Source organism: Schistocerca serialis, chromosome 10 (assembly GCF_023864345.2).
Source record: "Schistocerca serialis cubense isolate TAMUIC-IGC-003099 chromosome 10, iqSchSeri2.2, whole genome shotgun sequence".
NCBI lineage: Eukaryota > Metazoa > Arthropoda > Insecta > Orthoptera > Acrididae > Schistocerca > Schistocerca serialis.
In genome coordinates, this window is record NC_064647.1 from 98,821,831 (window position 1) to 99,398,546 (window position 576,716).

The following is a 576,716-nucleotide window of genomic DNA, read 5'->3' on the forward strand; positions in this document are numbered from 1 at the left end:
TTTTCCTTTAGGTGCTCTGCCACAACAGCTGCTGAGCCAAGGGGCCTATAGAGACATCCAATTACCATGTTTGAGCCTGCTTTAACCGTGACATTCATACAAATTATTTCACATTTCGGATCTCCGTCAATTTCCTTAGATAGTATGATACTTTTTATAGCTATAAACACGCCTCCCCCTTCACTGTCCAGCCTGTCTCTGCGGTATACATTCCAATATGAGTTTAGAATTTCATTACTGTTTACATCTGGTTTCAGCCAACTTTCTGTCCCTAGTACTATGTGGGCATTGTGACCGGTTATTAACGAGAGCAGTTCTGGGACCTTTCTATAGACACTCCTGCAGTTTACTATTACCACATTAATAATGTTATTCCCTGTTGCGTTTTGCCTAAGACTACCTTGCCGCGTCTCAGGAGACGTCTTGTCGGGCCTAGGGAGGGAATTCTCTAACCTAAAAAACCCACATGTGCACTCCACACGTAGTCCGCTACCCTTGTAGCCGCTTCCTGCGTGTAGTGCACGCCTGACCTATTCAGGGGGACTCTACATTTCTCCACCCGATAGCGGAGGTCGAGAAATTTGCCTCCCAGATCTCCGCAGAATCGTCTGAGCCTCTGTTTTAACCCTCCCACTCGGCTTCAAACCAGAGGACCGCGATCGGTTCTAGGAACGATACTACAAATAGTTAGCTCAGATTCCATCCCGCGAGCGAGACTTTCCGCCTTCACCAACTCCGCCAACTGCCTGTATGAACTGAGGATGACCTCTGAACCCAGACGCAGGAGTCATTGGTGCCGACATGAGCAACAATTTGCAGTTGGGTGCACCCAGGCAGGGCCGCCTCCACATCTCGGATGAGACCCCCCGGCAAGCAGACAGAGTGAACACTGGCCATCTTCCCCGACCTTTTCGCTATTTCCCTAAGGGGCTCCATCACCCGCCTAACATTGGAGCCCCCAATCGCTAATAAACACCTCCCCCCGTGTGCATGCTCGGACCTTGCTGAAGGAGTGGCCACATGTCCACTCACAGGCAGAGCGGGCGATGCCACACGGCCAGCCTCCACATTGACCCTCCGCCTCGTGCTCCGCAAACGAAACTGAACCCGCCACTCTCATTGGGGAGAGGGTGGCCCAACCACGCCCGGTACAGGCGAAGATTTCTCGACAGCAGGGACCGTGGGTGAAGAGTGTAACACCCGGGGTGTACCATGCGGTGCACCAGACTTCCCACTGCTGCTACACTCCGAGGCAGCAGCCTGAAGACGGCTGACTGCGGCCATCAACATGTTCAGCTGTTTGCGAACAGTGGCCAGCTCCTCCTGCGTCCGTACACAGCAGTCACACATCCTATCCATCCTAAGAAATCAGTTTACTGTAGAGAGTTAATCAACTTTTAACTAGACTGCTAATTCACTAAAGGCAGCTGACTAAACTGTGGTTGCTAGCCACTTCTTGTAGAAAACAATGAAAATAGCACCACCTGTCTCTGGACTGTATTGAAAACAAACACTAGCACTACTGCACTACTGGCACTATGGCTGACTACAGGGACTCTCTCTGAGTGTATTCAAAACAAACACGAAATATATGGAACACTATGACTAGCACTCGAAAATTAAAGCTTCCTAAAAGGAAAAACAAACAGAATTTGAAGTGACAAGTAAGAAAAATACAGTTAAAACTTAAATTAATAAAAAGGTGGGAATTTAAGGAGATGGGACCTGAATAAACTGACTAAACCAGAGGTAGTACATAGTTTCAGGGAGAGCATAAGGGAACAACTGACAGGAATGGGGGAAAGAAGTGCAGTAGAAGAAGAATGTGTAGCTCTCAGGGATGAAGTAGTCAAGGAAGCAGAGGATCAAGTAGGTAAAAAGACGAGGGCTAGTAGAAATCCTTGGATAACAGAAGAAATATTGAATTTAATTGTTGAAAGGAGAAAATGAAGCCGGCAAAAAGGAATACAAACGTCCCAAAAATGAGAACGACAGGAAATGCAAAATGGCTAAGCAGGTATGGCTAGAGCCGGAGTGGTCGTGCGGTTCTAGGCGCTACAGTCTGGAACCGCGAGACCGCTACGGTCGCAGGATCGAATCATGCCTTGGGCATGGATGTGTGTGATGTCCTTAGGTTAGTTAGGTTTAAGTACTTCTAAGTTCTAGGGGACTGACGACCACAGCAGTTAAGTCCCATAGTGCTCAGAGACATTTGAACCATTTTTGGATGGCTAGAGGACAAATGTAAGGATGTAGAGGCTTATCTCACTAGGGGTAAGATAGATATTGCTTACAGGAAAATTAAAGAGACCTTTGGAGAAAGGGGAACCACCTGTATCACTGTCAAGAGCTCAGATGGAAACCCAGTTCTAAGGAAAGAAGGGAAAGCAGAAAGGTGGAAGCAGTATATAGAGGGTCTATACAAGGGAGATGTACTTGAGGACAATATTATGGAAATGGAAGAGGATGTAGATGAAGATGAAATGGGAGATACGATACTGCGTGAAGAGTTTGACAGAGCACTCAAAGACCTGAGTCGGAACAAGGCCCCGGGAGTAGACAACATTCCATTAGAACTACTGACGGCCTTGGGAGGGCCAGTCCAAACAAAACTCTACCGTTTGGTGCGCAAGATGTATGAGACAGGCGAAATACCCTCAGATTTCGAGAAGAATATAATAATTCCAATCCCAAAGAAACCAGGTTTGACAGATGTGAAAATTACCGAACTATTAGTTTAACAAGTCACACCTGCAAAATACTAAGGCGAATTCTTTACAGACGAATGGAAAAACTGGTAGGAGCCGATCTCGGGGAAGATCAGTTTGGATTCCGTAGAAATGTTGGAACACGTGAGGCAATACTGAACTTAGATTAAAGAAAGGAAAACCTACGTTTCTAACATTTGTAGACTTGGAGAAAGCTTTTGACAATGTTGACTGGAATAGTCTCTTTCAAATTCTGAAGGTGGCAGGGGTAAAATACAGGGAGCGAAAGACTATTTACAATTTGTACAGAAAGCAGAAGGCAGTTATAAGAGTCCAGGGGCAGGAAAGGGAAGCAGTCGTTGGAGTGAGACACGGATGTAGAAATAAAAACTTCGAGGTTCGCCGATGACATTGTAATTCTTTCAGAGACAGCAAAGGACTTGGAAGAGCTGTTGAACGGAATGGACAGTGACTTGAAAGGAGGATATAAGATGAACATAAACAAAAGCAAAACGAAGATAATGGAATGTAGTCGAATTAAGTGGGGTGATGCTGAGGGAATTAGATTAGGAAATGAGACACTTAAAGTAGTAAAGGAGTTTTGCTATTTGTTGAGCAAAATAACTGATGATGGCCGAAGTAGAGAGGATATAAAATGTAGACTGGCAATGGCAAGGAAAGCGTTTCTGAAGAAGAGAAATTTGTTAACATCGAGTACAGATTTAAGTGTCAGGAAGTCGCTTCTGAAAGTATTTGTATGGAGTGTAGCCATGTATGGAAGTGAAACATGGAGGATAAATAGTTTGGTCAAGAAGAGAATATAAGCTTTTGAAATGTGGTGCTACAGAAGAATGCTGAAGATCACATATCTAATGAGAAGGTATTGAATTGAATTGGGAAGAAGAGGAGTTTGTGGCACAACTTGACAACAAGAAGGGACCGATTAGTAGGACATGTTCTGAGGAATCAAGGGATCACAAATTTAGCATTGGAGGGCAGCGTGGAGGGTAAAAATCGTAGAGGGAGACCTAGAGACGAATACTAAGCAGATTCAGAAGGATGTAGGTTGCAGTAAGTACTGGGAGATGAAGAAGCTTGCACAGGATAGAGTAGCATGGAGAGCTGCATCAGACCAGTCTCAGGACTGAAGACCACAACAAGAACAATAACAACTTAAATTAACGCAGCTCGCTGCACAGCAGACGTGACGCAGGCGGCAGTTACAACGTCTAAACATTTGACATATTCCGTCATGCATAGCCATGTCACAGGGTCAATTTGTGTGTTTTGATGTTAAGAATAAATAAAGCTGTTGTTATTTACCTTCCCCATGAACCATGGACCTTGCCGTTCGTGGGGAGGTTTACTTGCCTCAACGATACAGATAGCCGTACCGTCGGTGCAACCACAACGGAGGGGTATCTGTTGAGAGGCCAGACAAACGTGTGGTTCCTGAAGAGGGGCAGCAGCTTTATCAGTAGTTGCAGGGGCAACAGTCCGGATGATTGACTGATCTGGCCTTGTAACAATAACCAAAACGGCCTTGCTGTTGTGGTACCGCGAACGGCTGAAAGCAAGGGGAAAGGACATCCATAACTTTTCCCGAGGGCATGCAGCTTTACTGTATGATTAAATGATGATGGCGTCCTCTTGGGTGAAATATTCCATATGTAAAATAGTCCCCCATTCGGATCTCAGGGCGGGGACTACTCAAGAGGATGTCATTATCAGGAGAAAGAAAACTGGCGTTCTACGGGTCGGATTGTGGAATGTCAGATCCCTTAATTGGGCAGGTAGGTTAGAAAATTTAAAAAGGGAAATGGATAGGTTAAAGTTAGATATAGTGCGAATTAGTGAAGTTCGGTGGCAGGATTAACAAGACTTTTGGTCAGGTGACTACAGGGTTATAAATACAAAATCAAATAGGGGTAATGCAGGAGTACGTTTAATAATGAATAAAAAATAGGAGTGCTGGTAAGCTACTACAAACAGCATAGTGAACGCATTATTGTGGCCAAAATAGACACGAAGCCCAAACCTACTACAGTAGTACAAGTTTATATGCCAACTAGCTCTGCAGGTGATGAAGAAATTGATGAAATGTGTGATGAGATAAAAGAAATTATTCAACTAGTGAAGGGAGACGAAAGTTTAATAGTCATGGGTGACTGGAATTCGACAGTAGGAAAAGGAAAAGAAGGTGACGTAGTAAGTGAATATGGATTGGGGATAAGAAATGAAAGCGGAAGCCGCCTGGTAGAAATTTGCACAGAGCATAACTTAACCATAGCTAACACTTGGTTCAAGAACCATGAAAGAAGGTTGTATGCATGGAAGAAGCCTGGAGATACTAGAAGTATCAGATAGATTATATAATGGTAAGACAGAGATTTAGGAACCAGGTTTTAAATTGTAAGACATTTCCAGGGGCAGATGTGGACTCTGACCACTATCTATTGGTTATGAACTGTAGATTAAAACTGAAGACACTGCAAAAAGGTGGGAATTTAAGGAGATGGGACCTGGATAAACTGAAAGAACCGGAGGTTGTACAGAGTTTCAGGGAGAGCATAAGGGAACAAGTGACAGGAATGGGGGAGAGAAATACCGTAGAAGAAGAATGGGTAGCTTTGAGGAATGAAATAGTCAAGGCAGCAGAGGATCAAGTAGGTAAAAAGACGAGAGCTAGTAGAAATCCATGGGTAACAGAAGAGATACTGAATTTAGTTGATGAAAGGAGAGAATACAAAAATACAGTAAATGAAGCAGGCAAAAAGGAATACAAACGTCTCAAAAAAGAGATCGACAGGAAGTGCAAAATGGCTAATCAGGGGTAAGATAGATACTGCCTACAGGAAAATTAAAGAGACCTTTGGAGAAAAGAGAACCACTTGCATGAATATCAAGAGCTCAGATGGAAACCCAGTTCTAAGCAAAGAAGGGAAAGCAGAAAGGTGGAAGGAGTATATGGAGGGTCTATACAAGATGTAATTGAGGACAATATTATGGAAATGGAAGAGGATGTAGATGAAGATGAAATGGGAGATTCGATACTGCGTGAAGAGTTTGAGAGAGCACTGAAAGACCTGTGTCGAAACAAGGCGCCGGGAATAGACAACATTCCATTGGAACTACTGACGGCCTTGGGAGAGCCAGTCCTGACAAAACTCTACCATCTGGTGAGCAAGATTTATTAAAGTCTTGATTACAATTGAAAGAATTCTAGAACGAAAACAGGTAGAATTAAGTGCTGCAGTCGGCAACACCTATATATGACGACAAGCGTCTGGCGCAGTTGTTAGACTGGTTAATTAAAGCTTAAAAAGATTTAAGTGAATTTGGTGCTATAGTCGGCTCACAAGGGATGTGACAAAGCGTCTTCCAGGTAGCGATGAATTGGGGATTTTCCCGTACGACCATTTCACTACTGTGCCGTGAAAATAAGGAATCCGGTAAAACAACAGATCTGCGACATCGCTGAGGCCGAAAAAAGATGCTCCAAAAACGGGACCAACGATGACTGAAGAGACAATCAACGTGACATAAGTGGAACCCTACCACAAACTGCTGCAGATTTCAAAGCTGGGGCATCATAAAGTTCAGCGTGCGAACCAGTCGACGAAACATCATCGATATGAGCTTTCAGAGCCGAAGTCCCACTCGTGTACCGTTGATCACAACACAAAGCTTTACTCCTCGCCTGGGCCAGTCGATACCAACACTGGGCTTTTGATGGCTCGAAACATGTTGCCTGGTCGGACGAGTGGATGGATGTATGGGTATGGAGACAATCTCATGAATGAATGGATCCTGCATGTCAGCAGGGGACTGTTAAAGCTGGTAAAGGCTCTGTAATGGTGTAGGGGGTGTGCAGTTTGAGTGATTTGGGACCGTTTATACGTCTAGATACGATTCTGACACGTGACACGTACGTACGCATCCTGTCTGATCACCTGCATAAATTTATAACCATTGTGCGTTCCGACGGACTTAGACAATTCCAGTAGGACAATGCGACACCCGTTGAGAATTGCTACAGGAAATTCATTGCGGCTTCCTCACCTGACCGCTGCTTAATCTTATGGAAGATACTGCGTGCGCTCATTGTCGGGTGAGTAGGTGCGTTGTTTCCGAAACAAATTGTGCAAGAGAATGAGACTAGGTACCACGACGACACCTCATATGAATATGAAAGAACAAAGCCATGTGGTGGTATATATGAGAGAAGTAAAATGTTCTGCTATCTTAGATATGTGTACAGAAATGTGAGAAGTTAATGTTGTTGTTGTTGTTGTGGTCTTCAGTCCTGAGACTGGTTTGATGCAGCTCTCCATGCTACTCTATGCAAGCTGCTTCATCTCCCAGTGCGTACTGCAACCAACATCCATCTGAATCTGCTTAGTGTATTCATCTCCTGGTAACCCTCTACGATTTTTATTCCCAACGCTGCCCTCCAACGCTAAATTGGTGATCCCTTGATGCCTCAGAACATGTCCTACCAACAGAACCCTTCTTCTAGTCAAGTTGTGCCACGAAATCCTCTTCTCCCCAATTCTATTCAATACCTCCTCATTAGTTATGTGATCTATCCATCTCTCCATGCCACTCTATGCAAGCTGCTTCATCTCCCAGTGGGTACTGCAACCAACATCCATCTGAATCTGCTTAGTGTATTCATCTCCTGGTAACCCTCTACGATTTTTATCCCCGACGCTGCCCTCCAACGCTAAATTGGTGATCCCTTGATGCCTCAGAACATGTCCTACAAACACAACACTTCTTCTAGTCAAGTTGTGCCACGAAATCCTCTTCTCCCCAATTCTATTCAATAGCTCCTCATTAGTTATGTGATCTACCCATCTGATCTTCAACATTTTTCTGTAGTACCACATTTTGAAAGCTTCTATTCTCTTCTTGTCCAAACTAGTTATCGTCCATCTTTCACTTCCATACATTGCTACACTCCATACAAATACTTTCAGAAACGACTTCCTGACGCTTAAATATATACTCGATGTTAACAAATTTCTCTTCTTCAGAAACGCTTTCCTTGCCATTGCCAGCCTACATTTTATATCCTCTCATCAGTTATTTTGCTCACCAAATAGCAAAACTCATGTACTACTTTAAGTGTCTCATTTTATAATCTAATTCCCTCGGCATCACCCGACTTAACTCGACTACATTCCATTATCCTCGTTTTGCTTTTGTTGATGTTCATCTTATACCCTCCTTTCAAGACACTGTCCATTCCGTTCAACTGCTCCTCCAAGTGCTTTGCTGTCTCTTACAGAATTACAATGTCATCGACGAACTTCAAAGTTTTTATTTCTTCTCCATGGACTTTAATACCTACCCCGAATGTTTCTTCTGTTTCCTTTACTGCTTGCTCATTATACAGATTGAATAACATCGGGGAGAATATACAACCCTGTCTCACTCCCTTCCCAACCACTGCTTCCCTTTCATGTTCCACGACTCTTATGACTGCCATCTGGTTTCCGTACAAATTGTAAATAGCCTTTCGCTCCCTGTATTTTACCCCTGCCACTTTCAGAATTTGAAAGAGGGCATTCCACTTAACATTGTCAAAAGCTTTCTCTAAGTCTGCAAGTGCTAGAAACGTTGGTTTGCCTTTTCTGAATCTAGCTTCTAAGATAAGCCGTAGGGTCAGTATTGCCAAACGTGTTCCAGTATTTCTACGGAACCGAAACTGATCTTCCCCGAGGTAGGCTTCTACCAGTTGATGCATTTGTCTGTAAAGAATTCGTGTTAGTATTTTTCAGCTGTGACTTATTAAACTGATAGTTCGATTATTTTCACATCTGTCAACACCTGCTTTCTTTGGAATTGGAATTATTATATTCTTCTTGAAGTCTGAGGGTATTTCGACTGTCTCATACATCTTGCTCACCAGATGGTAGAGTTTTGTCAGGACTGGCTCTCCCAAGGCCGTCAGTAGTTCTAATGGAATGTTGTCTACTCCCGGGGCCTTGTTTCGACTCAGGTCTTTGAGTGCTCTGTCAAACTCTTCATGCAGTATCGTATCTCCCATTTCATCTTCATCTACATCCTCTTCCATTTCCATAATATTGTCCTCAAGTACATCCCTCTTGTACAGACCCTCTATATACTTCTTCCACCTTTCAGCTTTCCCTTCTTTGCTTAGAACTGGGTTTCCATCTTAGCTGACGACATTCATACGAGTGGTTCTCTTTTCTCCAAAGGTCTCTTTAATTTTCCTTTAGGCAGTATCTATCTTACCCCTAATGAGATAAGCCTCTACATCCTTACATTTGTTCTCTAGCCATCCCTGCTCAGCCATTTTGCACTTCCTGTCGATATCATTTTTGAGACGTTTGATAAATGGTAATCCCTAATGGATGACATGAATACTCAGTACAAGTTGACAAAACTCATAATGAATGCTACAAAGGTTTCCCATGGTTTCCACGAGAGAAGGAGACATATACTGCAAGCCAGAACATTATATCTACCTTCCTAACAGCCGGTATCTCCAACTTTGGCACGGATAACAGCGTGGATGCCCACGTGAATATTCCACAGAACATAATAGAGTGGCCAACAACTTATCGCCGTGCCGCAGTGGAGGTGTCAAGGAGCTGTTCCCCTGGAAGACGACAGATTCGCACCCTCCCATCCGCGTGGTGAAGAAGGTATCGGACTTCATCAGACAATGCTACGCTCTGCCACTGTGCCAACGTCCAGAGCCGATGGTCAAGAGTCCATTTCAGTCTTAGTTCGCGTTGTCATCGTCCTAGCATTGGCACATGCATGGGTCGTCGGCTGCTGAGGCCAATTGTTTGGAGTGATTGGTGCGCTGTGTGTTCAGACACACTCTTATTGTGCCCAATATTGAAGTCTGAAGTTAGTTCTGCCACAGTACGCCGACTGATCTGCTTTACCAGTCTGCCCAGCCAACAACGTCCGATATCTGTTATGAAGGTGGCCGCCGAACCCCACGACGTCTGGACGCGGTGTCACCTTGGTTTCGCCACGTGTTGGACACTCACCACAACACTCCGCGAACCCCCGACAGATCCTTTTGATTCCGAAATACTTGTGGCGAGCCTCTGGGCCACCACAGTCTGCCCTCGGTCGAACTCAAATACACTACTGGCCATTAAAACTGCTACACCACGAAATATAACCGACAGGAAGAAGATGCTGTGATATGTAAATGATTAGCTTTCCAGAGCGTTACACAAGGTTGGCGCCGGTGGCGACACGTACAACGTGCTGACATGAGGAAAGTTTCCAACCGATTTCTCATACACAAACAGCAGTTGACCTGCCTTGCCTGGTGAAACGTCGTTGTGATGCCTCGTGTAAGGAGAAGAAATGCTTACCACCACCTTTCCGACTTTGATAAAGGTCACATTAGGCCTATCGCGATTGCAGTTAATAGTATCGCGATATTGCTGCTCGCGTTGGTCGAGATCCAGTGACTGTTAGCAGAATATGGGATCGGTGGGTTCAGGAGGGTAATACGGAACGCCGTGCTGGATCCTAACGGCCTCGTATCACTAGCAGTCGAGATGACAGGCATCTTATTCGCGTGGATGTAACTGATCGTGCAGCCACGTCTAGATCCCTGAGTCAACAGATGGCGATGTTTGCAAGACAACAACCATCTGCACGAGCAGTTCGACGACGTTTGCACCAGCATGGACTATCAGCTCGGAGAACCTGACTGCGGTTATCCTTGACGCTGCATCACAGACAGAAGCGCCTGCGATGGTGTACTCGACGACGAACCTGGGTGCACGAATGGCGAAACGTCATTTTTTCGGATGAACCCAGGTTCTGTTTCCAGCATCATGATGGTCGGACCCGTGTTTGGCGACATCGTCGTGAACGCACATTGGACGCGTGTATTCGTCATCGCCATACTGGCGAATCACCCGGCGTGATGGTATGGGGTGCCATTAGTTACACGTCTCGGTCAACTCTTGATCGCATTGATGGCACTTTGAACAGTGCACGTTTTATTTCAGATATGTTAAGACCCGTGGCTCTACCCTCCATTCGATCCGTGCGAAACCCTACATTTCAGCACGATAATGCACGACCGCATGTCGCAGGTCTTTTACGGGCCTTTCTGGATACAGGAAATGTTCGACTGCTGCCCTGGCCAGCACATTCTCCAGATCTCTCACCAATTGAAAACGTCTGGCGAATGTTGACCGAGCAACTGGCTCGGCACAATACGCCAGTCACTACTCTTGATGAACTGTGGTATGGTGTTGAAGCTGCATGGGCAGCTGTACCTGTACACGCCATCCAAGCTCTGTTTGACTCAATGCCCAGGCATATGAAGGCCGTTATAACGGCCAGAGGTGGTTGTTCTGGGTACTGATTTTTCAGGATCTGTGCACCCAAATTGGGTGAAAATGTAGTCACATGTCAGTTATAGTATAAGATATTTGTGCAATGAATACCCGTTTATCATCTGCATTTCTTCTTGGTGTAGCAAAATTAATGGCCAGTAGAGCGGATCGCGCACCTTTCCCATTCTACACACGGAGAGCACATTCACTGATACTACACGCACCGTGCCCGTGTCTGAGTAGCAGTTATTCCTCGCCGTGTGATGCTGCTGCCCCTGGACGGGTTTACAACAGTAGTAGGTCGGTGGTCATAACGTTCTGGCTGATTAGTGTACGTTCATGGATGAAATAGAGCTGCAGCGAACGATGTGTGCTCTTGGATTCGGACAGGTCGCAAAGGATTAAAGAAGTTCCATTGTAAAAATCGACAAATACGCTCAACGAGAGGCTATTCCGAATAAAAATCACTTGAAAATATACTTGAAACACAAGACCGTGTGTGGATTTCGAATAAATTGCAGCGCTACAACCTAATCGACTCAGGAACCTCGCCCTTTTGCATTATATAGCATACTGAAGAACGGAAACACCACTGTCATTTGCCCGAACGTCTAAAGCCCACCAGAGCAGTACCGAGGAGCCAGTGTAAAAATTTCCCCATGGTGGAGTGAGCTCCAATTGATCCGAAATGGTCAAAGTTTCTGAACTGACGGAAATATGACACACGGAGCAGCGTTAAGATATTTGCCGCTGACCTATCGACTAGCTATGTACTCGGTGCTTTGCAAACAAGTGACTCTCGCTGGGCGCGCTTTTGCGGAGCAAGTGGAATTACGAAGGACCGAGCGCAAGGCACCGATGTGCTTCACTTGCAAAACTTGAGTTACGCGTTACGACTCGTCTCAGAAAAGGAGACCGCTGTAAGAAATTGTAAGGTATTAATCTTAAAGCAGTTTGCGACATTGGCGTTCCTTAAAGAGCTCCGGAGCTGGCTACTGACATATGTCCTGACATCGCAGTCTGATGTGAGGCCGACTCTATTACTGCTGTCATGCGGGGCCCGAGGGACAAACAGCGAGACAATTTGTCTCGGTGTCGGGACCACGCAGCCGGTGTGGTCTTGATTGCCAGCAATCTTTAGAGAGACGTAAATGCGTCAGGGAAAGCGGACTACGAAACTGCACAGTCGAACGTAGCGGACTAACAAAATAATAAGAGTCATCGTGGTACTGGGAATTAACGTACTACACATTCGATGCATTGTTTACTATGTATTTATTTAAGAAATTTGTTTCAGAAAATTCTCTGCTTCTTATTTATTTTTGGTATTTTTAGTTATGATTTCCAGTGGTTTTATTTAGGTTTTAGCTTCAGTCTTTTAAAAGCTAAAGAATATAAGTCTTCGGTTTTAAATACCACAGGAGAGGTAAATAGGCCTATATGTCCCGCAGCGTCGATCTCGCTGATACTCCTCGTGTGAACTGCTTCACCAGAAATCTCTAAAATGTTTATTCGCTACGAAGATCGTTCGGCACAACTCGGTGCTATGTTGTATGATGCGTATGGATTGTGTAATATTATTGGGATTTCCGTCGTATGAAAGCTGTGAGTACCCTTGGAAAGGCATTCACCTATCTGTGTATTCACCAACTGCGACATGGTCGCGTATACAAACAGTGATCCAATACTGTCAAATGTTTTTTATTTCAGTTTTTGATCACAACATGAATTCCTTAGACCATGACCGGTTTCAGTCCTTATTGACAATCCTCAGATCTTTTTTACACCATGTCCTAAAGTGTTTTGAAGATGCCATTATGGCCTTATAACTTTAGGACATGGTGTAAAAAAGATATGAGGATGGTCATTACGGACTGAAACTGGTCATCGTCTAAAGAATTCATATTGTGGTCGAATACTGAAATAAAAAAACGTTATCTGTGTATTAAATGATCAACTTATGAGATGAGACCTATTCTTTGAAAGACATTTGTTCTATATAATTTACGTAACTGTAAAGATGCGCACCTAGCGCGGACGCTAATACATCGATTGCGCAGTCAAAGAACCATTTTAACAGAAGCTGAACTGAACGTTCCGCTTCGATCTAAATAAAAGATGACAGTAAAAACCTTTGTAGATCTTCAGATTTTATCGTATTTCTACTTGTAATGTGAAAGCGTAAAGAAGGTCGTCTTTAAGCCAATAAAAGTGAGCTGTTTTGCCAGCATGCAGACAACTGTAATTAATTAATAAAATTCAAGTAATTTATGTTCGATACTGTAAACCGGCAAGTTATTGGTATGAAGGTGTTGAACGGTGCAAGGAATGTCTCGAAGGAAGGAGGAAAGTAATGACTATAACTTGTGACAAAAACGTGAACCAAGGAGACAGCACAGGTCAGGCTGAAATCTGATCGCACCGTACAGTTAGAAAATTACTTATGTAAGTTATGGTGTCTATAAATAAGCCCTAATTGCTTGTGAGAATGGTTTGAATATATTTAGTGTTTACCAGATTTCTTATTCTATTCTTTTCCTTTATTTTTTTTACCTCCATGTCATATTATTTTTATAAATGTCAAACAGCCTTTACTACAGCAGAGAATACAGCGGCATCCTGGTCGTAGACAGAAGGCCGCTCCTTGTCTTCAATACAACTCATGGCCGTCCCATTTATTAATGATTTCATTTGCAAATGCAATTTTTTTTATTGTTCATTGTTAAAGGTCCCTTAGGTAATTATAAAATTCATACTGATTACGTAAAGAAATCCAGGTTGTTCTTTTCCGAATAATAGAAACCTTAGAGTAATCAAAACTAGCCTCCTTCTGACAGCGATCAGGAGCCGACCAGAAGGCGGACGTCTTCTACCGATTTCGTGTTTCCTGTGGCAAAGCTGTGCCAAACAGGGAACACGACATTTTAATATGAAACACAACATATATATAATTATGATTAAAATAAAAAAATTAAATATATTTAACATTTTTTTTCATTTATCATACTAGAATTGATGTGTCCAACTTTTTTATTAACTGAAAGTTTATTGCTTATGAGATATTCTCTCGAAGAATATTGACCGCGAAAAGATGCAGGCTCCCACTGTCATTCCACACTGCACATCCTATCGATCTACGTCATGTAATATCTGAAGAATCTTTGTCAAATCTTTTATTAATTGATGAATACACACCTTGAATGCGTATTACTTTGTTGAATTTGTTTATTGTGCCCTCGACTAACTAAACATTCACAATGAAGCTTAATAGCGTCGCATAACAATATCAAATCCTCTCCAACGTAAAACACGTCCCATCTCTGTAATCGCTTTACACTGAGTTCTCAAATATACAGGGTGATTCAAAAAGAATACCACAACTTTAAAAATGTGTATTTAATGAAAGAAACATAATATAACCTTCTGTTATACATCATTACAAAGAGTATTTAAAAAGGTTTTTTTTTCACTCAAAAACAAGTTCAGAGATGTTCAATATGGCCCCCTCCTGACACTCGAGCAATATCAACCCGATACTCCAACTCGTTCCACACTCTCTGTAGCATATCGGGCGTAACAGTTTGGATAGCTGCTGTTATTTCTCGTTTCAAATCATAAATGGTGGCTGGGAGAGGTGGCCGAAACACCATATCCTTAACATACCCCCATAAGAAAAAATCGCAGGGGGTAAGATCAGGGCTTCTTGGAGGCCAGTGATGAAGTGCTCTGTCACGGGCTGCCTGGCAGTCGATCCATCGCCTGTGTGGTGGCGCTCCATTCTGCTGAAATATGAATTGTTGTGCTTCTTGTTCGAGCTGAGGGAACAGCCAATTCTCTAACATCTCCAGATACTGCAGTCCAGTTACAGTAGCACCTTCGAAGAAAAAGGGACCAAAAACTTTATTGGCTGAAATGGCACAGAAAACGTTCACCTTAGGCGAGTCACGTTCATACTGAGTTGTTTCCCGCGGATTCTCAGTGCCCCATATACAGACATTGTGTCGGTTGACTTTCCCGTTAGTGTGGAAAGTTGCTTCATCACTAAACACAAGCTTTGAAACGAAAGATTCATCTGTTTCCATTTGAGCAAGGATAAAATCACAGAAATCGATTCTTTTAATCTTATCAGCTGCAGACAGTGCTTGAATCAATTTCAGACGATAAGGTTTCATAACTAACCTTTTTCGTAGGACTCTCCATACAGTTGATTGTGGAATTTGCAGCTCTCTGCTAGCTCTGCGAGTCGATTTTCCTGGGCTGCGAACAAATGTTTGCTGGATGCGTGCTACATTTTCATCACTCGTTCTCGGCCGTCCAGAACTTTTCCCTTTGCACAAACACCCATTCTCTGTAAACTGTTTATACCAACGTTTAATACACCACCTATCAGGAGGTTTAACACCATACTTCGTTCGAAATGCACGCTGAACAACTGTCGTCGATTCACTTCTGCCGTACTCAATAACACAAAAAGCTTTCTGTTGAGCGGTCGCCATCTTAGCATCAACTGACGCTGACACCTAGTCAACAGCGCCTCAAGCGAACAAATGTGCAACTAAATGAAACTTTATAGCTCCCTTAATTCGCCGACAGATAGTGCTTAGCTTTGCCTTTTGTCGTTGCAGAGTTTTAAATTCCTAAAGTTGTGGTATTCTTTTTGAATCACCCTGTACATCTGTGGATACTTATTTCAGAGAGATGCGTCCATAGCACGGAACGTCCAATTCTCGCAGGCAGTTTATACAACTCTCGGCATTAATAATTTGCCGCACCACCAGTTACAATACATTACTATTCATAATCAATGCTAATTATGGTATGTGGAACCATTCGAAACATTGCGGTACTCAGTTTTAAGGTTGGTTACGTGTGGTGCTGAAGCCTCTTCATCTTTCCATAGCTGCTACATCTGACATCCATTTGAAAATGGTACAAATAGCTCTGAGCACTATGGGACTTCTGAGGTCATCAGTCTCCTAGAACTTATAACTACTTAAACCTAACTAACCTAAGGACATCACACACACCCATGCCCGAGGCAGGATTCGAACCTGCGACCGCAGCGGTCGCGCGGATCCAGACTGTAGCGCCTAGAACCGCTCGGCCACCCCGGCCGGCCATGCATTTGAACCTGATAAATGTATTCAGTCTTTGGATTACCTCAATAATTCCAAAGCCCTCCCCTCTCTCTTCACACACTCTTTCCTCCACCAAGAAAGCGATGATTCCTTCAAGCCTCAGCATGACATTTGAAAAACTTCCGCAAACTGAAAAAATGTTTTAGTCTAATAGTACCACAAACTTCTTTTCTCCCAAATTTGATTTTGTCCCTCCTCACTAGCAGTCCGTCCAAACCATATGACCTTCAACAGTCCTCTGTAGTATGACATTTTATAAACTTCTAATTCCTTTTACCTGAGATAAGAAAAGACTTCCTAACATTTTTAAACCATTTAATTAGAAAAGTGACAAGAGAGACGTACACAATTATCGTCCGCAACAGTATGGGGATTGTGTGTCCGCCTTGACGCAAAACACATTCTTATTTATTTACTTATTTATTCCCCAAACTAAATATCGCCGGCATCAGTGGGTTCTTCAAATCTGAAACATACAGAAAATAGCATAGTTATATAAACACTGGAAGACATTATTACATTTGTACTGTTTGCTTTTTGAATATAGTTTTTTGCCGATACATTCGTACTACCTTATTTATTGTATGTTGCAGGATGTTCTTAAGAACTGTTGTTGCTGTTTGCGTGTATTTTTTGTGCTTTTTCTGTCGCCATTTTTCTCGGCATACGTCATGTTATCGTTCAGTTTCCTTACTGAAATCTTTCTCCAAAATATTCATGAACGTAACGTACTCAAGATTTACTTAGCATATCATAGTTTGGATTCCAGAAGAGTTGCTCGGCTGGGAATGCTATTTATACATTCACTCGTTAAATAGTACAAGCCATAAATGAAAATATAACTCCAGTTGATACTTTTTGTGATATTTTCAAGGCATTTGATTGTGTAGATCCTGCCATGCTCTTAGGAAAACGAATATTTTTGGGAACTGATGGCTTTAAGCACAGCTGACTTCAATCATAATTAAGAAACGGACTGCGAAAGGCTGTGCTGAACAAATTAGACGATGTCGCAAAGGTAGAAAATTATAGTGACTGGAAAAAAAGTCATAAAGAGAGTCCTAGAGGGTCCAATTTTGAGCCACCACTAGTACTTACATACGTGAATGAGCTTGCACTTACATGCAGTAAGCAAAATTGGTACTTTTTGGAAACGATACTAGTGTCATAATAAATCCCATTAGAGAGAAAGCAACAGGATAGAAGGTAAATGATATTTTCAAAATAATTATGGAGTGAATTCTCCCTAAATTTGGAGAAAAGAACTCACTATATTCAGTTCTTCACACCAAACAGTCATGCCTATAATTAACGTAGCACACGAGCAAGTAAGGTACAATGTTCCAAAATTTTTTGGTTGTATGGTTTGATGAAAACTTGAACTGGAAGAAGCATATTACTGAACTCACGAAACTGAGTTCAGCCACTTTTGTTCTACGTATCATTGCTAAGCCCGCTCGGTTGGCCGTGCGGTCTAACGCACGGCTTTCCTGGAGGGAAGGAGCGCCGGTCCCCGGCACGAATCCGCCCCGCAAATCTGTGTCGAGGTCCGGTGAGCTGGCCAGTCTGTGGATGGTTTTAGGCGGTTTTCCATCTGCCTCGGCGAATGCGGGCTGGTTCCCGTTATTCCGCCTCAGCTATAATGTGTCGGAGATTGCTGCACAAACAACTCCACGTACGCGTACATCACCATTACTCTACCACGCAAACATAGGGGTTACACTCGTCTGGTGTGAGACGTTCCCTGGGGGGTCCTCCGGGGGCCGAACCGCACAATAACCTTGGGTTCGGTGTGGGGCGGCGGAGGGGGGAAGTGCACCGCGGTGGTCGTCGTGGGGTTGCGGACCACTGCGGCTGCGGTGGGGACGGAGCCTCTCCATCGTTTCTAGGTCCCCGGTTAACGTAACATAACATCATTGCTAATCTTGGAGACAAACGTGTTAACCTACTGACGTATTTTCTGCATTTCCACTCAGCAATGTTGTACGGTATAAAGAAAGTATTGCTTGCGCAAAGGGAACCGCAAGAGTATTAGGAGTAAGAGGCGCTCACCCGCGAACGCCATCTAGGTACCTCTTCTAGAAGTTAGGCATTTTAACTGCGCTCTCGTAATATACAGGGTGTTACAAAAAGGTACGGCCAAACTTTCAGGAAACATTCCTCACGCACAAATAAAGAAAAGATGTTATGTGGACATGTGTCCGGAAACGCTTAATTTCCATCTTAGAGCTCATTTTAGTTTCGTCGTCCACCTACGCTCAATGGAGCACGTTGTCATGATTTCATACGGGATACCCTACCTGTGGTGATAGAACATGTGCCTTTACAAGTACGACACAACATGTAGTTCATGCACGATGGAGCTCCTGCACATTTCAGTCGAAGTGTTCGTACGCTTCTCGACAGCAGATTCGGTAACCGATGGATTGGTAGAGGCGGACCAATTCCATGGCCTCCACTCTCTCCTGACCTCAACTCTCTTGACTTGCATTTATGGGGGCATTTGAAAGCTCTTGTCTACGCAACCCTGGTACCAAATGTAGAGACTCTTCGTGCTCGTATTGTGGACGGCTGTGATACAATACGTCATTCTCCAGGGCTGCATCAGCGCATCAGGGATTCCATGCGACGGAGGGTGGATGCATGTATCCTTGCTAACGGAGGACATTTTGAACATTTCCTGTAACAAAGTGTTTGAAGTCACGCTGGTACGTTCTGTTGCTGTGTGTTTCTATTCCATGATTAATGTGACTTGAGGAGAAGTAATAAAATGGGCTCTAACATGGAAAGTAAGCGTTTCCGGACACATGTCCACATAACATATTTTCTTTCTTTGTGTGTGCGGAATGTTTCCTGAAAGTTTGGCCGTGCCTTTTTGTAACACCCTGTATATATTCGCTCCTGAAATTCGTCATAAATAATCCATCACAATTTGGGCAGAACAGTGATATCCATACCTACAAAACTGGGGGAAAATGAACTTTATTGCCCACTGTTAAATCTATCAGCGCCTCTGAATGATGTTCAATATGAAGAAACAAAAGTGTTTCATCATTTTCCCAATAACATCAAATGGCTGACAGGGAGCGAAGCAGTTTTTAAATCTAATTCCTTCCATTCAGTTAACGAATTTATACTTAAAAACTGGTACCCAGAAAACAACAGTAAGTGCAGCTGCGTTAGTAGGATTAAATATGATTATCTATTCATTAATTTTAACACTAATCGTGTACGCGTATCCTGCAAAGCTGACATGTTCGAGATCATTTCGCTAAAAGAATCATTCAAATGATCTAAGGAACATGTAACTAATTAACTAAAATTAACTAACTTTAAATTTATATTAGAGGTTAACATATTCCTCTTTTCCGGAGAAAAATTCAGCCATCATTATTTTACTGCGCAAGTAGCATAATTCATCTACCACTTTTATCGTCGCATTTTCTAATCTAACTCCCTCAACAACACCCAAGTTAATTCAACTATATTCCATTACTCTTGTTTTACTTTTGTTGATATTTACCTTACATCCTGTTTCCTTTCCGTACAAATGACCTTCAAGTTCCCTTGCAAGTTCTGACAGTTTTACAATATCATCGGCAAACGATGAAGCTTTAATTTCCTGTCCGCGCTTTTCTTTCTACTGTTTTTAATTCCATCACTCTTCTCACTCGTTTCACAATGCCCACCACGAATTCCTCTCCTGCGCCAACCTCTTAATTTCACAGTAGCACTTGCATTCTACGTCCTCAGTTATTTGCTGTATGTATTCCAGCCTCTGCCTTCCTCTACAGTTTTTACTCGCTACAGTTCCCTCTACAAGAAATTTTTTCGTCAAATTAAGGCGTATTTTTGACATCAGTAGAGTTCTTTTCGCCTGGAATGCCCTCTTTGCCTCTGCTACTATGCTTTTCTGTCGCCCTTGCTTCATCCCTCATGGAGTATTTTGCTTCCAAGATAACAGAGCTCCTCAACTACATCTACTTCCTGGCCACCTTTTTGATGTTCCATTGTTCATGTTACGTTTCTCACTTTCCTCATTTCTGCTACTTCTCATTACTTTTGTCTTTTTTCGATTTACTCTCAATCCATATTGTATACTCATTAGGCTCTTCATTCCATTAAACAAATCCTGTAATTCTTCTTCACGTTCGCTGAAGATAGCAATGCCATGAGGGAATGTTATTTGATATCCTTTCACGCACAATTTTATTCCTATTCATAGACTCCCTTTTACTCCGTCATTGCTTCTTCGACCTATGGATTCAGTAACATTAGAGATAAGCTACTACCCCCTCTCAGTCCCTTCTCAGTTATGGCTTCTATTTCATGTCCTTTGACTCTTATAACTGCTGTCTGGTTTCTGTACTTGCACACTCCTCAAACGACTTAGAGGGACATGACATTGGGCGTCTATCATACTCCAATAGTCGAGGAGTTGGTATGCTACTGAATTACACCTTTATCTCTCACAAATTCAGTAAACAACAAAACACTATTTCATCCTCGATCGGTTATATAAAAATAAATTGGAAACAATCATTATGCAGCCACCCTGCGTACTTTTCATTCGACTTCGAGAACTTCAGTTACCTGTATCCCCTCTACGAGCGTTTATCACTGCCTGACACCTACGTGGCTTGCTCTTTATAAGTTTGCGGAGGTCACCCTATCGTATCCGTTCACATTCTTCAGTGAGAGCCCATGAGAGTTCTTAAAGTCTGCGGTGAAATAGTGTGACCGAAAACACGTCCATCAATCATGTCCCAGGTAGCACGATGGGACCAGCCATTCCATTGCTTCAGCACTTACGCTTCGCTGACACCCGCATATGGGCCATGGCATTACAAGGAATTCATATACAGCAGCCACCGTATGATCTAACGGGATCTGTTCGATGTACTGCCTGACCCTAAGGCGACCATACACAACGGCAAGAACCATAAGACTGTCAACGCTGAAGCCTCCCCACAGCATCGCAGAACTTTGGAAATCTTTCGATTTCCTGAACAACATTTGGCAGGTACTACTCACCATGAGTCTCCGCACACGAACGCAGCCACCATCTCTCGCATGGAAGAATACCTGGATTCGTCTTGAAGTTCCGCCAGTGAAAAAGTTTCCAGTTGACATAGGGACAGCACAACTGAAGGCGAACTGGAACATGTTGTCGTATCTTGCGGGCTACTCGAACAGGACGTTTGGATCGTAAGGTCCTTTCTGGTGACCTGTTCATTACAGTCTTCATTACAGTGGCCCTTCTGAGACGTCTAGGTGTGCTCCAGCTGCATCCATAAGACGCCGCAACGCAGAGATTGCCAGATATCGCTCTTGACGTGGGGTTGTAATGGGTCGGCGACCTTTTCCAACTCACCTCGTGTACTGACCTGTCTCCCTATAGCGTGTCCACATTTTATACACGGCGTTTAGAGAAACACTGGTATTCGCAGCGACGGAAAGTCCATCCGTCTTGGGTCCTACACACTGCCCCTGCAACTCGAACTGTATTAAGGTGTTGCACTGCATGTGCTCGTTTGAATACTACTTTGGTAAACGGTGAGTGCCGCCTTTGTACCTCACCAGAAAACACTATGACACCAGTATTCACCTCCTTCTGAGGGGCCACGTGTCACTGTAATGCGCAACACAGCCAATAGATAGCTAAGGATTTTAATTGTTGCCTACATCGAAAGCGAAGATCTCAATCCATGCAGTAACACTACTGATAGAACCTGTATCAAAATAGATTTAACATACTGGACGTTGATACTCGCTTCCTCCTTATCATATTGGACAGAGTATATTCGTTCCCTATATTTTATTCCTACAATCAAAATTTCAACGTGTATACTCTATTCAACAATGTCAAAGGCTCTGCCGAAATCTAAAAGTGCCATAGGTGTAGGTTTGCCGTTCTGCACTCTGTCTAATAAGCTAAGTGATTGGGTCAGTATTGCCTCACATGTTGCTATAAGTCTCCGGAAACCAAACTGAGTTTCGATGAGAGCGCCTACCAGTTTCCCCAGTACTCTGTAAATACGAGTAATTCGTGTCAGTATTTTTCTCATTTGACGTATGAAGAAACCACAGATGTTCGAAAGTGATTTGCTGGATTACTTGGTTTCGCACCTGCTCATTAAGATTTACTGGAAAATACGACTTATCAACAAAAGGTAACCTTTATTTATTTCATTTCATCTCAGAAAATGTTTTACTTTTTCATTGCACTTGCTTAAATGCTATTTGCACATTCGAGTTTGAATGGTAAATGAAAAATTTTTCGGACGAAGTAACTTGTGAGCACGCGAGTTACAACTTGCCATCTGAAAAGCAAGGCGAAACACTTGAGCCAAATGTTGCGAGGATATGTTACTTTGAGACCTGGGACTCAGGGAAAGGCAGGATTCGGTGTGGACAGGGCAGCACTCAGTTACCGTTGGTTGTTCAGTTTCTTTTTTTTTTTAAAAAAAATCACGTGGACTTTATTTGGAAACAATTGCAAATAAGGTTGACAATAAGGAACAATTACCAAATTTGGCTGTTAAGACACAGTATCTAATAAAAAAATTCTTAAGCAAGTTGCACTCAAAAAACAATTTGACGGCTGAAGGCCTGGATAGCAAATTCTTAAGAAGCAGTTAAACTTTTCCAAGAGATACTAAAAAAGGACAAAAAGTGGCTCTGAGCACTATGGGACTTAACATGTGAGGTCATCAGTCCCCTAGAACTTAGAACTGCTTTAACCTAAGGACATCACACACATCCATGCCCGAGGCAGGATTCGAACCTGCGACCGTAACAGTCCCGCGGTTCCAGACTGAAGCGCCTAGAACCGCTCGGCCACACCGGCCGGCTAAGAAGGACAATCATCAAAATGTCTCTATTAAGAGACAATATCTAATTAAAAATTCTTAAGACCAATTGTATTCACGGCTGATAGCCTTATTGACAAGAAATTCAAGTTATTTGTCGGAAAATGCCCCAATAGTAATAATTCGAAATTAAAATATATTTAAAAAGAAAACAATCGTCACAATCTGACCAAATCAAGAGAGAAGTGGGCCTCAGGCAGTGCTCCAAGGATCGGCCTCGGAAAGTTACTCAACTTCGTAGACGATGAGACAGGCAGCCAAGAGTTGTATTCACTTAACCGGATGGCAACTCAAACTAGTGACAGTTGAAACGCCGGCCAACACTCTTGCAAAATCTACCTAACGTCTGATAACCAACACAACGATGGAGTAACCCAGGGAAGGCGGAACCGGCGGACAGCACTGCGTCCTCAGAATCCGGTGTTTAGAACATCCAGAAGCAGAACGAACCACTACGACCAAAGTAGTCCAAAAGAAACCAAATATCCGAACCACAATCAAGGAGGCTGTCGAACTACACGCCTTACCGGACAGCAGCGGCAAGGCGAGAAAAGGTACGCTGCCGCGAAAATACGCAAAACTCCAGGGCAGGTAACTGGGGCGTTAGCGGCCACGAGGCAGACAAATACCGCTGGTTGAACTTCATCAATAAAAGCAAGAGATTCAATGATTAATAATAAGAAGTGGAGGATGGCTAACTAATTTCGCCACCTCCAAACACTCCACTCATTGCTCTCCGTCTCAGCGACCCTGCGAGCAGCAACGCATGAACGAACGGCGTGATCTCAAAATAGGGGAGGTTTCACTATTGGGTTAATGTTTACTCAAGTCAAACATCCTGGGCCCGATGGACAACGAGGTTGTGGCCCTCGCAACTACAGCCCCTCGATCCGGCAGTGCCTGCGTGCCGCCAGCCGTCCCGGCATGTCCTCGCACTGCTGCTCCGTGCTAGCCGAACTCTACGACACACTCCGACACAGAAAAAATTTGACGTCCTTCTGAATGGGGGGCTCCATATGGATCCCAAGGTGTGCAGCGACTGTAAACCATAAAATTGGAAGGTATGTGCTAAGGTCTGATCAGGGTAGCTCCAGAATATACACTCCTGGAAATCGAAAAAAGAACACATTGACACAGGTGTATCAGACCCACCATACTTGCTCCGGACACAGCGAGAGGGCTGTACAAGCAATGATCACACGCACGGCACAGCGGACACACCAGGAACCGCGGTGTTGGCCGTCGAATGGCGCTAGCTGCGAAGCATTTGTGCACCGCCGCCGTCAGTGTCAGCCAGTTTGCCGTGGCATACGGAGCTCCATCGCAGTCTTTAACACTGGTAGCATGCCGCGACAGCGTGGACATGAACCGTATGTGCAGTTGACGGACTTTGAGCGAGGGCGTATAGTGGGCATGCGGGAGGCCGGGTGGACGTACCGCCGAATTGCTCAACACGTGGGGCGTGAGGTCTCCACAGTACATCGATGTTGTCGCCAGTGGTCGGCGGAAGGTGCACGTGCCCGTCGACCTGGGACCGGACCGCAGCGACGCACGGATGCACGCCAAGACCGTAGGATCCTACGCAGTGCCGTAGGGGACCGCACCGCCACTTCCTAGCAAATTTGGGACACTGTTGCTCCTGGGGTATCGGCGAGGACCATTCGCAACCGTCTCCATGAAGCTGGGCTACGGTCCCGCACTCCGTTAGGCCGTCTTCCGCTCACGCCCCAACATCGTGCAGCCCGCCTCCAGTGGTGTCGCGACAGGCGTGAATGGAGGGACGAATGGAGACGTGTCGTCTTCAGCGATGAGAGTCGCTTCTGCCTTGGTGTCAATGATGGTCGTATGCGTGTTTGGCGCCGTGCAGGTGAGCGCCACAATCAGGGCTGCATACGACCGAGGCACACAGGGCCAACACCCGGCATCATGGTGTGGGGAGCGATCTCCTACACTGGCCGTACACCACTGGTGATCGTCGAGGGGACACTGAATAGTGCACGGTTTATCCAAACCGTCATCGAACCCATCGTTCTGCCATTCCTAGACCGGCAAGGGAACTTGCTGTTCCAACAGGACAATGCACGTCCGCATGTATCCCGTGCCACCCAACGTGCTCTAGAAGGTGTAAGTCAACTACCCTGGCCAGCAAGATCTCCGGATCTGTCCCCCATTGAGCATGTTTGGGACTGGATGAAGCGTCGTCTCACGCGGTCTGCACGTCCAGCACGAACGCTGGTCCAACTGAGGCGCCAGGTGGAAATGGCATGGCAAGCCGTTCCACAGGACTACATCCAGCATCTCTACGATCGTCTCCATGGGAGAATAGCAGCCTGCATTGCTGCGAAAGATGGATATAAACTGTACTAGTGCCGACATTGTGCATGCTCTGTTGCCTGTGTCTATGTGCCTGTGGTTCTGTCAGTGTGATCATGTGATGTATCTGACCCCAGGAATGTGTCAATAAAGTTTCCCCTTCCTGGGACAATGAATTCACGGTGTTCTTATTTCATTTTCCAGGATTGTAGTTGGTAGTTGCCAACCGCAAGGTGGAACGAGTATAATATCTTTGAGTACGCGGTTCTTTAATGGTTAAGAGAGCTGGGCACGCGCAGTAAAAAACCGAGGAGTCGCAGGTAGGTGCCCAGAGAAAGCAGACGTGTGGTGACAGCTGTAAGGTAGGTCGCGCTCGCTGCCCCAGACTAAACCTTAGCACGTAAATGAGATAAGATATATCATGATTTCAATTTGTTTTTGTTAGATAACATTCATAGTTAGGATTTGTATGTCCAAGGTTTGACACAGTAAGCGTTTGGTAAAACTTTTTGTAAGAGTGTTTCACACTATGGTAGGTTTTGTGTATGACTTAAAATTATAACAATATATATATTGAGATCAACAATGTGTTTAAATCTAACAGCCTGAATCATAATCCAAATCCTTTGCTTAAACTGAATATGAAAATGAGTAGTAGAGTACAGTTACCCACCAATGAAAGAACCAAGTAAACATCAGGGCCAAAAGTTAATTTTCCAGTACCATCTTAATGTCATTGCACAAACGGCATATTCTCTTAAATTTTATTGCTGAGTCAAATACATGTTGCATTTCTGGCAAAATGGAGGAGTGCAAGAAAAAAGTTCACAGACGCAGTCAGATGCAGGTTTGCTGAATAATTAATTTAGAACAATCTTATCAATGATACTTCCACAGAATAAAAGGATACAATTTTGGTTCGATACTTTCAAAATTACCAAATGAGCAGCAATCAGTCCCAAGATCATGTTTTCTTCATTTACTTTTGCAAATAGATTTCAACTGATTAACAGCCATCATCGGTGCTTTCAACGCGTATGTTCCCTGAGTAATAACATTGTCTTAAACAGACGTCAGACATAAAGAAAATATGATCTTGCCACTGGTTGCTGCTCACTTGGTAATTTGACGGCCTTGCAAAGATAGTACCACGCTACTAGATATCGATAACCGCTGCTGCTGCCACTCGTGGGCAGACAACGCTAGGAACCGTAGTGGCGCCAGTAAACACAAGAAGAAAACGAGACGCCACTGTCCCTATTACACGATGCCAACCTAACAACGGCACCAATCCGAGCCCCAACTAGGCTCATTCTTCTTTCTCATTAGTTCCTCCGATTTATAGGAACCTGTACAATGCTATCTGTGGTAATGATAATAATTATTGTGAATACCGAGCCACTAACACTTTCGGAAGCCGTGCGCGTCCTGAGGGGTGGACAAGTTTTTAAAGGGAGACGTCACCGGGTGAGGGCGGTGACCTGAGCATTAGCCGCCAAGAAGAATCCGATCCAGGACGTCTGTGGCCACGAGGTTACGTGAAGCGTTTAGAAATGCGACATGGTCTTGAGTGGCTTGGGATCACTTTATAAAGAAATCGATTTGGGAATAAAGATTGTCAATCAGACCAACCAAAATATCATGAGAAGTTCAGCAACTGCTTAGATAATTAAGATAATTTTCGTTTATTGTTCTTCTCATTTGTGTAGTTTGTAATTAGATTCAATGATTTGATCAAACTGGATCGTCTTCAGACCTAATTAGTTGCATCAGCAATCCATCTTGTCTACTCAAAAAACATATCATTGAGTCTGCTCGAAGCATCTAATCTACACTAAAACGCCAAAGAAACTGGTATAGGCATGCGTATTCAATTACAGAGATATGCAAAAGGCAGGATAAGGCGCTGCGGTCGGCGACGCCTAAGAGTCTGGCGCAGTTGTTACATCGGTTACTGCTGCTACAGTGGCGGGTTATCAACATTTAACTGAGTTTGAACGTGGTGGTATAGTCGGCGCTCGAGCGATGGTTCAAATACACTCCTGGAAATGGAAAAAAGAACACATTGACACCGGTGTGTCAGACCCACCATACTTGCTCCGGACACTGCGAGAGGGCTGTACAAGCAATGATCACACGCACGGCACAGCGGACACACCAGGAACCGCGGTGTTGGCTGTCGAATGGCGCTAGCTGCGCAGCACTTGTGCACCGCCGCCGTCAGTGTCAGCCAGTTTGCCGTGGCATACGGAGCTCCATCGCAGTCTTTAACACTGGTAGCATGCCGCGACAGCGTGGACGTGAACCGCATGTGCAGTTGACGGACTTTGAGCGAGGGCGTATAGTGGGCATGCGGGAGGCCCGGGTGGACGTACCGCCGAATTGCTCAACACGTGGGGCGTGAGGTCTCCACAGTACATCGATGTTGTCGCCAGTGGTCGGCGGAAGGTGCACGTGCCCGTCGACCTGGGACCGGACCGCAGCGACGCACGGATGCACGCCAAGACCGTAGGATCCTACGCAGTGCCGTAGGGGACCGCACCGCCACTTCCCAGCAAATTAGGGACACTGTTGCTCCTGGGGTATCGGCGACGACCATTCGCAACCGTCTCCATGAAGGTGGGCTACGGTCCCGCACACCGTTAGGCCGTCTTCCGCTCACGCCCCAACATCGTGCAGCCCGCCTCCAGTGGTGTCGCGACAGGCGTGAATGGAGGGACGAATGGAGACGTGTCGTCTTCAGCGATGAGAGTCGCTTCTGCCTTGGTGCCAATGATGGTCGTATGCGTGTTTGGCGCCGTGCAGGTGAGCGCCACAATCAGGACTGCATACGACCGAGGCACACAGGGCCAACACCCGGCATCATGGTGTGGGGAGCGATCTCCTACACTGGCCGTACACCACTGGTGATCGTCGAGGGGACACTGAATAGTGCACGGTACATCCAAACCGTCATCGAACCCATCGTTCTACCATTCCTAGACCGGCAAGGGAACTTGCTGTTCCAACAGGACAATGCACGTCCGCATGTATCCCGTGCCACCCAACGTGCTCTAGAAGGTGTAAGTCAACTACCCTGGCCAGCAAGATCTCCGGATCTGTCCCCCATTGAGCATGTTTGGGACTGGATGATGCGTCGTCTCACGCGGTCTGCACGTCCAGCACGAACGCTGGTCCAACTGAGGCGCCAGGTGGAAATGGCATGGCAAGCCGTTCCACAGGACTACATCCAGCATCTCTACGATCGTCTCCATGGGAGAATAGCAGCCTGCATTGCTGCGAAAGGTGGATATACACTGTACTACTGCCGACATTGTGCATGCTCTGTTGCCTGTGTCTATGTGCCTGTGGTTCTGTCAGTGTGATCATGTGATGTATCTGACCCCAGGAATGTGTCAATAAAGTTTCCCCTTCCTGGGACAATGAATTCACGGTGTTCTTATTTCAATTTCCAGGAGTGTAGTTCAAATGGCTCTTAGCACTATCGGACTTATCATCTGTGGTCATCAGTCCCGTAGAACTACTTAAACCTAACTAACCTAAGGACATCACAAACACCCATGCCCGCGGCAGGATTCGAACTTGCGACCGTAGCAGTCGCGCGGTTCCGGACTGCGCGCCTAGAACCGCTAGACCACCGCGGCCAGCTCGAGCGATGGGACACAGCGTTTCCTAGAAAGCGATGAAGTGGTGATCGTCCCTTACGACCATTTCAAGAGTGTACCGTGAATATCAGAAATCCGGTAAAACATCAAATGTCCGACATCGCTGTGGCCGGAAAAAGGTCCTGCAAGAACGAGACCAACAACGATTGAGGAGAATCGTTCAACGTGACAGAAGAACAACCCTTCCGCAAATTGCCGCAGATTTCAATGCTGAACCATCAACAAGTGTCAGCGTGCGAAGCATTCAACGAATCTTCATCCATATCGGCTTTCGGAACTGAAGGCCCACTCGTGTATCCTTGATGACTGCGCGACAGAAAGCTTTACGCCTCACCTAGTTCAAATGGCTCTGAGCACCATGGGTCTAATATCTGAGGTCATCAGTCACCTGGACTTAGAACTACTTAAACCTAACGTAAGGACATCATACACATCCATGCCCGAGGCAGGATTCGAACCTGCGACCGTAGCAGCAGCGCGTTTCCGGACTGAAGCGTCTAGAACCGCTCGGCCACAGCGGCCGGCCACTCCGCAAGCCACCGCACGGTTCGTGGTGGAGGGTACCCTGTACCACTACTTGTCATTTCCTTTCCCGTTCCACTCGCAAATAGAGCGAGGGAAAGACGACTGTCTATATGCCTGCGTATGAATCCTAATTTCTCGAATCTTATCTTAGTCGTCTTTACTTGCAATGTATGTTGGAGGCAGTAGAATCGTTCTGTAGTCATCTTCAAATGTCGGTTCTCTACATTTTCTCAATGGTGTCCCATCGAAAGAACGTCTCCTTCCCTCCGGGGCAGTATCGAATGCACGTTTATACTCTCATAAGTCTGTCCTGCAGTCTAAATTACGTTTTAGAAGTCCGGTTACTAGTTCTGTTACAATGCAGATAATTTATTACACTGGATTTCATATTTTCACGCTCTGGTATCACCAAGCTTCTCCTCTCTCTTTGCCTCTGTGCCTTAACGTATCCAGCAAGTAGGTTAGTCTTGTACAGTAGGGGTTCTTAATTCCTTTCCATCTCAAAAATTCTACTTGACGATGTCATTAATGTGCTGCTATTGCCGTCATTGTAATGTGTCCCACCTCCCGAACAATTAACATTAAGAATTTCATTTTAGTCATTCATTTCTTATTTTGCAGGATGCATTACAACATCTCTCATTCTGAATAATATGTAAGTTCCATTGCAACTGGTGCTGAAATTTTCTTCGAAACCATCACCACAGTTGCGGAATCGCCGCCAAGGTGTTCCACAATGCTGTACAAGAAATTAATATTCATCTAAGGACCTTCTGAAGGCTTTTGCCCATGATTTCTCATTAACTGATATTAATTACAACCAATCGCATGAAGAGTGGCGTATCTATGCTAAATCTTCACTGCGCCATTTTATTGAAACGGAATATTGTCATAACACGTAACTCATAGTACGGAAACGATTAAATACAGAAACCATTATGGCGTCTCGAGTTTCTTGGAAGACACGTCTTTTTGACATCACATCCCTGCACGCTTTTAGTGACTATGGCTTCTCCTCAGTCGCATACATGTTCTAGGGCCCCAGATACGATTTCTATGATGGCAAATTAATTTTACGAGGTGCATTTTATTTTTACGATAGGCATTTAGTGACTAATGATACACATTTTTTTGTGTGTGTAGGTAGGTTGGTTTTATTCATGGTTCCAATACAACAAACTATTCCTCACTCTTTTGGCTGTACAAAGCCTGTTTTCCAATTCAATCTCCGGTCAATGCCACAGCCTTACGCCAACTTCCGGGTGGGACCTGTACGTCCGTTTGGTACCACTCTATAGGTCGATGTTGGAGCCTATGCACTGCTTTACCAGTGAGTGACCTCTCCATCTCGTACTGCTACTCGTGGAGAGCATCATTCATTGGATCATACAGATGAAAAGCGGAAGGTGGGAGATCCGGGATGTAGGGTGAGTGAGGAAGAACAGTCGGATGAAGTTTCGTGAGCTCCTGTCATGTTCGCACACTTGTGAGATGCGTTTCATTTTGAAGGGGAAGCAGAAGTTGGTTTGCATTTTTGTGGTGACAAACGCGCTGAAGTCGTTTCTTAAATACCCTGAGGATACCACAATAAGGTCCGAGTTGTTCGTTGCACTATGAGGGAGGACATAAAATAGAATACCCCTATACACTCCCATAAGACCATGACTCATATGCCGGGGGTGTGCCTTTGAAGTGTTTCTGCAGAGGTGAGATGGTGTGGCAACACTCATTAGATCACCGTTTTGTTTCCAATTCGAAGTGAAGAGTCCACGTTTCATAGCCTGTGACGGTGTTCGACAAAAACTGTCACGATCAGCGTCGTAACACAAAAGCAGTTTCGTGCAGATGGTCCCCCTGGGGTCTTTACGGTCTTGTGTTAGGCGGCGAGAAATTCGGCGGCCACACGTCTCTACCCCAACTGCTGGACGAGTACGTCAGCACCAGAAACAGAGACGCCCGGTTGAACAGCAAGTTGAAACTACCTGGCAGATTAAAACTGTGTGCCGGACCGAGACTCGAATTCGGGACGTTTGCCTTTCGCGGGCAAGTCCTCTACCAGCTCTGCAAGGTTCGCAGGAGAGCTCCTGTAAAGTTTGGGAGGTAGGAGACGAGGTACTGGCAGAAGTAAAGCTGTGAGGACGGGGCGTGAGTCGTGCTTGGGTAGCTCAGTTGGTAGAGCAATTGCCCGCGAAAGGCAACAGTCCCGAATTCGAGTCTCGTCCGGCACACAGTTTTCATCTGCCAGGAAGTTTCATATCAGTGCACACTCCGCTGCAAAGTGAAAATCTCATTCTGGAAACATCCCCCAGGCTGTGGGTAAGCCATGTCTCCGCAATATCCTTTCTTTCAGGGGTGTTAGTTCTGCAAGGTTCGCAGGAGAGCTTTTGTAAAGTTTGGAAGGTAGGAGACGAGGTACTGACAGAAGTAAAGCTGTGAGGACAGGGCGTGAGTCGTGCTTGGGTAGCTCAGTTGGTAGAGCAATTGCCCGGAAAAGGCAAAGGTCCCGAGTTCAAGTCTCGGTCCGGCACACCGTTTTAATCTGCCAGGAAGTTTCACATCAGCGTACACTCTGCTGCAGAGTGAAAATCTCATTCTGAATAGCAAGTTGTTTGTCATCCGAGAATCACCTGAAATGAGAGTGTCCGCACGTTCCAACATTGTAAGCGTCACAGCTAGTTGCGGCCGGCCGAAATGCAGGGCATCAGACAGGCTTCAGCGACCTCTTTATGATTGTGGTAGACACCTCATCCGGCTCAGGGTGCTTTTGTCGACTGGCAGGTCTACGTAGGCATTTTGTAAGCGACTATGTACATCTGCGAAGCTCGCAAGTAAACAGTGTTTAGATGCGTCCTCTAACATTATTTACCCGAATTTACTTGACAATGTGATGCCAACAATGATAAGGACTATCCTTAACACTATATATTTGCCGTAGTAAGAAATCCAGATTAGTTTTCTATGCCGGCACGGTAGCTCAGCGGGTTCGTTCACAGGGTTATCTGCCCTCCGTAATGTTGTTGTTGTTGTGATCTTCGGTTCACAGACTGGTTTGATGCAGCTCTCCATGTACTCTATCCTGTGCAAGCTTCTTCATCTCCCAGTACCTACTGCAACCTACTTCCTCCTGAATCTGCTTAGTGCATTGATCTTTTGGTCTCCCTCTACGACTTTTACCCTCCACGCTGCCCTCCAGTGCTAAATTGGTGGTCCCTTGATGCCTCAGAACATGTTCTACCAACCGATATCTTCTTATAGCCAAGTTGTGCCCGTATATCTCTTCTCCCTACTTCTATGCAATACCTCTTCATTAGTTATGTGATTTACCCATCTAATCTTCAGCGTTCTTCTGTAGCACCACATTTCGAATGCTTCTATTCTCTACTTATCCAAACTATTTATCGTCCACGTTTCACTTCCATACATTGCTTCACTCCATAGAAATACTTTCAGAAACGACTTTTTTTTTCCTGACACTTAAATCTATACTCGATGTTAACAAATTTCTCTTCTTTAGAAACGCTTTCCTTTCCATTGCCAGTCAACATTTTATATCCTTTCTACTTCGGTCATCAGCAGTTATTTTGCTCCCCAAATCTACTCTCCCCATCCACTACTTTAAGTGTCTCATTTCCTAATCTAATTCCCTCAGCATCATCTGATTTAATTCGACTACATCCCATCATCCTCGTTTTGCTTTTGTTGATATTCAAGACACTGTCCATTCTGTTAAACTGCTCTTCCAGGTCCTTTGCTTTCTCTGATAGAATTTCAATGTCATCGGCGAACCTCAAAGTTTTTAGTTCTTCTCCATGGATTTCAATTCCTACTCCGAATTTTTCTTTTGTTTCCTTTAATGCTTGCTCAATATACAGATTGAATAACATCGAGGATATGCTACAACCTCGTCTCACTTCCTTCCCAACCACTGCTTCCCTTTCATGCCCCTCGACTCTTATAACTGCCATCTGGTTTCTGTACAAATTGTAAATAACCTTTCGCTCACTGTATTTGACCCCTGCCACCTTCTGAATTTGAAAGAGAGTATTCCAGTCAACACTGTCAAAATCTTTCTCTGGGTCTCCAAATGCTAGAAACGTAGGCTTGCCCAACCTTAAACTATCTTCTAAGATAAGTTGTAGGATCAATATTGCCTCACGTGTTCCAGCATTTCTACGGAATCCAAACTGATCTTCCCCGAGTTCTGCTTCTACCTGTTTTTCCATTCGTCTGTAAGGAATTCGCGTTAGTATTTTGCAGCCGTGACTTATTAGAATGATTGTTCGACAATTTTCACATTTGTCAACACCTGCTTTCTTTGGGATTGGAATTATTATATTCTTCTTGAAGTCTGAGGGTATTTCGCCTGTCTCATACATCTTGCTCACCAGATGGTAGAGTTTTGTCAGCACTGGCTCTCCCAAGGCTATCAGTAGTTGTAATGGAATGTTGTCTACTCCCGGAGTCCTGTAATAAAAAACACTGAATGAACGGATGAACGAAGATTCTGTACGGGTGTCATCAGACGTTCACCCCGAACAAATCAACGAACAATATAGAACAAAATGAGATACAAAACCTCTATGGTTTTCAGCCAAAATCAACTCATTGACAGCCCTGTGCTTAAAACGCCCTTCCGATACGTAAGTCATTTCGAATACTATGTATAGCACCGTCCCCTATCTGATCTTCATGTAACTATAGGGGCTGAAGTGGGAATATTTCACGTTATTCCACAAGAAATTCATTACATGTCTTCGGAATTCCGAATACGGACAACCATCAGTTGCAGGAAGGAATGACAATAATGAAATTTGTGCCGCACTCGTACCAGAATGCGGTTATCACTAGCGGTCAGTTACCATTCGGCCATCCGCACACATATCAGAGACAGGCTCAAGCTTCCATATGCCGTCAACCTGTACTCTACAGCCATTATATATATTTCTGTACAGGTGAGGCATTTTACTTGAAAGTCGCTTGCCCGGTGTCGGCGGATAAATACGGTGTTACAGTGCCTGCGTTATTCTGAATTACTACGCAAAGTCCCTTTGGACATGCATCCATGCAAACATAAGGGCACTGCAATGTCGCACAACAAATTCCCCGTTTTTTCAACGAAAACTGACCGAGAAAAAATGCTTTGCGTAACTTTTTGAACATCCCTCGTATTTTCCTAATAGAAGCGGTTCACCTGAGACAGACAATAACAAATCAGTTTAGAGATTACGATCCAATTTCTAATTTACTTATTTCTTTAAAAAAAAGAGTCTCCAAAACTAGGAGGACTATTCAGAAAGTAGCGACCGTTTCCGTCTAACGCCGCTAAGCCCATCGATCGCGTATATTTTGGTACGTGCGTGCTCGGCAGTTACGTCGGCATCCATGCGTGACAGCGGGAACGTCTCAGCGCGTCTGATTTTTTCGATATTCGAATTTGAAATGTGTGCTGAAATCGAAAATGCCACCAATTGTGAGGTGCGGTTTATGGTACGGTTTTTCTTGGCAAAAAAAAATAAAACCTATAGAAATTTATCGTAAACTGTGTGAAGTGTACGGAAACAACGTAATGAGTGAATGTTCCGTCCCGGAAATGGTGCACTTGGTTAAAAAATGGCCGAACCAACGTTCATGATGAAGAGAAGAGAGGACGCTGGAGCTTTGTGCCTGACGATCTTGTGGCTAAAGTTGATAAAACGATTAGTGAAAACCGTCGCTTCACGCTAACGGATGTTTCGGTTTTTCCACAAGATTCACGGACTTTGTTGTTTGATTCTGCCCGATACTGTCTAGCCTTAGAGGAGCAGTTCAAAACAAACGCCGAGGAAAGCTGACATCCAAAATTTTGTTTTTGCACGACAATGCCCGACCTCAACGGCAAACCGCCCAAAATAACTCTTTAATTCATTCAAACGGGAAATTTTCCCTCATCCGCCCTACAGCTCCGATCGTGCATCAAGCGACTTCCACTTTTTTCCAAAGATGAAGAGCTGGTTTGCAACGCAGCGCTTTGATGACGACGCCGAACTCCAGGCGGAAGCGACTCGCTGGCTGAAGTCTCAGGCGGCAGAATTTAACGACGAAGGTCTTTCAAAGCTTGTCCACCGTTATGATAAGTATCTCAGTCTGGTGACTATGTGGAAAAGCAATATGTAAGTTGCCCTTTCAGATGTATATAGTAAAATGTATTTCTTGCACTTAGTTTTTTTAATGCCAAAACGTTGTCTACTTTCTGAATAGCCCTCGTATAATGCCCATTACTTGGAGAGGATTTACTGACGTCTACATTTTAAGTAATTTTGTATTAATTAAGACCTTATTACCGTAAAATCTCCCGAAGTTGATGAATTTTTGCCTTCTGTACGTCGTTCCTCGAAATACACTACTGAACATTAAAATTTCTACACCAAGAAGAAGTGCTGATGATAAACGAGTACTCAATGGACAGATATACTAAAACGAAACATGTAATAACATCTTCACGCAATTTGGGTGCATAGATCCTGAGAAATCAGTACCCAGGACAATGACCTCTGGCCGTAATAATGGCCTTGATACGCCTGGGCATTGAGTCAAACAGAACTTGAATGGCGTGTACAGGTACAGCTGCCCATGCAGCTTCAACACGATACCACAGTTCATCAAGAGTAGTGACTGGCGTATTGAGACGAGCCAGTTGCTCGGCCACCATTGACCAGACGCTTTCAGTTGGTGAGAGATCTGGAGAATGTGCTGGCCAGGGCAGCAGTCGAACATTTTCTGTATCCAGAAAGGCCTGTACAGGACCTGCAACATGCGGTCGTGCATTATCCTGCCGAAATGTAGGGTTTCGCAGGGATCGGACGAAGGGGAGAGCCACGGGTCGTAACACATCTGAAATGTAACGTCCACTTTTCAAAGTGCCGTCAGTGCGAACAAGAGGTAACCAATGGCACCCCATACCAGCACGCCGGGTGATACGCCAGTATGGCGATGACGAATACATGCTTCCAATGTGGTTTCACCGCGATGTCGCCAAACACGGATTATACCATCATGATGCTGTAAACAGAACCTGGATTCATCCGAAAAAATGACGTTTTGCCATTCGTGAACCCAAGTTCGTCGTTGAGTACACCATCGCAGGCGCTCCTGTCTGTGATGCAGCGTCAAGGGTAACCGCAGCCATGGTCTCCGAGCTGATAGTCCATGCTGCTGAAAACGTCGCCGAATTGTTCGTGCAGATGGTTGTTGTCTTGCAAACGTCCCCATATGTCAACTCAGGGATCGAGACGTGGCTGCACGATCCGTTACAGCCATGTGGATAAGATGCCTGTCATCTCGACTGCTACTGATACGAGGCCGTTGGGATCCAGCACGGCGCTCCGTATTACCCTCCTGAACCCACCGATTCCATATTCTGCTAACAGTCATTGGATCTCGACCAACGCGAGCAGCAATGCCGCGATACGGTAAACCGCAAAAGCGATCGGCTACAACCTGTAAGGGGTCCGTAGGCCCTTACTATAAGTTTTGCGACAGCACAGGTCGACAGAACAAACAATCGATAGTGTATGTCGGGTTGCGAGAGCGAGAGCGAGTGTTGAGTTGTAGTGTGGTACGCGCTGCGGGCCGAGCCGGGTGGAGGTCTGTTGCTGGAATGCAAGACCGTACCGACAAAGGGAGTGGCCATCGCCGTGGTTTAACCCCTTTGTGTTAGGAATATTCGGGAAAGTGAAAAAGTATAATTACTAGTGTGATTCAGTGATATTTTTGTGCCGATATTTGTAATTACGCGTCTACCGCGCCGGCATCATTTGGATTGCAGTGTTGGATTGCAGTGTTGGATTGTAGTGTTGGATTACAATGATTGAAATTGCGTGTGACGATAATGAATAACTAAAGGGCCTGTGCTGAGATTAGCCGTTATTAATTCTGTACGACGAAGGCAGTGGCTATCTCCTTACCTTGTGTTTTTGTGATGAATATAGGTCATTGATTAATGAAGCTGTGTTGTCGTTCTTCTTGGCACCAGACATTTCTTTATTACAGCATTCGAGAAGGACAAAATGGAATGTAACATCTCCGTAGCAGTCCAATCCGATTGCCAGCCCCATTAGGCACACGGTCACATTAATTATTATCTATTTGGGCTGCTATCAGATCCCGATCGAGCGGGATAAGTCAGTAGATTAAACCGGAGTGTTACAAACCCGATCTTTATCAAATTCGGAAACGTGATGGTACGCATTTCTCCTCCTTACACGAGGCATAACGAAAACGTTTTACCAGGCAAAGCCGGTCAACTGCTGTTTGTGTATGAGAAATCGGTTGGAAACTTTCCTCATGTCAGCGCGTTGTAGGTGTCAGCACCGGCGGCAACCTTGTGTGAATGCTCTGAAAAGCTAATCATTTGCATATCACAGCATCTTCTTCCTATCGGTTAAATTTCGCGTCTGTAGCACGTCATCTTCGCGGTGTAGCAATTTTAATGGCCACTAGTGTATTTTACGTATCTAGATCCGAAGCCAGTAAAATAACTACGATGATAAGTTATTTGCCTTACGCCGAGACAAAAGGGTAGTTCAAACAGCGAGGCATTTTGTGGGATGGCAATTCAAGAGACTGTAAAACTGTACGTCATACACGAAGGGGCAGCAGCAGTTCTGTAAGTAAGCCGCACATGATTGGTATCCGTATCAAGTACATAAATAGCAATCTGGATAGGTTTGTCAGGTGCACAACGCACGGTGCTTGGCCTGTATCCGTAAATACCTTCACGGCCACAAGGATACCGCAAAGAAAACACCGGGCACTGTGCCGTAAATCTCATCCAACTACGGTAAATGCTGTGTTCTTCATTACGGCGGCAGAGCGGAGCTGGTTAAGGTGCGGCGTGTGGGGATACTGACGCAAGCACGACCTTCACCCCGTTCCTCTGGCTTGACGGCACCATTCCAGGCCCTTGTACTTCGCGCTGATATTTTTATTTCCGCATGCCTATCACTACCATCTTTTACGACCTATTCTTTCTGTGACTCCGTCAGATGCGATACACAGCTTCATCAAGAGAGGGCGGCGCACACCAAGGAGTATCAGCGTGGCCTTTCGCACATCGTATCGGCAGTCACAGTGGGAAATGAGTAGCGTTACAACGTTTCGGAACATTCAGATTCCGTAGTAGCATTATAAGAAGACTTTGTCAGAGGGCTGGAAGACATAAGTCGAAACAAGGCCGCCGGCCGTTGTGGCCGAGCTGTTCTAGGCGCTTCAGTGTGGAACCGCGCGATCGCTACGGTCGCAGGTTCGAATCCTGCCTCGGGCATGGATGTGTGTGATGTCCTTAGGTTAGTTAGGTTTAAGTAGTTCTAAGTTCTAGGGTACTGATGACCTCAGATGTTAAGTCCCATAGTGCTCAGAGCCATTTGAACCATTTCTTCTAAACAAGGCCCCGGGAACAGACAACATTCCCTTAGAGCTACAGATGGCCTTGGGAGAACCAACCACAACAAAACTCTTCCATTTGGTGTGTATGACACACGCGAAATACCCTCTCACTTCAACCAGATTATAATAATTCCAATTCAAAAGACAGCAGGTGTTGATAGGGGTGAATTTTACCGAGCTATGATTTTATTAGGTCACGGATGCAAAATACTTACACGAATTCTTCAGAGCAACATGGAAAAACTGATAGAAGCCGACCTCGGGGAAGATCAATTTGGATTTAGGAGAAATGAAGGACCCCGCGAGGCAATACTGGCCGTAGGACTTGTCATAGAGGATAGGTTAAGGAAAGGCGAACCTACGTTTATAGCATTTGTAGACTTTTGACAAAATTGGCTGGAATACTCTCTTTCAAGTTCTAAAGGTGGCAAGGGTAGAATACAGGAAACGAAAGGGTGTTTACAATTTGTACAGAAATCAGCTGGCAGTTGTAAGAATCGAGGTGCAGGAAAGGACTGAGATAGGGTTATAGCTTATCCCAGATATTATTCGATTTGCACATTGAGTGACCGTTGCAGGAAACGAAAGAAATATTTGAAGTAGGAATTAAAGTCCAGGGAGAAGAAATAAAAGCATTATAATTCTGCCACAGATAGCATAGGACTTGGAACAGCAACAGAACGAAATGGACAATGTCTGGAAAGGAGGATAAAAGATGAAGATCAACGGAAGCAAAATGAGGATAATTCAATTTAGTCGAATTAAATGAGGTGTTGATGAGGGAATTACATTAGGAAGTGAGACACTTGCAGTAGTAAATCAGTTTTACTATTTGGGAAGCAAAATAACTGATGATGGTCGAAGTAGAGAGGACATAAAATGTAGACTGCCAATAGCAAGAAAAGCACTAATGAAGAAAAGAAATTTGTCAACGTCGAGTATAGACTCAGGGCTGAGGAAGCCTTCCTTGAAAGTATTTTTCTGGATTGTAGTCATGTATGGAAGTGAATCGTGGACTATAAACAGCTTAGGTAAAAATAAAATAGAAGCTTTCGATATGTGGTTCTACAGAAGAATGCTGAATGTTAGGTGGGTCAATGACGTAACAGATGCTGGAGTGCTGAATTGGGGAGACAAGAAATTTGTGGCACAACTTGAGCAAAAGATGGGATCGGTTGATAGGGCACATTATGAGACATCAAGGTGTACAGTATTAATTCTCTGCGGCTTGACACAGTAAAGTCGTTTAAATATCTGGGCGCCACGTTGCAAAGTGACATGAGGTGGAACGACCGTGTTAGAACTGTCGTAGGGAGAATTTTAGGAAAGGGTGGTTCACCTATAAAGGAGACCGCATATAGGGAGACCGCATATAGGACGCGGTGCGATCTATTGTTGAGTACTGCTCGAGTGTTTGGGATCCGTACCACATTCGATTGACGGAAGACAGCGAAGCAGTTCAGAGACAGACTGCTAGATTTGTTTCCAGTAGGTTTGAAAAACACGGAAGTATTACAGAGATGCTATGGAAATTCAAATGGGAATCCCCGGAGGGAAGGCGGTATTCTTTTCGAGAAACACTATTAAGAAAATTTAGAGAACCGGCATTTGAAGCTGACTGCCGAACGACTCTACTGCCGCCAACTTACATTACACGTAAGAACCACGGAGATAAAATACGAAAAAATTAGGGCTCAAACGGAGGCATATAGATAGTCGTTTTTTCCTCGCTCTACTTGCGACTGGAATAGGAAGGGAAATGGGAATTGGTGGTACAGGCTACCCTCCGCCACGCACCATACGGTGGCTTGCAGAGTATCTATGCAGATGTAGATGAAGATCACCTGTCTAGCACTGAAGTGAAGTGTGTAAATATCGTAGGGGGAGAGATGAATACAGTAAGCAGACACAGCAAGATGTAGATTGCAGTAGCTACTTCGAGATGAAAAGTAGCAGGAAGAGCTGCATCAAAACAGTCTTTGCCCTGAAGACAACAACAACAACATATTGAAGAAACAACATACGAGGTTTGATCAAAAAATACGATGATTTATTAGAAACGAAGTAACATACAAAAATTTTGATTCAATCTTCTTCTAAATACTGCCCTTGTCTAGGAATGCACTTAACGTAACGTTGAGTCCATGGCTGGAAACGTTTATGGAAGGCTTCATTTGGAAGGGCGTTCGGCTGCTCTGTCGTGGACCTCCCGGTGTGAGGAATGGTATCGAAACGTCTCCCTTTAAGAACGGTTTTAGTTTTTAGGAAGAGCTAGACATCGCATGGCGCTAAATCTGGTGAGTAAGGCTGCTTTTGATGGACGACAACAATTTTTCCGGCCAAAAACTCGCGAATCAAACGGGAGATTTGGCACGGCGCATTTTACTGATGCAGAAGGAAGACTTTTTCCCATTTTTCTCTTCTCTTTCGTCGTACACTGTGTCGCAAACGTTGCAGTACGCCCTTGTAAAATTCGGCGTTTACACTTCTTCCCCTTGGAACGAACTTTGATCGTACTATGCCCTCAATTTCGAAAAAAAAAAAAACCTCAATGAGTATGACTTTTTAGAAGGAGGAGATCCCTGGTTTTCTGTTGGAGACTCTGAATTTTCGTCTCAGACTCATACCCACAAACTCAAGTTTCATCTCCAGTACAGTTTTGGGCATGAAGACCGGATCTGACAGAAAAGAATCCTTCAACTCTGCAAACCGACACACGATTAGCCCTCTATTCATCACTCAAAAGCCTGGGAACGAATTTTGCACTAAATGTTTCATTTGCCAACTGTCGGTTAAAATGCTTTGCAGAGTCCTGTACAAGATGATAATGTCTTCGGTAAGCTCTCTAATAGTTATTCACCCATTCGAAAGAAGGATTTTTGTCAGTTTTTGCACGTATTCTTCTGTTTTTGAGGTCAGTGTTCGACTATACCGTTGCTCGTCTTCTGCCGACTCCTTTCCGCTTTTAAATCGTTCATATCAAAGTACAAAAACTTAAAATTAAAACAATAACAGCCCTCGGTCGCAAAAATGAAGTTTTTTGACTTATGCTTCCGCACTACTATGAGTGCCTCCATCAGAGGTAAAACATTCAAACTGGCCTACAACATAAGCACAAAATTTTAGGAAAAAATATTTTTTGATTGTAAGTACTGACTAGCACTACAAAAAAGAAAGACTACTTACATGTCACATACAAAATAATATGAAGCGATAAAGCTTTAGGCACAAAATTTTAAAATAGAAAATATAGAATGCAAGCCACTATGGGCTGCTCACACGTCGAGCTACTGTAGCATCAGAATGAGGCGCCCTAGTTTCCAATTGCAGGCAGGTGAACATTAGTAGCCGCTTAACACAAGCAGGCTACTTACCATTCAAAATATAGACAGACGAATATTATGGCGAACACTATTTCATACTTGAAGTGAGAGGCTAATTTTATATGACAGCACATACATGGTAACGATTTGCCTACATAAGAGCTTAGAAGTTCAGTTTAAAGGCTAAAAACGCCGTTACACAATTAAAAATGGGGTTGAATAACTCAGCGAGTAGAAAAACGGTATAACATGAAATGTAGTTAATGTAAACCATTTAATGAACAAAACGTTATGAATCGATTTAGATAGGAGAATATTCCTGTAACTGCACGAGGGAACACGAAATCGAATATCAAGTAACGGCTTTATACCGTTGAAGAAGCTTTTATTACGTAATTCCAGCTGCTCATTAAGAATGAGGCCATCATTTCCAGAAAGATATTTAAAAATTTCTGATTCTTTGAGAACATTTAATCTACGCCCTTTCTTCTCCGTGTGCAAAATGTTGATATCGTGAACAGCTTTAGCGCGTGACTTGTAATCAGAAGGTGGTCGGCAAAGACTAATTTTGGGTGCTAGTATCACTTTTTGTTAAAAGGTGTTCTTTGTATCTGACTGTAAAGGCACGTCCAGTTTGTCCTATGTAATAAGAAGAGCAAGTGTCGCAAAAAATCTTGTAGGCACCAGACTTTTTCAAAAGGGAACGGGTCGACTTTAAATTACGAATTCATTTTTTTTTTAAACTATTATTAGTTGAAAAGGCGACATTACAGTTGCATTTATTACGAAGACGGCGTTGAATCTGGTAGGAGATGGGCCCCAAGAAAGGAATAGAAAAAAATTTCTTCTTTAGTCTGGTCTCAATGATAGAGGTTCCGAGTGTAGTAACTCTTTTAAGTTTTCTTTTTAAGGATTTTTTCACTATGGCAGGTTCGTACTCGTTATTTTGATTAAATTAATTTCTTCCTCGAATTTTTCTTTCGAGAGTGGAATAGAAGTAGCTCTGTGAATAGCAGAGCGAAAGAAAGCGTTTTTATGAGATTGTGGTTTCAAAAAAGACGCAGGTATGATCTGATGGGTATATGCTTCACTACGAAAAAAGTTAAATGAGATTTTATTTTTTTCTCTGTAAGCGTCAAGTGAAGAAAGTTCAATTGAAGGGCCTCATTTTCGAGTTCTCTGCTGAAGGATATTTTCTCGTGAAAGAGACTGAAAATATGGTCAGTGGCATCAACAGGTCCTTTGTAGATGACTGGAATAGCATCGAAATATCCGAAATAGGAGAGAATGCTGTAGCTCAGAAACAGTTCAAGAACTTTTCTTCTAGAGAGTTAATGAAAATGTCAACAAGGATACCAGTTAACGGAATTCCCATAGTGAGACCGTCGGTTTGCTGATACAGTTGTTCATTAAATTCAGAATTGTTGTATTTGACCACTACTGTAATTAGATTCATAAAGTCAGTGAGCTGTTCATCTGAAAGTTCTTTTTTGAAATCACGGAATTTTTTTACTCCGACCCTAAGCGTTTCTTGTACGGAAACGTTTGTACAAAGAATTTTGATGTCTAATGCAAACAACTTGGAATCAGGACTGCATTCTAAATCTTTTATTTTATGGACTATGGCGTGACTATTGGGGATGGAACAATTGTTCTCGAAAACGACTGATTTTTTCAGAGTTTCATGCAGGAATTTGGCTGAATCATGGTACGCGTTATTCATAGTATTAGAAATCGGGCGTATCGAATTGTTAGGTTTGCGAATTTTTGAGTTGAGAACCAAGTTTTGGGGGCTGAGGTTCATGTTGATAAGCATTTTCTTATGGAAAGGTTTGACTAATAATTTTGCGCCATTGATAGCTGACCTGACTTCTTTTTGTAATTCCGGAGTTGGATCCTCATGCACTTCTGAAGTACTATTTTCGTTAAAAATCTAAAGTTATGAAATGTATTTAGAATCTCTTGTAAATAGTCATTATAATAACAGCATTATCGCCATACACCAATTTCTACAATTCATGAGTTTCTTTGGCACTTTTTGGCAAATTGAAACAGAACTTAATGTTCACACGTTGTTCGAAATCCATAATGAGTGGCAAAACGGTAAAGATAACCTCTCCAGCGTCTCTGAACGCTGACTAACAAGTAAGGACGTATTCTAACTTGACGCCGCCTGTCTCAACGGATCAAGATAGCGGAAAAACTGCTGTAGCGTCAGCGGCTGCTGCTAAAAAAATTCATTCACCGTATTTTTTGAGCGCACCTCGTATATGAGGGAAACAATTTGTCTAATGGTTTAGATCCCCTGTTGCCCCAGTTAAAAGTGACCATGAAGAAAAGGAAACTACATATTTTCACAGCACAGTATTTGCTTTTCACAGTCACTTTTAACAGACGATCTGTAGATTGTTGTTTAAAAACGTATATCGTCTATCTACGTCCAAATGTTTGAGTATTGTATAAAAATATGAAATAAATTGGTCAAGAACCTTTCCAGATTTTTGGAAACAAATTTTCAGTTGTATGATTTATTACAGAATATAGATTATGATGCATTAATTTAACATAACAAAGTAGTTTTTTCTTCTTCTTTTGTTTCACCCGACTTTAGGGAGAGTTAAATCAATCAGTTTCTTATGCTTTGTGTCTTTCCATCAGCGCCTTCCGGTTAGCACAATATTGTGTCATTCTTTCTGATTTTGTTTTTCTTTTCTCTTCGGGAATTTGGATGATTTGTTTGGATTTCATTTTGACTTGGAACCTCTCCTTGTCTTTCGACCTTTTTAATTAATTTTTTTTAAATTGTAGTTTCTTTCCATGAACCACGGACCTTGTCATTGGTGGGCAAGCTTGCGTGCCTGAGCGATACAGATATCTGTACTATAGGTGCAACCACAACGGATGTGTATCAGCTGAGAGGCCAGACAAACGTATGGTTCCTGAAGACGGGCAGCAGCCTATTCAGTAGTTACAGGGGCAATGGTGTGGATGATTGACTGAGCTGGTCTTGTAACATTAACCAAAATGGCCTTGCTCTGCTCGTACTGCGAACGGCTGAAAGCAAGGGGAAACTGCAGCCGTAATTTTTCCCGACAGCGTGCAGCTTTACTTTATGGTGAAATGATGATGGTGTCCTCTTGGGTAAAATATTCTGGATGTAAAATAGTCCCATATTCGGATACCTGCATGAGGCCTGGAGACACTGTAAGATTTCAGTTAGATTATGTGATGGTGAGACAGAGATTTATGAATCAGGTTTTAAATTGTAAGACATTTCCAGGGGAAACTAGATTAAAACTGAAGGAAGTGCAAAAAGGTGGGAATTTAAGTAGATGGGACCTGCATAAATTGAAACAACAAGAGGTTGTGGAGTTTTAGGGGGAGAATTAGGGAACGGTTGACAAGAATGGGGGAAAGAAATATAGCAGAAGAAGAATGGGTAGCTTTGAGAGATGAAATAGTGAAGGCAGGAGAGGATCAACTTGGTAAAAAGACGAGGGCTAGTAGAAATCCTTGTGGTAACAAAAGTGATATTGAATTTAATTGATGAAAGGGGAAAATATAAGAAAGCAGTAAATGAATCAGACAAAAAGGAATACAAACATCTCAAAAACGAGATCGACAGGATGTGCAAAATGGCTAAGCACGGATAGATACAGGACAAATGTAAGGATGTAGAGGCTTATCTCACTACGCGTAAGATAGGTACTGCCTACAGGAAAATTAAAGAGACCTTTGGAGAAAAGAGAGCCACTTGCATGAATATCAAGAGCTCAGATGGGAAACCAGTTCTAAGCAAAGAAGGGAAAGCAGAAAAGTGGAAGGAGTATATAGATGGTCTATACAAGAGCGATGTACTTGAGAGCAATATTATGAAAATGAAAGAGGAAGTAGATGAAGAGTTCGACAAAGCACTGAAAGTTGAGGCAAAGCCTCGGGAGAAGACACTATTCTATTACAACCACTTACCACCTTGAGAGAGCCAGCTCTGACAGAACTCTACCATACGATGAGCAAGATGTATGAGACAGGCGAAATACACTCGTACTTCAAGAAAAATATACTAATTCCAATCCCAAAGGAAGCAAGTGTTGACAGGTGTGAAAATTACCGAAATATCAGTTTAATAAGTCACGGCTGCAAAATACTAACACGAATCTCTACAGATGAATGGAAAAACTGGTAGAAGTCGGTCTCGGGGTAGTTCAGTCTGGAACTGCAGAAATGTTGGAACAGGTGAGGCAGTACTGACCCAACGACTTATCTTAGAAGATAGATTAGGGAAAGGCAAACCTACGTTTTTAGCATTTGTAGACGTAAAGAAAGCTTTTGACTATGTTGACTGGAATACTCTATTTAAAATTCTGAAGGTGGCAGGGGTAAAATACAGAGAGCTACAGGCTATTAGAATGTGTACAGAAACCAGATAGCAGTTATAAGAGTCGAGGGGAACGAAAGACAAGCAGTGGTTGAGAAGGGAGTGAGGTTTGTAGCCTATCACCGATGTCATTCAATCTGTATATTGAGCGAGCAGTAAAGGAAACTTGGGAAAAAATTGTGATTCTGTCAGAGACAGCAAAGGACCTGGAAGAGCAGCTGAACGGAATGGACAGTGTCTTGAAAGGAGGATATAAGACGAACATCAACAAAATCAAAACGAAGATAATGGAATGTAGTCGATTTAAATCAGGTGATGCTGAGGGAATCAGATTAGGGAATGAGACACTTAAAGTACTAAATGAGTTTTGCTTTTTGGGGAGCAAAATAACTGATGATGGTCGAAGTAGAGAGGGTATAAAATGAATACTGGCAGTGGCAAGGAAAGCATTTCTGAAGAAGAGAAGTTTGTTAGTATCGAGTATAGATTTAAGTGTCAGTAAGTTTTTTCTGAAAGTATTTGTATGGAGTGTAGCCATGTATGGAAGTGAAACGTGGACGATAACTAGTTTAGACAAGAAATGAGTAGAAGTTTTCGAAATGTGGTGCTACAGAAGAATGTTGAAGATTAGATGGGTAGATCACGTAACTGACGAGGCGGTACTGAATAGAATTGGGGAGAAGAGGAATTTGTGGCACAACTTGACTAGAAGAAGGAATCGATTCCTAGGACGCGTTCTGAGGCATCAAGGGATCACCAATTTAGCATTGGAGAGAAGCGCGGAGAGTAAAAATCGTAGAGGGAGATCAAGGGATGAATACAGTAAACAGATTCAGAAGGATGTAGGTTACAGTAGTTACTCGGAGATGAAAAAGCTTTCACAGGATAGAGTAGCATGGAAAACTGCATCAAACCAGTCTCTGGACTGAAGACTACAACGACAACAACAGTTTCATCTATTGACAATTTGTAGTGTAAGTGGTCAAGATTTTTGTTAATCTATTTGGGTTCACTCTGAGAATGTATCCATAAAAATCAATTATTCTTTTCTATGTAATTTGATGATTTTAGCAAAACATTAGTGACTTGAACTGTACTTGGTTATTACGACAGTGGAGAATATCCGACGGCCAGGGAGACTAATTTTTCGACCGAGCGAGATGGCGCAGTGGTTAGCACACTGGACTCGCATTCGGGAGGACGACGGTTCAATCCCGTCTCCGGCCATCCTGATTTAGGTTTTCCGTGATTTCCCTAAATCGTTTCAGGCAAATGCCGGGATGGTTCCTTTGAAAGGGCACGGCCGATTTCCTTCCCAATCCTTCCCTAACCCGAGCTTGCGCTCCGTCTCTAATGACCTCGTTGTCGACGGGACGTTAACCACTAACCACCACCACCTAACCACTAATTTTTCGATTCAGAGACCTCCGTTAGTCTTCTTGTCATTCATTTGGTTTTCGATTCGATTTGATTTGTAATGGAATGCCAGGACATTGCAGAAGGAACAGTGAATTTTTTGTAAATAACACAATTATTCCAGAAGGAGATATTCACTGTGGAGCGGAGTGTGGGCTGATATGAAACTCCCTGGCAGATTAAAACTGTGTGCTGGACCGAGACTCGAACTCGAGACCGTTGCCTTTCGTGAGCTCTACCATCTGAGCTACCCAAGCACGATTCACGCCCCCTCCTCACAGCTTCAGTTCTGCCAGTATGTCGTGTCCTACCTTCCAAACTTCACAGAAGCTCTTCTGCGAACCTTCCAGAAGTAGCACTCCTGGAAGAAAGGATATTGCGGAGACATGGCTTAGCCACAGCCTGGGGATTTTCAGTCTTACACTATCTCCTGTACTTACATGTGATCGCTCTAAGCATGTTGACACAAGTGCCTACCAATTTAAATTGTATATTACGGGACTGAGGATGGTCACTTAGTGACCGAAAATCGATTTTGCGGTTAATAAAACAAAAAAATACGACCAAGGCTGTCTCTCCTTCCAAAAACATTCCCAACTGTCTTTCACACCCGCTCTTCTCATCAGATGCAAGAAAGAACAGACATTACCAAGGCAAAGAACTTAATTATTTACAACTTTGTTATTGATTTTATTTAAATCAATTTACATGTTTACGTTAACTTAGTTGAGCCGTGGTAAAATTGCTGTTTTGAAGAGCGCGCCGCAGCGCGTAGTGTGAAGTAGTCGCCCTCCGTTTCTGGCGGTGGCGCCGCTGTGGCAATCGCAGCTTTGGTGTCTCCCTCTTGTGGGAAAGGGGAAAGGTTGCCTGTTCACGTGCATTTAAGGGCGCTATGAGCTCTGCAGTCGGTCAGTTCGTCAGCCGGGTCAGTGTGGGGCAGTCAGTGTCTGTCTGTCGTCCGGAGTGCTAGTATGTGTTAGGCCGCCAGTCTGCTCGAGTTTGTTTAGGCATTGGTCATTGGCGGTTGGATCGATCGTTTGGTCGGTCTCGCACTGAGACACAATATGACTTGTCCGTCTTGAGCGTCGGCGCATGCGAGGTCGCCACGTGAGTCCAGTGGGCCACGCCGTGTAGCGAGGGGTAGTGACTTCGCGGCCGACACGAGAACAACAGGAGTCAACCCACGACATCGGGCTGGCCGATGCGAGCTGCGACGCCGTGAGACGGGAGATCGGCGCGCCTTCATGCGTCCGTTGAAGCGGCTGGCAGCGGACGGTTCGGGAGAGCGTTTTGTGGGTGCTGCGCCAGGTCTTCGCCAGACATCGCAGTTTATTAGAAGTTTAGTGATTCGTGATATGTTGTTTCATTTACTTGTTAAATTCTATTTGGTTTCTTGGTCAGCCTCTCGTCCCCAGCTTGCTCGTCTGTCTCTCGTCCGCATTTGTTAGGCAGTTAGTGTCTGTCTGTCTGTCTGTCGGTCTGCCGTACGTTAATAGCTGCCTCTGTCATGTTTGTCCGATTCAGTGTTAACGAATTTATTGCTTGAAATGTAATGGCCGAATTCCTGAAATATGTTTCTATCTTGCCTATCATCTTGACAGGCGCTATATGTGTAATGTAGAGCATGTTTGGCCAACCTTGTATATTTTATGTAAGACTGCATTTCATGGGCTTTTATTTGAATGGTCATTTTAGTATATAAAGTTGCCACCCTTCCACCGTGAGACTTTTTTTTTTAAAATCAAGTTGCATCTTTGGTGGCAAGTTACTCTTTTAATGTTAGTGTTTTGTACCATTTCCATCCCTCCTACGGGGTGCATAGTTTATGTGTTTGTGTGAGTTGTTAAAATTTTTAGTTTAAAGTAATAATCTCGTGTGTTGCAGATTTGCACCAGTGTAGTCTTTCAGAGGTTGTTGTGAGCGGTCGTGACTACGGCCGTGTCAAAAGGGAATGGCAAGGTTCTCAGCCCAAAAGCTCATACAGTCAAACATTTGTTCTTTCTGCCTCTGAATAAATTGTAACTTGATATGTAGAGGGTGCTTTCTGATTATAATTTTAAATCTGTTTCAAAAAAAAAAAAAAATGAAAAAAGAGACTTTTAGGAATAAAATTTCCATTTGTTGAAAGAAATTTGATTTGTTTTCATCAGTTACCCACTAACAACTACTTCCACGCTCACATAGTGTAATTAAATGGTTAATGTTCTTGATGAATCGCTAGTAAATGAAGTAAATTCTTATGAAAAGGTTTTGAAAGTAAATTCACGGTTCATTAGTGAAAATAAGGTAAGATATTTTCGTGTTGTAGTTGAAACTATCATAAACAAATAAAAATATCAACTAAAGTGCATGGAATTATGAAGTGTAGTAAGCATAGTTTCATCTGAGCTTTTTCACTTTCAAATGTGCATATCGATACCCATCGATGTCGGCAGATTTGAAATGCGTGTCAGGCTCGATGAAATCACAAGTGACAGTGGTACAAAATTACTTTCCGTCACACACAACGATGTAGCTTGCGGAATACAGAATGATGTAGGTGCTGTGAATTAGGTTCTTCTCCCGATCATACGTAGGACTGAGTAAGACGCTAGAGAGGATTCAAGGAATGGATTCTCCTTCTCATCCGGTTCCACACGTAGGACAGGTCAGGACAACCGCAACAGGTGTTCCACACATCCTCCAAGTCTTGCACGCACCCATAGGTGCTGTAATTTAGGAGTACCTCGTTCTACCTGAGTATCGAGAAACGCCCAGCTGTTCCGGTGTCACGTGACCAGCAAATTCCATCGCGCCGCCGGTGTTTTATCCGGACCGCCTGCAGGTTTCCATATACAGAAGCGGAGCAGACAAATAAACGACCCAGGCAGACAAACTGCCCGGCACCACAAGGTCGCCACTCCACCAACATTCTGCCGCTCTCTTCATTGTAGACGGCCGATAACGAGGCCATTCATCAGCCACGAGGTGGAAACGAGCGGCTCCAAGCAAAGACGTGTAGCGAATATTCCGCGAGTGTGCACTTCATTAGTATTTCTAGCATAAATGCAGTAGGGCGTGGTCGAAGTGCCGACGATACACTAACATTCATTTCATTAGAGTTTAATTACCTGTCGAGAGACTGAGCAGTGTGGTGGCCGAGCCAGTATTCGAATAAAAATTAAAACACCTGCTGTCGTCTCTTTTGCAATTAATTTATCTATGCGGCCAGCCTATATGTTCCTTTACACCATCTTCAAGCCCTCGTGTAAAACACAACAATGACAACATACTCAAGTTAGACGGCCGGAACGGCCGAGCGGTTCTAGGCGCTACAGTCTGGAACCGCGCGACCGCTACGGTCGCAGGTTCGAATCCTGCCGCGGGCATGGATGTGTGTGATGTCCTTAGTTAGGTTTAAGTAGTTCTAAGTTCTAGGGGACTGATGACCACAGCAAAATAAATGGTTCAAATGGCTCTGAGCACTATGAGACTTAACATCTATGGTCATCAGTCCCCTAGATCTTAGAACTACTTAAACCTAACTAAGGACATCACACACATCCATGCCCGAGGCAGGATTCGAACCTGCGACCGTAGCGTTCACGCGGTTCCATACTGAAGCGCCTAGAACCGCACGGCCACACCGGCCGGCGTGATCACAGCAGTTAAGTCCCATAGTGCTCAGAGCCATTTGAACCAATACTCAAGTTAACATACAAACTTGTAAATATTCGGTATAAAAGTTGAGAGATCAACAATGTTGAAGGGAATAAGTTAGAAAAATTTATGAATATTTACTCCGGATATGGAATGTGCTATTGATGTGCAGTTTTGAGAGAATACATTGGTGGTAAGGATCTCGTACTGTTAACCAAAACTAGATTGGAATAATACTTAGAAAGTATAGTTCTTGTGGAAACATACACTTTTTTAAATGAAACAATGACTGTTGACATTAACAAACTAAAAGGAAGGTAAATTAGCATGTCAGTGGTGTTTGTTGCAGGATTCAAGGGCGACTCGTTTGCGAGGTGTTCTATTTTGGAAAGTTTCCACACCGACACTCGTTTGTGCGATTCAATCTACGTATTTCGAAGGTACGACGTTATTATATTTCCTTATACTATTCCTTGAGCGACTGCGACTTGTTAGTTCAAAAATGGTTCAAATGGCTCTGAGCACTATGGGACTTAACTGCTGAGGTCATCAGTCCCCTAGAACTTAGAACTACTTAAACCTAACTAATTTAAGGACATCACACAGATCCATGCCCGAGGCAGGATTCGAACCTGCGACCGTAGCGGTCGCGCGTACCAGACTGTAGCCACATCGGCCGGCACTTGTTAGTTACTGTGTGCAGTCCAAGTAATAGGTCATGAGTGGACGTTAAGGTTTACCACTGCAGAAAAAGCTGACATATTCTGGTGTATGGAGAGTTTAGGGAGAGTGCAGTTCGTTCTTGTATGGTGTATGCGGGAAGATATCCCAACAGACGTATACCATCTCGGGAATTGTTCATCAACCTCTTCAACCAGTTATTTGAAAGAGGTGGTGTAGCATGTAGAGAATGTAACAGAAGGAAACCTTTATTTTACAGATCGATTTCGATCACTGTGAGACCATCTTCAGAGCAAATTATTCGAACCTTGTAGGCCCATATCATAATAACACAACATTTACTATGAGGTGCAACATGTACAGAAGAGCCTGTGTTTTAAGCGTAGCAATTGGATCGGCAACTGCTAAGGTTAGAATGTTTCAGATGGCTCTGAGTACTATGGGACTCAACGTCTGAGGTCATCAGTCCCCTAGAACTTAGAACTACTTAAACCTAAGTAACCTAAGGACATCACACACATGCCCGAGGCAGGATTCGAACCTGCGACCGTAGCAGAAGAGCGGTTCCGGACTGAAGCGCCTAGAACAGCTCGGCCACCGCGGTCGGCTAAGGTTAGAAGATAGGCTCTTCTGTGAACTTAAAAATTATTGTATGCTGTAAAAGTAAAGATATCTGTTGGAAGTAATCATCACAGTACATGTTACACCTCATAGAAAATGTTGTATTATTGTGATACGGGCCCACAAGGTTCAGATAATCTGTTGAGCTACAGATTCATGCGTAGATGGTTAAAAGATGGAAGTTGCAGACAATATACTGTGTGTAGTAAAGTTAACAGATCGGCTGTCGCGTAACCCTCTCCAGGCACATAGACCAGATGAGATCCTTCTTACACACCTTCGCGTAGGACACTGCCCCACGGGGAACGGCTTTTTGATCTGGCAAGAGGACCCTCCAATTCGTGGCGCCTTAGGAGTCCACAACACGGTAAACCACATCTTAATAGTCTGTGCTTTACATTCAGAAAAGAGAGAAACAGCTCACTTACCTACAGATGCACCCGGTATTTAACTAACACTCACACGTATATGTTTCGAAGATAGGAACTGTTCTCGAAAGAACCGATACCACTGATGACCGCGCAGCTTCTCTGAAAGAAATGATAATTAGTTGAAACCGTCAGCTGCCGACAGGTGTTGTTGATATACCTCGATTGGGACAGCTGAAATTGTATGCCTCGACCGGGTCTCGAACCCAGCATCTCCTACTTCCATTGCAGACGTTCTATCCATCTGAGCCACCGAGGACACAGATAAATAGCGCGACTGCAGGGACTTTTGCACGCTTCCCTGCAGCCGCGCTATTTATCTGTGTCCTCGGTTGCTCGGATGGATAGAACATCTGCCATGGAAGTAAGAGATCCCGGGTTTGAGTCCCGGTCGAGGCACACATTTTCAGCTGTCCCAATCGAGGTATATGAACAACACCTGTCGGCAGCTGAGGGTTTCAATTAATTATCATTTAAGCATATGTTTCGTTTATTACAGTTTTGTGAAATGCCTAACTTATTCCCGACACTTTTACGGGTAATTTTTACTGTATTATAAGAACGGCTGACACATCCATGTTTTGGTATGTCGAAACGAATCACGTATTACTGGGTATCTACTTCAGCTTTCCTGTTGTATGACTTGTATTTCAAAACGGCAGTTTTAGACCACGTAATACTTTTAACGATATCTTACAGGATGTGAACTAGTGAGATTGTGCGACTGATCAAATGCGATATTGAGAGAGAGCGTGTGCAGTTTTATATCAGATTGCTTCATACTTGTTTTACCACATTTTCGAAGTTTTCACCATAATCGTTTCTCCCAATTTTCGAAAGAGCGATGATAACCTCGCCGTTTAGAGCCCCCTAAACCAGCCAAGCACACACGCACACACTCTCACTCACTCACACACACACACACACACACACACACACACACACACACACAAACGCCAAGAGAATGTACGTTACAGGGAATATCAGAACTGCCTGTGAAAATCAAAAGATCATCAAGATGAATTAGGGGCGTCCGAACTCAAAATCAGCTACAAACAGCGGCGTGAGACCAACAGTAGTCCACAGTCAGGTAGAGCCCCGAGCAACGAGTACGCACATCAGCACAGATCGCAGTGCCTGAGGAAGACGACGTGGTCGGTCGTCGAAATATTGTGCATACAATGGAAACAATAACTCGCCCTATATCCTAAGACCCAATGGATCAACGCAAGTATGCATACATCCTTGGAGACCATGACCATTCTCACATACACTCCTGGAAATGGAAAAAAGAACACATTGACACCGGTGTGTCAGACCCACCATACTTGCTCCGGACACTGCGAGAGGGCTGTACAAGCAATGATCACACGCACGGCACAGCGGACACACCAGGAACCGCGGTGTTGGCCGTCGAATGGCGCTAGCTGCGCAGCATTTGTGCACCGCCGCTGTCAGTGTCAGCCAGTTTGCCGTGGCATACGGAGCTCCATCGCAGTCTTTAACACTGGTAGCATGCCGCGACAACGTGGACGTGAACCGTATGTGCAGTTGACGGACTTTGAGCGAGGGCGTATAGTGGGCATGCGGGAGGCCGGGTGGACGTACCGCCGAATTGCTCAACACGTGGGGCGTGAGGTCTCCACAGTACATCGATGTTGTCGCCAGTGGTCGGCGGAAGGTGCACGTGCCCGTCGACCTGGGACCGGACCGCAGCGACGCACGGATGCACGCCAAGACCGTAGGATCCTACGCAGTGCCGTAGGGGACCGCACCGCCACTTCCCAGCAAATTAGGGACACTGTTGCTCCTGGGGTATCGGCGAGGACCATTCGCAACCGTCTCCATAAAGCTGGGCTACGGTCCCGCACACCGTTAGGCCGTCTTCCGCTCACGCCCCAACATCGTGTAGCCCGCCTCCAGTGGTGTCGCGACAGGCGTGAATGGAGGGATGAATGGAGACGTGTCGTCTTCAGCGATGAGAGTCGCTTCTGCCTTGGTGCCAATGATGGTCGTATGCGTGTTTGGCGCCGTGCAGGTGAGCGCCACAATCAGGACTGCATACGACCGAGGCACACAGGGCCAACACCCGGCATCATGGTGTGGGGAGCGATCTCCTACACTGGCCGTACACCACTGGTGATCGTCGAGGGGACACTGAATAGTGCACGGTACATCCAAACCGTCATCGAACCCATCGTTCTACCATTCCTAGACCGGCAAGGGAACTTGCTGTTCCAACAGGACAATGCACGTCCGCATGTATCCCGTGCCACCCAACGTGCTCTAGAAGGTGTAAGTCAACTACCCTGGCCAGCAAGATCTCCGGATCTGTCCCACATTGAGCATGTTTGGGACTGGATGAAGTGTCGTCTCACGCGGTCTGCACGTCCAGCACGAACGCTGGTCCAACTGAGGCGCCAGGTGGAAATGGCATGGCAAGCCGTTCCACAGGACTACATCCAGCATCTCTACGATCGTCTCCATGGGAGAATAGCAGCCTGCATTGCTGCGAAAGGTGGATATACACTGTACTAGTGCCGACATTGTGCATGCTCTGTTGCCTGTGTCTATGTGCCTGTGGTTCTGTCAGTGTGATCATGTGATGTATCTGACCCCAGGAATGTGTCAATAAAGTTTCCCCTTCCTGGGACAATGAATTCACGGTGTTCTTATTTCAATTTCCAGGAGTGTAGTTTCTCCTCAGAAAGACAGCATCTACCAGCAGGACAATGCACCGCGTCATACGACTCGCAGTGTACGAGTGTAGTTGCAACAGCAGAATCAGGATGAATTTAGTGTACTGCCCAGGCCACCAAACTCCTCGGATTGAAACCCAACTGGGAATCTGCTGGACCACCTTGATAAGTCTGATCGTCTTATGGATTCTCAACTATGAAACCTACCAGCAGAACAGTGCAATGTGTCATACACCTCGCAGTGTACGAGTGTAGTTGCAACAGCACCAGGATAAGTTTAGCGTACTGCCCTGGCCACCTAACTCTTCGGATTAAAACCCAACCGGGTATCTCCTGGACCACCTCGATAGGTGTGTTCGTCTCACGGGTCCTCAGCTATGAAACCTAGCCCATGTGGCCGTGGCACTGCAGTCAGTATATCTCCACATCTGTGCTGGTACCTTTCAGAGTCTCGCAACATTCCGCGCGGTAGAAGGTGTTTATTCAGGCATCTGACAGGTGGCCACAGTAATGTGACTGGACAGTATAGTTATACATGTCACATAGCGTCATGACGGATATAGGGATTAGGGAACACAAGTTCATTGTAGCGAGGCTCAAAATCATATCAACCAAAACCACTAAAAATAAACAGAAAACAGAGCTCGAACGGAAAGATTTACGTGTTCCTTTTTCCAGCGCGCCATTCGAGAGTGGACTGGTAGAGAAGTAGTACGAAAATGGTTCGATGAACCTTCTGCCAGGCACTTAAGTGTGAATTGCAGAGTAACCATGTAGATGTAGATGTAGATGTAGACATATTACCGTCTTACGCGCTACAATCGTGCGTCTTCCAGTGGCAGAGTGTTGAAACCAGCGTCAACCAAATGGAAAAGCCGACCGAGTGAAATGTATGACGTGTAATACATCAGTCAATATTGGAAAGAGAATAAAAATTGTGGAGGCATCACTTTTCAGCGCGCGCTCCTATTATCTACTGAACTTACTTGGGTTACTCAACATTTTGCACCACTGCCCATTAAAATTGCTACACCACGAAGATGACGTGCTAGAGACATGAAATGTAACCGACAGGAAGAAGATGCTGTGATATGCAAATGATTAGCTTTTCAGAGCATTCCCACAAGGTTGGCGCCGGTGGCGACACGTACAACATGCTGACATGAGGAAAGTTTCCTACTGATTTCTCATACACAAACAGCAGTTGACCGGCGTCGCCTGGTGAAACGTTGTTGTGATGCCTCGCGTGAGGAGGAGAAATGCGTACCATCACGTTTCCGACTTTGATAAAGGTCGGATTGAGGCCCATCGCGATTGTGGTTTATCGTATGGCGACATTGCTGCTCGAGTTGGTCGATATCCAATGAGTGTTAGCAGAATATGGAATCGGTGGGTCCAGGAGCGTAATACGAAACGCCACGCTATATCGCTATGGCCTCGTATCACTAGCAGTCGAGATTACAAGCATCTTATCCGCATATCTGTAACGGATCGTATAGCCACGTCTCGATCCCTGAGTCAACAGATGGGGTCGTTTGAAAGACAACAACCACCTGCACGAACAGTTCGACGACGTTTGCAGCACCATGGACTTTCAGCTCGGAGACCACGGCTGCGGTTACCATTGACGCTGCATCACAGACAGGAGCGCCTGCGATCGTGTACTCAACGACGAACCTGGGTGCACGAATGGCAAAACCTCATTTTTTTGGATGAATACATGTTCTGTTTACAGCATCATGATGGTCGCATCCGTGTTTGGCGACATTGCTGTGAACGCACATTGGAAGCGTGTATTCGTCATTGCCGTACTGGCGTATCGCCCGGCGTGATGGTATGCGGTGCCATTGGTTACACGTCTCGGTCACCAGATGTGTTACAACCCGTGGTTCTATCCTTTATTCGATCCCTGCGAAACCCTACATTTCAGCAGGATAATGCACGACCGCATGTTGCAGGTCCTGTACGGGCCTTTCTGGATACAGAAAATGTTCCACTGCTGCCCTGGCCAGCACATTCTCCAGATCTCTCAGCAATTGAAAACGTCTGGTCAATGGTAGCCGAGCAGCTGGCTCGTCACAATACGCCAGTTACTACACTTGATAAACTATGGTATCGTGTTGAAGCTGCAAGGGCAGCTGTACCTGTACACGCCATCCAAGCTCTGTTTGACTCAATGCCCAGGCGTATCAAGGCCATTATTACGGCCAGAGATGATTGTTCTGGGTACTGATTTCTCAGGATCTATGCACCCAAATTGCGTGAAAATGTAATCACATGTCAGTTCTAGTATAATATATCTGTCCAATGAATACCCGTTTATTATCTGCATTTCTTCTTTTAATGGCCAGTAGTGTAAATAGGACATCATTCACACTTGCACAGTAATGAGAAGGAAAGTATTTATCAGAACTCTTTTAATATTCATTCGTTGTGTAATAGCCTAATTCGTAACTAGGGTTCGTTGTGCTAGGGTGTCCCTGGTAGGGCCCCCACGTTTGTTCGGCTGCAGCTGCTGCGTTCGTTCTAGGTCTGGTCACGCTTCGTGGCTGCGTCGGTAGGAGCCCGTCGATTTATTAGTGCTATTAAGCAGTTTGTCGGCCGCCCTGGTTGCTGACATTCAGCACACCGCACTGATCATTTTAGCGCGTAAGTAATACACATTAATTGCTTTCCGTAATGCTGGCCGTGTTACATAGCGCGTGACGCTATCAAGCTCCGAAAGGCAATGGCTAGGGAACACATTTCTTTATTATTTCCGTTTCAAACCAGTTACAGTGCGTGAAAAGAACTTTCGTGAACGCGCCGGAATAGATTCCAGAATACAACCAAATTCAGTAAAGAAGTTTAAAGCAACATTTCCAATAAAACATCACAGCGCAAGGGAAAGGATTACGTTTTCGAAACCCTATAACTGTTTCCCATTGCGAATGATAAGTTTGAAATTTGGCTCAAAGGTGCTTGCAACCTACCTCTGTATTGGTGAAAAAGCGAGTCGACACAAGCGAAAAGAATGCCAAGCCTTAGAAGTTTGTGTGTCGTGTAAGGTGGGTTAACGATGAAACTTCCTGGAGGATTGAAACTGTGTGCCGGACCGAGACTCTAACTCAGGACCTTTGCCTTTCGCGGGCAAGTGCTCTACCATCTGCGCTACCCAAGCATGACTCACGGCTCCTCTTCACAGCTTTACATCTGCCAGTACCTCGTCTCCTGCCTTCCAAACCTCACAAAAGTTCTCTTCCGAACCTTTCTTCCAGGAGTTTGGAAGGTAGGACACGAGGTACTGCCAGATGTAAAGCTCTGAGGACGGGGCGTGAGTCATGGTTGGGTAGTTCAGATGGTAGAGCCCTTGCCTGCGAAAGGCAAAGGCCCCGAGTTCGAGTCTCGGTCCGGCACACGGTTTTAATCTCCCAGGAAGTTTCATACCAGCTCACACTCCGCCTCAGATTGAAAATCTTATTCTGGACTAACGATGTCGCACTGGCAACAAAATTCCGCCCAATTCCACCGCGGACGCGTTACACGATAAAAAGGTCGTCACACCCCCACTTATCCACGTTGCATCCCTTCTTTTGACTTCCCTGGGATGGAAGTAAGGACCGCGCTGTTTTCTTATGGGCGGCCGAGGACTACATTTCAGACACATTGTCGATCATATTCGGCACAAGAAGGCCTCAGAGGGTGGTGTTAAGGGCGTCCATGAAACTACCACTTCCCCTTGAGGCTGTGATTCCCACACATTTCGTCGTCGAAAACAACAGTTGGCAGTGCCATGAGCAAGGGAATACGTTAGTGGCGATCTTTAACACTGCTGACATCTCTCTGACACTTCAACACTTCTTTAAGGGAACCGTGGGTTAGCAACCCCCTTGAACATGATCGTACCCCTCTGGAGTGCAGTGCGACCCCAATTCTTGTTCTGGTGTAAAGGTTGGAGCCACAAGGGACCGTTCAAAACATCTCGATGAAGCCAGAATGAGATTTTCACTCTGCAGCGGAGTGGGCGCTGATATGAAACTTTCCTGGCAGATTAAAACTGTGTGCCGGACCGAGACTCGAACTCAGGACCTTTGCCTTTCGCGGGCAAGTGCTCTACTAACTGAGCTACCCAACCACGACTCACGCCCCGTCCTCACAGCTTTACTTCCGCCAGTACCTCGTCTCTCCCCTTCAAAACTTTACAGAAGCTCTCCTGCGAACCTTGCAGGACTACCACTCCTGAAAGAAAGGAAACTGCGGAGACATGGGATAGCCACAGCCTGGGGGATGTTTCCAGAATGAGAGCACTTGCCCGCGAAAGGCAAAGGTCCCGAGTTCGAGTCTCGGTCCGGCACACAGTTTTAATCTGCCAGGAAAGTTTCATCTCGATGAAATTTGAGTGCGATCCGAAGCGTCAAAGGGTACTTATGCATTTTCAGCATTCCTGTTCCCAAAACTTCTTTGCTGTGATCATAAGGGAGGTGTAACAATCATAAATGTCTGAATAAACAGGCAAAGTGTCCCTTAAGACGACCCCTTGAAAGTACCCACCCATCTTTTTTGAGAATTTTAGAAACACACTTGTACTGGCAAGGGGACCCTCCATACTGTATATCACGGCTTTTGATGCGCTTCAAATATGTTGTAGAGGCATTTACCCTGAGTAACTGGCCGTCCCGTTCCTAGCGACGGGCCTTGGTTTGAGAAAATCGATTTTGAAGTTCATTTCGCGCTTTCTATATCCGTAACATTACATATATTCCGAGCAAATAAGCGGTGAGGTTTGACGACTAACACGCTGGAGGTACCGTGTTCGAATCCTGCAAGTGTTTTTCTCCTTTTCTTTTCAATATCGACCAAATTTTTCAATTTTATTTCAAAGTATATCAACAAACAGTGTAAGGTGTGCGATATATTCAGTTATTAATTTTTCCCAATTTTTTTGAGAAAAAACGGCGGAAGCAATGTTGTAGACCTAATATTATCTCTCTCTCGGTTGTTTTTTTTTTTTTTTTTTTATTTTACTTGGTGGGAAGTGCTGTAGGAAAGTTGGTTTTGTATTACGCACGCGTCGCGTTTTGACTGTAATTGTTTATAAGAAGTATAAGCGTTCGGAAAATATGAAATATGGAATAACTGTGTTAATATTGAATACGAACACCTGTGACTTTTATTATTTATATTAATACCCAGAATTAGCAGCACCCACAATCTTTCTGCACCAATCAGTGATATTACAACGTTCAAGACTGCTGTGCTGACAAAATGAAGAAAATGAAATGCACTTAAAAAACCAAATTAAGTCAAGCTAATTTCTTTCAAATTTCGTATTGAAAACGATATAGAAATTTCCTGTTCTCTACTTGTTTAAACCGCGCGACCGCTAAGGTCGCCGGTTCGAAACCTGCCTCGGGAATGGATGTGTGTGATGTCCTTAGGTTAGTTAGGTTGAAGTAGTTCTAAATTCTAGGGGACTGGTGACCTCAGCTGTTAAGTCCCTAGTGCTCAGAGCCATTTGAACTGGTTTAAGAAGTTTGTAAGTAGGCTGTTTATGTTTTCTCTATGTAAGTAGGCTGTTTATGTTTTCTTTATGTAAGTAGGCTGTTTAGGTTTTTTTTGGTAACGCCACCTCTCTATGAAAATCACTGGCTGTGCTGTGTGCAGTCTGTGGCTGCTTTGCATTGTTGTAATACTGCCATTGTAGTGTTGGGCAGCGGCAGCTGGATGTGAACAGCGCGTAGCGTTGCGCAGTTGGAGGTGAGCTGCCAGCAGTGGTGGATGTGGGGAGAGAGATGGCGGAGTTTTGAAATTTGTCATGAACCGCTATATTTATATATGATGATATCAAGGTAAATACATTGTTTGTTCTCTATTAATATCTTTCATTTGCTAACTATCCCTATCAGTAGTTAGTGCCTTTAGTAGTTTGAATCTTTTATTTAGCTGGCAGTAGTGGCGCTTGCTGTATTGCAGTAGTGGGAGAAACGAAGATTATTGTGAGGTAAGTGATTTAGTGATTTGTGAAAGGTATAGTTTTATGTTAGTCAGTGTCATTCTTTTGTAGGGAATTTTGAAAGTCAGATTGCGTTGCGCTAACAAAATATTGTATGTCAGGTTAAGCACAGTCGTGTATAATTGTTCAAAAGGGGACGTTTCATATGTCGACCCTTAGCCTAGGATACCTCACTGGAATCTTCTGATTTTTTCTTGTAGTTTGTGTATTTAGTGTAGCTTTTGTTTATTGCTAGCGCGTAATTGTAGAGAGAATCTCCTTTGTAGTTGCAGTCTTTCATTGTTGTACAGTAAAACAGTTGTGGCATGCATGTAGATTTGCACCAAGTATTTCGCAGCTGCGCTGGCAATTAAGTAGACATTATTTCCATTGCTATGTTATTTTATTTTGCTCTTCAAATTGTGTTTTTCTGTGTTGTCGTGTGAAATACTGTAACAATAATGGCGTGTGAAAAACGTAATACTAGGCTCCAAAGTAAACTGAGAAATGACAGTGAAAATGAAAGCAGTGTGTTAGCGCCACCGAGTAATGAATTAACTGATGTTAAAAGTAGTAATTTGATAATTGTGCATAGGGAAATGGAGCGGGCGGCAAACAATGGCGTGGACAGTGAAACAATTAGTGAAGAGGGAAGCATTATCGATCGATCGGTCGGCAACAGCTCGCCTCAGGAATCCGAAATGATAGGACACAATTTTGCAAACACTGTAGATTCAGGTTTTGCGTCCTCACCGTTTTCTCAAATGAGTCAAGACACGTTTTCCGCTTGTCAAAATGTGAATGTTGCCGGTGCAAATTCACTGCCGAAAAGCACTGAGGAACATGTTTCAGACACCAGTGCATTGTTATTACAATTAATGCAACAAATGGGACAAAAGCTTGAAAAGTTAGACACAATGGAACAAAATCAGAGACAAACACAGCAAAAGTTAGACACAATGGAACAAAATCTTCGAAAGTTAGACACAGTGGAACAAAATCTTAAAAAGTTAGACACAATGGAACAACATCAGAGACAAACACAGCAACAGTTAGACACAATGGAACAAAATCTTCAAAAGTTAGACACCACACTTGAACAAACACGTGAAGATTTAACTACTGAGTTACATAACATTGAATCTAAATGTCAAAAAGTCTGTAATGACGTAAAAACACAAATTTGTGAGCATTTTCAACCTATTTTTTCGCGGCATGAAAATGCATTACAGAATCACGAAGCAGCCATAAAAGAACTGCAAATTATTGTTCATGAAAATCATGAGACCTTGCAAGCTAAATTTGACTCAGTTGCATCTACCGATTCGGTTACGCAACTTGCAAAAACTCAGGATAACTTAAAGGACACAGTAGATTCGATTTCAACACAAATGGACACTCTGAAACTTGGTTCAGAAAAACACACTGAGGAAATGTGTTCATTATCAGAGAAAGTAGTTGAACTTTCGGATCAGCTAAATAATTTATCTACGAAGGTAGATGATAATCTGAATGACGCAAAACCGGTAGTCTTTAATGACACAGAACAGAGCGAACAAATTAGGAAACTGAAACAAAATCTGAATCAAATTGATACGCAACACCAAAGAGAAATCCGGGAAGTACAAGATCAGCTGACACAGGTAATACAAGAATTACGTATTTCAGAAGACACTCGCGCTCCAACACGGGAAGAGGGACTTAGAAATACGGAAAAGCCGCAAGATAATAACACAGGGCATTTCGGAAGTTATGAAAGAAATTGGCAATGTGCACCGAATTTTGAGATGGAACGGCCGACACGACCTAACAATGACCGATATGCGACTCGCCGACATGATGATTTTGACTATAAGCTGTTCATTACTACACGTAAATTCAAAACATTTAAGAATTCTGGCAACGACATTCATCCACAAGCATGGCTCCATCAATTCTCGCATTGTTTTCCTCCCAACTGGTCGTTAGAACACAGATTAGAATTTATGTGTGGCTACTTGGAGAATGAACCAGCTGTAAGAATGCGATCGGTCATTCACGATTGTCACAGTGAAGGAGATTTTTATCATGCCTTCCTCTCAGCGTATTGGTCTCAAGCTACACAAGACCGTGTAAAACATAACATCATAATGATGAAACACTTCGAACAATCTGAATTTTCCAGTCTTGTGAAATATTTTGAAGACATGTTGCACAAGAATCAGTACCTGACAAACCCATACAGCCCCTCAGAACTCATCCGCATTTGCTTAATCAAACTGCCTGAACATTTACGACATATTATTTTGGCAGGACGTTGCAAAGACGACATTGAAGCATTTCAGGGACTCTTACAAGAATTAGAAATTGACACTGACAATCGCGGAACGCGAAACCAGGAACATAACAATTACAGGTCACATCCGTCGCAAATCCGCGATGAAAGAAGTAATAACTGGACACGACAAGGCTATTCTGACAACACAAATCGTGACCAAAATAGACACCACCCGTATGACAACCGTTGGCAGAGTAGTAATAACTACAGGGAAAGATCACCTCTCCGTGGTAATGACTATCACAGAGACAATCAGAGAAACAGACAATATGGGAACCAAAATAAATATTATCAGGGGAGACAGAATAACTTTAGACGCAACGGTCCAGCGCGCAGTTTCGATTCAGGGAGAAATTCTCCACCACGTGACCGACAAGAAAGAAACTATGACATCTACCGACATGACGACAGACGATATGATCGTAACGATAGACCTGAACTGCATCAGAACTGGCGGGATTCAAACAGAGCAGGGCCCTCTCGTCACGGTGAATTTGTAGAAGTTAGGTCTCCAAACCCCAATAACGACGCGCGCCAACAAAGAGACAATAGGCAATGACTCACACCGCTGGCAGCCACAAAACATACTTATGAAACTGACGACGCAGCTGCCGTAGCTAGTAATTACGTAAAAATGGAAGACATTAGGGACATCTTACTCCAGGAACACGACATAAAACATAACAACATTGCATATCCTGTGATTCACATTACAGTAAATGACATAAAATTTACGGCAGTACTTGACTCTGGCAGTCCCATTTCAGTAATCAGTGAAACAGCCTTTAGCAAATGCAACAAATCGAACGATTGCCCCACACTTCCGTTACGTAAGATTAAATTACAAGGTGCAATCTTTGGAAAAAGTGTAGATGTACGCCAACAAACCAACTTAGAATTCTTTTGTCAAAGCTACAGCTTCTCTACGAACTTCCTTATTGTTCCATTATTGTCGACGGAAATTATACTGGGAGTAGACTTTTTGAATGAATACAAAGCAATCTTAAGCTTTCACGATGCTGAAATAAGTTTAGAGAAAGAAGGTAAGTCAATAGCTTTGAAATTTGAAGACTGGCTCTCAAACCATGATGAGGAAATTAATCGGCTTTACCTTCTGTTAGATAACAGTTCGGAATTTTCTACGGAACTAGACACTAACAATCACTCTGCAAGTACTGACAGGGATGACATCGACGGCATATTTGAAATTAATGAGTTAATTCAGAATAAAATTCAAACAATTGAGAATTGTAATGACACTGATAGGCAGGACCTCTTTGAGATTTTACAAGCACATTCCACAGTTTTTACTCACAAAACAGGAACAATCAAGGGATTTCAATACCAATTTCTTGTTCGTGATCATACTAAATTTTGTGTTAGACCATACGTAATTCCAGCACATTATAGGGACCGTGTTAGAACAGAAATACAATCTATGCTTGACGAGGGCATTATTGAGCCTGCAGTAAGCTCATACAACAATCCGTTACATGTTGTTGAGAAGAAAAAATGGATCGATCAGGCTTGTCTTAGATTCGAGACAAATCAATACTATCATTATTCCTGAAACAGACAGGCCGCAAACGTTGGAAGAACTTCTTCAAAATTTTAATGGTGTAAAAGTGTTGTCTTCCATTGATCTCAGATCCAGCTTTTATCAGATCGAACTTCATCCAGAATGTAGAAAATACACAGCTTTCCTTTGTTTCGGCGTTTGTTATCAGTTTCGGAAACTTCCCTTTGGTTTGAACATTTCTTCAGCAGCATTTATTTGCGGGCTAAATTCCATATTACCTGAATTCTTAAAACGTCACATCACCTTATATGTAGACGATATTCTGATAGCAGAAGCTTCATGGGAACAACATAATTGCATCCTCAACAGTTTGTTACGTAATTTTGCAGAATCTGGAATTACAGTTAACTTGGAAAAGTCTGAATTCGGTAGGTCAAAGGTGAGGTTTTTGGGACATATTATTTCTTCTGAAGGCATTCAGCCGGATCCTGAAAAGTTAGAAGCAATCAGAGCCATTCCAGTTCCATCTACAAAAAGACAAGTCCGCAGTTTTCTAGGTCTCGTAAATTTTTACCGTCGTTTTCTGAATATGGAAATTCTTGTTACACCAAAACTTTGTTCTCTCACTGGAAAAAATACTATTTGGAACTGGGACGAACAAGCACAGTTGGAATTCAATTCTTTGAAAGAAGCGTTACTTCACGCGCCAATCTTAGCTCATCCAGATCTGTCACAAGATTTCTGCCTTAGCACGGATTCTTCTAAAGTCGGTCTTGGTGCCCATTTATTTCAAGAAGCCATAGAAAATGACACTACCATTCAGAAAACCATTGCTTTTGCTAGCCGAGTGCTAACCAAATCTGAAAAAAAATTATTCCGTTACTGAATTAGAAGCTTTAGCTATCGTTTGGGCATTTAACAAATTCCGTTTCTTTCTTTCTGGTAAGCACGTAAAAGTATACAGTGATCATCGTGCATTACAATTTCTTATGTCTTCAAAATTAAATCATGACAGGTTAAAACGTTGGGCATTGTTTCTGCAAGAATTCCGCTTCACAATAGTCTACATTCCCGGCAAGGAGAACATTGTTGCGGACGCACTGTCACGCGCACAGGCTGGGTTTGAGAAAAGTAACAAAGAAGGCAACCTCGAGAAAAATTTCAGTATTCTTTACATTCAGAAAGTCGCCTTTGAAAACTTCATCACCACATCTTTAAAAGACATTGCTCATGAACAAGATAAAGATCCGATTTGGAGAGACATCAAAAGTAAATGGCATGAAAAGACACACACTCAGATTCGGCATTATTACCTGGTTAGAAACAAGATACTCTTCAAACGCTGCACTGTTGATGACAAGCTATGGGTACTTTGCATTCCTGACGATTTTGTTAATAAGCTCATTTGGTACATTCATTTCAGCTACGCACATTTTGGTCCACGAAAATGTTATCATATTCTTCGAACGACTTGTTATTTTAACAATATGGAAAAGAGAATTCGAAGAGTCTTGTCCATTTGTAAACTTTGCCAAAAGGCGAAACCATCTACTATCTCACATCGTGCTCCGTTGTTTCCTATCATTCCTTCTAAATTAAAAGAATTTGCTGCTGTTGATCTCTTGGGACCGCTTGTCAGAACATCTAATGGATTTTCGTACGTTCTAGTCGCTGTTGAACTTACTTCAAAATTTGTTTCTTTCACACCGTTACGTAAAGCCACTGGACGGTCTGTATCCAACGCCTTTGTTAAAAATTTCTTACGTGAAGTTGGACACGTTAGCAAAGTCATTTCAGATAACGGACCGCAATTCAGATCTGCTGTTTGGTCACGCATGCTTCGCAACCATAAAATCAAACCTGTTTTTATTTCATTGTACTCACCACATTGTAACCCGTCTGAACGGATTATGAAAGAAATCAATAAACTCTGCAGGCTTTATTGTCACAGAAAGCATCAGCATTGGGAAAGATATTTACACTTATTTCAAAACGTGCTGAATGAAATGCCTCATGATTCCACTGCTTTACCACCTACTCTTGTACTGAAGAATGAAGAACCACCGAACTCTTGTACCTTTCCCGAATACACGTAAACTTCGACACAAAGACATAATTGATTTGGCTCTTAAAAATATAAAATCTGCAGCAGACAAACGGAGAAAACTAAACGGTAAAGCAAATGCAAAGAAATTATGTATTGGTCAGAAAGTTCTCATTAAAGCTCATTCATTGTCACATAAGAAGAAACACTTGAGTCACAAATTCTTTCTAGTTTACAATGGACCTTACAGAATCCGACGTATACCACATGATAATTGCGTTGAAGTTGAAACTCTGCGTACTAGGAAGAGTAAAGGTTTACACCACATTTCTCATGTAAAACCATTTATTGACGGATAATCTGCCTTTTAACTTTGTCTTTGCCATAAAACGTTTCACTTCACGTTACTAGTATGCTTTAGAAACTGGTACCATGCAACAATGTTTGAAGTTAAATATCCAGCCAAGAACCAAGAGAAATTATTTAAACAGAAATTACGAATGCATTGTTATTGCGAACAGACGACACAGTGTAATTGTGTGTGTACATTCTTGCTTGTTAGTTGCACGATTAGAACATTTACCAGTACTGCTAATGAGATTTTAATGCAACTTTTGGTTTACTTGAAAATACATTCTGGGTTTAAAGTACTTTCTGTGAGATACCAGACGACACAGTGGTTAGTTTATGTGACAACTACACGGTTTTATCACGACGCTACTAATGAGTGACAATTTACAATGTTGCTTTTGCGGTGTATCTGTTTTATATCTGCACAGTTTTCTGAATTATTCTGCAAAGTAAAACATGTTTTAGTAGTAACTTGTGTGGTATAGCAACAATGAGACAGCGTTTTTCGTGGCATAACAATACGTTACTGCACAGTACTTTCTTCATCACGGCAATAAGCGTAATAACTAAGACATTTATACGCAAAGCATTTCACTTTTGTGTATCATGAGGTAAGTACATTGGCTTCTGCAGAACTTAGCTTTCGGAGGAAAATAACTACGACACTTCCACAGAGATTATCTTACAACAAGATGCACATTTAGCGCTACAGGACACGCATTTCAGTGATGAATTTTATACTTAAAACATTTATTTTTAAAGATTTTTGAATTACAAAGAAAGTTTTGTGTGATATATTTCATTCCATTGGTGTAATCTGTAACACCTGAGGGTATAATTACATTAATCCTCAGGGGGTTACACGGCTACTTTGTGTACCATGTGTGTGGCAACCACAAGGAACCCTAGCTAATATGGTATTTGCTTATACAACTTTACACATCGGTACCATATTTCTCTAACACACAAATTACCCAGCTATCTGATCATTTAACTGAGAGATAAACTTTTTTATTACATCAGTGACATATGTTTACGCAATTACAGAGTTGGATTACTTCACACTTACGAAATAGTATTTTGTCTGTACTGTGTGAACTCTTCATAGTTTTTCGGACCCATTGTGATACTATGAGAGCTTTGAATGATGTATTTGGTATGAGATCATGATTTTTAAAGTACGTTTGAGGCAGATGACACTTTTGACATGAGCAGAGAATTTTTTTAGGCTTAGAAATTATTGGAGGAAGTTACGACGATTTTGAGATTTGACTGAGGTGTTATGATGTTATTATTACGACGACGATGTGTATTATGTTGTTGAGGAATGTTTATTATGCTACGTATTTCTCATGATGAAATATTGAAGAAGTGTCGACGAATATGTATATGTATAATGAGGTAAGGAATAATGAGTAGTGTTTAGGGACTCTGATTTATGAAAAGGATGTTGGAAACCAAGAAACGTACTTTAAGAGTTATGAAATGTGTGTGTATATTCGTGAATGTATTACAATGCAGACGAAAATTTTTTTTGGACACTGTTATATCAATAGCATTTTGTTTCTACAGATTTGTAACGCAAATTCTTGACCTGTGAAATATTTTTATATGCGACTGTCTCTGTAGCGGAAACTGCTGTCGTAAATATTTCCGTAAGAAAGTTAACGGACCACCTACACATAATGCGTCGTGGGCACCCAGCTGTGTCAGACGCCTGGAGAAAAAGCCATTAGCGCGTGCCTTTCAGAGCACAGGAAAACACCTGGAGAACAAGCCATTAGGGTGTGCCTTTCATCGCTAATGCGACACCCTCGTTACTTGAAAACATATGATTACTCGCACTTTGTGCTAATTGCTGAAATGCTTATGAATTGATGGGAAATATTCGTATATCTGCACACCTGATTATGACAAGTGTCTTTCTATGAGAGTTGAGAGCTACTGACTTACGAAATGCCACATGACTATTGAATGATGTTTTTATGCTTTGGTTTGCGTAATTGCTTATTTCACTTGATATCTGGTTTCCAGCTGTGTTGCAGCATTGCTTTTATAAAATAAAATGCATTTGCTAATGTGAACACTTTCTGTCAACAGATCTATTAAATAATTATTTTATGATCCACATTCATTAAAAAAAAAGGAGCACTTGGAAAGGAAAGAACAATAAGAAGGAACTAGTAACTGCATTCATAATTTTCTTTTCAAGTAATTGGTAACTTTTTGGTAGAATAACTTCTTGTGGTGCACCACTTTAATTACTTAGACATTAAGATGTGATTATACATTTCCCTTATCTGCATTGTTATCTTTAGTGTACTATTTTTTCTGCTTGAGTTATGTCATGTTTCGATATAAGCTGCTGTTTGCCAGGCATAGTGTTATTGAATTTGACTTTTGCTCATTTATGCTGCTAGCTTTGCCAATTTGCATTTTTTGCATTGCTGTTTGTGTTGATTTGTTATGTGATGCTGCATTGCCTCGTTCCTTAGTTTAGCATCTGAGCTCAGTAGATTTAAGTTAGCTTAAGAGGGGGTAGCCTCTAAGAGAATGAGTTGCGATGAATTGGAAGAAATGCATTGAGAAAACAGGTTTAGGTAGGATTTTCTTGGAAATAAATGATGAGGTAAGATAATGGAAAATAAAAATGAGGTAAGAAATGTGTGAACATATAAATACAGAAAGCATGCTTAGATAGAATTTTTTTGGTGGAAACAAAGGATGAAATAAGAGGAAAGATATATGAAGTTTTGGGTTGGACTGCAGTACCAAAGGTTACACTGAAAACGAACCCTGTCCTTTCCTATTGGTGTTATCCCACTATGTGTTTGTGTACCCTTGTATATTTGTTTTCTTCCTGTCTCTGTGTACTGTTTCATAGAATTTTTTTCTCTTCTAATACTAAGCTATATCCTCAAATATAAGTTGCATTAATAATATGTTATTTTCTTTGTAAAGTTGTTTACAATTCTGTTCTGTTTCAATGTTCATGTGTGAAATTAATGTTTCGAAAACTATTCTCATTATTTTATGTATGTACTTATGTCACTATTTTTGTAACACTGATGTATATGTTTATTTCTATTCTTTTGTAAAGCCTGTACTACAAATGTTATCTGTATTGTTATGTTCTTTAATGATGTATTTTGTACCTTTGTTATTGTATTTTTATGTTATCAAATTATAATTGTTACCAGTTCTTCCAATTAAGTTACATTTCACTGCACACGTTTCTGTTGGTCATAGTATATGGATAATATGTGAGAAGTTGGGACTGTGAGTGTTTGCACGTGTGTTAATAACTCAGCAAGGGACTGGATAACAGCATTGCTGGTTCTAAGGACAATTTCAAAAACTTTGTGAGTGCACAAGTCGTGGTTTATGGACTTGCTATATTATCCGCAAGACTCTTCAATGGTGATTGTGCACCTGCACAGTCACAACAGATGGCTGCTGGCCATCTCTACAAGGACTACAGTGGATCTGCATCTTTGATGGCCCACCAATACCGTAATCTCTACAAGGACTACAGTGGGTCTGCACCTCTGGTGGCCCACCAATACCACAATCTCTACCAGGACTCCAGTGGGTCTGCTCTGTGATGACCTACCTACCAATATTCTTCAAAACTTCGAATGACTCTGCTGTGGGTTTGCTCCATTGTGGCCCATTACCTGTCAGCATGTCAAGAGTCAGCACTGTCTTTCCATTGGAAGGACAACACTACTTCTTCAAGACTGCATGGAAATCCATTACTTCTGTGTGCATTGTCTTTTACTGCTCAGACTTTGAGAAAAGAAACGGCAGTTTCACTGTGATGAACAATGTGGACTGTCTTTATGGACTGTGAGAAATTTTTAGCTTTTGACCAACAATGTATCAATAAGTGTGCGCATTTTATATCTTTGTTACTGTACTTGTGAAAAATTTTTGTCAAATCTGTATTGGCCAGTGCCCAACACCATTTGTAAAAATTTTTGTGGGGAGCATGGGGGCTATGTAAGTAGGCTGTTTATGTTTGCTCTATGTAAGTAGGTTGTTTATGTTTTCTTTATGTAAGTAGGCTGTTTAGGTTTTTTTTGGTAACGCCACCTCTCTATGAAAATCACTGGCTGTGCTGTGTGCAGTCTGTGGCTGCTTTGCATTGTTGTAATACTGCCATTGTAGTGTTGGGCAGCGGCAGCTGGATGTGAACAGCGCGTAGCGTTGCGCAGTTGGAGGTGAGCTGCCAGCAGTGGTGGATGTGGGGAGAGAGATGGCGGAGTTTTGAAATTTGTCATGAACCGCTATATTTATATATGATGATATCAAGGTAAATACATTGTCTGTTCTCTATTAATATCTTTCATTTGCTAACTATCCCTATCAGTAGTTAGTGCCTTTAGTAGTTTGAATCTTTTATTTAGCTGGCAGTAGTGGCGCTTGCTGTATTGCAGTAGTGGGAGAAACGAAGATTATTGTGAGGTAAGTGATTTAGTGATTTGTGAAAGGTATAGTTTTATGTTAGTCAGTGTCATTCTTTTGTAGGGAATTTTGAAAGTCAGATTGCGTTGCGCTAACAAAATATTGTATGTCAGGTTAAGCACAGTCGTGTATAATTGTTCAAAAGGGGACGTTTCAAGTTCTAGAAAGTTGTCGGATCCAGTTTGCTGTAAAAGCGAGGTTTGCAAAGAAATTTGATTATTTGATAATCAGTATTTATTATAAGAGTACGATGCCCGTACCGCCATAAGTCAGAAGCTAGTCTTATTAGGATCAAGGGAGTTACATGGTGTGGTAGCCCTAGCCCCTATCCACGAAAACGGTTCCCGTTTTAACCTGAAGGGCATACTTTTCAAAACATAAGGGCTTGGATGTTTCGCCCTCCAGAAATTTCTAGAATATACCTCAACATTCGAGACTGTTCTAGAACATTCTACAACATTCGAGAATATTCGAGAACATTCCACAACATTCAAGAATGTTCCTGAATGTACCACAATGTTCCGGAATGTTCTGGAATGCTAGGGAACAGTCTGGAACATTTGGAACATCCCAGATCACTCTCGAATGTGTTGGAATGTTCTGGAATATAGTGGACCATTCGAAGATTTTCGGTATGTTCTGGAATTCGCCACTGATGGAGGTGTACAAAGCAGGACTCGCCGTGGGTTCGAACGTCAGTTTCTTATAAATGACGAAAGGAGGAACCTAGAAAATAGTGCAGTGAGTGAGTAAAAACAAACAAACACTGAAGTGTGAGTAGTCAAAGTGATACAGTGGCTGAATATAGCTCGAAAGTAGTGAAAAGTGTGTGAAATGTTCTTAGTCTATTTGTTAATAAGAAGTGGATTTGATTTATATTTTAGACAATAGGCAAACGTAAAAGAGGAGAAGATCTTGCCAGTTCTGAAGCAAAACGGCGAAAAAAAGGCGAGAAAACGAAATAGATGAAGAGCGCTAAGCACTTCCAACGAACGACAATGAGTGCCGAGAGAAGCAGAGAAGCAGAAGCAGAAGAATGACGAAATGAACAGCTTGAAGAATCAAGAATTGTGTTTTACAATCTTATAATAAAAGACTACGATTCAAGCCAGCCGTGAAAATATCACCCTACAAGAATCACGGACGAGGACAAGTAAACAGTACAGCCTAACAAATGAAGCATTCCATTACGGCCCGACGAAAGAATATAAAAAACACAAACACGTCGTAAACGAAAAAAATGGATAACATCTGCCAATTGCGTAACCCGAAAAAATTCATTAGAGAAACACCAGGACTCTATTGCAGGAATGGAAGAATTCGACTACCACCAATGGAAGCACCCCCGCAGTGATTTTTACATTACATGACCGGGGAAACTCTAGAATAAAAACACTTTCTTCAAAATGTAACAGCGTAAAACGCCTGTTTCCAAATTGCTTCCTATGATGTCACTCAGAGAAACAATGACAGGGATGAAATTGATTATGTTTTCAATAAAAAATTTTTACCTTTTATACTTTAAAGTTTATCTTTTTAATTCAAGAACCACACAATTTCAAGCCACCTCCCTGAGCGAAGCCAGATAGCCAGCTAGTATTTAACATACTGAGAGGTGATGGCATAGAGCGAGGATCATACGAACAGGTAAGGAATCTAATCTGCGGTCTTTTTAATTGTAGCTAGTATACATTCGTTATCACAAGAGCTCTTGCTTCGATCTAACGGGCAGACGGCCTCTAACAAACATGTGTCCTAGAATAGCTGGATGCTCCCACGAGATAATCAGATAATAGCGCCCGGTTCGCTTATTAACACGGTGAGCGGCTACCTGGCACTTGGGAAGTTAGCACGTTTAATTAGCAGTTTCCTCCGGTGCTAAACACTTGCTGGTCCTAAAAAACATAAAAAGCAAAATACTCAGGTCGTTGGCGGAAACGTGTCGGTGTCACGACGGGAAGCGTCGATAGATCTTGGTGACCGGTGAAACAAACTTCCTGGCAGTTATTGTACCCAAAATTGAGCGCGTTACTCGATTGCACTCATAAGAAGTCCATATTTCAGTACCGTAGGTCTGTCTTCACATGGGAGATTTACATGGGCAGCGTTACAGTAGGGTAAAACCTTAGAGGTACAAGTGTATCAAGAGAAGTGAGGACGGAGATTTATCGTGAGTGGGGGGAAAAAAATTCTTGATGCAGTTCCTTAAGGATCATGATTAGGTCCACTATTGTTTCTATTACATGTATACGATCTTCCATTTAATACATACAAAGCAGAGCTAGTTGCATTTCATCGATGATCAGAGTAATATAAAATTACTAGTACAAAAGGAGAAACTGTAAAGAAAGTATCTAAAGGAATTTCTAAGTGACTTGGTAAAAGCTGACTCAATCTTAATTAGAAAATTGCAGCATATTCGGCTGGGGGCATAAACGCACATGTTGTTATTGTTGTTGTGGTCTTCAGTCCTGAGACTGGTTTGATGCAGCTCTCCATGCTACTCTATCCTGTGCAAGCTTCTTCATCTCCCAGTACCTACTGCAACCTACACCCTTCTGAATCTGCTTAGTGTATTCACCTCTTGGTCTCCCTCTACGATTTTTACCCTCCACGCTGCCCTCCAATACTAAATTGGTGATCCCTTGATGCCTCAGAACATGTCCTACCAACCGATCTCTTCTTCTGGTCAAGTTGTGCCACAAACTTCTCTTCTCCCCAATCCTATTCAATACTTCCTCATTGATCTACCCATCTAATCTTCATCATTCTTCTGTAGCACCACATTTCGAAAGCTTCTATTCTCTTCTTGTCCAAACTATTTATCGTCCATGTTTCACTTCCATACATGGCTACACTCCATACAAATACTATCGGAAATGACTTCCTGACACTTAAATCTATACTCGATGTTAACAAATTTCTCTTCTTCAGAAACGCTTTCCTTGCCATTTCCAGTCTACATTTTATATCCTCTATACTTCGACCATCATCAGTTACTTTGCTCCCCAAATAGCAAAACTCCTTTACTACTTTAAGTGTCTCATTTTCTACTCTAATTCCCTCAGCATCACCCCACTTAATTCGACTACATTCCATTATCCTCGTTTTGCTTTTGTTGATGTTCATCTTATATCCTCCTTTCAAGACACTGTCCATTCCGTTCAACTGCTCTTCCAAGTCCTTTGCTGCCTCTGAGAGAATTACAATGTCATCGGCGAAACTCAAAGTTTTTATTTCTTCCCCATGGATTTTATTGCCTACTCCGAATTTTTCTTTTGTTTCCTTCACTGCTCTCTCAATATACAGATTGAATAACGTTTGGGAGAGGCTACAACGCTGTCTCACTCCCTTCCCAACCACTGCTTTCCTTTTATGTCCCTCGACCCTTATAACTGCCATCTGGTTTCTGTACAAATTGTAAATAGCCCTTCGCTCCCTGTATTTTACCCCTGCCACCTTCAGAATTTGAAAGAGAGTATTTCATTGTCAAAAGCTTTCTCTAAGTCTACAAATGCTAGAAACGTAGGTCTGCCTTTTCTTAATCTAGCTTCTAAGTTTAGACGTAGGGGCAGTATTGCCTCACGTGTTCCAATATTTCTACGGAATCCGAACTGATCTTCCCCGAGGTCGGCTCCTACCAGTTTTTGTCTGTGGTAGAGCACGAGGAAGTGATACTCCTCCTTATGAACACCAGTTTAATTTCTTTTTGAGACAGTGTTTTTGGTTGGTGTGAGTCATATTGGCATCTAGACCAAGGCTACATTTCTAGCCCGCGTGTCGCAAGTCGCTTCAGGCGCGCTTGTTGAGGACTCGGTCGCTCCGTGTTCCAGCAGCGCGGCAGCGCCCGATGGGTATCGCATTCCTCATCCTGGACGGCGCAAGGTGATCCTGGACATTAGGCTGCGCTCGCCCGCCTGCTGCAAGGTAGTTGGACCGCTGTCGCCGGCCTGCTTCCCCACCCACCACAAGACATCCCAGACGGCCCTCAGACGGCAAGGCCGGACCGGGTCTGACGTCACCGGAAGCGAAAAGACCCCAACCCGCCTCTCTGCTGCTTCCATGTCAGGTGCTCGGGTGTACGGATATTCAGTACGAGGTTGCTCACCAGCTGTTAGCCCCTACGCATTAATGTGTTGCCGCTGATGAAAGGTCTGTCTCACACTGACCAGAAAAGTACTTGGGCTCGAACAAACAGATCTGTATGAACGTTTGGTTACAGGAGCATTATGTACCTCTGAATGTGCTGGTGGGTGTCGTTTTTCTGCAAAACTCTGCAGTCATGCTCTAGATATCACTGTAGATGTAATTGTAGACGCCATACGCAATGCAGCAATCTTAACTATAAATGTAAATGCGGAATGTCAATAAAATGCTCCGAGCAATACGAATGACTGCAATAGGCACAGTGAAGAAATGCAAGTTGATCGCATGGCGTATTTGCACCTTCTATAATATCAGTGTTGAACGCCACGTCAATGACACTTTTGAAGTTGTTCACTGGTTCACCAATATCGTAGCCAGCGTTCTGCCACGCGTAACGAAGCATTGGTCTGTATACTCCCGCAGATAACTGATTGTAAATGACAGAATGCGTATTCGTGATAAATAATCTGTCGTGCAATTTCGGCTGCACATTACTGGAACGTAGTTTAATGTAGTCTGTTATTCTCTTGGCATATATTTTATATTGCCTCAAGAAATACACATCCGGAGGTTGTGCATATTCTGTAGCTTTAGGCGGAATGATTTTTAAATCTACATGTTTTCCGCCAGATGCTTCCAGTAGTACTCGTTCATCCTAATGTCCAGACCAGGAGTCACAAAAGTACTAATGACTTTCTCGACAAATGTGGATTCAAAACTGACAGAAAAAACGTCTTCAGATGTTGTTTCGTCATCTTCCCACTCACACTTGCAGCGACGACGACATTTGGAGGGCACCGCGTTTCTATTTCCCTTGACACGCGGGGTCCAAACTTTCCACTGGATTCTTGGAAGCAAATATAGAGTTTGTCTGCCAACCGTCAGTCCATTGATATAGCAACATCGATCGTGTAACTATGTGTTGCACAGTTAACTGATTGCAACATCGCGACAGAGTTTCTCTCCCTTTTCATGGCTAGTGTTCTGTCACAAGAAAGTTCATACTTGAACTGACTCTGATCACAGTTTCATACACAACTAATATCGATATTTTCTCTCGTGATATTCTCATTGACGTCAGCAACAAACGTTTGAGCTCTTTCAATGAGCTCTTCTTCGTCATCCTTATCTTTTCGTGCTTGGAGCATAGTGATATGGCGTGATGTTATCCTAAACTCCTTTTTCAAATTAGTAATAAATCCTAGTAAAGCTGTAAAGTTTGTACACCCGAGATTTCTGGCTACGTCCGATGCCCAATGTTGTAAATGCCAATAATGAACGGCGGAACTGCATTCTCGAGCTTCATCGAATTTCGCCATTACACGCTCCTTGATGGTCTTGAACGGCAGTGTACGATTCCCTTTGAAAACTGTATTTCCTTCTCTTTTCTTTGCCACGTAATCCAGTATGTTTTTAATATTGCTTTTAGACTTCAGTTTAGGGTATCTTTCCAGAAGCTTGTCGTATGTATCGAAACCTCTTGCGTAATAATCATCGTACATGTTCTCCAGTGTGTTGTCATCAAACGCCGTGATGATACTTGCAACTTTAACCTTACTCTTGGGAGACGGTTGGTATTCACTGTCACTCCTTCCATCACCTCTTCCCGCGCCGTTTGCAATGAGTTGTTCGTCATTATGATCCCTATCATCATCATTATGTGTTAGTGTTACAACAGTATCTGTTTCTAACTTATGCTCATATTTCTGCACTATAACAGATACCAGAAAACATGCCAATGATTCGTCTTCTACACCAATACCATCTTCACGAAGAAGGGTTCTTCGTAACTTCATCTCAACCAATCGCAATACATTAGCAGGATTGATTACCCATCGCCGAGCCATCTGACGCTTCAATACACAAATAATGTCACAAAACGCAACTTCAGAGGCACACTGCGCCGTCCCTACTGGTCCCGACTGGCGTACCGGCAGGTCAGTGTGCAATGCGGCATGGCATACGCAGAGGCTTCTAACGGACGACTGCAGATGCGGGAGTATCACTACTGCAATAAGAGCCCTTTACATTATTTCTCACACGATTTTGGTGTATTTGTGTTTTGTTCGAGCCCAAGTACTTTCCTGGTGAGACTCGAATGTACGTTCTCAGTTTGTCGCTAGCGACCACTGCATCTGAGCAAGCGTCTAAGCCTCACTCAGACATTCACTGTCACCGATGTTTCTGAACTTTGATATACAGACTGAACCAAGTGGCGGTATAGGCTAAAATAAGGAAATGAATATGCAGTCTAAAATGCGTACATTAAGAGCTGTGAGCATTTGCACATAATCGCTAGTGAGAGGCATATCTCTTGTACTGAACAAGCGCTCGTAGTTCTTATGGTATACATTTTAGAGCCTATGTTTTCTAGTCAATTTTGTTTTGTTTTGGTCGATACTTTCTTTATTGAGTCATCAGTCTTTTGACTGGTTGCCCCCCCCCCCCCCCCCCCCCCCACTTTCTAACAGCCGTCTACCGCAAGTCTCTAGAGGAACTGAAGGTTCCAAATGATTGGAAAAGAGCAGAGGTAGTCCCAGTCTTCAAGAAGGGTCGTCGAGCAGATGCGCAAAACTATAGACCGATATCTCTGACGTCGATCTGTTGCAGAATTTTAGAACATGTTTTTTGGTCGCGTATTTTGTCGTTTCTGGAAACCGAGAATCTACTCTGTAGGAATCAACATGGATTCCGGAAACAGCAATCGTGTGAGACCCAACTCGCTTTATTTGTTAATGAGACACAGAAAATAATAGATGCGGGCTCCCAGGTAGATGCCATTTTCCTTGGCTTCCGGAAGGCGTTCCATACAGTTCCACACTGTCGCCTGATTAACAAAGTAAGAGCCTACAGAATATCAGACCAGCTGTGTGGCTGGATTGAAGAGTTTTTAGCAAACAGAACATAGCATATTGTTCTCAATGGAGAGACGTCTACAGACGTTAAAGTAACCTCTGGCGTGCCACAGGGTAGTGTTACGGGACCATTGCTTTCCACAATATATATAAATGACCTAGTAGATAGTGTCGGAAGTTCCATGCAGCTTTTCGCGGATGATGCTGTAGTACACAGAGAAGTTGCAGCATTAGAAAATTGTAGTGAAATGCAGGAAGATCTGCAGCGGATAGGCACTTGGTTCAAAAATGGCTCTGAGCACTATGGGACTTAACTACTGTGGTCATCAGTCCCCTAGAACTTAGAACTACTTAAACCTAACTAACCTAAGGACATCACACACATCCATGCCCGAGGCAGGATTCGAACCTGCGACCGTAGCAGTCGCGCGGTTCCGGACTGCGCGCCTAGAACCGCTAGACCACCGCGGCCGGCTAGGCACTTGGTGCAGGGAGTGAGAACTGACCCTTAACATAGACAACTGTAATTTATTGCGAATACATAGAAAGAAGCATCCTTTATTGTATGATTATATGATAGCGGAACAAACACTGGTAGCAGTTACTTCTGTAAAATATCTGGGAGTATGCGTGCGAAACGATTTAAATTGGAATGATCATATAAAATTAATTGTTGGTAAGGCCGGTACCAGGTTGAGATTCATTGGGAGAGTCCTTAGAAAATCTAGTCCATCAGCAAAGGAGGTGGCTTACAAAACACTCGTTCGACCTATACTTGAGTATTGCTCATCAGTGTGGGATCCGTACCAGGTCGGTTGACAGAGGAGATAGAGAAGATCCAAAGAAGAGCGGTGCGTTTCGTCACAGTGTTATTTGGTAAGCGTGATAGCGTTACGGAGATGTTTAGCGAACTCAAGTGGCAGACTCTACAAGAGAGGCACTCTGCATCGCGGTGTAGCTTGCTGTCCAGGTTTCGAGAGGGTGCGTTTCTGGATGACGTATCGAATATATTGCTTCCCCCTACTTATACCTCCGGAGGAGATCACGAATGTAAAATTAGAGAGATTCGAGCCCGCACGGAAGCTTTCTGGCAGTCGTTCTTCCCGCGAACCATACGCGAGTGGAACAGGAAAGGGAGGTAATGACAGTGGCACGTAAAGTGCCCTCCGCCACACACCATTGAGTGGCTTGCGAAGTATAAATGTAGTGGTAGATGTAGATGTAGCCAGACAAGAATTCCACTCCTACGTTAAAACTCATCGTCAGGGAGTAGCACTTACATCCTATGTTGCCAATTATTTGCTGGATGCACTCTGAACTCTGTCTTCTTGTACAATTTTTGCTCTCTACAGCTCCATCTAGTACCAAGGAAGTTAGTTCCTGACGTCTTAACAGATGTCATATCGTGCGCTTCCTTCTTTCTGTCAGTTTTAGTTTCTATATGTTCTTTTCTTCGCGGATTCTGCGGGGAACCTCCCGATTCTTTATCTTATGAGTTCACCTAATTTTCAACATTTTTTTCTGTAGGAGGATATTTCAGACGCATCGGCTCTCTTCTGTCTGGTTTTCCCACTGTCAGTCATTCAGTACCATGCACTGCTGTCTTCCAAACGTACATCCTTAGAAATTTCTTTCTGAGTTTGCCGAAACATATTTGTACTTCCTCATTTCATCGATCGACTGAAGTATTCTGTTATCCATGGTTTCTTACCTTCACTGTACCTATATTTTTCTTTCCAACTTCTATGATGGACCTTTTTAGAGATATCTATTCCTCTTCAGCTGTACTGGTTACTGAACTGTTCCTTATTGCTGTATCTACAGCTTTACAGAACTTGAACCGTATGAAGTCAATCCTTAGTACTTCTGTTTCCCAATGCCTTGCATATTGCTTCTACCTGACTAATGTCTTAAACTTCAGCCTACTCTTCATCGCTACTATATTGTGATCTGAGTCTATATCTACTACTGAGAAGGCATTACAATCCTGTATCTGATTTCGGAATCTCTGTCTCATCATGACGGAATGTAACTGAAATCTTGTATCACTCGGCCTTTTCCAAGTATACCTTCACCTCTTGTGATTCCTGAACAGATTGTTCGCTATCACCTGCTGCAATTTATTACAGAACTCAGTTAATCTTTTTCCTCTCTCATTCCCTGCCCCAAGCCCATAGTCTGTTGTAGCCTTTTCTTCTACTCATTCCCCTACAACTGCATTCCAGTCCCCCATGACAATTTGGGTACTGTATTAACCTTTCAGTACGTTTATCTACTTTCTCCATCATTTCATCTTCACCTTGCGACGTCGGTATCTATACGAAACTTACGTTGTTAGTTTGCTGTCGATTCTGTTAGGAGCAACGCTATCACTGAACAGTTCACAGTGATACACTCTCTGTCCTCCCTTTCTATTAATAATGAATCCTACTCCTGTTATACCATTTTCTGCTGCTGTTGATATTACGCTATGCTCGTCTGACCAGAAATCCTTGGCTTCTTTCCACTTCACTTCACTGACCGCTACTATATCTGGATTGACTCTTTGCATTTCCGTTTTCATATTTTTTAGTTTCCCTTCTACGTTCAAGCTTCTGACATTCCACACCACGACTCGTAGAACATTATCCTTTCATTGATGATTCAGTCTTTGTGGTGTGCGTACTGTAAGACCTTCAGTACACACACCATCAGATTATTTGACTTGTCGCTCTAACGAAGTAGGCGAGTGTCAGCAATATGTCTCGTGGTCTTATTGTGGCGTGTTTATCTTCTGCCGTTAGGTCAGACGATATAAATGCCACTTGCACGCTTAGAGTAGCAGATTGACGGTGACCAGCTTTAAACAGAACTTGATTAATTGTCACACACATTTATTAAAATAATAACAAGCATAAAAATTACTTAACTTGGTTCTGGATGCTATTTACAATTGACAATCTGAAGTTCCTTTGGTATTGGTATGTTAATCTTATTCTCACATATATCTCTGATACTTGACAAAAGTGTCTATACATTTATCTTCATGGTTATGTACAGAAATATGGTAATCTTATTAGGCGCAGACTGAAACTTGACTATAGACTGGAACAGACAAAGGTAGAACTCATACAGACTGGTACAGACTAATGCAGGCTGGTACAGACTGGTGCAGACAAATGCAAACTGACTAATCGGAGGTCTGTACACTCATTATAAGACCTTGCGCCTTGATGTATAACTGTGCGAGTGTGATCCGTGAGGAGAAAATGTTCTACGTTAGCAGCAATCTCATTGGCTGTGTTACATATTAATACGCGGATCGGCAGAAGCAGAATTTGGTCCGTCTCTATGGCAGCGCCATCTCGTAGTGTGGAGACAGACGAGCACTGCACCTGCGCTGTTGTGCCTAGCGGGGCGCGCTCTAGTGGGAAAGTTGTATACGCGCTGACTACGTGGAACTATGTACACAACATTCTCTCACGGTCACCTCCCCTGTGGCAGTCGCCTCCCAGAGATCCGAATGGAGCACTATCCCGCAATCTATTACCAATGGAGAGATCATCATGACACTGTTTCAGTTACGGGTCACAGTTCCATGTGGATACAGTTACGTGTCTGTAATGCAATGGTTTTCATTGCCTTCCGCAGCCTCAAGCCGTTGGTCATTGCGGATTTATCCGACTTTGGTGGCAGTGTGTGCCCTCAACCTCTCGTCCGCTCCTCCGCCCTCTTTGACAAGGCCGATGGCAGAGTCAGGGTGACGTCTCATGCCGGAAGTCTTCGACTGCCAAAGCTAATTATAAATCAAAATTTAAGCTTCAGCTGGATTTGAACCCAGGACCCGGGAAGGTCTGATTACTAATAAAAGACGCTATCCCCGTTTTTTAATCTCCTTCTTTTGTTATTGGTCGTTGTATTTGTTTGAGGCGAACGTCCAGCGACGCTTGTTCAAGTTCATCGTTGATCCATGCACTCAGGGTTTTATTGCAGAGGGCAGCTAACCCCCTGACCAAACACGCTGAGCTACCGTGATGGCAAACTCCTAGACCACAAGTGCGCTTCTGGGTAAACACCTGGTTGAAATCTGAGCCGTGCTACACCTTGTGTTTAGATTGCATTGGTTTTCCTTTTCTTCCCCTGACGTGTTTGTTTGATATGTTGTCTGTCATTAAGTGGCTGCTTGGTTGTCTTTTCTCTGTGCTATCGATATCTGCGTTTGCTTCCGGGAAACTGCTATGGAGGAAGTGAGGTCTTTGACGGGTTGTATCTTTGTGTGGTGGCGCGGAAGTAGGGGCGTTGTGCGCCGAGAGAGTGTGGTGGACACGGGAGGGCAGTGTGGCTCGCCAGCACGGAGCAGGCGTGGTCGGTTGTACCGAGTCGCCACGTGATGTATGTCGGTCGTGTGTAACGAGCGGGTCGAGTTGACGGAAGAGCTCCCCGCTGGTTGGCTGTATACAGAATCGCCCCACGAGTAGTAGTTGTTCATTTCACCTTGGTGGGAAAACATCAAGCTTCTTTCAGTCCTCCGTTTCAACACTGGAGTTTAGAAGGAAGCACCTAACATCAAAGAGGGGTCACTACCCGTCAACGTGGCAGAGAAGACGTGAACTCCGGTGACAGAGCGTGTTGTCGCGTGACCGTGGCGTGTTGGGTACAGTGGCGACGCGTGCGCGGTCGGATGTATGGATCCTTGCTATCTGAGGTCGTGTACTAGCTGTTCGACCATAATTGCAAGTTAAGTTAGTGGAAGGTTTAATCATTAAGTAATAATTTTGTGTAACCAGCGTCTCTTCTGCCTTGTGGCCTCCGGCGACCGGGTTTCCTGTCCCCGGCACCGGTGTAATTGAAGACAGTGATCTTTCCTCCTCCTCTCGTTACTGCCCGATGGGAGGTGTAGTTCTGGCAGTTTAAGTGTTTCGCTATTCTGTCTTGTGTTATGAGTAAATTCATGCTTCTTGTTGGTTGATCATGTGGTCGCTCATTCAGGACTGGGATGTAATGTTTCCTTGCACGAGGTTAGCTCTAATTCCGTCAGCAAGTTAAGCCATCTTATAACAAGTTTTCGCTGGCTAAAAGTCGGTGCAGTGACCAGCCTGAGAGTGGCAATTGTGTTTACGGGCGTATTTAAATTGGTCAGTATTCTGCCTAGCCTGAGCATCCCTGAGTGGGTGATTTGTGGCCGCCTTACACGGGTCCGTCATATCTGTTATGTTCTAATGATTCCAGGACACCTTTGTTTAAAAACCTTTTTAAATTCCTCGATTCCTTTATTGCCACTAATCGAGTGTTAGCTGAGACCTTTGGTTTTTTTAATGGCGGTGGTAGCTTCAGTACCTCACCGTACCTTATTAACCAAGTTCTGTATTTACTTTAGTAGCCTGTTTACTAATGTTCTAGAAATTTTTTTAAAAACTGTTGTATTGCTATAAATTGATTGCCGTTAGCGGCGTGTTTTGAAAGGCTGTTATTGCCATACTGCTAGCTTGTGCTTTTTTAAAAAAGAAATTTTTAAATTGTGGTTGTTGTTGTTGTTGTGGTCTTCAGTCCTGAGACTGGTTTGATGCAGCTCTCCATGCTACTCTATCCTGTGCAAGCTTTTTCATCTCCCAGTACCTACTGCAACCTACATCCTTCTGAATCTGCTTAGTGTATTCATCTCGTGGTCTCCCTCTACGATTTTTACCCTTCACGCTGCCCTCCAATACTAAATTGGTTATCCCTTGATGCCTCAGAACATGCCCTACCAACCGATCCCTTCTTCTGGTCAAGTTGTGCCACAAACTTCTCTTCTCCCCAACCCTATTCAATACTTCCTCATTAGTTACATGATCTACCCATCTAATCTTCAGCATTCTTCTGTAGCACCACATTTCGAAAGCTTCTATTCTCTTCTTGTCTAAACTATTTATCGTCCATGTTTCACTTCCATACATGGCTACACTCCATACGAATACTTTCAGAAATGACTTCCTGACACTTAAATCAATACTGGATGTTAACAAATTTCTCTTCTTCAGAAACGCTTTCCTTGCCATTGCCAGTCTACATTTTATATCCTCTCCACTTCGACCATCATCAGTTATTTTGCTCCCCAAATAGCAAAACTCCTTTACTACTTTAAGTGCCTCATTTCCTAATCTAATTCCCTCAGCATCACCCGACTTAATTAGACTACATTCCATTATCCTTGTTTTGCTTTTGTTGATGTTCATCTTATATCCTCCTTTCAAGACACTGTCCATTCCATTCAACTGCTCTTCCAAGTCCTTTGCTGTCTCTGACAGAATTACAATGTCATCGGCGAACCTCAAAGTTTTTATTTCTTCTCCATGAATTTTAATACCTACTCCGAATTTTTCTTTTGTTTCCTTTACTGCTTGCTCAATATACAGATTGAACAACATCGGGGAGAGGGTACAACCCTGTCTTACTCCCTTCCCAACCACTGCTTCCCTTTCATGTCCCTCGACTCTTATAACTGCCATCTGGTTTCTGTACAAATTGTAAATAGCCTTTCGCTCCCTGTATTTTACCCCTGCCACCTTTAGAATTTGAAAGAGAGTATTCCAGTCAACATTGTCAAAAGCTTTCTCTAAGTCTACAAATTCTAGAAACGTAGGTTTGCCTTTCCTTAATCTTTCTTCTAAGATAAGTCGTAATGTCAGTATTGCCTCACGTGTTCCAGTGTTTCTACGGAATCCAAACTGATCTTCCCCGAGGTTGGCTTCTACTAGTTTTTCCATTCGTCTGTAAAGAATTCGTGTTAGTATTTTGCAGCTGTGACTTATTAAGCTGATAGTTCGGTAATTTTCACATCTGTCAACACCTGCTTTCTTTGGGATTGGAATTATTATATTCTTCTTGAAGTCTGAGGGTATTTCGCCTGTTTCATACATCTTGCTCACCAGATGGTAGAGTTTTGTCAGGACTGGCTCTCCCACAGCCGTCAGTAGTTCCAATGGAATATTGTCTACTCCGGGGGCCTTGTTTCGACTCAGGTCTTTCAGTGCTCTGTCAAACTCTTCACGCAGTATCGTATCTCCCATTTCATCTTCATCTACATCCTCTTCCATTTCCATAATATTGTCCTCAAGTACATCGCCCTTGTATAGACCCTCTATATACTCCTTCCACCTTTCTGCTTTCCCTTCTTTGCTTAGCACTGGGTTTCCATCTGAGCTCTTGATATTCATACAAGTCGTTCTCTTATCTCCAAAGGTCTCTTTAATTTTCCTGTAGGCGGTATCTATCTTACCCCTAGTGAGATAGGCCTCTACATCCTTACATTTGTCCTCTAGCCATCCCTGCTTAGCCATTTTGCACTTCCTGTCGATCTCATTTTTGAGACGTTTGTATTCCTTTTTGCCTGTTTCACTTACTGCATTTTTATATTTTCTCCTTTCATCAATTAAATTCAATATTTCTTCTGTTACCCAAGGATTTCTACTAGCCCTCGTCTTTTTACCTACTTGATCCTCTGCTGCCTTCACTACTTCATCCCTCAAAGCTACCCATTCTTCTTCTACTGTATTTATTTCCCCCATTCCTGTCAATTGCTCCCTTATGCTCTCCCTGAATCTCTGTACAACCTCTGGTTCTTTTAGTTTATCCAGGTCCCATCTCCTTAAATTCCCACCTTTTTGCAGTTTCTTCAGTTTTAATCTACAGGTCATAACCAATAGATTGTGGTCAGAGTCCACATCTGCCCCTGGAAATGTCTTACAATTTAAAACCTGGTTCCTAAATCTCTGTCTTACCATTATATAATCTATCTGATACCTTTTAGTATCTCCAGGGTTCTTCCATGTATACAACCTTCTTTCATGATTCTTAAACCAAGTGTTAGTTATGATTATGTTGTGCTCTGTGCAAAATTCTACCAGGCGGCTTCCTCTTTCATTTCTGTCCCCCAATCCATATTCACCTACTATGTTTCCTTCTCTCCCTTTTCCTACACTTGAATTCCAGTCACCCATGACTATTAAATTTTCGTCTCCCTTCACAATCTGAATAATTTCTTTTATTTCATCATACGTTTCTTCAATTTCTTCGTCATCTGCAGAGCTAGTTGGAATATAAACTTGTACTACTGTAGTAGGTGTGGGCTTCGTATCTATCTTGGCCACAATAATGCGTTCACTATGCTGTTTGTAGTAGCTTACCCGCATTCCTATTTTCCTATTCATTATTAAACCTACTCCTGCATTCCCCCTATTTGATTTTGTGTTTATAACCCTGTAGTCACCTGACCAGAAGTCTTGTTCCTCCTGCCACCGAACTTCACTAATTCCCACTATATCTAACTTTAACCTATCCATTTCCCTTTTTAAATTTTCTAACCTACCTGCCCGATTAAGGGATCTGACATTCCACGCTCCGATCCGTAGAACACCAGTGGTATTGCTATAAATTACTTGATTGCCGTTCACGGAGTGTTTTGAGAGGCTGTTATTGTCGTACTGTTAGCTTCTGTGCTTTTTTTTTTTTAAAAAAATTTAAGCTGTTGTATTGCTATAAATGACTTGACTGTCGTTTTTAAAAGAAGTTTTTAAACTGTTGCATTGCTGTAAATTACATGATTGCCGTTAGCGGCGTGTTTAAAAGTGTGTTTATTGCCGTACTGCTAGTTTTTATAAGATATGAATAAAACATTTGTGTGTGGAAATCTCAACTCGACAGTAAACTACTAGAAATTTGGCCCCAACTTGTTGTGTGGCTTGTAGTAACCGTTACCACTGTGTGTGTGTCAATATCATTAGCCGCAGTCTGGATGGATTCCAGACAGTAGGTGTACCGAACAGCAAAATATGCAGTACTTGAAGAAGTCGCCTGGGTTTATGCCCGGAACACTGAGCAGAAAAGCGGAAACAAGTCGGCTGTACACACCGTTAATGAGTGACGCTGAGAGGTCATTTCCTTGAGGACAGTCGCCCTGGTCCCTTATGTCGTCCTTGCTGCGTCAGGAGCCGCACGTGGAAGCGTTCTCTCGGTATTCTCGCGCAACAGGCAGCAGGCTACGTGCCAACTACCGACCTCGACATCCTGGAAAACAGGAAGCCCAAATTTATCCACTTGCGACATATCGAGACTCCTTGTGTTCTACCCTTGATAACTTCCGAATGTTGCCGACTGTATTCCAGTCGACACTGGAAAAGGTAGAATAACTTCCGTCCATTTAGTTGGGCATATTCGTCAATAGCCACCGATATTTCGACAGCTGAACAGTCTGTCATTTTCGGAGCACAAATGAAACGCAAAATCCCCAGGATTGGCGAAGTCTTACAGAAGCTCGAAATTTAGTGCGAACTTCAATGCGAGTTTATATTAGAACGGATAAGCCCTCGGTCACAAATATTAAGTCAAAATTGACCAGGCTTCGACGCTACTATGAGCGTCGTCTCCAGAAGTAAGCTGTTCTAAAACATATTAGGTATATAATACATTAATAAAATTAAAGTTTGTACTGACTGGAGAAAGATGCAGTACTTAAAAGTCACATTTTAAAAAATCTAAGCCGGAAAGGCGACGTCATGAATAGTTGTTAATAAGATGGCGAGCCGCTAAGGGCTGCTCGTACTTGAGTGAAGAAGGGATGCAACAAGACTGAGGTGCCCACATTAGAAAGTGTGGGCAAGTAAACACGGTGTTGCTACGAGCGCCATCTAGTAGTCGCAAAACAACTAGGCTACTGTAGATTCAAAATTAGACACATGAAATTGTGATGCAGCTGATTCAGGCATAACGTAAGCATTAATAATAATAGGATGATGCTTTAAACAGAGATACATTAAGTAGCGTAAAAAAGCGTCAGTTACGACATACAAGAAAATAGCAAAAATGAAACAGGAAAACAACATTTCGGTAAACTGCATGAGGAAATCTGAATCAAAGATCAAGCAATGGCTTTATACAGTCGAAAAAGGTTTTTATTTCGCAGCTGCAGCTGTTCGTTGAGAATGAGGCCATCATGATGAGAGAGATGTTTGAAAATCTCCAATTTCTCTACAACATCTAACCTACGCCCCTTCTTTTCGGTATGCAGAATACTGCTATCGCCTATGGCTTTTTAGAGGAATTGGAGATTTTCAAACATCTCTCTCATCATGATGGTCTCATTCTCAACGAACAGCTGCAGCTGCGAAATAAAAAACCTTTTTCGACTGTATAAAGCCATTGCTTGATATTTGATTCAGATTTCCTTATGCAGTTTACCGAAAAGATGTTTTCCTGTTACATCTTTGCCGTTTTCTTATATGTCATAACTGACGCTTTTTTACGTTACAAAATGTATCTCTGATTAAAGCAGATAAATATGTAACTTCATCCTATTATTATTAGTGCTTACAATATGCCTGAATAAGCTGCATCACAATTTCATGTGTAATTTTGAAGGTACAGTAGCCTAGTTGTTTCTCCGGCAACTAGATGGCGCTCGTAGCAACACCATGTTTACTTGCCTACACTTTCTGACGTGGGCACCTCAGTCTTGTTACAACCCTTGTTCACTCAAGTACGAGCAGCCCTTAGCGGCTCGCCATCTTATTTACAACTATTCATGATGTCGCCTTTCCGGCTTAGATGTTGACTTGTAAGTACTGCATCTCTTTCCAGTCAGTGCAAACTTTAATTTTATTAATGTATTATACAGGGTGTCCCAGCTATCTTGTCCACCCAAAATATCTCTGGAACAATAACAGCTATTGGGAAACGACTTTCACCGGTATCAATGTAGGGCTGGGGCCCATGAATGTACATATTTGGAAACATTCTAAAACGAAAGCATATGTGTTTTTTAACACAAACTTATGTTTTTTTAAATGGACCTCCTATATTTTTTCTTCAGCAATCCATAGCATGACAAAGCACATAAACAATGGCGTTGACTGCATCGCAATATTCCCATTACATCCCGAGATATTGAGACGCGAAGTTGACGCTTGAAACACCCGACATGCGCAGCTAGCGCACGTCCTGAGGCTCAGGCGTGAACCCCATGCTGCCCGTAATCGCGATGTGATTGACACGTGTAATCACACCTCCATACTTATCAAGAGGTCCGAAACGAATAATATGGTCTGCTGCCATCAACTCTCATAAGCACATAATGGTTTCCCTCTTGCACGTTTTACGTGTCTACGTACACAATATGAACCAGTACCGATCGGTGTACACCCGTCAGGTTGTCTTATTTATCCTACACACCCAAAATAAGGTTTATCTAATGCGTTATATGACCCACTGTGCCTGTCGCGCAGGGCCTGGCTCTACCTAGTCAAGTGTCCAACGTAGTTCCCACTACTGCCACAGTTACCACTTCGCCTTGTTTATGATTTGCGACCCATGCAAACTCCTGTACTCCACCACCCTCCGAGCATCCCATTTGTTGTTGCTTTGGCGTGCAGTACACCGCTTGCCAGTGTAGTCGTGCATCAGAGTAATCTAGTGACGGCACGGAGGTAGTGCACATTGTGAATAAACGTTTTGTTGTGGAACTTATACTGTACAGTATAATGTACACACATGAAGATATGGTAGAAATGCTGCTGATCTGTGGAGAATGTACGTTGACGGGAAATACGTTATGAGATTGCTTGTTTGTTGATAGTACTGTTAGCGAACATTATGATTATTAAGTTAATATGTCTGTTTTCTAACCTACTCAACATACCTGTACTGTACCCTGTTGTAGGTGGACGAAATGCTGTTCAGGCAGAACGGCTGTACAGAAGACGATTCCCTGACAAGCCATCGCCTTCCCGCCGGATGTTTGGTCGTCTCACATCTCGTCTACGTGAAACGGGAAGCTTAAATCCAAGACCTCGACATCGTCCTAGAACACACACAGATGAACGTGCTGAAGTTGCTGTGCTCGCTACCATAGCTGTGAATCCTCAAATCAGCACACGTCAAATTGATCGTGAAGTTGGTGTGTCGAAATCAAATGCACAGCGTATTCTTAAACGTCATAAATTTCATCCTTACCATATTCATTTACACCAGGATCTTCATGGAAATGACTTCCGCAATAGGGTAACATTTTGTCGGTGGGCTCAGCAAAAACTTCTGACTAATCCAAATTTTTTTGCAGATGTTCTCTTTACCGACGAGGCATCATTCTCCAACAAAGGAATTGTCAATATGAGGAATATGCATTATTGGTCCGCAGACAATCCAAAATGGCTCCGTCAGGTAGAGCATCAACGTCCGTCGAAAGTTAATGTTTGGTGTGGGATTATTGGAGATACCATTATCGGACCTTTCTTCATAAATGGCATCCCAAATGGCAGACAATACTCCAGATTTATACGACACAATCTTCCTGTTCTCTTGGACACCGTACCTCTGAACCGGAGAATGGTCATGTGGTATGAGCATGATGGATGCCCCGCACATAACGCCTTACGAGCACGACGACTTCTGAACCGTAAGTTCCCTGGTAGGTGGATTGGACGAGGTGGCCCAGTTAGGTGGCCTGCCCGATCTCCGGACCTTACACCGCTGGATTATTTTCTTTGGGGAGCAGTGAAGGATGCTGTTTGCCAACATGAACCAACAACACCAGAGGACATGAAGCAACGCATTATGGATGCTTGTACAGCCATCAAAGAGGAAACAGTAGCACGAAGTAGGGCATCCTTCATCCGCAGAGTGACCCTATGTATGCAAGCCAATGGGCATCACTTTGAGCATGAGATGTGAACGCTATGTTTAGTATGTAGTGCTGGTATCACAGTGGAAGTTTCTACAAAGGGCCATTTTACCCAGTGATGTTAAGAAACATTTGTTTGCAACAATTTGTCATTTAACGCATTAGATGAACATAACATTTATAATTATGTGATAATAAAACTAATTGGTTAAACATGTTTACATTCATCTTCTATGTCCTAGCTGAACTTCCCAAATCAAAACATTTTTACCTAAACAACGGTAAAACTTTTAGTCCACTTGCTCGTTTCACTAAAACCATAACATGAATTTTACTATTACGAGTGAATGATTAACTGTCACTTGCGCTAGATCTACAGTAAAGTAAAGTTTTAACGTTGAACGGCATTACCTTTTTAGTAACGGATTAATGATAAGCGAAGTTAACTTTGTGACTAACGTTGCGGTACACAGACATGTTACAGAACCGTATCACCCCTAGCCTATGGGATAAATACCTGCTGGAATGTACGGCGTTAATGCAGGATGGCAGCAGACCGTATTATTCGTTTCGGACCTCTTGATAAGTATGGAAGTGTGATTACGTATGGCAATCACATCGCTATTACGGGCAGCATGGGGTTCACGCCTGAGCCTCAGGACGTGCGCTAGCAGCGCATGTCGGGTGTTTCAAGCGTCAACTTCGCGTCTCAATATCTCGGGATGTAATGGGAATATTGCGATGCAGTCAACGCCATTGTTTATGTGCTTTGTCATGCTATGGATTGCTGAAGAAAAAATATAGGAGGTCCATTTAAAAAAACATAAGTTTGTGTTAAAAAACACATATGCTTTCGTTTTAGAATGTTTCCAAATATGTACATTCATGGGCCTCAGCCCTACATTGATACCGGTGAAAGTCGTTTTCCAATAGCTGTTATTGTTCCAGAGATATTTTGGGTGTACAAGATAGCTGGGACACCCTGTATACCTAATATGTTTTAGAGCAGTTAGTTTAATTCTGAAGACGACGCTCATAGTAGCGGCGAAACGTGGTCAATTTTGACTTAATATTTGTGACGGAGGGCTTATTTGTTCTAATATAATTCTGACACGGTCACTGAACCTTAGCAGCTATGTTCAAAGTTTTCAATGCGAGTTGGTTTTCAATCTTTATACAACGAAACTCTCGTTTGAAATCTGGTCGTACGTTAAGTACACCAGCGCCAAGGTGCAATCGATACCTTCACTCGGGGATAGCGATGGTATTGTTACCGACCACAGTGGCACTAAAGCAGAGTCACTAACACGATCTTCCAAAATTCCTTCACAAAAGAAGCCGAAGTAAATATTCCAGAATTCGAATCAAGAACAGCTGCAACATGAGTAACTCAGGTTAGATAACGTGGGTGTAGGGCAGCAGCCTAAATGACTTCATTATGGCAAAACCTCCGATCCAGACTGCATAGCAGCCAGGTTCCTTTCACAGTATGCTGATACGATACCTCCATACTTAGCAATTATATACAACCGCTCACTCTTAGGAAGACCAGCACCCAAACACTGAAAAGTTGCAGAAGTAACACCAAGAAAGGAAACAGGAGTAATTTGGTGAATCATTGACCTGTGTCACTAATGTCGATTTGCAGTAGGGTTTCCGTACATATGATATGTTAAAACATTATGCATTACATCAAAGGAAACCATTTTTGACAAATAGCCAACACGAATTTCACTAACTAATGTGTGATATTGACAGGGGAAGTCAAATTGATTCCCTATTTTTAGATCTCAAGATGGCTTTTGAGACCGTTCCTCGCAGACGACTTCTAATCAGATTGCATGCTTACTAAGTATCGTCTCAGTTGTGCGAATGGATTCCTGATTTCCTATCAGAAACGTCACAGTTCGTAGTAACTGGAGGAAAATCATCGAGCGTAACATATGTAATATCCGACGTTCTCCAAGGAAGCATCATAGGCTCTCTACTGTAACATGAATGGCGTAAGAGTGAATGTGAGCAGCTTTCTTAGATCGTTGGCAGATGATCGTCATTTACGGACTTGTAAAGTCATCAAATGATCAAAACGAACTCCAAATTATTTAGATAAGATATTTGTAATTAACGAAAAATTGCAATTGACCCTAAATGATGAAAAGTGTGAGGTAATCACATGACTGCGAAAAGGAATCTGCTAAATTTCAGTTACACGGTATTCACAGAAGTCTAAGGCTGTAAATTCATTTAAGTATTTAGGGTTTACAATTACGAATAACTGAAATTGCGACGGTCACATAGATAACGTTGGGGACAGTAAATCAAAAGCTGTCATTTATTGGCAGAACACTTAGAAAATACAACAGGTCTGCTAAAAAGACTACTTATACTACGCTTGTCAGCTCTCTTCTCTGGTTTTGGTGTGCGGTGTGGGATTCTCATCATGTAGGATTGACGAAGAACATCTAAAAAGCTCTCGACCATATCCTAGCATACGAGTGGGAAACAAAGTTGTCATGTTTTTGAATGTTCCTCCCGTTTTCCTGCACCTACGCCACATTCTGACTGCTTACCGTTTCATATTTTTTCCTGGTGGAGAAACGTGAAACTCATTAATATGAACATGCTTACGATATTTCAGCCTCCTGCGATGTATACAGCCCGCACTGCAGCCTTCGGAACACAGTCAGTTTAATTATAACCAACTGTAACTAACACATGTCTGGAAGACTTTTCCATGGTTTGGCACGTCGAGCAAGTCAACAGAGTACCAAGAATACAGCAGCACTGAAAACACGTTTTCCATCTCCACTCTTAGGTCCTCGCAAATCTATGCTACTGTCATGTAGTTCAACACGGAACAAGCAGCGAAAAACTCCTGACTACTCGAACTACCTGTGAATGTTCGCGTGAGACTGTTGTTCCATTCAGTGGGTTGATCGCGTTACTCGTTCCTGTTCTCAGTTAGGCTCGTTGCCACCAACTTAGACGGCGCTACTTTCATCATGCTTTTTTTACTTCATCTGTTTCTTAGTCACCGATATCGTCGTCACATATCACATACCTACCATAATGTTACAACCGCAATAGCAGATCAGATACATCTATCATGTTGCTTGTACCTTTCAATAACACTAAATTTCCTTCTCCACTGTGGAACAAAAAAATGGTTCAACTGGCTCCGAGCACTATGCGACTTAACTTCTGAGGTCATCAGTCCCGTAGAACTTGGAACTAATTAAACCTAACTAACCTAAGGACATCACACACATCCATGCCCGAGGCAGGATTCGAACCTGCGACCGTAGCGGTCGCTTGGCTCCAGACTGTAGCGCCTAGAACCGCACCTCCATGCTAACATACAGTTACATTTGACCCGTGCTTACAAAGCTTCGAAATGATTTCCACCTACTCTTCCCATGGCAGTTTTATGAGTGCTGCTTAATCATTTGCTCTTTATGCAGACGATAAGACTTACAATCGAAGTGTAACACATGTAGGATGCTACATTATCTTCTCTGCGCCTTTACTACAGGAATGATGGCTCTACCTGTTTTTTGATACCATTTCACCATAAGATTTATACACACTTACCAGTAGTAACAAACTAATATAGGCTGCGAGTATAAATGATATAATTCTTCTCAGTTGCCACCATAAATTTTCTTAACCCTCAATGTTAGTCATTGCCAACGGCCTTCGTGCAGTGGTAACACCAGTTCCCGTCAGATCACCGAAGTTAAGCTCTGTCGGGCAGGGCTAGCACTTGGAAGGGTTACCATCCGGTCTGCCGAGCTATGTTGGCAAGTGGGGTGCACTCAGTCCTTGTGAGGCAAACTGAGGAGCTACTTGACTGAGAAGTAGCGGCTCCGGTCTCGGAAACTGACATACGGCTGGGAGAGCGGTGTGCTGACCACATGCCCCTCCATATCCGCATCCAGTGACGCCTGTAGTCTGAGGATGACACGGCGGCCGGTCGGTACAGTTGAGCTTTACAAGGCCTGTTCGGACGGCGTTAAGTTTTAATATTAGCCATTTCTGCCACAATTCTCTGAATATTATTCTTGATAAGAGCTTGAAAATAGGACTCATATCACTTTGGATATAGGATATCTTGTTAGACGAGGAGTCAGTTTTATGATGTTTGCACCGGCTGTTCTTCCAGTTCGGGGGGAACGTTTTAGTTACACAAGAGAGAGCAGGATTTCGAGCCCAATCCAAGCGGAAACGTCCTGTTTAAAAGGTCACTTCCTAGTAAAATCTCAACTGCTTCCTTAATAACACTATCACAACAGCTGTAAGTTCAGGCCAATCCATCCTCCATAGGATGGTGGGTGTCGAGGCAGTGTTATCCGTACTGGTAAGTAGTAGACAAAGGTGGTTTGCTGTAATGAATAAAGAATACATTGAAGTTTTTATTTTTATTTTTTATTGAAAAATATTAATGTCTTCACTGTGTAACACGCATTTTTCCGACTTAGCTCTGATAGTAGGTAGATCGAAGGTTCTCGGTGTAACTCCGTTTGTAGTTACCTGGAACATGAAACCAACATATCACCCTGATCCTTACAGATGTAACTTAGTTCATCGTAAGCATGTTCAAAAAAAAAAAAAAAACAAAAAAAAAAAACAAAAAAAAAATGTTGACGAAATTATAGATATTTAAAAAAATGGCAGAAAAAATTCTAAATATCAACATAAAAAAATCGGCTACGAAACCTGAAGAGAATTGAGTTTGCTTCAAGGGAGACCAAAAACAATTAGAATCGGATGAAAATTGTGGGTGACGACAATCATGCTGAAAGCCATGGTTTTGTTAAAAAGCGACAAAGCTTGAAACTTACGGGATATCGTCGAAGCCTGGTCCATAGTAACCGTCACACCGGGAAGTCAATGGCCGCTTTGTGCTACTTTGACCTGCAATGCCCTCATTCTCGCTCTTAAAGCCATTTTCGTCGCTGAACGCACTGCCACTGGCGTCTCATCTTGACAGAGATCGGCACATTTTATCTTCGATTTTGATTTTGCGGCCATTTGCCACGTGAATTAATGCAGTATGGCCTACACCGAATAGACATACGGCCAAATTTGAAGCAAAATTGACAATTTCACTTCGGCTGGGTGATATTTTTGTAAGCGTATCTCCAAATGAGACTATTGAAACTTTCCTTCATATTTTAAGTCGCCAAAAGAACGCTGCAGTAAATCAGGTTTACTCAAATCGGTATAAATGGAGAGCATGCGGGCGGAACCGGTTCTATAACGCCGAGACGTCGTGCACGCTCGGCCTAAAAAGATTATAAAATTGTTACTTTTTGAAAAAAAGTTCTTCGATGTATGTGATTGGCTCGAAGACATCTTAAGTAATAGAACCCAGGACGTTGACCTCGATGGTGAGTGTTCATCTGAGGTGAGGGTAACATCTGGAGTGTCCCAGGGAAGTGTGGTAGGTCCGCTGTTGTTTTCTATCGACATAAATGATCTTTTGGATAGGTTGGATAGCAATGTGCGGCTGTTTGCTGATGATGCTGTGGTGTACGGGAAGGTGTCGTCGTTGAGTGACTGTAGGAGGATACAAGATGACTTGGACAGGATATGTGATTGGTGTAAAGAATGGCAGCTAATTCTAAATATAGATAAATGTAAATTAATGCAGATGAATAGGAAAAAGAATCCCGAAATGTTTGAATACTCCATTAGTAGTGTAGCGCTTGACACAGTCACGTCGATTAAATATTTGGGCGTAACATTGCAGAGCGATATGAAGTGGGACAAGCATGTAATGGCAGTTGTGGGGAAGGCGGATAGTCGTCTTCGATTCATTGGTAGGATTTTGGGAAGATGTGGTTCATCTGTAAAGGAGACCGCTTATAAAACACTAATACGACCAATTCTTGAGTACTGCTCGAGCGTTTGGGACCCCTATCAGGTCGGATTGAGGGAGGACATAGAAGCAATTCAGAGGTGGGCTGCTAGATTTGTTACTGGTAGGTTTGATCATCACGCGAGTGTTACGGAGATGCTTCAGGTTCTCGGGTCGGAGTCACAAGAGGAAAGGAGGCGTTCTTTTCGTGAATCACTATTGAGGAAATTTAGACAACCAGCATTTGAGGCTGACTGCAGTACAATTTTCTGCCGCCAACTTACATTTCGCGGAAAGACTACAAAGATAAGATATGAGAGATTCGGACTCGTACAGAGGCATATAGGCATTCATTTTTCCCTAGTTCTGTTTGGGAGTGGAACAGGGAGAGAAGATGCTAATTGTGGTACGAGGTACCGTCCGCCACGCTCCGTATGGTGGATTTCGGAGTATGTACGTAGATGTAGATGTACATTCGATTTCCGTAATAAAAAAGTTCTAGTTTTTTTCGACCGTCACCCTGTCCTTCCCTTTAAGCTTCATACACCAGTTGTTCACGGCGCTATGACTGCTCACTAATATGACGTGTCACATCTGTAAGAAGTACGGTAAAAAGTCGCCTTACGCAGACAAACGTCATCCTTTACAGAACTTAATCCTAGAAGGTGGTCGATAAACACTCCTCGCTCCCCGCTTCCACCGAGCAAGGTGGCGCACTGGTTGGCACACATGCGTGAGGACGATGGCTCAAACCCGCCTCCGGCCATCCTGATTTACGATTTCCGTGATTTCCCTAAATCGCTTCAGGCAAATGCCGGGATGATGTCTGTGAAAGGACACGGCCGACTTCGTTCCCCATTGTTCCCTAATCCGATGGTCCCCTCCCCCGAACCAATTAACCAAACAACCATGATTTCCATCGAATACGACCGTTAAAAATACTATCTGCGTAAGGCAAGAAAGACGTGTACTCTTGTGCCACTTCGTCATTCCCGTCGCTCGCCCTACGTAAAAATAGCATTACAGCAACAGAGAGGTGTGTTTTGTGTTCTTTAAGAGTGAATTCTAATATTGCTATCCTGCCTGTGGACAAGCGTTGTGTTGGAAAATGCATCGTTTGCGAAAAGCCTCATCGTTGTTTCAACGTTGCCCAGTGCATGCTGTATACCGGGTGATCAAAAAGTCAGTATAAATTTGAAAACTTAATAAGCCACGGAATAATGTAGACAGTGAGGTAAAAATTGACACACATGCTTGGAATGACATGGGGTTTTATTACGATGGCGCTCCACCCCATATTGCTAGACCCGTGAAAGATCTCTTGCGCGCGTCGTTTGGTGATGATCGTGTGCTCAGCCGCCACCTTCGTCATGCTTGGCCTCCCAGGTCCCCAGACCTCAGTCCGTGCGATTATTGGCTTTGGGGTTACCTGAAGTCGCAAGTGTATCGTGATCGATCGACATCTCTAGGGATGCTGAAAGACAACATCCGACGCCAATGCCGCACCATAACTCCGAACATGCTTTACAGTGCTGTTCACAACATTATTCCTCGACTACAGCTATTGTTGAGGAATGATGGTTGACATATTGAGAATTTCCTGTAAAGGACCTCATCTTTGCTTTGTCTCACTTTGTTATGCTAATTATTGCTATTCTGATCAGATGAAGCACCATCTGTCGGACATTTTTTGAACTTTTGTATTTTTTGGTTCTAATAAAAGCGCATGTCATTCCAAGCATGTGTGTCAATTTGTACCTCTCTATCTACATTATTCCGTGATTTATTCGGTTTTCAAATTTACAATGACTTTTTGATCACCCAGTATATGCTGCAGTCAATAACCTCCTTATCACAAGTCGTTGGGGTACTCCTGAAGTTACATTTACATCTTTCGATTTTCTTCCGTTTGGAACGATGTGTTGAGCTCTACCTTCCAGGAAGCCCTAAATCGAGTCACAAACCTAAAATCCTGAACCTAGTCACCATTCTGATCCAACATTCGGTCTGCCGTCGTTACAGAATGAGTCGAATGCACGAATGGCCTAGTCCGTCGATTAACCCATAATGGATGGAAGTGCTGTTCAGGTTTGAAGAGTTCTGTGGTGTTATTCATACAATGTGTTGGTTCCGTGCATTCCGTTTACATGGGAGGGGTAGAGTCTGTTTGCTTACAGGTGGAACAAGAGTTGTCTGAGTGAACCAGCGAATTGTATTTCAGTGCTATGTCAACACAAAGTGAACCGTATCATCTTCATCTTTGCCTAGGTGTGGTGTGTCGTCTTCCGGAGCTTTGGCTTTGCTCTACCGCGGTTGGTCTGTTTGCTTTTAAATTTCGGAGGGCGCTGCGTTCTGTGGAGAGACATGCTGGCGACGAGAGTATCGAGTGCTGCTGCCGGAGTGAGACGGGGAGTTTAGTTTCTGGGTTGTGTGGCAGCGCAATGTTGCGGGAAAGGTGGTATAACTTCCTGTGAACGCACGTGATTGCTACGAGAGTGTGTACTCGGGACGGCTTCAGTTGTTCTGGACGGGCTGTGTGATAAGGAAGCTCGGCGTGGCAACTGTTGACGCGGCGTGTCAGCGTTGCTATGGCGTAACTGGGGCGATTGACATAACTCGAGTTGGTGCTGGTTGCAACCTGTCGCCGAATGCTTGTCTGCCTTCTGCACTAGCGGTGAGAATTTCTTGACTTGATGGGTCTCACTCAATTTCTACCCGTGTCATGGGTGTATTTTGCTCTAAGGTCGTGTGCCTTGGTGTTTAGCGATTTTAGTAGGCTCAGGCGTGCCCGAAATCCCGATTCAATGATCTGCTGTTATATTGTCAAGTGTAACTATCACTAGAAAAGAGTGTTAACTCTCTGTGCCTTAATAACTGAACCTAAAACATTATCTGTGGTTGAAATTTTATTCTGACCCAAGTGCAATAACGATCTCGTATTTTACAATTTGTTTAGTGGTATTATTATTTAGTACTGGCCGTCACATTTACTAATTCCAAGATTTACGAAGGCCAGTGGGCGTCATTGACAGTTACTGCCTAGATAGGCGTTATATTTTGAACCATGTGTTTCAGTGTTTAGTAATTTTTATTTTATGTGTTATAGAGAGTTGCTGCCATGCCCTTTGTGGACGATTCGCCACGTTGGTGAAGTTTCTAGTTGTTCTGTTGGTCTGTGCCATATTGCTAAAGCAGGCAGTCCCAGCACAGCTGATTGTAAATTTTTCCTGTTGGTGAGGAGCACGGGCTGGTTTTAAGCGCTAACTCACTAACTTCAACCATTCTCAAATATTTATTACTACTGATATTCAGGCCCTTCAGGCCGAGTGGCGACGTCACTACCCCTTTCTGGTTATTAATTTTATCTTGGTAGCTTGTTTCATTAAAAAAAAACCTTTGGTATGTGAATTTGTCTTTTGGTCTTTACTGCTCCATTGGATGAAGTAAATTAACTGTTGGTTATGCATTCTTGTAGCATTATCAAAACAGCATTTGTGGTTATGTTTGATTGGCCGAATGGTTAAAGTCATTCCTTTCAGTAAATTATTGTATTGGTCAATAATTAATCAAAAGTGTTGGGTCTTTCAGACCGTGATTATCTCTTACATTGAATCTTAAGAATGTCATTCTGACACTACAGTTGTGAATGTTCAGCGGCCCTTCAGGGCTGGAGTTTAAAAAAAAAATTATTGTGTTTTGTGAACAAGTGTTTTTTAATGTTTAATAAAATTAGATTGTGTTTGAAACTATAACCTCATTTGGGTCATTTGGATCACAAGGTCGTTGTAGTTAAGCTCAATACCGTTTCTCCCAAATCCACCAGAAACAAACGCAAAATAATTTTATTTTAAAAAGCGGATAAAGTGTCACTAGAAGCCTTCCTAAGAGACAATCTCCATTCCTTCCGAACTGACTATGCAAATATAGGCGAGATGCGGCTCAAATTCAAAGATATAGTAGCAACAGCAATTGAGAGACTCATACCTCATAAATTGGTAAGAGATGGAACTGATCCCACATGGTACACAAAACAGGTCCTAACGCTGTTACAGAGGCAACGGAAAAAGCATGCGAAGTTCAGAAACACGCGAAATCCAGAAGATTGGCTAAAATTTACAGATGCGCGAAATTTGATACGGACTTCAATGCGAGATGCGTTTAATAGGTTCCACAACGAAACCTCGAAATTTGGTAGAAAATCCGAAGAAATTCTGGTCGTATGTAAAGAACACAAGCGGCAAGACGCAGTCAATACCTTCGCTGCGCAGTGCTGATGGTACTGTTACCGACGACTATGCCGCTAAAGCGGAGTTATTGAACGCAGATTCTGAGCACTATGGGACTTAACTGCTGAGGTCATCAGTCCCCAAGAACTTAGAACTACGTAAACCTAACTAACCTAATGACATCACACACATCCATGCCCGAGGCAGGATTCGAACCTGCGACCGCAGCGGTCGTGCGGTTCCAGACTGTAGCGTCTAGAACTGCTCGGCCACCCCGGCCGGCCAATATTTTCCACAAAATGTTTTCTTTACCTTATCAATAAATGCGTTTCTAAGCCAAAAATCGACGTTTTCCAGTAATTTACCTTATTATAAATATATTATCGTTACTCTAACTTCCCTTTCTGAAGCCTGATTGTTCTGTTTGTTAAATCAGCTCTAGTCTGTAATCTTTGAGAAGTTTCCCGTAAATATTATATCCTGCATTTAGTAGGCGTACTTCTTCTTAATTTCTTGCATCTTTCATGTTGCCGTCTTGAAATATAGAAATAAGTTTACGTGTGTTCCATTCTTCAGGTACGGAATACTCCTTCCGAAACATGTTTAAAAATGAAGAAAGCAAAATTCTAAAATGATTCGTCCGTATTTGGTTAATTCAGCATTAATTCCATCTACTTCATACAAAAGCTTGAATAATTATTGGGAATAGGTGGACTTAAGAATTGGAGTTGAAGAAGGATCTGCGGCGAGAATATGGGCTGCCACCGACCCCTTTAGGTATCTAGAAGCAGTCTTGCAGACTTAGCGTGGAAAACGCTAGGTTATGGAAGTGACAGTAGAGGGCAAAAAGATGTTTAGCCTCTGTTTTGCAGAACGAGATTATACTAGCAGAAGATGATGATCTGAGTTATGTGACAAAGAAGATTAAAGAAGGCTGGCCTCAAACTGAATATATAGAAGTAATTGGCTGCTGAAGCTCGAAAAGAATTTGGACTCAGGTGGAGAAGTAATTGTAGGTGCAGAAATGACCTTGGGGTATTATTTAATTAGTAGGATATGAGTAATAAAGAAGTATAATTAACAAAGAATGAGCTGTAGTAAGGTCAAAGACTTCCGCTTTGTAGAACAAAAGAGCAACAAAGAGAATGTATAAGATTTTAAAGCAGTGAAGACGTCGTGGTCTCCTGATCTTCATTGCTTACATATTCCGCCCTCACAATCATATTCCACACATCAAGACGCTTCATTCGAACCCGAACTCTATAAGATAAAGTCAATGTTATATGAATTCATGTAAACGATATGCAAATAACATGTAAGTGCACCGTGGTTGAAATACTCAAGGCTGGCGTACACACGTACATTCCAGACACTACGGTCACAGGAGCTTTTAGTTTGAGAGAGGCAGAGCACACACTGGTAGGTCGGTCCCTTCAGAGGACGAGTCAACCTCGGCTGCCCGTGGAGCAGACAGCGTGTGCCCGAGTGAAAGAGGGAATGACCCCATGTTCGGCTTGAAAAGCAAATTCCGCTATATTGTGTGGGAGCGGCCAGCCAAGCATTATTTACACATAGCACGCAGTTTCAGAGATTTTCACAGGGAGACAGCAAAAGCCAAACGCCGATACTACATATTTCCAGATTGCTTGCCTTAAACGAAACGTCACTCTCCCGTTTTAGAAGAGCAATGGTGATTGGCAGACGATATTTCTGACGACTTGAGCTGAAGGAATAAAGAAAGAGACTGAAAGATATACCCCTTCACATCTGGCACGGAGAGGCGCCGTTCCGTTGTCGCTCTTGGAGTGAGGAACAAGTCTCTCCTCAGTACTTCACTGGGAGAGCACCTCTGTCGAGAGCGAATCGAAGTGCGACTCTATATTGAGTCCTTGCGATTAAGCGTTGTTCACTGTGTTGGCTGACACACTTATTGTGCGGTGTGAACGGACAGAGTTATAGTTAAACGCCTGCGAGGGAATTTTTGAGTGGCATCACGGTGGACTGGTTATCTGACCTGTGTACCACCTCAATAGTTAGACTAGGGGCGAATAGGAATCCTTGACTTCATCAAGGCGTAAGGAGAGTCTGATTGGCGAAGGTCAATCCAGATAGAACGAGAGTTATCTTATTTGTCAGCAGCGAGCAGCGCAGACAGCAGTCATCGCAGCTTAGGGTATTGTGCGCTACAGCTATTGCGAGCCCCATATTTCCTCCACAACAGTACACTTCACTGCATTTCACACACGACAGCCTCCACTGTACCTAGCAACATTCTAAAGGATAATTATTAGAGTAGGTGCGGCTCTCAGCCATTCTGCCACGTCAATAACAATCTTAAACTTTGTATAGAAATTTCATTAGCGAATTCTATCCTTGAGAGGTAATTTCACATTCCGAAAAGAACCAGGATATAAATTGTTCAATTCATAACTAAAAGCGCCATTGTGATTTCTCAGAATTTTGGAAAATAAATAGTAATTTTCGTTAGTTTCATGTTTTTCTTACACTAACTAGCACTACTCCAGTACCCAAGTATCCCACTAGTTACATAAGAAATTTTATGAATTTTTGTGTCATTTCCTTACAGCGGACAACTCCAGAAGATATTTCTTGCTGAAAGTTTTCCAGGCATTTCTCTTTAGAACGTTAGGAGCGTCTGTCTGACTTCTGTAGTAGTGTGGGGGTGGAAATTGCATCTTGCAGGAGCCACAGGGTAAAGGGTACATCTCAGATTAATCCGTTGCACAGAATAACAGAATAGCAGATCAACCCCACGCTCACAGCAGAGTGTAGTTTTGGACAGGGTAAGAGCCTGGGACTTTTTTTCTTTTTTTTTAATAGAAGAACGCGCACTGAGGGTTACGTACAAACTTCATTACATAGTGTACTCTATACCACTACTTGTCATTTCCTTTCCTGTTCCACTCGCAAATAGAGCGAGGGAAAAACGGCTGTCTATATGTCTGCGTATGAGGCCTAATTTCTCGTATCTCATCTTCGTGTTCATTACGAGCAGTTTACGATGGCGTCAGAAGAATCGTTCTGCAGTGAGCTACAAATGCCGGTTCTGTAAATGTTCTTAGTAGTGTCTCTCGGAAAGGATATCGCCTCCGCTCCCGGGATTCCCATCTAACTTCCCGAAGCATCTCCGTAACACTTACTTGTTGCTCGAACCAGCTGGTAACAGATCTAGTAGCCCGCCTCTAAATTGCTTCGATGTCTTCCTTCATTCAGATCTGGCACGGATATGAAACACTCGAGCGGTACTCAAGAATAGGTTGCACGACCGTCCTATATGCGGTCTCCTTTACATATGAACGAGATTTTCCTAAAATTCTGCCAATAAACACAAATGTCGACCATTCGTCTTCCCAACTACAGTTCTCATACGATCTTTCCATTTTATTTCGTTTTGCAGCGCTACACACAGATATTTAAGCAACTGCACTGTGTGAAGCAGGACACTGGTAATGCTGTATCCGAACATTACTGGTTGAATCTTCCTGCTATCCGCAGTAACATTTGTCCACGTTTAGGGGTAGCTGCGATTCATCACACCACATGGAAATTTTGTCTAAGATGGAGACAGCACGACCGTGGGGTCCGGGCTTTGTCCGAAATTTTGTGTGGTGAAAGAGGACCCCTACCATCTCACGTGGTTAAAATATTAGGACGCAGTACTCGGAAAATCCCGAGAAAAATCGATAAAGTTTCTTAGATGCCTTATGAGTATAAAATGTTAGTCCACTGCCTAGCCGCCGTCTGGCCTACATGGTTAGGGGTCGGACTCTTAATCCAGAGGGCACGGGTTCGATTCCTACTCTCGCACTTTTTTTTCTGTTGCTTGCAAAATTGCAGCGCATTGTTACAAGAGATACGTCAAATTAATTTCCAGGAAGACTATATAAGAATTCATTCTATAATTCACCATCAGTTATCGTCACTAATATTCCGAGACATGATTCAATATGCCTGGTTTGCCTCAAAATTATCAGAAACTCCAAACATTTTCGTAAATGTTAATGGGGCATATTTTTGTACAGATTTATTGCAAACGCCCTGTGATTGTAAAAAATCTGCTTTTATGTGTTGCGCAAGATGTCGCAAAAATTATTGCTTTGCTTGTTTTTACGATAATAACCACTGTGGTTCTTGTTTATAATTATTATGTGTATAAAAATTGAATGTTCCCCAATCGAATTTGTTATTCTGATTAAAAACCCAACGATTCTCCTTATATACTTTACAACGAAAAATGGAAAACCCACTGCCATGAATTGTGTTCTTGGACAAAAAGAAAATAATTTTTATTCAATAATGTAACTAATTTGTTAAAGATAATGTAGGTTTGGGAAACTTTCTGAATAATTGGTGGAATAACAAAAGAAAATGAAACAGAAGAAAAAAAGTGCCAGAGGAGGAATAGAACTCAAGACCTCTGGCGTAAGAGTCCGAGCCTCAAACATCTAGGCCAGACGGCGGCTCGGCAGTAGACTAACATTTTATACTCATCAGGCACCTAAGAAACTTTGGATCGATTTTTCTCGGGATTTTCCGGGTAGTGCGTCCTAATATTTTAACCACGTGGGGTGTTAGGGGTCCTCTTTCACCACACAAAATTTCGGACAAATCCCCGACCCCACGCTCGTGCCGTCTCCTTGTAAGTCGTATCTTCCTACAGACACTCAATTTCGACTTCCTTCTGTGCACCAGGGCATCATCAGCAAACAACCACAACTGCTGCCCACCCTCTCCGCCAAATCATTTATGAATATAGAGAACACAGTTCCCTGGGGCACTCCTGGTATAGCTTATTTACTAGCATTCGTCGTCATATTAATAGTAAAAACCGGACTGTAGCACTCATCTACAAGAACAGCGGCGTCGTGTTTATCATTCCACTCTTGGAGGTTCAAATATAACCTACTTCACACACAGAATAGGTGCATGACTCTGCCACAAACTGACAAAGGAGATAGGACGCTCCGTCACCAAGCTGCCGGCGGATAGAGAACCTGTACAGGGAGAGAGTGGCAAACTGAACGATACGGCGGCCATTTTTCTGCCAAACTGTGGGCGGGACTTTTGAATGGCCAGTAGTGGAGTAGTGGAATACGCGCTCACCGAATCAAAAGCACAAGACAATATGGCGAAATCATTCGTTACATGCCTTTCTATACAGCTATAATATACTCATAATAGCCTACTACGTACAACACAGGAAAATTTGATACAGTGACTGTAAAAATTATTCGTTACTTGCATTCATCTCCTTTAAAGTTCGTTTACTAGACATATTGTGTGGTGTGCGTACTGTAAGACCTTCAGTACACACACCATCAGATTATTTGACTTGTCGCTATAACGAAGTAGACGAGTGTCAGCAATATGTCTCGTCGTCTTATCGTGGCGTGTTTATCTTCAGCCGTTAGGTCAGACGATAGAAATGCCACCTGCACACTTAGAGTAGCAGATTGACTGTGACCAACTTTAAACAGAACTTGATTAATTTTCACACACATTTATTAAAATAATAAAGAATATAGACATTACGTAACTTGATTCTGGATGCTGTTTACAATTGACAATCTGAAGTTCCTTTGGTCTTGATACGTTAATCTTATTCTCACATATCTCTGATACTTGACAAAGTGTCTATACATTTCTATTCATGGCTATGTACAGGAATATGATAATCTTACTAGGCGCAGACTGAAACTTGACTACAGACTAATGCAGACTGACTAATCGCGCGTTCAGGTATCACTGCGCGAGTGTGACCCGCGAGGAGAAAAGGTTATACGTTAGCAGCAATCCCATTGCCTGCGTTACATACTAATACGCGGATCAGCGGAAGCAGAATTAGGTCCGTCTCTATAAGACAGCGCCATCTCGTAGAGCAGAGACGGACGAGCACTGCGCCTGCGCTGTTGTGCTTAGCGGGGCGTGCTCTAGTGGGAAAGTTGTGTACGCGCTGACTACGCGGAACTATGTAAACAACATATTGCAATGAAATTAACGCCAATAAAAAATAGTGTATAGCAATTGTTTTGTATCTGAAGTGCATAACGCTAAAGATTTAACGTACCTGTATTACGTCAGATGAATGAAAGTCGTAAGCAGTTGTTTACTCGTGACATGCAAAAAGTGAGAGACGTATTAGTACTTCTTGTCACGTCTTCAAACTTCTTGCATGTCACAAGTAAACAACTGCTTACGACTTTCTTTGAATACCTCTCGTAGATAACAAACAAAAAGATTATAAAAATCAGGTAATCTTAAATGTAGGCTACTGTAACAACGACCAAATATAACAAGAAAACTACCGTATCCTTTCTATCCCACAGTAAGTAGGCCTATTAAAAACTGTCTTCAAGAGTACCTACAATTATTTACTACGAATAATGTTCCAGCAACCATGACAGCTGCAGGAAACGTGCTTACAACTTACCTGCAGCACAACCTGGCATCGTTTACGAACGTCTGCAGAACGAATTACAGACGTCAAAAACTATACTGTACAATTAATAACGTGTTTACTTCAAACATGTAGACCTACCGTCTTCATCACAAAACGCTTCTTGTTTCAACTCGTATTTAATACCGCAAACTCTAATTACGTACTAAAAACGATATACAACTAAATCGAACATGCATGCACAACGCATAACAAGTCTCTCAATAATTCAGATACCTTTTAATCGTTTCCAAAAGTCCTCTGAACTACAATTCAACTCAAAAGCACGGTGAACATAGGAAGCGCGACAGACGTTTGGCAGAAAAATGGCGCCAAAGGTAATCGACCAATCACGGGCAACTTTACGTATGGCCACTCTCTCCGTATAGAGGCTCTCTATCGGCCGCACCGCTGTGAACGCAGCCTAAGGGTAACGACGTAATCTGACAAGGGAAGATGCAATGGAGGAGGCAATGGAAGTAAGGAATAACAGCACCGAGGAAAGACAAGACAGAACAAGATGGCGACGGGAGGTGGAGAAGCGTCGCTAGAAGAAGGAGAAGAATAACAGCTGTACCTTCCTTTCAGTCCTGCTAGCACACAAATACACTACTGACCATTACAATTGCTACACCATGAAGAAATACAGATGATAAACGGGTATTCATTGGACAAATATATTATACTATAACTGACATGTGATTACATTTTCACGCAATTTGGGTGCATAGATCCTGAGAAACCAGTACCCAGAACAACCACCTTTGGCCGTAATAACGGCCTTGATACGCCTGGGCATTGAGTCAAACAGAACTTTGATGGCGTGTACAGGTACAGCTGCCCATGCAGCTTCAACACGATACCACAGTTCACCAAGAGTAGCGACTTGCGTATTGTGATGAGTGAGTTGCTCGGCCACCATTGACCACACGTTTTCAATTGGTGAGAGATCTGGAGAATGTGCTGGCCAGGGCAGCAGTCGAACATTTTCTGTATCCAGAAAAGCCCGTACAGGACCTGCAACATGCGGTCGTGCATTACCCTACTGAAATGTAGGGTTTAGCAGGGATCGAATGTAGGGTAGAGCCACGGGTCGTAACACATCTGAAATGTAACTTCCACTGTTCAAAGTGCCATCAATGCGAACAGGAGGTGACAGAGACATGTAACCAATGGCAACCCATACCATAACGCCGGGTGATACGCTAGTATGGCGATGACGAATACACGCTTCCAATGTGCGTTCACCGCGATGGCGCCAAACACGGATGCGACCATCATGATGCTGTAAACAGAACCTGGATTCATCCCAAAAAATGACGTTTTGCTTTTCGTGCACCCAGGTTCGTTGTTGAGTACACCATCAAATGGTTCAAATAGCTCTGAGCACTATCGGACTTAACATCTGTGGTCATTAGTCCCCTAGAACTTAGAACTACTTAAAACTAACTAACCTAAGCACATCACACACATCCATGTCCGAGGCAGGATTCGAACCTTCGACCGTAGCGGTCGCGCGGTTCCAGACTGAAGTGACTAGAACCACTCGGTCACACATCTTCTTCCTGTTACATTTCGCGTCTGTAGCACGTCATCTTCGTGGTGTAGCAATGTTAATGGCCAGTAGTGTAGGTGCAGCCTGGGAGAGAAAGGAAGGCGTGTGCCGGTTAGCGCGCTCTCGGCTACCCGGCATGCGTCACGTGGACGGCGCGTCCGTGACTCGTGGAGGCCGGGCTGGCCACCAACCAATGGCGTTGCAGGGACCTTGCAGTCACGCCCGGCGCGGCCTTCCCGGCGCGTGCTTGAGAGGCGAGCTGCAGCTAGGGGGCTCCTCACCTGCCCGGTGGGAATCCCTGGGGATCCACTCGTCACAGAAACCAACGGGGAGAGTGTCGTGGAGACAATTACACTGATGAGCCGAGACATTACGAACACTGCGAGGATGTATGCTGGCTGCTGCCGCTAAGGGCACGTGACGCGATAACCACTTGCATGAATATCAAGAGCTCAGATGGAAACCCAGTTCTAAGTAGAGAAGGGAAAGCAGAAAGGTGGAAGGAGCATATAGAGGGTCTATACAGGGGCGATGTTCTTGAGGACATGCAAGAGGAGGTAGATGAAGATGAAATTGGATACGATACTGCGTGAAGATTTTGACAGAGCACTGAATGGCGTGAGTCGAAACAAGGCCCCGGGAGCAGACAACATTCCATTAGAATTACTGACAGCCTTTGGAGAGCCAGTCCTGGCAAAACTCTACCAACTGGTGAGCAAGATGTATGAGACAGGCGAAATTTCGTCAGACTTCAAGACGAATATAATAATTCCAAAGAAAGCAGGTGTGGACAGATGTGAAAATTACCGAGCTATCAGTTTAATAAGTCACAGCAGCAACATACTAACGCGAATTCTTTGCAGACGAATGGAAAAACTGGTAGAAGCCGACCTCGGGGAAGATCAGTTCGGATTCCGTAGAAATGTTGGAACACGTGAGGCAATACTGACCCTGCGACTTATCTTAGAAGGTAGATTAAGGAATGGCAAACCTACGTTCCTAGCATTTGTAGACTTAGAGAAAGCTTTTGACAATGTTGACTGGAATACTCTCTTTCAAATTCTGAAGGTGGCAAGGGTAAAATACAGGGAGCGAAAGGCTATTTACAATTTGTACAGAAAGCAGATGTCAGTTATAAGAGTCAAGGGCATGAAAGGGGAGCAGTGGTTGGGACAGGGGTGAGACAGGGTTGTACCCTCTCCCCGATGTTATTCAATCTGTATATTGAGCAAGTAGTAAAGGAAATGAAAGAAAAGTTCGGAGTAGGTATTAAAATCCATGGAGAAGAAATAAAAACTTTGAGGTTCGCTGATGACATTGTAATTCTGTCAGAGACAGCAAAGGACTTGGAAGAGCAGTTGAACGGAATGGACAGTATCTTCAAAGGAGGGTATGCTGCGGGAATTAGATTAGCAAACGAGACACTTAAAGTAGTAAAGGAGTTTTGCTATTTGGGGAGCAAAATAACTGATGATGCTCGAAGTAGAGAGGATATAAAATGTAGACTGGCAGTGGCAAGGAAAGCGTTCCTGAAGAAGTGAAATTTGTTAACATCGAGTGTAGACTTAAGTGTCAGGAAGTCGTTTCTGAAAGTATTTGTATGGAGTGTAGCCATGTATGGAAGTGAAACAAGGACGATAAATAGTTTGGACATGAAGAGAATAGAAGCTTTCGAAATGTGGTGCCACAGGAGAATGCTGAAGATTAAATGGGTCGATCACATAACTAATGAGGAGGTATTGAATAGAATTGGGGAGAAGAGGGGTTTGTTGCACAACTTGACTAGATGAAGGGATCGGTTGGTAGGACATGTTCTGAGGCATCAAGGGATCACCAATTTAGTACTGGAGGGCAGGGTGGAGGGTAAAAATCGTAGAGGGAGACCAAGAGATGAATACACTAAGCAGATTCAGAAGGATGTAGGCTGCGGTAGGTACTGGGAGATGAAGAGGCTTGCATAGGATACAGTAGCATGGAGAGCTGCAGCAAACCAGTCTCTGGACTGAAGACCACAACAACAACAACAACATGAGCGGAGAAGAGACGAATGGGGAACAGGGGACGCAAATGCGGAAATCCGCCGACTCGAGAGACTTTGACAAAAGCCAGATTGTTGTGGCCCAGTGGCAGGGATCGAGCGTCCCTGAAACGGCCAAGCTGGTCTGCCGTTCTAGGGATCGGGGCTTTCCGCGCTCTAAAGCAGGACAGGCGGCGATTTGTGGTCTAGCAGCAGGCCCAGCACACTAGAGATGGGTAGTTCGCGAACGAACGGATGCAAGGGTACGGTTCACCAAGATGAACGAAAGGACCGAGGAACGAATTCCAAGGAACGATCGGTTCATAGTTCTCTTCGGTTGCGGCGGTCTACTTATAGTTCCCGGGAACGAGGAACGACCGGTTCATTATTCAGTTCGGTCGCGGCGGTCTACTTATAGTTCCCGGGAACGAGGAACGATCGGTTCATTATTCAGTTCGGTCGCGGCGGTCTACTTATAGTTCCCGGGAACGAGGAACGATCGGTTCACAATTCACTAGTTCACTTCGGTCGCGACGGTCACTTCGGCAGTTCTCGTTCCAGCCTCGGTTACGTGCTCGTCTCAGTCTCGGTCTCCATCGGCCGCACTCGTCGTTCTTCGCATGACCACCTGTCTCAGTTCTACTGCCGACTGCTCCTAGTTAGTTCAGTATCCAGTTGTTCGTTTCGTTCACTGCGCTCGCCTACTTTACATGTGTTCCGAACGGTTCTTGCACTCGGTTCTGGGTATTCAGCGTCCATGACCGGTAATCAAAAAGTATTTTATAGTTACGTAAATTACATAAAAATTACGTTGTATGTAATAGGTACGACTTTTCAGGTAACAAAAGGGCATATCAGCTCACATCATTATATCGATGAACGGCAGAAGATATACAAGGCAAGTTTTTTGTTATTCATGTATTTTTTGCTTTCATCGACTTGATTTAGAAGCTAACTTTCAATAATTTACTTAAAGTTTAGTGTAAGAAAATTCATACAAAACGATTTTCGTGTATCTTTCATATACAAAACATTACATTTAGGATGGCTCTAATTATTTTTAAGTTTGGTTGTTTCCAATTTGCATTACCTGCTAGTTTGGTTTCTTTGAAAAGAAAAAAAAATGGGGAGGTGGGTCATTTTGGCTCAGTAGGAAAAGCGGTGCCTCTCCATTTGAAAAGACAGAGTGTCATAATATCGTATTTACTCATTATCTCAAAAACATTTGTTCAGAAGGAGCTTTCAAACCAAAAACTTTATTACTGCGAAATTAATTATTATTATTATTATTATTATTATTATTATTGCTGCATTAACTTTAATAATGCAACATAAAAACCTAATTTTTACTAAGCGTGTGACGCAAGTATGAGAAAACCACATTTTATTTTATGCTTCCATAAAGTCTCTACTTCGCCTACGAGCTCAGAGGCAACGTGAAGTATGTATAAGGTGTAAACGATTATTGTTTACAATGTAGCATAGATATGTAGTGGAAGTCAAAACGAAAAATTTTATACACGACACTGGTGGTCTATTAAGTTGGGAAACAGCCACCAACACGTTTACAAGACTACATGAGCTATAGCCCACGAGTAAAAATGAACGGTTCCCAAAAAAGAACGATCGCGTCGCGTGAGATTTTCATGTTCTCTTCTCCAGCTCTCTACACATCGTCATCGATTGTTTTGCAATTGTTGCTTGTATTAGCTTGTTATTTCTTCACTGCCTAATTATTGCATGTTTGTCTGTTTGTTGCATCTGCTCGTAATGGACAACACGTCGTTCGTAATTGGCGAGCAGTCTGTACTCGGGGCCGGTTTTCCGTGCGCCACCCTATATTATTTCCCTGCGATCAACCACACAAGGCCACAGTAAGCTAAACGAGAGGTTCTGCAGAATCACAGAAGTTACTTCTAAAAGTGTGTAAGAATAGTGTAATGAATAAAAGCTCTATACTCCAGGGGAGGAGGCAAGTGCCCCCTCTTGGTGCCCTCCATCCCTCAGTCACCTACACTACTAGTTTTCAGTTTTTCATAAAAACCATATACCAAGCACAAACGAACGGTGAACGAGTAAATATGAACGGTTCCCAAAAATGAACGATCAGTAGTGAACTACACTCCTGGAAATTGAAATAAGAACACCGTGAATTCATTGTCCCAGGAAGGGGAAACTTTATTGACACATTCCTGGGGTCAGATACATCACATGATCACACTGACAGAACCACAGGCACATAGACACAGGCAACAGAGCATGCACAATGTCGGCACTAGTACAGTGTATATCCACCTTTCGCAGCAATGCAGGCTGCTATTCTCCCATGGAGACGATCGTAGAGATGCTGGATGTAGTCCTGTGGAACGGCTTGCCATGCCATTTCCACCTGGCGCCTCAGTTGGACCAGCGTTCGTGCTGGACGTGCAGACCGCGTGAGACGACGCTTCATCCAGTCCCAAACATGCTCAATGGGGGACAGATCCGGAGATCTTGCTGGCCAGGGTAGTTGACTTACACCTTCTAGAGCACGTTGGGTGGCACGGGATACATGCGGACGTGCATTGTCCTGTTGGAACAGCAAGTTCCCTTGCCGGTCTAGGAATGGTAGAACGATGGGTTCGATGACGGTTTGGATGTACCGTGCACTATTCAGTGTCCCTTCGACGATCACCAGTGGTGTACGGCCAGTGTAGGAGATCGCTCCCCACACCATGATGCCGGGTGTTGGCCCTGTGTGCCTCGGTCGTATGCAGTCCTGATTGTGGCGCTCACCTGCACGGCGCCAAACACGCATACGACCATCATTGGCACCAAGGCAGAAGCGACTCTCATCGCTGAAGACGACACGTCTCCATTCGTCCCTCCATTCACGCCTGTCGCGACACCACTGGAGGCGGGCTGCACGATGTTGGGGCGTGAGCGGAAGACGGCCTAACGGTGTGCGGGACCGTAGCCCAGCTTCATGGAGACGGTTGCGAATGGTCCTCGCCGATACCCCAGGAGCAACAGTGTCCCTAATTTGCTGGGAAGTGGCGGTGCAGTCCCCTACAGCACTGCGTAGGATCCTACGGTCTTGGCGTGCATCCGTGCGTCGCTGCGGTCCGGTCCCAGGTCGACGGGCACGTGCACCTTCCGCCGACCACTGGCGACAACGTCGATGTACTGTGGAGACCTCACGCCCCACGTGTTGAGCAATTCGGCGGTACGTCCACCCGGCCTCCCGCATGCCCACTATACGCCCTCGCTCAAAGTCCGTCAACTGCACATACGGTTCACGTCCACGCTGTCGCGGCATGCTACCAGTGTGAAAGACTGCGATGGAGCTCCGTATGCCACGGCAAACTGGCTGACACTGACGGCGGCGGTGCACAAATGCTGCGCAGCTAGCGCCATTCGACGGCCAACACCGCGGTTCCTGGTGTGTCCGCTGTGCCGTGCGTGTGATCATTGCTTGTACAGCCCTCTCGCAGTGTCCGGAGCAAGTATGGTGGGTCTGACACACCGGTGTTAATGTGTTCTTTTTTCCATTTCCAGGAGTGTAGTTCCCGAGGATGAACGAGTTTGCCTATCTCTACAGCACACACTGTTGACCATGCATGGTGCTGTGTAGGAGAGCATTGCTACCTGTTCCCAACAACACCGTCAATTACGGTTACGGTGGGCACAGAATCATAGAGAGTGGACCGCGGATGAGTGGAATCGCGTCGCCTGGTCGGATGAATCCCACTTAATGTTAAACCGGGTCTAGATACGCCGTCATCGAGGCAAACGCCTGCTCGAAACACGCAGCGCGCCACGGGCGCAGACCGGTGGGAATTGCACTTATTAGGGACCGCCTGTAACAGATTACGCTTCGTGTATTCCTTGACAGCGATAGCATCTGCTGGCACGAGAAATACCTGTCTCGCAAGGCCAGAATTTTGCTGGAGTGGTTTGAGGAGCATGATAGTGAACTCACGTTGACGACGTAGCCATCAATTTCGTCTTATCTGAATCCTATAAATCCAACTCAGCGTGCACAAACCGACCGCCCGAAAATTACGGGAAGTGTGTGACCTGCGCGTGGGCATCTGGTGCCACAAACCTCTGGAACCCGATCAAGTACTTGCCGAATCCGTGGTACGCAGAATCATTGCTGAATTGGTTTCCAGAAGTGGACCAACAACTTTTTGAGTACATGATCAAAATACACTACTGTCTATTAAAATTGCTACACCACGAAGATGACGTGCTACAGACGCGAAATTTAACAGACAGAAAGAAGATGCTGTGATATGCAAATGATTAGCTTTTCAGAGCATTCACACAAGGTTGGCGCCGGTGGCGACACCTGCAACGTGCTGACATGAGGAAAGTTTCCAACCGATTTCTAATACACAAACAGCAGTTGACCGGCGTTGCCAGGTGAAACGTTGTTGTGATGCCTCGTATAAGGAGGAGAAATGCGTACCATCACGTTTCCGACTTTGATAAAGGTCGGATTGTAGCCTATCGCGATTGCGGTTTATAGTATCGCAACATTGCTGCTCGCGTTGGTCGAGATCCAGTGACTGTTAGCAGAATATGGAATCGGTGGGTTCAGGAGGGTAATACGGAACGCCGTGCTGGATCCCAACGGCCTCGTATCACTAGCAGTCGAGATGACAGGCATCTTATCCGCATGGCTGTAACGGATCGTGCAGCCACGTCTCAATCCCTGTGTTAACACATGGGGACGTTTGCAAGACAACAACCATCTCCACGAACAGTTCGCCGACGTTTGCAGCAGCATGGACTGTCAGCTCGGAGACCATGGCTGCAGTTACCCTTGACGATGCATCACAGACAGGAGCGCCTGCGATGGTGTACTCAACGACGAACCTGGGTGCACGAATGGCAAAACGTCATTTTTTCAGATGGATCCAGGTTCTGTTTACAGTATCACGATGGTCGCATCCGTGTTTGGTGACATCGCGGTCAACGCACATTGGAAGCGTGTATTCGTCATCGCCATACTGGCGTACCACGCGGCGTGATGGTATGGGTTGCCATTGGTTACACGTCTCGCTCACCTCTTGTTCGCATTGATGGCACTTTGAACAGTGGACGTTACATTTCAGATGTGTTACAACCCGTGGGTCTACCCTTCATTCGATCCCTGCGAAACCCTACATTTCAGCAGGATAATGCACGACCGCATGTTGCATGTCCCGTGCGGATACAGAAAATGTTCGACTGCTGCCCTGGCCAGCACATTCTCCAGATCTCTCACCAATTGAAAACGTCAGGTCAATGGTGGCCAAGCAACTTTCTCGTCACAATACGCCAGTCACTTCTCTTGATGAACTGTTGCATCGTGTTGAAGCTGCATGGGCAGGTGTACCTGTACACGCCATCCAAGCTCTGTTTGACTCAATGCCCAGGCGTATCAAGGCCGTTATTACGGCGAGAGGTGGCTGTTATGGGTACTGATTTCTCAGGATCTATGCGCCCAAACCGCGTGATAATGAAATCACATGTAAGTTCTAGTATATTTGTCCAATGAATACCCGTTTATCATCTGCGTTTCTGCTTGGTGTAGCAATTTTAATGGCCAGTAGTGTATTTTGGCTCATCAGTGTATTGGTTCCTCTCTGCTAGTAGCCATGTTTTTTTTATGTCTTATGTCTTATGTTACTATATAAAGAGAAGTCGTCGTTTAACGTTGTTACTAAAACTTTCGAAATGTTCTTAACCGATGTATTGCACATTTTTACACGATACTGTATCCAACATTCAGAAGGACATAGGTTGTATAATTTAATATTTATAATTTTTAAATATGTACGATAAGTAAGTAATATAAATCCTGATTGATTTAGCTCAAATTTTTACACAATACTCTGATGAACACTTCGAAGAATTTTGTTACGTCGATGTACACGTTTTCTATGAGGATCAACTGCGAGAAAGAAATTGTTGTGCTGTGCTGAGAAAACGTGCGGTTTCGTTTTTTTCCTGCAGTCGGTCTTAACGCAATACGGGAAAGTTGTATTTATGGCTGACCAATTTTCGATTATAATGTTACTACGGATTAGAATGTTATTACGGAACTTTGTTGTAGCCCTACCCAATCGCAGACTACAACTGCATCAAATACTTTCATTGAAGTATATCATACTCACAGCTGGACAGGTCTCAGATTTACTCCATTTATTTTAAGCGTCTTCATTTCCCAGTGAAGCTTTCGTTTGTGCCCAACGTGTTTTGGCTCGAGAACGCGTGTAATTTTATTCGAAATAGTAAGTAATATGAACGTTTAATTAACACCCTCATGCACTTTTCTTTTGGGTCACCAGACTTCTGACTGGTTTGATGCGACGCACCACTGATTCTGCCCCTGTGTTAACCTCTTCATCTCAGAGTAGCACTTGCAACCTACGTCCTCAATTATTTGCCGGATGTATTCCAGTCTCTGACTTCCTCTACAGTTTTTGCCCTCTTCAGTTCTCTCTAGTACCATGGAAGTCATTCCCTGATGTCTTAACAGATGTCCAATCATCCTGCCGCTTCTCCATGTCAAGCCGGCCGAAGTGGCCGCGCGGTTCTGGCGCTGCAGTCTGGAACCGCGAGACCGCTACGGTCGCAGGTTCGAATCCTGCCTCGGGCATGGATGTGTGTGATGTCCTTAGGTTAGTTAGGTTTAACTAGTTCTAAGTTCTAGGGGACTAATGACCTCAGCAGTTGAGTCTCATAGTGCTCAGAGCCATTTGAACCATTTTGAACCTTCTCCATGTCGGTGTTTTCCACATATTACTTTCCTCTCCGATTTTGCGCAGAACCTCCTCATTCCTTGTCCTATCATACCACCTAATTTTCAACATTCGTTTATGGCACGATATCTCAAATGTTTCGATTCTCTTTTGTTCCAGTTTTCCCACACTGCAAGTTTTCCTACCGTACAATGCTGCACTCCAAACATACATTCGCGGAAATTTCTTCCTCAAATTAAGACTTATGATTGATTCTAGTAGACTTCTTTTAGGCAGGAAATCCCTTTTTGCCAGTATTAGACTGCTTTTGATGTCCTCCTTGCTTGTTCGTCACCGGTTTTTTGCTGTCTGGGTAGCAAAATTCCTTAACTTCATCTACTTCCTGGCCATCAATCATGAATCAAGTTTCTCGCTGTTCTCATTTCTGCTACTTCTCATTACTTTCGTGTTTCACCTCAGTACACATTCTGTACTCATGAGACCGTTCATTTCATTCAGCAGATCAAGTAATTCTTCTTCACTTTCACTCAGTTTAGCAATGTCATCAGCTCACACTCATACACATTCGTAACTGTTTTAACAATATACACGTTTTGACATTCTGCACTTATACAGGGTGCTCCGAAAATATTCGTTGAAATTAATACAGCAGGTAGAGAGTACCAAAACAAATATATTTAGTAATGGTACATATGGGTCCTGATGACAGTTCCTGATGCTAGGGACGATTTACACAAAAGATTGTTTAGCATTTTAATTAGGACAGTGGCATCCACAGGAATAGCAGGAATGAGCGACCATTGGCCTGTATGCACGAAGTACGCTTTTAGCTCACTGATAGTCTTCCCCTTTCGAAGATTCAGGCAGTGACGGCAATTCTAGCGACGAGATTTTCTTCTGTTTCCACAACAGTTTCATAGATCAGCCGTTCTGTATGCCCCCAGATGAACAAATCTAGAGGACACGTGAGGCCGGGCGACCAAAGGGCGATCCATCGATCTCAGATGATTCCTCACAGCAAGTCTGAAAGGGTTTGGCGCCCCATCACCCTTTGTCTAAAATTTGACGATGCTGCTCTGGCTCCAGTTGAAACGTCCCCTTAGAAAAATTTGTGAATTACTGTGCTGATAAATCTTTTACATTATTTGATTTTCAAACAGCTGAGCAAAACTGAACGTACTCAGGTATTTCTCTCTTTACTTATTCTGATCAACACTAAACTGACAAACAATATTTTTAGTGCAGCGCAATCTGACTTTCAAAAATCTCTACAAAAGAATGGCCCTGACTAGCAATAACCTATACCTTTAATGAATCACTTACCTCACAAAAATCTTCGTTACTCGAATTACTGCAATACAGCGATCGCCAATACTGCCAGCTAAATAAAAGATTCTAACTACCGAAGTCACTAACTACTGATAGGCATAGTTAGCAAATGAAAGATTTTGATAGAGAACAAACAATGTATTTACCTTAATAGTGTTCAAAAGTCATAATATATATGTATATATCAGTTCATGACATCCTGTTTTACAAATTTACTGTTTCTGATGGACACACGTCCAGATCATCCGCTCTCAAAACTCCGCCATCTCTCTCCCCACATCCACCACTGCTGGCAGCTCACCTCCAACTGCGCAACGCTACGCGCTGTTCACATCCAACTGCCCAACACTACAATGGCGAATATTCCAACAATGCCAACCAGCCAGAGACTGCACACAGCACAGCCAGTGATTTTCATACAGAGCGCTACGTGGCGTTACCAACATAAAAACCAACTTACATCTAAACAGCCTACTTACACAGTATATTAGGACATGCTTTTATAAAACAGGTATGCCTATTCATACTTAAAGCGCACAAATGCACATGTATGTCAATATTACCTTTCAGTATGGTCTATTTTATCATTTTAAGGTGCAGAAAATCTGCTAGTGAAGTTATGATTTTTCCCATATTTTGCTGCAGATCTGAAGATGGTCATTATAGACCGAAACCGTCAGTGTGATGATAAAATTTCGTGACCATAGACGTAAAGTAAAGAACATTTAGGCAGAATGGAAGAATGTACGGTCCAATCAACAGATCACCTAGAATTTTTACCAAAGAGAATCGCCAGACAGCGGTTCGTTTTGAACAATTATTTTATTTAGGGAACCAGTTTCGCCATCTCACTAATGACATCGTCAGGCCCCATATACAGTTCATATGCAGACAGTCAGACGTAGCGATACATAGTGGAGCCATCAATATGTAGATACCGTGAACTCGATACTCGAGTGTTTCCTTCAAAGACTCGACAACAGCTCACCGAAAATGCCGGCCGCATACTAACACCGAATCGCCATTGATGAGGGTGAGGTCGTGTACCTCGTGGGGTTTGCATGTGCGCAAATGTGCGAACTGTCGACACTCAAATAGGCTTCAGAACAAAGCCTCGGCAGGAAGTAAAAGGTGCCGTGTCCCCTGCTGTAAAAACCATTGTGAGACCTGCACGTGCTGGGAAAATCTTCAGGAGCTAGAGCTGCCGCGCACTGAAGACGGAAAGCACGAAGCTGGTGGTCATGTAACACATTCAGCACTAGGCTGTGTATGGCACGCGCAGTACGGCGTGTCCTGTAGACAGTGTCTTCAACATGTCACGGAATCTCGTCTTCTGTTCCGCGAGTTCTTACTATACGATTCGGACTTGTATCACCCGTACTTGCAGGGAAATTGCTTCTTCACGTACCAGGCGATACAGATGTCCGAATGTCTGGTGCTGAGGGGCCCCTTCGGTTGAGGAAGCGCTGCCGATACCCACCCACGGCAACCCTGCCATTTCCATTCACACACCTATACACCAGATGTGTGTCAACCGTTTCAGAATACGTAAACCGCTCTATGTTCACTGAAGTTGTCACAGGGCGTCGATGCTTGCAGAGGAATCGGTGTGTTTCCAAGCAGAACTCAGTGCCAACCATCCGCTCACAGAGTAGAATGTAATGTCAGTACAGATTCTCAACCAGCGACACGGAGAAAACGTCCTACGCCACCACCACTGCACTACGCCGCAGACTGCAGTTACCTTCCCAACAATGCCAACACATTCCCTGTGCCTTGTCTCACCTGTCACCTACCATCCCTCACATACCCATTGACCAGCAACAAAGGAGCAGTCCACTCATGACTCAATACCACCTTGGACTGGAGCAACTGAATCACGTTCTCCGCCAGGACTTTGATCACCTCTCACCCTGTCCTGAAGTAAAAAACATCCTCCCACAGTAGTAGTCCACTGCCCACGCAACCTATGCAATATCCTGCTCCAAGCCTTTTCTTCATGGTTCATGCCCCAGAAGTAATCCTAGATGGAAGATGTGTGTCATACATCCTCCAACTACCAGCTGCTCCAATCCTGTCACTGCCCACCCTCCAACCCCATCAAAAGCACGGCCCTCTGTGAAAACATCCATATGATGCACTAATATACTTGCTACCACCCTGCTGCATTGTATGGGGGCGTGACAACCGACAGGCTGCATATCTGCATGAATGACCACTACTAAAAAAATGTTGCTTAACATTACAAATTGACTTCAGAGACCATATGTTACCATTCCAAATATACACACATCAAAATGTTTTGCAGCACCTCGGTTCCGAGAGTTCAGGAAACTGTACAGAAAATAGGAATAGAGATCAACATAAACATCATTTCCGGCATTTTTATCGTTTCACTACTCATGAAAACCACACATTGAATGTTGTATCACCATAAAGCGAGACTTTAAGATTTGGTGGTACAGATTGCTGTACACACCGGTCGGAACCTTTAATATCCAGTAGCACGTCCTCCTGCGTTGAGGCAAGCCTCTATTCGTCGTGGCATACTATCTACAAGTTCATCAAGGCACTATTGCTTCAGATTGTCCCACTCCTCAACGGCGATTCGGCGTAGATCCTTCAGAGTGGTTAGTGTGTCACGTCGTCCATTTCAATCCATCACAGGCATGTTGTATAGGGTTCATGTCTGTAGAAAATGCTGACCAATGTAATCGAGCGATGCCATTTTCCTGAAGGAAGTCATTAACAAGATGTGCAGGATGGGGGCGCGAATTGTCGTCCATGAAGGCCATGAAGGCATTTGGAGAGAGCAGAATGCGCTCCGCGGAACTCACGGACTTCGAACGTCGTCAGCTGATCGGGTGTCACTTGTGTCATACGTTGTACGCGAGATTTCCACACTCCTAAACATCCCCAGGTTCACTGTTTGCGATGTGATAGTGAAGTGGAAACGTGAAGGGACATGTACAGCACAAAAGCGTACAGGCCGACCTCGTCTGTCGACTGACAGAGACCGCTGACGGTTAAAGAGGGTCGTAAGGTGTAAGAGGCAGACATCTATCCAGACCATCACACATGAAATTCCAAACTGCATCAGGATCCACTGCAAGTACTATGACAGTTAGACGGGAGGTGAGAAAACTTGGATTTTGTGATCGAGCGGCTGCTCATAAGCCACACATCACGCCGGTAAATGCCAAACGACGCCTCACTTGGTGTAAGGAGCGTAAACATTGGAAAAACGTTGTGTGGAGTGATGAATCACGCTACACAATGTGGCCATCCGATGGCAAATGCCCGGTGAACGTCATTTACCAGCGTGTGTAGTGCCAACAGCAACATTCGGAGGTGGTGGTGTTATGGTGTGGTCGTGTTATTCATGGAGGGGGCTTGCACCCCCAGTTGTTTTGCGTGGCACTATCACAGCACAGGCCTCATGGGTGTTTTAAGCACCTTCTTGCTTCCCACTGTTGAAGAGCAATTCGGGGATGGCGATTGCATTTTTCAACGCGATCGAGCACCTGTTCATAATGCACGGCATGTGGCGGAGTGGTTACACGACAATATCATCTCTATAATGGACTGGCCTGCACAGAGTCCTGACCTGAATCCTATACCAGACCTTTGGGATGTTTTGGAACGCCGACTGCGTGCCAGGACTCACCGACCGACATTGATACCTCTCCTCAGTGAAGAACTCCGTGAAGAATGGGCTGCCATTCCCTAAGAAACCTTCCAGCACTTGATTGAACGTATGCCTGCAACAGTGGAAGCTGTCATCAAGGATAAGGGTGGGCCAACATCATACTTAATTCCAGCATTACCGATGGAGGGCGCCACGAACTTGTAGGTCATTTTCAGCCAGCTGTCCAGATACTTTTGATCACATTGTATATGTATGGGAATTATGTACGTCCAAATCTCCTTCTCCTCCCTATCTCCTCTTCCCCCTCTACCTGTCCATCTTCTCCTCCTTCCTCCCCACATCTCCTCCTGCCCCTCTCTCCCCCCCTCTCATTGTCTATCTTTTCCTTCCTCCTCTCTCTATCTCCTCCTGCCCCTCTCTCCACCCTCTCGATCTTTTCCTTCCTCCTCTCTCTATCTCCTCCTGCCCCTCTCTCCCCCCTCTCATTGTCCATCTTTTCCTTCCTCCTCTCTCTATCTCCTCTTGCCCTTCTCTCCTCCTCTCTTTGTCCATCTCCTCCTTTCCGCTTTCTGTCTCAATTTTCTTCCAGCGCTCTGTCCACCTCTTTCCTCTATCTAACATTCAGATTCTGAAGTAGTACTGTAATCAGAAGCGGACAAGGTTTCACTGTTGTATATGTATGTAAAGGGTGAAGAAAAATTCACGCTCTCGCACTTCGCAGCGTGATTCCTCGCAATACAAAAATGTTCGTAACATTTCGTCCTGAGCATATTTCAGGCAGTAAATGGATCTTAAAGACTGGCAATCCGGCGACACTGGAATCACATGTAGCTAGCAAATGCCAGTGACGCTGTGCAATTGGTGCAGTGTAATAGCGTTTTGGGTTAGAATGCAGGAGGTCAAGGGTTCGATTCTGAGTCGAGGTGTACTTATTTTTATTTGCTAAATGTAGTCTGCGTGATGTCTGAATCGTCACAGCTATTACAGTGGGTATACATAACATTCGCACTTACATATTACGAACACAGAAGTGAAAGTACAACCGTTTTCACTGGTCAGCTTTTAAAGAAGTCTTTGGACATCGTGGACGAGAATTCTTTCACACCACCTGTTTTCTGTGTACCCTCACCCAATGGTCCCATCAGTTAGTACCGTCTGTTATTCTTGTCATATTCAGATCCATTACATTTCGTTATGGCCTTATGTCACCATAAGGGCTAGGAACGTGTTTTGTTGATTATTTCCAAACGCGTACTATGTAAACGTCGCGGACGTGTGGCTTAAAAAAACGGAGCATACTACAATATTATATGGCAGAATGAAGTTGCACCATTTTACATAGTCGAACATTCTTTCTCGGTCGATGACTGCTACGAGCGTGTCTTAATTTTTCTTCAGCCCTGTTTCCATTATCGAGTGCAAATTGAGAACTGCTTTTACCTTTCCTAAAGCTAAACTCGTCTTCTCCATTCTCCTCTATGTTATTCACGATAGTAACTATGGATTGATAAGCTGTTACGCTGACGGTGCGATATGTTTCGCAGTTATGTGCCGTTGCTATCTTCGGAATTGGGAGGATGATATTTTTCCGAAAGTCTGATCTTATGTCGCCAGTCTCACCGATGCTACACACCAACCTGAATAGTCGTTTGGCTGCCACATCCCCCAGTGATATTGGGAATTCCGGTGGAATGTTTCCTGTCCTTAAGCCTTATTTGATCTCAAGTCTTCCAGCGCCCTTTTAAATTCTGGCTCTCGAGAATTAGTCAGTAAATATTAAGCCAGATGACAAATTTGGGATCTTTCGTGCCGAGCAAATTGATGCTGCATTCACAGTTTTCGTATCAATTTTATTTCGAGTGAAAGCTTAAAGTAATATGAGAGAGGAAAATAGAATTGTAAATAATTCGCGTCGTATAAATGAACCGATACGAACAGATTTCGACTACTGTCATTTTGAGAGGTATTAATTATTCGTGGCGCTACGTGCTGAGAAGGCTAACCGACGACATTCAGGACGGACACTAGAACGTAAAATGAAACGCAGTGAACGAATGAAGAGATACTGAGAGCAAAAGAAGGTAAGAAAGTGGTAAATAAGTTCAAATACACAACAAAAGAAAAATGAACAACACCACAAAGTATTGTTAACTTTTTAGAAGTCACTTTGGTATAACGAAATTGTCCGTTCTGTACTCTTGGCCTACGAAGAGGAAAAGAGTATACACAAGTAAAATAGTAGAAAGATATGGCGAAACTTTCAAGAAACATTTCTAGGCACGTGGAGGAAGAAAATTGTTACAAGGCCATGGGCCTGGAAACGCTTTATTTTCATATTAGATCACAGTTATTGCTTCTCTTCGCTATTACTTTCGTAAATTAACTTTTCAAAATCCCTTCTTTAGCAGGGACACATGCGTCAACCTGTCATCGCATTGAATCGCCGAGTTGATGTATCGCTCGATGGTTGTGTATTGTTCCACTATTTGGGCATGAAGACTCTGTCCGTCTTGTTCCGGTGTTCCGTACACAATAGCTTTCAAATGCCCCCACAACTTGAAGTTTAGTGGTTGTAGGTCCGAAGAGCGTCGAGACCGAGGAATTGCGCCACCTCTGCCTATCCATCTCTGACAGAATCTGTTATTTAGAAGCCTACGAACTGTAATGAGGAGCAGTACCACCATGCATGAAGTACACATTTTGTCGCGCTCATAAAGAAACATGTTGAAGCACAGCGGATAAGGTTCTCCGTTGAGCCTGAGAACCTAACGAACCGTTACCAACAATTCCAAACCCAAACGTGACAGAAAATCTTTGTTGATGACGTCATGGCATAATTTTGTGAGGATTCCCGACAGCCCGCATGCCCTGATTGTGAAAATTTTCAATTTTATCACGTTTAAACGAAGCGTCATCCGAGAAGATCGGATCTGTACTACAATGAGGCTTGGCACGTTCTTGAATGAACCTTTCGCATAAGCGTACCCTTGCAGGAGAATGAGGTTAGTCTCGTGTTAACGACAGCAATGAAGTGAGTCTCAGGTCAACGTTACCTCCGTTCCACTGGAACAACGAATACTGGCGGGGAACCTACTTACTGTACATTCCAAACGACCGTAACCAAGAAGATAATGTGAACATGTCGTATAAAGGATATGTTTCGTGTAATTAAGGTACGTTCTGTTTCAGTGTGTTTGCCATGATTAATGCGATTATGAAAAGTTGTTGTTGTTGTAGTCTTCAGTCCTGAGACTGGTTTGATGCAGCTCTCCATGCTACTCTATCCTGTGCAAGCTTCTTCATCTCCCAGTACCTACTGCAACCTACATCCTTCTGAATCTGCTTAGTGTATTGATCTCTTGGTCTCCCTCTACGATTTTTACCCTCCACGCTGACCTCCAATGCTAAATTTGTGATCCCTTGATGCCTCAAAACATGTCCTACCAACCGATCCCTTCTTCTGGTCAAGTTGTGCCACAAACTTCTCTTCTCCTCAACCCTATTCAATACCTCCTCATTAGTTACGTGATCTACCCACCTTATCTTCAGCATTCTTCTGTAGCACCACATTTCGAAAGCTTCTATTCTCTTCTTGTCCAAACTGGTTATCGTCCATGTTTCACTTCCATACATGGCTACACTCCATACAAATACTTTCAGAAATGACTTCCTGACACTTAAATCAATACTGGATGTTAACAAATTTCTCTACTTCAGAAACGATTTCCTTGACATTGCCAGTCTACATTTTATATCCTCTCTACTTCGACCATCATCAGTTATTTTACTCCCTAAATAGCAAAACTCCTTTACTACTTTAAGTGTCTCATTTCCTAATCTAATCCCCTCAGCATCACCCGATTTAATTTGACTACATTCCATTATCCTCGTTTTGCTTTTGTTGATGTTCATCTTATATCATCCTTTCAAGACACTGTCCATTCCGTTCAACTGCTCTTCCAAGTCCTTTGCTGTCTCTGACAGAATTACAATGTCATCGGCGAACCTCAAAGTTTTTACTTCTTCTCCATGAATTTTAATACCTACTCCGAATTTTTATTTTGTTTCCTTTACTGCTTGCTCAGTATACAGATTGAATAACATCGGGGAGAGGCTACAACCCTGTCTCACTCCTTTCCCAACCACTGCTTCCCTTTCATGCCCCTCGACTCTTATAACTGCCATCTGGTTTCTGTACAAATTGTAAATAGCCTTTCGCTCCCTGTATTTTACCCCTGCCACCTTCAGAATTTGAAAGAGAGTATTCCAGTTAACGTTGTCAAAAGCTTTCTCTAAGTCTACAAATGCTAGAACCGTAGGTTTGCCTTTTCTTAATCTTTCTTCTAAGATAAGTCGTAAGGTTAGTATTGCCTCACGTGTTCCAACATTTCTACGGAATCCAAACTGATCTTCCCCGAGGTCGGCTTCTACCAGTTTTTCCATTCGTCTGTAAAGAATTCACGTTAGTATTTTCCAGCTGTGACTTATTAAACTTATAGTTCGGTAATTTTCACATCTGTCAACACCTGCTTTCTTTGGGATTGGAATTATTATATTCTTCTTGAAGTCTGTGGGTATTTCGCCTGTCTCATACATCTTGCTCACCAGATGGTAGAGTTTTGTCATGACTGGCTCTACCAAGGCCATCAGTAGTTCTAATGGAATGTTGTCTACTCCCGGGGCCTTGTTTCGACTCAGGTCTTTCAGTGCTCTGTCAAACTCTTCACGCAGTATCTTATCTCCCATTTCATCTTCATCTACATCCTCTTCCATTTCCATAATATTGTCCTCAAGTACATCGCCCTTGCATAAACCCTCTATAGTTGCAGTCATTCCACCACGAATGAGGTACACGGCTCGTGTAGTCTGTAGTTCAACCATGCCTAGACGGTCAGTACCGCGATTCGATGGCGTCCGCATTGTTACTTTTTGCCAGGAAGGGCTGTCAACAAGGGAAGTGTAAAAAAATTGTGGGAAGATCTTATGGGACCAAACTGCTTAGGTCATCGCTCCCCAGCTCACACACTACTTAATCTAACTTTAACTTACGCTATGGTCAACACACATACCCATGCCCGATGGCTGACTGGAATCTCCGATGGGGTTGGGGGGGGGGGGGGGGGGAAGAAGAAGGAAATAAAGCGTTCCCGGACCCGTGACCATTAGCCGCATTTCATTCTTCTCCTAGCTGTTCCTGGCCACGCGTTACTGTGGCTCAGTCTGGTTAAATGAAAAAAGAAAGAAAATACACTATGTTATCAAAAGATCTGGACACCCACAAAAGCATACGTTTTTCATATTAGGTGCATTCTGCTCCCACCTACTGCCAGGAATTCCATATCAGTGCCCTCAGTAGTCATTAGACATCGTGAGACAGGAGAATACTTAGGTAGTGGTCATCCACTGCAGTAGTAGTCCTTGGGCGGCCTGAGCGAGGTATGTCATCGACAGTTCCTGACTCTCCGCATCTCTTCCATGTCTGAAAAACATCGCTTTGGTCCGAGACGCCTGGACACTTCTCTTGACCGCTCGGGGTAGCCACGCGGTCTAGGGCGTCTTGTCAGTTCCACGAGGCTCCCCCCTCCCCCACCCCCACCCTTCGGAGATTCCAGTCAGCCATCGGGCATGGATATGTGCGTTGACCATAGCGTAAGTTAAAGTTAGATTAAGTAGTGTGTGAGCTGGGGAGCGATGACCTAAGCAGTTTGGTCCCATAAGATCTTCCCACAATTTTTTTACACTTCCCTTGTTGACAGCCCTTCCTGGCACAAAGTAACAATGCGGACGCCATCGAATCGCGGTATTGTCCGTCTAGGTATGGTTGAACTACAGACAACACGAGCCGTGTGCCTCATTCGTGGTGGAATGACTGCAACTGATCGGCTGTCGCGTCCCCTCTGTCTAATAGGCGCTGCTCATGCATGGTTTTACATCTTTGACATCTCCGAACAATCAAAGGCTGTGTCTGTCATACAATATCCACTGTGAGTGTCTATCTTCAGGAGTTCTGGGAACCAGGGTGATGCAAACCTGTTTTTGATGTATGTATTACTTCCTCCCACGTACATCTCACGAAATCATCACGACGAGAAAATTCAGAAAATTAGAGCTAACACAGAGGATTACCGACAGTTATTCTTCCCACGTGCTATTCACCTGTTAGCGGTTAGGACCCCACACACTGTCAGATGGCTTCCGGGATAGACGTAGAAAAATTGGTGTGGTCCTAGGCACACTACCCTCTAAGTAGAACACTCTCCCGCACTCTTAACCTCCTTTTCTGTAAATATTTTGAGATGATGCAAGGTAACTTTCGAGCCTGCAGCCGAACCGTTTTGCCTTGTTTATTCACTTGTGCCAAACTTCGGTCTCTGACGACCTAGACGTCGACCTTCGCGCGTATTCACACCTGACGAAACTGCGACGTCTGCCATTCTCGTCCTGAAGGCTGGGAACTGCAGGAATGCAACCGGGCGTCAGCTGAGAAATATCGGTCTCCTGCAGTCCAGCAGGGTGAAAGGACTGTCGGGGCCGTTCCAGAACCGCCTGGCCGTGTGTTATGAGCCGTCCTTCTGGAGCGCGCCTTGGCTTCGCGCCTGGAAACCGGTTCTCCAGCCACTCACCAATATCTCGTGGCGTCCTTCCGACATGCCGCCACAGTCACTTGTTCTTGACGTCACTCAGCCTAACGAGGGAGAATGTGTGCTAATGACGGCTAGCGCTGGTCCACATAGCAAATACTAGGGCGTACGTCGCCTGCCCGATAGCCTCTATACGTAAATCAAGAGAGCTGGTATTTTCTTTTTTTTTAAAAAAAAAAAAAAAAAAAGAAGTGTGCAGGCGCGAGTAGGATTGTGTATACAGACAGTTCATCCATCCTGGTAACCTAGGATTTTGACAATTTTTGCCTATTACTGACACTGATACTGGCAAGATATCGGTCCCAAAGGTGCCAAGAATTTAGAGAATTTTTTAATTTCAAGTCTGAAGTCAGGTAACAAATACCAAAAAATATTCTTTTCCGTGTGATATTATTACAAATTAGCAATTTCCTAATTTTTCCTTTAGTTATTGTGTAAAACCTTTCTTCTTACCGAATCTCATGATTCCACGTCCGGGGGAAGTGCCCTGTTTTAATAAATGAGTCTATGAGCATTAAAATATGTGAGATAAATAGCTGTAGCTCTTAATTACATACCGCCAACAGGGAAATTGAGGCAATAGTTAAATTACTGAAGACTAAGGACTCTCGCGGTTATGATGGAGTATGCAACGGAATATTAAACTACTGTGCTGCACATCTTGGCTTGTACTTAGCTATAGCTGTAATTGTTCCATTAGGAAAGGTCAGTCTCCTGAACGATTGGAGTATTCAGTTGTAGAGCTACTTTATAAAAAGACAGAAAGGGATAGTGTAGAGAATTTTAGACCTATTTCTATGTTATCAGTATTTGCTGAAGTTATTGAAAAGGATGTGCATGTAAGGATAATCCATTATTTTGTTTCAAATAATCAACTATGAAATGCACAGTTTGGTTTTAAAAGTGGTTTAACAACTAAATGAGCTATATTATCTTTTCTCTGTGAGGTACTGAACGGATTAAACAAAAGATTTTGAATGCTGGGAATATTTTAGATTTAACTGAAGCATTTAATTGTGTTGATCACAAAATATTGCTTCATAAGCTGGACCATTATCCAATATGGGAAGTAGATCACAATTGGTTCACCGCTTACTTCAATGTTGTTGTTGTGGTCTTCAGTCCTGAGACTGGTTTGATGCAGTTCTACATACTACTCTATGCTGTATCCCAGTACCTACTGCAACCTACATCCTTCTGAATCCGCTGCTCAGGATACTCATCTCTCGGTCTCCCTCTAAGATTTTTACCCTCCACGCTGCCCTCCAATGCTGAATTGGTGATCCATCGATGCCTCAGAACATGTCCTAACAATCGAACTCTTCTTCTAGTCAAGTTGGGCCACAAACTCCTCTTCTCCCCAATTCTATTCAATACCTCCTCATTAGTTATGTGATCTATCCATCTAATCTTCAGCATTCTTCTGTAGCATCACACTCCGAATGCTTCTATTCTCTTCTTGTCCAAACTATTTATCGTCCATGTTTCACTTCCATACATGGCTACACTCCATACAAATACTTTCAGAAACGACTTCCTGACACTTAAATCTATACTCGATGTTAACAAAATTCTCTTCTTTAGAAATGCTTTACTTGTCATTGCCAGTCTACATTCTATATCCTCTCTACTACGACCATCATCAGTTATTTTGCTCCCCAAATAGCAAAACTCCTTCACTTCTTTAAGTGTCTCATTTCCTAATCTAATCCCCTCAGCATCACCCGACTTAATTCGACTACATTCCATTATCTTCGTTTTTCTTTTGTTGACGTTCATCTTAAATCCTCCTTTCAAGACACTGTTCACTCCGTTCAACTGCTCTTCCAAGTCCTTTGCTGTCTCTGACAGAATTACAATGTCATTGGCGAACCTCAGAGTTTTTATTTCTTCTCCATGGATTTTAATACCTACTCCGAACTTTTCTTTTGTTTCCTTCACTGCTTGTTCAATATACAGATTGAATAACATCGGGGAGAGGCTACAACCCTGTCTCACTCCCTTCCCAACCACTGTTTCCCTTTCATGTCCTTCGACTCTTATAACTGCCGTCTGGTTTTTGTACAAATTGTAAACAACCTTTCACTCTCTGTATTTTACCCCTGACACCTTCAGAATTTGAAAGAGAGTATGCCAGTCGACATTGTCAAAAGCTGTCTCTGAGTCTACAAATGCTAGAAATGTAGGTTTTCCTTTCCTTAATCTATCTTCTAAAATAAGTCGTAGGGTCCGTATTGCCTCTTACTTCAACAACAGACAGGAAAAGATCATTCTACAGAATATAGAGAATGACAATGGTGTGGGGTCCGAGTGTGTCACGATTAAATGGGTAGTGCTCCAGGGATAAGTGCTGGGGCCACTACTGTTGTATAAATGATATCCCATCTAGTATTACAGTTAGTTGTAAAATATTTCTGTTTGCTGATGACACTAGCTTGGTAGTAAAGGATGTTGTGTGCAACGTTGGTACTGTTTCAAATAGTGTAGTTCAAGACAAGTTCACGCCTTGTGGTAAATAAACTAACGCTAAATCATAGTAAGACTCAGTTTTTGCAGTTCGTAACGCACTATTCAACAAAACCTGACGTTTGAATTTCACGGAATGGGCGTATGATTAGTGAAACTGCACAGTTCAGATTTCTAGGTGATGACGATATTTGGTTTGGTTTGTGGGGTGCTCAACTGCGCGGTTATCAGCGCACATACAAATTCCCAAACCTTTCCTCAGCCCAATCTCGCCACTTCCATGAATGAATTATGAAATGATGAGGACAACACAAACACCCAGTCTTCTCGAGGCAGGTGAAAATCCCTGACCCCACCAGGAATCGAACCCGGGACCACGTGCTCGGGAAGCGAGAATGTAGGCGGCACGGTAGCTCAGCGTGTTCGGTCAGAGGGCTGCATCGTGCTCTCTGTAATAAAAAAAACTGAGTCAAGGAATCAACGATCAACTAGAACGGATGCCTTGTGACGTCCGCTCCCCCCTCTCCCTTAAAAAAAAATCTTGTTAAAAGACTTAATGCTGCCATTTTTACTATTAAAACCGTATCTGAAGTAAAGTATCGTTCCACACGAAAAATGGTGTAGTTTGCTTATTTTAATTCATTATGACGTATGGTATTTGTATTGGGGAAACTTTTCCGCGTAAGTTCGCGAAACTCTTGTCGACCCCTGTTCACTAGACCGGGCATTCTGACATCGGCCTCTCAGTATACATATATTCTTTACCACCGTTTCCTGTTAACAATATCAGGTTATTCCCAAGAATTAGCAGCTGTCACTCAGTTAATACTAGGCAGAAATCCAATCTGCATTCGCAACGCACCTCCTTGACTCTCGTGCAGAAATGTGTGCAATATAGTCCCGCATCCATTTTCAATAACCTACCTCTAGAATTCAAAAATAGCAGTAATCCACGCTCTTTCAAATCTAGACTGAGTTTCTTAAAATATTAAGCTGAAACCTGGTTTACATAAAATTATCACTTGTCGTTTATTTTTTTGGATTCATGAACAATTTATTTTATCACCTCTCTGTTGTAATTTCGTGCAATGCCACCTTCCATGACCTTGGAGATTTGCTCCTCAATTTGGTTCTACGAAACCAGACGTGTAAAATAAACTAAAAAACATTGACTTGGACGCTTAACATTCTTACTCCACTAAGGGACAATAGACCTCAGTACGCGGCGTAAATTTCAAACTCATGCGGCTGCCGTTCCTGAGAAATATGGAGGTTAGCAGACAGTCCGATAACAAATGGAAATTAGAAATTAAAATAAAATTTCGGATGTTTCCATTTGCTGTAGTGTGAAACCTTGCTTCTTGCGAAATCCCATTAGTCTACATCAAAGAGAAGTAGCTTCTAAGTTTTAATGTCTATGTTTACGAGGATCAGAATATGTGACATACATGGCCATGGCTTTTGGTTGGATTGACTTAGAAGCTAACGTTTGTCATATCGCCAAGGCACCAGGGATCTTAGCATATGGCATAAGTTTCAAATTGGTAGGTCTACCCATTCAGGAGGCAAAGGGGGGCTTAACGGACGGAACTGACAAACACACAGCCAGACAGCAAATGACAAAAACGTTTTTCATTTTCTGTCATAACGAAGTCAAAATTTTCGAACTTTTACCTGTACTTCCCTAGTTTAATGACAATAGACAAAAGGGAAGTATCCTATAGGTCTGTTTGTATCAAAATATGTGACATAAATATCTCTCGGTTTCACTGTCTTAGCAGTTTCACATTTTTACATCGCAAAGGGGCCGTAGACATTAATACACAACTGGCCATTAAAGTTGCCACGAAGATGAATTGCTACAGATACGAAATTTAACCTAGAGGAAGAAGATACTGTGATAGGCAAATGATTAGCTTTTCATAGTATTCACACAAGGTTGGCGCCGGTGGCGATATCTACAACGTGCTGACATGAGAACAGTTTCCAACCGATTTCTCATACACAAACAGCAGTTGACCGGCGTTGTCTGGTGAAACGTTGTTGTGATGCCTCGTGTAAAGAGGAGAAATGCGTACCATCACGATTCCTACTTTGATAAAGGTCGGATTGTGGCCTGTCGCTATTGCGGTTTATCATATCGCGACATTGCTGCTCGCGTTGGCCGACATCCAATGACTGTTAACGGAATATGGAATCGATGGGTTCAGGGCGGTAATACGGAACGCCGTGCTGGATCCCAACGGTCTCGTATCACTAGCAGTGGAGATGACAGGCATATTATCCGCATGGCTGTAACGGATCGCCGGCCGAAGTGGCCGTGCGGTTAAAGGCGCTGCAGTCTGGAACCGCGAGACCGCTACGGTCGCAGGTTCGAATCCTGCCTCGGGCATGGATGTTTGTGATGTCCTTAGGTTAGTTAGGTTTAACTAGTTCTAAGTTCTAGGGGACTAATGACCTCAGCAGTTGAGTCCCATAGTGCTCAGAGCCATTTTTTTGTAACGGATCGTGCAGCCACGTCTCGATCCCTGAGTCAACAGATGGGGACGTTTGCAAGACAAGAACTATCTGCACGGACAGTGCGACGACGTTTGCAGCAGCATGGACTGTGAGCTCGGAGACCATGGCTGCGGTTACCCTCGACGCTGCATCACAGACAGGACAGACAAGAGCCCCTGCGATGGTGTACTGAACGACGAACCTGGGTGCACGAATGGCCAAACGTCACTTTTTCGGATGAATCCTGGTTCTGCTTACAGCATCATCATGGTCGCATCCGTGTTTGGCGACATCGCGGTGAACGCACATTGGAAGCGTGTATTCGTCATCGCCATACTGGCGTATCACCCGACTTGATGGTATGGGGTGCCATTGGTTACACGTCTCGGTCACCTCTTGTTCCCATTGACGGCACTTTTAACAGTGGACGTTACGTTTCAGAGGTGTTACGACCCGTGGCTCTACCTTTCATTCGATCCCTGCGAAACCCTACATTTCAGCAGGATAATGCACGACCGCATGTTGCAGGTCCTGTAAAGGCCTTTCTGGATACAGAAAATGTTCCATTGCTGCCCTGACCAGCACATTCTCCAGATATCTCACCAACTGAAAACGTCTGGTCAGTGGTGGCCGAACAACTGGCTCGTCACAATACGCCAGTCACTACTCTTGATGAACTGTGGTATCATGGCAGCTTTACCTGTACACGCCATCCAAGCTCTGTTTGAATCAATGCCCAGGCGTATCAAGGCCGTTATTACGGCAAGAGGTGGTTGTTCTGGGTTCTGGTTTCTCAGGATCTATGCACCCAAATTGCGTGAAAATGTAATCACATGTCAGTTCTAGTATAATATATTTTTCCAATGAATAGCCGGTTAACATCTGCATTTCTTCTTGGTGTAGCAATTTTAATGGCCAGTAATGTATATGACATGAATTTCAACTTGATATGTATAACCTTGCCTGAGAAAAGGAGTTTCGGACAGACAGTCACGTGGACAGCAAAGTGATCCTTGAAGAGTTCCATTTTTACGGTTCAAGAATGAAGCCTTAAAATTCAAAGTCTGCTGACACGATGATGTAAAATTAATGGTAGTACAAAAAACTGGATTCAATCATCTGCGAGTGTCATTTGAAAATTAATTATTCCTATTTTATTCTTCTTAACTAAAGTTTGTTAAGTGAAAAATCTGAATTTGGTACTACTCCATATAGATTTACCTCAATTCCGCTGCGTTAGTAACTTTCTGCGCTAACAGATGCCGGTACTGCAGTCTCTGCAGATGCGGGCTGACATGGATATTCATATTAGACAGCGTTCTGTGACACATATCTTGAATGGAGAAGGTCAAACTTCGTTCGCATTCGTGAAAGACGTAAAAATGTCTGCGGTGATACAACAATGGATATCAGCAGTGTTAGACGATGATTTCTTAACGAAGCTGAAGGGCAAACACAATTGGTTGACGAGACGTGCGGCGGCAGACCGGTGATTGCGGTGACTCTGCACAACATTCAGAGAGTCGATGACATCAGTCGTGGTGAAAATGGTTCAAATGGCTCTGAGCACTATGGGACTTAACAGCTGAGGCCATCAGACCCCTAGACTTAGAACTACTTAAATCTAACTAACCTAAGGACATGACACACATCCATGCCCGAGGCAGGATTGGAACCTCCGACCGTAGCAGTCGCGCTGTTCATGACTGAAGCGCCTAGAACCTCTCGGCCACAAAGGCCGCCAGGTGACTACAAATGATTTGTATCGCATTACCTCGCTCAATAAAGGCACTGTGTTGACAATTATTCAAGAGCTCAATCGCTTGGCAACTTCGGTACCAAGAATTTTAACTGGTCAGAACAAAGAGACAAGAAAAACGGTTGCCTCCCGGCTCTTGTAGTGCTATAGTTTGAAGGGACAGTAGTTCAACATCTACATCTACATGATTAATCTGCAATTCACATTTAAGTGCTTGGCAGAGGGTTCATCGAACCACAATCATACTATCTACTATTCCACTCCCGAACAGCGCGCGGGAGAAACGAACACGTAAACCTTTCCGTTCGAGCTCTGATTTCTCTTATTTTATTTTGATGATCATTTCTACCTATGTAGGTTGGGCTCAACAAAATATTTTCGCATTCGGAAGTTTGAAATTTCGTAAATAGATCTCGCCGCGACGAAAAACGTCTTTGCTTTAATGACTTCCATCCCAAATCGCGTATCATATCTGCCACACTCTCTCCGCTATTACGTGATAATACAAAACAAGCTGCCCTTTTTTGCACCCCCTCGATGTCCTCCGTCAATCCCACCTGGTAAGGATCCCACACCGCGCAGCAATATTCTAACAGAGGACGAACAAGTGTAGTGTAAGCTGTCGCTTTAGTGGACTTGTTGCATCTTCTAAGTGTCCTGCCAATTAAATGCAACCTTTGGCTCGCCTTCCCTACAATATTATCCATGTGGTCTTTCCAGCTGAAGCTGTTCGTAATTTTAACACCCAGGTGCTTAGTTGAATTGACAGCCTTGAGAATTGTACTGTTTATCGAGTAATCGAATTCCAACGGATTTCTTTTGGAGTTCATGTGGATCACCTCACACTTTTCGTTATTTAGCGTCAACTGCCACCTGCCACACAATACAGAAATCTTTTCTAAATCGCTTTGCAACTGATACTGGGCTTCGGATGGCCTTACTAGATGGTAAATTACAGCATCATCTGCGAACAACCTAAGAGAACTGCTCAGATTGTCACACAGATCATTTATATAGATCAGGAACTGCAGAGGTCCCAGGACGCTTCCCTGGGGAACTCCTGATATCACTTCAGTTTTACTCGACGATTTGCCGTCTATTACTACGAACTGCGACCTTCCTGACAGGAAATCACGAATCCAGTCGCACAACTGAGACGATACCCCATAGGCCCGTAGCTTGATTAGAAGTCGCGTGTGAGGAACGGTGTCAAAAGCGTTCCAGAAATCTAGAATTACGGAATCAACTTGAGATCCCCTGTCGATAGCGGCCATTACTTCGTGCGAATAAAAAGCTAGCTGCGTTGCACAAGAACGATGATTTCTGAAACCATGCTGATTACGTAACAATAGATAGTTCCCTTCGAGGTGATTCATAATGTTTGAATACAGTATATGCTCCAAAACCCTACTGCAAACCGACGTCAATGATGTAGGTCTGTAGTTCGATGGATTACTCCTACTACCCTTCTCAAACACTGGTGCGACCTGCGCAATTTTCCAGTCTGTAGGTACAGATCTATCGGTGGGCGATCGGTTGTATATGATTGCTAAGTAGGGAGAAATTCTTTGACCAGAGACTAAACATGGATTCTTTTTTTAAAAAAAAAAACGGATCCAAAAGGGCAGTCAGTGGAATGGCATTACATAAATTAAGCAAGGAAGAAAAAGTTCAAAACTTTGCGATTGGTAGGGAAAGTCATGGTTGCAGTATTCTGGGCAACATGGGGTGTGATTGTGGTGGACGTTTTGGAGCTTCAGTACAATACGTCAGAACTATCGAAGCGCTTAAGGCACAACTTCAGTGAGTTCGCCCAACGAAAGCTATAGCACATGTTGTTCATCTGCATGACTATAGAACACCACACACCAGTGAAAACTGGGTTGGAAATCTTGCCTCATCGCCTATACAGCACTGACCTGGCACCATCAGACTACCATATACTCGGATCACTAAAAGAAACTCATCGCGAGATTCACTTTGAAAATGAAGAGGCCATGGAAACGTCCTTGAGTCAATGATTTCGGAAGCAGGACCGTGTGTCAAATGATGGACCAAAACTGTGGAAATGGACGGAGATTGTATTGAAAAATCATACAATAATCATCGGTGTTGTATTTTTCAAAAGTTGCATTAGTAATTCTTGACAAAAAATTGTTGACAAAAAAAAAAAAAAAGAAATAGAAAAGGAAAAGAGGCATTAATTTTTGAGTGGTCCTATACGTATTATAAATTAGTCCTTCACCGTGTTCTTCTTTCTAAGTGCGAAGGCTAATCTCAGGAACTAGTGTAGGGTTTTTTTCGGCTTCGGCAGCGATGTCACGTCGTATACTGGGCGGTGCGATCCCCATGATTAAGTACATCTTGTGCACTGGGTTTGGCCTCAAGCATCCGGTAGCAATCCGTGCCATTTCATTCACCGCGACATCAACTTTTCTCGCGTGTGTTGATGCAGACCATACTGGATCGGCGTATTCCGCGGCTGAAACACTGAGCGCAAGGGCTGAAGTTCTCAGGATTTTTGGGTTTGCACCCCAGGATCGGCTGGTTAGTTTCCTGATGATGTTGTTTCTAGTTGAGACTTTCCCCTTATGGCATTACAATGATATTTATAGGTCAGTGTGCGATCCAACGTGACACCAGGATATTTGGGCGTTTTACAATGCTCGAGACGTTCACCTCTCCATATTACTTTTAATTCACGACTTGCCTCCCTGTTCTTTAAATGGGATGCACAAAACTGCGTCTTGGAAGGGTTCGGCCTTAGGTGGTTTGCCTCATAATACTGGAAGAGAGCTTCCAAGGTAATGGTTAATTTCTTCTTTACGTCCAAAAAATTGTTACCTTGGGCTGCAACTGCACTGTCATCGGCATATACTGCAGTTGCAGCCCAAGTAAACCTTCGGAGTTGTGCAGATGTACTTGAGGAGGCATGAGACGCCACGGGAAGAATCTGGACTAACACCACACTCCAGTACTGGGCAGAAGAGCTCCGGTTTGGTGCAATGAACCACATGCTTGTGAAAATACACGATCTGAAAAGAAGACGACGTGCCGGAATGTGTAATGTGGCACTGTGTATGCAGTGTCTTGCTGCTTCTCGTACGAAATTTGTTTTTATTTTGTACTTTGTACTCATGCTTTCACTTCCAGTTCAGACCTTTTCATATAAATGTATGATTTGCTCTCAAAAGGGAACCTCCCCATCGCACCCTCCTCAGATTTAGTTATAACTTGGCAAGGATGTGTGTGATGTCCTTAGGTTAGTTAGGCTTAAGTATTTCTAAGTCTAGAGGACTGATGACCTCAGATGTTAAGTCCCATAGTGCTCAGAGACATTTGAACCATTTTGAACATGATAGAAGGGTGCAGTCTTTCATACGTACACGCAGAGGTACCTATCTGATGGAGCACAAAACGTTATTTATGTGAATAGGCCAGCTGTGGCCACTCGGTGGAGGCCCAGATGCGGTATGGGAGTGCAGTTGTCAGCCTTCGTCACCATGAAAAGCAGTCAGCACGAAAGCGTGGGCTAGGCGTCTGCTGTGGACGGTTCTGTTTTTGAGTCAGCAGTCATCCGACTGGTTTGATGCTGCCCGCCATGAATTTCTCTCCTCTGTCAACCTATTCATCTCAGAGTAGCGCAACCTACGTCCTCAATTACCTGCTGGATGTATTGTAGTCTCTGTCTTCCTCTACAGTATTTGCCCTCTACAGATGCCTCTAGTACAATTGAAGTCAGTCCCTGATATCTTAACAGATGTCGTACCATCCTGTCCCTTCACCTTGTCAGTGTTTTCCACATATCCCTTTCCTTTCGATTCTGCGCAGAACCTCCTCATTCCTTACCTTATCAGTCCACCTAATTTTCAACATTCGCCTGTAGCACCAAATCTCAAATCTACATCTACATCTACATGGTTACTCTGCAATTCACACTTAGGCAGAGGGTTCATCGAACCATTTTCATACTACTTCTTTACCATTCCACTCACAAATGGCGCGTGAGAAAAAGGAACACCTAAATCTTTCCGTTCGAGCTCTGATTTCTCTTATTTTATTATGATGATCATTTCTCCCTACGTATGTGGGTATCAACAAAATATTTTCGCATTCGGAAGAGAAAGTTGGTAATTGAAATTTCGTAAATAGATCTCGCCGCGAAGAAAACCTCCTTTGTTTCAATGACTGCCACCCCAACTCGTGTATCATATCATTGACACTCTCACCCCTATTGCGCGATAACACGAAACGAGCTGCCCTTCTTTGCACTTTTTCGATGTCTCCGTCAACCCCACCTGGTAAGGATCCCATACCGCGCAGCAATATTCCAGCAGAAGACGGACAAGTGTAATGTAGGCTGTCTCTTTAGTGGGTTTGTCGCATCTTCTAAGTGTTCTGCCACCAAAGCGCAGCCTTTGTTTCGCCTTCCTCACAATATTATCTATGTGGTCTCTCCAATTTAAGTTGCTCGTAATTGTAATTCCTAGGTATTTAGTCCAATTGACAGCCCTTAGATTTGTGTGATTTTTCGTATACCCAAAATTTATCAGATTTCTTTTAATACCCATGTGGATGACCTCGCGTTTTTCTTTGTTTAGTGCTAATTGCCACCTTTCTGTCTAGATCATTTGGAATTGAGCGTCTGATGATTTTACTAGACGGTAAATTACAGAGTCATCTGCAAACAATCTAAGGGGCCGCTCAGATTATCACCTAGATCATTTATGTAAATCAGGAACAGCAGAGGGCCTATGACACTGCCTAGAGGAACGCCAGATATCACTTCTGTTCTGCTCGATGATTTACCGTCTATCACTACGAACTGTGACCTCTCTGAGAGAAAATCACGAATCCAGTCAAACAACTGAGACGATACTCCATATGCACGCAATTTGATTAACAGTTGCTTGAGGAGTAACGGTATCAAAAGCCTTCTGGAAATCTAGGAATATGGAATCGATCTAAGATCCCTTGTCGACAGCACTCATTACTTCATGGGAATAAAGAGCTAGCTGTGTTGCACAAGGACTATATTTTCTGAATCCAGGTTGGTTATGTATCAATAAGTCATTTTCTTCAAGGTGATTCATAATATTCGAGAACAGTATATGCTCCAAATTGAGGTCAGTGATATGGATCTGTAATTCAATGGTTTACTCCTATTCCCTTTCTTGAATATTGGTGTGACCTGTGCTACTTTGCAGTCTTTAGGAACAGACCTTTCGTCAAGTGAGCGGTTGTATATGACAGCTAAGAAAGGCGCTATTGTGTCTGCATACTCTGAAAGGAGCCTGATTGCCATACCATCTGGACCGGAAGACTTGCCTTTCTTAAGTGATTTGAGTTGTTTCGCAACACCTAAGATAACTACACTCCTGGAAATTGAAATAAGAACACCGTGAATTCATTGTCCCAGGAAGGGGAAACTTTATTGACACATTCCTGGGGTCAGATACATCACATGATCACACTGACAGAACCACAGGCACATAGACACAGGCAACAGAGCATGCACAATGTCGGCACTAGTACAGTGTATATCCACCTTTCGCAGCAATGCAGGCTGCTATTCTCCCATGGAAACGATCGTAGAGATGCTGGATGTAGTCCTGTGGAACGGCTTGCCATGCCATTTCCACCTGGCGCCTCAGTTGGACCAGCGTTCGTGCTGGACGTGCAGACCGCGTGAGACGATGCTTCATCCAGTCCCAAACATGCTCAATGGGGGACAGATCCGGAGATCTTGCTGGCCAGGGTAGTTGACTTACACCTTCTAGAGCACGTTGGGTGGCACGGGATACATGCGGACGTGCATTGTCCTGTTGGAACAGCAAGTTCCCTTGCCGGTCTAGGAATGGTAGAACGATGGGTTCGATGACGGTTTGGATGTACCGTGCACTATTCAGTGTCCCCTCGACGATCACCAGTGGTGTACGGCCAGTGTAGGAGATCGCTCCCCACACCATGATGCCGGGTGTTGGCCCTGTGTGCCTCGGTCGTATGCAGTCCTGATTGTGGCGCTCACCTGCACGGCGCCAAACACGCATACGACCATCATTGGCACCAAGGCAGAAGCGACTCTCATCGCTGAAGACGACACGTCTCCATTCGTCCCTCCATTCACGCCTGTCGCGACACCACTGGAGGCGGGCTGCACGATGTTGGGGCGTGAGCGGAAGACGGCCTAACGGTGTGCGGGACCATAGCCCAGCTTCATGGAGACGGTTGCGAATGGTCCTCGCCGATACCCTAGGAGCAACAGTGTCCCTAATTTGCTGGGAAGTGGCGGTGCGGTCCCCTACGGCACTGCGTAGGATCCTACGGTCTTGGCGTGCATCCGTGCTTCGCTGCGGTCCGGTCCCAGGTCGACGGGCACGTGCACCTTCCGCCGACCACTGGCGACAACATCGATGTACTGTGGAGACCTCACGCCCCACGTGTTGAGCAATTCGGCGGTACGTCCACCCGGCCTCCCGCATGCCCACTATACACCCTCGCTCAAAGTCCGTCAACTGCACATACGGTTCACGTCCACGCTGTCGCGGCATGCTACCAGTGTTAAAGACTGCGATGGAGCTCCGTATGCCACGGCAAACTGGCTGACACTGACGGCGGCGGTGCACAAATGCTGCGCAGCTAGCGCCATTCGACGGCCAACACCGCGGTTCCTGGTGTGTCCGCTGTGCCGTGCGTGTGATCATTGCTTGTACAGCCCTCTCGCAGTGTCCGGAGCAAGTATGGTGGGTCTGACACACCGGTGTCAATGTGTTCTTTTTTCCATTTCCAGGAGTGTACTTTTATATCACTCATGCTAACAGCTGTTCTGGTTTCGAATTCTGAAATACTTACTTCGTCTTCTCTCGTGAAGGAATTACAGAAAACTGTATTTAGTAACTCCGCTTTAGTGGCACCATCATCGGTAACATTTCCATCGCTATTGCGCAGTGATGGTATTGACTGTTTTTTTTTTTGCCACGGGTGTACTTTACATACCACCAGAATCTCTTTGGGTTTTCTACCATTTTTTGAGACAATATTTCTTTGTGGAAACTATTAAAAGCATCTCGCATTGACGTTCGCACTAAATTTCTAGCTTCCCTGAAACTTGGCCAGACTTCGGGGGTTTTGCGTTGTTCTGAATGTGGCATGCTTTTTTCGTTGCTTCTGCAACAGTGTTCTGACGTGTTTTGTGAACCACGGTGGTTCAGTTCCGTCTCTTATTAACTTATGCGGCATGAATCTATGAATTGCTGTCGATACTGTATCTTTGAATTTGGGCCATATCTGCTCTACACTTACATAACAAGCTTGGAAGGAATGGAGACTCTCTCTTAGGAAGGCATCAAGCGAATTGTTAGTGTTTGGTTAGTGTTTTTTAACGTCCCGTCGACAACGAGGTCATTAGAGACGGAGCGCAAGCTCGGGGTTAGGGAAGGATGGGGAAGGAAATCGGCCGTGCCCTTTCAAAGGAACCATCCCGGCATTTGCCTGAAACGACTTAGGGAAATCACGGAAAACCTAAATCAGGATGGCTGGAGACGGGATTGAACCGTCGTCCTCCCGAATGCGAGTCCAGTGTGCTAACCACTGCGCCACCTCACTCGGTCAGCGAATTGTTATCTGCTGTTTTAAATATATTTTGCGTTTATTTTTAGTGGTTTTGATCGATATGGTTTTGAGCCTCGCTACAATGACCTTGTCTTCACTAAATCCTGTATCCGTGATGACAATCTCTATTAGATCAGGATTAATTGTGGCTAAGAGGTCATGTGTGTTTTCGCAACTATTTACAATTCGTGTGGGCTCATGAACTAATAGTTCACAGTAATTCTCAGAGAAAGCATTTAGTACAATTTCTCTTCTGATCCGGTTTTCCCACAGTCCATGTTTCACTTCCACACAACGCTGTGCTCCAAATGTATATCGTCAGAAATTTCTACCTGAAATTAAGGTCTGCATTTGATACTTGTAGACTCACTTCTCTTCGCCAGGAATGCCCTTGTTGCCATTGCTAGTCTGCTTTTGATGTCACCTTTGCTCCGTCCGCCATGGGTTATTTTGCTGCCTAGATAGCTGAATTCCTTAACCTCAACCACTTCGTGACCATCAATCCTGATGTTAAGGTTCTCGCTGTTCTCATTTCTGCTACTTCTCATTACTTCGTCTTTCTACGATTTACTCTCAATCCGTATTCTGTACTCATCAGACTTCATTCCATTCAGCAGATGACATAATTCTTCTTCACTTTCACTCACGATAGCAATGCCATCAGCGAAACTTATCATTGATATCCGTTTACCTTGAATTTTAATTCCACTCTTCAAACTTTCTTTTATTTCCATCATTCCTTCTTCGATGTACAGATTGAACAGTAGGGGCGAAAGACTCCGTCCGTGTCTTACACCCTTTCTAATTCGAGCATCCGTTGTTGGTAGTCCACTCTTATTATTCCCTCTTGGCTCTTGTACATATTGTATATTACACGTACAGGGCACATATGCAGCAATTTTCGCTCAACGATCTTTGATAGCTCCTTGGTTCAACTGGCCAGTCAGTTGCTCAACAGTTGAACGACTATTCGTCCGTCCGCGTCGCCGCAGCCGTCATTCTCCACTGACATCTGTAACCTGTCAGGCACTAGAACTGCCTCGGCGCCGGTTTCTGATAGCTCCATTTTGCTATGCACGGTATTCTTTAACCAAGGCTGCATGCGAACAGTTTTCAGACTTGCCCGTTTCGTAAATGCTTCCACCCTTGGCCCAAAATCCAGTGATCATGCCTTCTTGGACGCAGATGAATCGTTGCATTACGACAACGACTGACTTGTTCCTGCGTCCTCCCCCCTACCCCCCCTCCCCCCACCCCTCCCCCGCCTAACTCAACACGCTTGCGAACCACGGATAAAGGTTATCAGACGGATGCCATATTCCTTGACTTCCGGAAAGCGTTTGACTCGGTGCCCCACTGCAGATTCCTAACTAAGGTACGAGCATAAGGGATTGGTTTCCAAGTATATGAGTGACTCGAAGACTTCTTAAGTAATAGGACCCAGTACGTTGTCCTCGATGGTGAGTGTTCACCGGAGGTGAGGGTATCATCTGGAGTGCCCCAGGGAAGTGTGGTAGGTCCGCTGTTGTTTTCTATCTGCATAAATGATCTTTTTGGATAGGGTGGATAGCAATGTGCGGCTGTTTGCTGATGATGCTGTGGTGTACGGGAAGGTGTCGTCATTGAGTGACCGTAGGAGGATACAAGATGACTTGGACAGGATTTGAGACTGGTGTAAGGAATGGCAGCTAACTCTAAATATAGATAAATGTAAATTAATTCAGATGAATAGGAAAAAGAATCCTGTAATGTTTGAATACTCCATTAGTAGTGTAGCGCTTGACACAGTCACGTCGATTAAATATTTGGGCGTAACATTGCAGAGAAATATGAAGTGGGACAAGCATGTAATGGCGGTTGTGGGGAAGGCGGATAGTCGTCTTCGGTGCATTTATAGAATTTTGGGAAGATGTGGTTCATCTGTAAAGGAGACAGCTTATAAAACACTACTACGACCTATTCTTGAGTACTGCTCGAGAGTTTGGGATCCCTATCAGGTCGGATTGAGGGAGGACATAGAAGCAATTCAGAGGCGGGTTGCTAGATTTGTTATTGGTAGGTTTGATCATTACGCGAGTGTTATGGAAATGCTTCAGGAACTCGGGTGGGAGTCTCTTGAGGAAAGGAGGCGTTGTTTTCGTGAATCGCTACTGAGGAAATTTATAGAACCAGCATTTGAGGTTGACTGCAGTACAGTTTTACTGCCGCCAACTTACACTTCGCGGAAAGACCACAGATAAGATAAGAGAGATTTGCGCTCGTACAGAGGCATATAGGCAGTCATTTTTCCCTCATTCTGTTTGGCAGTGGAACAGGGAGAGAAGATGCTAGTTGTGGTACAAGGTACCCTCCGCCACGCACCGTAAGGTGGATTGCGGAGTATGTATGTAGACGTACATGTAGATATATCGTCCACTGCTAATGTTTCCACTTGCCGCCGTTGTCATCGATGACATCAAACACAGGGTGTGGCCACATTCAAGTGATGGTACGGCATATCATACTTACATTAGCTTTTTCAGTTCAATTGTTTCATTTGCAATATGCGAGGCGTACTCGGAAGGTAAGGTCTGATGGAACCATGCACAGATGTGTTGGGTAGTGTCTTTATTGGGCTGTCGATCGCTTCACGTCGCCATTTTCAGTTCAGAGCGCCTAGTGATCATGTAGAAATGCCTAAAACAACAGTGTCTCCAGCCAAGTATGTGGATCTGACGAGAGATTTTCCCTGAAGCTATGTGGTCTACATAATATAAATGTCATGCGCTTCTTTCTTCAAGACAATTCTCAGCCGCACACTGCAGTGTTCTCGATGGGCAGAGTTATCGCCCACAATAGACCCTTAATTCGCTCCCTCCATTGTTTATCTCTGCTCACATGAACAGCTGGCTACGGGGACAAAATTTTGGCACAAACGACGAAAGGCAGACCAGCGTAGAGGATTGGCGGAAAGCACATACGTCTGTTTTCTGTGACGAGACTACTTTAAAGTTTGTACAACGCCTCGACAAATGTCTAAGTCGGAGCGGCGACTATTTAGAGAGGTAGCTGGTAGATGTGGCTAATGGTTGTCAATAAAAAAATTTTGATTGTCACTGTGGTTTTATTTCGTGACAGATCGGACATTAATTTCAGAACAGCCCTCGTAACAAACAACGTGCCAGTAATAAACAAAAAATTAGCAAAGAAACAATCCGGCACTAATGGGTTAACACAAATGCGTTCTAACCTCATTTACCGCTATTTGGAAAATATCACAGGTAGTCCCAGTCTTCAAGAAGGGTCGTCGAGCAAATGCGCAAAACTATAACCTTTATCTCTGACATCGATCTGTTGTAGAATTTTAGAACATGTTTTTTGCTCGCGTATCATGTCGTTTCTGGAAACCCAGAATCTGCTCTGTAGGAATCAACATGGATTCCGCAAACAGCGATCGTGTGAGACCCAACTCGCTTTATTTGTTCATGAGATCCAGAAAATATTAGATACAGGCTCCCAGATAGATACTTTTTTCGTTGACTTCCGGAAGGCGTTCGATACAGTTCCGCACTGTCGCCTGATAAAGTAAGAGCTGTGTGGCTGGATTGAAGAGTTTTTAGCAAACAGAACACAGCATGTTGTTCTCAATGGAGAGACGTCTACAGACGTTAAAGTAACCTCTGGCGTGCCACAGGGGAGTGTTATGGGACCATTGCTTTCCACAGTATATATAAATGGCCTAGTAGAGAGTCTCGGAACTTCGATGTGGCTTTTCGCGGACGATGCTGTAGTGTACAGAGTAGTTGAAGCATTAGAAAATTGTATCGAAATGCAGGAAGATCTGCAGCGGATAGGCACTTGGTGCAGGGAGTGGCAACTGACTTAACATACGCAAATGTAATGTGTTGCGAATTCATAGAAAGAAGGATCCTTTATTGTATGATTATATGATAGCGGAACAAACACTGGTAGCAGCTACTTCTGTAAAATATCTGGGAGTATGCGTGCGGAACGATTTGAAGTGGAATGGTCATATAAAATTAATTGTTGGTAAGGCGGGTACCAGGTTGAAATTCATTGGGATAGTCCTTAGAAAATGTAGTGCATCAACAGAGGAGGTAGCTTACAAAACACTCGTTCGACCTGTACTTGAGTATAGCTCTTCAGTGTGGGATTCGTACCACCTCGGGTTGACGGAAGAGATATAGAAGATCCATAGAAGAGCGGCGCGTTTCGTCACAGGGTTATTTGATAAGAGTGATAGCGTTACGGAGATGTTTAGCAAACTCAACTGGCATCGCGGTGTAGCTTGCTGTCCAGGTCTCGAGAGGGTGCATTTCTGGATGAGGTATCGTATATATTGCTTCCCCCTACTTATACCTCCTGAGGAGATCACGAATGTAAAATTAGAGAGATTCGAGCGCGCACGGAGGCTTTCCGGCAGTCGTTCATCGCGCGAACCATACGCGACTGGAACAGGAAAGGGAGGTAATGACAGTGGCACGTAAAGTGCCCTCCGCCACACACCGTTGGATGGCTTGCGGAGTGTAGATGTAGATGTAGATGTATTTTAATCGTGTCACTGTTAAGTAATGCTCACAGAAGTTTCTCTGGAAGTAATCAGAGCGCCATTTAACGTATGTCAGAGACCATCAACTGCGGCTGACTCTGTTCAGACAGCGGTAGAACAGCATACCGGCCTAGCTTGTGTACTGTAATAAACTGGAGATGTCGGCCCTGACAGTGAAGTACGTACAGCCTCATTCGGTGATGACGCGCCAAATCGTCTGCGATTCGAGCGACGCTGGGGTGTTATTAATAGGGTTCGCAGAGACTTTCACAGCAAACAAACACCGACGGCAGGATTTATGGCGCCGGCGGGCGGCTGTATCCGCCAAACTGCTATCGGCCCAGTTTTCGTGGCGACCCTGCGCGTTTTCCAACACCGGAGGGCGTGACCGACCTCGCTCCGAATCGCAACAAACACTGAGCCGCTCCATAGAGCGGCCGGCCCGTTAAGATTAATGCACGAGTCTTTCGTACCGCTCGCCAGTACGGTTCGGTACTTTTCACGGATTTCGCTAGTTGCTCTTAATGTCAAGTACGCTGGCATTAGAATTGCAACGCCAGGGAAGATAGCAAGTAACGAAATTACAGTTGTTATGATATGAGCGCGGCGTTGATCTATTATGTTATTCTGCGCATCGGATTAATCTGAGATGTACCCTTTACCCTGTGGCTCCTGCAAGATGCAATTTCCACACCCATACTACAAAGGAAGTCAGACGCTCCTAACGTTCTAGAGAAATGCCTGAAAAACTTTCAGGAATAAATATCTTCTGGAGTTGTCCGCTGTAAGGAAATGACACAAAAATTCATAAAATTTCTTATGTAACTAGTGGGATACTTGGGTACTGGAGTAGTGCTGGTTAGTGTAAGAAAAATATGAAACTAACGAAAATTATTATTTATTTTGCAAAAATTCTGAGAAATCACAATGGCACTTTTAGTTATGAATTGAACAATTTATATCCTGGTTCTTTTCGGAACGTGAAGTTACCTCTCAAGGATAGAATTCGCTAATGAAATTTCTATACAAAGTTTAAGATTGTTATTGACTTGGCAGAATGGCTGAGAGCCGCACCTACTCTAATAATTATCCTTTAGAATGTTGCTAGGTACGGTCAAGGCTGTCACATGTGAAATGCAGTAAAGTGTACTGTTGTGGAGGAAATATGGGGCTCACAATAGCTGTAGCGCACAATACCGTAAGCTGCAATGACTGCTGTCTGCGCTGCTCGCTGCTGACAAATAAGATAACTCTCGTTCTATCTGGATTGACCTTCACCAATCAAATTCTCCCTACACCTTGATGAAGTCAATGATTCCTCTTCGCCCCTAGTCTAACTATTGGCGTGGTACACCAGTCAGATAACCAGTCCACCGTGATGCCACTCAAAAATTCTCCCTACACCTTGATGAAGTCAATGATTCCTCTTCGCCCCTAGTCTAACTATTGGCGTGGTACACCAGTCAGATAACCAGTCCACCGTGATGCCACTCAAAAATTCCCTCGCAGGCGTTTAACTATAACTCTGTCCGTTCAGACCGCACAATAAGTGTGTCGGCCAACACAGTGAACAACACTTAATCGCAAGGACTCAATATAGAGCCGCACTTCGATTCTTTCTCGACAGAGGTGCTCTCCCAGTGAAGTACTGAGGAGAGACTTGTTCCTCGCTCCAAGAGCGACAACGGAACGGCCTTTCTCCACGCCAGACATGAAGGGGTATATCTTTCGGTCTCTTCCGATACTCCTGCAGCTCAAGGCGTCAGGAATATCGTCTGCCAATCAGCTGTCTGCTCCACGGGCGGCCGAGGTTGACTCGTCCTCTGAAGGGACTGGCCTCCCGGTGTGTGGTCTGCCTCTCTCAAACTAAAAGCTCCTGTGACCGTAGTGTCTGGAATGTATGTGTATACACCACCCTCGAGTATTTCAACCCCATTGCGCACTTGTTATTTGCATATCGTTTGCATAAATTCATACAACATTGACTTTATCTTATCGAGTTTGGGTTCGAACGAAGCGTCTTGATGTGCGGAATATGATTGTGAGGGCGGAATATGTAAGCAATGAAGGTCAGGAGACCATGACGTCTTACAATGAGTGGTCGGTATACTAGGACGAATACATGATTACATCTGCCACTGGTTTGACGGCTATGGACGGCGCGAAATACAGAACATTGCCAAAACATCACATAACCATCCCCGCCCTGTATTAGACAATCGGTCCATTTTAGTTTAAACACATCACCGGACCGCCACACAGTGGACCAAGTCACTTCAAAACCTGGACAGAATAGGAGAAAAATGTCCGTGTTCCGTTTTTTAGCCCCACGAATTGTTGTATGGATTGTTATTGTGCATATTTGCCCAGTGCCGAGTTATCATTCCAATCTCAAGTCTATATGATACGTGCCCTGAGAGCTCACGGTTAACAGTCAATCGAACAACGACACATTTTTTTTCAGATATTGCTTGTGTGGCCTTTTTAATATCCAACAACGATACTACCTCGTGTTAAAAAATATATCGGCTCAACCACTTTTTTACAGTGTAAAACACTAAGATTGACGCGTTTCGGAAGTGAAGCTTCCATCATAAGAATAATAAAAATTAAAAGAACCTGTTAAAACTCGCTAAAATGGAACATGCACCAGGCACAATAAAATTAAAACATAGTGGCTACTTCCCTTGTTGCAGCCGTGTCTTCCAAGGTGCATCTCCACTAAGTCGTCAAAATATAAAAAACTCTAAAATGGTGTCGCCTATAGTGTTCAACTTCTAACCGCATGGCTCTCTCCTCTGTCGTCATAAACCGCCCATGCGTCTTCGTTGATACCACACACCATGTAGCCAAACACGACACTGAAACGCGAGTGAGCTCACGCGCAAGTAAACGAGGAAGTCACAGAGGTGTCCATACAAACAGATAACGTATACATGTTCCAAGGACCTCATGAAATGATGGTATCCTGCCAATTGCTAAAAGTGCAGTTACAAAAAGAAACCAGTGAAATGTTTGAAAAAGTTATTTGTATCATCAGTTAGCTGTTCATTCGGTGTGTTCTGATTATCCACGCTATGTATCGTAATTTTAAGTTGTTCTAGTAGATCCAGCTTTTTGCCTTTGTCCTGTCTATGTAAAATAACGAGATCCTGATCTATTCCCAGCATGGGGTGTCCCGTTTTCCAAATATGCGTGGCTACAGCTGACTTTTCGAAATTATTAAGCCGGAAAGCATCGCTATGTTCTTTGTAACGTACTTTAAAGGACCTACCAGTTTGGCCTACATAGCTTGGCTTGCACGTGTTACACTGAATTTTATAGACCCTAGCTCTCTCATATTTATCGCTTTACTGCTGTAAATTATTTCTTAGTTTAAACCGCAGCTTATTATTGGTCTGAAAAGCGGTATCAACATTAAAAGGTTTGAAAATGTTAGCCACTTTTTGCGCAATATCAGCGAAGTGTGCCGGGCGGAGTGGCCGAGCGGTTCTAGGTGCTACAGTCTGGAACCGCGCGACCGCTACGGTCGCCTGTTCGAATCCTGCCTCGCGCATGGATGTGTGTGATGCCCTTAGGTTAGTTAGGTTTAAGTAGCTCTAAGTTCTAGGGGACTGATGACCTCAGATGTTAAGTCCCATAGCGCTCAGAGTCATTTTTTCAGCGAACTGTGGTATTGTGACTCTCGTAATATTATTGGCGGTATTCTTCCTTGCATTCGCGCGCTGTTTCTGTCGTATTAATTTATTGAAAACGTTTTGGTGATACCCGTTAGCTCTGGCTAGTTGTTTCACGATGTTCAGCTCAGTCATTCTGACTTCTTCATTCATAGGGATTCTAAGAGCTCTATCTATGAAAGATCTAAAAGCAGAAAGTTTCTGGCTATTAGGATGACGGGAATTATTTTGTATCAACACATCAGTTGTGGTTGGTTTCCTAAATATTTTAAAAACATGCCTACCATTTTGTTTCCTAATACTTAGGTCGAGAAATTGCAGTTCACCATGTTTCTCTTCTTTTTTAACACTGACATTCGCAACCACGACCTCTCATCCAGTATGGATAAAATCAAAAACACTACCTAGTTGTCAGGATAAAACTAGATTGGCAAACACTCCAGAAGGCATGTTTATGAGTTTTTAATCGGTCTAACGACGTATTAAAACTGAACTACTACCTTTATTATCCGAAATAATTAGCCGCGCGGGGTAATCGCGCGGTCTCGGGCGCCTTGTCACGGTCCGTGTGTCACTAGAATTTTAGAACATGTTTTTTGCTCGCGTATCATGTCGTTTCTGGAAACCCAGAATCTACTCTGTAGGAATCAACATGAATTCCGGAAACAGCGATCGTGTCAGACCCAATTCGATTTATTTGTTCATGAGACCCAGAAAATATTAGATACAGGCTCCCAGGTAGATGCCATTTTCCTTGACTTCCTTGGAGGCGTTCGATACAGTTCCGCACTGTCGCCTGATATCCGTTAGCTCTGGCTAGTTGTTGCACGATGTTCAGCTCAGTCATTCTGTCTCCTTCATTCATAGTCGGAGGTTCGAGTCCTTCCCGGGCATGGGTATGTGTGTTGTCCTTAGGGTAAGTTAGTTCAAGTCAAATTAATTAGTGCGTAAGCTTTGGGACCGATGACCTCAGCAGTTTGGTGGCGTAAGACCTTACCACAAATTACCAAATTTTTCCAAAACAAATGGCCACAAAATTTCGTGTGTGTGGCTCTACTTTTGTAAATATCTCTCCTACCACATGAGTTCAATAGTTGACGCTTTAAAATGTATTTTCGAGCACATATTTGCATGTTTTCGGTGGACAGTCATTTTTCTACCGTGCGACCGTGCCGTGTGGTAAAATGGGTCCCTTATTGTTCCAATTATATCATAAACTATTATCTGCAAACAAAAAAATTCATGAAGGTTTTCTATAGAATTCTTCGGGATGTAGTCGGAACTGTGATCATATTTTTTGTTTTCGCAAACAGGCCAATAATTTTTTTACAATATTAAAATCTTTCCGAGTAATATTTTTTCGCGAAATGCTGCAGAACTGTACAAATTTCGTACAGTAGAACTACACCTATCTGTCAAGAAGTGTTGTGGCGTAACAAGCTAGTTACGCCACACTGAGAAGGGAGCCGAAAGGCACGCGTACACACACGCCGACTGGCGTCAAGTCTGGAACAGGATACGTTATGACTGCTATCAAGAAAATACGTAGCTTTGGAATATACTTAACTTTATTCTTTGTTGGTTTACAACGTTCTTCTTGAGACATTTATACGATAACTCTCAAACTAGGTAAGGCTAATGGCGCCTTGCTAGGTCGTAGCCATGGACTTAGCAGAAGGCTATTCTAACTGTCTCTCGGCAAATGAGAGGAAGGCTTCGTCCGTATTGTCGCTAGCAATGTCGTCCGTACAACTGGGCGAGTGCCGGCCGAAGTGGCCGTGCGGTTAAAGGCGCTGCAGTCTGGAACCGCAAGACCGCTACGGTCGCAGGTTCGAATCCTGCCTCGGGCATGGATGTTTGTGATGTCCTTAGGTTAGTTATGTTTAACTAGTTCTAAGTTCTAGGGGACTAATGACCTCAGCAGTTGAGTCCCATAGTGCTCAGAGCCATTTGAACCATTTTAACACTTCGTCGTCAGTATGTCCGTGTTTCTCTCTGTCTGTGCGACTGTTCAAAAGCCTTTTTCTCAAGAACGGGACACGTACCATGTTGCAGTTTATGTCAAATATTATGGTTTACGGCCCTTGGCGGTGCGAAAACGTGAAGCTTCTAAGTAAATGCAATTAAAAGATACGGCCATTTATGTCACATACTTGATACTCGAAAATCCACTCATTAAAACCTACAGTGTGCTTTCCGTTGATATAGAATCCCGAAATTTGCCAGAAACCAAGATTTAACAGAACAGTCTACGCAAAAAAGTAGAAAACTGTTGATCCGTGATTATATGAAACGAAAAAAAAAATTCTCTTGGCACTGGTAATCCTACTTCAGACTTGAAAATTAAACACTGTCGAAAGTCTTCGAATCCCTGGGACAGATTTATTGCCAGTAGCAATGTCGATAACAGAAAAAAATTGCAGAGGTCTTCGATTCCACGGGACTGGAAGAAGGCCTAGATTGAAGCAATCTATAAAAAGGGTAGAAAATCGGATGCACATAATTACCGGCCAATTTCACTGACATCGATTTGTTGTAGAATCATGGAACATTTTTTGTGTTCAAACATAATGACCTTTCTAGACTCTGAGAAGTTCATCTGCAGAAACCAGCACGGTTTTAGGAAATAGCGGTCATGCGAGACACAGCTGGCCCTCTTTGTGCATGATATACATCAGGTTCTAGATATCGGCTCTCAGGTTGATACCATATTTCCCTACTTTCGAAAGGCTTTCGACTCAGTTCCGCACTGTCGCTTGCTAAAAAAAGTGCGCGCTTACGGTCTATCCGATGAGATATGCGGTTGGATACAAAGTGTTCTAACAGACACGTAGCAGTATGCCGTCCCGAATGGGGTGACTTCAACAGAAACAGAACCAAGCGTAACTTCAGGTGTGCCCCAGGGCATCGTAATAGGCCCTCTGCTTTTTACGATTTACATAAACGACCAGGTTGATGGTATTGACAGCGGCCTGAGACTGTTTGCCGATGATGCTGTAGTCTACAAGAAAGTAGTATTACACGAAAGTTGTGAACAAATCATTGAGGATTTGCAGAAAATAAATGCGTGGTGTAATGACTGGCAGTTATCTCTCAATATTAGTAAGTGTAACCTACTGTGTACAACAAGGCGAAAATCCCCATTAATGTAGGAGTACAAAATAAATGCCTAGTCTTTGCAAGCGGTAACGTCCATCAATTATCTGGGTGTGACTCTTCGAAATGATCTCAAATGGAATGATCAGATTACACAAGTAACGGGTAAGGCGAACTCTAGATTGCGGTTTATTGGTATAATCCTGTAGCGATGCAGTCCTTCATCAAAGGAAATAGCTTACAATGCGTCTGTATGGGAGCCTTACCAGTTTGGTCTGATTCAAGAGATGGAGCAGGTCCAAAGAAGAGTGGCAAGATTCGTGACTGGTACATTTAGGCATGGCGAGAGCGTTACAAATTTCATAGAAATCGCGCAATGATCACCATTCAAAGATAAGGGAAATAAGAGCTCGCACTGAGGCGTTCAGACAGTCGTTTTTCCCTCGCGCGATCCGCGAGTGGAACAGAGGGAGGGGGGGGGGGGGGGGGAATATGACTTTGCTTTGGAGCGAATTGTGCCCCCCGCCACACACCGCTTGGTGACTAGCGGAGTATATATGTAGATGTAGGTTCCCGGAATGCATAAACTGTCTACCTGCATAATTTTTGCAAAGGTCCCACAGTGTGCCGGTCTCACTAGCATGTGGACAGTTTTTTGAAGTGAGTTGGCCCCCAGTGCAATGGTCCACTCAGTGCCCCGTAACATTCGAAAAGAGATAGAATCGCGACTCGCAAGACCACACTACACGCCTCCCGTAACCTAATGTTGAACTGGTGTGATGTCTGGCCTACTGAAGTCCTGGACTTCTAAGTGGCTCTGTGAGCCACCGCCTTTCACAAGCTTCGCGGGTCTTAGTTTCCACTCACACGCATATACACTGAAGAGCCAAAGAAACTGGTTCGCCTGCCTAATATCGAAGAGCACGCTGAAGTGCCGCATCATGACTTGGCATGGACTTGACCAATGTCTGAAGTAGTGCTGGAGGGAATTAACACTATCAATATTGCTGGGCTGTCCATAAATCCGTAAGAGAGTGAGAGGGTGGAGATCTCCTCTGAACAGCACGTTGCAAGGCATACCAAATATGCTCAAGAACGTTTATGTCTGGAGAGTTTGGTGGCCAGCGAAAGTGTTTATTACTCAGAAGAATGTTGCTGGGCCACTCCGTAGCAATTCTAGACGTGTGGGGTGTCGCATAGTCCTGCTGGAATTGCCCGAGTCCATTGGATTGCACAATGGACATGAACGGGTACAGGTGATCAAACAGTATGCTTACGTACGTATGTAGGCGTATCACGGGTCCCATGTCAATCCAACTGCACACACACCACACCACAACAGAGTATCCACCAGCTTGAACAGTCCCCTGCTGACATGCCAGGTCACCGGATTCGAGAGGTGGTCTCCCTACCCGTATATGTCCATCGACTCGATACAATTTAAAACGATGCTCGTCCGACCAGGCAACATGTTTCCAGTCATCAACAGTCCAATGTCGGCGTTGACAGGTCCAGGCAAGGCGTAAAGCTTCGTGTCGTGCAGCCATCAAGGGTACACGAGTGGCCTTTCGGCTCCGAAAGCCCATATCGATGATGTTTCGTTGAATGGTTCGCACGCTGACACTTGTTGACATCCCATAACTGAAATCTGCAACAATTTGCGTAAGGGTTGCACTTCTGTCACGTTGAACGATTCTCTTCAGTCGTCGTTGGTCCCCTTCTTGCAAGATCTTTTCCTGGCCGCAGCGATGTCGGAGATTTGATGTTTTACCGGATTTCTGATATTCACGGTAGAATCGTGAAATGGTCGTGCGGCATAACAGCCACTTTATCGCCACCTCGCAGATGCTGTGTCCCCTCGCTCGTGCTCTGACCAAGTTCAAACTCAACAAAATATTGATAATGTGCCATTGTAGCAGCAGTAACAGATCTAAGAACCGCGCTAGACACTTGTTGTCTTATACATCCGATGGCGAACGCGGTAGCGTGTTCTGCCTGTTTACATATTTCTGTATTTGATTACGCATGCCTGTACCAGTTTCTTTCGGCGTAAGAACAGCGATCGCAGTAAGTTCCTAATTGACAGGGATCGCAGACTATTCCCACGCCTTGTAAATGATAATAAGTTTCAATACCAACGGGAATTGTTGCTCTCAGTTTCCCTGCGAACACTGTGAAGGTAACTGCAACCTTGTTGAATTGCCTGCGCTTAACGTGGCACATCGTGACTTTGTTTTCGAACATCGTCACAAGGGTTGAAACATGGGTTTATCACTTCGAAACTGAAGCAAAGCAACAGTCCCTGCAGTGGCGCCTCACCGCCTCTCCTCCGAAGGAAAGTTCAAAGCCGAACATTCAACCTGTAAAGTGATGGCGGCGGTTTTTGTGGGAGACTGAAGGGGCTATTCTGTTTGATGGCTGCCATCATGGTGCTACGATCAACTCTGACGTTTATTGAGCTACTCTCAGCAAATTGAACAAACGACCTCACCGTATTCGTCGCCACAAATTGCGAACGAACTTCTCCTTCTCCATGACAAGGCAAGGCCTCACCCAAACCTGCGAAACCGAAAGGAGCTCACAAATCCAGACGGGATTGTTCTTCCTCATCCACCCTACAGCCCGGATCTCGCACTTTCCTCCTTCCATCCGTCTGTCCCAGTAAGGATGCACTGTGTTGGAAGCAGTAAGTGGCTGGTGGGGAGGTTATTGATCCAACGACACATTGGCTTCGACTTCGACCAGTTAGAGTGGTACCCTGCGGGCATACAGGCCTTCGTAGTAACGCCGTGTAAGGCCTTCTTATCGGCTGGGGAATATGTTGAAAAACAGGGTTCTAAAGTCAAAACAGTGGGGAATAATATGATACATTGCAATCCTTAATAAAAGTGACCCACTTTCAGAAACAAAATATGTTGCGTTACTTACTGGATGCGCCTCATACATTCACGGACAGCAGCAAATTCTGTTAGGTTTTGTGGTGTGCGTACTGTAAGACCTTCAGTACACACACCATCGGATTATTTGACTTGTCGCTCTAACGATATAGGTGAGTGTCAGTCATATGTCTCGTGGTCTTATCGTGGCGTATTTATCATCTGCCGTTAGGTCAGACGATAGGAATGCCACTTGCACGCTTAGAGTAGCATATTGATGGTGACCAACTTTGAACAGAACTTGATTAATTTTCACACAGATTTATTAAAATAATAACAAGCATAAAAATTACTTAACTTGGTTCTGGATGTTATTTACAATTGACAATCTGAAGTTCCTCTGGTATTTGTACGTTAATCTTATTCTCACATATATCTCTGATACTTGACAAAAGTGTCTATACATTTATCTTCATGGGTATGTACAGGAGTATGGTAATCTTATTAGACGCAGACTGAAACTTAACTATAGACTGGTACAGACAAATGTAGAACTCATACAGACTGGTACAGACTAATGCAGACCGGTACAGACTGATGTAGACAAATGAAGACTGACTAATCGGAGGTCTGTACACTCATTATAGTACCTCGCACATTCATGTATCACTGAGCGAGTGTGATCCGTGAGGAGAAAAGGTTCTACGTTAGCAGCAATCTCATTGGCTGCGTTACATATTAATACGTGGATCAGCGGAAGCAGAGTTTGGTCCGTCTCTATGGCAGCGCCATCTCGTAGTGCGGAGACGGACGAGCGCTGTGCCTGCGCTGCTGTGCTTAGCGGGGCGCGCTCTAGTGGGAAAGTTGTGTACTGGCTGACTACGTGGAACTATGTACACAACAGGTTTGAAATTCACTGTCAATTACTAGGTGCGAGACTCATCTCCGGTTGCTGTCGTCTACGAACTCATTATGACCGCTGTTGTTCTGCCGGGGGTGTTTGTAAATGAAGATCAGTGACTTAACGTTTTGTAATTTTTATTATATTAAACTTACAGTTATACATGATATATCAAATAAAAGAGCGACTCAGTTTTACAAAGAACCTTATAAATGTTCAATGTGAGCACCATTTGTCACGTGGCTCACATCAAGTCTATAGCCGAGTTCTTCCCAAATGTTGATAAGTGTGTCATGGGTGGTTGTAGCAACAGTTGCTTCAATCCGGTTTCTTAATTCAGGAGGTCTGCTGGTAGCGAAGGCATGTACACACGATCCTTGATGAAGCCCCAAAGGGAAAAATCGCGTGGCGTAAGGTCGGGTGAACGTGGAGGCCATGCAAAGCAAGCTCTATCACTGGGCCCCTTGCGGCCTGTCCAGCGCTTGGGTACAGTGAAGTTCAACCAATCGCGTACTTCGCTATGCCAGTGAGGTGCCAAACACAGCTGTCTGAGTTCTCTTTCATTTAACATATCATTTATAACTATAAGTTTAATCTAATAAATATTATAAAGCGTTAAAACCCCGATATTCATTTACACTACTGGCCATTAAAATTGCTACACCAAGAAGAAATGCAGATGATAAACGGGTATTCATGGGATAAATATATTATACTAGAACTGACATGTGATTACATTTTCACGTAATTTGGGTGCATAGATCCTGAGAAATCGGTTCCCAGAACAACCAACTCTGGCCCTAATAACGGCCTTGATACGCCTGGGTATTGGGTCAAACAGAGCTTGGATGGCGTGTACAGGTACAGCTACCCATGCAGCTTCAACACGAAACCACAGTTCACCAAGAGTAGTGACTGGTGTATTGTGACGAGCCAGTTGCACGGCCACTATTGACCAGACGTTATCAGTTGGTGAGAGATCTGGAGAATGTGCTGGCCAGGGCAGCAGTCGAACATTTTCTGTATCCAGAAAGGCCCGCACAGGACCTGCAACATGCGGTCGTGCATTATCCTGCTGAAATGCAGGGTTTCGCAGGGATCGAATGATTGCGGTAGAACATCTGAAATGTAAAGTCCGCTGTTCAAATTGTCGTCAGTGCTAACAAGAGGTGACCGAGACGTGTAACCAATGGTACCCCATACCATCACGCCAGGTGATGCACCAGTATGGCGATGACGAATACATGCTTGCAATGTGCGTTCACCGCGATGTCGCCAAACACGAATGCAACCATCATGATGCTGTAAACAGAACCTGGATTCATCCGAAAAAATGGCGTTTTGCTATTCGTGCACCCAGGTTAGTCTTTGAGTACACCATCACAGGCGCTCCTGTCAGTGACGCAGCGTCAAGGTTAACCACAACCATGGTCTCCGAGCTGGTAGTCCATGCTGCTGCAAACGTCTTCGAACTGTTCGTGCAGATGGTTGTTGTCTTGCAAACGTCCCCATCTGATGACTCAGGGATCGAGACGTGGCTCCACGATCAGTTACAGCAGTGCGATGCCTGTCATCTCGACTGCCAGTGATACGAGGCCGTTGGGATCCAGCACGGCGTTCCGTATTACCCTCCTGAACCCACCGATTCCATATTCTGCTAACAGTCATTGGATCACGACCAACGCGATCAGCAATGTCGCGATACGATAAACTGCAATCGCGATAGGCTACAATCCGACCTTTATCAAAGTCAGAAACGTGATGGTACGCATTTGTCCTCCTTACACGAGGCATCACAACAACGTTTTACCAGACAACGCCGGTCAACTGCTGTTTGTGTATGAGAAATCGGTTGGAAACTTTCCTCATATCAGCACGTTGTAGGTGTCGCCAACGGCGCCAACCTTGTGTGAATGCTTTGAAAAGCTAATCATTTGAATATCACACCATCTTCTTCCTGTCTGTTAAATTCCGCGTCTGTAGCACGTCTTCTTCGTGGTGTAGCAATTTTAATGGCCAGTAATGCATAAACACCCTGTATTTCTGTGTACAGCATTCCTTGTAGACACTGTGCAGTGCGCGTTGATATATTAACAAATCGGGTAGCTTCATTCACGGTGTAGTCAAACATGTTCAAATGTGTGTGGCATCTTATGGGACTTAACTGCTAAGGTCGTCAGTCCCTAAGCTAACACACTACTTAACCTAAATTATCCTAAGGACAAACACACACACACACACACACGCACACACACCCATGCCCGAGGGAGGACTGGAACCTACGCCGGTGTAGTCACTGACAGGTCCAAACAAGGTACCTCTGTCTGCCGTTCTCTCTCTGCTACCCATCGACGCGTCTTACTGTGCTAACTCCAGACTTCCGACCGTCTTATAAACGCCAATCTGGTACAGAAATCCGGAGTTATAATATCCAGACTTTTTTAGTTAATTTATGACTAGTTTCGGATTACCTGAATCAATTCCCAAGTCATCCTGTGAGACAGAAAGTAAAAACTAAATTAATCCAATTACCTGTAACAAAAATGGAGTGCATGTTATAGGATACAGACCATACCGTACCATGGATACACACAACAGACAGAAAGATACACTCCGTTGTAGCATGCAAATCATGTTAAGATTGAACATACACGTCAGAGTTCTCTTCAAAAAATTCCTGAACTTTGCCCACAAAATTTTTCTGCGCTAAATCTTTTACTTATTGTGCTAGGTCTTCTTCGAAATACTCTCCTTCACAATTGATACACAGCTTCCAACCCCGTTTCCACTTCTGCAAGCAGTTTTGGTACGCCCCTTGCTGCATCGCGCGAAGCGCCCTCTGCAATTTTACTTTTATCTCGTCCATCGTTGCAAATCTTTTCAAAAGGGGTTTCAAACTTTGGAAATAAAAAATGTTCGCAGGGGTCAGGTCTGGAGAGTAAGGAGGACGGGGTCAGCACAGTGATCTCGTTTTTTGTGCAACAGTCACCCACCATGTCCATTATAATTATCCGGGCTGTTATCCCGTGGTCGGTTGATGAATTCTGTGTCAATTCCCAACGTTTCGTCCCCGTCTGCGGGAGATATCTTCAAGGGGGTCCGTAGCTCGATGGAAGGTCCAGCACACCCACTGGCTCGCTACTGACTGCCGCTAAATTCCGTGTCCGCGCGCTCCCACGCCGCGGCGTGACGTCACGTGTTTTGAAAACGTCAGTGCAATTGGCCGCTGTCCGTTGCCGTCGATCGCCGTTGCCATCACCCAGTAGTGGACGGGTGGTACACATCTTCTTTAACACCGGCATCCATATACCGTTTAATTTCACGCCCTCCTCCTTACGATTGAAATAATTTGGGTGTTTAGTGATTTCGAAAGCCTCCCTGTAGAGCCTTTCGTAATATCCGCTTGTGACCGCGGTCTCCTCGAAACGAATATTGTGGTTCCCTGGCTGGAAAGCATGCTCCACAACAGCTGATCGTTCCGTTTCTCCTCTTCTACAATTGCCTTTGTGCTCTTCCAAACGTTTTGAAACCGTTCTTTTAGTGGTACCCACATAAACATCTCCACAAATGCATGGGATCCTATACACTCCAGCTTTTTCCAATGGTTTGCGAGCGTCCTCGGCAGACTTAAGGTATTCCTGTATCTTCCTGGTGGGCTTGTAAATTACGGCGATATTCCACTTCGTATCCCCCCCCCTTGAAGATGTCTCCCGCAGACAGGGACGAAACGTTGGGAATTGTCACACAATTCATCAACCGACCACGGCATAACAGCCCGGATATTTATAATGGACATGACATTTCCGGCCGTGAAAGTCTACATTTTAGCATCAGTCACCCACCAACAGGGATGAATGAGCGAGGGCGTTATCGTGATGCAAGAGCCGTCAACTATCTCGCCACATTTCACGGAGCTTCCTTCTCACATCTTCTCACAGGCATCGCAACACGTCCCGATAGTGCCATTGAGTAACAGCTTCTCCCTGTGGCACGAATTCATGGTGAACAAAGCCTTCAAAGTTAAATAAATTCATCAGCAAGGATTTGATATTTGACCTCATCTGACGAACTTTTTTGGGTCTTGGAGAACCTTTCACGACCAGTTGTGAAGATCGAATCTTGGCCTCAACACAATAATCGTACACACATGTCTTATCAGTAGCTACGATTCTCTTAGGGCAGGGCTTCCCAACGTGGCGTCCGCCGGCTCTTTCTAGGGGGTCCGCGGACACCTTACACCAAATCGAGTAAAATAATGAGTAAAATTATTGAATAAAAATGTGAAAATCAGATTCATCATTATTTTTTTCCTGTGAAAAATATGTGTATAGCATTCGGAAGTTGGCAATAACATTCGATCTTTGGCAATAATATTTGACAGTCGGCAACACAAACCAAAACATTGGTGCGGCTCCCGCTGTTGGAGGTTCGAGTCCTCCCTCGGGCATGTGTGTGTGTGTGTGTGTCTGTGTGTGTGTGTGTGTGTGTGTATGTGTGTGTTGTCCTTAGCGTAAGTTAAACGTAGGTTAATAGTGTGTGAGACTAGGGACTGATGACCTCAGCAGTTAAGTCCCATAGAATTTACATACATTTGAACATTTTTCTTCGGATTTCACGAAAACACACTCACACACACACACGACTGTAACGAAACATGCATGCTCCTTACACGACAGTTGCCAAACAGTGGAAGTGAACAGACCACTGGCGACAGCTTGTCAACAGCGAACATTTTGGCCGGGACGTTTATTGCTCTTGGAGGAAGGCAGCTCCAACGTGTGAAATGTCAGTTACCAAGTAATATTAATCAGGCTATAGTGTGTTGAACAAAGGGAGTAAATCCACTAGTAAGTGTCTGGATACAGTGGGAACTCAAATTGGATCGTTAATTTCAAGTTGTTTTCATATATCTCTAAACCAAAGACTATTGATACTTCGGGGGGGGGGGGGGGGGGGTTCATTGGGAGCATGGCACCTGCATTAAGAAGCTTTCAGTTCCCATGGGTTTTGCTCTGAAATTTAAAGTTACTGTGCGGACTAGGGGTCCGCACATGGATTTTCGACTGAAGAAGGGGTCCGCCAGCTGAAAAGGTTGGGAGGCCCTGTCTTAGGATATACCTCGTCCCCATTTGCGCGATTCAAAAGCTCTTCACATATTGCAAGGCGGAGGTCTTTCTGGTTTTGACTCATGACCCATGAGACGAACTTGGCGACAATACGATGGTTTCCAAGATGCCGGATTTCATGACATGATCCAACAGAAGTGTTACATTGTACTGCACTCTTTCTTCGACGATACACAGCATTTCGTTGACCTTCCTGACATGAGTTTAGACATCAAAGGTAGTCCTAAACGAGTGTTATTTCTAACCTCCGTCCAGCCATTTTTAAACAGTGTGAACCGTTCGTGACATCGTATACTGTTTAAGTACTCATCGCCGTAGGATTCCTGCTTATTTCGGTGTGTCTCTATTAAGCTTTTCTTGAGTTTCACGCAAAATTTAATGCAGACGCGTTGCTCCTCTAATTCTGGCATCTCGAGATTTGCAAACTGAGCGACACAACTCAACACAGCACTGAACAATAACTAACAGACGTACAACAATGAAACTTACGGCAGTTGCACATGAAACATAGGTTGTGTAAGGATGCCAACTGCATTACGGTCCAACACACAATTGGCGCGAAATTGCGAAAGTTTCGGAATTTTTTCAACAGACTTCGTATATCAAAGTCAAGTTTTTCTATAAACGTTGGCAGCACAAACGTACACTGAAGTGCCAAAGAAACTGTTAGAGGCATGTATATTCAAAAACAGTTATATGTAAACAGGCAAAATATGGCGCTGTGGTCGGCAATGGCTATATAAGACAACAAGTGTCTGGCGCAGTTAGATGGGTTTCTGTTGCAACGATGGCAAGTTATCAAGATTTAAGTGAGTTTGAACGTGGTGTTCTAGTCGGAGCACGAGCTATGGGACACAGCATCTCCGAGTTGGCGATGACGTGGTGATTTTCCCGTTGCGAGAGAACCGTAAATATCAGGAATCCGGTAAGATGGCAAATCTCCGACAATGCTACGGCTGGAAAATGATCCTGAAAACACGGGACCAACGACGACTGAGGAGAATCGTTCAACGTGACAGAAACGCAATCCTTCTGCAAACTGCTGGGTTATCAACAAGTGTCTGTGAAACATCACCGATATGGGCTTTCGGAGCCGAAGGCCCACTCGTGTACGCTTGATGACTGCACGACACAAAGCTTTACGCCTCACCTGTGCTCGGTCGACACCGACATTGTACTGTTGATCTTTCGAAACATGTTGCCTGGTCGGACGAGTCTCGTTTCAAATTGCATCGAACGGATGGACGTGTACGGGTATGGAGACAAACTCACGAATCAATGGACTCTGTATGTCAGCAGAGGACTGATCAAGCTCGTGGAGGCTCTGTAATGGTGTGGGGCGTGTGCAGTTGTAGTGAAATGGGACCCCTGATGCGTCTAGATACGGTGATACGTCCGTAAGCATTCTGTCTGATCCCCAACATCTATTCATGTCCATTGTGCATTCCGACGTACGTGGGCAATTCCAGCAGGGCAATGTGACACCCTACACGTCTAGAATTGCTGCAGAGTTACTCCAGGAACAATCTTCTGAATTTTAATACATCCGCTGGCCACCAAACTCCCTAGACATGAACATTATTGAGCATGTCTGGGATGCCTTGCAACCTGCTTTAGTCTTACGGTTTTATGGACAGACCTGCAAGATTCATGGTGGCAATTCCCTCCAGCACTATTTTAGACATTAGTCGAGTCCAAGCCACGTCCTGTTGAGGCACTTCTACATGTTCGTGGGGACCCTAAACGATATTAACCATGTGTGCCAGTTTGTTTGGCTCTTCAGTGTATAACTGGTGGTTTATCTCTTTCCCTAGCCTAGGTTGAGGCCTCCTATCTGGGTAAATAGCAATAAAGAAATTCCTAGCATCCTACATCCACCTCCTCTCCCCACCCCTTGGTTTTTTCCTCAAGAGTAGATTCATTTGTCCCTGAGATGTCCATTGCTCTTTGGCTTCAATGCGTCATATATTTTACTCATCTGACACAACTAACTTATTGTTGGACTAAATAGATACGTCATGTTGTCATGTGACGTTATGGGCCCTTGCGTTTGTACAGTGGAAGAGACAATTTGCCGTTTCAATTTCTGTTTTACCCATGAGGGGTCATTAAAAAGGATTTTGGCTCGGCTCTGAGCACTATGAGGTCATCAGTCCCCTAGAAACTAGAACTACTTAAACCTAACTAACCTAAGGACATCACACACATCCATGCCCGAGGCAGGATTCGAACCTGCGACCGTAGCGGTCGCGCGGTTCTAGACTGTAGCGCCTAGAACCGCTCGGCCACTCCGGCCGGCAAAAAGGATTTTGTAGGTGTGTATAATATTAGGTTTGTTCGCAGTTAAGTGTTTTCTGAGTATGAAGTAATTGGAAAGGTGCTTTATTTCGATGTAATACTGTGTTTCTTTCCACATTATTTACGGTTAACAATGAAAGATATTATGTGTCCCTAAAGCACACGCCTTTTATTTGTATACGCCATTTGTAGCACTGCTGTTTTTTACCGTTCACTGCTTTTAAAGTCCTGCTGTTTTCTGCGAAATTTTGAAGAGGTTTTAAGTCTCCTGCTGTTTCTAGGAAACAAATTTAAAAAGCTGAAATGTGATAGGTGACTTGTACTTTTATCGTACTAATTTTTTGTCCTTGATGAGTGGAAACTGCAATAAAGAAATTCCCTGCATCCTGATAGGGCGCCCCCGGCCTGAGGTTTTCTTGCGACAGCGGAGGACGTGGACTACCAGTTGTATTTTTTCCCTGCCAATGTTCACAGAAAAACGTTACTCTGATATACGTCTACGAGCAGTCTTAACACCGTTTGCACGCTATAACAAATGGCTCTAAGCACTATGGGACTTAGCATCTGAGTTCATCAGTCCCCTAGACTTAGAACTGCTTAAACCTAACTTAAGGACATCACACGTACCCATGGCCGAGGTAGGATTCAAACCTGCGACCGTAGCAGCATTCTCTCTCGTATATCCTGATACAACATGCTCTGTATCCTGTAATATGCACTCAGTTTTTATAAGAATTTGTTGGACTAATTATAATTTCAACTTTGCCTCTCATAGGATGATTTGAAAACGAGTTGAGCTAACCTGAAACTAGTCATCATTTAAATAAATAAAACACTGTATCTTCCAACATTGGTTGTTTTCTACGTGAAACTGGTTAACAAAACTTTCTGCCCCGCTACTAACCCAGCATGCTGGAAACCTGTAAATACACACAACTTTACTGCTGTGGCTTACGGTAGAAGTGTGGGTCACGTGACCACCTGGTAATCGTTCCACGCCAACGGCAGTTCCACGCCAAATGCAGCGCTACAAAGCGGCCAGCGTCCTTCTCTCACGCGGTGGCTAATTTTACGTAGTCCGGACAGTAAAATCTGCAAGTTCTCAGATCTTTCTTTAATGATATACACAACGCAGTGGGCGTTGCAATACTGGACGTAGACAGCGCAGGGTTCGCGAGCCAAACCAGGGGATCAGCTCCTAGACCTACAGATCGAGAAGGAGAGATAAAACGAAACAAAGGGCCAGTCTCGAAGTGTGGAGCCTACTTTACGACACTGGTTGCCAGGTAACAGTAAACAGTGGGCAGGGAAAGGACAGCGAGAAGGTGACATATTGCAGTTGCGGTGATACTCGCTGCAGAGCGCGCTATTGTTCTGCACGGTTGCACGCAGACGGCGAAAGGGAGACGGGAGAGATGCAAGACAGATAGTCGGTCTCCAAGGACTGAGAAACTTTCGACACCGCCCTAGCACTGGCCATATAGCTCCGTCACTCCGCCGAGTGGAAGTTGCACTAAAAACCATGAACAACTGCTTCAGCTCCTTGTACAGGGTTTGTACGGGGGTCATTCAACGGTGATGGGTTCAGCTACAAATGACAGATTAACTGCTATACGACGGCCCTGGCGTGAGTTGCACACTAAACCAACTGTACTGCTGTGTGCGTGACCGCACAACTTCAGAAGTTATCAACTTTGGCAGTGTTACTTGAGTTAGCCCAACATCCACGGCAAGGTCGTACCACATCGGACGGGAAAAATCGGTTTTTAGCTGCCATGAGGTCAAAAACAGCCTTAAAAGCGAAAATGAAATCGGTTTTCAGTTCCTCTGATTCCAAAACGGCGTAAAAACCTGCAGTGACATTGTTCTTGATTTGCATGAGACTGTTGCAAGACATGCTCAGTATGCTGTCCACCGTTTTCTGCCACAAGTTGAAATCGAGAAACAGCATGTCCCACAAGAGAACGAAGCGACCAGGGATCACGTTCAGAATGCGGTGCGCAGTCCATGCCCTGAAGTCAGCTGCGTTTGAAACCACAGCTCTGAACACAGCATGCATCGCATAACTTCTGGGAATTCAGCCAGGTAACACTTACAGCGACCGCCGATATTTCGGCGGTAGAACAACCAGTCATTTTCAAGGCAAACTGCAACGGACAGGCGCCGTACATGCAAATTTAAAACCTCGGTTCTCGGACTGAAGCAGGAAAGATAACACATACATGGATACACTCCATACAAATACTTCCAGAAACGACTTCCTGACACTTAAATCTATACTCGATGTTAACAAATTTCTCTTCTTCAGAAACGCTTTCCTTGCGATTGCCAATCTACATTTTATATCCTCTCTACTTCGACCATCATCAGTTATTTTGCTCCCCAAATAGCAAAACTCCTTTACTACTTTAGGTGTCTCATTTCCTAATCTAATTCCCTCAGCATCACCCGACTTAATTAGACTACATTCCATTATCCTCGTTTTTCTTTTCCTTTCAACACGCTATCCATTCCGTTCAACTGCTCTTGCAAGTCCTTTGCTGTCTCTGACAGAATTAAAATGTCATCGGCGAACCTCAAAGTTTTTATTTCTTCTCCATGGATTTTAATACTTACTCCGAATTTTTCTTTTGTTTCCTTTACTGCTTGCTCAATATACAGATTGAATAACATCGGGGAGAGGCTACAACCCTGTCTCACTCCCTTCCCAACCAGGGCTTCTCTTTCATGCCCCTTAACTCTTATAACTGCCATCTGCTTTCTGTACAAATTGTAAAAAGCCTTTCGCTCCCTGTATTTTACCCCTGCCACTTTTAGAATTTTAAAAGAGAGTATTCCATTGCCAAAGCCCGCGTCTCGTGGTCGTGCGGTAGCGTTCTCGCTTCCCATGCCCGGGTTCCTGGGTTCGATTCCCGGCGGGGTCAGGGATTTTCTCTGCCTCGTGATGGCTGGGTACTGTGTGCTGTCCTTAGGTCAGTTAGGTTTAAGTAGTTCTAAGTTCTAGGGGACTGATGACCATAGATGTTAAGTCCCATAGTGCTCCGAGCCATTTGAACCATTTGAACCATTGCCAAAAGCTTTCTCTAAGTCTACAAATGCTAGAAACGTAGGTTTGACTTTCCTTAATCTAAGGTCCTAGGAGATGCAAATAGGCTTCGTGTATCTACGGAATGTGCATGGCCATTCATTGACCACTTCTGTGAGCAAGAAATTCCAGAGGAAACGCTCCTCTTACTGGCAGGTCAGCATGAAGCAACTCCTGAACATGGGTAATTTTGTATGGATAGCAAAGCGCGATGTTTACAGTTATTATTATTATTATTATTTACAACTTATCGCCTTCATAGGACCACTATAGTCAACTTTATACAAAGAATTTTTCAGTTTCCTGTCAGCCCAGTACTTCTTCGTCAGAAATCACCCTTCCCACTGTTGGTTTGTTGATTCTCGTTTGCAGTCTGATTTGCTTGTCTGTGAGTTTCCTGATGTTGTCAGTTTTGTTTCTTAGGTCTTCCAATGTAATCTATAGCTCATCCACATCTTCCTCGATTTCTGTAATTCACTTAGTGTTGCAATTACCATTTCAAAATTTTTCTATTATTCTCCTGATGATAATGTTGTCTGGTGTTCTGATTAGATGTCCGAAAAATGAAGAGCGTTTCTTCCTGATTGTGCTCATTACAGGTTGTATTTCCTAGTAGAGTGTTTCATTTGTAGCTACTCTCTAGTGTCCATCTTTCTGGTACGATTTGTTTACGGACATTCTGATGATTTTTCTCTTTATTCTGAGTATTTTGTCTACTTGTGCAGTGTTATTTGTTTTGAAGATGGTTTCACTTGTGTATGTTGTTTCTGGTTGAGAGGCTGTTTTGTATTGTTTTAATTTTGTTGCTACTGACAGGCTCTTTTCGTTGTAGGTGTTCTTGGTGATATATTGTGCTCTAGTCAATTTGTTTATTCTGTTATGCCATATTGCCTTTTCATTGAGGTTATATGTTATGATTTCTCCCAGATATTTAAATTTATCTACAATTTCGATTTCTTGATTTCCTATGGCAAATTATGTTTACGAGTGGTGGGTTAGTTAACATGATGACTGGTTTTTCAAAGGATATTGCAAGACCAATTTTCTGTACTATTTCCTGTAGTGAGGTAACTTGTTGTTTGGTTTCTTGAATACTGTTGGACGAGAGAGCAAGGTTATCAGCATATCCTAGACAGTTGAAACTTATGTTGTCTTTGGGTCTTCCAATTTGGATGTTTTTTGGGTTAGTCTTGTACCATTCTCTTATTATGTATTCTAAAGAACAGTTAAACAGCAGGGGCGCCAAGCAATCTCCTTGTCTTAAACGAGTTTTTATGATGAATGGCTCAGATAGTTGAACCGTAAATTTACTTTCAAAATCTTTTCTTACAGAATTTACTTTATTTACTAGCGATTCATCACGTACATTAACACATTTAATCACACTAGGTGAGCGTGGAAATAGTTGCCAGGAAGTAACTGATGGATAATGATATTAACAGGATCTTCCGTCGGCTCTTGGTAGAACAACATTATAATAAATGAAAAGCACAAGTTTGCTTTTGTTCTACAATATTACTTTTATTGTTAACCGGTTTTAGGCTTACAAGGCCATCTTCAGACACAATGTCTGAACCGGTTTTAGGCTTACAAGGCCATCTTCAGACACAATGTCTGAACCGGTTTTAGACTTACAAGGCCATCTTCAGACACAATGTCTGAACCGGTTTTAGGCTTACAAGGCCATCTTCAGACACAATGTCTGAACCGGTTTTAGGCTTACAAGGCCATCTTCAGACACAATGTCTGAACCGGTTTTAGGCTTACAAGGCCATCTTCAGACACAATGTCTGAACCGGTTTTAGGCTTACAAGGCCTTCTTCAGACACAATGTCTGAACCGGTTTTAGGCTTACAAGGCCATCTTCAGACACAATGTCTGAAGATGGCCTTGTAAGCCGAAAACCGGTTAACAATAAAAGTAATATTGTAGAACAAAAGCAAACTGATGGAAAATGAAATTACTTTTAACAAATGTGAATTTTACTCCTAAAAGCCTTTTCAAAAACAGATTTAAAATTATAAGCAGAAAAGCACCCTCGAAATATCAAGTTACAATTTTATTTAGAGGCAGAAAGAACAATATTAACTGTAGGAGCCTTCGGGCTGAGAAGTTCGCCTGCTCCCTGTCAACACGGCCGTAGTCATGACTGCTCACAACAACCTCTGAAAGACTACACTGGCGCAAATCTGCAACACACCAGATTACTTTAAACTAAAAAGTTTTTAACAACTCACACAAACACGTAAACTATGCACCCCGTAAGAGGGATGGAAATGGTACAACACTCAAATTATTTGCCACCGAAAGTGCATTTTTTTAAAAGGACTCTTACGGTGGAAAGGTGGCAACCGTATAACCTAGAATGACTATTTAAATAAAACCCATAAAATGCAGACTTACATAAAATGTACAACATACTCTACATTACACATATACCACCTCGCAAGATGATGGGCAAGATAAAAACATATTTCAATAATTCGGCCTTTAAGCAATAAATTCGTTAGCACCGAATCCGACAAACATGACAGAGGCAGCTATTAACGTACGGCAGACCGACAGACAGACAAACAGAGAATAACTGCCTAACAAATACGGACTAGAGACAGCATATGACGAATCACTTAACCTTTAATAAACTGCGATGTCTGGCGAAGACCTGGCGCAGCACGCCCAAAACGCTCTTCCGAACCGGCCGCTGCTAGCCGCTTCAACGGACGCAGGAAGGCGCGCCGATCTCCCGTCTCACGGCGTCGCAGCTCGCCCCGGCCAGACCGATGTCATGGGTTGACACCTGTCGCTTTCGTGTTGGCCGCGAAGCCACTACGCCTCGCTATACGGCGCGGCAACTGGACTCACGTGGGGACCTCACATGCGCCGACGCTCCAGGCGAACGAGTCATCTTGTGTCCCAGTGCGCGACCGACCAACCGGTCGATCCAACTGCCAATGACCATTGCCTGAAGAAACTCGAGCAGACTGGCGGCCTAATACATACTAGCACTCCGGACGACAGACAGACACTAACCGCCTGACCAATGCGGCCGAGAGACAGACCCAAACTAACTTGGCTGACCAACTGACCAGACTCGCCCAGACTGAGGGAGTGCCCTGGCAGACCAACTGCCTCCGATTTACCGACTCCGACTTTTTTTTTTCCTTTATTGTAATTTTAATACCTGTACATCAGGTAGGCTGGTAGCAGCATCCTACGCTGCCCTTCAGCCTGAGAGTGGACGATGATAAAACATAAAAAAGACACATAATAGACATATTGATGGGCAAAAAAGAGTAGACACAGAATACAAAAACACGGAGCCGTTTACACTCGACGAAAAATACACTGAAATACGTTGGCACGGCGCACAGCACTGACAACTTCGACGGCACGGTGAACGTAGGAGCGTGACGGCGAACATTAAACACAAATATGATGGAACACACACACACACACACGAGAAAACGATGGCGATGATCTCCAGCGCGCAAATGTCCACGTAGTGTGTGCGAGTCTGGGGACCTGCCAAGAGGGGAAAAAGGGGGGGAGGGGGAGGGAGAGGGGAGAGAAGAGATGCCAATGGCAGAGGAGATGGTAGGAGGAGGGGTAGGGGGAAGCCCAGGGGAGGAGTGGGTGAAAGGGAGGAGGGAGGGGAAGGGCAAGAGAAGGGAGAGAGGGTGCCCAAAGGAACAAACACAGGAAGAGGGAGGGAGGATCAAAGTTGGTAGGAGGGATAGATGGAGGGGAGGAGGGCATCATCAGCGAGGGGGAGCTGGCGGAAGTCACCTTGGGAAAGGGTGTGGAGAGTGGATGGAGAGCAGGTGGGACATGGAAGTACAGGCGCAGCAGCAGATGGGGGCGGGAGAGGATGGAAGAGACCAGCAGGTGAAGAGGATCGAGTTGACAGGAGGTGTAGAGGATCCGTATTCATTCGAGGAAAAGGAGGAGGTGGTGGAACGGAATAAGGTTGTACAGGATCCACGTGGGGGAGGGGAGACGGATGCGATAGGCGAGGCAAAGAGCATGGCGTTCTAGGATCTGAAGGGATTTGTAAAAGGTAGGGGGAGCAGAGATCCAGGCAGGGTGGGCGTAGCAAAGGATAGGGCGAATGAGGGATTTATAGGTATGGAGGATGGTCGAGGGGTCCAGACCCCGAGTACGGCTGGAAAGGAGCTTGAGCAAAGCTTGAGCAAAGTCAGGAGTGTGCCTTGGCTTGGATCGTCCGGAGGTGGGTGGTCCAGGAGGCAACGGTTGAGGGTGACACCAAGGTACTTAAGGGTGGGGGTGAGAGCGATAGGACGGCCATAGATGATGATGTAGAAATCAAGGAGGCGGAAGAAGGGGGTGGTTTTGCCTACAATGATTGCCTGGGTTTTGGAAGGATTGACCTTGAGCAACTACTGGTTCCACCAAGCGATGAACTGGTCAAGATGGGATTGGAGAAGGTGTTGGGAGCGCTGCAGGGTGAGGGCAAGGGCAAGGAAGGCGGTGTCATTGGCGTACTGGAGAAGGTGGTTGGTGGGTGAAGGTGGCGGCATATCCGCCGTATACAAGAGGTACAGAAGAGGGGAGAGGACGGAACCCTGGGGCACACCGGCGGAGGGAAAAAGGTGTAGGAATCCGTGTTGTGAATGGTGACGTAGGAAGGACGTTGGGAAAGAAAGGAACCGATCAGACGGACGTAGTTAAGAGGAAGGGCGAAGGCTTGGAGCTTGAAGAGGAGACCGGAATGCCACCCACGATCATAGGCTCGTTCAAAGACAAGGGAGAGGAAGATAGCGGAACAATGGGAATGAAGCTGTTCAGAGAGGAGATGAGTGAGGTGAAGGAGAAGGTCATCGGAAGAGAAGGCCGAAAGCCACACTGGGTAATGTGTAGGTGGCAGTTCTGGCGGAGATGATGGTGGATGCGTCAGGTGAGGATGGATTTCAGGATCTCGCTGAAGACCGAGGTAAGGCTGATGGGATGGTAGGAGGAGACAGCGGATGGCGGTTTACTGGGTTTAAGGAACATCAGAATACAGGAGGTTTTCCACAGGTCGGGGTAGTAGCCGGTGGACAGGACAACATTGTAGAGCCAGGCCAGGGTGGAGAGGAAAGAGGCAGGAGCTTCACAAACGTGACGATAGGTGACACGATCGTGACCAGGAGCAATGTTGCGTTTCGTGTGGAGTGTAGCGATGAGATCCTGTGTAGTGATAGGGGCATTGAGTTCTGTGTGTGCAATGTTGTCCAAGTACTGGAAACCAGGAGCGAGGGGAGGGACAGAGGTGTCAGTTCGATCGCGGACATCTGGGAAGAGGGAGTAATCGAACTGTGGATCGCCAGGGATGGTAAAGACATCGGAGAGGTAGGAGGCAAAGTGATTGGCCTTACTAATGCTGTCACATAAGTCTTGGTTGTCATGTAGGAGAGGATAGTAGGGGGGGGGGGGAGGTTAGATCCAGTAAGGTGGCGGAAGGCTGACCAGTACTTGGACGAGTTGATAGGAAGGGTAGCGTTCAAATGGGTGCATGCCTGTCGCCAGTCCTGGCGTTTCTTAGCCGCGAGCAAGTTACAGATGTGTCTCTGGAGTTGCCAGTGGCGTCAAAGTGTGTCCGGGTCACACATGTGGAGGAATGCACGGTAGAGACAGCAGGATTCATGGAGGAGGAGGACGGCCTGTGGGGGTAAGGTAGGACAGTGGGAGTGGATGGCAACAGAAGGGATGTGGGCCTCCACGGCCTCAGACAGGTTCTGCTGGAGAAAGGAGGCGGCATGGGTAATATCATCAGGGTGGCGGTAGGTGAAGGGGTGGCCATCGAACTGGGTGGATAGGGTATCCTGGTAGGCATTCCAGTCAGCACGGGAATAATCATGTACGTACTTTGGGGGAGGGTCATGATCGGGGTCGGGGCAGGGGCGACGACCGTCTGAAATGGTGAGTAGGACAGGGAGATTGTCACTACCAATGGGGTCCAGGACATCCACCATTAAGTGGCCAAGGAGGTTAGGGGAGGAGAGGACGACATCAGGAGTGGAGTTGGATTCAGGGCAGGTGTGCTGGGGAATGGGGATGAGGTCGCCTTGAAGAGAGGAGAGGAACCTTTGCCAACGCTGTAACTGGGTGGCGGAATGACTATGGATGTTGAGGTCGGTGGCGATCATGTAGGAGGAGAAGGTACGGTCAATGCGGGAGAGGACATAGATGGTGGCACAGGTGATGGTAAGGCCAGGGAAGAAGACACTAAGGATCAGGTGTTCTGTTGGGTTGGGAAGGAGAGGTTGGAGCCGAACTGGGATCTGGCAGTGGTGACCAATGGCAACTCTGCCATGCACTATCGGGAAGGGATTGTCGGAGCAGTGAAGGAGGTAGGGCGAGGTGTGAATGGTGTGGTGGGGCTGAAGAAAGGTTTCATTGAGGAGGAAGGCATCCATGCGGTGGGTGACGAGGGTGTGCATGAAGAGGTTCTTGTTGGCAGGAAGGAAATGGATGTTGTTGAACAGCATACGGTTCTGTCGCACCGGGACAGGGATTTAGACGAGGGTGTCGAGACGGGAGAAGGTGAAATGGGCCTGGTTGTGGGAGTAGGTGGCATACATTTTAAGGTGGAAGATGGAACGGGTGGCAAGGGATATCTGCTGGAGGGTGTGAGAGCACTGTAAACAGTAGACATTCTGTAGAACGATGGTGAGGAACCTGATGATATCCTCAGTGGTGGGGGGGGGACGAAGGGAATTGCCAGGAGGGGTGGGGGTGTCCAGAGGGCGGACAGGGATGGTGAGTTCAGGAGTGGTCAGAGGGCGTCGGGCTTTACATTTTTGGGAGTAGGTGGGATGGGGGAGATTGCAGGTATTACAGGAGGGAGGGGACTGAAGTTTAGTGCACTGCCGGAGGAAATACGCTTGCTTACAGTGCAGACAGTTGGGGGCCTCGCAGCACATTGATGTTGTGTGTGCGTTGTAGCACAGACACCTCTGGCAGCAGAGGGATTGAGGAGGGGAACGGGAGGGGTCGACTTTGTATCTTTGGTTGAAGAGTAGGGCACCCTCCTTCAGGAGGCGGTCAATGGAGGGGGCATCTTCCGAAAAAACCCGCATAAGGCAGATGTGGCCGGCAGAGTTAAAAATGCATCGGACTGCCTGGACCTCCAATGAGGGATGCACCTTGAGCTCCGCCAACCTCCCCCTCCGTGGTCGTTGGACTAAGCCGAGTGATCATGGTGGTGAGGATTGGCGGGCGATGTGGGGGTTGGGGTTGGCGGGTAGGAGACGGGGAAGGAGCAGCGGTGAAGGAGGAATTGGGGCCAAACTGGGTGATTTGGATGCAGGAAAGGATGTCAGTATGAAGGGTGGGGCTTGCGGAGGAGATGAGAACAGAGTCTCTTTGGGGAGTGAGGAGGGAGACGGGGGCTCCATGGAAGTGTTGATGGAGTAGGAGGGAGAAGTTCCAGGCCTCGAGGAGGGAATTGGGATGAGAGAGGGGGTATTTGTAGGAAGAGGGGGGAGGAGGAGGAGGGGTTGGAGGGAGCAGGGCCAGGTGGGGAGACATCCATGGCATCCTGGGGGGAAGGAGGATGGGGTGGGGCCTTTTTGGGAGCTGATGGGGTGGTGGTGCCACTAGCGCGTTTGATGGCAGTGGAAGGGTGAGTGGTGACATGCGGGATGGGAGCAACAGGGAGGTGGCGGGAAGTAGCAGGCCCCGGTGTGGACGCAGGAGCCAGCGCCGGAGATGGCGGTGGTGAAGGCGACGGCGACAGCGATGACAGTAATGGCGAAGGTGAGGGGAGAGCTGGGCACAGGCAGTGGCCCATCGGGCCACCACCCTAGCAGGAGCTGTAGTGACAGGCTGGGGGAGGGGGGGGGGAAGGATCAGAGGTGGAGATGCGGGAGGAAGAAGCTGGGGAGGGGTCAACGAGGAGCGAGGGCGAAGGGAGAGTGAGAAGAGGAGGGATGGAAAGAGGGGGAGGCGACTAGGCACACCATGTAATGGTGGTGGTGGTGGTGGTGGTGGAGGGAGAGGTATAAACTATTGCGGTGGTGGTGGTAGTGGTAGTGGTGGTGGGGGCTGACATGATGACAAGTAGGAACTAAGACAGTACAGGACGAAAACGAGAGAGGAAAACTGGGGACGAACGAAGACAGACGAAGACGGACGAAGATGCTCGACAACTGGGTACAAAGTCCCACGCTGCTGGCAGGAACGCCACAGCTGCTGCGGCCGCGGACGCTGCTGTTGCTGCTACTGGCGGGCTGGCTAGCTGGTTGGCTGGCTGGCACCTGCAAACCTAACGCTTCGATTAGTGACAGAAATCACGAATCAAAGGATGGTACTCATTACGAGGTACCGCCGGAGATGCCGACTCCGATCTCATAGCACCCCTTAAATGCACGTGAACAGGCAACTTTTCCCCTTTCCCACCAGAGGGAGACACCAAAGCTGCGATTGCCACAGCAGCACCACCGCCAGAAATGGAAGGCGACTGCTTCACACTACACGCTGCAGCGCGCTCTTCAAAACAGCAAATTTTACCACGGCTCATTGACTTTTGATTCAGCGTCGGTTAAGGTGAGTTCTGTCAACGTTTACAATTATTGTATGCACTGTGCTCACCGGCATGTCCAAAGATTGGTCAGTTCCCCGTGCACTGCATCTCTTCACGCCGCCACTCGACCCCTCCTGCACTGCTGTGGCTGCATCTCCTACTGACGTCGATTCAGTTGCTCTTCTCCCTCTGCCACGTTGCACATCGAACGAACCTGTCTTTTTCAAATTTCGTAATCATTTTCTTCAGACCCTTGGCAAGACATCCGAACAATGCCTTTCTTCGTCCCTTAAGTGTCCGCAATTTTTGAAGAGCTACTGACACACAGTGACCGTTCTTGTAAAAGGACTTCACCAACGCTGTGCACCGAGCGGGATTTTCCAAGCGGTCTGGGGCGCTACAGTCATGGACTGTGCGGCTGGTCCCGGCGGAGGTTCGAGTCCTCCCTCAGGCATGGCTGTGTGTGTGTTTGTCCTTAGCATAATTTAGGTTAAGTAGTGTGTAAGCTTAGGGACTGATGACCTTAGCAGTTAAGTCCCATCAGATTCGAACACATTGGAATAACACTGTGCGCCCCTCCATGGGCACAGTCACGCTGAGCGTCTGAGAAGCAAACTGAGGTACAGCCGTGTACCCCGCTTATTTTTCATATTCTCTCGTTTACAGGGACATTTAGTGGTCAAATTTTAGTTAAGCCGTATGGTTTCCACAACGTTTTACAGCGTTCTAAAAGTGTACTTTCAACTATAGTTCAAATTTTTTATCTTGGTGGCTCGCGCATGCCCGCCCAGATGCGGGAGATTGCTGCGTTGCCAGCTGCACGCGCCAAGAGAAGCAGCGCCATAGTATAGTATAGTTCGCAAACCTACGTTTAGGGGCGAGCGCTCAGTTTATGAAGTAACGCCACCACGGCCGCATTAACCCTTTCGCTGCTTCAGAGACGTGCTCCCCGCATTCCGCGCTGTGCGCGACTTTGTCATCAGTGCACTGCTCGCCTGTGCAGACACATGGTGTTCCGACTGCTTTAACACACTTATCATTCGATTTCACAAAAACTATTTGGCCCAAATATTTGATTTTTACACATCTTCTTGACTGATACCCTCCCCCATAGATCACTTAATTTTGTTTCGGTGTTCAACGCAGTTATTGTGCAGCATTAAATGTAATAAACCATTGCACGAAATTTTGAAAAGTTTGCAGAGGTAAAAGTCTACGCCGTATACTTTCCGTATTTTAGTTGCTACTAGAAATTTAAAAAAATTACATTCACACAAATATAATTCATGAAGTAAGACACTTCAATATTGTTTCTAAATAAATAATTATTAAGCACCGAACAAGATTTGAACTCGTAACCTTTTGCTTAACAACGAAACACTTTAGCCCTTTCTTTTTTTTTCTTTTCTTACATTTTGTTCTTTGTTGATCGTTGTGTTGGGTCGTTGCGGACGTCACATGACATCCGTTAAAGTTCGTTTGTGGATCCTTGCACTCGGTTTTTTATTACAGAGGCCAACCAGCTCTCTGACCGAACACACTGAGCTACAGTGCTGTGTTGGATACGCTATGGCACCTCGCCCTTTAACAGAAGTCCTGGAGTACTTTAAAAATTCACCCAAAATACCGACAGACACTGTTAGTATGAGTATGAATTACTAACGTTTCGTCGAAGTACAACAGGAAATAAACAATTACCGTTGTTCTTTATTGCGAAAAAGTGGTTGGTGAGAATATCCTTGCTATCGCCTGAATTAGGAGGCTTATTACTTGTTTGGTTTAATTAATTAATAAAATATGAAGCAGCTGGTATAAAGAATGCTTTTTCCAAACTTTCTTTTATAGAAAGTCTGCTATCAAGACATTGCTTTTGTTCAATTACTTTATTTATGACTGAACGTTTCTAAAACTGAAGACACTCGTCCGTGCTCTGCACCACAGTCGAGCTCTGGCAACGTCGTTCTCTGTTCATTGGCTGACTGTGTTTTGCGACGTCAGATGCGCGGAGCGAACCTAAACTCGGCCGCCGTCGTAAATGACGCGCAATTCAATATCACCCTGTATCTCCGATGGTCTGTCATTGTACGAAGCTTCACTGCAATCAGACCATGTCTTCTGGGTGATTACAGCTTTTTCTCACACAATGTATATGGTTACTACGTGGGTTGTTATCTTTCCAGTCCTTTCGAGGCAGACAGGAATCTGAAGTACGGCAATGCAACTGCAAAGTATTTACTTTGATTGCGGCTGGCGGTGTCCTACAAGCAAAAAAACAGTGGCTGCCAAAGAGTGGTGTGCTCGTGCTAATGGAAACGCACAGTAGATGCCGCAGATTGCAGTGAAGTAATTGTGGGTCAGCACGCGTTGGCAGCCGTTCATTACGCATCGTAAATTTCCCCTCAACTGTCGCTAAACAGCGGGCGGTTTGGCGGCCACGGTGGGCCACCTGTGTGTGTGGTCGCCTGTGGTAGGCGCTACTGCTCCGAGGCCGGTGCACACACAGCCGGCAGCTTCCACGTAACGGTGTGGAGCCCGCTACAAGCAAAGCTGGGACAGGCTCGGGATGTTAACTGGTCAGCCAAGCACGTGCAGACTCGTTCATCTATTAACAACTGGTAACCACAGACAAGCAGTGAAACTTCCTGGCAGATTAAAACTGTGTGCCCGACCGAGACTCGAACTCGGAACCTTCGCCTTTCGCGGGCAAGTGCTCTACCATCTGAGCTACCGAAGGACGACTCACGTCCGGTACTCACAGCCTTACTTCTGCCAGTACCTCGTCTCCTACCTTCCAAACTTTACAGAAGCTCTCCTGCGAAACTTGCAGAACTAGCACTCCTGAAAGAAAGGATATTGCGGAGACATGGCTTAGCCACAGCCTGGGGGATGTTTCCAGTATGAAATTTTCACTCTGCAGCGGAGTGTGCGCTGATATGAAACTTCCTACAGATTAAAACTGTGTGACCGACCGAGCCCACCAGGCTGTGGCTAAGCCATGTCTCCGCAATATCCTTTCTTTCAGGAGTGCTAGTTCTTCAAGTTTCGCTGGAGAGCTTCTGTAAAGTTTGGAAGGTAGGAGACGAGATACTGGCAGAACTAAGGCTTTGAGTACCGGACGTGAGTCGTGCTTCGGTAGCTCAGATGGTAGAGCACTTGCCCGCGAAAGGCAAAGGTCCCTAGTTCGAGTCTCGGTCGGGCACACAGTTTTAATCTGCCAGGAAGTTTCATATTAGCGCACATTCCGCTGCAGAGTGAAAATTTCATTCTAGAGACAAGCAGTCTTGTACCTGAGCGTATACGCTCTTTGCGTTGTCAAGTGTGTACGCCTGGTTGGTTAGGAAAGAATTGAAGTTTGTGATGTCCTAAGATGGGTGTAATCCCGAAACGCGTTACATGTTCTAATAAGTCAATTGAACATCTCATGACTTATTGCGATTGTACAGCATTGGTTGCCAATTATTAACATAAAAATGATCACAGGCTGCAGACGGGATTTTATGTCCTGTAAATCGTTCATCTACTGCGGAACTACACTAGCGTCCAAAATTATAACACCCGCTATTTCCTCGTCGTGTACTCTACTGCATTGGCTCCTTACTTAGCTTGCATTTATCGCGAATCTCTTGCCCAACGTAAAGTCCCGAGTGACTGAAAAAAAGCGCAGGTGACGCCTGTATATAAGAAGGGTGGAAGGACGGATCTCCAAAAATGCAGACCAGTATCCTTAACATCGTTTTGTTGCACGATTCTTGAACATATTCTCAGTTCGAATATAATGAATTTCCTTGAGTCAGAGAAGTTGCTGTCCATGCATCAGCACGGCTTTAGAAAGCATCGCTCCTGCGAAACGCAACTCGCCCTTTTTTCACATGATATCTTGCGAACCATGGATGAAGGGTATCAGACGGATGCCATATTCCTTGACTTCCGGAAAGCGTTTGACTCCATGCCCCACTGCAGACTCCTAACTAAGATACGAGCATATGGGATTGGTTCCCAGATATGTGAGTGGCTCGAAGACTTCTTAAGTAATAGAACCCAGTACATTGTCCTCGATGGTGAGTGTTCATCGGAGGTGAGGGTATCATCTGGAGTGCCCCAGGGAAGTGTGGTAGGTCCGCCGTTGTTTCCTATCTACATAAATGATCTTTTGGGTAGGGTGGATAGCAAACTTCCTGGCAGATTAAAACTGTGTGCCAGGAAATTTCATATCAGCGCACACTCCGCTGCAGAGTGAAAATCTCATTCACTGTGGATAGCATTGTGCGGCTGTTTGCTGATGATGCTGTGGTGTACGGGAAGGTGTCGTCGTTGAGTGACTGTAGGAGGATACAAGATGACTTGGACAGGATTTGTGATTGGTGTAAAGAGTGACAGCTAACTCTAAATATAGATAAATGTAAATTAATGCAGATGAAAAGGAAGAAGAATCCTGTAACGTTTGAATACTCCATTAGTAGTGTAGCGCTTGACACAGTCACGTCGATTAAGTATTTGGGCGTAACATTGCAGAGCGATATGAAGTGGGACAAGCATGTAATGGCAGTTGTGGGGAAGGCGGATAGTCGTCTTCGGTTTTTGGGAAGATATGAGTCATCTGTAAAGGAGACCGCTTATAAAAAACACTAATACGACCTATTCTTGAGTATTGCTCGAGCGTTTAGGATCCTTATCAGGTCGGATTGAGGGAGGACAAGGAAGCAATTCAGAGGCAGGCTGCTAGATTTGTTACTGGTAGGTTTGATCATCACGCGAGTGTTATGGAAATGCTTCAGGAACTCGGGTGGGAGTCTCTGGAGGAAAGGAGGGGTTCTTTTGGTGAATCGCTACTGAGGAAATTTAGAGAACCAGCAATTGAGGCTGACTGCAGTACAATTTTACTGCAGCCAACTTAAAATTCGCGGAAAGACCACAAAGATAAGAGAGATTAGGGCTCGTACAGAGGTATATAGGTAGTCATTTTTCCCTCGTTCTCGTTGGGAATGGAACGGGGAGAGAAGATGCTAGTTGTGGTACGAGGTACCCTCCGCCACGCACCGTATGGTGGATTGCGGAGTATGTATGTAGATGTAGATGTAGATGTAAATGTAGATGTAGATGTAGATGTAAATGTAGATGTAATCATACAAACTGTCAAGCAGATGTCCGTTTGGTCGTGTCCTGCATGGAACGTGGCAATCTTGTCAACAAACAAACCCGGTAACAAAGACTACGCTACACCTATCAAACGACATAGTGTTTGTCAGGTTATCTCACATCCACAATCGCTGTGTGCACAGTCACAAATGGTGCAGTATGGCACAGAGAGGACGCCTACCAGACTCTCTGCGGTGGAGGGCCATGGGAAGAATAATGGAAGCAGGACAGTCTCAAACTGATGTGTCCCGATGTCTTAATGTGAATCGTTCTGTTGTTTTTCGGGTGTGGTGACAGTTTACAGAGACCTAAACTATTCCGAAGACCATGGGGAGGCGGGGGGGGGGGGGGGGGGGAGGGTGACTGCGTGTAACATCAGAAAGAGAGAGCCATTATTTTGCTGTAAGGGCACGATAGTACAGCCTTAGTACTCCACTGCAACTGGCATCTGGCCTCGCCACATCCTCTGGAAGTGTTGTACCGCGGCAGAGTGGCCTTTATTGTTGGAGATCTGCTGTCTGTTTATCTCTGGCGCGTCTTCACACGCATGCCTTCGCAAAGTCTAAAGTGGAATCATCACATGTCGTCTGGATGGTCGAACAGTGAGCCAACGTTCTTTTCACAGATGGGACCTGATTTGGTCTGGAGACAGATTTTGACGGATTCGCAACTGGAGGGCACGTGGAACACAATTTCGGGAATCAAACTTTTGAAAAAAGACCGTTATCAAGGAGAATCCCTGGTGGGCAGGGATTATGTTAACCACTCAAATACCTCTGCATGAACCTGTACAGGTGAATTAGCAAGGTTTAACTTCTGTCAGGTACCGTGAGGAGATCTTGGGATCCCATGCGTGGTTTTTGCGAGGTGCTGTGGCCCAGAATTCTTATTGGTGGATAATAAAGTACTGGTGATTGATGTTTGTTTGGAAACGGAAGATATTGAATGCATACCGTGGCTAGCTCACTCTCCCGATTTGAAAGCCACAGAAAATGTCGGGGTATATATGGAGACGGGTTGCATCATATCAGCATCCACCGACCACTCTCTGATACTTTCGAGCAGCTCTGCAGGAAGAATGGGTGTTACTGCCTCAGCATGAGATTGATGACATCATTCGCATCATGTTCTATCGTTGTCAGACTTGTACAGCTCCCAGAGGTGGTCACAACCCATACTGAGCACATTAGCTAGTTGTCACATTGTGCAAATCCGTTAAGTTGGAAAAAAAAACAAAGAACATGAAACTTCCTGGCAGATTAAAACTGTGTGCCGGACCGAGAGTCGAACTCGGGAACTCTGCCTCTCGCGGGCAAAGTTTGGAAGGTAGGAGACGAGGTACTGGCAGAAGTAAAGCTGTGAGGAGGGGCGTGAGTCGTGCTTGGGTAGCTCAGTTGGTAGATCACTTGCCCGCGAAAGGCAAAGGTCTCGAGTTCGAGTCTCGGTCCGGCACACATTTTTAATCTGCCAGTAAGTTTCATATCAGCGCACACTCCGCTGCAGAGTGAAAATCTCATTCTCAAAACATCCCCCACGCTGTGGCTAAGCCATGTCTCTGCAATATCCTTTCTTTCAGGAGTGCTAGTTCTGCAGGGTTCGCAGAAGAGCGTCTGTAAAGTTTGGAAGTTAGGAGACGAGGTACTGGCAGAAGTTAAGCTGTGAGGACGGGGCGTGAGTCGTGCTTGGGTAGCTCAGTTGGTAGAGCACTTGCCCGCGAAAGGCAAAGGTCCCGAGTTCGAGTCTCGGTCCGGCACACAGTTTTAATCTTCGAGGAAGTTTCATATCAGCGCACACTCTGCTGCAGAGTGAAAATCTCAGTCTCGAAACATCCCCCACCCTGTGGCTAAGCCATGTCTCCGCAATATCCTTTCTTTCAGGAGTGCTAGTTCTGCAGGGTTCGCAGAAGAGCGTCTGTAAAATTTGGTAGGTAGGAGACGAGGTACTGGCAGAAGTTAAGCTGTGAGGACGGGGCGTGAGTCGTGCTTGGGTAGCTCAGTTTACAGTGTTTGTACTTTACCATCACCTTTTTATACTGTTTTGTGTCAACCTTGCAAAATTTCCGTTTGTTGCTTTAATTTTGGACATCTGGGTAGTTCACTGGTAATTGCCCGCGAAAGGCAAAGGTCCCGAGTTCGAGTCTCGGTCGGGCACACAGTTTTAATCTTCGAGGAAGTTTCATATCAGCGCACACTCTGCTGCAGAGTGAAAATCTCATTCTGGAAACAAAGAACATTTTTGTCTACCGTTGTTTATGTTGCAGTTGATTGCGTTCCGTGTTCTTTACAGTGTTTGTACTTTACTATCACCTTTTTATACTGTTTTGTGTCAACCTTGCAAAATTTCCGTTTGTTGCTTTAATTTTGGACATCTGGATAGTTCACTGGTAATTGTTTCTTTTTTGGATGCACTCGTTTGTAACTGTACAGTTTTCCTTTTCTTTATGTAGTTGTCTCATAGTGTATTTGTATTATAAATAGTCGAAATGGAAAACTGTAAGCACTGCACTCAATAGCAAGATTCTATCCAAGCTCTGTGGTTTCCGTAAGATGGGTTGGGGGGGGGGGGGGGGGAGAATGTCAGTTTTCTAGTGACTGGCGGATAAATTTTTGTGTGTCATGACAAATGGCTCTGAATACACTTGCTGCTAGATCCTACTCGTTACATGTTCCATCTTGATTTGAACTGATATAGAACTGATATGTCTGCATGTGAGATGAGGATTGATCTGTGGGAAATGACAGTGACACCTTCCCACACTCTTCCTCTTTTCCTTGTGCTTGGTGCGCCCACACACTATAATAACTAGCATTGGATAAAAAAATTTATGATAAACTTTTAAAGAAATGAAAATTCATAAAATTATTCTAATGAAAACATTCTAATGAAAAATAAGTTTACAGTGTAACCCAGAAATATTTTGAAGAACTCTCAGAAATTTCAGAGAGTGTCATAAGGAACAAATCTAGGGTCGCGAAATGTCAGCCGGCTGCAGTGGCCGAGCGGTTCTAGGCGCTTCAGTCCAGAACCGCGCGACTGCTACGGACGCAGGTACGAATCCTGCCTCGGGCATGGATGTGTGTGATGTCCTTAGGTTAGTTAGGTTTAAGTAGTTGTAAGTTCTAGGGGACTGATGACCTCAGATGTGAAGTCCCATTGTGCTCAGAGCCATTTGAACCATTTGAACCGAAATGTCACTGAATGACAGCAGCGAGTGTCAAGTATATAGGCACCAGCGCCTGGCACTAGGCCACCCCTTCGTCAGCAAACGTGACTCTGTGTACTGACGAAATCTACACGGAACGTGTACCAATGTTGTTTATTGTTAATTGGTCCCGACTGATACAAACGATCGCCACTGGAGAAGATGAAGGTAGCTGTTGCATACAACGGCATTGTCTCCAATGTTCTGTTGCCTTGGCAGAGGATAAGCGTGGCTTTTAATCAGTGGTTTATTTTTCCCTTGCAGCTCTCTAAAATATACAATGATTCTCGGTGTGGAAATGAAGTCCCATGCTTCTTGGCAGAGCGTAGGGGAATGATGCGGGAAACCCGCATCGACGTGCTAGGCAAGGTCCTAATGGAAGTGGTTTGCTGTTGCCTTCCTCCGACCGTAATGGGGATGAATCATGATGATGAAGACGACACAACAACACCCAGTCATGTCAGGGCAAATGAAAAATCCGTGGCCCCGCCGGGAATCGGACCCAGGACCCTGTGCGCGGGAAGAGAGAACGCTATCGCGAGACCACGAGCGGCGGACGATTTTCGGTACACAGGACAAAAATAAATTGCAGATGGAAAGCCATGTCCGAAACCAACGTCCACCGAGGCAACAGAGCATCACATTCATGGGATTCAGCGGATCAGGGAATCGAGCGTGAACGTCATGTACGCCATAGATCCGTCTGACTGACTGCCTTACGAGCTAATCTGCTGTGGTGTTTATGGAGCAAAGTAGTGACAATGTTTACCGGACGTCATTCGTCATTCATTGCGAAGGTATCAGAGGTTTTCCTTCTGCCGAGCTTACTTAACAAGGTTTTTTATAGTACAGAACTGGTTTGAAAAAGCTCTTACTATCGTTTGTTGTACCTGACTCAGCCTTTCTTTCGTCACATACCGAATATGGCGTGATACGGTTCGCCTGCTCTGACCCACTACTCTCTGCTGAAGTATGTGCCTGGCTCGCCAGAAAAGCCGATGTTGCATTACCCCATGACCCAGTCTTGGTGGCGAAATGTTTTCATTGCGCACCCCCCCATGCGACATTGCCATAAGGAAGCGTGATAGTTCCGCTCTGAAACATTGAAAATTTTACCAGTTTTACTACCCTATACAATGTTGGCATGCAACAGTAATAAAGAAGTTGTCAAGTATAGAAGTACAATACCTGACAATAGAAGTGAAGCAACCTGAAAAGGAGGGGGGAACGAATTGCAACTTCACTGGTTGAAAGGATTTCCCAGCCGGGGTGACTGAGCGATTCTAGGCGCTACAGTCTCGAACCGCGCGACCGCTACGGTCGCAGGTTCGAATCCTGCCTCGGGCATGGATGTGTGTGATGTCCTTAAGTTAGTTAGGTTTAAGTAGTTCTAAAGTTCTAGAGGACTGATGACCGCAGAAGTTAAGTCCCATAGCGCTCAGAGCCATTTGAACCATTTGAAAGGATTTGTGATGGTACTTCAGATATTACAATATCGAACCAAATTTAGTAGAAAGAACTTGGCAGTATGAGCACATTAGCAGTATACCCCCTCTGGACTGGATTCATGCACTGATTCTGTTGGGATGGGTGTTATAAGGCTGTTGTACCCTCTCCTGTAACGTGTATCCACAGGACATGTGGCCTGTAATTGAAGAAGTGTCATGATGATCTCTCCATTGGCAAAAGATTCCGGAATAGTCCCCCATTCGGATCTCCCGGAGGGCACTGCCAAGGGGGAGGTTACCATGAGACAAAAATTGAATAATCACCGAAGGATAACGTTCTACGAGTCGGGGTGTGGAATGTCAGAAGCTTGAACTTGGTAGGGAAACTAGAAAATCTGAAAAGGGAAATGCAAAGGTCAATCTAGATATAGTAGGGGTCAGTGAAGTGAAGTGGAAGGAAGACAAGGATTTCTGGTCAGATTATCGGGTAATATCAACAGCAGCAGAAAATGGTATAACAGGTGTAGGATTCGTTATGAATAGGAAGGTAGGGCAGAGGGGGTGTTACTGTGAACAGTTCAGTGACCGGGTTGTTCTAATCAGAATCGACAGCAGACCAACACATGCCGACGTCGCAAGCTGAAGATGAACAGATAGCCAAAGTGTATGAGGATATAGAAAGGATAATGCAGTATGTAAAGGGGGACGAAAATCTAATAGTCATGGGCGACTGGAATGCAGTTGTAGGGGAAGGAGTAGAAGAAAAGGTTACAGGAGAATATGGGCTTGGGACAAGGAATGAAAGAGGGACTAATTGAGTTCTGTAACAAGTTTCAGCTAGTAATAGCGAATACCCTGTTCAAGAATCACAAGAGGAGGAGGTATACTTGGAAAAGGCCGGGAGATACGGGAAGATTTCAATTAGATTACATCATGGTCAGACAGAGATTCCGAAATCAGATACTGGATTGTAAGACGTACCCAGGAGCAGATATAGACTCAGATCACAACATATTAGTGATGAAGAGTAGGCTGAAGTTCAAGACATTAGTCAGGAAGAATAAATACGCAAAGAAGTGGGATACGGAAGTACTAAGGAATGAGGAGATACGTTTGAAGTTCTCTAACGCTATAGATACAGCAATAAGGAATAGCGCAGTGGGCAGTACAGTTGAAGAGGAATGAACATCTCTAAAAAGGGCCATCACAGAAGGTGGGAAGGAAAACATAGGTACAAAGAAGGTAGCTGCGAAGAAACCATGGGTAACAGAAGAAATACTTCAGTTGACTGATGAAAGGAGGAAGTACAAACATGTTCCTGGAAAATCAGGAATACAGAAATACAAGTCACTGAGGAATGAAATAAATAGGAAGTTCAGGGAAGCTAAGACGAAATGGCTGCAGGAAAAATGTGAAGACATCGAAAAAGATATGATTGTCGGAAGGACAGACTCAGCATACAGGAAAGTCAAAACAACCTTTGGTGACATAAAAAGCAACGGTGGTAACATTAAGAGTGCAACGGGAATCCCACTGTTAAATGCAGAGGAGAGAGCAGATAGGTGGAAAGAATACATTGAAAGCCTCTATGAGGGTGAAGATTTGTCTGATGTGATAGAAGAAGAAACAGGAGTCGATTTAGAAGGGATAGGGGGCCCAGTACTAGAATCGGAATTTAAAAGAGCTTTGCAGGACTTACGGTCAAATAAGGCAGAAGGAATAGATAACATTCCATCAGAATTTCTAAAATCATTGGGGGAAGTGGCAAAAAAACGACTATTCACGTTGGTGTGTAGAATATATGAGTCTGGCGATATACCATCTGACTTTCGGAAAAGCATCATCCACACAATTCCGAAGACGGCAAGAGCTGACAAGTGCGAGAATTGTCGCACAATCAGCTTAACAGCTCATGCATCGAAGCTGCTTACAAGAATAATATACAGAAGAACGGAAAAGAAAATTGAGAATGCGCTAGGTGACGATCAGTTTGACTTTAGGAAAAGTAAAGGGACGAGAGAGGCAATTCTGACGGCTAATAATGGAAGCAAGGCTAAAGAATAATCAAGACACTTTCATAGGATTTGTCGATCTGGAAAAAGCGTTCGACAATATAAAATGGTGCAAGCTGTTCGAGATTGTGAAAAAAGTAGGGGTGAGCTATAGGGAGAGACGGGTCATATACAATATGTACAACAACCAAGAGGGAATAAGAAGGGTGGACGATCAAGAACGAAGTGCTCGTATTAAGAAGGGTGTAAGACAAGGCTGTAGCCTTTCACCCCTACTCTTCAATCTGTACATCGAGGAAGCAATGATGGAAATAAAAGAAAGGTTCAGGAGTGAAATTAAAATACAAGGTGAAAGGATATCAATGATACGATTCACTGATGACATTGCTATCCTGAGTGAAAGTGAAGAAGAATTAAATGATCTGCTCAACGGAATGAACAGACTAATGAGTACACAGTATGGTTTGAGAGTAAAACGGAGAAAGACGAAGGTAATGAGAAGTAGTAGAAATGAGAACAGCGAGAAACTTGACATCAGGATTGATGGTCACGAAGTCAATGAAGTTAAAGAATTCTGCTACCTAGGCAGTAAAATAACCAATTACGGACGGAGCAAGAAGGACATCAAAAGCAGACTCGCTATAGCAAAAAAGGCATTTCTGGCCAAGAGAAGTCTACTAATATCAAATACCGGCCTTAATTTGAGGAAGAGATTTCTGAGGATGTACGTCTGGAGTACAGCATTGTATGGTAGTGAAACATGGACTGTGTGAAAACCGGAACAGAAGGGAATCGAAGCATTCGAGATGTGGTGCTATAGACGAATGTTGAAAATTAGATCCACTGATAAGGTAAGGAATGAAGAGGTTCTATGCAGAATCGGAGAGGAAAGGAATATGTGGAAAACAGTGAAAAGGAGAAGGGACAGGATGATATGACGTCTGCTAAGACATGAGGGAATGACTTCCATGGTACTAGAGGGAGCTGTAGAGGGCAAAAACTGTAGAGGAAGACAGAGATTGGAATACGTCAAGCAAATAATTGAGGACATAGGTTGCAAGTGCTACTCTGAGATGAAGAGGTTAGCACGGGAAAGGAATTCGTGGCGGGCCCCATCAAACCAGTCAGTAGACTGATGACCAAAAAAAAAAAAAAAAACTCTCTCCTGGCAGTGAGACTGAGTTAACATCCCATACATATTCTTTTGGGCACAGACCTGGGGATTTTGCTGGCAACAAGAGTACCACAACATCATGTAGACAGGTCATATAGACATGTCACGTCTTTCTAAAGATACTTGTCCTTTTAAAAAATGGCACCATGGTAGAATCACATGAGAGGTAACACGTGAGGCACTAACGTCTCTGTGACATGCCGCTCTGTTGTTAGTGTTCCCTCAATCACTATCAGGTACTGACAACATTGTCTCACACGAGTGCGCATTTTTTCCGTGTCCTTGACAGTGGTAATATGTGATTTTTTTCCTTTATTGTGATTTCATTCCAGTGACCGATATGGGCAGCGGAGGGCTGTCAGCGGCACAATCCGCCGCTCTTCAGCCGAGTTGCATGACAGCTAACACAAGAAGAAAATTATAGGTACAAAGGGGGACATAAAAAAAATGGCTGACATCGAAATAAGTGTCCAAGGAATAGAAAAGCAACTAGAATCACTGAACAGAGGAAAGTCCACTTGACCTGACGGGATACCAGTTCGATTCTACACAGAGTGCGCGAAAGAACTTGTCCCCCTTCTAACAGCCGTGTACCACAAGTCTCTGGAGGAACGGAAGGTTCTAAATGATTGGAAAAGAGCACAGGTAGTTCCAGTCTTCAAGAAGGGTAGTCGAGCAGATGCGCAACACTATAGACCTATATCTCTGACGTCGATCGGTTGTAGAATTTTAGAACATGTTTTTTGCTCATGTATCATGTCGTTTCTGGAAACTCAGAATCTACTCTGTAGGAATCAACATGGATTCCGGAAACCGCGATAGTGTGAGACCCAACTCGCTTTATTTGTTCACGAGACCCAAAAAATATTAGATACAGGCTCCCAGGTAGATGCTATTTTTCTTGACTTCCGGAAGGCATTCGATACAGTTCCGCACTGTCGCCTACGGAATATGAGACCAGCTGTGTGGCTGGATTGAAGAGTTTTTAACAAACAGAACACAGCATGTTGTTCTCAATGGAGAGATGTCTACAGACGTTAAAGTAACCTCTGGCGTGCCACAGGGGAGTGTTATGGGACCACTGCTTTTCACAATATATATAAATGACCTAGTAGATAGTGTCGGAAGTTCCATGCGGCTTTTCGTGGATGATGCTGTAGTATACAGAGAAGTTGCAGCATTCGAAAATTGTAGCTAAATGCAGGAAGATCTGCAGCGGATAGGCACTTGGTTCAGGGAGTGGCAACTGACCCGTAACATAGACAAATGTAATGTATTGCGAATACATAGAAAGAATGATCCTTTATTGTATGATTATATGATAGCAGAACAAACACTGGTAGCAGTTACTTCTGTAAAATATCTGGGAATATGCGTGCGGAACGATTTTAAGTGGAATCATATAAAATTAATTGTTGTTAAGGCGGGTACCAGGTTGAGATTCGTTGGCAGAGTCCTTAGAAAATGTAGTCCATCTACAAAGGAGGTGGCTTACAAAACACTCGTTCGACCTATACTTGAGTATTGCTCATCAGTGTGGGATCTGTACCAGATAACAGAGGAGATAGAGAAGATCCAAAGAAGAGCGACGCGTTTAGTCACAGGGTTATTTGGTAAGCGTGATAGCGATATGGAGATGTTTAGCAAACTCAAGTGGCAGACTCTGCAAGAGGGGCGCTCTGCATCGCGGTGTAGCTTGCCGTCCAGATTCCGAGAGGGTGCGTTTCTGGATGAGGTATCGAATATATTGGTTCCCCCTACTTATACTTCACGAGGAGATGACGAATGTAGAATTAGAGTGATTCGAGCGTGTACGGAGGCTTTCCAGCAGTCGTTCTTCCCACGAGCCATACGCGACTGGAACAGAAAAGGGAGGTAATGACAGTGGCACACAGTTAGGTGGCTTATGGAGTATAAATGTAGATGTAGATGAAGATGTAGAAAAACAGAGTAAAGGGAGGTAATTGAGGTAAAAATACAATGACATGGAGATGTTCATGGGGGGACAATTAAAAATGTCAACATAAAGTTAAAATACACTGTTGGTGATTTGTAGTGCACAAAAAGAGCACTGAAGTCACACGTACAGGTGAAAAGTTGGCCACAGTATTGAAAACACTCCAGAACAAGACACATTTAAACCACTTGAAGAGATGAAACACACATGAGGAAGAATAAAAAGGCCAGTAGGGACTTGTCGAGAGAGAGGCCTGAGAGGATGGAAAAGGAGGGGAGAGCAAGGTGCAGCAGGGGAGGGGGCAGGATGAAAAGAGTAGGAGCATCAGGGGGTGCACCAAGAGGCAGGACAGGTGGGTTGGGAGATGAAGAGGGAAGACAAGGCAGGAGGGAGTGCAGAGGCATCGAAGGGGGCACAGGAGAGGGAGGGAGCATAGGAGTGGGAAAGCCACCCAGGAGAAGGGAGGGGGAGTAGAGGGAGCCTTGAGGAGGAGGCAAGAGGAAAGTGGGGTTAGAGTTGTTGGGAAGGGTGGACGTCAGGGCGAAGCTCATCATCTGGGAGGGGTAGATGCTGGAAGTTGCGTTGGAAAAGGGGGTAGGGGGTGTGGAGATGGAGAGAGGGTGGTACACAATCGTAAAGGGGCGGCAATGGGCTGGGGTTGGGGAGGAAGGGAGACACCAGGGTTTGAGGGGGATCCGGGTGGCAGTCAATAAAATTGATGATGTTCACACCCCTTTTATACTCTGTCAGGACTGGTATCAGCACTGAACACAAACAACAGTAATGGCCTCTGGTGGCCATCAGAGAGAATTTCAATTCCTTAGCATTTCACCCGCAGATGGTAGGTATGCTGGCTGATCCCGGTGGAAGTTCGAGCCCTCCCTCAGGCATGGGTGGGTGTGTTTGTACTTAGAATAATTTAGGTTAAGTAGTGTGTAAGCTTAGGCACTGATGACCTTAAGTCCCATAAGAATTCACACACATTTGAACATTTTTGGTGGGTAAGCGTATATTATGGAAATGGAAGATGATGTAGATGAAGATGAAATGGGATATACGATACTGCGTGAAGAGTTTGACAGAGCACTGAAACCCCTGAGTCGAAACAAGGCCCTGGGAGTGGACAACATTCCATTAGAGCTACTGACGGCCTTTGGAGAGCCAGTCCTGACAAAACTCTACCAGCTGGTGACAAAATGTATGAGACAGGCGAAATACCCTCAGATTTCAAGAAGAATATAATAATTCCAATCCCAAAGAAAGCAGGTGTTGACAGATGTGAAAATTACCGAACCATCAGTTTAATAAGTCACAGCTGCGATACACTAACGTGAATTCTTTACACACGAATGGAAAAACTGGCAGAAGCCGACCTCGAGGAAGATCAGTTTGGATTCTATAGAAATGTTGGAACACGAGAGGCAATACTGACCTACGACTTATCTTAGAAAATAGATTAAGGAAAGGCAAACCTACGTTACAAGCATTTGTAGACTTAGAGAAATCTTTTGACAATGTTGACTGGAATAACCTCTTTCAAATTCTAAAGGTGGCAGGGGTAAAATACAGAGAGCGAAAGGCTACTTACAATTTGTACAGAAACCAGATGGCAGTAATACGAGTCGAAGGGCACGAAAGGGAAGCAGCGATTGCGAAGGGAGTAAGACAGAGTTGCAGCGTCTCCCCGATGTTATTCAATCTGTATATTGAGCAAGCAGTAAAGGAAACAAAAGAAAAGTTCGGAGTAGGTATTAAAATCCATGGAGAAGAAATAAAAACTTTGAGGTTCGCCGATGACATTGTAATTCTGTCAGAGACAGCAAACGACTTGGAAGAGCAGTTGAACGGAATGGACAGTCTCTTGAAAGGAGGATGTAAGATGACATTGTAATTATGTCAGAGACAGCAAAGGACTTGGAAGAGCAATTGAACGGAATTGACAGTGTCTTGAAAGGAGGATATAAGATGAACATCAATAAAAGCAAAACGAGGATAATGGAATGTAGTCGAATTAAGTTGGGTGATGCTGAGGGAATTAGATTAGGAAATGAGACACTTAAAGTAGTAAAGGAGTTTTGCTATTTGGGGAGCAAATTAACTGATGATGGTCGAAGTAGAGAGGATATAAAATGTAGACTGGCAATGGCAAGGAAAGCGTTTCTGAAGAAGAGAAATTTGTTAACAGAGAGTATAGATGTAAGTTTCAGGAAGTCGTTTCTGAAAGTATTTGTATAGAGTGTAGTCACGTATGGTAGTGAAATATGGACGATCAACAGTTTAGACAAGATGGGAATAGAAGCTTTTGAAATGTGGTACTACAGAAGAATGCTGAAGATTAGGTGGGTAGATTACATAACTAAAGAGGAGGTATTGAATAGAATTGGGGAGAAGAGGAGTTTGTGGCACAACTTGACAAGAAGAAGGGACTGGTTGGTAGGACATGTTCTTAGGCATCAAGGGATGACAAATTTAGCATTGGAGGGCAGCGTAGAAGGTAAAAGTCGTAGAGGGAGACCAAGAGATGAATACACTAATCAGATCCAGAAGGATGTAGGTTGCAGTAAGTACTGGGAGATCAAGGAGCTTGCACAGGATAGAGTAGCATGGAGAGCTGCATCAAACCAGTCTCAAGACCGCAACAACCGGGGTATAAAGTTATCTTGACACCCTACCTGGTTTTTCACGCTTTGCACTCTTTTGTCAGGCAATGTATTGAGACAAATACCAGAAATATGTCAGTCTCAAGTGGGATCAGATATTTTCGTAATTCAAAGTAAAATAGTTGGTGACTTGAGCGAACTGACGCATATCTCGTCCATGAGGGACGTCATTACGTGATCTGTTGATCAATACTAATATCACAGTTCATGCGTCAGTCGCTTGCTTCTTTTGCTACGACGCGTTCCGATGGCTCACGCCATCATCTTCAGTTCGGGTGTTTATTTACACTGCTTGTCTTGGTGGATAGTACAGACTTCTTTTCACAGCTGCAGTTCAAGGGCAAGTGCCCGTGGTCTGCAACCCAAAGTATGCACTCATCAGGAATAACGGCCATGTGAATAAACGTTGATTCACCTGAAGATGATGGTGTAAATCACTGAAACGCGTAGTGGCAAAACAAAAAATTGACTGACGCAGAAACTGTTCTCTTTGTATGGAACGAAACTGAGCTTAGAGTGGACACCAGACCGTCCGATCGTCCTTTAATTGCTTCATAGGGTTCCCGGCTGCATCTTGTACGGGGAGCTGTTTTGACAAATTCATTTAATTTCATTTTAAAATTTTGTTTAACGAATTGTAGAATGTTATCGTAGGTAAATATTGTTAGTGAAACTTATAGACACTATGCTTTTTAAAAGCGCGGGCTAACACGTCGAGAAGAGAGCTCCAATGCCTAACGACGTTCTTTTAATTGAATCGACACATGCTGAAAGGGCCTTACTCGTTCCAACCAAAGTTTCGAGAAAACCGACAAAAACAAATTACATTTAAACCATTTTATCTTTTCTCCTGAAAATATGTGTGAATATTATGGTTTGTTTCACATAGAGAAAAATTAAAAATTAAACTTTCAACTTCAAATTACTGATGTACTTCTATTTCGTATTGCAGTTACAATTTTTCCCTAATAAATGCTTCAACAATGGATTTGAGGTTAACAATAATAACAAATTTTTACCACAATTTTTTTTACCTTTTCCGGAATTTGTTATGAGCCTGGCTAGTGCGTATATCGTATGGAACTTGTCATGCCGTCTAAATTCTCTTTTGATTATGCTAAAATCCCTGTCACAAAGGAGAAAGTAAATCCATTGAAAGGGCATTACTATTCAATTTCCTCAAACCTGTTACAGTTGGAAAAAGTAAATGACATTCTCGATACATGATTTTTTTGTTCTGTTCCACACAGTTCACGGAACATACACTCATGCATGCTCATAAATTAAGGATAATTGCAAAATGTGGTGCCACACAACGTGGCACTACACAAAACTGGAGCTAATAGCATAGGCACATAGGGAACAGACACCCCACGTCCACGGTATTAGTGATAGTTGAGGAAACCATCCAGAAACACATGTGCTACAAAACGCCACTGATTCCTGCGCATGTACCCCTACATCAATATGGGATATCATCACCATTCACACGTACACAGGCCGCACAACGGGTTGGCGTATTCTGGATCAGATGGTCGAGCAGCTGCTGGGGTATAGCCTCCAATTCTTGTACCAGTGCCTGTCAGAGCTCCTGAAGTGTCGTAGGGGTTTGCAGAGGTGCAGCCGTACATCGACCGAGAGCATCCCAGACGTGGTCGATGGGGTTTCGGTCTGGAGAACAGGCAGGCCACTCCATTCGCCTGATACCTTCTGTTTCAAGGTAATCCTCCACGACGGCAGCTAGGTGGGGCCATGCGTTATTATCCATCAGGAGGAAGGTGGGACCCACTGCACCCCTGAAAAGGTGGACATACCGGTGCAAAGTAACATCCCGATACACCTGACCTGGGGAGACAGGCAGGGGTGTACGTGCACCAATCATAATCCCACCACGACCTCCATGCCGGTCCCTTTCAAGGACATTAAGGGGTTGGTATCGGGTTACTGGTTCACGCCAGATGAAAACCCGGCGAGAATCACTGTTCAGACTCTACCTGGACTCGTCCGTAAACATAACGTGGGACCACTGTTCCAATGGCCATGTGCTGTGTTCTTCACACCAGGTTTTACGGGCTCTCCTGTGACCAGGGATCGGTGTAATGCACCTTGCAGGTCTCCGGGCGAATAAACCATGTCTGTTCAGTCGTCAGTAGACTGTGCGTCTGGAGACAACTGTTCCAGTGGCTGCAGTAAGGTCCCGAGCAAGGCTACCTGCAGTACTCCTTGGCCGTCTGCGGGCACTGATGGTGAGATACCGGTCTTCTTGTGGTGTTGTACACTGTGGACGAACTGTAGCGCCTGGACACGTTTCCTTTCTGCTGGAATCGTTGCCTTAATTTTGAGATCACAGTTTGTGGCACACGGAGGGCCTGTGCTACGGCCTGCTGTGTTTGACCAGCCTCCAGTCGCCCTACTATTATACCCCTCATAACGTCATCAACATGGGTTCTTTGAGCCATTTTCAACAAACAGTCGCCATTGGCACGTTCGGAAACGTCTGCACACTTACTCGCTGTACCGTCATCTGACATGCACCAACACGCACCTCTGCGTAGTGTCACTTCCCACGCCAGGGTTCCCGGGTTCGATTCCCTGTGGTGTCAGGGATTTTCTCTGCCTCGTGATGACTGGGTGTTGTGTGATGTCCTTAGGTTAGTTAGGTTTAAGTAGTTCTAAGTTCTAGGGGACTGATGACCATAGATGTTAAGTTCCATAGTGCTCAGAGCCAATTGAACCATTTTTCTGCGTAGTGGACTGCTGCCAGCGTCACCGTGTGACGACCGCAGGTCAAATGCACCGCATGGTCACACACCGAGGTGATTTAAGCCCGCAAACCGCCCACCAGAGCGCTGTTTCACCATGTATCAGCATTATCCTTAATTTATGAGCATGAGTGTGAGTGTAATTCAGTGACTGATTGAGGAACGCTCTGCAGAAAGTTACAGAGGATATGGCAATTCTTCGCTACGCCCTTGCTTCCTATTGTCTTCATGATTTACGGCGTGAATCACATAAAACATGCACCGCAAATATCGTGGGAACAGTAAAGGCTGTTGTTTTCACAGAACAGATTGGTAGTTAGGGGCTCGTATTATTAGCCAATCTGGACACTGTAACAATACTTAAAAAGTGTATTTTTGTGTAGACATACACTTTTTAAATGAAACAATGGCTATTGAGACTAACAAAATAAAATTAGGGTAAATTAGAATGATAGTGGTGTTCGTTGCTGGATTCTAATGCGAGTCCTTTCCGACGTATCGTATTTTGAAAAATTCCCACACCGACACATGTGCAGTACCTGTGGTAGCACACAGTAGTAAGAACATAACTGCATACACTAGTTATGTGGATTTTTTTCAGTAAAGAGACGACTGGCCATGACAGGTTGTGCCCAAAATAACCACCGGTAGCGGCAATACACGTTTCCAGTCTGGTATGGAACGACTGGTACACACGTGCTACCATTTCAGCCGAGATGACCGAGCAGCCTGAACTAATACGTCGTTGTATATCATCGGGTGTAGTTGGTATGCTCTCGTAGACAGCGTCTTTCAGCTTCTCCGACCGAAAAAGTCTACAGGTGGCGAAGGTATATGTCTTCTGCGTCCAATCCAACGATTTGGAAACAGTTCGTGAAGACTTGCTGTAGTACTTCGTCCACTATGGGCTGAACAGCCACTATGTTGATACCACAGGTTCCTCCTCGTCTACAGAGGAACGTCTTCACATCCGTGGAAGATGGTCCGATACGAGGCTGTGGCACTTGTGCGCGTTCCGTGTTCCGTCTATGAAACACGGGCCTCTGAGCTAATGGTTCACCATGCCACACCACACGTTGACACTCTGTGGACGCTGACGTTCCATCTGACGAAGCCAACGGGCATTGTCGACGGACCAATAATGCATGTTATGGCATTTTACCTGGTCGTGATTGGAAGATACATGATACATCTGGAGTATGCTGTCTTAACGCCCACGTACAGAAGTTCACACAATTCTGATAATCGTGTCCATGCATCTCTTGATACAGATGTAATAGGGATGAAACCTATGCCGATGGAAAATGAGTAGGGCACTTTGCTGACTCATGCTACGTCCTCGTCCGATTGCTCGGAAGCTAGAGCGTGGATCTACTGCTGCAGCAGGAAGAACAATAATTTCCCCCTCTTCTGTGGTCACATCTTTCTTTCTGTTACGTTGTCCAGGTGTACCCACCACTTTCACTTAAGTGGTTGAAGATACTGATAAACTATTGCCGAGATGGCTGGCGTCTATTGGGATATCTTGCGCACACACCGTAAAAGAACGAATTGCGCTCTTCCTACACTCCCCATACACTACGAGGTGGTCGGCTTTTTCTGCACTGGTAAACCCCATCGCCCTCTAAGGACCTACTGCTTGGACTGACACGCACTAACAAATTACAATGCGCTAAAGGAACATACAGGCACAACGTAAGCCATCATAACGACATCTTTTCTAAAAATTACGCACGGTGAATGGCATAAACAAGTTTCGGTATGGAAACTATTCAAAATACGATATAAATGATTCGCACTAGATTCCTGCAGGAAACACATCTTACATTACAATTTATCCTACGTTTGGCATGTTACTGTCATTAGGCATTGTTCCATTAAAAAAAGTATATCTTTGCCCAAAAATACACTTTCTAGGTATTGTTAAATACACTTTCTAGGTATTGTTACAATCTGTTGACTGGCTAATAATACGTGCCCCTGAGTACGAGTCCTATCTGTGAAAACCGCACAACAGTAGCCCTTTCCATTTCTGCAGTATTTGTTGTGCAAGTTTTACGTGATTCACTCTGTATACATATATGTGCCTTATTTTTTTAATGTCATGAATGCGAAAAACAATCAGCTGACAGCTGTCTCAGATAAATTGTATCCTCGATAGCAGTTTGTGGAATTTGGATATTCTGCATGGAGCCAAAACTAATACGTGTCGTAGGGCTCGTCTCTGCTTTTAGCTTCTTCTGTAACAGCAGTATAAAGTTTTGGACATCGCTAAGATGAGGGCTTCTCATTTTCAATTCCCGCTCTTAATGTGTGCAGCAGCAGTCTATTTGAGCGTGTCCGAATTGCAAACTGAAATTTTTCTTTAAGTATGTTGCATGAAGTGACCTTTATCTGGGAATGTTTCTCCTTACACACCTTAATACATTGCTAGAATTTTAAATCTGGCATCCAAATATTTTATAGCCTCGCCAGCATAACGATATCGCTCTAGTGGAAAACTTTCAATGTGTTGCCGGATTTCTTCCCTTGCTTCGGCTGGAAGGGCTCAATTGATAAGCTAGAAGAGCTTCATTCGCTGACTGAAATCCTGATAGTACACAACACGATTTCTCTAGTATCTCTCCTACCATAACCCAGTATCTGACTTGTTGAATTCTGGTATTAAAACCCGCGGCTACCCTTGAGCAACATGTCAATGTGCTTGATTCCATTTGGAATGTATCGTGACTTAGGTCCTTTTAGCCTGTGGTGATTCAGTTGTAATACGTGAGTAACAAAGTTATAAACTAGCAGTCACGGTCGCTGCACAGTGTACACAAAGAACTAGAAGCATAGTTCTGAATTTCAACAATAATTTGGGGACGCAATGACCATTTGGAACTATAACTCGGTACTGAACGGTGGAGCTGTAACGAGTGACTCCGAAAAAGAACTAAACCGACCGAATGCGACGGAGGATGGAACGATACCAACGTGAAAGGAATGGTGAACGACCCTACCTTAGTAATAATTCCTCAGTCCTTCTGTTCGGTCGACCCCATTCTTTCGCGAACGACCCACATCTAGTGGTCAATAACGGCTTAAATAATGGCGAGGTAATGAATCGAAGCGGGGAGGAAAAAGTTTCACAACGTGACTACATTAAAAGAACGTATCTGCTGACAGAACGTATCTACTGACAACAACGAAAAGGTACTTGAGTGACAGAGGCAACAATGTCGGATAAAAGTTGTAGAGGGCGACCAGGCCTTCACTACAGTACGCAGCTTCCAGTGGAACTAGTTTACAGTAGTTAGAGATGAAGAGGTTTACACAGAATAAACTGGCGTGGAGAGTGTAATATACAGGATGGTACAAAAAGGTACGGCCAAACTTTCAGAAAACATTCCTCACACACAAAGAAAGAAAATATGTTATGTGGACATGTGTCCGGAAACGCTTACTTTCCATGTTAGATCTCATTTTATTATTTCTCCTCAAATCACATTAATCATGGAATGGAAACAAACAGCAACAGAACGTACCAGCGTGACTTCAAACACTTTGTTACAGGAAATGTTCAAAATGTCCTCCGTTAGTGAGGATACATGCATCCACCCTCTGTCGCATGGAATCCCTGATGCGCTGATGCAGCCCTGGAGAATGGCGTATTGTATCACAGCCGTCCACAATACGAGCACGAAGAGTCTCTACATTTGGTACCGGGGTTGCGTAGACAAGAGCTTTCAAATGCCCCTATAAATGAAAGTCAAGAGGGTTGAGGTCAGGAGAGCGTGGAGGCCATGGAAATGGTCCGCCTCTACCAATCCAGCGGTCACCGAATCTGTTGTTGAGAAGCGTGCGAACACTTCGACTGAAATGTGCAGGAGCTCCATCGTGCATGAACCACATGTTGTGCCGTACTTGTAAAGGCTCATGGTCTAGCAGCACAGGTAGAGTATCCCGTATGAAATCATGATAACGTGCTCCATTGAGCGAAGGTGGACGACGAAACTAAAATGAGCTCTAACATGGAAAATAAGCGTTTTCGGACACATGTCGACATAACATCTTTTCTTTATTTGTGTCTGAGGAATGTTTCCTGAAAGTTTGGCCGTACCTTTTTGTAACACCCTGTATATTACCCAGACGCTAAATTCGCTAAACCTGATATCCTCAGGTAAAGAGACAGAGTGATCTGTATTTACAAATTTTAATGGTCTTGATCGCAATCCAATCTAGTAATAATGATCTTAATCGTTTTTGATTGACCAAGAACCGTCTTCAGATAACATTTTCACTGTAATTGGCACCTGAAACATATGAGAGTGTTACCTCCGAGTAAGTAGTGCGTCATGGTGGACATCAGTGGCGCCTTTGACAACCTATGGTGGCCTTCGCTCTTCTCCTGCCTGCGGGAGAAAGAGTGTCCTGGGCTGCTATACGGCTGTCTGAGTAGCTATTGTGAGGATCCGGAGGTCTGGCTATCGTCCCCTAGCGGAGAAGTCGTAAAAACTATCACAAAGGGATGCCCCCAGGGTTCCGTGTTGGGTACCCTTTTCTGGGACATCCACGTGGAGCCACTTCTTCACAGCTTGCAACAGAGCGAAGAGGTGCTAGAGGTGACAGCCTATGCTGATGACCTCCTCCTATTAGTCGGCGGCCGAAGTCGCGAGGATATAGAACCAAAGAAAGAGAAGGCTATGGCAAAACTCCAACTGTGGTACTGTAATACTAAGATGACCATTTCACCCACTAAATCAACTTACCTTTTACTAAAAGGACAGCTGGTTAGAAATCCAACCGTGAGAATCGAGGGCACACCGGTTCTTCAGAGACAGGAGACACGTTACTTGGGAATCATCATCGATGAAAGGTGGAACTTTAGAAGGCACACTGAAACTGTAACCCAGAAAGCTTTACGAGTATTAAATAACCTTGTAAGTAGGGTGTTTAGGTTTTTATGTTGTTAACAACATGTAGCGCTCTATATGAAAATCACTGACTGTGCTGTGTGCAGTATGTGGCTGGTTTGCATTGTTGGAATTTGCTATTGTAGTGTTGGGCAGTTGGCTGTTAACAGCGCGTAGCGTTGCGCAGTTGGAGGTGAGCCGCCAGCAGTGGTGGATGTGGGGAGAGAGGCGGCGGAGTTTTGATAACGGATGATCTGGACGTGTGTCCATCAGAGACAGTAATTTTGTAAGACTGGATGTCATGAACTGATATATATATATATATATATATATATATATATATATATATATATATATACACTCCTGGAAACTGAAATAAGAACACCGTGAATTCATTGTCCCAGGAAGGGGAAACTTTATTTACACATTCCTGGGGTCAGATACATCACATGATCACGCTGACAGAACCACAGGCACATAGACACAGGCAACGGAGCATGCACAATGTCGGCACTAGTACAGTGTATATCCACCTTTCGCAGCAATGCAGGCTGCTATTCTCTCATGGAGACGATCGTAGAGATGCTGGATGTAGTCCTGTGGAACGGCTTGCCATGCCATTTCCACCTGGCGCCTCAGTTGGACCAGCGTTCGTGCTGGACGTGCAGACCGCGTGAGACGACGCTTCATCCAGTCCCAAACATGCTCAATGGGGGACAGATCCGAAGATCTTGCTGGCCAGGGTAGTTGACTTACACCTTCTAGAGCACGTTGGGTGGCACGGGATACATGCAGACGTGCATTGTCCTGTTGGAACAGCAAGTTCCCTTGCCGGTCTAGGAATGGTAGAACGATGGGTTCGATGACGGTTTGGATGTACCGTGCACTATTCAATGTCCCCTCGACAATCACCAGTGGTGTACGGCCAGTGTAGGAGATCGCTCCCCACACCATGATGCCGGGTGTTGGCCCTGTGTGCCTCGGTCGTATGCAGTCCTGATTGTGGCGCTCACCTGCACGGCGCCAAACACGCATACGACCATCATTGGCACCAAGGCAGAAGCGACTCCCATCGCTGAAGACGACACGTCTCCATTCGTCCCTCCATTCACGCCTGTCGCGACACCACTGGAGGCGGGCTGCACGATGTTGGGGCGTGAGCGGAAGACGGCCTAACGGTGTGTGGGACCGTAGCCCAGCTTTATGGAGACGGTTGCGAATGGTCCTCGCCGATACCCCAGGAGCAACAGTGTCCCTAATTTGCTGGGAAGTGGCGGTGCGGTCCCCTACGGCACTGCGTAGGATCCTACGGTCTTGGCGTGCATCCGTGCGTCGCTGCGGTCCGGTCCCAGGTCGACGGGCACGTGCACCTTCCGCCGACCACTGGCGACAACATCGATGTACTGTGGAGACCTCACGCCCCACGTGTTGAGCAATTCGGCGGTACGTCCACCCGGCCGCCCGCATGCCCACTATACGCCCTCGCTCAAAGTCCGTCAACTGCACATACGGTTCACGTCCACGCTGTCGCGGCATGCTACCAGTGTTAAAGACTGCGACGGAGCTCCGTATGCCACGGCAAACTGGTTGACACTGACGGCGGCGGTGCACAAATGCTGCGCAGCTAGCGCCATTCGACGGCCAACACCGCGGTTCCTGGTGTGTCCGCTGTGCCGTGCGTGTGATCATTGCTTGTACAGCCCTCTCGCAGTGTCCGGAGCAAGTATGGTGGGTCTGACACACCGGTGTCAATGTGTTCTTTTTTCCATTTGCAGGAGTGTACATTTTATCACTTTTTAATTAATTAGTTACAATGTCGTTATACCTATCTGATAAAATATTTAGTGTTATGGCGTCAAGTCAAGCGCCGGGACCCCAGTCCGAAACGGGAGAGCGGAGAGGGCTGTGAAGCCGACCGACCCCTCTCCAGGATCACAACGCGACGGCAGCGCCCTCTATGCGAAGAGGACATAAGCGCCCCCGACAGGCCGCGGCCCAGTTCGCTGACCTCTACAGCAGCATCAAGGTTAGGCACTTCAAGACCAGCGACTTAGGAATTGTGTACACTGAAGAGATTTCTTATTTGCATGTCGCCCTTTGCTTGCGACACTTGTGTGTTGTTGTCAAAGTTAAGTTCAAATGGTTGAAATGGCTCTGAGCGCTATGGGACTTAACTTCTGACGTCATCAGTCCCCTAGAACTTAGAACTACTTAAACCTAACTAACCTTAGGACATCACACACAATGATGCCCGAGGCAGGATTCGAACCTGCAACCGTAGCTGTGTCGCGGTTCCCGACTGTAGCGCCTAGAACCGCTCGTCGACCACAGACGGCCAAAGTTAAGTATTGTCATTGTTCATTTCGTAATAAAACTCATTAATAAGATTTGTTTGCAGAATGAGATTTTTCACTCTGAAGCGGAGTGTGCGCTGATATGAAACTTCCTGGCAGGTTAAAACTGTGTGCCCGACCGAGGCTCGTAGGTAGGAAACGAGGTACTGGCAGAAGTAAAGCTGTGGGTACCGGGCGTGAGTCGTGCTTCGGTAGCTCAGACGGTAGAGCACTTGCCCGCGAAAGGCAAAGTTCCCGAGTACGAGTCTCGGTCGGGCACACAGTTTTAATCTGCCAGGAAGTTTCAAGATTTGTTTGAATGTTCTCTGGCGATCTGAGAAGGCAGCTAACCTAGACCCCCCATCTTTGACAAGTAGGTAGGATTCAGTATTTAGCTTTCTTTCCAACAGTAATTAATGATGTCATAAGGTTCTAAAAGGTACCAGCAGTAATGTGGCCAGCTGCGTCAGGTTTCTCGGCCGAGGGTCCATGATGCTTACAGCGAGATCGAGGTGGCCCCACTGATTCATAATCGAAATTACGTTTACGTCTGTCGGTTTTGTCCTGTTTAGAACAACGTGTTAGGAAGTCCTGACTCCAGTCAGAAACCTGATCCAGTAACGTAAACTCGAGGAAAGTGGATCAAAATTTGAAGTTTTGTTAAAAAACGATGACTTTAATGGCTCATGAGAATCTCCAGAGAAATTAGCTGCTAAATTAGATTTATAATCATTCAGACTCTAACAACCCTACCACAACAAAGGTGAAAATTTAATTATGATTTGCAGTGTTGCTCACGCTGCTAAATATTGCATTTTCTGGCAACAACAAAGTTATATTATGTGGCAGGTGTCATTAGAGCACAGTTAATTAAGTCATTTCATGAAATAATGGATAAACTAGGCACTCATCTTTTTGTTTTTCCCACGCTGGTCTCGTTGTGAACTCATGGCTCAATCGTCGAAAATCTAGGTGGTGGTGATTCCAAGCTCGGATGCAAAGAGGCCTAGGTGCTATTCTGCGATATTCAAAAGTTTTATAGATGCGTTTCATAAACCATTCTTGAAGATTAAACTCTTGCAAGTTACGACAATGCTGAGGTAAATAAGTAATCAGCACTCCGAATTTAAGTTACGCTTCTTGTTTATTACTTTTGTTGCAATATCACGTAACTCGTTCCAAAACATCACTCCACAATATAAAACATACTTGAAAATATCTTCCTCGCTGCTAAAGTTCACATTTCATAAACTGACTACAATTTGCGTCTTTTCCACTGACGACCAAGACTTCACTTTTCAATAACCGCTTACGTGCCCAAAACTCAAGAGGTACTAGTACGTCAAAGATCATAGTGACAAATGGTTCAAATGGCTCTGAGCACTATGGGACTTAACATCTTAGGTCATCAGTCCCCTAGAACTTAGAACTACTTAAACCTAACTAGCCTAAGGACATCACACACATCCATGCCCGAGGCAGGATTCGAACCTGCGACCGTAGCAGTCCCACGGTTCCGGACTGCAGCGCCTAGAACCGCACGGCCACCGCGGCCGGCTCATAGTGACAAAAGAAAGAATACACATAAGAATAATATCATTGCAGTATATACATATCGATGTATCGAAGTACCTCTACATTAATGAAATCAAATCTGAATGTTGTCATAGAAATATGTTAACTACTTTACAGAAACACAGCAGAATATTGCTGCTATCGAGAGGTTGAGGTGAGGTGCCGTAATGGTTACGTAATTCAAGTACCATTACACCTGTTAAGAACAACGTGTTAGGAAGTTCTGACTTCAGTCAGAAACCTAGTCCAGTAACGTAAACTCGAGAAAAGTGGATCAAAATTTGAAGTTTTATTAAGAAACGATGACTTTAATGGCTCATGAGAATCTCCAGAGAAATTAGCTGCTAAATTACATTTATAAGCCGGCCGAAGTGGCCGCGCGGTTCTGGCGCTGCAGTCTGGAACCGCGAGACCGCTACGGTCGCAGGTTCGAATCCTGCCTCGGGCATGGATGTGTGTGATGTCCTTAGGTTAGTTAGGTTTAACTAGTTCTAAGTTCTAGGGGAATAATGACCTCAGTAGTTGAGTCCCATAGTGCTCAGAGCCATTTGAACCATTACATTTATAATCACTCAGACGCAGCTAACACACATTTACAGGAGACGGTTAGCAACATACAAATTTCAAAAGTCTGATCCGCATTACTGGACTACTTGGGGCTAAGTGGATCACTTATATGTCTTCATACTTAAACCGCTTTATCCCATTCCAGATGGGAAACGGGTCGCTACAATATTTTGTTAGAAGAAATAACGGCAAATATTTAAATAAAAATGTTTTTAACATTAAAATTACATCTGATGGAACTACAGTTTCCTTGATAACTTTATCTTCGATAGTGATAGAGCTGAATAATTTGTGCCATGGCCGAGAATTAAACCCGGGTCTCCTCTTACTGGGCAGATCTGCTGACCATTACACTTGAAAATACAGTTAAATGACCAATACTTTTAAGAACATAAATGTAAAACCAACAACCTGATGAAGTTATGATGTATTATATGGCAATTCTGTCTAATCTTTGTCACATTAATATCTGCAGCATCTTATCGGCCCATGGCCAAGTCCCTCACCTTAAACTTACAGATAATGTTTGACAAGGAAGTGTCGGAATGTCAGCAACATCAGGACACACAAAATGTACCTGCTTCTTGACTTTTTTTCCTTAAAAAACTGATCAAAGCAGTGTCCTTAATCCCCCCCCACACACACACACAAGTTTTCCTACATGGCATCTCTCTCTTTTGTCAGTATTGAAAGAAACTATGAGATGTTATATCGTAATGAATTCAGGACCTTTTCTCAAAATCGTTTCATTGTTCTTTACTTTTATCGATGCTTTATGCAAATAAACTTTATTATAATATCTTTTTTCCTCTGCTCCAAGCTCCTTTATACGGGGTGAGGCATTTAAAACTGTTTGTTGGAATATTTGGTCATATACCGGTACCGAATAAAAAAAAAAGTGGTAATAACCATACAATGAAGACTTTCACGACCGGATGGTACTGTTGTTGATAATTCTTCCGGGTTATATGGCCGTAGTCCACAGAATTATTCTATTCCTAACGTTTCGTCCAATACTCCGTTGGACATCTTCAGAGGTATGGCTGGTCCTGCTGAATCCTGCCGACTGACGAGTTGGGAGTCGGAGAGCGGCCTAAATACTGAGGAAAGTGGGCGTGGTCTAGCTTGCACTAGTTTTCTCTCTGCTACTATGTGCAAGCTACTCCGCCCACTTTCCTCGGTATTTAGGCCGCCCTCCGACACCCGACTCGTCAGTCGGCAGGACTCAGCAGGACCAGACATACCTCTGAAGATGTCCAACGGACTACTGGACGAAAGGTTAGGAACAGAAGAATTCCGTGGACCACGGCCATATAACCCGGAAGAATTATCAACAACAGTGGTAACAACCGTTGTTCACCTCGAAAAGGGACATCTATTAACATAATTAATTACTTTTGAATGCATTATGGCAGTAGCAGTGATAAATGAGTTACAAATATTTACTATTAAAAACAGTCTTCATCACGATTTATTTATTAAGGTGACCTGTTTCGACCACTACTGTGCTCATCTTCAGACCATTGAGTAGGAACCTCTCTCTGCTGGAGAATCACTCAGAAAGAGGTTCCTACTCAATGGTCTGAAGATGACCACAGTAGTGGTCGAAACCGGTCACCTTAATAAATAAATCGTGATCAGTACTGTTTCTAATAGTAAATATTAACATAACACTGGACCCCCTGGACCACCTCCGGGGGTGGGTGGGGAGATGGCTTCGAAATCTTAAATATGAACTCCTAATTTTTATTTCATATTTGGATTCTTCGTGAAAAAATATGTAACTTTTGTATGAAACATTGCTTTCGTTTCATGTTGGCGCTGTAATCGGCAGACATGGAAAGGACGTGACAATTTTTGCAAAACGGGACTATCTCAAAGAAATACTCATCCGATTAAGACAATGGAAGTACTTTTTTGTTATTTTTGACAACTCCCACAGTCCAGTGCGGCACAAACAGTGATCATACGTTGAGTCTGCGGTCAAACTGTGCATGTTACTTTAATGATTCAGACTTTTCGCACCTCGCCGCTATTGTTCGACGATGTTAACTATTGCAGAGAGGGTTGATATCATTGCCGCGTACTTTGAGGCTCACAGAAACGTTGACAAAGTTCGCCAAAGATATGGTACCATGTTCCACGGTGGAAATACTCCATCTGCAACGACAGTATTGTCCACCTGTTTACTGAAACAGAAAGTTTTAAACATAGAGAAAGAGTCCGACCACTGCCTGTGACAAACGAAAATATCACAGTGAATGTTCTAGCTGCGGTTGCTGCAAATCCTCACACTACTTCTCGGCAAATGGCGCGAGGTTCAGGAATTTTGCAAAGAAGTGTTCTAGGCATACTGCATGCACACAAATGAAATCCATTTCATTTATTGCTGCATAAAGAACTGCATGGTGACGATTTTCACAGTCGTCTGAATTTCTGCAACTGGATACAGGAAGAATTGGCAGTCAATGACAATTTCATTTCACGGATACTTTACTCCGATGAATCACATTTTACGTATCGTAGTCAAGTGAATCGACATAATATGCATTATTCGTCAGTGGAAAATCCCCATTGGGTAAGGAAAGTTGAACATCAACGCCCATGGAGTGTCAACGTTCGGTGCGGTATTTGAGGTACACAGGTAATTTGCCCATATTTCATAGAAGGTACTCTGGCTCGTCAAATGTACAGCGACGCTGCGGGTACTGTTTTACCCATATTAATGGACGATGTTGCACTTCAAATGAGACTGGAAATGTGGTTTCAACACGATGGATGCCCAACGCGTTATTCACGACTAGCTCCAGAAGCTCTGAGTAGAAACTATCGAGGTCGATGGACTGAACAAGGATGTCCTCAAACTTCTGCCGATTTTTTGCTGTGGGGTGGCTGAAAGAGAGAGCTCACACGGCAGTACCAACAACCCCGAAGATATGTGGCAGCGAATTCGGAATTAATTTGCAAACTAGCGCAGAGACGTTAATACATAGACTGTCATTCAGACACAGAGTTGCAACGTGCATTAGAAACAACGGATATCATTTCATACATTTCTATCGAAGCACTTGTAAGAGGCAAGGGAACTCATAGTAATCAAGCACCCCGAGATAGTGGGAGGCAAGAGTACTCATCAAAATCAAGCAGCCCGATGAGAACACGTTACTACTACGTCCACGTCGTTGTTTCTAGGTAACGCTAAATGTAGTCTAAGAATGCAATGTGGGAGGTGTCACATGATAGCTGTTTCCCGAATATCAAACAACGTGCTTCGATTTTCCTAAACGGATGAAAAAAATGGTTCAAATGGCTCTGAGCACTATCGGACTTAACTACTGGGGTCATCAGTCCCCTAGGACTTAGAACTACTTAAACCTTGGTAACCTAAGGACATCCCGCACATCCATGCCCGAGGCAGGATTCGAACCTGCGACCGTAGCAGTCGCGCGGTTCCGGACTGAAGCGCCTAGAATCGCTTGGCCACAACGGCCGGCTAATTGGATGATAATTTTTGTGAGATATTAGCGTTTTGCAAGAAATGTCATGAGTGCCTATTACAGCGCCATCTATCTTGAAACGAAAGGAATGTTTCATACAAAAGTTACATTTTTTTTTTCACGGAGAATCCAAATCGAAATAAATAATAGGGGTTCCTATTTAAGATTTCAAAGTCACCCACTCCCTCCCAGCCCTGGGAGTGGTGCAGGGGGTCGCACGTTGTGTAAATGGATGTCACTCTTCGAGGAGAACAACGTTTATTACCACTTTTTTTTAATGCGATGTATACTTTGCCCAATATTCCGACAAACAGTTTTAAATGCGTCATCCTTTATATCTTCGGGGCATGATACATATGACCCATGAAATTACAAAAAATCATGTTTGTCACAATAACGAAAACAGAAAACTATGCTAAGCAATGAGTTTTAAAAACATTGCAGATACTGTATTGTTCTGCCTCAGTTTAGCTGAAAAATACATGTAGCTTCTCACCAGCAGGTGCTGCAGCTGTTTGTTTTCGTGGAAATCACGAAATCCTTCCAAACACCGTTGATAGTAATTGCTTCTGGTTTGCCACAATTTGCGTTCGTCGTGCTGCTTACGACGCAGATAACAAACATACAGGCCATACCTTTCTAAATACGTCGCCATTTTTGTGTTTCTGTCCCACATCAATCAGATGGAAGTGATTCAGTGCACCAATGTGTCTAGGATCCGTATTTCCCTTGTGATCCACTTTGCCTCGTTCTTACTCTGTATTTCACACGTGCTCTAAACGACAGAGGGGAACTGAAAGGAACTGATAGACGAACGCGTCAAGGTGCATTTCGCGTAGATGTTGAGGCGTAGCGCTGTATAACGATCCTGCCTTGGAGGCGGTTAAGTGGGAGATGTGTCCCAGCCGATAGAGGACAGTATTGGATAGAGGACTGATTTAGTTTCGATTGTGCACAGTAGAGTGCACTAAAGTAATAGAATATTTCTTATAAACTGTCCTAGTATTTTCATAAAGTGTTATTATGTCTTTTTGTGTATGTAAAATGGTATAAATGTGTTTCAGCAGTATGAGTGATGCGTGAGTGTGGTTTAAGGTTAATATGGAGATAATTGTTAGACGAGTTATATAGTGTGATTTAATGTAGGAACATTTCGAAGAAGTATCGATGTGGACAAAGGGGATTTTTGTACAAAAGTAAGTTTATGGTAAAGGGGAAGTTAATTCAGGTATAAATAACGTTACAGAATATTAGATAATTACATCGGTAAAAAGTGCAGTCATTAGGTTTACTATTTTGCGATTGGTTATGGATGAAAAGCGCGGACTGACGCGGGAGAATGTTGTTTTGCTATTGGGTGTTGAGTAAACTGACCAATGGTAAAGCAATATTCTTCGCGCGACTTTCTCTGCTGATAGAGAAGACTTAGAGTATTCTAGGGAGAAGTCGAAGCCTGGCCATGAAAGAGATCGGACGTGTGTAGTGGTAGTTCCGATGAAAATGATAAGTTGCCGGATCTAGCAATGTTTCATACATCAAAAGTGTTGGAAAGTGACGGCATAATTATTCCGATGTGTGTGTAGAAATTTCGGAATTTTTAAGTGAATTTTGTGACAAGAAACGACATATATTCCTCGTGGCGTATCGAGCAGGTCTGTGGCTAAAAACTATGACTGCATTTGGTACCGACAGACTTAATATTTGGCGAGCGTTCTCAATCAAAAACAATTACTATTTTTCTTGCTATTACGTTTTCAGGAAATGCAACACCATAAACTTGCTAACGTGAGTGAAATGGATTGTGAGTGACTAGCATGGGCTTGGCAGTGATACTTGTTCACCTAAGTTTCAGAATATATTAATTGAGGACAACATTTCCAACCTTTCATTTTGTGTTTCTATCGAAACGTAGATTAGTGATTTTAACTGCAGCCTGGTTCACATCGAAGTACAGTAGGTTTCACTCGGCTTTCCTACTGATGATCTGCTGAGACAATGTTCACAGGTAGGTGCAGGTTTATCGTAAAGGGACGAAAAGAACCGCGCCGCCGCAATGTGCATGTAAATATACAACATATTTCGTAGTCTTCAGGACACATAGCTCTCAAATAACGCTGCGATAGCGTGGTTAGGGAGCGACAGTAAAGTGATTCTTGCCGGCCGGGGTGGCCGAGCAATTCTAGGCGATACAGTCTGGAACCGCGCGACCGCTACGGTCGCAGGTTCGAAACCTGCCTCGGTCATGGATGTGTGTGATGTCCTTGAGTTAGTTCGGTTTAAGTAGTTCTATGTTCTAGGGGACTGATGACCTTAGAAGTTAAGTCCCATAATGCTCAGAGTCATTTGAACCATTTTTTAAAGTGATTCTTGTGTACACCTCCGTCGCAGTCGCGAGGAGTAGTGCGGCGAAATCTGTTGGAGACGTTTGCTGATGTGGCTCTGATTGCAGACCACCTACTGCGCTCGAGCCTTGATTACCGTAACGAGTACCCACTGGGGCCTCTATATAATTTCGTCGAGGAAGGCTGCTGGAAAAACGCTTTGTGTGTGACGGAGACCTTTACGATTGGCTCCTTGTGGACATTATGCCGGACAAGGCTGGACGATTAAATATCTCTGTATATGTTAATGGTGATCAGAATGTCAGCCCGCGCTATGTGAATGTCTGAGAGGGCGATTCCTTGATACCCTATGTGGAGCCGTCAGTCTATCAGAAACGGCCCTAGACATGATACTTGTGTTCTGTATCTACACCACGAAAAAGTAATGACCACCGGAACGATTGAGCGGAACGACTGTCTCGGCATATAGGAAAGTCAGAATAACCTTAGGTATTATCGCGAAATATTAGAGAGAGTGTCACAGAAATGATACAGGATTTGGGCTGGAAATCATTAAAAGAAACACGTTTTTCGTTGCGACGGAATCTTCTCGCGAAATTCCAATCACCAACTTTCTCCTCGGAATGCGAAAATATTTTGTTGACACCAACCTACATAGGGAGGAACGATCACCACGATAAAATAAGGGAAATCAGAGGTCGTACAGAACAATGTAGGTGTTCGTTCTTCACCCGCACTATACTAGATTGGAATAATAGAGAATTGTGAAGGTGGTTCGATGAACCCTCTGCCAGACACTTAAATCTGATTTTCAGAGTATCCGTGTAGACGTAGATGTAGATGTAGATATTAAAAGCAAGGGTAACATCAGGACTCCAGTTGGAACCGCTTTATTAACCGCAGAGGCGAGAACTAATTTGTGGAAACAGTACAGTAAAGGCCTTGAGACAGAAGAAGAAACTGAAGTCGATAGGGAAGGCAAAATTTACAGACGCTCTGCAAGATCTGAGATCAAATAAGGCACAAGGGACAGAAAAATTCAATCGTAATTCCTATAATCATTGTGGGTAGCGGCAACCAAACGACAATTCAAGTTGGTGAGTAGAATAAATGAGACTGGCCAGGTGTCATCAAACTTTCGGAAAAAAATTCATCATCCACACGATTCCGAAGACTACAAGAGCTGACTAGTGCGAGAACTAACGCACAGTCAGCGTAACAGCTCATGTATCCAAATTGCTGATAAGAATAATATACATAAGAATGGAAAAGAAAATGGAGAATCTGTTACATGGTGATCACTTTATAAAAGGTAAAGGCACGATAGAGGCGGTTGTGATGTGACTTTGATAATGAAAGCAAGACTGTAGAAACACCAATACGCGGACATGTTTCAACCTAGAAAAAGCGTTAGATAATGTAAAATGGGGCAAAATTTTCGAAATTATGACAAAATAGAAGTCAGCTAGAGAAAGAGAGATAATATGCAGTATATACAAGAGACAAGAAGGAACTATAACATTGGATGACCAAGAACGAAGGGCTTGAATTGAAAAAAAAGTATAAGACAGCGAGATATTCTTTCGCATCTACTATTCATTCTGTATATCGATGAAGCAGTGATGGAAATAAAAGGTTCAAGGGTTAGAATATAATCCAAGATGCATGGATATCAATGATAAGATTGACGTTGCTATCCTCAGTGAAAGTGAAGAACCGTTGAATGGAATGAACAGTCTAATGTGTACACGCCATGGACTGGGAGTAAGCCGTAAAAGAAAAAAGCAATGAGAAGCGGTAAAAGAGATGAGTTTCACGTTAGCGAAGATGAACAAGAGCTCATAGCTGCTAAGGTATTCTTTTTAGAGGCCACGTGTACTGGATGTTTTTGTCTTGTTTTTGTCCAACTGTCGAGTTTAATCACAGCCTAGCATAACAGTCGCGACTCTACATCTCGTTTTTGTTACCGACAGCGATAGCAAAAGGCCAACAAGACACAATTTTCAGTAGAATATTTTGTGAATGCGAATACAAATGGTTATATTGATTCGTGGCGTAGTTTTAACAATAAGTAGTATGTGTACTCTCATAAAAATCGGCAATAACTAAAAAATGACACTACACTTTTCCTGCTTTAGTTTTCTAAGAACGATTCTGTTTAACGTGCGGATATTTACTGTATAATGGTGTTTTCCTTTATTTACGAAAAATTGCCAGTAAACGCCAGAAACCTGGCCTTTCGCAGAAGCACGTCGTATATTTACCCAACAAAGAACAGTTTTGTTCATTACACTTTCATCCAAATTAGTGAATGTGGAACGCAGGAAACCTAATGGAATGTAATACCCGCATTATTTAACGTGCCAAATAAGTCACCACACCTGTACCTTAAAGGAAAACCACACAGACATGATAATAAATCGTCAAAAGCTATAAAACTGTTTCCCAACACAGAGTAAGCCAAGACCACAATTGTTGCTAAATCTGAGCAACAAACGGCAAGACTCAGCTTATTCGCTTTTGAGGCGAAAGTAAAGACGTTTAGTGAAGGAATGGGCGATTCATTAGACTCCATAAAAGTTTTTTTTAAATGTCAAGGGAAGTTCGTATGATAATAAAAACAGACAACAGAAATACATTCTTCTCATGGATGAAATACGTATTAATATTTTCTTCACTTCGGTGGAGTAAGCTGCAAATATATACACATTGAAAAGTATGTATTCATCAATAAGTTGTAGCTTAAGACACTGAATCAGTGTGATTCGTCTGCTTTTACATGTATTTCACAATAATTCATCTCTCTTTGCAATTTACTAACGCACAGAACTCAAAAATATAACAACGCTTTCATTAAGTAAGTAGAAAATTATTAAAAAGAAATATCCGTTCGATGTATGTGAGTTTCTGCTTCCTCACCGCTTGGAGCGCGAGTGTCGACCCAGCTGTCAAACGGTGGCAACTTTCACTTCAGAGAGTGTAGTGAGTGTATGTGTGTCAGACTTTGGTTTGTTCAAAAGCATTCAATTGAATATGTGTGGTCTCGTGCGAGCTGCAATCGTTGTATTCCTTTGCAAGCACGTACCAGTGCGTTTGATTTGCTCTGTCCCAGAACGCCCCCACTTGCCTGTATGTCTGCTTACCAGTGTGTACCTGCTATTGCGTCATGTCTTATCGTGTGTCATGTTATGTCTGTCGTACACTATGTCATGTAGCAGTCACAGCAGCACAAAGTGTACAGTAATAAGTTTATCATTGTTCTCAACAGAAGTAGTTTGTTGGCAGTATCCACATGCGTAGAACTCTCAACAGGTTACGGGCCCTGTCCTGGAATGCTGTTGTTCAAAGATGGAGACGGATTGTTAGATTAACGTGCCGAAGCTGAAGCGACGTGAAAATTACAAGATTGGGCTTTTGCAATAGAGAACGTGCTTATTATATAAGGATTGTGGAAATGTGTCTCAGATGTAGTTGTATCCGAAGATGCCATGCCCTGCACAAAAAATAATTCTTACTATTGACTTGTGTTTGTATGTGCGTGTAAAAGAAGTAGACTTATGGCGCAAACTGAAATCTTTGTTTCCGGAAGAAACTAATTGAGAACATTAATATCGGTATGTCTAGAAAAACTATGACTAAACTACAAGCTATGTAAATCAAGTAGTAGAAAACAGTCAGAAACTGCGTGGAACTAGCTGTGCGATTAGTGGCTAATGTATAGGCTCATCATTGTTGGCAGGATTACCATAAAAGTGATTATGGCCACTAAACATTCAGGAATTCCTATTACAACAGATGTAATTAAAAGCACATTTCCAATATGGAAGATGAGGTCGCCAATGTCATTGCTTTTAGAGTAAAAAGTTGGCAAAGTAAACAGAAGTACTGTATTTTTACCGAAGAAGGACTTCTGTGTCGTCGTTCAGAAATGATATTGAACCTGTATTGTGAAATCGTATGGGACACGAATATCGGAGCACGAAAGAAGTTATTCCAGGTAACTGCAAAAGACCAGGACATTTTAAACGAAGTTCCCTGGTAGCGAGGTTAATGGCATCGAACAAAACAGAACATCAAGTATCTTCAGTAGACTGTTTATAACTGTTTCTTCAACTCTTTTGCGAACACATTTTTGTTGCAACTCAGCGAAACTAACTTTCTAGTTATTGTATTATAATTGTAATCAATTGACTATATTTACTGATTTTTGTAATTTAGGACCAAAAATTATGGTGGTATTAATATCTTCCACAGTTCTTTTATGAGCTTTTAAACTATGATGGTAAGTGTATTTGCCACCTCTCTTTTGGGAGCTGTTGTCTGTTGCCATTACACGTAAAAAAATAACATTCTTTGTTTACATTTTAGTTACCACAACGTGAAAACAATCCCAGAAACTTCGCTTATCACAAAATAGAGAAATGAGTTGGTGCACGTCACAAGAATATATACAGCAGGTAAGAAGCAATGTGCGCCAGCTTCACAAATTACACCAGTGATATCACGACAAACCGAAACTAACTGTTGTAGTAACTTTTATACAGCTGTTACAGCATACTACCTCAAGTAGTCCAGCACATCCTAACTTATCAGTAAAGATGCTTCACAAGGTCCACCAAAGAAATATTCATTATGTGATAGGTATACTTTCCCTGTCTCTAAAAAGCGTGTAAGCATACTTCCCAACAGCATTTAAAACAACTTTATTTGGTGGCCCAAATACTCCTACGGTCCTAAACGCCATAGTTTCCAACAGCTGCTGCAGAGTGTGAGTGTAAATTCCTAAGGGACCAAACTGCTGAGATCATCGGTCCCTAGACTTACACATTACTTAAAGTAAGTTAAACTAAGTTATGCTAAGAACTCACCCGTGCCCGACGGAGGACTCGAATCTCCGACGGGAGGGGCCGCGCAGACCGTGACATGGCGCCTCAAACAGCGCGGCCACTCCGCGCGGCCTGGAGCAGAGGACCGCCTATATATTCCAGGAGCATACGGAAGTGGTACGACGTATTCTCACGAACGCAGTAAAGATACACTGTTATTGTTAAGTGCAGTTCCAATCGCCCGTAAAAGGGTTCACCGAGGTGACTGGTATCCTACAAAGCTATTTTCTTTGATCAGGTTGACTGAACAAGGAAACTCAGTTGGATTTAATATAAATCACTTCAATATTTTTAATATGAATCAAGAATTAGATGCAGCTGCAGATTTTATTTATGGTGTTTATGAGCTGAACATTGAGAGGGAAAGTACACTACTGGCCGTTAAAATTGCTACACCACTTAGATGACGCGCTACAGACGCGAAATTTAAGCGACAGGAAGAAGATGCTGTGTTATGCAAATGATTAGCTCTATAGAGCATTCACACAAGGTTGGCGCCGGTGGCGACACCTACAACGTGCTGCCATGAGGAAACTTTCCAACCGATTTCTCATACACAAACAGCAGTTGACCGGCGTTGCCTGGTGAAATGTTGTTGAGATGCCTCGTCTAAGGAGGAGAAATGCGTACCATCACGTTTCTGACTTTGATAAAGGTCGGATTGTAGCCTATGGCGACTGCGGTTTATCGTATCACGACATTGCTGCTCACTTTGGTCAATATCCAATGATTGTTAGCAGAATATGGAATCGGTGGCTTCAGGAGGGTAATACGGAACGCAGTGCTCGATCCCAACGGCCTCATATCACTAGCAGTCGAGATGACAGCCATCTTATCCGCGTGGCTGTAACGGATCATGCAGCCACGTCTCGATCCCTGAGCCAACAGATGGGGCCGTTTGCAAGACAACAACAATCTGCTCGAGCAGTTGGACGACGCTTGCAGCAGAATAGACTATCAGCTCGGAGACCATGGCTGCGGTTACCCTTGACGCTGCATCACAGACAGGAGCGCCTGCTATGGTGTACTCAACGACGAACCTCGGTGCACGAATGGCAAAACATCGTTTTTTCGGATGAATCCAGGTTCTGTTTACAGCATCATGATGGTCGCATCGGTGTTTGGCGACATCGCGGTGAACGCACATTGGAAGCGTGTATTCGTCATCGCCATACTGGCGTATCACCCGGCTTGATGGTATGGGGTGCCATTGGTTACACGTCTCGGTCACCTCTTGTTCGCATTGACGGCACTTTGAACAATGGACGTTACATTTCAGATGTGTTACGACGCGTGGCTCTACCCTTCATTCGATCCCTGAGAAACCCCACATTTCAGCAGGATAATTGCTGTGTACATAGTTCCGCGTAGTCAGCGCGTACACAGTTTTCTCACTAGAGCGCGCCCCGCTAAGCACAACAGCGCAGGCGCAGCGTTCGCCCGTCTCCGCACTACGAGATGGCGCTATCTTAGATACGGACCAAATTCTGCTTCCGCCAATCCGCGTATTAATATGTCACATGAGATTGCTGCTAACGTAGAACCTTTTCTCCCCGCGGATCACACTCGCGCAGTGATACCTGAACGCGCGAGGTATTATAACGAGTGTACAGACAACCGATTAGTCAGTCAGCATAAGTCTGAATTAGTTTGCATTTGTCTGTACCAGTCTACATCCGTCTGTATTCAAGGTTCAGTCTGCGCCTAATAAGATTACTATACTCCTGTACATAGCCACGAAGATGAATGAATAGACACTTTCTCAAGTATCAGAGATATATGTGAGAATAAGATTAACGTACTAATACCAAGGGAACTTCAGATTGTGAAATGTAAATAGCATCCAGAATCAAGTTCAGATAATTTTTATGCTTGTTATTATTTTAATAAATGTGTGTGAAAATTAATCAAGTTCTGTTTAAAGTTGGTCACCATTAATCTGCTACTCTAAGCGTGCAAGTGGCATTTCTATCGTCTGACCTAACGGCAGATGATAAACACGCCACGATAAGTCCACGAGACATATTACTGACACTCGCCTACTTCGTTAGAGCGACAAGTCAAATAATCTGATGGTGTGTGTACCGAAGGTCTTACAGTACGCACACCACAATAATGCACGACCGCATTCTGGATACATAAAATGTTCGACTGCTGCCCTGGCCAGCACATTCTCCAGATCTCTCACCAATTGAAAACGTTTGGTCAATGGTGGCCGAGCAAGTGCCTCGTCACAATACGCCAGTCACTACTCTTGATGAACTGTGGTATCGTGTTGAAGCTGCATGGGGAGCTGTACCTGTACACGCCATCCAAGCTCTGTTTGCCTCAATGCCCAGGCGTATCAAGGCCGTTATTATGGCCAGAGGTGGTTGTTCTGGGTACTGATGTCTCAGGATCTATGCACCCAAATTGAGTGAAAATGTAATCACATGTCAGTTCTAGTATAATATATTTTTCCAATGAATACTCGTTTGTCATCTGCATTTCTTCTTGGTGTAGCAGCTTTAATGGGCAGTAGTGTTATTTTTTTAGGTACTGCATCTTGCTGGCATAGAAGATTATCGCATGTAAATGCAAATGTTGTTAAAAATATTAAAGGTGATGTAGTTGAATGAATTCTGTGTGAAGACGTTAGCATTAATATTAGTAAGCAGATTTGTGTGGTAGGCAACGAAGGTAAGCAAACGAGACATCCTTTTCCACATGAAGGCATTTGAGCTACTAAAACACTTGAAGCTATCTCTGCGGATTAATGGAAGTTATGTCATTCGGTGGTGCAAAGCATTTTCTCATTTTGGAAGTTCACTGTAGCCGAATAGGGTTTGTGTATTTTCTAAAGATAAAGGAAAAACTTGGGAAAAGTTTGAGAAAAAATATCTGAAAGTTAACAAGAAGAGAAAATCAAAATAGTGAGACCAGATAACATCAAAGATTTCTGCTGTGTGAGTTTTGATAGCTTGTTGAAAAAGAAAGGGATTAGTCATCACCATAAAAAAATGGGGAAGTAGAGAGACTGAGAAGAACGGTGGTAGAAAAGACAAGATCTGCAATATTTGATAGTAAGCTTGACAAAATGTTTTGAGGTGAAGCAGTTAACAGTGCAGTATATTCGCATAGTAGTTCAGTAAGTTCTAGTTGAGAAAATGAAACACATTTTGAACTGTGGACCGGCAAGAAGTCAAATGTCATCTCAGAATGCAAGGTCCATGCTGACTTCAAGATGTGTGCAAAACCAACACATGTGGGCTATCAGCGTTCGTTGCGTGTTCTGCACCATTGGTCCCTATACAGGGTGTTCCAGAAGTGAATAATTCACACATGAAAAGTACAGGCCAAAAGTAGCTAAAAAGGTCCAATAAACATGGGTCCGCAAATGAGTCGTTGTCGAGGTATCGCGTTAATTCGAGCTGGGAACTAAGTGTAAACGCCCCTATATACCGCGGTATTTATTTTGGAATCTGATGGTTTGGGATAGATCATCTGTTTACGCAAGCGCAGCTACTTTCCTTTCATCCTCGGTGCGCTGTACCACACCGGCCTCACGATCAGTTTCGGGTTTGAAGGAACCGTGGGCAGAGGTAACACTAAGGAAGAGCACGCTGACATGCAATGGCCTTGAGGCTGCACGATTGTATGAAGAAACTTGTCCTCTCCGCAGGCAGCCGTGTTACGCTTTGGTTCAAAATGGTTCAAATGGCTCTGAGCACTATGGGACTCAACTGCTGAGGTCATTAGTCCCCCAGAACTTAGAACTAGTTAAACCTAACTAACCTAAGGACATCACACACATCCATGCCCGAGGCAGGATTCGAACCTGCGACCGTAGCGGTCTTGCGGTTCCAGACTGCAGCGCCTTTAACCGCACGGCCACTTCGGTCGGCGTTACGCTTTGTACACGAACTTCCCAGTACTACAACAAGGAGGATTGCTACCCCAAGAACGTGCGCTGAGTCACAGCAGTGTACGGCGGATTTTATATCGGCAAGTACGCATCATCTCCAGCGAGTACAAGCCCTCAATAATGCAACTTCCCTCCTACGGAGAATTTCTGCTAATCGTTGCGACAACAGAGTATCCTGAATTCCCTGTTTGTAAGCAGTATTCTGTTCACGGATGAGGCTCGATTTACCTGCGACAGAATTTTAACTACCATAACTATCACATCTGGGTCGATACCAATCCTAATGCAACACACGTATGGTGGAACGTAGTTACTCGGAGAACGTCTGGGCAGGACTGCATGGAGATAACATGATTGAACCACACATCTAGGCTCGCAGTCCGGAACCGCGCGACTGCTACGGTCGCAGGTTCGAATCCTGCCTCGGGCATGGATGTGTGTGATGTCCTTAGGTTAGTTAGGTTTAAGTAGTTCTAAGTTCTAGGGGACTGATGACCACAGATGTTAAGTCCCATAGTGCTCAGAGCCATTTGAACCATTTTTTGAACCACACATGTACATGATGATGTCCCACTGCACGAACGCCTGAATATGTGGTTCATGCATGACGGTGCTCCATCACATTTTAATTTACGATTGCTCCGGCTTCTATCTCGGACGTATGGCCAATAGGTAGGGGGGTGCCTGCGCCACGGCATCCAAGGTCTCCGGATTTAAATCCCATGGATTTCAGTCTGTGGGGTCATGTCAGAAGCCTCGTCTGTGCTACCGAGGTCAAGTCTCTTGAGGAACCGAAGCAGCCTTCCAGCATTTACAGAATTCCCCAGGACTGCCTGAGAGGGTTCGCAACTCATTTCGGAGACGAGCTCAGTGTTTCATTCAGACACATGGACAAGATTTTGACCACATACGTTAACGTTTAGAGATGCCATGTGTTCCTATACAGTGATGGACCGCAACAGAAAATGTGTTGTACCTCGTCCGCAGCTCGTGGTCGTGCGGTAGCGTTCTCCCTTCCCGCGCCCGGGTTCCCGCCGGGTTCAGGGATTTTCTCTGCCTCGTGATGACTGGGTGTTGTGTGATCTCCTTAGGTTAGTTAGGTTTAAGTAGTTCTCAGTTCTAGGGGACTGATGGCCATAGATGTTAAGTCCCATGGTGCTCAGAGCAATTTGAACCTTTTTTTTTTTTTACCTCGACAACGTTTGTTTTGCTGACCCATGTCTACTGGACATTTTTTAGCTACTTTCGGTCTGTACTTTCCAATGTGTGAATTATTGACCGTCACTTCTGTATCCTGACGTAAATCTAAGCACACTCAAGTACTTCGAGTTCCTAAATTACGCTGCTGCTTCAGTTATTGGAAGGCATGCGACAGGTCATAAGGCAATCGGTTTGGTACCAACATGACAGATGTTGCACTGATTCTACGAGTGTATTGACAGGAGCTGTTAAGAGAACATACGGAGAGCACTGGAATGTTCGTTGAGGGAACGCAAAGTGGTCTGCACATTCATCAACACTTTTATACTTTTCATACTTTCGGTGTCATAATTCGGCGACTACAAACAATAAAAATTACTTGCCACAGTTAACAAATTCCTCACATTGTCTGCTGTAGCTTCCTGGAAACCGCAGATTAATATACTTATTCATTTTGGATTGCTGAACAATCATATCTGCTGACATTCTTAAACCAGAATTACATTCACTGCTTCTCGTGGAATCTTTCTGGCATACCTTAAGCGAGATTCAATCAATAATCCTGACCTGGCGCAAATAAAAGTAGTTCAATAGTAAGACAGGCGTTAAAAGCTATTGTTACATCTTTGCGGAGCATTAACTTGTGTGCACACTATGCGGTCTGGTTTATTGCTGTTTTCGTCACTGCTCACTCACCCTCCAGCCGTTTCCATCTCACATCAGGTTGAAACACTACGTGGTCACTCGTTATTTCACCGGAAAAATTTCCAAAACAATTAATAAAATGCTCATCACAATTTATAGTTCAAGGTAGTGTTATAGGCCCTTTGCTGTATAAGCGATTTGGTAGACAATCTGAGCAGCTATCTTCGGTTGTTCGCAGATGATGCTGTCGTTTATCGGCTAATAAAGTCATCAGAAGATCAAAACAAACTGCAAAACGATTTAGAAGAAATATCGGAATGGTGAGAAAAGTGGCAATTGACCTTAAACAACGAAACGTGTGTGGTCATCCACATGAGTGCTAAAAGTAACGCGTTAAAATTCGGTTACACGATAAATCACTCTAATCTAAAAGCCGTAAATTCAACTAAATACCTAGGTAGTACAATTATGAACAATCTCAAGTATCCGCCTTCCATCTTAGAAACGAACAAGCCAAACGGAAACTCCGAGTCATGTGGCAAGGGGAAGAGCTGGAGCATACAAACAGCCCAAAACACCTGGGAGTAACACTGGACAGAGCGCTCACTTTTAAGCAGCACTGTCACAACACTAAAAAAAGGTCTGTGCCAGGAACAACATACTGCAGAAGCTAACAGGTTCATCGTGGGGAGCTCAACCACACGTTTTGCGCACCACGGGCTCGCGCTGAGTATCTCAGCAGCGGAATACGCGGCGCCAGTTTGGAGGAACACTGCTCACACTAAGCAAGTTGACGTCGCCGTAAACGAAACTGTACGTATTGCCACAGGATGCCTCAAACCAACACCCAAAGGCAAAATTTATCCCATCATTGGCATAGCACCACCCACTATCAGTAGACAAGTAGCCGCCGAGATCGAAAGATCAAAACAAAAGAGTGATCCTCGACACCTGATGCATTGTTATTGTTGTTGTGGTCTTCAGTCCTGAGACTGGTTTGATGCAGCTCTCCATGCTACTCTATCCTGTGCAAGCTCCTTCATCTTCCAGTACGTACTACAACCTACATCCGTCTGAATCTGCTTACTGTATTCATCTCTTGGTCTCCCTGTACTATTTTTACTCTCCACGCTGACCTTCAATGCTAAATTTGTGATCCCTTGATGCCTCAGAACATGTCCTACCAATCGATCCCTTCTTCCAGTCAATTTGTGCCACAAACTTCTCTTCTCCCCAATCCTATTCAATACCTCCTCATTAGTTACATGATCTACCCACCTAATCTTCAACATTCTTCTGTAGCACCACATTTCGAAAGCTTCTATTCTCTTCTTGTCCAAACTATTTATTATCCATGTTTCACTTCCATACATGGCTACACTACATACAAATACATTCAGAAACGACTTCCTGTCACTTAAATCTATACTCGATGTTAACAAATTTCTCTTCTTCAGAAACGCTTTCCTTGCCATTGCCAGTCTACATTTTATATCCTCTCTGCTTCGACCATCATCAGTTATTTTGCTCCCCAAATAGCAAAACTCCTTAACTACTTTGAGTGTCTCATTTCCTAATCTAATTCCTTCACCATCACCCGACTTAAGTCGACTGCATTCCATTATCCTCGTTTTGCTTTTGTTGATGTTCATCTTATATCCTCCTTTCAAGACACTGTCCATTCTGTTCAACTGCTCTTCCAAGTCCTTTGCTGTCTTTGACAGAATTACAATGTCATCGGCGAACCTCAAAGTTTTTATTTCTTCTCCCTGGATTTTAATACCTACTCCGAATTTTTCTTTTGTTTCCTTTACTGCTTGCTCAATATACAGATTGAATAACATCGGGTAGAGGCTACAACCCTATCTCACTCCCTTCCCAATCACTGCTTCCCTTTAATGGCCCTCGACTCTTATAACTGCCATCTGGTTTCTGTACAAATTGTAAGTAGGCTTTCGCTCCCAGTATTTGACCCCTGCCACCTTTAGAATTTGAAAGAGAGTATTCCAGTCAACATTGTCAAAAGCTTTCTCTAAGTCTACAAATTCTAGAAATGTAGGTTTGCCTTTCCTTAGTCTTTCTTCTAAGATAAGTCGTAAGGTCAGTATTGCCTCAAGTGTTCCAACATTTCTACGGAATCCAAACTGATCTTCCCCGAGGTCGGCTTCTACCGGTTTTTCCATTCGTCTTTAAATAATTCGCGTTAGTATTTTGCAGCTGTGACTTATTAAACTGATAGTTCGGTAACATTCACATCTGTCAACACTTGCTTTCTTTGGGATTGGAATTATTATATTCTTCTTGATGCATATGCACCGAAAACAACGTGTCCGGCAGAAATACCGCAGGAATTTCATTGAAACTACTGAAGAGCTCGTCACCGAGCCCGCCGCAAGTTCCATTATGGAGTGTGGCACCATTTCTTCTCCTGCATCTCCGACATCTACCAGTAGAGTGGTACCACGCGGGTGTGCCGGCCTTGCCAATAAGGTGGCCTAGGGCCGTTGCACTGAGTGGAGATTAGGTTGAAAAATATGGTTTTGTAGCCAAAAGAGTGGGAAATAATATGATCTGTTGGACCCTGAATAGAGAAAACGCTACAGTGATAGCGATAGGTGTGAATGCGGAGCAATACAGGACTTGGACCACCTATTGATTTGCCCAGATATGTCGATAACATGCACTAAAGGCGATATTTTGAAAGTTAATGACAAAACAACCCACATTGCTAATTACTGGGAAGGGAAGATATAATTGGTGCATCCGGATACGGAAGAAGAAGAATTAAAAATTGTGGGGAAGGCTAACGAAAGACTGTTTTATTGGCAGGACACTTAGAGAATGTAACAGACCTAGTAAGGAGACTGCCTACACTACAGTTGTCCGTCCTCTTTTAGAATACTGTTGCGCGGTGTGGGATACTTACCAGATAGGACTGACTGAGTACGTAGAAAAAGTTCAAAGAAAAGCAACGCGTTTTGTATAATCGCGATATATGGGAGAGAGTGTCACAGAAATGATACAGGATTTGGGATGGACATCATTAAAACAAAGGCGATTTCGTTGCGACGGAATTTTCTCACGAAATTCCAATCACCAACTTTCTCCTCCGAATGCGAAAATATTTTGTTGACACCGACTTGCATAGTGAGGAACGATCACCAAGATAAAATAAGGGAAATCAGAGCTCGTACGGAAAGATATAGGTGTTCATTCTTCCCGCGCGCTATACGAGACTGGAATAATAGAGAATTGTGAAGGTGGTTCTATGAACCCTCTGCCAGGCACTTAAATGTGATTTGCAGAGTATCCATGTAGATGTAGATGTAATTCAACCATTGAGCAGATGTCGTTACTGAAATTAATAATCTGTATGAGACAGGCGAAATACCCTCAGACTTCAAGAAAAATATAATAATTCCAATCGCAAAGAAAGCAGGTGCTGACAGATGTGAAAATTACCGAACAATCAGTTTAATAAGTCACGGGTGCAAAATACTAACGCGAATTCTTTACAGACGAATGGAGACACTGGTAGAAGCCGAGCTCGGGGAAGATCAGTTTGGATTCCGTAGAAATGTTGGAACACGTGAGGCAGTACTGACCCTACCACTTATCTTAGAAAATAGATTAAGGAAAGGCAAACCTAAGTTTCTAGCATTTGTAGATTTAGAGAAAGCTTTTGACAATGTTGACTGGAATACTCTCTTTCAAATTCTAAAGATGGCAGGGGTAAAATACAAGGAAGCGAAAGGCTATTTACAATTTGTACAGAAACCAGATGGCAGTTATAAGAGTCGAGGGGCATGAAAGGGAAGCAGTGGTTGGGAAGGGAGTGAGACAGGGTTGTAGCCTGTCCCCGATGTTATTCAATCTGTATATTGAGGAAGCAGTAAAGGAAACAAAAGAAAAATTCGGAGTAGGTATTAAAATCCAGGGAGAAGAAATAAAAACTTTGAGGTTCGCCGATGACATTGAAATTCTGTCAGAGAGAGCAAAGGACTTGGAAGAGCAGTTGAACGGAATGGACAGTGTCTTGAAAGGAGGATATAAGATGAACATCAACAAAAGCAAAACGAGGATAATGGAATGTAGTCGAATTAAGTCGGGTGATGCTGAGGGAATTAGATTAGGAAATGAGACACTTAAAGCAGTAAAGGAGTTTTGCTATTTGGGGAGCAAAATAACTGATGATGGTCGAAGTAGAGAGGATATGAAATTTAGACTGGCAATGGCAAGGAAAGCGTTTCTGAAGAAGAGAAGTTTGTTAACATCGAGTATTGATTTAAGTGTCAGGAAGTCGTTTCTGAAAGTATTTGTATGGAGTGTAGCCACGTATGGAAGTGAAACGTGGACGATAAATAGTTTGGACTAGAAGAGAATAGAAGCTTTCGAAATGTGGTGCTACAGAAGAACGCTGAAGATAAGGTGGGTAGATCACGTAACTAATGAGGAGGTATTGAATAGGATTGGGGAGAAGAGAAGTTTGTGGCACAACTTGACTGGAAGAAGGGATCGATTGGTAGGACATGTTCTGAGGCATCAAGGGATCACAAATTTAGTATTGGAGGGCAGCGTGGAGGGTAAAAATCGTAGAGGGAGACCAAGAGATGAATACACTAAGCAGATTCAGAAGGATGTAGGCTGCAGTAAGTACTGGGAGATGAAGAAGCTTCCACAGGATAGAGTAGCATGGAGAGCTGCATCAAACCAGTCTCAAGAATGAAGACAACAACAACAACAACAACAGTGCGGGGGCGTTCAATAAGTAATACAATTTTATTTTCTCTGAATGCACGTTTTCTCTATTCGGGGTTCCAACAGACCATATTATTTACCACTCATTCTTGGCTACAAAACTATATTTTTCAACCTAGTCTCCGTTCAGTGCAACGGCCTTAGGCCACCTTATTGGCTGGGCCTGTAAGCCTGGACGACGTCGGACGAAAATCTTGCTGCATCAGTAACCTCTCTATCATTTACATTTTGCTTCCGCTGATTGACTCCTTCATTGGGCCAAATAAATGGGGGTCGGAAGGCACCAGAGCCTGGCCTTAAGGTGGGTGGGGAAGAACAATAGAAGGAAGTTCGGGCGGGCTGGTCTCGGGTGCGCCGACCTGTGTGAGGCCTTGCGTTGTCATGGTGAAGGGTAAGGTCGTTTGCATTCTTTGGTGACGGACACATCGCAGGAGTCACAGCTGGATGCGGCGCATGAGAGATCGGACTGGTTTGCGCGATCTTTCAGTGGTAGTGACAGGCCTCTCACCCAACGACTCGCCGTGCTTTTGTTCACTGCCATGTCTCCGTAGACATTATGCAAGCGCCTGTGAATATGTGCGATGCTCTGGTTTGCTGTTAAAAGAAACGCGTCGACTGCTCCCTACTTGGAACGCACCTCTTTTAGAGACGCTATTTCGAAGACTACGTATAGCGCCACCGTCTATCGGAACTTCATGAAACTATTGCGGCTGAAGCGGAAATGTTCTACGATGTCCTACAACAGATTCTGCATTTTTTTCAATCGATAGTCGTCAAGACGTGTTGCGTCGTTTACTGAGCACCCCTTTAAAGGTGAAAAAAGGCATCTACGGAATTACACCATTACGAGCTTTTCTCTCAGGATGATGCAGAGATATTTCAAAATTATGTTGTAATGAGAAATAGCGTGAATGTTAACAATGAGACTGATGTCGACGAAATTAACATTTAAATCTAGGCCGGCCCGTGTGGCCGAGCGGTTCTAGGCGCTACAGTCTGGAGCCGCGCGACCGCTACAGTCGCAGGTTCGAATCCTGCCCCGGGCATGGATGTGTGTGATGTTCTTAGGTTAGTTAGGTTTAAGTAATTCTAAGTTCTAGGGGACTGATGACCTCAGATTTTAAGTCCCACAGTGCTCAGAGCTATTTGAACCATTTAAATCTAGGCAGTGAAACAACGCAAATGGACGGAGCATAGAAGACATAAAAATCTAACACTAGCATTCCTTGCGAAGAGACGTCTACTAGTGTCGAACAAAGTCCTTGATTTGAGGACGATATTTCTGAGAATGTACGTGTGGAGCACAGCGGTGTGTGGTACTCAATGATGAACAGAAGACAATCGAAGCGTTTGAGTTGTGTTGCTACAGAAGAATGCTGAAAATTATCTGGATTGATGATAAGGAGTCAGGAGGTTCTCTTCGGTATCGGTGAAGACTGTAAGATGGGCACAGAGTGATAGAAGATGTGTGAAGACATCACGGAAGAAATGTCACGGTTTTAGAGGGAGCTGTAGAAGGTAAAGAGTCTAGAGATAGACATAAATTGGAATACATCCAGTATATAAGTGAGGAGGTATTTTGCTACTCCTACTCGAAGATGAAAAGTTGGTACAGGAGAGGCATTTGTGGCGTGTCGCATCAAACCTGACAGAAGGATGACCTTTTTATAAAAGAAAAAGAAAAGAAATAAAGACACACACACACCCACACACACGCACACACACACACACAGAGAGAGAGAGAGAGAGAGAGTGAGAGAGAGAGAGAGAGAGAGAGAGAGAGTGAGTGGACTAACTAATCTTTCTCGGCACAATATTAGAGTCTAAGATACTAGTAACAGAAGAAATGTTTGATTTTGAATACAGGGTGACGCACGAAATGTGTTACCATTCTGTTTTTCAATATAAACTTTATTGTCAATACAATCTGAAAGGAACATATACTACCATGAAGAGCCGTCCATGGAGATTTGTTCTAACTCAGCATGTCCATCATTTCGTTTCCTAACTTCCTTCAAACGAACACTGAAGTTAGTGATTACCCTACGGCACATGTCTTCCGTAATTTCACTGCAAGCTTGAAGAACAAGTCTTCTGAGCTCCTTTAAATCACGTGGACGTTTCGGAAAAATTTTTTCCTTTACGTACCCCCAAAGAAAAAAGTCACATGGATTGAGGTCTGGATTATTCGGCGGCCAATTTTGTCCGTCATTGAAGCGACCTGGAAACCTGAGTGAAATGATTCGCATGTCGAAATGCTCGTGCAGATACTCCAACACAATGTTTGCAGCATGTGGTCTTGCTCCATCTTGCATGAACCACTGCGTGTTGAAGGGCAAGGCAGTAGCAAGAAGCTGTGGAATGAAGCTACTGCGAAGCTTGCTCAAATAACGTTCGCTGTTCGCAGTTTCTTCAAAGAAAAAGGGTCCAATAAGTCCGTCACTGGAAATTGCTGCCCACGCTGTAATTCTCGGAGCATAATGTTGTCGTTCATGAAGCACTTGTGGGTTTTCAGTGGTCCAAAAGAGTACATCTTGTTTCTTATCCACACCGTCTAAATGAAAATGCGCCTCGTCTGAAAACCAAACGTTGTTGAGAGTTTCTTCCCTATCCTCCGCCCACTGAGCAAACAGTAGTCTCTGCTGCTGGTGTTCTTCAGTGAGCTTCTGTGCACAGGTCATCTTGTATGGGTACATATGGGGGTCACTTTTAAGAGTGCGTTGAACGGAGCGTCTGGATATTCCCAGTTGCACTGCTGCCTTTCTACACGATTTCCCGGTACTTTTCTGTACAGCAACTCGTACCGCTTCAGTATTCTCTGGAGAACAAACGGGCTTAGGCCGAGGTCGCTTCGCTTCCAATACTGCTCCTTCCTGTACAAATTTATCGTACAACCTGTGGATGGTCTTCTTGCAAGGGACCCATCGTCTGTTAAACTGTTGTCGAAAACACGACTGAGTCACGATAAGGCTTTTCGTTTCATGAAAAAGTAATACAATTGCCGATCGTTGCTGTGTCGTCAGTCTTGAGTACCTCTATCGGTTCTCCCTTCTATTCCAGTCTCGTATTGGTCGTGGAAAGAAGGATTGTCGGTATGCCTCTGTGTGGCTCTAATCTCTCTGATTTTATCCGCGTGGTCTCTTCGCGAGATATACGTAGGAGGGAGCAATATACTGCTTGACTCCTCGGTGAAGGTATGTTCTATCTCTTCTATCAACCCTATCTGGTACGGATCCCACACTGCTGAGCAGTATTCAAGCAGTGGATGAACAAGCGTACTGTAACCTACTTCCTTTGTTTTGGATTGCATTTTCATAGGACTCTTCCAATGAATCTCAGTCTGGCATCTGCTTTATCGACGATCAACTTTATATGATCATTCCATTTTAAAGCACTCCTAATGCGTACTCCCAGATAATTTGTGGAATTAACTGCTTCCAGCTGCTGACCTGCTATATTGTAGCTAAATGATAAGGGATCTTTCTTTCTACGTATTCGCAGCACATTACACTTGTCTACAATGGGATTCAATTGCCATTCCCTGCACCATGCGTCAATTCGCTGCAGATCCTCCTGCATTTCAGTACAATTTTCCATTGTTAAAACCTCTCGATATACCACAGCATCATCCGCAAAAAGCCTCAGTGAACTTCCGATGTCATCCACAAGGTCATTTATGTATGTTGTGAATAGCAACGGTCCTACGACACACCCTGCGGCTCACCTGAAATCACTCTTACTTCGGAAGACTTCTCTCCATTGAGAATTACATGCTGCGTTCTGTTATATAGGAATTCTTCAATCCATTCACACAATTGGTCCGATAGTCCATATGCTCTTACTTTCTTCATTAAACGACTGTGGGGAACTGTATCGAACGCCTTGCGGAAGTCAAGAAACACGGCATCTACCTGGGAACCCGTGTCTATGGCCCTCTGAGTCTCGTGGACGAATAGCGCGAGCAGGGTTTCACACGATCGTCTTTTTCGAAACCCACGCTGATTCCTACAATTTCTAGTCTTTAGAAAAGTCATTATACTCGAACATAATACGTGTTCCAAAATTCTACATCTGATCGATGTTAGAAATACAGGTCTATAGTTCTGCACATCTGTTCGACGTCCCTTCCTGGAAACGGGGATTACCTGTGCCCTTTTCCAATCGTTTGGAACGCTACGCTCTTCTAGAGACCTACGGTACACCGCTGCAAGAAGGGGGGCAGGTTGCTTCGCGTACTCTGTGTAAAATCGAACTGGTATCCCATCAGATTAACCGGTCTTTCCTCTTTTGATCGATTTTAATTGTTTCTCTATCCATCCGACGTCTGTTTCGATATCTACCATTTTGTCATCTGTGTGACAATCTAGAGAAGGAACTACAGTGCAGTCTTCCCCTGTGAAACAGCTTTGGAAAAAGACATTTAGTATTTCGGCTGTTGTTGTTGTTGTGGTCTTCAGTCCGAAGACTGGTTTGATGCAGCTCTCCATGCTGCTCTATCCTGTGCAAACCTCTTCATCTCCGAATAACTACTGGAACCTACATCTTTCCGAATGTACTTACTGTATTCATCTGTTGATCTCCCTAGCGACCGCCTCGGGCATGGATGTGTGTGGTGTCCTTAGGTTAGTTAGGTTTAAGTAGTTCTAAGTTCTAGGGGACTGATGACCTCAGATGTTAAGTCGCATAGTGCTCAGAGCCATTTTTTTGTTGGTGTCCCTCTATGATTTTCATCCCCCACACCTCCATCCAATAACTGTGATCACTTGATGTCTCAGAACATGTCCTATCAACCGATCTCTCCTTTTGATCAGGTTTCGCACAACTTTCTTCTCTCCCCAATTCCGTTCAGTACTTCCTCATGAATTACGCGATCGACCAATGAAATCTTCAGTACACTTCTGTACTATCACATTTAGAGAGCTTGTGTTCTCTTTTTTTCTAAACTGCTTATCGTCCGTGTCTGTCTTCCATACATGACTACACCCCAGACAAATAACTTCAGAAAGGACTTCCCTATACATTGATATTTCTGACAGATGAGCTAATGTGGTGATTTAGTTTGTCCTCATGCGGTTGATTGCGGCGAGTCCCCAAACTATCGGTCTGCTTCGTTTCGGTGGCCGCCCTCGAACCCCTCCATCAGCTTGATTGGTTCCGGTGTGTGTTTCTATCCAGCCGCCTTGTAACACTGGAGCAGCCCGTTACGCGGTTATCGGTGGAACACAAACCGTAACCGTTTTAATGAGGAAAAATATCCGTGTAGTGACGGTGACAGGCTGGCAAGGACAGTCACCGAAATCAAACACCCCAATGGTGAGAAACATGGGGACTCATGATACGAAGCATCCCGATGGAAACAGAAATCTTTTATATGCATGTCACTGTTCCTGGATCACGCTAAACATAGTTTCTAACCGGACGTTGAAATTGCTAAGCATACTGTATGGTATAATCAAATTTACAAAGGCAATGAATATTTCCGACCACAAGAACACAAATGTTTACACGTATGTCGTAAATGAAATGTAGAATCAAGTGCGTTGGTTCGTAACTGCAAAAATTATAGCGGCATCCGGCCAGAGTGGCTGAGCGGTTCTAGGGGCTACAGTCTGGCCCCATAGTCCTTACCACAAATGTCCAAATTTTCAGAATTGCCTGTCTTGTGCCTTTGCCGTTTCTAAAGCCAAACTGATCGACATCCAACACATCCTCAATTTCCTTTTCCATTCTTCTGTATATTGTTATTGTCAGTAGCTTGGATACATGAGCTGTTAAGCTGGTTGTGCGATAAATTTTCCACTTGTCAGGTCTTGCAGTTTTCGAAATTGTGTGGATGATATTTTTCCGAAAGTCTGACGGTATGTTGCCAGACTGATATATTATACACTCCAACGTGGATAGTCATTTTGTTGCCACTTCCCCCAATGATTTTAGAAGTTTGAGGAAATATTATCTATACCTCATGCCTTTCTGGATCCGACGTCCTCCAAAGCCGTTTTAAATTCTGATCCTACTACTTGATCCCCTATCCCGCCGGCCGGTGTGGCCGAGTGGTCCTACGCTCTTGAGTCCGGAACCGCGCTGCTGCTACGGTCCCAGGTTCGAATCCTGCCCCGGGCATGAAGGTGTGTGATGTCCTTAGGTTAGTTAGGTTTAAGTAGTTCAGAGTCCTGGGGGACTGATGACCTCAGCAGTTAAGTCCCATAGTGCTCAGAGCCATTTGAAACATAGCGGCATCTACCACGAATGGCCGGTCGCGGTGGTCTCGCGGTTAAGGCGCTCAGTCCGGAACCGCGCGACTGCTACGGTCGCAGGTTCGAATCCTGCCTCGGGCATGGATGTGTGTGATGTCCTTAGGTTAGTTAGGTTTAAGTAGTTCTAAGTTCTAGGGGACTGATGACCACAGATGTTAAGTCCCATAGTGCTCAGAGCCATTTGAACCATTTTACCACGAATGGTAAACAATGCTTTTGAGTAAACCGTACGTATTCTTGGCGTAGAATATGAAGATGCAGTTAAATAGGGTTTTCCTTATGAAAATAAAAAGCTGACCCCCTGAAGCTGGGTGCGCGGTTAGGAGATGGCCAGTTGCAGCACAGACATCTGTCCGATTTACTAACATTAACCTTTCACTTAGAACTTTTTTTTCGTGCGGTGAGTCGTTTTTGAGATATTTAGTTGTATCACAACAACGATCCTCTATAGAAGCTGTCATATGATGCCCTCACACGGTCGCTGTTCTCTTATTGGATGGTCTGAATGAATGGTTTCAATTTCTGAAAGTACAGTCTATAGTTCCAGAGCGCTCCCTTCAAAACGCCGCACGGTCTTGGGCGCCTTGTCACGGTTCGTGCGGCGTCTCCCCCTGCCCCCTAATCGGAGGTTAGAGTGCTCCCTCGAACATGGGTGTGTGTATGCGTGTGTGCGTGTGTGTGTGTGTGTGTGTGTGTGTGTGTGTGTGTGTGTGTATTGCTCTTAGCATAAGTTAGTTTAAGTTAGATTAGTAGTGTATAAGCCTAGGGACCGTTAACCTTAGCATTTTGGTCCCGTAAGACCTTACTACAAATTTCAATTTTTTTTCATTTCAAACTACATATTAGCTCTGCTAACACAGCTAGCTGAACCGTCCTCAAACGGGTCTTACACAAAAATCTCCGAGTATAACAACGGACCCAGTTAGTAATATAGCACACTGGACTCGCATTCGGGAGGTCGACAGTTCAATCCTGTCTCCAGCCATCCTGATTTAGGTTTTCCGTGATTTCCCTAAATAGTTTCAGGCAAATGCCGGGATGGTTCCTTTGAAAGGGCACGGCCGATATCCTTCCCCATCCTTCCCTAACCCGAGCTTGCGCTCCGTCTCTAATGACCTCGTTGTCGACGGGACGTTAAACACCACTAACCTAACCTAACCAGTTAGTAATATCCGTTACTGCTTATGATTCCGTGTGACTAATGGGGGTCTGTATTTGCCACTGACTGCTTAGTCTCATGGACTTCCTACACACACAACACCAAATTATACAGGATGAAAAGTATTTAAACCGACAAACTGTGGGAAGTTGTAGGGGACATCAAAACAAATATTTTTCCCTAATGTCATTTTTTCCTATGAGGATTATTTAAGCTGGTGGAGGCCGTATTACGCTCTTCAATTGTTAGAGGCCGTCTTACGATCTTTAGTAGTTAGAGGGTGTATTACGCTCTTCAGTTGGTGGCAACTGCTGTCGACCAGTGTAGTAGTGCATTGTCTCTGTTTACTAATGGAGCGATACACCTGGAGTGAGTACACTGATACGGTTGGTGCGTACTACGTAGCGCACCACAACGGACGAGCTGCACAGCGGGTTTATCAACAACAACATCCTAATCGCCGTATCCCGCATCATACGACCTTTGCTGCTGTGTACCAACGTCTGCGTGAGACCGGGTCATTTTGCAGATTACCTGGACAGGGACGCCGTCGCACGATGAGAACGCTGCAATTTGAGGAAGCTGTCTTGCAGCATGTGGAGCGGGATCCTTCAGTCAGCACTCGTACAATTGGATGTAAAAAAATGGCTCTGAGCACTATGGGACTCAACTGCTGTGGTCATAAGTCCCCTAGAACTTAGAACTACTTAAACCTAACTAACCTAAGGACATCACACACATCCATGTCCTAGGCAGGGTTCGAAGCTGCGACCGTAACGGTCGTGCGGTTCCAGACTGCAGCGCCTTTAACCGCTCGGCCACTCCGGCCGGCCAATTGGATGTAACATGGGGACGAATGAGACGAATGTAAGAACAGTCCTTCGAGAGCAATTGTTACGTTCATTTCACTTACAGCGTGTCCATAACCTGGACCCAGTTGATTATCCACCCAGCACAGTTTTCGCAGTGGTACCTGGAACAGCGTGAAATGCATCCTACATTCCCATCCTCTGTGATGTTTACCGATGAAGCAACGTTCGGGCGTGATGGAGTGTTCAACATACATAATTCGCATGTTTGGAGTGAGGATAACCCACGTGCCACAGTTACTAGAGCTCATCAAGTGCAGTTCCTGTACCATGGCCTATTCGATCCTTTGTCATATAAATGGAAAAGTGTTTGTTGGTTTAATTAATTTGCCGTCAGGTAAACCTTCCTCTACCGGTTTAAATACTCCTCATAGGAAAAAATGACATTATGGAAAAATATTAGTTTTGATCTCCCCTACAACCTCCCAGAATTTGTCGGTTTAAATACTTTCACCCTGTATGTTGTGCATGGCCCGTGTTACAATACGGAAACAGAGAACGAGAGTAGCGCTCATAATGGCCTAGCAGTGAACTTCAAGAATGGAAAACTGTAGCGCGAAAATGCGTATTCTTGCTTCCCGAAATACCACAGTTACACTGCAATATTTTAGTCGTAGTGTAGTGGTAAAGTGTGTACTTAAAAACGGTGTTGTGAACTTAGTAAGTAACATATTCGAGAAATCTCAGCCAAAAACTAGGATTAACCTTTCGTATCTGCGGTTCACAGTCATGTAAAATTTTGTAAATAACGTCGTAGTCGCCTTTTGATTGTAAAATTATTTGTTTGTAAAACCCAATATTGCAATATCGGCGGTGTGGCTATTATCAAGTGGAAATAATTGCGCTTTGGTACTCGTCAAAACCTAAAAATCATCTGACATAACATAGAAGCTGGTGTGCCCATTCCTGATTCCGGTGTTCTTGTGTCTATTGGACGAGGGCCGCGCGGAGTGGCCGCGTGGTTTGAGGCGCCATGTCACGGACTGCGCGGCTCCTCCCGCCGGAGGTTCGAGTCCTCCCTCGGGCATGGGTGTGTGTGTTGTTCTTAGCATAAGTTAGTTTAAGCAGTGTGTAAGTCTAGCGACCGATGACCTAAGCAGTTGGGTCCCTTAGGAATTCACAAACATTTGAACATTTTTTTGTCTATTGGACTCTTGGAATTGCACTGTAACTATTTTGTTTATATTCTCCTTTGCTTTTGTTCACTTCCATAAAACAGTACTGGGTGGGGTGGATGATTCGAAATTTGTTTTTTTTTTTAAATATAAAACAGAATCTAGTATCGTTGCGTAGCATTCTGTGGACTAATATCTTTTGCTGCTTACGATTCCGTGTGAGTAATGCTCGATTTAAATGCACCGTAAGTATACTGTTGGTACGATATTCTACTTTATTCTTCATCCCGTCCGTTTTTCGTACTTCCTCGCGTTTAACGGAGGCCTCCGAAAATTTGTATTGGATGGGATGACTTAAGTACGTAGACCTCTGGTAAAATGTATTGTTTGTCGTACTGGCCAATAACTTGTGAGTACATTTGCCTAACTGCTGTCCGCCTCTGTAGCGTAGCGGTGGCGCTACCGCTTGTCACGCAGGGGGCCCGGTTTCGTTTCCCGGCAGGGGACTGGGTGTTATGTGCCATTTTTATCATCATTGCCTCTCAAGTCGCCGAAGTGGCGTCAACTAAAAAGGACCTGCAATACGGCGGCCGAACTTCCCCGAATGGGGCCTCCCGGCCAACAATGCCATACGATCATATCATATATACACTTCCGAGGCATTTTTAACATTGGCAAGGGAGAAGACTCTAGTCATTAAAACTACAAAACATTCTTATGTTGCCGGCCGCTGTGGCAGAGCAATTCGAGGCGCTTTAGTCCGGAACCCCGCGCTGCTACGGTCGTAGGTTCGAATCCTGCCTCGGGCAGGATGTGTGTGATGTTCTTAGGTTAGTTAGGTTTAAGTAGTGCTAAGTTCTAGGCGACTGATGATCTCAGATTTTAAGTCCCATAGTGCTCAGAGCCATTTGAACCATTCTTATGTTCACCTACTCTGCAAATCACTGTGAAATGCATGGCAGTCATTGGCAAGAAGCAACTATGTTCAGAGCATAGCTGTACTCATTCCGTGGCAAGATGTATTAAAGTTGAATAGCAATTCTATGAGAAGTTGGTAACGTGGGGTTCTCCATTAAATGCAAGAAAATACAGAAAACGGCTGCAAACGACAATAAAATAGAATAAAAGTAAGATATCTAAAATGAATTTAAATCGAGCGGTTCACACACGGATTCTTAAGCAGTAACATATATACAGAAGTCCACAGAACATTGTGTGACGATACCAAGTTCTGTTTCATATGGAAGAAAAACGAATATGGAATCATTTACTACGTCCAAATGAATGCGAGCAGCATACAAGCAACATATTTACAATGCAATTCAGAGTGCACGCATAAGAAGTCATAATCAGGAACAGAATGCCATGAAATCAACTTCTGTTTACTACCAAACAAAAACAGATATGGAAGACTTTAAATCACTCAGTAAGAAAATATGATAGATTGATAACCTCGCAACGCTCCAAGTGGCCTATCAGCGAACCAAGGTCGTGTTGCCGGAATTCCCTGTTCGAGTCTCCTACAATAATAAAAGTCTCACCACGTAAAACAATTCAAACGAGGAATACACCACAATTAAAGAATAAGTATCTGCCCCTACACAGGAAATATTAATAAAATGAAAATCAAATTGTTTTTTGTTATAATAAATGGAAAATTAGGTCTCCATACATTCACTGAAATACTCTCAAAAAATAAAAAAAAATTGGTAAATAAACAAGTGTTAGCTGTATACTGAAATCACAATTACTATCACTGCGCCTCGTAATACTTACTAACTTTCTTTAAGAAAATCAATGAAAGGTAAATTTGTTACTCTACCATGGCGCAACAAATGGTATTACGTCACTCAAGCAACGCTCATGTTGATTCTAACACATTCACACTTTGTTCTTCATTCTACGGATAACACCATCAGGTGGATTGTGTAGCACTTAAATTGGAATAACAGAACAGAAATATTTGGTTCTACAAGGGGGTGCAAATAAGAGACCAGGACGAGTGGACACGATTGGAATGTATGCATATAACCGTACCTTTTACAGTACTTCCAACAGGATGGAGTAACTGCCCATACAGCCGGCCCACCCTTGGAGCACATTTACACAATCTTCAAGCCTGGACAAGTTGTTACCAGAGGTCAGTTTGGTCGCGGCCCTAGCTGGCCACCCCGGTCAACTGATCTGTCAGTATGCGATTACTTTGTGTGGGGAGCCCTCAAGTCGACGGTGTATCGCAAACAACCCTCATAGTCTTCAAGAACTGCAGCAGAACATTGCGTATGAGACCGCAGCTTTGATCCACCTGTAGCAACTCGCTGACCCGGACCCAAAAGTGCCAAGAGATGAATGGTGATCACTTTCAACATCCGCTATAGTCAGGTTAGTATTGTATTTCCTTTCTTCTGCTGTGTTTCTTTGTTCCCTGGAAATCTATTCTCCAGAGCACATTTATTTGCCCCACCGTGTATCAGCTGAAAATGACGGCCTTTGCACAATTCGTACAGGATGCGGACTCGTATTACAATATGAAATCGATAAAATGTAACGGCGGAGGGGAAGTGGGAGAGGTAATTATTTCAGCTTTGGAAATACTGTTCTAGAAAATTCAGTTAGGAGGCTAACAACAGAGTAGTAAATAAGATCTAGTTCTGTCAAGCGATCATGTGACAGACACGTTCTGAGAAATTGCGTTGCTCTTAATTATAGCGGAATGCAACCTTTTATAGTGGAAATCCATTAGACAGGAATACATTACTTATCCGTCCATCGCAGTGAAGGTAAATTGAGTACCGAGATGTCAAAGAAGTAAATTAGTGCACCGAGTTTATTAAACTGAAATTAAAACAAAATCGGCTCTACGTTGCCGCCATAATGAAAGAGCAGGTTTAGATCTGTGACAGACTGCGTGCAACGAAATCAAAAAAGAAACAGTGAGAAGGTTAGAGTACAAATTAGACGTGTAATCGCATCAGCACGCTACCGTAGATGGTTCGGTTGGCGCGTTGGCTGGTGTTGTTGAATGTGGTGGCACTTCATGGAGTGGGCTGGCCTGTTGTCTCAGACCTGCTGAATATTCATGAGACCAGCAGGGGAGAAAGTTAGGCAAACGCTATAACTTGGGAGGCGCAGGGCTGCATACTAACAGGCGCTCGTACCTCCGACGGCGAATCTATCGCCGTAGCAGGTCTGTTGCTGCGATCGGTCTGAGCGTTGTGTAGATTTCGGCGACAATACAGCATTTAAGAGCTAATTCTCTGGCTCATCTGCAACACAGTGCCGTTATCTTTACTTTTTACAATTTACGTATGTCATCCGCTTCATAAAAAATTAAGATATATTAATACAGGGTGAGTCGCGTAAGACGTAACACACACTTTATTTCGCGAACGGTTCCAGATATCGAAACCAGGTTTTCAAAAATGGTTCAAATGGCTCTGAGCACTATGGGACTTAACTTCTAAGGTCATCACTCCCCTAGAACGTAGAACTACTTAAACCTAACCAACCTAAGGACATCACACACTGCCGGCCGGAGTGGCCGAGCGGTTCTATGCGCTACAGTCTGGAACCGCGCGACCGCTACGGTTGCAGGTTCGAATCCTGCCGCGGGCATGGATGTGTGTGACGTCCTTAGGTTAGTTAGGTTTAAGTAGTTCTAAGTTCTAGGGGACTGATGATCACAGCAGTTAAGTCCCATAGTGCTCAGAGCCATTTGAACCATTTTTGAACGTCACACACTTCCATGCCCGAGGCAGGATTCAAACCTGCGACCGTAGCGCCTAGAACCGCTCGTCCACCCCGGCCGGCAAACCAGGTTTTCGTCAATTAATAGCATGATGACAGGCAAGTTCAAATGTGTGTGAAATCTTATGAGACTTAACTGCGATGGTCATCAGTCCCTAAGCTTACACACTACTTAACCTAAATTACCTAAGGACAAACACACACACCCATGCTCGAGGGAGGACTCGAACCTCCGCCGGGACCGGGCGCACAGTCCATGACTGCAGCGCCTTAGACTGGATAGCCAAGTAATGTTTTGTATGGATACTGCTCTGAACTCTGGTATGAACGGAACCGTATACTTTTTATAACAGTTTTCAACAACTCTTGACAGTTACGAAATACAATGCCAATTAGTACGAGGGTTTTCCAGAAAGTATGTTCCGATAGGTCGCGAAATGGACAACACAGTGAAAACAAGAAACGTTTTATTTTCAACAGCTAGGTACACCTTCCACCTACTTCTCTACGTAGTCGCCGCTCCAACTTCGAGTTGTCGTAGTGTTGTATCAACTTTCCAATATCCTCGTCACAGAAAGCAGCCACCTGCGCTTTCGGCCAGTTACCTGCACTGGTCTGCAGCTCGTTGTCTGTGGAAAAATCTTGTCCTCAAAGCCAGCGGTTCTTGTGAGGAGAGATGAGACTCAGGAGGAGCCAATTACGGACTGTATTGTGGGTGATCACTTATCATCAGAAACGCTGCAGGAGCGTCTTCATTGCCACTGCAGTGTGCGGCCCAGGGTTGGCATGAAGAAGGAACTGCTCGACAGTTGTGTTATGTGGGTTGCATGACACTGGCGAAATCTCTAACCAGGCCCTCATACTTGGAGGGAGACGCTATTCCCTACGCATTTTTACGTGCTCACTGTTCACTCAAAACTGAAAAGAGCGACGCGATACGATCGACGGGAATACTAGAGACACTGCCCAACACATCTATGCAAAGCTGTACCTGATTTTCCCAGTGATTTACATTTCGTGACTGATGGGAACTTACTTTCTGCAGAACCCTCGTATTTACGTTGAAACCTTTCGCGAAAAAGTCCTTGAAGTGCCATAAATTGGAAGGCAATGCGGATAGAGTCCCGATTGCGCCATTCAGAGCTGTCCTCGTTATATGCAGCAAGATAAAACCTCATTTCCTATACGGCAGAGACAAAGGGTTAGCTATGGTTTTTGTGTATGGAACTATGTAAGACAAATGCTAGCTTATGGCGCATCCGATGCGGCTTAGGAAAACTAGTGTATTGCAGATCTGTTTACCATGCCAGGTTTTTGTGGGAACTACTAAAGTTTTGCCAGCCAGTTTTCCATTAGCATTTCGACAGGATTTGTTTGACATTCACCGTAAAAAATGTAGCATGTCTAACTTCTCCTCGTCGGTGTACATGTCTAGATGCAAGGAATGTTGAAGCATAAACGAACTGCCGGCAGGAAACACTGTTCCCGCTAATTCTGCGGTGCAGACAAGTAAACAGTCGTAAGGCTTTATACAGCACCGTATCTCGGCGTGAATGTGTTTACAACGCAATAGCAAATTTTGGCCGAATTGCTTTTCAGTTTTAGAATATCTCTCGGAGTCTTCTGCGAACAGTTTCAGCATTAAGAGCAGCGAGCATTATATCACTGTACTGATCTTTTCAAGCGCTTTCGTATGCCTAAAATGAGATGATGTTGTTGTGATCTTCAGTCCTGAGACTGGTTTGATGCAGCTCTCCGTGCTACTCTATCCTGTGCAAGCTTCTTCATCTCCCAGTGCCTACTGCAGCCTACATCCTTCTGAATCAGTGTATTCATCTCTTGGTCACCCTCTATGATTTTTACCCTCCACGCTGCCCTCCAGTACTAAATTGGTGATCCCTTGATGCCTCAGAACATGCCCAACCAACCGATCCCTTCTTCTGGTCAAGTTGTGCCACAAACTCCTCCCCAATTCTATTCAATACCTCCTCATTAGGTATGTGATCTACCCATCTAATCTTCAGCATTCTTCTGTAGCACCACATTTCGAGCGTCTATTCTCTTCTTGTCCAAACTATTTATCGTCCACGTTTCACTTCCATACATGGCTACACTCCATGCACATACTTTCAGAAACGACTTCCTGACATTTAAATCTATATTCGATGTTAAAAAATTTCTCTTCTTCAGAAACGCTTTCCTTGCCATTGCCAGTCTACATTTTATATCCTCTCAACTTCGACCATCATCAGTTACTTTGCCACCCAAATAGCAAAACTCCTTTACTACTTTAGGTGTCTCATTTCCTAATCTAATTCCCTCGGCATCACCCGACTTAATTCGACTACATTCCATTATCCTCGTTTTGCTTTTGTTGACGTTAATCTTATATCCTCATTTCAAGACACTGTCCATTCCGTTCAACTGCTCTTCCAAGTCCTATGCTATCTCTGACAGATTTACAATGTCATCGGCGAACCTCAAAGTTTTTATTTCTTCTCCATGGGTTTTAATACCTACTCCGAACTTTTCTTTTGTTTCCTTTGCTGCTTGTTCAATATACAGATTGAATAGCATCGGGGAGAGGCTACAACCCTGTCTCACTCCCTTCCCAACCACTGCTTCCCTTTCATGTTCCTCGACTCTTACAACTGCCATCTGGTTTCTGTACAAATTGTAAATACCTTTCGATCCCTGTGTTAAACCCCTGCCACCTTCATACTATTTAAAAAGATTCGTACTTGTTTCAGTATATCGGTCGATACAAGAATTAAGATTCATTATCAGATACCGAAGTATGTGCCCCATAGCTTACCATCACCTAACGAAAACCTCGTTTCGATATCTGGAACAGTTCACGAAATGGAAGCTGTGTTACGTACGTCTCACGTGACTCAAATGGCGGTAGCGTCGCTGGTACAAAACGGCAGTGCACTGGCGGACCCAATGTTTCTACTCGGCTGAAACAAGAATTAACAGACTTTGAACGCTGAATGGTAGTTGGACCTAGAGGCACGGGACATTCCTTTCGGAAATAGCTAGGGAATTCACTAAAGCGACTTCCACAGTGTTAAGAGTGTGCCGAAAATATCAGATTTCAAACAATACCTTTCACTGACTCATAGCGGTGGCCGGCGGTCTTCACTTAACGACCAAGAGCAGCGGCGTTTGCGTACAGTTGTCACGGCTAAGAGACATGGAGCACTGCGTGAAATAACCGCAGAAATCAATGTGGGACTTACGACGAATTCCTTACAGACGAATTCTTTACAGACGAATGGAAAAACTGGTGGAAGCCGACCTCGGGGAAGAACAGTTTGGATTCCGTAGAAATGTTGGAACACGTGAGGCAGTACTGATCCTAAGACTAATCTTAGAAGAAAAATTAAGGAAAGGCAAACCTACGTTTCTAGCATTTCTAAACTTAGAGAAAGCTTTTGACAATGTTGGCTGGAATACTCTCAATTCTGAAGGTGGCAGGGGTAAAATACAGAGAGCGAAATGCTATTTACAATTTGTACAGAAACCAGATGGCAGTTATTAGAGTCGAGGGACATGAAAGGGAAGCAGTGGTTGGGAAGGGAGTGAGACAGTGTTGTAGCCTCTCCCCAATGCTATTCAATCTGTATATTGAGCAAGCAGTAAAGGAAACAAAAGAAAAGTTCGGTGTAGGTATTAAAATCCATGGAGAACAAATTAAAACTTTGAGGTTCGCCGATGACATTGTAATTCTGTCAGGGATAGCAAAGGACCTGGAAGAGCAGTTGAACGGAATGGACAGTGTCTTGAAAGGAGGGTATAAAATGAACATCAACAAAAGCAAAACGAGGATAATGGAATGTAGTCGAATTAAGTCGGGTGATGCTGAGGGAATTAGATTAGGAAATGAGAGACTTCAAGTAGAAAAGGAGCAAAATAACTGATGCTGGTTGAAGTAGAGAGGATGTAAAATGTAGACTGGCAATGGCAAGGAAAGTTTTTCTGAAGAAGAGAAATTTGTTAACATCGTGTATTGATTTAAGTGTCAGGAAGTCGTTTCTGAAGGTGTTTGTATGGAGTGTAGCCATGTATGGAAACATGGATGATAAATAGTTTAGACAAGAAGAGAAAAGAAGCTTTCGAAATGTGGTGCTACAGAAGAATGGTGAAGATTAGATTGGTAGATCACATAACTAATGAGGAGGTATTGAATAGAAAGGGGAAGGAGTTTTTGGCACAACTTGAATAGAAGAAGGGATCGGTTGGTAGGACATGTTCTGAGGCATCAAGGGATCACATATTTATCATTGGAAGGCAGCGTGGAGGGTCAAAATCGTAGAGGGAGACCAAGAGATGAATACACTAAGCAGATTCAGAAGCATGTAGGTTGCAGTAAGTACTGGGAGATGAAGAAGCTTGCACAGGAAAGAGTAGCATGGAGAGCAGCATCAAACCAGTCTCAGGACTTAAGACCACAACAGCAACAACAACACCAACAACAACGTACGACGAACGTACCCGTTAGGCCAGTGCTGCGAAATTTGGCTTTAATGGGCTGTGGCAGCAGACGACCGACGCGAGTGCATTTGCTAACACCACGACGTCCCCTGCAGCGCCTCTCCTGGGATCGTGACCATATGGGTTGGACTGGAGATGGCTACAAACTCGTGCCCTCGTCAGATAAGTTCCGATTTCAGTTGGTAAGAACTAATGGTAGGTCTGAAGTGTGGCGCAGACCTCACGAAGCCAAGGACCCAAGTTTCCAAAAGGCGTTGTCCACGGTGGTGGTGGTTCCGTTATGGTGAGGGCTGTGTTTACACGGGATAGGTTGGGTCCCCATGTCTAACGAAATCGATAATTCACTGAAAATGGTTACATTCATCTACGGGCTGTGTTTACACAGGATAGGTTGGGTCCTCAGGTCTAAGAAAATTGATAATTCACTGAAAGTGGTTACATTTATCTTCGAGTACTTGGATTCCATTTCCAGACATGCAGGGATTTCATGTTCCCAAAGAATGAAGCAATTTCTTTGGATGATAATGCGCTACATCACTGGGCCACAGTTGCTCGCTATTAGTTTGAAGAACATTCTGGACAGTTCGAGCAAATGGTTCGGCCACCCAGATCGCCTGACATGAATCATATCAAAAGCTTATGGGACATAATGGAGAGGTAAGTTCCGTACAGAAACCTGCACTGACAACAGTTCTGCAATTGCCGGCCGTTGTGACCGAGCGGTTGTAGGAGGTTCAGTCTGGGTTCGAATCCACCCTCGGTCATGGATGTGTGTGATGTCCTTATGTTAGTTAGGTTTACGTAGTTCTACGTTCTAGGGGACTGATGACCTCAGATGTTAAGTCCCATAGTGCTCAGAGCCATTTGAACCGTTTGAGCTTCGGCAAAATATAGTCAGCTACAGAGGCAGTACGACTCAATATCTGAGCAGGGGACTTAAGTATATCTTAAGTATATGGCTGTTGGTGAATTTATTGACATTGAAACGTTTTGATTATTATTAAAAAATCGCTACCCTTTGGCCACTGGTGTAAATCTGCTAAGGCCAGCTATTCTTGAATACTGCTCGAGTGTTTGGGAATAACTCCGTGTCGGATTAAAGGAAGACATCGAAACAATTCAGTAGTGGGGTGCTATTGTCTTAACAGTAGGGTTCAAACAACATGGAAGTAATATGGAAATTCTTCAGGGACTCAACTGGGAACTCCTGGAGGGAAGAGGACGTTCTTTTTGAGGAACAATACTGTGAGAAATTAGAGATCTGGCATTGGAAGCTAATTGCAGAAAGATTCTATTGCCGCCAACGTAGATTTTGCGTAAAGACCAAGAAAGTAAGATAAATTAAGGATCGTACAGACGCATGTAGAGTCATTTTTCCCCCGCTCTGTTTGCGAGTGGAGCAAAAAAGGAAAGCGCTAGTAGCTGTATATAGTAGCCTCTGCCACACACCATGCAGTAGCTTGCGGAATATATATGTAGATATAGGTGTAAAAGAAATGGAGAGAGAAAATAAGAAAGTGAGAAAAGAGGACAATTACGGTAAGTAGCAGAAGACGAAGAAGAAAGAAAGGAACCCAGGATGTGATATGAGCGTGAAAGAGACGGGCTAGAAATATGCAAGAAAGAAGAGAAACTTGATAGAGAAATGGAAAAGTTAAGAAAGATATATGGTTTCAATGAAGTGGAGTAATAAACCTGGTTTGCGAACACCGCTGACAGGATGAAGTAATTTGTGCGGGGGACTCGTAGCGCCCTTGAGTGCAGTAATCACCTCACTCGTGTCCTTTCTCGCCACACCCTGACTGCCCGGACCCATATTAAGCGCATGCGCGCTCCCACGTGCCACGTTGTCGTCCCGGCCTTGCACTGCCGGCCTTTCACTGCACGGCTTCCCTCGCGCTCCACTGCGCACTGCTAGCTGGTCGGCTGATACAGTAGTTCCGATAACAACCCACCCAGCCCACACTGCCACCGTTCTTACCTCCCCATTGTGCATGCTGAAGTTCTTTCCGCCTTTACTTCTGGCTGCAACGAGTGACTACACTTTTTTTTTTCATTCTGAGTTGGTGCCTAGGTTTGTAATGCTGTTCCATAAGTGTAATAAAACCAACAAACAGACATAACAGAGACTTTAGGTATTAGTAATATAATGGCCAACACCGGAACCAAATTGATTACATACTTTGCAATCAGAGGTGGAAGAGCGCGGTTCAGTCAGCTAAAACAAGACCTGGGGCTGCCTGCGGATCAGATCATGAGCTCCTGGTTGCAAAATTTCGGCTGAAACTTCAGAATGTAGCAAAAAGTATCCCAACTTGCAGATTCGACCTTAACTCTATACCCTCCGACTACACTGTAGAGCTGCAAAACAGATTTAATGTATTAGAGCTGGAGGACAAAAGCTCACAAGAGATGTGGACAGAAGTAGCTAATACTGTCAAGGAGGCCACAGAAAAACACATTCCCAAGGACAGGAACAGCAAGAAGGCTAGATGGCTATCAGTTGAGGCACTGCATGTTGCAGAAGAACGAAGGAAAACAAAAATCAAGGGAGATAGATCAGCTATGTTTGAATTAAATAAAGATTTTCAGAAATTAGATAGAAGAGATAAATATATATTCTTTAATGGACAGTGCAAGGAAGTTGAAGATAGTAACGGAATGGGGAAGACAAGAGATCTTTATAAGAAAATTAGAGAAATTAAAGGAAAATTCCAGGCAAAAATTCGAATGATAGAAGATAGAAACGGGAAAGATCTGAATGATGGGCAGAATATGTAGAAGCCCTATACAAGAAAGAACAGCATAATGAAGGAACTCCTACTGCTGATGATAATGTTAATTTAGAACTAGAGCCAGATATTTTGGAGAGCGAAATCCAGTGAGCCCTTGAAAATATGGCTGATAACAAAACTAGTGGACATGATGAAATACCAGCAGAAGTGTTTAAAGTCACTGGAAAGGATGCAGTGAAAGTGCTGCACTCAATATGTCAAAAAATATGGATCACGCAGCAGTGGCCAGAAGACTGGAAAAGATCAATATTCATCCCCATTCCAAAGAAGAGAAGTTCTAAAGAATACTCAGATTACCGAAAAATCGCACTTATCTCACATGCTAGCAAAGTCATGCCGAAAATCTTACAAAATAGACTTCGTCAATATCTAGATCGAGAGCTACCAGAAGAACAAGCTGGATTTAGGAAAGGAAAAGGAACTAGAGATCAAATTGCTAACATTCGGTGGATTATGGAAAAAGCAAGAGAATTCCAGAGAGATGTGTACCTCTGCTTTATTGACTACGCCAAAGCCTTTGACTGCGTCGACCACAACAAATTATGGAACGTACTGAAAAACGTGGGTGTACCATATCACCTCATTCATCTGATACGGAATTTATACCTTGACCAAGAATCCACGGTGAGGACTATGTATGGAACAACGAAATGGATAAAGATTCAGAAAGGGGTCCGGCAAGGCTGCATACTGTCACCATACTTATTCAATCTGTATGCAGAACATGTTATGAGGAATGCGAGGCTAGAGGAAGGAGAACCAGGAATTAAAATAGCTGGAATAAATGTAAACAACCTCAGGTACGCGGATAATACGATCCTGTTGGCAGAAAGTGAAGAAGAATTGAGAACACTCTTGCTGAAGATGAAAGACGAAAGTGAAAAGGCCGGTCTTAGGCTGAATGTGAAGAAAACGAAAATTATGGCAACTACACCTACCAATTCGTGGGATATAGCAGGAGAAACCATGGAGGCAGTGACCACATTCAGTAATCTCGGTTCCCAGATTTCTGCTGATGGCGAGTGCAGCCATGAAATCCTGATACGCCTGTTGCTCGGTAGACAGGCGATGTCAAACCTTGACAAGGTTATAAGGTCCAGAGATATAACACTAGCAACAAAGATCAGTATTGTGAGGGGCATGGTCTTTCCAATTGTGATGTATGGATGTGGGACCTGGACCATTAGAATGGCTGAACGGCGAAGAATTAACTCCTTCGAATTGTGGTGTTGGAGGAAACTTCTTAGAGTTCCATGGACTGCAAAGAGAACCAACCAATATTGGAGCAAATAAAACCAGATTTCTCCCTGGAAGGTCTAATGTTAAAACAAAAGCTGACCTACTTTGGACACACAATGCGAAGGCATGCCTCGCTGGAAAAAACATTAATGCTGGGGAAGATTGAAGGAACTAGAAGAAGAGGACGTCAGAGGATGAGATGGATCGATGGCATCACAGAAGCAATGTGTTCCAACCTGGAAGGTCTACGGGAGAAAGTGCAAGACAGGAAAAAGAGGTGTGATTTGGTTCATGGGTAACGAAGAGTCGGAACCGACTAAACGAATAGAGAGAGAGAGAGAGAACATATTCTTCTTCCCTTTTTACAACAGTCCGCTAGAGTAACGTTTCGATTCCTCAAATCACGTGCTTTTGAAGTGAAGAAATCGCTGGGCCACGGTCAGACTGCATCTGGAAAGGAAATGCTTGGTTGTTCGATAGAGAGCGGGAAAGGTTAAAATCTGAGGACACAAGATCAGGTGAGTAAGGCAGGTGCGGAATGACTGCCCGACCCAACATCTGTACAGTGCTTTTTGTCTGTCTAGCACAGGGGTCTCCAAACATTTTAGTCCGCGGGCCACATTGACTCCTCCACAAAGTCATAAGGGCCAAGATCTATCTAGTGCGATTAAAGCACCCTAGCACTGCACGATCACCGTAATGTAAGGCTAAAGGAAAGATGAAATCGCAAAAATCTAAGGTTTTGGGAATACCTAGCACTGAAACGAACTACGATTTTTGTTTAATTACATAATTCTGATTAGTGGACGTACCTGACCGAAATTCTGGCGTATTTTATTCTGGCAAATTTCACCGATAAAAAAAGTATGTCACTGCACACTCTTCACGAAAGCGTCCTGAAAAGTTAACGAAATCTCAAAATCATTGTTAGCAACACTATTACTGCAAGAAGTAACAGGGGTAGTGTATGTCAACGCATTGTTATTTCAAGCGGCGCAACAATAAGTTTAGTTATGTAGTCTTGTAGCAAGTAGCTGAGCCAGAGCATATATTTGATAGTTCTGTTGCGTGATTGTGTCTATGTTGCGAGTGTCTCACGAGTTTTTTAGTGTTTTATGTGCTGAACTAGTAGGTGAGACGACGAAGTGTGGGACAATTCAAAGTTTGAATTCCAAGAGACAAGGAGAATCGAAATACGTGTAGCACGACTTGAGTATTTTTTCACTGTATTTTTTAGTGGAACTATTGTGTAATTGTATTTAATTTAGTAATTAAAGTACCTTAAAAATAAATTCATTGCAGTTTGTTTAGGCAGACTACTCCCTAGTCTTATTAGTATTAAATAGCACAATTTTATTTTCAGGTTACAATCTTCTGTGAAGTTCTGTACAAATATGGAAAAGAAACGAAAGGTTGACAGTGAATGTAGAATTTTTAAAGAGCAGTGACGATGTCAATATTTCGTGGTGGAGTGAAGCAACAAACCAATGTGTATTATTTGGATACCCACAAGTTTAACAGTGACCTTCCGCTTTGTAATGATAGAGCTCCGACAATGTCGCGATGTATTGGTCGCGATAGGCCTCGAAACTCAGTTGTTGGCAGTATAGGTACCACATCAAATATTTGGCGGGCCGGATACCGGGGATGTCCGGCCAGCTAACGCGGCCCGGTTTGCCGGCTCTCGCGGGCCGGTTTCGGCCCGCGGGCCGTAGTTTGGAGACCCCTGGTCTAGCAGAATGTGGTCGGGCTTTATTGAGGTGTAGCATCACTTTATGCCGTCTTCCAGGTCGTCGTTTTTCGATTGCATCTTGAAGATGTCTGAGGTGTTGACAATGAATAACCTCAGGGAAGCAATTCATACCACACCTCACCGTCGCCGTTTCACCAGATGCGTAACACCATCCTTTTGTGGATGCACGCAGGCCTTTTTACGGGGAGCTGCTGCTTTGTTTGGGCTCGACAATTCCTTTCTTTTCCTTGCGTTTAGCATAAGGACACTATTTATGGTCACCAGCAACGATACAGGATAGGAATGGTCGGTGCTGTTCAAAAGTCAATTGACGACGAGCATAAGGTCACCCGCTGAATTATGTGATTTTGGCTGAGAGCATGAGGTACCCGTGCGGTAGAATTTTGAACCTTCCTATAGCATGCAGATGTTGCACTGTGGTGAAATGATTACATTCATCACATATGCCAGTTCGCGAGTATACGCGTACTGAATTATTGCGGATCAATACGTTTGAACGATCTTCATAGAATGTCGAAGGGCTTGCTGAACGTGTAGAGTTATTTAACTGGTAACGAACAGTTTATTGTTATTTTGTCACTAAATACTTATAACTCCCGCACCACACGCACACGGAATAGTTTAAGTCAGTCCGATTGAGTTATAGTTTCTTGGCAATTACCACAACTCAACACTTTAGCGTAATTGTTTCTCTTCATGATGTCGTGTACTTGGGTCCTACTCAGGACTAATTGCGTGTATTCTTTCACAGAATGTTCACTTCTCCTTAAGGTCCAACTAGTTTAAAGTCAAGTCCAATGTTCACTAATTCCGTTATTAGATTTCAATTAACCCGTAGTGCACGGTTAAATGAGTCTATCTGTTCCTGTCTCAGTTCATAAAATCAGTTTCTTAGGCCGTGAATCCCGTCACGCAACAAACACTTCTAAACTCGAAAACAATCTCGTCACGATTCGCAGTCTCAATAATTCAGATCAGAACTGCTCTCGTACGTCTGCACTGGATGAGTTCTAGCAAGCGACTTCTTCTGTGGAAGAGCATTGTAGGCGCATTTAATTTCTTCGTTGCGCTTATAACTCTCTTCCACATAAAAGTTACCTCTGATGACATTACTTTGGACTTAACTTTTGCGATATTAATTTCACATTTGTCACATGGATATTTGTCCATTGTTGAAAGACGATGTTTCTTCTTTCTCTTTCGCTAACAAGTATGCTCCGTGGTGTACAGTGTAGTTGTTGACAAAACTCTTTGGTGTCAGCTCATCGGCAAAGATGTCGTAACTGCCAAGATATCTTTCCCTACTTCATGTTCTTTCTTAATTGACTTTAAGGTGGTCGTTGGGGCGTTACAGTTACTAATGTCAGAACGATCCCTCTTAAAACGAGAAAATCATTTTCTTGCCGTGCTCTGTCCAGTGGCATTATGCTAGTAACCGGCGTAATTGTTCTTGGCTGTCTCGGCTATTGTCACCCCTCTACTGAGAAAATGTCGGAAATGTTCAGATTTTTCCACTTGAAACTCTATTTTATTCCGTCCACAGCTACCTCCAAAGGACAAAATGACAATTTTTAAACTCAAATAGCAACAGTAAAGAATGACTACCGGCAAATAAACCCATAGCAATCGGAATACTCACGTGCAAAACAAAAACGCTACGAACTTGTGCACCAATCTAGCAAATTTAGCTTAATATTTCGTGACACTCAACTGTACACAGGCAGATTTTTCGATGGAATCGGAAACGTCGCCTGCAGAGGGTACAGGTAGTTTGCATCCGAACATTTTTCTTCCATTTCCTGTTTCGCCAGTGATTTACTTATAATGTCAACCATTGTGTCATATTTTCACTAAAGCCGTTCTCAGTGCTACTATATTGTCGGTACTCTTTGCTGACATAATCATAACCAGATGCACAAAGGAAATTACATTCCTTTACCGGTTTCATGCACCTATGACCATTCTTCGGACGGCTGTACAGAAAAAACATACCACACATAAATCCAAGTTAGATAATAATATTAAAATTTGGGAAACAAAAATTTAAAATTTTAATGAGTCAAATATGGAAATGAAATGAGCGTTTTGCGTCATTGGCCGGAAGGCCTCTTGCGGGCGCGGTTCTGGCGCTGCAGTCTGGAACCGCGAGACCGCTACGGTCGCAGGTTCGAATCCTGCCTCGGGCATGGTGTGTGTGATGTCCTTAGGTTAGTTAGGTTTAACTAGTTCTAAGTTCTAGGGGACTAATGACCTCAGCAGTTGAGTCCCATAGTGCTCAGAGCCATTTGAACCATTTGAGCCTCTTGCGGGGCAGGTCTTCTACATCTACATTTATACTCCGCAAGCAACCCAACGGTGTGTGGCGGAGGGCACTTTACATGCCACTGTCATTACCTCCCTTTCCTGTTCCAGTCGCGTATGCTTCGCGGGAAGAACGACTCCCGGAAAGCCTCCGTGGGCGCTCGAATCTCTCTAATTTTACATTCGTGATCTCCTCGGGAAGTATAAGTAGGGGGAAGCAATATATTCGATACCTCACCCAGGAAAGCACCGTCTCGGAAGCTGGACAGCAAGCTACACCGCGATGCAGAGCGCCTCTCTTGCAGAGTCTGCCACTTCAGTTTGCTAAACATCTCCGTAACGTTATCACGCTTACCAAATAACCCTGTGACGAAACGCGCCGCTCTTCTTTTGATCTTCTCTATCTCCTCTGTCAACCCGACCTGGTACGGATCCCACACTGATGAGCAATACTCAAGTATAGGTCGAACGAGTGTTTTGTAAGCCACCTCCTTTGTTGATGGACTACATTTTCTAAGCACTCTCCCAATGAATCTCAACCTGGCACCCGCCTTACCAACAATTAATTTGATATGATCATTCCACTTCAAATCGTTCCGCACGCACACTACCAGATATTTTACAGAAGTAACTGCTACCAGTGTTTGTTCCACTATCATATAATCATACAATACAGGATCCTTCTTTCTATGTTTTCGCAATACACTACATTTAACTATGTTAACGGTCAGTTGCCACTCCCTGCACCAAGTGACTATCCGCTGCGGATCTTCCTGCATTTCGCTGCAATTTTCTAATGCTGCAACTTCTCTGTATACTACAGCATCATCCGCGAAAAGCCGCATGGAACTTCCGACACTATCTACTAGGTCATTTATATATATATTGTGAAAAGCAATGGTCCCATAACACTCCCGTGTGGCACGCCAGAGGTTACTTTAACGTCTGTAGACGTCTCTCCATTGATAACAACATGCTGTGTTCTGTTTGCTAAAAACTCTTCAATCGAGCCACACAGCTGGTCTGATATTCCGTAGGCTCTTACTTTGTTTATCAGGCGACAGTGCGGAACTGTGTCGAACGCCTTCCGGAAGTCAAGGAAAATGGCATCTACCTGGGAGCCTGTATCTAATATTTTCTTGGTCTCATGAACAAATAAAGCGAGTTGGGCCTCACACGATCGCTATTTTCTGGAATCCATGTTGATTCCTACAGATTAGATTCTGGGTTTCCAGAAACGACATGATACATGAGCAAAAAACATGTTCTAAAATTCTACAACAGACCGATGTCAGAGAAATAGGTCTATAGTTTTGCGCATCTGCTTGACGACCCTTCTTGAAGAATGGGACTACCTGTGGTCTTTTCCAATCAGTTGGAACCTTCCGTTCCTCTAGAGACTTGCGTTACCCGGCTGTTAGATGGGGGGCAAGTTCGTTCGCGTACTCTGTGTAGAATCGAATTGGTACCCCGTGAGGTCCAGTGGACTTTCCTCTGTTGAGTGATTCCAGTTGTTTTTCTATTCCTTGGACACTTATTTCAATGTCAGACATTTTTTCGTTTGTGCGAGGATTTAGAGAAGGAATGCAATGCGGTCTTCCTCTGTGAAACAGCTTTGGAAAAAGGTGTTTAGTATTTCAGCTTTACACGTGTCATCCTCTGTTTCAATGCATCATCATCCCGGAGTGTCTGGATATGCTGTTTCGAGCCACTTAGTGATTTAACGTAAGACCAGAACTTCCTAGGATTTTCTGTCAAGTGTTATATCATTCGACGCCACATTGGGCGACCTGCGCGCTGGATGGGGATGAAATGATGATGAAGACAGCACAACACCCAGTCCTTGAGCGGAGAAAATCCCGGCCCACCCAGGAATAGAACCCGGGACCGTAGGACGCAATTCGTCACGCTCACCACTATTTATTTATTTATTAATTTTTTTGTTGACTGTCGATCGTTGTGTTTGGTCGTTGCTGAAGTCACATGACATCCGTTCAAGTTCCTTTGTTGATCCTTCCACTCAATTTTTTTATTACAGAGTCCAACTAGCTGTCTGACCGAACACGCTGAGCTACCGTGCCGGTGCCACTCAGCTATCAGAGCGGACATGGTTCAAATATGATACACAGTTCTACACTGAGGTGACGAAAGTCATGGGATACCTCCTGATATCGTGTCGGTCCTCGTTTTGCATGATGTACTGAAGCAACTCGGCGCGTCTCGGACTCAGCAAGTCGTTGTCAACAAGTCGTTGGAAGTCCTCTGCAGAAATATCGAGCCATGCTGCCGCTATAGCCGTCCATAATTGCGGAAGTGTTGCCAGTGCAGGATGTTGCACACGAACTGGCCTCTCGATTACGTCCCATAAATGTCCGATGGGATTTATTTAAGGCAAGCTGGGTGGCGAAGCCATTCGCTTGAACTGTCCAGAATGTTCTACAAATGAATCGTGAACAACCGTGGCCCCACGACAGGGCGCACTGTCATCCATACAAACTCCATCGTACTTTGGGAACGTGAAGTCCATGAGTGGCTGCAGACTGTCTCCAAGTAGCCGAACATAACCATTTCCACTTAATGATCGGTTCTGTTGGACCAGGAGACCAGACCAGTTCCATATGAACACAGCACAACCATGACGCCACCACCAGGTTGCATACCAGGTATACCGGTATGAAATGAGCGTTAAGGTACAAATGTGTCGATAGGGAACATTTGTTGTGAACGGAGCCTTAATTTTTTTTTTTAGTTGATGTGACATCTGTCAAAGATATTTGGTATGCATCAAGTCATGGAACAAACATCATCATAAGTTTTCATCGTGTTAACAATGTCAAATTTTGTACCAGAAAGTGATGATTTGCGGAAAGCATTAATTTTTTGTTTTCATTTGAAAAAAAGTGCTGCAGAGTCGCATCGAATGCTTGTCGAGGCATGTGGTGATCATGCTCTATCAGAAGCAACATGCAAAAGATGGTTTCAACGGTTCAAAAATAATGATTTTGATGTAAGAAATGAAGAACGTGGAAGACCACCAAAAAAGTTCGAAGACGCCGAATTGCAAGCATGTTGGATGAAGATGATACTTTGAGTCAGAAGCAAATGTCAGCAATGCTAAATGTTGCACAACAAACAATTTCTGACCGTTTGGAAGCTATGGGAAAGATCCAAAAGTGTGGAAAATGGGTGCCACATGAATAGAATGAAAGACAGATGGAAAACCGAAAAACCATTTGTCAAATTTTGCTTCAAAGACTTGAAAGAAAATCAGTTTTGCATCGAATTGTTACTGGCGATGAAAAATGGATTTATTTTAAGAATCCCACACGGCAAAAATCACGGGTTAATCCGGGACAACCATCAACATCGACTGCAAAACCATATCGATTCGGCAATAAGACAATGCTCTGTGTTTGGTGGGATCAGAAACGTGTGGTGTATCATGAGCTTCTAAAACCCGGTGAAACTGTTGTGGCGTAGCTTAACAGCCACGCCACTCGGAAGTAGCCGAAAGGCACGCGTTAACTCACGCAGGCTAGAGATAGGTCTGAAACAGGATACGTAATGAATGCTATAAAGAAAAGTACGTAGCTGCTGGAATACTTAACTTTAATCCATCCTTGTTGTACATGGCTATTGACGATACAAGTGAGACTCTATAGATTCAGGCAATAAACTACTAATGGCGCCTTGCTAGGTCGTAGCCATTGACTTAGCTGAAGGCTATTCTAACTATCTGCTCTGCAAATGAGCGAGGCTTCGTCAGTGAGCATCGCTAGCTACGTCGTCCGTACAACTGGGCGAGTGCTAGTCCGTATCTCGAGACCTGCCTTGTGGTGGCGCTCGGTCTGCGATCACTGACAGTGGCGACACGCGGGTCCGACATGTACTAATGGACCGCGGCCGATTTAAAACTACCACCTAGCAAGTGTGGTGTCTGGCGGTGACACCACAGAAACTGTGAATACTAATCGCTACAAACAACAAATGATCAACATGAACTATGCATTCATCAAAAAGACATCAGAATGGGCCAGAATACATGGCAAAGTAACTTTTGACACGACAATGCACCTGCACACAAAGCAAAACTTGTTCAGGATAAAGTCAAAACACTTGGCTGGGAGCTGCTACCCCACACGCCGTATTCACCAGACTTGGCCCCTTCCGACTACCATTTGTTTTCATCAATCGGACACGCATTGGCTGAAGATCACTTCGATTCTTACGAAGAAGTCGAAAACTGGGTGTCTGATTGGTTTGCTTCAAAAGACGATCATTTCTATTGGCGTGGTGTCCACAAATTGCCAGAAAGATGGTCAAAATGTATAGAAAGCAATGGTCAGTACTTTGAATAAAATGTTTTTATTTTTCAATTCGAAATTAGTGTTTCATTTGCACAAAAAAAAGCTCATTTCATACCGGAACAACTGGTTGTGCTTTGTTGACAACTATGGACCCGAGGGTTTCCTTCGTGATCTAACTCTCTAGTGGGAGAGTGTCGAGCCAATATGGTCACGACCCCAGGAGGGGCGCTGCAGGCAATGTCGTGCTGTTAGCGAAGACAAAAATAATTCAAGTGGCTCTGAGCACTGTGGGACTTAACATGTGAGGTCATCAGTCCTCTAGTCTTAGAAGTACTTAAACCTGACTAACCTAAGGACATCACACACATCGATGCCCGAGGCAGGATTCGAACCTGCGACTGTAGTAGCAGCCGCGTGGTTCTGGACTGAAGAGCCTAGAACCGCTCGACCACAGCGGCCGGGTGTTACCAAAGACACTCGCGTCTGTCGCCTGCTGCCATAGCCCAATAACGCCAAATTTCGCCACACTCTCCGAACGGATATGTTCATCGTACGTCCCACATTGATTCCTGCGCCGGCCGGTGTGGCCGAGCGGTTCTAGTCGTTTCAGTCTGCAACCGCGCGATCGCTACGGTCAAAGGTTCGAATCCTGCCTCGTCATGGATGTGTGTGATGTTCTTAGGTTAGTTAGGTTTAAGTATTTCTAAGTTCTTAGAAGCTAGATTAAGCAAAGGCAAACCTACGTTTCTAGCATTTGTAGACTTAGAGAAAGCTTTTGATAATGTTGAATGGAATACTCTCTTTCAACTTCTGAAGGTGGCAGGGGTAAAATACAGGGAGCGAAAAGCTATTTACAATTTGTACAGAAACCAGATGCCAGTTATAAGAGTCGAGGGGCATGAAAGGGAAGCAGCGGTTGGGAAGGGAGTGAGATAGGTTTGTAGCCTGTCCCCGATGTTATTCAATCTGTATATTGAGCAAGCAGTGAAGGAAACAAAAGAAAAATTCCGAGTAGGAATTAAAATCCATGGAGAAGAAATAAAAACTTAGAGGTTCGGCGATGACATTGTAATTCTGTCAGAGACAGCAAAGGACCTGGAAGAGCAGTTGAACGGAATGGATAGCGTGTTGAAAGGAGGATATAAGATGAACATCAACAAAAGCGAAACGAGGATAATGGAATGTAGTCGAATTAAGTCAGGAGATGCTCAGGCTATTAGATTAGGAAATGAGACACTTAAAGTAGTAAAGGAGGTTTGCTATTTAGGGAGCAAAATAACTCATGATGGTCGAAGTAGAGAGGATACAAAATGTAGACTGGCAATGGCAAGGAAAGCCTTTCTGAAGTAGAAAAATTTGTTAACATCGAATATAGATTTAAGTGTCAGGAAGTCGTTTCTGGTTCAAAAATGGTTCACATGGCTCTGAGCACTATGGGACTTAACATCTGTGGTCATCAGTCCCCTAGAACTTAGAACTACTTAAACATAACTAACCTAAGGACACCACACACATACATGCCCGACGCAGGATTCGAACCTGCGACCGTAGCGGTCGCGCGGTTCCAGACTGTAGCGACTAGAACCGCTCGGCCACCCCGTCCGGGCAGTCGTTTCTGAATGTATTTGTATGGAAGTGAAACATAGATGATAAATATTTTGGACAAGAAGAGAATAGAATCTTTCGAAATGTGGTGCTACAGAAGAATTCTGAAGATTAGATGGGTAGATCACTTAACTAATGAGGAAGTGTTGAATAGGATTGGGGAAAAGAGAAGTTTGTGGCACAACTTGACTAGAAGAAGGGATCGGTTGGTAGGACAATTGTCTGAGACATCAAGGCATCACCAGTTTAGTATTGGAGGGCAGTGTGGAGGGTAAAAATCGTAGAAGGAGACCAAGAGACGAATACACTAAGCAGATTCAGAAGGATGTAGTTTGCAGTAGGTACTGGGAGATGAAGAAGCTTGCACAGGATAGAGTAGCACGGAGAGCTGCATCAGACCAGTCTCAGGACTGAAGACCACAACAACAACAAGTTCTAGGGGACTGATAACCTCAGAAGTTGAGTCCCATAGTCCTCAGAGGCATTTGAACCATTTGATTTCTGCGATTATTTCAGTGTTCCTTGTCTGTAAGCACTGACGGCCCTATCCAAACGCCGCTGCTCCCGGTCGTTAAGTGAAGGCCGTCGGCCACTGCATTGTCCGTGGTGAGCGTTACTGCCTTTAGTTTGGTATCCTCGGCATACTCTTGACGCTGTGGATCTCGGAACATTGACGAAAGGAAATGTCCCTTACGTCTAGCTCATACTATCATTCCGCGTTCAAAGCTTGTTACTTCCCGTCGTGCGGCCATAACCACTTCGAAAACCTTTTCACAAGAATCGCCCGTGTACAAAAGACGGTTCGGCCGAGGCACTGGTCCTTAGTATGGTGTGTACGCGACACTACCGCCATCTGTATATGAGCATCACTATACCGTGACTTTTGTCACCTCAGTGCAGGTCACTGGTTCGTCCAAGCTATATAGGAACATTAAAATTTCAGAAAGAAATATTTAAGAATTTAAAGATAAAAAGAAGGTACATACTTATGAGTATCACATTATCAGTGAGTTTCAAACGTACGCAGGTTATGCAGCATATTGCTATAGTCCTAACTAGGGAACCTCCCCATCGCACCCCCCTCAGATTTAGTTAAAAGTTGGCACAGTGGATAGGCCTTGAAAAACTGAACACAGATCAATCGAGAAAACATGAAGAAGTTGTGTGGAACTATGAAAAAATAAGCAAACTATACAAACTGAGTAGTCCATGCACAATATAGGCAACATCAAGGGCATTCTGTGCTCAAGAGCGCCGTGGTCCCGTGGTTATCGTGAGCATCTGCGGAACAAGAGGTCCTTGGTTCATGTCTTCCCTCGAGTGAAAAGTTTAATTTTTTATTTTCAGTTTAAGTGACAAAATCTTTTTACCCATTCGCCAAGTGTACAAGTTAGGTGGGCCGACAACATATTCCTGTCATGTGACGCACAAGCCGTCACCAGTGTCGTATAGAATATATCAGACGTGTTTTCCTGTGGAGGAATCGGTTGACCTATGACCTTGCGATCAAATGTTTTCGGTTCCATTGGAGAGGTACGTCCTTTCGTCTAGTAATCGCACGGTTTTGCGGTGCGGTCGCAAAACGCAGACACTAAACTTATTACAGTGAACAGAGACATCAATGAACGAGCTTGGCGAAAATAAAGAAAGTATTTTCACTCGAGGAAAGCCTTGAACCAAGGATCTCTCGTTCCGCAGCTGCTCATGGTAACCACGGGACCACGGCGCTCTTGAGCTCAAACCATCCTTGATGTTGCATATCTTGCGCATGGACTACTCAGATTGTATACTTTGTGTGGTGTCACCGCCAGACACCACACTTGCTAGGTGGTAGTTTTAAATCGGCCGCGGTCCATTAGTACATATCGAACCCGCGTGTCGCCACTGTGTGATCGCAGACCGAGCGCCACCACAAGGCAGGTCTCGAGATACGGACTAGCTCTCGCCCCAGTTGTACGGACGACGTAGCTAGCGATGCACACTAACGAAGCCTCGCTCCTTTGCCGAGCAGATAGTTAGAATAGCCTTCAGCTAAGTCAATGGCTACCACCTAGCAAGGCGCCATTAGTAACACTTCATGTATCTAAAGAGTCTCACTTGTATCGCCACAATCTCCAGATGTACCAAAAGGATGGATTAAAGTTAAGTATTCCAGAAGCTACGTACTTTTCTTTATAGCATTCATTACGTATCCTGTTTCAGACCTCACGCCCATCTGCGTGAGCGTAGCGCGTGCCTTTCGGCTTCCTCTCATTGTGTCTAGGCTGTCTTGTCTAGACACAACACTTTGCTTATTATTTCATAGCTCCACACAACTTCTTCCTGTTTTATCGATCGATCTGTGTTCAGTTTTTCAAGGCTTATCCATTGTGCCAGTTTATAACTAAATCTGAGGGGAGTGCGATGGGGAGGTTCCCCTGTAAGAAACACTAGGGCAATAATTAATACAATAATAACCGCGTTAATCCGAAAACAGCTAATAAATGCTTACATGTGGTTCACAGTGTCTGTACAAATGTATAAGGAAACCAAAAACAAGTGCAGACATCAGGTCAGAACTGGATCGAATCAACTAATGACATACATATCTTGACGAAAGTCTCAGGGTGGGGGTAAAAGTACGTTAAAACAATAAAACAAAAGCAAAATGAGGAAAATGGAATGTAGTCGAATTAAGTCGGGTGATGCTGAAGGGATTAGATTAGGAAATGAGAGACTTAAAGTAGTAAAGGAGTTTTGCTATTTGGGGAGCAAAATAACTGATGATGGTCGAAGTAGAGAGGATATAAAATGTTGACTGGCAATAGCAAGGAAAGAGCTTCTGAAGAAGAGAAATTTGTTAACATCAAGCATTGATTTAAGTGTCAGGAAGTCGTTTCTGAAAGTATTTGTATGGAGTGTAGCCATGTATGGAAGTGAAACATGGACTATACATAGTTTAGGCAAGAAGAGAATAGAAGCTTTAGAAATGTGGTGCTACAGAAGAATGCTGAAGATTAGATGGGTAGATCACATAACTAATGAGGAGGTATTGAATAGAATTGGGGAGAAGAGGAGTTTGCGGCACAACTTGACAAGAAGAAGGGATCGGTTGGTAGCACATGTTCTGAGGCATCAAGGGATCACCAATTTATTATTGAAGGGCAGCGTGGAGGGTAAAAAGCGTTGAGGGAGACTAAGAGATAAATACGCTAAGCAGATTCAGAAGGATGTAGGTTGCAGTAGGTACTGGGAGATGAAGAAGCTTGCACAGGACAGAGCAGCATGGAGAGCTGCATTAAGACAGTCTCAGGACTGAAGACCACAACAACAACAACACGTAAGCGTGTTGCCATATGGCTTAAAAAATGCAGGTGCGCCTAACCATCTTATTAACTAATATATAACATCCTAAACATAAGTAAAATAGGTCAATACAAACAACGTGTGGCGCTATCGGTGGTAAATTTAGGATCTGCGAAACAGCTGTATGGAGGGCAGTAGCGTGATAGCAAGGAACCTGATGGAGGCAACGAAGCGCAAAGCGTATCACTGGACATGAAGCTGTAACTGCAGTGAGTAGAGAATCAATTCTGATTCACTAATACTGTACTGTGTGTCAGAAACTAACTAGGGCGGGAAAAAATCGTGGGCACCGCTGTATACTTCTATTATAGTGAAACAGCTAGTATTGGAATATACTCAGTTCGCGAACCCGATTCGTGATTGTGAGTAGCGGCATTCATACCAGTTACATGCTACAGTAAGTTTCTCGAGCAGATCGCTGGACTACTGCAGAAAGGTCAGTAGCGTGCTCGCAGGAAATACGCCCTTGCATTTCCTGCGCGAGAAGCAATAACTTAGGGGCGAGAAGCAACAACTGGAGCAAAAGGAGAAACAGTTCCCAGTAAGCAAACAAAATGAATGGTCGAAAGTAACTGAAGAAGAAAGGAAAAGTGGGCATCGTTACATAACATCTGTTACAGTGAAATAATTATTTCAGAAACGTATACCAAGTCCGAAATACGCTTCGTGAAGTAAATAAATAAGTGGCATTCATATTGATTGTATGAAGTAGGTATAATAGATCTGACTACCTGGCGCTGGATGAGAAAGTATTTGTTAACCTTAAGTCTAGTGGTAACTGTAAGCTACAACATCTTTAACCATAGAAATAGACTGTCTGCAGCTTACTGTTCGTGTGTAACTATCTGTAGCAAAAACCACTCACCACTAATAGATGGCTTTGTATCTATAATAACGGTTAACTACTTGGTAACGTAAGTTGTTAACCACTTGTAACTAAAAATACGAGGGTTGACTGAAAATGGCTCCACCTTTGTAAATCTTCAACACCTGGCAGCATTGTTATGCGGCAAGTACGAGGTGCATTCAAGTTCTAAGGCCTCCGATTTTTTTTCTAATTAACTACTCACCCGAAATCGATGAAACTGGCGTTACTTCTCGACGTAATCGCCCTGCAGACGTACACATTTTTCACAACGCTGACGCCATGATTCCATGGCAGCGGCGAAAGCTTCTTTAGGAGTCTGTTTTGACCACTGGAAAATCGCTGAGGCAATAGCAGCATGGCTGGTGAATGTGCGGCCACGGAGAGTGTCTTTCATTGTTGGAAAAAGCCAAAGGTCACTAGGAGCCAGGTCAGGTGAGTAGGGAGCATGAGGAATCACTTCAAAGTTGTTATCACGAAGAAACTGTTGCGTAACGTTAGCTCGATGTGCGGGTGCGTTGTCTTGGTGAAACAGCACACGCGCAGCCCTTCCCGGACGTTTTTGTTGCAGTGCAGGAAGGAATTCGTTCTTCAAAACATTTTCGTAGGATGTACCTGTTACTGTAGTGCCCTTTGGAACGCAATGGGTAAGGATTACGCCCTCGCTGTCCCAGAACATGGACACCATCATTTTTTCAGCACTGGCGGTTACCCGAAATTTTTTTGGTGGCATTGAATCTGTGTGCTTCCATTGGGCTGACTGGCGCTTTGTTTCTGGATTGAAAAATGGCATCCACGTCTCATCCATTGTCACAACCGACGAAAAGAAAGTCCCATTCGTGCTGCCGTTGCGCGTCAACATTGCTTGGCAACATGCCACACGGACAGCCGTGTGGTCGTCCGTCAGCATTCGTGGCACCCACCTGGATGACACTTTTCGCATTTTCAGGTCGTCATGCAGGGTTGAGTGCACAGAACCCACAGAAATTCCAACTCTGGAGGCGATCTGTTCAACAGTCATTCGGCGATCCCCCAAAACAATTCCCTCCACTTTCTCGATCATGTCGTCAGACCGGCTTGTGTGAGCCCGAGGTTGTTTCAGTTTGTTGTCACACGATGTTCTGCCTTCATTAAACTGTCGCACCAACGAACGCACTTTCGACATATCCATAACACCATCACCACATGTCTCCTTCAACTGTCGATGAATTTCAATTGGTTTCACACCACGCAAATTCAGAAAACGAATGATTGCACGCTGTTCAAGTAAGGAAAACGTCGCCATTTTAAGTATTTAAAACAGTTCTCATTCTCGCCACTGGCGGTAAAATTCCATCTGCCATCTCTGTGACGTATTGACAATGAACGCGGCCTCGTTTTAAAACAATACACATGTTTCTATCTCTTTCCAGTCCGGAGAAAAAAAAATCGGAGGCCTTAGAACTTGAATGCACCTCGTACTGCCTTTTTCCGTAGCCTCGTTTCTACAGCTCCAGTTGGCGGGAAGCCTTAGCATTGAGCGGGTGTGTTCCTACAGTGTAAAGTATGGAACCCTGGTTCAAATAGGTCTGAGCACTATGGAACTTAACTTCTGAGGTCATCAGTCCCCTAGAACTTAAAACTACTTAAACCTAACTAACCTAAGGACATCACACAAATCTATGCCCGAGGTAGGATTCGAACCTGCGACTGTAGCGGTTGCGCGTTTCCAGGCTGTAGCGCCTAGAACTGGTCGCCCACCGCGGCCGGCTATGGAACCCTGCACAGACGGTCGGTCAATGCGATTTAAGCAACGTGCAGTCATTGAATTCTTGACAGCTGAAGGTTTCACCCCAAAGGAGAGAATGAAAACAGTTTATGGTTACTGTGTTGATGTGAAAGGAAAAGGGAAATGTTTTCCTGTAGCATACCAATGAAAACCTCACACTTCACGTGCCACCATTGCAGAACTTCAGAGACTGAATCTCGCCACCGTACGGTATCCTCCACACAGTCCAGATCCAGCACCGTCTGACTTTCATCTTTTCCCAATTGCCGGCCGGGGTGGCCGAGCGGTTCTAGGCGCTACAGTCTGGAACCGCGAGACCGCTACGGTTGCAGGTTCGAATCCTGCTTCGGGCATGGATGTGTGTGATGTCCTTAGGTTAGTTAGGTTTAAGTAGTTCTAAGTTCTAGGGGACTGATCACCTCAGAAGTTAAGTCCTATAGTCCTCAGAGCCATTTGAACCATTTTTTTTCCTAATAATGGAAGACGATCTGCGTGAACATCATTATGCTTCTGATGAAGACGTTGAGAGAACTGTGAGACTGTGGTTGCGGAAACAGAGTGTCGACTTCTTCGGTGACGGCTTCAGAAAACTTATTCATGGTTGGCAGAAACGTATCCAATTGCCTGGAGATTATGTGGGAAAGTAGATATTCGTAATTAAAGACCACATTCTAACGCTTATTTCTGCGTTTGATTTATTAAAATGTTCCCATCCAAACCCAGTTAACGAAGGTGGAGGCATTACTTTTCATTCAACCATCGTACATCACAACCTATAACTGGTGTGCAAAACTAAAGCACAAAAGTAAGTTTTGCCTGATGTGTCTTTGTGAAGTATCGTAGCTCGATGAAAGTTGGACCACAGATAGAAAAATAAAATAGAGGAACTACGGTATAGTAGAGAAGGTAGCTGACGGAAATACGCAATGAGACGAACAGATATGATCTTTTATTCAAAGGCAGATATTACGTTAAAGTCATAATGCTGCCCTGGACATTACAAGAGCCGGGACACGGTTCATGAGAGAGGGTTTCATAACCACGGAAAGTAAAGTTCTATGTACTGACTTGGCAGAAAATCGCAAGAAATTTTGGTCTTATGTCAAAGCGGTAGGTGGATCAAAACAAAAAATGTCCTGACACTCCGTGAACAAAATGGTACTGAAACAGAGGATGACAGACTAAGGGCCGAAATACTAAATGTCTTATTCCAAAGCTGTTTCACAGAGGAAGACTGCACTGTAGATCCTTCACTAGATTGTCGCGCAGATGACAAAATGGTAGATATCGAAATAGACGACAGAGGGATAGAGAAACAATTAAAATCGCTCAAAAGAGGAAAGGCCGCTGGACCTGATGGGATACCAGTTCGATTTTACACAGAGTACGCGAAGGAACTTGCCCCCATTCTTGCAGCGGTGTACCGTAGGTCTCTAGAAGAGCGTAGCGTTCCAAGGGATTGGAAAAGGGCACAGGTCATTCCCGTTTTCAAGAAGGGACGTCGAAAAGATGTGCAGAACTATAGACCTATATTTCTAACGTCGATCAGTTGTAGTATTTTGGAACACGTATTATGTTCGAGTATAATGACTTTTCCGGAGACTATAAATCTACTCTGTAGGAATAAGCATGAGTTTCGAAAAAGACGATCGTGTGAAACCCATCTCGCGCTATTCGTCCACGCGACTCAGAGGGCCATAGACACGGGTTCCCAGGTAGATGCCGTGTTTCTTGACTTCCGCAAGGCGTTCGATATAGTTCCCCACAGTCGTTTAATGAACAAAGTAAGAGCATAGGGACAATCAGACCAATTGTGTGATTGGATTGAAGAATTCCTAGATAACAGAACGCATCAATGGAGAGAAGTCTTCCGAAGTAAGAGTGATTTCAGGTATGCCGCAGGGGAGTGTCGTAGGACCGTTGCTATTCGCAATATACATAAATGACCTTGTGGATGACATCGGAAGTTCACTGAGGCTTTTTGCAGATGATGCTGTGGTATATCGAGAGGTTGTACCAATGGAAAATTGTACTGAAATGCAGGAGGATCTGCAGCGAATTGTCGCATGATGCAGGGAATGACAATTGAATCTCAATGTAGACAAGTGTAATGTGCTGCAAATACACAGAAAGAAAGTACCCTTATCATTTAGCTACAATATAGCAGGTCAGCAACTGGAAGCAGTTAATTCCATTAATTATCTTGGAGTACGCATTAGGAGTGATTTAAAATGGAATGATCATATAAAGTTGATCGTCGGTAAAGCAGATGCCAGAGTGAGATTCATTGGAAGAGTCCTAAGGAAATGCAATCCGAAAACAAAGGAAGTAGGTTACAGTACGCTTGTTCGCCCACTGCTTGAATACTGCTCAGCAGTGTGGGATCCGTACCAGATAGGGTTGATAGAAGATATAGAGAATATCCAACGGAGAGCAGCGCGCTTCGTTACAGGATCATTTAGCAATCGTAAAAGCGTTACGGAGATGATAGATAAACTCCAGTGGAAGACTCTGCAGCAGAGACGCTCAGTAGCTCGGTACGGGCTTTTGTTGAAGTTTCGAGAACATACCTTCACCCAGGAGTCAAGCAGTATATTGCTCCCTCCTACGTATATCTTGCGAAGAGACCATGAGGATGAAATCAGAGAGATTAGAGCCCACACAGAGGCATGCCGACAATCTTTCTTTCTACGAACAACACGAGACTGGAATAGAAGGGAGAACCGATAGAGGTACTCAAGGTACCCTCCGCCACACACCGTGAGGTGGCTTGCGGAGTATGGATGCAGATGTAGATGTAGAACACGAGTGCATCCTCTGCAATGAGTTCTCAAGCTGGCCACAAGGTTGTAAGAAGTTATTGTGATAGGGTGTTCCATTCCTCCAGTAGCGTGGTTGACAAATGATGGACGGTCGTTGACGTGTGTGAAGTACTGCAGTATGTCATCCTCCAATGCATTCCATACGTGCTACAAGGGATCCTGTTGGAGTAAAGGAATGCCAGTCCATTCAACGAATATCCTCTGGTCCTAAGAGTTCCTCCATATGCGCTGTTCGATGCGGTAGCTCTTTGTCATCCACAAAAATGGTCAGGACCGAATGCGGCCCTGAAAAGAGGAGCATTGGCAAGAAGTGTCACTGAGCGTACCGTATTCACTGACTAGCAGACCAGTACAACCATGCAACATTATACCCAACACACCACAACACATTTATTACCAAAAAGATCGTGTTCACCGATGTTCTTGATGCATTATTGCCCTCACGTGGCGAGAGGCGTGAACATGTAATGGATCGACATCGACGCTGATCATTTGGGTAGGCCAGATGTTATGATGTTGGTATGCATAATGTTGCATGGATGCTCTGACCCCATACAGTGTAAGACGTCGTGGTCTTCTGACCTTCATAGCTTACATATTCCGCCCTCACAATCATATTCCGCACATCAAGACGCTTCATTCGAACCCGAACTCGATAAGATAAAGTCAGTGTTGTATGAGTTCATGTAAACGATATGCAAATAACAAGTAAATGCACCGTGGTTGAAATACTCGAGGCTGGCGTACACACATACATTCCAGACACGACGGTCACAGGAGCTTTTAGTTCGAGAGAGGCAACCACACGCCAGGAGGCCGGTCCCAACCCATCTACGTCGGCCGGTGACCGCCCGTAGAGCAGACAGCATTTGCCCGAGTGAAAGGACGACCCCGTGTTCGGCTTAAAAGCAAATTCCTCTACATTGTGTGGGAGCGGCCAGCCTACTCATTCTTTACACATAGCACGCAGTTTCAGAGATTTTCACAGGGAGACAGCAAACGCCAAACGCCGATACTACAGATTTCCGGATTGGTCGCCTTAAACGGAACGTCATTTTCCCGTTTTAGAAGAGCAATGCTGATTGGTAGACTTATTTCTGACGCCTTGAGCTGAAGGAGTTATGGAAGAGACCGAAAGATATACCCCTTCATATCTGGCGTGGAGAGGCGCCATTCCGTTGTCACTCTTGGAGCAAGGAACAAGTCTCTCCTTAGTACTTCACTGGGAGAGCACCTCTGTCGAGAGCGAATAGAAGTGCGACTCTACATTGAGTCCTTGCGATTAAGCGTTGTTCACTGTGTTGGCCGCCACACTTATTGTGCGGTGTGAATGGACAGAGTTATAGTTAAACGCCTGCGAGCGAATTTTTGAGTGGCATAGCGGTGGACTGGTTATCTGACCGGTGTACCACGCCAATAGTTAGACTAGGGGCGAATAGGAGTCCTTGACTTCATCAAGGCGTAGGGAGAGTTTGATTGGTGAAGGTCAATCCAGACAGAACGAGAGTTATCTTATTTGTCAGCAGCGAGCGGCGCAGACAGCAGTCATCGCAGCTTACGGTATTGTGCGCTACAGCTCTTGTGAGCCCCATATTTCCTCCACAACAGTACACTTCACTGCATTTCACACGCGACAGCCTCGACCGTATCGAGCAACATTCTAAAGGATAATTATTCAAGTTGAGTAGGCGCGCCTCTGATCCATTCTGCCAAGTCAATAACAATCTTAAACTGTGTATAGAAATTAGATTAGCGAATCCTATCCTTGAGAGGTAACTTCACATTCCGAAAAGAACCAGGATCTAACTTGTTCAATTCATAACTAAAAGTGCCATTGTGATTTCTCAGAATTTTTGCGAAATAAATAATAACTTTCGTTAGTTTCATGCTTTTCTTACACTAACTAGCTCTGCTCCAGTACCCAAGTATCCCACTAGTTACGTAAGAAATTTTGTGAATTTTTGTGTCATTTCCTTACAGCGGACGACTCCAGAAGATATTTATTGCTGCAAGTTTTTCAGGCATTTCTCTTTAGAACGTTAGGAGCGTCATTCTGACTTCTGTAGTAATGTGGGGATGGAAATTGCATCTTGCAGGAGCCACAGGGTAAAGGGTACATCTCAGATTAATCCGTTGCGCAGAATAACAGAATCTCAGATCAACCCCAGACTCACAACAGTTAAAACTCAGAAGATATTGCGGTACTGTAGTGCCTCTCCATGTGCCTCTTTTAAGCGGTTCATTCGACCGTGACTTCATTTGAAGGGATGACACTATGCGACCACATCGAATTGCGCTGGTGAACGAGCTCTTGGAACGAGAGGACTCATTGAATGGACTGTCCCACCCGTTCCCCCGACTTACATTCCACCGAGCACGTGCGGGATGAGTCGGGGAGCCGTATCACAGCATTGCACATGCACCAACGGCCATCCAGCAGCTGGTGACTGCGCTGCTGAAGGAACGGAACGACGTATCACATGAGTTCCTTGTGACCAATGTGACCAGCACTGGAGCACTTTCCTGAGGGTGTGCAGCCATTGATGGTGATCACATGCAGTATTGCGAACCGTGCCCTTCTTTTTGTACTGTCCAGGGGACCATCATAAGTCGCAGTAACTTGTGTGTGATTATTGTGTTTGAATAAATACCCGCCAGGTTAGCCGAGAGCGCTAATGCGCTGCTTCCTGGACTCGGGTAGGCGCGCTGGACCCGGATCGAACCCGCCTGGCGGATTAACGACGAGGACTGGTGTGCCGGCCAGCCTGGATGTCGTGTTTAGGCGGTTTTCCACATCTCACTAGGTGAATACTGGGCTGGTCCCCACGTCCAGCCTCAGTCACACGCCTTGCAGACGTTCGCACTGTTTCAAGGTTTACAATGGGCGCAGACAGCTGGGGTGCACTAGTCCTGTCCCGAGGGGTATGGGGTAGCGACAGCAAGGGCATCTTGCCACCCCTTCAAATCAACAGTGCCAAATCCGTACTTAACCCTGACGACACTGCGCTTGATGCGGGACTAAGGCAGTAGCAAAAGAAGAAGAAGATTGTTTTTGAATAAAAATGTCATCTATGTTCGTCTTATAGGGTATTTCTTTCGATTACGTACTTTACGATGTTGTAGTAGTTCTTTCTAAGTGTGGTCCAATTTTCATCGAGCTGTTCACTTGGCATAGAAACATTATGAGAAAGTTACTGAGACATGGTATACGTGCCCAAGGATACTTAAACTCAATAAAGGCAAGGCAATAATTACCAATCAAACACAAACAGTGGCTTGTAATTTCCAACAGACTTTATTTTACAATTTCATGACAAGAGCAAACTACTGTTACCCCAGAATAATATACATAATTGTCCTAAAATTTGACACATTACTATACAGACAAAATGTCCACGAGCATCAAAGCCCAACCCAAACAATAAATAATTTTAAAACCCTCTTTACATAAACCTTAAGAACCATAAAAACGATAAATGGTTTACTGAGAAAACCTTCCACAGAAGCAGGACACCTTTTAAGATATAACAGCAGGAACCACTCACAATTTCTCTTTCTGAATAAAACATTAAAAACCATCTTTAAGGTATTACAAAATTTCAGTGACAAGTAATGGCACATCAGATGTGCGCAGAAACTACAACTCAGATCGAGCCTGAATGAAAGCAGAAAGGAACGGTGAACAAGGGAGGACGGACGCCTCGGCGTCACCGGGAACTAATAATAAAATACTCAACTTCAATTCGCCGAAGAACTGGAGGTTTCGATTGACACTGGCCGTCCCCAGCGCGTCGTCCCCCCAGTTAAACGACCAGCTACAAGGGACGGCGCGCACCGCTTATTACACCACTGAAACAGCAACATAAAACCACACAGCAACTGGGAAGTATCGAGAGTAACACAATCTTTAAACCATTAGAAAAATTTCAAAACTGGAATACGGCCACAAGGGACCCACAAGCCATTAACCATTTTAAATATCTGCAAGACTTTGTCGTTAATAACTTGTGCAGACAGGCTTATTACTGCCACAGCAGGGACTGACAATATACTCAAATATATATGAACATGGTTACAGTGCTAAAGCACACACCCGTAGCTTAACTCGTAACATAACCCAGAGCAGATTACTTATATTATATAAACTCCAGAGCCAATTAATTATATTATGTACACACATCAAAAAAAGTTTTGCATTACCTCGGTTCCGAGAGTTCCGGGGCCTGTACAGACAATTGGAATAGAGATCAACATAAAAATAATTTCCGCCCTTTTTATTGCTCATGAAAATCACACATTGCATGTTGTACCACCATACAGCGAGACCTTCAGAGGTGGTGGTCCAGATTGCTGTAGACACCGGTACCTCTAATACCCAGTAGCATGTCCTCATGCCTGTATTAGTCGTGGCGTACTACCCACAAGTTCATCAAGACGCTGTTGGTCCAGATTGTCCCACTCCTCAACGGTGATTCGGCGTAGATTCGGCGGTTGGTGGGTCACATCGTCCATAAACAGCCCTTTTAAATCTATCCAAGGCCTGTTCATGTCTGGAGAATACGCTGGCTACTCTAGGCGAGCGATGTCGTTATCCTGGAGAAAGTCATACACGATGGGGGCGCGAATCGTCCATGAACACGATTGCCTCGCGAATATACTGCTGATATGGTTGCTCTATCGGTCGGAGGATGGCATTCACGTATCGTATAGCCGTTAAGGCGCCTTCCATGACCACCAGCGGCTTACGTCGGCCCCACATAATGCTACCCCATGTAAGTAGGCTGTTTAGGTTTTTTTTATTGGTAACGCCACCTCTGTATGAAAATCACTGGCTGTGCTGTGTGCAGTCTGTGGCTAGTTTGCATTGTTGTCTGCCATTGTAGTGTTGGGCAGCGGCAGCTGGATGTGAACAGCGCGTAGCGTTGTGCAGTTGGAGGTGAGCCGCCAGCAGTGGTGGATGTGGGGAGAGAGATGGCGGAGTTTTGAAATTTGTCATGAACTGCTATATTTATACATGATGATATCAAGGTAAATACATTGTTTGTTCTCTATTAATATCTTTCATTTGCTAACTATCCCTATCAGTAGTTAGTGCCTTCCATAGTTTGAATCTTTTATTTAGCTGGCAGTAGTGGCGCTCGCTGTATTGCAGTAGCTTGAGCAGCGAAGATTTTTGTGAGGTAAGTGATTTGTGAAAGGTATAGTTTAATGTTAGTCAGGGCCATTCCTTAGTAGGGAATTTTGAAAGTCAGATTGCGTTGCGCTAACAAAATATTGTGTGTCAGGTTAAGCACAGTCGTGTATAATTGTTCAAAGGGGACGTTACACCCAAAACAGCAGGGAATCTCCACCTTGCTGCACTCACTGTCTAAGGCGTTCGGCCTGACCGGGTTGCCTCCAAACACGTCTCCGATTGATGGTTCATATGCGACACTCATCGGTGAAGAGAACGTGGTCCAAGTCCCAAGCGGTCCCTTCGGCGTGTTGATCCCTTCTGTACTGCGCTGCATGGTGTCGTGGTTTCAAAGGTGGACATCGCCATGCACGTTGGAAGTGAAGTTGCGCATCATGCAGCCTATTGCGCACAGTTTGAGTCGTAACACGACGTCCTGTGGCTGCACGAGAAGCATTATTCAACATGGTGGCGTTGCCGTCAGGGTTCCTACGAGCCATAATCCGTAGATAGCTGTCATCAACTGCAGTAGCAGCCATTCGGTGGCCTGAGCGAGGCATGTCATCGACAGTTCCTGTCTCTCTGTATCTCCTCCATGTCCGAACAACATCACTTTAATTCACTCTGAGATACTTGGACACTTCCCTTGTTGAGAGACCTTCCTGGCACATACACTCCTGGAAATGGAAAAAAGAACACATTGACACCGGTGTGTCAGACCCACCATACTTGCTCCGGACACTGCGAGAGGGCTGTACAAGCAATGATCACACGCACGGCACAGCGGACACACCAGGAACCGCGGTGTTGGCCGTCGAATGGCGCTAGCTGCGCAGCATTTGTGCACCGCCGCCGTCAGTGTCAGCCAGTTTGCCGTGGCATACGGAGCTCCATCGCAGTCTTTAACACTGGTAGCATGCCGCGACAGCGTGGACGTGAACCGTATGTGCAGTTGACGGACTTTAAGCGAGGGCGTATAGTGGGCATGCGGGAGGCCGGGTGGACGTACCGCCGAATTGCTCAACACGTGGGGCGTGAGGTCTCCACAGTACATCGATGTTGTCGCCAGTGGTTGGCGGAAGGTGCACGTGCCCGTCGACCTGGGACCGGACCGCAGCGACGCACGGATGCACGCCAAGACCGTAGGATCCTACGCAGTGCCGTAGGGGACCGCACCGCCACTTCCCAGCAAATTAGGGACACTGTTGCTCCTGGGGTATCGGCGAGGACCATTCGCAACCGTCTCCATGAAGCTGGGCTACGGTCCCGCACACCGTTAGGCCGTCTTCCGCTCACGCCCCAACATCGTGCAGCCCGCCTCCAGTGGTGTCGCGACAGGCGTGAATGGAGGGACGAATGGAGACGTGTCGTCTTCAGCGATGAGAGTCGCTTCTGCCTTGGTGCCAATGATGGTCGTATGCGTGTTTGGCGCCGTGCAGGTGAGCGCCACAATCAGGACTGCATACGACCGAGGCACACAGGGCCAACACCCGGCATCATGGTGTGGGGAGCGATCTCCTACAATGGCCGTACTTCACTGGTGATCGTCGAGGGGACACTGAATAGTGCACGGTACATCCAAACCGTCATCGAACCCATCGTTCTACCATTCCTAGACCGGCAAGGGAACTTGCTGTTCCAACAGGACAATGCACGTCCGCATGTATTCCGTGCCACCCAACGTGCTCTAGAAGGTGTAAGTCAACTACCCTGGCCAGCAAGATCTCCGGATCTGTCCCCCATTGAGCATGTTTGGGACTGGATGAAGCGTCGTCTCACGCGGTCTGCACGTCCAGCACGAACGCTGGTCCAACTGAGGCGCCAGGTGGAAATGGCATGGCAAGCCATTCCACAGGACTACATCCAGCATCTCTACGATCGTCTCCATGGGAGAATAGCATCCTGCATTGCTGCGAAAGGTGGATATACACTGTACTAGTGCCGACATTGTGCATGCTCTGTTGCCTGTGTCTATGTGCCTGTGGTTCTGTCAGTGTGATCTTGTGATGTATCTGACCCCAGGAATGTGTCAATAAAGTTTCCCCTTCCTGGGACAATGAATTCACGGTGTTCTTATTTCTATTTCCAGGAGTGTAGTAACAATGCGGACGCTGTCCAACCGCGGTATTGACCGTCTAAGCATGGTTGAACTACACACAGCACGAGCCATGTACCTCCTTCCTGGAGGAATGACTGGAATTGATCGGCTGTCGGACCCCTCTGTCTAATAGGCGCTGCTCATGGATGGTTGTTTACATCTTTGGCCGATTTAGTCACAATATCCTCAGTTAACGTCTGTGTTCAGGAGTTCTGGGAACCGGGATGATTCTTTTTTTTTATGTGTGTAGATAGTCGTTTTTAGAAAAATGGTTCAAATGGCTCTGAGCGATACGGGACTTAACATCTGAGGTCATCAGTCCCCTCGACTTAGAACTACTTAAACCTAACTAACCTAAGGACATCACACACATCCATGCCCGAGGCAGGATTCGAACCTGCAACCGTAGCAGCAGCGCGTTTCCGGACTGAAGCGCCTAGAACCGATCGTCCACCATGGCCGGCTTAGTCGTTTTTACATCGCTCTGTTTTTGAGTGGAACAGGAGAGAAGTTGAATAGTAGTGGTACAGCTGTCATGGGGTTTCACATGAAACTCGGAAAACATGCTACTGAAATCGTCCTGTTACTAAACGATGTGTGTGATGAAGACACTTTATCACATACACCAGTTTTAGAGTGGTTCAGAAGTTTCCAAGATGGCCGAGAAGACGTTTAAGATGACTTTTGTGCGGGACGCCCTTCAACATAAAAAACGGATTAAAACATTACAAACAGTAGGTAATCTGATTCGAAATGACCGTCAGTTGAGTATTCGATCGATTGCTGAAACTGCAGGCATTGACAAACAATGTGTAAGGCAAATTTTATATAATCGTCGTTTTGTAGTCGAAGTTCTGTCCGCGTTTTCTGTAACAATACGTTTGTTTCTGGATGGGGTCGCCTTTAGCAAAACACAATTTTGTTTTTTATCCCAATCCTGGTTCACTGCAGTTGCAGCATCATCAGTGGCTTTTATTTTATGGCTGCTAAACATAAAGAATGTTCTTTACTGTTTGCATACATGTAAATATTAGTTTTTAAACCATGTACAACTTAATACAGACGAATTATTTAAGCAAAATATAGTGATTTCGAAACTGTTATCGATATGCCTGAAATTTATTAATTCTGTGGGGAAGTTTCTGTCTGTCTGTCTCTCTGTCTCTCTCTCTCTCTCTCTCTCTCTCTCTCTCTCTCTCTGTGTGTGTGTGTGTGTGTGTGTGTGTGTGTCTGGCGGTGTGTGTGTGTGTGTGTGTGTGTTTGTGTCTATTTACAACTATGTTTTACTTATGTTTTCTTTTTTACTCATCTTCTTCACTGTGAAGTTCTGGATATTGAGTTGTCACTGTCACTGTTTCACTGTTTACCAGCTGTTAAGGCAAAAGCAGCACAGCCCCCCACAAAAACTGATAACTGACGGGCAACATCAAATACGGAAAGCCATAACTGAAGGAAAACAAGTAAGAAATGAATACACAGCTCTCTGCAATGGAACTCTGTTCTCTTCCCTCAAAGAATTATTGGATAACACCAACTTATAGAGGCCCCCCCCCCACTCCGCCCCCCCATACAACAGACACATTAATTGTAATAATAATAACGAAAAATCCTCAAACCTACTCTCTCTCTTTTTACACACACACAGACACACACAAAGCACAGACACCTCTGAAAGATTCAGAACAATTGCCAGGAACACCTCCAGCAGTTCCACTGTCAGTCATCTTATTTCTACACCTTCAACTGTTCGACTGTCCACCATATTGTTTTAACAGTTGGCAAACAGTGAAACAGTGACAGTGGCAGATCAATATATAGAATTTCACAGTGAAGAAGAGGAGGAAAAAACAAAACATAACTCAAACATAATGTAAATAGACACACACACACACACACACACACACACACACACACACACACACACACACACACACACACATATATACACACACACGCAGCCTTCCACATCGAATTAGTTAATTTCAGACATAGCCGTAACAGTTACCAAATCGTAATTTTTGTTTAAATAATTCGTCTATATTGTGTGCGGTTGCAGATGACAAACTGTGAAAGAAAACAGTCATGTAAAAACATAAGACATCTTGGAAAGCACACCATGTGGTAAAAATATATGAATTTCATAATTTTATGTGTTTCTTCAAAAATCTTTAATTACGATTTTAGAAACTAATATGTACATGTACACACACAGTGAAGAACATTATGTTGACAGCCATAAAATAAAAGCCCACTGGTGATGCTGCAACTGCAGTGAAACATATTTGGGATAAAAAAACAGAATTGTCTTTTGCTAAAGATTGACCCCATCCAAAAACATATGTATTGATATACTCAGTTTAACATGATAAAAGAGTGCGCGAAGATGGTGGCTAAGATTCTAACGGTCGACAAAAAAGAAGCTCGTGCAAATGTAACCGACACTTTAAATACCACTTAAAGTCATCCAGACTTCTTGCAAAGAGTGTGACGAACCACGAGTGTGGTTTTTCACTTACGATAGAGAATCTACGCGGCAATGTTGAATTGGAAGGGTCCAACTTCACTGTCAGTTAAAAAAACTCGAATGAGCAAATAAAGACTCAATGATGATTTTCTTTATATTCATGAAACTGCTTATCTTCACTGTGTTCCTGAAGATGAAAATACTAATCAACATTACTATCTTGCTCATCTCCGTGAGGAAATAATAAAAAAATACATGAATTGTACAAGTACAGCATCTCAGTGTCAGACTACCCACATTATTCGCCAGACCTAGCACTATTTGACTTTTATCTATATCTAATCAGATATACATTAACAGGAACAAGATTTCAGTCCAACGAAGCAGCGAAAGAAAAACGGGTAAGCGACAGCAAGGAGCTGATAGAGGAGGACCTCCAGCACAGTTTCCATCAACGGAAAATTAGCAAGGAGCGTTGTAGGGGCAGAGGAAAGGAGTACGAGATATGTTTAAAAATTACAGAACGTTCGTAATTTTGCTACAATCGTGTTTTGGACCGAAATGCGGTTGGTATCCCTGGACACGTCTGTATTTAATGTACAACTGCCGGAAGTTTCATTGTTATACGTGTCTTATTTATTGTTATTGTTATTGTGCAGTATTGAGCCGAACGTTGTGTCGCAGAGTTTGCGAATTTCGAGATGGCAGAGTTAGAGGAACAGAGCGTCTGCATTAAATTTTGCGTGAAACTCAAGAACACCTTTACAGAGACACGCGAAATGATGCAGGAAGCCTACGGTGATGAGTGCTTACGCCGTTCTAGGTGTTACGGATGGTTCATACGGTTTAAAAATGGCCGGACGGAATTTATAGATGACTCTCGTCAAGGACGCCCTTCGACGTCTACCCACGACGCTCATGTCACGTACTTCAACGAAATTGTGCGTGCCAATCTAGGACTGACTGTCCCCGAGGTTGCAGAAGAATTTAACATTTCAGTTGGGTCGTGTCATGAAATCCAGACGCAGCATCTTGGAATGCATCGTGTTCCCGCCAAGTTCGTCCCACGACTAACGGAGTCAAAACCAGAAAGACCTTCGCCTTGCAATCTGTGAAGAGCTTTTGGATCGTACAAATGTGAACGAGATGTTCGTTAAGAGAATCATAACTAGTGATGAGACGTGGGTTTACGGTTATGATGTTGGGAACGAGGATGTTGAGGCAGTGGATCGGGGAAGGTTCTCCAAGACCAAAATAAGCTCGTCAGGTTAGGTCAAATGTCAAAGCCATGCTGATAATTTTTATTTGACTTTGAAGGATTAGTTCATCACGAATTCGTACCACACGGACAAATTGTTACGACGTCTGCGAGAAAATGTGAGAGTGGCCTGAAATCTGGCGAAATAATTCATGGCCCTTGCATGTCGATAAACTACCCCCACCATCATCCCACTGTGTTGCCTCATCCTCCATACTCTCCAGACATAACCCCTGCGGACACTTTTTTTAAATTCCGATGTTGAAAACCCCGCTGAAAGGACGAAGATTTTCTAGAATAGGCGAGATAAAAGAAAATTCGCAGACGGCGCTTCGCGCGATACTGCACAAGGCGTACCAAGACTGCTTCCGGAAATGGAAATGGCGTTAGAAATGGTGAATCAATTATGGAGGAGAGTATTTCACAGGAGACCATGGACAATAACTAAAAGTTAAGCGTAGAGAAAATTTGTGGACAAAGTTCCGAATTTTTTGAACCGACATCGTATACTTGAGGATGACAATAAGTAAATATGCATGTTTCTGAACTAAAATGTTTTGCAGCAACAGTGACGTTATTCTACAGTCCACACCTCGTATGATCTCCTAGCATCTATTATTTAATATCTACATCCTTCAGCATTATATAGCTCTCTACACAACTGAACTACTAACATCCTTCGAAAATCTGATCTTCAGTTACAGTTCAATAAGTCACAGCTGCAAAATACTACCGCGAATTCTTTACAGACGAATGGAAAAACTGGCAGAAGCCGACCTCGGGGAAGATCAGTTTGGATTCCGTAGAAATGTTGGAACACGTGACGCAATACTGACCCTACGACTTACCTTAGAAGAAAGATTAAGGAAAGGCAAACCTACGTTTCTAGCATTTGCAGACATAGAGAAAGCTTTTGATAATGTTCACTGGAATACTCTCTTTCAAATTCTGGAGCCGGCAGGGGTAAAATACAGGGAGCGAAAGGCTATTTACAATTTGTACAGAAAGCAGATGGCAGTTATAAGAGTCGAGGGACATGAAAGGGAAGCAGTGGTTGGGAAGGGAGTGAGGCAGGGTTGTAGCCTCTCCCCGGTGCTATTCAATCTGTATATTGAGCAAGGAATAAAGGAAACAAAAGAAAAGTTCGGAGTAGGTATTAAAATCCATGGAGAAGAAATAAAAACTTTAAGGTTCGCCGATGACATTGTAATTCTGTCGGAGACAGCAAAGGACTTGGAAGAGCAGTTGAATGGAATGGACAGTGTCTTGAAAGGAGGGTATAAGATGAACATCAACAAAAACAAAATGAGGATAATGGAAAGTAGACGAATTAAGTCGGGTGATGCTGAGGAAATTAGATTAGGAAATGAGACACTTAAAGTAGTAAAGGAGTTTTGCTATTTGGGGAGCAAAATAACTAATGATGGTCGAAGTAGAGGATATAAAATGAAGACTGGCAATGGCAAGGAAAGTGTTTCTGAAGAAGAGAAATTTGTTAACGTCGAGTATTGATTTAAGTGTCAGGAAGTCGTTTCTGAAAGTATTTGTATGTAGTGTAGCCATGTATGGAAGTGAAACATGGACTATACATAGTTTAGGCAAGAAGAGAATAGAAGCTTTCGAAATGTGGTGCTACAGAAGAATGCTGAAGATTAGATGGGTACATCACATAACTAATGAGGAGGTATTGAGTAGAATTGGGGAGAAGAGGAGCCTAGAAGAAGGGATCGGTTGGTAGATCATGTTTTGAGGCATCAAGGGATCACCAATTTAGTACTGGAGGCAGTGTGGAGGGTAAAAATTGTAGAGGGAGGCCAAGAGATGAATACACTAAGCAGATTCAGAAGGGTGTAGGCTGCAGTAGGTACTGGGAGATGAAGAATCTTGCACAGGGTAGAGTAGCATGGAGAGGTGCATCAAACCAGTCTCAGGACTGAAGACCACAACAAAAACAACAATACCATAGACTGCCGTTTTGTTTCCGGTTCGAAGTGATGAATCCATACTGCGTCGCCTGAGACAATTGTAAGTAGGCTGTCTATGTTTTCTTATTGGCAATGTTACGTAGCGCTCTGTATGAAAATCACTGGCTGTGCTGTGTGCAGTCTGTGTCTAGTTTGCATTGTTGTCTGCCATTGTAGTGTTGGGCAGCGGCAGCTGGATGTGAACAGTGCGTAGCGTTGCGCAGTTGGAGGTGAGCCGCCAGCAGTGATGGATGTGGGGAGAGAGATGGCGGAGTTTTGAAATTTGTAAGACTGTCATGAACTGCTATATATATTATGACTATTAAGGTAAATACAGTGTTTTTTCTCTATTAAAATCTTTCATTTGCTAACTATGCCTATCAGTAGTTAGTGCCTTCCTTAGTTTGAATCTTTTATTTAGCTGGCAGTAGTGGTGCTCGCTGTATTGCAGTAGTTCGAGTAACGAAGATTTTTGTGAGGTAAGTGATTTGTGAAACGTAGAGGTTAATATTAGACAGGGCCATTCTTTTGTAGGGATTATTGAAAGTCAGATTGCGTTGCGCTAAAAATATTGTGTGTCAGTTAAAGCACAGTATCGTATACAATTCTTCAAAAGGGAACGTTTCATATGTCGACCCTTAGCCGAGGATACCTCACTGGAATCTTCTGATTTTTTTCTTGTAGTTTGTGTAATTAGTGTAGCTTTTGTTTATTGCTAGCGCGTAATTATAGAGAGAATTTCCTTTGTAGTTGTAGTTTTTCATTGTTGTACAGTAAAACAGTTGTGGCATGCATGTAGATTTGCAGCAAGTATTTCGCAGCTGCGCTTGCAATTAACTAGATATTATTTTCAGTGCTATGTTAATGTGTTCTCTTACTTTTGCTCTTCAAATCGTGTGAAATATTGTGACAATAATGGCGTGTGAAAAACGTAACACTAGGCTCCAAAGAAACCAGAGAAATAATAGTGACGACGAGTGTAGCTTATCAGCACCACTGTGTAATGAAGTAACAGACATTCAAAGTAGTAATTTGGTAATAGTGCATAGGGAAATGGAGCGGGCGGCAAATAATGGTGTGGACAGTGAAACAAGTAGTGAACAGGAAAGCATTATCGATCGATCGGTCGGCAACAGCTCGCCTCAGGAATTCGAAATGACAGAACACAATATTGCAACTACTGTAGACTCAGGTTTTGGGTCCTCACTGTTTTCTCAAATAAGTCAAGACACTTTTTCTGCTTGTCAAAATGTGAATGTTGCCGGTGCAACTTCACTGCCGAAAAGCACTGAGGAACATGTTTTAGACACCAGTGCACTGTTATTACAGTTAATGCAACAAATGGGACTGTTAGTGTTTGCACGAGTGTTAATAAATCAGCAAGGGACTGGATAATAGCATTGCTGGTTCTAAGGACATTTCAAAAAAAAAAAATTGTGAGTGCACAAGTGGTGGTTCATGGACTTGCTATATTGTCCACAAGACTCTTCGATGGTGATTGTGCACCTGCACAGTCGCAACAGATGGCTGCTGGCCATCTCTACAAGGACTACAGTGGGTCTACACCTTTGATGACTCACCAACACCATTATTTCTACAAGGACTGCAGTGGGTCTGCACCTCTGGTGGCCCACCAATAACGTAATCTCTAACAAGACTGTAGTGGTCTGTTCTGTGATGACATACCTACCAATATTCCTCAAAACTTCGACTGACTCAGCGGTGGGTTTGCTCTGTTGTGGGCCATTACCTGTCAGCATGTCAAGAGTCAGCACTGTCTTTCCGTTGGAAGGACAATACCACTTCTTCAAGACTGCATGGAAATCCACTACTTCCGTGTGCATTGTCTTTTACTGCTCAGACTATGAGAAAAGAAACGGCAGTTTTACTGTGATGAATGATCAGGACTGTCTTTATGGACTGTGAGAAAATTTTAGCTTTTGACCAACATTGTATCAATAAGTGTGTTCATTTGATTTCTTTGTTATTGTAATTATGAAAAATTTTATCAAATCATTGTTGGCCACTGCCCAAAACAATTTGTAAAATTTTTTGTGGGGAGCATGGGGGCTATGTAAGTAGGCTGTTTATGTTTTCTTATTGGCAATATTATGTAGCGCTCTGTATGAAAATCACTGGCTGTGCTGTGTGCAGTCTGTGTCTAGTTTGCATTGTTGTCTGCCATTGTAGTGTTGGGCAGCGACAGCTGGATGTGAACAGCGCATAGCGTTGTGCAGTTGGAGGTGAGCCGCCAGCAGTGATGGATGTGGGGAGAGAGATGGCGGAGTTTTGAAATTTGTAAGACTGTCATGAACTGCTATATATATTATAACTATTTAGGTAAATACAGTGTTTGTTCTCTATTAAAATCTTTCATTTGCTAACTATGCCTATCAGTAGTTAGTGCCTTCCTTAGTTTGAATCTTTTATTTAGCTGGCAGTAGTGGCGCTCGCTGTATTGCAGTAGTTCGAGTAACGAAGATTTTTGTGAGGTAAGTGATTTGTGAAACGTATAGGTTAATATTAGACAGGGCCATTCTTTTGTAGGAATTATTGAAAGTCAGACTGCGTTGCGCTAAAAATATTGTGTGTCAGTTAAAGCACAGTCTTGTATAATTTTTCAAAAGGGGACGTTTCACGATGTTCAACGAAACATTGCCTCGGGCAGCCTCGTAACGTGCAAGCATATCCGCACTTCGATGCTCTCTATGACTTTCCAATTGGGCGGCGATGAAGTGGACAAACACCTCTGAGTACCCCATCTGGTGGACGAGCCCACCGGCACTTCCAACAGAGAAGCCCAGTTGAAAAAAAATGGTTCAAATGGCTCTGAGCACTATGGGACTCAACTGCTGTGGTCATCAGTCCCCTAGAACTTAGAACTTATCAAACCTAACCAACCTAAGGACATCACACACATCCATGCCCGAGGCAGGATTCGAACCTGCGACCGTAGCGGTCGCTCGGTTCCAGACTGTAGCGCCTAGATCCGCACAGCCACTCCGGCTGGCTGAATCATTCATACAACTGCTGTTGCCTGATGACTGCAATAACTCATGAAATGGTACACGTTTCGCAGTACACCCGCATGCCCACATGGTTTGTGGAGACGCAATTTATAGGTATCGAGGCCAAGTTGCAACAATATCACATCACACAATGATGGACTGTTAACATTCTTTAAAACAAACATAAGATCGGAGAGTTAGTGATGACGGTAGCCCAACGAACTCTAATGTCCAACCACGTGGTTGTCTCCCCACGGACGAAAGATACATAAAGCAAAGAAAATTTACGAGAAGGCAAGTTATTAATATCTAGAAAAATAAAAGCTTATACAGGCACAGTTGAATGCAAACAGACATTCATACAGGAGCGAGTGCTCACTTCTTATCGACACCTTTCCGTGGCGCTCTTCAAGCGGATCCAAGTCTGCTACATAAATTTACTAAAAGAAAAATCTTACAAAGTCTTGCATACCCTGCTGCGACAAGGCAAAGCAATCTTTCAGAGCTGAAGAGCGAGACCAAAAGCTACAGTTCTCCTCTCGCCAAGTAACAACGCGCCACGCGGTGAGTCTAACTCACCCTTCTTCGACTGAAGCACAGCTGTGGACGCATCCCGTGCCGGCGGCAGACTGCCTCCCTTTTTCTTCTCCAGCCTCTTCCACGCTCTGCGTGGTCCGGAAAACCCAAAGGTGACCATTTCCGCCACCAACCTAACGCAGGTGGATTTCTCACTAGTAGCGCAAACCTCTTTGCCTACTTGACCACTACCAGAGATGGCTATTCTGTACACCTGCTGCTGAATCTGTATGACTGTCGCAGACTTTCTGCAGCAGACTACGCCACCGTCTAGCAACGTGACACACAACCACATTCATTCAATCACACCACTATGAAAGTCATGAGAAAAGAGAAACAAGGAAAAGAAAGAGAAATGGTAGTGAAAATAGGCTACCAGACTATTGAAAGGTGGCTACTGGACCCTTTCAGAGTGTCCACACGTTCCAACAATACAGCAGTCACAGCTGTGTGTGGCAGGCCGACGCGACCTTGTTGCGATGACGACTCAAGCCTCGCTCAAAGACTCACCGTGCTTTTGTTTGCCGCACAGGTCTCTGGATTTCCGCCAAAAATAACTGAATGACAGCTCTCTGCTTGGAACGCACCTGCGTTACAGACGCCATTTTGAACACTACGTGCAGTGCCGCCACCTATCGGAACCTCGTGTAACCCTAGGGACTGAAGTGGGAATATTCTACAACGTGCCATAATAAATGGCGCATTTTTTATCCAGAATTCGCCGAGGAAATAATTTTATTGCATTACGTATTGAACCCCAGTCGTATGTTGAAGTTAAAATGTTGACTGATTGCACGACTGCGTCGCCGTTTCCCAGTCCAATTTGAACGCCATTCCGTACCGCTTCTGGACATGCCGCTCCATCGTTTACTGGTTCACCACCATTACGATCGCAGTCTTCTTAATCACCTCGCTCTACCTAGACTACTTCGCGCTCGGGCATTAGGCGACGCCGGCCGGTGAGACCAAGTGGTTCTAGGCGCTTCACTCTGGAACCGCGCGACCGCTACGGTCGCAGGTTCGAATCCTGCCTCTGGCATGGATGTGTGTGATGTCCTTAGGTTAGTTAGGTTTAAGTACAGGGTGGCGCACGAAATGTGTTACCAATTGTTTCTTTCACAATTTACGACGCACATTGGATATCCCGCTGGGATCTCTGCAGCAGTACCAGCAGAGCTTGGAGAAACAAATGAGTTACGAAATAACGTGTAATTCACGATACTGCCGCTAGGAGACTAGTAAGCAGCAATGGCAGACAACGGAAGAGAGACGACACAGCAACGATCGGCAATTGTGTTACTTTTTCATGAAACGAAATCCCTTGTTGTGACTCAGAGGCGTTTTTGACAACAGTTTAACACACGATTTGTCCCTTGCAAGAAGACCATCTGCAGGTTGTACGATAAATTTGTACAGGAAGGAATAGTATTCGAAGCGAAGCGACCTCGGCCTAAGCCTGTTTGTTTGCCGGAGAATATTGAAGCGGTACAAGTTGCTGTACAGAGAAGTCCCGGGAAATCGTGTAGAAAGGCAGCAGTGCAACTGGGAATATTCAGACACTCCGTTCAACGCAGTCTTAAAAGTGACCTCCATATGTACCCATACAAGATGACCTGTGCACACAAGCTCACTGAAGAACACAAGCAGCAGAGACTACTGTTTGCTCAGTGGGCGGAGGTAGGGAAAAAACTCTCAACAACGTTTGGTTTTCAGACGAGGAGCATTTTCATTTAGACGGTGTGGTTAACAAACAAAATGTACACTTTTGGGCCACTGAAAACCCACAAGTGCTTCATGAACGACAACATTATGCTCCGAGGATTACAGCGTGGGCAGCAATTTCCAGTCACGGACTTATTGGACCACTTTTCTTTGAAGAAACTGTGAACGGCGAGCGTTATTTGAGCATGCTTCGCAGTAGCTTCATTCCACAGCTTCTTGCTACTCCCTTGCTCCTCAACACGCAGTGGTTCATGCAAGATGGAGTAAGACCACATACTGCAAACACAGTGTTGGAGTTTTTACACGACCATTTCGACATGCGGATCATTTCACTCAGGTTTCCAGGTCGCTTCAATGACGGACAAAATTGGCTCCCCAATAGTCCAGACCTCAATCCATGTGACTCTTTTCTTTGGGGGTACGTAAAGGAAAAGATTTTCCCAAAACGTCCACGTGATTTAATGGAGCTCAGAAGACTTATTCCTCAAGCGTGCAGTGAAATTACATGTGCCGCAGGGTAATCACTAACTTCACTATTCGCTTGAATGAAGTTAGGAAACTAAATGGTGGACATATTGCGCATGTGCTGAGTTAGAACAAATCTCCATGGACGGCTCTTCATTGTAGTATATGTTCCTTTCAGATTGTATTGACAATAAAGTTTATATTCAAAAACAAAATGGTAACACATTTCGTGCGCCACCCTGTAGTTCTAAGTTCTAGGGGACTGATGACCTCAGATGCCAAGTCCCATAGTTCTCAGAGCCATTTGAACCATTAGGCGACTGCTGTGGGGCGGAGCGAATGACAAACAAACTCTACGCCCGAATGTTCAAACCCTGTACGTACAAAACGTTACAGCTTCGTGACATCAGAATTACGGCCCAAATTTTGAGTGGTATCTATTGCTGGGGACGATATCTAGCAAGTGCGCTTTTTCCTCTTTGAAATATACTGTCAGGTTGGTGATGTCCACTTGTCAGGTAGTCTCTCCTATTCATAACAATACGTACTCCGTGCCTATGCACAGTAATTTCGGACGCTGGACGAAGAGATTTCTGTGGCTGATTCTACAAAGTGTGTCTGATCATGATGTACGAACTAAATTGCGTAGAGTCTTACCTCCATGTGGGTACCATTACCTGTACACATTTTTTTATTTTTATTTATTTTTTTTTTTTAATTTCGTGAGTTCCGTTCTTCGACGATTCTGCGAAGAACTTCCTCTTTCCTTACCTTCCCAGTCAACTTAATTTTCAACATTCTTCTTCTTTCACGCAGGCCTTTGCTCTGCCCAATACGTACCGTCTCGGAAATTTATTCCTTAAACTATGATCTACACTCCTGGAAATGGAAAAAAGAACACTTTGACACCGGTGTGTCAGACCCACCATACTTGCTCCGGACACTGCGAGAGGGCTGTACAAGCAATGATCACACGCACGGCACAGCAGACACACCAGGAACCGCGGTGTTGGCCGTCGAATGGCGCTAGCTGCGCAGCATTTGTGCACCGTCGCCGTCAGTGTCAGCCAGTTTACCGTGGCATACGGAGCTCCATCGCAGTCTTTAACACTGGTAGCATGCCGCAACAGCGTGGACTTGAACCGTATGTGCAGTTGACGGACTTTGAGCGAGGGCGTATAGTGGGCATGCGGGAGGCCGGGTGGACGTACCGCCGAATTGCTCAACACGTGGGGCGTGAGGTCTCCACAGTACATCGATGTTGTCGCCAGTGGTCGGCGGAAGGTGCACGTGCCCGTCGACCTGGGACCGGACCGCAGCGACGCACGGATGCACGCCAAGACCGTAGGATCCTACGCAGTGCCGTAGGGGACCGCACCGCCACTTCCCAGCAAATTAGGGACACTGTTGCTCCTGGGGTATCGGCGACGACCATTCGCAACCGTCTCCATGAAGCTGGGCTACGGTCCCGCACACCGTTAGGCCGTCTTCCGCTCACGCCCCAACATCGTGCAGCCCGCCTCCAGTGGTGTCGCGACAGGCGTGAATGGAGGGACGAATGGAGACGTGTCGTCTTCAGCGATGAGAGTCGCTTCTGCCTTGGTGCCAATGATGGTCGTATGCGTGTTTGGCGCCGTGCAGGTGAGCGCCACAATCAGGACTGCATACGACCGAGGCACACAGGGCCAACACCCGGCATCATGGTGTGGGGAGCGATCTCCTACACTGGCCGTACACCACTGGTGATCGTCGAGGGGACACTGAATAGTGCACGGTACATCCAAACCGTCATCGAACCCATCGTTCTACCATTCCTAGACCGGCAAGGGAACTTGCTGTTCCAACAGGACAATGCACGTCCGCATGTATCCCGTGCCACCCAACGTGCTCTAGAAGGTGTAAGTCAACTACCCTGGGCAGCAAGATCTCCGGATCTGTCCCCCATTGAGCATGTTTGGGACTGGATGAAGCGTCGTCTCACGCGGTCTGCACGTCCAGCACGAACGCTGGTCCAACTGAGGCGCCAGGTGGAAATGGCATGGCAAGCCGTTCCACAGGACTACATCCAGCATCTCTACGATCGTCTCCATGGGAGAATAGCAGCCTGCATTGCTGCGAAAGGTGGATATACACTGTACTAGTGCCGACATTGTGCATGCTCTGTTGCCTGTGTCTATGTGCCTGTGGTCCTGTCAGTGTGATCATGTGATGTATCTGACCCCAGGAATGTGTCAATAAAGTGTCCCCTTCCTGGGACAATGAATTCACGGTGTTCTTATTTCAATTTGCAGGAGTGTATTTTTTATATTAGTAGGAATGCCCCTTTTGCTAAGCTAATCTGCTTCTTATGTCCTCCTTGCTTCTCGCGACATGGTTTATTTTGCTTCCAAGATAGCAGGATTCGTACATCTACTTCGTGATCACCAAATCGCAGCGATCGGGGATTATGCTGAAAATACAGCGTTGTAGCCAAAAGAGTGGGCAACATTAAGATGTGATTTTCCGCTATAGTACTCATTTCTGCTAATTGTCTTTACTTTCATTTTTCTTTGGTTTACCCACCATCCATTTTCTGCACTCATTTGACAGTGCATTCCACTCAACATGACAACTGACGCGTTTTCAAATCTTCCGAACTGCAGCATCGTCCGACGAATTCTAAGTCGCATTGCTACCAGCTATTGTCTTTACGTACTACAATATCGTGATTACGTTAAGGGACCTCGATCTCTGTGGTACAGCAATCGGTTATAAATGTTTCACCATTATACTTTGGTGGTTTTGATAGAAACTTACTAGTGATTTTTATTTTTCCTGATGTCCTATTATTCATACTATGCTTGCCGTCTATGAGCTGCTCATTTATGCATTTTTTTCATTATTCTAGTCAGCTAGCGTTCGCTCATTAGTTGATTATTTGGATCATGAATTTGTTTGTAACAAGGCATAGTTTCACTGAATTAGCGCTTTATGGTTCTACTTATAGTAGTAGTTGGCAATTGGTTTCAGCCTATTTGTGTTTTTAGCGTCAGCAATTTAGACTAAACTTCACGTCCATATTCCTGTTGTTTTCTCTTTACGTTCTCTCCAAACTTCCCTCATTAGTGTGACATGTTTCTGTTTCCGTTCTTTGGTCCACTTCAGGACCTGTGTTCTCTTTGGCTTATCTTTTTTACTGTTCGCTCAGTGTTCCTTCATCCTTAGGCTGTTTTACTGTCGTCTCTGTTCGGTGCATTATGTTCATTGTGTGATGTCTCTTGTAGTTTCTTTCTTCAGATCAGGTTCCTAAGAAGTGTTTTGTTTTGTATTGTTTCCTGTGTGATGTTGAGTTGCCATTTCTTACTTCATTCATCCATTTTTTGTTTTTCCTTGTGCTAACCCAGAACAAGATCTGTCTCGTTATCCTATGTGGTGCCATTCTGCTGAGATGTCCGTAAAACTGTAGTCATCGTTTCCTGATTTGGTCTGTTATTTTCTCTATGTGTTCGTATGGTTGTTCAGCTGGCCTCTTTATCCATACCCCGTGTTTTTTGAGTATTTTTCGTTCCGTCTTCCCTATCTGTTTGACTCGTCCTTGTACTACTGTGGCCTCGGCTGCGTATAGTGCTGCTGGTAGCACCACCGTCTTGTAGTGTCGCAGTTTGGCCTATCGTGAGATAGCTTTCTTATTGTAGTGATTCCAAGTCAGTTTGTAGGGCTTCTCTAGTTTCGCTCTTCTCTCTTCATTATATACCTTATTTCTGCATGTAATCTGTATTGATCCTCTTAAGTGATATATATATATATATATATACATATTGTAACCTCCCCACAAAAATTTACAAGACAGAAATATTATTTATGAATGCCAATGGACATTGCGCTAAGTGTAACCTCTCCACTGAAATTTTTAAGACAGAAATAATAAATGAATAGGAGCCAAACGTCCAAACGTAACCTCCCTGCAATTAAATTTAATGACAATAAAACTGATAATCGCAATCTGACTCAAATATAAATTCTTCACAAAAAATTAAAGTCCATTCAGTGATAAGAAAATTCAATTAAACCGAAATATCGGTCTTTGGCCCTGTGTAAAACAATCAGAATTAAAGTCTTACCTCAGAATAACTGGATGTCAAATTTCTGCTCTTATTTCTGCGCACGGCTTGGAGGAACTGCATTGCAAATAATAATATTCCTTTTTTTTCTGTGAATTTACTGAAATTTTTCTTCAAAAGAAGTGGAATGAAATGGGAAGTGCAACGAAATCTTTAGTTCAATAAAAAATAAAATTTTTTGAAAAATGCTTTTGAAATCAAAATTATTATTGGAGGACTTGTTGGAGATTGATTACAATAAATAAGTTTTACATTGTCTAATGATTATATTAATTAACAGTATACCTCATTCAGCATCTTGACCAGTGTTGCCGACCGCCTACATCACACAACCGCACTGGGCTGCTACTACTGACCGACCGCTCTGCATGACGACTATTAGCGTACTGCACTGCACGACTACTACTGACCGACTGCTCTGCAAGAAAACCAAGCTACAGACTCGCAACGACTGACTGACAGACTGAGAACCGCTCGCAACACTCGCGCGGTCAAGCGCAAACTCTCTGGTCACAGATGCTACAATGCCTCGCCATCGCTGCTATGTTACATACGTGTTTCATAACCCTCCACTGGGGGGGCAAAAATTTGGCAGCGATGGTGAGTCATTTGGACTTGCCAAGCGCGGCAAAATTTTTCTTTAATTAACAAAATTCTTCAACTTACAGAATATTTAAACGTTGTGCACACGCACTAAGTACAAAATATATCAGACAAAGACAAAATGTGAGTACAAAACATAGTAGCAAATCAGAAAAATGTATATACAAATTATTTGACAGATAAAGTGCACAGGCACTGAAAAAAAAATTCTTTAGCATATTCAGAACAAATAAACAGACTGGCAAAAAATATTATGTTGACAAGTGACATAAGTGTACTCGCACTGGAGTTCAGGGAATCGAAAAATGTATAACCTATGAACATAAATGATGTTACCAAAAAAATTTTTTTTTTTTCTTTATGTGATAAGAATCAGGATAGGAAAGGGAATGATTGCATCATGGTTGTAGCACTTTAGATTGCACACAGCTGTTCTGAAAGTCCATATCTTTCCACAGAAGTACAACACCAAGTGACACAACTTGAAGATCTTTTCCCATCAGAATTTATCAGTGTAGCCAAGACACTGAACTGTCGTAGTAATGTTCCATGTTTTCATTTTGGCAGTACATTACGTACACCAAACAGTGGGACCATAATAATGTCTTCATCGCTCACGGTGGTGGACAGCATGTCGTGTCAACACCACGCTCTTACAAGGCACACCAACGTAGAATTAGTGCAAAACTAAAGATAGTGCTCCATGATCAGTGGGATACACAGGACAAATGGACATTGCAGTAATTCAGGGTAGTTAACTCATGAGGTGAAGGACATTATGTCACATAATATTGACAATTACAGACTTAATTAGCAGTTTGTGGCATTCATAGCCCAGTTATTGAACATTTCTGTACCAAGTATGTAGTATTACAGAAAAATGTTCATTAATTGTTTTACATAGGATCAGTAGCCTTCTTTTCCTGGTTACAAAGTATTATGAAATAATTGCATTCTTTTCAGTTACAGAATATAATTAAGAATCATTAACCTTCTCCTAATTACAGTTAATTAATCATTTGTCATTCCAATAATAATCATTAGCCTTTTCCTAATTACAGTTAATTAATCATTTGTCGTTAATTAATCATTTGTCTAATTACAGTTAATTAATCATTTGTCGTTAATTAATCATTTGTCTAATTACAGTTAATTAATCATTTGTCGTTAATTAATCATTTGTCATTCTAATATAGTAAGAATCATTAGCCTTCTCCTGATTACAAAGCATTATGAAACAATCACATTCTTTTCCAATAACAAAGTATGAACATTGAAAACAAGAGCTAATTAATGGCATAATTAATAACATAATTCGTTGATTGACATTAATTATTGGCACTCAGTGGCCAGCAAGTATTGAATAGAATAAAACATAGTTCATCATTCAGTATTATTCAGATCATTATGAAGTCATTATTAAAAATCAGTTAATTACAGTCATAGTATTAATAATCATGGGCATTATAAGTAGTCTCATTACAATAAACAGTGTTTCTCCTTCAGTAGTATTTAGATCATTACAAAGTCATTATTAAAATCAGTTAATTAGTCATAGCATTAATAATCACGGGCATTATAAGTAGTCTCATTACAATAAACAGTGGCAGTTATTTGCTAGTGACAAAGCATTATCTTAAATATATACTTTTTTTTGTCTCATTAAGAAGTCATTACTCAAGTGACGTACTATTCAGAGCTAATCAGTATTATTCAGAACTTTCTCAAACTGGTGTCACTATTTGGGACTGGTAATACCTTTTTTTTTTTGTTTTTTTGTTAGCAATGCATTGCGTTGGGATCGATAATTAATTGCTGAGGCATAACACTATTTGCTTTTGACCTATTGCTGCAAACGAGGATAGGTAACGTCATTCGTCATGAGTCAGCTGTAGCAAGGTTATGTAACAAGGCAGTATATGTGATCACATTCATAAACGATAAACACAAATGGGTAAAAAAAAAAAATGCAAGTACAAGAGCAGGTATAATAACTAACAGGTTTAGTAAGTATCATGAAAAGCTTCTCCTGGAAAAAATACAAAATGGATTATTGACCTGAAAGAAGAAACGCACACTATGCTGAAAAGTAGTGAACTTCGAATTAACAGGTAGTGAAATGTGTATAAAAATGTGTTCCATAGCTGTCCTTTCCAAAACTTTCCGTCATCCTACTATGCAATATAACGCCTGCTGTCAAAACAAACTGCAACAAATACTTAAATAACTACATAGCATAAATATAAAACTCCAACATTATCCTCATCTGTAAAGAAAAAACTTCATTATCAATCACTTCATTATCCACATTATCATAACTTCATTATTATCATCACCTGTAAAGAAAAACTTCATTATTCATAATACCATATCCTTCATCATTATTCATCAGTATTCATTATCATCTGTAAAAAATCACTTCATTACTCATTATACAACTATTCCTTATCTCTAGCATATTTCATCACTAAAACTAAGATGTGTAGTTCAGTCTGACAGCCTGCTTCAATCACCTTGTATTCTGAAAGAAAAAATTAGTTAAGACTGCTATTCTGTGATGAGTATAGTATAGTCTTGTTAATGCTTGTTAATCCTGATCCATTTACTCTTCCTCATAAAGTTATTGCATCTCCTTTCGTTTATCCCGTAGGTGAAATTCCCATTTCTGTTGAATTTATTTCTTACATGCATCATTTCTTTCTGAAATTGATGACAGAGATTAATGTCCTGCATTTAAATCATATACCCACTAAATAATGACTGGTTTATGGTAACATACTTAAGCATACAGCATAACATGACAGAAAACGTAATATGTCAAAGACATTGACAGTGTTCAGATGCAAAAATGTACACAGAATAATACAATGCAGCAGCAAAAGGAAAAATGTAAAACAGTCACGATGTTGAGATATCATAGGGCAAAAAAAAAAAAAAAATGTCAAAGTCGACTGGTGTGTGTTATATCTTAACTATTTCACAGTGCATATAAACAAAACTGGAATACAATCATACATAAAAAGACAAAATGTGACGTTCGTTGTGTTCAGCTTGTATGTAGTGTAGTTAATCGAGGCGAGAATTAAAGACTTTAATGAAAAAATGTAATGAAATTAACATGTCATTAGCTAACATTGCATAATTAGTCATAAAGTACGTAAGTTCATCTGGAAAAACATGCACGGTCTGATGTGTAACGACAAGAAAAGCGACCTGCTAACCTTACCTTGCCGGGCACTTGCCAAGAAAAAATACGATAATCATCAGTAATTAGTCAGGTGAAATAATTGCGTTAGTAAATGGCATCATAGTGTGTTGAATCATAAAGTGTCTTCACTCAATAAACGGTTTAATGTTTGATATATGGTGATTGCCTTTCGATTTTCTAGTTCTCAAAGTTTCGACGTGTACAACATTGGGGTGAGGGATGCTGCGAATCCGATACGGACCTGCGTATAGAAGTTCAAATTTACTGCACTTACCTTTTAATTTGCTGGATAAATAGTGTGTACGTACTAATATCTTCTGTCCAACGTGAAAGTCGCGGCGTGTACAAACCTGTTTTTGCTGTCTTCTCCGGCGCTCTGCGGCACGTTTGATGTTCTTCAGCGCAATGTCAATTATTTCGTGGCGTCTTAGTCGCCTACATTTGGGTAATTTTACTAATTCTTTAATTTTGTTCGGTGGTTCAACGTTTTTCAGTATAACAGTCGGAGATAGCATAGTGGATTCATTTGGAATGGAATTAATTACATCTTGGAATGAGAGTATGTGTGTATCCCAATCAATATGTCTTTTGTGGCAGTATATTCTACACAGTTTACCAATTTCCTTCATTAATCTTTCACAGGGGTTCGAAGAAGCGTGGTACTTGGATATATAGATCGGAGAAATGTTTCTAGCTCGTAACATGCGTGTCCATACGCTACTACGAAATTGTGATCCATTGTCAGAAATTACTTTCATCACATGCCCTACATGAAACAGAAAATGTTTTACAAATGCTTTAGAAACAGTTTTAGCAGTAGCTTTGCGTAACGGAGTGAAAGTAACAAATTTTGAAGTGAGCTCAACAGCGACAAAAATGTAGCAAAAACCTCTGTTAGTTCTCGGAATCGGACCAAAAATATCTACTGCGGCCATATGTCTTAATTTAACAGGTATAATGGGATATAATGGAGGAATATGTGAAGTGGTGTCTGATTTAGCTTTCTGGCAAATTTTACAAGACGCTAAAACTCGTCGTATACGTTTCTCCATGTTGGAAAAATAGCAGTTCTGTCTCAGTATAAGAAAACATTTTCTTGCTCCGTAATGTGCGTAACTTAAATGAGTGTACCAGATTAATTTGTTGACCAGTTCGTCAGGAATGCATAGTAACCAATTGTTGCTGTCAGGATGAGAGCGGCGAAACAGAATGTCATTGCGTACAGTGTAATGGTTTCTAATCGTAACATTATTCCTATCTTGCCAGAGGTGTTTAATTTCTTTCCACACGTTGTCTTTATTTTGCTCCTTTGCTATGTCCTGTAATGACGATGAAATAAAGTTTTCAAATGCAACTTGCTGAATGTACATGACACTGAAATTTGTTTTGCAGAAGTTGGTTGCTACGTCTTGCTGATTGTTGCTGAGAGAACGCGATAGTGCGTCTGCTATAACATTTTGTGTGCCGGGAATGTGAACTATTGTAAAATTAAATTCCTGTAAATACAGTCTGCGTGTCTAAAGTAGTGCTTACGTTACTGAAATGTGCAATCTGTACTGTGTCTGGTCAAATTCTATCGTACGTGCTGTTATTTATGGGAGGATGCTGTGGCATATCCACTATATGAACTGCTCTGTTATTTCTTACTGACGTGTTACGCTATGGATGACACCTATTGTCTGTTTCATTCATGATTATTTGTTGTTGCTAATGTTCTTGCTGCTGACAAGATCGACTGTTATTAAACGTATGTTCGTAATTATGCTCATTGTTTTTACGTCTGTCGTGAAAGTCATTCCTATACGGTGTATTGCGATAGGAATTGAAATACTGTCTTCTCTGTACGTAGTTGTTTCCTTGCTGCCGTGCGTTACTATTTGTTGCACCAGGGACTATACGTGCACGCGGCGAAACATTAAAGTTTGGTTGACCTTGTAGACTGCATTGTTGGTTAGGTATGCTAAGCGGTTGACTTTCATGCTATTGTGGTGGAAAACGTCTATTGTTACCAAAAAATGCGTTTGCTGTTAATTTTACACATACTGATGATTACGATTTTATCCGTTATTAAAATTACGCTGGTTCTGGCGTGCCTACTGAAAATTGTCACATTCGGTAAAAGTTTGTCACATCGGGTTTTCTTTAGTCATTTTTCTTAATTCTAGGTAGAGCAATAGTTAAAGAGCTATTTTGATAGATATAAAGGATAGTAGAAGAGAAGGCAGCAGTGCAGAAAACTAAAGATGAAACAGCACTACTACAGCTCGGGGCCCTATGCTCGCTACGGCACATATTCATTAAAGCGTAATGAATCCCCTGAGGTCAATTACGCGCTGCAAATAAATTTTAGCTTTTGTGTTACAGGCAATAGCGGTAAAATTCCAAAGGCAAATTGTTGTATCCGTGCTAATTCAAATTTCTTCATTACAGGCAATGCTGTTGTAAATACAATAGCAAATCGTCGCATCTGGTTCAAAGCTAGCTTCTGCATTACAGGTAATAGCGGTGAATGTACAAAGATAAATTGTCGTATACAGTGCAAAGCGTGTGCCTGAACGCTGTCGTTATTACTTTCTTTACATTTTCTGGCGGATAAAATTTGCTCGTAATCTACGTTCTCGTCATTGAATTTGAAAAGACGTTCGGGTTTGTGTGTGAATCTGTTTGTCTGTGTCGTTTCGTACTTCAAGTTGCGTAGCTTTTCATATTTTAAGTCGCGTAGCTTTTCGGATTTTAATTCGCGTAGTCTCTGTAAATTGTTCACATTATACACGCTGCGTGACTCTGACAAATGCTCGCAAAGTGGCGGATTCTGTGACGTATTGGTGACTGAAATAGTTTTTAATTCTGTTACTTTAATATTTTCGACATTTTGGTTGTTGTGTCGTTCACTTTTATTAACAATTTCCGTATTCAGAGTGTGTGAAACTTCCACTGACTCTAAATTAGCTTCGTCGCGAATCTGTACTGCATTTTTAGGGCATTGTTCGGTGACTGTATTAATTTCGTGTATCTGTGTTTCGTTCGCCAAACATTGTTCAGTGATCGCATCAATCTTGTCTTTATGTAATTCTGTTGTGCCTACACGTGTGCTACTTGATTCTTGTGCAACAGTGCCAACTTCTTTATTACTGTTTTTAGCACAAGCCTCAGCATCCTCACGTAATTGTTCTTTATTGTCCTGACATTGAACGGTAACAGCTGTAATCTCTTCCCTAACTTGTTTGTTCTGTTCATTAACATTATCGTGTTTTTCTCTCGGCTGTTTAATACTTTCAGAAAATTATTTGTTCCGTTCTCTAAATTGTTTGTTCTGCTTATCAAGTTTTTCATGAAGTTGTTTATTCTGTTCATTAAGTTGTTTGAAATAATCATCCATCATTTCCTTCCGCTGTTTGAAATTTTCATCAATTGTTTCGCTAAGTTGTTTGAAATTTTCCTCAATATCGTTCTTAAACTGTAGCATTATTGTCATAAATTGTTCCAAAGTAACATTACCTACTCCATTATCTGTGCTGTTTGATTGTGTATTTGCAATTGTCGCGTTTTGTGTGACCATTTGGTCATTCCGTAATTTGCAAAAAGATTTGTCAGTCGAACGTACACTGTCAGTCATTATTTCGGAATTAGATAGATCCGTCCTACGTTCAGTACACTGACCATTTTCATTCGAAACATTTGTCTGTACATTACTTAGATTTTCTAAATCGGGTGTGTTAAGCTCGGCAGCGCTCATTACTATAGACCGCTCCGCGTCATCAATTGTCGTCAAATTAACAGACGAAACAATTGAGTTCGTTTGTTCATCATTAAGGTAAAAGTCATCATTAGTGGTTGGAATGCACTGATTGTTAGTGAACGCAGGATTGTCATCATTACACTGCGTGTCACATGTCCTATCGGTAAAGTTGTTTAAATCGGTAGTTTCGTTCGTAATACCTCGCGATACACTATTCACAGTCTTTCGCGGCATTTTTACAATCGTCAAAATTTTTCACAAAACAAATAAGCACAACGCAAAAGCAACACACAAATACAACAGAGCAACGAATTGCCGTTGACCTGTAGAAAGAAAGTCACAAGTTAATAAAAGCGTAGCGCCAAATCCTAATTATATCTAAGCAAATAAGAGCAGATATCTGACTGTTGCTCAAAAGACTCTCAACGAAATACGATCCTGGACTGGGTGTCGCCAAGTGTAACCTCCCCACAAAAATTTACAAGACAGAAATATTATTTATGAATGCCAATGGACATTGCGCTAAGTGTAACCTCTCCACTGAAATTTTTAAGACAGAAATAATAAATGAATAGGAGCCAAACGTCCAAACGTAACCTCCCTGCAATTAAATTTAATGACAATAAAACTGATAATCGCAATCTGACTCAAATATAAATTCTTCACAAAAAATTAAAGTCCATTCAGTGATAAGAAAATTCAATTAAACCGAAATATCGGTCTTTGGCCCTGTGTAAAACAATCAGAATTAAAGTCTTACCTCAGAATAACTGGATGTCAAATTTCTGCTCTTATTTCTGCGCACGGCTTGGAGGAACTGCATTGCAAATAATAATATTCCTTTTTTTTCTGTGAATTTACTGAAATTTTTCTTCAAAAGAAGTGGAATGAAATGGGAAGTGCAACGAAATCTTTATGTCAATAAAAAATAAAATTTTTTGAAAAATGCTTTTGAAATCAAAATTATTATTGGAGGACTTGTTGGAGATTGATTACAATAAATAAGTTTTACATTGTCTAATGATTATATTAATTAACAGTGTACCTCATTCAGCATCTTGACCAGTGTTGCCGACCGCCTACATCACACAACCGCACTGGGCTGCTACTACTGACCGACCGCTCTGCATGACGACTATTAGCGTACTGCACTGCACGACTACTACTGACAGAGAACTGCCCTCAACTAGACAGAGCTACAGACTCGCAACGACTACTGACAGACTGAGAACCGCTCGCAACACTCGCGCGGTCAAGCGCAAACTCTCTGGTCACAGATGCTACAATGCCTCGCCATCGCTGCTATGTTACATACGTGTTTCAATATATATATATATATATATATATATATATATATATATATATATATATATATATATATACTCCTGGAAATTGAAATACGAACACCGTGAATTCATTGTCCCAGGAAGGGGAAACTTTATTGACACTTTCCTGGGGTCAGATACATCACATGATCACACTGACAGAACCACAGGCACATAGACACAGGCAACAGAGCATGCACAATGTCGGCACTAGTACAGTGTATATCCACCTTTCGCAGCAATGCAGGCTGCTATTCTCCCATGGAGACGATCGTAGAGATGCTGGATGTAGTCCTGTGGAACGGCTTGCCATGCCATTTCCACCTGGCGCCTCAGTTGGACCAGCGTTCGTGCTGGACGTGCAGACCGCGTGAGACGACGCTTCATCCAGTCCCAAACATGCTCAATGGGGGACAGATCCGGAGATCTTGCTGCCCAGGGTAGTTGACTTACACCTTCTAGAGCACGTTGGGTGGCACGGGATACATGCGGACGTGCATTGTCCTGTTGGAACAGCAAGTTCCCTTGCCGGTCTAGGAATGGTAGAACGATGGGTTCGATGACGGTTTGGATGTACCGTGCACTATTCAGTGTCCCCTCGACGATCACCAGTGGTGTACGGCCAGTGTAGGAGATCGCTCCCCACACCATGATGCCGGGTGTTGGCCCTGTGTGCCTCGGTCGTATGCAGTCCTGATTGTGGCGCTCACCTGCACGGCGCCAAACACGCATACGACCATCATTGGCACCAAGGCAGAAGCGACTCTCATCGCTGAAGACGACACGTCTCCATTCGTCCCTCCATTCACGCCTGTCGCGACACCACTGGAGGCGGGCTGCACGATGTTGGGGCGTGAGCGGAAGACGGCCTAACGGTGTGCGGGACCGTAGCCCAGCTTCATGGAGACGGTTGCGAATGGTCGTCGCCGATACCCCAGGAGCAACAGTGTCCCTAATTTGCTGGGAAGTGGCGGTGCGGTCCCCTACGGCACTGCGTAGGATCCTACGGTCTTGGCGTGCATCCGTGCGTCGCTGCGGTCCGGTCCCAGGTCGACGGGCACGTGCACCTTCCGCCGACCACTGGCGACAACATCGATGTACTGTGGAGACCTCACGCCCCACGTGTTGAGCAATTCGGCGGTACGTCCACCCGGCCTCCCGCATGCCCACTATACGCCCTCGCTCAAAGTCCGTCAACTGCACATACGGTTCACGTCCATGCTGTCGCGGCATGCTACCAGTGTTAAAGACTGCGATGGAGCTCCGTATGCCACGGCAAACTGGCTGACACTGACGGCGGCGGTGCACAAATGCTGCGCAGCTAGCGCCATTCGACGGCCAACACCGCGGTTCCTGGTGTGTCCGCTGTGCCGTGCGTGTGATCATTGCTTGTACAGCCCTCTCGCAGTGTCCGGAGCAAGTATGGTGGGTCTGACACACCGGTGTCAATATGTTCTTTTTTCCATTTCCAGGAGTGTATATATATATATCACTGTTTATCTTACAGCACCACATGAGAGATATACGGAATTTGGATATTTTATGTATGTACGATGTACTAGGACTTCCAGTTAGCGTATTATGTGTGGAAGTCTTTGTTGATTTAAAATATTATGTTCCTCCTGTTAATAGTTCACTAATAGAGGTTTTAGTTTTTAATCTAATATGCCCCATAAGGAAGCGCGGCATGGATTTAGTGATAAAAAACGAAAATAAATGTTGTGTGACACCACAGCCCGGTACAAGTCTTTCAATTTGACGCCATTTAAGGCGACATGCGCGTCCTTGAAACCAACAGCAGCAGGTTTCCCAAGGACTGTCACCCATCCAAGCACTAGCTGAGCCCAGCGTTAGCTAACTTCGTCGTTCGGGCAGGAAGCAGTGTTAAACACGTGGCAAGGCCGTTGTCTTCAACATGACTACGAATGCTACATTTGTAGCGTAACGTTCCACATGATGTATAAGTTATGTATCAGCTAGTACTATAAGACTTGCAAAGTGTGAGCTTTAGATGAGGCTATTTTCCTCAAAACTGTAGCTACTACTTGGAAATTGGAAATTTGTGGTAAGTCCTATGGGACCAAACTGCTGAGATTATCGGTCCCTAAGCTTTCACACTATGCAATCCAACTTAAACTAACTTACGCTAAGAACAATACACCCATCCCCTAAGGAGGACTCGAACCTCCGACGGGGAGGAGCCGGGCGATCCGTGACAAGGCGCGGCTACAACGCTCAGCAGCTAATACTTCCATTTCGCATCAAGTTTTACAGGAATTTAGTTGCCCCATAAAGGCAATCCAGAGCAGTTTCCTTCGCCGTCCCATAACACCTGTAGGTTTTAACATCGTTACTGTCACGTACTGTCGGAATAACAGTGTGATCTGACTATGGTGTTCCCGTTCTATTATAACATCTTATAAAAGATAAAGTGAAAGGTATTCTACCGTAGCACCCACTGCTTCGCTCGCGTAGGCTGTATGGTATGCAGAGCTTTATAGTTTTTATTTAATCATATTTTTTTTGTTATTCACAAATCGCAAACCCTTGTAAGCTTTCCACGCAGGTTAACGCCATATTAAGAATGGTATTTTCCTAATGTAATTCTCACCAAAATGCGATTCTGGTAATTGCAATCCGAAGTCTTTGTTAGTCATGCCTTTCGCATTCTTGCGGACTTACTTAAATAGCAACTTTGATTCCCCAACAAATATATCTTTATGTCTAACAGAGAAGAGAAATACCAGCTTTCATACATGTAACTTTAAAATTTTTTAATTGTAAGGAAATATTTTCTTAAATATTTTCGTCTCCTACTGCTGAATTTCCAGAAACAATGAAAAACATAGTTTTTTTTAATTTCTAACCGATAAATCAAATACCAACTGTCATAGATGTAGCCTTAAAATCCTTCAGTAGTTCTTTATTAATTATTTATTTTTATAAAAACGTTCACCAACTATTTTACCCCCTTAGTGATTGAATTTCCAAAAATGCTAAAATATGCATTATTTATATTTTTTCTGAGCAAATTCCGCCGGCCGGTGTGGCCGAGCGGTTCTAGGCGCTTCAGTGTGGAATTGCGTGACCGCTACGGTCGCAGGTTCGAATCCTGCCTCGGGCATGGATGTGTGTGATGTCCTTAGGTTAGTTAGGTTTAAGTAGTTCTAAGTTCTAGGGGACTGATGACCACAGATGTTAAGTCCCATAGTGCTCAGAGTCGTCCTTTTTTTTTTTTTCAAAATTCCCTTAATGGCGACATACATTGCACCCTATCCTATTTCACCCCCTTAGGAGTGGAATGACGGCTGATAATTCCAGAACGCTTTTTCATTCCAGTCTATGATGACAAATGAATTCTTTAGACGATGACCGGTTTCAGTCTGTAATGACCATCCTCAGCTCTAAAATATATAAATATATACATCTAGTGAGCAGTGTGTCTTTTAATATAAAACAGCAATACGTATCACAATATACTGTCACACACGAGGGAAATGTACAGATAAAATAAGGTATAACGTACCTTTTTCACACCATGTCCTAAAATGATACGGTCATAATGGTATCGCCAAAACATATTATTATAATCAGTATATCATCGTCACATAGATTTAAAATATCCTGTAGAATAGGCAACATCGTCCACATAGTGCTTATTGCCAACTAGCTACTGAAGTACAGTAGCACCCAGAAACCTGTTTGCCTACATCTTCCCTAGATGTCGCTACAGTGGGCTTGCTTATATGTAGTCATCATTTACTCAAAAACATAATCTGATAAAAGCACATTAGATAAAATGCATGTAGCAGACTTATTAAAATCGATGATTATCATTGAAACCAATTGTGATACATTAAAATATGAATGCAGTTACCCATGTAAATTAATTAAAAGAAAATGTATGAAGAGTGTAGGTCCGACCCTTTTTTTAAGGTGAATTTACGGTCAACAATTTATCTGTACATTTCCCAGGTGTATGACATTATATTGTGATACATATTATTGTTACAAAAGAAAAATTCAGAGTAGGTATTAAAATCCATGGAGAAGAAATAAAAAGATTGAGGTTCGCCGATGACATTGTAATACTGTCAGAGACAGCAAAGGACTTGGAAGAGCAGTTGAATGGAATGGATAGTGTCTTGAAAGGAGGATATAAGATGAACATCAACAAAAGCAAAACGAGGATAATGGAATGTAGTCGAATTAAGTCGGGTGATGCTGAGGGAATTAGATTAGGAAATGAGACACTTAAAGTAGTAAAGGAATTTTGCTATTTGGGGAGCAAAATAACTGATGATGGTCGAAGTAGAGAGGACATAAAATGTAGACTGGCAATGACAAGGAAAGCGTTTCTGAAGAAGAAAAATTTGTTAACATCGAGTATTGATTTAAGTGTCAGGAAGTCGTTTCTGAAAGTATGGAGTGTAGCCATGTATGGAAGTGAAACATGGACGATAAATAGTTTAGGCAAGAAGAGAATAGAAGCTTTCAAAATGTGATGCTACAGAAGAATGCTGAAGATTAGATGGGTAGATCACATAACTAATGAAGAGGTGTTGAAGAGGATTGGGGAGAAGTTTGTGGCACCACTTGACTAGAAGAAGGGATCGGTTGGTATGACATGTTCTGAGGCATCAAGGGATCACAAATTTAGCATTGGAAGGCAGCGTCGAGGGTAAAAAATCGTTGAGGGAGATGAATACACAAAGCAGATTCAGAAGGATGTAGGTTGCAGTAGGTACTGGGAGATGAAGAAGCTTGCGCAGGATAGAGTAGCATGGAGAGCTGCATCAAACCAGTCTCGGGACTGAAGACCACAACAATAACAACATTGCTGTTTTATGTTAAAAAAATGGTTCAAACGGCTCTAAGCACTATGGGACTTAAATTCTGAGGTCATCAGTCCCCTAGAACTTAGTACTACTTAAACCTAACTAACCTAACGACATCACACAGATCCATGCCCGAGGCAGGTTCGAACCTTCTAGGCTGTAGCGCCTAGAACCGCTCGGCCACCCCGGCCGGCTTATGTTAAAAGACACACTGCTCACTAGACGTATATATTTATATATTTTAGATCTGAGGATGGTCATTACAGACTGAAACCGGTCATCGTCTAAAGAATTCGTTTGTGATCATAGACGAGAATAAAAAAGCATTTGACTGTAATGGACCACTGTTTGTACACGCGATTATGTCGCAGTTGGTGATAGTTCCAGCATTTCTGAGATGCCTCTGCAGCAGCCGTTTCACCGGCTGTGCACAATCTTCGGAGGAGCTCCATCTTGCACAAAAACGATCCTACCAGCACACTCCGCTCGTGTGGGGAGTGTGCGCAAAAGACTTTACCAACGACAGTACAGGTAAAAAGACTCACAGCACTTATCTCCTGCTATACGATAAACGATGCCGTCAACCTGCACCACACGGTCACCTTTGGAAAAAGTAGTGTTAGCGGTTGCTGTGGGTGTGGATTTTCCGTTGTCCATATTTTGCAATTCTCCGTATAGACGTATCCTTGAAAATTGGCTTCGTCTGTCCACATAACGTTCCATGGCCATTCATTGTCCACTTCCAGTCGCCAAGAAATCCCAGTGCGAACATTTGTCATGCTGACAGACCAGCAGGAAGCAACTCCTGAACATGGGCGACTTTGTTTGGATATCAGTGCAGGATGTTTCGTAGGTTTAATACACTAATGGGCATTAAAATTGCTACGCCACGAAGATGACGTGCTACAGACGCGAAATTTAACCGACAGGAAGAAGATGCTGTGATATGGAAATGATTAGCTTTTCAGAGCATTCACACAAGGTTGGCACCAACAACGTGTTGACATGAGGATAGTTTCCAACCGATTTCTTATACACAAACAGCAGTTGACCTGCGTTGCCTGGTGAAAAGTTGTTGTGATGCCTCGTGTAAGGAGGAGAAATGCCTACCATCACGTTTACGACTTTGATAAACGTCGGATTGTAGCCTATCGCGATTGCGGTTTATCGTATCGCGACATTGCTGCTCTCGTTGGTCGAGATCCAATGACTGTTAGCAGAATATGGAATCGGTGGGTTCAGGAGTGTAATACGGAACTGCGTGCTGGATCCCAACGGCCTCGTATCACTAGCAGCCGAGATGACAGGCATCGTATCCGCAAGGCTGTAATGGGTCGTGCAGCCACGTCTTGATCCCTGAGTCAACAGATGGGGACGTTTGCAACACAACAACCATCTGCACGAACAGTTCGACGACGTTTACCGCTGCATGGACTATCAGCTCGGAGACTATGGCTGCGGTTACCCTTGACGCTGCATCACAGACAGGAGCGCCTGCTATGGTGTACTCAACGACGAACCTGGGTGCACGAATGGCAAAACGTCATTTTTTCGGATGGATCCAGGTTCTGTTTACAGCAGCGTGATGGTTACACGTCTCGGTCACCTCTTGTTCGCATTGACGGCACTTTGAACAGTGGACGTTACATTTCAGATGTGTTACGACCTGTGGCTCTACTCCTCATTAGATCCCTGCGAAACCCTACATCTCAGCAGGATAATGCACGGCCGCATGTTGCAGGTCCTGTACGGGCCTTTCTGGATACAGAAATTGTTCGACTGCTGTCCTGGCCAGCACATTCTCCAGATCTCTCAGCAATTGCAAACGTCTGGTCAATGGTACCCGAGCAACTGGCTCGTCACAATACGCCAGCCACTACTCTTGACGAACTGTGGTATCGTGTTGAAGCTGCATGGGCAGCTGTACATGTACACGCTATCCAAGCTCTGTTTGACACAATGCCCAGGCGTATCAAGGCCGTTATTATGGCCAGAGGTGGTTGTTCTGGGTACTGATTTCTCAGGATCTATGCACCCAAATTGCGTGAAAATGTAATCACATGTCAGTTCTAGTATAATATGTTTGTCCAATGAATACCCGTTTATCATCTGCATTTCTTCTTGGTGTAGCAATTTTAATGGCCAGTAGTATATTAATTTGTGGTAAGTTGCTATGGGACCAAACTGCTGAGGTCATCGGTCCTTGACCTTACACACTGTGGTGTCACAGCAAGGCACCACACTGGCTGGGTTGTAGGCTTCAAATCGGCCGCGGTCCGTCAGTACACATCGGATCCCTGAGTCCTCACTGTCGACGGTAGCAGACCGAGCGCCGCCACACGGCTGGTCTTACGAGACAAGCTAGCGCACTGGCCAGTTCTACAGCCGACTTTGATAGGAATGGTTCACTCGTTATAGCTTCAGAGATCTCATTTGCAGAGACGTTAGTTAGCAAAGTCTTCAGGTAAGTCAGTAGCTACGACCAAGTCAGGAGCCACATGCGGTTTATGCATTGACAATTGATCTACATTTGTGAAGCAATTATAATTGTTAAGAAGTATTCGCAGATCAGTCTATAACTGCACTTGCAAATATTATTGTACAAAGTCAACATCGACGTTCACCGATGATGCTGAATTAAAGCTAAGTATTTAACTGTAATCATGTCTACTAACTTGCTAATCACCTAAGATGTTCCAGATACATCCCGTCAAGTATAGTTCATTGCCTACGTGATCGATGCGTGCAAATAATGGCCACACCTCGTGATCAGACTAAAGCCGTCTGCACACGGACCGTGCATCCGAACGTTGAGCGTTGGGCGTGCCGAGTTTCTGTCGTCATAGCGTGGAACAGCACGTTCGGAGGTCTTTCCGAACGTGCAGAGCAATATCTGGTGGCATGTCAGATATTCTGAGCGTGCGTCTGAGCGTTGACCAATGAGATGGCACAACGCCATCTGCGTCACATACACGCCGTCGCCCTTCAGTACAGAGTTGTGAGGCGCCATATTGGCAGTCAATTCAAGCCTACATGTATATATGCCGTTTCTGAGCACCAGCTAATTGAGAATCACTGGAAAACCCGTTGTTAACTGTGTGATTTGTTCCAATAAAATAATGAGAAACATCATACTCCTGGCAAAAGAATTATTGTAACTTGTGTATTATGAGAGTAGGCTATTTGAAGGCAGCGACACACTGAAGATCCACCCAAAACACATTGTTCTTGGCGCAATTTGTTATAATTAAATTTAAATTAGTAACATAATTATCTGCAATTAACATTTTCAGTAAGGGGTACGATAGTATGATTAAGTACAAGGAGCACAAGAAACATGTTGTTGGTGTAGCGTAATGAGTAGTGTATCTGTCTGATACTGAGTTTTTGTTGAGGCGGTGGTTCGCGGCGTAAAATTTACAATTTTTTTTCCTAACATTCACGTCTTAATTAGGTTCTGATACTTTATTATTAGTTTAATATAAGTATATACTATGATATTTGAAGTTATATAAATAGTTCACCTTTTTTTGAGGGTGACTTTGTTCGATTGGCTTAATCTAAAGGACAGCTTGCGCTAGTTGTATAAAGATATTTTGCTCCTTTTTCTTTTTCGCTTCGTAATTCACATGTTGCAAAGATTCTGCTACTGGGTAGAAACAGTGATCAAGTAAGACTGACCTTGGGGTTTTACTAAAATATGGCAATGATGAAATAATGTTTATCTTACGCGGAGAAGTATTCCAAATTTGTACCGCACTGTTTGTAACGGAACTTATATAAGTCTGTGTCCTTACTGATTGGACATGGTACTTTCTTTTTCGTGGACGATGGAGGAAATGTGCGTTTTAGTAGAGCTATCGTGGTAATTTTACGCGCGCCCATTGAGTAAACTGTGATTTACGAACTACAAGCATCCCTCAACTGCCGCTGGAGTGCGTTGCGATCGCGTTTACCACGTTGGGGCCCACGTACCGTGTGCACAAGTCGCATCGTTCCAGAGCGTTCAGCAGCACGTTGAACTCGGCACGCTCAACGTTGACGTTGGGCAGCAAGGTCCGTGTGCCGGCGGCTTAAGAGTCAAATTGAGTGACTCAGCGGGGTCACCCTTTTTCCATGAGGCCCATAGTTCCGTCTCATACACAAGACACAAAAAAATGGTTCAAATGGCTCTGAGCACTATGGAACTTAACAGCTGAGGTCATCAGTCTCCTAGAACTTAGAACTACTTAAACCTAACTAACCTAACGACATCACACACATCTATCACAAGACCCACTACTTAACCTTAAACTAACTTACGCTAAGGACAACACAGACACACACACACACACACACACACACACACACACACACACCTATTGCCGAGGGAGGACTGAAACCTCCGACGGAGAGAGCCACGTGAACCGTGGCAAGGCGCCCTTAGACCTCGCGGCTACCCCAGACGGCGTTTCATAGGATTTTATGCACCGTGTTCGCAGGCATGACCAAAGTTCGCGCGATTCTCCGTACAGTGCGTGTTTCCACACCACCGCTCGAGCCTTCCACCACTACTATGGCCACATCTTCGACCGGCGTCGGATCAACTGTATTCTTCCCCTCCCACGCTGCACTTCAGAAGAATATGTCTTTTGAAATTTTACTGCAGATCCTTAACAGACATCGGACTAATATATTTTTCCCATATCCTTTAGTGTCCGGAACTTACGGAACATATGCAATACTACTAGCGCACTGTCACAGTAATTATAAATGAGATTTACCAGCAGGGCGCGATCCTTCTTGGAGACAATAATTTTGGGCGTCTAGGACGTAAACTGACGAACAGCCTTGCTGCGTCGTTTAGTGGTCACTTTTTCTTCATGACGTTTCCTCCTGTGGCAATAATTTGCTGTTCAAATTTGATGTCATTCTGAGTAGTGGTCCTCTTTATACAGTGTTTTGAAACTTGAACGTTAATGAAAGAAACCCTTTACACGTGAGAGCCGCTATGGTAACACCTGTTCCCTCCAGATCACCGAAATTAAGCACTGTCGGGCTGGGCTAACACTTGGAAGGGTCACCGTCCGGGTCTACCGAGTGCTGCTGCGAAGCGGGGTGCACTCAGCCCTTCTGAGGCTGATTGAGGAGCTACCTGATTCAGAAGTAGTGGCTTCGGTCACGAACACTGACAACGGCCGGGAGAGCGGCGTGTGCTCACCACACGCCTCTCCGTATCCGCATCCAGTGACGCCGAAAGGTCTGAGGATGACACGGCGGCCGGTCGGTGGGCCTTCAACGGGTATACGGACAATATTGTAAGGAGTGTGTCAGAACTCTCCAGTTCATTGATTAAATACTGCATTGAGTATCGAAAAGCCGGGTGCTGTGGCCGAGCGGTTCTAGGCGCTTCAGTCTGGAACCGCGCGACCGCTACGGTCCCAGGTTCGAATCCTGCCTCAGGCATGGATGTGTGTGATGTCCTTAGGTTAGTTAGGTTTAAGTAGTTCTAAGTGCTACAGGACTGATGACCTCAGATGTTAAGTCCTATAGTCCTCAGAGCCATTTGAACCATTTTTAGTATCGAAAACAATGTTGCCAACTTAAGGCTGTTCTTTGCTCTGTGTATGACTGGAAATAAATAAGCACTCAGATATCGACAGTAACAATCTGAGGGCGAAACATGGCAGCGCCATTCTAAGCACTGCTGTGAGACGAGTCAGTACCGTTGGTCGAGAGCTCGGAGACAAAAGACATGTCACGCTGCCCTCACGTCGGTGATGGCAGACCTTAGCACACTCAAGGCCTGATTGCATTTATATGGCCAGGAAAGATTTAAATGGCTTATCTACGCTTTTTGAGAAAATTTTGGAACCACGATTTCGGGCAAAATTAGAAGAAAGAATGAGAGAAGAGCAACATAGCTTCGGAACAGGAAGGTCCACGGTGGATCTAATTTTTGCTGTAAGACAATTGCAGGAACAGCACTATGAATATGGAATAGATCTACTAATGACCTTCCTGGACATTGAAAAATCGTATGAGAGTGACGTAGAAGCAAAGTGTGGAAAGTCCTGGAGAACGGAGGAGTAGCAAAAAAGATTATTTGAAGGATAAGGGAAATGTACCATGGAAGTGTGAGCTGTGTGAAAGTGGGAGGAGAGAGATCAGCTTGAACTGAACAGAAGAATGGCTTGAGGTAGGGAAGTGCACTTTCACCATTACTCTTCAGTGTGGTGATGGATAACTTTTTACAGTAGCACTAGTAATTGGTCAAAGGAAGATGGAAGCTATCGTGTTTGCAGATGATCTGATGATCTGGGGGAATAAGGAGAAGTACAAGAGCAACTGGACGTATGGGAACAAACAGTACAAGAATATGGGATGAAATTTAGTATAAGTAAGAGTGAGATGATTATTACAACAAGAAAGAAGGAGAGAGGAACAACTGGAATAACGATTTGTGAGGAACGATTGAGGACAGTGGAGAGTTTCAAGTACGTAGGGAGCCTGATACAGGAAGATGGAAAAAACGACAGAGAAATAAACGAGCGGGGAAGAAAAGCAGAAGCATTTCGTAAGTGTGTCAGAAGCCTGATATGGAGCAAGGATGTACTCCAAATAATTAAAAAGGTTATATACCGGTCATACTATGTGCCAATCCTGACATATGCATCAGATACCTGCGTTATGAAAGGAAGAGAGAAAAGCAAAGTACAAGCCAGTGAGATGAAATTCTTAAGAAACAGTATTGAGGTTAAGAAGTGAGACGATCAGACAGTTAATGAAGGTGGAACCATTACAGGACGAGATAAAGGCTGAGATCGTGTGGACACGTTAAGAGAACTGAGGAGAAGAGTATACCCAGGAGTATACACGAGATGAAACTGGAAGGAAGAGACTAAGAGGAAGACCGAGAGAGAGATGGCTGATAGGAGTAGAGGAATGCGTCCAGAAGAAAGGAGAAGACTGGACCAAGGTGAAGACGGAGAGGTGGTGGCAAGACAGAAGACGATGGAGAGGCCTATGTTCCACTCAGACCAAGGCAGAGGCTGGAAACTGTCGAAGATGATGACGATGAACTACGCTTGTAGACGGCATCCAAGGTAAAATTCGCAAGCATAGCGTAAAGCGCAATTTCAGGGTTAGGCTCTTGATTGTTAGTCCGTGTTTGCAATTATCTCATGTTTTGCTTGTCAGTTAAAGAAGCCGCCTTAACCTACAAATAATAATAATTATTCTGCACATCCCATTCATAAATATGGTATGGTTATTAAATGTTAGTTACCTTGAAATAATTTGTTAATCTGGCACTCTGCCATTAATGATTGTAATGTATGTTAGGGGCTAGAAACGGCGGATAGGCTCCGTCCCCGCCGGAGCAGCAGTGGTCCACGACCCCACGACGACTACCGCAGTCCACTTCACCCCACCGCCGCCCCACACCGAACCACTCTTTCAGGGTTATTGCGCGGTTCAACCCCCTCTGGACCCACCCAGGGAACATCTCACACCAGACGAGTGTAACCAATATGTTTGCGTGGTAGAGTAATGGAGGTGTACGCGTACGTGGAGAACTTGTTTGCGCAGCCATCGCTGACATAGTGTATCTGAGGCGGAATAAGGGGAACCAGTCTGCATTCGCCTAGGCAGATGGAAAACCGCCTAAAAAACATCCACAGACTGGCCGGCTCACCGGACCTCGACACAAGTCCGCCGGGCGGATTCTTGCCGGCGACCAGGCGCTCTTTCCCAGTCCGGAGCCATTATTGATACTCATTGTCAGGCATTTCGCCATTATTAATCGTTGTCAAACTATTATTGGTCGTGATGATTTCTGAAGTTTTTAAATAGACTTAGTTTATGAAATCGCTTCTCACTAGTTATTCAGTAGATAACAAGACCCAAGAAAAGTCATTTTTATTAAATTCGTTCTTAGTAAAAATAAGCTTTAGACGCAGCTGCTGCATGCTGCTGAGAACTTCTGTAAACCACTTGGAGAAAGGCAGTCATCTAAAGGTTCAAGTGCGAAACTTAGGGCCAAAACAGAGACACTGAGACACCACAACATGTCATGTACAGTAATCTAGTAAATTCCGTTGCACAAGTCAGATTTTGTATCACTTGAAAATTTTTATTCAAATACGCAGTACATAGCTGAGGTATTGATTGTTACAGGTCTATTTGTTCCTGTAGATTTTCGTACTCAAATACGCAGTCAAATAGCTTATCCAAATGTTAGTTTTAAATTTTTCATGTAACGATCTGTTGAGGGCTTAAATGACAGTGAAGCAGACACTCATACAACACGCACACAGCGTTATGCAGGTTAGATTTCGATTACTGATAGCTCAGGCTGCTTATCGAGTACATTTTCTCAGACGAACATAGGCTACTATGTTGTAGCTACGTTACATATTAGTTGTATGTATGTTGATTTTTTTTTTTTTTTTTTATGCGGGAGCTTGTCGACAATTCACCAGAACCGTGCGCGGGTCGCTGTCATACCGTTTATTGCTCGTCATCTGGTTTTTATGGTTTGTTGCCTCTTTTTTTATTTCGATTTACTGGCGTCACTAGGTTGCTAGTTTGCTTGCGCGTGAGTGTCAGCAGCACCGCTTATCGATAAGTGCACTGTCGTACCATCTCTGGAGCGACCGATAATACCGGGTGATCAAAAAGTCAGTGTAAATTTGAAAACCGAATAAATCACGGAATAATGTAGATAGAGAGGTACAAATTGACACACATGCTTGGAATGACATGGGGCTTTATTAGGACCAAAAAAATACAAAAGTTCAAAAAATGTCCAACAGATGGCGCTTCATATGATTAGAATAGCAATAATTAGCACAACAAAGTAAGACAAAGCAAAAATGATGTTCTTTACAGGAAAGGCTCAATATATTCACCATCACTCCTCAACAATACCTGTAGTCGAGGAATAATGTTGTGAACAGCACTGTAAAGCATGTCCGGAGTTATGGTGAGGCATTGGCGTCGGATGTTGTCTTTCAGCATCCGTAGAGATGTCGGTCGATCACTTGCGACTTCAGGTAACCCCAAAGCCAATAATCGCACGGACTGAGGTCTGGGGACCTGGGAGGCCAAGTATGACGAAAGTGGCGGCTGAGCACACGATCATCACCAAACGACGCGCGCAAGAGATCTTTCACGCGTCTAGCAATATGGGGTGGAGCACCATCCTGCACAAACATCGTCCGTTCCAGCAGGTGTTTATCAGCCTGGCTGGGGATGATGCGATTCTGTAACATATCGGCGTGCCTCTCACCCGTCACGGTAGCAGTCACTGAAGTTTTACTGTCCAGCGCCATATGTCGGACATTTTGTGAACTTTGTTTTGTTTTTGTTCTAATAAAACCCTATGTCATTCCAAGCATGTGTGTCAATTTTTACCTCTCTATCTACATTACTCCGTGGTTCATTAAGTTTTCAAATTTATATTTACTTTTTGATCACCCGGCATTTCCGGGTCGTCGTGTGTCTGGAGTTCAGTGCGGGACGGAGCAGGTGTCGGGGATAAAGCGCCAGTGAGGCGCGGACAGCCAGTACTTGCCGACCGTTGGCCACGCACATGAACGGTCCGACGGAAGGAGACTGGAGCCGGAACGACCGCCGTTTGGTCGTTCGGTTGGTCGTCTCATTGGGCGACGTGTACTTGGCCTTTTGACTCTTTCTGGGCCTCGTCAGTTGGTCATCTTGCCGGGCGTTTGTGGGTTCCTTCCTCGTGCAGAGATGTCACCGATGGGCAAGAGTTGCTTCTGTATAGGTGGGTCCGAGCCGTTGTCCCCCAAGTCGCCGTGTCTCCGAGTTCCGATCGGACATCACGTTGAGTCGGGTTGGAGCTTCAGTGAGCTCCAGACAGCCAAGACTCGCCCGACCGTTGCCGAGACTCAACATTTGAGTGGGGACGACCTTGGTTGTTCTTCCGGTTGGTCGTCTCACCAGACGACGTGTATTTGGTCGCCCACCGCTTATGGAAACTCTCTGTGTGTCTGACTTGTCATTTCTCCTTGTTGTTCCACGGTGATTGGTCTTAGGATTGTTGGACTTCTTGGTGCAAGTGTTCTGTTGAACTGTGAGTAGCTGCTGTGATTTCTGCTGAGCAGATGAATGCTGTCTGCGAACTGGAGTAGCCAGTCGGTCGTTTGCGAGAAAGTGTGCCTTGAATGTGTATAGATGCTAATTACCAAGACGTAGTTCTGTTGCGATCTTCGTCCTCTATGATATTTTCGGTTATCCGCCCCCAGTAGCTGACTGGTCAGCGCGACAGAATGTCAATCCCCAGGGCCTGGGTTCGAGTCCAGGCTGGGTTAGAGATTTCCTCTGCCCAGGGACTGGGTGTTGTGTGTCCTAAACATCATCATTTCATCCCCATCGACGCGCAAGTCGCCGCAATGGCGCCAAATCGAAAGACTTGCACCAGACGATCGGTCTACTCGACGGGAGGCCATAGTCACAAGACATTTATTTATTTATATTTTCGGTTGTCGTGCCGTTGGTTGGATGGGAGGGAATAGGTTACGTTGTTGGTTAATTCGTCAGCCGTCTGTAGTTCGTTCTGCCACCCGATTATTTAGTGTTAGGCTTGGCTGCCTGTCTCACCTAAATTGTTGTCAGAGTTTCCTCCCCAGACTGACCCTTGGAACACTTCTGAACACCACTGTTCTGTTGTTGGTGATTGTGATGTTCTTTTGTCACAAGTACTGTGCCAGGCCTTCAGTCGTGTATTAGTTTTGTCTGTTCTACGTTTAGTATATGGCCTTCAGACGAACCTTACGTGAAGTATTTTAAGATTAGGCCTTCAGCCGTGTTTTATCTAAAATTCTTCTCTGCTCGGTATTTAGGCCTTCAGCCGCGTTTGTTTGAAAATTTGTTTGAATTCTTAAAATGACCTTCAGCCATACTGTGTAAAGGCTTATCTTAAGGTTTGTCTTTAATTTTTTTGAATAGTGTTTAGGCCTTCAGCCGCCAAGATATTTCAAGTTTTCTTGAAATGGTTTTCTGATGCGCTGTGTAAATGCTTGTCTTTAAACGTTGCCTTCTTATTGGGCTTTCAGCTGAGGAATTAATTTAAATTCCTTAATATGGATTTGTAAATGCTTGTCTTTTAAGGAATTTCCTTTGCTGATCTGAAGTATTATTTGGGCCTTTAGCCGAGAAGATATTTTAATTTTACTTAAGTAAGGCCTTCAGTCGTTTCTCTAAATCCCTGTGTTTTAAAAGGAATTATTTAAACTTTATTACGGAGAAGTTACTTGGGCCCTCAGCCGAGAATTGATTCTTGTTGTTTTAAAGAGAAAACTATGCATTGGTTTTCGAGGAATAAAGTTGTGTATTCTTGTGTAACTAACAGTAACTGATCTTGGCCCCTTTCCGCAACCTCATCCGCTCCGTCCTGCGAAACCAGACTTCATCAACTATTGATGAATAACCCAATGTCACCGTTTTTGAACGTATTACATGTTTTTGGAAACGACCCACGACTGAAATTGCTCAATTGCAGAGATAATAGAGGGAGCACACCCTGCTTGGACTATGATTTCATTTTCACTACACCAGTAGTTCTATTACGAACAGAGCACCCACCGTACAACCTTAAGAGGTGAAGGCACGCCTAGAGCCCACTAACCACTCACGCGTGCCGACTTCGAGAATGGCTCCCACGTAATGCTGCGATCCTGGCCTCATTGGCACTCGGGTGTCCTTCTCACACGTTACACATACACACACAAGGCCGCCCGCTGTCCCCCGTGGCTGCCTGCAGAGGGACAAAGCGGCCCCCTGTTACTCCACGGCTTTGTCCAACTCGCCAGGTCATGTGCTCTCGGCTCGGATCACTCAGCGTTACGCGGAAACGAGAAAGAAGCCACACCTTTAGCACTGGTCATTCCTCCGTGTTCTGGAATCTTCGGCGCCCCGTGGTCGGGGCTTTTCTACTGACGTAGGCTTCCAACGCAGGTATTCACATCATGACCGTTCTTAGGTTTGTTCGCATTAGGCAGTGGTCTAAATAAAGGACCACGCCAACTCGACTCTGCGATTCTTCTACACTACTATATAACTGGCCATTAAAATATCTACACCACGAAGATATCGTGATACAGAATCGAAATTTAACTGACAGGAAGAAGATGCTGTGATATGCAAATGATTAGCTTTTCAGAGCATTCACACAATGTTGGCGCCGGTGGCGACACCTACAATATGCTGACATGAGGAAAGTTTGCAACAGATTTCTCATACACAAACAGCAGTTGACCGACGTTGCCTGGTGAAACGTTGTTATGATGCCTCGTGTAAGGAGGAGAAATGCGTACCATCACGTTTCCGACTTTGATGAAGGTCAGATTGTAGCCTATCGCGATTGCGGTTTATCGTATCGCGACACTGCTCCTCGCGTTGGTCGAGATCCAATGACTGTTACCAGAATATGGAATCAGTGGGTTCAGGAGGGTAATACGGAACGCTGTGCTGGATCCCAACGGCCTCGTATCACTAGCAGTCGAGATGACAGGCATCTTATCCGCATGGCTGTAACGGATCGTGCAGCCACGTCTCGGTCCCTGAGTCAACAGATGGGGACGTTTGCAAGACAACAACCATCTGTACGAACAGTTCGACGACGTTTGCAGCAGCATGGACTATCAGCTCGGAGACCATGGCTGCGGTTACCCTTGACGCTGCATCACAGACAGGAACGATTGCGATGGTGTATTCAACGACGAACCTGGGTGCACGAATGGCAACACGTCTTTTTTTGGATGAATCCAGGTTCTGTTTACAGCATCATGATGGTCGCATCCGTGTTTGGCGACACCGCGGCGAACGCACATTGGAAGCGTGTATTCGTTATCGCCATATTGGCGAATCACCCGGCGTGGTGGTATGGCGTGGCATTGGTTACACGTCTCGGTCACCTCTTGTTCGCATTGACGGCACTTTGAACAGACGTTACATTTCAGATGTGTTACGACCCTTGTCTCTACCCTTCATTCGATCCCTGCGAAACCCCACATTTCAGCAGGATAATGCACGACCGCATGTTGCAGGTCCTGTACTGGCCTTTCTGGATACAGAAAATGTTCGACTGCTGCCCTGGCCAGCACATTGTCCAGATCTCTCACCAATTGGAAACATCTGGTGAATGGTGGCCGAGCAACTGGCTCGTCACAATACGCCAATCACTACTCTTGATGATCTGTGGTATCGTGTTGAAGCTGCATAGGCAGCTGTACCTGTACACGCCATCCAAGGTCTGTTTGACTGAACGCCCAGGCGTATCACGGCCGTTATTACGGCTAGAGGTGGTTGTTCTGGGTACTGATTTCTCGGGATCTATGCACCCAAATTGCGTGAAAATGTTATCACGTGTCAGTTCTAGTATAAGATATTTGTCCAATGTATACCCGTTTATCATCTGCATTTGTTCTTGGAGTAGCAATTTTAATGGCCAGTAGTCTAGAAAAGGCAGGGATGGGCGATACGTCTACGCCAGCACTATGGAAGCCATCTGACGGTGTGGCGGAGCGAACTTCTGGTACCGCTATCTAATTCACCATTCTCTGTTCCACTTACGAGTGGCATGTGAAAAGAATGATTGTCGGTAAACCTCTGTGTTAGCTTTAAATTGTCGAATTTACTCTTTGTGGTCAGTTCGCGAGACGTGTGTGGGAGGAAATAATATGTTGCTCGACTCTTTCGCTATTTCAATAGGAGACCACTCCATGACACCCAACGCCTCTCTTGTAGTTTCTGCTACTGGAGCATCTCTGTAACGTTCTCGCGCCGACTAAACGATCCCGTGACGAAAGGCGCCATTCTTTCTTGGATCTTATCTGTCTTCTGATAATACTATTTGGTAAAGACCCACAGGGATGGGCCTCACTCAGTTTTGGTTTTACCCCTACTCCTTATATATGTGAATGACCTTGCACTCAACATTCAACAATCAAATTGACACTTTCCAGAATGAGATTTTCGCTCTGCAGCGGAGTGCGCGCTGATATGAAACTTCCTGGCAGATTAAAACTTTGTACCGGACCGAGACTCGAACTCGGGATCTTTGCCTTTCGCGGGCAAGTGCTCAAGCAACTGAGAGAACACAGTTTTAATCTGCCAGGAAGTTTCATATCAGCGCACACTCCGCTGCAGGGTGAAAATCTCATTCTGGAAACATCCCCCAGGCTGTGGCTAGCCATGTCTCCGCAATATCCATTCTTTCAGGAGTGCTAGTTCTGCAAGGTTCGCAGGAGAGCCTCTGTAAAGTTTGGAAGGTAGAAGACGAGGTACTGGCAGAAGTAAAGCTGTGAGGACGGGGCGTGAGTCGAGCTTGGGTAGCTCAGTTAGTAGAGCACTTGCCCGCGAAAGGCAAAGGTCCCGAATGGTTCAAATGGCTCTGAGCACTATGGGACTTAACAGCTGTGGTCATCAGTCCCCTAGAACTTAGAACTACTTAAACCTAACTAACCTAAGGACATCACACATATCCATGCCCGAGGCAGGATTCGAACCTGCGACCGTAGCAGTCGCACGGTTCCGGACTGCGCGCCTAGAACCGCGAGACCACCGCGGCCGGCAAAGGTCCCGAGCTCGAGTCTCGGTGCGGCACACAGTTTTAATCTGCCAGGAAGTTTCAGATTGATACTTCCTGCAGACGGTACCAGTATTATTAAAAATCCCATTTGAGACAAAAAAGAGTTGGTAAATCATATTTTTCAAAGTATTATTAACTGTTCTCTGAAAGTGGACTCTCCCTAAATTTTGAAAAAAAAAATACTACATTCAGTTCTGTATAACAAATAGAGTCGTACGAACAATTGAGGTAGCACATGAGCAGGAATCAGTAAGCAGGGTAGAATGCTCCAAATTTCTGGGTGTAAACACTGAAGAAAACTTGAACTCGGCTTCTCGAACAGTTCAGCCGCTTCTGCCCTTCGTATAATTGCTAATCTTGGAAACGAACGTATTATCCTCCTGCCATATTTTTCGTATTTCCACACAATAACGCACTATACAATAATTTTCTGGTATAATTCATCACATGAAAAAAATATTGCTCGCATAAAAGCGAACCGTAACAACGTTATTTGGTGTTCCCCCACAGACGTCATATAGATGCGCCATCACAAAAAAATAGACTATGTGATCAAAAGTATCCCGCCACCTGGCTGAAAATGACTTACAACTTTGTGGCGCCCTCCATCGGTAATGCTGAAATTCAATATGATGCTGGCCCACCCTTAGCTTGATGACAGCTTCCACTCTCGCAGGCATTTGTTCAGTCAGGTGCTCGAAGGCTCGTGGGGAATGGCGGCCCATTGTTAGTCGAGTGTTGCACTGAGGAGAGGTATCCATGTCGGTCGGTGATATCTGGCACGAAGTCGGAGATACAAAACATCCCAAAGGCGTTCTATATGATTCAGGTCAGGACTCCGTGCAGGCCAGGCAGTTACAGGGATGTTATTGTAGTGAAACCACTCTGCCACAGGCAGTGCATTATGAACAGGTCCTCGCTCGTGTTCACAGATGCAATCGCCATCCCTGAATTGCTCTTCAACAGTGGGAAGCTAGAAGATCCTTATAACATCAATGTAGACCTGTGTTGTGATAGTGCCACGCAAAACAACAAGGCGTGCAAGCGCTTTCCATGAAAAACACGACCACAGCTTAACACCACCGCCTCCTAATTTTACTGTTGGCACTACACACGCTGGCAGATGACGTCCACCGGGTATTCGCCACACCCATACCCTGTCATCGGATCGCCACATTGTGTACCGTGATTCGTCACTACAAACAACGTTTTTCCACTGCCCAATCGGTCAATGTTTACGCTCCTTACACGATGCTAGGTGTCGTTTTGCATTTACTGGCGTGATGTGTGGCTTATGAGCAGCCGCTCGATCATAAAATCCAAGTTTTCTCACACCCCCGCCTAACTGTCATAGCACTTGTAGTGGATCCTGATGCAGTTTGGAGTTCCTGTGTGATGCTCTGTATAGATGTTTGCCTATTACACATTATGACCCTCTTCAACTGTCGGCGGTCTCTGTCAGTCAACAGACGAGGTCGGCCTGTACGCTTTTGTGCTATACGTGGCCCTTCACGTTTCCACTTCACTACCACATCGGAAACACTAGACCCAGGAATGTTTAGGAGTGCGGAAATCTCGCGTAAAAGCGTACGACACAAGTGACACCCAATTACCTGATCACGTTCGAAGTCCTTGATTTCCGCGGAGCGCCCCATTCTTCTCTCTCATGATGTCTAATGACTACTGAGGTCGGTGATGTGGAGTAGCTGACAGTACGAGGCAGCACAATGCACCTACTATGAAAAACGTATGTTTTTGGGGTTTCCGGATACTTTTGATTACATACTGTATATTCGTTAGTGAAATATGTCATGGAACATGTAACTAACTAACTCAAGAACTGGTGGAACAACCGTGTTGTAAGTCACTTACTTTGTGGTTGAATTACATTTCCTTTCCTCTATCAACCTCAGTAAGCATTCGCCTTTGTTGCCACTTGTTTTATGTGGTATTTCCATTTAAGGTCGCTGCAGATGGTCACTACCAGATGTTTTACCGTTTCCAACGATTTGTCATCAGTGCATTTACTTACGTTCAGACTCAACTGCCAGTCCAAACACCGAACATCAATCGCCTGAAGATCCCTGTGCAAATCACCACAAACTTCTTGTAAACCACCGCATCATGTACGAATTGCCTCATGGAGCTTCCAACATTTTGTACCAGATCATTTATATACTGTGTGTCCCAGGCCTAATGGCCATTATTCAGGCATGTGACAGGAAAGGTTATTCGTAGCGAAAAAGAAAATGAGATAAATGCTGTAATGCATGCCTTCAGACCTATAAGCAATTGTTCACTACTGTCCAAAAAATCTCTTCTACTGCAATTTCTTAGCTTTCCATAATTTGCCTTGTGGTAGTATGGGACCTGGATAAACTGAAAGAACCAGAGGTTGTACAGAGTTTCAGCATAAGGGAACAATTGACATGAATTGGGGAAAGAAATACAGTAGAAGAAGAATGGGTTGCTCTGAGAGGTGAAGTAGTGAAGGCAGCAGGGGATCAAGTAGGTAAAAAGACGAGGGGTATTAGAAATTCTTGGGTAACAGAAGAAATATTGAAAATGCAGTAAATGAAGCAGGCAAAAAGGAATACAAAAGTCTCAAAAATGAGATCGACAGGAAGTGCAAAATGGCTTATCAGGCATGGCTAGAGGACAAATATAAGGATGTAGAGGCTTATCTCACTAGGGGTAAGATAGATACTGCCTACAGGAAAATTAAAGAGACCTTTGGAGAAAAGAGAACCACTTGTATGAATACCACGAGCTCAGAGGGAAACCCAGTTCGAAGCAAAGAAGAGAAAGCAGAAAGGCGGAAGGAGTATATAGAGGGTCTATACAAGGGCTATGTACTTGAGGACAATATTACGGAAATGGAAGAGGATGTAGATGAAGATGAAATGGGAGATACGATACTGCGTGAAGAGTTTGACAGGGCACTGAAAGATCTGAGTCGAAACAAGGCCCCGGGAGTAGACAACATTCCATTAGAACTACTGACGGCCTTGGGAGAGCCAGTCCTCACAAAACTCTACCATCTAGTGAGCAAAATGTATGAGACAGGCGAAATACCCCCAGAATTCAAGAAGAATGTAATAATTCCAATCCCAAAAAAAGCAGGTGTTGATAGATGTGAAAATTACCGAACTATCAGTTTAATAAGTCACAGCTGCAAATTAATAACGAGAATTCTTTACAGACGAATGGAGAAACTGGTAGAAACCGACCTCGGGGAAGATCAGTTTGGATTCCGAAGAAATATTGGAGCACGTTAGGCAATACTGACTCTACGACTTATCTTAGAACAAAGATTAAGGAACGGGAAACCAACGTTTCTAGCATTTGTAGACTTAGAGAAAGCTTTTGGCAATGTTGACTGGAATAGTCTCTTTCAAATTCTAAAGGTGGCAGGGGTAAAATACAGGGAGCTAAAGGAAATTTACAATTTGTACATAAACCAGATGGCAGTTATAAGAGTAGAGGGGCATGAAAGGGAAGCAGAGGTTGGGAAGGGAGTGAGACAGGGTTGTAGCCTGTCCCCGACGATATTCAATCTGTATATTGAACAAGCAGTAAAGGAAACAAAACAAAAATTCAGAGTAGGTATTAAAATCCATGGAGAAGAAATAAAAAGTTTGAGGTTCGCCGATGACATTATAATTCTGTCAGAGACAGTAAAGGACTTGGAACAGCAGTTGAACGGAATGGACAGTGTCTTGAAAGGAGGGTATAAGATGAACATCAAGAAAAGCAAAACGAGGATAATGGAATGTAGTCGAATTAAATCAGGTGATGCTGAGGGAATTAGATTAGGAAATGAGACACTTAAAATAGTAAAGGAGTTTTGCTATTTGGGGAGCAAAATAACTGATGATGGTCGAAGTAGAGAGGATATAAAACGTAGACTGGCAATGGCAAGGAAAGCGTTTCTGACGAAGAGAAAGTTGTTAACGTCGAGTATAGATTTAAGTGTCAGGAAGCCGTTTCTGAAAGTATTTGTATGGAGTGTAGCCATGTATGGAAGTGAAACATGACGATAAATAGTTTGGACAAGAAGAGAATAGAAGCTTTCGAAATGTGGTGATACAGAAGCAAGCTGAAGATTAGATGTGTGGATCACATAACTAATGACGAGGTATTGAATAGAGTTGGGGAGAAGAGGAGTGTGGCACAACTTGACAAGAAGAAGGGACCGGTTGGTAGGACATGTTCTGAGGCACCAAGGGATCACAAATTTGGAGGGCAGCGTGGAGGGTAAAAATCATAGAGGGAGACAAAGAGATGAATACACTAAGCAGATTCAGAAGGATGTAGGTTGCAGTAAGTACTGGGAGATGAAGAAGCTTGCACAGGATAGAGTAGCATGGAGAGCTGCATCAAACCAGTCTCAGGACTTAAGACCACAAAAACAGCAGTATGGACGATAAGAAGGAAAAATGGTCTAGTAAACATTGGCCCTAAACTAGATACCTTCATAGCTATGAGCTTTTGTTCAGTAGCCGAGACGTGTTTCACAGTAGCCAAGGTGAACAAATACTCATAGCTCGAAAGTATCCATCTTTGAGCCCACGTTAACAGGACAGTGCTCTCTTGTTTTGTCCACACTACCACCACTCAGAAAATGGGAAGCAAAGAGCTCGCATAAAGATGAATTTTGTTTCACAGTGTCAAAGATGACTACATGCTCATAGCTCATACGCATTTTGGAGACGGGCGTCCACTAAGCTTCTTTGATTATAATGATCGTTCCTGTCATATCGGTGAATATGTACCATTCCTTCCATGGTACCCCATGTACTGCAAACAGTAACGCTCCCATCTCACTTCCTTGGGTACACTTGAAATTCCCTTTACAACTGTCGATTTTGTACCATCAATAGCGACGTGTTGAATTCTCTCTGCAAGAAATTCTTGAGAGGAGCCGCAAATCCGGTTGGATACTTGATAATCTCGTTCTTTTCCCAAAAACCGGCTGTGCGGGACGGTATCAAATGCCTTCTTGAAGTCATGGAACAAGGCATAAGCTGGACGGCTGATGTTTACAACACTGTGGAACACAGCGAGCTGAGATTCGCTAAATTAATATCTGCGGAATCCGTGTTGAGAATTAATTACAGTTAATGAATTAATCATAAATACCCGCCAGGGTAGCCGAGAGCGCTGATGTGCTGCTTCCTGGACTCGGTTAGGCGCACTGGCCCCGGATTGAATCCGCCTGGCCGACTAACGGTGAGGGCCGGTGTGCCAGCCAGCCTGGGTGTGGTTTTAGGTGGTTTTCCGCATCCTGCTAGGTGAATACTGCGCTGGTCCCCACGCTCCTCCTCAGTTACATGACTGGCAGACATTTGAAGCACGTTCGCACTATTCCATAGATCACAGTAGTAGCAGACCGTTAGGGTACCCACATTCCATCCCGCGAGGGGAGGGGGGTGGGGAGGGGGGGGGCGGGGTTGCGACAGGAAGGTCATCCGGCCAATCCCTTGAAATTAACACGTCAAATCCGTTTAACAATAACAGCAGACCCCGCAAGTCAGGATTAATGACTGGAAAGAGAGAGAGAATGAACTAATCATAAATACTCTGGTATTAAATCTTGGATTTGTGGATAGTCCCTCAAATCAATTAATTTTACATAATTTATTCTATTAAGATTAATTATTTCAACTTTTCCCCTTTTTGTTTTAAAACCTGTTGAGGGCATTTCGTGTCACCTGGAGACCTGTTCCGTTTAAAATTGCTCCCAATATCAACGATCTAACAGTAGTGGATGTTAAGTAGCGGTGGTGAAGTACTATGTTGTGTATGTCAGACTAAAAAGAAATAAGTAACTGCTGTGTTCCAGGGACTATAGAATAAATTTCTTTTATTTCCGACAATGACCACAACTTTTGGACCCTATACTACCGGTTTCAGTCAGTAATGAGTACCTACAGATCTGTTTTGTAACATGTCCTAATATATATATATATATATATATATATATATATATATATATATATATATATATCTCTGGCGATGCCATTATAACTGGTTCATGTAGCACACCACTAGTACGATATTTGAACGTTACACTATTGTTTTTTCGTCTCATGCGCCGTTAGAAAATCGGATGCACATAATTACCGGCCAATTTCCCTGACGTTGATTTTTTTAGGAATCATGGAATATATTTTGTGTTCAACCGTAATGAGCTTTCTGGACTCTGAGAAGTGCATCTGCAGAAACCAGCCCGGTTTTAGGAAACAGCGGTCATGCGAGACACAGCTGGCCCTCTTTGTTCATGATATACAACAGGCTCTAGATACCGGCTCCCAGGTTGATGCCATATTCCTCGACTTCCGAAAGGCGTTCTACTCAGTTCCGCACTGTCGCTTGTTCCAAAAAGAGCGCGCTTACGGTCTATCCGATGACATACGCGGTTGGGTAGAAAGTTTTGTAACAGGCAGAGAGCAGTACGTCGTCCTGAATGGGGTGACTTCAACAGAAACAAGCGTAACTATAGCTGAGCCCCGGGGCAGCGTAAGAGGTCCGCCGTTTTTTACTATTTACATAAACGATCTGGTTGATGGTATTGATAGCGGCGTTAGACTGTTTTCCGATGATGCTGTAGTCTACAGGAAAGTAGTATCACACGAAAGCTGTGAACAAATCAATGAGGATTTGCAGAAAATAAATGCGTTGTATAATCACTCGTAGCTATCTCTCAACATTAGTAAGTGTAACCTACTGCGTATAGCAAAGAGAAACTCCCCATTAATGTACGCGTAGCAAATAAAGGCCCAGTCTTTGGAAGCAGTAACATCCGTCAAGTATCTGGGTGTGACTATTCGAAATGGTCTCAAATGGAGTGATCAGATGTAATGGGTAAGGCGGACTCTAGATTGCTGTTAATTGGTAGAATCCTGAAGCGATGCAGTCCTTCAACAAAGGAAATTGCTTACAATACTTTAGTTCGTCCAGTCTTAGAGTGCTGTTCGTCTGTATGGGACTCTTACCAGTTGGGTCTGCTTCAAGAGACTGAGAAGGTCCAAAGAAGAACGGCAAGATTCGTGCTGGCCATCGCGAGAGCATTACAATTCTCATAGAAAGTTTGAAGTGGGACACACTTGCCGATAGACGACGCGCTAAGCGGAAGGGGTTACTCACTAAGTTACAAAGCCGGCCGCGGTGGTCTCGCGGTTCTAGGCGCGCAGTCCGGAACCGTGTGACTGCTACGGTCGCAGGTTCGAATCCTGCCTCGGGCATGGTTGTGTGTGATGTCCTTAGGTTAGTTAGGTTTAAGTAGTTCTAAGTTCTAGGGGACTAATGACCACAGCAGTTGAGTCCCATAGTGCTCAGAGCCATTTGAACCATTTTTGAACTAAGTTACAAAATTCAGTCTTCGCCGAGGATGTAGAGCATATATTATTACCACCAATTTTCAAATCGCGCAATGATCACCATTCAAAGATAAGGGAAATTAGAACTCGCACTGAGGCGTTCAGACAGTCGTTTTTCCATAGCTCGATTCGCGTGTGAAACTGGGGAGGGGGGGGGGGGGGAATATGACTTTGGCGCGAATAATGCCCTCCGCCACACACCGCTTGGTGGCTAGCGGAGTATATCTGTAGATATGTAGGTGTAGATGTAGAACTTACCTCTTTCTCCATTTAGAGCCAGCTGACATTCATCACCACAAACAGACACTCGGCCCAGTTCATCCGGTATCCTCCTACACTCACCCAATGAAGACATCTCCAGCATCAGCAAATAGTCGCAGATTGCTGCTCAGGCTATCCGTCGAATGATTCATGTATATAGAGCATGATAGTGGTCCTATCACACTTCCCTGGGGAGCTCTTGACTACAATCTTGTGTCAGATGAAGACTTGCCGTCGAGCACAACGTACTGAGTTCTGTCTCATAGAGTCTTCGAGGCACTCCCATAGCCGAGAGCCTAAAACGCCACCTTGGCTCCAGGCTCAAGTCCCCGTTCACCTTGACCTCAGCTCAGGAGGTTGCCCCAGCTCCCGGTTTGTCGAACTTCGTTCGAAGTTCATTAGTATGATCTTCATTTATACAGATGGCTCTAAGACCAATGACGGTGTCGGGTGTTCTTTTATAGTCGGGGCACAGTTTCAAATACCAGCTCCATGGCCATCGTTCGGTCTTCACGACTGAGCTATTTGCCCTCTACCAGGCTGTTCTTTACATCCGCAACCACCGACATTCTGCTTATGTCATCTGCTCTGATTCCCTGAGCGCCATCCAGAGCCTCAGTGAACCGTATCCAGTTCACCCTTTCTTGCACCGGATGCAACGCTCTCTTCAGCAGCTGGCGGACGACGGTTCTCCGCTTTATGTGGGTTCCTGGCCCTATCGGTATCCCTGGGAACGAAACTGCAGATGCCGCAGCCAAGGCTGCGGTCCTCCAGCCTCGGACAGCTTCTTGTTGTGTGCTCTCATCTGATTTTAGCAGGGTCATTTGTCGGCGTATTTTATCGCTGTGGCATGCCGATTGGGCTACACTTACTGACAACAAGCTTCGGGGCTCGAAACTTCTCCCCACGGCTTGGACGACCTCTTCACGCCCTTCTCGGCGGGAGGAGGTCGTTTTGGCCCGGTTACGAATTGGACACTGCCGGTTCAGCCATCGCCATCTGCTGACGGCTGCGCCGGCGCCGTTCTGCCCATGTGGGCAATTGCTGACGGTCCGCCACATTTTAACGTCCTGTCGGAATTTTAATACACTGCGCGTTGATCTTGGCCTGCCATATACTCTGGATGAAACTTTAGCGGATGACCCATGAACAGCGGCTCGCGTTCTTCGTTTTATCCACTTGACAAACCTGTCTAAGGACATTTGATTATGCTGTTTTCTTTTAATCCCTTGCCTGTTAATGTGCCTTTTATAGTGTCGTCGCTTTTAGTTGCTGTTTTAAGCTTGTGCTCGCAGTGCATTCATAACTTAGTCTGGGCGCTAATTACCACTGTAGTTGTGCGCCATAAACCACAACAACAACAAAAAAACGTACACTCACATCTCCGTTAACACACTGCACTGTGGCCCTGCATTAAACGCTTTCCGGAATTTGGGGAATACGGAATCTGCTTCTTGCCTTTCTTCAGATGTTCGCAAGATACGCGCAAGTTGAGATCCTCTACAGATAGGTGATGGTTTGTGGACAGAAGCATTCCTATCGTCTGCGAGATAAACAGCACAATTTAAACGCTTGAGATCTACTAAACTTCATCATGACTTTTCACAGTATTCAGTAACAACAACGATCAATAAGTAATGCCTTTATTCTTTCGACTCATATGGATGCGATAACTGTGCTAATAGCACTCTAGCGTCAACAAGGTCTGAAACGGATTATACCTGCAGTCTATCCCAATTCCACGGTAGTAATTGTGTTAACAAACTGTCTAATGGAGTGACAAAGTTAAAATAAACGACTTACATTTTCATCTTCTAATTACATAATACCTTATTTACATTTCAACTGATATCAATGACCTCAATTTGCAGTAGGATTTTGTAGCATATACTGTACTATAACCTTATGATTCACCTTGAAGAAACTGACTTAATCATTCATAACCAACACGGATTCAGAAAATATCGTTCTTGTGGAACACAGCTAGCTCTTTCTTCCCATGAAATAATGAGTGCTGTCCACAACGGATCTCAGATCGATTCCGTATTCCTAGATTTACAGAAGGATTTTGATACCGTTCCTCACAAGGGACTATTAATCACATTGCGTGCATATGGAGTACCGTCTCAGTTGTGTGACGTGATTCGTGATTTTCTCTCAGAGAGGTCACAGTTCATAGTGGTAAATCATCGAGTAGAACAGAAGTGATAGCTGGTGTTGCTCAAGGTAGTATGATAGGCCCTCTGCTGTTCCTGATTTACATAAATGATCTAGGTGATAATCTGATTAGCCCCTTAGATCGTTTGCAGATGGCGCTGTAATTTACTAAATTCGACTAAATACCTAGGAATTACGATTACGTGCAACTTAAATTGGAGAGACCACATAAAATGATTCAAATGGCTCTGAGCACTATGGGACTTAACATCTGAGGTCATCAGTCTCCTTGAACCTAAGGACATCCCACACATCCATGCCATATGCAGGATTCGAACCTGCGACCGTATCGATCGCGCGGTTCCATACTGAAGCGCCTAGAACCGGTCGGCAAGACCACATAGATAATATTGTGGGGAAGGCGAAACAAAGACTGCGCTTTGTTGGCAGAATACTTAGAAGATGCGACAAACCCACTAAAGAGGCAGCATACATTACACTTGTCCGTCCTCTGCTGGAATGTTGCTGCGCGGTGGGGGATCCTTACCAGGTGGGATTGACGGAGTACATCGAAAAAGTGCAAAGAAGGGCAGCTCGTTTCATGTTATCGCGCAATAAGGTGTAAAAGTGTCACTGACGTGATACGCGAGTTGGGGTGGTGGTCACTGAAACAAAGGCGGTTTTCTTTGCGGCGAGATCTATTTGTGAAATTTCAATCACCAACTTTCTCTTCCGAATGCGAAAATATATTGTTGACACCCTCCTACATGGGGAAAAATGATCATCATAATAAATTAAGAGAAATCAGAGCTCGAATGGAAGGATTTAGTTGTTCCTTTTTCCCTCGAGGCCATTCGAGAGTGGAATGGTAGAGAAGTAGTATGAAAATGGTTCGATGAACCCTCTGCTCGGTACTTGAGTGTGAAACGCAGAGTAACCATTGCATGGGGGCTTAATTATTATTAAATTTGAAAATCATTTTTATTTTTTGATTTATTTGCTGTATGTGCGATTACTCTGTGTCTCGTAAACGGTTGGCCCTGATTAGTATTATTACGCAATCTGACTGCATAGAACAACAACAAAGAATGAAATGAAAATTTTCGTTAACACAATTAATTAATTAAGTCCCCAGCAACTATGAAACCTACGAAACCAACAAAGCACAAGTATAACTGTTCTGTTTGTGGAAGTATGACTCAACGTACACATCTGGCACGGTTCTTCTTCAATAAGACAAGAAATTTCAAATACCATTTATACTGACGTGATAAAAAAAAAATTAGAAATACTATAATTCCGCAAGTAAACCAGAATTACACTTTAATACAAGAACACAAGCCAGATGCTTTGTTGACTGAACCCGTAATGACGCATTATTCAGGACATTGAAATAATGAAAAAAAAAAGAAAAGGAGTTTGTTACCTCATTTATATTGATGAAAATCACTCTAATCCTTACAATATCTCCACACCGACTCGCTACTACCACATCTCAACAAGAACTGACTACTGCCACATCTCGACAAGCACTCTTCACTACGACATCTCAGCAAGCACTGACTACTACGAGTTCTCAACAAGCACTGACTACCACGAGTTCTGAACAAGCACTGCCCTCCGCTACTTCTCAATAATCACTACCAGTGGAGGCGGCGAAACAAGACTGTCTTGCGCTGTGGCTCAGCGTAGCCACCTTTCATATGCCCTTCCTCCACGGGCTAGAATTTGATGGTATTTTTGCCAGTATTGGTGGTGAAAATACCACCAAATTCGTCAAGAAAATACCGACAAAAATAAAAGATAATATTAATACGTAAATATCACATAATTAGATAAAATTTTGGCTTTGCACTGACCTTTCAATAACCTAATATATAAAATACAGTACACAATACAAATTCTTTCATACATGTGGCTTTACATAATAGTTTACACAATACACAAAAATCAGTTTATACAAATGTTCACATAAGATGCTTTTCATGATTAAAAAAAAAAAAATACAAGTAGTTGATAGTTCCAGCAGTAGCACCCAGCAATGGTCAACAGGTGCAAATACCAACAAGTGACATCATTTTAGTAAAAGCAGTTCCATCTGTGGCACCCAGTAATGTTGAACAGGTGCAGACAGCAAGAAGCAACATCATTTCAGTAGAAGCAGTTCATCAGTGGCACCCAGTAATGTTGAACAGGTGCAGACACCAACAAGTGACATTATGTCAGTAGAAGCAGTCCATCAGTGGCACCCAGCAAAGTTGAGCAGGTGCAGACAGCAACAAGTGACAATATTTCGGTAGAAGCAGTTCCATCTGTGGCACCCAGTAATGTTGAACAGGTACACACAGCAACAAGTCACATTTCTCAGCAGAAGCGGTTCCATTAGTGGCACCCAGCAATGTTGAACAGGTGCAGACACCAACAAGTGACTTCATTTCAGTAGAAGCAGTTCCATCTGTGGCACCCAGTAATGTTGAGCATGTCCAGAGAGCAGTCCATAATATTCACTATCACTGATCACACTGTTCATCAGAGTTTATAAGCAGAAATTAAACATGTCCTAGTGGCACCAATCATGTATAAAAAGTACAAGTAACAGTCCATAATATTCACTATCCTAATCACACAGTTCATCAGCAGAATTTAATCATTACTAAGTGGCACCCATTATGTTGAAAAAGTGCAGGTAACAGTCCATAATATTCACTATCACTAATCACACAGTTCAACAGCAGAAATTAAACATTTCTAAGTGTGACACATCAATGTTGAACAAGTGCAGGTAACAGTTCATAATATTCACCATCACTAATCAGACAGTTCAGGCATGAACAATAGTTCGAATGCACATACAAATGCTTTTACAAAATTATTCTCAATGCTCTTACACCAAACATACAAATTCTAATAAACACACAAATGATATCAGATAATTGTCATATTAACTATTACAAATATTCAAATATCAGTAAACCTATAATATTTATGGGTGTCAGTGCAAGCCACTACAAACAAATAAAATAATATTTAAGAGATAGGTGGGTAGGATTAGGAAAGGAAAACACACAAGACACACTCACTCATCTTTCATCCACATTAAGTACTACTGTGTAATTGAATAGTGTTAACTGTGTAAATGCAATTCTGTCAAAATTTGATGTTCATCATGTGTATCAAGTAGTAGTGGCAGCAATGTATAACAGTCAATAATAGTTAAGTCAACATCATAGTCATCATGTCAAGACCAATGTTTGCCAAGCCAGATCAAAATGTACGGTTGCTGAACAACTGTCAGTGAGCCAAGATATGCAATTACTTCCTCTCTCCAAAAAAAAAAGTATATACTGCTTAGTGATTTACCAAAGTGTGTATAGACTATCTTCCTTCTACTTGAGTGTTCTAGTCTGCTATCTTCATCCTCCTTGTTCCATATAGACCAACAAAAACAAAAAAAAAAAAAGAATATGCACCTCACTTACTTTACCTCTTATCGACCAAAACTCCAATAATCATCAGCATCACATAATCTCAATACTTCAATAATACCTCTTACGTCGATACATATAAATCTTATCAATATCATTTACCTTACCTCTTGTCCACAAAAACTCCAATAATCATCAACTTCATATAATCTCAATACCTCAATAATACCTCTTCAGTACATCGACACATATAAACCTTATCGCCAATATCATTTCACTTCCATAACAACTCTCTCCTCTAGTCAGTCTCCTCGAACAAGTACAGATAAAATCCTAATGCAAACCTCATCATCCCATACAATCCGAAGACACATTGTCAACACACAACCTCTGTGTAATCCATCTGACCCAAATCTTCTACTCATAAATTATAAGATGGATTTTGGTTACCTTGTCCATCATTAAATAAAAGAAATGCATACATGACCTCTAACAGACTTAGTTCGAATAACTCTCAGTAATTAAGTACGATTACGGAGTGTGAATGATCATAATATTTCACAGTGTGTTCACCACTTCAAAAATTATGGCAAACAGAAGCAAACATGTGGAGTATTTCTTGTGTCAAGTGTCACTTCCTATTTCAATTGCTCACGAAAACTGCAGTGTAATAACTGTCAATGGTCTAAACCTAGTTTTGGTATGTCATGTCGTTAGCTTCCTTCCTATTAGCATAAATTTATACAGCTTCCATAAAACCTTCAGCTCATGTGACTTCTATGAAGTTTCTTGTACTAATGTCGTTTATGTCGAATTATAGCAGTTCATTTTCTTATCTTAAAAATATAAGGCACTGAGCATAAGCAAAACATGCAATAGCGAGTAAATATACCAGTAGAGAACAGAATGTCAACAAGTGGATGCAGCACAATTCTTACAACGAGGCTCTGCCAAGCGAACAATCTATAATTAATACAATAGTGTGACCTAAACTCTATGTTTGTACACAGTATATCAGCATTTCTATATACCTAATTAAAGAGTAGTTATGACAACAAACAGAAATGTATAAATATGCAATCCATACGCATAGCAGCAAACATATATCTTACGTAATAAACAGGTCATTAGCATCATATCAGCATAAGCAAATAAATGTTCATATGTCATCTTAATAAGTAAACATGAAGGCGCAAGCAGATAAATCACAAAGTATAACTTACATACATATCAGCACAAGGAATCAGGTGACAATTATAATTTAAATAAATAAGCACAGCAGACACATAGTAAAAAAATATGACATCAGTGAAAAAGCAGTGCAGCCAAGCGATGCATAATATATACAAATAACAACCCTGTTCATTAATAAAACATTGACAAAAATCAGCAAATGTAGTCAAGCACGTCGCTTCACAAGTAAATTCATAGAACATGAAATTAGCACAAAGTCTGAATCACGTAATCGCGAGCAGCAAATTACGTCTAAAGTACGTACCTAAGTGGAAATATGTTACCTGAAAAATAAATTCAATTAATAGTTACCTTTTTAGTTTATTAGTTTCTTCTTCGAAATGACATTCTTCCTGAAATTTCCTCGATAGCAAGTCGTCTTAACGTCGGACATGCACAGAATTTACCTGAAGTTCTTAAATATTTTATACAACCGTATCCTGAAAAATACTGAACGTTAATAACATAATTCATCAAGTCATTATAGCTTTATACTGAATTTAATCGGAGAAATTAGACTGTGTATTTGTTTACGGCTGTCAGTGCATTCGCACTGAGCGCTCGATCAGCTGTAGGCGCGTGACGTAGGAAGCAATTGTTTGCGGTCAACGACTGCCTTGTGCGGCGCGCAGACTTGACTGTTGCTTCGAGTATGTGCCGCCAACAAAACACAGCGCGGTATCCTTGCATTCTCCGTGTGTTTACGTAAACAGTTGGTTTCTCGAAAGTATGTCATTCCACAAAAATTTTAACGTTTGATATATGATGTATTCCCTTAGAGCGTCGTGATTTAAGAGTTTCTACTTCAACAGTGTTATCATGAATAATTTTGCGAATTCTATATGGACCGTTATAAAGCAGAAAAAATTTGCGACACAAGCCTTTTCCTTTGTGAGACAAACGATGAGACTTAATTAACACCTTCTGACCAACTGACAAAATTTTTAAACGACCAGGACGTTTTGCTGATTTCACTCTTCTAGCAGCCGCAGATGCAATATTTTCCAGAGCCGGGTTCACAACTTCAGAATGCCGCAGTTTCCGTGTAGGCGGAAAAGGGACAATTTCAGATATGCGATTTGTCGGTGCTTTGTTTTTTAATATCAGTATAGGCGGTAAAGAAGTTGAGTCATTAGGAAGTTCATTCAGAATGTTTTGAAAAATATGAAGATACTGATACCACGTTCTGTGATTCTGATGACAATAAAGACGACACAATTTATTGATTTCCTTCATCCATCTCTCTGAAGCGTTAGATTGAGGGTGAAAAAGTGAAATGAAAATTGGTTTAATTTTACGACGCCGTAGAGTACGAAGCCAAATTTTAGAACGAAACTGTGATCCATTATCTGATATAACCTTATCAACATGACCCACTTCCTTAAGAAAATGTTTGATGAAAGCGTTAGATACTGAACGAGCTGTTGCTTTGCGTAAAGGTGTAAAACACACATATTTTGATGTCAACTCCACTGCTACGAAAATGTACGCAAAACCATTAGTAGAACGAACCACTGGACCGAACAAATCGACTGCAGCCATGTCCTTTAATTTCGCTGGAATGATGGGAAACAGCGGTGCTCTGTGAGAAATTGTTGGCGGCTTAGCCTTTTGACATAATTTGCATTTGGCCAGAACAGATCGAATACGTTTTTCCATATTACTGAAGTAGCAATTTTCCCGTAATTTATGAAAGCATTTTCTGGGGCCAAAGTGTGCATAACTGAAATGCGTGTACCAAATCAGCTTATTAACCCACTCATCAGGAATACAAACTAACCAAACAGAGTTGTCGACCGATTTTCGTGTAAAAAGAATGTCATTGCGAACTAAATAATGCTGTCTAATCGCTACGCTTTCCTTTCTCCTCCACTTCTCCTTAATGTCCTTCCAGATTGGATCCTTATTTTGCTCCTTAGCGATGTCCTGGAGCGAAGACGAAATAAAGTTCTCTAACGCAACACCTTGAATATACATCAAACAATAATTGTTTTCCTTGCAGTCCTCTTCAGCACTTTGTTTCAAACCCTTAGGTGCACGTGATAAAGCATCAGCAACAATATTTGAAGAACCCTGTATGTAAACAATACTAAAATCAAATTCCTGTAGGTACAACGCCCATGGTGACAATCTGCCATGATTTAATTTTGTCGACATAAGAAATTCCAGAGCTCGATGATCGGTGTAAACCTTAGTATGTCTGCCATACAAAAATATGCGAAATTTTGTGAAAGCCCAAACAACAGCCAAAGCTTCAAGTTCCGTAATCGAATAATTCTTTTCTGATTTAGAGAGAACACGACTTCCAAATGCAATAGTCTTCTGTACTGCAACGCCGTTTTCTTCTATCTCTTGAAATAAATGTGCACCTAGGCCTTTGTATGATGAGTCCGTCGCCAAACAAAAATCTTTAGATAAATCCGGATGTGAAAGAAGTGGAGCAGCAACTAAGGCATCACGAAGTTGTTCAAATTCTGATTGAGCTTCCTCATCCCAACACCAATTAGAATTCTTTCCGGATAGTTCACATAAACGAAGTGTGGCCAAATCGTCCAATTTAACAAAGCGTCTAAGAAAATTACAGACACCAAGGAAACTACGAACATCACGTTTTGTGGTAGGAACAGCATAATTACGAATAGCGTCTAATTTCTCTGGATCAGGAAGAATACCTTCTGTAGAAATAATGTGACCGAGAAATTTCACCTGAGAACGACCAAATTCAGATTTTTCTAAGTTCACTGTAATGCCAGCTCTTGCAAAAATACGTAATAATGAATCCAAAATTTTGTTGTGCTCACTCCAAGAACGTTTAGCAATAAAAATATCGTCAACATATGAAGTAATATTGTCACGAAGATAAACAGGTAAAATTTCATTTAAGCTACGAATGAATGCTGATGAAGATACAGTAAGTCCAAACGGTAATTTCCGAAACTGGTAACAGTTACCAAAGGCTAAAAAGGCAGTATATTTTCTACAATCAGGGTGGAGTTCTATTTGCCGAAAACTTGCGCGCATATCAATCGTGGATAAAACTTTAATTCCATGGAAATGTTGAAGAAGTTCATCTAAATTTTGTGGACGGTCAGTTTCAGGAATGATGATATTATTTATCTGTTTGGAATCTAGAACCAAACGAATTTACCCATCCTTTTTAAGAACAACGTGTAATGGGCTAGTATAAGGACTGACTGCAGGCTCAATAATGCCCTGATCTAACATGTATTGAAGTTCATTCTTAACCTTGTCTCTGTAAGCCAAAGGAATTGCGTACGTTTTCCCCCGAAATGGTGTGTGTTCTTTTACTTTAAATAAATATTGTAAGCCTTGTATAGTTCCTGTGTGATAACTAAATACTGTAGCATGTGAAGTCAAAATGTGGTGCAGCTCTTCTCTTGCAACGTCATCTGGCACTTCAGCTTTCTTAACCTTTTCATTAATTAATTCTTCGCTATTAATTATATCATCCATCGCGTCTCTGTATCTATTGTCATTGTCATGAATAAACACACTGTCGTCATAATGCTCAACGAAAACATCAGAAGTAAGAAACCTTAAACATTTTGTATTTGATTCAGATCTTGCTAAACACTCGAAAAATTTCAAACATATCGGCATTCCGGCAACAGTCAAATTCACACCTCCTTCTTTAAAGTTCAAAATTGCCTTATGTGTGTTAAGAAACTCCATACCTAATATAATTTGTGTACTGAGTAATGGAACAATAATAAAATTAGCAGAAAATTCGTATCCTTGACAAATGAAATTTAAGTTGGTCTGTTGTTTAACCTCCACACTTTTTCCAGAAATCGCTCCTCGAATTGTAGTTTTAGAAACAGGTAACACAGGACGGGCAATAGTTCTCTCACATATACGAAAAACTGATTCACTAATGACGTTCAATGGGCTCCCAGAATCTAAAACTGCAGTGAACTTATTCTTACCCACACATACTTCAATAACAGGATGTAAAAATGCGTCTACATTATTTTCCTTTTCGTCTAGCAAAATGTCTCTCATGTCTTCCAGGCGTACGTAGTGTAAAGTCGTAGTGTCATTACTTTCTGATCCGTCTATATTGCTGCCAGAAGCTGAAGCTACAAGTCATTGTCGATTGCTTGCGTCACGTCTTTGATTATTCGCGTCATTTCGCGGATCAATTTCTACGATTTGCACTTGTTTCTCGGAATTTCTGTCACGCGGAGGATGCCAATTAGGTCCCTCCTGTCTGTTAGATGCAAATTCTTGGTTGTGTCTGTTATTAAAATTTCTATTTTCCTGTCTGTCTGCATGACTACTTCTTGTGTAATTTCGACTGTCACTTCTGAAATTATTGTTGTATCTACTACCCTGGTTATTTCTGTAGTAAGAATTTCTATTACTGTATGAATAATTTCTGTCTTGATGATACCGATTACTGTTTCCGTATGATTGATCATTCCGGTACGAATTACCGTTATTATAACTGTCTGTGTAATTTCTGTTAGAACGTCTGTTATTGTCATAAGGCTGGTATCTATTGTCCTGTCTGTTACGTCTGTCATTCTCAAAATTACCCATATAACGCCCGTTCCGATCACTATCCCTTTTCTCTGAAAATCTATTGTGATTACTGTTACTGAAAAAATTACAGGAAGTCCCATCGTCGTTGTCATACTCGAGTTCTTGTAGCAAAGTCTTAAAAGTCTCAATGACGTCTTTACATCTTCCAGCTAGAGCAATTTGTCTTATGGATTGTGGCAGCTTGGTTAAACAAATGCGAATTAATTCAGTCTGGCTGTAAGGGTTGGACAGGAACTGATTCTTTCGAATCATGTCTTCGAAGTATTCTGCCGGCGTGCGGAACTCAGACTGTTTAAAATTACGCTGCATAATCAGACTATGTTTGACTCTGTCTTGCGTGTTTTCGGACCAATATGCCGATAGAAATGCATGATAAAAATCATTTAGATTATTACAATCTCTAATGAGTGCGCGCATCCGCGTCGCCGGTTCGTTTTCTAAATATCCACACATAAATTCCAGTTTGTGACTTAGTGGCCAATTTGGTGGGAGTGCGTACATAAATTGATCTAACCATTAACATGGATATATGTCATTCTTAGAATTGCGGAAGATCTTAAATTTCCGAACAGTCAAAAAGTGTTTATAGTCAAAGTTTTCGCCTCGTGGAGACAAAGACCTACCGCGTCTGTTCCAGTCCGAATGTCGATTATTGTCAAGTTCGCGCGCCTGGCGCTCTCTTGTTGCATCCCGTAAATGAAACAAATTATTTTCTTCAAACCCCTCTGGTATCTGTGATTCTAAATTTCTTTTCCTGTCTCTTCCTACAATTTCGCCTTCGATTTGTTTGACTTGCTTTCGTAACGCCTCAACTTCCCTTTTAACGCGTTCATTAAATTTTCCCCGATTTTCAACATGCTTATTTATGTTCTGGTACTCTTCGGTTTCTGCAAATGGTAATGGAGCTGTATCATCTAAATCTCTATCCCCATTTAAACTAAGACTTGTCAATTTATCTGAAATCTCTTCAACTCTTTCCGATAAGTCACCTATTTTTTCTTTCTGTTTATTTACGTCTTCCGTAAGTGTCGCGACTCGGGTTTCAGTATTGACACATTTGGTAGTTAACTGTTCATATTGTTGTGTTAGGTTATTTAATTGTCATTTGGTACGGATTCCTCGATTCTCTCAAATATTTCCTCCTTATCGTGTGCACGTTGTAAATTTAACTCTGAAAATTTTTGTACTATCACGCGATCTCTTTCTTCCTGTTCTCTATCCTGTTCCTTTTGTCTAATCTCTACTGCAATTAATCTGTTATTGTGAGAATTCAAAATCAGTTGTACTTCTTCTCTGATTTCTTTCTTTAATTCATCTTTCATATTTTTCAAACACGTCCCTATTCGTGAATCTAACCGTGTTTCTATTGTTTCCATCTCTGTTTTAATTGTTCCTATTTGTGAGTCTAACCGTGTTGCCAAAGTTCCCATTTCTGTTTTTAATTCAGATCCTAACTGTGAGCCCAATGAGTCTAACCGTGTTTCCATTGTTCCCATCTCAGTTTTAATTGTTCCTATTTGTGATCCCTGTGAGTCTAACCGTGTTTTTAATTCAGATCCCAAATTTAATATTGCACCCATCAACTGCTCCATATTAACTTCTTCGAAATTCTTTTCGCCCCTAACATTTCCCGCGAAACCAACTTCTTTCGTCATAGCTATAAAGCTATCTGTGTTCGATACTATTTCAGAATCTTCTATCGTTAATCTCGTATTCTGTGAATTTTCTAATTGAGAAAAATTTTGAAATGGTTCCGGACTATCTTCCCGACTTATTAATTTCTTTTCCACTTCATTATTCATGATACTGTTTTCCTCTGTTGGTGAGTTCGCCATGTTAACAATTTCGTCATTCTCACTATCCATCATTTTTGCCTTTTTCATCGATCGCGTAATCATTTACAAAACATACAAAACTCGTCACTGTACGAAAATTACACACAATGACTCTTTATCTCCAACAATACCATTTACACGAAATGTTTCCCTCAAACACGATTAATCAAACAATTGAAATAATTGCCCTAAATTTTCAAACGCGTATACAGACAATAAAATTAAATTCTGAAATACCATTAGAAGAATGACAATTACCAAATCTACACATGCAATATAGACTACAATTACTAAACTACAAATTACTACAACAATACTACTGTCTACTATTTTTACAATCAGAAGAATTCCAAGGGACGATCCTGGCAGGGTCGCCACGTGCATGGGGGCTTAATTATTATTAAATTTGAAAATCATTTTTATTTTTTGATTTATTTGCTGTATGTGCGATTACGCTGTGTCTCGTAAACGGTTGGCCCTGATTAGTATTATTACGCAATCTGACTGCATAGAACAACAACAAAGAATGAAATGAAAATTTTCGTTAACACAATTAATTAATTAAGTCCCTAGCAACTATAAAACCTACGAAACCAAAGCACAAGTATAACTGTTCTGTGTGTGGAAGTATGACTCAACGTACACATCTGGCACGGTTCTTCTTCAATAAGACAAGAAATTTCAAATACCATTTATACTGACGTGATAAAAAAAAAATTAGAAATACTATAATTCCGCAAGTAAACCAGAATTACACTTTAATACAAGAACACAAGCCAGATGCTTTGTTGACTGAACCCGTAATGACGCATTATTCAGGACATTGAAATAATGAAAAAAAAAAGAAAAGGAGTTTGTTACCTCATTTATATTGATGAAAATCACTCTAATCCTTACAATATCTCCACACCGACTCGCTACTACCACATCTCAACAAGAACTGACTACTGCCACATCTCGACAAGCACTCTTCACTACGACATCTCAGCAAGCACTGACTACTACGACTTCTCAACAAGCACTGACTACCACGAGTTCTGAACAAGCACTGCCCTCCGCTACTTCTCAATAATCACTGCCAGTGGAGGCGGCGAAACAAGACTCTCTGGCGCTGTGGCTCAGTGTAGCCACCTTTCACCATGTAGATGTAGATGTAGATGTAGAACTGAAACATGTATTCATATATTTTTGTAATGATTTTATGCATATCGTGCTCCTCAGCTCCAGTATAGCTCATTAAAAATGAACTCACTGTCTTTAAGGTGCTAAGTAAGTGTTTCACTGACACTGACGATAGCATCATCATCTCCCGGTTGCTAGTACAGGGTGGGGCAGATAAAAGGGGCCCCGACAAGAGGATACGATTGGAGATGAATCTATGCATATACCACACACAGCGAGGCGCACACCACATGTAAGCCCTTCACGTGAGTCACACCCGTCCAGAGCGTAGTGCGAGAGCTACATCTACATCTACACACACACTCCCCAATCCACCATTCGGTGCGTGGTGGACGGTACCTCGTACCTCAACTAGCATCTCCTCTCCCCCACTCCCAAACAGAACGAGGGAAAAATGACTGCGTATATGCCTCTGTACGAGCCCTAATCTATCTTATCTTATCTTTGTGGTCTTTCCGCGAAATGTAAGTTGGCGGCAGTAAAATTGTACTGCAGTCATCCTCAAATGCCGGTTCTCTAAATTTCCTCAGCAGCGATTCACGAAAAGAACACCTCCTTTCCTCCAGAGACTCCCACCCGAGTTCCTGAGGCATATCCGTAACACTTGCGTGATGATCAAACCTACCAGTAACAAATCTAGCAGCCCGCCTCTGAATTGCTTCTATGTCCTCCCTTAATCCGACATGACAGTGATCCCAAACGCTCGAGCAGTACTCAAGAATAGGTCGTATTAGTGTTTTATAAGTGGTCTCCTTTACAGATGAACCACATCTTCCCAAAATTCTACCAATGAGCCGAAGACGACTATCCGCCTTCCCCACAACTGCCATTACATGCTTGTCCCACTTCATATCGCTGTAATGTTACGCCCAGATATTTAATCGACGTGACTGTGTCAAGCGTTACACTACTAATGGAGTATTCAAACATAACAGAATTCTTTTTCCTATTCATCTGCATTAATTTACATTTATCTATATTTAGAGTTAGCTGCCATTCTTCACACCAATCACAAATCCTGTCCAAGTCATCTTGTATCCTCCTACAGTCATTCAACGACGACACCTTCTCGTATATCACAGCATCATCAGCAAACAGCCACACATTGCTATCCACCCCATCCAACAGATCATTTATGTAGATAGAAAACAACAGCGGACCTACCACACTTCCCTGGGGCACTCCAGATGATACCCTCACTTCCGACGAACACTCACCATCGAGGACAACGTACTGGGTTCTATTACTTAAGAAGTCTTCGAGCCACTCACACACTTGGGAACCAATCCCATATGCTCCTACCTTAGGAGTCTGCAGTGGGGCACCGAGTCAAACGCTTTCCGGAAGTCAAGGAATATTGCATCCGTCTGATACCCTTCATCCATGGTTCGCAAGATATCATGTGAAAAAAGGGCGAGTTGCGTTTCGCAGGAGCGATGCTTTCTAAAGCCGTGCTGATGCATGGACAGCAATTTCTCTGTCTCAAGGAAATTCATTATATTCGAACTGAGAATATGTTCGAGAATCCTGCAACAAACCGATGATCAACTGTTTCTCCGTGAGCGGAGTAGTGCAAAGGGGGCGATGGTACCAACAGAGGAGCAGCGGGTGTTCGCTGTGGAAAGCCGCGAGACAACAAAGTCATTGAGACGATGTGGTCAGTTATTTACTGGAAAGTTTAATGGTGTCAGAGTGCCAGAAAAGAGTGTCATTCAAAGCTTAGTTCGAAAATGGCGTCAGACAGGACTTGTTTTGAGCAAGTCAAAAATCATTCCGAAACATACCGGCACTGCAGGAAACGTGGCTGCAGTTCACCAGAAAATGCCTCAGAGTCCTACCAAATCAACCAGACGCCTATCGCAAGAGACTTGCGTATCGTGTCGATCATGCGCACGAATACTCCACCTGGACCTGCCCGTGCATCCTTACCGAATGTCTGTTGTTCATGCATTTAAACACGAGACGCTCCTCAGCGCCTCCAGTTTGTGAGTGGCTGTTCACTGGGATAAGAAGGAATGCACGGATTTAGAAAGCATCGCTCCTGCGAAACGCAACTGGCCCTTTTTTCATGTGGTATCTTGCGAACCATGGATGAAGGGTATCATATTCCTTGCCAACCGGAAAGCGTTTGATTCGGTGCTCACTTTCAGCATCTGCTATAGTCACGTTGTTGTTGTTGTTGTTGTTGTTGTGGTCTTCAGTCCTGAGACTGGTTCGATGCAGCTCTCCGTGCTACTCTATCCTGTGCAAGCTTCTTAATCTCCCAGCACCTACTGCATCCTACATCCTTCTCAATCTGTTTAGTGTACCCACCTCCTGGTCTCCCTCTAAGATTTTTGCCCTCCACGCTGCCTACCAATACTAAACTGGTGATCCCCTGACGCCTCAGAACATGTGCTACCAACCGATCCCTTCTTCTAGTCAAGTTGTGCCACAAACTCCTCTTCTCCCCAATTCTATTCAATACCTCCTCATTAGTTATGTGATCTACCCATCTAATCTTCAGCATTCTTCTGTAGCACCACATTTCGAAAGCTTCTATTTTCTTCTTGTCCAAACTATTTATCGTCCATGTTTCACTTCCATACATGGCTACACTCCATACAAATACTTTCAGAATCGACTTCCTGACACTTAAATCTATACTCGATGTTAACAAATTTCTCTCCTTCAGAGACGCTTTCCTTGCCATTGCCAGTCTACATTTTATATCCTCTCTACTTCGACTATCATCAGTTATTTTGCTCCCCAAATAGAAAAAGTCCTTTACTATTTTAAGTGTCTCATTTCCTAATCCAATTCCCTTAGCATCACCCGTCTTAATTCGACTACATTCCATTATCCTCGTTTTGCTTTTGTTGATGTTCATCTTATATCCTCCTTTCAAGACACTGTCCATTCCGTTCAACTGCTCTTCCAAGTCGTTTGCTGTCTCTGACAGAATTACAATGTCATCGGCGAACCTCAAAGTTTTTATTTCTTCCCCATAGATTTTAATACCTACTCCGAATTTTTCTTTTGTTTCTTTCACTGCTTGCTCAATATACAGATTGAATAACATCGGGGAGAGGCTACAACCCTGTCTCACTCCTTCCGAACCACTGCTTCCCTTTCATGCCCCTCGACTCTTATAACTGCCATCTGGTTTCTGTACAAATTGTAAATAGCTTTTCGCTCCCTGTATTTTACCCCTGCCACCTTCAGAAGTTGAAAGAGAGTATTCCAGTCAACATTGTCAAAAGCTTTCTCTATGACTACAAATGCTAAAAACGTAGGTTTGTCTTTCCTTAATCTAGCTTCTAAGATAAGTCGTAGGGTCAGTATTGCCTCACATGTTCGAATTTTTCTACGGAATTTAAACTGATCTTCCCCGAGGTCGGCTTCTACCAGTTTTTCTATTCGTGTGTAAAGAATTCGCGTTAGTATTTTCCATCCGTGACTTATTAAACTGATTGTTCGGTAATTTTCACATCTGTCAGCACCTGCTTTCTTTGGGATTGGAATTATTATATTCAAGTCTGAGGGTATTTCATCTTTCTCATACATCTTGCTCACCAGGTGGTAGAGTTTTGTCAGGACTGGCCCTGCCAAGGCTGTCAGTATATCTAATGGAATGTTGTCTACTCCTGGGGCCTTGTTTCGACTCACGTTAGTACTGTATTTACTTTCCTCTGTTGCGTTCGTTGGTACCCTAGGCCTCTGTTGTCCAGGCTACATTTATTTGCCCTACCCTTTATTACAGCGGACATTGAATAGAATTACGAATACGCTACGTTTTCTAGATCACATCTACATTCTAAGAATTACTCTGCAATACTTGCCAGAGGGTAATTTATGTTGTACGACGTGTTAAGGCTTATTCTCATGCCACTTGCAAATTGAGCGCGTACAAGATCGACTCCTTGAACGTTTCTATGCGAGCTGCTGTTTGCCTCAACTTGTCACCGATGCGAGGTGGCTAAGCAAGTGGCGAGACGATGAAACTTCAAGCATCCAGACGAACGTCGCTTCAAATCCCCGTCCGCCCTTCCAGATTTAGTTTCCCTGGTGTTTCCGAAAATACATTATAAGAAAAGGAAAAATGCGACACGCTACGAAGGAATTATCCGCATGGGGCGGAAAATGGTAGATGTAATGGGCAGGTACAGACAAACAAATGATTGTCCATTATAATTATCCGGGCTGTTATGCCGTGGTCGGTTGGTGAATTCTTTGTCAAATCCCAACCTTTCGTCCCCGTCTGCGGGAGACATTTTCAAGGGGGTCTGTAGCTCGATGGAAGGTCCAACACACCCACTGGCTCGCTACTGACTGCCGCTAAATTCCGTGTCCGCGCGCACCCGCGTCGCGGCGTGACGTCACGTGTTTTGAAAACGTCAGTGCAATTGGCCGCTGTCCGTCGCCGTCGATCGCCGTTGTCATCACCCAGTAGTGGGCGGGTGGTATACATCTTCTTTACCACCGGCATCCAAATACCGTTTAATTTCACGCCCTCCTCCTTACGAATGAAATTATTAGGGTGCTAAGCGATTTCGATTGCCTCCCAGTAGAGCCGCTTGTGGCCGCTAGTATTTGCGTCTCCTCGAAACGAATATGGTGGTTCCCTGGCTGGAAAGCCTGCTCCACAACAGCTGATCGTTCCGTTTCTCCTCTTCTACAATTGCCCTTGTACTCTTCCAAACGTTTCGAAACCGTTATTTTAGTGGTATCCACATTAACATCTCCACAGCTGCATGGGATCCTATACACTCCAGCTTTTTCCAATGGTTTGCGAGCGTCCTTGGCAGGCTTACGGTATTCCTGTATCTTCCTGGTGGGCTTGTAAATTACGGTGATCTTCCGCTTCATCAAGATCCTCCCTATTCTTTCCGTTACATCTTTAACAAACGGTAGGAAAACCTTAGATTTTTCAGTAGCCTGTACGTCACTATGATTTCTGCGTGGGAGTCTCAACGCACGTTTTATTTCGGCGGACGAATATCCGTTCTTCATTAGTGCATTGTGGAGATGTTCCATCTCAGCGTCGAGCAACTCAGGTTCATAAATATTTCTAGCTCTGTTCGCTAACGTCTTGATGACACTCCGCTTCTGTTGTGGGTGGTGGTTCGAATCCCGGTGCAAAATAACGGTCCGTGTGCGTGGGTTTTCGGTATACTGAGTGTCCCAAACCACTATTTTCGTTTCTAAAAACAAGCACATCGAGGAAATGTAATTTGCCGTCTACCTCCTCCTCCATTGTAAAGTGAATTCTCGAGTTTATACTATTCAGATGTTCGTGGAACCGGCTTAATTCCTACCTGCCATGTCTCCACAGCACAAACGTGTCATCCACGTATCGGAACCATACATTTGGGTTTCTGCTGGCAGTGCCTAAGGTCTGCCCTTCGAATTTCTCCATAAAGAAGTTTGCAATTACGGGACTTAGGGGGCTTCTCATAGCCACGCCATTCGTTTGCTCATAAAACTGTTCATTCCACTTGAAGTATGTGGTCGTCAAACAACACTTAAACAGTTCTGAAATATCGGCAGGAAAAATTAGATCCAGCTGTTGGAATTTGACAAAGAATTCACGAACCAACCACGGCATAATAGCCCGGATAATTATAAGGGACATGACATTTTCGGCTGTGAAAGTCTACATTGTAGTAAACAAATGATTATCGTTTCAGAAATATTCGATGATTTGTCAGGAGAAAGAGATTCACAAATTAAAAAAAAACAATGTTAAAAAGTATATCGGCTCAACCACTTATTTATAGTGTATAACACTAAGATTGACGCGTTTCGGAAGTCAACACCATAGGCGACACCGTTTTAGCGTTTTTTATATTTTGAAGACTATGTGGAGATGCACCTCGGAAGACACGGCTGCAACAAGGGAAGTAGCCACGATGTTTCAATTTTATTAACAATTTTATTGTGCCTGGTACATGTTCCATTTTAGCGAGTTTTAACAGGTTCTTTTACTTTTTATTATTCTGATGATGGAAGCTTGACTTCCGAAACGCGTCAATCTTACTGTTTTACACTATAAACAATCGGTTGAGCCGATATATTTTTAACATTGACGTTCACAACCACACCTCTCATCCAGTAAGGATAAAAATTAAACAAGCCCATTACGCGTTGGTCCTCCTCTGACCGTTACGAAAGCAGTAGTTCAGCTTCGCATTTATTGATAAAGTTGCTGGATGTCCTCCTGAAGCATATCGTGCCAAATTCTGCCCAGATGCCGTGTTAGATGGTCAAAATGTTCCAAACGTTTCCAATTGGGGAGGGATCCGGCGATCTTGCTGGCTAAGGTAGAATTTGAGATGCACGAAGACAAGCAGTAGAAACTCTCGACGTGTGCTGGAGGGCACCCTTTTGCTGAAATGTTAGCCCGCGGTGGCTTACTATAAAGGGCAACAAAACGGGGCACAGAATATTGTCGATGCACCTCTGTTCTCTAACGCTGCCACGAATGATATCCAAACGAGTCCTGATAGGAAATGAAATGGCGTCACAAAGCATCAGAGCTCTCGTAAAAATATGTGTTTAATTGCATAGCAACAATTAATTTTGTCACAAATAAGGAAATTAGTACCTATTTTAACGTATATATTGAAGGCTTCACTTTTATTTTCGGAGAAAGAGAACATTTCATAATCGCGAATTTTGGCATATGTTCTGTTCACGTCATCGTACATTGTAAGTTACTTGATTATTCCAGTAAACCACAGTTTCTGCAAGTTTCGCAGGAGAGCTTCTGTAAAGTTTGGAAGGTAGGAGACGAGGTACTGGCAGAAGTAAAACCTGTGAGGACGGGGCGTGACTCGTGCTTGGGTAGCTCAGTTGGTAGAGCACTTGCCCGCGAAAGGCAAAGGTCCCGAGTTCGAGTCTCGGTCCGGCACACAGTTTTAATCTGCCAGGAAGTTTCATACAGTTTGTGTTGTTAATGTGTCATTATTTGCTATCCAATTGACTCTCTAGTATCCAACACGACAAATTCGGAAGTACGTGAAAATTCATACAGTGTAGTCTCAGTTATTTGCTTGCTTTTGCTTCGTCACGTAAACAATACAAATTTAACCGTTTCTATTTCTCCAAAATTAGTTCCAAACTTTAGGCGCAATCTTTCGAAGAAATGTAATATATTAACTGCGATGTCTAGGAAATAATTCTTACTTAATTTAGACTAGAACTAAAATTTGTTTGCTATGAGTGAGAAGTGTATGGCTTGCCGTAGGACTGTTAGTTCCAGGGTGAAGTGTGTGAGGGCTGTTCTAGTTCATGTGGATGACTGTAGTGGCGTGGGAAAATAAACAAGGCTCATGAGTTTTGTAAGATTCGATATAGAGATAAGAAGATAGAGGAACAGGCGTAGACAATCGCTGCCCTTTTGGCGGAACTAGATAAGGCAAAACATTAGCTAATGTTAAGGAGGAAGGAGGGGAAAGAGAGGTGGGAAGTGACAACAGGTTATACGAGGGCTATTCAGAAAGCAGGGAACAGTTCCGTCTGACACCGCTAGGCGCGCGCCGATCGCGTACATTTTGGTACGTGCATGTGCTCGGCAGTTCAGTCAGCATCCATCCGTGACAGCGGGAACGTCTCTATGCATCTGGTTTTTTTCGAAATTCGAAAATCCCGCCAGTTGTGAGCTGCGGTCTGTGATACGGTTTCTGTTGGCAAAAAACGAAAAACCTATAGAAATTTATCGTGAACTGTGCAGTGTGTACGGATACAACGAAATGAGTGAATACTCTGTCCGAAAATAGTGCATTAAATGGTTAAAAAATGGCGGAACCAACTTTCATGATGAAGAGAAGAGTGGACGCCCGAGCATTGTGCCCGACGATCTTGTCGCTAAAGTTGATAAAACGATTCGTGAAAACCGTCGGTTCACGATAACGGAGCTTTCGCTTTCTTTTCCACAAGTTTCACGGACTTTTTTGTTTGAATTTGTCACTCAAAAGCTAGGCTACCACAAATTTTGTGCACGATGGGTGCCCAAAATACTTACGGAGCACCTTAAAGAACAGCGGATGGGCGAATGTTGACATTTCTGGAGGCCTACCACAAACATGGTGATTCATTACTGGATCTAATTGTAACCAGTGACGAAACTTTGGTGAAACACGTTAATTGCGAGACAAAATTACAGTCCATGGAGTGGGGGCACAAGAATTTTCCCCGTAAAACCAAGAAAATGTTTGCAAACTTTGTCAGCAAATAAGTTGATGGCGACAGTGTTTTGGGATAGGCAAAGTGTGCTTCTTGTTGATTTTCGCGAATGTGGAGCAACCATAGATTCTGCTCGGTACTGTCAAACTTCGCACAGCCTTAGAAGAGCAGTTCAAAGCAAACTCCGATGAAAGCTGACGTACAAAATTTTGTTTTTGCACGACAATGCCCGACCTCAAATGGCAAACCACACTAAAGAACTCCTTAATTCATTCAAATGCGAATTTTTCCCTCAACCGTCCTAGAGCCCCGATCTTGCACCAATGAAGAACTGGCTTGCAACTCAGCGCTTTGATGACGACACGGAATTCGTGGCGGGTGGGGGTGGGGTGGGGGGGTGACTCACTGGCTGAAGTCTCAGGTCGCAGAGTTTTACGATGAAGGTCTATCAAAGCTCGGCCACCGCTGTGATTAATGTCTCAATGTGTTTGATGACCGTGTGGAAAAGTAGTATGCCAGTCGCTCTTTCAGATCTATCGGGTGATCAAAAAGTCTCTATAAATTTCAAAACTTAATAAACCAGGGAATAATGTAGATAGAGAGGTAAAAATTGACACACGTGCTTGGAATGACATGGTGTTTTATTAGAACCAAATAAAGAAAAACACCGCATATTAATAGACGCGTGAAAGATCTCTTGCGCTCGTCGTTTGGTGATGATCGTGTGCTCAGCCGTCACTTTCGTCATGCTTGGCCTCCAATGTCCCCAGACCTCAGTCAGTGCGATTATTGGCTTTGGGGTTACCGGAAGTCGCAAGTGTATCGTGATCGACCGACATCTCTAGGGATGCTGAAAGACAATATCCGACGCCAATGCCTTACCATAACTCCGGACATGCTTTACAGTGCTGTTCACAACATTATTCCTCGACTACAGCTATTGTTGAGGAATGATGGTAGACATATTGAGCATTTCCTGTAAAGAACATCATCTTTGCTTTGTCTTACTTTGTTATGCTAATTATTGCTATTCTGGTCAGATGAAGCGCCATCTGCCAGACATTTTTTGAACGTTTGTATTTGTTTGGTTCTAATAAAACCCCATGTCATTCTTAGCATGTGTGTCAATTTGTACCTCTCTATCTACATTATTCCGTGATTTATTCAGTTTTCATATTTGTACTGACTTTTTGATCACCCAGCATATAATAAAATTTATTTCTTGTAGTTCTTTTTTTTAATGCCAAAACGTTCCCTACTTTCTGAATAGGCCTCGCAGAAGAAATAATCATAGGACTTTCTCAGACAATATTGTTGTAAATGTGGAAAACAGGCTTGATCTGTTGTAATAGTTTGAGACTGATAAGTCACAAGTAGATACAGGAGTAGACAGGACACAACGAACTTTAAAAAGAATGTTCGAGAAGTAAGAAGTCAGAAAAAGTTCTGAAGGAAATGAAAGCTTTTTTGTTAGGTAATTCACGTGGTAGAAATGTTGCCCAACTGTTGCAGGTTGATCTAGGGTCCGGTTACCAGGTCTCAAGTTTTTTAAGCCTAGTGCCAGTCTGTGTCAGACAACAGAGGATGTAGGTTCACTTTGGAAAGACTTCACAAATGAAGACACCGTGGTAATAGTGGGTGAGGCAGGCAGCAGCACAGACAGGAATCCTGATTATTCAGTTGAGGGTGACCTGGTAAAGATAGTTTCAGCAACGAGACTCTGGTGTCGGGCTTATGTCTGTTCTGAGGCCCCATGACTGGCCATATTTAAACTCTTCTGTTAGGAGAGTTAATTCAAAGTTGGAACAACTGCTTGGATCAGATATAGGGTCTCATATTGGTGTGGTTCCTTTTGACTATCAATAATTAAGAGTATTCTACGCATTACCTTCACCTCAACAGGAAAGGTAAGGGAAAACTGTCTGGGTTAATAGCAAGTATCTTAAAGGGGGGCACTATCACATTTGGTAAAGTACCAGTGGTTACAAATGATAAAACAGCAATTTTTGTGGGGTAGAGAGGACAGAAACAAAAGATGTTCAGAGAAAGGTTCAAAATCACATTCACATTGATAAAACAGACAGCCAGGAAGCAAATTCTAATGTATGTAATTGCATGCAAATATTCCCTAACTGAAAATGGAGATGGTCAGAAATTGACAGAAAAATTAGGTTTATCCAGGGTAGCTCAGCTAGCGGATAAAATCAGTTATCCTTATTGCATCAAAATATCCGAGAATTAAAGCTTAATGAGTAGTTTGTTTGTGTTGAAGAATTAGAGTTGAGCAAACCATTTCATGTAATCTGCCTCTCCGAGCATCTTGCGATTGGTCGATTGATTCGGGGGGAGGGGGTGGAACAAACAGCAAGGTCATCCATCCCATCAGATTAGGAAAGAGTGGGGAAGAAAGCTGGGCGTGCTCTTTCAAAGGAACAATCCCAGCATTTGCCTTAAGCGAAACTTGGGAAATCACGGAAAACGTAAATCAGGATGGCCAGACATGAGTTTGAACCGTCGTCCTCCCGAATGAGAGCCCAGAGTGGTAACCACTGCGCCACCTCGCTCGGTGAACATCTTGTGACCATTAGTATAGATACATCAAATGTTACAGCATTTATGTTATCCTCTTACTTCTATAGAGAAAATATGGAGGGAGGCATTGCCACATTTTTCAGGAACACTTTCAGTTTCAAGAATACTGATAATGATAATTTTTTCTCAGAACAGCACTTAGAAGCTTGTGCAACTTAAACAGTATTGATAATAAGCCTTTATAATAGTAAGTATATACAGAGCACTTTCAGGGAACTTTAACTTCTTCATAAATATCAGGAAGCTCTGTTGTCCAACACCACAGTAAAAAACAAGGAAATAGGTCTGAACTATTATTGCAATCAGTAACATTGTCGTTCAATTTTATCCCTACTGTGAACTTTGCAACTAGGGTATTTAATGCTGTGCTATTGATAATATCACTGTAAAAAATGTGGGCAAAAATGTCTTACCACAAACAAAAGTAAATGGGCTATCTGATAATGGCATGCAACATCTCACGTTAAATGTTGAAACTTGTCAGAACATAAACCTATTAAATATGAATACAGGAAGGTAATAAATCAATCAAAAACTGAGGATTTTGGGAGGTTATCAAAGACATGAACTGGATAAACATTTACAATACTTCTGGCTCAACTGGAAAATATAAAGCATTCATTAACAAAGATACATCCTAATTTGAAAATTTTTCCCCTAAAAGTAACTCAGATCAAGCAGAAGTGAAGAAATAAACCATGCATTACACCAGGAATAAAGGTACCATGTGGCACAAAAAGGAAACTGTTTCTATCAAGGAACAGCTCTGATGTTAGCATTGTAATGCATTACAAACAGTAATTGGAGCAAGTAATTGGAGCAAGTAATCCAGAAATATAAGCAGCTTTATTATGAGAAAAAGATAGTTACATCAAGGAAATAAATAAAAATTACATGGAATATAGATGGGGCCAGAAAGGAAGAGGAACAGGTAGCTCTAAAAGTAAATGAGAAATTGGTAACAATTGCATGTATTGTAGCAAACCTCTTAAACAAGACTTTGTTTTTGTTACTGCTTGGGGTTAACTGGTTCAGCAAATAGTGCAATAGAATGTCTAAGACCAGTCTGTAAAAATTACTTCAGTAAAATGCCAATAACACTCACTTCTCCCAAATAAGTAGCAAAATCCTTAAAATTGAAGTATTCCAGTGCGTATGGTAACATATCAACGAAGTTAATCAAAGAGTATTCATGTGAGTTGGGCTCTGTCTTAAGTTATTTGTGTAATCAATCTCCTATCAGAATATTAAGAGACTGGATAAAGTACGGTCATGTTAAGCCTCTTTACAAGAATGGGGCTAACGAGATACCGTCAAAATAATGACCAGTTTCACTTTTGCCAGCTTTTCAAATGTATTTGAAAAGGTTCTGCTCAGATATCTTCTTAACAACCTGACTGCAAATGATATATTATACAGTCACAGTTCGGATTCCTTAAGGCTTCCCATATAAAGAGTGATATTTGCATGTACAGTGAGAATGTACTCAATTCATAACAAACTAGAAGCCACTGGCATTTTCTGTGCCTATAAAAGCCACAGACTGTGTGAGCCACAGCATTCTCTTAAGTAAATTATAGCATTGTTGTACCACTGGCAGGGCTGCAAAATGGTTTGAGTGTTACCTAATAGAAAGTAAAGAGTGTTATTGCGAAATTACGAAATACCTGAGGAGTAAGCAAACAGTCTTTATCTGATTGGGAATTAATTACGTGTGGTGTTCCTCAAGGTTCCATCTTGGGTTCGTTACTTTGTGTGCATTTATGACCTCTCTCCTGTAAATTTGTTTTGTTTGCAGATGGTACAAATATTGCAACGAATAACAAGTCGTGTGCAGGTTTTAAAATGGCTGCTAACCTGGTTTTCACTGACATTAATAAATGGTTTAAACCTAGTTCGCTGTCATTAAACTTTGGAATGAACTACTATATACAGTTCCAGGATGTGTATAACATATGATATGTAGACAGAAGTGGTTGACAGTGTTAAATTTCTGGGTTTGCAACTTGATAATAAATTCAGTTGGGAAGGGTATACCACAGATTTCTGGCCGACCGGAGTGGCCGAGCGGTTCTAGGCGCTACAGTCTGGAACCACGCGACCGCTACGGTCGCAGGTTCGAATCCTGCCTCGGGCATACATGTGTGTTACGTCCTTAGGTTAGTTAGGTTTAAGTAGTTCTAAGTTCTAGGGGACTGACGACCTCACAAGTTAAGTCCCATAGTGCTCAGAGCCATTTGAACCCATTTGAACAGATTGCTGAAGCGTCTAAGCAAGTCTGTATTTGCAATGCAAATGATATTAGATGCAGGAGGTATAAATATAAAAATCTTGCATACTTTGCTTACTTTCATTCTATTACGTCATATGGTATCATAATCCGGAGAAACTCGCCAAACAGGGCAAAAGTTTACAGAATACAAAAACGTGTGATAGAGCTCATTTGTGGCGTAAATTCAAGAACGTAATGTAGAAACTTGTTCAAGGAATTGTGTATTCTAACCGCTGCCTCTCAGTACATTTATTCCTTAATGATTTTTGTAGCATTTAATATGTATACCTGTTTCCAGCCAATAGCTCAACACATGGTATAAATACTAGGTATTGGAACATTCTACATAAAGACTTAAATCGCTTACCTTGGTCAAAAAAAGGCAGTAAATTGCTATCAACGTTTAAAAACTTGGTTTCAGATAAAGCACAGTTCAAAGAGAGTTTGAAATATTTTTTGGTAGGCAACTGCTTCTGCTGTACATATCAATATCTTAACAGGGACTGTTAGACCAGCTTAAGTAAAAATTTGTGTTACCTTTCAGTTTTGACAGGACCTGGTCACAACAGATCACAAGTATTTTGTGTATGATAGATTTATTAAAAGTGCATAACTATATTTCATTTTGACAGTCAATTAATTCAATAAATACTGGCAGTTCCATTTTACTATAATCTACTCACGTATCTTGATAATCTTCTGACAAATGCACAGGGAAGTGAGTACTTTACTCAAATGTTCTATGTCTATTATGTTACCCTTTCAGACGTTTTCCACGCCCACGAGAGTCATCTCATCTACATCTATTCTAATCTACTCTCACTCCTGGTAGTCAGTCCGTATGGTGGGCAACAGTCAGGTTGGTATTCACCACTGACCAGAGCGCCTTCGATGGTCATCAGGACTGAAGACAGCCGTTGTGTACCAGCCTGGCTTTCGCCCGCCATGCGGCCAGAAAACCAGGAATTATGGTCTTGGGTGCCATTTGTGTTCATAGCAGCACTCCGTGTCCTACGCAGCTCCCCGACAATACAGCGGTACGTCGACGATATTCCGCGGCCCGATTTCTCGCTCTTCATCGCAAGCCATCTTGGGCTTACATTCCAACAAGATAATGGCCGCCCGCACAGGGCGAGAGTTTCTACTGCTTGCCAAACTCTGCCCTGGCCAGTAAAGTCGGCGGATCTCTCCCCGAATCAGAACGTTTGGAGCGTGAGCCCTCCAACTCGCTCAGGCTCTTGACGATCTAACGCGCCAATTGGAGAGAAATTGGCACGAAGTTTCTCAGGAGGACATGCAGCAACTGTGCCAACCAATATCAATCCAAATGTTTGTATAAGAGCCAGGGTGGGCCAACGCGTTTTTGACGTGCTCACATTGTGAAGCTCTTTCTCTTGACTAAATCATCAATTTTATTATCTGAAATTGTAATCATTTGTTTACCTGTACATGTACACCACCTCTACCGATTTCCGTCCCACTCGGATAATTCCTTCGTGGTGCTTTGAGTGTATCTGCAGTTTATCCTTCCTCAACAGTGGCGTTGTAATTATGTTAACAAACATTAACCTCAAGCCGAGCTGTAAAGTTAAGTCAGACGAGTTATACAGGGTGAGTCACTAACTATTGGCACCAATAATAACTCTGAAAGTATGATAGGAGATGAAACGTTTGTGGGACAAAAGCTGCATGGGACAACGAGGGCTATAATATGACGGTTTTTTGTTGCTAGGTGTGGTCGCTTCAGAGATATGAAGGTAAACTTTGTTTTTTTAAATGGGATGCTGTAGTTTGGTACTTATTTTCTGACAGCGCCTATCGAGACGAATCCAATGACGTGTAATAGTAAGGTCTTTGACGGTCAACGAAGTTCACAAAGGTGGCATGAACGTGCATTTACAGAAGGTGTTCAAAGTGATGAGTATTAGTATCAATGCAGTGCTGCAATCTTGTTATCACGGACTGGGTGGTAATTCTTATCACATCGGCACTTATCGAAGTACATGCGCCGACAGTTCTCTGTCGCATATCTTCAGGTGTAGTTCAAAATGGTTCAAATGGCTCTGAGCAGTATGGGACTTAACATCTGAGGTCATCAGTCCCCTAGAACTTAGAACTACTTAAACCTAACTAACCGAAGGACATCACACACATCCATGTCCGAGGCAGGATTCGAACCTGCGACCGTAGCAGTCGCGCGGTTCGGAACTGAAACGCCTAGAACCTCTCGACCACCACGGCCGGCCAAGGTGTAGTTGGAACGTCTTTATAAACAGCGTCTTTTATGAATCCCCACAAGAAAAACTCCAGAGGCGAGAAGTCTGGCGAGCAAGTCGGCCATGACGCATCTCCTCCGCGTCCAATCGAACGATTTGGGAATTGTCTCTGCAACTCATTTCTAGCCATCAGCGAAAAATGTGCTGTACACCCATCGTGTTGATACGACATTCTGCAAGAATGTGGTGTACTTCCTACCATTAAGATTTCCTTCGATGAAATAGGAGCCAGTAATTCTGACCTCCAGAATTCCACATCATACGTTCACCGACCAGGTTTTTTGGTGTGCACCTTGCCGCAGCCAACGTGGATTTTCAATTGCCCAATAATGCGTGTTATGCAAATTAACATTCCCATGGTTCGTGAATGTAGCCTTGTCAGTAAACAAAATCAAATTAATAGATGTGTTATCCCTCTGATTCTGAAGTTGAGCTCATCGGCAGAATTCAGTGTGACGCATACAATCCGTACAATTCTTGGTGGAGATTGATATGGTAAGGATGATATTTATGGCGATGCAGAACACGGACAACACTACTCTGGCTCATACCAGATTCCCTTGCGATTTGATGTGAACTAACACAGTGACCAGGGTACCAATTTCAGTTTCCTCGTTAGTAACTTTCCTTTGCAGGGTATGTTTCCGATGCGTTAAAGATCGAATTAGTCTTAATTTATCATACACGTATTTAAATCTACGACGTGTAGGGTGAGTAAGTTGAGGACATCTTTCAGCGTATAAGTCTGTAGCTTTCACTGAATTTCGTTGGCACTCTCCGTAAATGCGAAGCATATCGACTCGTTCTTCGAACGAATACATCGTTCACGTTCGTTTGATTCGACGATACTGGAATTACCGTCCCTATTAGTGTTGCATTGCGAAACCGTCGAATGGTGTTTACATGTCTCTGGCACAATAGATGGATGCACCACATTCGGCGAATATTTACTATTTTCACGATATACGAGAGAGAATTGTCACAGCACGTGCTTCGATAAGTGCCGCAGTGATACGGAATACCATTCAGCCCATGATAAGATGACTGTAGCACTGCATTGATGCCAATTGTCATCACTTCGAACACCTTCTGTAAATGGACTTTCATGCCACCTTTTTGACTTTCGTTCGATGTGGCCGAGCGGTTCTAGGCGCTTCTGTCAGGAACCGCGCGACCGCTACGGTCGCAGGTTCGAATCCTGCCTCGGGCATGGATGCGTGTGATGTCCTTAGATTAGTTGGGTTTAAACAGTTCTAAGTCCTAGGGGACTGATGACCTCAGATGTTAGGTCCCGTAGTGCTCAGAGCCATTTGAACCATTTTTTTTTACTTTCGTTGACCTTCAAAGACCTAACTGTTTCACATCATAGGATTCGTCACGATAGTCGCTATCAGAAAATAAGTACCAAACTATAGCATCCCATTTAAAAAGATAAAGTTGTCCTTCATATCTCTGAAGCGACCCCACCTAGCAACAAAAAACCAACGTTTTATTATGGTTCCCGTTTTCCCATGCAACTTTTGTCCCACAAGCTTTTCAGCTACTATCATATTTTCGGAGTTATTCTAGGTGGCAATAGTTAGTTACTCACCCTGTAGTTTCATATTTTAATTGCATAATACATAATCTGCGTTCAAAATAATCAAGTGAAACATTCACAAGCATGGGCTTATACCTATGTTTGAATATTTTAATAACGATTTAATGTGTATCGTGCACCGTAGCTCCAGCATAATTCTTAAAATGTAAACTGCGAATTCTGTGTTTCGCTGCCATTTAAGATAACATGATCATCTCTTGGTGTCTTGTACTACATCGGGGAATGAATACAATTTCGAATGCACTCCACTTCCTAAATCTACATCCCGCGGATAGTTGTGAAGTGTTTGACAGTGGGTGATTTATGCTGCAGGACCCGTTAAGGATTATTCTCGCTGCATTTGCAGACAGAGCCTGCACGAGAGCGACGGCTTGAACGTTTCGATGCGAGCTGCCGTTTGCCGCGAAGAGGCTGCTAAGGCGGTGATCAGACGATGAATCTCCTGGCATGCAGACGAACGCCGCTACAAATCCATGTCTGTCCTTCCGGATGTAGGTTTTCTGGTGATTCGATGAATGGCTTAAGGAAATTACCGGCACAGCTTTCTTGCAAAGGACACAATCGATTCTTTTCTGCTTCCTTTCTCGACCTCGTACTCCATTTCTGGTCGCAGTGGCATCGACAGCATTCCGGATCCCAGTCTTCCTTCCACCTCCCAATATTATCTGCTCAAAGTCTACGGAATGTCGTTAATTAAAACTTGCGGGCTAAGAGGCTGTGGTCGAACAGTATAAATTCTTACTCCTGACATCTTTGGTTCACCTCGGAAGATGTAGCCCGCATTTGGCATCGAAACGTCAGGCGGAAGAATTTCTACTGTTCGACCACGCCCTCTTAGCCCGGAAGTTTTAATTGATGAAGACACCGGCCGTGAAAGCCCACACGTTATGATTCTGCGGAATCTATACGTAGGAGTCACAAGAACATTCTCGACTACATCAAAAAGACTCGATTCGCCTGATCTTTATTTTTCATATTTTCCGAGAAAGTTCCAAATCACTCCAGAACATTCGAAAGGAACGTAAAAAGAATATTCAAAAAATCGTAAGATTTATTACTATATCATTGAAAAGCAAACCGCCATAACTGTTTATAACTTATCTACACATCGTCGTCAGCTGAAAACTAAAAACAATGAACAAAAATTTGTACATATTCCATGCCACTGAAGATGACTTGCACAGAACAACCTTCACGCCATTTCTCTATCGTTCCACTCTCGAACGACTCGCAGCCAAAAGAAACACTTAAATCTGTCCGTGCCAGTTCTGATTATTCTGATTTCAAAATAATGATCACTTCTCTCGAAGTATGTGGACGCCAATATTATATTTTCTTACTCTGAAGGTTGGTGAAGGCAATTTCATGAGAAGATCTTGCCAGAACGAAAAACTATTCAGATGTTCTCCCCTGTAGGACATCTACATAATGTATGTACGAGTACAGGTTGTAGACGCATGGCAGACGACATATGGATGTTTGTATCTGGCCCCGAGTCGTGCACGTGTAGCCAAACCTGTTAAGGCGGGAAATCCGGGTTCGATCCCGAACCGACACAAATTTTCACTGTCGTCATTCCCTTCCTTATACAGCTGGTGATTGTTCGTATCCGCAACAGCGAATATATTTAACGGATAGAAAAACAGTGGGGTGGTTCGGTGCAATTGCAGAATAGTCACGTAGATCTACACTACTTGCCATTAAAATTGCTACACCAAGAAGAGATGCAGATGATAAACGGGTATTCATTGGACAAATATATTATACTAGAACTGATTACATTTTCACGCAATTTCCGCCCATAGATCCTGAGAAATCAGTACCCAGAACCACCACATCTGGCCGTAATAACGGCCTTGATACAAACAGAGCTTGGATGGCGTGTACACGTACAGCTGCCCATGTAGCTTCAAAACGATACCACAGTTGACCAAGAGTAGTGACTGGCGTATTGTGACGAGCCAGTTGCTCGGCCAAAATTGACCAGACGTTTTCAATTGGTGGGAGATCTGGACAATGTGCTGCCCACGGAAGCAGTCGAACATTTTCTGTATCCAGAAAGGCCTGTTCAGGACCAGCAACATGCGGTCGTGTGTTATCCTGCTGAAATTTAGGGTTTCGCAGGGATCGAATGAAGGGTAGAGCCACGGGTCGTAACACATCTGAAACGTAACGTCCACTGTTCAAAGTGCCGTCAGTGCGAACAAGAGGTGATCGAGACGTGTAACCAATGATACCGCATACCATCATGCCGGGTGATAACGCCAGTATGGCGATAACGAATACACGCTTCCAATGTGCGTTCACCGCGATGTCGCCAAACGCGGGTGCGACCATCATGATGCTGTAAACAGAACCTGGATTCATCCGAAAAAATGACGTTTTGCCATTCGTGCACCCAGGTTCGTCGTTATGTACACCATCGCAGGCGCTCCTGTCTGTGATGCAGCGTCAAGGGTAACCGCAGCCACGGTCTCTGAGATGATAGTGCATGCTGCTGCAAACGTCGTCGAGCTGTTGGTGCAGATGGTTGTTGTCTTGCAAACGTCGCCATCTGTTGACTCAGGGATCAAGACGTGGCTGCACGATCCGTTACAGCCATGCGCATAAGATGCCTGTCATCTCGACTGCTAGTGATACCAGGCCATTGGGATCCAGTACGGCGTTCCGTATTACCCTCCTGAACACACCGATTCCATATTCTGCTAACAGTCCTTGGATCTCGACCAACGCGATCAGCAATGCCGCGATACGATAAACCGCAATCGCGATCGGCTGCAATCCGACCTTTATTAAAGTCGGGAACGTGATGGTACGCATTTCTCCTCCTTACACGAGGCATCACAACAACGTTTCACCAGGCAACGCCGGTCAACTGCTGTTTGTGTATGAGTAATCGGTTGGAAACTTTCCTCATGTCAGCACGTTCTTGGTGTCGCCACCGGCGCCAACCTTGTGTGAATGCTCTGAAAAGCTAATCATTTGCATATCACAGCATCTTCTTCCCGTCGGTTAAATTTCGCGTCTGTAGCACGTCATGTTCGTGGTGTAGCAATTTTAATGACCAGTAGTGTAGTTGTGCATGTCTACTCCGCTCTGGATATATTGGGCGAGCAGACCAAGATGTGAAGTCTGATCACTGAATCTACGAGTTTGTTTTTGTAGTATCGATTTCTCCGAGAGTGCCGTAGCTAGTGAGCATACCACATGTTCCATATAGCTACAGCAGATGGACGTCTGCTACAGAATCATACAGTTACGTGTGTCTGCCGGCGACTGCTCTTGAGAACGAGAAAGACCTGCGCATTCCTCTAGTCGCTAGGTATTCGTTACCCCAGAGACCGACGATATACTGTCGGTAGAAGGGTAGCAACTTCGATCTTTGGTGAAGAGTAAGGTTTACGCATCCTGTACGTGTATGTGTGTGGGTGTGCGTGTGTGTGTGTGTGTGTGTGTGTGTGTGTGTGTGTGTGAGTGTGTGAGAGAGAGAGAGAGAGAGAGAGAGAGAGAGAGAGAGAGAGAGAGAGAGAGAGGTGTGTGTGTGTGTGTGTGTGTGTGTGTGTGTGAAAGAGAGAGAGGGAGAGAACGGAAAATCAAGGCTTCGAGCAATTACTGGCAAAATTTACGATTATACGCCGAGAGTCTTGTAGCGCTGAGTCTGTGTAAGGCTCGGAGCAATTTACATGCAGCCGCACGCAGCATCATTACTAGTCCTAGTATGAGACACTATCTCCCGGCCTGGAAACGAAACAGTTGCGCACTCCCTTCTTGAAAGAGAACACAGAGCAACTGACCTTTTCTTCGTCTGTTGCCACTAGTGCACAGATAACGCCCCATTACACTGTGATAAACACTTCACTCCCGCTTCTTTGAGGAAGTAGTGTTTCCTACAACAATTTTTTTCCTAACCTAACCTAACCTAGTAACGCGACAGCCTGTCATTATTTTTCGCAGCGTCGACCGCCATGACACGAGCAGGAACAGATTCAGTTAGGTTTTGGGGGCTACCGACAGGGATGTGAGGACATGGAGACTACACTGCCGTTGCCAGCTTTGCGAGGATTCTTGGTTGAGGAACCACAACGCCAACGCCCCAATGGAGGTAGTCGCACAGAGTTTGGTGGCCAATGAACCGCTGATCTTCGAATTCGCACGTACACTGCGGGCTGTGTCACATAATGCATTGTCATTGGTTGAGGATCAGAACAAACAGCCCGATGGTTGTGGTCCCATGGATTTTTTTTTTTTTGGGTCATCAGTCTTCTGACTGATTTGATGCTGCCCGCCACGAATGTCTCTCCTTTGGCAACATTTTCATCTCAGAGTAGAACTTGCAACCTACGTGCTCAATTATTTGCTGGATGTATTGCAATCTCTACCTTAGAAGAAAGATTAAGGGAAGGCAAACCTACGTTTCTAGCATTTGTAGACTTAGAAAAAGCTTTTGACAATGTTGACAGGAATACTCTCTTTCAAATTCTAAAGATGGCAGGGGTAAAATGCAGGGAGCGAAAGGATATTTACAATTTGTACAGAATCCAGATGGTAGTTATAAGAGTCGAGGGGCACGAAAGGGAAGCAGTGGTTGGGATGGGAGTGAGACAGGGTTGTAGCCTCTCCCCGATGTTATTCAATCTCTATATTGAGCATGCAGTGAAGGAAACAAAAGAGAAATTCGGAGTAGGTATTAAAAATCCATGGAGAAGAAATAAAAACCTTGAGGTTCGCACGATGACATTGTAATTCTGTCAGAGACAGCAAAGGACTTGCAAGAGCAGTTGAACGGAATGGATAGTGTCTTGAAAGGAGCATATAAGGTGAACATCAGCAAAAGGAATGTAGTCGAATTAAGTCGGGTGATGCAAAGGGAATTAGATTAGGAAATGAGACACTTAAAGTAGTAAAGGAGTTTTACTGTTTGGGGAGCAAAATAACTGATGATAGTCGCAGTAGAGAGGATATAAAATGTAGACTGGCAATGGCAAGGAAAGTGTTTCTCAATAAGAGAAATTTGTTAACATCGAGTATAGATTTAAGTGTCAGGAAGTCGTTTCTGAAAGTATGGAGTGTAGCCATGTATGGAAGTGAAACATGGACGATATGTAGTTTGGACAAGAAGAGAATAGAAGCTATCGAAATGTGGTGCTACACAAGAATGCTGAAGATTAGATTGGTAGAACCCATAACTAATGAGGAGGTATAGAATAGAATTGGGGAGGAGTCTGTGGCACAACTTGACAAGAAGAAGGGACCGGTTGGTAGGACATGTTCTAAGGCATCAGGGGATCACAAATTTAGCATTGGAGGGCAGCGTGGTGGGTAAAAATCGTAGAGGGAGTCCAAGAGATCAATACACTAAGCATATTCAGAAGGATGTAGGTTGCGGTAAGTACTGGGAGATGAAGAAGCTTGCACAGGATAGAGTAGCATGGAGAGCTGCATCAAACCAGTCTCAGGACTGAAGACCATAACAACAGACGACAACAACATTCCAATCTCTGTCTTCCTCTACAGGTTTTGCCCTCTACAGTTCCGTCTAGTACAATGCAACTCATTCCCTGATGTCTTAACAGATGCCCTATCATCATGTCCCTTCTATTTGTCAGTATATTCCACAGATTCCTTTCCTCTCCGATTCAGCGCAGAACCTCCTCATTCCTTACCTTATCGGTCCACCTAATTTTCAACATTCGTCTGTAGCACCACGTCTCAAAGGCTTGGATTCTCTTCTGTTACGGTTTTCCAACAGTCCATGATTCACTTCCATACAACGCTGCACTCCAGGCGTAGGTTCTCAGAAATTTCTTCCTCAAATTAAGGCCTATGTTGGTACTAGTAGACTTCTGTTACCCAGGAATGCCCTTTCTGCCATTACTAGTCTGCTTTTCAAGTCCTCCTTGCTCCGTCCGTCATTGATTGTTTTACTGCCTAGGTAGCCGAATTTCTTAACTGCGTCGATTTACTGACCATCAGTCCTGATGTTAAGTTTCTTGCTGTCCTCATTTCTGCTACTTCTCATTACTTTCGTCTTTCTTCTATTTACTCTCAATCGATAGCCTGCACACATTACATTGTTCATTCCGTTCAGAATATCATGTAATTCTTCTTCACTTTCACTTAGGATAGTAATGTAATCAGCGAACGGTATCATTGATATCCTTTCACCTTGAATTTTAATTCCCCTGCTGAACCTTTCTTTTATTTCCACCATTGCTTCCTCGATGTACAGATTGAACAGTATGGGGGAAAGATTACATCCCTGTCTTACAAGCTTTTCAATCCGAGCACTTCGTTTTTGGTCGTCCACTTTTATTATTGCCTCTTGGCTGTTGTACATATTACACATAACCCGTCTCTGCCTATAGGTTATTCCTTTTTTCCTCAGAATTTCGAACATCTTGCACAATTTTACATTTTCGAAGGCTTTCTCCAGGTCGACAAATCCTGTTTTTGTTTATTCTTGGTTCCATTATCAAACCGCAACGCCAGAATTGCCGTCGCGCGGAGTAGCCGCGCGGTCTCCGGAGCATTGTCACAGTTCGCACGGCTCACCCTGTCAGAAGCTCGAATCCTCCTTCGGGCATGGTTAAGTGTGTTGTCCGTAGCGTAAGCTAGTTTATTTAGATTAAGTAGTGTGTAAGCCTAGGCACCAATGATCTCAGCAGTTTGGTCCTATAGTCCTTACCACAAATTTCTAAATTTTAAGAATTGCTCCTCAGGTGCCTTTACCTTTTCTAAAGCCACACTGATCGTCCTTTAACACATCCTCAATTATCTGTTCCATTCCTCTGCATATTGGTCTTGTCAGCAGCTTGGATACATGAGCTGTTAAGCTACTTGTGCGATAATTTTTGTACTTGTCAGCTCTTGCAGTCTTCGCAATTGTGTGGATGATATTTTTCCGAAAGTGTGACGGTATGTTGCCAGACTCATGCATTATACACAGCAGTGTGAATAGTCATTTTGTTGCCACTTCCCACCATGATTTTAGAAGTTTGAGGAAATGTTATCTATCCGTCATGCCCTTCTGGATCCGAAATCCTTGACAGCTTTTTTAAATTCTGATCCTAATACTTGATCCCCTATCCCTTCTACGTCGACCCTGTTTTCTCTTCTACCGCGTCATACAAATCTTCTGCCTCATAGAGGATTTCAATGTATTCTTTCCACTTATCCGCTCTTCCTCTGCATTCAGCAGTGGAATCCCAGTTGCACTCTTTATGTTACCTCACTTGATTAAACCCTTAAATCGTGGGACATTGGTGGCCAGGGAAGTACGATAAATTCACTCTGCTGCTCTTAGAATTCGCACGTTCACTGCGAGCTGTGTGATATGTTCCGTTGTCCTGCTGGTAGATGCCATCGTCCCGAGGAGAAACACGGTGCAAGTGCCGGTGGATGTATTCTCCAAGGATAGATTGTAAGTAGGCTGTTTACGTTTTTATGTTCGTAACGTCACGTAGCGCTCTGTATGAAAATCACTGGCAGTGCTGTGTGCAGTCTGTGGCTGGTTGGCATTGTTGGAATATTCGCTATTGCAGTGTTGGGCAGTTGGATGTGAACAGCGCGTAGCGTTGCGCAGTTGGAGGTGAGCCGCCAGCAGTGGTGGATGTGGGGAGACAGGTGGCAGAGTTTTGAGAGCGGACGATCTTGACGTGTGTCCGTCAGAAAAACGAAATTTGTAAGACTGGATGTCATGAACTGATATATATATTATGACGCTTGAACACTATTAAGGTAAATACATTGTTTGTTCCTTATCAAAATCTTTCATTTCCTAACTATGCCTATCAGTAGTCAGTGCCTTCAGTAGTTAGAATCTTTTATTCAGCCGGCAGTATCGGCGCTCGCTGTATTGCAGTTGTTCGAGTAATGAAGATTTTTGTGAGGTAAGTGATTCATGAAAGGTACAGGTTATTGTTAGTCACGGCCATTCTTTTGTAAGGATTATCGAAAGTCAGATTGCGTTGAGCAAAAAATATTGTGTGTCAGTTTAGTGTTGATCAGAATAAGTAAAGAGTGAAATGTCTGAGTACGTTCAGTTCTGCTCAACCGTTTGAAAATGAAATAACGTAAGGGGTTTACCAGCATAGTAATTCATAAATTTTTCTAAGGGGACGTTTCATATGTCGACCCTTAAACCGAGGATATCTCACTGGAATCTTCTGATTTTTTCTTGTAGTTTGTGTAATTACTGTAGCTGTTGTTTATTGCTAGGGCATAATTGTAGAGAGAATTTCCTTTGTAGGTGTAGTTTTTCATTGCTGTGCAGTAAAACAGTTGTGGCATGCATGTAAATTTGCACCAAGTATTTCGCAGCTGCGCTTGCAATTAACTAGATATTATTTTCAGTGCTATGTTAATGTGTTTTCTTATTTTTTGTCTTAAAATTGTGCTTTTCTTGTTATCGTGTGAAATATGTGATAATTACGACGTATGAAAAACGTAACACTAGGCTCCAAAGTAAATTGAGAAATGAACTTATCAGCACCACCGTGTAATGAATTAACAGACATTCAGCCGGCCGGTGTGGCCGAGCGGTTCTAGGCGCTACAGTCTGGAACCGCGCGACCGCTACGGTCGCAGGTTCGAATCCTGCCTCGGGCATGGATGTGTGTGATGTCCTTAGGTTAGTTAGGTTTAAGTAGTTCTAAGTTCTAGGGGACTACCTCAGCAGTTAAGTCCCATAGTGCTCAGAGCCATTTGAACCATTTTGAACAGACATTCAAAGTAGTAATTTGGTAATTGTGCATAGGGAAATGGAGCGGGCGGCAAATAATGGTGTAGACAGTGAAACAATCAGTGAACAGGGAAGCATTATCGATCGATCGGTCCGCAACACCTTGCCTCAGGAATCCGAAATGACAGGACACAATCTTGCAAATACTGTAGATTCAGGTTTTGCGTCCTCACCGTTTTCTCAAATACGTCACGACAGATTTTCTGCTTTTCAAAATGCGAATATTGCCGGTTCAAATGCACTGCCGAATAACACTGAGGAACATGTTTCAGACACCAGTGTATTGTTATTACAATTAATGCAACAAATGGGACAAAAACTTCAAAAGTTGAACACAACGGAACAACACCAGAGACAAACACAGCACAACCAGTGATTTTCATACAGAGCGCTACGTGACGTTACAAAGATAAAAACCTAAACAGCCTACTTACAAGATGTTGTCTTGATCCATTGTGCCTTCAAATGGTTCAAATGGCTCTGAGCACTATGGGACTTAACTGCTGTGGTCATCAGTCCCCTAGAACTTAGAACTACTTAAACCGAACTAACCTAAGAACATCACACACATCCATGCCCGAGGCAGGATTCGATCCTGCGACCGTAGTGGTCTCGCGGTTCCAGACTGTAGCGCCTAGAACCGCTGGGCCATCCCGGCCCATAGTGCCTTCCAGAATGGCGAGACCACTCAGGGAATGCCACGAACACATTACCCATGACTAGTTTTTTGGAGGTATGTGGATGATACGGTCATAGTGTGGCCTCATGGAGAAGACAGATTAATGGAGTTTCTACATCACCTCAGCTCCATTCATAGCAACATCCGATGGAAATAGAGAAAGATGTTTGTTCGCCTTTCTTGGACGTCCTGGTTCTCTAGGGCATTCAGTTTATCGGAAACCCACTCATACTTATTTGTACCTGCAAGCATCGAGTTGCCATCACCCGTCACAAACCATGATTGTGCTTAAAACACTTGTTCATAGAGCTCAAACTGTCTCAGATCTAGATAGCTTACCTCAAGAACTCGCTCATCTAAAGACAGTATTCAACAAAAATGGGTATTCTATCCGGCAGATTAACAGGGCACTAACAGTTAAAACTAAGAAGCAGGAAGTGGATAAAGAGGAGAACATGCCGGAACAACCTATACCTTTTCTTCCTTTCGTTGGCAACACTTAGTTTAAAATAGCAAGAATCCTCCGAAAATTTCAGGTTAAAGTGGTTTTCCGCCCACCATCGAAGACTGCGGACCTTGTGGGATCAGTTAAGGTCAATCTGTTATTACGAAAGGCCGGTATTTACAACATACTGTGCCAATGTGGTACGGCTTACATAGGTCAAACCACACGCACCGTGAAAGAACGCTGCACTGAACATGAACGTTACACCCGCCTTTTGCAGCCAAGCAAGTCCGCTATTGCTGAACATTGTATTTCTACTGGACATTCAACGGAGTATGAGAAAACAATGATTTTGTCTACAGCAACGTCTTTCTGGGACTCCATTATTAAAGAATCCATAGAAATACGACTGGCGGAAAATCTGTTAAACCGTGACAGCGGATACCAGCTGGACAGTGCATGGAATCCCATCATCTCCACGATTTGCTCAAATCGAAGGCGGCAGAGTGCGTCGACGGCCGTGGCAAACAGCAACGCAGAGGGCGACTGAGTTCCGCTATTCCACCAGCGAGGGCGCTGCCGGCGGGCAGTGTGGTCCATCTACACTCCTGGAAATGGAAAAAAGAACACATTGACACCGGTGTGTCAGACCCACCATACTTGCTCCGGACACTGCGAGAGGGCTGTACAAGCAATGATCACACGCACGGCACAGCGGACACACCAGGAACCGCGGTGTTGGCCGTCGAATGGCGCTAGCTGCGCAGCATTTGTGCACCGCCGCCGTCAGTGTCAGCCAGTTTGCCGTGGCATACGGAGCTCCATCGCAGTCTTTAACACTGGTAGCATGCCGCGACAGCGTGGACGTGAACCGTATGTGCAGTTGACGGACTTTGAGCGAGGGCGTATAGTGGGCATGCGGGAGGCCGGGTGGACGTACCGCCGAATTGCTCAACACGTGGGGCGTGAGGTCTCCACAGTACATCGATGTTGTCGCCAGTGGTCGGCGGAAGGTGCACGTGCCCGTCGACCTGGGACCGGACCGCAGCGACGCACGGATGCACGCCAAGACCGTAGGTTCCTGCGCAGTGCCGTAGGGGACCGCACCGCCACTTCCCAGCAAATTAGGGACACTGTTGCTCCTGGGGTATCGGCGAGGACCATTCGCAACCGTCTCCATGAAGCTGGGCTACGGTCCCGCACACCGTTAGGCCGTCTTCCGCTCACGCCCCAACATCGTGCAGCCCGCCTCCAGTGGTGTCGCGACAGGCGTGAATGGAGGGACGAATGGAGACGTGTCGTCTTCAGCGATGAGAGTCGCTTCTGCCTTGGTGCCAATGATGGTCGTATCCGTGTTTGGCGCCGTGCAGGTGAGCGCCACAATCAGGACTGCATACGACCGAGGCACACAGGACCAACACCCGGCATCATGGTGTGGGGAGCGATCTCCTACACTGGCCGTACACCACTGGTGATCGTCGAGGGGACACTGAATAGTGCACGGTACATCCAAACCGTCATCGAACCCATCGTTCTACCATTCCTAGACCGGCAAGGGAACTTGCTGTTCCAACAGGACAATGCACGTCCGCATGTATCCCGTGCCACCCAACGTGCTCTAGAAGGTGTAAGTCAACTACCCTGGCCAGCAAGATCTCCGGATCTGTCCCCCATTGAGCATGTTTGGGACTGGATGAAGCGTCGTCTCACGCGGTCTGCACGTCCAGCACGAACGCTGGTCACACTGAGGCGCCAGGTGGAAATGGCATGGCAAGTCGTTCCACAGGACTACATCCAGCATCTCTACGATCGTCTCCATGGGAGAATAGCAGCCTGCATTGCTGCGAAAGGTGGATATGCAGTGTACTAGTGCCTACATTGTGCATGCTCTGTTGCCTGTGTCTATGTGCCTGTGGTTCTGTCAGTGTGATCATGTGATGTATCTGACCTCAGGAATGTGTCAATAAAGTTTCCCCTTCCTGGGACAATGAATTCACGGTGTTCTTATTTCAATTTCCAGGAGTGTATTATGTTTTCGACACATGCGCAAAATAGTTACAGCGCGCTATATTGCAGAACGGGGGACGTTTTCACCAGTCTGCGACCGCTCACCTGAAGATGACTGGCAGGTGCCCCGTTGAAATATCGTGCAGGGTATTGAACGACGACCGGCTGCAAGCCCGAAATTTCTTTGAACAAATGGCCATCTCTTCGAACATACGTTGCAGCGTTTCAGCTGCGGGACATATGATTGCACATCCACGTACATTTTGTATATTACGGAAGTATTTCTTTTTCTTTTTACGGTAGTAGTGCAGTACGTTCATGTATGCGTTGCACCATCTGCTACAGTTCAGTTCAGTCACAGTCGTTAAAGATGTTCAGTAACATATCCTGTACGTGTCATATACCACAGCATAATTGATGTAGAACTACGTACAAATAGCATGTATCCCTCTGTGCGACGCTTTGACAGCCATTATTTTTGTTTGCTTTGGCCGATGGTTATCGATATTTCGTTACTGTTATCTCCACTGTAGTACTGTCCAAAAGTTTAACAAAGCACGTACGAGTAAATCGGGCTCTTGTTTTCATTGTGGATTACTGGACACCCGTACGTTTCGCAGGCCACGTCGTAACACTGTACGCAGCAATATGTAAATTCAGCATTTGTTGAATTGTAGTAAATCAATCACATCTCGACTACGAGCAATGTGTAGGTCACGCTTGCATGGGGCGGGGGGGGGGGGGGGGGCAGGGGGTGGAGGGGAAGTGCAATAGTGGAGGAGGAGGACGAGATTAGAGTTCAACGTCACGTCGACAACGAGGTCAGTAGAGACGGAGGGCAAACTCGGATTAGGGAAGAATGGGGGAAGGAATGGGCTGTGCCCTTTGAAAGGAACTATCCCAGCATTGTCCTGAAGCAAGTGAGGAAAATCACGGAAGACCTAAATCAGGATGACCGGAGACGGGATTGAACCATCATCCTCCCGAATGAGAGTCCAGTGTGCTGACCACTGCATCATCTCGCTCGGTGTGCCATAGTGGTCCGTTTCGTTCGTTTCAGGCGTCAACTTCGCGTACCAATATCTGGGGATGCAATTGACGTACTGCGATACAACCAACGCCACTATGATTGTGATTTCTCGTAAGGGGTGTCCATTTAGTAAAAATATAAGTTTGTTTTGAAACCAGTATTTGCACACGGTTTAGAATGTGTGATAGTATTTACTTTCGTGAGCCCCTGCCGTAAATTCATACCCGTGAAAGCCGTTTGTCAATATCTATTGTTGTTCCATAGACAATGGCGGTGGAAACTTTGGGCGGGACACCGTGTACGATTAGCATTAACATTAATGAACAGCTTATTAATTGTTAGCGTTTATAGCATAGCCTCCGGTAGAAAAGAGTATAAATCAGTCGTTGATACTCAACAATGGAGATGCGCTATCTGCGCTCATAGAATCGCAATTATTATTACTTTGTCCCATTGTACAAGAAGAATGAGCGTACTTTTTTGTTTCATTATCGTTCACGGTCTATAGCTGATACAATTATCTGTAGTAGTAATAGAATTTTGTTGAATATATACGAAATTAATAATTGTAATACGTGTTTTTGTCAGTAGTGTATACATATCCTGCATATAATTCAGTATGTAATAATTAAATGTTGCCTTGGCCATTTTGTGAATACTCATTATTATAGCGACTTCACTGATGACAAAAATTATATAAGTTCTTTTAACAGTCATTTAATGCTAAAAATATTAAAAAGAATAATCTCAATAAATTGAAAACGGCGTCTTGTAATATTTTGCAATTTATATTAGGCCAGAGTTGTTAATAGTAATATCTATAAATGCTACGCTGCCATTGCACATAGGCAACTATGCTGGAGCATCCAGCCTCACAGAAAAAATAATGAAGCATTGTTTAAATGGATTATCGCGTAATAACAAAGAAAGATTTTTAATCCATCGTGAGTAATACGGATGTCTTCACGTTGGAATACGTATGATATTCCTGGCGATAGCACCCTGAGAAAAGTTAGCCGTGGCTTTTAACAAACATAAAGGAGTTCCTTCAAAACCATTTCATACAGTAGGGATAACGGCACAGTTATCTTTGTATGAAGCAGTATTCAATTTAATTCATTCAAAAAATTACCCAATACCTTACTCATGCAACTTCATTTAATTTTTAAAAATTATTTTTACCTGCTACCACGTTTTAAGTAGAAATTCGTCAGTGGAATAGAAGAAGTTATCCAGAGGAAATGATTTTAAATTAGATTTAAAATTTGCTTCGATATCTGTCAGACTTGTTATGTTATTGGGAAAATGATAAAAATATTTGTTGCTGCATAGTGAACTCCTTTCTGAGCCACTGACAGCCTTAACGATGGGTAATAAAGGCCTTTTTTCCCTCTACTGTTGTACGAATGGACATGACTTATCTTTTAACTGTGATGAATTATTTAGGAGGAATAGTATTAGGGAATACGTGTACTGTGACGGTGCAGTTAGAGACCGCTTTAAGCAGCTGCGACCATTCTCTATAGTTTTTGCTGTTGCTAGACATCAGCTTGTGTTTTGTGCAGCATTTGTAAACGTTTGCGTTCTTCACATCCAACTGCTGTATAATACGTTAAACCTATTTCCAAGATATTGTAAGTTCCTCAGTAACAGAATTTTATGGTAAGTGAAATGCTATAATTTTTAAAATCAATTATACAACATGTGGATGATTAAGCTGTACTTCATCATTCGTGCAGCATGTTCTACCTTCAAATGGAAGAAGATCTTCAACCGTGGAATACCTGATATTTGCTAATGAAAATTTTTTTGTGTGTTAACAATTTTCCCTGTATTGAAACTGGAAATTTGTGATAGATGCCATTAGCTTCTGTTTGAAAATGTTTTTAACTTCTGACACACTTTTCATAATGTTTCTTCGTAATATCATTTCGGTGAGTGATTGTTCGTGTGTAGTATAGTAATAATACAACACATACACTATAAAGTATAGTATTTCTCACATTTTGTCGACTGCAAATTTGAATATAATATTCATTCCTGGGTAAATGATCATATTTTACCCTGGACTATTTCGAAAAACCTAGCTTTTCCGGATTAATTTTGGCAATTTGGAAAAGACTTCATCACACCAAAATGAATGCCGTAAGTTAAAAATGAAATAAGTGAATGTACTGAACTCCTGCTACAAGGCTGGCTAGAGAAAACGGTCTGACAAATGTTCCATCGTTCCTTCTCTTCTCATGAAAATATGAGTTTTTATTACAAATTAAAATTTTCTATAAAAATGCGAAGCACACACATAAAATAAAATACGCTATTGTTTGTTTCTTGAGACTGGGCGGGTGTTAATTCTTTATGTAACATTTTAACAATAGCGTACCTCGCATGTTTGTATGAGATTAATATTCATTCTCGTATGAGCAGTAATACAATAAAGAAATAAGTAAACAGGCGTTATTAGTGTTAAATTGTTACGATTCAGTACTTTTTAATTAACTCTTCCATTTGATAACATGTACAGACTTGAAATAAGTGTGAAAGTGAAATAAATGTTGCTAGTTTCATAATTTGGACCAAAGACTTCACGGCTACAAGACTTGTATGTTACGTACTTGGCTACCAGCGATTGTGTTAAACCGTTACTCGGAAATCTGCTCTTCAGAATTAAAAAAAAATATGTGTCGTACTGCCTTAAGGACAGTAAGTACGGGCAATAATCTTAAGATTCTATAAAAGCGAAGAAAGTCTAAGAGTGTGAGATCCCCTTCTCAGACTGTTCTGCTATGGGAAGACAGACTCTATGTAGAGAAGGAACTTTCTACATTTCCGGCAGCTTATTACCATTGTTCGCTGAAGCAAAGAGGGGTCCATGGCGACTGTAAGGAAACGCAACTAATGCCCATTTTCAAAAACAGTGGTCAGACGGTTGTACATAATTATGGGCCAACATCGCTGACGTCATTCTACTGTACAATACAGGGATATATTTTATACTCACGTATTATGACTTTATCGCAGAACGGAAGTCTCTGTAGGACTCACAAGGGTTTCAGAAACAGATATCTCAGTCCACGAGATCCAGAGCAACGTGCATTGGGTTAGAATCCCGAAAAAGTGACCATAAATTAAAAAAAGTTCGGAGTTAAGAAGTTTCGTTTAATACAGTAATATTGGGACTATTGAATCCCGGACCTAGAAGTGGCCAGCTGTCTCTCTTCCGAAGGCTAGTTTCAGGCCCAACACGGCATTCATCTCCGAGCCGCGCGCATAGGTATCCGTGCTGTAGAAGTACTGCGACTTTTGGAGAAAATGTTTTTGTTCAATGAAAGGAGACCGAAAACGGTTAAATAGAAGCTATTCCAGAAGGTATGTACTTACTTACTAACATTTATTCCATTATTTAATCAGTAATTAACAACTGGTTTTTGTTAATAACTTATTACCAGAATGCAAACAACAAAATTGTAAAACGCGAGCGAAAATTAGAGATGAGTTTTATATTCCACGACATTCCGCCTTCTTTTTCAGTCCGTCATTAAGTATGGGCAATTTTCGTTGCGAACCACCCTTAAAACCAGCTACCAGCCGTAACAATTGTTTACCTGATGTTACGTTTTGGATGACGTTGCCCACTGTTGAATGCTATTATCAACTGTGTGTTTGTGATGTAAGCGATCGATCCATGTATGTATGTGTGTGTGTGTGTGTGTGTGTGTGTGTGTGTGTTCTTCGCTATGATTAAGTGGCAATGATAACTTCTTTTTTTTTTTTGGTGTTTATTTTTCACAGAATTTCCAGTTATAAATCAGATTCCAAGAACAACTTCCTGCATTTGAAAGTGCTACTGTTTAAATAATTTTGTAAATTAACTGCTGAGAGTGGTGTTGTGATCTTCAGTCCTGAGGCTGGTTTGAAGCAGCTGTCCATGCTACTGTATGCTGTGCGAGCATCTACATTCCGAATAATTACTGTAATTACTGCAGCCAACGTCATGCTCAATCTGCTTGCTGTATTCATCTCTTGGTCTCCCTATACGATTATTGTCGCCCACACTTCCGTCCAGTACTAAATTCGTGATTTCTTACTGTCTCAGGATATGTCCTATCAACCGATCATTTATTTTAGTCAAGCTGAGTCACAAATTTCTTGTCACCCTAATTCTATCCAGTACCTCCTAATTACTTACGTGATCGGCACATCCAATCTTCAAAATTCTTCTGCAGAACCACATTTCGAAAGCTATTCTCTTTTTGTCTAAACTGTTTATTGTTCATGTTTCACTCCCATACACGGCTCCACTCCGGACAAATACACTACTGGCCATTAAAATTGCTACACCACGACGATGACGTGGTACAGGCGCGAAATTTAACCGACAGGAAGAAGATGCTGTGATATGCAAATGATTAGCTTCTCGGAGGCTTCAAACAAGGTTGGCGCTGGTGGCGACACCTACAACGTGCTGACATGAGGAAAGTTTCCAACCGATTTCTCATACACAAACAGCAGTTGACCGGCGTTGCCTGGTCAAACGTTGTTGTGATGCCTCGTGTAAGGAGGAGAAACGCGTACCATCACGTTTCCGGCTTTGATAAAGGTCGGATTGTAGCCTATCGCGATTGCGGTTTGTCGTATCGCGACATTGCTGCTCGCGTTGGTCGAGATCCAGTGACTGTTAGCAGAATATGGAATCGGTGGGTTCAGGACGGTAATACGGAACGCCATGCTGGATCCCAACGGCATCGAACACTACCAGTCGAGATGACAGGCATCCGAATGGCTGTAACGGATCGTGCAGCTACGTCTCGATCCCTGAGTCAACAGATGGGGACGTTTGCAAGACAACAACCATCTGCACCAACAGCTCGACGACGTTTGCAGCAGCGTGGACTATCAGCTCGGAGAGCATGGCTGTTGTTACCGTTGATGCTGCATCACAGACAGGAGCGCCTGTCATGGATTGTGCGGCTGGTCCCGGCGGAGGTTCGAGTCCTCCCTCGGGCATGGGTGTGTGTGTTTCTCCTTAGGATAATTTAGGTTAAGTAGTGAGTAATCTTATGGACTGATGACCTTAGCAGTTAAGTCCCATAAGATTTCACAGACATTTGAACATTTGAACAGGAGCGCCTGCGATGGTGTACTCAACGGCGAATTTGAGTGCACGAATAGCAAAACGTCGTTTCTTCCGATGAATCCAGGTTCTGTTTACAGCATCATGATGGTTGCATCCGTGTTTGGCAACATCGCGGTGAACTCACATTGGAAGCGTGTATTCGTTATCTCCATACTGGCATATCACCTGGCGTGATGGTAAGGGGTGCCATAGGTTACACGTCTCGGTCACTTCTTGTTCGTATTGACGGCACTTTGAACAGTGGACGTTACATTTCAGATGTGTAACGACCCGTGGCTCTACCCCTCATTCGATCCCTGCGAAACCCTACATTTCAGCAAGATAATGCACGACCACATGTTGCAGGTCCTGTACGGGCCTTTCTGGATGCAGAAAATGTTCGACTGCTGCCCTGGCCAGCACATTCTCCAGATCTCTCACCAACTGAAAACGTCTCATCAGTGATGGCCGAGCAAGTGGCTCGTCACAATACGCCAGTCACTACTCTTGATAAACTGTGGTACCGTGTTTTAAGCTGCATGGGCAGCTGTACCTGTACAAGCCATCTAAGATCTGTTTGACTCAATGCTCAGGCGTATCAAGGCCGTTATTACGGCCAGAGGTGGTTGTTCTGGGTACTGACTTCTCAGGATCTATGCACCCAAATTGCGTGAAAATGTTATCACATGTCAGTTCTAGTATAATATATTTGTCCTATGAATACCCGTTTATCATCTGCATTTCTTCTTCGTGTATCAATTGTAATGGCCAGTAGTGTACTTTCAGAAAAAACTTCCTAGCACTTAAATCTAGTCGACCATTGTGACCGAGCGGTTCTAGGGGCTACAGTCTGGAACTGCGCGACCACTACGGTCGCAGGTTCGAATCCTGCCTCGGGCATGGATGTTTGTGATGTCGTTAGAAGTGGTTCTAAGTTGTAAGGGACTGATGACCTCAGATGTTAAGTCCCATAGTGCTCAGAGCCATTTCAACCATTTTTTAACTTAAATCTATATTCTATGTTAACAAATCTCTCTTCTTCAGAAATGCTTTTCTAGCCCTCAAGTCCCCAGTTATTTTGCTGTCCAAACAGGAAACCCCCTATGCTACTTTAACTGTTTCGTTGCCTATTCTAATTCCGTTAGCATTACCTGATTTAATTCGACTGCATTCCATTATCTTCGTTTTGGTTCTGTTGATGTTCATCTGATATCTTACTTTGAAGACATTGTCCAGTCCGCTCAGTTCCTCTTCGAAGTCCTTTGCTCTCTCTGACAGAAGTACCCTGCCATCGGCAAATCCAGTTCAGAAAGTTTTCATTTATTTTCCCTGAACTTTAATTCCTACTCAAAATTTTTCTTTCCTTTCCCTTACTGCTCGTTCAATGAACAGATTAAATAGCTTCGAGGATGGAGTAAATCACTACATTCCTGTCTCAGTCCCTTTTGAACCACTGCTTCCCTTTGATTCCCCTCGACTCTTACAAGTGCCGCCTCGTTTCTGTAAAAGTTGTAAACAGCCTCTGGCTCCCTGTATTTTGCCCCTACTAATTTCAGAATTTCAAAGAGGCTATTCCAGTCAACCCGATCAGTCTATCATAAATGAAATCTCAAAAGTGACACAAATCAGGCCGCTCCCACTGTTATGCCACTTCCTCGGACGAGAAATAAAAATGAAAAATTAGCTCCCAATACCCCAAAGATTTCTCCCCAAGTCCCAAATTCCCAGAAACGTGAATAAGCGAACGAAGTTCCATGTATCCAAATTATTAAGACAATAACAAGTAATTAAATCAGGAATCTAAGACTTGACTATTTAGCGATCTACGAAAGAAAGATTAAATTTCAGTAAAATTAAAATCAAAATCATAATAAATCGAAAAATTAGCATAAAAATAACATTCGGAAAGTAGAACCAACCATCCCAAAGAATACTCCGTGTGAGTACTCTTTGGGAATCGTGAGTAATGACTAAGTATAATTCAATGCATTGTCACTACGTTACGAGAGTTAGCCGAAGCAGGTCATATATTTGAATGCTCGTACATGTAGGCGCGCCTAGATTGTTTTTGAGATTGAATAATTGCGATCTATTATGACGCAGTAATACGATCTTCTGACTTCAAATATCACGGTATTAGAATTCGAACGGAGGACTTTTACCTACTAGAAAAAAGTGAACTTTTAACTAGATAATTGAACTAAACATTACTCAGACAGTGATTTAGGCAACGAACACTGATAGACAAGTTTCATTCATAATAGCCAGTGGTTTATGGAACTTCAGTAATAGGTCAGAAGCATATAATTTAAACCCCCCCAACACCTGGGAAAGTTTTCTTCTCAAGGCTCGGTTAGGAAGTGACTGATACTGTGCAATAAAACACTCTCTCGTGCCAAGTCGTGCATTTGTGATTTAAAATTCTATCAAATTATTGACATGAAACTCCCGAGTAATAATTACGCGCAGCGATATTTGACTCTAGCGCTCGGCGCTTGTGTAGAATCGTTGACTCAAATAACAAGCCCACTGTTACGATTACTTAGATACTTGAAATTACGACCAACTTGTAGGGAATTTCTACATTTACATCTACATGATTCCTCTGCAATTACCATTTAAGTGCTTGGCAGAGGGTTCATCGTACCACAATCATACTATCTCTCTACCATTCCACTCCCGAACAGCGCGCGGGAAAAACGAACACCTAAACCTTTCTGTTCGACCTCTGATTTCTCGTATTTTATTTTGATGATCATTCCTACCTATGTAGGTTGGGCTCAACAAAATATTTTCGCACTCGGAAGAGAAAGTTGGTGACTGAAATTTCGTAAATAGATCTCGCCGCGACGAAAAACGTCTTTGCTTTAATGACTTCCATCCCAACTCGCGTATCATATCTGCCACACTCTCTCCCCTATTACGTGATAATACAAAACGAGCTGCCCTTTTTTGCACCCTTTCGATGTCCTCCGTCAATCCCACCTGGTAAGGATCCCACACCGGGCAGCAATATTCTAACAGAGGACGAACGAGTGTAGTGTAAGCTGTCTCTTTAGTAGACTTGTTGCATCTTCTAAGTGTCCTGCGAATGAAACGCAACCTTTGGCTCGCCTTCCCCACAATATTATCTATGTGGTCTTTCCAACTGAAGTTGTTCGTAATTTTAACACCCAGGAACTTAGTTGAATTGACAGCCTTGAGAATTGTACTATTTATCGAGTAATCGAATCCCAACGTTTTGGAACTCATGTGTATAACCTCACACTTTTCGTTATTTAGCGTCAACTGCCACCTGCAACACCATGCAGCAATCTTTTTTAATTCGCTTTGCAACTGATACTGGTCTTCGGATGACCTTATTAGCCCGTAAATTACAGCATCATCTGCGAACAACCTAAGAGAACTGCTCAGTGTCACCCAGTTCATTTAAATAGAACAGGAACAGCAGAGGTCCCAGGACGCTTCCCTGGGGAATCTGTTGTGGATGTGACTGTATTGGTTTTATCATTAATATTTCGTCATTAATCAGTTAAACATCGATTACGAACGATTAATTACGATTCTTGGTGAAGTAAATAATCTCACGCACGTCGACAGTACGGTTCAGCACTGTTATTTCGTGTTAACGTCGTCTTCGTAACTTGATAACGATCTCAACACTGTACCGACTGTCGCCGAGTTTTAGCCGAGGCCAAGTACAAATCAAACCAAATCAGCAAGAAGAAGAGCCGTTATACCACCAACACGTCTTCGAACTCGTGCAAGAATTTACTGCGTCTTGAACCTATTACGTCACCAGAACGTGAAATAAGTGGTACTCGCTGCTTTGCGCTGCGTGTTGTGTGTCAAGGCGCCCCATTGAGTCGGTGGCAGAAGAAAATTGGCGTACGTGACCGGTGTCTGCTGACTGCCCGGAGCCGGTCCCGCCCCGCTGTGCTTGGCTGAAACTAACCTCAGACACTGCTTGCTTTGGACTGCCCCAGCAACGGGCGAAACAGTGTTGTACGGTCGGCCGCGTAACTGCACCAAGAGACACGCCGTCGGCGAACCAGAAACAAGGCTGCGACAGAGGGCGGATCGCACAGCTCTATCCCACAAGCGTACTATCGTCGGCACTGTATCGTGTTTGAGGAAGGTATCCTTAAAGTTTTAATTATTATATCGAACCTCAACATATTTGGCCTTCAGTACGACACGCTTTTCGCGTCAATGATTAACGTGACGTAGAACTTTGTTATGGAATGTATTTTGGCCGTTCAGAAAGAATTGCATTTGACAGATTTCTGGAAAGTATGACGTCAGCAACTGTAGGGTTTAGCAAATTATACAACAAACTGAAACATAAACCCACATTGAAGTTGCAATATTAATTTGCCTTATCGAAGACTAGTTTAGAGCCCTAAGCTTATTATCAGTTCATTCTATAAAACATAAAACAAATACTAAGATTGCCACTAAAGGAAGATGAGTTGCAGAAAGAACTAGGTATTATTAAGCAAGTAGCAGCAGCTAATGGATACAGGGCACAAGATGTTACACGTATGTTTAACAAGATCAAAAACAAATCCGCGGGTATCAGAAGCGATTCTAGGAAAATTAAAGTTAAGGAGAAGTTTGTCACCCTGACATACAAAGGGCGTGTGTCGAAAAGAATTGCTAAATGCTTTCCAAAAAACATCGCAGTGGCATTTCAGAATGAAGGGCAAATGGCACATAGACTAAGACATAAACCAGCAACGACAAAACAAATGAAATACGATAATTCCGGAGTATATAAGATCAAATGTGCTGAATGTGACAGTTATTATATAGGACAAACAGGGCGGAATTTTGAAATGCGATACAGAGTACATTGCAGTCATAGCAATCGAACAGCTTTTGGAACACATGTAAAAGAGAGGAAACATGAAGTGAGTAATATAAATGAACAAATGGAGGTGCTACATAAAGCTCCAAAAAGTCTATCTCTACATGCTCGAAGAGATTGAAATATACGCTCATCAAAGAAAAACCCCAGGCCTACTACTTAATGAGCAAACAGATTTTATGCATAGGAGTTATTATGAGATTTTGAAAGACCTGTTTTAGGCCTACTCTTGAATGCAACAGCACACTCCAGTAAGAAACAGCTGCAGCGGAACGGCCCTCAGCGTACTGGCGGCGAGGTGAATTGGGCGCGGCGGAGGAGGACTCGGCGTGGCATTGTATACGTTCTGACGTAGGGAAATCCACTCCACCACCTATCAAAACAGAGAAGAGGAAACGCACATTTTCGAAAGAATATCTACATTTTAATTATATTTTATGTTTCTTTATAAAGAAATTTAAAGTAGTGTAAATTTCTTCGTTTCATGGTCCATTCAAAAAAGATTATTCATGTGTTATTACTTTAAAAATTGTTTTATTAAAAAGAATATTCGTCATTAATATATACGGCGAAATAATAACAGACGCACAACTGTTATAGGTAGAGGGCACCTTTTACTGTTACCAGTCAGGTTACTCCTAAAAACTGCGATATAAGGTTTTAACAGATTAAAATTTACTTTACTTATGACAGCGAACCGAGTATTCTGTACGGACAAGTTACTCTGTAACTGCAATATATAGTATGTTGGCATTTAATACGTTCAAAAATAAAGAATAGCGATCGAAGACTGAAACGCCATATTTTACTTTTTTAAATACTAAGTGCTCTGTAAATTACACTCATAGCCACACTACAAAGATAACTGATGAAAATTCGTACATACTATTAAGCTATGCAGTACCTTCCATTACGACAGCCTCATGCTTGTTCGTTTTACTTAAACGAATGTACAATACAGCAGGACAGAACCTCATTCACCTAACATAGATGTCCCAGTGTGGAAGGTATTATGAAGACTACAATAAGGCGTGCATGTCGGAACCGCGCCGTCTAACGTAAATCTTACTCTACGTCTTTACTTTTTTCTATCGTTTTCCAGTTTTTTTGCAAAACGATTAACGGCACACGTGGTAACACATCATTACAAGTATATATTTCAAATACAAACAAAATCTTCACAAGAAGATACTTAAGTTACAGTTCGTAAATGAAGAAAAAGGCATCTACCAATCAAGATCCAGCGCCGTAACTGACAATCCGATTAAACAAATTTTGAACGACTCGACAGCGCTAATAATACAAAAACAAAATCTCAAAACACCATCAAATAAATCCATAGACAATATTTTCTTTCCTTCTGTTTCTCCCCCCTCCCCCCCCCCCCCACCCCACATCGCCCCTCTCTCTCACGCCCTCTTCCCAGAGAACTCAGTACGACATGGCGAGATAAGAATCTCCAACAGTACTAAACAAAAATACAAGAAACTTCAACATCGTTAAAACCATACATTCAGGTATAAAACGACTGAATAAAGTCATATATCAAGCGGTGGTAAACCACGTAGTTAAGTATAAATCGCTACATAAATTCGGGATTAAAAGAGGACTAAGCACACCTTAGCAAGATAGGGAAGTTGTACATAAATAAAATCACACAAACAAGTATAAAACAGTTTCATAAAAGTCAAACAAAGTAGTGGTGCAACCACACAATCAGTTATTAAACCGTTACTTAGAATTGGACAAAATAGAAATAAGGAATTATTATTACAGGCAGAATAAAACTGAAGAAACTGGTGGGAATTTAAGGAGATGGGATCAGGATAAGCTGACTAAACCAGAGGTTGTACAGGGCTTCAGGGAGAGAATAACGGAACAATTGACAGGGATGAGGGAAAGAAATGTAGTGTTGGCTCAAGAGCCAACACCTTGTCGCTACAGGAGGCCGAAATGCACGCGTCTCAATACACGCAGACCGGCGTAAGGTCTGGAACAGGACAATGTCTTGAGAATTGCAATAAAGTACGAAAATCTTGTAATACTTAACTTTAATCCATAATCGATGTACATCGCTCTTGTACAGATATAATCTCCATTTTTATATACACTGGTAACGGCGCCTTGCTAGGTCGTAGCCAATGACTTAGCTGAAGGCTATGCTAACTATCGTCTCGGCAAATGAGAGCGTATTGGTCAGTGTAGCTTCGCTAGCAAAGTCGGCTGTACAACTGGGGCGAGTGCTAGTACGTCTCTCTAGACCTGCCGTGTGGTGGCGCTCGGTCTGCGATCACTGACAGTGGCGACACGCGGGTCCGACGTATACTAATGGACCGCGGCCGATTTAACGGCTACCACCTAGCAAGTGTGGTGTCTGGCGGTGACACCACAAGAAATACAGTAGAAGAAGAATGGGTAGCGCTGAGGGATGAAATAGTGAAGGCAGCAGAAGATCAATAAGTAAAAAGACGAGGGCTAGTAGAAATCCTTGGGTAACAGAAGAAATATTGAATTTAATTGATGAAAGGAGAAGATATAAAAATGCAGTAAATGAAGCAGGCAAAAAGGAATACAAACGTCTCAAAAATGAGATCGACAGGAAGTGCAAAATAGCTAAACATGGATCGCTAGAGGACAAATATAAGGATGTAGAGGCTTATCTCACTAGGGGCAAGATAGATACTGCCTACAGGGAAATTAAAGAGACCTTTGGAGAAAAGAGAACCACTTGTATGAATATCAGGAGCTCAGATGGAAAGCCAGTTCTAAGCAAAGAAGGGAAAGCAGAAAGGTGGAAGGAGTATATAGAGGGTCTATACAAGGGCGATGTACTTGAGGACAATATTATGGAAATGGAAGAGGATGTAGATGAAGATGAAATGGGAGATACGATACTGCGTGACGAGTTTGACAGAGCACTGAAAGACCTGAGTCGAAACAAGATCCCGGGAGTAGACAACATTCCATTAGAACTACTGACCCTACGACTTATCTTAGAAGCTAGACTCAGAAAAGGCAAACCTACGTTTCTAGCATTTGTAGACTTGGAGAAAGCTTTAGACAATGTTGACTGGAATACTCTCTATCAAATTCTGAAGGTTGCAGGGGTAAATACAGGGAGCGAATGGCTATTTACAATTTGTACAGAAACCAGATGGCAGTTACAAGAGTCGAGGGACATGGAAGAGAAGCAGTGGTTGGGAAGGGAATGAGACAGGGTTGTAGTCTCTTCCTGGTGTTATTCAATCTGTATATTGAGCAAGCAATAAAGGAAACAAAAGAAAGATTAGGAGTAGGTATTAAAATCCATGGAGAAGAAATAAAAACTTTGATGTTCGCCGATGACATTGTAATTCTGTCAAAGACAGCAAACGACTTGGAAGAGCAGTTGAACGGAATGGACAGTGCCTTTAAACGAGGAAATAAGATGAACATCAACAAAAGCAAAACAAGGATAATGGAATGTAGTCGAATTAAGTCGGGTGAGGCTGAAGGAATTAGATTAGGAGATGAGACACTTAAAGTAGTAAAGGAGTTTTGCTATTTGGAGAGCAAACTAACTGATGATGGTCGAAGTAGAGAGGATATAAAATGTAGACTGGCAGTGGCAAGGAAAGCGTTCTTAAGAGAAATTTGTTAACATCGAGTACAGATTTAAGTGTCAAGAGGTAGTTTCTGAAAGTATTTGTATGGAGTAGCCGTTTATGGAAGTGAAACATGGACGATAAATAGTTTGGACAAGAAGAGAATAGATGCTTTCGAAATGTGGTACTACAGAAGAATGCTGAAGATTAGATGGGTAGATTACATAACTAATGAGGAGGTATTGAATAGAATTGGGGAGAAGAGGAGTTTGTGGCACAACTTGACTAGAAGAAGGGACCGGTTGGTAGGACATGTTATGAGGCATCAAGCGATCACAAATTTATCATTGGAGGGCAGCGACGAGGGTAAAAATCGTAGAGGGAGACCAACAGATGAATATACTAAGCAGATTCAGAAGGAATTAGGTTGCAGGAAGTACTGGGAGATGAAGAAGCTTGCACAGGATAGGGTAGCTTGGAGAGATGCATCAAAGCAGTCTCAGCAGTGAAGACCACAACAACAACAACAACAACAGTGTTGTTTCAAAGGAGGGGATGATCAAGAGAACTTTGTTATAGGTTATAGACTTTTCAAACTGGCCTCTTATGCGGAGAAGGAAATGTAGGCTACATAATAGTAGATGCAGCATTCAAGACCTATAAAAATGTTAAATACTTGGGTAGCATGCTACTGGAAGACAAACAAGTATTTGGGAAATACAGAAACGAATAGTATATGGAAAAACAGCAGTCCAGTAGTTAAACTCTCTATTGTAATCTTCCAATGTTAGTGGAAAAGTATAGAAAATGTTGAACTGAGATATTGTAGAGTCTGTAACAGCTTCTGGATGCGAGTGCTGCGAGCTTACTGCAAAAAAATGAATACTCATAAAAATGGACTATGTCAGAGGATTGCGTTGAATATTTCGGTGAGACAACGTAAGAAATACAACGAATAGGGAAATGACACATGAAAGACTTGGAAGAGAGGAACGCAAATTCGCCTTGTATGGACATGTACGTTTGATGGATGACAGATTGCCTAAAAAGAGCTTGGTATACCATCCTCAAGGAGGAACGAGAAGGGGAGGAACAAACACTGTGTGGGTAACCGGGCTAAGGGCCGCCGTGAAAAGAAAGGAAAAAATAGAATGACGAACCATGGGGAGACAAACCGATGGGGGCAATGTGACTGTGTGGGATGCGGCTACGGCTGTAGGAACGTCATGGGAAGAAAAAGACGCAAAGTGATACAGGGTGACGAACATAAAAAAGGCCTGAGAACACAGTTACAGAATACAAAGAAAAGGAAATGCAGTACTAAGCTGACTATAGCAGGCGTTGAAAGAGACCACGATTCATCTCTTGGCACTTCTGGGCCCTGGTCAGCAATCTGCTGAAGGCGGATGGAAGCTGGGCTGCTGGAATTGCTGCACTCTCATCTGAAATGTTCTGCTGCAGTTCTTAAAGAGTACGGTTCCGCTATATCTTAGACTTGAGGATTTCCCACACAAATTAAGCTCACACTGACAGATAAGGTGACCTGGGTGGCGTGCTAGGGCTACGACCAGAATGACCTCTGCTAATAACTCTGTCAGGAATGAAGGTTGTGTAGATGTGCTCCAAGGTTCGACCGGCTGTATAGGCAGTTTAATAAATGTCGTGTGACTAGGGCCTCCCGTCGGGTAGACCGCTCGCCTGGTGCAAGTCTATCGGTTTGACGCCACTTCGGCAACTTGCTCGTCGATGGGGATGAAATGATTAGGACAACACAACACCCAGTCCCTGAGCGGAGAAAAATCTCCCACCCAGCCGGGAATCGAACCTAGGCCCTTACAATTGACATTCTGTCGCGCTGACTGCTCAGCTACTGGGGGCGAACTATAGGCATACTGTCACAAATGGATTCAGCATGTTGGGAATTAAACGCGTCGAAGTCAGTGTCTGATGAAAGAAGATGTGGACCAACAATGTGGCACCGGCCGCTGTGGCCGAGCTGTTCTAGGCGCTCCAGTCTGGAACCACGTGACTATTACGGCCGCAGGTTCGAATCCTGCCTCGGGCATGGATGTGTGTGATGTCCTTAGGCTAGTTAGGTTTAAGTAGCTCTAAGTTGTATGGGACTGTGACCTCAGATATTAAGTCCCATAGTGCTCAGAGCCATTTGGACCATTTTGAACAATGTGGCCTGCAGATGCTGCACACCAAGCCCCAACCTTCCGATCATGCAAGGGTGTTTACTGAAAGTTATCCAGACCCTCTGCTTGCGAGAACCTGTGATTCTATGAGTCAACATAACCGCTCTGGTGAAACTGGGTTTCATCAGACATAAAGAACAGAACCATGTCCAAGTCATCCATTAGCAATCTCACAAAACTGGAGGCAGTGAGGAGTATCTGCTGGTTTCAGTGAATGAAAAACACAAGCTCAGTAGGGATACACGTGCAGGACCATGTGGAGTATTCGTCTGCATGATCGACGTGATATGCCGGTCTATCGCGAGAGGTGTCGGGTTGGTTTTATAGGATTCTGAAGCATTTTCTGGTGAATTGCAGTCATATTTTCTGGTGTGCAGGTACATTTACTATGTTTTTTGACTTGTTCAAAACAAATCCTATCCGACGCCATTTTGGAAGTGATCGTTGCATGGCACTCACTGGTGGCACACCATTAACCTTGTCAGGAAACAACTGAGCACACCGTTTCCACAACTCTTTTTTCACGTAACTTTCCACAGATGCCTCACTGTGTATACGATTGTCTCCTTTGCACTACTCTACTCACACTAACACAGCCAGCACTGCACACTGAACCGATGAGGATACACACGGTGTGCGCATTGCAAAGAGGTGTTATATGCATTATAACAGGATGACCAGAGTGGGTGACAAGGTCGGGGTTGTAGGGTATGGCTAAGTAGAAGGAGGTGGCTGTTGTTAGCAATCTTCCTCTTTATTGTTGGTTCATCCACTACATTTTCCGGAAGCTCAGCCCCACGGCTTGTGTTATGATGGAGACATGCTGATGCATGCAGTGCAGGGAATGCGACACTGTGCTCGGTCAGCGGCTGTGCAGGCGGTAGGTGGTAGCAGCACATGGCCCAGCCCAGCGTGCCTCCTGCAGATGCTGTGGCTCGTGACGACGCCGGGAGTCGCCGGTGCAGCAGCGGGCAACGCCGTCCGCAGTTCGGTCCTCGGGGACAGCATCACTGATGACGACGACGTAACAGCCACCGAACGCCCAATCGGTCGAACCGATGCCGACGCCCACCTCTGATGCCCTTAAACAGCGCAGACCGCTGCTGAATCCGCCGTGTTTATTAGAACGTTCTCGATGAGTTGGCTAACGCAACCGCGCCACACGCGGCCCTCACCTGCGTAATTCTGCTAATGCTGCGCTCTGGCTGTTGATGGCTGCCGCACACGTACACACATTCCGACTGTCACCTGCATAACGCGCAGGCCAGCCTTCGTCCGCCGTCTGCCGTGAGGCTGGAACATCGCGCACTGAAACACAATAAATCACAATTTTGCACCATATTTCCTAACAATTGCCCTTTGTCCTCTACAATTCCTCCCTGGTAAGAAAAGAATTCGTCCCTGAATTCAACCAAAAAGTCAAAACAACTACAGTTCACTTCACAAACACCACAAAATGCGATTGATTCACTATTTACACTGTGTTCATTCACTTCTACCCTCTAATCTTTGTTCATAAAAATTACTCAGTGTTCTGCTGCAGTGCCTCACTACTGTTCAGTGGTTTTGTGTGTACCCTTACGCTAAAGGTCGCAAGGGGCGGTATTTGGGCTACCTTCCTCTTGAGCCGATAGTATACTAATACTACGACAAAGATAAAAATATAGGTGGCGGTGGTTGACGATCCAATAACTAGTAAGCGTTGCTTATGCTCATTACAGTACTCACGCAATCGTTTAAAAAGATGTTCCTTAGTTATACATCCATCCTGAGCTGCTAGCATCTGGTTCAAAGAGGCGAGCAAAGTCGGGTCTAATGTGCTATTCAAAAGAGTGAGATTTTTTTTCGTGATGAATTGCACCAGTTGGTCAGGTACATAGATCAATGTGCGTGTTATGTTATGCCGAAGACTTCCGGCATAAGAAGTCAGCCTCATTCTGCCAACGGTCTTGTCAAAGAGATGGGAAATTGCCCCTAAAGGCGGAAGAATCAGCAATGATCAACGACATGAGGATGCAGAAGGCAATGGAAACCACTCCATTGAAGACACGTAACGTGTATCCACAGGACATGTGGCCTGTAATTGAAGAAGTGTCATGATGATCTCTCCATTGGCAAAAGATTCCGGAGTAGTCCACCATTCGGATCTCTGGGAGGGGACTGCCAAGGGGGAGGTTACCATGAGGAAAAGATTGAATAATCTACGAAAGGATAACGTTCTACGAGTCGGGGCGTGGAATGTCAGAAGCTTGAACGTGGTAGGGAAACTAGAAAATCTGAAAAGGGAAATGCAAAGGCTCAATCTAGATATAGTAGGCGTCAGTGAAGTGAAGTGGAAGGAAGACAAGGATTTCTGGTCAGATGAGTGTCGGGTAATATCAACAGCAGCAGAAAATGGTATAACAGGTGTAGGATTCGTTATGAATAGGAAGGTAGAGCAGAGGGTGTGTTACTGTGAACAGTTCAGTGACCAGGTTGTTCTAATCAGAATCGACAGCAGACCAACACCGACAACGATAGTTCAGGTATACCCAGGAGAGATATAGACTCAGATCACAATATAGTAATGATGAAGAGTAGGCTGAAGTTCAAGACATTAATCAAGAAGAATCAATACGCAAAGAAGTGGGATACGGAAGTACTAAGGAATGACGAGATACGTTTGAAGTTCTCTAACGCTATAGATACAGCAATAAGGAATAGCGCGGTAGGCAGTACAGTTGAAGAGGAATCTCTAAAAAGGGCCATCACAGAAGTTGGTAAGGAAAACATAGGTACAAAGAAGGTAGCTGCGAAGAAACCATGGGTAACAGAAGAAATACTTCAGTTGATTGATGAAAGCAGGAAGTACAGACATGTTCCGTGAAAATCAGGAATACAGAAATACAAGTCGCTGAGGAATGAAATAAAGAGGAAGTGCAGGGAAGCTAAGACGAAATGGCTGCAGGAAAAATGTGAAGACATCGAAAAAGATATGAATGTCGGAAGGACAGACTCAGCATACAGGAAAGTCAAAACAACCTTTGGTGACATTAAAAGCAACGGTGGTAACATTAAGAGTACAACGGGAATTCCACTGTTAAATGCAGAGGAGAGAACAGATAGGTGGAAAGAACACATCGAAAGCAGAAGGGATAGATAACATTCCATCAGAATTTCTAAAATCATTGGGGGAAGTGGCAACAAAACGACTATTCACGTTGGTGATATACCATCTGACTTTCGGAAAAGCATCATCGACACAATTCCGAAGACGGCAAGAGCTGACAAGTGCGAGAATTATCGCACAATCAGCTTAACAGCTCATGCATCGAAGCTGCTTATAAGAATAATATACAGAAGAATGGAAAAGAAAATTGAGAAGGCGCTAGGTGACGATCAGTTTGGCTTTAGGAAAAGTAAAGGGACGAGAGAGGCAATTCTGACGTTACGGCTAATAATGGAAGCAAGGCTAAAGAAAAATCAAGACACTTTCATAGTTTTTGTCGACCTGGAAAAAGCGTTCGACAATATAAAATGGTGCAAACTGTTCGAGATTCTGAAAAAAGTAGGGGTAAGCTATAGGGAGAGACGGGTCATATACAATATGTACAACAATCAAGAGGGAATAATAAGAGTGGACGATCAAGAACGAAGTGCTCGTATTAAGAAGGGTGTAAGACAAGGCTGTAGCATTTCGCCCCTACCCTTCGATCTGTACATCGAGGAACCAATGATGGAAATAAAAGAAAGGTTCAGGAGTGGAATTAAAATACAAGGTGAAAGGATATCAATGATACGATTCGCTGATGACATGGCTATCCTGAGTGAAAGTGAAGAAGTATTAAATGATCTGCTGAACGGAATAAACAGTCTAATGAGTACACAGTATGGTTTGAGAGTAAATCGGAGAAAGACGAAGGTAATGAGAAGTAGTAGAAATGAGAACAGCGAGAAACTTGACATCAGGATTGATGGTCACGAAGTCAATGAAGTTAAGGAATTCTGCTACCTAGGCAGTAAAATAACCAATGACGGACGGAGCAAGGAGGACATCAAAAGCAGACTCGCTATGGCAAAAAAGGCATTTCTGGCCAAGAGAAGTCTACTTATATCAAATACCGGCCTTAATTTGAGGAAGAAATTTCTGAGGATGTACGTCTGGAGTACAGCATTGTATGGTAGTGAAACATGGACTGTGGGAAAACCGTAACAGAAGAGAATCGAAGCATTTGAGATGTGGTGCTATAGACAAATGTAGAAAATTAGGTGGACTGATAAGGTAAGGAATGAGGAGGTTCTACGCAGAATCGGAGAGGAAAGGAATATGTGGAAAACACTGATAAGGAGAAGGGACAGGATGATAGGACATCTGCTAAGACATGAGGGAATGACTTCCATGGTACTAGAGCTGTAGAGGGCAAAAACTGTAGAGGAAGACAGAGATTGGAATATGTCAAGCAAATAATTGAGGACGTAGGTTGCAAGTGCTACTCTGAGATGAAGAGGTTAGCACAGGAAAGGAATTGGTGGCGGGCCGCATCAAACCAGTCAGTAGACTGACGACCAAAAAAAAAAAAAAAGTTCATGATTGTAGCTCCAGTAATAACGGGTGGTAAACGGAAAGTTGGCCCTGAAATGTCAGTTAGTTAACAGACCCTGCCCCTGCAATTCTATCCTTTGCGTTCTCCCTTGCTTACCCTGCTCGTAAAAAACGTAAATAACGACTGTGTTTTCCATTACTGAAAATACCGAATATGGACCCACTTGCTGAATGAACTGCACCGTGCCTGCTATAATTTCCTTAGGTCACTCCGCGACTGTTTCTTAAGAGCGAAATTGGGAATCCTCACAAGATTTGGGAACAGTGTGTAACAATTTCGCGGGGCAGATGGTAACTGGACCTGTTCGACAACGCAGCAAGTCTTGCGCAGTGAGGAATGCTCGGGCTTGTCTGTTACGTGCCACTAACAGTATTTCCCGTACGGTTAATTGTACGAATTTCTGCTTAATTTCCCCCTTCACTGGATACATATGCAGGGTGTAACATTCAACTTTACAATCCTTACATGTTAATGGTATTATGATGTGAATTCTCAGCAGGGTACCTGTCCGCATACTGGTAACAGTGGCCATTTTGTAGTACAGAGATAAATGTTCGTCTGTTAATGTCGTCACTAGCTCCAGGGATTCACTTCTGATTGAACTTTCCGTAATTCTTCGGGAAGCTGTTCCGAAGGTAACAGTACCGGGGTTAGGTGCCCACACATTGCGTGCAACAAAGCCTCCTGTAGTTCCGTGGCATCTTTCTCCAAACTCTCTAATTTGGATGTGTGAAGGTCTAGCATTCCCTGGTTGCTATTCACATTATCTGTACCTGCCGTAGCATTTCACTAATACTTTTAATATCTTCAGCGTCAGTGGTCCCAAAAACAAGTTTTAGGATACGGCCACCTGCTTCTAACCATCCTCTTTTCCTACGGACGTGCGGGATTAACCCTGCAGTTTGCCGCAACTGAGCTTGTAAGCGTAGTAGAAGCTGATATTCCACCTGTGTTTCATTAAACCTCGACTGATTAGCCATTATGGAATGAAGTTCATTAAATGTATCCTCTAATTTACAGATTTCGTCTTCAACCGCCCAAATATTACAGTCTACCCTGAAGGTTCATTGATGTCCGGACATAATTACGTCCGCTTGTCGCGAGAACAAAACACTACTTGATATCTACATCTACATCTACATCCATACTCCGCAAGCCACCACACGGTGTGTGGCGGAGGGTACCTTGAGTACCTCTATCTCTCCCATCTATTCCAGTCTCGTATTGTTCGTGAAAAGAAGGATTGTCGATATGCCTCTGTGTGGGCTCTAATCTGTCTGATTTTATCCTCACGGTCTCTTCGCGAGATAAACGTAGGAGGGAGCAATATACTGCTTGACTCCTCGGTGAAGGTATATTCTCGAAACTTCAACAAAAGCCCGTACCAAGCTACTGAGCGTCTCTCCTGCAGAGTCTTCCACTGGAGTTTATTTATCATCTCCGTAACGCTTTCGCGATTACTAAATGATCCTGTAACGAAGCACGCTGCTCTCCATTGGATCTTCTCTATCTTCAAGGCTTCAGCTAAGTTGCAACAGCAAAACAGAATAACTATGCTGAGAGATAGTGCACACCTTCCCTCTTCCCTCTTCAGCGCAACCCATGACGCTGGAACTGCTGGTCTTACCAGAACGTTACTTCTCCTGAGAAACAATAGAAAAACAACTCACATTGGCTCTCCCTTTTTACGAGTGGCCTAAGAGCATAACAGCATGTCTGACTGCTTCCACAATTAACTTTGTTCTCTTGTTTATCTACTCCTTTCTTATTCTTTTTCTTAGATTAATCTTTCTCTCTACTAGAATTTACTGCAGACAATGAAGGAAGTTCCTCAAAATTCCCATTGAAAGGCCTAATTCGGCTCACATGCATAATAGTAGGGCGAGTTGGAAGCTGTAATTTCACATTCACCGGCGATGTCATCTCGATCACCTGGAAAGGACCTTGATAACGGGATACAACATTTTTTCCGTTTTGGCTTTTGGCACATACGGATTAGTCATCATCACCCATTGTCCTACATGATATTTGGGTAAAGCCGCCTATCTATTGTGAACCTTGTCCTGTCTCTCTAACGCTTTAGTGTTCATTTTTTTCACCTGCCGCCAGATTGTTTTCAACTTTGTGGATAAATCCTTAACAGCCGAAATATCGGTTCCTATTGGGGTCTTGAGCAATTCAAACGGAGATGGCATCTTCCGACCGAACAGTACTTAATATGGAGACAATCCTGCACTTTCATACACTTTTGAGTTATACGCCACGGTTATGCCAATTGTTGTGTTGCGAATTTTCATAATAACTTAACATCTTAGCTATTGTACAATGAACTCTCTCGGTACGACCATTAGCCTGCTGGTGTAACGCGCTCGATCTCAATTTCTTTACATGCAACATCTTGCATAACTGTTTCATCAAATCGGACATAAAGTTTGTCCCTTGGTCTGTAATTATAGATTCAGGTGTTCGGAATTTCAGTATCCATTGATGTACCATGGGGTGAGCCACTGTTTTGGCTCGCTGGTCCAGAATAGCTGTCGTAGACACATAGCGCGAAAAATGATCCATTATTGTTAAAACATAGCAATTACCTACTGGTGTTTGCACAAACGGTCCCAAGACGTCTACACCAAGTAATTGAAGAGGTCTATCCACTTCCGGTAGTCGTTGCAACACAATTTTCTGATGACTCAATTCCACCCATTGAGCACACGGAATGCATTTCTTTATGTACTGATCGACATCTTGCCTACGCGTTGACCACCAATAACTCTGTGCTACCCTCCTTTCCGTTGCTCTTCGATCCGAATGACCAGAAAATATTGAATCATGTGCTTGCCTTAAAATTTTGCTTTGCAATTTTTGCTGGTACGACTATGCGTGGACCGTTCCTAGTTTTACAGTACAATATCACATCTTCCATGACGAACTGTCACTGCGAGGCAAATTGTTGACAATTTGTGTCGGCGCTTTGTGCCTCCACCCATTCGTTCTCATTTATTGCTGTGCATTCCATGGCGTATACTTTACGACTCAGACCATCCGCGTTTCCGTGCTATTTACCTGGTTGATGAATCACTAAGACGCAAAGCCCACTTAGTTAATCTACTCGTTGGGTCTTTAAGCCCTAACAACCACTTAAGTGCTGCATGGTCAGTAATCACCTTGAACCGTCGTCCATACAAATAACACCGGAAATAGGTTATTCCGAAAATTAATGCCAATAACTCCTTCTCGGTTGTAATTTTTTTCTGCATTGTTTAGCTGTCTGGAAGCATATGCTATTGGGTGTTCCTGCCAATCTTTTTCCTGAGATAAAACAATACCCAAAGCAAAATTGCTAGAGTCACAAGGTAATATAAACCGTTTACTAAAATATGGAAAAGTCAAAACCGGACTAGATGTTAACAAGTTTTTTAACTTTTAAAAAGCCTCTTCGCATTCTGCTGACCAGTGAAATTTTGCTCCCTTCTTCAACAACTGCGTGAGGGGTCCTGCAATTTTCGCAAATTTTGGAATATACTTCCTGTAAAAATTGGCGAGACCTAAATAAGGCTGCAACTCTTTTACTTTTTTAGGTGTTGGAAAATTCATTACCGCCTCTACAAGTTTTGGATCTGTGCAGACACCCTCCTGTCCTATAATATGACTTAAATAACGGAATTCTTGCAACAAAAAATTACATTTTTCCATATGAAGAGTTAACCGCGTTGCTTTCAAAAACTTCGCGCAAACGGCGCACATGTTCTTGCACGTCCTTTGAGAAAACATTATGTCGGCCAAATATACCATACACTGATTAGGTTTCAGCCCTCGTAACACGCTATCTAGTAACCGTTGGAAGGTTGCCGGAGCATTTTTGAGTCCAAAAGGCCTTCGCCGATACTGAACATGACCTGTAAGTCTTCGGTCGGTCTTCCGGGGCGACCTCCAACTGGTGGTACCCGCTTCGAAGATCCAAGGTCGTGAAGGACCGACACTGACCCAAATTATGCAGAGTTTCAGTAATATTAGGCATTGGGTATGCATCCGATACAGTTTTTTGATTTAGGAAACGATAATCACAACAAAAACGATATGACTTGCCCCAATCAGGTGATTTTTTACCCACTATTACGACAGGAGCGGACCAGGGACTATTACTGGTTTCTATTATCCCATCCCTAAGCTGTTGATTAATAAATTCTTCCATGACAGGCTGTACACTTTTTGGAACACGATACGGACGTTTATACACCTGTGCTTTATTCCCAGTGGTGACGTATTGCTGAACTAACGGTGTGGCGGGCAGTGAACCATGAGAATTAAATAACTCTTTATATTCCGTCAAAAAGTTCTCCATGACTTCTCTGTCTTGCCCTTCTAAATGTGCTACTTTAGCCCTCAGTGTGGACCAGCTGACAGACTCTCCCGGCGTTGTGTAACCTGCTGTGAAATCCTTATCCAGTTCATCTTCCCCTGTTATCTCCAGATTCGCTATTACAGAACCCCGTGCTCACTGCACCTCTTCAAGGCCAAAAGTGTCAATACTGACAGGCACAACCTTTTTTCCTTCTATCTCCCGCACCTAGGACACGCTGTGGCGCGTAAAACACTTCATTTTATCCAGCGGCTCATTCTCAGACAAAGGTTCAACGACGCACAACGAATTTACCGGTACGCTAGCTCCAACATCTGATCAGATTATTTTCCCTGTACCCTTCGGTATAGTATCCCGCGAGTTAACCCTAAGGGACCTTGTACCCAGTTTAGGTGGCCCACCCGACGTCTGGGCGGTTCCTTGCGACAGTAATGGTTTTTCGGCCACAGAACCTAGGCGAAATTGTGTTCCATCCAGTTCTACTGTACGCCGTTCCAGGTTAACTTTTGTTTGATGCGCAACCAGGAAATCCAGTCCGAGTATGACATCATGGCTGTTGCCAACAACTGGAAGAACTTCTACTTTCACCTGGAAGTTCCTCATTTCCACTCACAAGTTTAACACTGCTGATCCGAGTGACTTCACATGTCCCCCACCCACGCCACTTAACGCCCAGCGTGGTGGTTTTAATTCTACTTTATCGAGTACATTTCTACTCGCCACTGATACCTGAGACCCGGTATCCAATGAAAATTTGCACGGTCTGCCCCTCACCAAGCCGGTCAGAAAAAAGTCTGCCACTGATTGTGCACTAGCATTAATCCATACCGGGGGTGTTGCGCAGCGGACACATCACCCCTGCCCCATTTAACTGATGGGGCTGAGGCCCACCTTGCGGTTTCCTATCATGATTCTGCCAGGACCCATTGCAATTATGCACCCGATGACCCCAACGTCTGCATTTCCTGCACCGCACTTCATTGCAATCGCGTCTAATGATTCAAAAAATGGCTCTGAGCACTATGGGACTTAACATCTGTGGTCATCAGTCCCCTAGAACTTAGAACTACTTAAACCTAACTAACCTAAGTACATCACACACATCGATTCCCGAGGCAGGATTCGAACCTGCGACCGTTGCGTCACGCAGTTCCAGACTGAAGCGCCTAGAACCGCACGGCCACACCGGTCGGCCTCGCGCCTAATGTGTCCCATCCGACCGCATATGAAACATTTTATTTCTGCATTAAACACTACTTTCCTGTCCCGCGTCTTTGTTACTGCTTCAACTTCCTCTAACGCCACAGTGATTCCGACTGCCTCATTGAGAGGCTTTAGGTAATTCCATCCTAATCTTGCGGGAGGTTTCGGGTTGTATTACCCGCAAAAATGCGTCTAGTGCCCTCTGCTCAGGTTCCTGCAGAATGGCTTCATTAACCGTATCGGAATCCGTTAGCTCATAGGTATTAACATTAATTTTTCGAATTCGATCTACAAAAGCTTCTATTGATTCCCAATTCCTTTGATACATTCTATTCAACTGTTCCCAACAATATCTAGATGTATTTTTCCTCCGATATCTTTCCAGCCAACCTTTTTCGAATACTTCAAACGTCCGAGCTTCGCTTAATTCTTCATGGCAAGTAACTTATGCTCTGGCATCCCCAGTTACTTTCAGCTTAGCCACATGCAACAGTGTTTCTTCACCCCAATTTCCCAATTTAGCGGCCGTGCTAAAGTTCTCAAAAAAAAATTATAACATCCTCCCCAGCTTTTCTCGAGAAAGGAGTGACCAAAGATGCAGCGTTAGTGTCAAGAATTACTGCATTAACAGGAAACCGTTCCTTGCTCGCTTCTTTGACCGAGAAAGCTCTATCTCTAATTCCGACACTCACTCAAGTAGCTGCTAAATAGCCACCTCGGCTGACACAGACTACTCCATCACTACCAGCTATCGAATCAAGACTACAGTAAGCCCAGAAAGAAGAACAGGAAGGGAAGACGTACTATGCTACAGGTTCAGACAAACCACTCAACGAAAAATTGGCACTTACTTGTCATACTACAGGAGTTGCTGATCCATTGTTGCCCTTCTCAGGTGCCACATATCCTCGTCGATTACCAGCCACAATTTCCTCCAAATCCAGGGATAAGACCACCAATTGTAACAGGAGTGTGTGATGCGCAGGTTGCCCGACTGACACCACTTGTAGTAGGGTGACCGGAGTGGGTGACGTGGTCAGGGTTGTAGGGCGTGGCTGGGTAGAAGAAGGTGGCTGTCTTTAGCAATCTTCCTCTTTATTGTTGGTTCATCCACTACGTTTTCCGGTAGCTCAGCCCCACCGCTCGTGTTGTGGTGGAGACGTGCTGATGCACGCAGTCCGGTGAACTCGACTGTAAATTCTAATTCATCTGGACTTCACCGAAGGTAGCTCTCCCTCAGACCAAGGAATCGAAGTTCCCTCTCTGCTGAAGCGTCTGAAGACAAGTCTCAGGTGGAAATAAAATTCACACCAAGAAGCAGAATTGCTTATTTGTGCATGAACTTGCACAACAATGGCAATGATTCTTCTGAGTGCCGACCAATCAGGTAAATTAAATAAGGCAGCAGTCTCCCTTCGGTACTCAGTTTAAACAAAATTTACCAGTCTCGCCAGGTTTTAGTGATAGAGTCCAATAAACAAGCAGCTTCCGACTTCCACCAATTGTCCTAATGCGTGTTGTAGCAAACTGAGTGTTCTCCACATACATACAGAGATTTCTTTCCTCCCAGTCTGCACGTTATTCATGTAACCTAATGGTATCTGACTTTATTATTTCTTAACAGAGTCAACAAAAAGGCAGTTAACTTGGCGCTAGCCTTATAGCTGCAGGCCCCGCGTTGTTAGACACAAAACGGCCTGATAGTTTCACTTCTCTCCCCACATCGAAGATCGTACCTTTGTATCACTTTGGGTCTAGCGTCTTCCAAAATACTGGCTTCTTGCAGAGGGCAGGGCATCACAAAAAGACTCAGCCCCATTGTATTCGTGCAGCGTATCTCTTGACCACTACGGGATTACCCACATAAATGACTCTATTTAATGTTTTTCTGTTGTTTCCTCAAGGTTCCATTTTGGGTCCATTGCTTTTCCCTCTGTTTATTAATCACTTCGAGTCTGTTACATTGCCAGATGCAAAGTTTGTTTTGCTTGCAGATAATACAAACATTGCTATAAGTCGCAAGTGAAGTACAGATTTATAAATCGCTGCTAATCAAATTTTCGCTGACAATCATAAATGATTCAAAGCTAGTTGACTGTCATTAAACTTTGAAAAGACCCACTATATGCAGTTCAGAACCTGTAAGACTTTTCCTTCCAGCATGTGTACAACATATGAAGACAAACAGATTCAAGAAGTTGACAGTGTTAAATGTTCGGGATGACAATTCGATAGTACGTTCAGTGATGAAGGACATACTACAGAATTGTTGAAGCGCCTTAACAAGTCGGTATTTGCAGTGATAATGATGACAGCTATAGGAGATATACATATAAAAAGAATTGCATACTTTACCTACTTTCATTGTATTAAGTCATATTCCAGGGTAACTCGTCAAACTGAGCAAAAGCTTTTAGTGTGCGAGAGACTGTAATAACACTCATTTGTGGTGAAAATTCAAGAACATCATGTATTAACCTGTTCAAGGAACTTTGTATTCTAACAGCTGTTTCTCAGTATATTTATTCCTTAATAAAATGTGTTGCTAGTAATATCTCTATTTCACACCAACAGCATAACACATAGTATCAATACTAGCAATAAGAACAATCCATGTAAAGACCTAAAATCACTTATCTTGCTCCAAAAAGGGATCCAAAGTTCAGGAACACACACTTTCAGTAAACTGTCAACAACCATTGAAAACTAGGTTTCACATAAATCACAGTTCAAATGAGTTAAAAAGGCTTTTTCTAGGCTCTATAGATGAATATCTTAACAGTGTCTGTTAGACGACCTTAAATAAAAATGTTTGTTAGATTCCAGTTTTCATAGCACTTGATCACAACAGTCAAGATTAGATATTTTGTGCACGATAAATTTATTAAAAGCATATCTTTCCTTCTGACAGTATTTTAATTCTGTAAACATTAGTAATTTCAGTTTACTGAAATCTATTCACATATCTGAACAGTCCTCTGACAAATGATCAGGGAAGTGAGTATTATATTCAGATGTTTTATGCTTTTATTTCAAATTTTTTTACTTGTTCCACACCACGAGAATCTTGTCATTTTTGGACCTATGGAACGAAAACTGAATCTCATCTGGCACAGAGAGTACCTCTTAGGTAGAGTACAGTCTGCAAACTGTACATTGTTCTGGACTTTCTATTTGCTCTACTGCTTCCCGTGGCGGTGATTGAGAAGGCCTTTGGTCCTTCATAAGAGCTAGACACTTGCCTATCTGCCCTGCCCGGATGGTCTCTGACCAATCTATTTTCAATGAGCCTACCAACTACATTGAGACAAACATTCAAATCAAGAATTTAGATAAAATTAATGAAAAAAGTTCTAGATTGCAGTGGTTAGTGTATTTAAAACACCAGTTTATCCCTAGTCTTAGTCCATCTTCAGAATAGCACTGTAAAGAATAGAAATCTTGCTAGTTACATGAAGAAGTTAGTGGCTAAAAATAAAGTAATTAATGCTTACTGAAATCGAAGAGTCGCTACTCACCAGCTGAAGTTGACGATGTCCAGAACAGTCAACAGATCTCAGTCGCTGAAACTGCTGCTTTTGCTACGCAGAATTTCGTTTTATAGATCTGGTGAAGGCTTGTTTGCGCTGTATGACATCAACGTCAGCCAATGAGGGACGATTTACACAAATTACGTATCATTTGAATATCCATTTTATTTGAAAGTAAATAATTATAAAAGGTAGTGCCCAGAGGACGGAACAGATTGTTAAGAACATTGAATAACTGTAATAAGAATATTTAAAAATTATTTCCCTTGTTTCTTGTAGTACCATCCTGTGGAAATAATTTATTTAACTAGTATACTATATGCATAGCTCACCCTTTTTAATCAACAGAATGTGTGTGTGGAACAAACAAATGGATTTATCTGCAATAGTTAACATCTATGATAATAACAGAGTAATTACGCTGTGTTCAGTATAGTATGAAATTTAGTAGAATATTGGCCTGAACTTGATATCTGCGGACGCCGTTGGCACGGAGACGTCGTATTAAGATAGCCACCAAGTATCGAAGATGTATGTCATGGACGCCATGTGTTACAAGAACGACTGAGATCGATCGCAGCTGTCAAAGATAATCAGGATGGTGTCTTCTGAAGTGGATCCAGTACAATTTTTTCAGCAAAAAGGTAGTCACACTCGTAATACAGACCTGTTTAACATCCCCCTGGGCGCTCACGGTTGTTTCGTGAGTTCATGCACGACGCACGTGGGGCCCTAGTCTATTGGAGCCTAACCTTCCTTCCCTGGCTGTGTTTCCTTCACCGTGACGCCCCCCCCCCCCCCCCCTTCCAATCCTCGCTCCTTTCCCTCTGCCTCTCCTCACCCTCTCTCAGTGTTTACGTCGACGTGGCCATCCACCTAGTTCTCCGTATTGCTTGCCATTATGTTCCTCTTGCCTGTTTTCTTTCATCCTTTTTGGAATTGCCCGCCGGAGTGGCCGTGCGGTTCTAGGAGCTACAGTCTGGAACCGAGCCACCGCTATGGTCGCAGGTTCGAATCCTGCCTCGGGCATGGATGTATGTGATGTCCTTAGGTTAGTTAGGTTTAATTAGTTCTAAGTTCTAGGCGACTGATGACCTCAGATGTGAAGCCCCATAGTGCTCAGAGCCATATGAGGAAGAAGTGGCAGTTCATATAAAATTTTCAAAGAGAGGCAAGCCCGCAGGACCAGACGGCATTGTAGCGGAGTTGGTACAATACCTCGCTCCTCTACTGGTAACACCTCTGACAAGAATATATGAGGCACTGCGCCTAAGAATGTTTCCTTCCATCTGGTTCAAATAGTTCAAATGGCTCTGAGCACTATGGGACATAACATCTGAGGTTATCAGTCCCTAGAACTGAGAACTACTTAAACCTAACTAACCTAAGGACATCACACACATCCATGCCCAAGGCAGGATTTGAACCTGCGACCGTAGCGGTCGCCCAGTTCCAGACTGAAGCGCCTAGAACCGCTCGGCCACACGGACAGCCCTCCATCTGGAAACAGGCCAATGTAGTCATCATTAAGGAAGGCCATGACAAAAACCCAAAAGAAGTAAAATCTTACCGGTCGATCAATCTTCTGGATCAGTTGGGCAAACTGCATAGTGTGCAGAGCCTTTAAGCGTTTTCGGAATTTAGGTCCTCACTTGAGGTTTGTCCTCCACTTCTAAATTTTCTGTTCCTAGTGCTAGACACCTGGGGAAGTACTCCCTCTCTAGCGTCTATTCTACAGCGTGGATTCCTCTCCCTCCTTCCTTCTCATCTTCCTTCCCTGCAGTAACCTGTCCTCCACACCAATAGGTCACCAGCATGTGTAGCCAGTCTGTGTGGTGGAGCTATTATGTACCCATCAGGCTCGAGCCCCCTGACAACACAGGGCTCACACCACTTACGTCTGAGCCTTTCCCTTCCCATGTATGGCAAGGAGTGATTGCTCGTATTCATGGAGCATTGGAACTCCCAGCAATGACTGCCATACCAGGTGGCCCTTGTTGTGGCTCGGTGGCGCCCATGGAGAAAGACCCTGATCAGAGTGGGTGCTATCAGTGCGGATACTTGGCGCGTGAAACGTATCAAGCGTTGTACTAGGACAGATGGGGACACATTCAAAGCCACAAAGCCATGACAGCCATACCAGGTGGCCCTTGTTGTGGCTCGGTGGCGCCCATGGAGAAAGCCCCTGATCAGAGTGGGTGCTATCAGTGCGGATGCTTGGCGCGTGAAACGTATCAAGCGTTGTACTAGGACAGATGGGGACACATTCAAAGCCACAAAGCCATGACTGCCATACCAGGTGGCCCTTGTTGTGGCTCGGTGGCGCCCATGGAGAAAGCCCCTGATCAGAGTGGGTGCTATCAGTGCGGATGCTTGGCGCGTGAAACGTATCAAGCGTTGTACTAGGACAGATGGGGACACATTCAAAGCCACAAAGCCATGACAGCCATACCAGGTGGCCCTTGTTGTGGCTCGGTGGCGCCCATGGAGAAAGCCCCTGATCAGAGTGGGTGCTATCAGTGCGGATACTTGGCGCGTGAAACGTATCAAGCGTTGTACTAGGACAGATGGGGACACATTCAAAGCCACAAAGCCATGACAGCCATACCAGGTGGCCCTTGTTGTGGCTCGGTGGCGCCCATGGAGAAAGACCCTGATCAGAGTGGGTGCTATCAGTGCGGATACTTGGCGCGTGAAACGTATCAAGCGTTGTACTAGGACAGATGGGGACACATTCAAAGCCACAAAGCCATGACAGCCATACCAGGTGGCCCTTGTTGTGGCTCGGTGGCGCCCATGGAGAAAGCCCCTGATCAGAGTGGGTGCTATCAGTGCGGATGCTTGGCGCGTGAAACGTATCAAGCGTTGTACTAGGACAGATGGGGACACATTCAAAGCCACAAAGCCATGACTGCCATACCAGGTGGCCCTTGTTGTGGCTCGGTGGCGCCCATGGAGAAAGCCCCTGATCAGAGTGGGTGCTATCAGTGCGGATGCTTGGCGCGTGAAACGTATCAAGCGTTGTACTAGGACAGATGGGGACACATTCAAAGCCACAAAGCCATTGTGTTTTGGGGAAAATCTCTAGGGAAAGTTTGGTGGAGTCAGACACATGTGGTTGGGCTCCCTGTTGATCAAAGCTTCTTCTGCTCTTCATGCTTGTGAGCGTCTTGGCTGTCTCCCAGTATCTATTACCCATCATAAGTCTCTGAATATGGCCCAGGGAGTGATTTTTCATATGCACATCATCCCGCAAACTGATGAGGAACTCCGGACTAATCTGGAGCGATGCAGCTTTCATTTTGCTCGACATGTGCAGAAGGGTTGTAAAGACAACCGCATCAGTACCAGCGCCTTCCATCTTGTTTTCGAGATAGGTACCCTCCCCAAGAAGATCAAGGCTCTGTGCTACAGAAGTGACAAGAATCCATGCATCCCACCACCCACAAGGTGCTTTCGGTGCTTGCATTTTGGGCTTACGTCTTCGCACTGTAAAGTGGATCTTCTCTGTACTAATTGTGGACAACGATTCCAAGAGGAATGTCTCTCTGTTACACCACCTGTGTGTGTCAGTTGTCATAACCAACACTCTCCTCGCACGCCACGTTGCCCAGCTAACAAGAGAGAAAAGAAGATCCACGTGACTGGATCGCCTACCTTATGCGAAGCTCGCCAAAAATATGACAGAATCGATCCATTGCCACTTTCTTCAACTTTTGCCTCTGTTACATCATTTTCCCCTCCTACCTGTTCCTTACCCCTTCTCATCCCCCTCTCCCCTCCCTCTCCCATTCAGTTCCCAGGCCCACCCCTTGGGGACCCACTCCCCTGCCCCAGTTGAACAAGTGCCCCCCTTCTTCAGGACCTGCCATTTATGGGACTTCCCTCCTCCCTGGGGGGGGGGCAGGACTTCTCCCCCTGACGTCTCTCAGACTGGAAGCCTACTACCACAACTTGACCATCAGTTGCACCATTTGTGTGCTTCAAGGTCACCTGCTCTTTCTTGGCTCTGGAACTTGCAGAAGCCTGTTCTCCCTATGTGCACTGCCCTTCTCAGAAAGCAAAGAAGGGGAAACATGTCCCAGAACATGGCTGTCCCCCTCCCCCAGTGCCCCCAGATGTGCCATCTCCACCCTTGCAACCTGACTCTGACATTTTGTTTATGGATGTCACCCTATCCTTGTCGGTGACGACCATTGACCAAGTGATGTGATCTCCCCTCGACTTTCTTATGTCTGTCGTGGACTCTGGCCACACGATAATCCAGTGCTATGGATATTATCATAACCTATTGGAAATATAACGCCTTGTTTCCTTCCATTCTGTCTTGCTTTTCAAGTGATGCACTTTCTCCAACATTTCATGGTTATCAAGCATTCTGTCGGAACTGTGCCAGAGCTGGGATAGCATCTGGAGGGATCTGCACTTTGGTTAGCACCAATTGTGATTAGAGACTGGATCCCCCTTTGTACCAAACTGGAAGCAATAGTGGTTAGAGTGCAAACGACTCCGGTAACCACTGTTTACAATGTCTACCTCCATCCTCCCCTGCCCTCATGCCTTCCCTACCTTGGTCACCCCATGATGATCTTTGTTACAGTGACCAATTCCTGGAGATTCTCTCATTTCCCTGCTACCGCCAAGCGGATGTGTCCTGATGCTGTGAATTCCACAGGGCGAATTGGTCTGCTGTGCTCCTTGACACCTCTCTCTCGAATTGCATTGATGCGTTTATAAAGGGCGTCTCCACCACTATTCTTCATGCAGCTGGCACTGCTGTCCTCCTATCCAAAGATCCTCTTCATAGTCGACCCATACCATGGTGGACCAAGGATGTAGCAGTCGCTGTCCCACCAACGAATGTTGCAGTGATTTAGACAACACTTTCACAGACCAGACTGCTCGCTTTTAATCGTCTCTGTGCTTAGGCTTACTGCCTTACGAAGCAGAGTAAAAAGGATAGCTGGCAGTGCTATGTTTCCTCCCTGGGGTGTATGCCTGTTCATCGCAGGTTTGGTCCAAGTTTTGTAGTCTACTACCTTTCTCGAGCAGAAACCAACTTGAACAGACCCCCCTCTGTTTCAGTCCTCACCAAGCTGAAGCCCATAATGAACCCTTCACTGAATAGGAACTGTTGCAGTCTCTCACCTATACATGGCAGCCCCAGATGATCCAACACTTCTACATTACCCAGAGACAACAGCTACTCAGGGTCTTCAACCGCATTTGGGTCATGGTTGCCTTCCCCTCACAATGGCAAGACAGTATGGTTACACCTATTCTTAACCCCAGGAAGAACCCCTCGTCTCTCGACAGCTACAGCCCATTTAGTCTGACGAAAGTACTTTGCAAACTCCTTGAGAGGATGGTTAGCTTCCAATTATGCTGGGTAATTGAATCTCAGGGCCTTTTGTCCCCATATCAGTGTGGTTTATGGGAAAGATGATCTCCAACTGACCATTTCCTCTTCTGGAAACAGTAATATGACAGTCTTTTACTAACAACATCACATCTTTGATGTACATAGGGCATACAACACGGCTTGGCGCCATCGATTTTAGATACTCTCCACGGCTCCCTTCCAATTTTTATCCATGAGTTTTTACCCCAATGGCTCTTCCGGTTTCAAGTTGGCATTTCACGCAGCACCCCTCGGATTCAGGAGAGTGGTATCCTACAGCGTTAAGTGTCACATTTTTCCTCATAGCCATCAATGGACTTGTAGCCTCTGTTGGGTCTCCTGTTATCCCAGCGTTGTGGCATTTCCTAAGTGCCAGCTTCAAGGCGCCACCTGATGGACCTCTGCATGGCTATCTCCCATGTCCTCCAGTTTTCTCTCTCCAAAACGTTGGTTATGCATTTTTATCGTCGACCACCGTACATCCCGATGTAGAACTTCATTTAGGCGAGCAACTACTAGATGTTGTAGCACAGTCTCGTTTCTTGGGCCTTATTTTTGATATAAAGCTTATGTGGATGCCTCATATTCGCCACCTGAAGACCACATGAATGCAGAAGCCTAACGCCCTCTGCCTCCTGGCCATCACATCTTGGGGTGCAGATTGCGCTACTCTGCTCCATCTTTACCATGCTCTGGTCTTGTCCAGACTACACTCCTGGAAATTGAAATAAGAACACCGTGAATTCATTGTCCCAGGAAGGGGAAACTTTATTGACACATTCCTGGGGTCAGATACATCACATGATCACACTGACAGAACCACAGGCACAGAGACACAGGCAACAGAGCATGCACAATGTCGGCACTAGTACAGTGTATATCCACCTTTCGCAGCAATGCAGGCTGCTATTCTCCAATGGAGACGATCGTAGAGATGCTGGATGTAGTCCTGTGGAACGGCTTGCCATGCCATTTCCACCTGGCGTCTCAGTTGGACCAGCGTTCGTGCTGGACGTGCAGACCGCGTGAGACGACGCTTCATCCAGTCCCAAACATGCTCAATGGGGGACAGATCCGGAGATCTTGCTGGCCGGGGTAGTTGACTTACACCTTCTAGAGCACGTTGGGTGGCACGGGATACATGCGGACGTGCATTGTCCTGTTGGAACAGCAAGTTCCCTTGCCGGTGTAGGAATGGTAGAACGATGGGTTCGATGACGGTTTGGATGTACCGTGCACTATTCAGTGTCCCCTCGACAATCACCAGTGGTGTACGGCCAGTGTAGGAGATCGCTCCCCACACCATGATGCCGGGTGTTGGCCCTGTGTGCCTCGGTCGTATGCAGTCCTGATTGTGGCGCTCACCTGCACGGCGCCAAATACGCATACGACCATCATTGGCACCAAGGCAGAAGCGACTCTCATCGTTGAAGATGACACGTCTCCATTCGTCCCTCCATTCACGCCTGTCGCGACACCACTGGAGGCGGGCTGCACGATGTTGGGGCGTGAGCGGAAGACGGCCTAACGGTGTGCGGGACCGTAGCCCAGCTTCATGGAGACGGTTGCGAATGGTCCTCGCCGATACCCCAGGAGCAACAGTGTCCCTATTTTGCTGGGAAGTGGCAGTGCGGTCCCCTACGGCACTGCGTAGGATCCTACGGTCTTGGCGTGCATCCGTGCGTCGCTGCGGTCCGGTCCCAGGTCGACGGGCACGTGCACCTTCCGCCGACCACTGGCGACAACATCGATGTACTGTGGAGACCTCACGCCCCACGTGTTGAGCAATTCGGCGGTACATCCACCCGGCCTCCCGCATGCTCACTATACGCCCTCGCTCAAAGTCCGCCAACTGCACATACGGTTCACGTCCACGCTGTCGCGGCATGCTACCAGTGTTAAAGACTGCGATGGAGCTCCGTATGCCACGGCAAACTGGCTGACACTGACGGCAGCGGTGCACAAATGCTGCGCAGCTAGCGCCATTCGACGGCCAACACCGCGGTTCCTGGTGTGTCCGCTGTGCCGTGCGTGTGATCATTGCTTGTACAGGCCTCTCGCAGTGTCCGGAGCAAGTATGGTGGGTCTGACACACCGGTGTCAATGTGTTCTTTTTTCCATTTCCAGGAGTGTAGATTATGTCAGTCAGGTTTATGGCTCAGCAGCTCTTTCCACTCTGAAACTACTTGACCCTGTTCACCATTGTGGGGTGCATTTGCCTATAACCGCCTTTCACACTAGTCCTGTTGACAGTATCTTCCCAGAGATGGGAATTCCCCTTCTACAAATACGATGGAGGCAACTCCTGATTTCTTATGCAATCACCATTCGCTGATTCCCTGACCATCGCATGTACCCTCTTTGCAAGCAAGGGATGCCTCCTTCCTGATAACCACCCATAGGTGGGATTGGCAGTTGGAATCTCACTTCCCTCTGCTGGGATCTCCATCTCAACTCACTGCAATTCGCCCTGTGTACCTCCTCCCATACCCTGCCGTCCCCCCCTCCCCCCCCTTGGATGGTGCCTAGACCACAGACTAGGATCAATCTATTCCAGGATCCTAATGTCTGTCGACTCTATGGTCTTCCAGAGTCTTGTACGTTCCACTCTCGCAGAGTTCGACGATGCTGCCATCTTCTACACTGATGGTTCTAAGACAACAGATGCTCTCACATCTCCTTCTGGTTTAGAACACAATTTATTGTTGACACTATGAAGTGCGTTCACAGCAGAGATGCTAGCCATTAACAGGGCCCTGTATTTTGTTACTCAGTCCTCCCTCCATAGTGTTTTAATGTGTACTGACTATCAGGCTATCGAATGATGGTACTCTCATCACCCTTTGGTGTCTGCTATGCATGACGTTCCTTCTGCCCTTGGCCCTGCCGCCCGCTCAGTTGTCTTTCTCTGGGCCCCAAGTTATGTGGGCATCCCAGCGAATGAGCCTGCTGACCGTTTGGCCATAGATGCAGATACTTAGTCCCCATTCCCTTTCATGATTCCTGCTGCGGATCTGTGGACCTACTTGACATCAAACTTTGCCCAAAAGTGAAATGACATCTGGCGCACTACTGCTCCCAGTAATAAACCCTGCACAGTCAAACAGTCTACTGTGGTTTGGCGCTCTTTCTTCCACTCCATCTACACAGTGGTCGTACCAGGCTCACCCATTATTTCCTCTTGCGTAATGGACCAGACTCACAATGTAGTTGTGTGAGCCAGAGTGATGGTGTCCCGTATATTGATGGAATGGGCCCTTCTTTTTGCCCTTTGTAGTAAGTACAGTATTCCAGGTTCCTTAATTTCAATATTAGGAGACGGTTGATGGATGTTCGAACTGGTCCTCAGTTTCCTCCATGAAAGTGGTGTTTATTTTCAGATGTAAGGTTTTGCTTTACTCCTGGAGCAGGGGGCAGGGTGGTTGTGGTTGGGGCCTCTTTTCATGTCTTCTCAGTCTAGGGCCCCATGACCAATACCCTGCGGAAAGACCGCTCTTTTACCCCTCTTTTTTTCCAGTCCTACTATATGTGTTTTGACTTGTTAACTTATAGTTTGACTCCGCTGAATGGATCCGTCCACTTTTAGCAGACGTTCTCTCTTCCGTGAGTAGCTCTGGAATCAAGGGACTGATGATCTCGCCTTTAGTCGCATAACCTCTCTCAATTAATGAATCAATCAATCTGTTGTACAAAAAAATAGCACTTAGAAGCCAATAAACCGTTATTTGTGATCAAAATACGTCATTGTATAAAATCTGATTATAAAATAGCGTCTGATCATACAACTGTACTGGAATGCTGGTCATATTGTTTACCACAGAATCACTTTTTCACAAAAACCAACGTACTTGGAATCGCATAAACCGTTATTTGTCGAGAAATTATGTCAGTGTGCAAAATCTGCTGATAAAAGAGCGTACTGCCATTTAACAAAACTGGAAAAATTCTAGAGTAGTCATTCATGTCAACGTTTTGTTAAGAAATCCACGTTATTATGTGTGTCTATCTGCTACGATATTTTAGTTTACAAAATGGAAATACCACTGGAATTAACGTAAAACAGAAAAGCCGCATTTTAAATGACGTCTTCAAGTAATTCGAAGAAAACTTTTTCTCAGAAATCCACTTGTTTATTCGATAGGGTTGACAAATTATTTTTTAATTGCACCGAGATTTCTAGTCCTTTAAAAGTGTTAAAGAGTAAACCTTTTGTCATAGTACTCAGAATTTTTAGATTAAAGGTATCTTCTTCTGAATGATTATTACAATTCAGATGTTGTCCAAGGTCTGATTTATTACGTGCTGTACCCGTGATATGTTCTTTGAACCGAGCGCTAAAACTATATTTGCTGGCCATCTAACTACGACGCCTCCATGACAACGACATCCACAGATATCATGTTCTACATCTACATATCTACATATATACTCCGCTAGCCACCAAGCGGTGTGTGGCGGAGGGCAGAATTTGAGCCAAAGTGTTTTCCACTCGCGGATCGCGCGAGGAAAAAACGACTGAACGCCTCAGTGCGAGCTCTAATTTCCCTTATCTTTGAATGGTGATCAATGCGCGATATGAAAGTTGGTGGTAATAACATATGGTCTACAGCCTCGGCGAAGATCGGATTTTGGAATTTAGTGAGCAGCCCCTTCCGTTTAGCGCTTCGTCTATCTGCAAGTGTGTCCCACTTCAAACTTTCTATGAGATTTGCAAGGCTCTCGCGGTGACTAAATGTACCAGTCACGAATCTTGCCGCTCTTCTTTGGACCCTCTCAATCTCTCGAATCAGACCCAACTGGTAACGGCACCATACAGACGAACAATACTCTAAGAGTGGACGAAATAAAGTATTGTAAGCAATTCCCTTTGTTGAAAATCTGCATCGCTTCAGGATTCTACCATTAAACCGCAATCTAGAGTTCGCCTTCCCCGTTACTTGTGTAGTCTGATCGTTCCATTTGAGATCATTTCGAATAGTCACACCCAGATACTTGACGGACGTTACCGCTTCCAAGGACTGGGCATTTATTTTGTTCTCGTACATTAGTGGGGATTTTCGCTTTGTTAAACGCAGTAGGCTACACCTACTAATATTGAGAGATAACTGCCAGTCATTACACTACGCAACTTTCGTGTGATTCTAATTTGCTGTAGACTACACCATCATCGGCAAACAGTCTAACGCCGCTGTCAATACCATCAACCAGATCGTTTATGTAAATCGTAAAAAGCAGCGGACCTATTACGCTGCCCTGGGGCACACCTGATGTTACGCTTGTCTCTGTTGAAGTCACCCCATTCAGATCGACATACTGCTCTCTGTCTGTTAGAAAACTTTCTACCCAACCGCATATGTCATCGGATAGACTGTAAGCGCGCACTTTTTCGAGCAAGCGACAGTGCGGAGCTGAGTCGAATGCCTTTCGAAAGTCGAGGAATATGGCATCAACCTGGGAGCTGGTATCTAGAGCCTGTTGTATATCATGCTCAAAGAGGGCTAGCTGTGTCTCTCATGACCGCTGTTCCTAAAACCGTGCTGGTTTCTGCAGATGTGTTTCTCAGAGTCTAGAAAGGTCATTATGTCTGACACACAAAATATGTTCCATGATTCTACAACAAATCGATGTCAGCGAAATTAGCTGGTAATTATGTGCGTCCGATTTTCTACCCTTTTTATAGACTGCTATGACCTGGACCTTCTTCCAGTCCTGTGGAAATTTCCGCTGCTCCAATGATCTCTGAAAGTTGATGGATAAGAATGGTGCTATATTTGTAGCATAGTCAACATAAAATCTTACGGGCATGCCGTCTGGGCCAGATGCCTTCCTGGAGTCTAAGGATCTTAAATGTTTTACAATCCCAGATACACCAAACACTATGTCAGCCATCTTTGCATTTGTTCGGTAACTGAAAGTTCAGGCCAAAAGAGTGCGCCAATGTTCTCTAAATTTCGCATTATTCAAAACAAATAGTAATTAGTGTATAATTATCATAGATGTTAATTCTTTTACATAATACCTGTTGTTTATTCGATACAATTAATCCGTTGAATGAATCACAACTGCTACGAATATATTACACTGCTAAAACAAATTATTCCCGTCAGTTGGTACTACTAGAAATAAGAGAAGTGCTTTTTAAATACTCTTATTGTAGTTACGCACTATTTTTAAAAGTCCGTTCTGTCCTGTAGGCACTACTTTTTATAATTATTCACTTTCAAATAAACTGTATCTTCTGATGACAATTTATGTAAATAGTTCCTCATTCGCTGACGTTGACGACATACAGCACAAACAGGCCCTCACCACATTTGTATAAAGTAATGCTGACTAGCAAAATCAGCAGTTTCAGCGACTGAGGTCCGCTGACTTTTCTGGTCGTCGTCAACTTCAGCTGCTGGGCAGCGAGTATTTGATTTTAATAAGTTTAATTTAAGTCAATGACTTATCTATGCTATTAGTCCGGCTTCTATTCCTCACAGTGCTTCTCTGCAGGTGGCCTAAGGCTAGACCGAAACCGGTCATTTGAATAAATAACCATTGCTATCTAGACGGTTTTTCGCTAATTTTATATGGCTTACAAGACCGCTGTTCTCCAAAAATGTTACCAAAGGCCGGCCGAAGTGGCCGTGCGGTTAAAGGCGCTGCAGTCTGGAACCGCAAGACCGCTACGGTCGCAGGTTCGAATCCTGCCTCGGGCATGGATGTTCGTGATGTCCTTAGGTTAGTTAGGTTTAACTAGTTCTAAGTTCTAGGGGACTAATGACCTCAGCAGTTGAGTCCCATAGTGCTCAGAGCCATTTGAACCATTTTTGTTACCAAAACTTTAGAAGAATTTAAATTGAAAATACAGTTAACTGTGGCAATCATTGACATTAACGTTTATCATGCTTGTACTCCCATTCCTTGCTTGGACTACTTGAGATTGGCTCGATTTGTTGATTCACTTAAATTTAAATATGGCACATGACCGTTACCACAAGAATGGTCGCAGAACATACTTATTTTTCAAACAATGTACAAGATGTAACTACACTTCGACTTGACAGGTTGTAAGAATAGCATGGTAATTTTCATTTATCCAGCATCAGGTTAGCAAGTCGTTGTGGCGTGGATTGTTAGGCAAGGGAAAGGATCTTAGTCAAGGATGCACTGCTTGTAAACCATTACACATTCACGCAAACTGCTTATGTAAAGTAAATTTCATTTTGTGGAGCACTGTATCCAAAGGGATTACCAGCTCACAGATTTACATCCATCATTTTATATCTCTTGTACAATAGATTATTCTCTACTTAAATTCCCCATTCACATTCATTTCCTTCATAAACTGTCATTGGTTCCACATTATCACTCATTCACTGATGGTTAATAAACTAATTCAGAAAGGTTACCAAAAAACGTTTTTATTGTTTGTTTTTGTGTGTGTAACAAAAATAGCGTATATGTGTATATATGTGGTACATAAAATCGGCATAAGAATTCTGCTGAGCATGTATATACAGGGTGGTCCATTGATCGTGACCGAGCCAAATATCTCACGAAATAAGCGTCAAACGAAAAAACTACAAAGAACGAAACTCGTCTAGCTTGACGAGGGAAACCAGATGGCGCTATGGTTGGGCCGCTAGATGGCGCTCCCATAGGTGAAACGGATATCACCTGCGTTTTTTTTTTAATAGCAACCCCCATTTTTTATTACATATTCGTGTAGTACGTACAGAAATATGAATGTTTTAGTTGGACCATTTTTTTCGCTTTGTGATAGATGGCGCTGTAATAGTCACAAACATATGGCTCACAATTTTAGAAGAACAGTTGGTAACAGGAAGGTTTTTTAAATTAAAATACAGAACGTAGGTACGTTTGAACATTTTATTTCGGTTCCTCCAATGTACCTTTGTGAACTTATTATTTCTGAGAATGGATACTGTTACAGCGTGATTACCTGTAAATACCACATTAATGCAATAAATGCTCAAAATGATGTCCGTCAACCTCAATGCATTTGGCACTACGTGTAACGAGTTATGTGGGTAAATGAAATGAATATTTCCATAGTACCCACATGCAGACCCTCACATAAACTTGGTTATCCAAGTATGTCTGGTTCGTTTGTTGTTGTGTGTTGCGCAGTCAGCGGAATGCGTGCTTCTAGCGTATCGGCAGCAGCTCTCCATGTGAGACCCGGCAGAGCCAGCTGTCGATGTCGGCCTATTGGTCGGGTGGCTGGTGGTCTTAAGTAGACAGCCTTTCTACTGTGCTGTTCCTTGGCGTGGCAGATTTGCGACAGCTGAGTGCGGTCCAGTGTCATGCGGCACGTGGTGGGACTGTTACGGCCAAACTCGTTTTCTGGACACCAGGTGTGATCAAGGTCCCCATCCACAGTCAGCTGTAAGGTGACATGAGCCTCACGGTGTCGTGACGTTTATCTCGGACCAGTTGCCTCTCTCTTTCATGCTCTTTCTTGCTGCGTAATTCGTACAACCTCTAACAGATAATGTATTACAAACAAATAAACACCTTTCCCCACAATTAATTCATGAGAATCGCAACATATCTTACGCACAATTTTACGTAAAGGTTCTGTGCTTTGCAGTTATTATGAACAAACTTTAATCCAAATGCGACTTTTTACATTGACCTTCTTTAAAAGAACAACCACGAGTACAGTGGGACAAATCTCTTGTTTAAATAAACAAGTGACAATTTTTATTTATTTCTAGGAAGTACTGATTGGGTTGTCGAATTTTGTTACGTATAAATTTAATTTTCATGCTGCTATTCATCCATTCACAGACTATGTTGTCACACCTCATATACATCGACCGATACTGGAAGTAACACCGCACTATTACCAGCTTGTTCGCAACTAGTTACTGTGCCAGTCCATCTACTGTCACCACTCTAATCACATCTACATCTACATCCATACTCCACAAGCCACCTGACGGTGAGTGGCGGAGGGTACCTTGAGTACCGCTATCGGTTCTCCCTTCTGTTCAAGTCTCGTATTCGTGGAAAGAAGGATTGTCGGTATGCCTCTGTGTAGGATCTAATCTCTCCGATTTTATCCTCATGGTCTCTTCGCGAGATACACGTAAGAGGCAGCAATATACTACTTGACTACTCGGTGATGGTATGTTCTCGAAACTTCAACAAAAGCCCGTACCGAGCTACCGAGCGTCTCTCCTGCAGAGTCTTCCACTGCAGTTTATCTATCATCTCCGTAACGATTTCGCGATTACTAAATGACCCTGTAATGAAGCGCGCTGCTCCCAGATAATTTATGCAATTAATTGCTTCCACTTGCTGACCTGCTATATTGTAGCTAAATGATAAGGGTACTTTCTTTCTGTGTATTTGCAGCATGTTACACTTGTCTACATTGAGATTCAATTGCCATTCCTGCACCATGCGTCAATTCGTTGCAGATCCTCCTCCATTTCAGTACAATTTTCCATTGTTACAACCTCTCGATATACTACAGCATCATCCGCAAAAAACCTCAGTGAACTTCCGATGTTATCCACAAGGTCATTTATATATATTGTGAATAGCAACGGTCCTACGACACTCCCCTGCGGCACAACTGAAATCACTCTTACTTCGGAAGGCTTCTCTCCTTTAAGAATGACATGCTGCGTTCTTTTGTCTAGGAACTCTTCAATCCAATCACACAATTGATGTGATAGTCCATATTCTCTTACTTTGTTTATTAAACGACTGTGGATAACTGTACTAAACGCCTTGCGGAAGTCAAGAAACACGGCATCTACCTGGGGAACCGTGCCTATGGCCCTCTGAGTCTCGTGGACGAATGGCGCGAGCTGGATTTCACACGATCGTCTTTTTCGAAACCCATTCTGATTCCTACAGAGTAGATTTCTAGTCTCCAGAAAAGTCTTTATACTCGAACATAATACGTGTTCCAAAATTCTACAACTGATCGACGATAGAGATATAGGTCTATAGTTCTGCACATCTTTTCGACGTCCCTTCTTCAAAACGGGGATGACCTGTGCCATTTTCCAATCTTTTGCAACGCTACGCTCTTCTAGAGGCCTACGGTGCACCGCTGCAAGAAGGGGGGAAGTTTCTCCAAGTACTCTGTGTAGAATCGAACTGGTATCCCATCAGGTCCAGCGGCCTTTCCTCTTTTGAGCGATTTGAATTGTTTATCTATCACTCTGTCATTTGTTTCGATGTCTACCATTTTGTCATCAGTGCGACAATCTAGAGAAGGAACTACAGTGCAGTCTTCCTCTGTGAAAGAGCTTTGGAAAAAGACATTTAGTATTTCGGCCTTTAGTCTGTCTTCCTCTGTTTCAGTACCATTTTGGTCACAGAGTGTCTGGACACTTTGTTTTGATCCACCTACCGCTTTGACATAAGACCAAAATTTCTTAGGATTTTCTGCCAATTCAGTACACAGAACTTTACTTTCGAATTCGTTGAAAGCCTCTCGCATAGCCCTCCTCACACTACATTTCGGTTCGTGTAATTTTTGTTTGCCTGCAAGGCTTTGGCTATGTTTATGTTTGCTGTGAAGTTCCCTTTGCTTCGGCAGCAGTTTTCTAACTCGGTTGTTGTACCACGGTGGCTCTTTACCCTCTCTTACGATCTTGCTTGGCACATACTCATCTAATGCATATTGTACGATGGTTTTGAACTTTGTCCACTGATCCTCAACACTATCTGCACTTGAGATAAAACTTTTGTGTTGAGCCGTGAAGTACTCTGAAATCTGCTTTTTCTCACTTTTGCTAAACAGAAAAATCTTCCTACCTTTTTAAATGTTTCCGTTTACGACTGAAATCACCGATGCTGTAAACGTTTTATCACCGCTGATTCCCTGTTCTGCGTTAACTGTTTCAAATAGTTCGGGTCTGTTTGACACCAGAAGGTCTAACATGTTATCGCCACGAGTCGGTTCTCTGTTTAACTACTCAAGGTAGTTTTCAGATAATGCACTTAAAATAAAATCACTGGATTCTTTGTCCCTGCCACCAGTTTTGAATGTTTGAGTATCCCAGTCTATATCTGGTAAATTAAAATCTCCACCAAGAACTATAACATGGTCGGGAAATCTACTCTAAATATTTTCCAAATTATCGTTCAGGTGCTCAGCCACAACAGCTGCTGAGAAAGGGGGCCTATAGAGACATCCAGTTACCATGTCTGAGCCTGCTTTAACCGTGACCTTCACCCAAATTATTTCACATTTCGAATCTCCGTCAATTTCATTCGATACTATTGCACTTTTTGTCGCTATAAACACGCTTCCCCCTTCACTGTCCAGCCTGTCTCTGCAGTACACATTCCAATCTGAGTTTAGAGTTTCATTACTGTTTACATCTGGTTTCAGCCGACTTTCCATCCCTAGTACTATGTGGGCATTGTGACCGTTTATTAATGAGAGCAATTCTGGGACCTTTCAATAGACACTCGTGCAGTTTACTATTACCACATTAATATTGTCATTCCCTGTTACGTTTTGCCTACTGCTACCTTATCGCGTCTCGGGAGACGTCTTGTCGGGCCTAGGGAGGGAATTCTCTAACCTAAAAAACCCACATGAGCACTCTACGTTGCCAGTACTACCATATCCATCGTCTCATCCACTCTTATGTCACCCATGATGATTCATCTTTAGTTTACTGTTCAGCTGCCAATCTTCTACTTATGACTGTATTTAAGCTTTACCATTTCTTTCAAAATGTTGTATCAAATGTTTTATATTCCAATATACAAAACATTTATGTGGTACTGTTTACCTTCATCGTTAAAAATATGACACCACATAATTCCTATGTTTTACAATTATTTTATATCTTCATATCATACTTACCTTCTTATCTTGCTTTTGTTTTAGAACTACTTCCAAATCTTTGAGTATCATTATTTATATGGTCCACATTCTAATTATCTTTTCTTCATTGAACTGTCTCAAAATTAGCACAAGGCAGTACGCTCGGTTTAGTAGTGAAGGGTACCAATTACACACATCAAGAAATAAACAAATAGAGCACCATTAAGGTAGTTTTATTTTGTCAAATAACTACAATAAAATGGTCGGCTTAAAATTTTGAATAACTTCCATGAGGGCCATCAGCATAAACAACTATATTTCTTTGAAAGCTATACAGTTTAAACATTAAATTAGATACAATCCCTTTGGGGAGTGCATCATCTCACTACAGTTTCAAAGATAACTGCTGGGTCAAGCCTTCCAAAATGTTCCCTTCTCAAATAGATTAATTACTATACAGAGTGGATCACATTCTTCAGCAATATAAAACACAGAAAGGAAGCAATGTGACATATGGTTTAACATGATACAAGCACCTAATGCTTTTGCGCTCTGAAAAATGAGCAAAGTATTCTTGGGTAATGTGATCTGAAAATCAAGTAACACAGCTAAAACAGATGCGAAATCAGGGGTTCCACTGACAAAAATTCTAATCGTAACTATGACTTAAATAAACATGGTTTTACCAATATTTGGAGAAAGTACCAAGTGTTATAAAATAAAATGACTTTCCCCAATATGCTTTCAAATCCACATTGTGTGACTTGCATCCTTGTTTAGCCAAAATCTCTCTTTCTAAGGAAAACATAACACTAATCTTAACCAAGACCAAAGCTAAGAAAGAAATATATTTAGTTTTAAACCAATTTTTAAAAACACTTAGCAAGAATAAAAGTGCCTGCTCATATATATGTTTAAAACATTACACCAATGAACATGAGTACGTCAAACTTAATGGCACTCAGCCAAAAGAAAATACTGAAACATTAGGGAGCTGTCTGATCAGACAGTGTATCTCTCACAATACAGGCTTGGACACAACGAGCTCAAACACGTCCCCCTATTAAACACGATTAACCAGCGGTGTACATGAAAACCAAAAGTTGAAATGTTTCCACATCAAACTGTAAACTCACTGTTTATTTGTATGCGTTTCCCCTTCTTTTGCTATGATGATAGTCGACAATCAAGACAGCGAAATCCAGCCAAATCACCAAATAACACAAAGGGCAATTGTTGCCCCTGTTGACCTTTAGATAATACAGTGCATACACATTGGGTGATCGCGATGGAGAACTAGATGGCTAGCAATAATAACACTTTCACGTCAGTACTCAAGTTAAGCTCGAAACACAACTCGAATTCCACTTCAATTGCAGGTAACATTGAGAACATCTACTATAAATTCTGTAACTAAACTACTGTTAAAGGTAGCACTGTGCCAACACTGTAGTACCACCCCAACTGTCCCATAAGACTCACTAGCTCTCCCATTCGCGGGAGATGTCAAGACCATGAGCTGACCAGCGTACAGCACTTTAAAGGGTCATCACTCGACGACGCCGTCATCCAGTGGGACGCTGGGATTTACATTGCAAGCCACGTGGCCTCAGTATGAATATCGACAATGGACCGCCCCATTCATAAGTATTGCAGCCTTCCTTGTACCAAAGAGTCATCTCTCACAATATCTTTCCTTTTATCTTATTTCAGAATGGGTTTCCTCCAATTGTTTGTAATGTGGTAATGCCATTTTGATTTTTGTACACGCATCAAAAAAAGTTTTGTATCGCCCCAGTTCCCAGAAAACCCTGAAGATAGACGTTGACTGTGGATATTGTCTCACACACACAATCCCTTTCACTGTACAGAGATGGCACTAAACCCGCCAAAAGATGTATACAACCATGCATGAGCAGCGCCTATTAGACGGAGGGGGTCCGATATCCTATCAGTTCCAGTCATTCCACCAGGAAGAAGGTAAACGGCTCTGTTGTCTGTAGTTCAACCATGCCGGGACGGTCAGTACCACAGTTCGATTGCGTCCGCATTGTTACTTTGAGCCAGGAAGGGCTCTCAACAAGAGAAGTGTCCAGTAGTCTAGGACTCAACAAAAGCGATGGTGTTCGAACATGGAGGAGATACAGAGAGACAGAGTCGATGACATGCCTCGCTCAGGCCGTCCCAGGGCAACTACTGAAGTGGATGACGGCTACCAGCGGATTATGGTTCGGAGGAACCCTGACAGCAACGCCACCATGTTGAATAATGCTTTTCGTGCAGCCACAGGACGTCGTGTTACGACTCAGACTGTACGCAGTAGGCTGCATGATGCTTAATTTCACTCCAGATGTCCATGGCGAGGTCCATCTTTGCAAGCACGACACCATGTAGCGCGGTATAGATGGGCTCAACAAAATGCCGAATGGTCCGCTGAGGATTGGCATCACGTTCTCTTCACTGATGAGTGTCGCATATGCCTTCAACCAGACAATTGTCCGAGACCTGCTTGGAGGAAATCCGATCGGGCTGAACGCCTTAGACACACCTTTCAGCGAGTGCAGCAAGATGGAGGTTCCCTGTTGTTTTGGGGTGGCATTATGTGGGGCCGACGTACACTGCTGGTGGTCATGGAAGGCGCCGTAAAGGCTGTACGATACGTGAATGCCATCCTCCGACCAATAGTGCTACCAAATCGGCAGCATATTGGGCAGGCATTCGGCTTCATGGACCACAATTCGCACCCCCATCGTGCACATCTTGTGAATGACTTCCTCCAGAATTACAACATCGCTCATCTAGTATGGCCAGTATGTTTTCCAGACATGAGCCCTACCGAACATGCCTGGGATAGATTGGAAAGGGCTGTTTATGGACGAAATGACCCACGAACCAATCTCATGGATGTACGCCGAATCGCGTTTGAGGAGTGGGGCAATTTGGGCCAACAGTGCCTTGATGAACTTGTGGATAGTATGCCATGACGAATAGAGGCATGCATCAATGTAAGGGGACGTGCTACTGGGTATTAGTGGTACCGGTGTGTACAGCAATCTGGACCACCACCTCTGAAGGTCTTGCTGTATGGTGGTAAAACATGGAATGTGTGGGTTTCAGGAGCAATAAAAAGGACGAATGTTTATGTTGATTTCTATTCCAATTTTCTATACAGGTTCCGGAACTCTCGGAACCGAGATGATACAATTTTTTTTTTTGATGTGTGTATTTATACTCCCAGTCTTTACTGTTCATCGTCTACCCCGTCATCTCTTTGTTCATCCAGATTATATTGCGGTCCCCATTTTCCTCAGTAATTCTGATGATTCCATCGATTTATCCATGATGGATGCCTTGCCGTCCAATTTTGGTTCTCTTGTTCATCTCGTTCTGGCTGGAAGTAAGCCCATACAAACAATACTTGCACCTTCATTCCTGCACCGTCATCATACCCAAGGTCCTGAAATATGGGTTCAAATTAAATGCTCTCACGTTTTGCTATCAAGATAATTTCTCGTCATAAGCGATAGGATATCTTTGTCAAACAAATTATGATCAGCTGTGTCGCTTCATACGAAGTGTCTACAAATTGCTTGTGATGCTAACCATATTGAAGTTCTGTCTGGCTATGTGGAATCAACATATATCCTGCTTCACGAGAATTTGTAACTTTACACTTGACCTTGCGTTGTCTTTGACGATTACGCGTTCACGATTTTATACTTCAAAGCTTCATATGTTTTGCCGTAACCCATGATCACTCACATGCATATATTTATTTATTTATTTAGCGAATGGCTCATAACATCACAGTAAAAATTACAGAAACAACACGATTTAAGAAAAATCACATATGTATAAACAGAGTAATAAATAACAGTTTGTATACAAGAACACCGCCAATTGTAAATTTACACTCACAGAAGAGCAATCACAAGTAGACGTCCAGCTTAGATAATAAATAGTCGATTGCCTCTTGGGTCGCCATTAGGAAATCCCGTGGGTCACCCTCGTATGCCCTTAGTGGGCATTCCTGAACGATGTATTTGACCGGCTGTCTCTCAGCGCCATAGTTGCAAGCGGCCGAAGGAAGTTTACCCCATCTGTGTAAGGAGTCGGCGCATCTCCCACAGTTGGTTCTGATGCGATTAAGAGTTGATCAAACTTTGCGAGGGCAATCAAATCCTTTTGGTTTACTAAAGATGCATGGCATACTGTGGCAGTTTACTGCTGTTCTGCTCTCCCATTCCTCTTTCCATCGGTCATTTACTTTAAAGTTGGTTTGGTGCAGAGCCTGTGCAGTCTTTAGTGGAGGATGCCTAGACCGGAGTCGGTTTCCTTGGATGTCGTGAGTATCTTCATGGATTTTTAATTGAGGGTTGGTCATGATTTTTTGAAATTCTCTAACCAGAGCGTGTTGGCGGCGCAGGTTAGGAGGGGCTATGTTACTGAGAACGGGCAGCCACACTGTAGGAGTTGGCCTCATTGTGCCTGATGTAACACGCATTGTTGCATTAAGTTGGCTATCTACCATGTGTGTGTGTTTGCTGTTGAGCCACACTGGGGCACAGTATTCTGCCACTGGATCCACCAAGCCAAGTGCGGATGTTCTTAAGGTAGATGCTGTGGAGCCCCAAGTGGTGCCACAGAGCTTCTGCAATATGTTGTTGCGTGTTTTAAGTTTCGCTGCAGTTTTCGTCAGGTGTTCTTTGAATGTTAGTGTCCTATCTAGGGTAACCCCAAGATACTTTGGGTGTTTGTTGTGATTTAGTAATTGTGTGGCGATGTTTCGACTGCTGGAGCAATGTCAGGTCCAGACCTATTACTCCATGCGTCTACAACTTACACCGTCGTCTTAATATTCCATTATTAGATTGGTGTAGAGAGTCAACCTTGCAACTCTTGTGATTTATCTCAGGGTCCAGCTGTACTGTGCCCTGGTCTTCACCGGCATTAAACTTCTTTCTTCTCTGCTGGTTCCTATAAGTGAAGTGGCTATAAAACAACACACAGCTTCTCAACTTACGTTTGGATTGTTTCCAGTTAACTCTGTATATTGTCACAAACTCTTGTAAAATGTTACACGTCGTATGGGAAGTTACTATTACCAGAACCAACTAATATTAGTGTCTCACCGATCTCTCATTAACTCATTAACTTACCTGTGGATAGTATGTGACAACAATCGCTAACAAACGTCACAAAAAAATGGCTCTGAGCACTATGGGACTTCACCTTGAGGTCATCAGTCCCCTAGAACTTAGAACTACTTAAATCCAACTAACCGTAGGACATCACACACATCCATTCCCGAGGCAGGATTCGAACCTGTGACCGTAGCAGTCGCCCGGTTCCGGACTGAAGCGCCTAGAACCGCTCGGCCACCGCGGCCGGCTATATATCACATTCGTCTTCCTTGTTGCTGGAGACTTCCATGGTACCAGAGCTCCTTCATTCCTCCTTGCCCCATGGAGACTGCAAATGCTCCCCATCCCATAGACTCCGCACCCTTTGAGTAATACTTCCTCACAGTACGTAGCCCGATGGTTGCAAACTAACTGCGATCATGCACATCTTTAACCTGAGATCTGTATTTTACGTACGTGATACAAGTGCTTCCATGAATGGCGTGGATACTACAATCAGTGCCTCCTGAAATTCTTCTATCCAAAATTTGGCACGTAGGCTATTTGAAGGATCCGGAAACCAATAGCATTTTTGTACTGAAACAAAGTATGTACGTGTATGTGGTGTCTCGTCTTTTGGACATGTCACCGATTCCCATAAGAGGTCGAACCTGGTGTGTATCCGCACTGAAATGATCATTGGCCATTCTCACCCTACACAATACATACTCCTACATGTATATATAGTTAATTAAGGCATGAACGGCCAGATACACATCGGCTTAGAAATATCATGGGAATCGGTGAAATGCCACGACTAATGAGGGAAAAAAATGCAGTAGTGTGTGGGTAATACTAGAGTAGTCCATGCAGTTGCAGTGGCCACTTAGAGTATGTTACGCTGGAGTACGACTGGTGGTTTTATGTACGTGACGTAAAGGAATGAAATACATGAAATAGCAAATGTTCTTCATAATGGCTCATGGCCAAAATCAGCTAGTAGCACAGTTATAATAAAACCAATACAGCTTAAAACGGAGAATGTATTCGTTTATTAAATGATCACTGTCTCTGGATGGCGCAGTGGTCAGCGTATCCGTCTAGTAAGCAGGAGACCCTGGTTCGAGTCCTGTAATGCAACTTTCCCCATTTATGGAAATGAATGCCAACTCGCAACCAATATATGTAATTCCTTTATGTGTTGAAATAAAGTGTTCTCATCTTCATCAGCATCTTGATATACTGCGTCTACCACAACAGCAAAAGTTCTGTGTGGAGGTGAATATGTGGTCATGTCTCTAAAATGTCAATTCCTGCGTCTTAGGTCTCGTAATTTTTCTTACTCTCACCTTTAGTCTACCTCATTCATGCTCGTATCAGTATCTTTTTCATTGGTTTCGGGGTTGTTCCTTATCTATTTTTCCTTCTGTAACAGAACTAACGCCCACCGTTCCGCTGATGGATGTGAGCCTGAGTTTCGTTGAACTATAATAAGTTTCAGATTTGCTCATGATCCCTCTAATTGGTCAAAACTGTTCTATCAGATGACGAATCATTAGCCAGAGACAGCTTCCTCTCGCTCACCTACTTCCTTGATTTCAGCGACTTGATATTTTGTTTAACGACTTTTACCTCATCTGTGGCTTCTCCTTTCGATGTACTAACTCTTTCGATACTCTTCGCGTTACTGTCAACGTCTTTTCCTAATTCAAAAATGGCTCTGAGCACTATGGGACTTAACATCTATGGTCATCAGTCTTTTCCTAATTCATCAGTAGTTTCTTCAGTGTTCTGCGCCAGTGTCTCTCATTCAGTGTCAGAACCACTGTCATGTTCGTTAGCATTTCGTAGTAACTTACGCTGTATCTGCTTAACTTGCTCTTACAATTTCTTGTTTTGTTCATCATTCGCTTTTGAGATTTCTTCGGCCTTCTTTTTTTTTGTAGTTCTTCGTCATGTCTTCTCTCTCCACTCATATTCCTTTTTATCCAGCTATTCATTCCTCTTTGATATTTCTTCACACTTTTGGTCTAGATTCTCCATTTTCCCGTGTAGTTTCCCAAACTGTTGTACCAAGTTTGTTTGGGAATCGGAAGCCTCTGGAACTAGACGATTCAGTTCACAATTTACGAGTAATCGGTAGCTTCGGATGCTTCTGTCGGCTGTAATATCATCATCACCCTATCCTCACCCATGGATTTGGGTTCTAAGGTACCTCCCCCCCCCCCTCCCTTACTACATATTACTCTCTTCCTCTTCTGTAACGTGACATTTCTCTCTGCAGTTCGTTAAAATTAACCTATTGAATATTTCTCCTATTGAATCTCCTTATTCAACCCACTATCTGCTGTTTATAAATTACCAGACAATTATCGCCCAGTTACCGCTAAACACGGAGATCGTAAGTAAACTAAATCGTGGCAGGGGTCTACAGTTTTCTATATTAGTTTACGAGTGAGTCATTGACATACCTCTGTAGATGTCAGAAAGAGCTGTTACCAGGTGAGCTTACCGATATTCAGGTGGCTCCCAACAGAATAACATAAATTTAACTGTAGGTATCGTGCTATGGATAAACTAATAAATTTAATTTGGTAAAGGGAGGTGACCCAGGCATACATGAAACATTGGTGCTGTAATTTACAAGATGATACTATCTTTGGGGAGTTCCATCAAACTACCAAATTAAAATAAGGGTCATCATAAACCGCTGCTTGCCACAACTTGCTATGGACTTCAAATTAAACGAAAGCACACAAGGATTTGACATCGTTATTGTGGTATCGTCCAGAGATCGCACAGTGACACCAGGATTTTTAGCGGGAATCGATACCACAGATGTTAATGAGTGTTCGTCGAAACCCGTTTCTTTCTCTCTCTCTGCATAGAAGCTGAGGTCAGTTCACTGTCAGGCGTGCATGAGCTTGAGCTCTAGTTCGTGAACTCAGCTACAGCTCTCAGTAAGATCGTGTGGGATCAACTTGTAGGACAGTGACATATGTTAAAATTCCTGATGTAATTCACTTTCACAAATGTTGCGTTTTGTACAAGTTTTGTTTAGTTACTAAGTGCATCAGGTTCAAATGGCTCTGAGCACTATGGGACTTAACTGTTGTGGTCATCAGTCCCCTAGAACTTAGAACTACTTAAACTTAACTAACCTAAGGACATCACATACATCCATGCCCGAGGCAGGATTCGAACCTGCGACTGTAGCGGTCACGCGCTTCCAGACTGTAGCGCCTAGAACCAGTGCATCAGGTGATGCACTGCTAGTCAGCGACAGTTGTAAATTATACAACAACTTTGTGCAAAGAAGTGTATCAAAGTTAACTAAATCTTTTATTCATTTATGTTGCAAGTGTATACTGGGCTTGAGGTATGTTTCGAAAGGCGAAAGGCGACTCCGGGTTACCACCATGCCAGCAATCACATTAACTAGTAAACCTGCCACTTGACTACACGCTCCATGCGACTGCTAAATTGATTTTGCCCTTTAACTGTGTTTGTTGTCGATAACGTGCGTTAAAGGTTATCACAGTTATCAGAATGTAAATGGACCTGAATGATGAAATACAGGGTGGCGCACGAAATGTGTTACCAATTGTTTCTTTCACAATTTACGACGCACATTAGATATCCCGCTGGGATCTCTACAGCAGTACCAGCAGAGCTTGGAAAAACAAATGAGTTACGAAATGACGTGTAATTCACGATACTGCCGCTAGGAGACTAGTAAGCAGCAATGGCTGACAATGGAAGACTGACGACACAGCAACGATTGGCAACTGTGTTACTTTTTCATGAAACGAAAAGCCTTGTTGGGACTCAAAGACGTTTTCGACAACAGTTTAACACACGATGGCTCCCTTGCAAGAAGACCATCCACAGGTTGTACGATAAATTTGTACGGGAAGGAACAGTACTGGAAGCGAAGCGACCTCGGCCTAAGCCTGTTTGTTCGCCGGAGAATATTGAAGCGGTAAAAGGTGCCGGACAGAGAAGTGCCGGGAAATCGTGTAGAAAGGCAGCAGTGCAAATGGGAATACCCAGACGCTCCGTTCAACGCACTCTTAAAAGTGACCCCCATATGTACCCATACAAGGTGACCTGTGCACACAAGCTCACTGAAGAACACAAGCAGCAGAGACTACTGTTTGCTCAGTGGGCGGAGGGTAAGGAAGAAACTCTCAACAACGTTTGGTTTTCAGACGAGGCGCATTTTCATTTAGGCGGTGTGATTAACAAACGAAATGTACGCTTTTGGGCCACTGAAAACCCACAAGTGCTTCATGAACGACAACATTATGCTCCGAGGATAACAGCGTGGGCAGCAATTTCCAGTCGCGGACTTATTGGACCCTTTCTCTTTGAAGAAACTGTGAACAGCGAGCGTTATTTGAGCATGCTTCGCAATAGCTTCATTCCACAGCTTCTTGCTACTGCCTTGCCCTTCAACACGCAGTGGTTCATGCAAGATGGAGCAAGGCCACATACTGCAAACACTGTGTTGGAGTTTTTACACGAGCATTTCGACATGCGGATCATTTCATTCAGGTTTCCAGGTCGCTTCAATGACGGACAAAATTGATCCCCCAATAGTCCAGACCTCAATCCATGTGACTTTTTTCTTTGGGGGTACCTAAAGGAAAAAATTTTCCCGAAACGTCCACGTGGTTTAATGGAGCTCAGAAGACTTATTCTTCAAGCTTGCAGTGAAATTACAGAAGACTTGTGCCGTAGGGTCCTCACTAACTTCAGTGTTCGTTTGAAGGAAGTAAGGAAACTAAATGGTGGACATATTGAGCATGTGATGAGTTAGAACAAATCTCCATGACGGCTCTTCATTGTAGTATATGTTCCTTTCAGATTGTATTGACAATAAAGTTTATATTTAAAAACAAAATGGTAACACATTTCGTGCGCCACCCTGTAGCTCTAATGTTATTTTTGTCAATTGTTGATGGCGTTAATTATGTCGACAGAAAATTGATATTTTTATGGCACAAGTTTATTCATTAAAAAAGGGACAAAAATACATGTTTAGCTTAATGACAAAAATAAACATTATCTGATGGTAGCACAAATATGAAATGAACAGTTGACAACCCCAGCCAGTTGGCAAAGACTGAACTATTTACTCTGGCTCAAGTTATGGATAGCGCATTATGAAATCCTCTAACACTGAACAGACTCTGATAGATTTATTCCACCTAGAAGTTATGCCACGTTGGTGCAGCTGAGAACAAGTGGCGAGATTGTGATCCTGTTTGCCCTGAAAAGCCAGAGCAGCAATACAATACCCCTTTTCTCGATGCGTGGCGCTGTCTGAGGTGACAATCATGGTTAAAGTGTCTGCAGAGCAGCGTATGAGGCGCCTGTAATTCCCTATTACAGGCAGGAAATCTTGGCAGATTCTAGCACGTGACACTTCTGCTTTCCGATCATACTACGGTCCTATTTGGCTTACTTTTATGGCAGTGCACGTAAGGAGGTCAAACGTCAAAGCGGTAGAGTATAAGATTTCCCTCGGCACAGTGACTTGTCCAAAATGACTGAGGTCTAAACTGTCGGTACATCTAAGCCTCACCACAGGCTCCTCAGTCAATACCAGTACTATCAGAGAGTCCTGCCCAGTCAAGATCAGTATCCTCTCCACTCAACTGAAAGACCCACTCCAGACAGGAGTGTGAACTGGAAGACCCACTCCAGACAGGAGTGTGAACTGGAAGACCCACTCCAGACAGGAGTGTGAACTGGAAGACCCACTCCAGACAGGAGTCTGAACTGGAAGACCCACTCCAGACAGGAGTGTGAACTGGAAGACCCACTCCAGACAGGAGTCTGAACTGGAAGACCCACTCCAGACAGGAGTCTGAACTGGAAGACCCACTCCAGACAGGAGTCTGAACTGGAAGACCCACTCCAGACAGGAGTCTGAACTGGAAGACCCACTCCAGACAGGAGTCTGAACTGGAAGACCCACTCCAGACAGGAGTCTGAACTGGAAGACCCACTCCAGACAGGAGTCTGAACTGGAAGACCCACTCCAGACAGGAGTCTGAACTGAAAGACCCACTCCAGACAGTAGCCTGAATAGGAAGACACTCAACTCTCCTTACATTCCATCAAACCTCAGTAAACTCCGCAAAAGACTCTCACAACCATCCCCACAAGCGTTTAGTGCAAATCACAAGACTCCACGAGCTCTATGACTCCCCTGCAACTCGTCTGCTCTATTCAGCAGCCAATGCTAATCAAAACTGACAATATTCTTCGCTTTTCAGGAGAAGTGGGCAATACCTGACTCATAAATTCCCGTCCAGCGAGAAAGAGGCATTGTGCTCCTGACTTTTTTCCACGACAACTTTAAGTAGCATATTATTTTAAATTTCCATAACGCTCTAAATTGAACAACACATTTATCATAGAGATCACCACTTAAACGGCCTGAAAGTTAGGGTGTGTGTGATACGGGACCCGGCATAACCAAGATAAGTGCTTTTGAGTTCCAACATATATCGTTTCAGAGCCACCTTAAGTGTTGCATTCTTCCTAAAATTGTTTTGAAGGCCTGAGGCTCTGCAGGCCGAGGAACAGCATCACCTGATGGCTCCCTCGATAGCGTCTAGTCCACGGTGCAAATGGAGACTCGCGAAATTTTATGAATGCATTTAAAATGCTGTCGTAACACATTGGTTTTGTGACCTACATTTCTCTCGTACCCCCGGACTCTGCAGTGACAAGAGACACGTGACAGGTAGCCATGTCGACTGAATGAATGGCCTGCACACTGTGGGAGAAATTCTTGGCCTAGCATTCTGTCCCCACTAAGTGCTTCGAATAGTTCCTTTCTCTAATAGCTGCACGTGACATTCAGGCTCCAAACGTCCACTGCAAGATTTACTTTCAAATGACCGAACTGCCTGCTTGTCCTCAACTAAAAAAAAACACTATTAAAAGGAGAGCCATCATAAAGACCCTGCATGCACTAACCATGTACACACTTCCATCAGTGCCAGTTCATGCTGATAACTTCCTAACGTCCCACAAACATGATACCTTGGGTGAAAAAATCAGTATTAAAATGTATCCTTGAAGAAGGAGAATAGTCAGAGAGTGACTTGTCTTCTCTCAATGTAGTAAAGTGAACTAATATTCCATGCGATTAGACTTCGCCCCGAACATTCAAAGAACCCACAATTTAGCCACATGGAAGTAGTTTCATCACCGTTGTGTTCACTAAATATTAATTGAGGTTTACAACGGAATTGAAATAACGCCTTGGCAGCGGCCAGGTAATGAGACTGATGTGAATACATTTAAGTCACATAAAATCTCGAGGAACGATTGATTTCGTGGAAGTTGCAGAGTGATTGCCGAATGTTACACTACTGGCCATTAAAATTGCTACACCAAAAAGAAACGCAGATTATAAACGGGTGTTCATTGGACAAACATATTATACTAGAACTGACATGTGATTACATTTTCACGCAATTTGGGTGCATAGATCCTGAGAAATCAGCACCCAGAACAACCAGCTCTGGTCGTAATAAGGGCCTTGATACGCCTGGGCATTGCGTCAAACAGAGCTTGGATAGCGTGTACGGGTACAGCTGCCCATGCAGCTTCAACACGATACCACAGTTCATCAAGAGTAGTGACTGGCGTATTGTGACGAGCCAGTTGCTTGGCCACCAGTGATCAGACGTTTGCAATTGCTGAGAGATCTGTAGAATGTGCTGGCCAGGGCAGCAGTCGAATATTATCTGTATCCAGACAGGCCCATACAGGACCTGCAACATGCGGTCGTGCATTATCCTGCTGAAATGTAGGGTTTCGCAGGGATCGAATGAAGGGTAGAGCCACGGGTCGTAACACATCTGAAACGTAACGTACAGTGTTCAAAGTGCCGTCAATGCCAACAAGAGGTGACCGAGACGTTTAACCAATGACACCCCATACCATCACGCCGGGTGATGACGAATACACGCTTCCAATGTGCATTCACCGCGATGTCGCCAAACACGGATGCGACCATCATGATGCTGTAAAGAGAACCTAGATTCATCCGAAAAATGACGTTTTGCCATTCGTGCACCCATGTTCGTCGTTGAGTACTCCATCGCAGTCGCTCCTGTCAGTGATGCAGCGTCAAGGGTAACCGCAACCATAGTCTCCGAGCTGATAGTCCATGCTGCTGCAAACGTCGTCGAACTGTTCGTGCAGATGGTTGTTGTCTTGCAAACGTCCTCATCTGTTGACCCAGGGATCGAGACGCGGCTGCACGATCCGTTAGAGCCATGCGGATAAGATGCCTGTCACCTCGACTGCTAGGGATACGAGGCGGTTGGGATCCAGTATGGCGTTCTGTATTACCCTCCTGAACCCACTGATTCCATGTTCTGCTAACAGTCATTGAATCTCGACCAACGCGAGCAGCAATGTCGCCATACGATAAACCGCAATCGCGGTAGGCTACAATCCGACCTTTAGCAAAGTCGGAAACGTGATGGTACACATTTCCTCTCCTTACACGAGGCAATACAACAACGTTTCACTAGGCAACGCGGGTCAAGTGCTGTTTTTATATGAGAAATCGGTTGGAAACTTTCCTCATGTCAGCATTCTGTAGGTGTCGCCACCGGCGCCAACCTTGTGTGAATGCTCTGAAAAGCTAATCATTTGCGTATCACAGCATCTTCTTCCCGTCGGTTAAATTTCGCGTCTGCAGCACGTCATCTTCGTGGCGTAGCAATTTGAATGGCCGATAGTGTAATTGGAGACGGCAAGAATGATCCAAAGGAAGAATCACGCATGCACTACCTATCCTGATTGAGCATATTGTCACATAGAAGACGGTGTAGTTAGAAGAATGACGAACACTAACTTCACCTAACGAAGCATTATTCCACACTTGCACATACAAGAGCGCGGAGCGAACTGCCTCCGACCAGAACACATACATTATATATACACAGCTACAGAACTTTCCAGTACAATGATGCTGGACATTCTTCTAGAATGTACTCAAACCGAATATAGAAATTAAAATTGTATAATCCAGATGAGTTTTGAACTGACGACCCTGCAAGCAACCGTTTAGTATCATAAGCACTACACCCCGGTAGTACTCAGCGTCTTCTGCGACATTGCTCCTTCCTTAAGAGAACAGTGTCTCGGTGTTACATCATCCTAGTCCGGGAACGAGTCATCGGTCCTGGATACTTCGACTCCCGATGACTGATGCTCGCCCTGGCGGTGATTTTCTTAGAGCTTCTTTTGCCTTTACGCTCTTCGTCACCTTTCCGCTTGTTGCCTGTTGCCCGAGCTTCGGATTTACCCTAGGTTGCAGGATCCTTGTAGGACTTCATTCGAAGGACGTCGAGATGACTGGGTGTTTGTGTTGTCCTCCTCATTTCATCATCATCCAGGAAAGTGGCGAAATTGGACTGAGCAAAGATTGGATAATTGTACGGGCGCTGATAACCACGCCGTTGAGCGCCCCACAACCCCAACATCATCATCACCATCATCATCTCGAAGGACGTGGAAAGTATCTCTGATCTTTCGATGTCTTGCGTCGGAGCCGAAATCTTTCAACTTCATAAGTAACATCAGACAACTGTCTTACAACCTTATAAGGTCCAAAGTAGCGTCTGAGCAGCTTCTCAGAGAGACCAATCTTCCGAACAGGAGTGAAGATCGAGACGAGGTCATCAGGCTGGTAAACAACAGGGCGGTGGCTCGCGTCATACCTTCGGCGATCGTTTTCTTGAACCTGCAGCGTGTGGAGTCGTGCTAACTGCCGATCTTCCTCAGCTACGGTTAACGCCTGGCCAATGTAGGCGTCGTCCACGTCATCAGGATCTAAAATAAACACAGTGTCCATTGTCGTAGTCGCCTCACTCCTATGAACCAGGAAAAAGGGCGTAAATCCCGTGGTGTCTTGTTTGGCTGTGTTGTACGCAAACGTCATGAATGGTAGCAGCTAATCCCTGTTGTCCTGCTCAACATTGACGAACATTCGTAACATGTCAGCCAAGGTCTTGTTAAGGCGTTCAGTAAGCCCGTTAGTTTGCGGATGGTAGTCAGTCGTCATGTGATAAGTAATGTTGCACCGACGGTTTATCTCTGTCACAAGATTCGATTGAAAAACTTTCCGTCGATTCGTAACTATCGACCTTGGGGCACGGTGTTTTAATACAATGTCTTCCAAAATGAATTTGGCTACCTCGAATGCTTCGGCTGTTTTCACGGATTTTGCAATGGGTTGGATGTCGTCCGAGGAGGAAAAACGCTGGAAAGACGTTTCGACCTATGGAATTCGTATGAGTCGGCCAGGTGGTTAGATAGTCTCTGAATGATTGGAGGGCCTTACCCACAATGCTCCAGGCGTTCTAAATTGGGGAGAAATCGGGCGAACTTGTTGGCAAAGGTAGGGTTTGGCAAGCGCGAAGACAAGTAGCAGAAACAGAAGGCGTCTTCAAGCGGCCATTATCCTACTGAAATGTAAGCCCAGAATAGCTTCCCATGAATGGGAACAAAACGAGGCGTAGAATCTGCAGCTGTTGTGTAATGGATGACGAGCAAAGGTTACTGGACGAAATGGAATGACACTCCAGACCTTCGCTCCCACTTGTCGGGCCGTATGGTGGACGACAATCAGGTTGGTATCCAACCACTGTCTGGATCTCAAGATATGTCTCCGGCCTGGAACCTGATTGACTGGGGTGGAACTGTCTTCAGTGATGAATCTCATTTGGAACTGAGCCTGATGACCAGAGACGCCGTGTCTGGAGTGGGATACGAATCTGAGGCGTAGCGCCGTATAACGATCCTGCCTTGGAGGCGGTTAAGTGGGAGCTGGATAGTGGCAGATGGTGACGCGAGACTGGACGCGCACGTAGTTTATGTATCAGCCGATAGAGAACAATACTGGATAGGGGGAGTGTGATTTAAGTTTCGATTGTGTCCACTAGAGTGCACTAAAGTAACAGAATGTTTTTCATAAACTGTTCTAGTATTTTCATAAAGTGTTTTATGTCTTTTTGTGTATGTAAAATGTTATAAATGTGTTTTAGCAGTATGAATGATGCGTGAGTGTGATTTAAGGTTAATATGTAGATAATTGTTTAAAGAAATAATGTAGTGGGGTTTAGTGTGGGAACATTTCGAAGAAGTATGGATATGGACAAAGGGGATTTTTGTGGAATAGATTTGTAAAGTAAGTTTATGGTAAAGGGAAAGTTAATTCAGGTGTAAATAACAATAATAAATAACTTTATGCATAAGCATAAGCAAAACTTCAGCATATTAGATAATTACGTCGGTAAAAAGTGCAGTCGTTAGGTTTACTATTTTGCGATTGGTTATTGATGAAACGCGGACTGACGCGGAAGAATGTTGTTTTGCTATTGACTGTTGAGTAAACTGACCAATGATAAAGCAATATTCTTCGCGCGCCTTTCTCTGCTGGTAGAGAAGACTTAGAGTATTCTAGAGAAGAGTCGAAGCCTAGTCATGAAAGAGATCGGACGTGTGTAGTAGTAATTCCGATGCAAAGATAAGTTGCCGGATCTAGTAGTGTTTCATACATCAAAAGTGTTGGAAACTGACGGCATAATTATTCCGATGTGTGTGTAGAAATTTCGGAATTTTTAAGTGAATTTTGTGACGAGAAAAGATATACACTCCTGGAAATTGAAATAAGAACACCGTGAATTCATTGTCCCAGGAAGGAGAAACTTTATTGACACATTCCTGGGGTCAGATACATCACATGATCACACTGACAGAACCACAGGCACATAGACACAGGCAACAGAGCATGCACAATGTCGGCACTAGTACAGTGTATATCCACCTTTCGCAGCAATGCAGGCTGCTGTTCTCCCATGGAGACGGTCGTAGAGATGCTGGATGTAGTCCTGTGGAACGGCTTGCCATGCCATTTCCACCTGGCGCCTCAGTTGGACCAGCGTTCGTGCTGGACGTGCAGACCGCGTGAGACGACGCTTCATCCAGTCCCAAACATGCTCAATGGGGGACAGATCCGGAGATCTTGCTGGCCAGGGTAGTTGACTTACACCTTGTAGAGCACGTTGGGTGGCACGAGATACATGCGGACGTGCATTGTCCTGTTGGAACAGCAAGTTCCCTTGCCGGTCTAGGAATGGTAGAACGATGAGTTCGATGACGGTTTGGATGTACCGTGCACTATTCAGTGTCCCCTCGACGATCACCAGTGGTGTACGGCCAGTGTAGGAGATCGCTCCCCACACCATGATGCCGGGTGTTGGCCCTGTGTGCCTCGGTCGTATGCAGTCCTGATTGTGGCGCTCACCTGCACGGCGCCAAACACGCATACGACCATCATTGGCACCAAGGCAGAAGCGACTCTCATCGCTGAAGACGACACGTCTCCATTCGTCCCTCCATTCACGCCTGTCGCGACACCACTGGAGGCGGGCTGCACGATGTTGGGGCGTGAGCGGAAGACGGCCTAACGGTGTGCGGGACCGTAGCCCAGCTTCATGGAGACGGTTGCGAAAGGTCCTCGCCGATACCCCAGGAGCAACAGTGTCCATAATTTGCTGGGAAGTGGCGGTGCGGTCCCCTACGGCACTGCGTAGGATCCTACGGTCTTGGCGTGCATCCGTGCGTCGCTGCGGTCCGGTCCCAGGTCGACGGGCACGTGCACCTTCCGCCGACCACTGGCGACAACATCGATGTACTGTGGAGACATCACGCCCCACGTGTTGAGCAATTCGGCGGTACGTCCACCCGGCCTCCCGCATGCCCACTATACGCCCTCGCTCAAAGTCCGTCAACTGCACATACGGTTCACGTCCACGCTGTCGCGGCATGCTACCAGTGTTAAAGACTGCGATGGAGCTCCGTATGCCACGGCAAACTGGCTGACACTGACGGCGGCGGTGCACAAATGCTGTGCAGCTAGCGCCATTCGACGGCCAACACCGCGGTTCCTGGTGTGTCCGCTGTGCCGTGCGTGTGATCATTGCTTGTACAGCCCTCTTGCAGTGTCCGGAGCAAGTATGGTGGGTCTGACACACCGGTGTCAATGTGTTCTTTTTTCCATTTCCAGGAGTGTATATTCTGCGTGGCGTATTGAGCAGGTCGGTGGCTAAAAACTGTGACTGCATTTGGTACTGACAGACTTAATGTTTAGCTAGCATTATCAATCAAAAACAATCAATATTTTTGTAGCTATTACGTTTTCGGGAAATGCAACACCATAAACTTGCTAACGTGAGTGGAACGGATTATGAGTGACTGTGTTAAGACTAGCACGGGCTTCGCAGTGATACTTGTTCACCTAAGTTTCAGAATATATTAATTGAGGACAATATTTCCAAACTTTCATTTGTGTGAAAACTTTCTCCCGAAACGTAGATTAGTGACTTAAATTGCAGCCTGGTTTCACGTCGAAGTACAGTAGGTTTCACTCGGCTCTCCTACTGATGATCTGCTGAGACAATGTTAACAGGTAGGTGCAGGTCCGTCGTAAAGGGACAGAGAGAACCGCGCCGCCGCAAATCAAACTGTCACGCAACACTGCGCGACTGCTACGGTCGCAGGTTCGAATGCTGCCTCGGGCATGGATGTGTGTGATGTCCTTAGGTTAGTTAGGTTTAAGTAGTTCTGAGTTTTAGGGGACTGATGACCACAGATGTTAAGTCCCATAGTGCTCAGAGCCATTTGAGCCATTTTGTCACGCAACATACGACCTGATAACTGGGAGTGATGCTCTGGAGTGTCATTTCACTTCATAGCAAGGCACCCTTCATTGTCATCTGCACAGCCGTAGATCGACGATCTTTTATTGCCTGTTTCAATGCCCCTAATCGTAAGCCGTCCTTGACTTACATTTCATCAAGATAATGTCCACTCGCGCACAGCGAGAGTTTCTACTGCTTGTCTTCGTCCTTGCCAAACTATACCTTCGCCAACAAGGTCGCCGGATCTCTCCCAACTATTGATAACGCTTGGTGCATTATGGTCAGGGCCCTCCAAGCCATCTCGGCATTTTGTCTGGACAAAGTTTGGAATGATATCCCCTCAAGAGGGCGTCCAAGAATTCTATCAACCAATGCCAAGCCGGATAACTGCTTGCATAATGGCCAGATCCGAATCAACACATTATTGACTTGCTCAATTTGGGACGCGCTTTCTCTTGCACAAATCATCCAGTTTTGTAAGACGCCCGCATCTCGTGGTCGTGCGGTAGCGTTCTCGCTTCCCACGCCCGGGTTCCCGGGTTCGATTCCCGGCGGGGTCAGGGATTTTCTCTGCCTCGTGATGGCTGGGTGTTGTGTGCTGTCCTTAGGTTAGTTAGGTTTAAGTAGTTCTAAGTTCTAGGGGACTGATGACCATGGCTGTTAAGTCCCATAGTGCTCAGAGCCGTTTGAACCATTTTGTTAGGACTTTGGCGTAACCTGCAGCAATGTTTCAGAACATTTCAGGTCTTTGACTAAACATGATTTTAAATGTAAATGTGAAAGCAAATTATCTAAAACAGAATATCTCTAGTGCTCAAAGGTTCAAATGGCTCTGAGTACTATGGGACTTAAGATCTGAGGTCATCACTCCCCTAGAAGTTAGAACTACTTAAACATAACTAATCTAAGTACATCACACAAATCCATACACGAGGCAGGATTCGAGCGTGCGACCGTAGCGGTCGCGCGATTCCAGACTGGAACGCCTAGATACGCTCGTCCACAGCGGCCGGCGCTCAAAGGTTCCTTTCACTGTCACAGAACACCATGTTGAAATCGTCACACTTTGTAAACAAAGATGGTGTCTAGAAAGTAATATGTACAAAGTACATACAGCGGACCACGAGTACTGTTTCAATGTGCAAAGAACATACAGCAAAACAAAAACACTATTTTGAAATGAGTCTAGAAATTTTGGGGGGATCTTTGGTTGTATAGATGAGCAGTCTTGTTGGTGTGGAAATTTACAGTGGTACAAGAATTCTTTTCTGTCACGTCTGTGTAACTTATACTTCGTACACATTTCTACATGGTCAGGTGACATGTGGAGAAAATTAGTGTATTAATTACGTGGCCGGTTCTGGAAAAAATTATACATAAACAACACTTTATCCAGGGGTTCAGAGATACAAAATGCAAGTGCTGACTGAATAAGAGCAAACTTTTTGTTGCACCAGAGCAGTGGGTTTCCCTATTACAACTATGTAAGTGTTGAAATAACATACCGTTAAAGAATAAAAATCTGCCGGTAGATGTACTCGAGTAGATGCCGAAACAAATATATGTAGTCTCAGGCTGACACAGGGTAAACATTGTTGATGTTTTGGTGAATCTATTGACTTTTATGGGGCACGCAAGCTCACTGTTGGTTTAGGAAACATCATCGAAACGTACAAATAAATAAAATAATTCACGACTAATATGAATGGGAGGACAGAGACAATGTGTGTGTGTGTGTGTGTGTGTGTGTGTGTGTGTGTGTGTGTGTGTTTCACAAATTTAATAATGTAGGCTGCTTGTAAAAACAGATGTTTTTGTGGTCTTCAGTCCTGAGACTGGTTTGATGCAGCTCTCCATGCTACCCTATCCTGTGCAAGCTTCTTCATCTCCCAGAACCTACTGCAGCCTACATCCTTCTGAATCTGCTTAGTGTACTCATCTCTTGGTCTCCCTCTACGATTTTTACCCTCCACGCCGCCCTCCAGTACTAAACTGATGATCCCTTGATGACTCAGAACATGTCCTACCAACAGATCCCTTCTTCTAGTCAAGTTGTGCCACAAACTCCTCTTCTCCCCAATTCTATTCAATACCTCCTCATTAGGTATGTGATCTACCCATGTAATCTTCAGCATTCTTCTGTAGCACCACATTTCGAAAGCTTCTATTCTTTTCTTGTCTAAACTATTTTTCGTCCATGTTTCACTTCCAAACATGGCTACACTCCATACAAATACTTTCACAAACGACTTCCTAACACTTAAATCAATACTCGATGTTAACAAATTTCTCTTCTTCACAAACGCTTTCCTTGCCATTGCCAGTCTACATTTTATATCCTCTCAACTTCGACCATCATCAGTTATTTTTCTCCCCAAATAGCAAAACTCCTTTACTACTTTAAATGTCTCATTTCCTAATCTAATTCCCTTAGCATCACCCGACTTAATTCGACTACATTCCATTATCCTCGTTTTGCTTTTGTTGATGTTCATCTTATATCCTCCTTTCAAGACACAGTCCAGTGCTTTCCCAAGTCCTTTGCTGTTTCTGACAGAATTACAATGTCATCGGCGAACCTCAAAGTTTTTATTTCTTCTCCATGGATTTTAATACCTACTCCGAACTTTTGTTTCCTTCACTCCTTGCTCAATATAAAAATTGAATAACACCGGGGAGAGGCTACAACCCTGTCTCACTCGCTCCCCAACCACTGCTTCCCTTTCATGTCCCTCGACCCTTATGACTGCCATCTGGTTTCTGTACAAATTGTAAATTGCCTTTCGCTCCCTGTATTTTACCCCTGCCACCTTCAGAATTTGAAAGAGAGTATTCCAGTTAACATTGTCAAAAGCTTTACCTAAGTCTACAAATGCTAGAAACGTAGGTTTGCCTTCCTTAATCTTTCTTCTAAGATAAGTCATAGGGTCAGTATTGCCTCACGTGTTCCGACATTTCTATGGATTCCGAACTGATCTTCGCCGAGGTCGGCTTCTACCAGTTTTTCCATTCGTCTGTAAACAATTCGCTTTAGTATTTTGTAGCTGGGACTTATTAAACTGATAATTCGATAATTTTCACATCTGTCAACACCTGCTTTCTTTGGGATTGGGATTATTATATTCTTCTTGAAGCCTGAGGGAGTTTCGTCTGTCTCATACATCTTGCTCACCACATGGTAGAGTTTTCAGGCTGTCAGTAGTTCCAATGGAATGTTGTCTACTCCCGGGGCCTTGTTTCGACTTAGGTCTTTCAGTGCTCTGTCAAAATCTTCACGCAGTATCATATCTCCCATTTCATCTTCATCTACATCCTCTTCCATTTCCATGATATTGTCCTCAAGAACATCGCCCCTGTATCGACCCTCTATGTACTCCTTCCACCTTTCTGCTTTCCCTTCTTTGCTTAGAACTGGGTTCCCATCAAAGCTCTTGATATTCATGCAAGTGGTTCTCTTTTCTCCAAAGGTCTCATTAACTTTCCTGTAGGCAGTATCTATCTTACCCCACGTGAGATAAGCCTCTACATTTGTCCTCTATCCATCCCTGCTTAGCAATTTTGCACTTCCTGTCGATCTCATTTTTGAGACGTTTGTATTCCTTCTTGTCTGCTTGACTTACTGCATTTTTGTATTTTCTTCTTTCATCAATTAAATTCAGAATCTCTTCTATTACACAAGGATTTCTACTAGCCCTCGTCTTTTTACAGGGTGTTTCAAAAATGACCGGTATATTTGAAACGGCAATACAAACTAAACGAGCAGCGATAGAAATACACCGTTTGTTGCAATATGCTTGGGACAACAGTACATTTTCAGGCATACAAACTTTCGAAATTACAGTAGTTACAATTGTCAACAACAGATGGCGCTGCGGCCTGGGAAACTCTATAGCACGATATTTTCCACATATCCACCATGCGTAGCAATAATATGGCGTAGTCTCTGAATGAAATTACCCGAAACCTTTGACAACGTGTCTGGCGGAATGGCTTCACATGCAGATGAGATGTACTGCTTCAGCTCTTCAATTGTTTCTGGATTCTGGCGGTACACCTGGTCTTTCAAGTGTCCCCACAGAAAGAAGTCACAGGGGTTCATGTCTGGCGAATAGGGAGGCCAATCCACGCCGCCTCCTGTATGTTTCGGATAGCCCAAAGCAATCACACGATCATCGAAATATTCATTCAGGAAATTAAAGACGTCGGCCGTGCGATGTGGCCGGGCACCATCTTGCATAAACCACGAGGTGTTCGCAGTGTCGTCTAAGGCAGTTTGTACCGCCACAAATTCACGAAGAATGTCCAGATACCGTGATGCAGTAATCGTTTCGGATCTGAAAAATGGGCCAATGATTCCTTTGGAAGAAATGGCGGCCCAGACCAGTACTTTTTGAGGATGCAGGGACGATGGGACTGCAACATGGGGCTTTTCGGTTCCCCATATGCGCCAGTTATGTTATTGACGAAGCCGTCCAGGTAAAAATAAGCTTCGTCAGTAAACCAAATGCTGCCCACATGCATATCGCCGTCATCAATCCTGTGCACTATATCGTTAGCGAATGTCTCTCGTGCAGCAATGGTAGCGGCGCTGAGGGGTTGCCGCGTTTGAATTTTGTATGGATAGAGGTGTAAACTCTGGCACATGAGACGATACGTGGACGTTGGCGTCATTTGGACCGCAGCTGCAACATGGCGAATGGAAACCCGAGGCCGCTGTTGGATCACCTGCTGCACTAGCTGCGCGTTGCCCTCTGTGGTTGCCGTACGCGGTCGCCCTACCTTTCCAGCACGTTCATCCGTCACGTTCCCAGTCCGTTGAAATTTTTCAAACAGATCCTTTATTGTATCGCTTTTAGGTCCTTTGGTTACATTAAACCTCCGTTGAAAACTTCGTCTTGTTGCAACAACACTGTGTTCTAGGCGGTGGAATTCCAACACCAGAAAAATCCTCTGTTCTAAGGAATAAACCATGTTGTCCACAGCACACTTGCACGTTGTGAACAGCACACACTTACAGCAGAAAGACGACGTACAAAATGGCGCACCCACAGACTGCGTTGTCTTCTATATCTTTCACATCACTTGCAGCGCCATCTGTTGTTGAAAATTGTAACTACTGTAATTTCGAAAGTTTGTCCGCCTGAAAATGTACTGTTGTCCCAAGCATATTGCAACAAACGGTGTATTTCTATCGCTGCTCGTTTAGTTTTTATTGCCGTTTCAAATATACCGGTCTTTTTTGAAACACCCTGTACCTACTTGATCCTCTGCTGCCTTCATTATTTCAATCCCCAAAGCTACCCATTCTTCTTCTGCTGTATTTCTTTCCCCCATTCCTGTCAATTGTTCCCTTATGCTGTCCCTGAAACTCTGTACAACCTCTGGTTCTTTCAGTTTATCCAAGTCCCATCTCCTTAAATTCCCACCTTTTTGCAGTTTCTTCAGTTTTAATCTTCAGTTCATAACCAATAGATTGTGGTCAGCGTTCACACCTGCCCCTGGAAATGTCTTACAATTTAAAACCTGGTTCCTAAATCTCTGCCTTACCATTATATAATATATCTGAAACCTTTTGGTATCTCCAGGGTTCTTCCATGTATACAACCTTCTTTCATGATTCTTGAACCAAGTGTTAGCTATGATTAAGTTATGGTCTGTGCAAAATTCTACCAGGCGGCTTCCTCTTTCATTTCTTCCCCCCAATCCATATTCACCTACTACGTTTCGTTCTCTTCCTTTTCCTACTGTCGAATTCCAGTCATCCATGACTACTAAATTTTCTTCTCCTTTCACTACCTTTCACTACCTGATCATACATTTCATCAATTTCTTCATCATCTGCAGAGCTAGTTGGCATATAAATTTGTACTACTGTGGTAGGCGTGGGCTTCGTGTCTATCTTGGCCACAATAATGCGTTCACTATGCTGTTTGTAGTAGCTTACCCGCACTCCTATTTTTTTATTCATTATTATACCTACTCCTAAATTACCCCTATTTCATTTTGTATTTATAACCCTGTATTCACGTGACCAAAAGTCTTGTTCCTCCTGCCAACGAACTTCACTAATTCCCACTATATCTAAATTTAACCTTTCCATTTCCCTTTTTAAATTTTCTAACCTACCTGCCCGATTAAGGGATCTGACATTCCACGGTCCGACCCGTAGAACGCCAGTTTTCTTTCTCCTGATAACGACAGCCTCTTGAGTAGTCCCCGCTCGGATATCCGAATGGGGGACTATTTTACTTCAGGAATATTTTACCCAAGAGGACGCCATCATCATTTAATCATACAGTAAAGCTGCATGCCCTCGGGCAAAAATACGGCCGTAGTTTCCCCTTGCTTTCAGCCGTTCGCAGTACCAGCACAGCAAGGCCGTTTTGGTTAGTGCTACAAGGCCAGATCAGTCAATCATCCAGACTGTTGCCCCTGCAACTACTGAAAAGGCTGCGGCCCCTCTTCAGGAACCACACGTTTGTCTGGCCTGTCAACAGATACCCCTCCGTTGTGGTTGCACCTACGGTACGGCTATCTGTGTCGTTGAGGCAAGCAAGCCTCCCCACCAACGGGAACGTCAATGGTTCAGGGGGGGGGGGGGGGGTAAAAACAGATAACACTATCGTAAATGTTATCACTTTCTTCGTTTAGGATAGACACAGGTTGTTTCATCTGGAGTTTGTGTATTTGGAGTGTTTCAATGATGTCCAGTTTTTTGCCTTAAGGTTGCATATGAAGGATATTGATACACTTAACATGGTATTTAGTTTCATGTATGTGGGTGGTTATTGCTGGTGTACGGGGATTTTCTTTCTGTTTTTCCTACTGCTTTGTGTTCCTTGAGGTAGGTTTGTTCACCCAACGGCTATTGATCTGAGTGATGAGTAACTCGGATGACATAATATTTCGTAAGTTTTTTTTCCTTAAAAATCAAGGTAGTATTTTTCAATTGATAACCACTTGTTTCCTGAACAGTCGTTCCAATGCCAACGACATAATTGTTAGCTGGACGCAAACAGCTGTCGATTTAACCTAGGAGGAATGTCGCGAGGTGAACCAGGCAATTATTTCGCCGAGTTAGAAAGTGGAAGCCAGCCAACTATCAAATTACGCCAGTTCCAACAGGTCTAAGCGCTATGAAAGTGCAGAACGGTGCGACACCCACGCACGGCCTGAGAACGTATCCGCTGCATTTCCCTCGCTGCCGCCGACGCCTCTCTCCCTGCTCTGGGAGGAACTGACTCTCGCCCCTGATTTACGAAGACACTGGTGGATTCGCGGAGGCTCACTCGCGCTCCAACCCCCAGCGCACTATGCAGAGTTTACAGTACCAGCTGTAACGTTCTGTGACAGCTCCATTACGTGGGATAGAAAAAAGAAGGAAAGAACAATCTCGTTGAGCTAGTACCTTGTCACGGCGCCGTATGTGGAGCGGAATTTGCCAGCATGACACGCCAGACTGCCACGCTGCATGGGAAAAACCGACCGGTTACCACCGATAACGGTACTTGAGTGATGATTAACCGGTATTTTCCGATATTTTCGTGGTCCCAGTTATGACTACTTCTTATTTTCCACAAATAACTGGGTAAAAAACCGATGGTGCTAAAATTTACGGTATCTAAGTAAAAGTTTGACTTTTGAAAGTTAAAGGCGCCAGAGAGGCTGTTCCGGGGTTGTGGTTGATAAGGAAAGGAAGACTGAGAAAAAGTCAAGACACGTTAATAGAATTTTCCGACGTGGAAGAAGCGTTCGACAATATAAACTTGTGCAAGATGTTCGAAATTTTGAAGAGGGAGACCAAGAGATGAATACACTAAGCAGATTCAGAAGGATGTAGGTTGCAGTAGGTACTGGGAGATGAAAAAGCTTGCACAGGATAGAGTAGCATGGAGAGCTGCATCAAACCAGTCTCAGGACTGAAGACCACAACAACAACAACAAGAACCAAGAGGAAACAATAAGAGTGGCAGATCAAGAACGAAGTGCTCCGATTGAAAAGGCTGTGAGACAGGGATGTAGTCTTTCGTCCCTATACATCGAAGAAGCAAAGACGGAAATAAGAGAAAGGTGCAAGAGTGGTATTAAAATTCGTTGTGAGCGGATATGAATGATAAGATTCGCTTATAGCATTGCTATCGTTAGTGAAAGTGAAGAAGACTTGCCGGATCTCTTGAATGTAATTAACAAATTACTTAGCACAGATTATGGAGTAAGAGTAAATCGATGAAAAATGAAAATACTGAGAAGTGGTGGAAATGAGAACAGCGAGAAGCTTAACGTCAGAAGTGGTGGCCGTGAATTAGTTGAATTTAAGGAATTCAGCAACTTAGACAACAAAATAACGATCGACGGATGAAGCAAGGCGGACATAAAAACTGGGCTAGCAAAGGCAGCAAGGGAATTCCTAGCCAAGAAGAGTCTACTAGCATGAAACATAGGCCTTAATCTGAAGAAGAAATTCCTGATAATACACGTTTGGAACACAACGTATTGTGTGTAGAGAGACATGGACTGTGGCGGAACCGTAACAGGAGAGAATCGAAGCGTTTGAGGTGTGGTGCTTCAAAAGATTATTATAAAGTAAGTGGACAGGTGAGATAAGGGATGAGATGGTTTTCCGCAGAATTGGTGAGGAAAGGAATGTAGGGGAAACACTGACAAGAAGGGAGAGGAGCTAGGACGTGTGTTAAGACGTCATAGAATAAATGCGTGGTACTAGAGGGAGCTGTAGAGGACAGAAACTGGCGAAGAAGCCAGGAATTCGAATACATTTAGCAAGTAATTGATGACGTAAATTGCTACTGTGAGATTAAAAGACTGCCATGGGAGAAGAAATAGTGGTGAACGGCATTAAACCAATGAGAATTTTTCGCATTCACAGCTATTTTAATAACAACGGCGACAGCTAGAAACGAGCAACAATACATGAAATCAGAATCAGTACACCATTGTTAAGCCAAAATGTGCATTTTGAACATTAATAACCAGAAATAGAGATCTTTTCGTCACCTGGAGCAAAGTAGAAGGTGTATACCAAGCATGTAATGTGTAGCCCAAAAATACTTATTGCTAGTTGGAAGTTCTGTGGCCTCTGCAGGATTGGTGTCGTCTTTGAAAGATATTGATTCTGATCAAAGGAGTCGACTTAAGATCAACACAGTATAGGACGATTATTTATGAACAAGTTGGAAAATAAACGTTGGTCAATGGATTAATTCATTACTTAAATTTTAACTGTCGTCACGTAACTGCTCCTGGAAATGTTCTGTTTTGCCTACAAGAACTGTTTTTGATTCGAAACATGTAAAAGATAAGAATGCCACAAATTTTACACAAAAGTTTTATTATTTGTCTACAATCCCTGTGAAATAATAAAAGAGAAAGCAAATTAAGACATTAGTAATAAATAAAAAAAATCAACAATTCGTGCATTGTTTATAATATACACTCCTGGAAATTGAAATAAGAACACCGTGAATTCATTGTCCCAGGAAGGGGAAACTTTATTGACACATTCCTGGGGTCAGATACATCACATGATCACACTGACAGAACCACAGGCACATAGACACAGGCAACAGAGCATGCACAATGTCGGCACTAGTACAGTGTATATCCACCTTTCGCAGCAATGCAGGCTGCTATTCTCCCATGGGGACGATCGTAGAGATGCTGGATGTAGTCCTGTGGAACGGCTTGCCATGCCATTTCCACCTGGCGCCTCAGTTGGACCAGCGTTCGTGCTGGACGTGCAGACCGCGTGAGACGACGCTTCATCCAGTCCCAAACATGCTCAATGGGGGACAGATCCGGAGATCTTGCTGGCCAGAGTAGTTGACTTACACCTTCTAGAGCACGTTGGGTGGCACGGGATACATGCGGCCATGCATTGTCCTGTTGGAACAGCAAGTTCCCTTGCCGGTCTAGGAATGGTAGAACGATGGGTTCGATGACGGTTTGGATGTACCGTGCACTATTCAGTGTCCCCTCGGTCGTAAGCAGTCCTGATTGTGGCGCTCACCTGCACGGCGCCAAACACGCATACGACCATCATTGGCACCAAGGCAGAAGCGACTCTCATCGCTGAAGACGACACGTCTCCATTCGTCCCTCCATTCACGCCTGTCGCGACACCACTGGAGGCGGGCTGCACGATGTTGGGGTGTGAGCGGAAGACGGCCTAACGGTGTGCGGGACCGTAGCCCAGCTTCATGGAGACGGTTGCGAATGGTCCTCGCCGATACCCCAGGAGCAACAGTGTCCCTAATTTGCTGGGAAGTGGCGGTGCGGTCCCCTACGGCACTGCGTAGGATCCTACGGTCTTGGCGTGCATCCGTGCGTCGCTGCGATCCGGTCCCAGGTCGACGGGCACGTGCACCTTCCGCCGACCACTGGCGACAACATCGTTGTACTGTGGAGACCTCACGCCCCACGTGTTGAGCGATTCGGCGGTACGTCCACCCGGCCTCCCGCATGCCCACTATACGCCCTCGCTCAAAGTCCGTCAACTGCACATACGGTTTACGTCCACGCTGTCGCGGCATGCTACCAATGTTAAAGACTGCGATGGAGCTCCGTATGCCACGGCAAACTGGCTGACACTGACGGCGGCGGTGCACAAATGCTGCGCAGCTAGCGCCATTCGACGGCCAACACCGCGGTTCCTGGTGTGTCCGCTGTGCCGTGCGTGTGATCATTGCTTGTACAGCCCTCTCGCAGTGTCCGGAGCAAGTATGGTGGGTCTGACATACCGGTGTCAATGTGTTCTTTTTTCCATTTCCAGGAGTGTAAATAGAAGGCAGCCGATCTCCTGCCAATGCCTGCATAGTCAACCTTTATCTGTTTGTAACCGTTGGAAACGGACATTATAACATGAAAAACGGAGTACTTGAATCTCAGTTTTCACCTTTTAGCACTGACAATTTACATTATGCTAAAGTAGTGGTATAATCCTTGACTACCACGTGGATTTTGAGCCGAATTTCAAAAAATGAGAATCAGTAACAGAATGCTGGTGTGTGTTTTTTGCAGTATTTTTTTGTTAATATTCAACCCCTCATTACTTTTAGAGAAAAGCAGCTTGCAGTAAAAAGACTTAAATTTTCCTTCATTTACTTATTTCCTCTGATATTTTGATTCTACATATCTAGAATACATAATGCAAAAATCTGAGGGAGAATATTTCAGTCTTTGTTCGATGTCTACGTTTATTACAGGAAATAATAGCAATAGAAACAGAAAATCGGTTACATCAGGAACTGGTAATTTCAATTTCAGCAGTCAGCCAAAATCGGAAACCGGTTGTTTCAGCGATAGTCGCCGGCTCTTCCCCAGACTGTGGACCTCCTTAAGGCGTGTGTGCACAAGCAGGAGACTTCCGCAAGTCACTAACTTCTTTCCTGTGGAAAGCCAGCAAGTCAAAATCAGCAAGTTTCGTGTACTTGCAGAAGTAACTTCCACAAGTTAGCGTGTAGCTGCAAGTACTTGCTGAACTCGGAATTTTCTGGGAGTTTTTTCTCAGACTTACAGAATTTTCACGTATCCAGTACCTAAAGACAGATATCGAGAACCTCAATGCCGACCTGTATGCAGTATCAAAATGAGCGCAGGATACAGGGTTAAAGCTCAACCCATCCAAAACCCAAACAGTGCTGTTAGGTCATTCTAGGCTCATTAGCACGAAATATAGGGAATCCCTTCCATAGTCAAGCCGGCCGCGGTGGCCGAGCGGTTCTAGGCGCTTCAGTCCGGAACCGCGCGACTGCTACGGTCGCTGGTTCGACTCCTGCCTCGGGCATGGATGTGTGTGATGTACTTAGGTTAGTTAGGTTTAAGTAGTTCTAAGTTCTAGGGGACTGATGACCTCAGCTGTGTCAGAGCCGTTTGAACCATTTGAGCCTTCCATATTTAACGCTAACTGCGACATATAACAACTTCTCCCTTAAGCAAAGACTCTAGGACTAACAATACAAGAAAATGTGAAACATACACGTTACTGCTGAGTGCAAGAACGTATCATCTGCAACTCTCCATGCCCTACAAAAATACAAAAAGCTATTCCCTCCTGACCTGTAAAAGAAATATGTACAAACACTTCCACTTCCAGTTATTAGTTACAGCGATGTTATCCTGCAAGGCCTTTCCCAGGAAAGCTCACACCGCCTGGAACTGGTCATGAATGGCTGGGTTCGTTATATCTGTGATGTTCGACTCTGATCACACTTCACCATCATATGCACAGCTATCCTGGCTGCATGCAGACAAGCACAGAGATTTCTGTACGCTTTCTCTTCTCTACTGTCTTATCAACGAACACAGTCCCTTACATCCCTCATTGACTTTAACGCTTCTGTCCGAACAGTATGGCAGAAACACCCGTTCCCATCAGAGCAAAATCCTTTATTTCCCACTTCATCGTTCATCCACTCTCTGAAAGTCCTTCTCAACAACAGGAATCAAACAATGGAATAACTAACAGCCGGCTGATGTGGCCGAGCCGTTCTAGGCGCTTCAGTCTGGAACCGCACGACCGCTGCGGTCGCAGGTTGGAATCCTGCCTCGGGCATGGATGTGTATGATGTACTTAGGTTAGTTAGGTTTAAGTAGATCTCAGTTCTAGGGGACTGATGACCTCAGATGTTAAGTCCCATAGTGCTCAGAGCCATTTGAACCATTTTTTGAATGGAATAACAAACCACGTTATATCAGAAAATTGAATAACATGTCCAACTTTATGAGGCAGTTAATGACTTAGCTACTAAAGCAAGAATAACGATTACCGTTGTCCACACTCGTTACCCTTATACATCCTTCCTGCCAACCACATCTTCTTCATTTCCCGTTATTCTTAGCTGGTGCCGTCTCTTTAAATTTCTATTCTCCAGAAAACAGTGTATCATAAAACACCTACTTTGTACATGTACAAATTCTCTTTATGTCTGCCACTATCGTTATTATTTTTATTGTCATTATTATTTTTGTTAATGTTATCATTATTAGTGGCAGCAGCTGCAGTAGTACAAATACTGCCGATATTAACTTTATTAGTTCATAATCAGTATTACTTACTCCCATTACCACTTCAGACGCCCAAATCGTTTTAATACTATTTCTGATATTGAAATTGCTATTTCTTAGGAAACTTGTTCGAACCAGACGAAACTACATTCGTCCGGCAATAACTGCAGATTCTTTGATTGCTTAATTAGGTCGCACATAGGAAGTCATAATATATTATTTCAATTTATTACATTAATGATTAAAAGAAAATGGTTGAAATGGCTCTGAGCACTATGCGACTTAACTTCTGAGGTCATTAGTCGCCTAGAACTTAGAACTAGTTAAACCTAACTAACCTAAGGACATCAAAGACATCCATGCCCGAGGCAGGATTCGAACCTGCGACCGTAGCGGTCGCTCTGTTCCAGACTGTAGCGCCTAGAACCGCACGGCCACTTCGGCCGGCAATGAATAAAAGAGTTACTTGACTTTGCCGCTCTTGTTCGGTACCTGACTTTGCTATACTTCTTTGCCACTTAACTTTGCCGCATGTCTTTGCCACAGGTGTACTGGACAATTAACGAGGGGCAGTAGATAAGTTTCTAGCCCGAGGTAGTTACCGTAATGTCTCACAAAAACAACACCACCTACTTTTATGACGATCCTTTGTGGATATGCAAGTCAAATTTCGCGGCCACAGGTTTTTTAGTTTTGTCGCTAGGTTCCGTTATATATCGTAGTGTAAGAAAAATGGCGAATATCGAGAGAATGTAGAGCCGTGCTGCGTTGCCACTGATGAAACAGTGACTGCAATTCACGATACGATTTTGCAGGATCGTCGAACAACGTTTGCAGCACATTGAAAGCACATTTGGAATCTCCCGTTGGCTTGTTCAAGACATTGTTGTGGACATTTTGGGAACGCGGAAAATTTCATCTCGCTGGGTCCCGAAAGAGTTGAATACAGATCAGAGGTAGGAGCGTGTGTAGTATTGTGAAGAAATCGTCGCCAATCTGAAGCGGATAAACGTGACAATGTGCGAAACGTTGGTTCACCACTTTGATCTCGAGACAGAACAATGGAAACACCCTTCATCCCCTACCCCCCAAAATAATTCCAGTTGTAAAAATCAGCCGGTAAAGTGATCGCATCGGTCTTCTGGGATTCAGAATTATGTTGGATCATTTGCGAAAGGGCGTAACTATCAAAGCACCATACTTTGCACCCTCCTGCGCCGTTTGAGGGAAGGCATAAAGAAAAAAAAAAAGGCGCCGAAAATTGGCGCACGGAGTTCATTTCCATCAGGAGAACACACTGGCGCACAAAGCCCTAGCAACACTGGAAACTCTGCGTGACTTTAGGTTCGAATTGTTACGTTACCCGCCATTTTCTCCAGATTTGGCACCATAAGACTTTTTCCTTCCGAAAACTTAAAAAAGGATCTCAAAAGACGATTTGACAATGATTATGCAGTGATTGATGCTTTTAACGCTTGGTTGGAGTCGAGAACGAATACCTTTTATTTGAATGGTTTGCAGAAGTTATCTGAACGTGCCCGCAAGTGTTTTAGTGTATACGGGTATTATATTGAAAAATAAATTGGTATTACGAAATTTGTGTCATTCTTTATTTGTTAGGCTAAGAACTCCCATGTACAACCGTCATTCACTATGAAAGGATCACTTGATGCACAAATGAAAGAGCTGTTCTCTTGAGATACAATGTTCGACATTTACAACAGTGCAAATGCAACTGAAACTTTAACAACTCTTTGGCCCGACACTATGATGTTGTTGACTACTTCAGATGAGGTCACGAACTGGGCACAGCCCTTATGTTCCCGACACCATATCGACATCTTATACTGAGAGGGTAGTGTGGTTTTCTGAGGTGCCTCCCACTCGGTGTTGCGGATTGCATTTAGACCTCGCCAAAGCCTGTGGTATCGATTCGCGTTGCCGACTTTGGTGTGGCTGCGCGATCTGTGGACGATACCAGAAAACTTTGTATTATTAAAAGTTACTGTATGTGTAAAATGCTGGACTGATAATTAAGAGAGGTCTGATGGCCCTAATCAGATTAGGTTAAATAAATAAATAAAACAAATGAATACCATTACGGAAATACGGCGCAATGATAGATGTGCCAAGACGAATGTACCATTGGAACCCCAAAACATGTATAAGGCCATTGCAGCCAAGGAAGTGTGAATGAATTCCTATTACTTCGTGCAAACAAGTATTAGATTATTACTGGTTAGTTACCCTGATAGATCATCATCACCATCATCATCATTTAAGACTGATTTTGCCTTTCAGCGTTCAGTCTGGAGCATAGCTCCCCTTATAAAATTCCTCCATGATCCCCTATTCAGTGCTAACATTCGTGCCTCTTCTGATGTTAAACCTATTACTTCAAAATCATTCTTAACCGAATCCCGGTACCGTCTCCTTGGTCTGCCCCGACTCCTCCTACCCTCTACTGCCTAACCCATGAGTCTCTTGGGTAACCTTGCTTCTCCCATGCGTGTAACATGACCCCACCATCTAAGCCTGTTCGTCGTGACTGCTACATCTATAGAGTTCATTACCAGTTTTTCTTTGATTTCCTCATTGTGGACACCCTCCTGCCATTGTTCCCATCTACTAGTACCTGCAATCATCCTAGCTACTTTCATATCCGTAACCTCAACCTTATTGGTAAGGTAACCTGAATCCACCCAGCTTTCGCTCCCATACAACAAAGTTGGTCGAAAGATTGAACGGTGCACAGATAACTTAGTCTTGGTACTGACTTCCTTCTTGCAGAAGAGAGTAGATCGTAGCTGAGCGCTCACTGCATTAGCTTTGCTACACTTCGCTTCCAGTTCTTTCACTATGTTGCCATCCTGTGAGAATATGCATCCTAAGTACTTGAAACCGTCCACCTGTTCTAACTTTGTTCCTTCTATTTGGCACTCAATCCGTTTATATTTCTTTCCCACTGACATTACTTTCGTTTTGGAGATTCTAATCTTCATACCATAGTCCTTACATTTCTGATCTAGCTCTGAAATATTACTTTGCAAACTTTCAATCGAATCTGTCATCACAACTAAGTCATCCGCATATGCAAGACTGCTTATTTTGTGTTCACATATCTTAATCTCACCCAGCCAGTCTATTGTTTTCAACATATGATCCATAAATAATATGAACAACAGTGGAGACAGGTTGCAGCTTTGTCTTATTCCTGAAACTACCGTGAACCATGAACTCAATTTACCGTCACCTCTAACTGCTGCCTGACTATCCATGTAAAGACCTTTAATTGCTTGCAAAAGTTTGCCTCCTATTCCATAATCTCGTAGAACAGACAATAAGTTCCTCCTAGGAACCCGGTCATATGCCTTTTCTAGATCTATAAAGCATAGATACAATTCCCTGTTCCACTCATAACACTTCTCCATTATTTGCTGTAAGCTAAAGATCTGGTCCTGACAACCTGTAAGAGGCCTAAACCCACACTGATTTTCATCCAATTGGTCCTCAACTAATACTCGCACTTTCCTTTCAACAATACCTGAGAAGATTTTACCCACAACGCTGATTAAAGAGATACCTCTGTAGTTGTTACAATCTTTTCTGTTTCCATGTTTAAAGATTGGTGTGATTACTGCTTTTGTCCAGTCTGATGGAACCTGTCCGGACTCCCTGGCCATTTCAATTATCCTGTGTAGCCATTTAAGACCAGACATTCCACTGTATTTGATGAGTTCCGACTTAATTTGGTTCAAATGGTTCAAATGGCTCTGAGCACTATGCGACTTAACTTCTGAGGTCATCAGTCGCCTAGAACTTAGAACTAATTAAACCTAACTAACCGAAGGACATCACACACATCCATGCCCGAGGCAGGATTCGAACCTGCGACGACTTAATTTCATCCTCCCCAGCTGCTTTATTGCACTGCAATCTATTGACCATTTTCTCCACTTTCTCAAATGTGATCCTATTTCCATCATCATTCCTATCCCATTCTACCTCGAAATCGGAAACATTACTGATCGCATTTTCACCTACATTGAGTAACTCTTCAAAATATTCCCTCCATCTGCCCAAGGCATCCACAGGATTCACCAGCAGTATTCCTGACCTGTCCAAAATACTTGTCATTTCCTTCTTACCTCCCTTTCGAAGACTGGGAATTACACTCCAGAATGGTTTTCCAGCAGCTTGCCCCATAATCTCCAACCTGTTTCCAAAGTCTTACCAAGATTTCTTCTTGGATGCTGCAATTATCTGTTTGGCTTTGTTTCTTTCTTCAACATAATTTTCTCTGTCTACCTGAGTTCTAGTATGTAGCCATTTTTGATACGCCTTCTTTTTCCTTTTACAGGCTGCCTTGACTGTGTCATTCCACCAAGCTGTTTGCTTCATCCTACTTTTACACACTACTGTTCCAAGACATTCGTTAGCCACTTCTAGTACTGTGTCCCTGTACCGTGTCCATTCCTTTTCCAATGACTGTAATTGTCTACATTCAACTAACTGGTACCTTTCTGAGATCGCTGTTATGTACTTGTGCCTGATTTCCTTATCCTGAAGTTTCTCCACTCTTATCCTCCTACATATGGACCTGACCTCCCTGATTGATACCACCTTGAAACTTTTAACATTAGTAATTCGATACCAAATAATACAAAAACAGGAAGGGTTCAGGAAAAATAGGAGCATATTAGATGCTATTCTTGCTCTAAGGTAGATTGTGTTGAAATCCATAGAGTTTAATAACCCAGCCCACGAGTCCCACGTTGATTTGTCAAAAGCCTCCTACACAATTGGATAATAAGGATATAATTGAAGCCTTAACCGACAGACGAATGTCAATGGGTTTGGCGAGAATCAAAGAAATTGTATATGCAGGTAATAAAATAAGAACTAAAATACATGAGTTACTGGCAGATGAAGTTATAACATATAAAGCAAGTTCATTAAGCTCATTCTTCTTCAGCTTAATACCGTAAGAAAGAAACCAAGATATAAAATGCGAAATAGAGAGTTAAATATTACACTCTTACTCATAAATTAAGGATAATTGCAGAATGTGGAGCCACACAACGTGGCACTACACAAAACTGGCGCTAACAGCGTAGGCACATAGGGAACACACACGACACCGATCTGTAAGTCCACGGTATTGGTGATAAGTTGAGAAAACCGTCCCGAAACACATGTGCTACAAAGCGCCTCTGTTTCCTGGGCATATGCCCCGACATCAGTATGGGATATGATCACCATGCACACGTACACAGGCCGCACAACGGGTTGGCATACTCTGGATCAGGTGGTCGACCAGGTGCTTGGCTACAGCCTCCCATTCTTGCACCAGTGCCTGTCGGAGCTCCTGAAGTATCGTAGGGGTTTGAAGACGTGCAGCGATACGTCGACCGAGAGCATCCCAGGCGTGCTTGATGGGGTTTAGGTCTGGAGAACAATCAGGCCACTCCACTGATATCTTCTGTTTCAAGGTACTCCTCCACAACGGCAGCTCGGTGGGACCGTGCGTTATTATCCATCAGGATGAAGGTGGGACCCACTGCACCCCTGAAAAGGCCGACATACTGGTGCAAAATGACGTCCCTATACACCTGACCTGTTACAGTTCTGTCAAAGACATGCAGGGGTGTTCGTGCACCAATCGTAATCCCACCACCATCAAACCATGACCTCCATACAGGTCCCTTTCAAGAACATGAAGGGGTTGGTATCTGGTTCCTGGTTTACGCTGGATGATAACCAGGCGAGAATCACTACACCTGGACTCGTCCGTGAATATACATAACCCGGGACCACTGTTCCAATAACCATGTGCTGTGTTCTTGACACCAGGCTTTAGGGGCTCTCCTGTGACCAGGAGTCAGTGGAATGCACCTTGCAGGTCTCCGGGCGAGTAAACCATGTCTGTTCAGTCGTCTGTAGACTGTGTGTCTGGAGAGAATTGTTCCAGTGGATGCGGTAAGTCCCGAGCAAGGCTACCTGCAGTACTCCGTGGCCGTCTGCGGGCACTGATGTGAGATATCGGTCTTCTTCTTATGTTGTATACTGTGAACGTCCCGTACTGTAGCGGCTGGACACGTTTCCTCTTTGCTGGAATCGTTGCCATAATCTTGAGATCACAGTTTGTGGCACACGGAGGCCCCGTACTACGACCTGCTATGTTTGACCAGCGTCCAGTCGCCGTAGTATTGTACCCCTCATAACGTCATTAATATGTGTTCTTTGAGCCATTTTCTACACGCAGTCTCCACTAGCACGTCTGGAAACGTCTGCACGCATACTTGCTGCACCGTACTCTGACATGCACCAACACACTTCTGCGTATGTGGACTGCTGCCAGCGCCACTATGCGACGACCGCAGGTCAAATGCACCGCATGGTCATAGCCCGAGGTGATTTAAATCCGCAAATCTCCCACCAGAGGGTTGTTTCACGATGTATCTGCATTATCCTTAATTTATGAGCTTGAGTGTATCTGCATTTTCCTTAATTTATGAGCGTGAGTGTATATTTAAGCTCATGGTACAGTACTAATAGCAAATAATGACGATTTATAAAGTTTACTTCACGAATTCAATAAATTACTAAGCAGCGTATTAGATTTCAGTGCTGTTGTGTCAGTAGCGTCTTAGTAACGTCTATACAGTTTTGGATCTATTAGATATATGCTATATTATCTGTTCTCATAAAAGTTGCAATTGCTTTGGTAGTACCGGCGATTATTTATTTTACAAAAGAATTGATCACATAATTTCTACTTTATTTTGCTGTAAGAAACTCAATAAAGTGGAGAAAAGTTTCAGTATTGTTAAATATTGCTTGTGGTGAGTCTGCTATGAGTAAAGCAAGGCCTTACGAGTGGTACTAGTTTTTCGAAGAAGGGCGTGAAGATGAAGATGATAAGCGACCTGCGTGAGGCAGTACTTCATCGACCGAGGAAATCCCGTAAAAAAGTCAGAGTGATTTGAACGATTGCCGAATCACAATCAGAGAGATCGCTGATGATGTTGGTATATGAGCTGGTCCATGGGATTAAAGGTTTTCGGTTGTTTTGGGTATGGAATATGGAAAGAAACCCCACTCTCAGGCCGTGGAACCACGCGACAGTTGACCGACCGTCGTGTCACCGTCACTCGGTCATCATCGCATGCGGTTGGAGGGGCATGGGGTCGGAACACCGCATTCAATGCTGTTGTCGATGTTTCGATCTTGGAGTCACTGCATCACAGTAAAGTAGCTCCTCAGTTGGCATCATGAGTCTCAGCTCACGTTGGTCCACTCCTCCCACGAAGAAACCGAGCGAAGTGGCGCAGTGGTTAGCACACTGTATTCGCATTCGGGAGGACGACGGTTCAAACCCGCGTCCGGCCATCCAGATTTAGGTTTTCAGTGATTTCACTAAAGCGCGTCAGGCAAAAGCCGGGATGGTTCCTTTGAAGGGAGATGGCCGATTTCTTTCCCCATCCTTCCGTCATCCGATGGGACCAATGCCTCGCCGTTTGGCCCCCTTCCCCAAACCAACCAACTAACCCACCAAAAAAAAGTCCGGGCAGTGCAGAGAATCGAACCCGGGCCACCGTATGAGGGTCCGTCGCGTTGTCCGCTTGGCAATAGAGGCAGACTGGAGATCAAAGGCGTGGCAGGATAATTTGCCCAAACGTCGTGGAATTTGAAACAAAAAGAGAGGCGTATGCAAGTCGTTCAGTTGAGTAAAGAGCCACTTGATGAATGTTTAAAGTCAGATTCAGACTCCTCACATCGTGGCAGTAGCTCAGATTTAGATATACATGTGGGTATGAGCTATTTGTCGAAGTGTCTGAAGAAGAAGAAGAACAAGAACAAGAACAAGAGCCAGGGACTTCGAAAAAGCATAAGAGGACCCACCAAACTACACTATTTACTGACTCTCAGTATTCGAACTCTTTCAGGATACTCTGCTAATCTTCCTCTCAAGAAAAAGGCAGCGTTATTTTTGTACAACTATTTTTAAGCATTATGTTCTAATTTACGAGATATTTCATTTCAGTGTTGTGTTGGGTAACTTGGCTGTAACACAATAACGTTGAAAAGGGTTATTTGAAGTGTTTTTATTATGTTGTCGTCCATTTTTGTCCATGTTTAGTTCACATGCGGCAAAGACCCACAATACGGGGAATTACCCAATTCTGTTGGATAAAATCCCGCAATTTTTGTTGTAGTTATACCGTAAATTTCTCTGTAATTAATCATCAAACAGAGCGGGAATATCGATGGGTTGTAGGTAACAACCCAATCTGTGAATTCAGTTTGAAATCAGGGGTAATTTCACCCCTCGCTGACCACAATATTATAAAAATTGAAAATTGCAGGCCTTACTTTCACTTACGCTTTCTAGACTTTAGCACCATGGCTGTTATATCATGAAAACTGTAGATGCTGTGAAGAAAACCAATCTGAGTCCGGCTGCTGCTGTACACCATCAACAAGAATTTGTGCTCAACTCATTTTCGAGGTGACGATTAGAACGTTGCTACTACACTCCTGGAAATTGAAATAAGAACACCGTGAATTCATTGTCCCAGGAAGGGGAAACTTTATTGACACATTCCTGGGGTCAGATACATCACATGATCACACTGACAGAACCACAGGCACATAGACACAGGCAACAGAGCATGCACAATGTCGGCACTAGTACAGTGTATATCCACCTTTCGCAGCAATGCAGTCTGCTATTCTCCCATGGAGACGATCGTAGAGATGCTGGATGTAGTCCTGTGGAACGGCTTGCCATGCCATTTCCACCTGGCGCCTCAGTTGGACCAGCGTTCGTGCTGGACGTGCAGACCGCGTGAGACGACGCTTCATCCAGTCCCAAACATGCTCAATGGGGGACAGATCCGGAGATCTTGCTGGCCAGGGTAGTTGACTTACACCTTCTAGAGCACGTTGGGTGGCACGGGATACATGCGGACGTGCATTGTCCTGTTGGAACAGCAAGTTCCCTTGCCGGTCTAGGAATGGTAGAACGATGGGTTCGATGACGGTTTGGATGTACCGTGCACTATTCAGTGTCCCCTCGACGATCACCAGTGGTGTACGGCCAGTGTAGGAGATCGCTCCCCACACCATGATGCCGGGTGTTGGCCCTGTGTGCTTCGGTCGTATGAGTCCTGATTGTGGCGCTCACCTGCACGGCGCCAAACACGCATACGACCATCATTGGCACCAAGGCAGAAGCGACGCTCATCGCTGAAGACGACACGTCTCCATTCGTCCCTCCATTCACGCCTGTCGCGACACCACTGGAGGCGGGCTGCACGATGTTGGGGCGTGAGCGGAAGACGGCCTAACGGTGTGCGGGACCGTAGCCCAGCTTCATGGAGACGGTTGCGAATGGTCCTCGCCGATACCCCAGGAGCAACAGTGTCCCTAATTTGCTGGGAAGTGGCGGTGCGGTCCCCTACGGCACTGCGTAGGATCCTACGGTCTTGGCGTGCATCCGTGCGTCGCTCCGGTCCGGTCCCAGGTCGACGGGCACGTGCACCTTCGGCCGACCACTGGCGACAACATCGATGTACTGTGGAGACCTCACGCCCCACGTGTTGAGCAATTCGGCGGTACGTCCACCCGGCCTCCCGCATGCCCACTATACGCCCTCGCTTAAAGTCCGTCAACTGCACATACGGTTCACGTCCACGCTGTCGCGGCATGCTACCAGTGTTAAAGACTGCGATGGAGCTCCGTATGCCACGGCAAACTGGCTGACACTGACGGCGGCGGTGCACAAATGCTGCGCAGCTAGCGCCATTCGACGGCCAACACCGCGGTTCCTGGTGTGTCCGCTGTGCCGTGCGTGTGATCATTCCTTGTACAGCCCTCTCGCAGTGTCCGGAGCAAGTATGGTGGGTCTGACACACCGGTGTCAATGTGTTCTTTTTTCCATTTCCAGGAGTGTATTTCTTGTACCAGCAGTGGTCTGTGCCTTGGCTGTGGGGCGATTTACGACTCAGTGAACACTAGTGTTTCGCTTTCTAACGGTAAACAGACATTAACCTATTGATATGAATGATTCCCTTTGTGTTACAGGTAACGGCATTCCTCAGGCAACAACAAATTACGCCGTGTTGTGGAGAAGTCTCCTGACTCATCTACCATTGGCTGTTCTGCCAAGGCCAGGAATACTACTCGTAAGTGTTGGAGCCAAACATTGTAAATTTTTAACGCGAGACATAAGCTACAGTGCGTGAACTTCCCTCCCCCTCTCTCTCAGACAACGTTCGTCATTGTACAAACAACCTACGTCGGTTCACAGTAACAACTCCGACACCGTAAAAACATTGCTAGGACATTCAGTTCACGCTTGTCAGCAAATAGTGTGTTGTAGTCGCAAACTCCTCCTTTAAAATTTAGATTGATGCGGGATTTAATTACCCATTTGTTTGTGATGTTGGCTTGCACATCATCGTGTTTCCAAGGTGGTGTATTGTAAGGTAGCATTTTTTTCGCATCTATACTGTTCTTTCACGCTAATTTCGTTTGCAAGAAGAATGTTTTTGGTACCCCATGGAGTGCAGATAATTTTTCGCATCACACAAATGGAGCATAATTTAGGTGAAATGTTTTAAATTAGGTACATAAAGAGGAAGTAGTAGTTAAAATAGGTTTATTTTATGCCCATGCCACAAACGATGAAGATAGAGCCGGCCGCGGTGGTCTCGCGGTTCTAGGCGCGCAGTCCGGAATCGTGCGACTGCTGCGGTCGCAGGTTCGAATCCTGCCTCGGGCATGGATGTGTGTTATGTCCTTAGGTTGGTTAGGTTTAAGTAGTTCTAAGTTCTAGGGGACTGATGACCACAGCAGTTGAGTCCCATAGTGCTCAGAGCCATTTTTTTTTTTTTTTTTTTTTTTTTTTATGAAGATAGCGAGAGAGACAATCTGGGACACATGACTGCCATCTTTTGTGATTCGACGAAAGTGACATCTGTACGCGAGTATGGAAATCAAAACAGTGCCAGCGAGTTTTTGAAAATGAGAGGCATAAACGCAACTAAAATGAAATTTTTTGAGATGCTTGTATTGATATACACTCCTGGAAATGGAAAAAAGAACACATTGACACCGGTGTGTCAGACCCACCATACTTGCTCCGGACACTGCGAGAGGGCTGTACAAGCAATGATCACACGCACGGCACAGCGGACACACCAGGAACCGCGGTGTTGGCCGTCGAATGGCGCTAGCTGCGCAGCATTTGTGCACCGCCGCCGTCAGTGTCAGCCAGTTTGCCGTGGCATACGGAGCTCCATCGCAGTCTTTAACACTGGTAGCATGCCGCGACAGCGTGGACGTGAACCGTATGTGCAGTTGACGGACTTTGAGCGAGGGCGTATAGTGGGCATGCGGGAGGCCGGGTGGACGTACCGCCGAATTGCTCAACACGTGCGGCGTGAGGCCTCCACAGTACATCGATGTTGTCGCCAGTGGTCGGCCGAAGGTGCACGTGCCCGTCGACCTGGGACCGGACCGCAGCGACGCACAGATGCACGCCAAGACCGTAGGATCCTACGCAGTGCCGTAGGGGACCGCACCGCCACTTCCCAGCAAATTAGGCACTGTTGCTCCTGGGGTATCAGCGAGGACCATTCGCAACCGTCTCCATGAAGCTGGGCTACGGTCCCGCACACCGTTAGGCCGTCTTCCGTTCACGCTCCAACATCGTGCAGCCCGCCTCCAGTGGTGTCGCGACAGGCGTGAATGGAGGGACGAATGGAGACGTGTCGTCTTCAGCGTTGAGAGTCGCTTCTGCCTTGGTGCCAATGATGGTCGTATGCGTGTTTGGCGCCGTGCAGGTGAGCGCCACAATCAGGACTGCATACGACCGAGGCACACAGGGCCAACACCCGGCATCATGGTGTGAGGAGCGATCTCCTACACTGGCCGTACACCACTGGTGATCGTCGAGGGGACACTGAATAGTGCACGGTACATCCAAACCGTCATCGAACCCATCGTTCTACCATTCCTAGACCGGCAAGGGAACTTGCTGTTCCAACAGGACAATGCACGTCCGCATGTATCCCGTGCCACCCAACGTGCTCTAGAAGGTGTAAGTCAACTACCCTGGCCAGCAAGATCTCCGGATCTGTCCCCCATTGAGCATGTTTGGGACTGGATGAAGCGTCGTCTCACGCGGTCTGCACGTCCAGCACGAACGCTGGTCCAACTGAGGCGCCAGGTGGAAATGGCATGGCAAGCCGTTCCACAGGACTACATCCAGCATCTCTACGATCGTCTCCATGGGAGAATAGCACCCTGCATTGCTGCGAAAGGTGGATATACACTGTACTAGTGCCGACATTGTGCATGCTCTGTTGCCTGTGTCTATGTGCCTGTGGTTCTGTCAGTGTGATCATGTGATGTATCTGACCCCAGGAATGTGTCAATAAAGTTTCCCCTTCCTGGGACAATGAATTCACGGTGTTCTTATTTCAATTTCCAGGAGTGTATTATTCTTAAGAATACTCTGGTGTTTCTTGGATGGATGGAGTGTCCTGTTGATACCCGCCCCTCCCCCTCTCCCCCCCCCCCTCCCCCCAATAACTTCAGCTTCAGTCCTTCTCTAAGGCCTGGCAGCCACATTAAAAGTAATCACACACCTTTGGAGTGCGGTATGACCACAGGTTTTGCTCTGGCCTAGAGGGTGCAAACACTAGGTGCCACTCAAAACCATTTCGCAAAATCTGAATGTGATCCAAAGCAGCAAAGGGTACTTATGCTTTATCACCCCTCCTCTTTTACGTCACCTTTGTAGCGTGATGATGGAGAAATGCAACATTGTAGCGTATTTGAATAAGATGTCAGAGGGTCCTTTTAAGTAACCGCTGTTGGCAACACACTCGGTGTTAAATGCCCTCCTTTATTGAGCACAGTAGAAATGTATCTGTACAGAGCCAATCTGTGATGGAGCACTAGGTGCCTGCAAGCAGTCTACACTGCTGCTCCGGAGCCTTTATTAGACTATCCAGAAGCAGAGAGGTGTCAAGGGGTTGCTAGTCTGCAAGCGCATAGGGCTCTGCCATTGACTGTCTATGTACAGGTGCATTTTTAATGTGCTCAACAAAGGCGGGCAGTTGGCACAGAGGTTGTTGCTGAACCGGGGTGCCTCTGGGAGATCTTCCGCCATTTTACTCAGCCATACTCCAATATCACATCCCTCCATGATCACGCCACAGGAGGGCATGAAACAGGATGGATGACAAGCGTAAGTATCATTCGGTGCTTTGGATGCAAATTTCGTAGAGTAGTTTTGAACTGTCCGTAGTGGTTCAACACAGTACATCAGCAAATGGAGGGTGTAATGGATATAAGTCCTGATATTTCTATTGGTGACTGAGGATGGCGTACTGAGGAATATTACATCAGTATTTATGTCCTTTACTAAATAATAATTATAATTGTTACAAGTCATATGTTTTAGGGTTAGGAAGTACCTCCATGTACACATGGCATAAGCAAACCGTTAATATCTGCGTTCCTCTGAGCAGCAGCCAAGGTATTTAAATGTGGACACGTGGGAGCTAAAGGATGGATTGCACTAACAGCTGTAGTCTATTTCATGTTGCCTTTACACTCATGGAGAAAGCATTAGGTCGTAAAGTTAGTGACATGTTTGTGCGAAGACCGTTCGACACAGAGAACAAACGACCAACACACGTGTTTAAATACCAAAGTAATGCACACAAAAATATCTGCAGCTACACACCCATTACATCCTCTACTGTCGTCACACTGCACTCCAAAGGGGTTCTATTATGTTCAGTGTGACCCTGGCTCATGATATCCTTAGAGAAGGATACAGGCGTCAGAGGGAATATCAGCAGTGTCAAAGTTTTTCGAGAATGTCATTCTATCGCTCATCAAACTCCAAGCTGTCGTTCTGGATCACGAAATGTTTGGGAATCAAATACCCAAGTAAACAGGGCTTTTAGTGATGCCCTTTATGCCATCTCCTCTTACCTTTTCCTATTTATTCTGGGGGTCTGTGTGTCTGAAATGTATTCCTCGGCACCCTCGAGAAAACCGAGTGATTTCTATACTGGGCGTCGCAGATCTGACCTACAGCGAAAAGCCGTCAACAGACGGGGTAAAATGTGGGTAAGAGCAGATGCAACAACATTCCTATGGTGGCACTGAGCAGAATTACGGTGAAATTTGTCGCCTATGTGGCTTCATTAACACATCTTAGACCTCTCATGAACTTCTGAGCTCTGGCCTTTTTTCTACTAATGTAGACATCGTGCAGTTGAAGTGACGCCAAGCCTGAGTGTGACACAGCAGGACACCACCATCTCAGAGTAAGATTTTTAGGCATCTTCGAGCTTGTCTCAAACATATACGATGCACTGGGAAACAATTACAGGGTTTCGAGAAAGCAATTCCTCCATTGTGTTATACATCGTGTTTATCGGAAAGAAACTTAAGCAAGTATCGTCAAAAGAGGTCTACAGCTGTAACAGAGATTAATAGACACAGTATGAACTAAAAAAACACATCTGTCTTAAATAAATCGATGCTTATGTTGAAAATATCCTTTAGCTATATGGCTCAAAAGAAGATTACGATATGCGGTTTCTACTATACAGAGTGTTATGGGCAGAAAGCAGATATTATTATAAGTGGTACATTAATATATTCAGACCTGTATTTGTTGGTTGTTTCTTCTCTGCATACAACGGCCTTCCCACAAACACATCACATAATATACTACCCAATGTTTTGTGCACAGTTGTAACTGTATAGTTAGGTGGGCTATGATCGCTGGTTTAGACTAACCATTGTGCATCCACACGTCACATGTCAACACCTGACCTGCTGCCCAGGGGAAACTAAACATTAATGGCTTTCTCTTGCCACACATATTTGCAGTTACTAACCAATCTAAAAACATAAGATTACTAATAGCTATAATTAATAGTCTGCAAATAACGTAAATACCAATGTAATATTGTTCAGTACATCATTATCAGTTACCAACGGAAACGATTGACAATGCGAGCAGTGACTATTTGTCGGGAAGAAGCTGAATGGACCATCAAAAATGCAGCATTACAGCTGTACTGTACACCAAAGCACATAGACGTTAGTATCGAAAACACACTTTAGCCACATATATAAAGTGGAGACTACAATACACAGTTACAAATAAACTGATCAGCCAGAAAATTATGACCACCTACCTAATAGCCAGTATTCCCACATTTGGCACAGATAACAACAGCAATTCGTCGTGGCATGGAAGCAATGAGACCTTGATAGGTCACTGCAGGGAGTTGGCACCACATCTGCGCACGCAAATCACCTAATTCCCGTAAATTCCAGGGAGGAGGCAACAAACTCTGACGCCACGTTCAGTCACATCCCAGATGTGTTCAATCGAGTTCTGTTGTGTCGAATTGTGGGGGCCACTACATCAATTGGAACTCGCCACTGTGTTCCTCCAATCACTCCATCACACTCCTGGCCTTGTGACATGGCTACTGCCAAAGGGAAACATGATCGCCCTGAAGGGGTGAATGGGGTGTGCAGTCAGTGTATGATGGTCCTTGGTCATCGTGGTGGCTTGCACGGGCTTCGCTGGACCCATAGATGCCCACATGAATGTTCCCCAGACAGTGATGGAGTCGCTGCGAGCTTGTCTCCATGCCGCATAACAGGTGTCATGGAGGTTTTCCCCCAGAAGACGATGGATTCGCACCCTCCCTTCGGCATGATGAAGTAGGTATCAGGATTCAACAAACCATGCAACGCTCTGCCACTGCGTCAACGTCCAGTGCCGATGGTCACGTGCCGACTGCATCTGTAGTTGCTGACGTCGTAGTGTCAGGGTGTATACGGGACAACCCGGAGATCCGGGAAAAACCCGGGAATTTTTTCATCTGGGAGAAAACCGGGAAAAACCCGGGTATATTTTAGAATTCCGGGAATTTTTCATTGTTTTCAGTCAAATTTTTTGTAATTTTGACTGGTAAGAACCGATACTCTTACAAAGAATATTACTGTATCCCGCTACTGCAGAATAATACTTATGCAATAAAACATGAACGAGTGAAGAAACGAAAATAAAACTTAAAATTGCAAAGTAAATGCGCTATATACAGCAACAAAACAAAGTGCTCATACAAGCGTCTGTCAATAGCAAAATTTGTCAAAGGCTTTAGGAAGAATATGCAATGATTCGTAACAACAAATTGTCTCCAATGAGCGTGTCGTCACAACTTCTTACATTAGATTCTTTTTAGCAGTTAGAAGGGGAATCATGCCCATGTGCGGTTGAGTAGTACCTACTCCTTCTTCTGGCTACAGAAATGTGGCTGTTGGCTGTGCAAGCAGCCACAGGTTCGAATGTCTTGTTTCTTTTATGACCTAATGTAAGATCTTTTATTGTTTTACACGTACGAACATGCGGCTGCCTAAGACATCGTAGCTGCGCAAGCGTGGTGACGTCTGTCATCTGGCGCTCTTTGGCAACTGCAGAGACGAACCTATTTCTAACAGGTCGTGGGAAAATATCCCAAACGATGGTTTGAAAAGCGTTACTATCAAAGAAAATTTCCTTTTACGCAAGTTGAACTACGTACGAGAATGTACAATGAATTTCTTAAATCAAAGAGCGTTTGAATCTCATTTAAAAATAAACTCTTTGATGACGAGCTATTTAGATGAATTTTGAGCCCAGAAGAACAGACATTTATGTCGTTATTAAAAATTTTAATCGCACATTTCTGTGATATAACTTAAATTGTAATACGTGCATAAAATACCAACATTATATGTGAAAGCTTAGCTTCTCTACCAGCGTATTAATCTTATAGACCAATATTATAAGTGAAAGCTTTACTTTTCTTGTAGCAACACTATGTATATTAATTTAAAGCATTAACTTCTTCTGTTTGTGTGTATTCACGCTACTTAACAGTGATGTTGCTATTCGCTGACTTCATCAAATGTCATAAGCGCTGAATAACTGGTATCATCCGCTGGTGAAAATCACGTGACATGAGCTATGAATGGCTTACAAAAGCGCATCACAATCTCGATTTCAATGCTTCGGAAAGTAACATGAGGTGTTTGGTGTATTAGAATTTATACTAGACCCGTGGTCTAGGGGTAGCGTCTTTGATTCATAATCAAAACGTCTTCGGTCCCAGGTTCAATCCCTGCCACTGACTAAATTTTGATAAATGATCAGCATTGGTGGCCGAAGACTTCCAGCATAAGAAGTCAGCCTCATTCTGCCAACGGCCTTGTCAAAGAGGGTGGAGGAGCGGATAGAGGTTCAGGGCACTCTTTTGTACTAAGGGTGGGAAATTGCCCCTAAAGGCGGAAGAATCAGCAATGATCAATGGCATGAGAAGGCAATGGAAACCACTGCATTAAAGACACGTAACGTGTATCCACAGGACATGTGGCCCGTAATTGAAGAAGTGTCATGATGATCTCTCCATTGGTGAAAGATTCCGGAATAGTCCCCCATTCGGATCTCCGGGAGGGGACTGCCAAGGGGGAAGTTACCATGAGAAAAAGATTGAATAATCAACAAAAGGATAACGTTCTACGAGTCGGGGCGTGGAATGTCAGAAGCTTGAAGGTGGTAGGGAAACTGGAAAATCTGAAAAGGGAAATGCAAAGGCTCAATCTAGATATAGTAGGGGTCAGTGAAGTGGAGTGGAAGACAAGGATTTCTGGTCAGATGAGTATCGGGTAATATCAACAGCAGCAGAAAATGGTATAACAGGTGTAGGATTCGTTATGAATAATGTGTGTTCCTGTGCACAGTTCAGTGACCGGGATGTTCTAATCAGAATCAACAGCAGACCAACACCGACAACGATAGTTCAGGTATACATGCCAACGTCGCAAGCTGAAGATGAACAGATAGAGAAAGTGTATGAGGATATTGAAAGGGTAATGCAGTATGTAAAGAGGGACGAAAATCTAATAGTCATGGGCGACTGGAATGCAGTTGTAGGGGAAGGAGTAGAAGAAAAGGTTACAGGAGAATATGGGCTTGGGACAAGGAATGAAGGAGGAGAAAGATTAATTGAGTTCTGTAACAAGTTTCAGCTAGCAATAACGAATACCCTGTTCAAGAATCACAAGAGTAGGAGGTATACTTGGAAAAGGCCAGGAGATGCGGGAAGATTTCAATTAGATTACATCATGGTCAGACAGAGATTCCGAAATCAGATACTGGATTGTAAGGCATACCCACGAGCAGATATAGACTCAGATCAAAATATAGTAGTGATGAAGAGTAGGCTGAAGTTCAAGACGAATCAATACGCAACGAAGTGGGATACGAAAGTACTAAGGAATGACGAGATACGTTTGAAGTTCTCTAACGCTATAGATACAGCAATAAGGAATAGCGCAGTAGGCAGTACAGTTGAAGAGGAATGGACATCTCTAAAAAGGGCCATCACAGAAGTTGGGAAGGAAAACATAGGTACAAAAAAGGTAGCTGCGAAGAAACTTCAGTTGATTGATGAAAGGAGGAAGTACAAACATGTTCCGGGAAAATCAGGAATACAGAAATACAAGTCGCTGAGGAATGAAATAAATAGGAAGTGTAGGGAAGCTAAGACGAAATTGCTGCAGGAAAAATGTGAAGACATCGAAAAAGATATGATTGTCGGAAGGACAGACTCAGCATACAGGAAAGTCAAAACAACCTTTGGTGACATTAAAAGCAACGGTGGTAACATTAAGAGTGCAACGGGAATTCCACTGTTAAATGCAGAGGAGAGAGCAGGTAGGTGGAAAGAATACATTGAAAGCCTCTATGAGGGTGAAGATTTGTCTGATGTGATACAAGAAGAAACAGGAGTCGATTTAGAAGAGATAGGGGATCCAGTATTAGAATCGGAATTTAAAAGAGCTTTGCAGGACTTACGGTCAAATAAGGCAGAAGGGATAGATAACATTCCATCAGAATTTCTAAAATCATTGGGGGAAGTGGCAACAAAACGACTATTCACGTTGGTGTCTAGAATATATGAGTCTGGCGACATACCATATGATTTTCGGGGAAGCATCATCCACACAATTCCGAAGACGGCAAGAGCTGACAAGTGCGAGAATTATCGCACAATCAGCTTAACAGCTCATGCATCGAAGCTGCTTACAAGAATAATATACAGAAGAATGGAAAAGAAAATTGAGAATGCGCTAGGTGACGATCAGTTTGGCTTTAGGAAAAGTAAAGGGACGAGAGAGGCAATTCTGACGTTACGGCTAATAATGGAAGCAAGGCAAAAGAAAAATCAAGACACTTTCATAGGATTTGTCGAACTGGAAAAAGCGTTCGACAATATAAAATGGTGCAAGCTGTTCGAGATTCTGAATAAAGTAGGGGTAAGCTATAGGGAGAGACGGGTCATATACAATATGTACAACAACCAAGATGGAATAATAAGAGTGGATGATCAAGAACGTAGTGCTCGTATTAAGAAGGGTGTAAGACAAGGCTGTAGCCTTTCGCCCCTACTCTTCAATCTGTACATCGAGGAAGCAATGATGGAAATAAAAGAAAGGTTCAGGAGTGGAATTAAAATACAAGGTGAAAGGATATCAATGATACAATTTGCTGATGACATTGCTATCCTGATTGAAAGTGAAGAAGAATTAAATGATCTGCTGAACGGAATCAACAGTCTAATGAGTACACAGTATGGTTTGAGAGTAAATTGGAGAAAGACGAAGGTAATGAGAAGTAGTAGAAATGAGTACAGCGAGAATCTTAACATCATGATTGATGGTCACAAAGTCAATGAAGTTAAGGAATTCTGCTACCTAGGCAGTAAAATAACCAATGACGGACGGAGCAAGGAGGACATCAAAAGCAGACTCGCTATGGCAAAAAAGGCATTTCTGGCCAAGAGAAGTCTACTAATATCAAATACCGGCCATAATTAGAGGAAGAAATTTCTGAGGATTTACGTCTGGAGCACAGCATTGTATGGTAGTGAAACATGGACTGTGGGAAAACCGGAACAGAAGAGAATCGAAGCATTTGAGATGTGGTGCTATAGACGAATGTTGAAAGTTGAAAATTAGGTGTACTGATAAGGTAAGGAATGAGGAGGTTCTACGCAGAATCGGAGAAGAAAGGAATATGTGGAAAACACTGATAAGGAGAAGGACAGGATGATAGGACATCTGCTAAGACATGAGGGAATGACTTCCATGGTACTAGAGGGAGCTGTAGAGGGCAAAAACTGTAGAGGAAGACAGAGATTGGAATATGTCAAGCAAATAATTGAGGACGCAGGTTGCAAGTGCTACTCTGAGATGAAGAGGTTAGCACAGGAAAGGAATTCGTGGCGAGCCGCATCAAACCAGTCAGTAGACTGATGACAAAAAAAAAAAAAAAAAAATATGCAGCGTAGATGTTACTGCACATCAAAGATCTTTCCAAAAGGTTTTTTCCCCTGTCTTTCGTTTTCTAAAGCGCCGGGAAATACTACGCCCGTGTATAAAACCATAACCATTCAAAGGATGGATAAGCTATACAGTTCTGAGAGAAAATGTACTGTCAGTTAACAGGGGAAAAGTATATTTTCACCCGGGAGAAAATGTATTTTTAACCGGGAAATCCGGGCGAAATCTGGGAATTTTTCTTCTTTGTCCACGTATACACCCTGATGTGTCCACATAGGCACATGCATGGGTCTGCTGCAGAGGCCCATCGTTAGGTGCATTCAGTGCACTGTGTATTCGGACACACTTCTGCTCTGCCCATTGAAGTCCGATGTCAGTATCCGCCACAGTTCGCCACCTGTCCCGTTTTACCAGTCACCACTGCCCATGACAACTGACTTTTGTAATGAATGATGGCCGCCGAACCCCACGTCGTCCGGATTTGGTTTCGCGTTGGTTTCGCCACGTGTTGAAGATAATCACCTTAGCCGAGGTCGTGCAGTTTTCGAAAAGCTCGTGCCAAACCTCCAGGCCATCACAATCTGCCCTCCGTCAAACTTAGATAGATAGCGCGCCTTCCTCATTCTCCACACAGACAGCATGCACACTGATACCACATGTAGCGTATGTGTGGCAGACTAGCGGCCATTCCTTGCCAGGTGATGCTGTTATCGCTTGAATGGGTTTATACCGATAGTAGGTCGATGGCCATAATATTCAGGATGATTAGTGTATATTACATTATTAAATTAGTTAGTGCATTTATAGATTATACAATACCCTGCATGTATAAGGTTGAAGTTTTTATTAGGCCTACTTGAAAAGTGCAACTTCATAGCCAATATGTGAATTTTTCCATATAATGGATTTTTCATCTGCATTGCCTTCAAATACATGGGTTTCAAGTGATATATGATATCATTTGGCCAAATTGGATTGGACAAGGAAAATTCTGTTACTACCAGAAATAGCTTACATTTCTTACCCTTTAAACCAAAAGACATATACAAAGTACGAGCATCAAGCCATACCTGTGGAACACTGTGTGTCAGTAAGCCCATCAAAATCAGAATCAACCAATCATTCTTTGAGAAGTTGTTTCTCATGAATCGTCCTCACCTAAGTCTGATCCCGGTTTCAGATGAAGTTCTGAATCCAGGGAATCAAACAGTCTCAATCTGTTTCGAGCCTGCTACGGTCATTTGATTTCCAACTAGTTCCTGATTAAGTTTCTCTTGTTACACCCTCACTCCGACCCATTATCGTTAGCAACAATGGATCAGTACATTTGTGAATGATATAAAACCGATCACATTAAATAAAATTGTTAATTTTTTGTGTTATGAGACAATAGCTACTGATTTCTTTTTTTAAATGAGATCATAATATTAGTTTGTATGCTCACATGGCACATTTTGTAGATCATAAGATTCAACGGAAGTCATACATTCTAAAACTACTGAAGAGGTAAAAATGAGCAATTACGTTTTTCAGTAAGAGACCTTTGCCTTAAGAAACTTGCTCAAGTACAAGGAAATTAAAAGAAAGACTAATCACCAACTAACTACTGCCATAAGGGGCAGAAATTATTCAGTTTCGAAGGTATTTGATGATAACATCATTCAGCTCCAAGAAGCCATAACACAGGACTTGCTGTGATCATCAAACTACAAATATATTGTTATGTTGGCAACAGCAGATAATTTCAGGAGGTGTTATCCTAATTTCAGTTATATTTCAGTTTTTATTTTACATTCTGTTTTAAACAAAATTATGAAATATAACAAGACTCAGTCATTTTTATAATTTCCCAAACACCTGTTCAGAATTTTGTTGACGTATTTCTAATCTTAACTGAAAAAGAAATGTAGGACTTCTCAGAAAACTTAAAACTGCAAGGGACATAACAGATAATAATTTCTCTCTTTCCTATATTCTTTCAAAAATTGTCAAAACAGAGTCAAAATACAGGTACAGTGACCTGGAATTTAGAAGGGAAGGTGCACTTCTTACATTTATTAAGGGTGAATGGTGAGTCATGAAAAAGAACTGGTTCACTCCAATTAGCAAGTGGTTATGGTCCAGTCAGTAAACAGAACGGTTTTGCTCCTCTCTAGTAGGAAGGTGACCACAGAATTAATTTTGTATTGTGGGTGTTCTGCAAAAATTGTTAATGCAGTTCTTTGTAATAAAAACTGAAGCAACTCGGACCATTTAAACTTGTTGCTTTGAGAAATTTCACAGTAATGATTTCTTAACTTCCCAAAAAATTAATAGTGTACGTGAATGCGTAGCTATGATAAGTGCACTCAGTTTGCAAGTAAACAGTGTTAAGAGCCCATTCATATAACTGTAGAATAAAATTTTAGGGACAGTTTATGATTTTAAAAACAATATGTTCTTCAAATATTTCTAGAATATAGATGATGTACGAGAAAAAAACAGATTATAACGAATGAACTTGAAATATTTTATTTATGAGAGTTTATAGAAGCCTTACAACGCATTCTGCCAAAACAACAAATTTGTCCTACAAATTCCTCGACTTTGCCCGTCAGGCGGTCGGTTTCCGGATTCCGCTTAATAAGTCAGGGGTCCACAAGACACCGGAAACGGCTACACGGCTAGTGGGATCTGTGTGGAGGGAGCTGGATGTTTTTCTAGGTCAGAGAGTATCGGTAAACTATAGAAAGGGCGTCAGTCTGAAAGGGTGCAAGGCAAATACAGTAAAGTAAACATAGCAACAATCGGTATTGAACTTTTAAAGTGGTGTACCTGTGTTGGGAGAAAAACCAGAGCTTCAGGAACAAATAGAAAGAACTGAAGGACAAATAGTTAGTGGTACGGGAAGTTGGCTAAACCTAGAAATAAGGTTAGCAGAGATTTTTACAAAGGACTAACCGTGTTCAGAAAGGATAGTTAAACACAATTACTGCCGGAGTGCTTGTTGCTGTCAGAAGTAGTTTACCATGTAGTGAAATGGAAGTAGGTAGTTGCTGTGAGTTAGTATGGGTAGAGGTTATACTACACAACCAGAAAGAATTAATAACTGGTTCGTTTTACCGAACCCTCAGATGATACAGCTGCTGTTGAAGCAGAATTTGAGTCTTCTTTCAAAAACGTAACCTACTCATACAATTACAGTTCGTGGTTTCCACCCTCGATATGTAGGCAAATGCGTAGGCATAAACTGTCGCCCCGTATATTGCACCGAATGTTTTCTCAGAATATTATTTTGGAAAATTAGGTCAGGGGCACACTCGAAGTATAAATGGCTGCGAAAGTATACTACATCTGTTAGCAACCAGTAATTCTGAGGAGATAGGGAGCACAATGATGGATATACGAATTAGTGAGCACAAAGTTGTTGTAGCGAGACTGAATAGCGTAACATTCAAACCTATTAAAGTTAACGCAAAGTACATCTATTTGAAAATGTAGATGAAAATTCGCTTCTCATCTTTCTAAGACACAGTCTCCACTTCTTCCGATGTAAGTATGTAAGCGTAGTCCAGATGTGATGTGAATTCAAAGAAACAGTATCGACTGCAGTTGAGATATACAGGGTGCGTCAAAAAAATATATACACACTTTGAAGCGTCATTGAAAATTTATTTCCCGTTCGAAAATGTTAAATTTCTGGAAATGGAAAGCTTAAAGTCCAATTGGAAAAATAAATGTACTTGCAAATGTGATTAATGTTCAAACTAGTGGCCTTCAGCATCAATACATTTCTGAGTACGAGTCACCACTGATTCCGTACATCTTACCAAAGTATCCTATGAGATATCTGCGCACACCGCCTGAATCTCATTCCAAAGTGTGTCCACCTTATGTGGTTTACGTTTGTACACCTCATCTTTTACTGCACCCCATAAGTAGAAATCCAGCGGCGTGAGGTCTGGAGAGCGTGCAGGAAACTCGATTGGTCCCCTGCGTCCTATCCACTGGCCTGGGACATTGTGATCCAGGTATGCTCGTACGTCCCTATGATAGTGCGGCGGGGCGCCATCTTGTTGGAAATAAAACTCATCGTTACCGTATAATGCACGAATGGCAGGGAGTATGGAGTCAGCAAGCATTGTTAGGTACGTTTCTCCAGTAACAGTACCTTCAAAGCGGAAAGGCCCAATGAGTCCCCTTGCAGACAAACCACACCACACATTTACTCCAGGCAAATTCACAGCCTTTTCAACTGTAATGTGAGGGTTATCTTCAGCCCAGTACACACAATTGTGCCTATTGACAGTATTGGGCTTCATGCAACCAAATTATGCTACCCATAAATCACGGTTCACGTCTCAGGCTTCAAAACTCAAACGCACGTCCGCAGTGTTGCGGTTACTTCCTTGCCACTGCTGCCATCTGTTGAAGAAACATTACATTACTTTCTCACAGATATTTAACCTTGTAGAACGGGAAATAAATTGTCTATGACAGTTCAAAGTGTGTACATTTTTTGACGCACCCTGTATATAGCAAATAAATTAATAAGAGATGGTACTGATCCCCCAAGGTACACAAAACAGGTCAGAACAATGTTGCAGAAGCAACGAGAAAAGCATGCCAGATTCTAAAAAACCCGAAGTCCCCAGTATAGAGAAACCTATACAGAAGCTCGAAATTTTTAGCCAACTTCCATGCGAGACGGTGTTAACTGTTTCCACTACGAAACTCTGTCTCGAAATTTGGCAGAAAACCGCAAGAGATTCTGATCACATGTCAAATACGCTAGCAGCAAAACGCAATCAGTACCTTCACTTCGTGATAGCAGTGGTGATGTCACTGCTGACAGCGTCACTAAAGCGGAGGTATTAAACACAGTTTTTCGAAACTCCTTAACCAAAGAATATGGACTAAATATTCCAGAATTCGAATCTAGAACAACTGCTAACATGATAAAGTTATGAAACTTCCTGGCAGATTGGAACTGTGTGCCGGACAGAGACTCGAACTCGGGACCTTAGCCTTTCGCTGGCAAGTGCTCTACCATCTGAGCTACCCAAGCACATTGAGTGCAATATCCTTTCTTTCAGGAGTGCTAGTTCTGCAAGGTTCGCAGGAGAGCTTCTGTAAAGTTTGGAAGGTAGGAGACGAGGTACTGGCAGAAGTAAAGCTGTGAGGACGGGGCGTGAGTCGTGCTTGGGTAGCTCAGATGGTAGAGCACTTGCCCGCGAAAGGCAAAGGTCCTGAGTTCGAGTCTCGGTCCGGCACACAGTTTTAATCTGCCAGGAAGTTTCATATCAGCGCACACTCCACTGCAGAGTGAAAATCTCATTCTGGATGATTAAGTTAGCTGTAGATATAATCGGTGTAGCGAAGCAGCATAACCGATTTAATATACGTAAGAACTGAAGTCAATACTGTATATCAACCAAGTTCCTTTCAGATAATCATATACAGCCGCCCACTCGTCGAAAGACCCCTCCCTAAAGACTGGAAAGTTGCACAGGTCACACCAATACCCAAGAAAGGAAACAGGAGTAATACACTTAATTACAGACCTGTGTCACTAACGTCCATTTGCATTAGGATTTTTGAGCATTCGAACGTCATGTATTACAGCAAAGAAAAAGATTTATTGACAAATAGTTAGCACGGAATCAGAAAATATCGTTCTTGTGAAACACAACAAGGTCTTTGTTCTCACGAAGTGATGAGTGCTATCGACAGGGGACACCAAATTGATTCCGTATTTTTAGATTTCCAGAAGGCTTTCGACACCGTTCCCCACATGTGACTTCAAAGTGCATGTCTGTGCATTACCGTCTCAGTTTTCCCGTGGATTCGTGAATTCCTGTCTGAAACATCACAGTTCGTAATCACTGACGGATAGCCATCGAGTAAAGCGGAAGTAATATCTGGCGCTCTGTAAAGAGGTGTTGCAGGCCTTCTGCTGTTCCTAATCTACAGAAACGAATTAGGATGCAATCTGAGATGCCCTCTTAGGTTGTTTTCATGTGATGCTGTCATTTACCGTGTATAAAGCCATCAGACGATCAAAATAAATTGCGGAATGATTTGTACAAGTTTTCTGTATCGTGCGAAAAGTGACACTTGACTCTAAATAATTGAAATGTGTGCAGCTATCAACGTGAGTACTGAAAGGAATGAGCTAAATTTCAGTTTAACGATACATCTCACATTCTGAAGGCTCCAAATTCAACTAAATACTTCGGGATTACTTTGTAACGATCACATAGATAATGTTGCATTACATTAAATTATTACGTTATATGAAGGGCTTATTTCAATAGTGGCAAAAGTCAATTTTTGATCATTTTGAGATACAGAGTCCAAAAGTTAAATGAGCTCTGAAAAATCTACAGTGGAGATACCAGAAATATTCAAGCATATAGCTTCCTGCTAGAGATGAACCTTTCTTTCTTTTTGTTTGGATCATTAATTTCAGAAGCATTATGGGCAGAAAAGTACAGGTAAAGGACTTGTACCACCACTGAAATAAGCCCTTCATTTGTTGTAGGGAAAGTAACCAAAGACTGCGATTTATTGGTCGAACATTTAGCAAATGCAATAGGTCAAGTAAAGATACTGCGTACATCATGCTTGTTCACCCTCTTCTGGAATACTGCTGTGCGGTGTGGGATCCGCATCAGATGGGACACCGCAAAAGTTCAAAGAAGGGCAACTTGTTTTGTATCATCGCGAAATGGGGGAGAGATGAGTGAATTCGGGTGGCAGTACTTAAAACATCTACATCTACATCCATACTCCGCAAGCCACCTGACGGTGTGTGGCGGAGGGTACCCTGAGTACCTCTATCGGTTCTCCCTTCCATTCCAGTTTCGTATTGTTCGTGGAAAGAAGGATTGTCGGTATGCTTCTGTGTGGGCTTTAATATCTCTGATTTTATCCTCATGGTCTCTTCGCGAGATATACGTAGGAGGGAACAATATACTGCTTTACTCTTCGGTGAAGGTATGTTCTCGAAACTTTAACAAAAGCCCGTACCGAGCTACTGAGCGTCTCTCCTGCAGAGTCTTCCACTGGAGTTTATCTATCATCTCCGTAACGCTTTCGCGATTACTAAATGATCCTGTATAGAAGCGCGCTGCTCTCCGTTGTATCTTCTCTATCTCTTCTATCAACCCTATCTGGTACGGATCCCACACTGCTGAGCAGTATTCAAGCAGTGGGCGAACAAGCGTACTATAACCTACTTCCTTTGTTTTCGGATTGCATTTCCTTAGGATTCTTCCAATGAATCTCAGTCTGGCATCTGCTTTACAAAGGCATTTTTGTCACGGCGGGATATTTTCTCCTCCGATGGCGAAAATGTTTTTGGCGCCTACCTCCATAAGCATAAACGATCATCATCATAAAATGTGAAAAATCAGAGAGCGCATAAAAACATTTAGACGCTCCTTTTCTCCCGCACGCTGTTCGAGAGTGGGACGATAGAGAAGAAGCTTAAAAGGTGGTTCGGTAAACCGTTTACCAGGCATTTAATTGTGATCTGCAAAGCAATCATGTAGATGAAGATATATTTGTATCATTTGATTACAGCCTAGGTCTTTACTGTAAAGAAAAGAGACTCATAACTCAATCAAAACAGTATTTAGCTTCTTATACACGACAATGATCAACAATACGAAAATCCGATAACAAATAACGCTATAGAGATTCTAAATGCGCACCAGGAAGTGACATCATGGAATCCCTTACTCTCAGCTATCTGCTCACGAGTCAATTGAAGAAATGGATACAGCTCATGGGCTTTGACGAATATGTTTTAGCCATAGATACCAATTTGTTTATTTTCGAACCATTGATAACAAATCGGCTATCTTCTGTGGCGGATCGTCATAATCAGAAATACAAATAAATGAATGTTTAATTCAGAGATAGATATTGTGTTGCTGGCGGTATTTTTAAATCATTTGGGTAGATGTTTTCAATTTTACAAGGTGTACAACTTTACTTCCGCCATTTTTTCCCCAACATTTGAGGTTCTAATGAAACGAATTGGTAACACATATATCGTTCAAAGTATTTTCCATCACTGGCCACTACTTTCTCCCATTTTTCGGGCAGCGTACGAATCCCGCATCGAAAAAATTGTTCATCTTTTGAAGCGATCCACGAATCGATCCAATTTGTGACTTCTTCGTGAGATCTGAAGTGTTGGTCAGCCAGGCCATGTGCCATTGATCTAAAAAGGTGATAGTCAGTGGGAACAATGTCTGGAGAATACGGTGGATGGGGTAGGACTTCCCATTTTAACGTTTCCAAGTACGTTTTGACCTCTTTTGCAACGTGGGGTCGAGCGTTGTCGTGCTGCAGAATCACTTTATCGAGTCTCTCGCTGTACTGCGGCCGTTTGACTATTGATGGTCTGTTCAAACGCATTAATTGCGTACGATAACGAGCACCTGTGATTGTTTCACTTGGTTTTAGCACCTCATAGCACAGGACACCAAGCAGGTCCCACCAAATGCAGAGCGTGATCTTGGAGCCGTGAATATTCGGTTTGGCCACCGACGTGGAAGCATGGCCGGGATATCCCCATGATTTTTTGTGTTTAGGATTGTCGTAATGAACCCATTTTTCGTCCCCGCTCACGAATAGATGCACAAATCCCTTCCGTTTTTGCCTCTGAAGCAACTGTTGACAAACACGCAAACGCCGTTCATCGTCTCTTGGTTTCAGCTCACACGGGACCCAAGTCCCTTCTTTCTGAATCATTCCCGTAGCCTTGAAACGTTTTGAAATGGCTTGCTGTGTCACTCCTACTAATCGTGCCAATTCTTCTTGAGTTTGACGCGAGTCTTCATTCAGTAATGTCTTCAGTTCTGCATCTTCGAAAACATTCTCTCTTCCACCAGTATGCCGGTCTACAACGTTAAAAATCACTGTTCTCGAAGCGTTGACACCACTCACGACACGTTATGTCACTAACAGCGTCCTTACCATATGTACTTGAGAGCATTCGATGCGATTCTGCAACTGTTTTCTTCATATTCAAACAAAACAATAACACCTCCCGCAGATGACGAGAATTAGGCTCGTAAACTGACATTTTCAGTCAAGTACAACTTTATCATGCAGACTCAGATCGACTAATGTTTGAATGAAGCTATGTTGACCGACATCCAAGCTAACTGCCTGACGTCTGCAATCTGTTTCCTTCGACCGCTACTTACCGTTGTCGTCATCTATCGGCAAACGGCGGAGGCAAAGTTGTACACCTTGTACCTTTGTCTCATAGTTAGTCGTCCCAGTTGCTGTTTCCTCTGCAATAGATTCGTATCATGCACTACGTAGGTCAACTGAAGAACAGGATACTAGTACTAGCGAAAGAAGAAGGAAGTGACATACAGACTTAGACATAAATACTGACCGCCGGCCGGCCGTCACAGAGACTAAGTTCGAGTCGTGCACTTAAGGTGGCCAATAAAACCGACCAGGAACGTACCTACAGCTTTTGCATGGGAGGGGGGGGGGGGGCGGGTCCAACACTATCATTTGGGAAGGTAAACCTTTCTTTACCCACCACATAAAAGGTTTTGCTGTTAACGCCAATTGAGTCAATCAACCAGAAATTTAAAAAACCACAAATACGTTTGCATCCATATTACGTGCAGGTAAAACTGTAGAGCAACACTAATTGATCCAAGCCTCTTTGAATAAAACATATTTATGTAGCTGTTGAGGTATTTATTTATGAAAAAGCAACTAATTGTAAGCTAACATTGGAGGTAATTATATATTTTTGAATATCATTATTAATCATTTAAATTAAGCAATAATATTATTATATCAATCTTTGTATTTAAATTGTGACACTTTGGCAGTTTTCTGTAACTTCAGGTCGTAAGTTAATTTAAAAGTAAACATTAATTACTTTAATTTAAAGTATTATATTTAGCCTTTTACGTCTCGCCGCTAACTTACTAATAATTGATTGGCGACTCCATGGAGTGTCCTGTGCACCACGACCAGATAATGGATATACTTGGAAGGAGAGACAGCATTGGTCGTATTTTTTTGTTTTATTAACCGCAAAATCGATTTTCGGTCACGTAGTGACCATCCTCAGTGCCGTAAAATACAATTTAAATTGGTAGGCACTGGTGTCAACAAGCTTAGAGCGATTACATAAACTGAGCTCAGTTTATGTGATCGCTCTAAGCTTGTTGATACCAGTGCCTACCAATTTAAATTGTATTTTACGGCACTGAGGATGGTCACTAAGTGACCGAAAATCTATTTTGCGGTTAATAAAACAAAAAAATACGACCAGCGCTGTCTCTCCTTCCAAGTATATTACTAATAATTTCTTCACAATCTAGTTGCACCGCCAGGGGTGCAAAATTTTTTTATCCGCCACTGTTTGTCACGTTTACTTTTCAGCCAATGAACAGCCACCATTTTTGCTGGCAAAAAATAGCTACTTCAACATGAACAAAGTTGCAACCATTATTCAAATTAAACTTCATAAAATTGTATCACACTGTACAGTCTCAGAGACCATAGTTTCAAGATTAGGTACCACACGCTTTCTACGTTTATATTGGCCATAGAAAACTTATTTGAGAAAAATTATAAGAACATTTCAATAAGCGATTGAATAATTTTGTAAGTTGAGATTTACACTGCCAGTACATGTTCCTGTAACCACATGAAATTTCATTAACATCAGACTAACACGTTTCGAGACTTTTGAAGTGAGTAGTTCCTAGGGAAAACGCCAATAATCCAGGCAATTGTTATTATAAATATAAATAGAAAATAGTTATTAAACATTATAACCAAATTCTCTCATATAATAGCCTAACGCAGAATTAAACTAGAAAAAATTGGTATAATGTATTTTGCTATAGGCCCATTTGTTAACTTGTCATTAAATGTTAAACTAGAATGTTCTTCTTTATTTTTTACAAAACTGCGGCTCAAAATCATATAACCCATTTTATAATGATAAATAGGAGACTCACCCTGCTTTGCTTCATCCTCAGTTTTCCTGGATGGTCTCGCGTTTTCATGCTGGGATTCCGCATCACGTGGTGACATTTCACTCTCTTTCGAAACAAGTGCATAAGAATTCTGTGTCTCTTATTTTAGAAAAAACAGCCCAGAAGAGATTTCTGTCTTGTCCGTTTCATATTTGTTGTTTTTTTTTCAAACACGACTCTTTTAACAACTAAACACACACGCACGCATAGTTTAAGCTGGCTTAACACCCGACGCCCGAAACTTTGTCACTCTAATTGTGACTGCCCAAGGGGAAGCGACAGAACACACTGGATTGGTTCCGTTCAGTGTTGCCAGCCAAAAATAAGTTAATTCCGCTACGAGCACATACAAATTACACTACAGTTTCAAATGTAATTTATGATGTAGTCTACATAATTCCTGACGATATACAGACTAAATAAATAATTTAAGCTATAAACAAATACAGGGTTATTACAAATGATTGAAGCGATTTCACAGCTCTACAATAACTTTATTATTTGAGATATTTTCACAATGCTTTGCACACACATACAAAAACTCAAAAAGTTTTTTTAGGCATTCACAAATGTTCGATATGTGCCCCTTTAGTGATTCGGCAGACATCAAGCCGATAATCAAGTTCCTCCCACACTCGGCGCAGCATGTCCCCATCAATGAGTTCGAAAGCATCGTTGATGCGAGCTCGCAGTTCTCGCACGTTTCTTGGTAGAGGAGGTTTAAACACTGAATCTTTCACATAACCCCACAGAAAGAAATCGCGTGGGCTTAAGTCGGGAGAGCGTGGAGGCCATGACATGAATTGCTGATCATGATCTCCACCACGACCGATCCATCGGTTTTCCAATCTCCTGTTTAAGAAATGCCGAACATCATGATGGAAAGTGCGGTGGAGTACCATCCTGTTGAAAGATGAAGTCGGTGCTGTCGGTCTCCAGTTGTGGCATGAGCCAATTTTCCAGCATCTCCAGATACACGTGTCCTGTAACGTTTTTTTCGCAGAAGAGAAAGGGGCCGTAAACCTTAAACCATGAGATTGCACAAAACACGTTAACTTTTGGTGAATTGCGAATTTGCTGCACGAATGCGTGAGGATTCTCTACCGCCCAGATTCGCACATTGTGTCTTTTCACTTTACCAATAAGAAAAAATGTTGCTTCATCACTGAAAACAAGTTTCGCACTGAACGCATCCTCTTCCATGAGCTGTTGCAACCGCGCCGAAAATTCAAAGCGTTTGACTTTGTCATCGGGTGTCAGGGCTTGTAGCAATTGTAAAGGGTAAGGCTTCTGCTTTAGCCTTTTCCGTAAGATTTTCCAAACCGTCGGCTGTGGTAAGTTTAGCTCCCTGCTTGCTTTATTCGTCGACTTCCGCGGGCTACGCGTGAAACTTGCCCGCACGCGTTCAACCGTTTCTTCGCTCACTGCAGGCCGACCCGTTGATGTCCCCTTACAGAGGCACCCAGAAGCTTTAAACTGCGCATACCATCGCCGAATGGAGTTAGCAGATGGTGGATCTTTGTTGAACTTCGTCCTGAAGTGTCGTTGCACTGTTATGACTGACTGATGTGAGTGCATTTCAAGCACGACATACGCTTTCTCGGCTCCTGTCACCATTTTGTCTCACTGCGCTCTCGAGTGCTCTGGCGGCAGAAACCTGAAGTGCGGCTTCAGCCGAACAAAACTTTATGAGTTTTTCTACGTATCTGTAGTGTGTCGTGACCATATGTCAATCAATGGAGCTACAGTGAATTTATGAAATCGCTTCAATCATTTGTAATAGCCCTGTATATTCCATATCTTTCCCGCTGGGGCATTTCACGATCAGCGACAGCTAGGACGGCAGTGTCCAGTGGTGGACCTGAATATCGTGCTTCATTCAAATAGTTGCTGTTAATATAGTAATTGTAGTTTGATGTGACAGGTAATTTTACTCTCTATATGGAATCTGAACTGGCTAAGGCGTAAGCAGTTAATTTACAAGGTTTTTTTTTAGCATTGTCTGCGTGAAACGTCTCAATGTTTATTAAAATCACAGTGAAATGTACGAATTTGTTGATGCAGCAATATTTTGATCACCTTCAGTTCTCAGATAATAATTGATACGTTTTTCAAACTTACGGAAATGTTCCTCCGTAATTGTGCACGAAATATAATATTGATCAATAACGATTCTTGTTTTGGATGTCTAGTCATACTTTCAACAAGTCACTTAACGTTTCTTCGAGTAGCTTAATAAATCTTTTAGTTTCAATGTCTGTCATCATGGAGAAAGACTGTTCGGTATCTGCATTCTCGTGCATATATTACATGTTTTGTACTTGGCAGTGAAAATTTAAGAGGGTCTTACATTTCGCCAAAGAAAGTTGAATTCCTCTACATTTTTAACAATTTCAGAATTTCGCCGCTACGCCACGAAGGCCAAAAAACTCCGATACGTTTAGCGGGATTCCGCTACGGTTGGCAAGACTGCACTCACTCCCGTTGCACACACATTGAGGGTGGGGGTAGATACCCCGCCGCAGGGCACAGCTATTTTTCGCAGCCTCGTTCCTCCATGGCTTGTCACTACGTCAACCAAGCGCAGTGCGCGACTATTTTGTGGCACGGGGCTACAAAAGCGGGTATTCTTCTAATATTGGCGTTTTCTGTGTAAACTAAGGAAGGGGGGTCCGGAACCCCTGGACCTCACAACCCCCCCATTATCAGGAAACATTCCTCACACACAAATAAAGAAAAGATAAAAGATGTTATGTCGACATGTATCCAGAAACGCTTAATTTCCATGATAGAGCTCATTTTAGTTTCGTCAGTATCTACTGTACTTCCTCGATTCACCGCCAGTTGGCCCAATTGAAGGAAGGTAATGTTGACTTCGGTGCTTGTGTTCACATGTGACTCATTGCTCTACAGTAATAGCATCAAGCACATCAGTACGTAGCATCAACAGGTTAGTGTTCATCACGAACGTGGTTTTGCAGTCAGTGCAATGTTTACAAATGCGGAGTTGGCAGATGCCCATTTTATGTATGGATTAACACGAGGCAATAACCGTGGCGCGGTACGTTTTTATCGAGACAGATTTCCAGAACGAAGGTGTCCCGACAGGAAGACGTTCGAAGCAATTGATCGGCGTCTTAGGGAGCACGGAACATTCCAGCCTATGACTCGCGACTGGTGAAGACCTAGAACGAAGAGGACACCTGCAATGGTCGAGGCAATTCTTCGTGCAGTTGACGATAACCCTAATGTCAGCGTCAGAGAAGTTGCTGCTGTACAAGGTAACGTTGACCACGTCACTGTATGGAGAGTGCTACGGGAGAACCAGTTGTTTCCGTACCATGTACAGCGTGTGCAGGCACTATCAGCAGCTGATTGCCCTCCACGGGTACACTTCTGCGAATGGTTCATCCAACAATGTGTCAATCCTCATTTCAGTGCAAATGTTCTCTTTACGGATGAGGCTTCATTCCAACGTGATCAAATTGTAAATTTTAACAATCAACATGTGTGGGCTGACGAGAATCCGCACTCAATTGTGCACTCACGTCATCAACGAAGATTTTCTGTGAACGTTTGGGCAGGCATTGTTGGTGATGTCTTGATTGGGCCCCATGTTCTTCCACTGACGCTCAATGGAGCACGTTATCATAATTTCATACGGTATACTCTACCTGTGCTGGTAGAATATGTGCCTTTACAAGTACGACACAACATGTGGTTCATGCACGATGGAGCTCCTGCACATTTCAGTCGAAGTGTTCGTACGCTTCTCAACAACAGATTTGGTGACCGATGGATTGGTAGAGGCGGACCAATTCCATGGCCTCCACGCTCTCCTGACCTCAACCCTCTTGACTTTCATTTATGGGGGCATTTGAAAGTTCTTGTCTACGCAACCCCGGTACCAAATGTAGAGACTATTCGTGCTCGTATTGTGGACGGCTGTGATACAATACGCCATTCTTCAGGGCTGCATCAGCGCATCAGGGATTCCATGCGACGGAGGGTGGATGCATGTATCCTCGCTAACGGAGGACATTTTGAACATTTCCTGTAACAAAGTGTTTGAAGTCACGCTGGTACGTTCTGTTGCTGTGCGTTTCCATTCCATGATTAATGTGATTTGAAGAGAAGTAATAAAATGAGCTCTAACATGGAAAGTAAGCGTTTCCGGACACATGTCCACATAACATATTTTCTTTCTTTGTGTGTGAGGAATGTTTCCTGAAAGTTTGGCCGTACCTTTTTGTAACACCCTGTATACGTCCGTGAAACCGACCGCCTCTGAGAACGCTAAGTCTGGTAATCTGCACAATCTGGCAACGCTGTAAGATGCGGAAGTGTGAGGAGGAAGTGTTGTGTATTTACGAGATAATGTGCTTTAGTGGTAATCGTGGTGCATTCTAATCTTATATTCGCGTGTTCGCGTCCATCCGTATCTCTCTTTCTTTTTTGTTCCACAATTCGGTCCTCGTCTAAGGTTATCAGTCTGATTGAACATCGAAGATAATTCACTTCACATTCTACACACCAGCAATAACAAATACTTCGAGAAACAATTCCGCAGGACAGCTCGTGGCTGCGTCGCGATCGTAACAGCTTACGCTCGAGCGTTTCCTCGCGCTGCAGCGGCTACCGGCCACCGGCCAGACGCCACCCGCCGCCTGAAATCCGGCGCCGCCCAGGTGAACGCGGCGCGACGCTGTCAGTATATGTGTCAACTGTCACTTTTGAACTTGAGGTTCTAGTTATCATCTTGCAGTTAAGCATTGGATTTTGTATGCTTGAAAATCATGAGCTACAGTTAAGCGTTGTAAAATTTGGTCGCAAGTGGAAAAAGGTGCAACAACTGCAACACAAAGGGAAAGGAGACCCCAAGGACCCTAGCAAATACAGAGGCATAGCCCTAGAAAACTTGCCTTTCAAAGTGTTCACAAAAATAATAACAGAAAGAACGAAGCAAATAATCGACGAACACCTCCCCGAAAGCCAAATGGGATTCAGAAAGGGAAGATCAACTCTGACAGCAATAGAACTCCTGCTAAAGAGCGTATGGGAAGCCCTTGAAGACAGAGAAAAGTTCTATGTAGTATTCATAGATTTTACAAAATCCTTTGACTTTATAAACAGAAAATTAATGACCAAAAACTAGAGGAAACCCTGGGAAAAAACAACATCTGGCCACGAATTATAAGCGCAATACTGCAAAGGAACGAAGCAAGAATATCAGACAATCTCTCCCTATCGGAGCCGATACTCCAATCAAACGGAGTACTACAGGGAGACCCACTGAGTCCTCTGTTATTTAACCTTGCAACGGAAGACATTGAAAGAATACCCCAAAGGGAGGGTGTAGGCTCGTATGCATATGCAGACGATATTGTAATAGGTGCAAAGAATATTGCAAAGTTACAAGAAGCGATAAGCGATATGGAAGATTGGTGTGTCGAAAACGGCTTCGAAATAAATGTGGCGAAAACAGAAATGATGGTACTCAGAAAAGGAGGAAGAACACCTGCATCAGCTGAGATCTTCATACGAGAGAGAAAACTGAAGATTGTACCGGACTACAAGTACCTAGGGGTCACAATACAAACAACTGCAAAATGTTTCACAAAACATGTAACAGAGAAAGCAATGCAAGCAATAATGGCAATACATGGAATACAATACATCAGATCCCTTAGCCTAGAGACGGCAATGGCACTAATTGGAAGGAGAAACAGCATTGGTCGTATTTTTTTGTTTTATTATCCGCAAAATCGATTTTCGGTCACTTAGTGACCAACCTCAGTGCTGTAATATACAATTAAAATTGGTAGGCACTGGTATCAACAAGCTTAGAAAGATCACATATACTCATATGTGATCGCTCTAAGCTTGTTGATACCAGTGCCTACCAATTTTATCTGTATATTACAGCACTGAGGAGGGTGCCATGATTGACCGAACATGGACAAAGGAAAACTTCGAAATGAGACACGTGATCACCAGATTGGCAGTCCACGGTTTCCACCACCTTATTTGCAACAACACGTCATATCATGAACCAAACGAAATGTGTGAGTGTAAACGTGCAAACGTTACCATATAGAGCTCTGTACCAAAAGGACACGAACAATAAGTGACTATACAAATCACAATATGTGAAATTTCTAATTTATCTTATTATTATCACTGTACATTGAATTTGTATGGTTACTTGGCTGAAATAAACTTATTATTAATATATGCTTTTGGTATAACAGAGGGGTGAATGCAGAGGACGCAGCTCGAAATATTTGAACTGTGTGCGTAGCGAGTGCTTTTGGGAAAAATACGCGGAAGTCTCTACTACTGATATAAGTGATGGATTTCCATTTAACCACTCTGCGACATTTGCATTCAACAGTAAGGTTCAGAAGTCTGGTTTAAGAGTCCTGCATGCCCTAATTCGAAACAAGAAAAACCAACGGAGTGACAATTATTGCGATTTTGCTTGAACGTTATCAGGTAGCTCATTGAGCAACATTATATTACTGGTGACGAGTTATGATGCCTTTATTGTTAACTTCCTAACAAGAAATGAAAGGCTGAGCCCTCTCCCCCCCCCCCCCCCACCAAAAAAAATAAAAAAATTCTAGAAATGTTTACCAAACCTTTAAACACATGCTTAAAGGATATCAGGCACCAAGCATTTGTTTCAAAGATGAAAATGGCAAAATAGGATTCAACAGTAAAGAAAATTGTGAAATTTTAGCAAATTCTTTTGAAAAGTTGTTAAACTGTCCAGTTCCAACAGATAAATTAGAATTTCCAGTGACACCTCAAAATCTAGAGGAAGATTTCCCGCCAACAGAGCCAGAAATTCATGAAGCCATCAAAACACTCAAAAACAATAAAGCAAGTGGTGAAGGCTCCATTACAGCAGAATTATTGAAGTGGTCAGAACCAAAAATCATAAAGGATCTACAGCTGCTTTTTGGGAACATTTGGAAAACTGAAAAGATTCCAGTTGAATGGAAAACAGCATTAATCCACACGCTACATAAAAAGGGAGACAAACAAAATGTCAGTAATTACAGAGGAGTGTCACTTCTGCCAGTGGCATACAAAATATTATCAAAAATTTTCCTCAACAGACGAACAACTAGCAGAATATCAGGGTGGTTTTCGAAAGGGAAGATCCTGTGCAGAACAAATTTTTGACTTAAAGTCAATAATTCGTCATAGAATGTTAACCAGCAAACCTATACTAGTGTCATTTATAGATTTCAAGAAAGCATTTGATTGTGTAGACAGAGAAACGATAGATAAGGTCAATAGAGAATTTGGTGTTAAATCAAAACTAACAAACATAATTCGTGAAACACTAACAGGTACAGTATCTAAAGTCAAATTTATGGGAGAAGTATCTCGGCCTTTTGAAATAAAAACTGGTGTTAGACAAGGTGATGGTTTACGAACTTTACTGTTTAACTATGTTCCGGAAAAAAATGTAAGAATCTGGAATTCGGAGCTAAAAAATCACAAAATTAAACCAATAACGCTAGGAAGGAAAACAAATGGAATTAAGGTAAACTGCTTGGCTTTTGCGGATGATGTCGCAATACTTTCAGAAAACCTGACAGAAGCAGTTACTCAAATAAACATTCTGAAAAAATTACAAACAGAAATGGTCTCAAAATTTCAGCTGAAAGAACAAAATTCATGACAAATATAAAAAATGCACCAAAATATATAGAAACACAAATAGGTAAAATAGTGTGAGGAAATAAATTTAAATATTTTGGAGAAACTATATAACAGAATGGACTAGAAAAATCTGCAATAGATGTAAGAATTAACAAAATGGAAAGAGCATATGGTTTAACCAAAAATATTTACAACAATAAATGTATATCTAGAAAAACAAAACTAAAACACTACACCACAGTGGTACGACCAGAACGTTTATATGGATCTGAATGCCTAACGACGAACTATAAGATGGACAAACTAGAGGTACTGGAAAGAAGGATTATTAGAAAAATAATGGGTGCAATGAAAACTGCAGATGTTTGGAAAATAAGAAGTAATGAGAAGATCTACAAAAATATAGAGAAAATATCTGAAGTAATGGCCAAACGAAGATTAACCATTTTTGGACATCTCTACCGGACGGATGGAAATAGACTAACAAAACAAATACTCCTATATTTCTGGAAGAAAAAATCGACAATAGCATGGATTACAGAAGTAAGAAAAGATCTTGAAAGAAACAACATCAAAGAATCAGAAATAGCAGAAAGAAACCGTTTTAAAAACAAAATACAAAATTGGGACGGCTTTCAAAGCAGAAGAAATAAAAAATCGGGAACAACATGAACAAGAATAAAGGAAGAGACTTCATGGGGAGAAAAGAGGGAATACTGGAAAAATAGGAAACAACAACAAAGGAAGAAGAGGAACTGAAGTTTTAAACGTGATCCTAGTTGGTGAATACGATTGTAAAAATAAATAAATAAATAAAGATGTAAACTCGAGAAAAGAGTAACACTACATCATATTTTCCATCTGATAGCTCCAAAAGTGTGTTTTGCACTACGATATCTTCCCCATGGGTGCGTCCATCGCAGCCGGAATTTGTTGCCAACAGCTGAGACACTTTTCGGTCGCAGTGTAAGAAAATCTACCGACAAAACTACATAAAGTGTGCTGATGCATGATAACGTACTATGTTGATTTGAGAAACAAAACTATCCAGGAGATTGATAGGGAACTCATCTCTCAGGCACTCGTCCCTCTGATCGTATACTCGTAAAATTTTACTTTTCCCGCTCTCGATCGATCAGCCGTCAAGACAATTCATTTCTAGACGAAAATGCTCTTCAAACTGCACTGGTTTAATGACTTTTGCTGGAGCGTGGTCTTACGATTTCCTTATCGAGTTTCTATCTGCCTGCTTGTAGCTATGGCACAAAAGAATTAAAAACATGACTTTCAGCAAGACCCGAAAGGCGCATGAGAGCAGCTTGCAACTGGTAGCCAAGCGTATTACCTCGGAGCTGGTTTTTTCCTAAAGTGGGCAGACATCATTTTGAGTTTGAGCTGTTGGAAAATATCAGTCAGACGTATGCCGTTGGTTTTAGTGTTTCCGTGTGTAGAATTTTTACCAATGATTTTTCTATCGCAAAATGAGCGTTGAAGTCTCCCATTAGTATTCCACGTTCTTCATGGTGAATTTTGTTCATGGTTTTTTCGAGTGTGTTCCAGAATTTGTCGGAATTTTCGGGGGTTTTCTTATTTTCGATGTTGGTGGGGGCATGTGCATTGATGAGTGTATATTTTTTATTGGCGCTCTGGATGCGCATAGTGGTAATTCGTTCGTTGATGGGTGTGATTTCTTTGACAGAGTTGATAATGGATCCTTCTACGAGAAATGCCATGCCAAAGGTTGGTGCGCATTTTGTAAGCTTTTGCTGAGTTTTGCTCTTGAAGATGCGATAGTTTCCGCAATCAGTTAATCATGTTTCTGGAAGAGCAAGGATGAGAACTTTTTGTCGGCCGAATTCTTATGTGAGATTATTTAGTTTTCCTGTTTGGATCAATGTATTGATATTTATTGTTCCAATGAATGTTCTCTGCTTGTAGGGAAGTTTACCAGAGATCTCCGATATTCTCTGCCGTGATTGCATGACTCCCCAGATTCGGAAAGTCCAGTTGCTGTCTGTCGAAGGGTGGGTTGTTTAGCACCTGGGATAAAGGTGTATTTACTTGCACAGTCCATTTTTGCATGTGTTGAAGCCTTTGGAACCAAATATTTTCAGCCGAGCTCATTGACCTAACAGACGGTGAGCAAAGTACCGGTGATTTTCACTCAGACATGTCTGGATTTTGGGTTCAGCGGGTTAAATAGCCGTTGAGGATTGTGTCAGTATTTGGTCCGCCGATATATTTGGTTTCCTCGTTACCACCCATATCTGGAAGGCTTCACCCTATCTACCACCTGTGGAGGTGCCCGATGGAGGATCTGAGAACATCAATCGGGACTATTATAATTATTGTGTCATCAGCAAATTCGATATGGTGTATGCTCCTACCATTGAAATAGATGTGTATTGTCCGATTCGGTATTTGCATCACATACACTGCATACAAATACTTTCAGAAACGACTTCCTGACACTCAAATCAATACTCGATGTTAACAAATTTCTCTTCTTCAGAAACGCTTTCCTTGCCATAGCCAGTTTACATTTTATATCCTCTCTACTTCGACCATCATCAGTTACTTTGCTCGCCAAATAGCAAAACTCCTTTACTACTTTAAGTGTCTCATTTCCTAATCTAATTCCCTCAGCATCACCCGACTTAATTCGACTACATTCCATTATCCTCGTTTTGCTTTTGTTGATGTTCATCTTATATCCTCCTTTCAAGACACTCTCCATTCCGTTCAACTGCTCTTCCAAGTCCTTTGCTGTCTCTGACAGAATTACAATGTCATCGGCGAACCTCAAAGTTTTTATTTCTTCTCCATGGATTTTAATACCTACTCCGAACTTTTCTTTTGTTTCCTTTACTGCTTGCTCAATATACAGATTGAATAACATCGGGGAGAGGCTACAACCCTGTCTCACTCCCTTCCCAATCTCTGCTTCCCTTTCATGCCCCTTGAGTTAAGTATAGGGTACAAATTTTACGTTTGTCGCTTTATTCGCCTTCGCTAGTATCTTGATCTTTACTTGATGCTAGAACTAGCGAAGGTGAAAAAACCGACATACGCAGAATTTGTGCACATATCAATTTACGTTCTCCGTAGCAGTGTAACATATACCGCTTTATAATAGGGTTTTCTACTGTGAAAAAAGCGATATACGTCCCATTATATTCGAAATATCGATGTACATGATACATGTACACGATCTGTTTTCTCTGTACTACAATCGTTGTTTCTCAACATTAGTCTACGCTTTTAAACCTTTGCAGTGCATCATCTCTGGTAATTTTTGACGTCATGGCTCAAAGCTGAGGGCTTGTATTTCATCGTTCAGTATTCCCCTGCGCACAGGCGATGGCCAGTCTAGCAAATTCATTATGGCCGCTTAATAACTTCTTCTGTGAGCTTCCAGGGATATTGAGCTAGTCTCATAGTAGATACGGTGTATTGGGCGAACGAATTGCCGTGATGATCTCTGACCGACAGCCTTTATGAGTGGTTCGGTTCCGCAATAGCCCCTCGCGACTGCCTTTGTCCCGTCCTCTGCTTTCTTCTTTACAAACGGCTGGCCACAATCCCGTTGCCAGGCAACGGGCTTCACCGCCGATTGGATGACGTCAGTTGCCGCTACCGGCATTCAGGGTAGGCGGCCTTAACAGGGTGTAGCGGTCCGCCGAGGAGGGCGCTCTGTCGCTTATTGTCTGTTTGCTGTAAAGGCTCGGCGGCGCCGTGAAAGAAGTTCGCTGGGTGGTTCCCTGATATTGCTTCCCCCTCCCAGAAAGGCGATGGCCGAGGCACGTGTACCATATATAGCGCGCTACCATATATTACATTTTCGACCCTCTACTTCGCTGTAGCAATTTTTAGATGTTGGAAATGGTGTTGCAGACAGCCGGCCGCTAAGGACGAGCGGTTCTAGGCGCTTCAGTCTGGAACTGCACTGCTACTACGGTCGCAGGTTCGAATCCTGCCTCGGGCATGGATGTGTGTGTGATATCCTTAGGTTAGTTAGGTTTAAGTAGTTCTAAGTCTAGGGGACTGATGACCTCTGATGTTATGTCCCATAGTGCTCAGAGCCATTTGAACCATTTGTTGCAGAGTGCTACCAGTCACAAATTTTTATTGAGTTACCTAATATTCTCTATGTACACTGGTGCCCAAATCATAGCAACAGCCCGCTATTTCCGCTTGTATTGTCTGATTCACGGTATAATCACAAAAGTCAACAGCGGAGCGTCCAGTCGTGTTCTGTACGATAGATGGCATTCCGGTCAATGGACAACCACATCAACCATGACGTCACGGCAACTATCAAACCTGGTGCAGTATGCCACAAAGAAGACGCCCGCCAGACTCTCTTCGATAGAGAGCCATAAGAAGAATGCGAGCATGAGAGTCGCAAACTGATGTGACCCTCAGGCTTTATGTGAATCATCCTGTTGTTTCTCGGATGTGGCGACAATTTATAGAGACTGAAAAACAGCCTGCAGACCAGGGCAGGGCAACAAGGCTACGACCGCACCACCTTAGTACTGCAAGGCAACTCGGATCTGATCCCGCAGCATCTACTGAACGTGTTATATCGAGATAAACGGTGTACAGAAGGCTTCGCCAGAGTAGCCTTTATTGTTGGACACCTTGTGTATGCGTCCCTCTGACGTGTCTCCACGGAAGGAACGTCTAGACTAAAAAGAAATTTTCACTCTACAGCGGAGTGTGCACTGATATGAAACTTTCTGGCAGATTAAAACTGTGTGCCGGACCGATACTCGAAATCGGGTCCTTTACCTTTCGCAGGCAGGTGCTCTACCGACTGAGCTACCCAAGCACGATTCACACCCCGTCCTCATAGCTTCAATTCCGCCAGTACCTCGTCTCCTACGTTCCAAACTTCACAGAAGCTCTCCTGCGAACCTTGCAGAACTAGCACTCCTGGAAGAAAGGATATTGCGGAGACATGGCTTAGTCACAGCCTGGGGGATGTTTATAGAATGAAATTTTCACTCTACAGTGGAGTGTGCGCTGATATGAAACTTCCTGGCAGATTAAAACTGTGTGCCGGACCGAGACTCGAACTCGGGACCTTTGCCTTTCGCGGGCAAGTGCTCTACCGACTGGCTACCCAAGCACGACTCACACCCCGTAGATCACCTGCCCGCGAAAGGCAAAGTCCCGAGTTCGAGTCTCGGTCCGGCACACTGTTTTAATCTGCCAGGAAGTTACTTTAACGTCTAGACTGACGTCAAAATGCCCCCTGGACGGTCGAACAGGGAACCAACGTTGTTTTCACAGATGAGTCCCAATTTAGTCTGGAGGGAACGTGGGACACGATTTCCTAATCCAAACGTTGCGGAAAGAGACAAATATCGAGGAGGATCCTTAATGGTGTGGACAGGCATTGTGTTGACAACTCGAACCCCTCTTCATGAAATTGTTCAGGTGAATCGCAATGTTTAACTGCCATCAGGTATCGAGACCAGATCTTGGGACCTCGCATGCGGTCGTTCTGAGGTGGTTTGGGCCAACTCTTCGAACTGATGGACGATAGTGCTCGACCCCATAGAGCACGGCTGGTTGATGTTTTCTTGGAAACGGAAGATAGCGCACGCGTGGCGTTGCCTGCTCGCTCTCCCGATTTCAATGCCACACAGCACGTCTGTGATGCGCTAGGAGACGGGTTGCATCACGTCGGCATCCACCAACCACTCTCCAAGACCTGCGAGCAGCCCTGCAGGAAGAATGGCCGTCACTGCCTCAACATGAGGCTGATGACATGACTCACAGCATGCGCAGTCGTTGTCGGGCCCGTATTGCTGTCAGAGGTGGTCACACCCCACACTGAGCAGCATCTGCCCTTTTTTTTGTTATGGTTTCAGGGCGCAAAACTGCTACTGCCATTAGCGCCCGGTCTGTGACGTAGGAAAATCTAAAAAAAAACCGAAACTGGAACCCAGCAACAATGGGAGCAAAACTCAAAAAAGTGAGGAAACCAAAAACAGAAGGAAAGCTTAAAAAACCACTATAGAAGGGAGGTTGTTTGTCCCCAAAAAGAGCTTCAAATGACTGACGTCATCTAAGTGGCACTAAAGAACTCGAGAACGCGTGTCATCTGCTAAAATGGAAGATATATCAGGCGACAGCTGTAGACGGGCGCGTAACGGAGTAAAATAGGGGCACTCGAGTAAAAGGTGTCTCACCGTCACAGTTGAGAGCAGTGGGGACAGAGTTGGGGAGGATCGCCGCTTAAAACATGTCAATGGCTAAAAAGACAGTGCCCTATCCGGAGTCCAGTTAAAATTACCTCCTCCCGACGACGAGTTCGGGAGGAAGAGGTCCAAGCACAGGGAAGAGCTTTCACGTCCCGCAATTTATTATTGGGAAGTGTCGACCAATGTGCGTGCCACGAAAGAGCAACACGACGACATAAAACACTCCGTAGATCGGCGAAGGGAACCATGCGAATAGCTGGCCGTAGAAGAGATACTGCAGCCTTGGCCGCTATATCGGCCGCCTCATTTCCACAGAGACCAATGTGTCCTGGGATCCAGAGACGCCCCGCAAGTGGAGCAAGTGGAGGCAGTCCTGAATCCGGTGGACCAGAGGGTGGACAGGGTAGAGAGCTTGGAGATTGAGGAGAGAGCTGAGAGAGTCTGAGCAAATAACATACTGTATCCGCTGATGGCGACGGATGTATTGGACAGCCTGGAGAACAGCGTAAAGCTCCGATTTGGGGTGTCGCCAACAATATAGGCACCCCCAACACCAAATGAAGTTTTTGAGCAATCGGTGTAAATAAATGTGGCATCATGCTACCCCCTGGAGTTCGCTTTCGTTGCCTCATTCAGCACCTTGATTTTTCATTCCCTGCAACCTTTAGAGTGGGCGAGAGCCAAACACCACCTTGGCTCCAGGCTCAGGTTCGAGTTCACCTTGACCTCAGCTCGCTCCCGAAGGACGTTAGCCCAGCTTCGGTATACCCTTCGCAGTTTGTCGAACTTCGTTCGAAGTCCATTAATAGGATCTTCATTTATATAGATGGCTCTAAGACCAATGACGGTGTCGGGTGTTCTTTTATTGTCGGGGCACACAGTTTCAAATACCGGCTCCATGGCCATTGTTCGGTCTTCACAGCTGAGATATTTGCCCTCTAGCAGGCTGTTATTTACATCCGCCGCCGCCGACATTCTGCTTATGCCATCTGCTCTGCTTCCCTGAGCGCCATCCAGAGCCTCAGTGATCCGTATCCGGTTCACCCATCCGTGCACCGGATCCAACGCTCTCTTCAGCAGCTGGTGGACGACGGTTCTCCGGTTAGCTTTATGTGGGTTCCTGGCCATGTCGGTATCCCTGGGAACGAAGCTGCAGATGCCGCGGCCAAGGCTGTGGTCCTCCAGCCTCGGACAGCTTCTTGTTGTGTGCCTTTATCTCATTTTAGCAGGGTATTTCGTCAGCGCATTTTATCGCTGTGGCATGCCGATTGGTCTACACTTACTGAAAACAAGCTTCTGGCCTTGAAACCTGTCCCCACGGCTCGGACGACCTCTTCACGCGCTTCTGGGCAGGAGGAGGTCGTTTTGGCCCGGTTACGGATTGGACACTGCCGGTTCAGCCACGGCTCACGGCTGCGCCGGCGCCGTTCTGCCCATGTGGGCAATTGCTGACGGTACGCCACATTTTAACGTCCTGTCCGAATTTTAATACACTGCGCATTGATCTTGGCATGCCATGTACTCTGGCCGAAATTTTAGCGGATGACCCAGGAGCAGCTGCTCACGTTCTTCGTTTTATCCACTTCACAAACCTGTCTCAGGACATTTGATTATGTTGTTTTCTTTTAATCCCTCGCCTGTTAATGTGCCTCTTATAGTATTGTCCTTTTTAGTTGCCGTTTTTAACATTGTGCCTCGCAGTGCATTCATAATTTAGTCTGGGCCCTAATGACCATTGTAGTTGAGCGCCCTCAAACCACAAAAAAAAAACCATAACCAGTTTCGGAATATATGTGCAAATCTGCTAAGTGGGAAAAAACGAGGAACCTTTTTTATCTACCGTTATGCACATTGCAGTTCTTTACGTTCCGCATCCTTTACATTGTTTCTACTTTACTCAAATGGTTCAAATGGCTCCGAGCACTATGGGACTCAACATCTGAGGTCATCAGTCCCCTAGAACTCAGAACTACTTAAACCTAACTCACCGAAGGACATCGCACACATCCATGCCCGAGGCAGGATTCAAACTTGCGACCGTAGCGGTCGCGTGGTTCCAGACTGTAGCGCCTAGAACCGCTCGGCCTCCCTGGCCGGCTCTACTTTTCTATCACCTGTTTATACTGTTTTGTAGTAAAATAAACGGGACGTTGCAAAATATCCGGTTGTTGTTTTAATTTTGGACACGAGTGTATATAAAATGAAATTGCTTCCTCGTACCCGTCTGTGTATGCAGCATAATTTCAAGAACTACTGTATTTATTTTGATCCCGTTTTCATTAACAGATACACTGACCCGCGTGGAATGTTTCTGTATGTAATTTACTATGAATTAATGTTAATTTTCGAATATAATGCTACTGCCGTCTACCGAAAAGCGGTCACAGCTGTAGACAGCAGCAGCGCCTTGAGCTAACAAGATTTGCAACAACGTTTGCATCTGGTTTGTTGGCCTAGTGCAGTGGTTTCCTACCTGGGCGTAACTACCCCCTGACGGTTAAATGAAATTTTCTGAGGGGTAAAAGCTAAACGATTCGATTCTGTTTCAGTCACGAAACTAGATTATTTTGGAAAGATCATTACTATTATCACATTTTTTAAGATTTTTTAAGATTTTTTAAGATTTTTAAGATTTGTAGAGGGAGACCAAGAGATGAATACACTAAGCAGATTCAGAAGGATGTAGGTTGCAGTAGGTACTGGGAGATGAAAAAGCTTGCACAGGATAGAGTAGCATGGAGAGCTGCATCAAACCAGTCTCAGTACTGAAGACCACAACAACAACAAAAGACTTTCATATGGTTTATAAAGTTATCAATAATTACTTTTTCTCAACTAGTAACATTAATCCGGCAGAGGTTACAGTTTCCGCACATAGTCCATTCACTACACATGTATGTCGTGCTTTGTCCCGTACATTGCTCAGATAAAAGTGAGACATATACGTAACAAATACTGAATATATCACGAAAATGTCCTGAAGTTGTAGATACAGTAGTACCTGCAGTTATCCAGAAACTGCTTTATTACGCGCTTCGAAACAGATTAATGAAATTGACAGCACGACGCATCAGTAATTGAAGTGTTGGCAGAAGAGCGAACACCGTGTTGCTAGAGGAGGCCGAAATGCACGCTTTTAAGCTCACGCAGATTGGCGTGAGGTCTGGAACAAGGTAAAGTAATTATCCTATAAAGAAAATAACGTAGTTCTTGGAATACTTAACTTTAATCCACAATTGGAGAACATCGCTCTTGTTTAGACATTATTACAATCTCAATATAAACTGGTAATGGCGCCTTGCTAGGTCGTAGCAAATGACGTAGCTGAAGGCTAAGCTAACTATCGTCTCGGCAAATGAGAGCGTATGTGTCAGTGTAGCATCGCTAGCAAAGTCTGCTGTACAACTGGGGCGAGTGCTAGGACGTCTCTCTAGACCTGCCGTGTGGTGGCGCTCGGTCTGCAATCACTGACAGTGGCGACACGTGGGTCCGACGTATACTACCGGACCACGGCCGATTTAAAGGCTACCACCTAGCAAGTGTGGTGTCTGGTGGTGACACCACAGTAATTACATAAGGCTGTATATGGTGTTATTATTATTATTATTATTATTATTATTATTATTATTAGAGTGGTGGTGGTTGTTGGGATGTTTAAGGGGGACTAAACAGCTAAGGTCATCAGTCCCCCATTCCAAAAACAAGCGAGACAAAGTCGCAGAGCAGATAAAACCCCAAGGGGAAGGAGACTACCCCCCCCCCCCCCAGGTGCTAAAGAACACAAATTAGGCAACGAACACTACAGAAAAGAAGAGTACAGACGAACACCAGACAGAAAGAAATAGAAGAAAAGAAGACGGCCGGAGACTGGTTGACTGACCACGACAACAAAAAAGGGAAAGAGTCAACCATCCGATGAGACACCAAAACAGCAACAAATATGGAGAGACGCGAGGACAAAAGACACAGAAACGGAAAAGTGCAGGACCCCCCAAAATGGATCCATAAAAAGGACTAGCACGGATAAAATGTAAAACATTGTCAGCCATGGAGGCATCGTCGCATAAAATCAAAGGCAAGGTGCCCGGGAAATTAAAAGACTGCCGAAGGGTGGGCAGTCGGGGACACTCCAATAAAATGTGGGCGACCGTCAGCCGGGACCCACACCGACACGGGGGGGGATCCTCCTGACGCAAAAGATGGCCGTGCGTCAGGTATGTATGGCCGATGCGGAGCCGACACAGGATAACAGAGTCCCTGCGAGAATACCGCAGGGAGGAGCGCCACACATCGGTCGTCTCCTTGACAGCCCGCAGTTTATTAGGCATTGTCAAGCCTCGCCACTCATCAAACCACATCCCAAGCACCTTACGGCGCAACACCAGCTGCTGATCGGGAGCCGTGAGGCCGATCTCCAAAGCTGGGGCGTCAAGCGCCCCTTTGGCCAGCCTGTCAACACGTTCATTCCCCGGGATGCCAACATGACCTGGCGTCCAAACCAAGACCACCGAACGTCCAGAACGGGCAATGGCGGAAACAGACTCCTGAATAGAGGACACCAGAGGAGAAGAGGGATAGCAGCGGTCGATGGCCTGAAGGCTGCTCAGGGAGTCACTGCAGATGACGATGGACCTACCTGAGCAGAAACGCATATGCTCAAGAGCGCGCAAGATGGCCACCAGCTCTGCAGTAAAAATACTGCAGCCAGCCGGCAAGGAGCGTTGCTCAACATGGGCAGCGTGAGCAAAAGCGTAGGCAGTGCGACCATCAACCAGGGAACCATCAGTGTAGACAGGCTCACAGCCCGGAAATGATTCGAGGAGCGCAAGAAAACGGCGACGGAGGGCCACAGGCGGAACCGAGTCCTTAGGTCCCTGTGCCAAATCCAGACGGACGGACGGCCGGGACAAACACCAGGGAGGCGTAGGTGTATGGACCCGGAAGGGAGGCAGAAGAGGGAATGACCCCAGTTCTGACAGCAGGGACTGGACACGGACAGCTACGGAAAGCCCAGACCTAGGTCGCCATTCGGGCAGATGGAGGACCATGGCAGGGAAAAGCAGGCGTCGATTGGGATGGTCTGGCGAGCAATGCACGTGGACAGCATAGTCGGCGAGCAGTCGATGGCGGCGAATCCGCAGCGGGGGAACCCCGGCCTCCACCAGTAGACTATCTACGGGGCTGGTACGAAAAGCGCCAGTGGCAAACCGAACCCCACAGTGGTGTATGGGGTCTAACAACTTCAACACTGAGGGTGATGCAGACCCATAGGCCAGGCACCCATAATCAAGCCGGGACTGCACAAAGGCTCTGTATAATCGCAGCAGCGTGCAGCGATCTGCACCCCAAGACGTGTGGCTAAGGCAGCGGAGGGCGTTGAGGTGCCGCCAGCATTTTTGCTTCAGCTGAGTAACATGAGGAACCCATGTGAGCCGGGCATCAAACACGAGTCCCAAGAAGCGGCAAGTGTCCACCACTTCAAGCAGGTGGCCGTCGAGGTAAAGTTCAGTATGAGGGTGGACCGTCCGACGCCTGCAGAAGTGCATAACTCGAGTCTTGGCTGCAGAGAACTGAAAACCATGAGTCAGAGCCCATGATGCAGCCTTGCGAACGGCGACTTGCAGCCTGCGGTCGGCGACTCCCGTAGTCGTGGAGCTAAATCTGTTAGACACAAATCGTTAACGGCTTGAAGTCGTCCAATTTCTGTCAGATCAGAAGTAAGGGGAGCAGCAGTCAAGTGATATACGAACAGTAAGAAGAGTGCACACACTTAACTTGTTTGATTTTAAACGGAGTTGCAGTGTGCAGATCAAGCAACTGCCGCCATGGAGAGGAGTAACGCAGGGGAAGCATGTTTTGTAACAAGTGTCTGCCTTCACTGTGGGTAGTTAGCTTTTCTCATCTAAGAAGGAGTCGTGGGTAGTACTTGCGATGCACAGCAAATGCCTTCATCATTCATTCTAAAACACACACACACACAACGTCCAATCTTGTCCCTTCTGTTTATAAAAGCAACCCCTTCCCAGACATATATAAACTTTGCAGACAACACCAACATTCTGAAGACTATAGATGAACTGGAGAATGAAATCAACATAGCTGATTGGTTCTGCAGAAACAATTGCATCATAAATGCAGAAAAGACAGTATCTATGCATTTAGATACAACACGAAAGATACACCTCTCAAGCTCTGTCATAATGTCATGTGACAAACAATTAGAAACAGTAAACAGCACTAAGTTTTTTGGAATATGTATCCAAGACAAAAGTGGAATAAACATGTAAGCTTCATCAATAAGAAATTAAGTGCCGCCTGCTACTGTATGAAAATTCTTACTCGCTGTTTGGCACAACAAACGTTTAAAAAAGGATATTACACACAGGTGGAATGACTGTTCAGATAAGGCCTAATTTCTTGGGGGCAACTCATCTCCACGCAAAAGTTGCTTTATTGTCCAAAAATGAATTATAAGGACCAAAGGAAATGCAACTACTACAAGCTCATCCAGGCCACTATTTAAAATGGTTCAAATGGCTCTGAGCACTATGGGACTTAACTTCTAAGGTCAACAGACCCCTAGAACTTATAACTACTTAAACCTAACTAACCTATCACACACATCCATGCCCGAGGCAGGATTCGAACCTGCGACCGTAGCGGTCGCGCGGTTCCAGACTGCAGCGCCTAGAACCACTATTTAAGAACCTACAAATTCATCCATTACCTTGCTTATACATTTTGGAAGTTATATGTTTCATTAAGAAAATAAAGGAGACTGAAGGCCAATTGGACAGAAAAATGAAACAGTTCATAAGTACAAGATACGACAGAGAATGGAACTGCATAGTGAATATGTAAAAACAAAGACGCTGTGGGCCCCTACTAGCAGAGAAAAAACTTTACAACAAGTTACCACACCACACTAAGACCCAAAAAAATTTAAGGAATTTTAAAATGGCTCTAGAAATGTATAGTTTTAAATGAACTGTATTATAGTATTCATGAATATATTAAATCTTAAATTGTGTAGAAGCTAGTGAAGCTAGCTGCTTTCTAAAAATCTGGATGGGTTCCTATAGAACATTTCAGTAACAGAATCAGTGTTACTGTATGCCACATAAATTGTAAATATCCTCTAATCTTTAAATTTGTGCCATTTGTACAAATGCAAAAGCTGTATAGTCATGAAGATGCCACAAAACTGGAATATTACTCTGCTTTTATAATTATTTATAGTTATTGTTATTACTTCATAAGAAAAGTGTAATGATTTAATGTAAATTTGTTTCCTTCCACAAAAAAAGTTGTGGTAAATACAATGATGTAAAAATCCGCTTAGTTTATAACGAGAAAACTAATAAAAATTCTTGAGAAGAGCACGAAAACATTAAATTGATGTATACATTTGTTTACAGTTTTATATAAGTAAACTTATTCATATTATAATAGATATAGAATTCATAATCATCTCATAAATTCGTTGTCTTCTCATAATCTCACAAAAATTGACACGTCCATTATTAATTTGCAACTATGTACAAACATGATGAAGCAGATCAATCAGTCACACACACACACACAAACACACATCACATCTTTCATCACTTTAAAAATATGTGCTCCAAGAAACGTCTTTCATTCTACAGTTTAGTTAAGTGCTACAGATGGTGATAATGTGGGGGATGAGGGGGGGAGGCGGCAGCAGACGGCAGGAGTGGGGGGGGGGTACTAGCTAATGTCTTATTGCTTCCAGGGGTAATGGTCTAAGAGAGGTTGTTGGACACCACTGGGCTCTACTGGTTCTGTACTTTATCGCCAGTTATAGTCTCCTGTTGACAGGCAATTACTTGTTGCTCATCGTTGGCACGTATTACTTATTGGTGAAACACGTCTGGCCATGGCAAAGGAGGTAAAGCAGAGAACAAATCCAAATCTCTGTCTAGCCGAGCTGGCTTGCAATTCCGGTAGGCAAAATTCATAGTCTCCCGAGGAACCGAAATTATGCAAGTGCTCCGGTTTACCTCGGAGCTGTTATGGAATGATTGACAGCTGAAGTTCTGGGGTTAAATAGTAATGCTGCTAGAGACACCAAGAGTAATTCCAAGGAATCTTCACTTGGCAATTAGAAATGATGAAGAATAAACTGTTGCCTGGCGTCACAAACGCACAGGGAGGGGTATTACCCAATATTGAAGTAGTTATTTTGCGTAACAGAACAGGACAAGCATCGGCAGCAGGAAAAACGATTGAATTGTCGGATACCCTGAGCTCCCTAGAGTAATGAACCTTTTTTTGGTTAATATTAATACTTAATGCGAATTCGGAGTAGGTATTAAAATCCATAGAGAAGGAATAAAAACTTTGAGGTTCGCCTGATGACATTGTAATTCTGTCAGAGACAGCAAAGGACTTGGAAGAGCAGTTGAACGGAATGGATAGTGTCTTGAAAGGAGGATATAAGATGAACATCAACGAAAGCAAAACGAGGAATGGAATGTAGTCGAATTAAGTGGGGTGATGCTGAGGGAATTAGATTAGGAAATGAGACACTTAAAGTAGTAAAGCAGTTTTGCTATTTGGGGAGCAAAATAACTGATGATGGTCGAAGTACAGAGGATATAAAATTTAGACTAACAATGGCAAGGAAAGCGTTTCTGAAGAAGAGAAATTTGTTAACGTCGAGTATAGATTTAAGTGTCAGGAAGTCGTTTCTGAAAGTATTTGTATGGAGTGTAGCCATGTATGGAAGTGAAACGTGGACGATAAATAATTTAGACAAGAAGAGAATAGAAGCTTTCGAAATGTGGTGCTACAGAAGAATGCTGAAGATAAGATGGGTAGATCACATAACTAATGTGGAGGTATTGAATTGAATTGGGGAGAAGAGGAGTTTGTGGAACCACTTGACTAGAAGAAGGGATCGGTTGGTAGGATATGTTCTGAGGCATCAAGGGATCACCAATTTAGTATTGGAGGGTATCGTGGAGGGTGAAAATCGTAGAGGGAGAGCGAGAGATGGATACACTAAGCAGATTCAGAGGGATGTAGGTTGCAGTAGGTACTGGGAGATGAAGAAGCTTGCACAGGATAGGGTAGCATGGAGAGCTGCATCAAACCAGTCGCAGGACTGAAGACCACAATAACAACAACAACAATGTCAAATTTAGATCAAGAAGTGCTGTGTGTTTCTTCATGTCTAGTTATGTGAAAGAGCCTGAGATTAGGAATTCATAAATTGCAGCTGAAATTTTGAGTGTTTAACTCAGGTTATATGTTAATCGTGTGTCCTGTTGCGCGTTTCTTCCTATATCAACCATCATCATTGAACCAGTGGAAATACGGCTGTCTCAGTCCTTTATTAATCGAGACAGAGGTTTCCAGGTGAATTCTGCATAGACTCCCTTCACAGGAAAACTTCGCGCTCTACGTAGATGGTGTCGCTCGTCGTGCGAAGGCAGTCGACCCGATACCGACGTAGGCAGCTTTAACCACGGAGGAGGCGTGGTGCAGAGTAGTGACTTGCAGAAAAACAGCGCAAGCGCAACGCCGACTGGACACACCGCCCGTGTCCCGGCAGGGTCTTAAATACGAGAGCTCAGTTCCCTTCCTGTCAGTATTCACCTCAAGACGGCTAGAAGACTGTGCAGCAAGTTACATACATCCGGCAGTTCACCCGATATTTTAGGGAACAATCTTAAATACAGTCTAACGTTGTACTCGTAAGATGCTTTGTGACTAGTTTCCTCTTTATGAATTCTTAGTTCTTTTTGTCGTGTAATATGTGTAGATATTGTGAGAAACTGCTTTATTCTTAAAATAAAAAATTAAAAAAAAAATCTGAGGAACTCAAGTGGTGTAGCGCTTGGGTAGAAACTAAGCGGTTCCAGGATCGAATCCCAGTCGACTCATTGTTTACCCTTCTGCCTTTTAACCTAATATTCACCCCTCAATGAGATGCAGATCCGCCAAAAACGAAACGTGGACTCCACGTTACAATGCAGACCCCGTTTTCCCGGTTGAATAACTTGTTGGGGACGTGCAAGCCGCCTAACTTACATTCAGGTGACCGCTATCGTTTCAGAACAACTGCCTAGCGAAAAACATCACAGTCCGAGATCTGTGGTTTTCAATTATTTACTCACAGAGTAAAACGTAGCATACAATCTAACTTTCCTTTGTTTATAAAAAGAAAGTCTTGCAACAGCACAGCAGATGACTAAATTTTGAGCTTCCTGTCAAACATATATGTAACAGTGATTGAAGCAGAAGAAATGGATTAAAACTTGTGCTGGGGCCAGGACTTGAACCCGGCTTTTCTTGCTTGCTGGGTAGAACTGCTAACCATCTCACTCACCACAGCACTATGGGTAACATTGCTGCACGAACTACACAAACTTCAATACATGACCTTTTGGTTAAAATGTCTGGCTGATGGCAAGTTAGCGAAATTGTTGAAAGGTCTCTGTTCGATTCCTTTCATGTTAATTTCTTAAATCTGTTGTCATTTACGGCATAAATTCCTCTTCTAAATTTACTGTGGTGTTTCTGACTCTATCTGGGAGGAGAATGAGCAGTGGAACGTGTTACTTTTACACATAAACAAGAACGATCTGTCACAGTACTACACTTTAAAACACAGTTTATATGTAATTCATGTCACACAGTCTCGTACGGAACCTACATCCGCTTTCTTTTATATACCGTATATGATAAGATACTGTCATCCCCCTTCCCTTCTGTGTGAAAGGATGAATGAGCAAATGTATTTCTAGTTCATGCTTGATGGTAGGGACAAGAGTGTCTGCTAGAGAACAGTAGGACCAACATCAGTACAGGTAGCTACGCTTTCTAAAAGCAAAGAGGTTTCTTATCTTAGTATGGTCCTGTCTGTCCCTTGTCATGTTGGTATAGGAAGCTGCATCTCTGGTCACCTCCGTTTGCATCTGTGAAGCACCCTCGGTAGGGGCCCATGGCAGTCAGTCCGCGACGAGCGTCTGAAGTGGCAAGATCTGCGGCTAAGCGCGTCTCTGCTAAGTCTGTAGGACGATGGATTTCTTAAGTTCAGCCTAACTGAAAATTTAATCACCTTTATTTCAGGTTTAGCTCTAAAATATCTAATGTTATCTTAAATTGCAACACAGTGTAATTCGAGTGTGAAGTTCAGAATATCTTCCAGTAGTTGCTTTGTCAGTACTTTGTGAGTAAAGTGGAACCACGTGTTGATCAGTAACTCTAACTAAGATCATCAATCTTAAATGCGAATGTGCATGAGATTGTAACGTCTCGACTTGACAGTATTTTTCAATATAGCAACTTTTCTTTATGTTCAACTCACGTGGGGTGTACTTTGTGAGACCAGTACCATGTGCTTACACAATTGTTTGACCCATCAGTTTAATAGTAAGACTATAGTAACCAGTTTGAGGTTCTTTCTTTTGTAAATTGTGTTTCGATGTAATTTATTTTAATTATCAAAATTATTATGGAGTTACACTCTTTGTGTAAACCAAGTTGACCACGCGAAGCAAGTGGTGCAATCATCAAAGTAGCCCTCAGCTATTCTTTTCGGGAAGATTTCTCAGAGAGTTAGTATGAATTTAGTATACCAGTGTGTGGTAATTACATGACGGACAGGATTGCGCTATGAACGTAACTTCTTTGGGTGAAAATTGAATCGGTTGGTTGTGGTTAATTCCCTGTTGCATATGTTTCAGCGTTCTTCGTGTGTTATTTTATGGATGCAGTCTTGTATGCAGTCTCCAAATCTTGGCTCCATATTTGATGTGTTCCATAAGATTACAAACTCACATTTTCACAATCCAAAATAAGGCACCAGTTTAGTTATGAATCAAGTTTAATATGCTGAAATTTCAATGATCAATGTTAAAATAAATGTCCAAATATATATATATATATATATATATATATATATATATATATATATATATATATATATATATGTATATATATCCGGTTGTCATAAGATGACTATTAAAAGATTATAATTGATGTTAATCTGGTCGGGAATTTGGTAAGCTAGACTGGATACCTGGTGAAACAGTTGCTCAGTAATGCAAGACTAACTTCCCCAGATAGGTCACAGCTTTTAACCGGCTTTTTTGTCTTGAATATCAGCACCGCTTTCAGAACAACTTAATGCATCAACATTACATTGTAAAGCATAACAACAATATCGGGAGCTAAATTAACGACACATAAAGTATGTAGGCCACACAGTTGCGATTTGGTTGGAATAATGTTTATTCAGAAAGCAAACTAATAGCGAAAGTGGTAATATTTAGAATTACTATTACACTCGAGCGCATATCTATTTGACATAGTTCGATCATTCACAGTCTCATCGCAAATTACAGGTCCAATGCCCCACCTCGTTAACTACGCGCAAACGTATAGTTTACACCAGGCGCGCGGCTGATCGCCGCTCAGAGACTAAGTCCCGTGATACCACACAACGCGAAATTTTCCAAGTCGTTTAGTTCCTTTACCTAAAGACCGACCGTCCGCTTTCGCGTCTCCACCAGCACTGACCCTCTGCCCGTCCGAGGCAGCGTTTCCCGGGCGCCGAATACCCTCGCTCAACTGACTAGTCCATCTGCTTGCCTGCAGCTTATTCTACATTATTTTACATTTTAACAGATTTAAATAATCAAAGCTTGACCACTTCCACGTTCTAAATAAAGTAAGAATAATATCCGTTACATAATAACACGTTAAATTCTTTTACATAAAACTAAGATTAGATTAGATTATGAAACTTCCTGTCAGATTAAAACTGTGTGCCCGACCGAGACGCGAACTCAGGACCTTTGCCTTTCGCGGGCAAGTGCTCTACCATCTGAGCTACCGAAGCACGACTCACGCCCGGTACTCACAGCTTTACTTCTGCAGTATCTCGGCTCCTACCTTCCAAACTTTACAGAAGCTCTCCTGCGAACCTTGCAGAACTAGCACTCCTGAAAGAAAGGATATAGCGGAGACATGGCTTAGCCACAGCCTGGGGGATGTTTCCATAATGAGATTTTCACTCTGCAGCGGAGTGTGCGCTGATATGAAACTTCCTGGCAGATTAAAACTGTGTGCCGGACCGAGACTCGAACTCGGGACCTTTGCCTTTCGCGGGCAAGTGCTCTACCAACTGAGCTACCGAAGCACGACTCACGCCCGATAGAGCATATGCCCGCGAAAGGCAAAGGTCCCGAGTTCGAGTCTCGGTCGGGCACACAGTTTCAATCTGCCAGGAAGATTCATATCATCGCACACTCCGCTGCTGAGTGAAAATCTCATTCTGGAAACATCCCCCAGGCTGTGGCTAAGCCATGTCTCCGCTATATCCTTTCTTTCAGGAGTGCTAGTTCTGCAAGGTTCGCAGGAGAGCATCTGTAAAGTTTGGCAGGTAGGAGACGAGATACTGGCAGAAGTAAAGCTGTGAGTACCGGGTGTGAGTCGTGCTTCGGTAGCTCAGATGGTAGAGCACTTGCCCGTGAAAGGCAAAGGTCTCGAGTTCGAGTCTCGGTCGGGCACACAGTTTTAATCTGCCAGGAAGTTTCATATCAGCGCACACTCCGCTGCAGAGTGAAAATCTCATTCTAGATTAGATTCGATTAGTTTTTCATTCCATAGATCCGTGCTGAGGGGGTCCTCGTGGATGTGGAACATGTCAATTTTTTTAAAGCTGAAATAACAATACTAATAGTATGAATATATACAATACATCATTTGTTTCTATTAAAAAATTCGTCAATGGAGTAGAAGGAGTTGGCCACTAGTAAGTCTTTCAGGCTCCTTATAAACTGATCTTTATTTGTTACTAAATTTTTTATGTTTGCTGGCAAATTATTGAAGATGAGTGTTCCTGAGTAGTGGACCCCTTTTTGAACTAAAGTATGTGCTTTTATGTCTTTGTGCTGACCTTTTTTGTTCCTGGTATTGTATGTATGAACTGAGCTGTTTGTTGAAAAAAGAGATATATTATTTAGGACAAATTTCATTAAGGAGTAAATATACTGAGAGGTAGTAGTTAGTATACCCAGTTCTTTGAAGAGATTTCTACAGGACGTCGGTGAATTTACTCCACAAATAATACGTATTACACGCTTTTGGACTCTGAAAACTTTTGTTTGAGTTGAAGAGTTACCCCAAAATATTATACCATATGACATTATGGAATGAAAGGAGGCAAAGTATGCAAGCTTTTTCATTTTTATGTTGCCGTTGTCTGCTAACACTCGAATTGCAAATACAGATTTGTTATGGCATTTCTGCAGTTATTTTGTGTGCTCTTCCAAACTGAATTTATTATCAAGTTGTAATCCCAGGAATTTAAGACTGTCAACCTCTTCTATCTGCTCTTCTTCATACTTAATGCATATACTGGATGGAAACCTCTTACAGGTTCTGAATTGCATATAGTGAGTCTTTTCGAAGTTTATTGTCAGTGAGTTGGCTTTAAACCATTTATTAATATCCATGAAAATATCATTAGCAGATATTTCTAGAACTACACTCGACATACTATTTATTGCAATACTGCAATACTTGTGTCATCTGCAAACAAAATGAACTCTGCTTCCGACAGTGTAACTGATGAGAGATCATTAACGTACACAAGAAAAAGCAATGGCCGTAAGATGGATCCTTGTGGGACACCATATGTAATTTCTTCCCATTTTGATGATTACTGATGATTTAATTCACTAGTCCCTTGCACTGACACCCTTTGTTTCCTGTTAGTGAGGTATGACTTGAACCATTTTGCAGTACTGCCCATGACACCATAGAATTCCAATTTATTTAAAAGGATATTGTGGTTCACACAATCGAATGCCTTTGATAAATCACAGAAAATACCTGCTGCTTGTAACTTGTTATTTAATGAAATAAGTACACAATTCCCTTCTTAGCTTTGAATGTCACGGGCAGTAGCCTCGTACCAATGTGCGTTCTGATACATAAATAAAGAACATAAGTAACTATTATGCACTGAGCTTTATAACAAATATTCTATTACCTAATGATTCAATAAGTTGTCATGCTGTCATCGTTCAATGTGTTTTGTGTGGAGGAAATGATGATCTGATGCTTAACTGAATATACTGATAATTTAAATTTACTATATCTTTTAAACAAATAAAGTTACAGAGTTGATCAAATGTTGTAAATATCAACTCTGTAACTTTATTTATTTAAAAGATATAGTAAATTTAAATTATCAGTACATGTTGCTCTTCTATATGAAACGTCGATCATTAAGATCGACCAAAAGCGTTCAGATCTTAGCATTGAAGTCTTTGTTACAAAACTTGTTAATTTCACTTTAACGGTAAATCCTAAACTATTATAGAAGTGATCAATATTCAAGTTTTATGGGGAACACCATGAAAATTTATGAAGGATGGTTGATTAAAATTACTGTGGCTTCATTTCCTGAATTACTACGGAATTAAATAGATTTCATAAATGTTTCCCTTTATGACCCGTCTTAGGCCCGCCATATTTAACACTGCTATGTATCCCTAGCCACAAACAGCTTCAACGAGGTTTCCCTATGACGTAGGTTCTCGTCTGTCTCATTCGCAGACTACAGCGCTTAGGTCTCATTCAGCAAAATAGACGCCTGTGAATTTCCCCGTCTCGTGGCGAAGTTACATGCTTTGTGGCACACGATCCTGGAGGACAGGGTTCGTTTCTCAATTCCTGAAGGCTGACTCTTTCGGCCATATACTTAAGTGAGAGTGAAATGCTCGCTAACACACATGGTGGAAATAATAAAACAATACCCACAATGTCGCTTTCTCACAACGATCTGAACTATTTAAATGGCCCACAAGATAATATATTTACAGTGTGTAATGGATACGGGCGCAGAGAATTCTATTGGAGACCGATTATGGTTTATCAAGCAAGATTAAATCAGTATTTATATCGTTTGCAGACTAATAATTATAGCCATTCAAAGTTATATATTTTTATGTTGGTTAGTACCTCCAAGTATATATGAGAACATCATACCACTAACGTACATTTTCCCTTGGGTAGTAGGTCAGGTAGTGAAGTGTGGACATATGGACACATAACGGGTAGTCTATACTGACAGGTGTAGTCCACTTAGTGGTGCAATACGACCATGCAGAAAACACCGTATCTTAAAGTTTGTAACATGTTTGTGGGACGTCTATCCGATGCAGTGGGAAAAAAAACTCGTCACCCTGATGCCTACATATTAAGGTACCATGTATAAAAACGTCTGTGCTCATACCTGTTGGAGGCTGTATCTTGCAACAATACTTTTCATGCCTTTTTTTCTTAAACATGAGGAATAATTCTCTTCAGGCAATCTCTTCATCTGAGGGAAGCGCATGTATTGTACGTTCTTAATTATTTTCTTGCTTGTATTCCAATCCCTGTCTTCCCCTAGAGCTTTTACCCTCTACCGTTCTCTCTAGTACCATGGAAATTGTTCACTGATGACTCGACACTTGCCCTATTATCCGCTCTCTTCCTCTTCTCAATATTTTCCACATGTTCTTTCCTGGCCGATTCTACAGAGCAACTCCTGATTCCTTGTATTATCTGCCCACACATGTTCATCGACATTCTACAGCACCAAATCTCAAAGCTTCGATTCCCTTGTTTTTCAGTTTTTCCACAATCCATGTTTCACTACCACTTAATGCTGAGCCTAAAATCCACAAAAAATTTCTTCCTTAATTTAAGGCGATATTTGATACTAACAGTTAGACTCTCCTGATCTGATTTATATTCCATCCCTGCTGCTACGGCCATGTGCTATTTTGCTTCCAAGGTAGCTGAATTCCTTAACATTGTGTATGCTGCCCAATTTTTGTGTTACGTTTATCGGTAATCTCATTTCTGTCACTCTCCATCACTTTCAATTTTCATCGGTTCCTCTCAATCCATACTCCGTACTCTGCACACTGTTAAGTCCATTTAGGACGTTCTGTAATTCTTCTTCACTTTCACTGATGATAGCAATGTTGTCAGGGATTCTTATCGTTCATATCCTTTCACCCTGAATTTTCACTCCCGCTCTTGAAGCTTTCTTTTGTTTCCATTATTGTCTCTTAAGTGTATATATTGAACAATAGGGGCGAAAGACTGCATCTCTGTCATATACTCTTTTTAATGAAAGCACTTGGTTCCAATCTTATTGTTCCCTCTTGGGTCTTGTACATAGTTTTTGCACATAACCCATCTTTCTTTATAACTCACTATTATTTTTTACAGAATTCGCAACATATTGCACAATTTTACATTGTCGAACCGTTTTTCAAGGTTAATAAATCCTAAGGACGATTCTTGATTTTTATTAGCATTTGCTTCCTTTATCAATTGCAATGTCAGGGTGGCTTTCTGTTCCGTTTTCCCATCAGAAAGACAAACTGGTCGTCATATAATAGAAAGCCAAGTTTTGATGCACAACAAATAGACTTTACTAATAACTAATTAGTGTCAGTTGCTCACAGACTGGCGTGAACACACAACCTCAATGCTGCGAGCAAGGCATACCCTGCCACTGATCGCTAGTGCATTGTTCCTGACAATCCGATAAAACACCAAGTTATTCGACTGTCGATACATTTTCTTATTTTACAGGAGGTGTGGTGAGATTATTTAGTAGGTGCATCCTGCTGATTTCATTGAAGAGAGACTGTTTATTTTTATACTTATTATTATGTAACATCTTGTTTATTTAACACTTAGTAATGATGTTTTAGGTTTCGGCGCACAAACCATACTCAGTAGCAAATCAGGGTGTAATATGCAGCGCTACTTCCAGGTCAGCTAAAAGCAGGAGTGGCTGTACTATAGACACTGTGTGCAAAGTGACACGTGGCAACCTTCTCTGGGTGCAAACACAGATCAGTATAACTTTGTGACATTATTTGCCTGTTGAAATACTCTTCTGTGATACAGACAAGAGGGAGATTGAGTCAATAATTATATAACTGAAGACCAAGGACTCTCATGGTTGTGATGGAGTGTCTAGCAGAATATTAAAGTACTGTGCTGCACATGTTAGCCCTGTATTCAGCCATATTTGTAATTTTTTCTTTAGGAATGGTCAGTTTCCTGAGCGATTAAGGTACTCAGTAGTAAAGCCGCTTTATAAAAAGGGAGAAAGGTATAATGTAGATAATTTTAGACCTATTTCTATGCTAACAGCGTTTGCAAAAGTTATCGAAAAGGCTGTCTATGTACGGTTAATTGATCATGTTATATCACACGATTTGCTATCAAATGTGCAGTTCGGCTTTAGAAGTCGTTTGACAACTGAAAATGCTATGTTCTCTTTTCTCTGTGAGGTACTGGATGGGCTAAACAAAACGTTTCGAACGCTTGGCGTATTTTTTGATTTAACAAAGGCATTTGACCGTGTTGATCTCACAATATTGCTCCAGAAGTTGGACCATTACGGAATAAGGGGATTAGCTCACAATTGGTTCACCTCTCACTTCAGCAACAGGCAGCAAAAGGTCATTACTCACAATGTTGATGACAGCTGTGATGTGGGACCTGAGTGCGGTACTGTCAAGTGGCGGGGGGGGGGGGGGGGGGGGGCGGGCGGGGGGGTGCCTCAGGGATCAGTGTTGGGGCCGCTCCTTATTTATATAAATGATATGCCCTCTAGTATTATGGGTAACTCTAAAATATTTCTGTAGTCCTCAGTGGTTCAGAACCCCACAACAGGCCACAGCAGTCGACCCACCCCACCGCTGCCCCACACCGAACCCAGGGTTATTGTGCGGTGGGCACGTCTCATACCAGACGAGTGTAACCCCAAATGTTTGTTTCGTAGAGTAATTATGGTGTACGCTTATATGGAAATAGTGCGTGCACAGCAATTACCGACACAGTGTAACTGTGGTGGAATAAGGGAGACAACAACTGTAGCATTGCCTTTGTCAGCCGGTAAGACAACAATTTGTACATGGAGAACTTCGAAGAGGAAGCCCTGTCGTCATCCGAATGGAAACCTACTTGCTTTTTCCGTTACGTGGACGACACGTTTGTCATCTGGCCACATGGTACGGATAAAATCCTTGGCTTCCTTACACATCTAAACTCCATACACCCCAACATCAAATTCACTGTGGAGACTGAAACGGAGGGTAAACTACTGTTCCTTGATGTCTTGGTCAAGAGAAGGCCTGACGGCACCCTAGGCCATGGGGTGTATCAGAAGACAACGCACACTGATCTGTATTTGCACGCAGACAGCTGCCACCACCCTTCACAGAGGAATGGGGTGCTTAAAACTCTAGTACATAGGGCGCGCGCTATCTCTGACGCAGAGAGTCTACCCCAGGAATTGGAACATCTGAGAACTGTATTTCGAAAAAATGGGTACTCAGAGTGGCAGATTCAACGTGCTCTCCGCCCACCCACTACAGCACAACCTGTGGAGATGGATGAAATCACGAGGGAAGAGGTAGGCACTGCGTTTATCCCACATACAGGCGCACTCTCGGGGAAAATCGCCCGCATTTTGAAGAAACACCGGGTCGGAACTGTGTTTTGTCCTCCGAATAAAACTCGTGCGCTGGTGGAGAGCGCCAAAGATGACCCTTTCTGAGGAAGGCCGGCGTGTACCAGATTCCGTGTCAATGTGGCAAGTCGTATATTGGTCAAACGATGTGTACCGTCGAGGATCGACGCCGTGAACACCAGAGGCACACTCGACTGATGTATCCGAGCAAGTCGGCGGTCGCTGAACATTGTTTGTCGGAAAATCACGCTATGGAGTATGAACGCACGAGGATTCTGGTACAGACGTCGAGATACTGGGACAGCGTTGTTAGAGAGGCCATCGAAATTCGCACCAAACCGTGACTGTGGCTATAATTTTAGCAAGGCTTGGGAACCAGGGATTGGGTTAATCAAGAGTAAATCGAGCAAATGTATAGTTGTGACGACCACGGCGGACAGAACCATCACACTGACGTCATCTCAGACGCCGTCGCAATCTGTTCCACCGCGCGACCGTGGCGCGGGGCGCGGACGGCGGAGTGAGCGCGCCGCGGGCGGAGGGTATTTAAATCGGCCGCCGCCGCGACCGAACCCAGTTCCCCCTGAGCAGCCATAGTGTACGGATCTCCGTGCCGGCACGTTCACAGGAGCTCAGTCCGTCAGTTCACCTGATGATGGCGACATGTATGATCGCCGAAATATTGTGCCCGTTGGACACTGCAGACCGGCAGTACACCCGTGGATATTTTGATTATTGTATTAATATTTCGCATTTTTGCGGTAATTACAAGAAATAAAATTTGGCCGTGTTCTAAACCGTATATTTATTTGTGTCTATTTCATAGCTATTTGGAAAGAATGTTGTAGATAACTTATCAGCCATATTTGTCAACGAATGTTTAATTAGCATACGATCGCTTTCACTGGGGGAATCAGCTCTCTCACCGCTGTGGCAAGAGAACGGCGCGTAGCTAACGCCACCTTGTCCCTAGGTGGCGTTGGTATAACGTAGCGAGAGAGGTCAGGGTTGTACAAGAGGCAGTTATAAGCGCGGAAACCATGCGACAATAATGTCTTACTTCATACAATTGTTTACAGACTTCCAGGTCATGTCGGCAGCTAAAATTCTGCATACAGACTTCTTGCAATGTTAACTCACAGTGGTAAAAAAAGCAACACAGGTTTCGACGTGACAAGTCTGACCATTGCCTTGTAATTAAATCTTCTGTTTACTGTGTTAACTCGTTCGCTAATCATTCCCGCTCCTGTACAGCTTTCCTACAATCACCTCTCCTTGCCGCACTGCCTGCAGCTGCTATCTGTCCCCACGACGGCTGCTGCAGCCGGAGTGACTGCCCTCCTCTGCCGTCACTACTGTGCGGCTGCCCTAATGAGGCGTGGCCCTCCCAGAGGGACTCATTAGGACAGGCCGCCCTTTCTCTGTGGAACCTGCGACCGCGCCTCGGAGCGCAGACTACCCCACCATTTGTTATTTGCTGGGTTTGCGAGTTTCTCTCTTTTTCTGTGCCGTCTCTCCGTAATTGGTGCGCAGCGCCCGAAATGATTCCGCCGGCCCGCATCTTCAGGGAGCAGCGGCCGAATCTCTTTTCCTTCTGAAGCTGCTGTTGCTTATTCTCGCAGCCTGTGAGATGAAAAACCCAGGTCGAGGAATTATGGGCTCTGCAGTTCTATAGCGGTAGAGCATCTTCACGAAATACCTGTAGAAAGGCACAAAAGAGATATTCACATCGTCGCTGCCAAAACCAGAAATCATGGTCTGCCGGTAAGAAAAGAGCCCATTCTGGGAGAATGAAAATAATATCGACACAAAGAAAAGCTAACCCAAAGCTATGAAAATGAAAATGCCCTTATTGTACATTGCGTGGTCCAGTTGGGCCTAAACGCTACTACTACGACTAATAATAATATTAATAATAACAACAGTGATCAGTAAAGATGAGCAATCCCCCTTCCTTGTAGATATCACTGTATGCAACATCCATAGTTTACAAACCACTGGAAATGTGAAGAAGCCCAGTTGCAGGGACCTAGCAGATGAGGTAAAACAAATCTGTACTCATCATCTCTGTCGCAATATCAGTCATCGACATTATCCCTTAACTCACGAGGTGTGGTCTCTCAGACCGCGACAGAATTTTTCAAGCCGTTCTCGTAGGTCAGTTATGGCGAAACGTTTTAATCACCAACCCTACAAATTATTATTTTCAGTTACGTTATCACCTTATTTGATTCTTGTTGACATGTGATGGTGTCTCCTAGACCCCGCCTCGTGAACTACGCACCTGCTTTCGTCAGTTCAGTAGAAAATGGGTGAGCAGAATGTGACAATTTTACACACTCTAACTTGGATGAAATTTTAGTCAGTGGATGGAGAATGATGTCAATGATATAGAACAAGAAGTAGACGAACAAGACATCGACTTTCCAATAGACACTAATCACAATTCTGTTAGCAAAGAAGAGGATCATTCAGAGGAAGAACTTCAGGACAATGGTTATGAGAATCTTTCTGTTTCTCCAACAAAACACTTGTTCTTGTTGTGGTCCTCAGTCCTGAGACTGGTTTGATGCAGCTCTCCATGCTACCCTATCCTGTGAAAGTTTCATCTCCCAGTACCTACTGCAACCTTTATCCTTCTGAATATGCTTAGTGTATTCATCTCTTGGTCTTCCTCTACGATTTTTACCCTCCACGCTGCCCTCCAGTGCTAAATTTGTGAACCATTGATGCCTCAGAACATGTCCTACAGACAGCTCTCTTCTTCTCGTCAAGTTGTGCCACAAACTCCTCTTCTCCCCAATTCTATTCAATACCTCCTCATTAGTTATGTGATCTACCCATCTAGTCTTCAGCATTCTTCTGTAGCACCTCATTTCGAAAGCTTCTATTCTCTTCCTGTCCAAACTATTTATAGTCCATGTTTCACTTCCATACATGGCTACAATCCATACAAATACTTTCAGAAACGACTTCCTGACACTTAAATCTATACTCGATGTTAACAAATTTCTCCTCTTCAGAAACGCTTTCCTTGCCATTGCCAATCTACATTTTATATCTTCTCTACTTCGACCATCATCAGTTATTTTGTTCCCCAAATAGCAAAACTCCTTTACTACTTTAAGTGTCTCATTTCCTAATCTAATTCCCTCAGCATCACCCGACTTAATTCGACTACATTCCATTATCCTCGTTTTGATTTTGTTGATGTTCATCTTATATCCTCCTTTCAAGACACTGCTCATTCCGTTCAACTGCTCTTCCAAGTCCTTTGCTGTCTCTGACAGAATCCAAACTGATCTTCCCCGAGGTCGGCTTCAACCAGTTTTTCCATTCGTCTGTACAGAATTCGCGTTAGTATTTTGCAGCTGTGACTTATTAAACTGATAATTTGGTAATTTTCACATCTGTCAACACCTGCTTTCTTTGGGACTGGAATTATTATATTCTTCTTGAAGTCTGAGGGTACTTCGCCGGTCTCATACGTCTTGCTCACCAGATGGTAGAGTTTTGTCAGGACTGGCTCTCCCAAGGCAGTCAGTAGTTCTAATGGAATGTTGTCTACTCCCGGGGCCTTGTTTCGGCTCAGGTCATTCATTGCTCTGTCAAACTCTTCACAAAATACTTTGTGTTTGTTAAAATTAAATGTGTCCTGAATTGTGGTAAGGAAAGATGTAGATCTCAGTATTGAATATTAATTTTGCAGCCTTTCTTTTTCTGGCTCTATCGAGTTCAGTTTTTGTATGCAAGTGTAAACCTCGGAAATTACTTTTATGCGAAAATGTACGTTCTACAGAGATATCATAGTATTTAAGAACGTAAAATTCAGTGTTCTAACAGTTCGTTTTGTATACTATTGAAAGTGCTTCACAAAAGAACGTGATTTTTGCTTAATACAAAAAAAGTATACTGTTTGCTTTATTCAGTGCAATAAAATCAACATGGAGTATTTAAACAGCACTTATATATAATTGCAAGCATGAATATTATATAACATAAACCAAATTTTCAAATGATTTACAGCTTAAATCTTGGTTTAAGGATAGGGGTCTCAGAGATCACACATCGTAGTGTACGTTACAGAAAAGTCACTTCGTGACTTAAGGGTTAAGCCGAACACTTTCAAAAGAGAACAGGACGCAAAACCATATCCTTCGCACTCTTGGCAGCTGCAGAAGGACAACTGTACCGACTACCTGCACAGTAGTAGGCGATCATATTCAGCTTAGCGACAACTTGTTATTTCGAAAGTTAGCTTCATATCAGTACCATGTAAAAATGAGTCAACCCATAAATAATAATAATAGTAATAATAAACGGCAGGAGAGAGTGTTGTACATGGGGGACAACGTACCTAGTAACACACAGCATTTTAATCAATTGACCGGTTTTAGAATCACATTAAGGAATGCGCATTAGAAACTGCAATGAGCAATTTCCAGCATTCCCTATTGTTTTTGTTGTTGTGAGACATAACATTGTGTTTTGTGCAGCGTTTCTGAATGTAACGAGGTCTACACATTTAAGCACTGTAAAACGTATACTGATAAGCCAAAACATTATGACCCTTACCCATCGCGACGCTGGATGCCGCCTGGTGGCGTTTTGGGCATACAAAAGTATGTAAGCGGAGCAGACACGGATGGGGCACGCGCTGGTGAAGATATGGCTGCAAAATGGCAAATACATTGAGACAAGCGACTTTGACAAAGGGCACATTGTTATTACTCAGAGGCTGTGAACGAGTATCTCCAAAACGGCGAAGCTGGCCGAATGTTCACGTGCTACTGTCGTGGGCATCTACAGAAAGAGAAGGGCAGTGAACCTACCACTGGACACTAAATGGTTGGACATCAACGACTCATGACGGAACGTAGAGTTCAGAGGCTTGCCTGCTCTGCAAAGTAGCATAGATGGTGACCTGTGCCGTCTCTGCCATATTGAACGTGGAGCTCCGCAGCACCCCACCCCTACGCATTCACATGTGGACCCAACGACATCGTTAATTACGACTGCAGTGGACACGGCACCATCAGGTTTCCAACGTCGATCAATAGAAATGTTTCAGCTCTTCGGGTGAATAATATTTTTGCTAACTTTTTCGCCGGTGATTTCCACAGGCGCCGTCATCGAGGTGAACAGCGGCTCGGAACATGCAGTGCGCCACGCACGCAGCCTGGTGGGAGCAGTATTATACTATTTGGAAATTCTCCTGTTCTTGCTTGGGATATGTGGTAGTAAGCGAACACAGCTGCTAACCACCTGCATCCCTTTATGTTAGGTGTCTTCCCCGACCGCGATGTTATCTTTCAGCAGTATAGTTGTCCATATCTCGGAGCCAGAAACGAACTGCAGTGGTTTGGGGAGAATTACAGAGTACTCACGCTGGTGTCTTGGTGTCTTCATGCGGGGTGCCAGAAAATTCAGCTTGCCTGATGTAAACCGTATGGAACCCCTCTGGGTCGCTATCGGGTGCCATCACTGGTTACGCGATCATCACGATAAAATAAGAGAAATCAGGTCTCGCACCGAAAAATTTAAATGCTCGTTTTTCCCGCGCGCCGTTCGGAAGTGGAAAAGTAGGGAGACAGCTTGAAGGTGGTTCATTGAACCTGCTGCTTGGCACTTTATTGTGAATAGCAGAGTAATCACTTAGATGTAGATGTTCTACGGACTATGTTTACGTTCCCAACAAAAAGGTCAATATCGGACTTTCATGAGGTACGTGCCTTCCTTGGTCGCTAACGCACATTTAGCACCAGTTATTCATGCTGGCTACCAAGCTGTTGAATGAGCCCTTGGCGGATGTAGTCCCACTCCTACCTCAAGGCGGTTTTAAGTGCTTGCGCGGTTCGGGGAGAAGGTTTTCGTTGAGAAACATGCCTGCAAAGAGCGTCCCATGCGTGCTCTACATGGTTTAGGTCCGGCGAGTACACAGACCATTCCCTACGTTAAATATCATCATGGTCCGACACCTCTCTGATGTTGGCAGGCATTGTTGCCCATAAATACAAAGTCGGGACCTCCCATCCCTCTAAACAGACACGCATGATCCAGAATAATCTCTCTGCAGTACCGCTGTGCTGTAGAAGTACCTCGGGCCATAATATGCAGCGGTGTTAGCTCATTGTGTATAATGGCTGCCCACGCCATAACAACCTGGCCATACCGATGACGTTCATGAACGTTCTGTGATGTGCAGCGTATTCTGTGATGGGCAACCTGTTCCCCTCTATCTCCGCACTAACTGGTGGGCAGAATCACTTGCCATAGTGGAACACGACTCGTCGTAGAACATCACTTTAATGTTGCTCACCGGAACCAGGATGCTCCCTACACCAACGAATTCTCTCTCGACGACGGCGGGGCTGATGTGGGATGTATTCAACGGACTTCCGAGGATACAAACCAGAGTGATTATATATCCTCAAAAGGCTTCTGCTGAAGGAAGTGTGGTAGGACCACTGTTGTTGCAGAGCGCACATTTAAAGTGCAGGTGGACACTACTCTCTCCCGCACCTTCTCCCAAGAAAACGGGGTACCCCATAGCTCCATGCTAAGTGTTGTACTGTTTGCCATTGCCATAAATCCAATTATGGATTGTCTCCTTCCTGATGTCTCGGGCTCCCTCTTTGTGGACGATTTTGCGATCTACTACAGCTCTCAACGGACCAGCCTTCTTGAACGATGTCTTCAAGGATGTCTCGATCGCCTCCACTCTTGGAGCATCGAAACCGGTTTTCGATTTTCTCCCAATAAGACCGTTTGTGTTAATTTTTGGCGTCGTACGCCTTCCTTACATCTAGGCCCTGTCAACCTTTCGTTCGCGGACGTCGCTAAATTCTTGGATCTTATGTTTGACAGAAAACTGTGCTGGTCCTCCCACGTTTCCTATCCTTCGGCTCGCTGTCTGCGATCCCTCAACACCCTCCGTGTCCTGAATGGCACCTCCTGGGGAGCGGACCGAGTGGTCCATCTTCGCCTCTATCGCGCCTTAGTGCGCTCGAAATTGTACTATGGAAGCCTAGTTTACTCCTCTGCTCGGCCGCCTATTCTTCGGCGTCTCGACTCTATCCACCACCGTGGATTACGTTTAGTGTCTGGAGCTTTTTACACCAGCCCTGTGGAAAGCCTTTATGCTGAGACTGCTGAACCTCCGCTGTCCAATCGGCGGGCAGTCCTTCTGAGTCGTTATGCTATCCATCTGTCTTCCACGCCTGCAAGTCCGGCCCATGACATTTTTTTCGACGCCTCCTTGGATTTAGGGTATGCAGGCCGCCCTTCCTCCCTACTACCACCGGGAGTCCGCTTCCGTCAACTGCTCCATTCTCTTTCCTTCCGCTTACCTAAAACTTTCTTGACAACTTGGGGTACAGCACCGCCTACGCTCCGGCCACGGACCTGCCTGCTCCGTGACCTTTGTCAGTTTCCCAAGGATGGTACCCCTTCACTTGTTTATCGTCGGGCGCACAAATCAAGGATGCCACATTTATTTACACTGATGGCTCAAAAACATCGTTTGGTGTTGGGAGTGCCTATATTGTTGGCGACACCCCAAATCAATTTCGGCTTCTCGAACAGTGTTCGGTTTATACTGCGGAGCTTTACGCTGTTCTCCAGGCTGTCCACTACATCCGCCGCCATCAGCGGATACAGTATGTTATCTGCTCAGACTCTCTCAGCTCTCTCCTCAGTCTCCAAGCTCTGTACCCTGTCCACCCTCTGGTCCACCGGATTCAGGACTGCCTCCACTTGCTCCACTTGGGGGGGGGGGGGCGTCTTTGGGGCGTTCCTGTGGATCCCAGGACACGTTGGTATCTGTGGAAATGAGGCGGCCGATATAGCGGCCAAGGCTGCAGTATCTCTTCTACGGCCAGCTATTCGCATGGTTCCATTCGCCGATCTACGGAGTGTTTTATGTCGTCGTGTTGCTCTTTTATGGCACGCACATTGGTCGACACTTCCCAATAATAAATTGCGGGACGTGAAAGCTCCTCCCTGTGCTTGGACCTCTTCCTCCCGAACGCGTCGTCGGGAGGAGGTAATTTTAACTGGACTCCGGATGGGGCAGTGTCTTTTTAGCCATCGACATCTTTTAAGCGGCGATCCTCCCCCACTCTGTCCCCACTGCTCTCAGCTGTGGACGGTGAGACTCCTTTTACTTGACTGAGATGTAACGAGCATGTGAGAACTGTGGTAGGGAAGGCGAATGGTCGACGACGGCTTCCTTGGAGAATTTTAGGTAAGAGTGGTTCACCTGTAGAGGAGGTCGGATTTAGATCGCTGGTGCGACCTATTCTTGTGTACTACTCGAGTGTTTGAGATCCGTACCAGGCCAGATTGGTTGGTTGGTTTGTGGGATTAAAGGGACCAGACTGCTGCGGTCATCGGTCCCTTTTTCCAAATACTAAAGACACCCACATAGAATAAAAACGATCAACAGAATAGACGACAGACGACACAGGACAAGAGAAACTTAGACAAAGACTAGACAAAACGAATTAAAATCACACAGAGTGTGACGGTGGTTGGCCGACCATACAAACAAAAAAAGGAGAAGCCAACCACTGAGAGATACGTTAAAACTCAGTTTAAGATCGTAGGCCAAAGGCCAGAATCAACACAAAAAACATAACAAACACTCAAATTAAATTATAAAAAAACCCCTGCCCGAATAAAACGCAAAACTAATCCAGCCATGGAAGAGTCATCAGTTAAAAGGGCAGGGAGCGTATCAGGCAGCGCAAACGTCTGCCTGAGCACTGTTAAAAGGGTACACTCCAACAGAATGTGGACCACCGTGAAGGCCGCCCCACAACGACAAAGAGGCGGGTCCTCACGACGCAGTAAATAACTGTGCGTCAGTCGGGTGTGGCCAATGCGGAGCCGACAAAGGACAACAGAGTCCCTGCTGTTGGGTCGCATGGATGACCGTCACACAGTCGTCGTCTTCTTTATAACACGGAGTTTATTGCGTATGTTCAGAGCGCGCCATTCAGCGTCCCAAAGCGCAAAAACCTTGCGGCGGATGACTGCTCGCAAATCAGTCGCCGGGAGGCCAATCTCCAGAGATGGTTTACTTGTGGCCGCTTTCGCCAGGCGGTCAACATTTTCGTTGCCTGGTATCCCAACATGGCCAGGGGTCCACACAAAGACCACAGAGCGGCCGCAACGGGCAAGAGTATGCAGGGACTCCTGGGATAGCCACCACCAGACGAGAACGTGGGAAACACTGGTCGAGAGCTCGTAAACCGTTCAGGGAATCGCTACAGAAGGACTCACCTGAGCAGGAGCGGATATACTCTAGGGCTCGAAAGATGGCGACCAGCTCAGCAGTGTAAATGCTGCAGCCAGCCGGCAATGAACGTTGATCGGAATGGTCCCATAGAGTTTGCGCATAATCGACACGACCTGCAACCATCGAACCGTCAGTGTAAAACACACCAGAGCCCTGATACGTGGCTAGGATGGAATAAAAGCGGCGGCGGAAGGTCTCCGGAGGGACTGGGTCCTTCGGGCCCTGTGCAAAGTCGAGCCGAAGGCAAGGGCGGGGCACACACCACGGGGGTGTACGCAGAGGGGCCCGGAAAGGAGGTGGAACAGGGAAAACTCCAAGCCCGGAGAGAAGCTCTCGGACGCGGACGCGGGATCGTACAACCTGACCGGGGCCGACGTTCTGGCAGATGGACGACCGATTGCGGGAACAGAAGAAGATAATTTGGATGCCCGGGCAAGCTAAAAACAGGAGCAGCATAAGCGGCCAGCAAACGCTGGCGTCGTAACCGCAGTGGAGGGACACCCGCCTCCACAAGTATGCTGTCCACAGGGCTGGTCCGGAACGCACCAAAGGCAAGGCGTATCCCGCTGTGTAGGAGTGGGTCCACCACCCTCAAGGCGGAAGGGGATGCCGAACCATAAGCGAGGCTCCCATAATCCAGACGGGACCCAGGCCGGATTGTAGGAAGATACCGAAGTATTTCAGAGGCGAGCTGCTATATTTATTACCGGTAGGTTCGAACAACACGTAAATGTTACTGAGATGCTTCGCGAACTTAAATGGGAATCCCTGAAGTGAAAGTGGCGTCGTTTTCGAGAAATACTCTTGAGAAAATTTAGAGAAACGGCATTAGAAGCTGACTGCCGAACGATTCTACTGCTGTCAATATACATTGCGCGTAAGGACCACGAAGACAAGACACGAGAAATAGGGCCCATACGGAGACGTATAGATAGTCTTTCTTCCCTCGCTCTATTTGAGAGTGGAACAGGAAAGGAAATGACTAGTAGAGGTACAGGGTACCCTCCGCCATGCATCGTACGGCGCCTTGCAGAATATATGCGTAGATGAAAAAACAAGAGGACTCCTTGCCGAGAAAGGAAATGAAACTCTAAAGGAAGTTTATGATTGGTCAATAAGTAATAAAGTGGCATTGAACATAAAAAAACTAATGCTATGAATTTCAGTTTGAGGAGGAAAAAAATGTTAAATTAAATGTAGATGTCACCTCTATAGACTGTGTAACAAATGCAAAATTTCTAGGAATGAATATTGATTCTCAGTTGATGTGGTGTGAACACACAAAGGTACTTCCAAACAGAATGTTGTCAGTGTGTTATGCCCTTAGAATTCTATCATCAGTGTGTAGCATGGATTGCTTTTAGTTACATATTATTCATATGTTCACTCAATTATTAACTATGGCATTCTTTTTTGCGGAAAAAAATGCACACAATATGATCACAATTTTCAAACTTCAGTAAAGAGCCACAACAATAACAACGAAAAATACTACTCGAGCTCATTTTAAATATTTGCTCAGGACACTGGGGATTTTAACTGCTCCAAGTGAATACATTTACCAGTCACTTCTACACATGAAAAATAACATTGGCAATTACTGCACAAACAGCTCTGTCCATGACCATGCAACTTATATTTAGCAAGAAGAAATAAACATAAAACTCAAAACAGCATTTTCTACTGTACAATAAATTACCAAAACAGATTAAAAGAAATCGCAAAAATACACTTATTTAAAAAGGCAGCTAAAAAGTAGCTGTTACGCAATACATTTTATGCATTGAAGGATTACTTAGCTAAAACAGAGTACGGGTTTGATAAAAAAATGTTATACAAATAAATAATAATAATAATGATTATAAAATATCCAACATTGCACATAACATCTTCACTTTATGTTTCTTTTCCTTCTTTTTTTTTCTTTGTAGAAATGCTTACCCCCAAGCTATGCATGGCACAAAACTAACATCTCTTCCTCTTTCTGAGCTGAACATCTCTTTCATTATGGAGGGATGCTGACTCAGTTTTTCAGGATGGCAAAAGGGAAGTTGCGGCACAGAAAATGGCCCAGAGATCACCAGTGTATGTGTGTGTGTGTGTGTGTAGTGAGTCAATTGTTATGAAACAATGTGTGTATGGTGTGTGCAGTGACTGATACTGAGATATGAGTGAACAATGTGGCATTACATTATTTGATAAGTGTGGTGTGCATTCTTTTAGACCTTCGGTACACACACCATCAGATTATTTGACTTTTCGGTCTAATGAAGTAGGCGAGTGTCAGCAATATGTCTCGTGGTCTTATTGTGGCGTGTTTATCTTCTGCCGTTAGGTCAGACGATAGAAATGCCACTTGCACGCTTAGAGTAGCAGATTGACGGTGACCAGCTTTAAACAGAACTTGATTAATTTTCACACACATTTATTAAAATAGTAAAAATCATGGACATCACGTAACTTGATTCTGGATGCTGTTTACAATTGACAGTCTGAAGTTCCTTTGGTCTTGGTAAGTTCATCTTATTCTCACATATCTCTGATACTTAAAGTGTCTATACATTTCTCTTTATGGCTATGTACAGGAATATGATAATCTTATTAGGCGCAGACTGAAACTTGACTATAGACTGATACAGACAAATGCAGACTAATGCAGACTGACTAATCGGAGGTCTGTACACTCGTTATAATACCTCACACATTCATGTATCACTGCTCGAGTGTGATCCGCGAGGAGAAAAGGTTCTACGTTAGCAGCAATCTCATTGGCTGCGTTACATATTAATACACGGATCGGCGGAAGCAGAATTTGGTCCGTCTCTAAGACAGCGCCATCTCGTAGTGCGGAGACGGACGAGCGCTGCGCGTGCGTGGTTGTGCTTAGCGGGGCGCGCTCTATTGGGAAAGTTGTGTACGCGCTGACTACGCGGAACTATGTACACAACAAGTTATTGGTAAAAAAAAGTATTGTATACTAGGAGTAAATCTAGTGATTGTCTCTAACTAGAAGTAAATATATGTGAATACGAATTAGCTTATTTTAAATTGATCCAAATTTGTAAATACTTTGACCTGTCCTATATCCTTGTAAAAAGAGATCTTCGGATGAATAAAGCTACTACTACTACTACTAGATAGACACGTATACTGGTTGCGCTTGCAAGGTCTACAACGATCTGCGTAGGAGTGGGAAGTCAATTCCTTTTCGCCACTAGGGTTACGTGTGGATTCTCTTGTAGTGTGATGGTCCGACTACGACCATACTTTCGCACGGCTTTTCCACCTTCAGTGGCCTTTTTTAATCACGAGATGACGCTTCTCGACACACCTATTACTGTGGTCACAGTAGTGACTGACCAGAATCGAGCTGTCCAACTGTTCGTCCACGACTGGACGTACTCAAATGATGCTTTGCAGACGTGCTGCCACACGACACGGAACGTCGTACTAAACGGTTCCACAATAACCTACTTCAAACGACGCACTGCGTGACTTGTAGCCAGTATACCGAGCGTTCGTGCACGGGCTTTGCAGCAGGTAACACGCCCCCTGTCCTACATTTCATTTTCCTATCATTGATCGGGTGTTCCGTAGCAACTGGCAACTGTTTCTTAGCAAGTTTCAGGTGTTCCTTAGAAATGGGTCAGCTAGTGTATCTCGAGTTTTGAAAATCAGTCACAACTCACTTCCGTAGAGTAGTGTGGCGAAGACTTCCACTTCATAAAACTTCGCTCGTGGTATTTTTGTGCGTCTCGCTTTTATTTTTCCACATTTGTTTCCAGAATTACGCTATCTGGTGAAAAGTATTCAGACATCCCCATATAATGTGGAACTGACCACTAATCACGAGAGGCGTTCCAGACATTTTAAAAAAAGGACGCGGAGTACTGCGTTGCAGAAGGAAACAATTATCAGCATAATGGGTCGGTTACGAGAGCTCAGTGACTTAAAAAGTCTACCAGTCAGTAGATCCCAGCTGAGCAGCAACTCCATCAGGATCATGTCAATCCCTTCGTACCATTCGTGATGTAAATTCTTCATTTGCGTGGCCATATTGTCCGTAGTTGCTTTAGAATTCTTGAGGATGTTTTCGTTCTGTCGTTGCAACTACAAAAATGCGTGGTTTTTTTTCATCAGTCGGGTTTTGCTTTACTGAGGTGAAGCAGGATCAGTGGTCTGTAATTAAGTTATTCGCATTGTAATAAAAAAACAATTCGTTAAGAATATGTTGATTTTGCACCTACGATGTAAGAGTAAATCGAGCGAAAATCACCGTAAGTACAAATCGACATATTCTTAACGAACTGTTTCCCGATCTAAAAGCAAATCAAAATGTAAATAAATTACAGACCGCTGATGATGCTTTAGAAAACGGCCTTGCCCGGTTCCCCGCCCCCGTCACATCAACGAAGTTAAGCACAGTCAGAGTTGCTCGCGTATCATGTCGTTTCTGGAAATCCAGAATCTACTCTGTAGGAATCAACATGGATTCCGGAAACACCAATCGTGTGAGACCCAACTCGCTTTATTTGTTCGTGAGACCCAGAAAATATTAGATACAGGTACCCAGGTAGATGCCATTTCCCTTTACTTCCGGAAGGCGTTCAATACAGTTCCGCACTGTCGCCTGATAAACAAAGTAAGAGCCTACGGAATATCAGACCAGCTGTGTGGCTGGATTGAAGAGTTTTTAGCAAACAGAACACAGCATGTTGTTCTCAATGGAGAGACGTCTACAGACGTTAAAGTAACCCCTGGCGTGCCACAGGGGAGTGTTATGGAACCATTGCTTTTCAAAATATATATAAATGACCTAGTAGATAGTGTCGGAAGTTCCGTGCGGCTTTCCGCGGATGATGCTGTAGTATACAGAGAAGTTGCAGCATTGGAAAATTGCAGCGAAATGCAGGAAGATCTGCAGCGGATAGACACTTGGTGCAAGGAGTGGCAACTGACCCTTAACATAGACAAATGTAATGTATTGCGAATACATAGAAAGAAGGATCCTTTATTGTATGATTATATGACAGCGGAACAAACACTGGTAGCAGTTACTTCTGTAAAATATCTGGGAGTATGCGTGCGGAATGATTTGAAGTGGAATGATCATATAAAATTAATTGTTGGTAAGGCGGGTACCAGGTTGACATTCATTGGGAGAGTTCTTAGAAAATGTAGTCCATCAACAAAGGAGGTTGCTTCAAAAACACCTATACTTGATTATTGCTCATCAGTGTGGGAGCCGTACCAGGTCGGGTTGACGGAGGAGATAGAGAAGATCCAAAGAAGAGTGGCGCGTTTCGTCACAGGGTTATTTGATAAGCGTGATAGCGTTACGGAGATGTTTAGCAAACTGAAGTGGCAGACTCTGCAACAGAGGCGCTCTGCATCGCGGTGTAGCTTGCTGTCCAGGTTTCGAGAGGGTGCGCTTCTGGATGAGGTATCGAATATATTGCTTCCCCCTACTAATACCTCCAGAGGAGATCACGAATGTAAAATTAGAGAGATTCGAGCGCGCACGGAGGATTTCCGGCAGTCTTTCTTCCCGCGAACCATACGCGACTGGAACAGGAAAGGGAGGTAATGACAGTGGCACGTAAAGTGCCCTCCGCCACACACCGTTGGGTGGCTTGCGGAGTGTAAATGTAGATGTAGATGTAGGGTGACCATCCGGTCTGCCGAGCGCTGTTGGCAATCGGGGTGCACTCAGCCCTTGTTTGGCAAACTGACGAGTTACTTGATTGAGAAGTAGCGGCTCCGGTCTGGGAAACTGACACATGGCCGGGAGAGCGGTGTGCTGACCACATGACGCCCCATATCCGCATCCAGCGACGCCTGTGGCCTGAGGATGACACGGCGGCCGGTCGGTACCGGCCTTCCAAGGCTTGTTCGGACGGAGATGGTGCTTTGCCTCTATAAAGTGAAACGCGTCTGTTTTTGTATTTGCAACGGCAGAACAAAAATAACTTCAAACATTTGTGATGTGAGTGTCGAATGGAAAGGAGAATGAACAGCCACGGCTAAACCACGGCAAGGCGCAGCTCATGTAATGAAGAGCATGGACCGTCGAGCATGGTGGAGGGTGGTTGTAAAAAATTGTTCCTGAATTCCAAAGTTCTACCGGCGGTCCAGCTAGCAAAATGAGAGCGCGTAGGCAGTGAGGAAGAATGGGGTACAGCGTTTGAATACCCCTTCATGTAATATTCATTTCTGTAGCCAATGCTTATAGGGGCTGGAGAGCGGATGGCTGGAAACGAATGATGTGGAGCGGTGAATCAATCCGATGTGGCAATCCGATGGAAGGATGTTGGTTTGGCGAACGTCTGTCAAACTTTGCCTGCCCTCATGTGTAGCGCAAACAGTAAGTTGGGCTGCAGGATGCGTTATGGTATACATACGTTCTTTGCGGCTAGGTTTTGGTGCCCCTGTTGAGCCTAAGAAAGCGCTGAATACAGGACGTGAACATATTTAAATCCATTGTGTACTTCGTACACTAGAGGGAGACGGTGGTTCTAAGCGCAACGGTACCACCGACAACATTTAATCGGCAATCGACGCTGACATACCGCTGCGAGGAATTTTTAAGATGTGATCGTGAGATAGCCTAAAGGAAACACAACAATCAAACTTGGATTCGTTTCCGAAATACTCCAGTAGAGGATAAACAAAAGTAAACGCCACGTGGTTTAAGGCGTCATGTCACGGATTGCGCAGCCCCTTCCACCGTAGCCGGCCGGGCTGACCGAGCGGTTCTAGGCGCTACAGTCTGGAACCGCGCGACAGCTACGGTCGCAGGTTCGAATCCTGCCTCGTGCATGGATGTGTGTGATGTCCTTAGGTTAGTTAGGTTTAAGTAGTTCTGTGTTATAGGGGACTGATGAGCTCTGAAGTTAAGTGCCATAGTGCTCAGAGCCATTTGAACCTTCCACCGGAGGTTCGAGTCCTCCCTCCGCTGTGGGTGTGAGTGTTGTCCTTAGCGTAAGTTAGTTTTACATAGTTTAAGTAGTGTGTAAGGCTAGCGACCGATAACCTCAGCAGTTTGGTTCCTTAGAAATTCACACACATTTGAACATTTTATGAATAGTAAACGGCGGGCGAGCAACAGACGTTCTCCCAGCACAATAACAAGTTGTAACATTACATATTAAAACCGGTCGCCAGCCTAATCAGGCATTCTTGTGTCAAGAAAAATGATAAAGCAGAAGGCGGTGCTAAGGCTAACCAAATCTTTCATGACACACACAGTAAACTCTTTGTGTAAACGTAGGCTTCCGAGCAGTTGTCGCAGTCAATAAAATGCTTCTCGGTTTGAGGCCGCATTGTCAACTATAAAATTCAGTTAGCAGTACACCCTGAGAAAGGCGTCTTGCAACAGTCGCTGAAACGACGAAAGTTTGTAGTTGACAATGCGGCCTCAAACCGAGAAGAATTTTATTGACTTGCTGATAAATGTGCTACTAACTAGTAAGTCAGATAATCAAATGGCTGATGAGACAGTAAACGGTAACATATGCCTCTCAACAACACGTACCTTAAATGGCCTAGGCGCAACAGTTTATAAAAGCAACTAGTAGGAATAATGAACAGGGAAAAGCTTGAAATGATTCTGAATTAAAATCAGAGGGTCTACTAATGATCATAATCTATAACTTCCTTGCCTAATACAGGGTCTCTGTGCCTGTGCATTAGGTAACAAACTTGCATTAGAATAGATAACATAGTAAACAGTTCTCTCTTAAATTCGTTTTGAAGCAACTAAACAGAATGCAAATCTAACTACACTGGCTCTGAAGGAGCCTTTGCACTGCTTCGTTAAATAACTAGGCCTGCACATGAGGACCCTCAAACTTTCATGGTTTAAGAACCGTGCTCATTAACGAAACTACACCATTATGTATGACAAAATGAAAGTATTCTTATCATTAATTTTTAGTTAAGTAAAGCACAACAAACTATAACTCTTTAAATAACAAATGTGCTTCCATAAGCAGTCTTTTGACCAACGCAAAATTATAACGTATCCCGCTGTGACACAAGGCGGTCAATGGTCGTCTCATAAAATTCCCGGGGCTGCTATGTTAACAAGTTTCGCACGTACAGCTGGACGTCGTCGTCCGAGGTGAATCGTTAGCCCCTCAGAGCCTTTTTAAGGAGACCAAAAGTGGCTTAATCACTGGGAGAGAGGTCCGGACTGTGTTGAGGGTGGACGAGAACCTCCCATTTCAAATTCTGCAGGAGTGCTGCCACTGTTTTGGCCATATGAGGCTTTGCATTGTCGTGGAGCAGAATAACCCCAGTGGTGAGACAGCCTGGTCGTTTTGATTTGATCACTTGGCAAACACTCCGAAGTGTTGCAAACGGACATCATACTGTCGCTGGGTGTGATTTTTATATCTCTTGCGAACAGAATCCAGACGGTCACCATGTTTTTTAATTGTCTGTCTGCTATGTTACCTGTCTTCTTCCTGTGTATTTTATTAGCTTTGCCAACCCTTTGCTTTATGTTTTAACTTTCCACAATTTTCCGCCGTTTTACAATTTAAGTCATCGTTTTATCGCCTGCTGTTATTGTTTATTATCTTCTTCTTACGTTTTAAAAAGTCTGTAGGATGCAGTGCAGCGTAATACGCTGCTGTCAGCCGGCCCTCTGCGGGGGGAATCGAAATTCAATAAAGGAAAAAAAACAGAGCCCCCACCTGAACCCAGTAGAACACTTTTGGGACGAGTTAGAATCTTCTCCAGACCCAAGCTGCCAACGTCATTTCCTTCGCTGGTCTCGGCTCTAATGGAGAAACAGAGTGCCATCCATCCACAGATACTCATGCACATAGTTGAAAGTGTCTTTACTAGAGGGAAAGACGTCTTAAACATGATTGGTGAACACACCCCAAATTACTTTCCACTAATGGGTGTCTATATAAGTTCACGACGTAAGTGTAGTAGAGTTTTACATATTCTTAGAAAAAGTGAATTTGAACAAAAATTACAGAATGTTGTTGACACACTTGTTGATTATTTTTTATCATAATCTCCATCCATTCAGTGCACGTAGTGAGCTGTGACGGAAGCTTCTCTATGCGCTCCTTGCGCTCCTTGAAGAACTCTTCCACCAGCTCCTTCCCCCATTTCAGGACTTCGTTCTGCACCTCATCATCGTTTGAAAATTTAATTTCACTCGTGTGTCTTCAAGGAGGTGAAGTGATGATAATGTCAATGCCCAAGTCAGGGGAATATGGGGGTGGTTCAAGACAACCCAACCAAATGAGTCCAAGATCGCCTTAGTGGTTCAAATGGCTCTGAGGACTACGGGACTTAACATCTGCGGTCATCAATGCCCTAGAACTTAGAACTACTTAAAACTAACTAACCTAAGTACATCACACACATCCGTGCACGAGGCAGGATTCGAACCTGCGACCGTAGCGGTCGTGCGGTTCCAGACTGAGGCGCCTTGAACCGCTCGGCCACAACGGCCGGCGTCTTGGTGGCTAAGGCTGTGTGAGGACGGGCGTTGTCGTGCAACAAGCACATTCCTCTCGTCAGCATTCCTCTCCTTTTCTTTTGAAACTTCACTTTGACCTTTTGAAGGTCTAAAAATATGTTTATCCTTTTATGGTCACTTCCTGATGCAGAAATTCGACCTGAATTGCGTGTTTTACGTCCCAAAACACTGAGGACGTGAGTTTTTTGCCCGACGTTGTGGATCTGAATTGTTGGCTGATGAGGAATAGATGTGACGCCACACTGACGACAGTGTTTTTGCCTCAAGCATGTAACGAACCGCCCACGCTTCATCTCCAGACGCAATAGAGCTCAGAAAATCCTCACCTTTCCAAAAAATGTTCAAATATGTGTCCTGAGGTCATCGGTCCCTAAACTTACACACTATTTAAACTAAATTAAACTAACGTATCCTAAAATCCATACCCACACCCATGCCCGAGGGAGGACTCGAACCTCTGGGAGGTGCCGCGCGAAACGTGACATGGCGCCTCAAACCGCGCGGACACTCAACGCGGCACACCTTGCAGTTCAAGGTGCTAGAGACATTCGAGGGCGCTATTCGCCGGACTTTCCTTATGCTGCTCTGTCAGCTGTTTTGAGACCCATGTTCCGCACAGTGTCTCGTATAACAGAGTTCTGGAGAGTGTGAAAATATCGGCGTTGTCAGTCGGCAGTCTTAACGAACTGTTACCTCGATTTTTTGCACCAACTCATCGGTCAAAAAGGAAGCCTTTCCACTTCTGTGGACATTTGATCTCCCTCCACTGAACCTCCTACACCATTTAAACACACACTCGTACTGTTCTTAACACCTTCCCCGTAAACCGTTTGACTTCGCGAAAACATTTCGGTAGGTGTTATTCCTTCCTCGAGTAGGAAGCGTATCAAAGCATATGCCTCGCACTTGGCGGGATTTCTACCAGGCGTCTTTCACGCAGCTCGATATACGACGTGAATTTACGTACCACCGTGTTCTACATCTACATCTACATTTATACTCCGCAAGCGACCCAACGGTGTGTGGCGGAGGGCACTTTACGTGCCACTGTCATTACCTCCCTTTTCTGTTCCAGTCGCGTATGGTTCGCGGGAAGAACGACAGTCTGAAAGTCTCCGTGCGCGCTCGAATCTCTCTAATTTTACATTCGTGATCTCCTCGGGGGGGGGGGGGGGTATAAGTAGGGGGAAGCAATATATTCGCTACCTCATCCAGAAACGCACCCTCTCGAAACCTGGCGAGCAAGCTACACCGCGATGCAGAGCGCCTCTCTTGCAGAGTCTGCCACTTGAGTTTGCTGAACATCTGCGTAAAGCTATCACGGTTACCAAATAATACTGTGACGAAACGCGCCCCTCTTCTTTGGATCTTCTCTATCTCCTCCGTCAACCCGACCTGGTACGGATCCCACACTGATGAGCAATACTCAAGTATAGGTCGAACGAGTGTTTTGTAAGCCACCTTCTTTGTTGATGGACTACATTTTCTAAGCACTCTCCCAATGAATCTCAACCTGGTACCCGCCTTACCAACAATTAATTTTATATGATCATTCCACTTCAAATCATTCCGCACGCATACTCCCAGATATTTTACAGAAGTAACTGCTACCAGTGTTTGTTCCGCTACCATATAGTCATACAATAAAGGATCCTTCTTTCTATGTATTCGCAATACATTACATTTGTCTATGTTAAGGGTCAGTTGCCACTCCCTGCACCAAGTGCCTATCCGCTGCAGATCCTCCTGCATTTCGCTGCAATTTTCCAATGCTGCAACTTCTCTGTATACTACAGCATCATCCGCGGAAAGCCGCATGGAACTTCCGACACTATCTACTAGGTCATTTATATATATTGTGAAAAACAATGGTCCCATAACACTCCCCTGTGGCACGCCAGGAGTTAGCTTAACGTCTGTAGACGTCTCTCCATTGAGAACAACATGCTGTGTTCTGTTTGCTAAAAACTCTTGAATCCAGCCACGCAGCTGGTCTGATATTCCGTAGGCTCTTACTTTATTTATCAGGCGACAGTGCAGAACTGTATTGAACGCCTTCCGGAAGTCAAGGAAAATAGCATCTACCTGAGAGCCTGTATGTAATATTTTCTGGGTCTCATGAACAAATGCTCTCTCTTGTTAGGAGACACCCCCCTTCCCCCTCCCTCTACCTTACCTCTCAGTGTTGTCACCCAAATATATATATACACTCCTGGAAATTGAAATAAGAACACCGTGAATTCATTGTCCCAGGAAGGGGAAACTTTATTGACACATTCCTGGGGTCAGATACATCAGATGATCACACTGACAGAACCACAGGCACATAGACACAGGCAACAGAGCATGCACAATGTCGGCACTAGTACAGTGTATATCCACCCTTCGCAGCAATGCAGGCTGCTATTCTCCCATGGAGACGATCGTAGAGATGCTGGATGTAGTCCTGTGGAACGGCTTGCCATGCCATCTCCACCTGGCGCCTCAGTTGGACCAGCGTTCGTGCTGCACGTGCAGACCGCGTGAGACGACGCTTCATCCAGTCCCAAACATGCTCAATGGGGGACAGATCCGGAGATCTTGCTGGCCAGGGTAGTTGACTTACACCTTCTAGAGCACGTTGGGTGGCACGGGATACATGCGGACGTGCATTGTCCTGTTGGAACAGCAAGTTCCCTTGCCGGTCTAGGAATGGTAGAACGATGGGTTCGATGACGGTTTGGATGTACCGTGCACTATTCAGTGTCGCCTCGACGATCACCAGTGGTGTACGGCCAGTGTAGGAGATCGCTCCCCACACCATGATGCCGGGTGTTGGCCCTGTGTGCCTCGGTCGTATGCAGTCCTGATTGTGGCGCTCACCTGCACGGCGCCAAACACGCATACGACCATCATTGGCACCAAGGCAGAAGCGACTCTCATCGCTGAAGACGACACGTCTCCATTCGTCCCTCCATTCACGCCTGTCGCGACACCACTGGAGGCGGGCTGCACGATGTTGGGGCGTGAGCGGAAGACGGCCTAACGGTGTGCGGGACCGTAGCCCAGCTTCATGGAGACGGTTGCGAATGGTCCTCGTCGATACCCCAGGAGCAACAGTGTCCCTAATTTGCTGGGAAGTGGCGGTGCGGTCCCCTACGGCACTGCGTAGGATCCTACGGTCTTGGCGTGCATCCGTGCGTCGCTGCGGTCCGGTCCCAGGTCGACGGGCACGTGCACCTTCCGCCGACCACTGGCGACAACATCGATGTACTGTGGAGACCTCACGCCCCACGTGTTGAGCAATTCGGCGGTACGTCCACCCGGCCTCCCGCATGCCCACTATACGCCCTCGCTCAAAGTCCGTCAACTGCACATACGGTTCACGTCCAAGCTGTCGCGGCATGCTACCAGTGTTAAAGACTGCGATGGAGCTCCGTATGCCACGGCAAACTGGCTGACACTGACGGCGGCGGTGCACAAATGCTGCGCAGCTAGCGCCATTCGACGGCCAACACCGCGGTTCCTGGTGTGTCCGCTGTGCCGTGCGTGTGATCATTGCTTGTACAGCCTTCTCGCAGTGTCCGGAGCAAGTATGGTCGGTCTGACACACCGGTGTCAATGTGTTCTTTTTTCCATTTCCAGGAGTATATATATATATATGATAGCTCCATTCTTGTCTATATCTTTTCATGCTCGTAATTGATATCGCCTGGCCTGTTCTACTACTGTATTTTTCCAACGTGTAACACCCTGCGTAATTATTCCATGTCTTTAAAAATATGGGAATTTACCAGCTGTCCTTCAGATAGGAAGACCCCATTGTGTCCAGGAGTAATTCGTGAAACTTCGCACCTACCCGCTCCCTCCTTTCCCCAGCAGTGTGTGCACCCATGCGTGGCCGCAGATTGTCTCGCAGCCTCGGTCCAAGAGTACCAAGTGCTGGGGCAAGGCCGGCAACCGCAGAAACCACAGAAGGTGTTACCGGCAGCCAGAACCACGCCTGCTGCCCTTGCCGCTAATTCACCGCAGAGGGCAGGCGAAAGGGGAGGAGAATCCAGCGATCTCTGTACCACAACATCTGCGTTTGTAGCGCACAGGGTGAAGAAAAAATGGCGCGTTTCACGGTCGGCATGCGATTTCTGATCCCATTGCAAGAGATAAGTGTATCTAGCAAATCCTAGTCCCGCCAATGGGTTTAACAGAAATTGGATTTAAGAAAAGAGGACAGCCAACGCTGTAACCGCTTGCAGCGTGGGCAAGAACGGGTGGCATTGAGCTTTGCCCGCGGTCTTCCGTAAGATAGTGCGATAGGTGCGCACTGGTTAGATGTATCTGAAGAGAGATTGTGGTTAGGGGCGAATCCCAAGCTCATGGCCACGAACAGTTGTGAGCGGAAACTTGATGTCATCAGAGTCTTGCTGAAGGACCATAACATGCGGTTCTTTAGACCGGTTGCAGAAAGATCAGTTTATAAAGTCACGTATAGTTAGCAAAATATGTCATGTTGCAGCAGTCTTACCTATACCGCAGGTCACCGCACAAAACTTACTAGCTGCAGCGTGTTGGTATTGTAACATCCACGAGATAAATTTTAGCTACAATGCGATGAGGGGACATTATGCCTCTAACAATTATAAACATTATTTATCAACATATGAGAAAACAGTGAAAACGATGATAAATATTAATTATTTATGTAATATTTTATGATGTAATTGGACATATCGATGTGTATCATTCAAAGACAATGATAATAGAAAATTCCTTTTATGATCTGCGTTTGTCTTCCTTTGTTTTTACCTTTTGTTGGTTGGCTTTTGTAGGTTGCGGACGCATATCAAACTGAGGTCTGTTAAGAAATTGTATTATTTGTCAATTATTACTTGAGAACAGAGTTCATTATTATTATAAATATGAGTGAATAATTATTTGTAACTTTAATTTCTCTCTCAATAAGCATTATCTGTGTTAATTATTTCTTTCCTCTGCAAGAAGCGCAGCCATTGATGATAGCGATTGTATTGCGTTTTTGTCTGTCTTTTCCTTAGAAAAAAATCAAATGTTTGCTTGACGAAGTCTAAATAGTGCACAATACGAAAGTAAAGTTTAATATGCATTTCAAATACTTATCTTATTTGCTCTAACAATAGAAAGTCTCTATCAATTGTCTGCCGCCATCTCAACAATTATCTCAGCGGAAAATTCAAATTACGCAACTCTGCAGACATAAATGCTGAACGTAATACAAATGTGTAAAAATAAATGTGCACTGCTGGTCCCGAACTCATTTTAATGAAAATTATTCGAATCAGATGGGTTCTTTAAAAATAGTGCTCATAGCATGATCCTTATAACAAACTTTTCTAGCTGATGTATGGAGCCGAAATTATTTACGCACGAGTTGCGAAGAATATTGTTTCAGGTAACATACGTCAGTGTTGTGCGCGGCTGATATTCGCTGGTTTTAATGATCATTTTGCTGAAGATAACTGCATCCATCATAATCAATAGTTTTATAGAATCTGTTGTATGAACTGTGATTCAGTGACACTTACACAACTTACAGACAACACTTTAACACGACGTTAACTTGGAGTTCTTTAGCAACTTAACCATATCTTTAGCCGGGAGAAAAATTATTTAGTTATTACTCAATGTAATAAAATCTGATTATCATTTTCATTTACAAATTAGTTAAATATCAAACCACTGAATATCACAGCGAACGCCACAGTATGTGTAAAAACAAAATATCTTCAGAGTTCCTTCCAACGGCGACTTTTCAGAGCCAGAACGGAGGACTTGGAATTGAAGACGTTAAATCTAGATGTGGCACACTGTTTCTAACTCGTGCTTTTAAACTAATACATTCCACCAGGACAGGCATTACGAAACTTCTGTTCCTCTCGTTAGATCCTCGGGACACGAAAGCTCCTGTTAATGTAGCACATACAGATGCCAGCCTAGATTAAGTCCGAAAGTACTATGTCGACTGGAACTATATAAGACTGCCACCAGCACAAACCAACACGAGAACCGTCTATGATTCTATTACCACAAATCGTCTTCCCAACGCAATTCAGGTAAAATATCCTACTAAAATTTTGACGAACATTTGGAAAAATACCAACAATAAAATTCTACCAACTAGAGTCAGTGCCCTATGGTACGACGTCGTAAAAGAAACCATACCCTCAGCGGAACGATTATGGAAAATCAAACTGAGACCATCTCCATACTGCGACAAATGTCAGCTGGTAGAAACTGTAGCGCACATGTACTCAAGTGAAAATGCAATCAGAATTTGGAAATGGGATAGGAAGAAATTAGCACTTATCAACAGAATCACAGAAAGTCGTATACCGATACTTGAAGCTTTGCAACCCGACTGGAAATGTTACCTGTCCGCAAAGAATAACAATTATTCGTGGCTTCTTTGACAGTTTGTGTTTTACGTGCTGACAAACAAAACTTCGAACTTACAGGAGTACATGTTTTATATTGCAGAACAACATTTTAAGTAGAGAAAAATAATAAATATAAGAAATGATTTCAAAATTTTTTAGCTGTTGCTTTATGTGGGCTACAAAGAGGAGGACTGTTTTATTGATTAGGAGCAGAATAATTCTTTCTTTTGCATTATTCCTGGAATCTATTTTGTGTTGGTTCTACAATGAGAACCGTTCTAATTTCGCAAGATCCGAATTTTGTTTCATTTGTTGAAAAATTTATAGTTTTCTTACAGACATAAATTATGAAAATGTTTGAGTGAAAAAAAAAAGAAAAGCTCAGTGAGACGATGCGAGGCCTTTGGGAACGGATATGCAGATCCGGCGATGTTGGAGTCGCATTCGATAACAAGTTTTTTTTTTTTTTTTTTTTTTTTTTTTTTTTTTTTTTTTTAGTGAAAGAATTTAATTGTAACCAATATATACTTCCGCAATGAGCTCGGTATCTTGTGAATTTCTTTCTTTTTGTGTATTTCATTCTGATACCTGGTGTTCAACTTTACTTCCGCGTTTTTTCCCCAACATTTGATGCTTTAATGAAACAAATTGGTTACACATGTATCATTCAAAGTATGTTCCATGGCTGGCCACTACTTTCTCCCATCTTTCGGGCAGTGTACGAATCCCGCGTCGAAAAAATTGTTCATCTTTTGAAGCGATATACGAATCGATCCAATTTGTGACTTCTTCTTGAGATCGGAAGCGTTTGTCCGCCAGGCCATGCGCCATTGATCTAACCAGGTGATAGTCAGAGGGAGCAATGTCTGGAGAATACGGCGGGTGGGGTAGGACTTCCCATTTTAACGTTTAGAAGTACTTTTTGACCTCTTTTGCAACGTGGGGTCGAGCGTTGTCGTGCTGCAGAATCACTTTATCGAGTCTCTCGCTGTACTGCTGCCGTTTGACTATTGATGGTCTGTTCAAACGCATTAATTGCGTTCGATAACGAGCACCTGTGATTGTTTCACTTGGTTTCAACACCTCATAGTACACGACACTGAGCTGGTCCCACCAAATGCAGAGCATGATCTTGGGGCCGTGAATATTCGGCTTGGCCATCGACGTGGAAGCATGGCCGGGATATACTCATGATTTTTTGCGTTTAGGGTTATCGTAATGAACCCATTTTTCGTCCCCGGTCACAATTGTGATGAAGAAATCCCTTCCGTTTTTGCCTCTGAAGCAACTGTTCACAAATACACAAACGCCGTTCAACGTCTCTTGGTTTCAGCTCCCACGCGGCCCAAGTTCCTTCTTTCTGAATCATACCCACAACCTTGCGACGTTTTGAAATGGCTTGCTGTGTCACTCCCAATAATCGTGCCAATTCTTCTTGAGTTTGACGTGAGTCTTCACTCAGTAATGTCTCCAATTTTGCATCTTCGAAAACATTCTCTCTTCCACCACTACGACGTTAAAACCACCGTTCTTGAAGCGTTGAAACCCCTCACGACACGTTCTTGCACTAGTAGCATCCTGACCATACGTACTTGAGAGCATTCGATGACACTCAGCCGCTGTATTCTTTATATTCAAACAAAACAGTAACTCCTCCTGCAAATCAGGCTCGCAAACTGACATTTTCAATCAAGAACAACTTTCTGATGCAGATGCAGATACAATTCGACTAATGTTTGAATGAAGTTATGTTAACCGAGGTCCAAGCTAACTGACTGACATCTGCCATCTGTTTCTTTCGACTGCTGCTTACTGTTGTCACCACCTATCGGCAAACGCCGGGAGCAAAGTCGTACACCTTGTACTGTTGCCTTTAGTTAAAAATTAAGACCTAACACCAACTTCTTATAGAATTAAACGACCGCTTCCTTTTGTCCATGACACAAATGAAGTAAGTAGAAAATAATAGTGGATGCAGTAACATCGTCCGTACCCAATAAGGTACAAAAAACGCAATATGCCATGAACAATGATTACGTTTTGTGTGCTTAATGTCCAGGCTTCATAGAGCCGGCACTTACACGCACGAGCAATATTCCATTCAAAGTGCATTTGTAAACACCTCGCCACTCGACGGCTCATACTTTGTTGGATTCTACGCAGCACAACATCGACTAATTACACTCCTGGAAATGGAAAAAAGAACACATTGACACCGGTTTGTCAGACCCACCATACTTGCTCCGGACACTGCGAGAGGGCTGTACAAGCAATGATCACACGCACGGCACAGCGGACACACCAGGAACCGCGGTGTTGGCCGTCGAATGGCGCTAGCTGCGCAGCATTTGTGCACCGCCGCCGTCAGTGTCAGCCAGTTTGCCGTGGCATACGGAGCTCCATCGCAGTCTTTAACACTGGTAGCATGCCGCGACAGCGTGGACGTGAACCGTATGTGCAGTTGACGGACTTTGAGCGAGGGCGTATAGTGGGCATGCGGGAGGCCGGGTGGACGTACCGCTGAATTGCTCAACACGTGGGGCGTGAGGTCTCCACAGTACATCGATGTTGTCGCCAGTGGTCGGCGGAAGGTGCACGTGCCCGTCGACCTGGGACCGGACCGCAGCGACGCACGGATGCACGCCAAGACCGTAGGATCCTACGCAGTGCCGTAGGGGACCGCACCGCCACTTCCCAGCAAATTAGGGACACTGTTGCTCCTGGGGTATCGGCGAGGACCATTCGCAACCGTCTCCATGAAGCTGGGCTACGGTCCCGCACACCGTTAGGCCGTCTTCCGCTCACGCCCCAACATCGTGCAGCCCGCCTCCAGTGGTGTCGCGACAGGCGTGAATGGAGGGACGAATGGAGACGTGTCGTCTTCAGCGATGAGAGTCGCTTCTGCCTTGGTGCCAATGATGGTCGCTTGCGTGTTTGGCGCCGTGCAGGTGAGCGCCACAATCAGGACTGCATATGACCGAGACACACAGGCCAACACCCGGCATCATGGTGTGGGGAGCGATCTCCTACACTGGCCGTACACCACTGGTGATCGTCGAGGGGACACTGAATAGTGCACGGTACATCCAAACCGTCATCAAACCCATCGTTCTACCATTCCTAGACTGGCAAGGGAACTTGCTGTTCCAACAGGACAATGCACGTCCGCATGTATCCCGTGCCACCCAACGTGCTCTAGAAGGTGTCAGTCAACTACCCTGGCCAGCAAGATCTCCGGATCTGTCCCCCATTGAGCATGTTTGGGACTGGATGAAGCGTCGTCTCACGCGGTCTGCACGTCCACCACGAACGCTGGTCCAACTGAGGCGCCAGGTGGAAATGGCATGGCAAGCCGTTCCACAGGACTACATCCAGCATCTCTACGATCGTCTCCATGGGAGAATAGCAGCCTGCATTGCTGCGAAAGGTGGATATACACTGTACTAGTGCCGACATTGTGCATGATCTGTTGCCTGTGTCTATGTGCCTGTGGTTCTCTCAGTGTGATCATGTGATGTATCTGACCCCAGGAATGTGTCAATAAAGTTTCCCCTTCCTGGGACAATGAATTCATGGTGTTCTTATTTCAATTTCCAGGAGTGTATTTTATAGGTACAACCGAAATTTGACAATACAACAGATTTTATTCGTCAATCTAGATTTAGACCTTAGGCTATTAGTAAGTGTTACAAATATTGAAACACGTATGTAACAGAGCAGCGATGGCGAGGCATTGTAGCATCTGTGACCAGAGAGTTTGCGCTTGACCGCGCGAGTGTTGCGAGCGGTTCTCAGTCTGTCAGTAGTCGTTGCGAGTCTGTAGCTCTGTCTAGTTGAGAGCAGTACTCTGTCAGTAGTCGTCGCGTGCAGTACGCTAGTAGTCGTCATGCAGAGCGGTCGGTCAGTAGTAGCAGCCCAGTGCGGTTGTGTGATGTAGGCGGTCGGCAACACTGGTCAAGATGCTGAATGAGGTATACTGTTAAATAATATAATCATTAGATAAGGAAAAAATTTATTTATTGTAATTATTCTCCAACAAGTGCCCCAATAATAATTTTTAATTTCAAAAGCATTTTTCAAAAAAAATTTTATTTTTTATTGAACTAAAGATTTCGTTGCACTTCCCATTTCATTCCACTTCTTTTGAAGAAAAATTTCAGTAAATTCACAGAAAAAAGGAATAATGTTATTTGCAATGCAGTTCCTCCAAGCCGTGCGCAGAAATAAGAGCAGAAATTTGACATCCAGTTATTCTGAGGTAAGACTTTAATTCTGATTGTTTTACACAGGGCCAAAGACCGATGTTTCGGTTTAATTGAATTTTCTTATCACTGAATAGACTTTAAATTTTTTGTGAGGAATTTATATTTGAGTCAGATTGTGAATTTCACATTTTTGTTGCCATTGTCAGTACATTTCATTGTGGGCAGGTTATGCATAGAGCAATGTCCATTAGCATTTCTAATTAGTATCGTCATTTATTATTTCATTTCTTTTAAAATTACGGTGGGGAGGTTACACTTGGCGACACCCAGTCCAGGATCGTATTTCGTTGAGAGTCTTTTGAGCGACAGTCAGATATCTGCTCTTATTTGCTTAGATGTAATTAGGATTTGGCGCAACGCTTTTATTAATCTTGTGACTTTCTTTCTACAGGTCAACGGCAATTCGTTGCTCTATTGTATTCGTGTGTTGCTTTTGCATTTGTGCTTATTGTTTTGTGAATAATTGTGACTGTTGTTAAAATGCCGCGAAAGACTGTGAATAGTGTATCGCGAGGTATTATGAACGAAATAAGCGAATTAAATAACTTCACCAATAATACTAGTGACACGCAGTGTAATCATAACAATCCTGCGTCCACTAACAATCAGTGCATTCCAACCACTAATGATGACTTTCACCTTAATGATGAACAAACGATCTCAATTGTCTCGTCTGTTAACTTGACGACAATTGATGACGCGGAGCGGTCTATAGTAATGAGCGCTGCCGAGGTTAACACACCCGATTTAGAAAATCTAAGTAATGTACAGACAAATTTTTCGAATGAAAATGGTCAGTGTACTGAAAGTACGACGGATTTATTTAATTCAGAAATAATGACCGACAGTGTACATTCGACTGGCAAACCTTTTTCTAAATCTCAGAATAACCAAATGGTTACAGTAAGCGAGAAAGTTCCAGATCCACCACTAAACAGCACAGAGAATATAGTAGGTGATGTTACTAAGAATGAAATTAGAGTATTGGCACAACAAATGGGTAATGTTACTGAGGCTCAAGCTATCGCATTTTTACTACAACTCAGTGAAGAACTAAATAAAATGTTCAAACAACAAAATGAAAATTTTAGACAACTTAGGGAAGATATCAAACAAGATAACAAAAAACTCAAACAACAACTTGATGAAATTTTTGACAACCATTACAAACAACTTAGCGAAACAATTGATAAAAGTGTCGATCTCACAAACGAAAAACAAGACGACCGTAAAGAACAGAACAAACAAGTTAGTGAGCAGATTACAGCTGTTACCGTGCAATGTCAGGACAGTAAGGAACAACTACGTGATGATACTAAGACTTGTGCTAATAACAGTAATGAAAAGGTTGGCACTGTTGCACAAGAATTCAGTAGCACACGTGTAGGCACAACCGAATCACATAAAGACGAGATTATTGCAGTCACTGAACAATCTTCAGCAAACGAAACACTGATACACGAAATTAATGCAGTCACTGAAGAATGTCCTAAAAACGAAGTACAGATTCGCGACGAAGTTAATTTAGAGTCAGTGGAAGTTTCATACACTCCGAATACGGAAGTTGACGAGAAAAGTGAACGACACAATAACCAGATTGACGAAAGTATTAAAGTAACAGAATTAACAATTATTTCAGTCACCAATACGTCACAGAATCCGCCACGTTGCGAGCATTTATCAGAGTCACGCAGCGTGTATAATGTGAGCAATTTACAGAGACTACGCGAATTAAAATCTGAAAAGCTACGCAACTTGAAATCCGAAATGACACAGACAAACAGATTCACACACAAACCCGAACGTGTTTTCAAATTCAATGACGAGAATGTAGATTACGAGCAAATTTTATCCGCCAGAAAATGTAAAGAATTTAATAATGACAGCGTACAGGTACACGCTTTGCACTGTATACGACAATTTATCTTTGCACATTCACCGCTATTACCTGTAATGCAGAAACTAGCTTTGAACCTGAGGCGACAATTTGTTATTGCACTTTCAACAGCATTGCCTGTAATGAAGAAACAACAATTAGCATGCAGACAGCAACTTATTTCTGAATTTGTACCGCCATTGCCTATAACACAAAAGCTGAAATTTATTTGCAATGCGTAATTGACCTCAGGGGATTCATTACGCTTTAATGAATATGTGCCGTAGCGAGCATAGGGCCCCGAGCTGTAGTAGTGCTATTTCATCTTTAGTTTTCTGCACTGCTGCCTTTTCTTCTACTATCCTTTATATCTATCAAAACTGCTCTTTAACTATTGCTCTACCTAGTATTAAGAAACGAGTAATGAAAACCGGATATGAGAAATATTTTTACCGAATGTGACAATTTTCAGTAGGCACTCCCGTAATGACAACTACCGCCGTAACTTTAATAACAGATAAAATCGTAATCATCAGTATGTGTAAAATTAACAGCAAACGCATTTTTTGGTAACAATAGACGTTTTCCACCACAATAGCATGAAAGTCAACCGCTTAGCATACCTAACCAACAATGCAGTCTACAAGGTCAACCAAACTTTGTTTCGCCGCGTGCACGTAAAGTCTCAGCTACAACAAATAGTAACGCACGGCAGCAAAGAAATAACTACGTACAGACAACACACTATTTCAACTCGTATCGCAATGCGCCGTATAGAAATTACTATCAGGACAGACGTAAAAAGAATGATGAGCACAATTTTCAGCGTACATTTAATAACAGTCGATCTTATGAGCAGCAACAACATCAGCAACAACAAATAATCATGAATGAAACAGACAATAGGTGTCATCCATAGCGTAACACGTCAGTAAGAAATAACAAAGCAGTTCATATAGTGGATATGCCACAATAGTCTCCCGTAAATAACAGCACGTACGATAAATTTTAACCAGATAGAGCACAGATTGCATATTACAGTAACGCAAACATTACTTTTGACACGCAGAATTTTGCTCACGAGAATGTTATTTGAAAAATGCTTTGTTGAATGCTCCACTTTTATCGCACCCAGATCTTACTAGAAATTTTTCCATTGCCACCGACAGTTCCAACACCGCTTTAGGCGTACACATTTTCCAGGAAATTGAAGAAGATGGTTCAACAGTTATTAAAAACATCGCATTTGCAAGCCGCATTTTGTCACCTGCTGAGCGAAATTATTCTGTTACAGAACTTGAAACATTATGTGTTGTATGGGCTTTTACGAGATTTCGGCACTTTCTTTATGGCAGACATATCACCGTTTACACAGACCACAGAGCGATACAATTTTTACTCTCGGCTAAATTTACTCACGACAGGTTAAGTAGATGGAAACTTTATATACAGGAATTTAATTTGACAATTGTTCACATTCCCGGCACACAAAATGTTATAGCAGACGCACTATCGCGTTCTCTCGGCAACAATCAGCAAGACGTGGCAACCAACTTCTGTAAAACAAATTTCAGTGTCATGTACATTCAGCAAGTTGCATTTGAAAATTTTATTTCATCGTCATTACAGGACATAGCACAAGAACAAAATAAAGACAACGTGTGGAAAGAAATTAAACACCTTTGGCTAGATATGAATAATGTAACGATTAGGAACCACTACATTGTACGCAATGACATTCTGTTTCGCCGCTCTCATCCTGACAGCAACAATTGGTTATTATGCATTCCTGACGAAGTGGTTAACAAATTAATCTGGTACACTCATTTAAGTTACGCACATTACGGAGCACGAAAATGTTTTCTTATACTGAGACAGAACTGTTATTTCACCAACATGGAGAAACGTATACGACGAGTTATAGCGTCTTGTAAAATTTGCCAGAAAGCTAAATCAGACACCACTTCACATATTCCTCCATTATATCCCATTGTACCTGTTAAATTAAGACACATGGCCGCAGTAGATATTTTTGGTCCGATTCCGAGAACTAACAGAGGTTTTTGCTACATTTTTGTCGCTGTTGAGCTCACTTCAAAATTTGTTACTTTCACTCCGTTACGCAAAGCTACTGCTAAAACTGTTTCGAAAGCATTTGTAAAACATTTTCTATCTCATGTAGGGCATGTAATGAAAGTAATTTCTGATAATGGATCACAATTTCGTAGTAGCGTATGGACACGCATGTTACGAGCTAGAAACATTTCTCCGATCTATATATCCAAGTACACGCTTCTTCGAACCCCTGCGAAAGATTAATGAAGGAAATTGGTAAACTGTGTAGAATATACTGCCACAAAAGACATATTGATTGGGATACACACATACTCTCATTCCAAGATGTAATTAATTCCATTCCAAATGAATCCACTATGCTATCTCCGACTGTTATACTGAAAAACGTTGAACCACCGAACAAAATTAAAGAATTAGTAAAATTACCCAAATGTAGGCGACTAAGACACCACGAAATAATTGACATTGCGCTGAAGAACATCAAACGTGCCGCAGAGCGCCGGAGAAGATAGCAAAAACAGGTTTGTACACGCCGCGACTTTCACGTTTGACAGAAGATATTAGTACGTACACACTATTTATCCAGTAAATTAAAAGGTAAGTGCAGTAAATTTGAACTTCTATACGCAGGTCCATATCGGATTCACAGCATCCCTCACCCCAATGTTGTACACGTCGAAACTTTGAGAACCAGAAAATCGAAAGGCAATCACCATATCTCAAACATTAAACCGTTTATTGAGTGAAACCACTGTATGATTCAACACACTATGATGCCATTTACTAATGCAATTATTTCACGTGACTAATTACTGATGATTATCGTATTTTTTCTTGGCAAGTGCCCGGCAAGGTAAGGTTAGCAGGTCGCTTTTCTTGTCGTTACACATCAGACCGTGCATATTTTTCCAAATGAACTTACGTATTTTATGAATAATTATGCAATTCTATGTAATGACGTATTAATTTTATCAAATTCTCTCTCCATTAAAGTCTTTAATTCTCGCCTCGATTAACTACACTACATACAAGCTGAACACAACGAACGTCACATTTTGTCTTTTTATGTATGATTGTATTCCAGTTTTGTTTATATGCACTGTGAAATAATTAAGATATAACACACACCAGTCGACTTTGACTTTTTTTTTGCCCTATGACATCTCAACATCGTGACTGTTTTACATTTTTTTTTTTTTGCTGCTGCATTGTATTATTCTGTGTATATTTTTGCATTTGAACACTGTCAATGTTTTTGACATATTACGTTTTCTGTCATGTTATGCTGTACGGTTAATTATGTTACCATAAACCAGTCATTATTTAATGGGTATATGATTTAAATGTAAGACATTAATCTTTGTTCATCAATTTCAGAAAAAAATGATGCGTGTAAGAAATAAATTCAACAGAAATGGGAATTTCACCTACGGAATAAACGAAAGAAGATGCAATAACTTTATGAGGAAGAGTAAATGGATCAGGATTGGCAGGCATTAACAAGAAGATACTATACTCATCGTAGAATAGCAGTCTTAACTAATTTTTTCTTTCAGAATACAAGGTGATTGATGCAGGCTGTCAGACTGAACTACACATCTTAGTTTTAGTGATGAAATATGCTAGAGATAAGGAATAGTTGTATAATGAGTAATGAAGTGATTTTTTGCAGATGATAATGAATACTGATGAATAATGATGAAGGATATGGTATTATGAATAATGAAGTTTTTCTTTACAGGTGATGATAATAATGAAGTTATGATAATGTGGATAATGAAGTGATTGATAATGAAGTTTTTTTCTTTACAGATGAGGATAATGTTGGAGTTTTATATTTATGCTATGTAGTTATTTAAGTATTTGTTGCAGTTTATTTTGACAGCAGGTGTTATATTGCATAGTAGGATGACAGAAAGTTTTGGAAAGGACAGCTATGGAACACATTTTATACACATTTCACTACCTGTTAATTCGAAGTTCACTACTTTTCAGCATAGTGTGCGTTTCTTCTTTCAGGTTAATAATCCATTTTGTAATTTTTCCAGGAGAAGTTTTTCATGATACTTACTAAACCTGTTACTTATTATACCTGTTCTAGTACTAGCATTTTTTTTGTATTTTACCCATTTGTGTTTATCATTTATAAATGTGATCACACATACTGCCTTGTTACATAATCTTGCTACAGCTGACTCATGACGAATGACGTTACCTATCCTCATTTGCAGCAATAGGTCAAAAGCAAATAGTGTTATGCCTCACCAATTAATTATCGATCCCAACGCAATGCATTGCTACCAAAAAAATGTATTACCAGTCCCACATAATGTCACTAGTTTATGATAATTCTGAATAATACTGATCAACTCTAAATAGTATGTCACTTCAGTAATGACTTCTTAATGAGAAAAAAAAGTATATATATAAAATAATGCTTTGTCACTAGCTAATTACTGCCACTGTTTATTGTAATGAGACTATTTATAATGCGCATGATCATTAATGCTATGACTGTAATTAACTGATTTTTAATAATGATCTGAATAATACTGAATGATGAACTATGTTTTATTCTATTCAATACTTGATGGCCACTGAGTGCCAATAATTAATGTCAATCAACGAAATTGTTATTAATTATGCCATTAATTAACTCTTGTTTTCAATGTTCATACTTTGTAATTGGAAATGAATGTGACTGTTTAATAATGCTTTGTAATTAGGAGAAGACTAATGATTCTTACTATATTAGAATGACAAATGATTAATTAACGACAAATGATTAATTAACTGTAATTAGACAAATGATTAATTAACGTCAAATGATTAATTAACTGGAATTAGACAAATGATTAATTAACGACAAATGATTAATTAACTGTAATTAGGAAAAGGCTAATGATTCTTAATTATACTCTGTAACTGGAAAAGAATGTGATTGTTTCATAATGCTTTGTAATCAGGAGAAGGCTAATGATTCTTACTATATTGGAATGACAAATGATTAATTAACCATGCTACATTTTGTAACTAGGAAAAGAAGACTTCTGATTCTATGTAAAACAATTAATGAACATTTTTCTGTAATACTACATACTTGGTACAGAAATGTTCAATAACTGGGCTATGAATGCCACAAACTGCTAATTAAGTCTGTAATTGTCAATATTATGTGACTTGATGTCCTTCACCTCATAAGCTGACTACCCTGAATTACTGCAATGTCTATTTTGTCCTGTTTATCCCAGTGATCATGGAGCACTATATTTGGTTTTGCACTAATTCTACGTTGGTGTGCCTTGTAAGAGCGTGGTGTTGACACGACATGCTGTCCACCAACGTGAGCAATGAAGACGTTATTATGGTCCCACTGTTTGGTGTACGTAATGTACTGCCAAAATGAAAATATGGAACATTACTACGACAGTTCAGTGTCTTGGCTACACTGATAAATTCTGATGGGAAAAGAGCTTCAAATTGTGTCACTTGGTGTTGTACTTCTGTGGAAAGATATGGACTTTCAGAACAGCTGTGTGCAATCTAAAGTGCTACAACCATGATGCAATCCTTCCCTTTCCTATCCTAATTCTTGTCACATAATGAAAATCATTTTTTTTTTTGGTAACATCATTTCTGTTCGTAGGTTATACATTATTTTTTCGATTCCTGAACTCTAGTGCGAGTACACTTATGTCACTGGTCGACATGATGTTTGCCATTATGTTTATTTGTTGTGAAAATGCTAAAGACATTTTTCAGTGCATGTGCACTTTGGACATGATTTTCTTGCCATTATGTTTATTTATTGCGAAAATGCTAAAGACATTTTTCGATTTGTTCTGAAGTACAGTATATGTACACTCTTGTCTTTTATATTGTATATACATTTTTTTATTTTCTGAACTACAGTGCATGTGCACTCATGTCACTTGTCAACATAATATTTTTTGCCAGTCTGTTTATTTGTTCTGAATATGCTAAAGAATTTTTTCAGTGCCTGTGCACTTTGTTATCTGTCAAAAAATTTGTATATACATTTTTCTGATTTGCTACTATGTTTTGTATTCACATTTTGTCTTTGTCTGATATATTTTGTACTTAGTGCGTGTGCACAACATTTAAATATTCTGTAAGTTGTAGGATTTTGTTAATTAAAGAAAAATTTTGCCGCGCTTGGCAAGTCCAAATGACTCACCATCGCTGCCAAATTTTTGCCCCCCCAGTGGAGGGTTATGAAACACGTATGTAACAGAGCAGCGATGGCGAGGCATTGTAGCATCTGTGACCAGAGAGTTTGCGCTTGACCGCGCGAGTGTTGCGAGCGGTTCTCAGTCTGTCAGTAGTCGTTGCGAGTCTGTAGCTCTGTCTAGTTGAGAGCAGTACTCTGTCAGTAGTCGTCGCGTGCAGTACGCTAGTAGTCGTCATGCAGAGCGGTCGGTCAGTAGTAGCAGCCCAGTGCGGTTGTGTGATGTAGGCGGTTGGCAACACTGGTCAAGATGCTGAATGAGGTATACTGTTAAATAATATAATCATTAGATAAGGAAAAAATTTATTTATTGTAATTATTCTCCAACAAGTGCCCCAATAATAATTTTTAATTTCAAAAGCATTTTTCAAAAAAAATTTTATTTTTTATTGAACTAAAGATTTCGTTGCACTTCCCATTTCATTCCACTTCTTTTGAAGAAAAATTTCAGTAAATTCACAGAAAAAAGGAATAATATTATTTTCAATGCAGTTCCTCCAAGCCGAACGCAGAAATAAGAGCAGAAATTTGACATCCAGTTATTCTGAGGTAAGACTTTAATTCTGATTGTTTTACACAGGGCCAAAGACCGATGTTTCGGTTTAATTGAATTTTCTTATCACTGAATAGACTTTAAATTTTTTGTGAGGAATTTATATTTGAGTCAGATTGTGAATTTCACATTTTTGTTGCCATTGTCAGTACATTTCATTGTGGGCAGGTTACGCATAGAGCAATGTCCATTAGCATTTCTAATTAGTATCGTCATTTGTTATTTAATTTCTTTTAAAATTACGGTGGGGAGGTTACAATATACAAAATAATTACACTTCGGAAGATCACAAGTCAACGTCAAATTATGTGTCTTCGGCTATACAAACCAGTTTTGTCGAAAGAAAATGCGAGATAATTTGTGTAATAGGCTAATTTATTGGCAATTAGTATGACTTCTTCAGTTGACATGTTTGTGGAACAAAATGCGTGACCAAATCACAGGTTTCAAACTTCGCTACACTGTGCCTAATCACCCACTGACTTAAATTTGGCTGCCTCTGTGCACGAACTTAGCTGTAGATTAAGTCCCATAAATGTTTGATGGGATTCATGTCGTGCGATCTGGGTGGCCAAGTCATTCTCTCCAACTGTCAGGAATGTTCCTCACACCAATCGTCCATAAGAATTCCATCGTTGTTGGGGAACATGAAGTCCAAGAATGGCTACAAATGGTCTTCAGGTAGTCGAACATAGCCATTGTCAATGAATGATGGTTTCACTATGACCAGGGGATTCAGTGTGTTCCATGTAAACAGGCCTCACACCGTTATCGAGCTACCATCAGCTTGCACAGTGCCTCGTTGACAACCTGGGTCCTCGACTTAGTGGGATCTGCGTCACACTCGATCCCTACCATCAGCTCTTACCGGCTGAAACCGGGGCTCATCTCACCAGGCCACTGTTTTCCAGTTGTCTGGCGTCCAACTGACATCGTTACGAGCCCACGAGAGGCGCTGCAGGCGATGTCGTTCTGTTAACCCTAGGACACCCAAGCCTTTTTTTCTAACTTGGATGCCTAAGGGGAAGGGGAGGGGTGGGGGGGGGGGTTGGCGAGCCTAGAGGTATTGAATAAGTTTACTGACGAAAAATTACAACTTTCAAAATGGTTTACGTATTTTAACTAAGGCATCGGTTTATAAATGTTGTTAACTGATATAAATATTGGATTGTGTGAATAAAAAATTGACATATTACAATACAAAATACAGATGTGTTCATAAACAATAGACTACTCTGAGTCCTCAACTTCAAGGCAAGAACACACTTCACAATTTTTTCTGAATGTGTTACACACATGTTTATGACACTGCCCACAATACTGTTTTGGTTTACTTAGATTGTTGTACTTCTGCTTCTTTGTTTTAGCTTCTCTTACACAAATATGGTATCGACCTTTCCCTGCAGGAGGCTGACGTACTTCTGTTGTCACTCCTTTGATTTTCTCTTGTGGAATAGTTTCCATTGATTGAACAATTTGGTTAGATAACCCTCTTGCATTGGCACTTCTTTCATCTACCTGCAATTTCACTAGTTCCATCCTAGCTTACAGAAGATAAAGTTTCCGTTTGTCGTGTTTCTTTTCATTCCATCTCGGATGTTGCTGGATGAATATCTTGGTTGCATTGATAGCACAAATGTCGATGAGAGAGTAAAATACAGATAGAGGCCATCTCTTTGTTCCCCCTCGCCATTTGATCAATGGTATCAATTACCTGCATAGGGTTCCATATTCAAGACGTACCTGTCAGCTGCATCGGACATCATGTGTGTAAGGATGCCATACTTGCCCGGTTTATCCTTTATAAATACTTTGAATGGGGAGCGGCCTCTAAACAAGCTGAGCATCTCATCAGTGGTGGGGTGGACCCCTGGTTTATACAGTAGTGGAAAACTATCATTCACTTTGTTGTTAACATCACGGATTGCTGTGAACTTGTCTGTTTCCCTTCTTATTTGGCGGGTACTTTTGTCATAAAACCTTGTGATTGCAATAAGTTCCTTGAAACGTTCTCTTGCCATAATACCCTTGAAAACTAGCCGACCCATTAGGCCTGACCAAAGATCGTGTCCTCTGACAGAATTGTCCTTGTTTGACCCCGTAAGTATCAGGATTCCTATAAAGGCATACAATTATTTCTCATTAGTCAAAGTAACATTTCACCTAACTGCCTCTTTATTTGAATGTTTTACTACAACATCCATGATGTGAGGCGTAAGAAGTAACTTCAAGGCTTCTCCGGGTGAATGGCAAACACCAGCTGGAGTTACTCCTGCCTGCTCTCTACTATATTAGCAACAGACCTCCGAGGAATTCTAGACTGTGTGGTTACGTACCTTCTTCCAGACTTGGCCACAATAACATCCTGATGGTCACTGCCTGAAGCTGCGCTATCTTAATCTTCTCTAACATCCACACCACTTTCCCGATCTGAATCATACTCCGTAACACCTTCCTCATAATCACTTTCACTCCCCGAGTCAGAATCTTCATCTGAAATTTCATTCAGAACTCTTTCTAAAGACGAGTCACGTATTCTTTTAGACATTTCTAAGTCTGGGTGTGAACAGTAGGGAACTTCACTAACTCACTGCAAGTTTACAAGATAAATAACAGATCACTGACATCAACAATCACTTCCTCTGAAAGTAAACCCATTGTAGTGAACATCAAGAATACCAACCAACAAGAAACTAACTTGCATAGTTGTAGAAATGAGAAATACGAAATCCTACTAAGGGAAATTTTCTATAGCATGGAAGCCTAAGAGGGGGGGGGGGGGGGGGCGGGTGAGGTTTGGACGTAAAAAAAAATTGTGGGTTCAACGAACCCCTCATTTATGCGTCCTAGGGTTAACAATGGTACTCGTGTCAGTCCTCTGCTGGCATAGTCCATCAACGCCGAATTCGCCGCACTGCCCTAACGGATACGTTCGTCGTCCGTTCAAATTTGATTCCTGCGGTTATTTCACACATCTCTGTTGGTACATACAACTCTACGCGAACGCCGCTGCTCTCGATCGTTAAGTGAAGGTCGTCGGCCACTGCGTTTTCTGTAAGAAGAGGCAATGGGTGGAATACGGTGTCCTCGGCACACTCTTGACACTGTGTATGTCGGAGTATTGAATTCCCTAACGATTTCCGGAATGGAATGTTTCATCTGATCTTGTTTAGAGCGCGCGCTATAATCGATTACAGTTCGCTGTTCTGGTGCGGGTGGCGCTCCGGTGGTGATTTGCTACTACGTCACTAGCGTGTGTTTGCAGTGGCCGGCGGAAAGCGAGAGGATAGTCGGTTCGTGAAGTTCGCTCTGCCTGACCCGCTAGTGACTAGCGCTAAGGTTGTTGTGCCTCGCAATATGAGCAGAGTGGTCTGGGGCGGAGGCGACTCGCCGCTGTGCCGGCCATGCGGTGGTGATTAACTGGAGTCGGCGTACTTGTTCTTCCTGCCTGTCTGATGTGGAGGTCCGGTGGGGTCCTGTGATACTCTGGCCCGGAGACAACTAGTTGCTGACTTTTGGAGTCGTCTGCTAGGTGGGCTCGGTTGGCTCTTCAGATTTTGTCCTGGAAGCTCCAGTGGCGGTTTCTGAACTTCATTCTGATGCGGGACGGCGCTGTTGGAAGTTTTTGCTGTGTGTGTGTGTGGCACATTTCGATATTTGTTGGCACTAATTTATTTGCTCAACTGGAGTATCTTTCGGTTACCCCGCTGAGTGGGTCGTTGCCCACCCGATTTGCTCAGCGTTACCTTTGGTGGTTCCTGTTTGTTCCTTTTTGAAGGAGTTCACGTAAGTGATTCCTGTTAACTGCCCGGAGTGCCGTTCATGTATGGTATATTTCGCATTTCATGTGTTAGGTAAAGTCTGCCTAAGAAAGGCGGTTTTGGACAGTATATGCATAGTGAATTACTGCTGCTTGGTATATGTGGTCTTCTGGGACCTGAACAACACGATCTCGTCAATTTGGTTTGTGTAACAGCATTTAGTGGTATGTTCTGTATTTTTATCTCATTGTGTTCTTATTAACTTGGTGGAATAGTCGCGTTTGGTGTCGTTAAGACACTTCTAAGGTTGTGGTTTGACTATTCATGTGCGCTTGGCTTTTATTGTTTCGTTTTAGGAAACGAGAATTGTTTGAGATTTGTGTGTGTTGGCTTCCGGCACTTATTAAGAGCGCCCGAGTTAACGGCGGTGTGGTTATCATGTGCTGTCGGGATGTTATACCGTATTTTTTAATTTTATCTTGTGTTGATATTATGTGTCGTGTGTTACAGAACATAACCAAGGTGCGTAAGTGATGGGCAGTTGTGGGAGGAATGTCGGGGAGCTCTCAGCGGTTTATTTCGGTGACCGTTTCTAGTGGGAAGGCTCCCAAGTGTTGAGAGCTCGCTCTTCTGTGATTGCGTTGGGAGTTGCCCTCGCCCTTTGGTTGTATCAAATTATTACTTTGTTATTATATTTATTGGTTGTGTGTTGCGCTTCTATCATTTTATGGTGCCAAGCGCCATTATCTTTCTCAAAGTTTTTTTTTTATATAAATGGTTTTAAATTGTAATGCCAAATTAACTTATTATTGGATCTTTGTCTGTGGAGTAAAATCTTTTAAAGCATCGTTGTAATTTGTTGTACACAAGAAATTTCTCTTATTTCATGGTGCCAAGTTGCCATTATTATTAATTCTTTTTAGTTTATTACTACTCTTAAGGTTTTCCTGTTTTATGGTGCCAAGTGTCATTATCATTCTTAAAGGTTTTTTGTAAATGATCTTAAGTTTTATTGCCAAGTTAACTTATTATTGGATTTTGTAAAAAGTTCTTTGATTTTATGGTGGCAAGCCGCCGTTATTGTTTTTAAAGCTCATTCTTTTAACCATTTGTTAAGTTCTGTAAGTTATATAAGAACACACATTACACATGTGTCCAGCTGAATTCCGCGTTCAGAGTCTGTTCATTGCCGTGGTGCGGACGTAATCACCTCAGTACAAATGACAGCACCACCATTTTTTTTTTCTTTGTTGTATTTCAATTCCCCATCGGGGCGGGCTGGCAGCAGCATATGCGCTGCTCTTCAGCCGAAAGACAGAGAACAAAACAATAGAAGACATTTAAAAGCAGCAAAGGAGAGAATAAGGTGAACACAGATATAAAAAAGGGGGAACATCATGGAAGGCAATAGACAAAAAACGGGGTGACTGTAAAATGGAGATAAAAAACTGTTTAAAAGTAGCACACACAAAAAGCCACACACTGCGACGATTAAAAGAACACAAGGCACAGTATGACTGGAGCATAAAGGTGTTGACGGATGCCATAGCACATAACGTAACACTGACGGCGAACCTCAAGGCAGTACACAATTAAAATCACACCTCTTGATGCACAGGAGAAACAGCACTAAACACAACAGTGATGTGGCACACTGATGACGATCAATGCAGAGGATCTGCCAGGCGCTAGGAGATGAGGGAGACCTGAAGAAGGGAGGGAGGGGAAGCACCACGACAGCACCGTCCTCTTAGATATGCTATACCCTCATCTCTGTATGCGCGTACCGCTTGAGCTGTTTTACTGCCCCACAGCTACTCAAAGTAGATAGGAAGCTAGGGAGCTTTGCTGATGGACAAACTCGTGATTGGTACATAATTTTAATTTCACCTACAGAACAAATTTCATTATTACAAAATTACAAATCAGAATAGCAATATGATACTTAATTCGGACCTTTGTCCTCTTAAGAAAGTATACAACTGACTTTAACCAGAAAAACTATGTGATTGGATCACGAATTAATATAACAAACAGTATTTTAAAAATAATAATTAGACACGATTGCAAAAGGATCAGCATAAGCGTACTATTATGTTCACTGCATTCGTAACGGAAAGTTACACAACACTAATGATTCAGCCTGAGTTACTAAGAAAAGATCTCGTCCGTCCCGGCGGGCAGGCCGGACACTTAACTAAAGGATGGAAGCGTGGCTTGTACACGGTGGTACTCGGAACAAACGAGTAGAAAGCAACCGCCAAGCAATTTAGAAGGTGATCAGGCTGCAAGCCGGGACGGGAAACACGCCGAACACACACACACACACACACACACTATCTCAGCCTGCCCGCCAAGGTGACAAACCCCATCTGCCCCACATACCAGATCATTACTGCAACAGCAAATAATACACGCGGCAGACAAATTCAACTCGTGGTTCACCTTTCTCAAGACCGTGCAATGCTCACTAACTACGCGACTATCTGTAACATGACCGAAAAGCAAACTGAGATAATTACCGAATAAAAGAACAAAATTACACTGACTTGAAAAAAAGTGCTGGCCTTCATGTTAAAAGAAAATCTAAAACCAAAACTTGGCGAAGAGCACGCTAATTAACATACTGCATCAAATTAACACTGCAAGGAACCTTCAAAACCAACAGTGAAACTCTGGACTTCGCAAGTTTACTATGACAGTTAACTGATCTCCGGCAGATACAACATGCCATCGTAAGTTTCACAAATCTTGACAGGTTAAGGGGGGTTGGACGTCAAACGGGCCGACTTGGAGCAGGAAAGGCACCACAGGAGATTTTAATTTCCACTGTCTATACTTTTACAAATACATTCATAAAACTTTGTCAGCATGACCAGGAAGTATTCAGGATTCTCACTCATAGCAGTGGAAGTTCAAAAACATAACAAAATAATTTTTTTTGTACATGTGAAATTTCATCATTTTTTTCACTTACTATTGGCTACATTTGTTGCTAAAGGTACATTTTTCTTCACAAGTAAGAGAGATTCTTTGATGAATTTTGTACAGCATACAAACCATACTTACGGATGTATGAAACTCTAGAATTTTCCAAATCTATTAAAAACAATGGTAAAAATTGAGATAATTAACTATAAAATTTGTGTTTTTTCTAAACGTAAAGCTTAAAACGTAAGAGCTCATTCATTTTTTCATAAATTAAACAGATTCTAGAGTGTCAGACACCTGTAAGTATGCAGAATGAGATTTTCTCTCTGCAGCGGAGTGTGCGCTGATATGAAACTTCCTGGCAGATTAAAACTGTGTTCCGGACCGAGACGCGAACTCGTGACCTTTGCCTTTCGTGGGCGAGTGCTCTACCAACCTTTTTTTTTCATTTTATTCGTTGTTGATCGATGTGTTTGGTCGTTGCGGACGTCACATGACATCCGGTCAAGTTCTTAAGATCGTTTTGTTGATCCTTCCACTCAGTATTTTATTACAGAGGCCAACCAGCTCTCTGACCGAACACGCTGAGCTACCGTGCCGGCTATTTATAATGTTTTCACCAGAACAATGATAACACGAAAAAAGAGCAACACTGTCACTTCAAAAACATATCAAAGCTATAATGTGAATGACATGTCATGTGTGATATGTACTCATAAATAATTAATTGTTAACTTTATTAAATTAAAATTAATAGCATTAAACTGGGAAGCACACAGGTACCTTTTTCCGGAATTACATGCAGTGCAGGTGATGTGCTGGCTGTTAGGGTGTACTTCGTTTTGCTAACATAATGCGTCAAGTTGATTATTCTGTCTGCTGATACACTGTCCATGCCATGATCACTCAAAAGAAATACATTAAGCTTACTACTTAAGGCAGTAACAGCTATCTGGTCAAACAAATATTTAGCTATATTATCGCACCTCATAATCTGCTTTAACACCTCCTGTGACTCAGGACGAAATAAATGTGAATGGCTGTGAGGCTCTTCAAAATAGAGAAACACCAAGTTTGCTGGAGAGACAGGATCCATAAATCATGTTAACACTGCATCGACTAGATCTGTCCACGATACAGATGGCTTAAATCTAGTGATAGTCAAACTCTCCTCCTGACCACATGTAAACCCCACCGCATGGTTCAGTTTTTCATTTAGGCTCTATGAAAAAAGGGAACATCAAATACAGAATACAGGCTATCCATGCAGGTTGTTTCCTGCAGAAGGAGTTGTATTACAATATGATAAAGCGTACCCAAAGTGGAGCAACACTGTTTCCGAATTTCCACAGTTCTTCGCTGTATGAAATAACTTTGCAGTATCTCTCATCATATACACTACTTTCCATAACAACGTGTGAACTTGGAAATAAACCTGTGGCTATTGAGTGATGATTTGGAAACGTTTTTGTAATAAAAACATTGCGCCTATATTGAGAGTGAACGCCTCTCTCATGAAGACTGTGTAGGGTTCGTGTTACGTTCTTATTTATGTAATCGTACCGGGAACCATCAAATGACACCACTAACAAAAGGGATTTATTTGGAGAATCGTAAAAAACAGCAAACAGAGTAAAAATGCATATTAACAATATTGCTATGAATACAAACACAGTGTCGTACATGTCAGTCACACATCCAGATTGCCACAAAACGTATGCCAACTGAGCTATCCTAGCACGACTCAGGCCCCGTCCTCACAGCTTTACTTCTGCAGTACCTCGCCTCCTGCCTTCCAAACTTTACGGAAGCTCTCCTGCGAACCTCGAAGAAGTTTCATATTAGCGCACACTCCGCTGCAGATTGAAAATCTCATTCAGGAAACATCCCCCAGGCTGCGGCTAAGCCATATCTTCGCAATAGCCTTTCTTTCTGGAGTGCTAGTTCTGCAGGGTTCCCAGGAGAGCTTCTGTAAAGTTTGGAAGGTAGGAGGCGAGGTACTGCAGAAGTAAAGCTGTGAGGACGGGGCCTGAGTTGTGCTAGGATAGCTCAGTTGGTAGAGCACTTGCCCGCGAAAGGCAAAGGTCCCGAGTTCGAGTCTCGGTCCGGCACAGAGTTTTAATCTGCCAGGAAGTTTCACCTGTAAGTATGGTTTGTATGCTGTGCAAAATTCATCTCTCTTACTTATGAAGAAAAGTGTACTTATAGCAACAAAAGCAGCCAATAGTAAGTGAAACAATTACGTAATTTCACACGTAAAAAAATTTATTTTGTTATGTTTTTGAACTTCCGCTGCTACGAGTGTGAATCCTGAATCCTTCCTGCTCATGCTGACAAAGTGATATGAATTTACTTGTAAAAGTATAGACAGTGGAAATTAAAGTGTCCTGTTGTGCCTCTCCTGCTCCAAGTCGGCCCGTTTCACGTCCTACCCCCCTTGACAGCAGAGTATGAATCGTACGTAACTTAATGCTTCCAGTTACGCGATGAGGAGATGTGTAGTCTGTGGTGACGGACCCGCCACCGTTTCGCACGCAAACGCGTCGACTGATCAGCACCCAACAACCGGCGAGCGGCGAAACGCGAGGACGGCTCGGCCCAGGCACGGCGGACAGAGACCAGGTCCTGCCTTCAAAACATGTTGGCTCGTCGAACGCCGACCGGAGGGAGCCCCACGGCCACACGCCAAGCCGGAAAACCAAAGCGGAACAGTCAGAGATACAAGAGCAGACGAGTGCTGATATCAGCGGCGCAAGTGGAGCATAACTAGCGCCAGTCGCGTCGCCTTACCGCCATCCCACTGCCCTCCAATGCTAAATTTGTGATCCCTTGATGCCTCAGAACATGCCCTACCAACCGATCCCTTCTTCTTGTCAAGATGTGCCACAAACTCCTCCCTTATTCTGCTCAATACCTCCTCATTAGTTACGTGCTCTACCCATCTAATCTTCAGCATTCTTCTGTAGCACCACATTTAGAAAGCTTCTATTCTCTTCTTGTCCAAACTATTTATCGCCCATGTTTTACTTCCATTCATGGCTGTTGTTGTTGTTGTGGTCTTCAGTCCTGAGACTGGTTTGATGCAGCTCTCCATGCTACTCTATCCTGTGCAAGCTTTTTCATCTCCCAGTACCTACTGCAACCTACATCCTTCTGAATCTGCTTAGTGTATTCATCTCGTGGTCTCCCTCTACGATTTTTACCCTCCACGCTGCCCTCCAATACTAAATTGGTGATCCCTTGATGCCTCAGAACATGCCCTACCAACCGATCCCTTCTTCTGGTCAAGTTGTGCCACAAACTTCTCTTCTCCCCAATCCTATTCAATACTTCCTCATTAGTTACATGATCTACCCATCTAATCTTCAGCATTCTTCTGTAGCACCACATTTCGAAAGCTTCTATTCTCTTCTTGTCTAAACTATTTATCGTCCATGTTTCACTTCCATACATGGCTACACTCCATACGAATACTTTCAGAAATGACTTCCTGACACTTAAATCAATACTGGATGTTAACAAATTTCTCTTCTTCAGAAACGCTTTCCTTGCCATTGCCAGTCTACATTTTATATCCTCTCTACTTCGACCATCATCAGTTATTTTGCTCCCCAAATAGCAAAACTCCTTTACTACTTTAAGTGCCTCATTTCCTAATCTAATTCCCTCAGCATCACCCGACTTAATTAGACTACATTCCATTATCCTTGTTTTGCTTTTGTTGATGTTCATCTTATATCCTCCTTTCAAGACACTGTCTATTCCATTCAACTGCTCTTCCAAGTCCTTTGCTGTCTCTGACAGAATTACAATGTCATCGGCGAACCTCAAAGTTTTTATTTCTTCTCCATGAATTTTAATACCTACTCCGAATTTTTCTTTTGTTTCCTTTACTGCTTGCTCAATATACAGATTGAACAACATCGGGGAGAGGCTACAACCCTGTCTTACTCCCTTCCCAACCACTGCTTCCCTTTCATGTCCCTCGACTCTTATAACTGCCATCTGGTTTCTGTACAAATTGTAAATAGCCTTTCGCTCCCTGTATTTTACCCCTGCCACCTTTAGAATTTGAAAGAGAGTATTCCAGTCAACATTGTCAAAAGCTTTCTCTAAATCTACAAATGCTAGAAACGTAGGTTTGCCTTTCCTTAATCTTTCTTCTAAGATAAGTCGTAAGGTCAGTATTGCCTCACGTGTTCCAGTGTTTCTACGGAATCCAAACTGATCTTCCCCGAGGTTGGCTTCTACTAGTTTTTCCATTCGTCTGTAAAGAATTCGTGTTAGTATTTTGCAGCTGTGACTTATTAAGCTGATAGTTCGGTAATTTTCACATCTGTCAACACCTGCTTTCTTTGGGATTGGAATTATTATATTCTTCTTGAAGTCTGAGGGTATTTCGCCTGTTTCATACATCTTGCTCACCAGATGGTAGAGTTTTGTCAGGCATTCATGGCTACACTCCATATAAATACTTTCAGAAACGACTTCCTGACACTTAAATCTATACCTGATGTTAACAAATTCCTCTTCTTCAGAAACGCTTTCCTTCCCAGTGCCAGTCTACATTTTATATCCTCTCTACTTCGACCATCAGTTATTTTTTGCTCCCCAAATAGCAAAACTCCTTTACTGCTTTAAGTGTCTCATTCCCTAATGTAATTCCCTCACCATCACCCGAGTTAACTCGACTACATTCCATTATCCTCGTTTTGCTTTTGTTGATGTTCATCTTATATCCTCATTTCAAGACACTGTCCATTCCATTCAATTGCTTTCCCAAGTCCTTTGCTGTCTCTGACAGAATTACAATATCATCGGCGAACCTCAAAGTTTTTATTTCTTCTCCATGGATTTTAATAACTACTCCGAATTTTTCTTTTGTTTCCTTCACTGCTTGCTCAAGACACAGATTGAATAACATCGGGGAGAGGCTACAACCGTGTCTCACTCCCTTCCCAACCACTGCTTGCCTTTCATGCCCCTCGACTCTTATAGCTGCCATCTGGTTGCTGTATAAATTGTAAATAGCCTTTCTTTCCCTGTATTTTACCCCTACCACCTTTAGAATTTGAAAGAGCGGGTATAGTTCATTGGAAATTACAGCAGTACATAGCGACCAGAATTGTGATTACAACAAGATTACCGATATTGCCTGCAAGAGAACTATTATGGAGGTCTTGTACCACAACACATGGACTTTATTCAAGACAGGTAGATTCATGTTCATGTAAATAAATAACCACCTTAACCTAGAAGTGCATCTGTGTTGCAAAAAGAGGTTACTGGCCAGTCGTAGCAACATTGTCTCCCTTGCTTCCTTGGTACAAGACTCTACAGCAGGTGTTCCATTTCATTACATAAGTGAACGGCCCAAGTCTCTCAAACCTCCATACAAAGCAATTTATAATTAAGTCTCAAGTCATTCCATCTTCATTTATCTATCTTCATTAACACAATAAATTTTAAATAAGTGAATTTAATTCAGTGGCAAACGCAGGAATCTGACACCTACGTGAGGGCAACGCGTGTGTACTGGGAATGCCAACTTGTACCTGCGCATGCGCAAGCTGCAAGTATTCGCCGGACCTGTTTCGACAAAGCGCTCATTAGTCTCGACAGCCCACTCGCACGAACCTGCTGTTTGTTTCCGCTGCAGCGTGACACCTCCCCCCCCCCCCCCCTCCACTTCTATTACCGCGGACTAACAAGTGTTAACCTACCCAAGACCGTTAATGTAAGCTCCGCTTATTAGCACTAAAGTTAATTACGGACAACGCCTCTGTGAGGCTCGATATGAATCTCCTACGAAAATGATGCGAACCAGCGAAGTGTGTGGTCTCTGAGGGAACGAGACACACTGCAATTAAGTTCAGGATTTCAGTACATACTTGCGGCCTCCCAGCTGATGAATCTGCTTAGTTATACGGGACAGAGCCGTGTTTGTAACTTAAACCAGTCCGACAAGGCACAAGATTACTCCATTCCCATGATTGATCTCCTTGGCTGCAGCCTTTCTTTTTTAATTTTTCTAGGCAATCCAGTTTTTGACTAGTTGGATGCGTTCCTCCACGACTTTCTCTGCTGTGCGAACCGCTTCATCTCACAGAAGCATCTGCACTCTACGTCCTCGATTATTATCGGATATATTCAAATTTTTGTCTTTACTTAGAGTTCAGGGGTGTGGTTGAAAAAAATACACGGGTAAAAATAAACTAATCGAACTGCTGCTGTTGAGATAATGGAACTAAATTTGCACAGCTTGTCGTTATGTTATTGGCTATAATCTGGAAATTTTCAATTTCTTTCTCAAATAATTTGACTAGGACGTTACTGGATACATTTACGACACATACCATCGCATGAAGAACATTTTCTCAATGTAACACTTTCGCAGTGTCGTAGGATATAGCCTACGTAGCAGTTAAATAAACAAACCTGTGTGCCAGTTTTCTAATAACAGTCTCTGAATAGCTGCAACCATTTTTTAAAGTTTTGTATAACACATGGCAATTTTTATTGCACAAAACTTTAAATTAACTCGGCAATACTGGACTGTATAAAATTTTATTCTACATGAAGTTGTGTTATAGTATGTACAAAATCAGTAGCGAATTTTACTTCTTAAGTTTCAGCAGAAAATGCGGGAAACACAAAAATAAGATTTTATTTGCGTTTACGTCATACACAAGTAATTAATGTTGGCCATAAAGATACATTTGATCTTCTGTATCTTCATATAGCTCTCGGATCCTCCTGGCGTGCCCTTTTGACAACATCCTTCACCGATATTTGAGAACTGTCAATACCCACGTGTAACCTCCCAACAAGTTAAATGATCTCCGTAACCTCACAACAAAATGTGACTAACCGTTCAATAAAATTTTGACTCATATATAACCTTTCAATAATTAACTGACTGTGAACCTAAACTGGTAAATCTGGGCGTCAGCAATGCTGCGTCATGGCCCTGAAAAGTCATTCTGAATAAACAGAAAATTCTTACCTCAATTAAGTCGCCGGATAACGCGTGTATGTATCTGCTCCTATAAGAAATTTTTCTGGCACAGCCCACTGCAATGCCGGCCAGTAGATTTTGTTATGCGTGAAAAACCATTGATTTTATTTACGATAATAGGCATGACTATGGATAGGAGAAATTAGTAAAAACTTTAAATTCAGATGTATGACTGTCCAAAGTTATCTTTATAAGAAAGATTATTATTGAAAAATTATTTACATGTGACTTTGATATAACAATAGTACAAAACGACTTGCAAATTACATATTCGCGCGGCAATAAATATTAATTTTTTTTTATCGCACAGGCACCGCCATCGTTATCCGCGACCGTCTTTAGTAATTCCATACAGAACACAAGTGCTCTCTGTGAGCTAGACAACTCTCCAACTGCTCTCTAAGTGCGACCCGACGCAACCGCCGACTGCGAGCTACTACCACTACTACTGCTGACAACACTGCTCTCTGGTCTGCGATTCTATTGTAGCATACGTATCGCAGGCAGCGCGTGAGCAATCCATCGAAGTTACATCTGATCGAGTGCGCTAGCAATAAATTTCTTAGTCATGGGCCTCTTACACAACCCTCCACTGGGGAGTAAAAATTTGGCAGCTATGGTGAGACAATTTGGACTTGCCATGAGCAACAAATTTTTTTATAATCTATTTCGTTTACTATGTCTATAGTCACAGAGTATATATATATAACTTTACTGATAAATAATATAAGTACAGAACATATTAAGAAGTGGCATATAGTGTACACGCTATGAGTATAGTACATATTAAGAAATGACATAGAGCTTACACACACTGAATTCAGAACATACTAAGAAATGAAATAAAGTGCACACACACTGCAAAAGTCTTTAGTATCTTTACATGAACTGATCAAAACATATGCACTGTATAAGTCTTTAGCATTTTCTACAAGAACTGAACACACTGAGAAATGAAATAAAGTGCACACACTCTCTGTATAAGTCTTTGCCATTTTACAAGATCTGAACACATTGAGAAATGAAATATAGTGCACACGCACTGTAAAAGTCTTTAGCATTTTTACGAGAATTGATCATATTAACATGTGAAACGAAGTCATTTATAAATGAAGAAACTTTCAACGAATGTAACAAAGAGAACACCTACCCTACGTTACCATTAGGCAAAACTAAAGTAAAAGGAGCATTAACTGGTAAAGGAGAAGATGTAAAATTACAGACACACTTATCATTTTCTATTGAAGGTCATACCTTCCATACAAATTGTTTCATTGTTCCCTGATTTGACAACAGACGTTATTTTAGGTACGAATTTATTGGTACAACACGACACAATTATCGACTTTCAAAGTTCTTATGTAATGTTAAAGGATGGAAGATTGCACGTGCCACTGGAATTTCAGCCCTATTTAGCAGCAGACGAACAGCCAATTAATCGGACAGAGATCATTTCTACATCGCGTAAGACAGAATGTCATTCCACATTGTTCACAGATACGTAGGTACACAACTACAATACACCAGACGAATCCGACTATGACGTTATGCAAATGCTTTCTGATAAAGAAAAACAGAGCAGTGCAAATACAGATGATGAACGTACAGCGCTACGTAAAATTCTTTTACAGCAAGCTCCACTTTTTGACAACATTCATGGTACAATGGCCGGTTTTATGTATGAATTTCAAGTTAAATAGCATGACACATTTAAAGCAAAACATTATCCCAATCCATATATCTACGGAGAACAAGTTAAGAAAGAATTACAAGCTATGCTAGACCAAGGTATTATTGAACCGGCAGTTAGTGTGTACATAAACTCTCTCCATATTGTTAAGAAAAAGGACGGCTCACTTCGCCTCGTACTTGATTCGCGTCATGTAAACGACATTATTATTAACGAAACAGATCGCCCACAGACATTAGAAGAACTTCTACAGAAATTTCATGGTACTGCTATTTATTCCAGGTTATATTTAAAGTCGGGGTTTTGGCAAATTCAGCTCCATCCAAACTGCAGAAAATACACAGCATTTCTCTGTTTTGGTGATTGTTATCAATTTAGCAAATTACCTTTCGGTCTAAAAATTTCTTCATCAGCATTTATTCGCGGTTTGAATACTATACTTCCGACAGAACTTTAAGACAGAATCACAACGTATGTAGACGACATCCTTGTTGCAGAAGCTAACTCGTCTGAACACAATTTTATTATTGAACAACTGTTGCAAACTTGTCGTGCACAAGGAGTCACAGTTAATCTTAGCAAATCGCACTTTGGCAAGACTTGCATAAAATTTCTTCGACATGCAATTTCAGCAGAAGGCATTGCGCCTGGCACGGAGAAAGCTCAAGCTTTACGTGACATTACTTTTCCAACGACCAAGAAACAACTACACAGCTTTCTGGGTTTAATTAACTTTTTCCGTAAATTTATTCATTACTGTGCTTTAGACACCACTAGATTATGCCAGTTGACGGGTAAAACCGCTATTTGGTCCTGGGATAGCCAATCACAGTCTGAGTTTGTTAATCCGAAACATACCTTGTTGAACGCACCACTTTTGTCACACCCAGATCCTACTAGAAATTTTTCCATTGCCACCGACAGTTCTAACACCGCTCTACGCATAAACATTTTTCAGGAAATTGAAGGAGACGGTGCTACAGTAATTAAAAACATAGCCTTTGCAACTCGCATTCTATCACCTGCTGAACGCAATTATTCTGTTACAGAACTGGAAACGTTATGTGTTGTATGGGCATTCACCAGATTTAGGCATTTAATTATGAATGACGTACTACCATTTATGCAGTTCATAGAGCTATACAGTTTTTACTTCCCGCTAAATTTGCACGTGACAGGTTAAGCAGATGGAAGCTTTATTTACAGGAATTTAATTTTACATTTGTTCACATTCACGGTACACAAAATACTGTAGCAGACGCACTATCCCGTTCTCTCAGCAACAATCAGCAAGACATCGCCACCGACTTCTGCGAAGTAAATTTTAGCCTCATGTACATTCAACAAGTGGCATTTGAAAATTTCATTTCGTCGTCATTACGAGACATAGCACGAGAGCAGAGCAAAGGCAACGTATGGAAAGAAATTGTACACATTTGGCAAGATTGGAATAACATTACCATTAGAAACAATTATACTGTACGCAACAACATTCTGTTTCGCCACTCTCACCCTGACAGCAACAACTGGTTATTAAGCAATGTTGATGAACTTGTTAACAAATTAATTTGGTATACTCATTTAAGTTACGCGCAGTATGGACCCAGAAAATGTTTTCTTATACTGAGACAGAACTATTATTTTGCCAGCATGGAGAAATGTATTCGACGAGTTTTAGCGTCATGTAAAATCTGCCAGAAAGCTGAATCAGACACGACTTCACATATTCCTCTGTTATATCCCATTATACCCGTTAAATTGAGACATATGGCCGCTGTAGACATTTTTGGACAGATTCCCATATCTAATAGAGGATTTTGTTACATCTTTGTCGCTGTTGAACTCCTTCGAAAGTTGTTACCTTCACTCCGTTACGCAAAACTACTGCTAAATCTATTTCGAATGCATTTGTAAAACATTTTCTATTTCATATAGGGCATGTATTGAAAGTAGTTTCCGACAATGGACCACAATTTCGATCTGCGATATGGACACATATGTTAGAGCTAGAAACATTTCTCTGACCTACAGGATGATCAAAAAGTCAGTATAAATTTGAAAACTTAATAAACCACGGAGTAATGTAAATAGAGGTAAAAATTGACACACATTCTTGGAATGACATGGGGTTTTATTACAACCACCCCATATTGCTAGACGCATGAAAGATGTCTTGCGCGCGTCGCTTGGTGATGATCGTGTGCTCAGCCGCCACTTTCGTCATGCTTGGCCTCCCAGGTCCCCAGACCTCAGTCCGTGCGATTATTGGCTTTGGGGTTACCCGAAGTCGCAAGTGTATCGTGATCGACCGACATCTCTAGGGATGCTGGAAGACAACATCCGACGCCAACGCCTCACCATAACTCTGGACATGCTTTACATTGCTGTTCACAACATTATTCCTCGACTAGAGCTATTGTTGAGGAATGATGGTGGACATGTTGAGCATTTCCTGTAAATATCATCATTTTTGCTTTGTCTTACTTTGTTATGCTAATTATTGCTATTCTAATCAGATAAAGCGCCATCTGTCAGACTCTATTGAACTTTTGTATTTTTTCGTTTCTAATAACACCCCATGTCATTCCAAGCATGTGTGTCAATTTGTACCTCCCTATCTACATTATTCCGTGATTTATTCAGTTTTCAAACTTATACTGACTTTTTGACCACTCGGTATATATCCAGGTATCACGTTTCTTAGAATCCTTCTGAACGACTGATTAAAGAAATTATGTTCAGACTAGTTAGCTTCTGCAATAAGGATGTCGTCTACATGCGTTGTGATTCTGTCTTAAAGTTGTGTCGGAAGTTTAGTATTCAAACCGCGAATAAATGCTGATGAAAAAATTTTAAGGTAATTTACCAAATTGATAACAATCACCAAAACAGAGAAATGCTGTGTACTTTCTCCAGTTCGGATGGAGCTGAATTTGCCAAAACCCCGATTTTAAATATAACCTGGAATAAATAGCAGTACCATGAAATTTCTGGAGAAGTTCTTCTAGTGTCTGTGGGCGATCTGTTTCATTAATAATAATGTTGACATGACGCGAATCAAGTACGAGGCGAAGTGAGCCGTCCTTTTTCTTAACAATATGGAGAGGGTTTATGTACGGGCTAACTGCCGGTTCAATAATACCTTGGTCTAGCATAGCTAGCAATTCTTTCTTAACTTGTTCTCCGTAGATATATGGAATGGGATAATGTTTCGCTTTAAATGTGTCATGTTGTTTAACTTGAAACTCATACATAAAACCGGACATAGTACCAGGAATGTTGTCAAAAACTGGAGCTTGGTGTAAAAGAATATTGCGTAGTTGAGTACGTTCGTCATCAGTATTTGCACTGCTGTATTTTACCTTCTCAGAAATCATTTGCATAACGTCATAGTCGGCTTTGTCTGGTGTATTGTAGTTGTGTACACACGTATCTGTGAACAATGTGGAATGACTGTGTTATGCGATGTAGAAATGACCTCTGTCCGATTAATTGGCTGTTCTTCTGCTGATAAAGCGTGCTGAAATTCCAATGCCACTTGTAATTTTCCATCCTTTAACATTACATAAGAACTTTGAAAGTCAATAATTGTGTCGTGTTGTACCAATAAATTCGTACCTAAAATAGCACCTGTTGTCAATTAGGGAACAATCAAACAATTTGTATGGAAGGTATGACCTGCAGTAGAAAATGGTAAGTGTGTCTGTAATTGTACATCTACTCCTTTACCATATACTGCTCCTTTTACTTTAGTTTTCCTAATGGTAACGTAGGATAGGTGTTCTCATTGTTACATTCATTGAAAGTTTCTTCATTTATAGCTGACATAGGTGATCCAGAATCGATTATTGTTGAAAATTTGGATGATGCAATCTTTACTCCACTGACAGGGTGGGAAATGGTTTTTTGTTTAACTGGTTTTTCATGTAAAAGTGTGTTTCGGACGTCGTCAAAAGTAATAACATTTTCGTGAACAAGATTCTGTTTATCAAAAGTATTGCTTACGTTGCTGAAAGATGCAACCTCTACTGTATCTAGTCAAATTCTGTCTGACGTGTTGTTATTTGCAGGAAGATGCTGTGGCATTTCGACTATTTTTACTGTTCTGTTACTTGATCCTGAAGTATTAGGCTTTGGATGGTATCGACTGTCTGGTTCATTCATGATAATCTGTTGTTGTGGATGATTCTGCTGTTGATAAAGCCTATTGTTGTTAAACGTGCGCTGAAAACTGTGCTAATTACTTTTACGTTTGTCATGATAGTTATTACTATACGGCGCGTTGCGATAGGAGTTGAAATGATGTGTCTTCTGTACATACTGCCATCCTTGTTGCTGTGCGTTACTATTTGACGGAGCCGATGTTATGTGTGTAGGTGGCGAAACATTAAAGCTTGGTTGACCTTGCAAATTATATTGCTGGTTAGGTATGTTAACCGGCTGGTTTTGTTGTTGCGGAGAAAACCCTCTGTGTGGCCAAAATGTGTTTGCTGTTGCTGATAGTTAAAATTTTGTCTGGTATTAAAGTTCTGGTGGTTCTCATTCCTGGAGCGTCTATCACCTTTGCTATTAAAATAGCGTGGCTGATCGTAAGTACTGTATACTTGTGGGCCTTGGTTATGTTGTGAAAAATTTTTGTTTATGGAGGAATAATCTGATTGTTGAAACTCCAAAAGCTGTAACAGATCTCTAACTGCTGAAATATTTTCTTTCTGCTGTCCTGTTAAAAGTGATGCTCTTAAAGATCGTGGTAATTTTGAAATACATAATTGGATTACTGCTGACTCACTGTATGGCTCACATAAATATTGGTTTTGTTGTACCGTGTGTTCAAAATATTTCGTGAGAGTAGAAAAATTTGAGTTTTCATAGTTCGGTAAGCTAATTAACTGATCCTTGATTCCGCGCTGTGTCGTCTTCGACCAATATGCTGACAGAATAGCATTCTGAAATTCTTCTACCGAGTAACTGTCTCCCGATCGGTCTCATACGAGTTTCCGGTTCGCCTTCCCAAAAACTGCAAATAAATTCAAGTTTGTGTGTTACGGGCCAAGTTGGTGGAAAAGCAAAACTAAATTGTTGTATCCAATCCAAGGGGTGAATCTGTGTTCTATCAGTTTTAAGTACCTTAAATTTCCTAACGGATAGAAAGTGCTTGTAATCACAATTATCGTCTCTGAATGCTTGAGCAGGTTCAGGGTTGTATAAGAATCTATTTGTCTGTGTCTGTTCGGAATCTAAGTCACGTACCCTCTCTAAATTACTTAAGTTATACTTGCTGTGTGAGTGTGACAAATGTTCAGAATATGGAGTATGCTGTGACGTGGTACAGGCTAAAACATTTTTCATTTCTGTCACTTCTTGCTGTAAAGAGGACAGTTTTCTACGTAATGTATTGTAGGACGTACCTATCTCACTGATTGTCTGCTGTATATTTTGGAATTCGGGTGTTTCATTGTACGAAACTAGTGACGTATCATCTGATTTGGTGACATTGTTATTTTTGATAAAATCAATACGACTGGCCAATTCATCAAATTTTTCAGTCAGTGCTTTTACCTGATTGTCATATTTAGTGTCACAAGCATTAATTTGTTTTTGAATTTTACGTGTGGTTTTGTTTAATTTCTTAACGTCTGTTTTAATGGCATCAGGATCCTGTATTAATTTCAATTGTTCAAGTCTGCTGGTCACTGTCTGAAAGTCTACTGTGTATTTACTTTCCAAAGTCTGAATATTAGTGTCTGTTTTTGTTTTTAGATCGGACATTTCACCATACAATTCTGTGTTCAACTGTTTGATAGCATCGATTTCGTCTGACACTGTAGCTGTGTTGTTGTCTACGGGACGCACAACACTGAAAACTCACTTAAACTCAG

At 43.5% G+C, this 576,716-nt stretch overlaps 1 protein-coding gene and 2 non-coding genes across 3 annotated transcripts; 2 read left to right on the forward strand and 1 right to left on the reverse strand.

Annotated features, from left to right (window-relative positions):
- Nucleotides 1–32,025: 32,025 nt before the first annotated feature.
- Trnaf-gaa (transfer RNA phenylalanine (anticodon GAA)) lies at nucleotides 32,026–32,100 on the forward strand. Its single transcript has one exon. It is a non-coding gene; the product is annotated as a tRNA-Phe (tRNA).
- Nucleotides 32,101–557,832: 525,732 nt separating this feature from the next.
- Nucleotides 557,833–563,814, reverse strand: LOC126424574 (bis(5'-adenosyl)-triphosphatase enpp4-like). The gene is given in 3 exon segments (XM_050087317.1): nucleotides 557,833–557,993; nucleotides 562,913–563,351; nucleotides 563,446–563,814. Coding segments are annotated over 3 exon segments (969 nt in total).
- Nucleotides 563,815–564,166: 352 nt separating this feature from the next.
- Nucleotides 564,167–564,241, forward strand: Trnas-cga (transfer RNA serine (anticodon CGA)). The gene has a single exon. It is a non-coding gene; the product is annotated as a tRNA-Ser (tRNA).
- The last annotated feature ends 12,475 nt before the right edge of the window (nucleotides 564,242–576,716 follow it).